At 42.2% G+C, this 426,899-nt stretch overlaps 35 protein-coding genes and 5 long non-coding RNA genes across 114 annotated transcripts; 20 read left to right on the plus strand and 20 right to left on the minus strand.

Annotated features, from left to right (window-relative positions):
- Positions 1-415: 415 nt before the first annotated feature.
- Positions 416-9,393, minus strand: LOC109641311 (epsin-2-like). Its single transcript, XM_020105732.2, has 11 exons — positions 9,263-9,393; positions 7,985-8,131; positions 7,797-7,891; positions 7,330-7,485; positions 6,534-6,662; positions 6,292-6,412; positions 5,992-6,167; positions 4,435-5,809; positions 3,801-3,947; positions 3,271-3,426; positions 416-2,481 (listed from the first exon to the last, which is right to left on the minus strand). Exons 3-11 carry the CDS (start codon positions 7,863-7,865, stop codon positions 1,952-1,954), a joined length of 2,859 nt encoding a protein of 952 aa, XP_019961291.2. The 5' UTR covers positions 7,866-7,891; positions 7,985-8,131; positions 9,263-9,393; the 3' UTR covers positions 416-1,951.
- A 926-nt stretch (positions 9,394-10,319) lies between these two features.
- Positions 10,320-13,278, plus strand: necap1 (NECAP endocytosis associated 1). Its single transcript, XM_020105735.2, has 8 exons — positions 10,320-10,466; positions 11,509-11,609; positions 11,790-11,894; positions 11,983-12,064; positions 12,235-12,343; positions 12,512-12,659; positions 12,927-13,020; positions 13,141-13,278. Exons 1-8 carry the CDS (start codon positions 10,333-10,335, stop codon positions 13,193-13,195), a joined length of 828 nt encoding a protein of 275 aa, XP_019961294.1. The 5' UTR covers positions 10,320-10,332; the 3' UTR covers positions 13,196-13,278.
- On the minus strand, positions 12,692-18,611 carry LOC109641313 (uncharacterized). The gene is made up of 3 exons (XR_002203572.2): positions 18,452-18,611; positions 13,120-13,314; positions 12,692-13,013 (listed from the first exon to the last, which is right to left on the minus strand). It is a non-coding gene; the product is annotated as an uncharacterized lncRNA (long non-coding RNA).
- A 1,992-nt stretch (positions 18,612-20,603) lies between these two features.
- Positions 20,604-26,603, minus strand: LOC109641302 (serine/threonine-protein kinase SBK1). 2 transcript variants are annotated; one of them, XM_020105713.2, is made up of 6 exons: positions 26,449-26,603; positions 25,850-26,073; positions 23,257-23,401; positions 22,981-23,183; positions 22,721-22,882; positions 20,604-22,324 (listed from the first exon to the last, which is right to left on the minus strand). In XM_020105713.2, the coding sequence occupies exons 2-6, from the start codon at positions 25,853-25,855 to the stop codon at positions 21,749-21,751; spliced, it is 1,092 nt and encodes a 363-aa protein (XP_019961272.2). In that variant the 5' UTR covers positions 25,856-26,073; positions 26,449-26,603; the 3' UTR covers positions 20,604-21,748. The 2 variants fall into 2 exon arrangements, with proteins under 2 accessions (XP_019961272.2, XP_069372233.1); XM_069516132.1 differs by lacking the exon at positions 26,449-26,603 and having other exon boundaries at positions 25,850-26,082.
- A 971-nt stretch (positions 26,604-27,574) lies between these two features.
- LOC109641307 (uncharacterized) lies at positions 27,575-36,224 on the minus strand. 3 transcript variants are annotated; one of them, XM_069516138.1, is made up of 5 exons: positions 34,969-36,224; positions 29,794-29,960; positions 29,573-29,668; positions 29,289-29,456; positions 27,575-28,593 (listed from the first exon to the last, which is right to left on the minus strand). In XM_069516138.1, the coding sequence occupies exons 1-5, from the start codon at positions 35,111-35,113 to the stop codon at positions 28,426-28,428; spliced, it is 744 nt and encodes a 247-aa protein (XP_069372239.1). In that variant the 5' UTR covers positions 35,114-36,224; the 3' UTR covers positions 27,575-28,425. The 3 variants fall into 3 exon arrangements, with proteins under 3 accessions (XP_069372239.1, XP_069372241.1, XP_069372240.1); XM_069516140.1 differs by lacking the exon at positions 34,969-36,224 and adding an exon at positions 30,162-34,931; XM_069516139.1 differs by lacking the exon at positions 34,969-36,224 and adding an exon at positions 30,075-34,931.
- A 1,960-nt stretch (positions 36,225-38,184) lies between these two features.
- LOC109641314 (cell adhesion molecule 3-like) lies at positions 38,185-46,826 on the minus strand. 8 transcript variants are annotated; one of them, XM_069516124.1, is made up of 13 exons: positions 45,835-45,906; positions 45,538-45,591; positions 45,188-45,298; positions 44,905-45,083; positions 44,590-44,740; positions 44,003-44,160; positions 43,454-43,607; positions 42,616-42,752; positions 41,826-41,964; positions 41,407-41,515; positions 41,176-41,194; positions 40,384-40,461; positions 38,185-40,081 (listed from the first exon to the last, which is right to left on the minus strand). In XM_069516124.1, exons 5-13 carry the CDS (start codon positions 44,696-44,698, stop codon positions 39,986-39,988), a joined length of 999 nt encoding a protein of 332 aa, XP_069372225.1. In that variant the 5' UTR covers positions 44,699-44,740; positions 44,905-45,083; positions 45,188-45,298; positions 45,538-45,591; positions 45,835-45,906; the 3' UTR covers positions 38,185-39,985. The 8 variants fall into 8 exon arrangements, with proteins under 8 accessions (XP_069372225.1, XP_069372223.1, XP_069372226.1 ...); XM_069516122.1 differs by having other exon boundaries at positions 43,454-43,610; positions 45,835-45,905; XM_069516125.1 differs by having other exon boundaries at positions 41,407-41,512; positions 45,835-45,902.
- Positions 46,827-46,973: 147 nt separating this feature from the next.
- Positions 46,974-52,112, plus strand: LOC109641315 (fMet-Leu-Phe receptor-like). Of its 4 annotated transcripts, XM_069516128.1 has the most exons (4): positions 46,974-47,816; positions 48,616-48,718; positions 49,729-49,915; positions 50,068-52,112. In XM_069516128.1, exons 3-4 carry the CDS (start codon positions 49,736-49,738, stop codon positions 50,959-50,961), a joined length of 1,074 nt encoding a protein of 357 aa, XP_069372229.1. In that variant the 5' UTR covers positions 46,974-47,816; positions 48,616-48,718; positions 49,729-49,735; the 3' UTR covers positions 50,962-52,112. The 4 variants fall into 4 exon arrangements, with proteins under 4 accessions (XP_069372229.1, XP_019961302.2, XP_069372228.1 ...); XM_020105743.2 differs by lacking the exon at positions 48,616-48,718 and having other exon boundaries at positions 47,590-47,816; XM_069516127.1 differs by having other exon boundaries at positions 47,630-47,816; positions 48,616-49,915.
- A 1,478-nt stretch (positions 52,113-53,590) lies between these two features.
- LOC138405877 (chitin synthase chs-1-like) lies at positions 53,591-64,850 on the minus strand. The gene is made up of 22 exons (XM_069516106.1): positions 64,738-64,850; positions 63,938-64,073; positions 63,266-63,454; positions 62,287-63,166; positions 61,962-62,145; positions 61,597-61,692; positions 61,060-61,221; positions 60,799-60,973; positions 60,447-60,548; positions 60,213-60,354; positions 59,563-59,763; positions 58,677-58,792; positions 57,866-58,034; positions 57,324-57,503; positions 56,964-57,242; positions 56,441-56,621; positions 56,249-56,286; positions 55,934-55,998; positions 55,531-55,641; positions 55,202-55,416; positions 54,970-55,048; positions 53,591-54,667 (listed from the first exon to the last, which is right to left on the minus strand). The coding sequence occupies exons 1-22, from the start codon at positions 64,761-64,763 to the stop codon at positions 54,581-54,583; spliced, it is 3,813 nt and encodes a 1,270-aa protein (XP_069372207.1). The 5' UTR covers positions 64,764-64,850; the 3' UTR covers positions 53,591-54,580.
- A 5,749-nt stretch (positions 64,851-70,599) lies between these two features.
- Positions 70,600-78,587, minus strand: LOC138405876 (chitin synthase chs-2-like). 2 transcript variants are annotated; one of them, XM_069516104.1, is made up of 22 exons: positions 78,446-78,587; positions 77,890-78,025; positions 77,394-77,582; positions 76,415-77,294; positions 75,948-76,131; positions 75,757-75,852; positions 75,270-75,422; positions 75,002-75,176; positions 74,796-74,897; positions 74,548-74,689; positions 74,253-74,453; positions 74,051-74,166; positions 73,794-73,962; positions 73,508-73,687; positions 73,119-73,397; positions 72,849-73,029; positions 72,728-72,762; positions 72,563-72,627; positions 72,320-72,430; positions 72,015-72,229; positions 71,829-71,919; positions 70,600-71,437 (listed from the first exon to the last, which is right to left on the minus strand). In XM_069516104.1, exons 1-22 carry the CDS (start codon positions 78,469-78,471, stop codon positions 71,255-71,257), a joined length of 3,909 nt encoding a protein of 1,302 aa, XP_069372205.1. In that variant the 5' UTR covers positions 78,472-78,587; the 3' UTR covers positions 70,600-71,254. The 2 variants fall into 2 exon arrangements, with proteins under 2 accessions (XP_069372205.1, XP_069372206.1); XM_069516105.1 differs by having other exon boundaries at positions 70,600-71,418; positions 71,828-71,919.
- Positions 78,588-85,720: 7,133 nt separating this feature from the next.
- slc39a7 (solute carrier family 39 member 7) lies at positions 85,721-92,971 on the minus strand. Its single transcript, XM_020105730.2, has 8 exons — positions 92,818-92,971; positions 91,206-91,705; positions 89,947-90,115; positions 89,738-89,818; positions 89,474-89,608; positions 89,109-89,219; positions 86,888-87,084; positions 85,721-86,775 (listed from the first exon to the last, which is right to left on the minus strand). Exons 2-8 carry the CDS (start codon positions 91,695-91,697, stop codon positions 86,521-86,523), a joined length of 1,440 nt encoding a protein of 479 aa, XP_019961289.2. The 5' UTR covers positions 91,698-91,705; positions 92,818-92,971; the 3' UTR covers positions 85,721-86,520.
- A 13,906-nt stretch (positions 92,972-106,877) lies between these two features.
- On the plus strand, positions 106,878-126,319 carry rxrba (retinoid x receptor, beta a). Of its 8 annotated transcripts, none has more exons than XM_020105724.2 (13): positions 106,878-106,992; positions 107,866-108,017; positions 108,664-108,896; positions 109,412-109,565; positions 109,757-109,936; positions 111,905-111,925; positions 113,489-113,649; positions 113,785-113,914; positions 114,225-114,357; positions 117,025-117,060; positions 119,167-119,258; positions 119,419-119,524; positions 119,821-126,319. In XM_020105724.2, exons 2-13 carry the CDS (start codon positions 108,002-108,004, stop codon positions 119,966-119,968), a joined length of 1,410 nt encoding a protein of 469 aa, XP_019961283.1. In that variant the 5' UTR covers positions 106,878-106,992; positions 107,866-108,001; the 3' UTR covers positions 119,969-126,319. The 8 variants fall into 8 exon arrangements, with proteins under 8 accessions (XP_019961283.1, XP_069372213.1, XP_069372212.1 ...); XM_020105720.2 differs by lacking the exon at positions 106,878-106,992 and adding an exon at positions 107,016-107,151; XM_069516112.1 differs by lacking the exon at positions 117,025-117,060.
- Positions 126,320-135,480: 9,161 nt separating this feature from the next.
- col11a2 (collagen, type XI, alpha 2) lies at positions 135,481-179,568 on the plus strand. Of its 9 annotated transcripts, none has more exons than XM_069516100.1 (68): positions 135,481-135,502; positions 138,380-138,461; positions 138,581-138,628; positions 139,346-139,494; positions 151,273-151,434; positions 152,307-152,517; positions 152,691-152,853; positions 153,118-153,240; positions 154,991-155,104; positions 159,371-159,490; positions 160,884-161,099; positions 162,159-162,212; positions 162,601-162,642; positions 162,756-162,818; positions 162,979-163,053; positions 163,267-163,353; positions 163,740-163,796; positions 163,890-163,943; positions 164,135-164,188; positions 164,344-164,397; positions 164,969-165,022; positions 165,194-165,247; positions 165,339-165,383; positions 165,531-165,584; positions 165,885-165,929; positions 166,056-166,109; positions 166,261-166,305; positions 166,437-166,490; positions 166,603-166,647; positions 166,885-166,938; positions 167,052-167,096; positions 167,287-167,340; positions 167,460-167,567; positions 167,963-168,016; positions 168,117-168,170; positions 168,286-168,330; positions 168,653-168,706; positions 168,963-169,007; positions 169,132-169,185; positions 169,332-169,385; positions 169,977-170,030; positions 170,180-170,377; positions 170,496-170,549; positions 170,819-170,926; positions 171,014-171,121; positions 171,267-171,320; positions 171,420-171,473; positions 171,712-171,819; positions 172,117-172,170; positions 172,280-172,333; positions 172,482-172,535; positions 172,640-172,693; positions 172,764-172,871; positions 172,997-173,050; positions 173,179-173,232; positions 173,316-173,369; positions 173,576-173,629; positions 174,092-174,199; positions 174,409-174,462; positions 174,654-174,815; positions 174,910-174,963; positions 175,094-175,129; positions 175,217-175,270; positions 175,371-175,656; positions 175,887-175,999; positions 176,346-176,414; positions 176,506-176,742; positions 177,001-179,568. In XM_069516100.1, exons 1-68 carry the CDS (start codon positions 135,496-135,498, stop codon positions 177,145-177,147), a joined length of 5,604 nt encoding a protein of 1,867 aa, XP_069372201.1. In that variant the 5' UTR covers positions 135,481-135,495; the 3' UTR covers positions 177,148-179,568. The 9 variants fall into 9 exon arrangements, with proteins under 9 accessions (XP_069372201.1, XP_069372196.1, XP_069372197.1 ...); XM_069516095.1 differs by lacking the exon at positions 154,991-155,104 and adding an exon at positions 156,974-158,143; XM_069516096.1 differs by lacking the exon at positions 154,991-155,104 and adding an exon at positions 156,977-158,143.
- Positions 179,569-179,942: 374 nt separating this feature from the next.
- On the minus strand, positions 179,943-184,017 carry hsd17b8 (hydroxysteroid (17-beta) dehydrogenase 8). 10 transcript variants are annotated; one of them, XR_011239544.1, is made up of 9 exons: positions 183,318-183,908; positions 182,743-182,945; positions 181,951-182,067; positions 181,744-181,839; positions 181,191-181,276; positions 180,973-181,116; positions 180,599-180,641; positions 180,408-180,482; positions 179,943-180,283 (listed from the first exon to the last, which is right to left on the minus strand). XR_011239544.1 is itself a non-coding variant. In XM_020107598.2 (9 exons), the coding sequence occupies exons 1-9, from the start codon at positions 183,961-183,963 to the stop codon at positions 180,211-180,213; spliced, it is 912 nt and encodes a 303-aa protein (XP_019963157.2). In that variant the 5' UTR covers positions 183,964-184,017; the 3' UTR covers positions 179,943-180,210. The 10 variants fall into 10 exon arrangements, 7 of the variants coding, with proteins under 7 accessions (XP_019963157.2, XP_019963159.2, XP_019963160.2 ...); XR_011239545.1 differs by having other exon boundaries at positions 180,599-180,670; positions 181,032-181,116; positions 183,318-183,905; XM_020107598.2 differs by lacking the exon at positions 183,318-183,908 and adding an exon at positions 183,918-184,017 and having other exon boundaries at positions 180,599-180,670.
- A 783-nt stretch (positions 184,018-184,800) lies between these two features.
- On the minus strand, positions 184,801-198,482 carry brd2a (bromodomain containing 2a). 5 transcript variants are annotated; one of them, XM_069516108.1, is made up of 12 exons: positions 195,384-198,482; positions 190,849-191,155; positions 190,393-190,530; positions 190,135-190,276; positions 189,685-189,884; positions 189,055-189,591; positions 188,612-188,740; positions 188,308-188,499; positions 187,926-188,194; positions 187,387-187,706; positions 187,126-187,254; positions 184,801-186,920 (listed from the first exon to the last, which is right to left on the minus strand). In XM_069516108.1, the coding sequence occupies exons 2-12, from the start codon at positions 191,125-191,127 to the stop codon at positions 186,793-186,795; spliced, it is 2,463 nt and encodes an 820-aa protein (XP_069372209.1). In that variant the 5' UTR covers positions 191,128-191,155; positions 195,384-198,482; the 3' UTR covers positions 184,801-186,792. The 5 variants fall into 5 exon arrangements, with proteins under 5 accessions (XP_069372209.1, XP_019963168.1, XP_019963167.1 ...); XM_020107609.2 differs by having other exon boundaries at positions 190,126-190,276; XM_020107608.2 differs by having other exon boundaries at positions 194,020-198,482.
- Positions 198,483-203,731: 5,249 nt separating this feature from the next.
- Positions 203,732-210,499, minus strand: tap2a (transporter associated with antigen processing, subunit type a). The gene is made up of 11 exons (XM_020107604.2): positions 209,817-210,499; positions 208,210-208,324; positions 207,999-208,129; positions 207,348-207,553; positions 207,035-207,232; positions 206,799-206,927; positions 206,447-206,635; positions 206,100-206,273; positions 205,450-205,609; positions 204,984-205,120; positions 203,732-204,438 (listed from the first exon to the last, which is right to left on the minus strand). The coding sequence occupies exons 1-11, from the start codon at positions 210,331-210,333 to the stop codon at positions 204,247-204,249; spliced, it is 2,148 nt and encodes a 715-aa protein (XP_019963163.2). The 5' UTR covers positions 210,334-210,499; the 3' UTR covers positions 203,732-204,246.
- A 600-nt stretch (positions 210,500-211,099) lies between these two features.
- On the minus strand, positions 211,100-214,352 carry psmb9a (proteasome 20S subunit beta 9a). The gene is made up of 6 exons (XM_020107606.2): positions 213,738-214,352; positions 213,584-213,651; positions 212,490-212,621; positions 212,041-212,170; positions 211,795-211,936; positions 211,100-211,533 (listed from the first exon to the last, which is right to left on the minus strand). The coding sequence occupies exons 1-6, from the start codon at positions 213,786-213,788 to the stop codon at positions 211,409-211,411; spliced, it is 648 nt and encodes a 215-aa protein (XP_019963165.1). The 5' UTR covers positions 213,789-214,352; the 3' UTR covers positions 211,100-211,408.
- Positions 214,353-214,733: 381 nt separating this feature from the next.
- psmb12 (proteasome 20S subunit beta 12) lies at positions 214,734-217,857 on the minus strand. The gene is made up of 6 exons (XM_020107605.2): positions 217,717-217,857; positions 217,213-217,283; positions 216,445-216,576; positions 215,755-215,884; positions 215,529-215,673; positions 214,734-215,347 (listed from the first exon to the last, which is right to left on the minus strand). The coding sequence occupies exons 1-6, from the start codon at positions 217,762-217,764 to the stop codon at positions 215,220-215,222; spliced, it is 654 nt and encodes a 217-aa protein (XP_019963164.1). The 5' UTR covers positions 217,765-217,857; the 3' UTR covers positions 214,734-215,219.
- On the plus strand, positions 217,785-221,392 carry psmb13a (proteasome 20S subunit beta 13a). Of its 2 annotated transcripts, none has more exons than XM_069516136.1 (8): positions 217,785-217,949; positions 218,167-218,251; positions 218,921-219,018; positions 219,400-219,540; positions 219,657-219,772; positions 220,430-220,488; positions 220,663-220,814; positions 221,033-221,392. In XM_069516136.1, exons 1-8 carry the CDS (start codon positions 217,888-217,890, stop codon positions 221,142-221,144), a joined length of 825 nt encoding a protein of 274 aa, XP_069372237.1. In that variant the 5' UTR covers positions 217,785-217,887; the 3' UTR covers positions 221,145-221,392. The 2 variants fall into 2 exon arrangements, with proteins under 2 accessions (XP_069372237.1, XP_069372236.1); XM_069516135.1 differs by having other exon boundaries at positions 217,813-217,949; positions 218,139-218,251.
- A 366-nt stretch (positions 221,393-221,758) lies between these two features.
- psmb8a (proteasome 20S subunit beta 8A) lies at positions 221,759-224,643 on the plus strand. Its single transcript, XM_069516137.1, has 6 exons — positions 221,759-222,267; positions 222,569-222,710; positions 222,848-222,959; positions 223,352-223,481; positions 223,929-224,133; positions 224,282-224,643. The coding sequence occupies exons 1-6, from the start codon at positions 222,118-222,120 to the stop codon at positions 224,368-224,370; spliced, it is 828 nt and encodes a 275-aa protein (XP_069372238.1). The 5' UTR covers positions 221,759-222,117; the 3' UTR covers positions 224,371-224,643.
- Positions 224,644-225,423: 780 nt separating this feature from the next.
- LOC109646610 (major histocompatibility complex class I-related gene protein-like) lies at positions 225,424-233,015 on the minus strand. Of its 3 annotated transcripts, XM_069516130.1 has the most exons (8): positions 232,775-233,015; positions 230,618-230,878; positions 230,066-230,344; positions 229,065-229,367; positions 228,649-228,756; positions 228,280-228,297; positions 227,698-227,779; positions 225,424-227,338 (listed from the first exon to the last, which is right to left on the minus strand). In XM_069516130.1, the coding sequence occupies exons 1-7, from the start codon at positions 232,827-232,829 to the stop codon at positions 227,703-227,705; spliced, it is 1,101 nt and encodes a 366-aa protein (XP_069372231.1). In that variant the 5' UTR covers positions 232,830-233,015; the 3' UTR covers positions 225,424-227,338; positions 227,698-227,702. The 3 variants fall into 3 exon arrangements, with proteins under 3 accessions (XP_069372231.1, XP_069372232.1, XP_069372230.1); XM_069516131.1 differs by lacking the exon at positions 228,280-228,297; XM_069516129.1 differs by lacking the exon at positions 228,280-228,297 and having other exon boundaries at positions 228,625-228,756.
- Positions 233,016-237,902: 4,887 nt separating this feature from the next.
- On the plus strand, positions 237,903-239,669 carry LOC109647768 (uncharacterized). The gene is made up of 4 exons (XR_011239547.1): positions 237,903-238,078; positions 238,613-238,678; positions 238,828-238,969; positions 239,130-239,669. It is a non-coding gene; the product is annotated as an uncharacterized lncRNA (long non-coding RNA).
- On the minus strand, positions 239,516-249,569 carry LOC138405878 (major histocompatibility complex class I-related gene protein-like). Of its 2 annotated transcripts, none has more exons than XM_069516116.1 (10): positions 249,268-249,569; positions 248,106-249,126; positions 246,972-247,153; positions 245,526-245,786; positions 244,148-244,426; positions 242,994-243,296; positions 242,579-242,686; positions 242,210-242,227; positions 241,628-241,709; positions 239,516-241,269 (listed from the first exon to the last, which is right to left on the minus strand). In XM_069516116.1, exons 4-9 carry the CDS (start codon positions 245,668-245,670, stop codon positions 241,633-241,635), a joined length of 930 nt encoding a protein of 309 aa, XP_069372217.1. In that variant the 5' UTR covers positions 245,671-245,786; positions 246,972-247,153; positions 248,106-249,126; positions 249,268-249,569; the 3' UTR covers positions 239,516-241,269; positions 241,628-241,632. The 2 variants fall into 2 exon arrangements, with proteins under 2 accessions (XP_069372217.1, XP_069372216.1); XM_069516115.1 differs by having other exon boundaries at positions 246,968-247,153.
- A 52-nt stretch (positions 249,570-249,621) lies between these two features.
- On the plus strand, positions 249,622-253,817 carry tapbp.1 (TAP binding protein (tapasin), tandem duplicate 1). The gene is made up of 8 exons (XM_069516117.1): positions 249,622-249,811; positions 250,627-250,812; positions 250,955-251,206; positions 251,290-251,649; positions 251,905-252,222; positions 252,510-252,611; positions 253,123-253,151; positions 253,294-253,817. The coding sequence occupies exons 1-8, from the start codon at positions 249,751-249,753 to the stop codon at positions 253,303-253,305; spliced, it is 1,320 nt and encodes a 439-aa protein (XP_069372218.1). The 5' UTR covers positions 249,622-249,750; the 3' UTR covers positions 253,306-253,817.
- Positions 253,818-254,122: 305 nt separating this feature from the next.
- daxx (death-domain associated protein) lies at positions 254,123-261,659 on the plus strand. The gene is made up of 11 exons (XM_020110252.2): positions 254,123-255,269; positions 256,031-256,285; positions 256,749-257,195; positions 257,512-257,643; positions 257,761-257,877; positions 258,049-258,280; positions 258,478-258,632; positions 259,435-259,591; positions 259,770-260,295; positions 261,094-261,220; positions 261,336-261,659. The coding sequence occupies exons 2-11, from the start codon at positions 256,049-256,051 to the stop codon at positions 261,393-261,395; spliced, it is 2,190 nt and encodes a 729-aa protein (XP_019965811.2). The 5' UTR covers positions 254,123-255,269; positions 256,031-256,048; the 3' UTR covers positions 261,396-261,659.
- A 2,552-nt stretch (positions 261,660-264,211) lies between these two features.
- zbtb22b (zinc finger and BTB domain containing 22b) lies at positions 264,212-271,561 on the minus strand. Its single transcript, XM_069516109.1, has 5 exons — positions 271,346-271,561; positions 270,021-270,251; positions 268,787-269,530; positions 268,085-268,363; positions 264,212-267,806 (listed from the first exon to the last, which is right to left on the minus strand). Exons 2-5 carry the CDS (start codon positions 270,249-270,251, stop codon positions 266,772-266,774), a joined length of 2,289 nt encoding a protein of 762 aa, XP_069372210.1. The 5' UTR covers positions 271,346-271,561; the 3' UTR covers positions 264,212-266,771.
- A 749-nt stretch (positions 271,562-272,310) lies between these two features.
- On the minus strand, positions 272,311-278,552 carry kifc1 (kinesin family member C1). Its single transcript, XM_020109047.2, has 17 exons — positions 278,405-278,552; positions 278,062-278,151; positions 277,621-277,714; positions 277,093-277,146; positions 276,800-276,883; positions 276,447-276,645; positions 276,184-276,349; positions 275,792-275,959; positions 275,587-275,700; positions 275,397-275,483; positions 275,042-275,239; positions 274,660-274,824; positions 274,391-274,529; positions 274,051-274,190; positions 273,864-273,937; positions 273,665-273,740; positions 272,311-272,838 (listed from the first exon to the last, which is right to left on the minus strand). The coding sequence occupies exons 2-17, from the start codon at positions 278,146-278,148 to the stop codon at positions 272,794-272,796; spliced, it is 1,890 nt and encodes a 629-aa protein (XP_019964606.1). The 5' UTR covers positions 278,149-278,151; positions 278,405-278,552; the 3' UTR covers positions 272,311-272,793.
- A 1,464-nt stretch (positions 278,553-280,016) lies between these two features.
- On the minus strand, positions 280,017-292,836 carry znf384a (zinc finger protein 384 a). Of its 7 annotated transcripts, none has more exons than XM_020109044.2 (11): positions 292,674-292,834; positions 290,450-290,517; positions 289,287-289,599; positions 288,262-288,384; positions 287,589-287,752; positions 287,415-287,491; positions 287,038-287,262; positions 284,727-284,894; positions 284,233-284,311; positions 283,995-284,153; positions 280,017-283,323 (listed from the first exon to the last, which is right to left on the minus strand). In XM_020109044.2, the coding sequence occupies exons 2-11, from the start codon at positions 290,510-290,512 to the stop codon at positions 282,916-282,918; spliced, it is 1,779 nt and encodes a 592-aa protein (XP_019964603.1). In that variant the 5' UTR covers positions 290,513-290,517; positions 292,674-292,834; the 3' UTR covers positions 280,017-282,915. The 7 variants fall into 7 exon arrangements, with proteins under 7 accessions (XP_019964603.1, XP_069372242.1, XP_069372243.1 ...); XM_069516141.1 differs by lacking the exon at positions 292,674-292,834 and adding an exon at positions 292,351-292,656; XM_069516142.1 differs by lacking the exon at positions 288,262-288,384 and having other exon boundaries at positions 292,674-292,836.
- A 1,469-nt stretch (positions 292,837-294,305) lies between these two features.
- flot1a (flotillin 1a) lies at positions 294,306-301,541 on the minus strand. Of its 2 annotated transcripts, none has more exons than XM_069516147.1 (13): positions 301,291-301,541; positions 300,843-300,906; positions 300,615-300,690; positions 300,186-300,276; positions 299,664-299,807; positions 299,419-299,538; positions 299,201-299,296; positions 298,861-299,013; positions 298,482-298,663; positions 298,286-298,331; positions 297,976-298,113; positions 297,476-297,637; positions 294,306-297,168 (listed from the first exon to the last, which is right to left on the minus strand). In XM_069516147.1, the coding sequence occupies exons 2-13, from the start codon at positions 300,883-300,885 to the stop codon at positions 297,148-297,150; spliced, it is 1,272 nt and encodes a 423-aa protein (XP_069372248.1). In that variant the 5' UTR covers positions 300,886-300,906; positions 301,291-301,541; the 3' UTR covers positions 294,306-297,147. The 2 variants fall into 2 exon arrangements, with proteins under 2 accessions (XP_069372248.1, XP_019961955.1); XM_020106396.2 differs by having other exon boundaries at positions 301,375-301,540.
- A 157-nt stretch (positions 301,542-301,698) lies between these two features.
- Positions 301,699-309,553, plus strand: LOC109646431 (tubulin beta chain-like). The gene is made up of 7 exons (XM_069516146.1): positions 301,699-302,006; positions 302,299-302,638; positions 305,655-305,763; positions 306,130-306,240; positions 306,822-307,066; positions 307,211-308,507; positions 308,842-309,553. The coding sequence occupies exons 2-6, from the start codon at positions 302,582-302,584 to the stop codon at positions 308,021-308,023; spliced, it is 1,335 nt and encodes a 444-aa protein (XP_069372247.1). The 5' UTR covers positions 301,699-302,006; positions 302,299-302,581; the 3' UTR covers positions 308,024-308,507; positions 308,842-309,553.
- A 240-nt stretch (positions 309,554-309,793) lies between these two features.
- On the plus strand, positions 309,794-317,673 carry LOC138405884 (major histocompatibility complex class I-related gene protein-like). 3 transcript variants are annotated; one of them, XM_069516159.1, is made up of 8 exons: positions 309,794-309,955; positions 311,432-311,689; positions 312,741-313,019; positions 313,736-314,038; positions 314,347-314,448; positions 314,800-314,817; positions 315,318-315,402; positions 315,762-317,673. In XM_069516159.1, exons 1-7 carry the CDS (start codon positions 309,901-309,903, stop codon positions 315,395-315,397), a joined length of 1,095 nt encoding a protein of 364 aa, XP_069372260.1. In that variant the 5' UTR covers positions 309,794-309,900; the 3' UTR covers positions 315,398-315,402; positions 315,762-317,673. The 3 variants fall into 3 exon arrangements, with proteins under 3 accessions (XP_069372260.1, XP_069372261.1, XP_069372262.1); XM_069516160.1 differs by lacking the exon at positions 314,800-314,817; XM_069516161.1 differs by lacking the exon at positions 311,432-311,689 and having other exon boundaries at positions 309,814-309,955.
- Positions 317,674-317,903: 230 nt separating this feature from the next.
- LOC138405881 (major histocompatibility complex class I-related gene protein-like) lies at positions 317,904-326,242 on the plus strand. 5 transcript variants are annotated; one of them, XM_069516148.1, is made up of 8 exons: positions 317,904-318,076; positions 319,586-319,846; positions 320,877-321,155; positions 323,644-323,946; positions 324,259-324,369; positions 324,721-324,738; positions 325,239-325,323; positions 325,682-326,242. In XM_069516148.1, the coding sequence occupies exons 1-7, from the start codon at positions 318,022-318,024 to the stop codon at positions 325,316-325,318; spliced, it is 1,107 nt and encodes a 368-aa protein (XP_069372249.1). In that variant the 5' UTR covers positions 317,904-318,021; the 3' UTR covers positions 325,319-325,323; positions 325,682-326,242. The 5 variants fall into 5 exon arrangements, with proteins under 5 accessions (XP_069372249.1, XP_069372250.1, XP_069372253.1 ...); XM_069516150.1 differs by having other exon boundaries at positions 317,919-318,072; XM_069516149.1 differs by lacking the exon at positions 324,721-324,738.
- LOC138405885 (uncharacterized) lies at positions 322,541-323,449 on the plus strand. Its single transcript, XR_011239552.1, has 2 exons — positions 322,541-323,044; positions 323,191-323,449. It is a non-coding gene; the product is annotated as an uncharacterized lncRNA (long non-coding RNA).
- Positions 326,243-326,858: 616 nt separating the features above from the next.
- On the plus strand, positions 326,859-333,798 carry LOC109623724 (major histocompatibility complex class I-related gene protein). The gene is made up of 8 exons (XM_069516158.1): positions 326,859-326,991; positions 328,908-329,165; positions 329,786-330,064; positions 330,912-331,214; positions 331,523-331,630; positions 331,982-331,999; positions 332,500-332,584; positions 332,944-333,798. Exons 1-7 carry the CDS (start codon positions 326,937-326,939, stop codon positions 332,577-332,579), a joined length of 1,101 nt encoding a protein of 366 aa, XP_069372259.1. The 5' UTR covers positions 326,859-326,936; the 3' UTR covers positions 332,580-332,584; positions 332,944-333,798.
- Positions 330,071-330,723, plus strand: LOC138405886 (uncharacterized). The gene is made up of 2 exons (XR_011239553.1): positions 330,071-330,323; positions 330,470-330,723. It is a non-coding gene; the product is annotated as an uncharacterized lncRNA (long non-coding RNA).
- Positions 333,799-334,042: 244 nt separating the features above from the next.
- On the plus strand, positions 334,043-341,772 carry LOC138405882 (major histocompatibility complex class I-related gene protein-like). Its single transcript, XM_069516153.1, has 8 exons — positions 334,043-334,200; positions 336,142-336,402; positions 337,469-337,747; positions 339,618-339,920; positions 340,229-340,339; positions 340,691-340,708; positions 341,209-341,293; positions 341,652-341,772. Exons 1-7 carry the CDS (start codon positions 334,146-334,148, stop codon positions 341,286-341,288), a joined length of 1,107 nt encoding a protein of 368 aa, XP_069372254.1. The 5' UTR covers positions 334,043-334,145; the 3' UTR covers positions 341,289-341,293; positions 341,652-341,772.
- A 1,035-nt stretch (positions 341,773-342,807) lies between these two features.
- On the plus strand, positions 342,808-351,311 carry LOC138405883 (major histocompatibility complex class I-related gene protein-like). Of its 3 annotated transcripts, XM_069516154.1 has the most exons (8): positions 342,808-342,967; positions 344,883-345,143; positions 346,382-346,660; positions 348,708-349,010; positions 349,323-349,433; positions 349,785-349,802; positions 350,303-350,387; positions 350,746-351,311. In XM_069516154.1, exons 1-7 carry the CDS (start codon positions 342,913-342,915, stop codon positions 350,380-350,382), a joined length of 1,107 nt encoding a protein of 368 aa, XP_069372255.1. In that variant the 5' UTR covers positions 342,808-342,912; the 3' UTR covers positions 350,383-350,387; positions 350,746-351,311. The 3 variants fall into 3 exon arrangements, with proteins under 3 accessions (XP_069372255.1, XP_069372256.1, XP_069372257.1); XM_069516155.1 differs by lacking the exon at positions 349,785-349,802; XM_069516156.1 differs by lacking the exon at positions 346,382-346,660.
- A 585-nt stretch (positions 351,312-351,896) lies between these two features.
- Positions 351,897-359,264, plus strand: LOC109643366 (major histocompatibility complex class I-related gene protein). Of its 12 annotated transcripts, XR_011239551.1 has the most exons (7): positions 351,897-352,061; positions 353,994-354,254; positions 354,700-354,978; positions 356,350-356,652; positions 356,965-357,109; positions 357,393-357,421; positions 357,968-359,264. XR_011239551.1 is itself a non-coding variant. In XM_069516168.1 (6 exons), the coding sequence occupies exons 1-5, from the start codon at positions 352,007-352,009 to the stop codon at positions 357,081-357,083; spliced, it is 1,017 nt and encodes a 338-aa protein (XP_069372269.1). In that variant the 5' UTR covers positions 351,897-352,006; the 3' UTR covers positions 357,084-357,109; positions 357,948-359,264. The 12 variants fall into 12 exon arrangements, 10 of the variants coding, with proteins under 10 accessions (XP_069372269.1, XP_069372263.1, XP_069372266.1 ...); XR_011239550.1 differs by having other exon boundaries at positions 356,965-357,421; XM_069516168.1 differs by lacking the exon at positions 357,393-357,421 and having other exon boundaries at positions 357,948-359,264.
- A 212-nt stretch (positions 359,265-359,476) lies between these two features.
- On the plus strand, positions 359,477-380,768 carry LOC109643365 (uncharacterized). 3 transcript variants are annotated; one of them, XR_011239549.1, is made up of 11 exons: positions 359,477-360,018; positions 363,683-363,744; positions 364,136-364,156; positions 364,410-364,682; positions 365,272-365,359; positions 365,886-366,112; positions 366,806-367,093; positions 368,052-368,230; positions 370,077-370,101; positions 372,865-372,957; positions 374,446-374,501. XR_011239549.1 is itself a non-coding variant. In XM_069516145.1 (11 exons), the coding sequence occupies exons 3-11, from the start codon at positions 363,699-363,701 to the stop codon at positions 374,893-374,895; spliced, it is 1,665 nt and encodes a 554-aa protein (XP_069372246.1). In that variant the 5' UTR covers positions 359,482-360,018; positions 360,765-360,832; positions 363,683-363,698; the 3' UTR covers positions 374,896-380,768. The 3 variants fall into 3 exon arrangements, 2 of the variants coding, with proteins under 2 accessions (XP_069372246.1, XP_019964023.2); XM_069516145.1 differs by lacking the exon at positions 370,077-370,101 and adding an exon at positions 360,765-360,832 and having other exon boundaries at positions 359,482-360,018; positions 374,446-380,768; XM_020108464.2 differs by lacking the exon at positions 370,077-370,101 and having other exon boundaries at positions 359,482-360,018; positions 374,446-380,768.
- Positions 380,769-381,521: 753 nt separating this feature from the next.
- On the plus strand, positions 381,522-389,683 carry tcf19l (transcription factor 19 (SC1), like). Its single transcript, XM_069516172.1, has 6 exons — positions 381,522-381,660; positions 382,226-383,168; positions 385,588-385,757; positions 386,199-386,595; positions 386,825-387,332; positions 387,464-389,683. Exons 2-6 carry the CDS (start codon positions 382,898-382,900, stop codon positions 387,807-387,809), a joined length of 1,692 nt encoding a protein of 563 aa, XP_069372273.1. The 5' UTR covers positions 381,522-381,660; positions 382,226-382,897; the 3' UTR covers positions 387,810-389,683.
- Positions 389,684-402,171: 12,488 nt separating this feature from the next.
- On the minus strand, positions 402,172-409,865 carry LOC138405962 (uncharacterized). Its single transcript, XR_011239625.1, has 3 exons — positions 409,681-409,865; positions 406,503-406,711; positions 402,172-403,025 (listed from the first exon to the last, which is right to left on the minus strand). It is a non-coding gene; the product is annotated as an uncharacterized lncRNA (long non-coding RNA).
- Between the last annotated feature and the right edge of the window lie 17,034 nt (positions 409,866-426,899).

Genomic DNA, 426,899 nt, shown 5'->3' on the forward strand with positions numbered 1-426,899 from the left:
GAAACTGGGAAAAGAAATGAACTAGTTGAAAAAAGCACATCCACCATTTATACTTCACAGAAAAAATCAAAATTTAAATTTTAAATGAATATGGAAACAGCTGAGGCATCAACTCTGCACATGAAGCAACTGAACCGTGGTGATGACGAATGTGTACTTATGGCCCCCTAGTGGCAACACCTGGGAAGTTCTTTACAAAACAAAGACAGACTCTAAGAAATCTGTAGTGACGCAGGAGGATTGTTGAGAAATTCAAATCCAGACAAATATATTGTCCACCCACACACACTAAGGGACACTAAGGGTTCAGTGCCTCTCCCACTTTGTCATGCAGACTGGATTAGTTGTAAGTGGACAACCCGCTTTACCACCCGAGCCACAGCCGCCCCTTAAAAAACTGTGATAACAACACGTGTCACTTATTGTGTCAGTTTATTTCTCAAATGTTCTGTCACAGTTCACAACACAACTTTAAATCTGAATACAGAGCAAAATAAATTTATTTCAATGTAAATTAAATTTGAGAAATTATAATAGTGTCTAGTTTTTTTTCAGCCTTCTTATTTTCTACCGGAACCATCTAATTGTTTAAGTTTTTTTTTTAAAGTCCATTTTCCCACCAGAGTTCATATTAACAGTCAAATATACATGACGGACATGAACAGGCCCACGAAACTCAAAGAATCAACAGTTTGGATCTTCAGCCGCAGAGAAGCAGCTGTCTGCAGAGCTACTTCCACTGGAGTCTTTGAACCTTCAGGTACAGATGTGTGATGGAATATTTCATTTATCACTCTCACAGCAAATAAGAGAACACACGTTACAGAGAAGGTTACAGAGAAGGATCTGCTCAGACAGCATGCAGGTCGAATCGTTCAAATTTAGTTTTTAATCACACAACACATTTCTGCTTCTGCTCTAACGGCAGGAGATACAGAGAGAACACGTTCAACTACACAATGATCAACTATGAACCTAAACTGGGAAGATAAAGCCACCATTGGTTACTGAATTGATTGGTGATGCAATGTGATCAGATACCGTCCCCTTCACCCTTCTGATCATGTGATCACTGGAATCAGATTTAACCCGTTGTTTGAGGCCATGGCTGCATAATTAAATAATCAAGCAATGAATCAATCAATAAATAGATCAATAAATAGTTACTCGTGATTGTAACACTCTCATATAAAGTATATTTCAAGGTTTATCTGTGATTTCTTTCACTATTTACATCAGCACAATATACAGCACACACACAAACTCTTCACTGTTCCCACAGACACTCACACACTCTGTTTCCAAGACTCGAGCATGGAAAAAAAAAAAATCAATTTGCTGATGCAATAGATTTGTTTTTCAAATAGGAAGTACACCGCTTTACACACATAGTTTAAATATTACTCTGTTTACATCAACTCCATGGCTGTTACATTAATCGGAGCTGGAGGGGAAGCAGGTGAAAGCTGGGGAGCTGGTGGGTTCAATGAAAGCATCAACGTGTGGTTGCTGCATGTTTGGGCCCTTTAAGTTGCAGGTACATACCACTGCCCGTTAGGAATAAATCTATTTGCCATTAATTGTTTTGCACTTTCCAGAAAGCCACAGATTTCTGTGCAAGATCAAATTCACTATTCTATCAAGTTGCTTTTCATAGAATGATGAAGACGAGAATGAGACTCAGTGGAGCTCGGTCAACTCATCCCATGAAACCACTTTTAAATCCGCTAGATCTGGATTTTTATACATATCAGGCTGATAAACATGGCAGATTGTTTCCCCATCAAGTTAAATTATTGCCCAGGAATCTGGGGAAAACATCAAAATCTTACAGAAAGAAAAAGATTCCTGGATTGCCCAAAATGTAATTAGTTCTTTCTTGGTCAAAGGGCTCAAACATGTGAAACTGCACCGTGTGGTGCTTTAACACATTTCCAAATCCAACACATTGTCAGAACAGGAATGGATTCTTGGTTTCCCTCACAGTCTCAATCAACCCGCTGCCCGAGAGCAGCAGCGGCGGCTGGATTGTGACTCCACCTGCGGCCTGTGGACTGGATCCAGTTTGAAGATTCCCTCCAAAGAAACTGGACTGAGCCATTCCTGTTGCCAACAAAGCGGGGCCTGGCCAAGGATTCCCCGCAGGACATCCAGTCTGCACCAGTCCTCCACAGGGGTGCTTCATGTGAGGTCCTCCAGAAACAGGTGCTGTTGTTCTAGTTGTTGGAGCCGCCTGAAGCGTACCAAAGCCCGAATGGGACGCTCCCATAGTGTAGAACGGTAGCTGAAAATGTGGAGTTTCACTGGATGGATTAGCAGAAGATGCACCACGGGCGGGCGTAAGGGTGGCACCGAAATGACTCCCAGGTAAGGGTGATGTTTCAGGAAGGGACACCCCTGCAACAGCCCCTGATCTGAGCACAGGGCCACATGACACGGCCCTGGCTTTGAAAGCGCCTGGGAAATTAGGAAAAGTAACGGCTGGATAGAGGGATGTGGGGGGGTGGGGGGGGGTGGGGAGGTTGTACAGTTCGAAGTATTCCAGCAAAGAGAAAATGTACCAAAGCAGAGAGAGGAGTGAGAGGAGTTATATTCCTGCTGGTTAATATACATAACACTAATCAGGGTATAGTAGGTCTCTAATGCACACGCACACAAACGCACACACACACATCTTTTCACTACAGAACGACCACAGGGGAGGGGGGGGGGGGGGGCACACAATCACAATGAGCTTTTCCATACAAACCTATGGATAAATATTTTTCAGTCAAAGTGTCCCCTCTAAGAACTGTATATAAAGATGAATGACGTGGCAGCTCCCAAAAGTGAAGCCAAAGAAGCTTGATTGCCCCCTGGTGGCTGGCTGCAGTATCGACGAGACGATACCGTGACTGCACGATTACTTCTGCGCAGACTCTGGAGCAGAATCAAAAGCACAAGATGGATGCATCCATATCCAGGATATTTGGGCTTATTTTTTGTACAATGGGAGGAAGTGGAAATGCGTCATCCATCTTTATTTACAGTCTTTAGTCCCCACTCCTCTCTCTCTCTCTCTCTCTCCTGAGTGAAGACCTCAGACGGACAGTCGTGGAAAAGCGTTTGTAACGTCGCAGAGTGACTGATGTTTAGCGTGTCACTGATTCGTCGGGCTCGGAGGTTGATCATGCATCCACTTGATTCAAATGCACCACAAATAATTCCACATGAAGCCTTTGTCAAAAAATGGTAGTTTCCCGCAGAGTGATGCATTTTTTCGGTCCTTACCAAAAGCTTGTGTCTGGGCGGCGGGCGTGTTAGTGACGGGCTCTTGTGTGGCGTTTGAAGAACATAGATCGTCCAAGTCAATCAGCGACGCCCCCGCCGAGCCCAAGAACAGAGCAGTCTTTCTGTACATCTCTTCTTTGTGCATTGTTAGCTTTCCTGCAATAAAATAAAGGTGCAATACTACTCTAAAAGGTGTTGTCTTTAGGGGACAGGTCAGGGAGGAAGAGAGAGCAAAGCGAAAGAGAAGGTTAATCAATTAGAATTGTTAGCAAGGCGCTGAATGAAAGATGGAGATGAAATAGAGAAACTGGAGGAAAATGTCCCACATGCAAATGATCTTTGACAGATGCCGACAGAGACAGAGTTTAGTTTTAAAGAGTAAAAGAGTTGAGGGTGAATTTACCAACACGAAGATTTAGTTGTTTTAATCAGAACGGTTCATTACTGAATACAAAGCAGAAGAGTGTTTGCACTTCTGAGTGATGGATGATAGCAGAAATGTGTTTGAGACAGTGTGAAGTGTGTTTTACCTGTGGCATAGCTAGTTGCATTGCTTGATTTACCCCAGGGGTCATTGGCTTTAGATGCTCCGTCTCCAAAGGGGTCATTGGATGTTGAGGAGGCTGAGGGTGGAGCAGGTGACCCCCACGCATCGTCTGTACTGGCTGGAGCTGAAGCTATGTGGATAAACAGAGCAGATACGTCAAGACACAGCAGGAACATACATATCGATTCATATTTTCAGCCTCAAGGTACTGTTAGTCTGGGATTAATTATTCTATCCTGGGGTTCTCTTTGTTGACTAAGGACAGACGGAGTCTAAACTTGTGATGAAATACTGTTCATCACTTCTAGTAAATAACTTGAGACTCCTTGAGCCTTGGAAACACTCGCTAGATGTTCCCACATCGCAGACTGAAGTCCAGATGTGATGATTTTGGTATCACAAGATTTACATTTGCTCCATAAAACTATAATATACGACCACTTGTTATCACAGAGGTTCTATGATGACACCTCAGACACAGCTCTAATCTACAAAGTGAATCCTGAATCTATATATATATATATATATATATATAGATATATATATATATATATATATATATATTTAATTACATCCCAATGTTCTAAGAAGTCTGAAAGCATTTGTTTGGTTCTAACCTGGGGCTCCCCATGGGTCATTGTCTGGTTTGGATGAGTCCCCGAATGGATCAGAATTAGCAGTGGGTGAGGTCACATCCCCCCAAGGATCTCCACTGTTTGCTTCCTTCGGAGTCGATGGTGTCTCCCAAGGATCTGACACAGTCCCAGGTGGAGAGCTGGCAGGGGCTCCCCACGCATCTGAACTCCCCTGGGGCGATGTTGCAGAAGGAGCACTGAAGGGATCTGAGGCATCATTCTTTGGTGCAGGAGATGGAAATGCGAATGGGTCCTCTTTGGGGGGTGTAGTTGGCGCATTGAAGGCATCATCCTGTGCAGGTTTGGATGGTGCAGAGAAGGGATCCTCTTTGGGCGGTGTAGTTGGTGCAGAGAAGGTGTTATCATTAGGGGGTGTTGTTATAATACCAAAGGGATCCTCTTCCGGAGACTTTGATGGTGCAGAGAAAGGATCCTCTTTGGACGGAGCTGTCGGTGCAGTAAAAGGGTCGTCTTGAGCAGGTTTGGTCGGTGCAGAGAAAGGATCTTCTTTAGGCGGTGACGTGGGAGCAGTGAAAGTGTCGTCTTTAGATGTTGGTGCTGTAAATGGGTCATCTTTAGGCGGTGTTGATGCTGGTGCAGTAAAGGGATCGTCTTTTGGAGTATTAAAAGGATCGTCTTTTGGGGCGTTGAACGGATCGTCTTTTGGGGCGTTGAAGGGATCGTCTTTTGGGGCGTTGAACGGATCGTCTTTTGGGGCGTTGAAGGGATCGTCTTTTGGGGCGTTGAAGGGATCGTCTTTTGGGGCGTTGAACGGATCGTCTTTTGGGGCGTTGAAGGGATCGTCTTTTGGGGCGTTGAAGGGATCGTCTTTTGGGGCGTTGAACGGATCGTCTTTTGGGGCGTTGAACGGATCGTCTTTTGGGGCATTAAAAGGATCATTGTTGGATGAACTAAAGGGATCTGCTTTATCTTTTGGAGCAGCAAATGGATCCTCCTTGTCTTTGGGTGCATTGAAGGGATCTGAACGGTCTTTTGGGGCGTTGAACGGATCATCTTTTGATGCACTAAACGGATCTGGTTCATCTTTTAGTGCTGCAAAAGAATCTTCTCCATTCTTTGGTGCAGCAAATGGATCTTCATCTGTTTTTGGTGCAGTAAATTCATCTTCAGCAGCTTTAGTTGAACCCCCCCAAGGATCACTGCTGGTTGCTTTTTCAGTGGTGTCAGGTGTCGTGGGTTTGCCCCATGGATCTGTGGCCTCTTTAGGTTCTTTGGACGCTCCCCACGCGTCTGGTTTCACCTCCTCCTCTTCCTTTTCTCCTTCCCAAGCAACAACTTTAACATTTGTGTCTTTGCCTGCATCCTCCCATTTCAGCTCATCTTCACTCAGCTTGGCCTAGAATATTACAATAAAAACACCTTGTTTGTTCAATTTAATTGCAACTGTTATGTGATTAAGTGATTGTTGTTGAGGTCACGTATTTGTCAGACAGGACTGCTTAATATTAGTGTAGTGTTTGTGCAAATCCATCCACTTGCTACATCTAAGTGATGAACTTGTACTGAACATATACTCACTCTTCTCTCTGTTTCTTTCTTCTCAGCTTCCTGACGCAGCCGTTCCTCTTTGCGGGCGGTGAAGGAAGCAGTTAAGTCAGCCACTGAGGGAATGTTGTCTAAGGATGGAAGACCTGAGGCCCCGGCGACATAGCATGGCTTGTAGTTAGGATCCTTGACGGCATCCGAGGACGAGGCTGGTTAGAAAAGTTTAAAGAAGAATCAACTGAATTAGATTTGTCTGAGAAACACAGACGATAATGAGAATTGGAAGAAAAAAGAGGGTATTTAGCAGTGATACTTTCTGACAGAGGGTCTCACCTCCAGAACTTTTTGATGTTTTCTCTCTGGTCTTCACGGCAAAGTCTCTTTCCTCCTTTAGTTTATCTTCATCCTCCATTAGAACAAGGACAACCTTGGCCTTATCTCTTACGTTCACACCCTGCGACAGATAATAAGCTCATATTAGATATTTGGCTCAAACCACTTGAATGAAATCCAATCTAAGCCTAAAAGGTTTACCGCCACATACAGGTCATTAAATGCCACGAAACACGTTTCACCTGATCTTTGCCATCTTTTTCCACAAAGCGGTATTCTGTGAGGGCTTTGACAATGTAGATGTTGTCTTTCATTTTCAGGAGCACACGGTCGTCACCAGTCTTCAATAGGTACTCCAGCAGCGTCAGGGACTAGTGTGGAAAGAAAACATGATAGGACAGATTATGACAAAAATATGTGAATGGCTGACAATAAGATGAACCAGCAATCTTACAGTTTGGTTTTTAAGCAGAGATAAACACATAAGAAGTTACTCTCATGGAAGACAGCACAGTTTTAATCATGTATCATAAGATTTAATACTAAATCAAAACAGTTAAATGTATCATGCTGCCTACTGCACATGTCTCCAGTGTTATACTGACACAGCAGAATGGTACTGAGCTCTTATTACTTATTGGACATTGGCCGAACAGTGTCCTTCACCTTCAGACTGCAGCTGAGAAAACCTCTGATGAAATTTTAATTTATCTGCCTCATGTGCACAAGTTACTGTTCACTTATGCTTTCTATTTTATTCCTGTGTCTGTCTATCGTGGGTTACCACAGAACATTTGTGACGTTTGCAGAAAAAAAAAAGATTTAAGATACATGACAGCTTTAGCACTAAAGACACTTAGTTCGCTTTTAAAAGTACAAATTGTTTACTCCATGTATATGATGCCAAGTAACAAAAACAAATGGCCAATCTGTGTAATTGAAAATGATCTGTTCCTATATATATATATATATAGACATTTCATGCATAACATCACATCCATTATAATGGCAGGGAAATCCCCCCTCTACGTTCCTCACCTTTTGAATGTGTCTCCAGTTCCTGTCGTCTTTCAGCCGTTTCCAGAGCATCGTCATGATTTCGTTGCAGGCCACCACATTGTAGGTCAGGTCAGAGAGGTCGGCCATCTGAGAGCTGGATGGGCCCCATGGGTCATTCGATGTAGCCTCTCTCACCTGCAGAAGAAGCAAAGTCAGCAAGTACACGGTGTTGCAGCATAGAAGTTGGTGATGTCAGCTTATGAAGAGAAAACAGATGCTGGCGTCAGTGAGGGTTTGGCAGCAGTGTAGCAACTTCACATTGTCGCTGAAAATGGTTAGTGATCAGTTCAGATATATTATTGGCTGTGTCCTATCACATCAGCACTTTAAATTACATCTTGAATCAAACTTGCAGAGCACAACGATCAATATTTAACGTACTGATTCAGATAACTTTATACAGAAAGATTAGACCTCACACAGAACTTGAATCTAATTTCTCGTACCTTGACCTCAGCCTCAGAGTAGTTCTGGACCAGGTTCTTTAACTGACGCCGAAGCATAGAGGACGTCATGGTGTCTGAGGGGGAACCACCACAATCTGTTCAGAAAAATAATGTTAAAGCTGCAACCTCAAAAACTTGGGAAACAGAAACAGAAAGAGCCACAAATGTTCACAAACAAACTCTTGTACCTTTAGGTAAAGCCTGAATATGCTGTCAAAGTCTGATTCTTGAGTTGCTTGCTTGCAGATGCTGGCTCAGTGAGCGTTCATCCTGCTGTTCTGTCTTCAGCCTGTAGCACTGGCTTGTCTCAGGATGTCAGAAAGCAGATCCTGGCACTGCAAGGAGGCACCGGTCGACATTTAAGAAAAGAGCTGGGACGACAATGGCAAGCAAGCCATTTTGAATATCAAGCAATCAAATTGTTTGTATGGCCTGTATTCACCAAAATCACAATTTGCCTCACGGGGCTTAACAATCTGTACAAAAAGTGTGACGTCCTTGGGTGAGGACACCAGGGGAAACGGTGGCTCAGAAGAAAGAGTGAATCACTCACTAACTAAAGTGATTCCACGGGCTAACCCCCAAATATTGCCCCAGACGGTTGTGTGAGAGAAAGTGCTGCACATAGATAAACTGTATAAATGTGTGTGAGTGAATGATAAATCTGTGCTGTAAAGTGCTTTGAGTGGTCTTGAAGACTAGAAAAGAGCTATACAAATACAGATTGCAATATATATATGTCATTTAGAGACAGACAGATAGATAGATAGATAGAGAAAGAGATAGCACACAAAACTGTCAAACACAACAGGATAACAGTAATAAGAGATCACTGCACCGTAAAGAAGTATGTGCCAATGGAGACATTAACATCAGATAAGACCGTGTCAAGCAAAAATCCAGAGACATAACAATGTTTAAAGCGTTTGTGCAAATAGAGAATATAGTGAGAGTGAAGAAGACACGGAGGAATACGTCCCCGGCAGCTGCAGAGTGGTAGAAGTGACGGGTTGTGTCCGCGTGTCAGACACCATCACTGCGACAGATCCTCCTCTGCGCTAGCTCTGTGGCTAAGCTACAAGCTAGTTAGCTGCCAGCATCCTGGGACTAGTGGGTGAGAATCTGAGCCAGAGCCTCGTTCACACAGCTGGAGGATAGACAGCGTGTGAGTGTGCGTGTGAGTGTGCGTGTCAGAGTGTGTGTTAGTGTGTCGACGCGCTCGTGAACAACGTGTGTGAGGAGTTTCGTGTTTTCAGGACCTGGGACAGCGACGAGCAGCGGACGTCAACAAGGCTAACGCTAGCGAGGCTAGCAGCAATTAGCTTAAGTAGCGGACTTTAGCAAACGCTGTGGGGGGGTTTGAGTCGAGACACAGCCGCGGGTTTCCGTTCAGAGTGACGCCCACCGACCTCCAGTATCCTCCCGTGTCAGAAACGTGTGTTTACGGTGAAATCAGAGGCGCTTACCGCCGAGTGGATCTTCAGGAGCCTTCGAGGAGACGACGCGAAGCAGCGACTTCCGCTTCCGCTGTTTTCAGCACCTGCGAGCGGCGGGTTGCCAGATCTGACGGAGGAGAGGCAGCAAATTAGAGCAGAGATCCTGCAAACGTCGAATTAACATCAGCGGGAGTTTAATACATTTATCCCTCTTGGTATTTAAGATTATTTCATATTGAAAACAGTAGATGTGAGGATGTCAAACATGTGGACATGGACCCAGAGGAGTTTGCAAATATGTTTTAAACCTGAATGTGTTTACATTTCGAAAAATGAACTATGCCGAATTAGCTAATAGCAGCACGTGTTTGCTAAGAAACAACACAAGTACTGACAACTGCCAGTGAATCACTGTGAAACTGAAGAGAAGGCAGAAACACGATCATTCCAAAGGCAGGTTCTGAAGTGATGTTTTCCCCTGATTTGAATATTGATCTATTGGTGATTTATTTATTAAGATATTGATGTTAGTCCATGTTGGATGTTAGACTGAGATAATTATATCATATCATATCATTAAATTCATGTTATTTGCCCAACAACAGAAAAAGCTGCAACACTGGCTGCAAAATCCACCCCCCCCCCCCCCCCCCCCCCACGACTCATTTTATTTATTTATTTACTTATTTATTTGTATTGTGGCTAAAATATATTTTTAAATATTTCAACCAATCATGCATCTTTTATTACGACACGGCAAAATAGTTCTTGCGATATAGAGGATGGCAAAACTGGTTGGAAATCCACATTTCTTCAAAATATGTATTTTTATTTTATAACATTAATTTTGCTCTAACTTAATATCCTGTTATACCAACCAATCCTGCATCTTTTATCCTGATCATTGAAAATATATAAACATGAATCTATAATATAAAAATCTAAACACACTGACTGTAAATCCACACAACTCTGCAAGACACATTTTATTAATCATATAAAAATAATAATAGTTTATAAATCAATGACAGTAAGAAAACGTGTCACACACACACTCTCTCTCTCTCTCTCTGTCACACACACACACACACGCTGAATAAATGAGTCACAACTCCCACATCAATAACAGTGGAGCCAAGATGGCGGCGGAGGGAGAGTACGAGTCGATCCTGTGCGTTAAACCCGATGTGCACGTTTACCGGATCCCGCCGCGCGCTTCAAACCGCGCCTACAGGTGAGACACGGGAACAACCGGGAGTCGCTAACGGAGCCTCTCGCGTGGTGTGACGGTGTTCGGTGTCCTCGGTGCGGGTGTTTCACTTTCACCGGTTTGCACCAACACGTTTCCACATACGAGGATCGAACACCGGCCTCATGTCGTGACATGGATCCTCGTGTGTGCGCGCGTGACGGTTTAACCGTTCGTTGTTTCAGATGTTACCGGGATACTTGTCACCATACCGGGGGCAGCCAGGACCACACCACCGACACCGTCTCAACCTGAGGGCACACGTTCGAGTCCGATGATCATTTCAAAATAAAACTGTATGGACACTGTGTAAAGGAGACTGTTGGTGCCCAGAGGATTTGTTTATTATTGGAATTTACACAATTCAAACTAAATCAGAAGTAGGGATGTCACGATATGAAAGTTTGGTGCCACGATTGTCCGTAGGAAATATAACAGCTTTCACGATTATCAATACTATACAAGAAAAAAAAGACTCACGACGAGCAATATATAGATCGCTAATAATATAGAGAACGAACTACGAGCTGCTCCTGACACACACCCCCCTGGTCAGAAACCGAAAGTAAACAAGGATTTCTCCTCTCGCTGTGAACTCCTCCGATGGAGCTGTTTGTGCAGCGTTGGTGGAAATAAGGACGTTAAGTCTTAGTTTTTACAATTCTTATGAAATTGTGACATTATCAAACCACGGTTATCGTAAAACCAGTTAATCCTGACATCCCTAGTCCCAGGCAGTAATGAAGTAATGTGAAATGTAATCTGTCTGCGTGTGGAACTCATTTCTTGTGAACTGTTCATCTCATCGGCTTCACACGTGTGTTGTAAAGCGCAGTTTCAAAGTTTTGGTGGGATTTGATTTGACTGTCAGTATATTGTCGAACAGTTGACTGGAGGGTGTTTGTCATTTATGTCTTTACAGAATCGCCTCCACAGATTTTACACCATCGATCAATAGAGAAACAATCAGCACATGAATCGATAATGACTCTCGCGCTAACATGTTGGCATCAACCCATCTCTGCAGGGCTGCTGACTGGAAGCTTGATGCTCCAGACTGGTCCGGTCGAATGAGGATCACAGCCAAGGGCAAAGTGGCTTACATCAAACTGGAGGACAAAATCTCAGGTACGACTTTATTCTTTATGAAACTTAAACCTGCATTGACTGATGTTCTGTCTCCCTGGTGAATCCTGAATAATCTCTTGGCCCCTGCAGCTCTAACCTGGATAAGCTCGGACAGAACGGATGAAAAGATGTAATGTGTTCACAGTCTCTCTTTCTGTTCCCTGTCCTGTGCGGCTGCAGGTGAGCTGTTTGCTCAGGCACCAGTTCAGGAGTATCCCGGCGTCGCGGTGGAGACAGTCAGCGACTCCAGCAGATACTTTGTTCTGCGGATACAGGACGACAACGGTGAGGACGAGAAAATATTTACTAACGATGCCTAAATCCCAACGTTGTTAAACACGCGGGGTGTTTCACGTTCCTGCCTTGTCCTCAGGTCGCAGCGCTTTCATCGGAGTCGGCTTTGGGGACCGAGGAGACGCCTTTGACTTTAACGTGTCCTTGCAGGATCATTTCAAGTAAGACGTGTTCTGATGTGGTGGCGATAGTTTCAGTCATTTCTTTGACTCGTGTACTTTTGAAAGTTTGGTTCTAAAATACAGAGCTGTGGTATTTTCCTGCAGAGATACATTTGCTCATCATTGTTTATTTCTGTATCATGGCTGAGTGTGTGTCCATGTCCCTGCAGATGGGTCAAACAGGAGAATGAACTCCGTAAAAGTTCCCAGCTCGGGGATTCAGGACCTAAACTGGACTTGGGCTTTAAGGAGGGACAGACCATCACACTCAACATAGGGGTGAGAGACGAGCAACACCATTTCTCAGAACGCATTCTGAAAATAATAATTTATTTAGTAGTTTTTCTGTTGGACCGGTTACAAGTAGTTTAAACAAATCTTAAATTATGATTGACTTTCATGGGCTCTTTAAAAATGATAAGTTCTTTTTTCCTTCTCTATCTCCAGCAAGGTAAAAAAAGAGATAAACCTCGCCCACCCAGCTCAGGTGGGTTTGGACTCCTCCCACCACCACCTGGAGGCAAGATAGCCCCTCCTCCTTTGTCCGGCTCATCCAATCACAACATCGTCCCTCAGACAGGCGACACAGCGACAGGTAGACGCTACTTCCATGAAACTACGTTACGTTAAAGCTTCATAACAGGGATCATAGCCAACGTGAGAATTTCATGTGGACACATCGAGGTTTCAGGATCGAGCGTCACTCAAGACTGTGCAGCTTTAACCTGCCGCCCTGTTTTCTGAGTCACTGGGTTAATTGAATTGTTAATTGTCTTTGAGCTTCAGGCTGCATGAAATGAACAGAATGTGTGTCAGTGTGTGATCTACTTTGAAGAAGCTCTGATCTCTTCCTCTCTGTCAGGCTGCCTGCTGGAGCTGGACAGCAGTAACTCTAACACGGTGGTTCAGTCAAACCCGGGTTCAGATCTGTGGGGAGACTTCTCTGCTCCTGCAAGGTACAACTCAATTAAACTGTGTCTTAAATCCTCTAACTGCCTGAGAGGAAGTATTTGTACTGTAGTTTGTTAAAGGAGAATATGTAAGAAAACACTAACATCAGGATTTTGTGTTTTCAGCTCTGTTCCACCTCCATCTCGACCACAGAACTCCACAAACTGGATCCAGTTCTGAGCCCTCCATGCTTTCGTCGCTTGTGATTTCCATCCCATCTGTGTCTGTAGCTTCCCGTGCATCACACCGAGTGTAACTCCCACACCCCGATCCAGCAGAGGCAGGAAAACACCACAGATCTGTAAAAGAGAAACGGTTCCTGAATTTCACTCGGAAAGAGTCGTGGTTCTTTAGATGTTCCTGAAAGGAAAGTTAAACATCACTGTGTCAAAGCCATTACATGATATGAGCCATTTCCAACAATATTTAAGGGCTACGTGTGACGTCCCGAGCAGCAGGTGTTCCTCTGTTGTGTGTCGACATCTCCTCGCCAGTAGATGGCGCTGTGAGCAGAGCTTTAGCTTTCATCTGGAATGTTTTTGTCAGAGCGGCAGCTCCCCCTGCAGGCCCTGCAGAGTACTATCTCCAGACTTGACCTGCGCTCTCTGAATAAGTGCAAACAGTCAAAGTGGGCCTAGTTCTTTAATGTTCAAGCATTTGCACTTTTTATAATCATAGAATTCTATACCCACCTTCTAAACTCAGCAAAACAAGAAACGTCCCTTTTTCAGGACTGTGTATTTCAACAATAATGTAACTTTACAGATCTTCATTGTAAAGGGTTCAAACTATGTTCCATGCATGTTCAATTAACCATAATCAATTAATTAACATGCACCTGTGGAAAGCTTACAGAGAGTAGGCATTTAAGGTCACAGTTCTAAAAACGCAGGACACTAAAGAGACTTGTCTACCGACTGTGAAAAACACCCAGAGACAGATGCCCAGGGTCCCTGCTCATCTGCGTGAACGTGCATTAGACAGCGCTACAGGGAGACAGGAAGGACAGCTGATCATCCTCGCAGTGGAAGACCACGTGTAACAACACCTGCACAGGATCGGTCCATCCGAATATCACACCTGCGTGACAGGTACAGGATGGCCACAACAACTGCCCGAGTCACACCAGGAACACACAATCCCTCCATCAGTGCTCAGACTGTCCACAGTAGGCTGAGAGAGGCTGGACTGAGGGCTTGTAGGCCTGTTGTAATAAGGCAGGTCCTTACCAGGCATCACCAGCAACAACGCCGCCTATGGGCACAAACCCACCTTCGCTGGACCAGACAGGAGTGGCAAAAAGTGCTCTTCACTGCTGAGTCACGGTTTTGTCTCACCAGGGGTGATGGACGGATTCGTGTTTATCGTGGAAGGATTTGGAGGTGGGGGGTCCGTCATGGTCCGGGGCGGTATATCACATCACCATCGGACTGAGCTTGTTGTCATTGCAGGCAATCTCAATGCCTTGCGGTACAGGGAAGACATCCTCCTCCCTCATGTGGTACCCTTTATGCATGCTCATCCGGACATGATCCTCCAGCAGGACGATGCCACCAGCCATTCTGCTCGTTCTGTGCGTGAGTTTCTGCATGACAGCAATGTCAGTGTTCTGCCACGGCCAGCGAAGAGCCCGGATCTCAGTCCCATTGAGCACGTCTGGGACCTGTTGGATCGCAGGGTGAGGGCTCGGGCAGTTCCCCCCAGAAATGTCCAGGAACTTGCAAGTGCCTTGGTGGAAGAGTGGGGTAACATCTCACAGCAAGAACTGACAAATCTGGTCCAGTCCATGAGGAGGAGCTGCACTGCAGTACTTCAAGCAGCTGGTGGCCACACCAGATACTGACTGGTACTTTTGATTTTGAGCCTCCCTTCATTCAGGGACACGTTATTCTAAATCTAATTTTTAGTTTATGTCTTATGGTGTTGACTCTTTTAGTGTTCATACAAATATTTACACACATTAAGTTTACTGGAAGTAAAAACAGTTGAAAGTCAGAGGACGTTTCTTTTTTTGCTGAGTTTATTTTCTACTGAATTTGAGGTTTGGCTGATTTAATGACATCTCGTTTCAGTAAAATCCTCAAAATTAGAGACACTTTGCAAGTTTTTCCACAAAGAGAAGCAACATTTTCAGACTCACTCTCTCGTTCTTAACCTCTCACTGTGAATTTTAGAGTCGTCAGCTCAAGACTGGAGGAAACTTTACCATGTGAATCAAGTGTCTCAAAATGTCTGCACTTAACATTTCTGCTGTTGGTTCAAAGTGTGATTTAAATGATAATGATAATGTCATTTAAAACTTTCAGATTCGATTTTATTATCTTTATTAGATATAATATATATATATATATATTTATTAGATATAATATATATAAATATATACATATTTGTGTTCACTAGGTGCTTTAAAAGCTAATTTTGTTGCAGTGCAGAAATTTGCCAAATACGAAGTGAATTGGAACGATGTAAATTTCTTCCTCCTGAGGAGACGGCGTCTCATCGAAGTTAACTTGACCTTTTTTTCAAAACTCTGCAGATTTGAAAAACTGAGCTGAATCAGAGCCGGAACGTTGGACTCGTTTTCAGACAATAGTGAAAAACCAGTTGTATTCCCTCAAGCTTTATTCTCTGAGCTCACCAGAGGGGAGCTGTGATGTGGGGGAGGTTGTTAGTTAAATCTTAGCTTCACTTTCTGCATCGAATATTAACATCACCCAGATTTAACGCTGTTGCTGCATCTCGCAAACGCTCCTCCACATACAACCGGCTTTATGTTCGAGGAAAATAAAGGAGACTCAGCATCTTGTTAAAATGTGACGGTCACAACACTGACGTCAGTGTATGGACAGATTGAGCAGTGGGAGGATTGTGGTCGCTACAGGAAGTGCGCGTGCATTCAGTTGACCTGCTTTTTCATGTCTGTGAGACGACCGTGAGGTAAAAATGTTTAGTGAACGAAAGGCAGCTCTGCGGGGCGGAGTCAGAGACACAATACATATTTATGGTCAATGCAGGAAGTGTCAACGTTAACAGAAGTTCTCAAAGTGAGTCTAATGACAGAGGACAACATGAGGAAAATATCAAGCACTGAAACGAGGGAAAAGCTCTAAATCGCTTTTTTCTTGCTGAGAGTTAGATCGGTGTCACTCATGAGCATTAAATATAAACCTGGAGCCAGCAGGTGGTTAGCGTAGTTTAGCACTAAGCCTTGAACCGGGCTAACAATTAGCCTGTGTCTAACGTTATAAACCCACTACTGGCTCTTTATCTCAGACTGTAATGTAAATATGAAAACGCTCTTTTACTGAACGCGTGCAGTGGCAGAGCTCCGAACACACCGGTCTCAGGACTGAAGGCGGGAACCTGATGATTGTTTCCCGAGGAATGTCTCAACGGCAGCGGACGATATGTTAATGTGAGGCTTCGGCTGACTCTGTTTACAGAACTCTGACTTGTGAAGTGTCAGAAACATTTGACCGTGAATTCATTTTGTTTGCTTAGATTTTTAAGGTTTGCTGTGATCAAATCACAAGAAGTGTATTAAATTGGCAGTAAGATTCTGATTGATATGATTTGTTTATGTGTGTTGTGTTTACATTTCTCATATTGGCCAAAATATATATATAAAAAAAAAAAAAAGCAATGTCTCCCATTTCTCACTCATTCCACTCTGGCTGTAAAATCACTGGACTAACACTTTTGATTTATGACCAATTTAATGAGAAAGAGGCAATAAATCCTTCCAGAGGACGTGTGATGACTTTCTTTGTTTCACACACTTACACAACAACAAATCCACAAAGATAAATAAATGATAAAATCTTAATTATTTCTCTCCTGCTCCACTTTAATGAACGTGGGTGACAATCACGAGGCCCAAGTCAGAACTATGCTGCAAATCACGTCTGTGTCTTGACCCCAAAACCAGTTATGTTACCGACACGCGTGACAATGTGTGATGTAACTGGGTCATTGGGAGACACCGACCACCAGGGAAGTGTCAGACAGCCCCCCCCCAAACTGTCCTACGACACAGAGACGTCAGTGGAGGAGAAACACAGCTTGTTATTCATTAAACACTAAAATAAGCTCTGTGATATTCATCACTATTGGTGATCTGTCACTAACGTTGAGGTCTGCAGCTTCAGTGAAACGTTATATACGCAGTATTTACTTCCAATGAAGCGACCTCGCAGATCCCCTCCAAAGATGGACGACTCAGACATCCCCCGAAACGAAGCCACTCTCTACTCAGGACTATATTTGAAAACAGGAATAGTTTTCAGTTGCTGTATAAATGTTTAAAATCTCACATTAAGTCAAATTGCACGACCAGTATTTCTTTTAAACCTCCTCTCTAGGTATTTGCGAGGCCGAGGGATCCGACCACGACCACGTTGAGCAGAAGCTTTTAGCTCTGCTGACAGTCAGAAAGAGAGAGCGACCGACAGCTGGACGGACAGAGCGCCGGCCGCCTCCATGTTTCATCAGGAACATGATTCATCTTCCTCTGATTTTCACCTCTTCTTACCTCTGAGGCCATTTTATCCTTCTGGTATTTGTCTTAAGCTCCACCTTAATTTGCTGCTGTGTGTCTGCTGTCTGGTCTCAGGTCTGCATGAACTATAGCATGTGTGTTGACGAGTGTGTAACTCCCACACCAAGCAGCACATTTATCCAGAACAACATCACACGTATCATGATGATGGAGCGGTTTGGATCTGTGCCGATGCCAAATATAAATACAGAGAAATTCAGACTTAAAACACCTGATATCCCCGAGCGCTCGCTCAAGATTCAGTTTCCTTTTCCAGGGAACGTTCCTCATCTATCATCAGTGATCGGGAGTTTAATGATCTGATCGAATTTAAATCTTCGACAGGTAACTCACACTTATATGATTCTGGACCTCTGATTATATTTATTTTCCAGCGTGCTAACATTAACGTTAAACACAGACGCCGGTGGTACTGAGGTCATGAAGTCAGTCAGTCCTCATCGATTCCATCATGGCTGCAAAGATTGTGGTCACATCACAGAGTCAGTCTGTCTGGACCAGTTGGCCAACACGCTCCTGGAGGACTTGTAGGTCACGATGTCTAATCTTAGTTAGCAGTCTAATCTAAGCCTCGTCCATCAGCACTTCATAAACTGAACAGACAAGTACTTTTTTTTTTTTTTTTTTTTTATTCGATCCCTAAGACGAGAAAGAATTTAAAGTCAGAGCCAGAGACGGTGTCGCAGTCAGAAAACCACGTGTACCCGCCACAGGACATCTGCTGCCTCCTTCAGATCCAAATAAGGTTTCAAGAAGAAGAACTGATAATTAAACAGTTCCAGGTTTTTAGCTCTTTAGGGTTTGAATCAGAAAACATCTGAGTCAGTGAATCCCTGAACCAGATCTGTGTTTCATGACAAATGTAGCAGAGCACTCACATGCACGAGGAGCCGTCAGTGTGGTGACGCCACGTGTTCCCGAACCGTGTGGGTCCATTACTTTGCTGTAGAAGTTGAGAGAAGCTCAACTCAAATCAGGTTTAAACCAATACAGGTGTTAGCCAATCAGGCTAATTCGAGTCCAGGTCGTGCCTGGGCCTCAGGATGAGCCACTGTGGCTGAACCGCTCCTGGAAGACACGTCTTCAATTCACTGTCCTGTGACCAAACACAGCAACAGCTCTATAAAACCTCCTGCACCGACTAACACCAGCACACTCGGAACATCTCCTGGATTTAATGTTGGATCGTCGGGTTCAGAAGTTAAATAGTAAAATGCAGTCCTCCAAAATACAAAAGTGGTTATATTAAACTTTGTGGCGTTTAGCGATGTTTGAATTTTCACCCAAACATTTTGTCTCTTAACTTTTTATGACTGTTAAATTCAGTGATATATTTATGACGTGTCCTCTTGTCAACAACTGTCCTTTCTTTTCTCACTTTCCTGCACATGCGTAGACTGGAGAAACATACACTCACTCAGAGACACTCCAGACATAGCGTTTATGCAACATATCAGGTGAAATGTCAGGAGAGGAGTTTGGATTCCCCCCCACCCTCCCGTCCCCTGGGATTTTGATACGATAATGAAACTGTCTCCCATTAACAAGCTGGCGAATTCATGGGTTTTGGCTCCGGCTGGTTTCTGGAGATAACTTCACGAGCTGATGTCTTTATTTGAACTTTGCCTCATTAAAACAACAGTTGGCTGATGTTTTATGTGACGGTTTGGTGTGAGGGTGATTTAGGTGCTGTTGGGATAATGGGGTGCTGTGGGGGGGGGCAGAGGGGTCAAAGGTGAAAGGTTAGAGTCACTCGTGGTCACTCTCTGCTTTGAAGTGGTGAGTGAAACCTGAACACCTCTGCAGGATGATGTATGTCAGCAGTGCTCATGGAGAGGGGATATGTGTGAGTACATGTTCGTACTATTTGTGTGTGAGTACATAAATCCTGCATTAGCATCCTGTCACGCCCTCATCTGCTCTATTTGACTAAACCGAACCTGAGCACATTTGAATATAGATCTATTCCACGTCCCTGGGCTTTTATTTGAAACCTGGAGACGTCCCCCGTCGCATGAGACCGTTCGTATAGGTCCAACAACACATGCAGTTCTTAGCTAATGCAAATGTCAGTGGGGTTTTGACAGCAAATAAAAACCCAGTTGGTTCGAGTTTCAGTTGCATGATTGTGTCATGTTTCTATTTTTAAGTTGATCTGGGGGTAAGATTAGAATTTACATCCTTAGATAGGCCGAGTAGATTTATCCTGCAGCAGGTCCTTTGTTTTTGTTTTCCCCTTGGTTTGTTATTTACACCCTCTCTGGTTTTTATTGGTCTGGGCAGACGCTCAACATTCGTCGGCCTCCGTGGCTCCTGCTCTTCCTCTGACCTCCTCTCACTCTGTAAAACGCCGCTGACTTTCCCTTTTCTGTGCAGGTGTCAAAGATCAAATGTTTTCTGGCAGATAAATCATACAGTAGTACTGACACCTTCCCAGGCTTGAGAAAACAGAGACACTTATTAGTGTCTGGACGCAGCTGACTACAAGTTGTGAAATAGCTTTATATTTAGTTTTAATCATTTCCGACAAAGGTCAACGTGCAACGCTCTGAAAATAAAGATTGACGTGTTTCAATTTTCCTCATCTGCTTATTGCAAATCTTCTCTTGTACCTGGAGGAGTGATCTTACGACGCACATCGCATGCAAGTGCATTCAGTTCCAGTGCTACAGCTGCTGAGTGTGTAGATCTGTGTCAGTTAAGTATCCGTGTTCGTGTCAGTGTGTCTAATCCGCCTCTGTTGTCGATATCCAGCAGATTGTATTTGCATTCCAAAATATGTTCAGTGTGTGACTTGGCTGGACTGCGAGGCCCAGGGGCCAGAACCAGGGGCCAGAGCACATACACGCTGCTGAAAGGTTGTCGTGTCAAGTTTAAGACCCCGGATCTATTTTTGCAAACATCTGGGGAAGCCGTCCAGATGGCCCGCGCTGTGTGAGAGTGTCATCGGTGAGTGTGATATACTGCATTAGAATATCATTTTACAAGGATACTAGCCAAGGCTTTTTAAGGTCAGCATACTTCAAAAAATCTATTTATCTGCAGAACACCTGCAGATGACAGTTTATTGTTTCATAAAATATATTCAAAGAAAGTCGTTTACAAAAACAGTGATTTTACTGTCTGCATTACAGGTACAATTAGACAAATGTAGTATTTTACCTTGTACATATGTCAACAACTCATGAAAAGGCATAAACACCCAAACACAAAATCACGTTATATTTTGACAGTGTTACACAAGTGCCACTAAAATATTTGTCTTCCAGAAACGCTGATATTTATTGTCTCCATTATATTTCAAAAAGTCGGTATCTGCATTTTAGGAAGATTTTCACATAAATAAACAAGTATTTTACAAAAACACGCATAGTTTCAGAAGCGTATGTGTTGTTATATTTAACTAATTAAATCATGATTTCTGTAATCAATGTGAGAAAACAAACACAAAAAGGTGCGAGACATAAAATCACGTTAGCCAACAATCGCTAACTATTTCAACAACGGAATAATGTTACACAAGTGCTACTCAAATATTCCTTTTTTTAATCCCCTGAAGCAGAGTCAGAGAAATGATGTGGTCGTAATATAGCTGGTCATGTTTACGGCTTCAGTCTATAAACAGTTCACGGCCTACTATGACATATTATACTTTGAGTAGCGTAGACCTAAAAATAGAAGCAGTGCACTGAGGAGGGAATCTTTTCCAAGGACATGGAGGCATTACAGCGCCGCCAAACACCAGTAATCTCCAGAAATGCAGCTGTCGCACTATTCGTTTTCATGCGATATATATATATATATGTATATATATGTATATAAGATACCGTTATTGCTGTAATAAATAGTTTTGATTAGTGAAAAAACTGCGAAATTAATTAGCTGTCAAAAAGGAATTCGATCACGATAGTTTGCCTCCTGCAGTTTCTGCCTTGTGAAATCTTAATTTGTTAATCATATTAAAAGCAGAACGGACGAAAACAAAAATGGTGCAAAGTGCTTGAGCTTTCAAATTTCTTTTGTTTTGTCTCCTCGACATTTCTAAAGCAGAAGACAAGTGAATGATTCTCGCAGAGAGAAGCAGACAATGCTCACATTCAATTACCGTGTTCTAATGAGTACAATGGGTTTTTGAAAAGTAAAAACATAAACTCCAGTGTTTCTTTATCGTTTCTTTATCGCTCCCCTCTGCCCTCCATCTCTTTCATGTTTCTGATGTCTGCCTTCCCTCTGCTCTTCTTCCTCTCCTCCTCCAGCCTCCTCCTCTCCTGCTCCATCATCCAGGCTCCTCCGAGGTAACTCAGCGCATCCTCAGGTTGTCTGCGGAGCTCGGGTCGAGGGTCGAGCAGCGACAGGAAGAGGGAACAGGCCAGCGGAGTGAAGCATGCAAACTGGGGTGCCACAGGAAGGCCGTCTGTCTTTCCTACTTCTGGCCGATCCAGTTCGTCCTCAGGACTTTTCGCTCTGTCAAACCACTCGCGATATTTCAAGTATGCGCGGCAGTCGCTGGCTGTTTCAGCCCAGGGGTGACTGCCAGTGAGCATGGCGTAGGTCAGGACTCCCAGCGCCCAGCTGTCGGTGCTGGGCTCCACAGAAACCCAAACTCTTGTCTCCTTCTTCTTCTTCTTCTCCTCTTCATCGTCATTCATGCTGCTCCAGCTGTCCTCATTTCCACGAGCAGTCTCAGCCTCGGGGGTGCAGTATGGGGAGCTGTACCACACCTCCGGGACCCTGGTGCCTCTGGCCTTCACCTGCGGCAAAAGGATCAAGGAGGTTATGTTTGATTACGCAACGACTCCTCAAACGATTTCCAGTAAATTGTGTGTCGAGGTGAGACATGACCCGAAGGAGAACCCACGACATTGTAGAGTGGATCAGAGCGAGCACGTGGTCACTAGAGCCGCACACAGCTGCACTACATTAAGTTCTACATTAAGTTGGTCTTTATGAAACCGTGGCGGGATAAATCAGAATATGACGGCCGCCACAGTCTGGAGAGTGAGCTTCTTTGACATGGAGGGACAGGACATCAGCCTCGGTGGACGTTTGCGCCCTTTGTAAGTTATTTAAAAAGACTCACAGACTACACATGGCGAACAGTGGCGGCGACTGACATGCTATCGTTTCACGTGTGTTTTTATAATGACCATGCCGAAATCTCCCAGCTTGACCCAGCGGCAGGCGGAGTCACACAGGAAGACGTTCTCTGGTTTGAGGTCCCTGTGGACAAAACCAAGGGAGTGCAGATGGGACAGGGCGCCGCACAGCTGGGACACCACACGCTGACAGCTGTCCTCCTCCATACCCACCTGGAGAGGAAGTGGAGAGACGGACAACGGGAGAAGGATGTGATTCCCCGATATGACGAAGATTATCATTTCACCAAGTGGCTGAACTGAGTGCGTACCTCAGGCAGGATGATGTCATAGAGGTCGCCAAAGAGGCTGGCTTGCTGAGCGAAGATGTAGTGCGAAGGCGTGGAGTAGGCGATTCCCAGAGCTCTGGTGAGGGAGGGGTGGGTACAGAAGGACAGGGACAGGTTATACTCCCTCAGGAAGGAGAACAGGGAGGTGGACTCACGAGGGAAGAACTTCAGAGCCATCGGCGTACCTGGAGGACACAAGGGAGTGAAGTGTCATCTTGATTCCCTGAAGCTTGAATGATTGAGTGTTAGTTCCCTCACCTCTCTTCCTGTGCACTGCCAGCATGACTTTTCCATACGAGCCCTCACCGAGCAGCTTCAGGACCTGGAAATGCTCCGATGTGTCCATTGGTGTCAGAGACTGAGCCGTCAGATGACACATCTCGTCCAGGAGCTTCGTGGCAGCCTGGAGACAACCACAGAAGATAAAAGGAGATGTTCCATAACCACAGCGTCAATTCTTATTCATGCTGGCAAACATTTACTTCGGTTTTCAGGCAGATCCGTCTTAAACTGTCCATCATCGTCTGTCCCTTTTCAAACATGGCTGATTTATTTTGTAGCCTAAAACCAGATGTTTTGATAGTATGACGGCAGAATCTGATCAGAACTGAACCAACACAAACAAACATACACAAGAGAAGTTCAGTCGTAATTACAGGTTAGATAATTACCACTGTCTCTGCAGTTAAAGGTAGAACATGTCCTCGTTGCTGATATGTTCAGTTGTTTCAACCTCTCTTCCTCATCACGTTGACAATAAAACTCAGATCTGGTCAACGTTTCCTTCACGATGTATTTACACAAACGGGATCATGACGTTGTTTATCCCACAAATCCTGCCACGATAAAGGCCTGATGACTTCCTCCAAACATGATGAACAAATAAACCAAGTTGGTAAAGTTCTTCAGAGAGGAATTCCATTCAGCTCTTTGCCATGTAACATGACCGCCGCGCTGATGATTGTCGTTGTCATGGGGATGCTGGCAACACCGATCAACGGGTATTATAAATATGTCTGTTAATAGCCTCTTAAAACAAACACACACACACACACACACACACACACACAGATCTCTGTTTTGTCTCGTGGAACACTGATGTTTCCAACACAGCTGGCCCCCTCGGGATTTGGTGTCTTTACACAGTCCGGCTCATTACAGGTCATTAGAGAACGACTCTGAGCCGTGAAGGTTTGTTCACACCTACACTCAGAAAGACAGAGGCAGAGTTTTGGACGGTTGAATCAACTTCAGCATGTGTGTGTGTGTGTGTGTGTGTGTGTGTGTGTGTGTGTTACGCCATATTCTCAGTGTGTAATCCCTGTATGTGTGCACATATATTTTTAGTGTGGGTGGTCTCAGTGGAAACTGAACTCTGGCCCTCAGTGTTTGTGTCGCGCTCTAATTACTGAGCTATTTGGATCTGAGACAAATGTTTTAACACCAGAGACTAAAATGTTGAAATCAGGGAGGAAAGTTCCCTTTGAACCGGCTGAAGTAGTTTATGAAAGTCATCGGCTGTTTCTGAACCGATAAATCCACAATTATCCGTCAACTGGTTTGAAGAAACATCCAAAATCAGAGACGTGTGGTTTAATTAAGAGGAAATTAAAGTTTCCCAATGATGTGAAAAAAACAGAGGAGGATCATTCATGAAGCAACTCAGCTGCTGCACTCAGGTTTAACTGAGAGTAAGAGGAGGGGACGCTGATCCCCGTCAGAACAACTGAGAGATGACGACGAGTTACATAAGACAAAGAGAGTGTGTGTGTGTGTGTGTGTGTGTGTTAGAAATATCCTGGTGATGTCTCTACATGGAAAAGGATCTCAGTGGACCACAAACATTAGTGTGATGAATGACAAGATGTTCATCTGTGTGTCAGAGTGTGTGTGTGTGTGTGTGTGTGTGTGTGTGTAATGAGGAGTGTATTGGGACACACGTCTGTCATCACTGGCTCACGTCCAGAGAACAGCTGAACCTTTAAAATGTCCCTGTTACATGACATGAACATTTTCTACTTCTGTATAAACAATTTTTAAATACATTAAATACATGATCAGTTTTTTAAACTTCACAGCAAATGTTTTTCTTTTCATTTTCTACTCCGCTCCTCGTGGATTTAAAAAAGATGATTTACCATCAATCTTTACTGGGTTTGATCACTGAATAATAATAATAATAATAATAATCGTCTGCAGTGTGAAAATGTTGATTTGTGACATTTCCTATCAAATATTAAAGTTTTGAAGGAAGAATGTGAAGAAGCAGATGTTCATGTTGAAACATCTGGAGTAAGAATCACGAAAGACAAAACAGATGCATTTTTCATATTAAATGTTTGTTTGTGGAATTATGTGTAAAGCACATTTACACCGACTTACACTTGTAAACCTGTGGTTTCTAGATTCCCTGTAGTTATGGGATCAAAAATCAGATAACATGGGATTATTAAGAACAATGTTTCACCACATGATGAAGTTTAACAATTCATATTTTACTTCAGTGTATTTAATGCAATATATGGAAAAACATTCATATTAAAGATAAAAGGTAATTATGCCTCTCAAATGTCTAAAAAGTCTAAATCTGCTCATGCAATGATTCATTGCACTTCTTTAAAGGGCAAGTTCACCAAAATACATTTCACAAGTGTCCCTCAAAGCAGGTTCTGCAGTTTAAGTCTGAATTGTTCAACTTGTGACAAATCTGTGTATGAAATGATTGTCTCGCTGTTTCTGTTGCACTGGATCATCCACAGGAAACAGTTTTCAGAGGAGAAATGTTCGTGGGAAAGTACATTTTCATTTAAAAAGTTTCCGTGTGTGAATCCCTGCAGCAGCTCTGACTTACTGTCATTCTGCAGCTGTGGTTCAGTCCCTCGATCCTGCAGCTAGAAATCTGTCCAACGAGAATTTACGTCCTTCTCGCCATTTTATCAGGCGGGAAATCCTCCTCAGGTTCTCGTCTGCTGCACAGAAGTGTGTGTGTCTCAGTCGAGCTTGATTGTAGATTCACGTCCCGGCAGTGATGTGTCCTCACCTCCACTCCTCCCCTGTCCTCCCTCTGCTGCTGCTCTGTGGGGTGGATCCAGAGAAGAGTCAGTGTGTTTGATATTTTCCTGACATGGGATCAGTTACATTAAACAGTGTCTTTGGCAGATATGAGGCATCTGGATTTATTCGATTTCAGGTGCTTTGTACTGACTCAGGTTTTCCCACTTACTGGAACTGGGAAGTTTAAATTCTGATGTGAAATGAATGAAGCTGAAGCATCGAGATATAAGAGCAGGAGATTCAAGTTGAAATGTCATAAACACTTCATTTTGCTTTGCTGAGGTAGAAAAGTTATAAATAAATAGTCAGGACTTTGCACAAGGCTGAGATGCACATTTCTAGAAAGTGAGAGGTGGTTCAGCACAGAAACAAACTTTGAAATAAAAAAGAACCAACCAGTTAAAGTGAAATCCAGCAGCTGAACTCAGAGGAGGCAGATGACTGAACTCAGGTGTGACACACAGGTGCACGCAACGACAGGAAGTAAAGAAAGAGACGCACAAGGAAAGAAGCTTCAAAGTTAAACAGGAAACAACAAGAAAAGAAAAGATATGACAACAAGAAACTTCATTCATCCCCTGCGGAGATTCTAAAAAGTCACATCAAAATTCCAAACAACAAAACTTGGTGGAAGGATGCATTATGGGTCAGGAATGGACACAGAATTGTTTTTCACTTTTTGTGACCGTGGAAGATAATTCAACATTGTCGTCGATGTTGATAATTGATACTTCGTGGATCCTGATGAAAAGAATCTGGCATATTTAGACGACTGATATTTGTGAGTGTGTGCGATGTAGTGCAGATCCAAATATCTCATATCTGTAATTGTGTAGATATCAGCAGTTAATCTGTCACATGTCTTCCTCTCTCTCACTTCACATCGAATCAAAGCATTTCCCATTTCGACCCCTGCAGGTGTCAGATCCCGCTCTCAGCTGCTCACTGACGTATGTTGACGTATATAACGGCAGGATGTGTCTGACGTCCCCTGGAGGCTGGCGTTAGTTACAGACAGAGTGTGTCTGCGTGTGAGTTCATCCGTCTGTTGACACATGTCAACACGAGTGTGTAACTGCAGGTCACAGCTGAACAGGAGCAGAGGACTCGAACGTCCCCTCGTGTGTCACTGAGCTGTGTGAGGACGCTTTTAACCTCCGAGCTTTACGAGTGTTTGCATTTCAGCTGCACGTGTGAGTGTGGATGATACTGGATGCTACATCGATCTATCTATCTATCTATCTATCTATCTATTTATCTATCTATCTATCTATCTATCTATCTATCTATCTGTCTGTCTGTTCATCTATCTATATAATGCTATGTATATATAGATATATCTTAAATCTTTATCTAGAGTTTATTTCCTCCCACTGTCCAGAGAAGACTTTTACTTTGATTTCTTTTTCGGACCATGTCCCCTCTGTTAACATGGTGGCAGGGTTTATCCCCTATACTGCAGCCAGCCACCAGGGGGTGATCAAATGTTTGGTAAACGTGGTATGAACATGAAACAGTCTCATTTATGTTTTAATGTAAATTTTTATTAATGACTTCAAACATGGTAGAAAAACAAAAAGGTATCAAAAGTATAAATAGAAGTGTAACCGTCTACATCATGACAATACGTTATTATTATTATTAATATTAATATTAAATATTTCATAGAAAACAATGAGATGCCTGCATCTCACACTAAACACTGTCAAGTTCTTTATGTAACAAATATCATAAATAGCATCCTAAATATAAAAAAGTCAGTAGAAAAATATTAATAACAGCATTCATTCATATTTTTTCTCGTACTTTGAATCATGTAAACAGTCTTAAAGGGCGTAAACGTAACCGTGCCACTGAGCGCTGCACCTCACACAATCATTTCCTGATCAACACGAACTTTAGTCTCTATTATTTGCGACTGTTTTTTGAGACCATATTTTTGTCGACCTTTAAAAGTTGATCATCTGGAGGTAAACTTCCAATAATGTTCCCACCACCAGGAGTTACTTCAACATTCACCATTTTGTCCTAACTTGTCCAAACAAAACACATCTGAACCAAACTCAGACTTATTTCAAAAAACCACATGTAAACCTGATGCCGTCTGAGGAAGCAAATCACCGAAGTCATGAAAATTCTTCACCGTAAACGTCCAGATTTTGTACCAATTCATCAACAAGGCGTTGAAATAAAACCGATAAGTGAAACGTGTGTGTGGTCGAGGGTTCACATCCTCTGAGCACAGTGCAAAGTATATATCTGTTGTTGTTGAACCAAAGTGACTCTCCTGCCTCCAGAGTTTTGCTGCTGATTCGCTGCTGCATGAAAATCTTTTACGTTAACAGTGGTTAGGAAGACATGAGCCGCTGCTTCTCACTGTCTGCCGCAGCGCGGGAGTTTTAGAGATCGTAGAACTCTTTTTGACCAATTACAGAAGACTTTTAGCCGTTCAGAGATCTCGATGGAGAACTGGAGAAGGTCGAAGGCCGAGGAGACGACAGGGAGGGAGGGAGCCGGCGGCTGAGGCGTCTCTGCACTCATCTGAAGACACAGAAACCATCAGAGGTAAAACCAGCGGCGAACTCACACTCAGACTTTTGATAGATGAATGGACAGAATTTAGGAATCATACATGAACCTGATTTAGATTCTTCTCATATCTATCTATCTATCTATCTATCTATCTATCTATCTATCTATCTATCTATCTATCTATCTATCTATCTATCTATCTATCTATCTATCTATCTATCTATCTATCTATCTATCTATCTGTCCATCTATCTATCTATCTATCTATCTATCTATCTATCTATCTATCTATCTATCTATCTATCTATCTATCTATCTATCTATCTGTCTATCTATCTATCTATCTATCTATCTATCTATCTATCTATCTATCTATCTATCTATCTATCTATCTATCTGTCCATCTATCTATCTGTCCATCTATCTATCTGTCTATCTATCTGTCCATCTATCTATCTATCTATCTATCTATCTGTCTATCTATCTATCTATCTATCTATCTATCTATCTATCTATCTATCTATCTATCTATCTATCTGTCCATCTATCTATCTGTCTATCTATCTATCTATCTGTCTATCTATCTATCTATCTATCTATCTATCTATCTATCTATCTATCTATCTATCTATCTATCTATCTATCTATCTATCTATCTATCTATCTGTCTATCTATCTATCTATTGCAGATGATGACCACTCACCTGGTGCAGTGACATGTTGAGCAGGTTGGACAGCTGCAGCAGATGAGTGCTGGCGTCCTCTGCTGACTGACTGGGTAAACTGAAGTTGTCTTTTTCCGTCTTCAGCCAGTCGACGTGCAGCCTGAAGGCCTGAGCGAGCAGGTAGAGCTCAGAGAGGGACTCGTTCATCTGTGGGTGCGTTGGACAAGCGGTCAGTGGAGCGTCCAGAGCATTTTTACAACAGTGATCAGAGTCAGTGGAATTGATCAGAATCAGAGACTGATTCCTCGATTGAGAAACTTTACCTTCAGTGAATTAAAAAAATGTGCGGCAGAGTGTTGCATGTGAGGAAGATCAGGAAGTTTGTTATCCGCAGAGTTCAGGAGCTCGTTGTTGTCCGACTGATGGAAGAATGATGAGAAACACATTTATGTTTAAATTTAAAATACACTTTAAAAACACAACCAGGATCATTACAGAGAAGAGTGTGATAGAAAGCTCTCAAAAACAAAGAGTGGGGCCTCACCAGCTCATGGAGGTTTTTGGAGATGTCCGTCAGCTTGTCCACCTGATGGATCATCGATCCAAACATCCTACAGAGGGAGGAAGTGTGGACGGGACGAGACGATGACGGGACAAACAGCTCAGCCAATAGCAGCAGGTGGAAAAGACATGGGATGGAGTCATGAAGCACTGAAAACACAGATAAAACACACACAACTTTACTGGACAGTGTTTCGTGTCAGTCGCATCAACCTGAAGAGGTTTGAGTCTTTCTTCTTTTAGCTTTCAGGCCCCAAATCGAACCTTGACCCTCGGCCACAGCAGCTCTGGGGTCTTTGGCCTCCTCAATATGCAGCGTGTCACTCTACAGATCAATGTGGTCTGTGTCACCTTCTGAGGAGTTTCTCCTGCCAGACACCTGAAGTGAAACCTCTGGATAGAGTCTGAACGAGCTCACGTGAGACGAGAGGAGAAGATGTAGACGAAGACGTCAGGAGAGTTTTTGGTGATACGGTCCGACACCAGTGTTTTTAACCATCACGTCCTGCCTCCGCCTGCTGCACCACCTGAACGCGCTGGGATTTCTGTTTAGTTGTAAAATGACCCGAGAGTCTCCAGCTTCAGGCGTGTAACAGAAACTCTGGCTTGAGGGACAAATCAACATTCATACTCTCGTTCACACTTAAGGTCAGTTTAGAGTCTCCAATTAACCAAACCTCAATCTGCAGGACAGAGAAAATGATCTCAGACTAAATTATGTGTTATTCAGCTGAATCTAAGGTGGTTCTCACAAAAGCAATCGCCTGCTTTAGCCACTGTGTTGTGTCGCAGCTGCAATCCCACACACAGACTGACAACAGGTGGCTGCGGAGTTTTATTCATGTCTCAACAGGAAGTGAAGCAACTCGGATTTCCCCCACGCTCGTTGACCTGCTTCCAGTGAATCGCAGAGAAAACCAATAAAGCTGCGTGGAGACAGTTTGATTTCCAGCTGAGATCTGGACCGAGTGACACGAAGCCTGAGGTTAATGCTGAGGCAGCTGCACCGGCAGATTTTGATCCTGACAATCTCCTGCTTCATTCAGCAAACTCTGGAAAAAAATGTCTGGACACAATTTTGCACATGATCCAGAATTCATGTCTGAAAACAGCTGTGGAGAAAAAATACTCCTGCAGCACCAGAACCAACAACAGTGAACTGAGCCAATGACGAGTGTCTGAAAAGCACCATCTGTTTGTCTTTCGGATCCTTTCACTCAACCTGACAAAGAATAATAAAGATCATTATTCCCTCAAATCCTCTGAGGTTTGTTTTGTCTTGGTCTCTTTTCAAACACTTGACACCTGAACCATTAGTTCACGTCTGTAAAATCTTTCCGCCCGTTTATGCAACTTCAAAAGTCCCATTTCGCTGCTCAACAAAGAAGTGAACTGTGCGTTAGTGTGAGATCAGGGAGAAGGAATGAGAGGTATGCTGTGGGTTTTTCCTTTTTTTTTCCCAGCCTGCTCTGGGCCTCCTGGGGGGGGGGGCTGGCAGAGCGGCGTGACTCAGATGGATCTCACTGCGGTGACATCAGCGGGCAGACGCCTCGGGCTGCACTTTGCAGAGGAAACGCACTTTTCTCTGTGACTCTTGAAACACTTTTACTGACAGGAAACAGTTACAGACTCTGTTTGATTGTTAGACTCATCCATCATCACTGGAACTCGGATGTCTCGTTGATCACCTCCTCAGCAGCGTTTGCTCACATGTGAACAGGATTACACAAAAACTCCACGACTGTTTCCATGAAACTTAGTGGAGTGGTGGGATATGACCCAACAAAGAATCCATTAAATTATGGTGAGGAATCAGGAATATATCATATATCAATTTCTCAGAGAGAGGTTCAAGGATCTTGATTTAAAAAACTGATACTTATGTCTTTTGGTGTCAGTCCAAATGAAACTCTACTACATGTGGTCGGGCCTTTTTTGTTCTTTTATCAAAGCTTTTTAATTCTTTCTTGATATTTGTACAGAAAATAAAATTATTTGTGTCTAAGAAATGTGTCACATTAGTTTTACTGTCCTCTGTGTCCCCTCTGCTCAAACTTCAATCACTGAGCACAAATAACTTGGACAAGTAGTTTGATAAAAAACAATCTTAATTAAAGTTAAATCAAGCAGTTTATTTTCCCCCACAGCTTTAAACTGCATCTCTTTGTCTTCAACAGAGGATTCTACTCCTGCTTTCATTTTTTTTAGCAGCTCAGGACCAAAACATTTCCACGTAACTTCATTTGTTTTTTGGGAAATTTACTGAACAGGACATCAGCAAAAATCCTCTGTCACTGTAATAAAAACATGCCGTGCACTGCAGAGTCCAGTCATGAGCTTGGCACAGTAAACGGCTGCCGCAGCATTACAGCTCAGCACAAAGTTGCTTAAGAAGCAGCAGTGAATGGTTCATCTTTGTGTATTTGACAGGTCATTTCGTCAGCACGCTCACTCACACAAACACACACACACACACACACACACACACTCACACACAAAACATCCATGCACGCACAGCGTCTCACACACTTCCACAGTTTCCGTTCCAGTTGGCTCTCTGTGTTTATGCTGAGTCAGAATCTGAGCAGAGACACTGCAGTTTCCTGTGTTTTACTCTCTGACAGCGAACGCCTCTTTGCCTCAGCGGGAACTTTTACTTTTACTCACGAGAACTTTTAGTGAACTTCTGAACACGTGTCTGTCAACCTCTTACAAACCCAGCGAATCAAGAGAACGTTACCGGTCCGTGATCTCGTTAACTGTGAGAGCACGGTTTGAGTTTTAAACATTTATATTTCAGGATCAAAAAAGTTTCTTCATTAGCTTTATAATAATTATCCAAGACTGTGGAGATCAACGTAAAGCTGCATTCAGCGGATTAAATGATGAATGTCTCCCGTCCCTGAGTTTTACTGACTTTTAGCTCAGTGTTTTGGTTTTGCAGCTTTTAACCTAGATCTTGTGCTGCCCCAAGTGGACGATAAAGAAAGGGAATGAATAAAGTTTGGATACTTTTACTTCTTATTTTTCTGAAGGTTTATGTTGAGATGAGATTCTGTGTGAATGTTGTGTTTTGTGACAGCAAACATTTAAATCTGAGGTTTCAAGTGTCTGCAGGTCGGTTTTCACACGAGTTAAATTAACTGAAACATCTGATTCTGAAAATGGTTTTAAATAATATTAAATCAACAACAAATACAAACCTTCCAATGTGTTTGCAGAAGGAAGTAGGAAGTGGATTCATTTATTGGAATCAACCTCTAACTTGGCAGCACACGCATGTCCTGTGTGACAGGAAGTGTAATTTAAGCCCATCTACTTCACACTAAGACGTCATACATGTAAAATGATCTTCTTCTGAACTCTGGGGAAAATATGAGACCTTTCTGTTTAATCAATAATCAGTGACAGTGTATGAGTCAGAATGACCTTGGATCATCTCCTCAAAGTGTTTAACTGGTTTTACTGTGTGAAGGTTCTGGAGATAATGTCCGATTCACGAATAGAATCAAAATGAATAGAACGGGTTGTTTAAGAAAAGGAGCCTGAACAGGATCAGGTCACATGTTACATCTCATCCTGGACACGCAACACTTTCCCCGATGCTGCAAAACACACAAACGCCCCAAATGTTCTATTAATCACTGAAAAAAAACAAAAAACGAAGTTGATGAAAGTTTAAAGTCACTAAAACAGATTTCAAGAGAATCTTAAAAAGAACGATCATGAATCCGAAACAACAATGTCCACGTTCACCTGCGAGCACTCTCGCAATGTTCATCAATATAGAATTTGTCGCCACCTACTGGCCAGACAGGCTAGTTTGAGCGACTGTGGTTGTTTTTGTGTATTTTCGTGGACGGAGATATTTTATAAAACAAAAGTTGTATGGATGAATATTTTTTTACAAACCAAGATGACAATATCTGTCGTAGTTTGGACAAGATCCTAATCAGGACATATTTCTCATCAGCTGTTTTCAACAATTATTGTATATCTGTATATGTGTATAAGTGTATATGTGTACATGTGTATATGTGTATAAGTGTATATGCGTACATGTGTATATGTGTATATGTGTATATGTGTATAAGTGTATATGCGTACATGTGTATATGTATATGTGTATAAGTGTACATGTGTACATCCTGTGGCTGTGATGGTTTGTAATGTTTGTTGTCTGTTATTCTCTGGTGTTGTTTGTGTTGCTGAAAAAGTTGTGAGTCATGATGGGACCCCTCAGATACTGGACGGGGTTTATCTTCAGAAATACGTTTGAATCGTTGATCTTGTTGTTCACTGCAGCAAAGTGGCATCACCGCTGACTCACCCCCCCCCTCACCCGCTCTCGCTCACTCTCACCCGCTCTCGCTCGCTCTCGTCTAATCAATCAATGATTTGCTCTGAAATGTGACTGTGCAAATTACAGCAGTGTTACAGATAGAGGCCCCGGTTGTGTGCGATGATGACATCACCGTCTGCTCACCTGACTCACCCACAGGATCTCACCTCACTCTCCCTCTCTCTCTCCCTCTCTCTCTCTCTCTCCCTCTCTCTCTCTGTCTGTCACTGTCTTGTGTTTTGCTAAATGTCAACAAATCAAGAAGTTATTGAAGTGGGACAACGCAATGTGAATATGATGGAAATGATCGAACACATCACCATCATCATCATCATCATCATCATCATCATCATCATCATCATCACCATCATCATCATCATCATCATCATCATCAATGTTATTTGCTTTAGTCCTGAAAAGTCCTAATCTCTGTTTATTCATGTTCAGAACTTTGTAGCTTGTTTTTGAAAATTGGTGCATAAATACACTTTATTATTATTATTGTTATAATTATTATGCACCTGAGCTTTTGAAACAAGTCTATCATTCATTATATCATATAAGTGTTAGGAAGATGTGAAGTGGAAGAACACACGCACACACACACACACACACACACGCACACACACACACACACACACACGGCACCATCCAATCACAACCCAGTCTGACCCCCAATCAGTGGGTTGTTTGCGAAATTCAAAAGAAACTCAAACATTTGTCACTTTAAACTGCAGCCACAAGATACACACACACACACACACACACACACACACACACACACACACAGTATTAAAGTGCCATAAACAAACTTACATTTCATCTTTCTTCTTCTCCTGCTGCAGTGAACCGACCTCCTCTGACTCCAGTGTGTGTACAGTGTGTGTCTGTGTGTGTTTGTGTGGACAAAATGTAAAAGTTCCCTTTTATAGCTCAGAGTATGACACATCACCTGAGTCATCAGCCATCGTCGCCATTCAAAGCATCAACGCCCACACTGGACAGCCCCCCCCAACACACACACACACACACACACACACACACACACACACACACACACACACACACACACACTAACACAAACACACACACACACACACACATTCACACGTTGGAAAAGCTTTGAATTTCTTTTGTTAGTTGAATGAAGTTATCACAAATATGTCAGAAAATACCAAATTGAGCAATCACCATCTCCTCTTCCTCCCCCCCCTTTCTCTGAAGCCTTATCTCATCACCTCTGTCTCTTCTTTTTGTTGAACCACATTAGGTTTGGAAAATGAAACTTCAACTGTCAAAAGACTGAAGTTTATATAAACTAAATCAAATGAAAAGCATCTGGACAATAACACCGACTTCAGAAGTTTTAGTTTCAGTCGGCCTTTGTTAGAGGGTGTAAACAAATACTTGAACAAATGAGGCAAAGTTACAGATGTAAAAAATAACTCTTTCTGAACTCTGGGGAAGTTTAACACATGTCAAACCTTCTTGGATCAATAATCAGTAAAGAGTAATGATTAATTGTGTGTGATTAAAGTGTCCTATCAACTGTAGGGGGTCGAGTATTTCCCCCAAAGTGTAACGACAGAAGCGTCTATAGGATCAACATCAGAAAAACGAATCCATCACATTTTATATCACAAATGTTTTTTGGGGTCTGGAAATGAAATGAAATGTAAACACAACTGCAGCTCAGTCCGTTCATAACAAATGTCTGAAAAACCCTTCACCCACATCACATGTGCTCCTGACCTCCAGCTGCTCCATGCACCGAGCCCCTCCAACCGTCACTTCCAATAATAGAAAATAAAACTCACACAGAAGGAAATATGTGGTTTTGATAACACATCGTTCCTTTAGGTTGTTTTTTTTGAATTTCTAGAGTTTCGTCACTGCTTCTTTTTTCATGTTTTCTTCCAAAATGTAATCACTTCCTGTCTCCTTTCCAAACAGATTCTTGTTCTCTGGAAACTGACTCCAAGATGAAGAATTTCTGAAGAGATAATTCTTCACATCACTTCACCGTTAAATCCTTGAAAATAAGCAAGGTTTCACTCTCAGGGAGGAGCCAACAAAAACTGCACGAAATTCGAACTTGAGCGAAGGACTTGTAAATACTTTGTTACGGTACGTAGATTTTATTATTTTTCTGAAAGCTTCAGATTTAAAATACTTGATTAAATAAATTGTGCACATTTCCTCCTGAACAGTTTTTCATGCTTTTCAGTCTCACTTTGTTTTGCACAGACACAGTCAGAAGAAAACTTTCATACTTTAAATAGTATCTGTACTTCTACTTGAGTAAAGAATGTGTGTACTTTTACCACATGAAGGAGCTTTAGATGGTTCACGTCCCTAAAACACTTGGACAGCGAGTGGATTGTGGTTTTGGTTTTGGTCAACACCTGGTGCCTCGTGTTCAAGTCTGTGTTAATATTTAACCGAGATCATTCCCTCACGTCCGCTTTGATTTCTCGTGGAAGTATAATCATGCAGGTGCACGTTGTGCTGTGACATATTCTGTAAACCTTCCAACAAAACCTGTTTGCCTCTGCAAATCTGAAATTAGTGGCCACAGGGTTCAACTCCTGTTCAGTATGTCACCGCTTACTCATTCTGTTTCTGTCACAGGGTGAAGGCGTCAGCTAAAAACCTAATTGTAAATAAAGTAGAGCATCATTATCTTACTCACATCATTCATGAAACAGCGGTTTGGCTCTTTCATCGTCATTAAAACTGCGTCTGACGTTTCAGCGTTTCCAAGAAGTTCAGATTTCCGGCTTCATATGAAATGTTTTTTTTAATGGTTTAACGTCCACCCACCAGGATGCAGAGGACGTGACACATGAGATGCACCCCCCCCCCCCCCCCCCCCCCCCCCCCAGCTCTTTTTCTTAATGTACATGTTATTGTCATCGTCTTTACTGATCACACGTGTCTGACGTCAGCTGCTGAATTTGCTGCTGGTGAAAGTTATGCATGGAAACAGGAGAACGTCATAACGGTCCCAGGTCTGACTCGATCGCCCTCCTTTTGTCATCAGAAATAACGCCATATGGGGTAATGGAGTGTGTGTGTGTGTGTGTGTGTGTGTGTGTGTGTGTGAGAGAGAGAGAGAGAGAGAGAGAGAGAGAGAGAGAGAGAGAGGGGAGGGGTTGAGGTTGGCTTATCCTCAATAGTAGTTTTCACAGTCCGGCCCACTTGTTTCATCATTTCCCCAACCACCCACGTTCCGGATATCTCCTACTTTTATAATCCCCATCACTCCCCCTCTCTCTCTCTATCTCCCTCTCTCTCTCCTGACCTCTGCACACACACACACACACACCCTCTCTCCTGACCTCCGTTGAACAGAGGAATGTGAGGAATGCAGCAGTGAAGGGCAGAGTGGGAGCGGCAGCATGTAAATGACTGACGGATGCAGGTTTTTCTCTCTGATTTCTTTGGCTCGCTGAGTGCGTGGTGACCACAGAGAGATCTGCTGAGGGCGTGATCGTATTTCTTCACCTCGTTTCATTCCATTTATCGATGGTAACAACAGAGCAGGCTCCGCAAGGAAGAAGCATGCACCGAGCAAGAAACAAGCCAGCACCTGCACCAAGTGAACATTAAGAGGACGTATTTCAATCTTTAACTCGACGAACCAAGGAGATCACCGTGAAAAAATGTTGCTCTTGACTGGTCTGGTGCAAAATATTAAAGGTCCAGTGAGAAGGATTCAGGTGAAACGATGAAACTAAACCTTTTGAGAACTGGAGGTTGTTAGGAAGGGGAGGGTGAGGTGAGCTGCAACATGACACTTCACCACTAGATGTCACTAAATTCTACACACTGAACCTTTAACTCTCGGTTCTGTTGGTTTAAAGAGTGAAAACACTTGGATGGTTTGGACCAATCACAGGAAGCAGAGACAGCATTTAACAGGAGAAGAAGAAAAAGAAGAGGAAGCAGCTAGTAATACCATCAAGATATTACCGTGGCAACTAATTTAACAAAGTGATGCGGTTCATTAATTTTCTCCATTCAAACAGATAAAACATAAGGCACTTTATTTGAAACAGTTTGCAGATACAGCAGCCGCGTTGACAACAAAGTACAGGTAGAGCACGTAGGTGATGACGACAGGACGTACGTATGTCGGGCAAAATTCTTTAGTCCTTAAATGACAACGTGAAACCAAAACTAACAGATCAAATAAAAGTATGGGACAAACACATGAAGCCGGGTTTAGACTAACTGAGAAAGTGTCCAGAGAATCCAACAGCAAAACATCCAGAAAACTGTTTTCTTTAAATGTAATCAGTGTTTGTGAAATCTAACCAAAGATGGTCTCCAGTGTGACTGCTGTAGTTTGTCTTAACTCCCTCCTGGATAATAAATGTAGGTCTGCATCCGTTCATTATTTTAAAAAAATCCCTGCTTCTGGATTTCCAGTGATTACATTGGCACCAGTACAGTTTAGGGAAGGCCATGAGAAGGTCATGAGAAGGTCATGAGAAGCTTGTTGCTAGGAGCAATCTGGTTCAGCCGTGGGGCCAAGAACAGATAATTCCAGCAGAGACAGGAAAACATAAAACAAATGAGCCACATTTACAAACTTCTGAGGCTTGAAGATAAAATACATCTGCTTTGGTTTGGAAGAAACGACGACTGCATAGCATAACTCTCTGCACGTGATGATGTAAACCTCCCCAGACAACCGTCAGCATGAGATCAGAGAGGTGTCGGAGTCTCTGACAAACTCCCACATCCAAAAGAAATTCCTCAGGAAACAGTCACACGTCAGTTACTTCAATTCCTGCTTTGATTTCACGGCTCACTGTTCGTCTATAGGGAGCTGAGCTGTTGTCTGGCTGCTGCGCCACATTCCTGCCTAATGTGATTGGTTAAATTAGCGGCAGTTTTCGTCTGATGGTTGGAAACAAACCAGGCAACCGCCGGGATTTGATCGCTAAAAATAGTCGAGTGTAAAAACAAGCGTGAGTGAAACGCCTTAGAGCATCTGTGGTACTTTTACTTTACACTCTACTACAGATTTACCAAACAAAAGCATCTGTTAGAGGAAGTCTGAGCATGAATACAAACCTTTTGTTTTAATAATGTGGCATCGATGTTTAACTGTAGCCTCTGATGGGGCTTTAATATTTAATATTTCAATTCATGGCTTCAATTCAACTTATTTGAATCTCCAGGCGGCTCCATATTAATCATCTTATGACTCCGCAGGTTGCTTAATCGAGACCTTTTCTTTTTATAAGTTGCACATTTAGGTCAGAACAATCTGCTGATGAGATTACTGTCTGCTGATTGGTTGACACCATTAAATAACAGTGGCTTTGAAAAAAAAGTTCCATTAACCGTCACTTGGTAAATTCCCCGACATGGTGTCACAGATAAAACAACCTGCAATCTCAGCTTTTGTGTTTTCACTTTCATTTGTGGAACATATGGCAAATGAAAGTTAGGATTGGAAGATATTAAGAACTCAGTCCACTAAAGTTGTAATTGTTTTTTTAGGCCTCGTCTACATGAGCGTAAATATAGTTTTAAACAGATATTTCCTGTGTTTCCCGAAAGATCTCCCTCTGTTTTCAAAAATATCATATGATGTCACACCATCTTCAAATATACAGAGAAGATAGTAAATGAATAAAACATTATTCTCAGTGTGCTTTTTTTCAAACATCATGAATGTGTGCAAAGAAATTCTGAAAACTATAGAGCTGAAGTATTTAAAACAAAACCGATGTAAATCTGAGGCTACTTAACAAACACGTAAGTTTAAAAACACGTATGTTTAAAAACAAGTTGATAAAAGCGTGAACTCGTTCTTTCAGTGTCCGTTGGGCTGCGGCTGATCTCTGACTGGGACTTGCATGGAGAAGCTGTTCTCATACTCGGGATCTTCAGGAGGAGGCTTTGGTTTCAGCTGAAACCAAAAGACAAAATAAGAATAATGCACATAGACATAAGATTTCAGATATTTACAAGAGACAAAACACCGTGAAGACGTGCTGAACATTCAGTTGGTCCAAACATCTCCGAACCATGGATTATAAATCAAGGTGGTAGACTCCTCGGAAGATCCCATTAAACACATGTGAATAATACAGTCAGCCTCTTCTTCTTCTTCTTCTCCTTCTCAGTCTTTAATTGAATCTGATTTAGAGAAATGTCTCATGAGGAAAATCCAAATGTTAAACTGGTTAAAAAAAAATGGTTTTCAGATACCTGGAGTTGGTCGTAGTCAGAGTTGACATGGATGGTCTTCAGATCAGTGTAGATCGGATCTCCCTTCAGCTCAATCTTCTACAAAATATTTTTAAAAACGTATTAATCTAAAATTGAGCGACGACACAAGCTTAATATCACATTTCTTAGAATATTGTTGAATTTATAGGAGACTGTTGGGCCTCGCTGGACGTATGCGTTCCACTTCTTTTGATCATTTATCAATGATTGAATGTTTCCATGAAATCAGTTTGAATTTTGATCATGAGCTTTGATCCAGTTCTTCAGAAGAAGGGAAAGGTAACATGTCAGCGCAGGTAGTTTGATTTTGATCGATGAGTAAAATTAACACAAAATGATATAGAGATTTCCACTGCGTCTCTCTATCTTCATCAGGCAGCTGCAGGGGGAAAGTTTGGCCTCAGGTTAGTTTATTTAGTCGCAGATGCTTCAAGTTAAGAATAAACTTCCATAAGACTTGTGGCACCACCTCATCTTTCCATTTCAACTTGCTGCCATTTCCTTCTCATGTTTGCTGCACTTGATCTTATCATTTTCATGACACATGACGACTCTTTAAAAAGGAAAATTGACCTATTACAAGTTTAACGGTTAGTCACTTTGACTTCCTGCCTTCGTGTGGCAGAGACGTCGCGGGGCGTCAGCGTGACGAGACTCTGACTCTAGCGTGATGTGCAGAGGATGTCAAAACTCCTTATCTAGTCTAGTCTACTGTGTGTCAGTGTCGCCTGTCTCACACTTTCTTTGAATGTGAAAAAAAAACTCTCTTACCTTCAGCCTCCTGGAGAGACTTGGCAGGAAAAAGAAAAACAGAGGCAACATTAACCAAAATTACCAGGAAGCACAGAGGAGATAAACTCTGTGGGGGATTTCAAGAGCAGGGAGTTTCTCATATTTAACAATATCCTGATTTATATTTAGCTCTGAGTGAAAAGAGATACCTCGGAAACAGAAGTAAAACAGAGAGTCTCTCTAATCGTGATGCAGTAAACTTATCTTTACCTGTGGCACTTGTACAAATTGACAAAGACCATCAGGATGTAGAGGACGGACAACACTCCACTTATGATGTAGGGCATCATCATCGAAACTGGACTGCTGTCTGCGGCTACTACCAGACAAACAGGAAGTAAAGAAGTTTCACTTTTCATGAAATGAATCTTAACCTGTTTACATAAGTTAGCAATTTCCTTAATTTCCCAGAATCCCTTTGATTTTCCTGATTATGTGACCGAGGAGAAGCTCATGTTCGCTGTGTTTGTTAATCAGTAAATACATTTGGACGATGCACCTCCGCTTCCTCCCACCATCCAGAAGTGATGCCAAACGTTCACTCATGCTGTCAATCTGATCGAGACACTCTTTTAATCTCGGGAGCTGCCACGTCGTCTATTCTTCAATACCACTGGCTTGAAGTTTACCTTGAGTGGCGCTGACCCGCAGAAACACAGTTCTGCTCGTCTGAGAGCCTCTCGGAGACCGAGCCTCACACAGATACGGTCCGCTGTGCGACAGGTTGACCTGCAGCTCCAGAGTTTGTTCTCGTGCAATCGCTCTGAGCTGTGACGACGACAAATGAGGTGATTTAAAGGTTCGGTTAAACAGATTTGTCCTCAGTGTTCAGTGTCCGACAGAATGAGTCCGAAGAAGGTTATTAGTTTTAAAATGCATCACTGTTGCTATGGTTACATCGGCCTTCCTCGCTATTTTTCAAGTGTGTAAATCGTGGTGAACCCCGTCTTAATTTAAAAACAGACACACAGACGTATGATCACTGACAAAATCACCCGGATCTGATTCCTGATGGATGAAACTTTGGGTCCTTACATCACACATTGGCCAAAAGTATGTGGACACCCAAAGTTCCTGAAACATCAGTTTCCCCGAGACTTACTGCACAGGAACTTGTCCAGCTCTTTGTGTTTTATGTTTTGACGAAGCCGCAGGAAGATAAAGTGAACTCGATGAATGACAAGTGCATCGTTCATCTTCGCCATTTCTACAGAAATCCAAGATAAGATCTGGATCTTATCTGTTTTTTTAAAAATCTTTCTTGCGCAGCTTCATCCTCGTTTTGATCTGTTACAAACTACTTTTGGCCACATGGTAAAATATGCTCATGTTACTGAAAGATCCCTCCGCTGCAAAAAGTGAGTTTCTGAACAAATGAGTGAATGAATAAAAACCAAAGTGAACTGGTTGTCTCTTCACCTTCCCTTGTTCGGTTCTGAACCAGATGTAGTGGCTCACTGGAGGGTTGGCGTCACTCGAACACGTCAACAACACGGTTTCTCCCTCGAAAACCGGACCAGACGGGATGATTGTTGCCGTCGTGAATCGAGGAGCATCTGTGGGGAGACAGACAGTGACTCCTGCTATTTACTTGTGTGCCTCAGAAAGTCTCTGGATCCACAAATGGTCCAAATCGCTGTTGTCTGTGTTGTTTTCTCCTCTTTTTTCCGGAGTGTCTTTCAGTATTTTTAGATTTTGTAACACTTTCAGTCATAACACTGCGCTCGCGATGAAATAATCCTGCTTGAGCTCGGACTTTGCACCACTTCCTCCACCACAAAGCACCTCTGCCTGCAACACAATGGCACCTTGTGTTTGCCTCATTCGCTTCGTCCGTCAACACCAAGTTAAGACAAGTTCACTTTTTCAAACTCAGGATCAAGAAAAGCCAATGGCAAACAGGAAGAATCCCCCTCGGGTCGTGTCAGGCTGAAACACGTTGACTGTGCAGTGTATTAAAGGGTAATAAACAAAAGTGAGTGCTCGTATGAGGAAGGAAGAAGAAGAACCTGTCAAATGTGTCAGTAATTGATTAATGAACTGAAGGGTCATTAATTAAATTAATAAATCGTCAATGTCATCAGCATTAAAACGATATTTCCATCTGAAGATTGGCAGGGGAGACGTTTAAAGAAACAGATTATTTTTTGTTACTTTAACTTGAGAAGTTTACCAAAGCTTTTTTTAATGACTTAAGCATCCTATACATGTGGGCCAGCAGAGGGCGCTGTGTGCAGACAAACACTCAGTCACTCACACAGGATGCTGAGTCTTTGACTTGTCATGGCCGGCGAGCTGCTGCCCCCGTTCAACAGCGGGTAGGAGACAGAGCAGCGGACGGTCTGGTTGTGATGGTCGGCTGAGGCGATGAAGGTCAGTGTGGACGTCATGATCATCGACCCGTCTGGCCTCTGCTTTGAGAAAAATAAAACACAGTGTGTCAATGATTGATCGGTTGAATTACACAATGACAAAAGAAATCAAAATAAGTCTCATGATTTTATAGACTAAGATTAATCTGTCACAGTCGGACTCTTTGAGTAAAACCAAACATACAGTCGTGCATCTCAAATGTTACTTAGAAATAAACTAAGTTTTACTTGACACAAAGAGTCAAAACACAAAAGTGTTTTCACTCTGGTTCAGTTTGATCCAGACCCGGAACACATCCTCTGGTCTGAGGAACCTTTCACACCTGATGTTTGGGTTCAGACTGAACTGAAGAGTCTGAACGACTCCTGAGGGCCCTTACAACACTGAAAACGAATGCATGAATGCATGAATGCATGAATGAACGGTTCGTCACCTGCTGCATGTGTGACTCCTCCTGGCTGGAGGCGTCTCGGAGGGACCAGGTGAGCGAGGGGGGCAGGACGGAGCAGGACACCGGGGTCTGACACTGCAGCTTGGCGTGGCCTCCCTCTGACATCTGACTCATGAAGGTGAGCTGAGGAGGAGGCGGCTCTGTTGTTGTGACGGACGTCAAACAGCAAAGAGCCGGTTAAAGACAGAGTGTTTTCACACAGACAGGAAGTTAGACAGTCATCGTGCATTCAGAGTTTTCAGCCACCTGGGAAAATGAGCCAATTGTTAGTCTCCGCTTTTACTCTACGGGAAAATATGTTGCTCTCAAGCTGCTGAAGTAAAAGGAGACATATTCAGGTTGATCAGTGTGATGACATCACTCTCCTCATCATGTCTGTTGCTGCAGCTCCTCTTTTCAGCCTCTGCCTGAAACAGTATCGGCTCCTCGCTAGGCGTGCACTGTGTAAACTTAATTAGCCTTAATAGCTTAATAGCTCAACGATTTGAGGAATATGAGACAATTATGAGACAGACTAATAATGTGGGGTGAAATATCTGCCCTTCTGATCACTGTTCCTCCGGTCGTACCTGTTTGAATGCTGATGTTGACTCCATTAAGGAAAGTGAATTTTAAGTTCGGACAATTGAGCCTGAAGGAGTAGACGTCGTTGTGGATGTTTGGGAAGCTGCTCATCATCGTGGTGCAGTTCTTCTTTGTTAAGTCGCCGATTATTTTTCCCTGTGAGAGTAAAATACAAAATTTGATCCATCCACCAAATGTTCGATACTTTAATTGATCCATCTATCCTTCCATTCATCTATCCATCCATTTTTGATTCCACTTCAGTGATGCTCATGAGTTTTGTGTGACCCAGCGAAACAATAAAGAAAGACCTCTCTCACCTGTGCGGTCTTTGGATTTAAAATACTTCCTCGCCTCCAGACAGCGCGGCCGGAGCAGTTCGCGAAGTTTGCTTCCTGGTTGTTGGGGATATCAAAGTGACATGGGACCGTGACACAGGAGTTAGTGATGCTCACGATTCTCTGAGGCAGCTTCAGATTCCAGGTTTGACTGAAGACGCCTGAGACGCAGAACACAAGACTTTAGATTTATCTGCCACAACACAAACTCTTCACCGACCACTTCCTCCCCCACGTTCCTACATCTTCATTTACCATCACACACCTTTAGGGATTTCAAGTTACTTTTATACATTTTGGGATTTCAGCTGTGGGTCGGACGAATAGACATTGTGTTGCTGTCACAGTGAATTCTGGGTAATTACGAAGCCGTTTCCTGATGTGTACAAATCAAAAAATTAATCAAGACAATAATCATCAGATTAAAATCCTAATCATGAGTCACATCCTTCAACACAAACACAATAATATACTGATGATATTATACTATGCAGGTTTATTACTTGTAGTATTTGTATAGTATGATATTTATATTTTTACTCCATCCACCGCTGTTTTAACTTAACTTCCGCCTGTACAAATACCTCAATTGAGGAATATCCAGAAACTACCGACCTTGCATCATAGCGAGGAGCAAAGCAACGTCCGCCACACCAACACCCATCTCAGCTGGATGAGAGGAACCGTTTGAATCCACGACAACATAAAATAAACCCAACAACCAACACAATCAAAGAAGAATCACAATTTGCATGTAATTAAATAGATATTGTATGAGGACAAAAAGCAAATATCACATTATATTTACTGAGACAACAGTTTAAAACAAGACGTTTTGTGAATGCTGCTAAATATTACATCTTTAACACTAGGGGATCGAACCTGTGACACAAACACACACACTATCTCTACCTGTCGATTGACGGAGAGCAGTTCATCCACAGCAGACCTGTGTGTGCGGTCGGTGAAAGAGGAGAGAATATTTGAAAAGAGGAAGAGTTCAGTGAACTTCTGTTTGTGTAAAAGTGATGTAATTTGTTAACGCACTGTCGGTGGTGAAACGTGGACAGAAAGATTCTGCAACAGAGTTTGTTCACTCAAATCACAAAAACCACTGAGTTAAGGTGTTAAACTCTGAATTCTTTCCACCATTCACAACACGAGATGATGTAGAGCTGCAGGGACACAGTGTCGGGAAAATGTTTCTCTGCTGCATGTGAGAATAAAACGCTGAATTTCTATGGGATCAAATAAGTATCACTTATATTTTATGCTAAAATAATGTACCTGTACATCACCTTTGTCGTACAGTGCTAAAAAGTTTTGCAGCAGTAAAAATATGTTTAAATGTGTAAATTAGTTATGCAGCTTTAGAAATACTTATATTTGTATTAAAGTACTGTAGCTGCAGAAACATGTACGTGTTTAAATAAGTTTTGTAGCTATAGATATATTGACAAGTGTAAATAAGTTTCATAGCCGTAAGAGAAATTGTATATTTGTATTTAAGTATTGCAGCCTTAGAAATACTTTGCCCATTCGTATTAAAGTTTTGTGGCAGTAGAAATATTTTGTACATTTTGTAAAAGAGTTGTGCAGCTTTAGTTTTATTTAGTGTATGTGTAATTCACATTTGTGCATGGATATTTAAAGTGTGAACGTATCTTCTGGAACATCTGCCGTGCTTCTGTCTCCACCATGTCGTCCATCGTCCATGTGTCCAAACGATCATCCTGAGGTGACGTCCTCCATTTTGTTTGGTAACGAGACTAAAAACACCTGAGCAGGATTTTAGCTGCAGTTGAAATCAGCTGTTTGGTTTTTTCTCTGTATTTGAAAAACTCGACCGTAAGCCCGGGTGGAGGGTGAGTGAGGAGGGAGTTCCTGAGTCTTTGAATGGATGTTGTGTGAAAACAATGAAACATGATTCACAGTTTGGTTCTGATTCACTCACTGTGTGACGACAGCTCATGATGAAAGAGAGTTCCAAATAAAGCTCAAAAACAAATTCACTTCATGCCACTAGTGGGCAGCGTAAGCGAGAGGATCTCTCTCTCTCTCTCTCTCATGCACACACACACAGTCACACACACACACACCTGGAATATAAGTTTGTGCACATGCTTGATTAAGATATACTTGTGAGGACCATCAGTGATGATGCACCAGCTCCTCACCATCTCACCGTAAAGATCAGACCTTCTCAGAGCCGCACACGACAGCTGCTGCCTTTTCTTTGAAAAACTCTGGTTAAAAGTAAATTTCCACAGAATCACTTTCTGTTGAATGACTTCCTCCTAAGTGGTCAGGATATTTCTGCAATGACCCTTGTCAACATCAGTGACCTGAGGGCCAGAGAAACAAGGAACTGGCCGAAACTGAAGGAAGGAAAATGATTTAAAGTAAAGACAGTGGAGCCGAGAATCAGCAGCAACAGATTGATAATAAAATCAATAAATATCCAAAAAAGGAAGTGAGTGTTTGTGGAAGATTGTTCCTTGTGGAATAATGACAATTATCTATGAGGTCTTTGACCCAGTTAAGAGGAAACATGTTATTCATAACCTCCGTTTGTGTGTGTGTGTGTGCGTGTGTGTGTGCGTGTGTGAGAGAGACAGGGAGATAAAGTGAGTGTCAGAAAAAGCAGAAGTCGAAGTCAGACACACATGAAATAAAAGGAGGGGGAGAAAGAGGAAGGGTCTGTGTGGGTTTGTGTGTGTGTGCGTGTGTGTGTGTGTGTGTTTGTTTGTGTGTGTGTGTGTATGTGTGTGTGTGTGTGTTTGTTTGTGTGTGTGTGTGTGTATGTGTGCAGCTCATGAAGATGCATCTTCACTTCTGCCTCTGACCACTGAGACACTGACCTCGGAGCTGGGAGATCAGTCAAACATCTACAGGTAAGAAACGTTTTCTAACCGTGACAACATTAACACAGATATTAATAATTATCACATCGTCATATTAATTAATACACACGCTCATATTTTTTAAATATTTTGCAGTTTGAACCCACATGTGAGATTTTGTTTTCAAACCTTGTCTCAGAGAAAAGACTTTTGAAACCACCTGTGGAATCATGTTTTTTTTTCTATGGTTCTGTTGTGTCAAAGCAAACCTGCACATTTCTGCTTGAAGTTCAGGTTTATCTTTTCTGTCACAGGAAACAGAAAGAATCACTGAAGTTCGCTGTTTTAGTTTCTATGTTTTCTGAGTATCGTCGCTGATCAGGGGCGTTTCAACAGACTTTAGGGGCCACAGGCTAAGGGGACCAGGAGGGACGATTAAAAAGAAACATGTGATACCAAAACACATCACATCTTCAGATGCTTCTTTTACTATGAAAAATACTAATTAAGTTCTGGTCTTTTACCAAACCTCTTAAATTAGGAAGATTTGTGAGACCACTGGAATATTTACAGTGTTGTAAATGATATGGACTGTCCCTGACAAAAAACTCTAACCATAGAATAAAGTTTAAAAAAAGGCAAACACAAAAAAACTCAGTCAATGTTTTCTTTGAGCTGCTCAGAACAAAATCTGACTCTTTGCTGTGATAAAGTGAAAATATTTCAGTTCAGGGAATCAGGATATTTCTCCTTTCTGCTGCTGTCGGGTGTCTGTGCCTGAAGATAATGATATTTTATATTTATATCATGTTTATATAACATCTTATAATTCTAATATCATATGTTCCAGCGCTGATACTGTCCCACAACGTTCCTGTGGGAGAGTTTATTTAATCTGAAATCAGTCCAGTCGAGGGTGTGGCGTGACGCCGCTCACGCAGTGGAAGGCGGAGGTTTGTTGTTGGTGCACACACACACACGTGTAACACTGAGACGGAGCAGGGCGGACATGACTCTGTGTTTGTGGTTTAACGAACAGCGTTGGGCTCATAACTCTCTGTGGTATTTTGATCAACTTCCTCTCAACCACTGCACTTTATTATCTCTGTGTTTTTGTTTTTCATTTTTAAACATCGTCCTCTAATGTCTAACAGAGAGTCCTCTGGTTTATTGACCCTCTTCACCATGTGGTCATGGGAAATAATCCTCTGGTTAACGTCTCCAGAAGAAGAAGGGTCCATCTCCAGCCCGTTGACACCATGTCTAATATTATTGTTTCGTTTGTAAGAATCTGTAGAATTGTTTTTTGTCAGCGTCTTCATTTCCCCTTTCCCCAGAGCTTCTGTAAACTGTAGAAACTAGACTCAGTTCTTCTATGAATTTACTTCCACTGGTATTCGTCGGTTTCGATGTATGAAATTGTCTCTTTACACATAATTTATTTTTCTTCTTGAGGATTTTTTCTCACTGTTGTTCCTTTCAGAGGTTTATTTTGGTTTCATGTTTTCAGGTTTCACTAAATATCTGTTGACTGGAACAAATTCAGCTGTTTCCCATTTCCTCTACTTCTATTTTTATGAGGAGACTCATCTGAAAATAGACATGAATATAGACAGGTGTGTGGGTGTGTGTGTGTGTGTGTGTTGTAGACAAGTCAGATGTACATGTACCAGCTGAGTCATTGCGTCTGAGAATGTGTCTGTGTGTGTGTGTGTGTGTGTGTGTGTGTGTGTGTGTCTGTGTGTGTCTGTGTGTGGGTGTGTGTGATTGTTGCAAGTGAAAAACATAAGGAGGAAGAAAAATAATAAAGAAACATGAAAACTATGAGTCTATCTTAAATAAATGTTTCTCACAAATACAGATATTAACACACGATAGTAAAAGTACAAATAAGACCAACATGGAGCGGATGGAATATATGTCTGTATTTTGACATGATGGAGGTTTATTTCCGTGTCTGCAGCCTCACAATGTCTCATAACGCCTCTGTGCCGCTCCTCAACCTCAAGTCCTCTAAGGACGACCACATGACAACGGTGGACATCGACGCCATCATGGACAACGTCAGCATCGTCCTCTACACACTGACTGTGGTGCTCGGCATCACCGGGAACTCCGTGGTGATCTGGGTGGCTGGATTCAGGCTCAAGGTGGACATAACGTGTGAATCTGATCTATAACGTCAATCTGAATTTGCTGAGTGTGTTTGTGCGTGTGAAAGAGAGAGAGAGAGAGAGAGAGAGATGGACCCTTTCAGATGAGAAACTTGATGTTTCTCCTCTTTTCTTTTCTTCCTCTTCAGCGGAACGTCACAAACGTGTGGCTGGTGAATCTGGCGATGGCCGACCTGATCTTCTGCTTCACACGCACCCTCTCCCTTATCAAGAAGTTATTCTATGACCGATGGCCCTTCGGCGTCTTCCTCTGCAAGTTCAACGGCTTTTTCAAATACGCCAACATGTTCTGCTCCGTCTTCCTGCTGGCAGTGATCAGTCTGGACCGAGCGCTCTGCGTCTGGCTGCCCATCTTCACCAAGAGACGGCGCACCCTGTGGGCCGCGAGGGTGGTGGCCGCCTGCGTCTGGGCGGCATCGATCGTCCTCAGCACTCCGTACTTCGTCTACCGACAGGTCTATCTGGGGAAGAACAACCTGAGCAAGTGTTCTCTGGAGGTGAAGGAGGCGTCAGAGGGCAGCAGTAGCACCAAAGTGGCTCTTTACTCCATCCGCTTCATATGTGGCTTCATGCTGCCTTTCCTGGTCATCCTCATGTGCTACTTCCTCGCCGGCCTTGGCATCCGCCGCACACGCCTGTCTGGGAAAAAGCGTCCTCTGCGTATATTAGCCTCATTGGTGATTGCGTTCTTCCTGTGCTGGGCTCCGTACCACTGCCTCCAGCTGGTGAAGATGGTGGACAGTAAGAACAAGGTGGTGAAGGTATGGCATCCTGCAGCAAAGGGCATCGCCTACTTCAACAGCTGCATCAACCCGCTGCTGTACTTCTGCATGGGGCTGGATGTGAGGGGGCGGTTCAGGCAGAGTCTGTCGGGGGTGTACAGGAGAGCTTTGGCAGAAGACGTGGACGGCCAGATGACCCAGTCCAACGACCGCTCCCTGGACGACAGTGGGACATCGAGACTAACCTCTGCCGGGGTGACGGGGAGGAGTCAGGCAGCAGTGGGCGTAGCTAAAGTTTGAACGTCTCGCACTGATCGGTCAGATTTAAAGACCGAACACGTGACATGTTTTAAATCACTGTGAAGAGGAAGTGGAAAGTTCTTACGTTTCTGTTTAACGACAGTAAATGTTTTTCAGAGTAAAACTGAAGGAAATCTGACCAAATTTAAATGAGAAGGGAATCGAACTTTTGGAATCAGGACATCGTCTGCGCCTGCAGCTGCGACACAACGACCGTGGCAACAATTTAAACTTATCGGGAAACAGTGACAGTTCAGGAAATGTCCACTAGAGGAGCTGTTTTTCACCATGAGCAGACTTAAATTGTCGGATGTTCAAACATCCCAAAATACGTCTTGAAAAAGGATGGAGAGAAAAGAAAACAAGTTGTTGTGTAATCCTGTTTGTAGTTCATGAAAGGGGGATGAAAACATATTCTCTTTGGCGGAGGTGACAATGAAAACCATCGACAGATTTTTCTAATAATAGAAAATAACCATATAATACATCGATGTGTCATGTAGAGATCGTGTTTATAAAAATAATCTGTATTCATACCGACAGATTGTGAAAGTTGTGATGGAGCGTTTTTGATAGTTCAGATATTTGTGTTCAAATGTGGCAGGTAGAAAATCATAAATAAAGATACCTGAAATATCTACTTTACTTAACTTTACAGAAGTATTGGTACTTCCTGCTCGACCTCTTCAGACAGCTGACCCTCACAGTGATGCCACATGTTCTTATTCGTTCAGATTTTCCTGTGATTAAAATGTTGGATGAAAAGTGGAACTGAGTCTGGAGACAGAGACGGACGGTGAGGGGAAGTGAAACACAGTTGGAACTCTGATCCCGACGCTCAAGGGTTCATTTTAATTTATGTATATTTTCATTTTCTGCCATCGGGAGCGTTTCCTCGACTGCGTGTGTCACTGACTTCCAGCTGCGTCTTTACAGGACACGTAGAGTAGAAGCTTGATTCTTATGGACCGGCTCATAAAACACACAAGTGCTCTGCAGGTGACTCACACATCAGCAGGAGACGTGTCTGCACAGTGACGCTGGTTCAACTCACTGCTTCAGATTGATGGTGTTTCTCAGCCGCAGTCACATGGTGAATATCATGAATTTAAACTTATAAATAAAATATGGATTTTCTTTTTTTTTTCTAATTCCTGTGAGTTTTATTTTATGTTGTATCTCTTTGTAAAAAAACTGTTATAAGATTATAAAGGAACTGCCGAAAAGAGACATGTTGATTTTAAAGTTGTGTTTAAACTCTTAAGGCTGCAGCACAGTTATTGGTGGGCCACAATGACTGAGTGTTAAACTGGAATATAAAGTTATACTGTATTCAAACTAAACATCTCCATAAAAAAATATGTCAACTTTAGCTCGTTCTCATGAAAATTGCAAAAACGTGTTTATCTTTTCGCTATAGAAAAACCTATAACACCTATATCATATAAATAAATATAAATAATATAATTACCTAATTTCCCTTTTGGGATGAATAAACTAAGCTATCTATCTTTCTAATGAGGTTATTCTCAGTGTCCAGGCTGTGTGACGTGATATAAACAGAAAGAAAAGAGGATGTGATCGTCTCACTAGTAACTGGATGACTTAAGAGGTTGTGAAACCGTCGTATTATAAGTTTCAGTAACAGAAACATTTTAAAACTAAAGTCAGTCAGAAGAACTGATTCTGAAATTCAATCAAACTGCACCACACTCTCATATATCTACATCATATATAAATGTAGATATCACTTTTCAAACAGATCCATGAATGAATCCCTGAGAACCAACAAGAAAATCCATAAAAAAGAAATTCCTGGTTGCAGATCCGAACCAAACTTTCATGTCCCAGCCCAACACCAGGTTTCATTTGAAACTTGTGAAAATGTGAAGATTTAATTGCAACAGGAAAACAAAATAAAAGTTACCATTGCATCTGAATTTCCGTGAAACCCAGATAGCATGACACAACGCAGCTCTGCATGAAAAACACAGAAATAAGTAAGTCCTGTAATCCGTCAATTCAGGAAGTGAGAATGTTAAGAAAAGGTTTAAAGAAATAAGGATTTGTACCAAAAACTAAAACCATTTTGATGGACTTAACATCTTTTCTCAAGTTTCAGAGATTCTTCAGAATAACGTGGAGACAACACGCACGCACACAAACAGATTCCACAATGTTGACGAGCATCTTGCATCGCGACGAAGTCCGTCTGTCAATCATTCACTGAATTCACGCAGGAACAAACACCAACGCACAATTAAAATGTTAATACAATAATTAGAACTTGGCATGGCAGTGGAGAGAGGAATGGTTGAGTCAGGCTGCCAAGATCAGATTTTACTGAGCTGTTGAACTCCTGGATGTACATTAACCTATGTGAGCTGTTGAACTCTGTTCTCACCTCCTGCTGCTATTTAACACATATAATTACGTTTTGGAAAACTCAAGCGAACCCAACCTTTTGTTGATTGTTGCTTTGTTCTATAACCTTTCAAAAGGTCGTGGAACAAGCCCATCATTACTTTTCAATGATGTGTGTCCAAAAACATTATATCTATGATCATGTGAAACAGAAAAAGCAGCAGATTATCACGTTTGGGAAGAATAAACTGGTGAATGTCAAAGATTCTTGAAACAGCAACATCAAGCGGGTTTTATTTCGTGCAAAAATGTAAAAAATACATATTTAAAGCTATGGTTAATTGGTAATTTCTGATCTGGTTTTTCACACACACGATTCTTTCTCTTCAGTTCCTCTTATTTTGTTTCATTGCGCAAATAATTAAATCAAATCAAATCAAATCAAAATAGCGTCTCCTTCACTCCAAGAAATATTTCTGTGAGTTTAAAGTTTGTAATTCTGAAAATGAAACGCTCGGAGTTGATGTGTTGTAAAATCCTCATGTATGTAAATCTCACTGGTGAAAACAAACTCTGCACATGCTTCATTCGACAAAGTCAAATGGTAAAGTCACAACTGGCAAGAGGAACAGATTTGATTTCTTCTTCTTGTTCAAATCATCGTGAGATGGCGTAGAAAATGAAACTGCAGTGACTTTTCTTGTGTTTTTTAATATTTGAAGTCAATCCCTGAGTCCCAGGATGCATTTCAGTGAGAAATATCCCACAATGCACTGGCATACAACTTCAGACACACTTTTAAAGTGAGTTGATAAATGTAAAGAAAGTTCTTCGATGACAGAATTTGGCTTGTAGTGAGCACAGCTTTCTGAAAAATCATCAGTGTCATAGAAACAGGTAAAAAGAATTTAAAAATTATACATTTAGAATGCATGAAATTCAAGTAAATTATATCAAACAATATAAATAAAAACAGTAATTTACTGAACCAGGATTAAAGTACAGCTGTGCTATGAATAAATGAATGAATTAAAAATGTAATATTTAACCTGACATTAATTTTATATTTAAATCAAATATCAATCATGTTTTCATCTTAAAGTAATGAGTCTAAACTGTCTCTCACACACACACACACACACACACCGAACAATCATTTTCTGAAGTAGTGTTGTGTCTCTGGGTCGTTAAAAGGTTTTAGAAGTATCTTAAACTCTATTAAAATCATTTCAATGAGACAGTGGATAGTCTTCGTTTACACCAGAGTTCCACTGCGGATGTCTCCGTAGAGCAAACTTGGAAACGAAACCTTGTCGATGTCTTCACTTTCATCTCCGTTGACCTGCAGGGAATTCAGATGATTAGTACTTAGCAGCGCGACCACGCCTGGAGTCTACACATTATGAAAGTTTTATCAGAAGGGTGCGGTATGACGCTGGTATTAACATGATAATTGTCCCTTAGAGCTCCGATCTCAATCTTTGTGTCAGTAATGTTCTGATAATGACACAAGGAATAACGTGTTTAACATGTGTCACTCAGGACACATTTCTAACAGGAGACGCAGAATGAGGTAGAAATATTCGTGATAATAGCAGCAGTAGTAATAATAATAGTAGTGATATATCAGTTGTGTGTTTGTACCTCTTTAACTTGCTGATTTCTTCTTTCTCTCTTGGACTCTGTGTCCAGAAAGGCCACAAAATGGATCAGGGTGCAAATCCTGTTAAAAAAAAAAAAGTTTTACAGAGTTCATATCGACAAGATAAGAAAACGTTTCTGATTCCATCCAACCTGCTGAGTCATTTCTTTGTCCACACGTCAAACTTCTTTTAAGTTTTAAGAAAGTAAAAATCCGGCTGATCTGATTGGCTACCTGTGGTACAGCATGGCGAAGAACTGGATGACCACCAGCAATGCGAAGGACAGAATGAACATGAAGCCCAGCGGGTCGATGTAGAGGTACTCTCCTGTGAACTGCATGTTGCTGTCGAGCTTCGGCACCGAGATGAAGATGTGGCTCTCTGAGAACTGGAGGGTGAAGGTCGCTAAGAGCCAGAAGGCGTTGCACAGGAAGTAGATGAAGCTCATCTGAGGGCGAGGTGAAGAAAAACTGATTGAGTTTCATCTCTCATAATATCATATGATCGTAATATTGCACAAACAGCATTACTATGGGATTTAACATCTGAGAGAAGTCTGTACCTTGTTCCTCAGATCTCTGAGGTTATCGGCCATTTCACTCTGCTTCTTCTTGTTCTCAGGAAGAGGCTCCAGGTATTTTTTTGTGAGCTGTTGGAAGAAAGTGGCTTCCTCCTGCAGAGAAATAAAGAAACTCCTTCAGTAAAAAAACAACCGACGCCGAGTCCAAAATTATACAAGGAAGTATTAATATCTTCTAATTATATGAGTGATGAATGAAAATGACTGTCTGGATACAATTAAAGTGAGAAATAGAACGTTCATCGTGTTGTAATCAAGTTCCACAGAGTAAACACTGTACTCCACAAATACCTGTTTTAAAGAGTGAAACAATCAGTGTCACTGTACTTGTGTTCAGGTTCAGTTTTATTCAAACATCTTTTCTACAAAGTGAAGAAATAATCACCTGATCCAGTGTTTCCTCTCGCAGCCGCATGTCATCAGACAAACTCTGCAGCTGTGAGACCCAAGCTGGAGCAAAGAGCGACGCAGCGAAGTATTAGTGAAAATGTTTGAAAACGTACGTCGTCCCTGAAGGGTCACGGGGAATTTTTTCTGAGGATTAACCTTCAACTGCCTCGCACTTTGATTTTTGTTCTCTCGTAAGTGTTCATGCAACACTGTCGCAAAGAGTGCAAAAAATAATCCTCAAGAAAAATATCTCACTTTGACCCTTCAGGGGTTCCGTAGATTTGTCAATTTCTTCTTTTTTTTTACTCACACTGGTGAGGGCAGGGGATCACAGGCACCACCTCCTGTCTACAACAAAATAAGGGACAAAAAAGTTAGGAATGAACAGTGAATGCAACAACCAACCAAACAAACCCTAAACCCACTGAACCATTTCAGACTCTTTCAGTTCAACATGGTTTTCATTCATGTTTCTCACGATCGGGTCAGAGACGGCTGTTACCTCTGCTCCCCCACTGGAATGTGCTCCTCCTCCACGATTGTGTTTTGAGGCCCGGTTTCGGGCTGCGCTGCTGCGGGGGCCAGATTCTCCCGGCTGACAGTCACCTCCGCTGCGCTGCCACTCCGACTGTCTCTTCTGCAGCACTTCACCCACGAGAAGAACTCGATGAATTTGCTTTTAACTGCAAATGTGAAAATCATTTCCAGGTCATTGGAGCAGAATTGTGCCACTGGTTAAAATTATAAGCAGAATTTAAAGAACAAAGTTTTTTTTTCTATTTTGGAAACGTTAACAACCGATAACCTTCAACTTTAGAACAGCTGGTTCTATTCTGATGGTTTCAAAATCAGGTTAACTGATAAGATTAGTGATATAACCGATGTGCTGGAGTTCACGCAAACAGGTACAATGATTGGCTCAGTGAGGCCGAGCATGTGAAAAATGGTGGTTGTCTTCATAAATACCATCTCGAAACAAATGCATGCACAGGAATCTGTCTTTCAACACTTTAATTACTGCTTACCCTTCCGTGTCATAGTCTGCGGAGGTGCGGCTGCAGGAGCGGCGGCGGCTGCAGGTGACGTCGTCTCACGGGTGCCCCAGGACACGTTGTTCATGTTGACCATGCAGTAAATGGCCAGCAGCAGGTAGGCGCTGGGGATGCAGATGATGTAGAGCAAACCGTAGGCCACCAGGCCGACCTCCTGGGGATGCAGGAGTGCAGTGGTGAGGTAGAAGCAGATGAGGGAGACCATGAAGAGGCTGCTGGGTGTCAGGATGGTATTTTCCTTCACCATGTTGCCTGAAGCATCAGTAGATGGAAAATGAGATTCGGAAGCAAGAAATCTTTTTCTGGTTTCTGCAGAGTTTGCGTGTGACATACCGACTAGGAAGATGGTTGTGATCACCATGAGGAAGGCGTACAGGGTGCTCATGATCGCTGCAATGAAAATCTGCGTGTCGGACTTGATCTTGAAGCTGACAAAGAGGAAGATGGCGGGAGGTATCACAGCCAACACCAGAGCAGCGTTGGGATGAATGTCGAGCAGCACGGTCAAACTACCTGAGACGTAAACAGAACACGAATCTTATCTTATCGTATTGTATTGTGTCAAATTGTGTTGAATCTTATTGTGTAACATGTAATCATATAATATCTAATCTAATATTGTTGCGTATCTTCTCGTATTGTATTGCATTGTATCACAACTTGTCTTATCAATTTTTATTTTATCTTATTGAAGAAAATAACTTTCACCAATTTGAACAAACTCAACAACATAATCTCCAGAAACAATGATCATGATGACGCTGTCACCTGGTTGATGTCTTCGTCTTGATTTTGTTTAAAATGTCCTTAAGGGTCGTGTTTCCTTTTTCCATTAGTTCTTCTCGTATTAAAAGCAGCAGAGAAGCAAACCTGACCTGAGATCATGAGAATGACGGTGGACGGAGCCAGGATGGACGAGGCCAAGCTGAAGAGCTGGTAGAGCATGTACGGTCTGGACATGGACGGGTTCCTGTTGACGACCAGGGATGCGGAGCCCAACAAGTCCATGATGTTCGCCATGGTGGACGGTGCCCATCGACGGCGCTGATGGTGGCAAATAAGTGTTACGTGTTTCCAGTAATAATCAGAATATTATTTCACTCCTCTGGTTGTTTGTTTGTCGGCAGGATTACGTAACAGCCACTGGAAAAAAACACTTTGGTGGAAGAATGGGACTTGATCCAAGAAAGATTCACGACAGTTTCGTGCAGAACTGGACAAACAGTGTTTTTTAAATCAGTCTTGAGAAATGTTTTTAGAGAAGATTCCCCAAAAATGAAATGCACAGTCACTTTAATTTTCCCTGAAGGACCGGCTTTGTCAACCGCTGAACAGAAACCAATAGAGCTACAAACCTGTAACTCGCTTTGAGGCTTACGCTTCACTGAGTCACTAAGAAATGTTTTTGAAGCATGAAAACTTGTTTGACACCTAATCATAATAATCACCAACACAACACAGTGATTAATTGGACAATAGAGATAATTGATGGTTTGACTTTTTCATATTATGACACGGAAATAAAATAAATAATAGACTTGGGTTATTTTCAGACAGGGGGTGCAGCTCGGACACATGCAGGCTACAGCTGATCTGTGATAAGCGTGAAGAGCTGCACGTGTCTGGCTCCAAGCCGTGCGGAGTAAAAACCTGAATTAGATACGATTTCCTTGCAGTTCCAATCACCTGGTTGTAGAACTCTTTAAACTCCTCAGGTGCGTTGGTGTAAGCGTCGGAGGCAGCGTTGTACTCCACTCTCCATCCCTGTTTCAGCAGCAGAGTGCAGAGCCAGCGGTCCTCACCTGCACAAACCAGTACAGAGGCTGTTAGGCAGTGGTGAACAGTTTACCTGCAGGGATTCAAGGGACTTCAGGGGCCCCAGGAAAACCAAATCTGCACGTGACACCAAACCACTTCATTCAAATCTTCAAATTAGTCTCTAAGAACCAAAATGATGAACAATGTTCAGACTGTGCATTCACATAAATAAAAGTAAAGTAGTTAAGTTTCAGTTTCTGGAAACATCAGACACACATTCCAAATGACGAGCTCTGACACGTAATGGAACACGACAAACACGCCTTGTAGCAGTGGAGGTGGTGGCAACAGTTGACATAACAACTAATCCAACAACTCAACAACTTATCTAACAACTCAACTACGTATTTAACAACTTCACAACTTATTTAACAACTATAAAACTTATTTAAGAACTGATTTAACATCTTATTTAACAAATTAACATCTTATTTAACAAATTAACAACTTATTTAACAACTTATTTAACAACTTAACAATGTATTTACAACTTAATTGTTCAATTAAACTTAACTTAATAGTTCAATTAAGTTAAAGACACTTGTATTGTATCGTACTGTATTTTATTGAGGTTATGTCAGAATTAGCTGAATCAGCTGACTCCTGATCAGTTTGGTCAGTTTAACTGTAACTAGTTAAACTAAAGAAAACTTCCCCACTGAAGCAGAGACTTTTACTGATGTGTCTCCCAGTAAACCCAAACTACAGTTCAGTTTCTGTGTCCAGTGACCAGAGGCAGCCGCTGATTTCTTACCTTGGTCGCACTGGATGTAGTGTTGCGCCCTTGAGGCCTTCATGGTGTATTTTTTCATCACGTTGTCGTCCATTAGCGCCGACGCTCTGAACAGACTGAAGCACCCGGGGCTGCAGAGCACGCAGCCGAACACGTGCTCGGCTGTTTTGTGAAGCCAGTGACCCACTGCGTACTCAAACTTCTGGTACCACACCATGGGACCTGCCGAGGAAACACAGAACTGATATTAACCTGCCTCTGTGGCGCTGGGTTGTATCATCCTAATAAATCATTCATTTAAAAATATCGATAAACTTTTACATTCAACCGAATATTTTGCTCCAAAGAAGCTTTTACAAGAACTAACAATATTGTCTTACAATTAATTTTTTTATTCAAAAACTAATATTTTTATGAGCTGCAAAGGTGGAAGATTGTGATCTGCTGATCGGTCTCACATATAAAGATGGACGACATGAAATCCCCCCCAACAGTGATCGCCACCTGGCGGCTGGCTGCAGTATAATAATGCTACACGTCAAATTAAATTATTCTCCAAGATGATTTCAGTCACTTGTAGGTTGTTCTCATCACACTGATGTTTCTGATCAGTTTGGGTTTGATCCTTTTGAGCATCATTGGTCAAGTGCACATATCAACCCCATACCAACCTGATCCCGTGGGGTGGATCCGACCGCACGCCGCCCCGACCAGCGAGTACATCTTCAAACGGTCGATGAGCAGCATCACAGCAGCCGGCTGGAAGTCAGTGTCCCCATCCAAGGCCAGGAGGTAGGTGTTGTGCTTCTCTTTCTGGTGGAACACAAACAGTTTCATATTCAGATACTTTTAACAGAGAAACATAATCTATACTGACACTTTCTGCATCGTTTCCCTCGTCTCACCTGAAACTCTATTTTTAGCTCAGCCTCGTCCTCTCCTTTCTCCAACCTCTTGTAGTAATTGGTCGCGACTTTCCAGCCCAAGAGGTAGTACAAGTACATGACCTGGAGAACGTCAAATAATATTCAGACACACATATTCAAGCAAACGTTCATTTCCAATGGTAATGGAATATTATTATTTTTCATGTTATCATCCACTTATTGAAGTCTTCACATTACCTCAATTCTATTTATCTCACAGCACAAATGTGATCCTGACAATTTTCCAAAGGGGTTGAAGCCAGAACCAACATTTTTAAGCCCCTAAAGTTTAAAACTGAGATAATAAACCAGTGTTGTGTAGTCGTCCCACCTGAGACCATCTCTTCTTGTGTCGGATGAGATGTTTGTCCTTGTAATGAACCACTAGACTGTTCCCATGAGGCATGGTGACCACCACACGCCCTCCGTACGGCGTCCTCACCAGCGCCTGATCCGGGACCTGCTGCTGCTTTGTGAAGTGGCTGTTATCGATGTTCATGAAGATGCTGACGACAGAAAATAAGAGATACTTCATAGCGTCTGAACATGTGACACTGGCAGAGATCAACTCTCAGAGTTTCACTTATTTTACCTGTAAACTTCTCTGATGATTTCCACAAGCATCTCTGCGTATTCGTTGACGTGGCGCCCTTCACTCCCGGGAACATCTCTGAAGGCATCGTCAAAGTAGATGTGGCTTTCAAAAGTCACATCAGTGGTTTGTCCTTCCTTCTTCGGCCTGTACTGGTCCAGTCTGAGGAGTCACAACAAAGTTGAAGTTCAATTAGAAATATATCACTCTGGACTTGAAGGTAGTTTCACTGCAACAGAGTTATTTTGCTTAATTCCCCCAAGAATTCAAAACTCTGATGAATCTGAATTCTATCGTCCGGTATAAGTGTCAGGATAGTCATGCTTTAGTCTGTACGGTCCATGTGAAGGGCAAGTGTTAAACTGAAGTGCCATTGAGCAACAAATCCAAATGTATGCTTCCTCTAGAGTCCCCAGCCTTCGGCAGTTCAGTCATCTTGTCTTCACATGAGACATTTGTCAGAAAAACTAGAACCTTCACGCACGTCAGCGACAACCAAGCTACTAAACAAGTTATAGTGCTTCATGTGAAACTCACCGAAATATAGAAATGATCATCTTCATCATCTCGTCGTAGGTCTCGTGCCACATCGTCGCACAGAGGAAAACTTTGACAGGCTCCAGTGGTTTGAATCTGTAAATGATTTTCAATCGTTTGATTTAATTTATTAAGACATGTATTCCTCGGCTCCAGATCCCAGGACCCAGATTTGACTTTTCTGATAAGTTTGAAAACAAACAAATAATATTAATAATTAAAAGAGATGTATATAATTAATTATTGTATTGTGAGTTTTTTAGTTGTTTAGTGATTCTGTCTTTTCAAGCTTGGGATTCTTTAAACATATGATTCTGCGAATGTTTTGCCCTGAGCCCTTCAGTGTTAAACCCTCACACACTCACTGCTTGCGTCTGTCTTTCATCTGGATGTCGAAACGCATGTTGAGAAGCAGCGACTGCTCTATGAACGCTCCCTCATACAGTCTCCGGATGAACAGGTCTTGGGTCCTCTGGAGGCGATACAGACTGAGGTACCAGAGGTGAAGCGTCGCCAACAGGAGGCCGAGCCACCAGGACACCGCTGACCCTGAGGGCGGGGGGAGGGGTGAAAGGATTAAGAGGAAAATCAGTTATTTTGTCTCCCATAATCCAATGCAACAGGAAAATAAAGAAGTGGACAACCTGGAGTATGTGAGACACAGTAAAAGTGACACTGTGGGTTCATTACCTGTCAGTAAGCCAATGTCGGTTATTTTGGACATGTCCAGGAAGCACAGGGTGTGTGTAACATCTAGAACCAGCTGTGGGAACACGCTGCCATTCAGGTTTCGGTTCGTTCCATTCACAACCACGTCGCAGTAGCTGGTGAAGTTGATGCCTGCGGTTCCATTCTGACTGACTCTGTACTCTTGGTAGTAAACGATGACGGGGACGACGAGCAGAGCCATGACAGCCAGAGAGGCCAGGTACAAAGGCAGGATGAAGCATCGTCGCATGGCGTGCATCTTGCAGGCGGCAACCGCAAACCAGTTGCAGAGCGCTGAGGAGATCAGCTGGACCCCGATGGTGATGACTATAACCCTGGTCTCACGACTCGGGATGGACCTCACGATGTCCCAGTCCATTTTGGCCAGAGGGACGTAGGCTCCGAGCACACAGGCGGTCACTGCGACCCTGAGCACGCTGGACAACAGGTGCAGGATGTTCTGACACCTTGCTACGTCTTTACAAAGATCCTTGAGGAAGACGGAGCTGCTGTCCTTGCTGATCAATCTGAAGTAGTTCTCCCACCAGTTGAAGGACACCAAGAAGGACGCACCGACAGCCAGACCCACCCAAGTTAGCATCTTGATGTCGGTCGGATCTTTCATGATGTACAAGACAAGGAAGAGGATGTAACCCAGCAGAATGAGGAGGAAGGCGGTGATGGACGGCAGCAGGAGGTGGTTCCTCTCCTTGGCTGTGCACTGAGCGGTCACCTGTAGCAGCGAAGAGAGGACGGCTACACCGTTCAGTATCGTCACGTTGGTGACGATGTCCAAGTGCGGCATCGCCACCATGGTGAGAATCGCTGCTCCCACTGACACGAGAAACTCAAAGAACAGAACCTGAAGAGGAGAAAAGAGGAAATTCAACAACACTGATACCAGCCAGGATCCGTCAGAGGCATCAGAGATCAGATGCTCAGGTGTTGACTCTCATCTTACCAGAGCAATAGTTTTCTTTCCTGGCAGCTTTGACGTCTTGTAGCAGGCCTTCCACAGGGTCTTGATAAATAGAAGGACACTGGGGGCGATGAGAGAGCAGCCGATACACAGCAGAGCGACGGGTTTGTGCTCTGATGAGAGGGTTTGAGTGCCTTCATTTGATAACGTGATGAGAATTAGGAAAGACGTCTGTGGAGCAAAGTGGAGACGAGACAGATTAGCGCTTTATGAAATGAAGAACATGTTATTACAGAAAGTGAACTTCGTGTACCTAAAGTATTTGAGTACAAATACCAAATAAACAAGTTAACTCTGACCAAGAATAAGCAGCAGTCTTGGTGCGTACTGCTGAACTCAGGTTTCACTCAACATTTTAGATATTTTTGCACAAAGACACAAAATCTTTGGACCTTGTTAAAGTGACTCATTTGTAAATAAAGTAGAGATGTTATTGCACTTGTTAAAAAAGCCACAGTCGAACACTTGAATTTCTTCTTTCATGAAAAAGATAAAAGTTCATATCTGTGCCGACAACAGTCCAGCTGCAAACCTGAATTCAGTTTAAATAACAATCCCAAAGCACAACCAAAGACGATTTCATATTTGTAACTGGAAAATATATTTTTGTCCACAGCAGGAAAATACGTAAAAGTATATGAACAGGTAACGAACCTTGCTACAGAGCGCCAACCCGAACACGAACACAGCCACTACACTCAGACAGATGAACCTCAGTAGTTTGATCTGTTTCCAGGGAGTTTGCTCGTCTTCGATGATGGGAAGCTCTCGACAGGTGTCCCATGGCCTCCTGAACAACGACACGAAAATAATCAGACAAAAAAAAGTCTGAGGGAATTTCATCTGATTCAGGAGAAGACAGAGCAGGGTCGAACTTTTGTTTTAACTGCATTTTCTTCTTATTGTAAAATGTTAGAAATTAATTTCAGTATGATTGTATCAGTCTAAACATGTCCAACACGTTCTTTGTCAGTCGGCACCAAGATGTGATCAGAAAATAATTTACCAGCTACGACCACAAGCTGAAGCTTCAAGAGGACAAAGGGAAAACTGACCAGCCATAAAATGTGAAAATAAATACTTCATTCAACAAAACATTTACTGCAAACTTGTAAATATGTGTATGAAACGAAAATATAGATTCATTGAATAATGCATTTTAAAAAGGAAATCTAGTGAAACAGAGTTTTTCCTTTATACGAGAAAGTTTATAAAATAAATGTTTTACTCACATCTTAAATTGATTGAACAATGATAAATTATCTTTTCATTTTCTGCTTCAAGAGATTGTAAGAGGGCTAAATAATAAGAGGTGACTCACTTAATTTGTCAATTAACAACTACTTTGTATAATAACATCTACAATTTACAACATAGTTATACAGAGAGTTAATATATAATAAATGATGTCATACATACTTGAGTTTTAAATATAAAAAAGTTTTTGTACTCACTTGGGCAAGCTTCTGTCTTCATCCATGTTTGTGACTCGTTGGTGTCTCTGTGTCTTGTATGTCTTTGTGTGGCAGCTTCAGTGAAGATGACATTGTACGGAACATGTTTTGTCCCCATCCAGATTCCAGCGTCATGACAGCTGATAACCTGTCATTAAAAGCCAACACCCCAAACCTGCTGCTGCTGCTGCTGCTGGTACAGGTGACCGGTATCGGAATTAATTCATAATTAGCTTGTCCCTCTCATGGGATTTAATTTTGAGACAGGAAAGAATGATCTTCTTCTTCTTACATGTCCTTGATCCCTTGAAATGCCCAAAAAAATCAACTCAATTTAATTTTTTATAGACAATAATCACAAATCACAATTTGCCTCAAAGGGCTTGAGGATCTGCCCTTAAAGGTCCAGTGTGTAAGATTTAGGTGAAAGGGAACTGTTGGTAGAAATTTAATGGAGAATCATCCTCGTGATGAGTTCGTTTCATCTCAGTTGTATGAAGTGTAGTTTTCTTTACCCGAGAAAAGACTCTTTATATTGAAATACTTTATATTTAAATACTTTTATTTAGATCGAGGGGGTCCTCTCTAAAACTGAACAACTCTTGAGTTTCTATGCTACCACAGGCACTTTCTCATGTTTGGAAGGGGGGGGGGTGTTCAGCTGCACACTTCAACACTAGATATCACTAAATTCTACACACTGAACCTTTAACCCTCAAAAACTGGAAAACACACAGAAACCTCGGAGAGACACATGTGATTACAATATTTACAACATTGATGAGAAAAGACAGAAATGGAGAGTTGTATTTTAATGTTTAGAGCATTTCTGAAACATTAAAAAGGAATGAATCAAAGAGTCTGCACCTCTTACACAACATGTTTAGCGTCATTGTCTTCTCTATCTCTGTTTCTCTTTTCTTAGGTTTTGTTTTCAGATTTCCCGTAATGCTGCGGTTAAACCTTCAGGACTTTGATTTATTGTCTTGCATTGTTTGTTCAGTCGTGGCTGATGCATTAATCACACGTCAGGTCATAGCATTAGAGAACGTGTTGACAGGCTAATGAAGTGGAGATCCTGGCCAAATAGTACACAAGATATCCTGATGACAAGTGACTCTGTGTCGAGGAGTGTCTACTGCACCTAATAGAATTTGCATTTGTAGTTCCATCACCGTCCACGAGGAGCAGACTTCAGTAACCTCACTAAGCATGAGGTGTAAGTTGTTCTCTGAAGTTGCTCGAGTTATTTTCAAGCTGTGTGTGTTTTCTTGATTTGTGTTGAACTCTCTCACTGTGGATTTCAGAGATTTGAGAGCAAAAACATTTGTTGTGTGATTCCACTTTGATCTTTGACGACCCAAACACAGAAAACACATTTCACCAATTATTTTATAAAAATCGTATCATTTAATTTCTCCCACCTTCAAACGCTGCCTCAGAAATCTGATCCTGAGAACATGCCCTGCACCACACCTGGTTTTTTACTGTTAATTATTGTATATCGTTTTTTGATCGCATTAATGACTGACTTCATTTTTACATTTGATGGGTGACGTCTTGAAGTCACAAAATGACGTCATGCATGGTTCAAAACGTTTTCCCAGGTGTCTCTGCGGCAGACACGACCTGAATCTTATACAGATGGAAAACAGTTGTTCAGAGAATTCATGTTTGTGTAGAATCCAGCCCAACACTTGTTTTGCTGTTAAACATGAAAGAAAAACTGTCCAGTCTCTGTTTCATAGTTTAGAAAAACTGCAGAAATATGGAGAGGAAATCCAGCTGTGACAAAATGAATCCAAAATATACTGCGACGACTCAGATAGTATGATTTATGAAATACCAACACTCTTAACATGGTCGTCTGATACTTATATTTATATATATAAAGTGATGACAAACTATGACCTCTCAGTTTGTTTCTATTGGTGGAGAATCAGTGCATCACAGAGTGATTTACAGGGTGTGACGTCCTGTGCACGTGCATGTGCATGTGTGCGAGTGCGTGCATGTTAGTGCGTGTGCGTGTGAAGTTAAAGCTTTGCAGGAACGTGCATGAAACAGTTTGCACCTGATTATCATTCCATTAATGAGATGATGCTGCCCTCTAGTGGAGGAAACTCACTCAGGAGAAATAAATGCTTTAATAATATAACTTTATTTATAGAGCTCCGTTCAAAACAGTGACACGGCGCTTTACAGGTTAAAATATACACACAAATATTACAGATGAGAGCAAATACAAAAAATATGTTTTGTTCTTTACGTTAACAGGTTGATTAAAAAAAGAATCTCAGAAAGCAGAAACTCCTCCACCGCTTTTCTGGTGTTTTTTTTTAAGTAACTTCATAAAAGGCAAACTCAATATGAAAGGGTCATAAAAACCTTCTGTAAAAACCTCCAACCTCTGGAGGAGCCTTTGGCAATGGGGCTTCAAATGCAGCCTCTGAGACCCAGTCAAACAAAGCATGATGATGGAACTCAGGTGAAACACAGTGGGACAGGTGAGACAATCTCACGGGTGGGAAACAATGACAGGAAGTGAAGTAAAAGAGATGCGCAAGGAAAGAAGCTTCAAAATAAAACAGGAAAAGAAGAACGAACTGTACAAACAAAAGTCCTTTAGAAAAAGTCGAAAGTCAAAAGTTCCTTGAAGAAATAAACATCAGTAAAAGTAATAAAATGTAAACATTTATATATAATAAGGATATTGTAAACAGTGTAAACAGCATATATAGATTCTATATAGAGTGTGGGCAGAATAAGTGTGATTGAACGTTGCACAGATAGAAATGAGTATTGCACAAACATGAGTGAGTTAAGCTTAACCTAAACCTAAAATAAAACTTAACCTAAACCTAAAATAAAACTTAACCTAAATCGCTGCCTTCCCTGAACCTAAACCTGAATCTAACCTTTAAAAAAACTATTCTTAACCTTAAATAAACCTTAACTTAAACTAAAGCTTAACCTAGATCTATACTGTAACTTAACCTAAATCTTACCTTAAACTAAACCTCGACCCAAATCTTACCTTAAACTAAACCTCGACCCAAATCTAGGCCTCAAACTAAAATAAACCTTAACCTGAAGTTTAATTTAATTCATTATCAAGACTTTAAAGTGTTGATGGAGTGTTTCACCACATGACAGAGAAAATCATTAAAAACAGGTTCACTCTTCCGTCCGCCAAACTCACACAGAGCGCTGCCACTCCTCAGAGGCACTTAATGATTATCAGTGACAGCGATGAGGCGTGTGAATCTGCACACGCATGCAGGAACTATCGTTGAAATGTGCCATGAAACAGTTTTGCCTGTTTTCATCTGTAACATCAGAGTCGGCTCATTTGCGTATTAGACATGATCAGGACATGTTGGCACGACACAAGATCTGTAATTGGGCACAGCTCTGTCTCATGTGTGACGAGTTAAGGGTATAAGGGTTTAAGTTAAGGGAAAAGGGTAAAGGTTAAAGAGTAAAGGTTTTTTGAAACCGTCAGGCACTCTGTGTTTTCCAGGTGTGAGCAGGTGAGGGCGGAGCCAAAGTCAGAACCTCTCCTCTTTTTAATTTAACAGCTGTTTCCTCAACTTCCTTTCACATCTGTGTCCACAGTTACACCCACATTTCAAAAATAACCTTAACTCCAACCCAAACTTAAACTAAACCTGAGCTTAACCTGAACCTTATACTAAACCTAAATCTAATCTTAAAACATGTCTTCACTCATGGATGTTGTGGGGACAAATAGTCACACGTGGTGAGGGAAATCAAAGCACAACTTCTGAAAACGTTGACCTGCAACATTAGCGTTCTCTGTCTCCCCCCCCCCCCACCCCACCCCACACACACACACACACTTTCCTTTCATAACCACTTCAGAAAATGAGGTTATCTGCCTCATTAAATAATTAAAATGAACTAGAAAAACCTGCTCCTGCACAAACATTGGCTGCAAACACCCAGATGATTAAAGTGTAGAAAATGTTTTTCTTCGTTTGTCAGATTCATGCACTTTGCAGGGCTGCTGGGGCCGGGCCCCACCTTTACGTCTCAACCAACCCAGTGATTAAAGCACTGCTGTGTTTAGAATTCTTCTAATTCCTCCTACAATGGTGCAGCAGGGATGACAATTGAAACTATGCGGCCGCTGATGTAAGAGCAGAAACCAGCAGTAATACAAATAATAATGGTAATTAATGGTTATGTGACAGTGTAATGAAAACAGCATGATTAATATATCTATAAATGATCTCCTTATATAAGAGAGTTTGTAATAGCAAACACATCTATTAGCATTCATTCATAGTGTTGTAGTTAAATAATTCAGATTGTACCTCCTCGCTGCTGCACCACCGGCAAAACTTAATGACCACCACACAGCTTCGTTAAACCTGTCATTACAGCACTATGGACGGATTAACGTCCTGTACACCTCTCTCTGATGGCATCCTGAAACTGACACGTAACAGTTTCTGCTCCGTTTCCTTCATCGTGACTGTGACTCGACAGCAACTCCACTTTTTCATGTTATTTACTAAGATACATAAAAAAAAACTGGAGGGGAGCAGTGTCCAACAGTTCCTTAAGATTTAATCAAGCTGCACCAAGTTACAAACTCTCATAGATATCAGTCACCTAAATGTTTCAGATTTTATTCATCCAGATCTCTAAGGTTCTTTCTGGAGTTTGGAAAAACGTCCAATCTCACAATGTTAAAAATCCAAAACTGAATGTTGTTCAGAGCCATGAACTGGAGAAGCACCTGTAGTGTAGTTCCAGCCGTCGCTGCTCCAGATTTCTGGATTCAGTAGATCTATAGAATAGATATAGATATAGAATAGATAAAGATATAGATATAGATATAGAATAGATGTAGATGTAGATGTAGAATAGATGTAGATGTAGATGTAGATATAGATAAAGATATAGATATAGACTCTCAGTCATTTCTTCTCACAGGAGATCAAACCCAGAACAGACGCTCCGGGAGTGAAGGAGGAAACTGTCTCCACGTTCACACTCACACATCAGACTCACTTTAACCAAGCTGCTGCTTTGAGGTAAAAAAGTTGTGTAGTGTTACTAATTGTGGGAAATGTAGAATCCAAGGTCAACTTATAGGAACTGAGAGACTTTTTATTCTTATTTTTCTTTTCGTTTGTTTTTATCATACATTTTATGAAACATCTTAAATTTGATCTTTAGTTAACATCAGTCACTCTCTTGTGGCAAAGGTTGCTCACTAGGTGTGTGTTCTTGCCCTGAGAACAAAAATATGTTTTAATGACATACAGTCTGTTCTTGTTCTGCTTAATTACGACTACACGCCCCGTTTCCAGGCGTAGTCCTATGAAGTCATTTGCATGAGAGCAACTCTGAGATGTTCTGAGTCTGACCTTCGTTCATTCATTCATTTAAGAACATGGACTTATTACGTATTTCACATAATTAACATTAATCATTAATTGGTCATTATCATATTTTATTTTCTTCTGCTCCTTACTTTGGTCCTGGAACTACATTATGTGGTGTACCCATCATGTAATATGAGTATGTTGAGGTGTCTCACATTGTGGTTTCAGACATTAAACATGTGTGTGGAGTTACACAGATGAAGCTGTCTCTGTATTTGTGACGGATTAAGTGCAGAAGTTAAATCGACTGTTGGGCCTTGTTGGAGAGAAATGCCTCTCAAGTGAGTGTCACTCTACTTTGTCTTTTAAGTTCAGTATAAAAAAACACAACCTCTAGTCTGTAGTCGATAGTAACTCTCGCAAATTAACTTCTACAAAATGATGAGTATTCTGTGTAGTTACAGCATTTAGAAGAAATACAAACCGAGTTGTCCCCAAAAGATTCTATTATTTTAAAATTTATTTGATATAGACTTCATGAGAAACAACTTTTTTACAAACAGACACCAACAGAAACAATCACAGATAAATCACAAAAACAAAGAAACAAAACTCCTCTGGTTTGTTAGACTCTTCTTTCTCATTCATTCAAAAATAAATATAAAAAAAGATCTTTTTTAAGTTCTTTTATTAAAAAAAGAAGAGATTTCTCTTTTTTGGCCGTGAAGGCAGCAAACACTTGTTCACGTGTTTATTCTACACAGACAGAAGCAGAGACGAAGACTCCGCTAATAAAGCTTTAGACGATAAAGGCACTAAAACAGTTTCAATCTTAATTGATATTAAATAAATATAAGATAAGGTTCCCTGAACTTTATTCCCCGTTAAACAAACTTCATTAAGTCAGTGGACACTAAACTTCATTCATTCCTCTTCACATTAAAAATAGAAGCAGCAAAATTAACTGTGTGACAGAACAGATCCTTCATGATAATAGCTTGTGTTGTGACTTGTTTTGTCAACAAATCTCTTCAAAAAATTCACTTGAACAAATGTAGACTTCACATAAATAAAACACGTATGTAAAAACGTTTTTTATATCTCATCGACGATGGGAATTGTGCTATAAGGGTTTTGCTTGTGCTGAGAGTCTGTGTTTACACCATAGTCCCTCCATCATGACTCATGTTGTAAAACTCAGAGTCACTTTCCTCAAAATCAGAGTCCTCCCGGAAGTCGCTGGTGGACCTGGAGTCGATGGTGGAGCCGGAGTCGGCCGTGGAGGCGGAGGCGGACGTGGAGGCGGAGTCGGCCGCGGAGCCGGAGTCGGCCGCAGAGCCCTGGGCAGAGATTGCGTGAACATTAGTGCGTAAAAGTATAAACACCACCACACCTGCAGCTGACAAAGCCACCTTGGCAGCAGGGTGCGGTGGACCAGAATACATCAGTACATCACGTTTCTACCACTTAGAGCAATTAAAATATTTTCCCTTTAATTAGATGAACCAGCCCTGATAATTAGGTAGATTCAACACATGGTGTTCTCTGAACAAATTTAAATGATTCTAAGATTAACAAGGCTCGATCTGGGACACATGATGATCGCGAACGTAAAGTAACACAGGTTGTGAACCAAAGTTGTGTAAAAAAACGCCCTGACTGCTATGACCTGAAGTTTGCACCAGATTTAATGGACTCTTGTAGATTAGTATTAGTAGAGGTTGTAAATACCTTTTTGCCTTTCTTGTATTTTATTTTTTCAGGTTTTTGTTCTTTGGGCTCGGTGTCCAGGAACGCAACATAATGGATCAGGGTGTAAAGTCTGGATAAACAGAAAAGAAACATATCATTGTTATTTCAGGTGGGAAGTGGGAACATCATGAGCATCACAATGTGGAGAAAAAAACAAGTGGTCACCTGTGGTAAATCATGGCCAAGAACTGAATGCTGACCGACGAAGCGAATCCCAGAATGAACATTAAGGCGATGGGGTCAATATGCACGTCTTCTCCAGTGTATTCCAGGTCGAGCGAGACTTTTGGGAGCTTGATGGCGAAGGTGGCATCGAAGACCTGCAAGGTGAAGGTCGCCACCAGCCACAGGGCATTCAGCAAGAAGAAGGCAAAGTTGATCTGTGTGTGATGAGAGAGAAGAGATGAGTATCAAGACTGACCGCACTCTGGTTTCAGACGGGAACTTACACTTGAGATCTTCGCACTGACCTTGTTCCTGAGCTCCCGCAGGTCATTGGCGATCTTCTTCTGTCTCTCTTTGTCATCGGGCAGAGGTTTCAGGTACTTCTCCTGCAGCTCTTTCCAGAACCCCAGCTCTTCCTGCAGGAAAACACAGAAACCCTTTCGGTTAGTTATTCTAACGATATATTCACACATTCCCTCAGACTCATTCACCATCACTCTCTCCTGTGATATTCAATGAAACTGATTCATCAAGAGAGACATATGCACCTCGTCCAGTGTGTCCTCTATCAGGCGCATGTCAGTGGACAACTCCTGTAGTTCCTCCATCCAACCTAGAGGTCAGAGCAAGACAAGTGTGAGATGACATCACGTCTGAAAAACGTTTTTTTTACACAAAAAGAAGCTTCCGGGGATTTTGTCATCAGAACTTACTTTGGCTCTGACGGTCGAAAGCAGATGTTGCCGCACTGAGACGCAAACAGAAAGAGTATCAGTATCACCTCACGCTTTATATGACTTTCATCAAAATCAATGTCTGACCCTCAGAACTTACATCTGCTCCTCCTCTGGGATCCTGTTGTCTTCCACGATGGTGTTTTGGGGCAGAGGTTCGGCCTGTATGGGCTCCGGGATCATGCTCTCCTGGCCCACAGTCAGCTGCTGATCTTGAGGCCTCTGGCTGGACTTTTTACAACATTTACACCATGTGGTGAGACGCTGGAAGGTATTTTTGGCTGCGAGAGAAAAACCAGTTTCAGTTCAATCAGTAAAAACAACAATATTGATTGTTTTTTAGTGTAAGTGGCTTGTTAATGAAGTTTACCTTTCTGTGTGTTCGTCTGCGGGGCGGTCGCTTCAGGCGTGGCAGCCTCACCGGCAGGTTTGGTCTCCCTGGTGCCCCAGGACACGTTGTTCATGTTGACCATGGAGTAGATGGTGAGGAGGAGGTAAGCACTGGGGATGCAGATGATGTAGAGAAAGCCGTAGAACACAAGATGGAATTCCTGAGGATGCAATATTGCTGTGATGGCATAGATGCACGCCATGGTGAGGACAAAGATGCTGCTGGGTGTCAGGATGGTTTGGTCCTTGACCATTGCGCCTGACAGAAGAAAAAAGTGCAAACAATGTTGGGATTGAAGCACCTTTAAGCAGCACAATCAAAATCAAGTAGCGACACATGTGTGACGTGATTATTCTAACACAACTTACCGATGATGGACATCGTCACCACCAACATGAGGAATGCATATATGACGCTCATAATTGCTGCCAGATTGATCTGACTGTCCGTCTTCAGCTTGAAGCAAAGACCCAGGTAGACTGCTGGCGGTATCACAGAGATCACCAGAGCTCCAGCGCCATGGATGTCAAAGATGAAAGCAAGACTTCCTGGATGACACAGAGGAACAAGAACAGATGCAGGGTTGAACTTTACTTGTAGCTCTTGCCATTGAAAAAAAAAGTTGAAATAAAACGCAAAAATAAAAAAACCAACCTGCAACCATGAGGACGATGGTGGCAGGTGCCAGAATGGCTGAGATGATGGCAAAGAGCTGGTAGAACATGAAGGGCTTTGAGATGGACGGGTTCTTCTTGCAAATGATCTTGGTGGAGCCCAGTATATCCACCACATTGGCCAGCGTGGATGGTCCCCATCGCCGTCGCTACAATTGGTAAATACACTTTAGCAGGATTGTATTTTGTTGGCATCAAAATATTGGTGAACATGGTTTGATGACCTGCATCTCTCACCTGGTTGTATAATTCTTTGAAGTCTTCCGGTGCGTTGGTGTAGGCGTCGGAGGCAGCGTTGTACTCCACCCTCCATCCCTGTTTCAGCAGCAGCGTGCAGAGCCAGCGGTCCTCGCCTGCAGGGATCAGGTAATGTTTGCGTGAGAGGAGGACAGAGAAAACCTCCGACAGACAGGACGTTCCCTCTAACAGCTTCCATTACCTTGGTCGTACTGGATGTAGTGGCTCGCCTCCATGGACTTGGTGGAATATTTCTTCATCACGTTGTCGTCCATCAGGGCCTCTGCTCTGAACAGGCTGAAGCAGCCGGGGCTGCACAGCACGCAGCCAATCACGTGCTCCGCTGTCTTCTGCAGCCAGTGGCTGACAGAGTACTCAAACTTCTGGAACCACACGACAGGACCTGCAGAGGAAATACAGATTCTGTAAACCTCGACTCAAATGTTTCTTTTTTTCTCCGTTTGTTTTTACATTTCTTTTTGTTACTATATGCCAACCTGAGCCAGTGGGGTGAATCCTCCCACATGCTGCCCCGACAAGTGGGTACGTTTTCAAACGATCGATGAGCAGCATCAAAGAAGCCGGCTGGAAGTCAGTGTCCCCATCTAAAGCCAGGAGGTAGGTGTTGTGCTTCTCTTTCTGGAGGAACAGTTTACATTGTAGAAATTAGTTAAAATCTTTTGCATTTTAATTAGAAACGATCTGCATGAATGTTCAAGATGAATACGTTTCCCTCGTCTCTGACCTGGACTTCTGCTCTCAGCTCCTTTTCTTCACCGCCCTTCTGCCAGCGGGCATGATACTTAGTCATGAGTTTCCAGCCCAGAAGATAATAAAGGTACATAACCTAGAAAGACAGAAATAAAAATGTTTTGTTTATATTTTAATATTCTACATTTTTAGATATGAGATGTGTGTAATTCTAACTTGTTGGGTTTGTTGTTTTCCTACCTGCGACCATCTCTTTTTGTGGCGGATGAGGTCTTTGTCCTTGAAGTGAACGATGATCTGGTTCTCATGAGGCATGGTGATGACGAGACGACCTCCGTACGGTGTCGTTATGAGCTTCTGGTCGGGGATGTGATGCTGCTTTATGAAGACCTTACTATCAACGTCTGTAAAGATGCTGAGGACAGAAAATGAGAGGAACATTTTGTGTTTCTGGTGGTCAGCCGAACATGACCATCAGGATTCAAATCTACTGTTGCCCGGCTCTTACCCGTAAACTTCTTTCAAGATTTCCACGAGATTCTTTGCGTATTTGTTGAGGTGACGCACCTGACTCCCCTCGAACGCATCATCAAAGTATATATGGGTTTCAAAGGACAAATCGTTGAACTTCGGCTCTGTCTTTGGTCTGTACCTGTCCAGTCTGCAGTGACCAGAGAAACAAGCAGAGGAGCTATGAGCTATGCAGGTCCTTTTCTTGTTTGTGAACAAGATCACCAATAGTGTCCTCGACAGAGAACTACGACACTCGGTGGAAGAAGGTGGTGTGGGTCAGGAACGAACTCATTGAATGTTTGTACGGATCCAGATCAGATCCAGAATGTTTCCTTTTCTTCCCAGGGAATAATTCATGGATCATATCTAGGGGATGTTTATGAGTGTGTGCAATTTGGTGCAGATAAAAGTACTGATCTACTGAATTTAAATGTGGTTTCATGAGGAGACTGTTGGGCCTTGATGATTTCCAGTTAACTCACCTGAATATCGATATAATGATGTTTATCATCTCATCGTAGGTCTCGTGCCACATAGTCGCACACAGATACACCATCACTGGTTCCAAGTCCCTAAAACTGCACATGACGGGATTTGCATATTTGAAAATTAGTGACATCTAAAAAATTGACGTTGGAATGAAATGGGAGACTGTTCCCTCAAAAACACTTACTTCTTCTTCCTGTTTTTGGTCTGGATGTCGAAGCGGGTGTTGAGTAGCAAGGACTGCTCGATAAACGTTCCTTCGTACAGCCTCCTGACAAATATGTCCTGGGTTCTCCCGATACGATTCACGTTGAGATACCACAGGTGGAGGGTGGCCAACACAAGCCCGAGCCACCAGGCCACAGCTGAACCTGGGGGAAGATTCACAGATGGACGTTCAAAATTCTGGAAATATTCAGCACCAAAAATAAAACAGTCTGAACAACTACATCAGGATGCAAGGTTTTACACAACACAGCACTGTTGCTCTCAGGTATGTACAGGGTGAGGTGCCCCGAGAACCTCCACATTTGCTCCCACATGCAAAAATGTGTCTTTCTACAGGAATTTATGTTTTTCTGGATGTTTTGAGTATGTATGTGTCTCAAATTACTGGCATTGCATTGAACTTCAGACAAAGCTTTGGTTCATTACCTGTCAGTAAGCCAATGTCGGTTATTTTGGACATGTCCAGGAAGCACAGGGTGTGTGTAACATCTAGAACCAGCTGTGGGAACACGCTGCCATTCAGGTTTCGGTTCGTTCCATCCACAACCACGTCGCAGTAGCTGGTGAAGTTGATGCCTGCGGTTCCATTCTGACTGACTCTGTACTCTTGGTAGTAAACGATGACGGGGACGACGAGCAGAGCCATGACAGCCAGAGAGGCCAGGTACAAAGGCAGGATGAAGCATCGTCGTATGGCGTGCATCTTGCAGGCGGCAACTGCAAACCAGTTGCAGAGCGCTGAGGAGATCAGCTGGACCCCGATGGTGATGACTATAACCCTGGTCTCACGACTCGGGATGGACCTCACGATGTCCCAGTCCATTTTGGCCAGAGGGACGTAGGCTCCGAGCACACAGGCGGTCACCGCGACCCTGAGCACGCTGGACAACAGGTGCAGGATGTTCTGACACCTTGCTACGTCTTTACAAAGATCCTTGAGGAAGACGGAGCTGCTGTCCTTGCTGATCAATCTGAAGTAGTTCTCCCACCAGTTGAAGGACACCAAGAAGGACGCACCGACAGCCAGACCCACCCAAGTTAGCATCTTGATGTCGGTCGGATCTTTCATGATGTACAAGACAAGGAAGAGGATGTAACCCAGCAGAATGAGGAGGAAGGCGGTGATGGAGGGCAGCAGGAAGTGGTTCCTCTCCTTGGCTGTGCACTGAGCGATCACCTGTAGCAGCGAAGAGAGGACGGCTACACCGTTCAGTATCGTCACGTTGGTGACGATGTCCAAGTGCGGCATCGCCACCATGGTGAGAATCGCTGCTCCCACTGACACGAGAAACTCAAAGAACAGAACCTGAAGAGGAGAAAAGAGGAAATTCAACAACACTGATACCAGCCAGGATCCGTCAGAGGCATCAGAGATCAGATGCTCAGGTGTTGACTCTCGTCTTACCAGAGCAATAGTTTTCTTTCCTGGCAGCTTTGACGTCTTGTAGCAGGCCTTCCACAGGCTCTTGAGAAAAAGAAGGACACTGGGGGCGATGAGAGAGCAGCCGATACACAGCAGAGCGACGGGTTTGTGCTCTGATGAGAGGGTTTGTGTGCCTTCATTTGATAACGTGATGAGAATTAGGAAAGACGTCTGGAACAGAAGAAAAGATCATGTCAGTGTGAAATCAGCAGCTGCTCCACAGACATTCACTGAGCCTGTAACTTAGTGAAATCCTTCTGAGTCCTCTCATTTAACCAAAGTTCAATTTAAACTTAACCGTTATGGACAAAAACATGTAAAATAAGAATTGAATCAGAAATCCTGTACATCAACTAAGTGAGTGACCCACTTCCTTTTCATGTAGCCACATATTTAATCATTATTCTTCAGTGTGTAGCTGTGTAGCTCATATTTATTGCGCTAATTTCACTTTAAAATATTTATAAAAATAACAAACCTTGCTGCAGAGGGCGAGCCCGAACACGATCAGAGCGACTAACAACAGAACAATGATCTTGAGTAGTTTGATAAGTTTCCATGGCGTATGTTCGTCGTCGATGATGGGGACCTCTCGACAGGCGTCCCACGACCGGCTGAGGGAGACACGACCAAAAGTTCAAAGTGAAAAACAGTCGATCAATGAAATTGTGATAAATACACAATAAAAGTGGAAGAAGTATAATTAAAAATGAAAAGATTCAAAGATCTCCTGTTTATTAATGGATCATTAAACAAATGCTGGTACCCAACAATATGAGACAATACATTTAAATGAATCAACCAGTTGCAATAATGAGAAAATAACGAATGTATTTGTGATGACATCTGCTTATAAATAACTTTTAAAAACATACATTATACATTTTCTGCTTAAACAAGAACAGAACTTATTTCCAATTCGAAAATAAAACATCAAGTTAAGATCTCACTAAAATTTCATTCTTTTCACATTCGTTCTCTGAAAGTTGACTCAAAGTCATTATAAATGCATCGTATTGAAAGTGCAGACTTACTTCAGCTTGTCTCTGTCCTCCTCCATTGTGATTGTGACAAATGAGTCCTTGCTGATTGCGCTCCTGTTTATAAAGCACCTTGATGACTCATCTCAGTGGAGCAAACCGGCTACACCCAAAGTGCTGCTGCAGGTGAATCATGACAGGACACTGTCCCAGAGATGAATTTTGAGGGATTTGCATAAAAACCTGTCTGATCTTTCTGTTGACGACATTCCCAGATGTGAGGGAGGCTATGTTTTTTCCTTATGTAATTTATAACTTATATATTTCCTTTATTTCTTACTGATTCCATTTTTATTTTTACTCTGACTATTTAAGGGTTTTGTTACCTTATTTTGAAAGAAGTAAGTAAGACAGGAGGCGTTAAGGACGTGTTGTACAGTTCATCTCTAAATAATTGGTTTATTGTGTGTGTGGCAATCATGGCAGAACACTGTATGATTGGAATGTTATGTCACGAATAATCGACTTGTTTTACGAGGTAATGATTTCACTCGACTGTTTGTTTTTAGCAGCAGGATTAAAACTCTCTCCACGAAACCTTAGCGCAGATCTGGATCCAGGAATTATTTATTTTATTTTTCAACATTTTCCCTGATTTTGATTCGTGGACATTAATGAAAAAAATCATGCACATTTAGAGGAGTGATATTCATGAGTGTGTGTAAATTGGTGCAGATTGACTGATCGTAATGGGACTATAATGGCAGAGATGCCTGCAGGATTATTTTCAAACAACTGAGTTTGGGTGGAAGGGTGGAACATGGATCAACAACAGATAAAGCGTCGTGAGCAATCAGGTGTGGCCCTGGTGGAGGCATGCTGCAAAAATTCCAATCACAGAACTGATAAAAGACGATCTTATCTTATTTTTAGAAGGAAGTCTACAACATATGGCACATGTAGCACACATCATGTTTGCATCCTTTGTGGAATGTTTGATTATAGCAGCACTAAATGTAGAGCTGATCACACCTTCCTAAAACATGGGTTTTCTTTATTTTTACAAAAAGAAAATACAAAAAATAAAAGTCAGGTCAAAGTTTGCCCTTAAACTTCATGTCATCGAAATATAAAGAAGAAAAGAAAGATGAACTTCAACGTCCCTTCAACACGATGTTTTCATCAGCACTGATTTGTTAATAGCGTTACTCAGAAACTACTGGACTTGGGTGCAGAATTTGTTCGAGGAAAGTCCCATCACATTTTCAAATATTAGTGAGTATATAAAGGACAATGTAAATTTAAATGAATTGACAAGTTCGGGCGAAAAATCATGAACGTTTGTCAGCAAGATTACCTAAAAATAATTCCCACAAAAGTTCATGGATCCAGATGAAGATAGAAGTCGTGTTTGCATTTCGCATGGTTCAAATACTGCATAAATCTTCCTATTGTGGAAAAGGCTGCAGTGACATCAGTTCACTTTGTTTTTACACCGAGGTCGTAAATTACCTGGAACACGGGGACATTATTACGTCTTTAATCAACATTCTCACACACGTTATGTAAAACTTCATAATGACTACTTTAACATTTTCCACATTAAATGTATGTATTTTTATGTAAAAGTTGATGTGTTGCTCACATGAAAGGTGATAAAAGACAAATAGACACGTATGAAAGCACACGTATAAAAGCACATGTATGAAAGCACACGTATGAAAGCACACGTATGAAAGCACACATATAAAAGCACACAAATAAAAGCACATGTATAAAAGCACACGTATGAAAGCACACATATAAAAGCACACAAATAAAAGCACATGTATAAAAGCACACGTATGAAAGCACACATATGAAAGCACATGTATAAAAGCACACGTATGAAAGCACACGTATGAAAGCACACATATAAAAGCACACGTATGAAAGCACAGACAATTATCTTTCATAATTAAGTTATGACATAACTTTGTGTTGTATGATCACATGGACAAAGACCCATGGAGGACACAAAAGTACAAATAATTAAGACACAGGTGCAACAAGCAACAGCAAAACAAAACACGCAAAAACAAAACCGTCACATGGTCAAACAACAGCTCCAGCAGATGATGTTTGCGTATCTTCCATGTGACGTTAGTGACTTTTACTTGAGAACAATTTGCACCTGTGACATATTTACGGCAGGATCCCTCGGGCAGAAAGAAAATTGTAGTCACGGAGCAGCAGAGTGAAAACATACATTTAAAAAAGAAAAGAAAATATTTTCAAATGAAACTGTGATTTATTCCAACAATTAAAAAAAAATGTCACCTGGACTCAAATACTTGTGTTGCAAGTGAATTATTTGAGTCACAGTCGTCGGGGTCATATATTTTCTCTCGTCCTTCTTGTCTTCACTTCACTCTGGAACTCCAACAACACTTTGAAAAATGTGAACTCATGAGCCGGTTTTCATTTGTTTTGCTGATCTGGTGACAGCTCTCTCAACACGCAGTGTTTTTTAATTAACAAACCCACATGTGTCAAAATGCCTGATGTTCAGATAACTCCTGTTGTTTCTTTAGACTTTGAAAGTTTGAAAGTTTGAATCAGCTTGAATCAGCTTGAATGCACGACCGCCTAAATCAACTGCTGTGAATAAACTTGTGCGACAACAGCAAATGAAAAGTTCCAACAGTCGCTGACAACAGAGTGTGTGTCATGTTACAGCGAGTAATTGTTGCCTGTTACCTCACAAGGAAACTGTTTTCTTTTCCCCGCAGACTTTCTCCTCATCCGCAGACTCACAATCAAGTTTGTGCTCATTAGAGGGTTTTTTAATAATCAGGAGGATTACTGCTCGACTCTCTACAAATGTCTTCTTTTTCTCTTCATCAAAATCGATTCATCAGTCTGTGGGAAATCTGTCTCGTGAGGTTGATGGAAGGTTTAAGAAGTTCCTGTAATAGATTTCTTTCCATGAACAAAGACATAAAGCAATCTGCAGGAAATCTTCACAAAAATTAAGGGATTAAGTAATTAAGTGAAAGGGAACTACTGGCAGAAATGTAATGTAGAATAATCCTCGTGATGTTTTCACTGGTTCATCTCATCTACATTGTATGAATTGTAGTTTTCTTTACCCCAGAAAAGACCCTTTATATTTAAATACTCTATATTTTCATGGAGGGGCCGCCATGTTTTTTACATTAGGCCAGACTGGACAAACTAAACAAGCTGCAACGTGACACTTCAGCACTAGATATCACAAAGTTCTACACACTGAACCTTTAAAATCTGATGTGGATCTAAAAACTCATAAAATCATTTCTGTCTCATGCCAATTTACCAAAGTTGCTCCAGGGTTTATTTATCATTACAGGATATTTTTTATCTGATTATTCAGAGACACGTGAGTTGCCCTTTAGGTTGTTTTTCGGACACCTCGGTGAATATGTCAGTGAACCGATCAAGGTGCTTTATAGGAAATGTGAAACCCGCTGTTTTTGGATATTGAACCAAACCAGCGGCAGAAAGTCAAGACTTCTCCACCCCTGCTCAGGTTTTCCTATTTTTTGATTTGACTTAGCGAACTTTATCTGGAGGAAATAAAATATATTCCGCACACCACTTGAAAACAGGAAATCTTTTAAAAAACGTCATCCACATATTTTTCAAACTGGGATTTACAGCCAGCTTCCTCATTTTTTCTTTCCCCTGATATAAACTCTGGAGATTAATAGGTCACATCTCTTTCTTTCCCCGTTCCTCTTCATACTTGATATGATTAGATTCCAGGTGCTTGGGAGTTTCTGCAGGTACAATCATCCGTGTTCTGTCAGAACACCATAAATCAAAATACTAGAAAAGTCCTCATCAGCACGTACCCAAACCTCTCGCCCAACATACTGAGAGGCCATGGTTAACATTTGTAGAGATCCTGTGATTCATACATGAAGTTCTCTTCTGGAAAAGAAAAAACAATCACACGGGAACAGAACCTGTAATCATACAATCCTACATGCATAAATGTAACAGTGAGTACAACACATGATTTAAACGTGTTTAATTGGACGTGTGAGACAGCAGATGACTGAGGTTCGTCCATGGGCCTCTCCCACACGTTCCCACTTTGATTGAGTTCATTCTGTCTCTGACGCACTGCACCTCCATCACAGATGACTCAGACCACGCTGTCAGACTTCTGTCCGCTGAAGGTCAAGCGAGAATGAAGATTCCTCAGTTTGTTGAGACAGAGAAGGAATTAAAAGAAAATGTTAAATACTCTCTGTACCACTGAGGAATCCGAAACAGTCTTTTTTAGGTTTTGTTCATGTTTTGTTCCTGAAACATTCACAAAGCTGTTTTCCATCAAGTCACAAGTCGGATTTCACTTATTTATTTTCTATCACGTTACTAAACTAGATTATCAGGTCATTTGATCGTCCTTCAGTAATTTAGTTAAACTGTAATTTTTGCTATTGTATATTTGAAAAGTCTTTTAAACTTTGAGAGTTTGTTGGCTGCTGTCAAACTATTTGATGTATTTGTTGTATACGGTGGTGATACTAACAGTACCAGAGATGACAAAGCAGTAATTCACAAACTGCTGAGAAGCAATTGCGCCTCTAATATTAATCATCGGGGTAATTATCAATTATTACGTTGCATTTCGTATAGACGCCCTCTTACACAAGCTCTTTTTGTCTCCTCCCGTCCACTGATGTCTCTGGAAATACTAATTTGACCTCAACCACAATCTTTGAATAACCTTAACCAAACCATGACTTTTCCATAACTTAACCACATATGACGACTCAGAATCCGAGGGGAGAGAGAAAATGACTTGGACCATGATATGAGCTTTTCCAGTCTGGATTTTAAAAAAAGCAAAAACTTGTCGTTTCACAACCACGGGCTGCAAATAAAGATGGACGACGCTTCTCCACTTCCAGTGAATGAAGTTTAGACTTGGACTCTTGAGTTTGGTGCGTGTCCCTCCTGAGCCGCTCCACATGTTAGAGAGCACAGGGCAAAGTGTCTCACTGCACTTTGGTGGCTGGACAGTGAGAGCAGGACAAGCTGGTGAAGCCAAGACCAAACCTCCTACGTGGGCTGTGAAGACAAAAGTCTCCGAAGGACGAAGCCCCTGGACTGAAACGCGGCTAATTTCAGCGTCTGCGTTCATGAACGTTTTGCTGTAAAGTGCAGTAGATTTAAAGACGTCGTTCTCTGTGTCCTGAACCTGAAGCGTCGCAGGTGCATCTGAAGAGATGGTTTATGCAAATGTAATGTAACAACGCTGTGACTCAGCTGGGCGTGTGGCTCCTGCACATTGTTTGTTTAAGATCATTAATGTGAGGATTGTATGACACTTAAATAAATCTGCTCGTTAGAACCACCACTTAAAGGGCTCTCTCTCTCTTCTCGTCTTACCCAACCGGGCGAGGCAGGCGGTCACGAGCTCTGGAACATTTTAACGTCTCAACTATACCATGAAAATTAAATTGCTCAATATGTTGTATTGTTTATAGTAATTAAAAATGTTGTTATATGCAGGGCCATGATGAAAATCAACAAAGTATTTACAGTATATTTTAAACATGTTAAAGATGGCAGCTCCACAAAAGTGAAGCCTGCCTCCTCATGAGACGTGGACCAAACTAAAAAGTCAAAGAAGACGTTAAATAGATATTTGTCAAAGAAGGTTCAGTCACTTCGGGTAGTTGTTATCACACCGGTGTTTGTTCGAGTTCATGTTTGGTTATTGATGATATAAAAACGTCTTGGTCGAGCTCGTCTGTCGAGCACGTGCACTGTAATGACGTCAAAAGCACAAGATGGCGGCAACCGTGTCCGACAAAGACAGGAAGTGAAGACACGTCGTCCATCTTTATTAACAGAAGTGTTTTTGTTACCTTTTCCAGCATAAACACTGACCAGAGTCATAGTGAGGCTCAGCGTCAGGTGTGAGGTTCTGGTTAAGGGTAAAGGTTGGATGTGTATTGTGGTTAGGTTAGGGTAACGTGTTCATTGGTCGGACTGTCCTCTGAAGAAAATGCCGCGTTAACCTGAGTCTGTGTGTGTGTGTGTAGAAAGAGGCCGACAGTTCAAGATTACACACGTGTTTCTGCGTGAACACAAAATTAAATCTGTGGTTTTCTGGTGAAACGTCATCGTCCCACTTATTAATCAGATTTCAGAGGAAGGAATGACACTGACCCAATTTAAAAAAAACAAAGCACCTACACGCCTATACCCCACATACCTCTGAGGGAATTCCTGCATGACAGAGCGCAGCGGGTTCCTTGTTGACTTCAGGGGAAAAACCACATCGAGGACAACACTGATGTTTCGCCACTCTCAGTTCATCCGTGACTCCAGTTAAAGCTAATAGTTTGTTTCCTGGAAGATGGAAACAATGACTGACGCCGGGCTGACAGACATTCGAACAGCAGCCTGTTTATCCACCATTTGCTCCCCAGTGGTTTTCAACCGTGTGGACCGACATGCGCCACACGAGCCGTCAGGTCAGAAGAACTAAACTTCTTCTTAAAAGTGATCACTGGAACATGAGTTTTTTGTTGAATTAAAAAACTGTTTACTTTACTTGTTCCACTTACTTAGTTTTTGATGATTATTATTTCATGGTTTTTATTATTCGTACGGATGGTTATGCTAAAATGTCTATGAAACATTTAGTGATATTTTCTATATTTTAATCTTCTATTTAATCATTGTTTTTGATTTGTGAATGTTCTACGTAAATAATTATAAATCAAAAATACATTCTTGTATTTTGTAAAACTTTTTAACCACTTAAGCTCTCACATTAAACTGTAAAAGTGAAGGTCACTCTGACAGAACTTGTGACAGAAGACAGAATAAAGACATAAAAACATTGATTGTTGCTGGAAAAAATATGTTCAACAGTCTAGCCAGTTTATTATAAAGCCTGAAATTACAAATTCGTTTCAGGGTCTGTGTGACCCTGAATCTTTCATTTTCTTTAAACAAACACAAACTGGGATTAATTCGTGTCAGATTAGCTGCACCTTTTCCATTTAACCCTTTATATCTTTATAAATTTCATAAACCTCTCGACCGCACTTGAAACTTTGCAGGAAACGTTTGCAGCGAGCCTGGCAGAGGAAACTGGGGCACAGGGATTAATATGGGTCACACCCACACATTGATATGACCCAAATTAATCCGGCTCAGGTGTTTTCAGCATCACTCAGTAATCAGGCACGTGGGCGGGTCTGCTGATAAGAGGAAGAATCACATTTCATTTCCGCTTCACACGACATATTCTCATGTTTTTGAAAACAATCTGAAAAGTAGATTTTAAATCTTTATTGTGTCGTTTTTATTTTTAGTCAGGAAGAAAAAAATAGATTTAGGAATGTTTAAAGTTGAAACAAACAAACAAACAAACACCTGTTGAAATCTGAATGATTTAGAGTAAATATGTTGACATTAAGAGCACATCTGCAGAAGCCACATTTATTTTTATTCTGTGGAATGTAAAAATATCAACATTGATAATGAAACATGTATAACTGAGCTTTCTCTTGTTTCATCGAACCAACTCTGAAATGTGGATTAAAGGAGCGGCCGCTTGTTAAATTTATTGTCATTGTTTTGGCTGTGAAATAAATTGACGTTAAGCCACTGTTGGAGGGAATTAAAGCTGCAGCCACAGTGTCGATGATCCACGTAGCGAAAGTGTCAAGTGAATTTTGGGGCCGACGGACAGATGGATTCCACCTCCTGTCCCGATGAAGGCCCCCAGTGAGCAACACAAAAGTTTCCACCAGTTTTCTTTCTTCCCAGCTCTCAGTCTCCGCTGCTGATCCGTTGTCACGCCACAGATTCTTTTCCTCTCAAAAAGTAAATAAAAAAATCAGGGATGTGATCGTAAACTGCTAAAAAACACAAGACAACAAAATTCCCCCGTATGCCAAGAATGGGTGGCGTTTGTCCCTAAATCGAACACAAGGAAAAACACCCCTGACAAAATAATCCACATGAATTCTACTTAAAAGCGCCTTCTTCAACCTTTTTGACCTTTTCCTGTCCGTCTCTCTGTTCCTCCCCTTCCTGTCTCACTCTGGGAGAGAAGTCGTCTCCGCTGGGCCTCACTCGTACTCTGCGATCAGCACCATCATGCCAACTCCAAACAGCAGCGCCAGAATCTCCATCAGGGACTGGCCGAAACTGGAGCGGCCCGCCAGCAGCTCCGGGAGCACGGTCACCGTGGCGATGTAAACAAACCCTCCGGCCGTGAACGGCAGGATCCAGGCAGTCGCCGCGGCGCCCACGCCTTCGGCCAATAGGGAGCAAGCTGTGCCAGCCAAGGCTCCTAAGGCCGTCAACAGCTGTAGACACATGGCCTGATGGGAAAGAGGGAGAGGGTGATGATGTCAACACATTCAACATTTTTGAATTTGTTGAGAAATTTGCTTTGACACCATATCTTAAAGCCACGACACGGTTCAACAATACCTTTTTTTTGGTGCAGCCAGACTGGACGAGGATGGCAAAGTCTCCGATCTCATGTGGGACCTCGTGCAGCAGGATGGTGAGAGTGGTGACAGCGCCCACTGCTGGACCCACCAGGAATGACGCTCCGATTGCCAGGCCATCGGTAAAATTGTGTGTGAAGTCCGCTGCCAGGTTCAGGTAACCCGACACTTTGATGTCTGCATGTGTGGAGAGGAAAGTCCACAGGCAGCAGAAGGATAATTAGATTGATCCACCAGATGTCGACATTAAATATATAATTTATAATCGGAACATCACAGTGTTCCGATTAAAGTAATGGCAACACTGGTGTTACCAAATACATAAACATTAAATGTCTGTTGAGGGTTTTGATTTGACGTTAAAAAGTGTAATGGATGGTGTGGCGACGGGGTTAGTAATGTTAGTGGTATGTGCCCGAACACCTTGTTATACCGGTAACGCAGAGTACTGCAGTAATTCTGACGGATAAGCTCTTTGATATAATTACAGCTTCAGATAAGTCGTGATGTACACGTTTCATGAGTTACCCCTTAGGGAGTTGTAAATTGTAATAATTTCCCAGCAGTTCTGTCTGCTCCAGTGTCACATCGACACCAACACCAAAGGCCGACATCACTGTTTCTCTGTAATTAACTTGTCATCACGCTGCAGTTCAGCAAAGAAGAGACATTTGCTGTCAGTCAAGAGTTTTTTGAAAGTGGGTCAAGGTCAATCAACGATGCCAAGAAAACATACCTGCGCAAATGAGACTGAAGTGGAAAACAAAAATAACAAGTCCACAGGAAGCAGTAAGATAATTAGATTGATCCAGATGTCGACATTAAACCTATAATTTACAATCGGAACATCACAGTGTTCTGATTAAAATAATGGCAACACTGGTGTTACCAAATACACCGGACAGGTTCGAAGAAAGGGGGCATGTGTTTTAAATGTCTGTTGAGGGTTTTGATTTATGACGTTAAAAAAAAGGCTTTATTTTCTTTCATTAAAGTTGATCCACCAAGTTGAGACGTTAGCTAGCTCGATGTGCTGAGATAAAGGGGATTGTTCTGTAAGCATTGTGGGAATTTTTTGTTCGACGTATGGACTCTACGCAGACGGGGACATGGCTCTGATTTACAACAATAAGTCATCAATTCACCTCGCACACACTAAAGAGCACAAACTCTCATATCACACTCCACACGTGTGGCTTGGTCTCAAACAAACACAAAACTGTACTGCAGCGGTGCTACAGCCGTGACTTGACACGTTTTTGATGCTGTAGTTCTCTCTGCGTCCTCTGACATCAAATCATCCACACCCGTGCAGCTTTGATAACTAATATTTGAAACAGTGGAGTTGTTTTGTTTTTTTTTATGAACGTGAGCGCTACAGCCGTTGTACAAATTGAACTGAACAGTTTTTATGTTTATAATAAAAGTGTAATGGATGGTGTGGCGACGGGGTTAGTAATGTTAGTGGTATGTGCCCGAACACCTTGTTATACCGGTAACGCAGAGTACTGCAGTAATTCTGACGGATAAGCTCTTTGATATATTTACAGCTTCAGATAAGTCGTGATGTACACGTTTCATGAGTTACCCCTTAGGGAGTTGTAAATTGTAATAATTTCACAGCAGTTCTGTCTGCTCCAGTGTCACATCGACACCAACACCAAAGAGCAAAGGCCGACATCACTGTTTCTCTGTAATTAACTTAAGTGGTTTCACACACTCATAATACCATAACAATCTAGCTTTGTGTAGCGCTCCTTGCCTCGTGCTCTCTCGCTCTCCCTCTCCTGGATTACCTGTCACTCTGTTATGAAGTTAAGAGTGAACCACCACAGACTGGTCTAATTCTGTGGGAAGATATATTGTGTGATACCTTTTCACATTTCAGGATATTTTACTCTGAGGATTTTTGGCAGATAAATGAAATGGTGAACGGAAATATGTCCTAAATAGGAGGTAATTTCTAAAACTGTGCAATGTGACAAGATTTGATTTGCCCTTTTATTAAAAACTCTGATACTGTAAAACTACACTGGAGCAGTTACATTATATTACTTATACAACTTCAATAGGTTATTTGCTGGTTAAAGGTTTGAGCTTTTTAGTTGTAAAGATCTTCCTGTGACGACTCACCACGCTGCAGTTCAGTAACTAACCAGCAGGAAGCAGCATTTATCTATAAAAAGGAATGTATTGTTCACCTGTGCTCATTTGCTCGTCTTTCGTCGGCACCTTCTCATCTTTGCTTCCTTTCTCTTTCTTCTTCTTGTCTTTGTCTTCCTCTCCATCACTGTCCTTTTCCTTGGACGCAGCTGAAAGTGTTTCACAGAATAAAGGTCAGCTTCAGTCCCCGGATCAGATTTTAACAGGCGCTAATACGTAATAATAATAATACATTATGTCTGAGCCCCTGGAAAACAAGATGATCCATCACATGAATATTTCTAACATACACCAATAGTTTCTAGTTTGTTCTACTGGACACATTTTTCTTTATTTATAAACTGAAGTCCTTTGTGTTTTAAATAAAAAAATATTTTCTGCCTTTTGATTTACTACATCGTACCATGTGAGTGGCTGTGGGAATGTCCGTGGCCGTGCCCTCCCTTCAGCAGACGCACAAATTTCTCTACAACCAGGAAGGCGATGATCCCACCGAGGACCCACAAACCCACCGACATCATGTGACCGTGCGCAGCTCCTGTGCAGATAGAGGATGAGCAACACTGTGATACATGAGTAAGATCTTCCACTGCTTACAGCATAGAACTAAATGTTTGACATCACAGTAGAAAAGATAATAAAGGTATTTTCTTTGGCGAAAACGCACCATGGGAGTGACCATGGTCATGTGACTCTTCACTTGCATGCGAGTGTCCGTGGTCGCCGTCTCCGTGATGAGAGTGAGGCTCTGCGAGAGAAAATATAAACATGCCTGATTTTTAAAATCTAGATCCGTGAATCATGCCCTGAGAATTTGATCTGTCTCAAGTCAGCCCATTATGAAGGAAACCAGACTTTTGTGGATGGACTTCCTACCCAGAGCGTGAGGTATGAGGTGAAGGAAGGCATCGCCCAGTAGTCCACCGGAGGCAAAGCTGAGCAGCACCTTGAGCAGGTACTGGTGCTGGTCGCTGTTGGACTGAACCGGGATCAGAAACAGGATGAGGAAAGGAGCCGCGCTGATCAGCAGGGTAGCTCCGATAGCCTGCAGACAACAAAAGAGGAACATTTACTTTTCATCCGTGTATCATGGGAGATGTCTTAAGGCTTCAAGATCAATTCAAGGTTCAGTGTGTAGAACTTTGTGATATCTATTGTTGAAGTGTCATGTTGCACCTGATCACCCTTCACCTCACCCTCCTCCCCCTCCAAACATGAGAAAGAGCCTGTGGTAGCATAGAAACTCAAAAGTTCTTTAGTTTGTCCAGTCTGGACTAATGTAAAAAATATGGCGGCCTCTGTAGAGAGGGTCCCTTCGATGTCAATATAAAGTATTTAAATATAAAGTATTTAAATATAAAGGGCCTTCTAGAGTAAAGAAAACTACAATTCATTCAATTTAGATGAAACTAACTTGTGAAAACATCATGAGGATTATTCAACATTACATTTCTGCCAATAGTTCCCTTTCACCTAAATCTTACACACTGGACCTTTAAAAGCAACCCAAGTGTAAAACAGGAGCTGGAGAACAAAGGATGGGACTAAGTGTTGATTTGTTTGCAGACAGGGTGTGAACACGTCGTCGAACAGGACACAGCAAACTAACGTGGATACAGACTGCGGCTCCAGCTGTGTTTGTTCATCTAGTACATTTGTGGAACACATGATACTGCTGGTGAGTAACTGGATGTACGAAAAAAAACGACTGTGTGTGTACACTGCAGCAACCAAAGCTAAAGGTGCAGCCTCTTTTTGCTCTCGTATCTGTCCGCTAGTATGAAAACACAAAACTCATAGATTGACATTAGTCCCTTAAATGTGCCAGATTCTTTTCATCGAGATCCAGGAATTATTCCATGAGAAAACAATAAAAATGTCCTTTCTTGCAATGTTAGAGAAAAGGAAAAAGATTCCTGAATCTGCCCCCTGATCCGGCTCTGACTATTTACAGAAATTGAATTGGTATTGACTTTCTAAAATAATTCATCAAGAATTTCCCATTGAAACTTTTTCCTTTAAAATGTTGATTTGTCTTCTGACTGTATTTCTGACTGTAGATTCAGGTTCATACATTCTGACCTCAAGATTTTAAACTCATAACCCATCAGTGTGATTTTAGCTAATGAGCCCACCTGCGTCCAGAGCTCCATCGTATCCCTCTTCTCTCTCTCCTCTCCGTGCGAGTGCCCATGCCCACTCTCCTTGTGCACAAGAACATCTTCATGAGCATGCCCGTGGTCGTGAGAGTGTGCGTGTCCGTGAGCGTGTCCATGGTCGTGTCCGTGGTCGTGAGCGTGTGCATGTCCGTGGTCATGTGCGTGTGCATGTCCGTGGTCGTGAGCGTGTGCATGTCCGTGGTCGTGTCCATGGTCATGTCCATGGTCGTGTCCATGGTCGTCTTCCTCAGGTAGGTTAGCCTCGGCGCTCCACTTGCTCGCTCCGTGGAACATCTTCACCTGAGCGCCGTGAGAGTGTCCATGGTGATCATCTTCTCCATGGGAGTGGCCATGGTGATGGTGGCCATGTCCGTGGTCGCCATGGGAGTGGCTGTGAGCGAATGTTGACTGGGAGGCTAACAGTAGTAATGCTGATGTGGCCAGTGTCAGCAGATGTACACAGCCCATATTATCCCCTGAAGAGGAAAGAGGACAGAATTAATAGAAACTCACAGGCTAGTGGATGATTAAACTCGGAGACCATGTTCACACCAAACTCACTTGATATCGACGCCACATTATTTTGGTCATGTAAACAAACCTATAGCTTCTTCTTCCTGATGGAAGTGAACATTACCGAGTTTGCAAGTAACCATCACTCTGTCTCTGGCTAAATGAATCTCTCTCTTTCTGCATATGTAAACATGGACACGTCTGTCAACAGAGGACTCATGTTGCATGTTATCCATTTAGAGATGTTGTGTATTTGCAGGAGTCAGTGGAGTGAGTGACACTCATCAGTAAAATGCTAGCGGGTCTGAAACTGGCAAGTGACAGGAGGAGCTCAAGCAACTGAAACACATGTGAAGGCCCAAGTTAAGAGAAGAGACAAAAGTCAACTCAAGTTATTGATATAAATAATAATTATGTTTGCAATAAGTCCATTTGGGATTTCTTTAGATGTGTCCTTTCTTTTGTGTCTGTGTCTTTGCACATTTTGTAAATGTGATGCATCTTAATGCATCGTCATCACTGCAGCTTTCGACACGACAGTGATTTTTGTCTGGTTGAGTCTTTCCCTGAGCCGACCATTGGAGTCACGGGGGGGGGCAACAACATTACACGATGACTCTGCAGCACAGTTAGCATCTCGGTGTCCTGAGTTCAACTTTGCCTGTGCTAACCATGAATTAGCTGCTTTGCACTGATTAGACCCCGCTGAAACACGGTCTGCAGGATCAGACACCGTGGGCGAAGCCTGGCGATGAGAGCTCACAGGATTTAACCGTGTGGGCTAACTTTACATTTTAGCCTGCTAGCTCTGATCCAGCTTCGCCTGGCGGTGGTGTTTTGTTTGCTGGTGTGAAGGTGAGGCGGGTGATCTGTCCGCTGTGGTCGAGCGGCAGCAGTAATCTCACAGTAAACAGTGAGAGTCGGGAATCAAACACCGGTCGCCGATTCCACAAGTTGCGGCTGCAGCTTGCTAGCAGGCTAACTAGCTTGGGTAGCCGCTTGCTAACGCGTTGCCGCAGCGAGAAGACGATCATTAAGTAGGAAAGGCAATAAAAGATGGACGGTTCAGTCTCACCAGATGGTGTCTGGTGTCGGTGGCTGTCGTGCCGGTCGGTAACTCTCCGTCTGACCGGCTGTGAGATCCGTAAAGAGCTGAAACCCGCTGAGCACCAGGATGCTAATGGAGGCTGCGCAGAGGACGTGGCGTTTACTCAACTCTGTGAAATCTCGCGAGAGTTCGTTTCATCTCCAACCTCTTAGTTAACGGTCTGTTTCCAAACTGGTTCCAAACTGGTTCCTCCTGTTTACATGGAAGTCACGTAAACACACGTTGTCCTCTTCATGGTGCAAAACATGATTTACAATGAGAACTGAGTATTTAAACTAATCACCTGCACTGACTGTGAGCACACACACTCATAAACACACACACACACACACACACTCTTAAACACACACACACACACACTCTTAAACACACACACACACACTCATAAACACACAAATACACACACCTGCCTATGAGCGATATAAACTGACTGTATGTGTGTATCTGCCAATGTCACCTGAAACAAATCTGTAATCAGAAGCATTAACTGTATTTTGAAAGTATATATAAATGGTAGAAACATCACAGAAAACATTTCTGTAAAGTTTTGTTTGCTCTGTGTAAACGCTGCACCATCACCAGGACAGTAAAGTTCTTTTTATATCATATAAAGAACTATATACTATGAAACTTGGTGGAAGTATAGGGATACAAACCCATTACAGTTTGCAGCAGTGGTTATGATCAGTTTTATCGAACAGCTCAAATAATTTATACAAAACATTATCTTTTCTTCTTCCCATTCATTGATAATGGAACGGCCCATTCGATTCAGCTGTGACCATGTGGAGAGTTGATCAGGAACCACAATCAAACATTTCACTGTGACATCAGAGCTCACCTGTGCTGGGATTTTATATTTACCCTAAAGTCATCAGAACATTTTTAACACTTAAATAAACAGTTTCATCGCAAAAGTCTTATTTTACCGGTGGAGGACATGATCGTAATCTCAGTATGAACACGGTGCTGGTTATTAAAACTTCCTGAATGACTGAGTGGGGATTTTTCTTGGATTGATAAAGATCTTTTTATTTTTCACTCATAACATAATTTGTTTTCTGGTCTCTACTGGAAACGAACAGACAGAAACCTTTTAAATAAGAGGAAGAAGAATGAAAAAAAAACTCAAGGATTCTGTTTCTAATTAAAGTGTTGACCACATGATTTGAATCTTGCCCAAAAGATCTTTTCTTCTGACTCTGATGTTTCCTGTTTGAACACATGCTTTATTTTCCTTGGCAGCCACTCTGACCTGTTGATTATTGAAGGAGTTTATCTGAAGTGCAGAGAGAAGATGTTTGAAGCTGCATCTTCATCCTGGCTGCAACACATCCGCTGGGAAAACAAACAAAAAAAGTGACGATTCAAATTCCGACAACTTCAGGGTTCTGCCCGCGTACTCACAAGTCCACTGTGGATCAAAAATAGAAACAGGTTGAGCAGGATATTTAAAAAAAAGAAGATACGATCAAAAGACAGAGAAGAACAATCAATTAAAACATCTTTCTGCAGTTCTTAAAGTACAAGGGGGAATTACTGAGGTAATGACACAGATCTTTATATTCACTGTTAAATAAATGTTGATCAATGTTTTCAACGATAGATATTTTTTGTTTTAACATTTTCAGGGAGGATGTCGATTATTTAATCACCTGCTTTTGAATCATCACCAGGAAAACAAATTGCATTTACTCAAGTGCTCTTTAAGATGTATTTTCATGTTGTGCTGTTTTGTGCTATGACTACAACATTTCTTTCAGTCTGTGAAATGTTTCCTCTTTCATTCCCTCTCTTCACCCTGAACATCTGTTCTATGTAACTTTGGTGAGTGGGTAGATCTCCTGTGAGAAGAAGTTATTTACTTTTATTTATTTTGTGTTTTTTTTTTTTTTTTTACTTACATAAAGTGTCCCTGAGCTTAAGTCATCCATCCATCAATTGGAAAAGAGACAGAGGTTCCTGCAGCATCTTAACTGGGGTTAGTGTAACTTCTGTCTGTCTGAAGGTCGCTGACTCTGGAACAGAGCAGAACAAAACCTTTCCAGGAGCCTTTGGGCTGATGTTTAGCTGTAGATGAGGTAAATAATGTCAATACTGATTGTTACAGTAATAATCTGCTGCTACTAAAGAGATAATAGGATATTATTTAACATATTAATGTTTAAGGTTAAACTGAATTGAATAACATTGAGGCAGGGCATGAACATAACACCATCAAACACTTGTTTTTGTGTTCAAGAATGTTTTTTGAAAGTCTTGAATTAGTAATACGACCGTCAGTACTTAAGATCTTCAGTCTTATATCAGTCATGACTGTAAAGTGTCAGCATCGGGTTCCAGGGGATTTATTTTAGCTGAAAACTGAACCTGTTCCATCACCTCAGTAGCTCCAAAGTAACGTGTTCTCCAAACATGAACAAACAATAAATACATATATATTATACATTTCATACTTTAAGAGAGACAGATGTCAGACACACTCCCAGACAGACAGACAATTTGAAGCAATCAATATCCCTGTCATTGAGTAAAGTCTACTTCAAGTTCACACGTTCTCTGGGGCGTCTGCAGCCGGCTGCTCATTTTGTCCAGGGGAACTCTGCTGACCCCTGAGCCACTGCCGGGGATTGTCCTGATGCAAATCAGGAGAGGGAACCAATTCATCGTCGCACAATTCGATTAGACATCTGCATATTGAGCATCTGCACCCCAAGAAAATCTGCCAATACCTACCCTCCCTCCCCCTACTGCCCCCACATTCTCTGGCCCCCCACAGGGGTAGCGCCCCAAGACCCCAGGGGCGGCCTCCGTCCTTGCTGCCCTCCCGCCTCCCCCCGTCTCCCCCTCCTGTCCCCTCCTGACCCTGTCAGGCCTAGCGACAATACCTGACCCCGCCCCAGAGACAGAGCGATTGGAGTTCAAGGTAAATGTCCCTTTCTCTGCGTCCGTCTGCAGGCTGCCCTGTCCAGCCCCTGTCCGATAATCACATGCACCGCTCTTTTTTCCTAATACTTTCTCACACACACACACACACACACACACACACACACACACACACACACACACACACACACACACACACACACACACACACACACACACACACACACACACACACACTGTTGCAGAAGACACGACTTTGGCCTGAAAACGAAGGCGTCCCTTCTTCTGCAGTGTTTCCATTGTGATCATGTCCGACCACTGGCTCTTATTCAGACCTCTCTGCCACTCAGACGGTTTCCCTCCATTTTTATCGCTGTTATTGATTCATCAGGCTCTCGCTCAGCGTTGGGAAGAGAGAGGCAGCACATCAAGAACTTTAAAGTAACATGTGTTGAGCTTTACCACACACAATGCAAAGCTCCCAACTCCATCAACACCTTCACTGCTCCCTTATATTTTGGAAATGTGCATGTTTATGAATGACATTGATGATTTGAGAAATGTTCCATCATGTAGAATATTTTAAAAAATGACATTTACTGGGTTATTTCTTCAAATATTGAGCATTTGAAGGCACCACTGATATTTGTAATTTATAATAAAGGCCTACATATGAAAGAACCCTCAAAACAAACAATATCCAGACAACAGCTTTATATTTTAAAAGCATAAAATGCCTCAGAAAATTCAGCAGAGAATCAATTGATTGATTTTTCATGCAGAAAACTTCAGCTCCATGCTGCAGCTCTTGGGTGTGAATGAGAGTGACTGTATAGGATGTGACACTGTGCACCAGTGGCTGCTCCACCAACATAAATAATAGCTTGAAAATGTGCAGTGTAATTATTCCGCATCAGATCAGGACACGAGCAAAGATTCAACCAAAGCAGCAAAGTCCAGAGAGAAATAAAGTGCTGGTGAATAAACTAACTGTATGGAACTGAGTTGGGAAGTAAATGCAGTGCTGTGATTTTCATACCTTAAACAGACTCTTGTACAAATAAGTGTTGTTGTAACTTACATCATTTGTAGACACTGGGTGGACAAAATAAGAATATAAAAACTGTTAGTATAAAACTTGTTGTGAGGTGACAGTGCAAACCACAACTCCTCCAAACATGACATTTATTTAATTTAGCGCAAGTAGCGTTGAACAAGGTTCAATAGAAGTGAATGGGAAATGGAGCAATTAAAAATGTGTGACATACTTTTTGTTTCAGTAATAATAATTCATCTTAAGAGCAGAATTAGCTCTTTAAGCAGAAAGTCCTGAAGGACGAGAGTCTTTCACACCAAGTCTGATTTGCTTTACAAATAACTTAATGTAAGTGTCTCTGCCTGAATTAAAGAGCGTCCGATACATCATAAAACAACAGGAGCCTGTTTGAGCCACAATAATTCGGACATCACATATCTGTCTCTGTGTTTGACAGCAAACAAATGAACCAGAAACAGGATCATGAAACAAACAGGAGAAAAGAAGAGATGAAATCTAATGCCTTCAACACGTCCGGAGTTAAATCCTCATTGCACGTGTGTCTGTATGCTGCCGGTCACTTTGAACCCCGTTTCTCTGATTCTTGGCAGGAAGTGAATGTCGGCAGCTCTCAGTCATAAAACTGCTTTTGGTGACTCTCCCAGAATGCACTGGGTGGGGAGAGGACAGAGAATCTCTGTGTCGACTCACCGTGGCATGGGATGTGAGGAGATCGCAGAGAATGTCAATAATCGCTCGAACCGAGGATGAGCCGCTGCCTTCGAGAGAAATAAAAATACGTATCATTCAGTTTTCAAATTATTACAATGAAACTTGTTGCAACTGTCCCCAAGCTGAGCAGCCATACACAAACAAACCCCCAAAAACATGTACGACAACACTCGTTTTTAAAACAGTTCTTCAAAGTTACTGTTTTAAAGAATAAATATGTTTTATATAAGTTGGTTGCATATTGTTCTTTTGAATTCTGTTTTGGATTAAACAGCAGCTGTAACATCTGCAAATGACTCAAGGTTGGCCTTTGCTTTACTACTGCTGTTTAATAAACACATCTACAGAAATATAATCATATTTTCACTTTACTGTCTAAAATTTTAAGTGAAATTTGTTGGATTTCAAACTCAATTCAACCATCTCAGATCGGAGCTGTAACTGTCCGCTGGGTTTCAAATATATATAATACAATATATAAAACTGTGGTCGGTCTCGTGCAAATTGTCTTTGTGTGAATGAGAGAAATGAAAAAAGTGTCTCACTGTCCCCGTTCTACAGTAAATTTTCAATAAACATTTAAAAAACAAATCAGACTCAAGTCTTTGCTGCCAAAAGCACAAGACGATATTTGACTGATTCAAAAGGAGCGCAGGGTTTTTCTGAAACACTACATGTTAAAAATTGATTGAGATGTCAAAATCACTGTCTGCCCGTTTTATCTGCGGTGGAACTCGGGCTCAGCTTTCTCCCGTTGAGGAATATTTGTAGCTACAACACAATGTTCAAAAGCCTTTGTCCCTCATCCTATTGCTGTGATCTGTGTCTCAGGGCTCGGGGACAAAAGGTGTCAAACGGAGCGTTGGACTTGGTCTGCCATGTCCTCCCGAGGCTGCTCCTAATCCTATTACTGTGGCCCAAGGAGGAGTATGGATCCTGCACTCCCTTCATCCCAGCAGCTATTAAAGTCTATGGGGGCCCTGTGTGTTTACTCTGTGTGTCTGTGTGTGTGTGTTCTTGTGTGTGTAATTGCATTGTCAGCGACTTCTTATCCACGTTGTCATAATGTGTTATCCAGTGATGCGGCTCAAGGTTTGCCGTCTTTTTGGGTTTGCTACGGGGCAGGTGGACATTTCAATCTCTCACTGCTGCCACATGATTCATCTAACGTGAAGCTTCAACCTCTAACTTTTCATTTTGAGAATATCCGAAGGTTTAATGGAGGGAAATGTTTTTAAGCAACGTCTCACTGACGTTTTTCCAAACAACTGGATGTTTCGTTTTTTTTGTTTCGTAACATTTTAAACATAGCCGTGAACTTTAGGTCAAATTGCTTGGATTCGATCATAGTTTAATAAGTGAGAAGAGTCAATTTGAAGACTCAATTCATCATCAAATCTTAAATCTGACAGCTCTATCAACGGCAATTTGAAAAAGTAATGAAACAGATAGGGTTGATAAAACATAAACAATAAAACTTTTAATAAAGCAGGAGATGCAAGAAGAACATGAATGAACGCAGACACTGTGTCGTCAGCAGATAAACTGTACATCACAGATTCAGGATTCATTCTCCTCCCTCTTGTTATTTATTATATTTCTGCCAATAAAACAGATATTCAGTTCATTTTAAATGAAGACGTGATGCTGGGACTGATCATATTATTCAAACTTAAATTTAGTGATGTTGACCTTTAAATTGATTCGTCAGGATACATCAGAGTAAATAAACACTAAAAATGATGGGTGAGGTAAACTATGTGTAAAGTGGAGAAGGTCTGTGATAGAGTTACAGTACAAGGTGCAGGGACATTTAGAGAATCTGTTTTCCCATGTAGAGCGAAATATTGATTCATCGCCTCCTTTCAGTTCGCCTTATTGTCTCTGAGCAGTTTTGAGCTTAAAGCGACCGGAATGAAATGTTGTCCAATGGCCCTTTGTTTCCTCTGGGTGCCACTTATGTGGCTTAAGTGCAGATCGCGGCCACACAGACAGACGCACACGCAGCCGTCCCCATCCACTCAATAGTCGCATTTGCGTGTACATTGACCAGAGTCAATTGCCTGTCAAATGCAATGTGCGATTAGACACCAGTAGGTGTGAGACCTAATGCAGGGGAGCCTCCCAGAGCCTGGACATTGAGGGGGCCCCGCTCTGTGGACCCCACTGCCCTTCTCACTCCCCCTTCACCCTCTACAACCTCCCCTCTGTTTTTCATCTCGCCGCTCCGGTTCAATGTTAATGTCCAGCAGTGTCCACTCTGCCGACGTCTCCCTCCCGAGCAAAAACCCAGAGAAGAAAGGGCGAAAAGGAGAAAGAAAACCAAAGCTTCCCTCCTTCTTTTCTCACCCTGGCCTCCTCTTGTGTGCTGTCCAGCTGGCTGTGACCCTTGACCCCCTGACCCTCACTCCTGACCCCTGGACCCGTTCCCACGCCACGCCTTTTTGTGTCCACCTCGCCATGGCAACACCTTGGTCGCCGCTGCTGCCACGGTAACAGATGGACAGGGGCCTGGAAATAACTTCATTCAGCCCCGCCCGGAGGGTTGAGCACCATGGACAATCTGCCTGGACCCTTCCACACACCCGCCATCCTCCTCCCATCCAATGTCCCTCACACACACACACACACACACACAGCTCCCCCAATCTAACTTTGACACCTCCTGTGCCACATTCTAACACCCCAATCCTCTTGGATCCATTCCCTCAGCAGGGGCCTCTGGGTATCAGGGCCTGATAGAGTCATTAACACAGAGATCCCAGATTCGCCCTGGCATGTACACAGGAAGTACACGGGAATCAGAATAAGTTGCCGTTGTTGGCAGAGAAAAGCACAAAGAGACACCCTGAAGTCAACCACATATCCCATTTCACACCGCTGGTATTTGTGGTCCGGGGCGTAGGAGCGCTACCTTCATCGCTGTGCTGTAATTATCTCTCCTCTTTTATTAGCTCTATTGTTTTCTCACATCCTCCGATGAGAAAAGGGGATGTGGGGCGGGGGGGTGAGTTGTAAAGACACAGAGCTGAGCAGCGGGGGATCTGTTTGCTAACTCAGAGACAAATGACAAACTGAATAGCATCGCTGAGGAGCTCAATACGGTGCAGCAGGAAAATGAACTGCAACAGATTTGGTGCTAATCAGTAACTAACCTCCAAACAAGGTTGTGTGTTTTGTCCCCGTCTGTGTGGAACACCTCTCGGACAGAGACAGTGAATGGATTAGAGGGGAATAGTGTAATTACTCGTGCTGAATGGGGTCCGCACTGTGAAGAGGAAGTCGAAAAACACACTTGTCTTTGTGAGGAGCGCTCTGATCCTCCCCGGTCTCATCTTGCACTCACTGATGAGGGCAAACAAACAAGTAAACAAACAAAATGGCACCCTGCAACGCAAAGGTCCCTAATGCCGATTTTCTACTTTGTCATTTTGAAAATGAGAAAAAGGGGATTTTTGTCCAGGAAATTGAAATTGTGGGGTCATTTTTAAGTTTTGCTTCATTTTCAGGTTCAGTTTTTATTTGAAAGGCCACAAATGAGTGTGAGTGTGTGTGTGTGTGTGTGTGTTTTAGTCGGACTGGGAAGCAGGTGGGGGGGGCACAATAGGCAACCGCCATAAGACTGACCATTGAGGCGAAATCACACAAGCGAAGCCACTTATTCAGTTTTGGGGATTTCGTATCCCCCTTCCATCCCTGCATCTGAATCCCACTGTCTTTCTCTCTAGTTTTACTCACCCCTTCACCCCTCCTGTGTCCAACAACCCCCCCCCCCCCCCCCCCCCCCCCCCCCCAACCCTCCCAACCCTCCATCCTCCCATGTCCCCCCTGTTCTCCCCCACCTCCCCTCTTCCTCTCGCCCAGTTCATTGTACCAAAGGAGATTTTCTCCATTGAGGCCCAGTCTCTTAGGTAACCCCAGCGCTGCATGAAATGAGGAGAGGGAGAGAGAGAGAGAGAGAGAGAGAGAGAGAGAGAGAGACAGGGAATGAGAGAAAGAGAGGGAGAGAGAGGGCGGGGAAATTAAGAGAGGGAGAGGGCGAAGGAAATGTAAAGGCAGAGGGAGGGAGGGTCCGGACAGAAAGGGTTGAAGAAGGAGAGGGAGAAGGGACGCGGGATCAGAGGAGGCTGAGGCACGGAGAGTGAAAGATGGAGAAGTGGGACAAGTGCGGTCAGACGTCGACAGCGATGCAGCGAGAACTCGACCCACAACTGAGGGAGGAAGAATGAGAGGCGAGGATGACTGTCACACATGTAAGGATGAATCCTCTGTGGCTGAGAGGGATTTTATCACAGGCTATTTTTCTCTGATTCTTCATCCAGATTTTAAGGCCCCACACGGTCCAAAGAGACTGGACACCAGCACCTTTTGTCTTCTTTTCTTTTTTGTTTTCCTTTGAGCTGATGTTAACTGATGTAGATTTAGATATTACATCCTTTTTCCACTTTTCAACAGGAGGTGTCTTTTTGAATTGGGGTGCATTAGCCTGTGTTGCACCTAAAGAGAGGTTGTGGGGTGAGTTCAGGCCTTCAGGGATCCAGCTGTTGGTTTTAAGTCTCACTTATTTTAAATAGAAAATAGATTTTAAGTTTTTTAACAGCTATAAACATTGCTACACTTTAAGTTTGATCTTTACCAGGAAAAAGTTTCATCCTTCATCTTATTGGTATTCATGACAGAAACTTTTTCTTCCATGTTCCTTCAAAAAGAAAAGTTTAGTGACTATTTGATATTTTAGCATTCTAATATCACATTTCAAGGTTTTTTGTCTTTGCACTTTTTGAACTATGTGGTGGTTTTTCTGTCTCTGTGATTTAACTGTAAACTTTGCTCTGAACAGAGACTTTAACTGTAAGGAGAGGACTCTCTGAAACGCTGCCATCCTTTGTGGCCATGCTGCTCTGCACCTCAATGGTGGGCACACAGCACATGGGGTTCCCATGAATAGGCCAGGCCTCACCAAAGACCACATCATTTGGATACAGACGGGCTCCCACAGAAAGAGAAAAACGCCTCACGGAGCGAATCAGATAAAGAGAAAATGTTGCGTACGGCAAATCAGATTAGGGCGAGTCAGAGCTTTACGTTTCTCCACCCCCCCCTCCACCCCCCTGCCTCCACCTCAGTTAAATTTACTACCGTTGCTGCTCATGAGTGTGATAATAATGCGCCCCACTGCTGCGCTGAGTTATCATCTCAGGCTTTTGTCTCTTTTGATCCGTGTGACCGTTGGGGGGGACCCACTTCTTCTTTTGTAGGGGGTCACATCGCTGGCTCCTTTTGGACTGGGCTGCCCCTGGGTGGTGACCCCTTCGTTCATCATGGTGTCACCCACACAGAGGACAAGCATGAGTTAGAGCTTTCTCTCTTTCTCTCCTCTTCTTTCTTTCTCTTCGCCTTCCCGCTCTTTCCTCTGACCATCCTCTCCTCCTTGTCCATCCCTAAGTGCTAACCTGAGGCATGCTGGGGGTCAAATGCCGTTATGAAACCCAGCTACAGCAGGTGGAGGTAATGATATATGGATGGAAACTTCCCATTCACTCTTTAATCATTTTGAATTGAAGCTGAATTTACTTCCTCAAGTTGCCGGCCAGTGAACCATCCACCTGATCGTGTGCGTTGAGCGTGTGAACAAACCTGTGACCAAGAGAACGATGGAGGTCCGGAGCTGATTGTCCAAACGCAATTCTTGCGTCTGCCTTTGTGAAACCAGGAGTTGTGGATGGACATCACGCCCCTGACCTCTGAAAACCAGCGAGGGACAGACCTCCATGGATGGGGTTACACTCAGCGGCTTAGTGGGTGGAGGAGAGAAACACTGAAAGACAAACAGAGAGGCAGATACTGAATAGAGGAGAGTGTGTGTTTATGTAAATGTAAACCCTGTAAGAAGCTCTTGACATTTTTGGACATCAGCTCAACTTTTTTTTTTTTTTTTTCAAATAAGAACAGAACAGTTTCAACTTAGACCTGGAAGAAAAACTTTTACTTTCTTGACTGAATAGCATGATGTAAAATGAGGTATAGGCAGGTGAATAATTCATATCATCCTTGGTTTGAAAAGTAAGCGACAGCAAAGCAGACTTTAGCCAAGAGGGGAAGTGAGGAGGGAGTCAATCCTTTTATTTAGCAATTTACACAACATAAATTAGTATATGTCAAATTCTTAGATTGAAGCTTAAACACATTTCATTAAAAAAAAAAGTAATCCGAAAAAGTCAAAGATTCTGTAAACCTCATGTTTCACTTTGATATGTGAATTTTAATATGAAATCAATCTGCTGCATGTACCTCCATGCTAACTTCCAAGTTACGAGAAAATAATCCTAATTCCACTTTTACTGGACTTTTGTACTTTTTCTTTTTTTAATATGTTTCTACTCTGCTCAGGTGCAAAGCTGAGTGCAGGCCTCTGAAGATCGGGGGTGTCCCATCTTGGGAGAGGGGGTTAGAGTCTGTCTGTGGAGCAGAAAGGCCTGAATAGCTCTCACCGTGTTAAGTACAGTTGAATGTGTCCGGTTCACACTTCAGCATCGGTGTCTAGAAAGAGGGTCCTGCTAAATTTGCACTGGAAGGGGTGAGAGTGACAGAAAAGGAGAATGAATGAGAGGAGGGAGGTGCATGTGTGTGTGAATGTGTGTGTGTACTCGTCCTCTGCCTGTTTGCCCCTGTGAATTTGCCTCTGTGTGTGTTTTCCTGTGTTTGACAAAGTTCAGGGGGCCAGACTTGGAGACAGAAAAGGGAAAATGAGAGAAAGCAAAGGATTTGAATGTGGTGGAAAGAGAAAGAGAGAGAGAGGGTGAAAAAAAGGCAAAGATCTGACAGGGAGAGGGAGAGAGGGAGAGAGGGAAAGAGAGAGGATGGAGAGGTGGTGCAAATTGGTGAGATTTATAGATTGAAGCTGCAGGAAGCGACAACTGAGTCTGGGAAATATGTATAAAGAAAGAGAAGGAGTGAGGGTGAGAGAGAGCGGGAGAGAGAGGGTGGGAGGGAGATCAAGAGCGAGGCTGCATTAATATGCTAATGGTCTGAGTGAATGCACAACAGGCCCACTGACCAGGCTAATCACTGGTGGACACACACACACACACACACACACACACACACAGAGGCTAATCCCTCACACACACACACACACACACACAGGAACACATGCACATGCAGCACAGGGCGAAATATTTGGACAGTGACAGATTTAGATTTTTTTTTTTAGCAGAACAGAGATTTTGATGAGATGTGAGGAAACTGCAAATTCTATGAAAATGATTATGATTCCAAAACACCATGGCTGCCTAACTCACTTACTCACTTCCAAAATCAGACAAGAAGAAGACTTCAGACAGAAATTGACTGCATAGGATTGAATATTATAACTTACTATACAAGTTTATGTATCGTTTTCAATTATTCTCTCATTTTTAAATTGGAGGACAAATTGATTAATAGAAGAGACGATTACAAATCTTACAGTTTGACATGGAGGCAACTTCTCTCATCTTACCACATTTTAAAGAACACAAAGACAAATTAGAAAAATATCCCATGAAACTGATTTCACATTATTTCATTTGCTCCCATCTTTTGGTGTAACATGTTTCTTATTATCATGTAATGTAATGTGTGCAATCATTGATGTTCTTTGGTTTTTATATCATATTATAGGTACGATTGGTGCAGAATGCAAAATAATAAAAATAAACTTTCAAAACCAGTGTTGGTGTTTTGTTGTGTTTCTTCCTCTGAAGCTGTTTGTAAAGGTAAAAAAAATTAAACATCTGAACCCTGTGTTTTTTTATTTGACGGGAAAGTCTGCAGCTCCATTTACTGGGATAGAGTAAATAACGTAGATTAGCACTTTCTTTTTTTAATTCCTGGAGTAAAAATCAAGATTTCAAGACTGTGATTTATTTTCAATTAGTCGTTTTTTTTTAAACAAGGCAGATGCGTTAACGATGGACAGTTGTGGAGGTGGCTCAGAGAACCTGCAAGTGAACCAGGCACAGCTGAGACTAGTTGACCAATCAACTCTCCCTGGATTCAAAACGCAGCAGCTGCCAGAGAGGGACTGAGACATGAGGGGAACACACATGGTGTGAGACAAGGACAGAACCGAGCTGCAAAGCCGAGGTGCCAGCTGAAATAGCTGTTAAGTGTTTTGTGAGTTTGTGTTTGATTTAATAAAGATGCTGAAAAGCAGCTCGTTTGTCTCTTTGAGTCTCTGCCTTCCTCTCTGGCAGCTGCTGCCTTTTGAATCCAGGGAGAGTTGATTGGTCAACTACTCTCAGCTGTGCCTGGTTCACCTGGAGCTGCTCCCTGAGGCACCTCCACAACAGCTGGAGTTAAATGAGAAAACCTTCAACATGACACAACAGAAAAACACTGGAACCAGTTACCAAAATGATTTTATATATGTTCCCACAATGCAGATGCCAGACTCTACGAGACCAAATCACACAACCACAACCATATATCCCCGGTACGAGCTTCCCTTCATTGGCTGCCTGTGTATTTCAGTATTGGTTTCAGATTATTGAAATGAACTTTCAAGGCACCGAAAGGTTCGACACCAAGCTACTTGGCTGAGCTTATAAATTATTACTCATCAACCCATAGAATGAGATCTTCTGATAAGGCCGTGTTACATCCCTCAGTCAAGACTGAAGACCAAAGGTGACGGAGCCTTTATCACAGCCCCAACCCTCTGAGTGGAACAGTGTACCTGAGGAACTCAAGACTTTAAAAAATCAATTTAAATCAAAACTCAGTTTATAATAGAGTTTACTTGATTGTTTTTAAATAGTACTTGTGCTTCATTTATCCTTTTCCCCCCATTACTTTTAATGACATTGTATTATTTTATCTAGTACTACTGTACTACACCAGAGAAGCAGTATGGAGGCATATGTTTTTTTATGTTGTTTTCATTCGTTTGAAGAAGGAGTGACCATTTACTTTAATGGTTTTGGATTTTTTTGCCGCAACACAGTTTGAAACCTCAAACACTTCACCCACCCCTCCATCGTTTTCTGTGAACTATCCCTTTAAAGCTGTTTTGAAACGTGCCATATAAATGGTAAGTTATTACCATTATTATTATCATAATTATTATAATTATTATCATAAACTGTTAAATGGTGTTAGACACATATATTTCCAATGAGTGGCTTTGGGTTGTTATTGGCTCAAATGAAAATGAAGCTCTTACCTGCATCCATCAACATGTTTCTTGCAGACTGTGCACGTCCTGAATAATTGATTTTAAAATAGAAAAGAAGAGGAGCTCCAGTCTGCACCCCCCCCCCCCCCCCCCCCCCAGCTGCTGACACACTGAGCTGAACTTGTCTTGACCTCTTGACCCCTGAGCTCTGGATGTGTCTCCCTCCTCACCCTGTGACATGCGAGGGCGACACCGCGACCACACGACCCGTCCCCTGCCTCCGGGAGCTCCGGGGCTGCCGAGGGCTCCCGCACTGGCCCAGTGTGGAGCAGTGAGAGAAGCACCAAAGCCAGATCCTCCACCATCATCATGTTTTCATCCTTGCAGGGGGAGGGAGGGTTGACTACGAGGCAAAGTGGGGGGAGAGGCAGACACACACGGGGCCTAGCTGCCACATCTGTTTCATGCGAAGAAGCTGCGCCGCTAAACCGTCAGTAACCCGTGTTTCCTTCCACTCAGCGGGTAGTTACAGGGTTCAGCTGCCGTGTGACCGGTGGGAGGCAGACACCCGGGGGGAGCAGGTCGTAGTTTACCGCCTTGTGTTCGCTTCACCGGGCTCCTCTCCGGTGCAGTCGGGCTAGCTAGCTAGCAAGCTAGCAGCTGGCTAAACGTAGCGGTAGCATGTTTGCGCTAGCTTGAACCAGAGACGTAGGTTAAATTTCACAAAATGAAAGAAAGCTCGGGGTTTGAAACGCTTTGAACGTCCCGTTGAAACGCTCGCTGGCGGGTGGCGTTTCTACCGGGGCCGCGAACACGAGCTAGTTAGCTTCGCGGTGCGCACAAGCGGTTTCCAGAGCTAGCTAGCTAGCGGCTAACGTTAGCTTGCGCGAATCGTGGTTTGTTGCCATCTGTCTGGGCTCCGTCTATAACCTGGAGTGGGACGTTTGGAGTCACCCAGTTAGCTTGAGATAACAGAGCCAGTGTGTGTTTCTTATTGATGAAATAACACCGCGTGCTGCATTAGAACAAGATGATCCTGTCTCACTAACGTTACATTTAAAAAAACAAACACCCAAAAGGCTTAAAACACACAATTGTTCCCAGTGACAGGCAGCTGTGATGGACTTGCTTTATTGTATAGTGTCTTATAACATTGTGAAAACCATCTCATCACGCGGAGCTCTCTCTTGTGTTGGAATTTCAGACCCGTTTTTGGTTTCTCCCAAACGGCTCCGGCCCGGGCCTCAGTCCGCGGTCTAGAGTTTGATAGCGGGCGGATTGAGGCTGAAGCACGTCGGTGTGAGGCTGCCCTCCAGCCCGGGTGCCCCCCGGCCACCATCATGGGAGACAGCAGAGGTGAGAGAACAACTGTTCAAATGGCTGCGACACGTCTGTTAACCTGTCAGCTGGAGATTAAGGCCTGTGAACAATATGGACCATGAAGAATCACAGGTTGGATTTAATAATAGAATAATGACGCGTTTTCACCTTAGTGACAGCTGCCAGTGTTGACCTATGACCTTCCACAGCATACAGTCATTGGAACGAAGTCAGACTTGGTCAGACATTTCATTTAATTACTGATTAACTGAAGTTAATGTGTTTCAGCACTGTATTGTAGACTGTATAATAGATGTATATTGTTCACCACAATAAAATCAGGAAGGCTCGGTCATTTGTTTCTAAAAAACAAAAGTCATCTTTTAATAAACCATCTGACGATAGAATTCACCTGCAGTGGAAGGACAATGGAGGATTTATTGAATCAGGAACATTGAATAGTGGGGAAAAAATCAAATCTAATTTACCAGCATGACGTTAAAACTCTGCTGCTCTTTACTGGTCGTCTATCAAACCGTGGGATATTAAAATTAGCTTTGTATACTTAACATGGTGCCATAAAGATATTTAATTGATGTGTTTCAATCACCCACTCTGTCATGACTATGTAATCAACCCTCGCTGACCTCTACTGATTTTCCATTCCGCTCTTCTTTCTCAGATTCTCGCAGCCCGGACAGTTCATCTGTGTCCTCCCCTCCATCGGGCCAACGCTCGCCCCCACTGGTTCCCTCAGCTGCTTCCATGACTTCCCTTCCTCCCATCACCACCACCGGAGTCAACAGCCCCATCAGTAGCATCGGCTCCCCCTTCTCTGTCATCAGCTCTTCACTGGGCTCACCCTGCCTCCCCGGCACACCGTCGGTGGGCTACGGCCCCATTAGCAGCCCGCAGGTAAGAGAAGACTGGTCAGGGATCTTTTTTTAATGTAAACTTCTTTTTCAATAATTTGTTTTCATTTTCTGCCACAGGTTCCATTTAGCTTTGTTTTTTTATTTAGCTTTGTTTTAGTATGGTGTCTAGCCACAGTTGAGGATTTACAGTGTGTACGAGATGTTTCTTATTTCTAAATATTTGTTGAGCAATATGAGGAACCATCTGCAGGCTGGAAACTTTCCCTAATTTTGCTGAACCACTGTCTTATTATGTGTATTGATTTTAACATTGATGTTATAGTGGATGATTATAACATTAATTTTACACCCTTAATAAATTTCCCAGCATGCAATAGATTCAACAGTTAATAATTCACATATGTTATACACATATATGCATCGTTAAATCCCTGGATCAACTAGTAGTATCGATGACAGTGCTCTTAAAAATACCTGTTTCTACTTAATGGTGCTATACAAATAAACATACTTAAGTTCTCATTGTATTCACCATAATTTCTGCTCTTGTTGCAGATCAACTCAACAGTGTCCATGTCGGGGCTCCATGCAGTGAGCAGCTCTGATGATGTGAAACCTCCACTGGGCTTGAAGCAGCTGTCACCCCACAGCCCCGGGCCCATGCTTTCCCAGAAACGCCTTTGTTCCATCTGTGGAGACAGATCCTCTGGTGACTACACACCTTAAATAGAACTCCTCTGTTCTGTGCCTTGTCTTTGAGTTATTGCTATAAAGTGTAGATGAATAAAACATTGGTCAGAGCCACTGAACTACTTTAGATTTCAACTCTGAATGTGTCGTCCTTCCTTAATTCATTATCTGGCTCTTTTTTTTTTTTTTCCACCTTCCCACAACCTACAGGTAAGCACTATGGTGTCTACAGTTGTGAGGGCTGCAAAGGCTTCTTCAAGCGAACAGTGCGCAAAGATTTGACCTACACATGTCGGGACAGTAAGGACTGTATGGTGGATAAGAGACAGAGGAACCGCTGCCAGTACTGCCGCTACCAGAAGTGCCTGGCTATGGGCATGAAGAGAGAAGGTGAGCAAGCACGAAACTGCACACCTCGAATACTACTTGTTCTCAACCCCTTCTGCTCTGACCCCTGAGAATGAGGCAACTTCTTCTATAAAAGTATTTTAAGCTGTCCTCAAGACTCTTTTTGCTGTTGTTATACATCTGTAGTGTTGGGAAACTGGGATTCAGTACTTTAAAAAATAATTACATTACGTGGCAATCTTTGTCTACTCACAGTCTGAATTATTAAAATCATATCATATTTACCAGTTATCAGTAAATACATTCCATGATTTGGACCAATTAAAAATCAAATACTGCAGCAAAGCATATGTTAAGTGTCGTCATTAGAAATTCATCCATACGTCGTGATTTTATTAGAACCAGTGATAGTGTTAATGACTGGTCACAGCAAATTATCTAGTTTAACCTTCACATGAATCAGACAAAACCTTAAAGGTATACTATGCAGGATTGTCGGCTGATTAAAAGTTTGCTTCTCTCTCAATAGCTGCTTCTGGAGAGGCTGTATGTGTGAATGCAAATGTCTGAGCAAGAGCCTCCACTTTCTGTGGAGTTTCCCCGGCCCCCCTAGTAAAAACTCTGCAGAATGTCCGAAGGAGCTGATGTGAGAACAAAGTAGATCATTCCCAGGAGGTGAGAAGGACAGTCGCCATGATCTTCGCAGCAGAATTAATATGAAACATCCTGCCTCTGCCTGCTCGGCCAACCCTCAGGAGATTTCTGTGTTGTTGTGAACGCATCTGAGCGGAGAATCTGTACATATGTGACAGGCAACCTCCGGAGAAAGTCGGGACCCAATTCTCCGGACATCCTCTGGAGGTCATGTCCGAAAACCGCTTATGAGAGAGCAGCGGTGGTCAAGTGAGCTAAAGAGTGAATGAAGAGAGGGAGCGCTGTTAGCAAGAACAAAGCAGTGAATCAGAGAAACAAATTATTATTTTGTGATTATTTCAATGCCACAAAACTTCACATAAAACTGTGTGGGCGTGTTTGTGTGGGTATGTGTGTGTGCAGCAGTTCAGCCTTACCCTCATACATCCATGACACAGACAGAGAGCAGATAAAAGAAAAGGAGCGATGTTATCTTGCCGCTACAATCATCTCACTTTGGCTTCACTTTTTCCAAGCCGTCATGTCGACCATCTTTATTTAAAGTCTATGCTCTCTCACCTCCTTTTATTAGAGGAGCAGACTCGATCCAGATAAGAATTCAGTTTTTGGTGTCAGAACCTGATCTGAGCCCAATGTTCCCCCCGATTACAGACATGTGCATCTTAAAAAAAACAAGTAAAAAGCCCAGCAGGTGTGACTGAACCCAAATATTTCAAAATGTCTGTCCAAACCCGGCCTCACTACTTGATTGGTGATAAATGCACCACCAAACACGTCCACTGGGTCGTAAGTGATGATGGATAAGGTTTTTAATGAGTCTGTACACTGTTCTTAAAGAAAACCCTGCATAGTTTACCTTTAAAGAACTACAGCCGATCTGTATATGCTGCAGACCCATTTTTAAACCAGCCAGTCTGAGAATATCTGCTGCTGAATCACTTAGAGTCGGGCAGTTTCAGTACAAGATAACTTTACTCTGCTTTCTCAGATTAGATTCGGACTGAATTTCTATGATTTGTGGTCACTGTTGTTAATCTAATGATCACTGTGGCCATTGAGTTAATGCAGATGGAACAAACATTCAAAGCAGCTACTTCGTGTTGCAGGTACTTTTACCTCAAGATGTAAATCCTGAGCGTAGCAACACCACACCTTCAGCCTTAGATGAGATCTTTAAAACTCATTCAAAGATATGGGTATCAGTAATATTTGCACAAAAGACAATAGGAAGATCGAGTACACATTGGTAGAGGGGGAGATGGGGGTGGGTAAGCCTTGTACACACTAACCCCCTTTCCCCCTCTCTTCCTCTTTTTGTTTCCTCTCGTTCTCTCTCCCCCCTCCCTCCTTCTGTAGTGGCCAAGATGAACGACAGATGTAAGGAGAAGAGGGAAGGAGGGGTGTATGTCTGTGCCTGTATGAATGAGAAAGAAGCAGAGTTAATACATTGCATATCGGCCAGAAGGATTTAGTCTAAAGTATTGTACCTAGTTTCAGAGTTCAGACATGGACCAGTTCCAGCCTTGAAATGTTTCCTTTTGGTTTTTAAAGTTAACTGAGTATGAACAATCCTTGTACTCTTTATCCTACTTTATTTTGACGTTACTTGTTGTTTATTCTCACCTGCGAGCTGCACATCCAGTCACAGTTACAACAGTGAGCCACAGAGACGCCACTCGTCTTTTAGGAGCATTAAAGCCGGGTTTGGTAATCCTGGAAAAGCTATAGCCCAGGCAACACGATTACATCCCTCCCCTCTCATTGACCCTCTCAACAAAGCTACGCACCCAAAACTCATGAACGCACACTGACTGATATTTGCTAGAAGACGACTTTTCCTACTTCACATGTTTGTGTCTCCGAACGGCTTATTTATTGATGACAAATGAGTAATGCTTTAGATCAGTTAAAAAAAAAAAAATGGAAAAAAAAAGAAATGGAAACAGAATTTGGTGGATTTGTTTCAGCGGCAGTTCTTCTGGTTCAGGAAGTTGGGTATTATGGGTAATATCCACTGTTCAGTTGTGTTTCAGTTCAGTGAGTGGGACTATGCAGTCAGAAGCTCCACTCAACACATTAGATAGACCACATTAAAACCACGTCGTCGCTTGGACACTGAGCTCAACAGAAATAAATAACAGTGGGAAGTTCTTCACTGACCAAGCCAGTCACATGGCCTCATTCTACTGAAGTCTGTGGGTGGTACATTTTCAAGACTCGCAGGACCTTTTACTACCAATGTTTTTTTGAACGACAATAAAATGAGAAACGCAGTTAATTTGTGTAAATGACTAAAAGAAACCTTCGCACATGCCAACTTTCAGAAAACCACTGTTACGTGTCATTGTAATTCCCACCTCAATAATTAGTTATTACAACAATAATATGTTTGTTCTGTTTGTCTTCTATGGGCCACTGGTAGTGGGCCTTAAAAAAGTATGAAAGACCGTATGAGAGGCTTTGAATTTATTATGAATTGTACATCTGTGTCTCTGCTTTCCCACTGTTTTGCACATTTTGTCTCACTATTTTGGTCTGACTTTAATTTTTCTCCATTCTTTTTGCCTGTTTTTGCAAACCACCTCCTTCACCAATGTTTTCCCTCATTTCTCCTCTTCATCGGCCACACATCCAATTCTACGTATCTCTCTTTATCCATTCGGTTGGAACGTCCTTTCTTCTCATCCTTCTTCTACTACCTTGGATTCACTTTCTTTTCTGTTCTCTACTGTTGCGTGTCTGGCCCAAATCCCTTTCTTCCCTATCCATGTGCATTCTCTTACACTTCAACCACTCCTGCACCTTAATTTGTCCATCTTGACCTTCATCCATCCTTCCTTCCCCTTCACATTTTCTCCTGTCTGCTCTGTTACTATTTCTCCCTTTCTCCCCTTGTCTTTTATTATTTTCGTCTGTGTTTCCTCTCTGCCCATCGCACAGCTGTCCAAGAGGAACGGCAGAGGAACAAGGAACGAGAGGGCGAGGTGGAGTCGACTAGTGCAGTGAATGAGGAGATGCCTGTGGAGAAGATTTTGGAGGCGGAGATGGCTGTGGAGCAGAAGACAGAGCTTCATGCCGATGGAAGTTCAGGTGGAAGCTCTGTGAGTAGTCTGGATGGTTGAAATTAAACACAACCCATATGCACTGATGTGAAACACTGTAACATTTTAAATTCCATTTAATATAGTTATTTGATAAGATAATCACAAATAATTCTCTAAATCTGCTTTGTTCAGCCCAACGATCCTGTCACAAACATCTGTCAGGCAGCAGACAAGCAGCTTTTCACCCTGGTGGAGTGGGCCAAGAGGATCCCTCACTTCTCTGAGCTGCAGCTGGACGACCAGGTCATCCTGCTACGTGCAGGTAACCTTGAAGAGCTTTGACCTGCTGGGTGGTTTTTGAATCTGTCAAGCTCAGCAGAGGGATGCAGGGCTGCAAAGCCAAGTTTCATCCACAGTCAAAAGCAGCTGCCCCAGCTTTTTGAATCAGTATGTGTGAATTGTCCATAGTGGTTCATAGAATCTAAATTATGACTTCAATGAGAGATCTTTCATTTTCACAATAACGACAAGCAACATTCAGTAATATCAGGTTTTAATAAATATAAAAATACAATTGTAAAATATTTGGGCATTGATTTATTAGAAGTACTGAGACGTCAACTCTTCAACAGGCTGGAATGAACTCTTGATCGCATCGTTCTCCCATCGCTCCATCTCAGTGAAGGACGGAATTTTACTGGCCACCGGCCTTCATGTCCACAGGAACAGTGCTCACAGTGCTGGTGTCGGAGCAATCTTTGACAGGTAATACACAGATGCACACATGTACAAACAGTATAACCCATACAACACTAGTGATTTTCACTCAGGAGTTTGGGTGGAAGACCTAGTTGGAGCGGACATGCCACCATGAAAACATTCTGTTCCCTAGAGAGTTCTAGCATTATGTGATTAAAGGCCTTTCTACTCTACTTTGACATCTACTTCTACACAGTATTGTGACCATGTACTCTTAGCCTAAAATAAACTGACCCTGAAAGGCCACAACCTCTGGTTTACCTCTTTAAATCACCTGGTTATTCCACATCAGTCCTGAGAGGTAAATGAGTAAAAACAACAATACTTTTCTTCATTTATCCACATGAATTTGTCTGTGATGTTTTCACACTCACGGTTTCTATGAGCTACACACATGTCATTCAGATCTAGTTGATAAGTGACTTGGATAAGAACTTGGATATTGTGTCTTAGTCTTTGGTTGGCTTGAGCTGCTGTGTTCTACATTGGCTGTGATTGGCTGAGAGACTCTGCTGCTTTAGTGCTGCCTCTAGGGTGACAGCGCATGCCAGGGAGGCTGGTGACTAATGCTTGCCCCGTAGACATGCATGCGCGCGCACACACTCAGTGGCATAGCACCTACTGCAGCATTTGATAATGTGATCGTGGCTGGCTAATGTACAATACTAACACGTCAATTAAAATAGGAAGGTTCAGCGAAATACTCTAATATGTCTTCATATAATAATCTACATCCCATTATTGTACAGGACACTGCAGAGGCCATGGGTTTATTATTTTGTGTTTGCATCATAGAACTAGAAGGGCACTCAACATTGTTAAATACTTTGACTGGCCCAGACGCAGCGAAAGTAATATTATAGAACTTGTGCCTTATATATTCTCTCTAGGATTAGTTTCCACTGTCGGTCATAGACTCTCAGACACTTCCAACTTCAACCATGGCCTCTCCAGTCTTCTGCATAAATGCATCGACTATCAATTTCTGGTTCATGTCATAATGGGATGTTATCAATGCGTTTCAATGCACATTCAGTGCTTGTAATAATGATAATGATAATAATGTTGTTCATTACATCATCACCTGCTTTAATGAAACAAAAAATTGCAGCAAATCTCAATCACCTTAAATTACATCACAACGTGTCAATTCACTGTTAATTACACAGTAATTACATTGTTATAAAGGGTTTATATTTCAGGCAGATTTAAAAGAAGCTAACTGGGCTCATGGCGAACGGCTCAAGGATTTTCCTCTGATTCGTATTCTTTTTTCTTTTTTTTTCTAGCACTGCTCTCTGTTAGCGGCAGGCTTCTGTTTCAGCTTGGCATCAGCATCTGTTTGAAGCTACTCAATCTTATTTGTTCAAGGAGGGCGTAAATAATGAAATATCAGAATTTCTTCATAGCACATTACTTTATTTGAAGTTATGACGGCAGGGGGGCTAAAAGTGCAAAATAACGGACAGCAGAGCCACACAACAGAATGTGATAATTCACGATTACAAGTTGACAAAAAAAAAAAAAACAACACAAAGCTGTTTCACATTTCAACATTGTACAAAGTGGAAAAGCTTGGTGTCCACTATTTGTCATTCTAAGCAGGAGAGGTTCTTGTTCACCGTTCAGACCTGGTATTAACATCCGTCCTGAGAGATCCGATCACAAGTGGTTTGCGTAAAGTTTGTCTGTTCACACCTGGCATTATAACGTGTCACCTGTGATCATATCTCACTTCCTGTTTTATATGCAAGTAATCACGATACCTCATTTGTGTTCGTGAAGACCAAATGATGTTGTGTTTACCCAGTTTGAGTGTGCAAGTGTGTCAGATGAAACTGTGTTGGTGTGTGTTGGCACAAGCGCGCAAACGAGAGGAAGAGGAGTCAGGAAGAAAGATTTTAACAAATTTTAAAAAGTGCCCATCATCATTATGTGGTTGTCAGTGTTAATATTGTAGCGGTGGTCCGAAACAATATCAAGCGTAAAAATATGTTTGGTTCATAGTGAAACTGTAGTGTGTCAAAGACCTCGGCTGAGTAGGCCGTCCTTCAAATGTATGAATGTAAAGAATGTATTTGATTCACGTTCAGAGTCGGACCTGAACTTAGAGCTCACCACATGTGATCCGATCACTCAGGACAAATGTTAATACCATGTCTTAACAGGGTCTATATGCTGTTTGGTTGAGTGATTTGTGGACTTCTATTTTCTTTAATCTTGTATTTTGCACTTTGAGGCTCGGTAATTTTCACACAGTAGCCACAACACTTTCTTTAAGCTTAACTATTTAAGAGTAGCTGTTTAAAATCCAGGGTTTTCAGGTTTTCACTTATTACTTTCGTTCTTACTAATTGTTTTCTGCTGTTGCGCATTTGGCTCATAAGGTTTATTATAACCTCCTTTCTGCTTATTTCAATACATGTGAATTAAAGTGGTGCCTTTTTCTAAGACTATATTTAATGATTTTGTAAAACGAATCAATGCTCATCGGAGATCAGTGTTTGGTTGAAGAGCGAAGTTTGAGCCCAGACGTGTTTACTGTGTTCCAACAGTTTTAAATATATCAGAACGTAGCAGTTTTTCTCAGTGCTCAGAAAATATACAGAAAGCTTTCACAACAATGTAACTGTGTAATGACATTGTAATAACACATTGTGATTGAATACACAGGGCGCACAATGCTGAGGTTGGGGCCATATTTGACAGGTAATTACGCCACTACACAAACACTTTTCTTAAAGCCCTCCTCTTGAGTCAACATTGAGACAAACACAGAACCAAAGCACAATGGTTGATGCTTCTAGGCATTTCTGCAGCTTTGCACAAGCCAGCCGGGTTTTTACTAAAAGTTGTTATTGCCCTCAGAACTGTTTGACAGAATAACTCAGTGACCTGTAGGTATATGAGTGAGATGATGGTGATGTACTGCAACACAATATTTGGTTTGTGACATTGATTGCGAGAAACTTCGCCCAATCGTCTGCAGTAATTTCTTCATCTTCGGCCCATTTACGAAGCCTTGCCAGACCACAATGAGAAAATCAAAATGTGAGAGCTAGCTTTGTGAAGCTAAGCTAGCTCAACCAGGACATTAATGGTGGGATGTAGTTGTACGACGAGTATTGTATTGCTCCAGTTTGGGATACTAATTCAGGTTTGTTAGTCTTTAGATCCTTTTGGAGGTGTTGAATAAAATATTTCTGCCGCGTGTCTATAAAAACCTTTGTAATCTACTGTGTTGTTGGCTTAGGCGGGTTGAGTTCAAATCCATCTCATTAAAAGCAAATGTCGGTGTCTGCACTGTGGATGATGGAGCAGTAAATAAACTGCCCCTAATGTATATTATTGCACTGCATATCTGAAGAGGCGTGATTAATTCATTCTTAAAATACGTATTGACATGTTGGTAAGTCGGTGAGAAAAGTAGTTTTTTTCTAAGTTTTGGTTTCTACTGATTGTCTCCATTTTTCTGGATAACAAGAAAGACTGGTTAACAACTGTCTACATCATTGTAGAGGGTATACTCCCCCAAATGTGTCCTCAATGCATCCTTAGATCACTCAAACCACATTTGAAGGTGGCCTGGGACTTATGTGGGCACGTTCTTTTCACTGTGTGAACACAAATGTGTCCCGAGCTACGTATGAAGGGCCGTCCACTCAGCTGACGTCATCTGACATCATCTGCCCTGCTGCAGTTTCACAATCAATCGCTTTTTACGCTTCTTTGTGCCCATTCGTTGATCTGTTTTTGGACACCACAACAATATCAACACTGACCACCACATAACGATGTCTGCATATTTCCCAATGGGAAAATCTTATTCCATTTTAGAGCTGGGTGATGATGTCAACATTTTTATTTATTTTTTGCCTGAAGTATCTTGGAACACTCCGAAAACGAGACGTCGGTTAATTAAAGTACTTTTATGCACGAAACCCAAAACGAAGGAAAATAATATTCTGTGTCTCACATTTCCTTTCCAATCCAATAACCAGCTCTTAATATGGTAACTTAATGATTTTCCATGTTCGCCTGGTAGAAATTGTGTGTATTGATTTTCAATGGTGACGTGTACACACTAAGAGCGTCAGCTACCGATCCAACACACAGACACACACAGACACACACAGACACACTAATAACAAACACATCTGTAAAGTCAGACTTGGTAAAAACAACATAATTTGGTCTTTGAAACTTTGAATTAAAAAAAGCATTAAATGATATCAAAAAGTCAATGGATGTTTATTCTTTTCTGCGAGTGAGACTGTATGGATAATATACGAGTGTGTTAGGTCAAGGAGAATTTTCCCCTGATCCCTGACTGTCATTTTGTTTTATATCCTTTCGAACATTGGTTGAGGGCAAGATAGTGGAATGAAGTGGATGCAATAATGAAAGATAGACCATGTGGTAGAAAGACTCAGGTTTCTACTCTCCACTTCCTCTTCCACTTATAAACACAACAAACACAAGCAACCAGTAAATTATTTAGCAAAAACATGAATCAGCCACAGCTTGAAGAAAACCATCCATTTGGTGGAGGCAGTTTTCCACCATGTGTTTTAACCAGCGTTGTGTTTCCTGCTGAACCAGAAGTTCAGTAATTCCCCTGTGGTTTGGAAATCAAGTTATAACTTTGAGCTGTGACCATAAATAAGGTGACTGTTCTTACTCTCCTCCCCCATCCCTCCTCATCCTTTTTATCACTTTCCTGCTCTTGTTCTTTTGCTTCCTTTTATACCTGGCCATCTTCCTCTTGTCTCCAACTGGCGTCCCCCCTTCATATCTCTCCTCTCCTCTCCGCAGGGTTTTGACAGAGCTTGTAAGTAAGATGAGAGACATGCAAATGGACAAGTCGGAGCTGGGCTGCCTTCGAGCCATCATCCTCTTCAACCCAGGTACATTAACGAGTGGAATATTGAAAATCTCATTACGGACAACAAAGTAAGATGGACAAAAAAGAAACATCTGAAAACTGAATGAGACATGGGGAACATGTAAAATATATTTCACATGTTTGAGTATAAAGTTAATGTTTCTCTTTTTCCACCTGCCAAGATGCCAAGGGCTTGTCCAATCCCAGTGAGGTGGAGCTCCTGAGAGAGAGGGTGTACGCATCCCTCGAGTCTTACTGCAAACAGAAGTATCCCGATCAGCAGGGCAGGTAGGCTGTCACTCATCAGACATGTTAACAAGTACAAGATGAGGTGGTTGGTTGAGACAGGGGGCGCTGCTGCTCAATCACAGGTACATTATATTCAACTCCGCAGCTTCAACATGCCACTGCAGCACAAAGCACCTCAGGGAAATATGTTGGACTTCCTTCATGTCTTTATATTCTGACACGTCTTCCTGCTTCACACATCTTCTAAATTAAACAAAATAAAATTATCATTTATATCTGTTGACAGATCAATGGCCATTTCTCACTCTATTCTCCTCCTCATCGCCTTCATTCAGGTTTGCAAAGCTCCTCCTCCGTCTCCCAGCACTGCGCTCCATCGGTCTTAAGTGCCTGGAGCACCTGTTCTTCTTTAAACTGATTGGTGACACGCCCATCGACACCTTCCTGATGGAGATGCTTGAGGCGCCTCACCAGCTCACCTAGAGGAGCCAGGTTGGGTTCGGTCAGGATCCAGTGCACACCAGGATTCCCGTCACGTCGCACCGTGTCGGGTCATTGGCTCCTCTCGTTGAGCCTCACTTAATTGCAGCACCTGCTGGTTTAAATGTACCAGTTCTCACACTTATACACACGTATTCTCCATCATCGGCTGATTATCTTCACTCATCACATGCAGGTCTTTACTTGCATGCTTGAACTGACATAAAATATAACAGCTAATAAACAGATAATGTGGCTCTGAATGAAGATAATGCCAAAACAAAAACACACATACACACACACACACACTTTCACCATCTTTTCCGTTACTGTTTTCCACCACAGGGGTTACCATTCAATTAATTATGCCCTTTTATCACACAGCTACAGTAAATGTCTTAATTTTAATTTAGCCTTCAGTTATCACATCTTCATCTCACAGTTGGTTTTTGCTTCTGCGTAACTGGTGTAGCCTACTTCCCCTGTTTTTACTTGGGTTACCTAGTTACACTGCTAGCTGCACCTCTGTATGTTATATCCATCACTAGCCAGTTAGTTATTCATGTTTGGTTTTTAGCTTGAAATCAGGTGCATAATTTCAATCAACTGTCCGCCATCGAACAGATTTACTTCTTATCGGTCAGGAGGTGTCCTGTAATGCACAGGAAGACACACCCTCTCAGTGAGTTAATTCAATCTCATAAACATTTGAAATATTTTATGCTTTTTTTTTTTGAATATTCATGCTGAAACTTATTTGAGTTTCTATTTTGAAGTACTGTACTCATGAAATGAGAGCTTTTTCCAAGGCAATGAAATCCAGGAAAAGGGGGTGGGGAGCACTTAGTTGAGCAGACAAACTTAGTCCCTCCCACCCTGATGCGCACAGCGGGCTTTGTAAGACAAGAAGAATGACTTGAATTATTATTTTTTTAGTTTTGATTTAATCCTTTTCTCTACTTTGGCAGTTTGGCATTTTAAACAGCTTGAGGCTCACAGGAAGTTCAGCTTCATGCAAGACAGAATGAGAGTATTTGTTTCTCTATTATCTCCTGCCCCCCCCGCCCCCCAGAGTCCTCCCTTTGCTGGTGGTCATTGATGCACTTTTGTGAGTTGTAACTGTGTAAATGTTCCTGTTTCCATCTTTTCTCAGACACCTAAGACGACCTTAAAGGTACTATGTGTAGGGTTTTCTCATTATTGCATCATTTTCAAATCAGACTTGATGATTTCGATAACTTCTGAATTGCCCGCCTCCTGCAGCCGGTTGAACTTTTCAGACTCGATAGGTTGCTCCATCATCTGTCCAATGGCCATGGAAGAGAGAAATGATATTCTCTACTCTGCCTGTAATCAGACGGCCTGTATCTCAGTCCTGAGGCCTATTGAGTAAATTAAAAACACGTGTGGTGTTTGATGCGTCTACCCAGCAGTTAAAGTGTCCTTGTGCAAGATACTCGAGCAGTTTTACAGGTGTTGCTTTACATTTAAGATGCTGTGCTCTTTCCTCTCTGTAAAATGAGGTGGAAAAGCTGAATTTGTGTGCAACACAAAAAAACAGCAGTTGAAACTGAAATTATCCGACAATGGAAGTAGTGTTTAATGTTTAATTTCACCTGGTAGCAAATCAGTATTTAATATGCGATGCAGTACTCCTGCAGCCCCGAAAGCCAATGTTGGAATGAACCTTTTTATATGTGTTGTGTTACTGTAATGCAATAATGAAATTAATTAACGCTATGTAAAGGAAATCCTACACGTACTACCTGCAGCTTTGGAAACTTTATTCAGTGTGTATTGGCTCAGTGCTTGCGACTTTTGTACAGTAGATGTAAATAATAAAAAAACAACACCGCAGGAGTCACGCAGAAACAAAGACCTGCTCACACTCGTGAAGGTCCAATATCTGACTCCAACGGACAGATTTAAAATCTTTTTTTTCTGCTGTCGTACCCACGTCCGGTGTGATGACATCACCACGTAATTGTTTTTGAGCCCAGGGCCGAACCACACCTTGCTGCTGCTTTTGCTCCGACTTCTGCCGATGTTGGCCGTTGCCCTCGTCAACAGATTGGCTGGATTTCAATGACAATGGCACTTGACATTTATTGTGATTGAAATTTTTGGGGCAATCGACTCTGAACATTGCAGCGAGAGGTCAAATGCAGCTAACGCTTGATCAGGAGATACAAAGCAAACTATGAATCAACCCATCTAAGTGCTCCGAGATGAGCAACACGTTAAGATTCATTACCAGTTTTTGTTAGTGAAGTATTTAAAAAGAGTGTTGACATTCTGAGGTATATCTAGCCTTCTTATTTGTCACCACATTGAATAGAAATTAGACACTTTTGCAGTATCATTCTACAGGGAAGAGGTACAGCTGTCCTCTACCAGGTGCTAAATAACTAATATGGTCTTTTAGTTTTAAGACTTGCACATTTTCATCAATGCAAAACAGTATGCAAGTACACAGACAAATCAGACAGCCACTGTCCACTCATTTAAATGGTCTGCTTAAGATTTAGTTTTCCCTCTTTGATTGGTTGTTTTTTTTGTAATTGTTTGACCCTGAACTTTATTTCAGACTCCCAGCTATGGAAAATGAACACCAGCTACGTGCTTGTACATTTTTGACTGTGGCGGACGAGTGTTTGTCCTCTACCAGACACAGCCAAAGCCTTTTGTATTTGAGAGAGCAGTTCGGCTGGTGGAGGCAATGAAAGTGGCTGTTGAATTTTTGGGCTCCATCAGCTACTTTGACCAGAACGAGCAATGAGCTTCCTGCCCTGCAGATAGTCCAAAAAACGTCTTCTCAGAGAGGATATTCGGTCTCGCCCATGTGATGTGGACTTGGAGGCTGGCAGTTAGACGACCTGTGAGACAGGTGATTTTGTTTGACGCGTCAGTACGTTGGTCTAACCCTAAGAGTTTGGTGTTGTTTTTAGTTTTTCTCCACCCAATCAGTTCATGCAGCCAACTCAACAAAGTAGTCTCCAGATGTCCACTCATTTCCTACATGCAGAGTACAGTCAGCCTGGTTTGTCAGAGCTGCCACTGCATTTAATGTTTGTTGGCAAAGAAAAGCAAGCTAATGATCTGCCAGGCATCTTTTACTGTCACAGATGTGGCATCAGCGCTTTATAGCTTGAGCTGGTTCAGATCATACACCTTATATAAAGATGGACGACACATCTCCACCTCCTCCCACTATCCAGAAATAGAAATGAAGCCAAAACATCCTGGATACGAACGCTGTCGTCTTGTGGCGGTGGCGTCATTCGGAGTCAGAGCAGCAATCGGTGGTTGAAGCTGCTGAATCGAAGTGACACAGTGACAGTTTCAGCTGTCGATTATGAATGATCCTCCCGTTTCTATATCCTCAAGTAACTAATTAAAATTGAACTTATTTGTGTATGTAACCTTGCAGCGTTGTTTTTTTTTTTTTTTTAATCTAGAGTCCCACACTCGCAAAGACTGTAAATAAAGATGGGCGACACGTCTCCACTGTTTAGAAATGAAGCCAAAATATCCCTCATACGAACGCTGCCATCTTGGAGCTGGAGTCTGCGCAGTAGCGACCGGGGGATTGAGCCACTCTGTTGAGGTCACGCCAAAACACATGCTTGACCGGTCTCAGCTGTTTTGTGATTAAAAACCAAACTGATCAGAAACATGAACAGTTGAACATCAGTGTGATGAGAACGATATCAGATGAAACTTTTTATTTTGGTTCATGTCCCATCTGCAATCAAGACACTTCGGCTTCACTTCTTTGAAGCCATCCTGTCGTTAATCTTTATTTGGAGTCTCTTGTTCAGCCGAACTTTAACTGTCAGAGACTTCAGTGAAATGGATTTTGCGGCTTCCAGACTTTGTGATCTGGATTCGAGCTCATCTACGCTTTGAGAAATTTGCTGTGGGATGAAGTGGTCGTCTGTCAGAGAGGAGGCCGACTTTAAATAATCTCGTCTTTAGTTTGGTTGACGTCTCAGTGACTTCCTCTGCAGGGCTTTTCTCTTGGAGTTTCCTCTGTTGAATGTTGAAGCCTGCTGCTACTGCGTCATGTTTATTCCTGGGGGATGGGAATGATTACGCTTCCCAGTCGAGTGCTGGAGCATCCGCTAGTTGACATTAAAAGACTAGTCGCTACACATCTGACTGAGCAAATGCCATCTTTGTTGATAATCCATCAAAAAGTAAAAATATGCAACTTGTATATTTGTATTGTGGTAACTTGGTTAATCAGTGGTCATGTGCATTGTGTTTCTGGCATTCGTGAATTCAGCTTCGTCTCTGCTACATGAGCTCACATTGATTGGCGGTGAAATTATTGAGAATTCTCAGCCCTCCCTGATAAAACAATGCATTTGAGTTTTGCTACGTCTTTTCTATATTTCTCTATATTTTGCTATGAGCTTAGGTCATTTGGAGAATGGTAAACATACGGTAAAAAGATGAAGCTAGGAGCTGGTGGTTGGGAACTTTTTTAGCATTTGTACGGGGTATGTGTGGCCACATGTGTACGCTTTTATGCACACGTGTATGGAGTCTTTCTGCAGCTACGCCTTTTTTGACTGGCAGATACTGTAGCTTTGGCTGTGATGTGCTGGCGGCTGGTGAAACTGATTCGTTGAGCAAATATGATGAAAGGATGCACAGAGGAGAAGGAGCCAGGCTGAAGGGGTGAGTAACTGTTGACCTGATGCTTTACCAACACAACCCAGCCTCCTCCTTTCCTTCGCTTTGTCCACTGCTTTACTTTAAACGCTTTTAAACGAGTATAACCGGCTTTGCATTGGAATGGACTTGTAAAATTAAACTATGATTCTTGGACTGTTTGACGAGGATGTGAAGCTTTTAAGTGGAATAAGCGTGGGAGAGCTGTAAGGAAGGGATTCAGTGCCGTGTGTCCCTCTTTGCTTTACTTTACTTGATGGCAGAGCAGCGACGATCTGCGGTCGCCGTGGGACACCGCCGGATCGCACCGCGCCGCCCACAAAATGTTTGTCGTTGCAACCGTGTGCACTCAAGGCAGACGCATGCTGTGACCTTTTGACTGTGTAGCAGTATTGTTGTCGCCATCTTTGTTACATTTTGAAATTACTCACTTTTTTGAAAATAAAGACATGAATTAAATATGCTTTTCTTGAAAAGGATTGCAGGCTGTGACTGAAGAATCGATCGCCGTGTATAGATTAGATATCAGGGTGGCGTCTTCACCTATTGACACAGGCCCCCTGGAGCCGAGGCAGATTCCCATTATGGTCAATGAGGTGCAGTGTGTGCTATGCAGCCTTGAAACCACCACCGTCACTGGTTTGTTTATCACTGCCAAGCTGTTTGCAGATGTGGCTGTTTCAGATGCAGGCCACTCAGTCCCCACTGCTTGTTTTGTCATGTATGTTGTGATTATTGTGCCGCGCGCTCAACAGTGCGCTACCCTTGGCCTGTGTAGTGCATACTAAAAAGGGGCCCTAATAAGAAAGGAATGACAGCTCGTGTGGAGAGGGGAGGTCTGGTCACAGGAGGGAGAAGGAGACCAGTGTTTGGCCCTCTCTGGGTGCTCAAGCTGTGCATTGGTGCTTTTTGCAGGGCCCCCCCCCCCAGCCTGAAAACGTCTATTTACCAAGACACAGGGACTTAGTTTTATGAGTGAAAAGCAAATAAGGAATGATTTCAGAGGGCCTCATCCCAAACTTGCTCTTCTTCGGTTGGATTTTCTGCAACAGCAACTTGACGTGTGTTTTCTGTGGCTGTAGCCGTAAAAAAAACAAAACCCAGATTTCAGATTGTGAGGAAGAAGTTGTGGCCCAGCGGAATCCACAGGTGTGGTGACACGGGATGAATCTGATGGGAGGGATGAAGTGAATACGACTGAAGGAGGAGGTGAAGGGCAGTTGAGAGAGAGGCGGAGGGAAGGAAAGAAGGGCAGGGACTCAGAGAAATCATTTGTCGACTGAAGTAAAATGGGAAAAAAATAAAATTTCCAGTAGATCTAGAATCTTCCTTAATTGTTTACTCTTCATCTTTAAAATGCACACAGTGTTTCTTTGTCTTGTTTCCTGTCTCCCTCTTTTTCAACTGCGCTATTCATCTTTTGTTTATTACAAAGTATTAAACAAATAAGAGAACTGTAAAATCAGAATGGAATCTGTCACTCTCTTTCTCTAGTGTCTGTCCTTTGTCCTGTTTGTATCCTACTCCATCATACATGTGGAGCTGATTGACTATTGTGTGCTTTGGGGATTGAAAGAGGAAAAAAAAAATAATCTGAATAATTTTTTCAGTCATTAATTCTGAATCTTGTTTCTGTTTGTTGTATCATGTCTGAGTAAAGGTTTTAATACTGTATGTCAAGTGTGTTTCTTTTCTTATTTCAGAAAAAGACTTTTTGCATTTTAAACCTGAAACAAACCAACTGTAGTTTAATGTTTGAAACACAACGCAGATTAAAAAATGACCGTTTCCTTCAGGCTCCACATAAAACACCCACTCTCTCTTTCCATGAAGTGGAACGACCCAGCCGGACTCGGACCGTGTCCTGGAGAGACGATGGTACGCTCCTCAGTCCAGCAGGACCCCAGGGCCCCGGCGACTGCTGGCACCGCACTCCCACCTTCCGACCTCCAGAGGGAGCACTGACCTCTTGTCCTCATCCAACTTTCTCCAGCTGTGCACTGCTGGAGCCCCACCCCCCCCCCCCACCCTGTCATCTTCGTCAGATTTAAGGTGGTGGGGTTGAAGTTACTCTGTATTTCCTCCACGCCTACTTTTCATGCCTCGGCCAATAAGGACGCAGCAGCAGTACCTCGATCAGAACATTTGCACTGGTGGCTGTACTCCCTCTTCCACATATTTAAATGTTGACACGGATAGAAATATGTGTGTGTTTGTCTCTCACACGCTTTCAATACCTCTGTCTCTCGTCCCAGCTCCGTCAGTCTGTCTCCTCCCTCGACTGTCCCCGTCCAGAACATGGTCCGGTGTCACTCCTCTTCCTCCAGAGGCCGTAGAGCCCCAACTCTCTGCTCGGGGCCTGAAATGATGCAGAAAATGGAGGTTCCTCCAAAAAGAAGTTGCTTCAGTCCCTGTTTTTCAGTTGTGTTTGGTCAGTTATCATGTTCCTGCAACTCAGAGTATTTAAAGGCCTTAAGCAATTTTACAGGATGTTACTTTCACACACATATTTTTTTATTGGCACTATTGATAAAATCACCCCCGAAACTATGGTTTCTCCATTGAAAATACTTCTGAGTAGTTTCCTTAGATCCAGTTCTGGTGCCACCATGTGGAAGACTCGACTCAGCAGTAGTTAAAGTATTTTTCCCTCATTTTTGGTCGGCCTTGTTACAAAATCCTCCAGCATCTTTTATTTTTGTGTTTTATTGAGTTTAGGATTCATTCACACTCTCTCCACCGAACCCAGCACAGGCGTTGTGGTGAAAGTTTCCCTGACTGAGGACGAGTCAACGGAGACAAATGAGTCGGAGGCTGAGCATCACCTCTCCGGACGTCTGAGCCAAGTGTGCCACTGTGGGATCTGCTTCTGTAGTACCGGCAGCTGCCAGCAGAGAGCGGGCACAAAGAGCTGTCTGTTCAGGAGCTTGTCAGCAGCAGCATCATATTTAGAGAAGTAAGTTTCACATGTTGAATCAGGAAAATGTGATGAAGTTAAACGAGGACGAGCTGAGAAACAAGTTAGATTTCCACCAGCACAGCACACGCTGACTTCTTGTCCTTCCTTTAGCATCTTTGCCAGTTTGTCCTTTTCTCCTCTTTCTTTTCCTGCCTTCACTTGTTCCTCTTCACCATCGTCTCTCTCTGTGCTTACACCCACATTCACCTTTCCTTTACTCTCTCTCTCATTCTGACTCCATGCTTTCCATTTCTTTTCAGTGGCCTTTTCGTTCCTGCCCTCCTCTATCCCCAGTCTCCTTCTGGCTCCAATTTATCACCCCCCTCCCACCCTCCTGGTTCTCACCCCTTCCCCTCCCCTCCAGCGCTGCAGAAAGACACCTTTATACCAGGGGTCAAATTCCTCCTAATTTCTGCCTCGAGAAAAATGTCGATTTTCGCCAGGTGAATGTTGTCGCTGTGCACTGAATAATCAAGCCGTGTTTGAAGTCACTTGCCAGCAGCGATTTGGCAGATCCTGTGTGTTAGAAATACCCCACACATCGCACTTCTATACACACACACACACACACACACACACACACACACACACACACACACACCTGAGGTAGACAGAGCATCATTGAGTGTGTGCACCCTGTAGACCAAAAAGCAGAGCAGCAAGATGTCAGGTGTGTTTGCTGCTCTGTTGTTTTGTCTTCTCTGGTTTGACCTACACAGTAAAATAAAAACCATCTCACACACACACACACACACACACACACACGCCCCTCTGAACTTCAGAGTTGCATAGTTGTTCTTTTCTCTGCAATAAAGAACTTTTATTTAATTTGACATTTAAACAAAAAGTTGTAGTTTTTTACAATACCACCAAACTTTAATGAGTTCTTCCCTGATTCATGTTGCATCCTTCCACCAAGTTTCATGTTAATCCAACCAGTAGTCTCTGTGTAATATCGCTCATAATATCGCAGTATCATGTCGACAGTAAAAGTAAAAAAACTTACATTAGTGTGTAATTTTAGCCACATTTATGGCATAAAAAAACCAACTCTGTGCTCAGTTTCTTTTGGTCTCTAAGGTCCAGACAGTTGGGATGGGAGGAAACGCTGGAATGACAAGTGACAACATTTAGCAAAGCCAAATTACTGGTCAGCCACTGTCCCCGTGTTCTTTGAGCTGTAATGACATGCTGGGTATATACAGACCGAATCTGAGCCAGGGTGCACTTACAGACGACGGCGAGCAGCCTCCTGAGCTGAGCTAAATCTGGGTGAAGCTGAGAATGGGTCCAGCACAGAGGTATATAATTCCACAGCTGGGGGAGGTTGGTCTTGCTTTCTAATCAGAGGGAACATGGAGGATAAAAATATGTGAGACGAAGACATTTGCTGGAAAAAAAAAACGTTTCATCATCATGAGCCACTGGAAATATGATGAACACTGTGTTCCAACGTGAAACCACAGGAACTTTACTTGAATATAAAGAACATGTACACTATGTACTCCGTTACTGTAATGTAGGCTACAGTACATACTATCACATTCAATTAAGATACGTAAGAATTAACATCACACCAGCAGCCACATCACTTTCATTTTTCAAGACGTAAAAAACATCAAAGTGGAACGAACTGTTGGTCGCCTGTGGACTGATAGAACTACATGTCACACAATGATGGATCAGTAATCATCTCTAAGGTCGGAGACACAATCCATTTTCCCAATAGATTTAGCAAAAAGGAAAACTTTCCACTGTTTGAACCTCAGACTAAAACCATTTTCATGTTAAAGCTTCTTATTAATATCAAGGACATTTTGTAGAAAGCGGCGAACACCAGAGATGTTATGTTAACTTGTTCGACCTCCTGTTTGTATGACTGACTAAAATGACACTTGTCCTCTGTCATGACAAGAGAGGCTGGGTGTGTGTGTGGGGGGGGTGTTTTCTGTGTGTGGGACTAACGAGCTCTCGTCTTTGTTCCAGCAGCGAACGTGAGGGGAATGAAAAGTGTCAACAACGGGAAACTGGTGGATGAGGGGGAAGAGGGGAGAGTAGATGTGAAGACAGGAGAAGAGGAACAGGGAGGGAGATGTTTTCATTCTGCAGCTTCGCCGTTATTTATCCCGCTGCCTCGGCAGTGGTGCTTGTTTTTTTGGGTGATGGCCCCCGGATGAGACGACAGCGAGGGTGGCGCTCTTTGATTGGTCCTCGGAGGACAGACAGGCTGCAGCGCGCTCATGGTCATAAACAGCTCAGATTGTTTTATGGCTGTTTTTTTTCCTGACCTAATTAACTGGCTGCTGTGTCCATGTTCCATTAGCTGCCACGCTCAGCCTCTTGTGTTTGGAAATCAACAGCTTGTTTCTGTGTGTTTGATCATTTCTGACTTCATCCCTGGGACAGTGTCACTGTGGCACCGGCTCCTCGTTCTCCTCCTCAGTCCTTCCACCGTCGTGTCTTCTGAATCATCTCATCCTCTTGGATATGTTGTAGTTTGACATTTTATATTTTTCTTTCACCTTCACCCATGAAAGCTGCCCAGAACAACGACGGTGAACACGTTTTAAAAGAGCATCTTATTGGTCGTGATGGCAAATGCTGATCGTAGTCTTTCTCCTACTGGTGTGTAGCACGTGATTTCTGGCAGATCAATCGTAAATGCGGCCCTGTCCATTTTTTTGTTGGTTGGTTTGTTCCTGAGCAAGATGACTCAAAAACAACTGGATGGATTTCCATGAAGTTTGGTGGAAGGATGTTGTGTGTTTTAGGAAAGAGCTCATTAAAGTTTGAAGCAGATCCAGGATTGTTTCTTCTCTTTATCATAATGTGAAAGGTTTTTTTTTACATTTTCACACGTCCCAGAGAATAATTCATGGGTCTTGATGACATCCGGCAGGTTAGGGGACTAATATCTGTTCAATTGAACTTTCTGGAGGTATGAGCGAGTGACCATCGTATTCTGTGCTGCATGTTGTCCTCTCTGTCCTATGACCTCAGCAAGCACGTTCCCCACAACTTGTGTTGCAAGTTAACTCGTCCTAAAAGCTGCTTCCACAGCTCGGGCATGGCTCAGCTCCGCTCTCACGGAGGCCGCGGACAGAGGGACTCCTCAGCTGGCCGGGGTCGGCGAGGAATGCACCCGGGGAGAGGGAGGGAATGTACCACAGGGGTGTTGAGGAAGGGGGTGGGGTGGCAGCGGAGGAAACACAGAGGGGGGAAACAGAGGGGTCTTTTGTGAGACAGGAAGCTGCTGAGACCAGGGCCCTCTCTCTGGGTACAGTAGTGGAGCAGAGAGAAACCTGGGATATGAGAAAGATGTGATGGAGGGAGGAAGACGAAGGGCAGCGAGGAGACACCTGGGAGGTGGTGGAACAAGACCCTGAAGGATTTAAACGATGGCGTAGAGACACAGGAGACTTGATTGAGAAAGTCCATCAAGTGTAATTAGAAACTTTGACAGATCCACTAAAATCGTTTGCAATTTTAATCTGAGCAGGCGCTTATAGAAATGAGCATGTGACTGGAAAGTCACCAGTTGTGTGGAGTTTTTACTTCTGCTATGTTCGGTGCATCAGTGCGTTTATATCAATATCCTGGATGTACGGACGCCGTCATCTTGGGTTCATATCCCGTCAACTAACCTATATTGCAGCCAGCCACCAGGGGTCAATCAAGATGATTTGGTCTCAGTTTTGGGCAGCTTTATTCACAGTCCATGGTTCCCTACACGTGGATGTCGCCTGAGGCCGCAGGTCGTCGGTGTGTGGAAAAGAGCCGTTGAGCAGCTTAAGTGAAAATGTTCTCGGAGCTCCTCTGCTTCCTCTGGTTCCTCCACTGTTGTTTGTAGTGGTCAGCTGCTGGAGGTACAGCAAGGTGTCACTGTGATGGTAAATGACCCACCTGACCTTCGCCTCGACCTCACCGGGTCCATCTGGCCCGTCTGGGTCACAGCTGGGCTTTGTCGCCCCTCTGTCCCTTCACCGCTCGACCAGCCGAATACTTTTGATGCTTCACATACTTGTAGCTTCTCCTCTTTCATCCGCTCACAAAGAAATAAACCCACAGTCGTCTGTGTCTAGAAAAGCTGGTGGAGTCGGTGAGTTTGTGATGGAGAAGCGTTAAACCTTTGATTCTTGATGATTTTCACATGGAGTTCAGCTTTGTGGCGAGGGGCCGCCCAACTCTCATGAGAAGGAACCTTTTCATATATATTTATAAATTAAAACCAGAATGAATGTGTTTCATCAAAGAACAGCCGTTTAGTTGACAGCTCAACAAACAGATTCAGTATCTCTTTAACATCCTTCACATCATGAAATTGGGAGAAAAGATCCATTTCACACACACACGTGTATGTTTATATAAATAGGAACAGTATAACCTATATATTATATTTAAAGAGCTGTAACCTTCGTTCTGAGGGAAACTCCAAACCTTCTGTTGTGTTCAGGTGACTTCACTTGTGGAAAATCCTGCAGCTCTAACGACACAAACATGTTAGTGTGTCAGAGCCTCTGAGGTCCCACCCTGTGTTTCAGTCAGTAGGTCACTTACAGCTCCATCCTTCCATCATCCCTCCATCCTTCCTCCATCCATCCCTTCATCCATCCCTTCATCCATCATCCATCCCTCCATCCTTCCATTATCCATCATCCATTCCTCTATCCATCCATCCCTCCATCCTTCCATTATCCATCATCCATCCCTTTATCCATCCATTCCTCACTCCATCCATCCATCCATCCATCCATTCCTCCCTCCATCCATCCCTCCATCCCCACCACAGTTCTTTTTTTCTGGAGTCTCCATGTGTAAATACCTTTTGATCCCTCCTCCCTCTCGCTCTCTCCCTCTCTCTCTGCCTCCCCTCACCTCTGTCCGCTCTCCTTCTTTTATCAATGGCCCTCATTCATTCCCTCTCACCCTCTGCATGCCTATGTGCCCCCCACCACCAGCTCTCTACCCACCCATCCTCCTCTCCTCTCCTCTCTATTCATTCCTGTGATTTCTTTTTTTTTTTGGTTGTTTTTTTTGCCTGTACCTTTCCACGGCCCTCACCTCGCCTCTCATGCAGCAGTTTCCTCAAACCGCCGTGTGTACGAGTCCAATCTCTGGCCTCCATCTTTGACTGGGTTTTGGTATTTAGATCTCGATCCAGATCTGGTTATTTCAGGCTTTGGCAAAATTCACCTGTGTGTACAAGAAAAAAATGTCGGCACACTTATTATTATAATTCAAGCTATTTAATTATTTTTAAGTTAATCTTTTCTGCTGTGTAACACAAAATGAGTTTTTTAATGTGGAGAATTTATGTTTTAAAATGTTTTTGAAAAGAGCTCCTTATATATTTTTACTTCGTGGCTCAGAATAACCTCTTTCTGGTTCATGCTGTATCACCAGTCTCTCTAATAGCCTTTTATTATTACAGCCATTATGAACCAAATTACCTCCCAACTGTGAGTAATTGTGCTAAATTGAGCAAATCTTGCAGTTCACTGATTCCCACATTTAACATCAAGAGGTAAAGAAGCTGCCTTCCAGCTCCCAAAGTAAGAATTGCTTAGTGTTGAAATTTGGAAACGGAACACGTGTGCACAAGAGAAATGCTGAGAATGAGAGAGAGAGGAACACACACACACACACTGGTCAGTTTATCAAATATCAAAAGACTTGTGTACTTTGGCAGAACTATACTGTCCGCTCATATAGAAACGCTGTTATACATCAGTTGGCACGCACACTTCAGAGCTCTTGAACACTCACCCCACTCAGGAAAACACACCCACTCCTGTGTACCCTCGCTGTACCTCCCCCTCCCTCACCCTGCCCCTTCGTCACCCCTTGTCCTCCCTCCTCCTTCTCCTCCTCCACCTCCTCCTCTCCTGCCTATTTCAAGATATGTGGTTAACTGGGTGTGTTCGGTGGCCAATTCAAAATCACAGACCCATTTACTGTCTCTTTTTTTTTTTCTTTTTTTTTACCTGGCATCTTTGCTCACCTCCAGCAGCTTCACCACACAGATTGTGTATTCACCACACATGGACACACACTCTTTGACCCCATTGTTAGCGCTGAGAGTATCAGTGCACTCCCTTTTCCGTTTCCTCCCAGGCGATCCCTCGCTCTGATCTATTTCAGTGTGTTGTGGCTAACAGGGTGTGTGTGCGTTTGCAGCCCTGCCCAGTAAAATACAGACTTTTCAAGGAAGTCAGCAATATAATATGGCCGCTTTATTGTAATTACAAGGTTCTTCTTTTGGAAATGGCATGCGGAGAGAGCTGCTGCCCACAGGCACATGCTGAGTCCGTCTCCAGAGCTAGTGCCACCTCTCTGCCCCTCTGTGTGGACTCCCTTCCTTGCATTGCCCCAGATGTTGCCACACCAGACGGTGCTATCAGCTGGATACTTGTCATCCTTTGACATTACAGCCAGTTAAGATTCCTGTGCTGTCAGACTGGATGGAGAGTCGGAGCTCAGTGCGGTGGGTGGCCATGTCTGATGCAGCTTCCCCACAGGGAAACCTTGTGGTCTCTGGGTTCTCACAACCCTGAAATTACTGTCCAGTGAATTAAAAGCTTTTATTAATTCAAACATGGCTGACATTGAAACTGAATAGGGTAATTGGAGGGTTCAGGGCGACGCAGAGTTTCTTCTGGACGATACAAGAGCACCTGTGTGTTGGTGTCAGATTATTTTACCTGCTAATAACACGTTAGCATTGTGTCCTCACCTCTCAGAGCAGTGGTCACTGGGACGTGCTGTGAGTCTGTTTGATAGGATGATGAAGTCATGCTGCCTCTTTGGACCTTGTGCTCTACAATGTTGCTATGGCAGCGTTGTTTGGTGCTGCATTTGCATTTATATGTGTAAAGGCGTTAAAATTCCACTTGACACGATTTTATATCTAAATTCTTTCTGACACATGACTAGAGGAAAATTATGAGATGCCATAGAGTCGACATATAATAACTATGGACGTGCACATTTTTGATCAGAGGAATTAAACTATACTTTTATATAGAGCACTTACAAACAAAGTGCTTCACCACGCTGCAGTTAAACAAAAAAAGTTTAACAGTTATCATATTTAAAAGACAGTAGTTATAAATGTTCCAGAACAGAAAATGTTTAAGACTCTCAGAGAAAACTTGCTCTTAAGAAGAGAGTTAAAATAAGTTACTGCGTCAGTTTCCCTCATTTCGTCTTATTGTTTTTCTTTGTTGCAGAGACTCGGACCCTGACTGACCACCTTTAGCTTTCAGCTGAGACCTATGTCAGACCTCCGCCCGAGGAGCTGAAGCTACAGGCTGGTGCTTCTGTTTCTAAAATGTCAGATATGTAACAGGAAGAGGCCTTGAAGTTTGTAAGAAGTGATCAGAGAAATCTTACAGCCAGTGAAAAGATGTTTAAACTGGAGTTGTGTGATCTCGTCTCTTGGTTCTGGTTAAAGACCTGCCAGTGGAGTTTTGTCTAGTTTCGAGTCGCTTGATAGATTTTTGGTTCAGGCCACAGACTGTAAATAAAGATGGACGACACTTCTCCACTTCCTCCCACTATCCAGAAATTAAGCCAAAGATATATCTTATATTAACGCTGCCATCTAACGCTAATGACGTCATTTGGATCCAGGGCTTGAAGAGGAGCAACCAGAGGATGGAGCCACAGTATCGAGGTGCAAAAAGTTGCTAAAGTACATTTCTGTCATAGAGTTCACTAACACCCACATTATATTAGTTCCTGTGAGGACATATAACTTGATAAGATCAGTACCGTGTGTATTCTTTTCCCCAGTTTTCTCTGAGTCACGACGTTGAGTTTGCTGCTTGAATCCATGTGACATCACACCCCCGCTCACAGGAACGCACAGTGAGGTCACAGAATCAGTTTGATGAGAGGTAGGCACCTGTTCTTATAAGTAGAGGGATTGACGATGGTCAGAAGTTAGCGAGCGACAAGGATTACCAACCCGACATTTAAAGCACAGCTGACATACAGTCCCTGCACATTCATGAGTAAAATTAACCTTTCGTCTTTATCACAGTATTTAAATGAGTGTTGCACAATTCATGCACAAAATTCAGCAGAAAGTAATTTCATGAAAGCTAATGATCATGATGCGTAAGATAAAATACAGGAAAATGGGATATATCATTTAAATGGTGACACACCGTCACCTCAGAGTTTGCATAGTCTCCCATGTTTGCATGAGTTTTCTCCAACTCTCTCCCACCAACGATTGACATGCAGGTTAATTGGAGACTCGACTGACCATAGGTGTGAATGTGTGTCTTTGTATGTCGCCCTGTGATGCACTGCCAAACAAAACCAGGATGATATGTGATAAAAATCTTTTACTTCTGGAAAAAGCATTGAAACGCACTCAATCCAGAAATCTACTGTCTATGGAATAAAAAACCTTTAGTAATGCACAAAAAATACAAATATTAATAGTAATAATACATCTATCCATACAAATAAAAAGTCATAGACCAGTACACCACTTTCTGTCGTGTGCAGGATGAAACCACGGACACAACAAAAGTGGAGATTACATCCTTTAACTACAGGCGTTTGAGTTTGCGTGAATAAAAACTGTAGACACACACAGACAGACACACACATACCACAGATGTCTCTTGGGGTGTCTCTTTTTACAGCCTGTGGCAACTACTTTCAGAGCACAAGGAGGTTAGAAACCAAACAGCCTGTCCTCAAAAAGAAAAAAGCACACTCGATTCAGTGTATCCAGAGAGAAACATGAAAACCCAGAGCTGCCACACTGAGGGAGCGTTTCCTGGACTTTCTGATTTAGTACGAATGCTCTGGCAGAGAAAATAACAGCTCTGTGAAGAGACTGTGTACAAACCTGCAAACACAGGAAAATAACTCCCAGCTGAGCTTTTTAATTCTGGTTTATATTGTTTGTTCTCCATTTTATCACATTCACCGATATTTTTGTTGCTCTATGTTTTCTGTTGAAGCACTCTATCTTACTTCTGTTTCTTTTTACTCCAACAAAGTTTATAGTTTTTCCTTCAACATCCAAGAACATAAAATTCTATATTTTCCTTTTGGTTTTATATATAGTATATATATATATGTATGTATACATATCCATTATATATATATATATATATATATATATAGTTTTAAAAACTGCCCTCCCCTGGCTTTGCTGGATGCAGCAGTTCAGTTGCTGGTTTCACTGGATGATCACACAGCGGCCGCTCCTTCTCATTCTGTTTACATCAAAGCTCGCCGCTGTAGTTTCTTATGAGACAACTTCTCCTCTTCTGGCAGCCTCGGATGAAAACTCACAGGCTGCGTATTACAGACGAACAGAACCTGAAACATGACCATCGTAACTGAAGCGTGTCCCTTTTTTCTTGGTCTGGAATTTAGCATCCACTGGACATGGTACTCTGAGGAGGGAGTTGTTGGAGTCAATCTTTAATTAGCCCAAAAATTATTTTTATAAAATCACAAAACGAGTCAAAAGAAGCCTCGCACAGCACGACACGCTGACAAACCTGGTAGGGTTGATATGGTATTGTATCTTTCTATCGTATCTGCTTGTTATAAATATATCTTACTGTAATGTATCGTCATCTTTTGGTGAATCTTGACCAATAACCACTGACACGTCTGAATCAATCTCAGTTGGGTTAAATCTACTACGCACATGTATTTCTCATGTCACATTCACCTGTACCTTGACAAAGAATGATAGCGAGGGAGAAATACCACAGAATGCAAACACATCCCCTTATTTCAGAGAATGAAAATGAAAGAGGGGGTGAGACAGAGCGAGAGCTGCAGAGCATCGAGCGATGATTACGGTTAATTACTGCTTTGTGACTTATGTGAAGTCTGCGTTCAAAGAAAGTGACTAACCATGGGCTGTGTGAGTGCACAGACGTTGAGAAGGCAGACGGCTGGGCACGGGGGACAGGTCTGATGCTGCTAAGTGTTTATGACAGGTGGGGAAATGAAAGCGACTTTGAAATGATGAAAGGAATGTCTCTTTGAGATTATGGCTAAAGTAGCTTTACAGTTTATGTCTCGTACCAAGCACCAAATACAACCAGGGGCTTGAAAACTTAGACTAAACTTTATTTGGCAGAAAATATGGTGTCTGTTTTTTTTTTTTTCCCACGAAAGGATATTTCACAGTTCTCAACATACAGAATATTTTAAAAAGTTAACAAAACACATGCATTTATCGTTGTGTCATAAATCATCCATTTCTTCATTTATGATTAAAAATAGGTCAATTTCCCAAAGTTTAAACTTCAGTCATGCACCAGTTTGTTTTCACCCTTTTGCTTGTTCCCAATAATATGTTAAACATTAATCCTCATCAACCACATGATTTGTTTTATTTGTGTTTTTAGGATTTATATTACCGAGGTACATAACCTTACTTTTCTTAGGTATCCTGGAATGTCTTTAATTGTAACGTGTAAATTTCCCCCAAAATAAGTGAACTTTATGGCACTCCCAAAAAATGTGTGTGTGGTTTTCCTCCCTGTAATTACACACTTTCACTGCGGGATCACCATCAATCAGGATCCATCACATTAGGTCACTGTTTATTTCCAAATGTCAGACTTTCACAGGGAGATGGTGGAAGTTGTTTTCCAGTTGATTGTGCACATTCACAGTGATTCATTTATCTTTTCTCTCTCTCTCTCTCTCTTTCTCTTTCTCTCTCTCTCTCTCTCCCTCTCTCTCCCTCCTCTCCCTCTCCTCCCTCTCCACGTGCACCTGAGCTGATGCTGCAAAACAAGGCCACGTGGGACTGACCAATCACAGCCGGAGGAGAGCCACGAAGGCTCGGATGAAAGGGGCGTGGTGAGTGGAGCGGACAGAAGCGTGATTGGCTGAACGCGCACCTCTCCGCTCAGCTCATCCGTGCGTGTCTCTGCTCTCTAACACTCACCTGAACGATCCTTCGTGGTTTATAAATCCAGGCTTCACGCACAACAGATACAAAGACGAGAGAGGTGGAAGTGGAGAAGGTAAAGAGAAATAATCCATAATCAGCAACATGAAACCTGCTGCGCGCACAACGTGTGTGTGTGTGTGTGTGTGTGTGTGTGTGTGTGTGTGTGTGTGTGTGTGTGTGTGTGTGTGTGTGTGTGTGTGTGTGTGTGTGTGTGTGTGTGTGTGTGTGTGTCTTGACATATTTGTATGAGCTTGTCATTAAAACAGTGCGCGCTCTCAGACGCCCCTCCACAACGTAGATCTGCGCGCAATTACGCACGCCCCCATTTGCCATTCTCACTCTCTCTCTCTCCGCTTTTGCCACTCATTCACACACACTCTCTCTCTCTCTCTCTCTCCACGCGCACACATACACACACGCTCTCACTCTACGTGGGAGAAAGTAAAGAAGGGGAGAGGGAAAGAGAGAGAAGGGAGAGAGAGCGTGATTCCAGGTCTCTCTCTGCGGCTCTCTCCACTTTGGGTACTCGTACCCAATCTGACTCAATGGGGCTCTAGCACTAAGGGGTTACACGTTAAAATAAAAGATATTTATTCACCCCGAACCCCTTTTTTAGGATTTGTGCATTAACGTAGACAGACATAGGTAACTCGGTAAGGAGAGGAGAGAGGTAGAGACGTCTCCAGAGGCGTGTCTTTTTGTCCGTTGTCTCGCAGAAGGTTCGGTCGGGTCCCTCTCGTCGGCTGACTTTCTGTGAGAGGATAACTTCCACCATATCCTGCATTTACAGCTCAGCCAGGCCGGCAAACCACTGCAGCACTATGGATATTGGAGATTGTCCCTTACGGAAGAAACGGAGACCATGGCGCATGGACTTCTCATCCCTTGCCTTGGTGACCGTGGCGCTCGCTGTGTGCCAAACGACCGTGGTGCGGGCAGGTAAGAAGACAGTTGTGATGTGTTTGTTAAATGAGACTTGAGCAGCTCAGTGACACCTTTAGTGTTTTTGTTTCATTATTACTCAGATGAAGCGTGCGCGTAAATGCGCATCTCATCCAGTGCGCAACTGATTTTCCCACAGAAACTTGATCATCACTGCTCCGCGGAGTCGTAATCTCTGAAGTGTATTTTTTAAATTGTAACTTGCATATTTAGAGGTTCTTTACTTTCTACACTTGGAGTTTGGCGACGTGTATCTTTCTCCAGGTAATTTTAACAGATAGTTATTGAGAAAATATGAAAAAGTGATAAAATGTCCGTCCGCTTAAAAACCAACGAAGAAAATAAGTGTCATTTGTTATTTTTAGTTGGTTTGAAAAAAGTTTTTCTTCGAGGGAAACTTGTCGTCTTTGACATAGCATGTCCGATAATGGATGTTACGCACTGACCTCATCTGATCTGTGATCAGGGAGACGTTACAAAAAAAGATTTTCTTCCCTTTTTGCTGAAAAGAAAACATCTAAACACACTGTTAGGTTTCAAATAATTTGTCATTTCTTCCATCATCATTCCTCCTGTATCTGCGTGCGTGTGTGTGCATCATGCTGACAGGTGTCATCTCCCCATGAGACTCAGACATCCAGATGCTTTTCCGTCCTTTTTTTAAAAGTTTGCCTCATGTCGACTTTGCATATGAATAAACTCAATTCCATTATTACATAGAAATGTTTTCAGACAGGATTGAGTTTATCAGCCTATATGCACGTCTGCCCCCCCACCCCCCATCCAGAGGGGGTCATGGGGTAAGATGGTGCAAAGAGCTGCTCCAGTCTCCTATGGGGCGAGTCGGTCAGATAAGGATGAGGTTCATGATTTTACTTTTAAATGTCTTTATTGAACTAAAATATCCGCCTGTGAAGTCAAGTGAACTGTGGATAGAGTGTGTGAGGTGTTTACCAGTTCAGCCTGTGCATCCGTCACTGCCCCTGGTTCCACAGGGAGGAGGAACATCTGCAGCAATTCCTAATATTGAACGGAAACTTGATTCTGCATTTGTCCTGACAAAACAGGCTTGTTCGTATTGGTTTCAATTAATTGTTAATTCTAATAAGAAGAATTTACACGTTATGGTTGAGAGGATTTTGTCCACCAGGACACATTCTCCCCCCCCCCCCACCTCACCTGCACTGCTGGAGAGGAGATGGCCTGAGAAGAATGATCTGTATGCGCTGCAGTTCCCTGACGAACCACCAGGGGTCTGGAGTTATTTTTAAACACAGAGAATCCATTGATTCACCTGATCCCAGATCAGTTCACATCTGAGACTTTTACGCGCAGTGACACGCGGCACCACCGTGGGCAGATCTTAACGTAAAGAGAAAACTTGTAATGTTTGATTTGGTTTTTAATTGATCGAATTATTTGACGATCCTTTGGAGATGAGTAGATCTGATGTTGGTAATTAAATGTAGGTTTTTACGTTGGCCTGTATTTATGTAATTTAAGTTGGAACTTTGGCTGAGGCCACTTTCACAGAAACTCCAAACCAGGTTTAGTTTACTTTTGCTCCAGAAGTTTCTGTGCGTCACAGCTTGTGGGGACAGTCGGGGCAGTTTGGGGACCACGGGGGCTCTTGGATCTTAAACTGCCCTCAGGTGTGTATTCCTTGGCCCAGTTTCCAGCTCCAGATTGCGAGAGGCGGTTGCACCGTCCCGTCTTCTCCCGTGTGTATTTTGGAGGTGGAAGCCTGAGACTTTTTTGCTTTCTATGAATAGGTTATTATGCGGCGGAGCAGCTCGGTCGCAGGGCTTCGGGAGTGAAAGCGGTTAGTGTGTCCGCGTTAATGTGTGCTTTGTACAGTTGTGTTTGTGTATATGCGTCTGTGCGCTATGGATGTTTTTTCTCCCAGCTCAGGGTGTGGAAATGTAACTCTGTGTGAATGTGCCTCTGTGTGCAGCAGCTCCAGCAGACTGCTCTCATCTCATGCTCACAGAGCTGCAGTGCGCGCGCAGGTGCTCGTATAGATAGTTTTTTTTAAATCATATGACCTGGATCCTGTCAGAGTGACGCAAATGAAAACCCTCCTTTCACCTGGAAGCTCGTGTTCATGTGTTCCTAGCGTCCCCGGCATGCGCACAAAATGGATCACAGCATGCGTAAAGTTCGCCAGACGCGCGTCCCTGTGCGCGCAGTGTGGTGCAGCAGCAGCAGATGTTAGTGCAAACTATTACAGCGCCCCACCCAGGCTGTGAAAAACCAATTTAGAGAAGAGAGTGGTCAGAACCCTTCATGTTTGTCCTCCCTTCTTCCCTGAGAGAATGGAGAGAGAATGATGGATGGATGGATGGATGGATGGATAGATGGATAGATGGATGGATGGATAGATGGATGAGACTCGGAGACCAGTGGACCCCCAGAGGCATGAAAGACTAGTTTTGTTCAAATCAGGAGAAAATCAAAGGGCAGTATTTTCTTGACATGGATGTTCCCCAACCTCATTTCAAAGCCGAGCTCCTCAAAGGCCAGTCTGTCTGAGTGTGGCTAAACATAACATAACCCATGGTCTCTCTCTCTCCCTCTCTCCCTCTGGTGAATGGAGCTACTATAAGTGGTGGCAGAGCTCAGGCCTTTGACAGCTCACTCCTGTGACTGTATGGAAGTGTGTGGTATTTCAGGCTCCTGCTGATCACATGTCTGGAAGCTTTAACTTGTCCTCTCGAGTTTTCCTCTGCCTCGTCATCATTTTCCCATGGGCCCTCTGTCCCTCTGTCCCTCTTTCCCTCTCTCCACCAGGTTAATGTGCCCATTTTTATTAATTCTTTACTTACTGGAAAGATTACCTGCTCGTCAAGAAAGGAGATAAACTCTGAGCATAAAATATGAGATACGAGTAGTTTAATTTCTATTTTTATTATCACATCTTCATTTATTTCATTGTTTCAAAATGTAATATTTGTGATGCGTGTCAAGATTCAAATAAAATACTAAAAACAAAAAGGCACTAAAATAAGAGTTTCTGAGCATTTACCAATAATATTTTTTTTTAGTTGTTTTCATGAGTGGGAATAATCAGCTGATTTCTGACCTGCCGTTTGACTGCATCTCTTCTGCAACATTAGACTTCGTTGATGCAGAAAAACCTCGTTAAGCACCAAGTGCATTAGATGCTTTCAGTTTGTAATGAGAGCTGAGCTGAGCCTCTCAGACAGACCCAACTCTTATCTGCTCTCAGATTCCACCTTCTTTGTTAACAAACAGCTGAACCCTGCACTTAAGCCTGTGTAATGTAAGGCTGCTGCTCTCCTCTCTGGGAGGACAGTTTGCCTGGGAGGCGCAGCTCAGGGCAAAATCCCCATTTCTCACTGGCCTGTTTGAACTAACTCCTGGTGACGTGATTCATCTCCACCAGTTTACAGACGATTAACAAAGTGAGAAGTGAGTGTGAACATGGAGACAGTTTCCTCCTTCACTCCCTGAGCGTCTGTTCTCTGTCACTCTGTGAGAAGAAGTGACTGAGAGTCACCATCAGCTCCAGACAGTTGAAGAGTGAAACTGAACTGTGATCAGTTCAAAACACTGAGACGTTATTAACAACCAGAGTTTGTCTCCAAAATTCAGCAGGAAACTTTAAAACATGAAGAATTGTGCAGCAGCAGCTCTTCTGGTTCAGGAAGCAGAGGATCATGGGTAATATCCAGTGTTCAGTCAGATTTTTTTTTTCTCTACCTGAAAACCACTCAACCGAATTAATCTCCACACGTGGCTGCAGAGGGCGCTGTTGCTCTGTTGCACCGTGTTGCTTTAACTCGTTTTCCGGGCCGCTACAACTACGGTCGAGAGAAGTAGGAATCTTTTTTTCATGTTCCCATATTCACTTTCTCACCGACCTCAACCACTGAAGTAAAACCTCATCACTTGCACCGACAGATGAGAGGCAGGCGGTGGTTGAAAGAGAAGAAACACGCACAGCCAAAGCTTAGAAACACATTTGGTAAACACGTCTGAGGCCTCGAAACCATGACGTCTCTTCAAACTGTGAACTTGTGAAAAGCCGTTCTCGGGCTGAACCACATCAGCTCTGCACCCTGAAGGGAACAGAGAGAGCAGAAGATAGCTGCTCTGCTCTCTCTCGGTTTGGTACGTGATGATTTTGTGGTTTGTGTGTGTGCGTGGTTTGGCGTCGATGTTCGGAGACGTTCTGTTTTAGCAGGAGATGAACAAGGTCGGCAGGAGAGCGTGCCAGCTTTATAATGACAGGCTGTCTGTATAGGATGCTATTCCTAGTCACTGTTATTTTGCTGCTTCTAGGAAGTCGGTGCAGGAGGGTGTGGAGAGCAGCTGTGTGATTTTACATGTAATGTTAATGTACATCTCTTTTCCAGACATCGGTGCAGTTCGTCCATTTGAAAATAGTTTTAAATGTTGTTGGGCTCAGCCTGGGATGACTGGAAAGATCTAGAGGAAGTTTGAAATATAGAAAAAATTGAATAAACCTCTCCTCGCTTTTCATAACTTCTTTTCACCTATTTGAGAATCTATCTGGAAACGTTCCAGAGTGTTTAATGACCTGAAACGTCTGAGTCCTGATGGAGAACCGCCCCTGAGCGAGCGCTACAGTCTCATCACCTGCGTCCTCACACGTGTTTTTACAGGTAAATTACAGCTGTAAAGATCCGCAGAATGCAGGGTAGATTCTGATGTGGGGATTTCCACAGCGAAAAGGTCTTTGCAGTAAACAGTGATGATGATTATAAACGTAATCCTGGGCCCACTGCTGTTACACTTGTCTTTATTATAAGTCTGACTTGGCTAGACTGTGGTGTGAGGGGAGGATTTCAGAAACCACTAATAACTGTTATTAAAGATGTGTAACTTAATTCAATGTAAATATATCGGCTGTGCACTGATACAAATCTGTTTAAAGGTCCTCTAAATGTTAAATGTCAGTATTAGGATTGGACATTGATGTATGATTTAATGTAGTAAATATACTATCTGCAAGTTTTAGGCTAATATCTACGAATTTGTGTTTATTCTTCATTAGTTGAAGAAATAAAATATGAAGTATTTCTTGCACTGTTTTGTGGTAAACATCTCGTCTATGACTGTGGAACATTGTGTGTGTAGTGACTGTGACTCTTTAGTGTGATTCACAGGGACTTTGTTTTGGGGTTAGTCAGGTTTTGATAGTTAAGTGAAGTCTGGAGGTTAGAGATCCTCACTCACTGTCTGTGAGCCTCTGACTGTCTCCTGCCTTGTGGTGTCAGTGTCCACCCTCAGATCCAAACTAAGACTGTGGCCGGCCCCTGAAACCGCATGAAACTGCAGCATGATACCAGTTGGCAGCTGCGCCGGTGCGGACACAGACCACATGGTGGTGCACAGGGGGCTTAGAGAACCACACAGGGCTGTGCTGCAGTTAACTGAGCTGCAGCAACAAGTACATGAGCGGACTGAGATATTCATGCTGATAGAAACAGATGAAGGCCTCAAGTAAAACGTTGCTCGTAGCAGCCGTTTGTTCACTTCAGGTGAAGATTGTTTGGCCACATAAGCTTGAAACATATTGAGCAAAGCACCATTGAGACCTTTACAGTCACATGTTAAGTGAAGCAGTTGTTCAGGTGAGAGCAGGCTCGTCGATCATCTGCCTCCAGACTTTCAGCTTAGAAATGCAAAAATAACCTGAGCTGAAAATGATGAATCCAATTTAATTGTAATAAATAGACACGAAGAACAGAGACAAACAACCTGGAGGATTCCCACCTCAGAGAAATGCTGAGAGGGATCACATCACAGAGGAACGACAAACCATCCTGTTAGAAAGAACTGCTGCGGTTTAAAAGAGAAGCCACTGGAACATCTTGAAATATAAATCAAACTTTATTCGTATGGCCCATATTCACAAAACATGTTTACATGCAGGGTGGAGAACAGAATCAGTTTCAACCTGAGGTTCTTCATGTTCCACTCTCTCTCTTCAAACTCAGACTTTATAACGTTTGTCACATATCTGATCTTGTAGAAGGAAAGCTGACGCAGGTTTTCAGATTTCTGTCTGACAGAGATGTTCTCAGAGTTTTTCATCTTAAATGAACTTGCTTTCATTTGTCGGTTGTTTTTCTTCTCACAGCAAAATCGCATTGTAAGCAAACAGCCGAGACAAATCAGAAGTTTTATTTCTCATCATTGATCAAACTCCCTCTTCATTGTTTTGCGTAGTAAAGAGATCAGTTGCAGCTCAGTCGGATTTTAACTTTCGCTCAAGTCATAAATCTACACTATGCTTTTCAAATGTCTTAAATAACTATTGACATAATTTTTTTTGTTGTATAAATAATGTAAATTCCACTTATCCCTTTTTACAGCATGGTTACAAAATGTATTTTCTGTCTGTGCACACAAGCATTATAAATAAATCCTAACTATAGAGGTCCATGTTGGAAATTATAACCTGCAGTCAGAGCTGTGCACACACTCCGAGCCACCGCGGTCAGCTGGAACAACTGCAGTTTAGTTTATGGTCAGTTTTCAAATTCCTTCAATTTGACTTCTTACTGAAGAAATACTGAGACATAGTGTGTGTGTGTGTGTGTGTGTGTGTGTGTGTGTGTGTGTGTGTGTGTGTTGTTCTGCGGTCAATATTGCACAACCCTCTCTCTCTCTCTCTCTGTGTCTGACAACGTGGTCGTTGTGTAGAGGTGAGAGGTGAGGGGTCAACGTGTCAGCTGGAGTGTGTGTCTGGTATTTGACACAGCTGCATTAAAGGAGGAAAGGACACACACACACACACACACACACATACATATACATTAATTGTTACACAGACCATCAAAGGCAGAGAGAGGAAACTAGAGGTGTGTGTGTGTGTGTGTGTGTGTGTGTGTGTGTGTGTGTGTGTGTGTGTGTGTGTACGTGGATGCTCAAGCTTCTACAAAATTCTATAAATTAATTATTATTAATAATAATTTTGGTTTGTTAATGGAGGAGTGTGTGTGTGTGTGCGCGTGTGCGCCTTCGTGCGCATGTCACCAAGTTAATTAAATCTGTTGTGGCTCCATCTAGTGGCGGCCGAGAGGAACTCAAACTCCCCTGGAGCATGTCTCAGTGTTCAGCCGCTCACCTGAGCATCACATGTGTTACCTATCAGGTTGTAATGAGCTGGTTTTGTGTGTTTGCTCACTTGTGGTTGTGAGCGGGTTCGGGAGTGTAACAGTGACAGGACTGTTTCGGGCCTCGTGAAACAAAATCCATCCACACCATAGTACAGTGCTCCATTATACAGCACATATAGTTAGTATGTGTGTTTCTAGTGGTGGTGTGTGATCGAAGAGCATTAGAATAAATCAAATAAGAAATGATTTAAGATTCCATTGATTTCATGAACTGTGCTGCCTCACAGCTTTTAAACTTCTCACTGACTCAAACTTTGCTGCCTCACAAACACATTCTCCAGTGGTGAAGGGTTTAGTTTAGTTTGGCTGTTGAAATAACGTTGAAATACTAGAGTGCCTCCATCAATAGTCTCCTTAAAATCAATCAAGCTGCACCAAATTTCTCACACTCATAGAAATCAGGTCCTTAAATATGCCTGATGTTGTTTTTTTATTACTCTCTAGGAAATCAGTGAAAATGTCTGGTGGTTTGAAAGAAAGTGATTTCTTCCCTGACTCATATCACATCCTTCCACCTGGTGATCCACTCTGCCGTTAAAAACAAACAAACTGATCGGTTGCTTCTGCCGGTTCCTCGGTCGAGGAGGTTCTGTCGACATATTTAAAACTAGAGACCCTCGTGCTCTTAAGTTGTTTTTATCCTCATGACATAGCATTTTTATTTTATTTTACTTTTTTTCTTGTATTTCAAACAGTGTCTTCTCTTATTGTATCGCAATTTATTTTTAGATGAGGTTTAATCAAGTAAAGACCAAGAGGATTATACTTTCAAGCAATTTAAGCTCGCTCACACCAGTATAATGTGGACGAGTGTTAGGCTTCACTGGTTCCCCTCCAGTGCAGCTGTCAGTCGGTACAACGGTTCGTGCTACTGTAATCTTCACCTACAGCACAAGGCTGGAACCTCCCTCACGTGCCTGCGAGCCGTTTCCTGATTTAACGACATCCGTGTAATTGGGCAGCGTTGACTTCAAAAGGCTGCAGCCATCTGTGAGCGTTTATGAAAGACCGATGGAGCGAGAGAGAAAGTGAAAGAGGAGAAAGAGAGTTTGTGCTTCGCTGCAGTTTGTTTTCATACCTTGTCTAGTTTCATATTTGCAGCTCCTCGTCTCGTGAGGTGTGTGGCTGCACTTTTCTCTGCCTGGGCCGTGTGTGTGTGTGTGTGTGTGTGTGTGTGTGTTATTTTTGTGGGTGTGATTTTGTCGTGATTGTGGTCCTCCAGGCAGGAAGGGCCCCGGCTGCAGATGTGAGCTGGTCAGGCAGCAGAGAACAGAGCGGCACATTGTGCTGGACGTACTGGGGGAGCTCAGGCTGCAATCTGATCCAATATCCTGCCATCACAGAACCATGCTGTCTACTGTCACTGCCTGACCCCCCCAACACACACACACACACACACGCTCCACCTTTACCTGAACCACTCTCCCCCTCGTTCTTCCCCCCTCCTTCCTCTTCCTCCTTCTCATTCCCAGCATTCCTGTGCAGATTTAGTAAACTCTTGAAAAGTATGGGAATAAAATCCAATGCCTGTCGAGACACAGAAATCTGTTCTCATCCCTCTCACCGTTTATTCTCTCTTTAAACCTTTTTATATCATTTCTTTAATGCATCTTTTTAAATTTCTCTTTTTTTCTAACTTCTCTTCTTCTCATTCCCGTCTTCAAGTTTCTGTTTTGGTTGAGTCATGTAGCATCACAGTGCCACTCTATCTACACCTCACTTTCCCTCCTCCTTACAGAGTCATACAAATATGGGTAATTAAGGACCTGCTCACACAGCTCGTCCTCTAAACTCTCCACCATCTCTGTCGCTGATGACATGCTCACTGACTCTGTCAAGGACTCGCTACTGCCCCGATCTTTTATGTGGGTATTGCATCTTCTTTCTGAAGACATGCACAACCTACGCACACAACAGATGCAGGATACGTGAAGCAGCCATCTTGCGTATATGTGTAGATAACAGCAAGGTTATTCCAACCCTAACGAGGCACCATGTCTCGAACTTTATGCCAGAAGCTAATTTGGTTGATTTCGCCTCTGGCCCCTAAAGTCCCTTTCAACGCTCCTGCTCACAGTGCATATCGCGTTTACTCCTTCCTCCTCCTCCGCTCACTCCACCTCTCCCTCGTCCTCCTCCTCTTCTCTCTGCTGCAGACAGACGTTAGCGGCCTGTGGTCGAGACACTGAGGAAACATCAATGCACCATTTGCTCTGTCTGAATAAATAAGACCATCTTTGAGCCTGGTTGGAAAAACTGGTGATTCTGAGACAACTGGGTGTCACCTAAACAAAAGCACCGCTGTGGGATCGGTGTGAATTTAGGACAAACACCAGGAAACTTAACGTCATCGTGTGATAAACACACTGAGATGATGATTTCATTATTAAGGGATACGAGTCGTTGATCTGTGAGTGCGACAGATTATGACACAAACCTTCTTGCTCGTTTGTGATGTCATGGCAAACAGTACACGTCCACCCAATCACACACATTCACACAGCACTTTTTCTGTCCCAGGCCGTTCCATGCTCAGCTGTGCGTTTCTAACATGCTGCGCTGGCCGTGATTACATCACGATTACATCAGTGATTCCTCGACGTGTAACTTCATAGCATCAGAGGACGTCCCAGGTTTTTATCTTTTCATCAGAGCAGCTGTTTTTACCCGAGCAACGCGTCACTATAGGTTTACTATGAGAAGTGCCACAGCAGGCCCATGGCTGTGAATGGATTTAATTGGCTGTTAACAGCAAACTTAGCTCTCTGGTGCAATGTGAAAACTGGGTGTTGTTGAAGACTCGCAGGGACCCACAGAGATGTTGTAATTTTCTATGGTCGACTTTATAATTACATTTGATTTGCTGGGTTCTCAGACCGTAACATTTTTTACAAGCTTTCTGTTTTGAAACCTTGGCACAGTTTACGTCAATCCGTCTGGAAATAGACGGCAGGTGACACAACATGTCCACGTCTTCGAGGAAGTTACAGTTCGAAGCACGCACACGTGATCTACCAAAACTCAGCATTTCAATGTAGAGACACTGAACAACGTTTATTTTAAAGGAGACAGACAAAGTTATAAAGTCCATCGTCCATGTTAAGGGGAGCTACTCGACTCGACTAACAATGCAAACTTCAAAACAAACTTCTAGCAGCTTGTCTGACAAACCCCGCAAAATAGAGATTGAAGCAATTTAAAAGAGCTAAAATAACCGGTTATGTTAATAATCATGACGTGGTCGTGTGTAAATGTGTAAAACCACAAGATGCAATGAGTTTAACCTTTGACCACCACATTTACCAAAACTGTGTTTTGTATTAAGACAGTAGAAGTCGAGTCGTGTGAGTAATTGAACAAACAGAGGTTTTAATGCCTCGGGTGTTGAAATAGGTGCATAAGTGAAGCTAAATAAAATATGTTGAAAATGATCAGTTTATTCAAAAACAATGAAATGTGAGAAAACGTGGAGCAAACTGTGAGCGAACTCTTTTATCGTTATTCCTGATTTCCATAAAATGTTCAATTTGTTACGGAAATGAATCCTAACACACAAAAATGAAACCTGGTCACGAGAGGCCACACAGAAGGTTCTGAACTAGTGAGAGCTACGTGTCGAATACATAGACTGCCACAGTGCCTTTGAGCAATCTGATGAAGAGGTAAACCACAGCGCAGACTGAGGGTGGAGGAACAGACTGTTTGACCTCAGCGTGTGAAGCTGGAGACAGGATGTGAGACTGTGTGTGTGTGTATTTGTTGATGTGATGTTAAGCTGTATACCTGGAGTGTGTATGTATGTGCATGCCTGCACATATGTGTGTGTGTCTGTGTGCGTGTCAGGTTAAACTGTGAAATGATTGCGTGTCCTGAAACCTTCACTTGACTCCATCATGTCAACAGCCACTTGTTTCAGTGGCTTGATAAATGAGGAGAATAGCAGCCACTGTCTCTGCTCTGGTTCAAACTGAGCTTCACTGTAGCTGCTGTGGCTCATGTGGTTTGGCCTGTCGCCCGTTCGCCCTGGCACAGTGCTTCCTTTTTTAAATTATACCTGCGTGTACAGTGGTGGCCACTGTGGACCCACACCTGCTTCTGTATCACATTAGAGCTAAAAGAACGTTTTTTAATTTTATGAGAGATGAGGCTTCTCCACTTCATCCCACTCTCCAGAAATGAGGTTCAAATATATCAGATACAAACGATCATTTAGAGGCAAAGATATCGTAGAGATATTCTGACGTTGAAACCAGCATCGAAAATGCATCTGATTCTGCAGAAATGTCGGGTCAGGAATCAGCAAGAATGCAAATCCATCCTTCTGATATCAGAAGAAGTGATAAAAACAAACATCAGTGCGATAAGAACTGTCACAAAATGACAGAAACCATTTTTGAGTTTCCATCGGTCAAAGTGTCAAAGACAAATCTGACTTAATAGTGCGTGTACTGTAACTGCAGGTCACAGTTTCAGCTTTGTTATTCAACTTGTTTACGTATTGGATTAAAAAACTGTGTCTCACACAGGGAAACTGTTCGTATGAGTTTCCTCTGTTGTGTGTTTGTATACAATGACACGTCTCTTCTCTTGCGTTGTCCCACAGACCCGGTGGACGTGTTGCGGGCTCTGCAGGTTCCCTCGCTCCCTGAGGGCGTGAAGAAAGTCCCCGGCTTCTGCACATCCCGTCGCTCCGGCAGCCCCGACCATGCTTACCGCATCACCAAGAAGGCCCAGATCTCTGCCCCCACCAAGCAGCTCTTCTCAGGTAGGCCGCTCTGCAAACTCCCATAAGATCCTATGATTTCAAAATCTCAGTTCCATGTTTGGAAACTGGTGAATCATTATTGCACTGTGACAATGTCTGGTAAGAGATTTTTAAAAGCTTGACTTGATATCATCATATGAACCTCCAGGAAGATTTAGTAGAGAGAGAGAGAGTTTCCTCAGGAAAGAGGAAACACTTTGAAGAAATGAACATTCCTGTAGAGAACGTTTAATTACAGCAGGGCTTAATATTTAATAATTAGGATGAATTACAGAGTGAAGGAACCTGTAATCATCATTATACAGGATTCTCTTTATGTTTAGATGTGTTTCAAACTTAGCTCTGTGGAGTTTACTGAAGTTATTGCTATACTGGCTCGCTCGTGGATATAACGTGTAATCATGTTAAACTGTTTGGGAGAGCCATAACAAATTAACTCGAGTGTATAGTCTGACACCCTGGAGTGAGGAGAGAGACGAGAAAGTGCCACTTATGTGGTTGTGAAGAAATCGTCAAAAGTCAAAGCTGATTTCGACTCATTTTCTGAGGTTTAGTTCTCCAGCTGGTCTCACCTGTTATCACGTGTCCTCAGTTCCAGCATCACATGGGACTTTATTTCAAAATCCAGTTCATCCTCACTCAGATCTCTGACGTTGATCACCTTCCTGTTTGAGAGCGATCTCTTTCTTTTCTAACCCTCCATCTCCTGTATCCCTTCTTCTCACGAATAAGTCAGTATTTTGGAGGTCCAGGTCTGACACCAGTCGGAGGGTGTCAGACCTACAGCACGTACTGATGTTTTTGTTCGTCTCCGTTCTCCGAGAGCACATCTTCTAAAGCGCTCCTTCTTTCATCGCCTTCCTCATCCGTAGGTCGTTTCCCGGAGAACTTCTCCATCATGGCTCTGGTTAAGGCCCAGTCTGGTCTCCAGGCCTTCCTCCTCTCCATCTACAGCGAGCAGGGCATCCAGCAGCTCGGCATCGAACTGGGACGCTCGCCTGTTTTCCTGTATGAGGACCAGAACGGCAAACCGGCCCCCGAGGACTACCCACTGTTCAGAGGCGTCAACCTGGCTGATGGCAAGTCAGTAACCAGCGACAACCAGTTTGTGACTGGTTGAGATGACACAGTGGGGCGTGTGTGGTTATGATTGGCTGTGGAGTTTGTGTGTGGGGGTTCTCCAGACACCTTTTTTAATTAGGCCTGTGCTCACATGACACATTTATTCGCCTTCGGTTCGTCCTCCTTGTCTCTAGGTGGCATCGCATCGCTATCTCTGTTTCCAAGAAAAACGTGACTCTGCTGCTGGACTGCAAGAAGAAGATGACCCGCGCTCTGCCCCGAGGCAACAACGCAGAGGTGGACACCAACGGCATCACAGTGTTTGGAGCCCGTCTGCTGGATGAGGAGGTTTTCCAGGTGAGGACGCTCACACAGAAAAGAGCTGTTATTTATTTTACACACACAAGTAATGTAGTTCTTCACTAGCATGTAGAGTGTACACCTGTCAGCGGTTCGATCCCTGACTCCACCAGTCTGCATGGTGAAGTGTCCCTGTGCAAGACACTGAGCCTGTGACAGCTGCTTGTTGGTGATAAGTGTCAATACAATGTGAACATTGTTAATGCTGTGGTTTGATGGTATGATGATGCAGCTGCACCTGTTTCTTTTCACTCTCCACAGGGAGACATCCAGCAACTGCTGATCGCCTCCAACCCCCAGGCTGCCTACGACTTCTGTGAGCACTACAGCCCTGACTGTGACTCCCCTCTGCCCAAGACCCAGGCTCAGGACCCCAACACATACGTGAGTAACACCAGCACAACATGAGCTCATACACAATCTGCTCACCGCCACACAAATGACTGATCCAATACAATAAGCAGCCTTTATAAGTCACTCAGTCTTTAGCATCAGTTACAGAGCGGATAACACCGGCACCATGTTAACACCATTCATTCATGAAACTCTCGGCTCATCTGTGATGAAGCAGAATCTGTGGACTTTGTTTTCCTTTTCTGTGGCACTTTGGCAGATTATTAATTTAAAGAAAGGAACTGATAAAGTCTTCATCAGATCCAAACATCTTTGTGAGAAAATGGAAAAAAATATTCCTGGATCCGCCCATTTATTCAGATCCGCTCCACCGTCCTTTAAACAGAAGGAATTGAATGGGTTCTTCGATGGACCATGTCCCACCCCTCCACAAAATTTCTAATTGCCACAAACGCAGATGAATACACAACCTCCTTGGTGGAGGTAAAAACCTGTGTAGCACACTAAGCAAAGCAAAGCAGGAGAGGCATCCTATGTCAGATATGATTCGTTGTAGGAAAGATACAAAACATGAAAACGTGCTCAGAGAGTGAAAACAAAGGTCACAGTGAAGAGACCAGCTGAAAGAAAAGTCTTCGTGTCCAGTTTGCTCACGACAAGTCATCTGATAGTGTCATCAAAGTGCTGCTCTTCCTCTCTGTCTTCCTCGCGCTTCTCCGTCATCGGCAACAGTTTGTATCCATCCACTTTCCTCCTCAGTCTGTGTGTCCCTCAGGGAACTTAAGCGAAGCAGAGGCCTTGTCTCATCATACACCTGTGCAGATGGGCCGTTTGTTACAGCAGTGGATAAGTTGATGCACTGGAACACAGAGAGGAAGGGGAAAGAGGATGATACAAGCCACCGTCAATGTCCTCCCCAATTCTTCTTCTTGTCTTGAAGAAAGAGAATTTGTTCAGTGCATAAAACTTCAATTGAGAAATCAAAGGATTTGAGCATGAAGATGGCTTAAGGTGGAGCCTCTTTACTTACTGAGACTGGTTTGTGCACACTACATGTATATTATTATTATTATTAGTAGTAGTAGTAGTAGTATTGGTATTTTTAGTGTTATTATTATTATTATTAGCTTTGCGAGCTCTCCCTCATTCCCTTTTCCTCTCAGTGACATTCTGATATTTGGAAGCTGACGGTTCCCCGACACCAGCAGCTGTGATTTTCATCCGCATTCATTCATCCAAATGACCTCTGCTTTAAGTATGTGCATGCCAGAACTTCAATCAAATTGTCACACGCTGAACAGAGATCCGACACTTTGCGTCCCAAACCCTGTTGATGCTGTTGAGATGACTGCTCCCTGAATGAATATAAATCACTGTGGTTTTATTCATCGGCTTCTCCCTTTGCTTAATTGTTTTTGCTGTTTTCTCATTCGTCGAGGTCGTCTGTGCACCCACATTTTTAATGATCTAACTTTACGAGCAGCACAGACTCGAATGAATGAAAAAATGAAAGCTTTGCATTTGTTCTCTTGCTGTCTATCACCATGTTTGATTTTTTTCCCTCTCGGTGCTTCACCCCTTCTCTTCTCCATCTATATTTATCCCTCTGTGGCCTCTGTGACCCCTCATCACCACTACTGTCCCCCTCTTTGTGAATTCCTCTTCTTCTGTCCATCTCGTTTTCATGCACCTTCCTCCCATCCCCTCCCCTCCCCTGCCAAACCATGTCTCCCTCCGTCCTTCCCATCTTTCAATCCTTCCATGCCTCCACCTCTCTCAGTACTTTGATGAGGAGCAGGATGACCATGAATACCCCTATTATTATGAGGAAACAACTGGCGTTCCCTCCTCCTCTGCGTCCCCCTCTCCCCGACCTGGGGCTCCCAATCTACAGGTAAAGAGGGAGCAAGAGAGAGGGAAAACACGAGCTGGGTTTGTGGAAGGGACGAAGAATGAGAGAGAGAGGTATTACAGCAACAACAAAGGCTTGATTCATAATATATCGGCGTAGCTTGTCAAATATTTCAATGTCAACTACATTTTTGAAATTATTTTCTCCAAAAATATTTGTGTGAAATCCTGCATTTTAACTTTCAGCACAATATATGTCTCTCTCATCCCTCATCACTCCATACCTCCCTCGTTTTAATCATGTCTCACCTTTTCTTTAATCCACATTGAACTCTCACACATCTCATCTCCGTCACACAGGATTAACTTTGCTCCTTGTGATTGTATCTTGTCCTCATGTCATTTACAAATGTGTATGTGTCCAGATGTGGGCAGGTGGGGGCACTAGGGTGGTGAAGGTGCAGCTGTGTTGTTATACACACATGTGCAACCCCCCCCACCCCACATTCTTCTCCACTAATTTCTCCAATATTTACTCTTATATCTCATCCTGTTCCATAATTAGAATTGACTCTAACTTAACATTACATGAAACCAAATAATTAAAGTGCCTTTAATGTCAAGCTGATCTCATGCAAATACAAGCGAGCACAAGAAACGAATGAAAAGTGCAGAGTAGCCTTTTCTCAACGTCATCTTTGTCAAATAGTCTTGCACATACGTTTTCTTTTCATTTACACTGTGTACGTTTCCTGGGATTGTTTGAATTTTCTAGCACTCATTGCATGGACGGACTCAACTCGGTTGGTTTCACAGACAATAAACCTACAGATGGATTTGCGATTCTCTCTGAGCAGGGCATGTCTGTGTTGTCTTGTTAGTTGCATGACAGGACGTCACCGCATGCACCTACTGTACTTCTGCATCATCATATTAATGCACATGTTTATGTGTTGGTAAATGTGTTTGTAGTTGTACATCATACATAACACACACGTATGCCACATGTCTGTCTCCTTTCAGTCTGTTCCTGGTCCTTATTGCATATTTAATGAGTTTATATCCACAGTGATGCCTTGTTTTCCCTTCCCACTATATTATATGGGTCAAATATTTGTTTACAGTGTTACTTTGCATGTATTTTTATCGTAGCAGCACGAGAAGTAATAATTGATCATGCACAGTCATTTTCATTGTGTGGTTTATGTGACTAACACATATTTGCATGCGAACTTGGACTCTATTCTCCCTCACTTGCACGGCTAAATAGCAGCAAGCTCGTCTGTTTTGCATTGGGACTTCTCAGTGCATTATAAACTGTGTGTGAGTGTGTATGAGGACAGCAGGTCATGTTTTGTGTGTGTGTGTATGTGTTTGTATATATGTGTGTGTGTGCGCGTGTGTGTGTGAGTTCAGCACCAGCTTCACCCGACCAGTCACACCCTCAGTGCCTCTGCCAAACCACAGGCTCAGTTCTTATTAGCACAAAGATGCTGCTTTGTCGTTTAATATTGGGAATGGCATTACTGGAGAGATCAGCAACAAATTGGCAATTCAAATAACTTTTTTTAAATACATGTGTGTGGATTTGATTTGTATTTTTACTTGTACTAGTACTTTTTCAGTTGTATTCATTAAAACTTGTAATAGTCCTCTGCTGTATCCAGTAATGCCTGTACAGTCTCAGTGAATCATCCAAGCCTTAGCCATCTTTATATCATTGTTTCTCAAAACATCCACTCTTGTCTTTCTCTCTCCTTCTGTCCATCCCTTGTTTGTGCTTTTCATCCCCCTCCCAACCCCTCCATGTATCTCTGTCCTCCTCCACTCCCTCGCTCCCCATCTGTCTTTGTGAATATGCACTTGTACATACCAAACAACACGTCAACCAAACAATAATCTCGGATATTAGAAGAAGGCGCTCAATGGAAAAGCAGCCCCCACTAAAACCGCCCCTGTCAAAGCCAAACCCACCCCGAAGACGGCCAAGACTGGATCATTCAAGCTTGTGGTTAAGCCACCTATGCCCACTAAAGCTTCCAAGTCCGCCACAGCCAAATCAACCAAAGCAAAGCCCACTGCAGTAGAGATCCTCTTGTCTAAGATCAAACCAACCGCAGCAGCTAAATCTAAGCCCACGGCTGCCCCGGCTAAGAACGGTAAAGCAGCTGCTGAGAAGAAGGCCAGTGGTGCAGCCAAAGCCAATGGCAATGGAAAACCAGCTGTAGCAAAGGCTAATGGCAATGGCAAAGCTGTAGCCGCCGAAGCTAAACCTACAGCTCAGGCCAAGGTGAATGGCAACGGAAATGGCAAGGTTGTAACAGAGAAGAAAACCAATGGTAATGGAAAATCATCTGCAGAAAAGAAAGTCAACGGAAATGGAAAGGTTACTGTTGTGTCCAAGGTTAACGGCAAAGCTACGGCAGAGAAAAAAGCCAATGGAAATGGCAAAACTACCATTGAAGTTAAAGAGGTTAAAGTCCAAGTAAATGGCAAAGCTGAGAACAAAGTCAACGGTGAGGCGAAGGCTAACGGCAACGGAAAAGTTATCACTGTGGTAGAAAAGAAGGTCGTGAGTAACGGTGCTGCAAACCAGGCAAAAACTGAAACCACTACAAAAGCAAAGACTGAGAAAGTTGTTAAAGTAGAAAAAATAGAGAAGACTGTGGTCAGTGCAGCTAAATCAGCCGCCAAAGCACCGAAACCCACAAAAGCATCAAAACCTGAACCTACAAAAGCAGCAAAGGTTGTGGCGACCAAAGCTCAGGCAGCAAAGACCCAAGTGAATGCCGAGGTCAAGGAGGTCACCAAAGTTAAAACTGTGGTCACCAAGGTCCCTCTGGTCAAATCAACCGCTAGCACGAGCAAAGTGGTGAAGAATGTGGTGGAAAAGGTTTCCATCTCAAAGAAGGTGGCCATGACACCCACCCCGGTCCGGCCCACTCCCCCCAGGCCCGCGAAATCCAAGGTGGTGTTGGACATCAATGTCAAATCCCAGCACAAACCCTTCCCACCCTTTGGCAAGACTGCGCTGAGTGGAACCGTCGTCCCAGCGAAGAAAATTACCAACGGTTATCAACAGGTACAACAGGAGGGCTCATGATTGAGTCGGATTGTCCAGACCCGTTATGTCCTATCTATCCCTTCTGGTTTCCAGCTCTTTCCACCATCCAGGGTCTGCAACAAAATTCACATGTATGATATGAGGGTCTCTCAGTTCGTGGATGATGATGATACAAATTTTGCTGTGAATCCTTCATGGTGGATAATCTGGTCTTCAGAGTGGAAGGTGGTTCATACCGAGCTGGACGACTTCTCCTCTGTTTATATATCATATGATCTTCACGATCGGCCCGACCGCTGCATATGATATGATACAGCGGTGCACAATGAAGCATGGCTACTTGTACAGTTTGTTCTTTACTTCACTTCATACTCCTACCTTCAAGCTGCTGAAGAAAACCTGTCTCAGAAACCTGAATACGCTCCGTCGCACTCCACTTTTCTTTTTCGGGGGAAACCAGTCGAATGAATGAGCATGGATTTCTATGGCACAGACATAAAACCTGAAAAAACACAAATACTGTCACATTCTACACACATGCAACACAACGACTCTCCCCTGTCACCCTGTCGTTCTTTAACTTTGTGTTCCTGTTTATGTTTGAAGTACCTGTGTTTTCTCTCTGACACCTGTCTCCCTGTCTCCGGTCATATTTCTTTTCAAATATGAATGAATCAGCCTCACAGAAACTACAAAAGCAGGTTTTACATCTGCTTCCAGCTCACACATTATACTGAATTAATTGAATTAATCATGTTCTGTGAGGCTGCTGATTTGGTTTGTTTCCTGTTTTCTGGTTTTGGGTGAAACTAGACATCCCAGAGCATCACGTTGTGATGTTTTCACCTGACGGGATGGATAGCAGCTCTCAGTCCTTCCTCCAATAAGAGCTGACTTCACCCTCTCACGAATCTCACCTAAAAAGCCAAAACTGTTCAACAATGCAATGAAAAGAAATTTCAGCAACACAATCTCAGCGACTCCCTAAATCTTGCATATGGCAAAAATTTATAGTCATTGAGATGCTGAAATTTCTTTTAAAAAAATGGATCTTTACAACTTTGAAAATGTGAGTTGCCAGCGAACATTTATTTGTGTCTGGCAAACCACAATTTTACGATGTGTTCCATTTTCATCTTTAAACTCTTCATTACCGACAAGCAGACTTTGAACTAACCACGCTCTTCCAATCAAATCTGCTTACTTCCTCCCTGCTCCCCACTTCCTGTCACCTCGACCAATCAGGATGTAGACACTGAATATTCCGAGGCTGGCCACACCGCTACAGAGACTGATTATTACTATGAGGAGATGGTCCCACAGCCAGAGGGTGAGGTGACTGGACATGAAGAGATCCCTGTGCAGGTAAAAAGAAAATTACACACGACATGAAATAGTCAAAGAAGACCGGCTAGAAAAGATAAACCGGACAGGACACACAAGTTAATTAAACACACCATCTTTCTTTATTTGCACATAATATCTCAGGAGTTTAGATTCAGCAGAAGTTTGCAAAAAAACTCACCTCAATACAAGAGGCTTCCATCGCCTAAAGGAGTCCACGGTGTGACACATGTGTGGTGGTGAGCCCAGTCCTTGTAGTTTAACCATAGTCCTGTGTCTCTTTACACTTTTCTAACCACACATCACTGTTTTGTTGGCGCCGACGCCACGTGACAAGACATAAGAGAAAACCTCTTTCAAAGGAAAATGCACCACATTCATCTGAACACGTCATCAAACATTTTTATGTGACGCCCCTTTTCGCTAACAACAAGATCCCCGTTTTGTTCTCACCGCAAGACTCCCGGGTTGATCAGTGCGTGATCTTGTCGTAAGAACAAAAGTCTTGTGAAAAGGGGATTCACGTGGGAATATTTGATCAGAAGGTAACAAAGGCAGATGAATATAATGCATTCTCGTTTGAAACCTAACCCTCAAGAAACTCAGATCAAGTTTCTGATTTGTTTCTAACCAATATTGTCGTTATCATTACTATCATTTTATCAATATCAGCTGACTTTGGTGACTTTGTTTTAGTTTCCAGGAATGTTTTTGCTGTTCTTGTGGATATAGATACGTTATCGATATATCATCATTCCTGATTATTTGTGGCCCATGTTTACATATTTTGAATTACTCCTCTCTGACTTGAGATAACTGCACAGCGTAATTCCACTGGATTCATTTTTGTGTTTTTTGCAATGGTAAGTAAAATAGTCTGTAACGTAGTTGTTTTGCTTTGCATAGCTTAGCTCGTAGCAGCAGCTTGTTTTTGCAAAGTGTTTCACATCAGTTCTGTGTCGTACAAGCACATCAAGCCAAACTTTTATAAGGTCAGAGAAATCATTGGGCGACAGGTGATCACACACGCTGATGATGATATACTTTGATGAAAACTCTGACTATTATAAGCTCCACAGAAGACGTTTGATAGAAGATTTATAAATGCTCATCCAGAATTTCAGCTGAGAAAATGGGACTGAAGTTACGGCATGACGGACTGATAGAGTCGGTCAGATGTCTTTTTGTTTTCTGTCCATATGTCACTGTTCATTTGCAGAAGGTAAGACTCACGTTTTTCTATATATGCCCCTCTCTTCCACTCTGATCCTGTATTTCTCTTCCTTGTACTAACACTTTCCCATCATACTTAACTCTCCCTCCTCCACCCACTGTCCATTCCTCTTCTTCTCGATTCATCCTCTCGTAACCCCTCCACCTATCCCATCGCGACTTTCACTAAACACCAAACCAGCCCCAGGTGGAGTCGACGTTGGTGGGAGAGGAGGTGGAAGCCACCAAGGCAGGCGGTGCGGGCGAAGACGTCTTCACTGAGGAGTATGTGACTGGGGACGTGGGCCTTAAGGAATACGACTATTCCTACAGGGACTACAATGAGCCGTTAGCGGAGACTGAAGAGGTCGATGCCAACATGGGCCCCGCCCTGTCCGCTGTGACAGACGAGGGAGGCGTAAGTAGTTTTGCTTAAAAGGCAAAAAAAAAAAAAATCCATTTCAACCAACTCTGAATCCCAATCTTTGTCAAATGTCAAAAACTTGTTTGAGTTTGCCGTTTCTCAAAAGCCATTATGGAGCCATATGTTATTTATTCATCGCTGAGAAATATTGACCCTCTTATTCATGGGGACTAATTTGAACACACATGGGAGGAAGTTCTGCCTGAAAGACCGGGAGGGAGAATATATTCATAACTACCACTTAGACTAGAGATTGAGACTTAAACTCCTGAGTAAATGTTCACTGTAGTAATAAATCAAGTGAGAAGTAGAGTCACTTTTACAGACTTCTATAGAAACTACCAGTGGAGTCGCCCTCTGCTGTTCATTCCAGAGAAAACAGGTTTCAGGCACTTCTGCACTGGCTTCACTTAGAGTCTACGTCCATTTTTATTGGATCTGTGATTGTCTCTGAACAACCTCGACCCAAAATACAAAATGTTTCACCTTGTAAAGTCTATTTACAGATTCTGTTTCACACTTGGCAAACTCAACCATTAACAGAGAATCTTGAATTTGAATGCATTTAATTATAAATACTTTGAGAACCAAAACGAGTCCTCACATGTTGGTTGAGATGGGTTTTATTACGGGACCCGAGGACGAATAGCCATTACCACGGTGTGAGCTATTTGGGATCCTAATGCACATAAAGATAACTTGAACGTTACGTACACTGCATAAAGAGGCATTATGAAGTGCAGCAACACTCTGCTTGCTGCATCTTTAGTTCTGAATGCCATTTTTGTCAGTGTGTAGCTTCATGTAGAGCTGCTAAGCCCAGACGATTCTCTGTATCCATGCAGACAATGTTCTGCAAGTAATGAGAACCATTAGATCTTCGGTTTTTGGACGAAACAGGTTGTCATTTTATCATTCTGCAGTAATAGACTGTATTGTTATATAGTAAATTCATGTGTTTCACTGAGTGTGTTAGTCGTTTTAGTTTTACAATGTGTGTAAATACCTGTACTGACTGTGCCGTGTTGTTGGCTACATGTGTGTTTTCCTCAGGCCGCTGTCAGAGGCCATAAAGGAGAGAAAGGAGAACCCGCTGTCTTGGAGCCTGTAAGTTACAATAATAATAATAAAAGTAATAATGGTTTAAATTCATTAGATGAAATGGTTTCAGTGGTTTTTGCGTAATCCTGCTAACAGACACTTAATGAAACTAATTAATCCTATTTATCATCTAATGCAGATTAATCAGTGGAAATTAGAGCAGATGTCAATCATTTTTAAAAGCGTTCATTATAAGTATGTGTAAACTCTGTGTGTGCTGGCGACCTGTTTGCCCCGCCACCAGCAAACGTCAGCTGCAGGTGCAGATGTCTCCAGGAGGATTTAAGCGTGTGTTGGTGGTTAAGAAAATTGTACCACAAACTTGTCTGTAGTGTGTGTACTTGTTTGTACTTGTTGATCCTGCATCATATTTTTAACTTTTTGATTTGTGCAGGGTATGCTGATTGAAGGACCTCCAGGACCCGAGGGACCTGCTGTAAGTTGTTCCCTTGGTTTTTTACTGACCTTAATATATTAAATTGCACCTGACGCTGACACTGAGTTGAAAATCTGAACACCTGATCATTCTTTCTACTGCTTCTCTTTCAGGGTCCGACCGGCCCCCCCGGCTCCTCTGGACCCCCCGGCTCTGTTGGCGACCCTGGCGAGAGGGTGAGTTTTTCTCTTAACCTGAAAACAAAATGATAGAATCAGTGCACAGGCAAATCCGAGACATTATTGCTCATTAAACATGCACTCTGAAAAAAAAGAAGAGGCTGCATCCCATCACCACCATCCGTCAAGTTCACTGCCCCTTCTCTCCCCTCCTCAGGGCGTTCCTGGTAGAGCTGGTCTGCCTGGAGCTGACGGAGTCCCAGGACCTCCTGGAACCTCTGTCATGTTGCCTGTGAGTCACCTTGAATTTAGATCTTGATGGTTTGCTGTTTTTTTTAAAAATTAAATTAAATTGTGGAATCTGGCCGCTCTGGTGCCGACCACGGCTCCACCTGCCACCACATTTTAAATCTGTTTGTCTTTTCTATTTGTTCATTAGATGATTTCATTGTTTATTCATAAAATTCAAATAATCCTTTAACTTTTTTCCCTTTTCTCTCTGCAGTTCCGTTTTGGTCAGAGCGGAGGAGATAAGGGTCCCGTTGTTTCTGCACAGGAGGCTCAGGCAGCGGCCATCTTGTCTCAGGCCAGGGTCAGTCGTCACTTTTACATTTCCATCAGATAAACGTTCTAAAACATGCATGTTAATGTTAAAAATGTTTATATTGGTTAAAAAGTTGTGTCAGGGGCTTTTGAAACTTCACATTTAAAGCTACTGTTCAGAGGTGATTGTAAAATTATGTTAATTGGTTAATAAGTTCCCAGTTGACGCGGGGTCCTGGATCATTATCCCACTCTGGAACTACTTTTTCAAATGATTCCAACACATGAACGCACAATAACTTCAGTAACTTCAATAACATAAGAGATATTGAGCTGAATCTCTCATTTATTATTTACAATCATTTACAATGTGTATAATGTGTAAGCAGCCATGTGCCTCTGCGATCATTGATTGTGACGTGTTGTTGTCTGCAGATGGCTCTGAAAGGACCATCTGGACCAATGGGATTCACTGGACGCCCCGGACCCCTGGTATGTTGCCTGTCACTCAGCCCTTTACCAGTTCATATCCGAAACCAGCTGATATGATGATGATGATGATGATGATGGTGCTTTCTGTTTCAGGGGAATCCTGGGAGTCCTGGCCTGAAGGGAGAGAGTGGAGACCCTGGTCCTCAGGTAGAAACTCAACCTGAACTGTCGCCTCACATCAACAATCAAAACATTCAAATCATTATTTTCTATCAAATCATGTGTAATTAACCCTCTCTTTCATATTTCACTATTGTGTATGTTATTATTAAACACACACACACACACATATATATTTATCATTAGCATTTATCACAGTTATCTGATTCATTTGTCAGGGCCCCAGGGGACCACATGGTTTGATGGGACCTCCAGGCAAACCAGGAAGAAGAGTGAGTATTTATTTATTTACTTTCTTTAGTTTTTTTAATGTAAAGTTTGTACATTTGAAGTCAAATTTATTCAGGAGCTGTTTCAAACACTTTTTACTTTTATTCTAATACAAGGTTAACGTATGGTCATATCATCTCTGCTTGTGTCCTGACAGGGTCGGGCCGGAGCTGATGGTGCCAGAGGAATGCCCGGAGAGCTTGGTTCTAAGGTAACGTCTCTTTGGTTTAATTTCCTAATTAAATCAATCCATCCATAAAAACTTGTACTTTAATTTAAATATATCCATTTGTATTTGGATGTCTTCTAGATATTGTCAGCTCCAGACAGTTGAAGAGTGAAGCTGAACTGTAGATCAGTTTAAAAGACTTACAAGTTATTAAAAACCAGAGTTTATCTCCGATATTCAGCAGGAAAGTTTTGAAAATATGAAAAACTCTAAACAGAGTTTGGTAAATTAATTACGTTGATGAGTTCCAGCTGTTACAGAGCGCTGGTCGCCTGTTTACTCATAGTTTACTAATATTGATTGTATCTCGTGTAAATCGCATCAAATTCAACTCTGCACTTCCCAACAAATCATATGTCAAGTGTGAACAGGTAAAACGGTTCTCGAGGTATTCTCCAGGTACAGACTGATTTCTGGAATTAGAAGATGGATGAGAACCTCTTAATCCTCTTAATCCCACATAGTGTTGCTTTAATGCATCAGCTTCACTTGTGATGTATTTCTACCTCCTGCGTTACAGTGGTAATACTTCAAGTCTGTGTGTGTCTCTCAGGGTGACCGTGGCTTCGATGGTCTTCCTGGTTTGCCCGGTGACAAAGGACACAGGGTGAGAATCACAACGCCACATTCGCTCCACGCGACTCAGACGACAGTGTGACCGTTCAGAACAACCTTGTTCTTGAACATGTTTAGGAACGTGAATCCTTGAATAATCTGTTCGTGAGCAGCAGTGAAGAGTTTTCTGATCCCTAACTCCTCAAATCGCTCATCTCTGCAGGGTGACACAGGATCCATGGGACCCGCAGGATCTCAAGGGGAGGACGGAGAGAGGGTATGACGTGTTATGATAAAGGAATCTCGGTGTCTCTCGATAATCAGAATCTTTCTGCCCTTGAACTGTTGTTTCTGTGCGTGGTTTCCAGGGAGACGACGGAGAAGTCGGACCCAGGGGTCTCCCAGGTGAACCAGTGAGTGTTTCCATGACAATTCTGCTGATTTTAAATTTCTCTTTATTGTCTATTTTCCCAAGCGACTTATCTTGACTTCTGGGAAAATATGTTTTTTGTGTGTGTTTCTTCACTAATGCGCCCTTGTGTGTGTGTGTGTGTGTGCAGGGACCTCGTGGTTTGCTCGGACCCAAAGGTCCTCCTGGAATCTCTGGGCCTCCTGTGAGTGCAAACCTTTTTTAAACTACATTGTTCTACTGTGTAACCGCTGAACACCCGCAGCACCTCACGAAACAACACTGAAAGACGGGATGTCCAGAAATCTATAAATGATCATGTAACGTTCCAACACTCACCTCAAAACAACACCAAGTATTACCCAGGATTCAAGCGGCCAAATCCACAGGATCCATTGGACATCCACACTTTCTTTCATAAAACTTGTAAACAATCAGAATCAACTTCAGTCCCAAGGACTTTTTCTTGTTGTTGACGTCTTTATTCGTCCTCTCTCCCTCTTAGGGCGTGCGAGGAAACGACGGGCCCCATGGCCCCAAAGGAAACTTGGTCAGTGTCACTCTCAACCTTATTGATAAGCTTTTGAATCAGAAGAGAATTGGTAGCATAACTGGTTGTGATGACACTAAACCTGTGATTCTCTCGACCTTGTCTGTCCTTCTCTGTGATCTTCAGGGTCCCCAAGGAGAACCAGGACCTCCAGGTCAGCAGGGAACCCCAGGAACTCAGGTGAGACAGAGGAATGGTCGTCATTATCAAATACACGTGACTCTTTCACCACGTAGCTGTGTGACAAAGAGCAAAGACGTGCTTACGCAAAGGAAACTGGATTTATTCCATAGGTGACTTTGTTTTATTATTAATTCTTTTTTTGTTGCAGGGAATGCCAGGACCTCAGGGAGCCCTCGGACCTCCAGGAGAGAAAGTAAGAACGTCTTAAAAAGATACAGGAAGTTAATGTACTTTAACCAGATATCAGACATTTGAAGTAACTAACGTTCACGGCTTCTTCTGTCCACTGAATGATGTCACTCACCTTGTCTTCCTGTCCATCAGGGTCCCACAGGCAAACCAGGTCTCCCAGGAATGCCCGGTGCTGACGGACCTCCTGTACGTTTGTCTCTTCCTTTATCTTTTAAAGAAATATAATTTTATTAAATTGAGTTGAGCTCCAGCGGAGGACGTCTTTATGAAGCTTGAGCTTTGTGTCATCTCTTCTCAGGGTCACCCCGGGAAGGAGGGGCCTGCTGGCACCAAAGGAAACCACGTGGGTGTCAATCACAAACACAATCACAAACACAATCACAAACACAATTCAACAATTACATCTGACTCTTAGCAGGAAAAAATATACTTCAACTGAAAGAAATCGATTCAAATGCATATCCAGAGTAAAACCTTGGTGCAGTTACTTAAATTGGGTTGTGCATGTAAGGATGAACATGTCGATTGTTAAATATTTATTGTGTTGTCAACTCGTCCTTCTTTCTTTGATCTTGTCCAGGGTCCCAACGGTCCTCAGGGTGCTATCGGCTATCCTGGCCCTCGTGGCATCAAGGTTGGCGCAGTTCATCTTTACAGGGAGCTTTGAAAAATTAAGCAAATACATAATGACCTCACAAACACAAGACTTTGGACCGTTGTCCTGATTATTTAATCCTTTGATTGCAGGGAGGTCAGGGAATCCGTGGGCTGAAGGGACACAAGGGAGAGAAGGTAAGTGATTTATTTCAAAATTAAAATATAAATCAACAAAAATAAATGTCTCTCACTTAAGAAATAACGTCCCTTCAATGATGATCGGTAAAGAAATGCACAGTAGAAAACTGGTCCTTTCAATAACAAACTTAATATTTTCTTTTGCTGCATATTTATATATATTTTTTCCTCTTATTTGTGTTTCTAGGGAGAAGATGGTTTCCCTGGAGTTAAAGGAGATTTTGGCACCAAGGGAGAGAGGGTAAGATGGAGTAACCGATTGGTTGATTGGTTTGTTCATGTAACGATGAATTGATATTTCGATATTACTCTTGTTGTGTTGATTATTTCTGACGGGCGAGCTTTGTGTCCTGCTGACAGGGAGAGCTCGGAGTACCAGGACCCAGAGGAGAGGACGGTCCAGAGGGGCCGAAGGGTCGCGTCGGACCCCCCGGTGAGCTCGGACCACTCGGACTTGTTGGAGAGAAGGTACGACACGTTGAGCACTGACCAGATCAAATGAACGGCTCTCTGCAACATGAGATCAGCTACCGATGTTCTTAGCCGCGTCGTTTGTTATTTAAACTGCAAATTAAGATGATTTCCACAAATTTGTCAAGAAATTGTATTTCCTCTAAATCAAGGGAAGGCCTCTTTTTTACAAAACATTTGGCAAGGGAATGTCATCGTGCTGCCCTCTTGTGGTTGTTTTTACATTTTGCATTTTAATGTGATTGTAATATAACATCAGCTGCTTCTCATATACATCTCGTATTAAAAACTATAATCATCATTACTGGCAGGTTTGTGAAACATCAGTAATCTTTAAACAAAATGGCATCTGTGTGATTCAGGTTCTTAATGATGTGATGATGTGATTCCAGGGTAAACTTGGTGTACCTGGACTCCCTGGATATCCTGGAAGACAAGGACCTAAGGTGAGAGAGACACCACCCTGACTCGTTTATTCAGTGATTGTCTGCATCTCTGTCCTCGTCGTGGTGAAAAACTGTGCTGATGCTGATTTGTTTGTTTTAGGGATCCCTCGGATTCCCAGGTTTCCCTGGTTCAAACGGAGAGAAGGGAACGAGGGTGAGTTGGCTGTTTTTGATCAAAGCTTTAAAAGTTCTCACTGTGATAAAGACTCTTTATCTACACTGATGCATTTCTCCTCTTGAGCCTGTAATTACTCTTGTTGTATTTTCAGGGTCTCTCTGGCAAAGCAGGACCAAGAGGACAAAGAGGACCAACGGTACATTTCACTCTTTGAACTTTTCTTTGATTTTACGTTGTCCTATCACACTGATGCATCTTCAACCGATGGTATTCATAATTAGTGTTTTGACAAAAACGGGCTGAAGACACTGATCTCTACTGCGCAGGCTCCAAATGATGTCATCGCTGCAAGATGGCGGTGTTCCTATTTTTGATATTTTGGCTTTTCTATTAGGAAGAATAGACGTGTCGTCCATTTAATGAACAGTCCATGATGAGCTAATTAACTGTGGTGACAGAGACAGTCGCATTTGATTGATTGTGACTGACTGAGGCTTTTCCCTGCTTGTGACCACCAGGGCCCCAGAGGACAGAGAGGACCGAGGGGCGCCACCGGGAAACCAGGAGCAAAGGTTTGTCCACACCGTGAACCAGAAACAGATGATTATTGTTTTTACTGACGATCACATTCTTTTCATTGATTATTAATCACTGACCACATCATAGTCAATGTATTTATCACACATATATCGATGGACCACTACAAACAATCTAATAACTTCACAGAAAATTCTTTTCTTCAGAAAATGATTCTCTATAAATTTAGATGTTTAATGAGTATTTATACATTATGTCTATTAAATTTGTTGGTCATTTTTTATTTCCTAGGGAACTTCAGGAAGCGATGGCCCATCTGGTCCTCTTGGAGAGAGGGTAAGCTCTTCATTTTAACTCCCTGAGATCATTTCCTGTTTGTGGGCGTCAAATATAACATGTTCATAAGACTGATTGATTACATTATATGTTGTGATTATATCGTGTGTTGTTGTCTCACCAGGGATTGCCCGGGCCTCAGGGAGCCAACGGTTTCCCCGGACCAAAGGGCCCTCCTGTAAGAAAACCCTCTGACTCCAGTTATCTCTTATTGACTCTATATGTTTGAAGTGGAATCAATTGATTGTTAATCACTCGTGTTTAGAGGGACAACCGTCTTAAAGTGGAGATAATCATTCATTGATATTTGATGTTTCCTCACAGGGACCACCAGGAAAGGATGGGCTGCCTGGACACCCCGGGCAGAGGGGAGAAGTTGTAAGTTTGATTTTTTTTTTTCCCTACTATTGATATTTATGGTTTATTGTGTTTTTATTGATCAATTATTCACATGTTCAATATAAAATAAGGTGTACAAGGCAGTGGGATATGTCTATATGTTATAAATCCATCTGACAGATTAGTGGTATCTGTCCAACGTTGACGTCCATCATGCATTCCCTCTACAATTTCTTGCACTTACATATACAATCCATTATACACACACACCCCTGCCTACGACGCATGAAAATAAACACAAAATATATGAATTTGTACGCTCCTCTACCTGTACCCTGATCAGTCTCGTCCCTGTGTTGTACTTTGTGCCTTCATTTGCAGAAGGTTTGATAAGAAAAAGAGGCAGGTTGGTTTTAAGAGAAATCAGGGGGAAATAAATGTGAACCTGAAAAACTTTCTTCAATCCAAGCATCGACTTCACGTCACAATAATCTCTACAAACGTGTTGCTGATCATGTGATGAGCAAATATGAGCAAGCAACAACACACTTCAGTCACTTTTTATTCTGGATTTAGGACAGAGGTTAAATATTCTGCAGATTATCAGTTAACTGAGTTTATCTCCTGCAGGGTTTCCAAGGTAAGATGGGTCCACCTGGGCCTCCTGGAGTCGTTGGACCTCAGGTGAGTTTCATAAACTCAGTTCACAAGCTGGTTATGCAACAAATCAGATGGGTTTCAACACAACAACCTGTTTCTCTTTTTGTGTTTCAACTCCCTTTGTTTCCTCTTTCCTCTTCTCTCCATCTCCACCTGTTTCTCCATCCTCCCAGGGTCCATCAGGAGAGACGGGTCCCATGGGCGAGCGCGGCCACCCCGGACCCCCAGGTCCACCTGGAGAGCAGGGACTTTCTGGTCCCTCAGGAAAGGAGGGCACCAAGGGAGACCCTGGACCCCCAGGAGGCCCCGGAAAAGATGGGCCCTCAGGACTGAGAGGCTTCCCCGGCGAGAGAGGACTGCCGGGAACCCCTGTGAGTATGACCTAAACAAAACGAAACAATAAACAGATTATCAGGCTGATACTTAACATAAGATCAATAATTTGACTTTTGCTGAAAACTGATTCATAATGTTTGTGTTTTTTTGCAGGGAGGTGGAGGACTGAAGGGAAGTGAGGGACCTGCTGGACCACCTGGACCTGCTGTACGTCTCAAACCCAATGAACAATTCATTCTCAAACATTCTCAAAGTTAGAACATCACTTAGTAAAGTTCTTACGTAATTCTCAGATCTGCCTGTTTTTACAAAGTTCTTTCTTGGCCCATGTCACTTCCTTGATTCATGGAAATCTGTTCTGTATTTTTTTGTGTAATCCCACTGACAAACAAACAGACTGGGGTGAACACATGAATATCTCTTCTGTCTTAAGAATCATTAACAACATTGGTCTTTATAATGCTGGACCTTTGTAGGGGTCTCCTGGTGAGAGGGGACAAGCTGGTACTGCTGGACCTGTTGGACCTCCTGGCAGACCGGGCCCTCAGGGGCCACCTGGACCCGCCGGAGAGAAGGGAGTTCCTGTGAGTACGCTGGAGATTTTTCACTTTCTCCAACCAGCCTTAGAAGAAAACCCATCAATTATGAATTCTCCCTTTTCTCCTGTTAAGGGTGAGAAAGGACCTATTGGACCGGCAGGTCGTGACGGAGTGCAGGGTCCCGTGGGTCTGCCTGGCCCCGCCGGAACACCTGGAGTACCCGGAGAGGACGGAGACAAGGTCAGTAACTCGAAATCCCTCCAAAGCATCCTTTTCAAAAGTCCAGTGGGGCTCAGTGTGGTTGCACAGTCGTGTGCGTCATGTGTCGGTATCAGCGCTTTGTTTCAAACTCTGCAGTGACATGGATGTTTCCTTGTTGTTTCAGGGTGAGGTCGGAGAGCATGGTCAGAAGGGCGCCAAGGGAGGAAAGGGAGAACACGTGAGTAACGATAATTAAACGATCGGACATATTTCTAATGGAAATAATCAGAATTGAATCACAATTGTTGGTTTGCTCACTGTTTTTTTCGGTTGGCAGGGTCCTCCTGGTCCACCTGGGCCGATGGGTCCCGTCGGTCAGCCTGGTCCTGCCGTAAGTTCAACTCTTTGACAGTTTGAAGAACTAGTGGTTTGGACTTGTCCCTGGTTGTGTACAGACACTAAAAACATGATAAAGAGTTTAATAAATAGAAATGTAATCGTATGAATACTTCACAGATCAGTCCTGCAAACATGAGACGCTCAGACATCAAAGATTTCATCACTAGCTGAGTTAGAACTTATTATTATCACCATGTCTTTGTTTCTGTTTGTCTCTTTCTCTGGTGCAGGGAGCTGATGGAGAGCTGGGACCCAGGGGCCAGCAGGGGCCTTTTGGAGCCAAAGGTGACGAAGGATCCAGAGGATTCCCAGGAGCCCCAGGACCCATTGGACTGCAGGTGAAAAAAAAAAAAGCCATGATACTCTTTTCTGACGTTGATTTCAAATTTTTCTGAAATCTTTATTTCAAACCTTTAGATAAAGCTTTTTTTTACCAGCAGCCTTCTCCTGACCTCATGGTTGTTCAGTTTGTTCTCATCTTGATTCTGTTTTATTTAGTCAATATTAAGCGGTTTTGAATTGTGCCATAAAAAGTTTTTCATTATCATCATTCATTTTATTATTGAATATTCATTTTGAGCTCCTGTTGCTAAATCAAACTGGTTGTTTGTGTAACTGTGGCCTTCGTCCTGCAGGGATTGCCGGGACCTCCAGGTGAAAAGGGAGAGACAGGTGACGTCGGACCTCTGGTAAGTTTCAGAAATACATGGTTACCATGACGCCCAGTTCAGTGACTCCTTTTTACTGCAATAAAATTAATAAATGATGATAAAAGCAGAAACCTGTTTATTTTTCCAGGGTCCTCCAGGCCCTCCAGGACCCCGCGGCCCTGCCGGACCCAGCGGAGCTGATGTGAGTTTACAGCTCTTATCTAAAAAAATTATTTTCACGTCACTACTTCTGTAAACATCGACTGTTAGTGGTAACTTTTTAAATGAGACAAAAGAGCAAAAGTGAAATTCTTTGTTTTGTTTGAAATGTTTTTTCATGTGTTTTTCAGGGTCCTCAAGGTCCTCCTGGTGGTTTGGGTAACCCTGGACCGATTGGAGAGAAGGTGCGGAGTCTAAAGTGATATTTCAGCATGGAAATAAAACAAAGGAAAAAGTGAATTCAATCAACTTGTCTTGTGAACTAATAGAAGCTCTGTTTGCTCTGCAGGGAGAGGCCGGTGAGGCTGGACCACCTGGAATTGTCGGAGAACCTGGAAAGAAGGTGAGTGTCTGCGTCTTAAGACATCAGGAGTCTGAACCTGCGAGTTAATAACATGTCCTCCTGCCTCCAGGGTCCTCGTGGAGAGCGCGGAGAGAAGGGAGAGTCCGGACAACCTGGAACTGCTGGACCTGCTGGAGGACGAGGACGACCCGGAGACGACGGACCCAAAGGAAACCCTGTATGACACCCACAGAGAGACGAGCCCTAATGAACACACACACAGTGGCTCACAGATCGATGACTGCTGACTCCTCTGCAGAATGTGAATTTCTCATTAAATGTTCTTTTTCTGCTTAACGTCAGGGTCCTGTTGGTTTCCCTGGTGACCCCGGTCCCCCTGGTGAGGTTGGACCCAGAGTGAGTAACCTTTCTTTAAAGAATTAACATCAGCGTCGTATGTAAGTCATGTTTCTGTGGCTGCAGGGCTCCAGCTTGTTTCGCACACGTCGTCTCCAAAACGTTAACTCTGCTCTGATTTACTTCAGGGTCAAGATGGCGCCAAGGGAGAGAGAGGAGAAGATGGTGAAGCTGGAGAATCTGTAAGTCAAAGCTGCAGTACCGCAGATATGTGAATGAAGTCTTAAAAAAGGTCTGACTCATTCCTCTCTGCCTCTTACTGCAGGGCTCCCCTGGACCTCCTGGTGAGAACGGACCTCCCGGCCCCACAGGAAAGAGGGTAAGGTCACCGTCCTCATTTGGGACTTCCACGTATACGTCACATCGGCCGTCTTAATGCAACCACCTACTTTGCTTCTTTCCTGCAGTGTAGTAGATACAATTATCTGAACATTATTTATTTCATTTTAACTTTTATGATTCAGTTATGGAATTTGAAATGATTGAGTTTGTGTGTGTGTGAACGTTACATGTTTCATTTCACAGGGTCCTGCTGGAACGAGAGGACCAGAGGGACGACAGGGAGAGAAGGGAACCAAGGTGAGTTTCTTAGCTCCCTGTGGTTCTTAACTCAAAGCAGACAGTACAACCATACTTCATGTGGCGGATTGTAATGTGTTGTAGTTCTTTCTCAACGCTACAGACATTAATATACAGTAATAAAAATACACTGATCGTCTACAAACATTAGAATTTATCTCCGATCACTGGTGTGAAACACTACGATACTGTCTCTGAAGTCTGAGAGATAATGTTTCTATGAGGAAGTGAAAGAAACTTTTAGACTCTGATATTTATATCTGTCATACTTAACATAAATCATTTTATTCACTATGGCGTTAAAAAGTCTGCAGAACCTGCAGAAACCCTGCTCTAAGATAGTGAGGATAATTATAGTCATGAATTATTTCAAACTCCTCGTTTATTCCAATTGTAAAACACAACTTACACTGTTTCACTTAAAAACATTTTAATCCTGTTTCTTGTCATCGTGATTCACAGGGAGACTCAGGTGCTGTTGGCCCACCAGGAAAAACCGGCCCCGTTGGCCCCCAGGGGCAACCAGGAAAACCAGGAACAGAAGGTCTCCGAGGACTCCCAGGATCTGTGGTAATGATAATGAATAATGAAAAATTAAATAAACCCAAGCGTTGGAATCAGATTATGAGACAAAGACACTTTCAAATCAATATAACACATGTGACACAAGAGTAAAACAAAGCTTCTGAAATATATTTGTATTTGTTAATGCAGCAGCTAAATATACAATATTCAGCTTGTGTGTGTTTGATTGTGTGTTTGATGAATCTGTGTTTCAGGGTGAACAAGGATCTCCGGGACTTGCTGGACAGAAAGGTCCACCTGGACCCCTGGTGAGATACCATCACCTTTTATTTTTCATTCATTCGTCTGCTTTTGAATTACAGTGTATTTATAACAGGAAGTTTTCCAGCAGCAGTTTATTTCTCCTGCTGCCTTATCCTTCAATCCTCCACCTGTCCTCCTCCACCTCTCTTCACAAACTTGTTCACGTCTTCCTCTTCTCCTCCTCCTCCTCCTGCAGGGACCACCTGGTTTGCCGGGTCTGCGTGGAGACCCCGGTGCCAAGGGAGAGAAGGGACACCCAGGTCTTATCGGCCTCATCGGACCCCCAGGCGAGCAGGGAGAGAAGGGAGACCGAGGTCAGTCCGGGCCTCAGGGAACCTCCGGGACCAAAGGAGAGACCGTGAGTCCTACGACCTCAGTCCGATCTGTCGTCAGTCACGTTCATGTAGAGATTCATGTTCATGTTCATGTTCATGTCTCGTGTGTTGTTGTAGGGAATGGCTGGAGGCTCCGGACCCATCGGCCCTGCTGGTCCTCCTGGTCTGCCTGTGAGTGCACATCAATACGCTGCCCCACTTCTCTCTCCCTCTGTTCCCATAATGTTTTTCAGCTTTATACTAAAAAACAATGGAGGAGGGTCACCACTGAAATAAAACTAAAGCCTTGTTTGTTTTCCAGGGTCCTCAAGGTATCAAAGGAGCTAAGGGTTCTTCTGTGAGTATATTTTAAAAGCCACAATGTGAGTGACATAAAAAAATAATCCTTCGACTCTGATTTAATTCTCCAATGCTTCTCTTCCAGGGAGGAGCTGGTCCAAAGGGAGAAAAGGGTGTGCAGGGACCTCCTGGACCTCCTGTGAGTGATTCCTTGTGAAAATGTCAGGATTTATCATCTGAATTCCTCTTCGCTCACTCTTTGCGCCTCATGGATGATTGTTGTTAAACTTGCTTCCCAGGGCCCACCAGGTGAGGTCATTCAGCCTCTGCCCATCCAGAGGAGTCCCAAGTCCAAGCGCTCCATCGACGCCAGCCAGCTGCTCCCCGAGTCCGACCCCGACATGCCTGCGTCTGACGCCGCTGGCACCGAGTTCCTGATCGGCAGTGAAGGCATGGAGGAGATCTTCGGCTCGCTCAACTCACTTCGCCAGGAGATCGAGACCATGCGTTTCCCTCTGGGCACCCAGGACAGCCCCGCCCGCACCTGCCAGGACCTGCACCTCAGCCAGCCGGACCTCAAAGACGGTAACGGATTCAACCCAGAAATTCACCGTTGTCTGCTGAGATACTGATCGATTGGTTTTAAATCTGAAATCATTTCGACATGAAGATGACGCTGATCCCGTCATTGAATTATGCAAATTGCAGACAACAACCAAAACATAACCTGAAAGAACTTATACATAAAAATAGAAATTAACATTTCAATAAAAACTAATTGTCCCACCTTGTTTTGTCTCTGTCTCCCTCTGCAGGAGAATACTGGATCGACCCCAACCAGGGCTGCTCCAGAGACTCCTTCAAGGTCTTCTGTAATTTCACCAACGGAGCAGAGACGTGTCTGTATCCCAGCAAGAGCCTCAACACGGTCAGTCCAACAAATCAGCAGCGCTCTGTAAAATCTGACATTTCAGGGTCGGAGCTGGAACTGATTTGTGTTTGCAGCTTCTGATTTCCCACTTTAACGATGATGATTTCACTCGGTAGAGCTCGTACCTCAAGGCCCAACTGTCAGATCAATCAAGCTGCATGAAATTGCACAATCAGAGATACCAGTCCCCTAAAAGTGCCTGTTTTTATCGAACTGTCTGCAACAAACAAACTACGGGACATGCAGGGGTGAAAACATGACCTCCTTGGCTGAGATCTTAAACTGATGAGACGTTGGTTCAGAAAATGTCAAACTAAACCCACGTGGACATTTGTGTTCGCAGGTGAAGATGAGCTCCTGGGACAAAGAGACTCCAGGATCCTGGTACAGTCAGTTCTCCACTGGCACTAAGGTTAGTACCCCGACACCTTGATTTTATTTTTAGTCCATTCTACTGAAACATTTTCTCACTTTATGTTTATTCTGCTCATTTTTCCTCGTAGTTCTCCTACGTGGACTCTAATGGCCAAAGGGTGGGTGTGGTCCAGCTGGGCTTCCTGCGTCTCCTGAGCGTCCAGGCCCATCAGAACGTCACCTACCACTGCCACCGCTCCGTGGCCTGGGCCGACCAGAGCGCCAAGAACAACTACGACCGGGCGCTGCACCTGAAGGGCGCCAACGAGGAGGAGCTGAGCTACGAGACCAACCCTTACATCAAAGCCTTGGTCGACGGCTGTTCTGTGAGTTCACACACACGCACGCACACACACACACACACATACACACACACACACACACTAATCCTGTCACAGGCTTTTGAGACATGACAGCTCTGCTAAACTGAAACCTCTCCCTCGCCTGCGGAGAATCTCCTGCTGCGTTCTTTATGTGTCAAAGACAAACTGACGTAGAAGTATCAACACACAAGTCTTGTTCACATTCATTCATGTAAATATCTGTTCTGATGTGCGTCTCGGTCTCTGTGTCGCCCCCTGCAGTATCGTAAGGGCTTTGACAGGACAGTCCTGGAGATCAACACACCTCAGGTGGAGCATCTCCCTCTGCTGGACATCAAGGTGTCAGACTTTGGGGAGAGCAACCAGCAGTTTGGATTTGAAGTGGGACCTGTTTGTTTCCAAGGCTAAAAACACACACACACACACACACACACACACACACACACACGCACTTAGAGACACAGTTATATATAAAAACACACACGCCCAGTAATTTGTAAATTAACTTGTAAATGATATGAAACACACACAGACACACACACACACACACACACACACACAGATGCTGTTGTGAGACACACTCACGTACGTGCCTGGGAAAAGCAACATCCTCCCAACAAATAATGGACGTCAAAATAAAAAGTAAAGAGGAGAGAAATAAAAAGAAACTTGTGAAGAGGAGACCATCGCACACGTCCGCGAGAAAGGAAGAAAAACCCGGAGAGAGTAAACCAGTGTTTTCTTTCCCAGCAGCGACGGGGGCCGACATGAGGCCTGTCGGCAACTTGTCTCCGATCGCCCTCTCACTCGTCTCTCCTTCCCGCTGTCTCTCTCTTTTTCGCCCCCTCCCCCCTCAACTCACCTCACCTGCTCTACCTCCCGCCTCCTCCTCCTCCCCCCCCCACCCCGCCACAAAAAGGGTCACGTTTAGATCATCATTTTGATTTTTGTACAAACACATTCACACTGTGAGCAGCGTGTTTGACGGTCGCTCTCTGGTGACGAGCGTCCGTGTCCAGGATGTTGTTGTGGTTCCGGGCTTCGTCGTTTATTCCGGTCATGCTGAGAATTGAAAGTTTTTTGAATCGATTTTTCATTTTCTTTGCATTTGCAAACCAGAACCTTCTGCTCGTGAACCAGACTTCAGATCTGAGGCCTCTGACGGGAGAATGGCGGCCGGTGCCACCTCTAACGTCTCCGGGCGTCTCGTCCTGCAGTGACCTGTCAATCACGTTGCTCACATTGAAAACTCTCAGCTTTTACGCTCTCACGTCAAAATGAACCAAAGAATGAACGCCACCAGTTTCCACCCAGAGCAAACAGAGGGAACCAGCCGGGTCTGTTTTTTTGTGAATCTGTTGCTGTTTTCTACTCAGTTTTATTAAAAATGTGATTCCAGCTCAAACGGATGATGAAAGTGAAGAGGAATCTTTCTGGTTGTGATGCAGCGAGGTTGATGTGAGGACGCAGGATTTATTCTTTTATTAACTGGACCATCTGTCCTCGGCCCCGAGAGCAGCAGAACCTGACTTTGTTTCCATCCTTGTTCAGACGTGACGATAAACAAAGATCAGTGAATTTAAAAGCCATCGTTTTGATAAACTTGATGCTGCTGTACTTCTTTTTCAATGGGCTGATTCTTCTTTCTTCGCCGTCGGGACACTTTGATGATTGTTTTCCATCCAGAAGACATTTCCTCACTTTTGCATCCCAGCACAGAACATCAGGGTTTAAACGTGTCAGTCGGATTCGAACGTTCCCTCCTTCTCTCTTTTATTTACCTGCAGCAGTGAATAAAAAACAAGCTTTACTGAAAGAAACTGTGTGGCAAGGAGCTAATTATACCAAAGTTTGAGTATTCACTACGAGTCCTCCGTCGTCTTTAGTCTCTTTTAAGATTTCATGAAGCTTCTTACTGGGGAAAATGTGCATTACATTCCATTTGTACAGAAATAGTGATATTCTATTGTATTTATTTAAAACAAACAGGGTGCTTTGAGATTTAAAAAAGAAACAAGAACCTCCAGATATTCCAGCCAAATGTGGTATATTTCATTTGTATTTATTTCCTGTAGCTGACGCTTGAAGGTCAAGTGACGCGTACATGTTGAACTCACTGCCAGCCTGAGTTACGGTGCTTCTGTTCTCGCCCTGTCCAAACTCCTTGTGTACAACCAAACAATCTGTGGCCACATTTTATTGTAATTTCCCTTTTTTTTTAGTGTTTTCATCAACTGTACTGTGCTGTTCAATTTTGCTTCCACTGTAATGATTAAATGGTGACTCTCCAGTTCTGTCACACTTTCTTGTCGTTGCTACTTTGACCTTTGTTTAGTTTTTTTGGTTTCAGGCTCAGGTTCTTGCTTCGACGAGCTTTGATGAGCAGACACAGTTTGATTCGACGTTAATTCATTAATTGATCCTGAAGTTTCTGTGTGAGACCACAGTGAGAAGGAGAAAGGTTGTGAGAGGGAGGGGGCAACTGTCCGCACCACGGGATTAAACCTGATTAAGATTATTGTCTGTGGCTGAGGGGCGATATCATACTAAGGGTCTGGATTCATTTGTTTTTTGAATGTGTTTGTTTTTTGAAGTATAACAGGGAAGGGGGGGGGGGGGGTTGCCAAAACTTAAAAATAAAGAAATCTGTCCTCAAGATTCTCCGGAGAGAACGACCTCGACTTTTTTTTTGTTTTTATTTGGTTGAGGACAAACAACTTCAAATGAAAATGGTGCTGAAAAGGGAAAAAAGTATTATTTCAAAACATGTGTGTAAGTAATTTCTTTTTTAAATTCCTGTTTCTGTAATATATAATCTTTTTAAAAAGAGCTGCCTGACTCTTGTTTTTTTCTTCTCCTCAGTTCGTTGTTTTTACTGCAGATGGCCACAAGGCTGCGCTGTTTTAGTCATTTGGATCGGATGCAGATTTATTCGCGGATTCAGGATTTTTTATTTTTATTGTTTAATCGTTAGCTATCAATCATTATTTTACACTGATAGTGATGATGAAACTGATGCACATTTAAAATACGTTCTTCTTCTGTTAGCATGTGGTTAGCATGTTAGCCTGTGTCACTGTAGAGTACTGTACACTGTACTTTAATTGATTTTAGACGATTTTACCTGAAATGTTTTTTAGGATTATTTCTTTTATCAACTTTACTTTGCAAAAGTAACTCAACACCGAAAAAACACATTTGAATTTGCTGATTTCCAACTTTTTATTTTAATTATTGCGGTTTGGTCGAGAGATTTGTTTTTCCACCGGCTCCAAGTATCCATTAAAACAGCGACCTCTTGTGGCCAGTTTCAAAATGGAGACGTGATTAATTTTACAGATTCAAGTTAAAACGAACATCAGAGGTATTTATTAACACAAGAAGAATCTTTACACTTCGACACCTGATTGATAAAACACAGTCTACAGTCACACAGACGGCAGAATCTCTTCCCTTCATTAATTCAATAAATTATGAAGGAACTCGCGTCCCATTGGTCTTCACCAGCGTGACGGCCGTTTCATTCAGCCAATGAAAAGTCCACCTGACACAGAGAGAGAGAGAAAAGTTTTATCACATAACTTTTAAAATGTGTTTTAAAAAGAGAAATGCAAAGTAGAAGCGTGTGTTTTCAGGAGCAGCTCTGAGAGAATCGAGTCGCACGTCACCTGTGACTTCGATGCTCGCGCCCGTGATGTAACGGGAGTCGTCGGAGGCCAGAAAGGCACAAACATCTGCGACCTCTGGAGGCAAGAGAGCAAAGACGAGTGAGAATGGGAACTGAGCATTTCAGATAAACAGGAACAATAAAAAGTGATGACGTTGCTCTAACATAGAAAAGACGTGCGTCCTCACTGACCTGCAGGTTCGCCCATTCTTCCCATCGGCACCAGAGACTTCATCTGAAACACAGGACGTCACTGCAGAGTCACTGACAACAGACACGTCACACAGATACAGACACGTCACACAGATACAGACACGTCACACAGATACAGACACGTCACACAGATACAGACACGTCACACAGATACAGACACATGACAGTCAGTCACACATCAACCTGCAAAAACAAATGTTATTTCTTGGCAGCAATGAAATCGACTTAATACTGATATTAAATAGAAAAATATTTTTAGGGAACTGATCCAAATGGAAAATCAGGATCTTGAGGATTTCTTATTAAATGTAATTTATAACTGCTGTGGTTAGAATATCACATCAGTCACAAACCTGACAGGGAGTTTTCTCGCGGTGGATGAAGTATTTCTGAACCGGTGTGTGTGCTGTACCTTGGTAAGAACCTTCTCTGGAACTTTATCCGTCATCGGCGTTGATATGAACCCCGGCAGCACACAGTTACACCGAATCCCAAACCTGCAGACAACGGAGAGGCAGATTTGAATAATCCAGTCAGCCGTGTGTGCGTCGACGTGTCGTTGTCTTCTCACCTGCTCAGCTCTTTGGCTGCAGTTCTGGTTAAACCTTCCACTCCAGATTTGGACGCGGCATAATTTACCTGTCCAATGTTTCCCACCTAAGAACACAGACACAGGACGCAGCGTGTGAGAGACTCTCCCTCTGGAGGATTTTCACATTGCAGCAAATGTGTCACTGACATTACTGCTGGTGAAATAATATTTCAAAAAAACAAACATTTTGTGGCTGTAGAAATATTTGTGTAGCTTCAGGTTCAGCTGTGGTACTTTTGTTTGAGTATAGTTCAAATACGTACAGGAATATTTTCATCAGTGATGTTTCACCAAGTCTGAGAAACTCTCTGAATTGATTCCCTGGATTTATTTACTGTTTTTCTGTCTCCTGTATAATTTGGTGCATTCAGGCTCCAATGAAGCGAAAATACAAAACACAACAAGCTTGTGTGAGAAATGTCGGTGAGCACAGTTAAGATTTCTGCTTTTCTGCACAGAAGCCTTTAAGGTTCAGATGATGACTGAGATGTGAGAAAGTGAGGATGAGGCTTCAGGCTTGTTGGAGTCGCACCTTTCCCACGATGCTGCCCACAGTGACCACGGATCCTTTGGTTGCTCCACAGGCCACCAGCGCCTGAGCGACGGCCTGCATGACCAGGAACGAACCCTGAGAGACGCGAAAGCAAAGTCAACACAATTTTCTTCACAGAATCGAACGCTTTTACGTGGAGCCCGTCCTCGACGTGAGGATCTCAGAGCAGGCGTCACACCCGCGCACCTTCAGGTTGACCCGGATGACCTTGTCGAACTGCTCCTCCGTCATGTGGAGCAGGAAGTCGTCCTGGGTGATGCCGGCTGCGTTCACACACACCGAGGGAGGCTGGAAGAAACGCGTCTGCAGAGCAGGAGCAGAGAAAGAAGGAGAACCAGCAGCATGTCTGTGTGTTGGTGTGAGGCCGATAATCAATACATCGATTAATCGCACGATAAATTAAAATGAACTCGATAATTTTCCCGGCCTCGATATATCGCCATGTGCACACAAGCTGGATGACAGGAGGGTTCACTCTGTGCTCGGCCTCAGCACCAGGGGGCGCTGGTTGAGGAACGAACGGAGTGAGCCCTCCTGTCAGTCATCCAGCCTCTTTGTTTTTCCGCTAGCATTAGCCACACATGCTAATGCTACACGAGCCGGTTCAAACGTGTTGGCGGCGAGAGAAGGAAACACACCTGCAGCATCAGACCCAGTTTCACCTTCGACCCAGACAACACGCACCGAGGGGCTCGGTCCACAAAGTCCATACAAACGGAACAAAGCTCACAGACAGTGAAGTTCTCTGCGTCGCTCAAGGTAAAAAACACTGAGGGATAAAAGTTTATTGTCTTTGAAAGGGTTTCATTACTTTCAGATATTATCATGTGGACAGGAATGTCGTTTATCTGCGATAATTCGTGTGACAACACGTCGTCCAGCAAAATGTGTTATCGTCCCAGGCAGACACACACACACACACACACACACACACACACACACACACACACACACACACACACACACACACACACACACCTGTATACTAGTGAGCAGCTCCGTGACGCTCTCTTTGGAGGAGACGTCCACCACAGCCGCCATGTGGCCCTGCCCCCTGAGGCCTCCCTGCAGGCTGCCCAGCGTCTCACTGGCCGACTCCTCGCTGATGTCAGCGACCACCACGGAGGCTCCTTCAGAGGCCAGACGCTGGCACACGGCTCGTCCGATCCCGCTGCCTCCGCCTGGGTGAGAGGAGAGAGAGCACAGTCAGAGGGTATTTCAATCATTTGCTGTCCTTGGTTTTAAATCACATTGTACGACTTATAATCATTGTACATTATTATTATATTTTTTATTTTCGTGTCGTTAAGTTAAAAAAACTGATCTTATATAAAACATAGAACGATGATGAATCAGGAAGGTTTAACTTCCTGAAAACAAAAGTTCACAAACTAAAACTGAACAAACTGCAGCGAAGTTCCACAACAGAACCTCCGGAGTCATTGAAACAAAAAGATTCAAACACATCGTTGAAACAGGAAACAGGATATCGACACACGTTCTCTGTGTGTTCGTCTAAAAACAGAAGAAAGTGTGTTAAAATCTAAACGCGCCTGTGACCAGAGTCAACCTCGACACGAGTCTGACGGCGGCCGCCATGATGGAGTCCTCTCGTGTTGTTGTAGTTCACGGTTTGTCCACGGGACGACGCCAAAGCACCGAGTGTCCGATTTCATTTCCGGTTCCGTGTACGAATCGTAAGCGTTTTATTTTGAAATCAATTACCGGAACTATATTCTTGCAGTGTATCTAGCTTGATAGTAATTGTGCAGTTCCTGTCTCTGGTCGCTAGATGGCGGAAATAACCGCCGTCACATTCAAACTGGCGTCTGAACAGTTCAGTTGTAGTGACGCCCTGCGACCACCAGAGGGCAGTGTATTGAACATTAATTTTTAAATTCTGATTTGTTGTGATTAAAAACTGATCTTATATAAAAAATAGAACGATAATGAATCAGGAAGGTTTAACTTCCTGAAACCAAAAGTTCACAAACTAAAACTGAACAAACTGCAGCGAAGTTCCAAAACAGAACCTCCGGAGTCATTGAAACAAAAAGATTCAAACACATCGTTCAAACAGGAAACAGGATATCGACACACGTTCTCTGTGTGTTCGTCTAAAAACAGAAGAAAGTGTTAAAATCTAAACGCGCCTGTGACCAGAGTCAACCTCGACACGAGTCTGACGGCGGCCGCCATGACGGAGTCCTCTCGTGTTGTTGTAGTTCACGGTTTGTCCACGGGACGACGCCAAAGCACCGAGTGTCCGATTTCATTTCCGGTTCCGTTAACGAATCGCGTGTCGTTCAATGTTTATAAATATGAAGCTGTTGGAGCCAAACTGTGGAAATTAACCGTCACGAATCATCTCCGGTTTACTACTGATGCTCCGTTTACCGGAAAATCACTTTGCGTCATCTCACGTCTGTCTGTCGTCAATGTTTTATTTTGAAATCAATTACCGGAACTATATTTTTGCAGTATATCTAGCTTGATAGTAATTGTGCAGTTCCTGTCTGTGGCCGCTAGATGGCGGAAATATCCGCCGTCACATTCACACTGGCGTCTGAACAGTTCAGTTGTAGTGACGCCCTGCGACCACCAGAGGGCAGTGTATTGAACATTTATATTTAAATTCTGATTTTTTTGTCATTAAGCTTCTGTTTTCTTTTTGTCTTTGATTGGATGGAAATAACTTTATAACATTTTAATTAAATAATAAACATACATGTATTTTATTTAAACTCACAGAGTTTGTGCTTGAACAGGAGGAAAATCATTGTTTCTGCTCAGCTCAATTGTTTCCTAAATTCAATGAAACTCTCTCTGCTGGAAAAGAAGTAAAACTACACATTAAGAATTCTGTCAAAACTATAAATGTTGACACTAAACAAGTAGTATAGATAAGTATTACTGCTCCTGACTCTTCATTTATTGCAGATTATTATTATCACCAGTGCTGAGGAATAAAAAAGATCCTTATTCTTTAATGAAACTCAAACTTCACTTTAATCAACTTGAATAAAATGTCTCCAGTCGGTGAAAAGACAAACGTCTCAGTTTATTTCTGTACAGATGTTCAGATGAAATGAGACATGAAGCATTCTGACAAACTGCAGCAAAGTGAGACTGACAACTGGAGTATTTTCATCTCAGAACAGAAACCAAAGAAAAAACTCAACTAAGTTACTGAAGAGGAAAAAAAAACAGGCTTAAAGTTTTGAGACTGTAAAATATTTACACTTCTACATTCCCCACATTTAATCTGACTTATTTCATATTTCAGACTTTGACTTAAAAGCTTTTGATTACTTTCAGAATTATGAAAAAGAAAAACTAAAGTTCAAATTTCTCCTAAAATAAATAATCAAACACAATCGTCCAAACTCAATCCAGACAATTTTAAAAGAACAAAAAACACACCTCACCTAAATCACTTTTTTAGTAGTTCCACCAAAACAAACAGTGCATCTTTATTACTCACAACATGAAGCCAACTTTTATCTACTGATCCAAGAATTAATACAAAAACACTTTCATGTTTCCACCAGAAACTTTGCTCTTTTTTAAATGTTTATCTGCTGAAGAAGAAAATTCACCATCTTGGTAAAAGCGTCTTTTACTTTGTTTCAAATCCCAGAAAAGTAAAGTGACTCTTTAATAAAACTCTGCTCAATCAGGAGTCACCGTTGATCTTGCACTTGTTTGAAGACAAAGCACTTTTACTCGTGGTGTTGAGAACAGGTGGCTTATGGGTAATCACCAGAACGCTTCAACTAATTGATAAAAATATAAAAAAAACAAAAAGTAAAAGCATTTTCCTCACAACCTGCTGGAACTGAAGTCTGGGCAAAATCAAACAGCAGAAGAAACCAGAAGAACCAGGATGTTATTTAGGAACGGGTGAGTGGACAACACACGTCCTCACCATTTATTAGCAGATTGGTCACAGAAAGAGAAAAAGCAACACGTTTACAGAGAAATTGAAAAAGGGGATGAAAAAAAAAAACCAGCCAACATGAGAACAGAAATATTAACGTACAAACTGACGCGTTATGTCACATTTCTGTACAGTGGCCAACCCTTTCGATCGAGTACATGAGTACACTAGGATGCAGTAAAGTAGTACATAAGTATGCAGGTGTTTGTCAGCTCCTCTGTATTGCATGCATTCTGTTTTCTACTGAACCAAGGTGCTTCTGCGTGCAGACTGATTTTCAACGCCTGCGTCAAAACTATGAGGGATTTCACAAGGCTGCACTCGTGGTGCCGGGTCACACACTCCTCACGCATGTGCATGCAAACACATACATGACTCATTCTCTCTGACACACACACACACACACACACACACACACACACACACACACACACACACACACACACACACACACACACACACACACACACACACACACACACACACACACACACACACACACAGTCACCCCCCCGAAAAACTAAACAAACCACAGCCCCGCCCCCACGCCAGTACATCTTTCCCAGAATGAGGGAATAAATTAGCTCATTAAAATGCTTCTTTATAAAAGAAAAATAGATATTTATAGAACTGTACATCTCATCTATACAGCATTAGGACAGGGAGCACGGTAAGAAGGGAAATTATCTCCAGAAGTAAGACAGATTCTGGCTCTAGCACCTTTATCCCTCCAACACACACGCCGCTCTTCTCCATTATTTGCAGGAGATTTCTCACTCTGCACAACGAGGCTGGTTCTCCAGGGAGCGGCAGGACGTTACTAAGAGTCTCCTACGGTTCGTCCATTCATCCACCCTCAAGGTTTGGTGTCCAGGACTGGATGAATGAGCTGAGCGCTGGGAGAGCCCGCCCCTCTCCTTCTAGGTTTGACACTCGCTGAGGAGTCGGACCAGTTCTGTTCCGGTCTCGTCCGAACCGCCCGGCGGCTCCATCCTCGGGGGCTCTACTACAGCTCAGTCCACTGGGTGGTAAGCAAGACAACAAGGGTCCTTCACGTGAACCCTAGGATGTGGAAAACACACTGCTTCTCAGCCGGAGTCGGATTCACTTGTGTCTGAAGATGAGGAGGAAGAGGATGATGAAGAGGAGTCTGAGGAGGAGCTGCTGGCGCTGAGACGTGACGGCTGGGTGTTGGTATCTGTCGCAGGTTTCTCTGCTGAAAAATGGAAACACACAAACTGTCATGAACATGTGGTCACACACTCGAGTCCTCTGTGATTTAAAACAATCACACATCAGATAAAACAACTTCAACATTTAATCTTTTAATATTAACACATTAAAAACATGCTGCACGTGTCGAGGACTGAGATCTGACTGTTGGGCCTCGGTGGAGCTTGGTGTTCTAATGAGAGACTTACGTTTGGTCTTAGGAGGCTTCTTTCCAGAGTTGAGCTGACCGCTGACGTCCATCAGCCTTCTCTCCAGCTCCTGCTGCTTCTCCAGAGCGAGCTCTTCCCGGGACTTGCCAGCGATGTTTTGTTTACTTGCTACATGCAAATAGAAAAGTAAGGATATCAGTAAGATGAGGGCACTTTATCAAAGAATCTGTATTTTACACAGACCCACGTGTAGACACGCAAGCGTCTAAAATACTTGATCTCTGCACTTGTCCTACTCACCATATGGCTTTCGAGGTTTCTTCCTCAGACACGTCATGACGTATCTCTCCAGCTCTCGCAGCGTCGATGGCTTCAGCGTCTCAAAGTCGATCTCAATCTCCTCAGGGTTGGTGTCTCTGAGTGAGGGCTCGCGGGACTGGATGATGTAAACCACGCGGCCCAGCTTCTCGCCAGGCAGCTTGTTGATGTCCAGGCTGAGCTGACGCTTCTCATCATAAGACATGGGCGCCGTCTCCTCCTCTTCGTCAGAGTCAAAGTGACTCGCTATGGGATCATGGACGGGCTGAGGCAAGTTGAACATCATGCTGCTCTTTTTGGCCCTAGTGGACGTCAGGAGAAAGAGAGAGAGACAGTTATGAGACATAAGATTAAAACATGGTCATTAGAAAATACTCATTTTGAACACGAGTGACTATTTGAATCTTGATTCAGTCTCTGGTTTGTTCAACATCAAAGCACTTTGAGGAAACTTGATCCAGAGTGCAGCTTATGATGTTTGCTTTCAGTTCCAACATTGTCCACTGGGTGTCAGTACTCACTTGCTCTTGTTGTTTTTCTTGCTCGGGGCCTTCTTGATCGGTATTACAGGACAGGCCACGGCGCTTTTACTCTTAGTTTTTGGGGTCTTGGTAATTTTGGGTGCTTTCGGAGGCTTGACCGGCGGCAGCTCTTCCTCCTCTATCCTCCGATGCTTCTCCTTTTCTACCGTCTTCTTCTTTTTCTTCTTGTCTTTCTTCTCTTTCTTTTTCTTAGGTTTGACGATGGGGCCCTGGGAGAGTGCAGTCAGCTGCTCATGCACGGCTTTCAGCTGAAGAGAGACAGATTTGTCATGAAGGAACCCCAGGAAAGGATTTTGCAAACTTAAAACATCACATTGGTCCCACAATCTTAATGATTCTCTGTATAAAATCGAGTACAAACCTGCTCTTGCAGTTCTGCCAGCCGGTTTGCCCTCTCCTCCTCAGAGTCAGAGCTGGGGCTGCTCTCGCTCTCCTCACTTTCACTGCTGAGCTCACTCTCAGATGAGGAAGATGAGGAGGAGGAGGAAGATGAGGAGCTGGGTGGTGCTGGAGGCTCATCTGGCATCTTTGCAAAGCAGAACTCAAAGACATCCTAAAAAGAAGAAGATAGTAGGTCAGTGGACCAGTTTGCAAACAGGAACGTTGAGGATTTGAGGCAATGAACTTAGAATTAGAAATGGTATCAGTGAAATCTGCAGACTAACCTGGAGTTTTCTGGCCATGGCCACCACATCATGATCAGGGGGGTTGTACTTGTAGCAGTTAGAGAACATCAGTCTAACGTCTGCAGAGAACTGCTGGGCATCACGATAATCTCGGCCGTCCATCTTTTGCTAATGACAAGAGGAGAGAAGAACAGATTTTAGTCTACTTCTGAATTTCAGTAAAATTAGACATTTTCCCATTAACAGATTTTAATTATCTGGCATATTGAGATTATCTGCTTTTACTTTCCATGTTTTAATATTTTAAAGGATTTTATACACAGCAGCCTGTGGTTCTCAACAGAGGCCACATGATGGCGATGTAACAGCATTGTATTGTTTATCTTCTTCACCTGATGTGAACTCCTGGACTGAAAAACATAGCACCCTGCTGCTTTGTACTGACACAAGCTGACAGCTGTGTGCCTGTCTAACACAAGTACCTTGATGGTGCTGAGGTCCATGGGCTGTTTGATGATATCGTGGTAGTCGTGGAGGCCGAGTGATGAGGCATCGACAGGCTTGTAGAACGGCCATGCGTACGCTGCATGCTTCTTTGACAGCAGCTCCTTCAGAACCCCGCTGCAGTAGCGTAGCTGAGGGCTCAGCTTACTGCGGCGCACCTGGGGCGGCAGTATGGAATCTGGTAAATCCTTCTTGGGAGGCTTGATGGGTCGGCCGCTTACTCCTCTCCTGCTGTTCGCTGACGCTTTGGAGCTCATCATCACTGTGCCACGGCCCATACCCATGGCCATACTCATCCCCATCCCCATTCCCATTCCCATCCCCGCGCTGATGCCGAGGCCTTGGTTCATCCCCAGGCTAGAGCTATGGTCCACCTCAAGAGAAGTCAGGGTGAGTGGTAAATTGTGACCATCGCCCATCCCCAGGCTGATGCCACTGACACCCATTGTGCTCATGATTGGCATGGCTACAGTGGTGGGGGTGGTTGTGTCTGCTTTCCTCTTCACACCCCTTTTCTGTAGTTGAAAAAAAAGGACAGGTTAGATGTGTGTTTAGTCCAGAGTTTAGAGTCCAAGTCTACCAAGGATCAAATATCAGTCAACCATTACCTTAGCAGTGGGCTGTGTGGGCGGCAGACTTGTAATGGTGGGGATACTTTGTTCATTTGGAAGCACAGAGGGCATGCTCTTGCTCACAAGTGTTTGTGGGGGGGTGGAGAGAATGGAGTCGGGTGTATCTGGGGTGGGAGGTGAGTACGCTGACTGGGAAACAGCTGGGACCTGATGAGCTGTTGTCACTCCTCCAGAGACTGAAAGAAAAGGGGGAAGAGTCAATCAATCAAATTGTATTTGTATAACCAATATTCACAATTTGTTTCATAGATCTTAACAAGGAGTGACCTCCTCTGTTCTTAACCCTCAACAAGACTAAGGAAAACGACCACAAATAACCTTGGAGGGAGGCAGACTCAGAATAAATACATATTAAATAAACTGAATTGTGCTCATACATCTGTGTTAGCATTCTCACATCGTGCAGCCAGTGCTCACCTGGATTACCTCTGCCTTTTTTGCCAGGTTTGACTGGTTTACTCCGTAGAGGCGGTGATGGAAGCTCCAACTCCTCCTGGGGCATCTGAGCAACTTTTTGTAGGAATGCCTTCTCCAGGGACTGGGCCATCAACACAATGTCATCTGTAGGCTGCAGAGGAGGAAGTGTACAACAGCAGAAACTTTAACGGCAAGATTCCTCAGTACTTTTCTCTACATTTTTAAATTATGGCTGCACGTTCATAAAAAAACCTCACAAACTCTTACCTTGTTATAAATGTAGCAGTTGGTAAACATGGTGTTGAAGTCCTGCATGCACTCACTGGCACTGCGGTAGTAATTATTTTCTAATCTCCTTTTAATGCTGCCCATGTCCATGGGAGTTTTGATGATCTTGTGATAGTCCTGGAGGAAGAGAGAGACATTTTCAGGTCAAGAAAATAGGAACAACTTTATCATAACATTACATCTCAACCCTGCTTTTATCCACAGACTTAAAAAACTGTTAAATTAGCCTGTAGTGGTGGAACTGGTGTTTGTTATCCTTCCATAGTCTAAGCTATTAAGATGTCCCCTAACAGTGATGGTAAAATTGGCTGCGAGGGAGAGTTCTTTAGAGAAAATGATTTCAACACAACGTTTTAGGTAAAAATCTGTTGTCAGTCTGAAATAGCTTGTGTCTAACACAGAGAATGACAGAATATTCACAGAATATTCACTCACAGGCAGGCTGAGCTTGACTGCGTCTACAGGTTCGTGGAAGGGCCAGGCAAAGTGGTGCCTCCACAAAGACTTGAGAAGGACTTTTTGCAGGAACTGAAGTTGGTTTGTCATCTTTCCCTCCCGGTTGGGGTCTTTCACCAGAGGTTGGGGGGGTCCCGATGGCATCATCTGACTGATAGGGGGCATCCCTGGGCTCTCAAAGCCCTCGTAGAGCAGTGAAGGTTTTCGGATGCGTTTTCCTGCTGTGCCAGAACCTTGGTCCATCTGTGTGATTCCCATTATGCCAACATCAAGCCCGATGTGGGAGCTGTGGGGAGCATAGTTAAAAAGCCAATGAGCCGTTTATCCAAGTAGCCAAGCCTCATCCCAAGAACATCTAATTGTTGACGAATCAACCAAAATGCAACTCTGTCCATTTCTTAGTTATGAAATGAACCCAGTGTATTTAATGAAAACAGGTTCATTGATAACTTTGATCTTAGGACTGAGATGGAATAAAACCAGTGGAATTTTCAAACGTAACTTTCATGTTAAAAAAAAGCATGACAATTACCTTTATGGATTTTATTCTAATTATTCCAACTTCTGCTTGATGATGCTAATGTCTGATTGTCAGTTTATTCTACTATTACTGGCAAAAAAAGTGACATCACTTTCTCTCCTTTGCAAATACAAAATATCTGGATCTGACATCTGCTTAACCCAAAGGGTTATTTCCCGGTATTAATGGATTCCCAATATCAGGCCCCTGAAAACAAATATCTATATAAATACAAGTATCTTATTGTGTCATCCTAGTAATAGTGTTCCCTTGTTGACACACTTGCTCATTTATCCCTGTTTATCCTACCGCACCACTCACTCGCATAATGTGGGATGCAAATCCCCTTCACAAGGCACGCATTCTTTACATTACTCAGCAAACATACACCAGCCTGTGTGCTCCTGCCATATCAGCACTCACAGCCCCAGGAGAACAGGCATGACCACCACTTCCTCCGCTCTGTCTATCTCAGCGATTACACAGGCAGAAACTCCGCCCTCATTTCCCTGTAGAAAAAACACATTGGTCTCCCAAAGGATCATGGGTGGAGCTTCAGCTGCCATGTTACAGTAATGACTGGGTCATTCAGGACTAGACTTTTCCAGATTACCATAAGCGCGCTGAGAAACTTGTTTCCTACCAGTCGTCCTGCCATGCTATCAATATCTTCCGACACTTTGTTGTCTCACGCACTGCCACTTCTCACATTACCACTATGTACGACCTCCACACCTCGAACAGTTGGAACGTTAGTTTGCACAGGTATAGTAAAGGCTAGTTTAATCTCTACAGAATGCTCAATCATCTCTACAAGTTCACCTGATACAATACCAAGCGACTTTGTGAAAACATAATGTAGACCTGACTTACCGTTTTGTTAAGATCACCATAGTGTTACTGTGTTGGTGCCTCTTTGAGTTTCATGTCCCCATGTGCAAACACTACACAACTATCTGACCTCCCCACACACAAGAGCAAGCCACCGGGTTAAAAAGGTGTCGAGTCATGCTTCCAAGACTGGCGATTCACACGGTTTACACTGAAATCACAAAGGATCAATGTTCCTCCTGGAAAAACAACAGAACCCATTTTGACAATGAAATTTAATCGAGTGTCAACATCTCCAGTTACTTACTGACTTTTGATTGCACAAGTGTTCCGAGGGCAAAACGTGAGCGTCTATGGTCATCACCTTGGAAACACACTGAGACTACTTCCAATCTGCTTGTGTCAAAATTTGAATCACAATCAATTGTTGATTGCTTAGATTGAGCCTGTGTAGTGACCCTGATGCAGATATTGGGAGTATTGCATTATTTGCTGCTGTGATTAATCGTCTACCACCTGTACCCCTGATATCCTTGAGCAACAACAACAGTGGACGGTGCGTTCTGTCTCCCATGTATTAAGGGGTTAACTTAGCGACTCTTACAGGAACAGTTGACATGTATGTAGACAGGACTGTAAGCAATAAATACAAAACTGTACATATTAGAATTACGTAATATTAATGGCAAGGCAAGCCGTTTTGAATGATACAACTTTTGGAAACACATTTGACAGTTAGTGTACTTTATTATTAAAAAGGGGGGAAAGTACGTACATAACATTAACATGACTAAACAAAAACAACCATTCGTCTTAAACTGTAAAATGAAATATTTAAATACTGCACATGTGATGGGGAAGAAGAAATGGATGATGATGATTGCTCAGGTTATAATTAACAAAACGAATACTTGTAGTCATAGAGTTATATATCATAAAAATCCAGTTATTTTTAGTTTAGTTGTTTTACGATAAATACAGCCGCTACTAAAGCTTGTGTGAGATCGAGGGCTGTAACCAGGCAACCAACACCCAACACACCCGATAACCAAACCTCAAACCCGAGCAATAACATCTGACCTGCTCATGTACAGACAAGACAGACTAACAGATAAACCATATAGTAATAACAGTGATGGTGCAACTGGTAACGTTAGTGGAGTTCACCCGGTGCTAACACGCAGTGTCGTTTTACCGGTACACAACAACACCTCACCGTCACATGGCTACAATAACAACCGGCGGAACAAGCAGAAACACCGGCGTGACCTCGCTCCTCCGTTACACCCTGGATATTACATACGATCCCACGGTCTAGTAACAAATCGGAACATGCTAACGATGCAAACTTCTATTGTTGTGATTGGGAGTTCGGATCAGATCGGCAACACACGGGCACGTTATCAACAACTCACACCGCCTCCGAGGCGCACAGAGCGGTGGAGCCGCTGCCGCACACGGGAGGGCTTGGATCTGCGAAGCTAATGCTAGCAGTGCTAGCAGCAACTGCCAGGCAGCGGGAGAGAGCGGCCAGCGGCAGAGGCGCTGCGAAAGATGGCGCCGCCACAGAGTGATCAACAGCTCGATACAACCCACGGACACATTTATAATTCCTCCGCACCAATTTCGCCTCTAATCGCTTTAACGAGCTTCGTCCTGCGGAACATTCAGCGTCCGTTTCTCCTCCACTCGTTATCGGGCAAACAGGCTGCGAGCCGCGGTTCTCAGAGAATTATCATGAGAAATGTGTAAATATTCCCCATGGTGGGAAGCTGAGAGTCAGTTTTACCGGTAGATACCTGTCAAGCAGCGGGTTAACGGCCATATCCGTCCGGATGGCTCCGGATTGTTTAGACTGAAACCAGGACCCGTCTCTGCTCGTCGGCTCTCTCGGCTCCCCGCCACAGCGAACTCCTCCCGGTTTGCTTCGGTGAAATGGCGACGCTGCGACTACACCCGTTATTTTATAGACTCATCGTTCACCTCATTGGACAGACTGCCCCGACATGTTCACGCCCACCGTCTTCCCATTAGCTGCTCCCGGTGACCATCAAAGTCGCCACGCCCCTAGACGCTGGGGTCACACTGACAGTCTTTCGGGCCAACCTATTCGCAAGTTTCACCTGTCAGTCAAGAGGACGGCGCTGTTCCATTGGCTGCTCGCATCCGGCTCGACAGAAACACGGCCTGTGATTGGCTCAGCGTTGGATCCTGTACAAAATGGAAGTCGCCCTCCTCCTCCTCGCACTACATTACGTCAACGTGTGCAAAGCGACGACGGTGATTGGACGATACTGGTCTAACGCGGGCTTCCAGCGCGAATTCTAGCAAGCTGATTGGTTCTTCCGCCGGGTCACGCGTATCCCCGAAGAACCCACAGCCTCTCCCCACGCACCAGAATGTCCGCAACACCGCCGCCATCTTTGAGTGTTCAACCGAATTACCGGAATAAGTAAAAACATTATAACAAACACGAACCCGTGTGAACACGTGTCACTCTCTGCTGCTGGGAACACGAGAAAACACACGAGGCCTCGAACACGTTACACACGAACAAAGCTGACAAAGTCCACTGGATCCACCGTGACGACGCAGTGAGCTCCTTCCACACAAAGGCCCCAGGAACCAGCTCCTGAGACCAAACAGCTGAATGACACAGCACTTTTCTCCTCCGGCCTCAAAACACAGTTTAACCAACTTCAAATTCCTTCTGCTCAAACAACTCTGACAGTTGAACACGATGAAACCAAATGAACCACTAGACTCTTAATCCAGGCCGAGTTTGGACTTCTGATGACTTCACCTTCAAGGACTTTACACGAATAATAATAATAGTAAATCCACAACTGAGAACCACAGAGACCGAGTCAGTAAAGATCCTCCATCGAAAACAACCAGAGTTAGATAAGCACATGCGCCCATCCCCCACACAAGGTTACAGATTCCCCACAATGTCACTCGAATGCCCCGTGAGGTGAAACTGTCCTCAGGGCTCAACACTACATCACTTCTCCTGCTCATTCCGGCGACACGTCAAAACAAAGAAAGGTCAAATATCCTAAAATAAAAAAAGTGTTTTTTTAAAGTATGGTAGTTGAAAAAAGAAAATTGAGATTACAGTGAATACAAGAGTCGAGAGGTAAATTCCGAAACAAAGCGCAACCTTTCTTCAAATTATCTTCTCGTCTTCCAGCTGGATTCTCTTTAACCAGCACATTTCCCTCCAACATGTCCGCCGCCTTCTTCCCCCTGTGCTGCTGGTGGGGGGAGGGGAGTCATGTGACGCTGCGGCGCACTCTTCGTCAAACCTGAACACGTGGCACTGCGCAAACTGTCGGGAGCACTTCCGCGGTTCGTCCTGTGGGAAACAGAAGCCTCCTCCGGTGGGTGCGCACCCTCACGCGCGGATGTGCGCCGGGTTTCGAGCTCACATTTGGGTCAAAGTTGCAGGAAAATCCGAACAAAGCTTGAACCGTCCGCTTCCGCTCGTGCGCTGCGATTGGTCCCAGGCGGTCACATGACCAGGAGGACTCCGGGGCTGTTGACGGAGCAGTTCGTGGTTTCGCTTCTTCGTGATGTGAAACCTGCAGCGAAGCGAACGATCCTCCGCGATGTTCGCGTCTCAACAGCGACGCGAACATCAACTTTTCTCCAGGAGAAGATTTCTCTGGATCCCGGGGTCTTGTTTTCCACCGGGACGCGTGCGCCTGCGCAGAGGCAGCGAAGAAGCCCTGGGTCCCGGTGGAGGTTGATCCAGCAGCTGCTCACGTTAGGTTTTATTCTCCCTGCATCTCCCTGAATCACACTTCTCTCAGTACTGAATGTCCTTTTGCTTAAGTCCATAAATTAATTGTGAATTTGCTGCCAACCACATTTTTTGTAGTATTTGTCAGCCACAAGTGTCCAATGGTTTGGAAGGGGCCCTTACATTAGAAACAGAAATATATGATAATACAGAAATATGGAAAGAATTATTATTAATTCCTTATTACTTCATTTAGCTCTGTCTGTCTCCTGCTGGGAAGATATTTTCTCTGCAATGCCACTAAAATACAAAGGATGGAACAAATCTATCTATCTGTCTGTGGTGTGAATTTGTATTACTTTATAATCTGTTGTCACATTTTATCGGAGGATCATAAATCATTAAGTCAGCGTTTTAGTTTGCAAAGTGTCTGATTCACATACAATTATATGCAGGGATATATAACATTGATAATAAATCAAGGTGGAATCACAATGTAATATATTGAAATAAATTATCTAATTGACAAAAGCCCCAAACCAACATTTTGACTGGTAAAATCTTTTGTACCTAAACTCAGACACAAGGAAAAATAAAAACAACTTTTGTTTTATAAGTTAGTTCTCAATAATTAACTTTTTCAATCTTACTGTCTTGACGTGTGATGAATGTGAGCTTGCACTCAGACGGATGTTTCTGTCAGACGTGATCAAAGCGGTTCCTCCAGACACAGAATGGTTTCTATATTTCACCTGTCGCTCACTGGAGTCACCTGCTGATCTCATTGTTTAATGGCTGATTGAAGAACAACAAGTTTACACCAGAAAATGAACTCGGAAATCTGCAAATAACAAACCCCAGAACTCTGTGACTCAAACACAAAAAATATGATTAAGAGCAAAGTTAAACTGAGGCCACCCTAATGTTTCATGTCACAACACAGTGGCTGAAAACTGAATTACAATTTCAATATAGATTTTCTGCTAATATGTGCTAACCACATGTTTTTAATCATTTGGGATGTTTGGGTTGCTGAGGTGTGGATTCCTATTGGACGGGATCCACAAATAAACAACACAGAAAATACAAGATAATAATAAAGAAATAGGGAAATGTAAATAAATTATTCAAAATATATTAATTTAATCTTAACTGAATAGGATTGGATTTATATAGTTTAATAAATATAATCTATCTTCCAGATGACAGTGAGATATTATTATTTATCTATTTATGAGTTATTATTATTATTTTGTGGGGAACCAGGATCTGACCATGCAGGAAAAGCCATGTAGGCAGGGGAACAGGAAGGAGGGAGGGGTCGGCAGATTACGTCAGAATCAGCCTCCTCTGACTCATCATCAGTCTCTCTCTCTCTCACACACACACACACACAGATTCTCATTGACATAATGCATTCTCCAGATCCTCACTCCAACAGGCATCACAAATAATCCCCTAATCTAATTACATCCATGTCTCTAAACCTCTAAACTCTCAAAAGGCTGTTTTTAAGTTGTGATGATCAACCAAAATGTCCTCAACACATGGTGTCAAACATTAATTTACCCACACAACCATAAACATATTTACACACACACTCCCCTCTATTGACCTCTCTGTCTTTCTCAGAGCTTGGCCAAGGAAGCTCCGCTGGTAAACCTTCCTTAGCAACAACAGCCCCTTGGGCAACTGGTGCAGGCTGCAGCTTTCAGACACAGAGGAACACTGTTCATGAAATCTTCCTGTGCTGCAGCCTTGTCGTCTCTTGAACGCCACATTCTCACATTCAGCGTCAGTTTCATGTAACGAACCCACAAAGAGAGCTACACACCCCCACATACTGTCTGCCACCAGTGCTACTCACTTAATCTTTGATTTAAAGTTGTTCAGTAGAGATGGGTTTAATTCAAACACATTATTTGTCACTAACTTCTTTATCTCTCCACTAAGAAAATACACGTTTCCAAATAAAAATTACCTCCTTTACTTAATTTGTGTTCATTTACAGCAGCTCTGTAATCAACAGGTTTGTATCCCTGACAAATCATCATTTTTGTGTGTTTGCACATCAGTAGGTTCAGTTCAAGTTGCTTTTTCTCAGCTTTATGACAGAGGTCGATAAGATAATTGTGTAAAACTCTGGTTTTAAAATGTCTTCTTCTTTTATTATTCATTTTTAGCTGCCACTTTTCTTCTAGCAATAGAGAGATAAGGAGCCGGAATCCATTCGAAAAGCAAAGCTCATGGACACACACAGTCCCGAGGAGGAAACTATCCAAATCCAGGGCAACAGCAACTGCCTGATTATGTAGTCATGCAAAATGAGTTGTAAATGTGTGAGCAGGGACACTTCAGTGTCCTCTCAGAGGAGAGAGCGGGACAGAGGTGAATGATTTCCTCTGAATGGAGACTGACTTTCTCTGAAGTCTGAGAGGAAGACAGAATTACTGATCACTGATATGAGATGAGATTAAAATGCTAATCCAGTAAAACTAATCTCTTTGGCAGCAAATGTCTCTGACTCAGATATGTTGCACACAATGTCAATCACACCTTTATGTCCACAAAACCATAAACACGTGTCCAAATATATTTTTGTATGTGCAATTAAATTCCAAGTGTTTTTATGAGATTTTTTTCATAAAAGCAACTGAATATTGTTTCTCTGCACTAATGTTAAAGAAATACAAATGTGGGGCTTTTTTCTTAATCAGGATAAATGTCTTTATCGATGAATATGAGCCCAGTGCACGTCACAGCTGTTGATCTGGATTTAACAGACAAATTCAGCTTCACAGAAACAAGAGGAATTATCATTTCTTTTAATGAAGGAGGATCTTGTGTGGGGGGGGATTAGTCCTAATTTGAGGAAAGAGCATCTCACCAGAAGGTAAAGATTAAGATTAGAGGTTACACTGAAGTGAACGAGGAAGAAAAGAATCCTCATGTTCAGCAGCAGGTTGAGTTAAATCTGAAATTCAGTTCCACTCTTTCAATCAAAGCGCCATCTACTGGACACTTTCAGGGTACAGAAAGACACTGTGCAATGTTATGTTGCCCTCTAGTGGCCAGCGAGTTAAAATGGACGACAAAGCAAATGAGATTTTATAGCAGCTGTACAACTATCATCATCAACAACAACAACAACAATAATAATAACAACAACCACAATAATAATAGTAGTATTAGCAGTAGTAGTAGTATTGCTGTGAGGTAGGGCCTGATGCTGGGCAGGAAATATGAGATATAATTAAAATCAGCAAAGATGATCACTGATATGAAATTAGATTAAAATCCAGTAAATCTAATCTCTTCGGCAGCAATTGTCTCTGACTGTCTTAATGTAAAATATTTTGCACACAAACAGTGAGCCACTTACAATATTATTTATAAGATCACTTAGAATGTTCAATAATATTTATATCATCATGGATACACTTACCATACCATAGTATTTATATCATGGTCACTTTACGTTGCAATATTTTTGATTTCATTTTATTTCATTTATGCTTTGCAGTATTATTTATGTCATGGTCACTTACTTTTTGCAATATTTCTTATATTATGGTCACTTTACATTACAATACTTTTTTATCATAATTTATAATAAAAAAATGTCCCCGTTGTGGGATGAATAAAGTATATATAATCTCCTCTAACTAAGGCTCACATCCTTTTTGTTTGGGCAACAAGAAGTCCAGAGCATGAGTTTCACCACCTTCAATCATTTTATATCAAGTCCTATTTAATTCCACTAGGGGGCGCTCAGGATCTATCATCAGACTCTCTCTGGTTCACTCGGTGGAGTTGAGGGGAAATCACATGATATTTGGGATTAATGGTGAAGGTGCCTGAAACAAACACATGGGGTGCTGTTGCACCCCCCCCCCCCCCCCCCCCCCCCCCCCAACCAGCTGTGACATCATGAGCAGCTGGTTGATCTGGTGCAACCTCAACCTCATATGATCATTAGATTGTCTCTGTGGTGACAGTGACCGTCCACGGAAATTCAGTCGCCTCCTCCATGTAGAAGAGTTTCCAAACGAGAAGTATCTAGTGACTCATGCAGTCAAAAATAAAGAATGATGAACTGGTGGAGTTCGGCTCGTTCTCACTGTACCTGCTCCAGTTTGAGTCCAGCTGGTTTACACATCACGACAGCTACTAGAACACAAAACCTCTGCAAGAGTTCAAAACTGAAAACACTGCTTCTCTGAACGCTCAGGGTTTCCACTGGGCCTTGAAAAGATTTAAATGTCCTTGCTCCGAGGTTTCCAGTCCACGGTGTGTTAGTGACTGCAAGAAATCCAAACACTGATATGCCATGTTCACCAACTGTGCAGGTCCCAGCTGTTGAACAGGATTTAGACTGTGTCAAATGTTAATGTTCAATTTTACAATACATGCATCAAACTTAAAAATGAGGCATTTGTCGGCATGATACAGATTTTAGCACGCTGAAATAAAAATACTAATATATATATATTAAATAAACGCCTCAGTCAGAATTGATCCCAGCTCACGTGTCTGAGATGAAATCTACTGTTTCTGTCTGTGAAGAGACCATGTTTTGTCTCCAGGTTTATTCTCTACTCTGCTACTTCACTTTATCTTCAATTATGAGGAAGTGTAAGTAATTCTGGACTCTGTTGTTCCTTCGTCTACTGGACATAGATCTTACATTTTATTCATTATGGTCTTAAAAAGTTTGAAATTTAACTTGTTGAAACCTGCCACTGCAGTTTGTGGTGTTTACATCACTTTAGCACCAGTGTGCTGTAGCTCTCACTAGATGTCACTCAAAAGCAATGAATTTGTTGGTATCTGACCTTCTGCCAAAACCCCAGGCTGGCTGCTTCCAGGAAATCACGTGGCTGTTGGGAAAAGTGCCGAATACAACCAAGCGAAGCGCTGTTACTCTTCCTCAAAGTCTTTTTCTTTAGCCGATAGAAGATCAGTTTCTATTTGTCAGATTTTGTTCTACGAACTCAGAAACAGACTTCAGATCTGTTTCTGTGACTTCCCTCAACTCATCATGTGCTGTGTGTTTGAAACAGAAACTTTGGAAGACACAAATATATATTGCTTAACACGTCAGAAGAAATCATGTAAAATCAGATGCTATATCTAATGTTGCAGGTGTCACACGGCCCAGGGGACGTCAGGGGATTGACAGGATAAGTTTGGGAGTGTACCTGACTGGTGAAGGAAAACCTCAGTTAAAAGTGACTGTACAGTGGAGATACATGTATATAAGATAAAACAACATATTCAAAAATAATATCATGGGAGTCATCATAAACACCTTTGTCAGGCTTCAGAGTGAAACTTGCTTCCAGCTGTATTTCATTGTGTTCATCCACTTTTCAAACATCTGTCAAACTAAATGAGATGAAGCCATCGCTGTCATGTCTGTTGTGCTTCGTGCTGCATCTGTTCCTGTGTCACTTTTGGTTTAGAGAGGAGAAGAGAAGCAGTGATCATGTCAGAGTGACGCTGATCTGTCCAGTGACTCCTGTTCATTGTTTAGTTTGCAGGAACGAACAGGAGCGATGGAGTTACACTCTTCTCTGTTCCATTAGGCTTTCAGGAACCAAATATGACACGTTGTTTGTGTGCGTCCAGGTGGATCATGTTGTCTGGATCTCAACCGGTTTACACACCCACATTATGGGGACTTGTCCTCCTTGTGGGGACAAAAAGCAAGTCCACATAACGTTTACATTATTAATCTGAGGTGGAGACAAGTTTTAAAGTTCCTTGTTTTGACGACTTGTTAGCTGAAGCAGTGGTAAGTGGTCTATATTTATAAAGCATGACAAGATCTGATTTGAAAGAGAGTTATATCTTGTAGCTTAAAGGCCACAGGTCTTCTTCAGAGGTCTCAGTCATGGTGTTAGGGGTCTTCACTGAAGCCATGCCACACAACAGATTCATTTTACCATCTGAAACATATCAACTGTTTTCAGTCACATGACCTGGGGCTTGGCTGCGGTTTGGCAAGAGACTGAAAGTGAGATTAAAAAAAGAGAAGGGACTTTCCAGCTCGGCTGTGTGGTGAGATGACATGGTGCAGAACCGGTTCGATCAGATCGTGGTGATATTTACAGCCACGCTTTCAGTGGATCCTCCTCTATTGTTTTCATGTCACATTTTCTGGGCACGCCGCCGGACATTTTGTGTTTCGGCTTAGCCTAAGATGGATGCTATGCGCAGTTCAAGACCGAGCCCTCCTCTTCCGGCAGATGGCACATGATTACAGATAAGCCACTGCAGCATGTGCACCTTGTGTCTCAGCTTTTCAGTTCCCACAGGGAGACTTAGGTTTAAAAAAGCACCACCACTAAAACAAGACACTGCAAGTTTTAATCAACGTTAAAACTTAAAAATAAGTTCATCTAAAGTTAGGAAACTTTTATTCAACAGCAGGAATACTCTTGGTCATAAAGGAAATGTTATGTGATGTGTGGGTCATGCTGTTCCCTCCTGCAGTTTGGGTGTAAGTATCATACTCTCATGTTTTTACAAGCAACCTTAGAATCAGTCCGGTTGTGCTTAAGAAAGAGACAAAAAAAAACATTTCAAAAAAGTTCAGTTCCTGGAGAAACGAACGTCGCATGATTGTAGCCACCATTTTGTGGGTGAACAGAGGCTGAGACAAAATGTCGACAAGTGTTGACATAGGAAGTTGGTGTGTTCACACCGTGCTGCGGATGGACTGTGGTTTTATGACACATAATCACCAGGCAACCTTCCAAAAAACCAGGAATGAAAAACAACGCTGGTTGTCAGGTACGTTCCAGGTCAGCTCCAACATGAAACACAAGCTCCACCGACACTGTTTTAATAAAAATATAGACACAAAAAAAGGCCTGAGACTATTGACCGGTAGAATAACTTCCTTCTGACCATGTCCAGTCATATCTGAACTTATTTTTTTATTATCTACAACAATAGTGAGGAAATGTTTGCACTGGATTCTCTGCAGGATTACACAAAACTACCAAACGTTTCTTTAGGATGATGGGACATGGGTCAAAGAAAGAACACCTTCATTTTGAAATCATCTGAAACATTAACATGTGGAGACGTAATCATTTCCTGTTTGAACTAGAAGGGCACACAGTAAAGTGCATTTATATTTTCCAACAGCCCCCTTAGATTCATTCAAGCTGCACCAAATTTTACAAACTCAGATACAAATTCCCCAAATGTTCCTGATTTCTTTCATCAAGATCCATGAATTATTCTACTCTGGGTTATGTAATAAAAAGAAAAAGGTGAACTTCCTTGAATCTGCCCCTTTGTCAGGATCTGCATCAAAAATGATTGAATTCTTTCTGAGCCCGTCGCATGATTCCTCCAAGTTTGGAAGAAATCTGTTCAGTAGTTTTTGTGCAACACTGCTGACAAACACATGTATCTGTGAATGTGTGTAATTGGGTGCAACTTTGAATTTAAGGCAACTTTGTGATCATCAAACTTTGTGGAAAATATCTCTACAAATATACAGATATAATAGTTTTACAAATATCATTTGTCATCCCCCCTGTTCATTTACATTTGAATTATGTTATTTGAATGTGTGAATGTGTTCTGAAAAGGATTTTATAAATATACCTGACATTAAAAGACATGAAATGCAAAACTGAAACAACTTCAGGTTGTGAGGCCTCTGACTATGATGGAAAATGTCTGATCCTGTTAATCAATATTTTATTTAGGACGGAAATAAAAAACAACCTTTGGCCACTCGACGATTGTGTCTCATCATGTTAAACCTTTATTCACATTAAACAAATACAAGGCAATGAACTGGAAACATCATACAGCTAATATATACATATATACATATACATATATATATATATATATTTTAGGAAAAAATCTAATACCTCTCCGGTACCTCATGCAATTTCAAAATAAATGAGAGAGTATTTATATTTGACACCACACTGTATTCTGAACGAAGTGCACACATTTATTTTTACAGTTTTGTGTCTTCTGCATCAGTCGTCTTTCCTGGTTTGGGCGAAAGCTGTGCCTGAGGGTGGAGCCTGGTTAAATACAGGGGTAAATGATATGATTCAAAATAAATTATTATAATAAATTATAAGTGACATTGTTGATATTGTTGCAGGAGCGTTAACTGTCTTTTAAAATCATATCCTTTGTTATTAGTTGTCTGGATTTTAGTATTTTATGTTGCAAATGGAGTTTCTGCTACAATGGAGGTCAAATTTACGATCAATCCATTTTCATCCCATGTGGAGTTTCACTCAGCGAAGAGCCGCTCCACCAGCTTGTAGTAGCTCCCCTTCATGTCCATCAGCTGTCGATGAGTCCCTCGCTCCTCCACTTTGCCTCCACCGATCACAGCGATCTGATCTGCCCTCTCGACCGTCTCCAGCTTGTGAGCGATCACCAGCAGGGTCTGGTTGGGACGTTCGGACAGCGACTGCTGAACCTGAGATTTACATGTAAAAATAAGGAGCTGAACAGAAACTGTGTAATCTTAAAACTCAAAGGTTACGGCTCTTCAACGTCCACAACACAGGCAGAGGTCAAACACAAAGTTAAACTAGAAGACAGTCTGGAAAACAGGAGGTGAAACACAAATGGTGTAAATACAAGGACGTTGGATGATTGGAAACAGGTGAACATAATATACTGGTGGGAAACTTTATTACAGGAAGTAGTACTAACAGAAACGCATGAAGGGAAGCCTTAAGAAAATAAAACAGGAAATTAAGTTAAGTATAATGTCCATGCAAGAGGACACCTGTGCACAGGGACACAAATATTCATAACCTCATTATTTGGCGTCTCCTCTTTTTAGGGATATCAGGGCTAAAGGTTGTCGACTGCTCCCTGCCCCCTTTCACTCTGAGGAAGAGAGTTTACTTGGATTTAAAGATTCAGACTTGCTGGTCAAAGGTTAAAGGTCACTGTGACCTCAGGTCCGTCTTACTCCTGTGGACATGATACATCAGGTCCTGTCACACACTTTACCTTATTTTGATTCTCAGTGTCCAGGGAGCTGGTTATTTCATCCAGAATGAGGACCTGAGGTTGTCTGACCAGAGCTCGAGCAATGGCGATCCGCTGCTTCTCACTCTTGGATAACTGGCCGCCGCCCTCACCCACCTCTGGGAAATAATAATATAACAAGAAAACATATTTATATTGAAAATGAATTCAACTAAAGGAAAAAAAGATACAGAACGACATGAGTAATTGAAAATTTAAAATATTTCTGTTTTGAGAGAGAGTAATTTTGGACATTTTCTGAAAACGGTCTAATGATTCAGACAGAGGCTGAAAAGAGGAGCTGCAGCAATGGAGAGGATGAGGAAAGTGATGTTTTCTGAAAATCTGAGGATGTAAAGCTCTTCCAGATGAAACACTCATTCAAATTGTCACATGTCTCCTTGTGTGTTGGTGTAAAACAGCTTGAGGGGCAGGTACAACACTTTACCTGTGTCGTAGCCTTTCGCCAGCAGCTTGATGAAGTCATGGGCGTTGGCTTGGCGTGCCGCCTCCTGGATCTCCTCCAATGTGCAGCCAGGGAGCCCGTAGGCGATGTTATCTCTAACGGAGCCAGAGAAGAGCACAGGGTCCTGGCTCACTACTGCGACCTGTGAAACACACAATTATTCTTACAGATATAACTGAACTCTCAGAGGACGTCATTTTCAGAATTTGACTTTTTTTTCTGGGTTAAAGGTGATTTTATTTAATCTTGTTAATTCGTTTGTGAGCAGGATTACACAAAAGCCACTGGACATATTTTCATGGAACTTGGTAGAAGGATGGAACATTAGCCAAGAAAGAACCAATTACATTTTAGTGCAGATCCAAACAAAAGGGTGGATACAGAAGGACTTTTCTCTTTCTTTAACATTGTGAGATTGGACGTTTCTTGACATTTTCACTAATTTCCCAGAGAATAATTCATATGTTTGTGCAATTTGGTGCAGATTGATTGAATTTAAGTCAAAATCTGGCTGTTAGCAGAGGAACATGATCTACTGAGCACCGTTCTAGTTGGAAGAATGGGAATTTCTGAGCTCTACTGGATAAATGCTTGTTGCTCTCTGCTCATTTCTTCCAATGATGAATAACAACCTTCTCATGGAGGAAACGGTGGTCATAGGATTTCAGTGGCTTGTTGTCCAATAGGATTTCTCCATCCTGCGGATCGTAGAATCGCTCCAGCAGACTGACGCAGGTGCTTTTTCCCTCTCCTGATGGACCCACCAGGGCAGTCATCTGACCCGGCTTCAGCTCCAAAGAAAAATCCTGAACCAAGAACACCGCAGTGGTTGTATGAATGAAATATCTATAATGACCTTTTCCTTATCACTGTCTGTTTTCAAAGAGTTTCTTCCTTCATTATTTTTATTTATTTAATGAGCTGTCTGATTTTAAACCAGAGGATCTTCCCCCGTCTGTCCGGCATTGAGAAACCTCACCTGCAGCACTGTTTTGTTGGGGTTGGCAGGATAAGCAAAGCTCAGACGGTGGAAGCTGACGTGTCCTGTCAGTCGATCGGGTTTGAGTTCTCCATCTGTGCCGACCTGAGGTTTTCGGTCCAGATAATCAAACACTTTCCCTGCAGCCCCCACAGAGTTCAGCATGTCACCGATGATGTAGGCGAGTGTCTGGAAGAATGAAGACACAGGACAGGGCTGGGAAAAGGGTCATTTCAGCTGTTTTCACACATGAACTCCTCACGACGTCATTCTCTAGACTTTGTGTTTCACATGTGAAGAAGCAGAAGTAGTTTCAAACAAAAAACAGTATCCACAGTGCATGATGGGATACCCTGATGCTGTCTCCAAGGTCTGACTGGTAGAGGATGAAGGAGAGCAGGTTGCCAGTGGTCATCTGTCCGCTCTGGATGAACAACCTGCCGTAGTACAACATTAAGACCTGCATGACCAGCCCTGACAACTGTGGACACACACAGCAACACACACACACACACACACACAAATATTGTTAAATAAGGTCTTCTGGAATGATGTGCTCAACATTCAAAACTCACTCAAACGTCTCACCCTCCGCACGAGCAGGTAAACTGCACTGACGATGTCCCTCCGGTTCTTGAGAGCTTGAATGTTTATCAAACAGTCACCATAGCGATGGGCCTCATGTCTTTCTGCATTAAAGCTCCTGACAACACGAATACTGGAAACCACCTCGCTCGCTGCTTCGTTCGCCGACGCCATTGAGTCCTGCATCGCCAGGGACAACCTCTGAGGAGGGAGGAAAACATAGTATTATTTGATAATGATTAAAATAGTGTCTCACACACAAGGAGCTCTTCAGTTCTCAGTGTTTACCCATCATTTGTCCTCAAGCTGCCCTCACCTGGTGGTGTGTGTCGTAGATGTTCTGAATGAGGCCGGTGACGGGCGTCTCCATCAGTACGAGGAACGTGAGCTTCCATGACAGATTCATCATCAGGGAGATCATGCCCAGGGTCTTGATGAGAGTCCTCAGCAGCACGTTGACATTCAAACACACGGTTCTTCCCATCAGTGTGGTGTCTTTTGACAACCTATGTGTGATTTCACCTACACAGAAAAGGAACAGAAATAAACTTCTGTCTCATGTTTTCAGGATTACACAAACACTCTTCAACCCACTTCCATGAAGGAAGTTTCCAGAGTTAACTGGATAAATGGGAGGATCCAGGATTTGTTTTCACTTTCTTTAACATTGTGAGATACGGTTTTTGATCATTATCACTAGTTTCCCAGGGAATAATTCATGGTTCTTGACGAAAGACAGAACTGATATCTGAGTGTGTTTGATGTGATGCAGCTTGACTGAATGTAAGAACTGTGATATGAGCTCTACTGAGTGTCATTAGTTGCCATTCTTGGTTTGCCCTGAAATGCCCTTTCTTTATATACTTTATACTTCTGTCCCTCCTGTCCCCCTGGGATCAATAAAGTATTTCTGATCTGATGTGCATTTTTTTCTTCGAGCACAAACTGCAAGTCACAGGAGCCGTACCTGACTTTATGGTCTCGAAGAATCCAATTTCCTGTTTGGTCAAAGCCCCAAACAGTTTGACTTTCACTCTGCAGGTGAAGGCGCTGATGGCACAAAGAAAAAGTCCCCCTCTGCAGCCTGCACTCACCGAGCTGGTGAATAAAAGACAGAGTCAGTGAGACGTGAGCCACAGACACAAGCTGGTGTCTGGAAGGAAATCGCTGACTCATACCTTCCCAAAGAGTACAGGCCCATGAAGAGGAGAGCAGATCTGAATTCGCTCAGCTGGTACTGACCACCCAAGATGTCGATGACTCTCCCAGTGTAGAATGGAATGAACATCTCACCTGAGAGGACAGGGACGAATAATCAGACACACGCACAGACACATGGACAACATTATTTTATCATGAAGGCAGGGCCGCGCTGAGAACGACTGATTAAATGTTATGATCGGCTTTGTACAGGGAGCTGAAGCAACACGATACTCGGAAACCAAAACTAGAAATGTGTGTTTGGTGTGCACAGCAAACAGATGTGGGCCAGTTCAGGCAATGTTGCTGCACTTCTGGTTTTCTTGTGGCCCGAACAAAATGGATGTGAGCCTAAAGTTGCCCACTGGCAAAATATTCTATATGGCCAAAATACCCCAAAACAAATGTGGAAACTGTTGGCAAACATGCTGCTCTATAGGAAACGTGTAATCTGCATGTGAACCTCAAGTTGCCCATGTGGTAAAATGCAGTATTGCTATGGCTCCTTTGTGGCCCAGATCTGGAAAACAGGACCGAACCACCAAGTACCTAACTATTATTTATATACAAAGTCTGCACTTTGTATATGATGTTGATTGTGAAAGATGTTTAAAGAGTGTTTCTTGGGTTGGATTCATGAGGGTCTCATTTACACCTGTCTGATGGTTTGTTTGTTGAATTACGCAAAAACTACTGAGTGGATTTCTATGAAAGCTGGAGGAAGGATGGGACACGGGCCGAGAAAGAACCCATTCAATTTTGTCCGGATGTGGACAAAGTGGCAAATCCATTGTGAGATTAAGATTTGGTGTCGGTTGAACTAATTTTAGGGGATTTTTGGGCCTTTGTTGAATTATGAGCTCTAATAGATCTACAGTTCAAAATGGGTTGTTAACAATAGTTTGTTGTTCATCATAGTTGATAACAATCTGGAAACATTTCTTATTGATAAATCAATATCGATTGAATCAATTCTTCAGCCTATTGATTTTATTAGGATCCCCATCAGCATCAACTCTGCCTGGGGTCCACACGAAACATAAAAAACATGACGTTAGACTCTTAAAGGTCCAGAGTGTAAGATTGAGTTGAAAGGGAACTATCGGCAGAAATTTAATGCAGAATAATCCTCATGATGTTTTCACTAGTAAGTTTCATCTAAATTGTATGAATTGTATTTTTTTTACTGCAGAAAAAGCCCTTTATATTTAAATACTTTAAATTAAAATACTTTATATTTACATCGAGGGGACCCTCTCTACGGAGGCACCATGTTTTTTTCATGAGTCCAGACTGGACAAACTAAACACCTTTTGAGTTTTTATGGTAACTGAAGATGCCACAGGTTGTTTCTCGTGTTTGGAAGGAGAGGGTGAGGTGACGGGTGTTCAGCTGCAACATGACACTTCAACACTAGATGTCACTCAACTCTACACACTGAGCCTTTAAATGCAAACAATTATATTAAAATCAGAATATCTAACTCAGGTTGTTTCTGGGAACATATTTTCCTACAATATTCATATGCACTATTCTTATCCTCTACTATCCTGTTTGCCAGAACCTTCCCCCTCTGTGTACTTACAGACAACAGCCAGCGACAGGAACACAGACCCCCCCAGCAGCAGGAGGTAGTCGGGTCTGTACAGCCTCAGCACCCTCATGAACAACACTCGAGCCTTCTGCCTCGTCTCTTTACCGGCGGCTGCCTGGTCGGTGTCCGGGAAGGTGATCTCCCAGAACATCGCAGCAGCCAGGGACGCGGCGGCGCACAGCAGCCAGCAGCAGCGCGCATCCGCCAGTCTCCCACACTGGCCCTCCTCATGGTACAGCGCCTCGGAGCCGGTCTCAAACACCGCAGGGAGCAGACAGTGCGCCGCTATAAAACGCACCAGCAACGGCCTGAGGTCCCCGAGGGCGAGCGAGGACAAGACCGTCAGAGCCGAGCCCCGGACAGCAGCACATACCCAGAGACGCACAAGATGCGCAGAGACGCTGTGAGTCACCACAAGTCCTGACGCGTAAAGTAAAGACAGGTCGACGCACACGGCAGCAAGCAAAGCAGCCACTTTGTGGATGAGAGTTAATGTTTTTGCTGCCATTTGTCCAGCTTCAGTTGTCCTCCTCTGACCTGCTCTGCTGCGTAAACGAGGTTTTTGTTTCCATCCACTTTCAGTTTCACTTTCTGGCAGGAGCAGGGGATTTCCCAGAAACCCAAACTGCAGAGTGCAAAACAGAAACCTTGAGTAGGAGAGCTCCTCACTAAAATGAACATTTATACATCAGCTGTTGAAAAGTGATGGACTGCACATAGAATTGTTTCACATCCATCAGGTAGGACACCAGGGCCCACATATGGCGAGGAATGGTTTTTGGCCTGTTTGCCAGAACTGGGTCACAATAAGCCATAGCAATACCACATGTCAACCAAAGGTGCCAAAGGTAGCCTGAATTAGTTTTGTTATTTGAGTCATATTCTCCACGTACCACTTTTGGTCCAGATCACACCTCGCAGAGAGCAGCGCATGTTTGCCAAAACTGGTCCACATTTGTTTTGGGATATTTGCTATTTTACAAGCGGGCAACTTTGGGCTCACAACCATTTGTGCCGACCACATGAAGCCCAGAAGTGCTGCATCATTGCCTGAAGTGGCAAACATCCGACGCTGTCTCCTTTTCTTCTTCTTCTTCCACCTAACTGATCAAATCCTGGATGAAAACTGCAGTTAAAACCTCCACTGCTGTCTCTGACAGTGTTCTCATGTAGAACACATTAAACAGCTCACAAAGAAATGAAAAAGTTAATCTTATAACCCAGATTGTTTATTATTAAATACATGTGTGGGACAGATTGAGATGACAGTATGATTTAAATCACATGTAAAGTTTATTTAAGGCTTTGACTCATGTCCAGTCTCATTCCTGATTCAGTGGGTGAACATTTAAATCATTTCTTGTTTACTGTCAGATCTAAAGCTTTGAGCAAAGACACACATCACTGAATATACAGCATTTCAGAAATGTTCAAGAACATTGTGTATTTCCCAAAAACTTTCAGCTGGGTCCAGTGACCAGATATTTATTTCATTTTGCATTTTGATACAAGCAGGGTGAGTAAAATGAGTCAATGTTGTCAGGGGCAAAACAAATACCTAAATCTATAATTCAATATGTTGATCACTGATTGAAGGTGGGTAAGTCATTTCCTAGGATGACTTTCTCCTCCGTGCCGTGTTCGTCGATGGTGACGATGAAGGCCACGCCGCCGCTGGAGCCGTCACGGTTCATTGCCAAAGAGAGAGCTATGAGGGAAAGAGAGAGAGGGAAAAGGTGGGAGACCATAGACTTTATATAACGATGGACAACGTGTCTCAACAAAATATCAAATATACTAGTCAGTCTCAGCTGACAACCTATACTGCAACCATCCACCAGGGGCTTCACTTTCGGGGTGATCTTGAGGTGAAACAGGTGAGGACACTGAACTGAAATAGTTTTTATGAGATAAAATATTTAATATAAGATGAAATAAGAGAAGAATTGATCCTCTCACTAAAACTTACTGTTGGCGACAAACTGCTGGCACTCCTCCCTGCTCATTCCCCGGCGAAACTCCGCATCAACAAACCCGTAAACGTAAAAGCTGCCAGAGCCACCAATTGCAAATGGCTGCCTTGTCAGGAGACCGTTGAGGGTTGCAAACACCTGGGAGAGGTCAAAGGTCACAGGAACAGAGGGGAACACTTATGTTACATTTGTCCGAGTGATATTTCTCGTCCTCTGCAGTCAGCTACTCGTGCTTTACTCACCTGTCCACCTTCTCTTCTGTCCCAGCCGGCCACGATCAGATGCGCTGACAGCTCCTCCTTGTACTTGTACGAGACGTTCCGGACCAGAGTGGCAGCTGAGCGAACCTGGGGGTCGTCACCTATCTCAATACTGACAGGACAGAAGGCACAGTGGTTGACTGTCTCCGCTGACCAACACAGTTACAGTCTACATTTTTTTTCCCAGATTCACGAGGTCACTTTGACCTTTGACCTCAGAAATCGAATCATTTAATGTTTGACTCTAAATAAACTCGTGTTTGTACCAGATCCTTCCGATACCAATTTCACAAGAATGCCACAGATGGGCAGATAACATGATGCCTCAGGCCACTGACTGGCTCCGGCACCATAACAATATTATTTTCCAGATTCTCCCATAAAGAGAGAAAGACAAACAAAAAAAGACACAGCTGACAACACTTTAGTACCTGTGGACATCCAGCTGGTAGTTGACGATCTCTGCAATGGTCTGAGCGTCTGCTGCAGATCCTGACAGAGCACAGTAGATCTTGTCATGGAGGGGAGACAGTTTGTTCATCACCCTGTTCACCACTGATTCTCTGGACGGAGGGATGAATACAGAGGGAAAAGAAGAGGATGTGTAGTGGGTGAGGAAAAGTGGAGAGAGAGAGAAGGATTTCAGATATGGTCGACGATAATCCCAAATATGATATCAAGATAAAAATGATATTGTGGGCATGGAGGTGGTTAAGAGGTGATGAGCACAGCTAAGAGTAGTTGGTCCAATCAACTCTCCCTGGATTCAAACTGGCAGCAACTGAGGTGCCAGTTTGAATCCAGGGAGAGAGAGAAACACGAGCAGAGACTGAAGAGACTGAGCTGCTCTGAGCTGCAAAGATCACTTTCAGTTGAGTTGTTTGGATTCATTTGTTTTGCTAAAAGAAATAAAGATGCTGAAAAGCAACAGCACTGTCTCTGGCTGTGTGGGAATCCCCAGTCAATGCCTGAGATATGTATATGTATGTCTGTAAAGCCCTTTGATCAGCTTTTGTTGTTTTGAACGTTGACTTGACTATTTCAAATAAATGTCCGGAAACAGAGACGTTCCAAATTCTGAGAATCCTGCAAGATCCAAGATGGTTTGTGTTAAAATCATAAATGTAGATTTTTATAAATACTGTTTTTATCAATGTGACATTAAAATCAGTATTAATGTATTTCAGTCAAAGAGCAGTCATATAATTTAGTTCAGAGCTCAAACAACACATTTTAGAGCAGAATCTCTTTTCAGACGGATCTTTGAAGGTGTGGGTTTAAACTCAGGATCATGATGAACATTCACAGAACAGCAAAACATTTAACATCAGTAGATCAATTCTAGGTTTGTTTGCACAGTGCATGAACAATATATCCACATATGTTGAACCTTTATTGATGAAAGTTATGGTGCAACAATCACTGATATTGTTTTATTGTCCAGCCCTGATTTAAGGTTGTTATTCTTTAAATTATATACTGGACACACTGTGCACGCAAACACATGCACACGCACAAAACTCACCCCGCAGACACGCGGGAGTCAGACCCCAGCACGACTCCTCCATTGAACTCTATGGCGATGATGGTTGTCTACAAACAGGAGGAGAAATGTTCAGAACTGCTGCGTAATTACGCATCTGGCAGGAGTAACAAGACATTACACCTCGTATACTTACTCCGGTTTTCACCTCCTCAGACAACCACTCAGGCCCCGTGTCTCCCAACATGTCGACGCAGAGATCCGGTACCGACGACACGGACTGTAGCTGCCTGGAAGCCGAGGAGAGAGGAGAGAAAAGGCGGCGCCAGACGAAAACCGAAACCTTCAGTCGAGGAGTTTAACGACGTTCCCTTGTTGGAAAATTCTGTTTTTCACCAGTTCTCTCGTTTGTTCTCACCAAATAACTTCTGCGTCACACGGACTCCATGTTTTCCTGAGTTAAACCGAAATTGAAAGTTAAATTGTCCATCCGGCGTGATTCAAGCGAACGTTAAATCCTTTAAGATAAGATCCAACTTTATCAAAGTTTTTTAAAGATGCACTTTCAAAGGTATTAGATGTAGACACGAGATTAAAAAAAAGGAGTCAAAAGAAAAAAATAAAGTAAAATATATAATATAATATATATATTTAAAAAAAAATTTCACAACAGCAATATGTTGTATATCGTAGAAAAAAAACGGTGTGTATTATTATACTGGTATATACACAGTACTGGAGTGTGTGTGTGTGTGTGTGTGTGTGTGTGTGCGTGTGCGCGCGTGTGTGTGTGTGTGTTATCATGATTGTAACAACAACAGAGACTCCTCCCTCTTTTATGACCAAGTCATCAGGGAAGATCTCTGTGATCACGATGTGCACGTTCAGTGATGTAAACGTTACAACATGTTGGGGAACAAATGTTCTCTGTTGAACAGATGATTAAATAAAACAGTTTAGAGACGATTGAACACTTCAGTCCTGCAAAACTGAAGCTTAGGAGGCATTTAACACAATGATGCATTGAAACGTTTTTCTTCCAACAAGTGCAAGTCACGTGTTTGTGACAAGCAACGTCTCCACCTTTCATTCTCTGCTGAGGAATCTTATGGTTTGATTAATAAAAAAACATGATCATGGAGGTTTTAAAGGAGACGACACTGAGTGACACAAGGAACGTTGAACTTTAAAGTTTGGTATAACTCATTTATTCCACATCAGAGCCACAAAACACGAAATATTTGTGTTACAACATAGTGAGAGGGAACACAAATTTGGGGCAAGTGCAACAAAAAAACATCAGAAATCGACGAAGAGATGTTGAAGCACAGAACCAAAAAAAGAAAGAAAGTTTAGGAAAATATTTATTTTAAATTTACATATTTCCTTGAAGACAAAACATAAAAATCAAAAAGAAAACTGATTTATTTGAATGGAAACAATTTGATGTGATGGTGGAATTTTGAAGTTGGGCCATGAATCTGTATAAACTATAACAACAACAGGTGACACTGCTGTTAACTACACACTGTTCAGTTTGTCTCGATGACTTCAGGTGTGTGATTTGGATATCTCAGTCCAACATAACGATTTAGAATCAAACCGTGGAGTTGAATCCTAATCAAAACTCGCCATTGTACAAAACAACATGAGAATATCAGCAGGACTTTGAAGGTGGTCACTCGTGGTGGAACTTGGGCAGCTTGTCACCAGGTACGACCACATGCTCCACCCCCTTTTCTGTGACCACCACCAGGTTAGCCACGCCGCCGCTGACGTTGTCTCGGCCCATGGCCAAAGCAAGAGCTGAGGGGTCGGGAGGAGGGCGATGAAGCAAAGGAAGGGAGGAGGCAGGAAGACAGACAGGGACAAAAAAAACTGTAGGTCAGCAACAGGAAGTGTGTAACATTTAAACAGCTCCTCACAACAGCTAACAGCTGAATGTGTTAAAACTTAAATCAACATAATTAATTAAGCAAGAAAATACCATTAAGGGCAAACTGTAGACATTCTTCTCTGCTCATGTTGGGTTTGTATTTGGCATCAACGTAGCCGTAGATGTAAGTGCTTCCTGAGCCACCGATGGTCACAGGCTGACGGACTAACATCCCACCCAGAGACACAACGTACACCTGGGGAAGCGAGGAGGACATCATTACATGCAGCAGAGGCCGAACGTACTCAGCACTGTCAGCACCTCAACCTCCACCAACCTGTGGTCCGTCCTTCTTGTCCCAGCCTGCTGTGATGAAGCCGGCCTGCAGCTCCTCTTTGTTTTCGTAGCACAGTCCCTTCAGCACCGATGCTGCTGCTATCACCAGTGGAGGCGTCTCCATCTGGACGCTGTTGATGAGGATCAGCAAAGGTCGGGGGAAGTGAATTTGAAAGAAGACGTGTGATTCCTTTTCAGTTTTTCTTCCCTCTCGTGTTTTCTACATATTTGTTGGAATGTAAATGTGAATGTAAAAGTTAAAAAGCCCAAAGTCTGTGGGAGACAGACGGTGAGGGACTGGTTTTTGGGGCCTTCTGGTTTTTGTTTCTAGTTTTGATCACGTTTGAGCAGGTTTGGTTGCTCACAGGTAAACAGTCCGTGTGCAGAGCAAAAGAGGCGGAACATATTGAACGTGACGCATCAGCTCTCAGCGTTTTGATGGATCTGGATTCACGTGCAGATAGCTGTTAATAGAGTTCTGGACCTAAAACAAGCATCACTGTTTAAGTTCTCTGTGGACAAACGTTGGACTGGCGTGGACTCTGACTGTTGACAGTGTACAGCAGACAGAAGACAGAGCCTCGGTCTTGTTGTACATACTTTGTGTGTATGCACACATGTACATGTATCATTTCGGTCATAATGTGTTTAATATGTGTACATGTATTTGTACAGTATGTGTGCGGGGTACCTGTGGAAGGACAGGTGGAATTTGGCCGCCTTGGTGACGGCCTGAGCGTCTGCGAGCGAGCCGGACATGCAGCAGAAGATCTGGTCATGAACCTGAATCACCTTGTTGATGGTCTTAGATGAGACATATTCCCTGAAGACGAGAGAATGAACACAGTCAAAACACAGAGCGACACCACCTGCAGCAGGACGTCATCACAGACTGAAATGAAGATGGACGACGTGACAGCTCCCCAAAATGAAGCCAAAGAGTCTCGATCGCCACCTGGTGACTGGCAGCAGTATAGCTCATAAATCTGGCCTCCTCCATGTTTGTGAATGGGACATGGGTCAAAGTAAACAATCAAAAGTAGAATAAATGGTTGCTGTCATTTTATCTAGTTCTTATCAAACAGACGTTCAAGTGTCCATGTTCCTAATAAGTTTGGTTTTTAATGAGGCAAAGTTTTATTCATGAAGCTCAATAAAAATCAGAAAGCAGAGTTTAAAACAACTTTCCAGCAAAACAAAAGGCATCAACAGGAGCAGAATAAAACTGGTAAAAGAAATAAAAAGGACAAAATCTACATAAAGTGAGTAAAATAAATAATACAAATAAAACAGATCGAGATAACGAAAAGAATCTAATGAAAATAAAATACAATGATGGTATGACCTGTGGTTTATTTACAGTCTATATATTATTTCTATGTGTTTAATGTGCTCGGGTGCATGTTTACTTCTCTGTAACTTTAAATATACGGATGTTTCTCATCTCATCTTTTCTCACCCTCCCATTGAAGCCCTGGAGTCTGAACCAATCACGACCCCTCCGTTGAAAACAGCAGCCAGGATGGTGGTCTGAGGGCGGAGAGAGAGAGAGTCTGTGAGTTGTGGTTCTCCAGCATTGATGATGGATAGAAGAAGACAAACATGACAGAAGACAAATACAACAGTGGACAACACAAACACAGCATCACATGGCGTCACTCAAGGCTATGAATTCTGGGATTTGGAGTTCTGTGAGGGGGGTGATTTTTTTTCCTCACTGAAAATGAAAGTGTAGTTTTCTTCGTAGAAACTTAAAGAATAAACTCTTTCAGGTATTAAAGGTGAACATTCACTCATACAACAACATCTGGAACATGAACTTGTTCTCTCGCTTTGTCTCTAATCAGGTGAAGCTTCACCTGTTCGCAGCGGATGTCGGTTCTTGATTATTTTACTCTTGAAAGGTTTTTCTTCGTGTTTCACGAGAAGAGAGAGAAACAGAGATGACAGCGGATTCACTCACCCCTGTGCTGACTCCTTTGACTCGTGAGTCCGTGCAGCGTTTCTCCATTTTCTCTCCAAAATCGAAAGAGAGGACGGAGAGGTGACGCACGAGTCAGAACAGCGACCTCTGGCGCACCGTGACGCACCGTGACGCAGAGAGACGAGCACAGGAGCCGCAGTCACATCCACGATGGCGCTATCAAATGTCCTGGAAACTCCTGCTGCCGGGTTTAATTTCGACAACAACGCGAGGTATGAGCTCGTTTTAATGATTCCGAGCCACGGACTGAATCTGTGATGAGCACAATCACATGTGAACTCCGGTTTTACTGAGACTTCATCAGGGGCAAAAGTGAAAGTAACTTTGTTGAGTGCGTTCCTCTGATCCCTGTAAGGACACACTGATAATGTGTTGATTATAAATATAATATATATTCACAGATCACCCCTGCGCTGTCTCTCTCTGTAGAAATGCTGCACTCGAGGGTCTTTTTGCAGGACAGTCACCGAAACCTCTGAAAACAGGCACCACCATCGCAGGAGTGGTGTTCAAGGCAAGTTCACATCTGAGTATATGATATTAATATAAACAGACAAAATGTGTTGTTGATTCTTTTTGAAGATCTTGGACTTTTGTGCAGCACCCTGAGACAACTGTTTGCTGTGATACCCTGCTATATAAATACATTTGATTGATTGATTCTTCAAGTAAATTTGAGTCTGCACATATTTTCCAGAGCTGTATCGACTCTTCAGCGAGTCAGTGTCGTGCATCAGTTCCAGATGAATAAAGATAGAAACTTTCAGAAAGATGAAACATGACCGTACTGTTATTGTTGTGAGAACAGACGCTGCATTCAAGTTCTCCACAGAGACGAAATGACACGATTAGAAAATCAAACACTAACCCGACATGGACATTACAAAAAAATGGAATTTGGAAGTTTCTTGATGTAAATGTTGAACTTCGACCTCCAATTCCACACTGCATGCCTCGCCAAAGTAAAAGAAGATTCAACAAGTGTTCAATCTCGGAGCCCATCGGCCATCGTCTGATGATGAATTAGCATCTGGGGGCAGCGGCCACTAATTAGGATCTTAGTGTAGACTCAGTTCTCCATCAACTGTACCTGCACTGTTTATAGTCCAACTAGTTTCTTTCATCACGAGTCGAACGTTTGTCAACCGTCAGGGACCAAACAATATTTCTGTTGTTGGTGCAGGATGGCGTGGTACTGGGAGCAGACACACGAGCTACCTCCAGTGAAGTGGTGGCCGACAAGATGTGCGCCAAGATCCATTACATCGCCCCGAACATATAGTAAGTGTCACGAGGATTGGAGCAGAAATCCACCATCAAGTACTCTCACTAGTATCATTCTGGAGATCCTCTGGACATTCTCTGGGGCTGTATGTGTGAGAGCCTCCACACTTTCTGCAGCCAGTCCCTCAGTAAAATGTCCACAGAAACTCCGGAGCAGCTAATGAGAGAACACAGCAGGAGATCCTCCGCAGGATTCATGTGAGCAAGTGGGTGTGTCCATTTACAACATGGGACAGATGCACAAATGACGAAGACGAAGATATCAAGAGCGTTTGTGTGTCGTCAGTGTCCAAGAACGAGTCCTGACCCCTCACTTTGCCCTTCCTCCCGCCTCACATGTTCTCTCACAGTAGCTTCGGTTCTTCTTTCTCTCTGTAGTTGTTGTGGAGCAGGAACCGCAGCAGATACAGAGAAAACCACAGAGATGGTCTCCTCCAACCTCACCATCTTCTCGCTGAACAGTGGGAGGAACCCTCGCGTCGTCATGGCCGTCAGCATACTGCAGGATATGTTGTACAGGTTCGTGTTTCCCTTTGACACGTACTTATATCTTAGGGTGTGGGAATGAGTTATACAAGAGTTTAAAGAAGCTCTCACTTTCTTTAAAGTTCAGTTTTTAAATCTCTGCTCCTCAGGTATCACGGCCAAATTGGTGCAAATCTTATTCTGGGAGGAGTTGACTGCACGGGGAACCACCTGTACACAGTGGGGCCATATGGGAGTGTGAATAAGATGCCTTACCTTGCAATGGGTATGTTCAATAACACTCTTCTGTAAGTATGTGCACAACTGTTGTTGTCGGAGCCGAGTCTGTGGGGTTTCTGCAGGTTTCAAGAAAAATGTAAAACTTTTAACATCATTAATGAATGAAATTTAAGATGTCAAGTGTGACTGATATGAAGGAATATCAGAGTTCCAGAATGACTTTTCTCTTATAAGTAAAGATAAGGTGACGTAATCGAGTAGAGAGAAACTTTTGTTGAGAAAGAACTTCAACACAGAGAGAGATTGTAAAGCAAACAGTGCGACAGAAGTGGCGTTAGATAAATGTCAACACAGTTAATGTGACACAAAGAGACATTAACTCTTGGATTTACTACCCACAGGTGAGATGTGTTTCTTTAAAAGCTGGTACATAATATTTAAAGATATTTAAAATGGTTTAAGGCCTTCAATTGAGATGATTCAATTTCAGACTTTTAAGACCCTTTGGAAACCCTGTGTGTTCACTACGACGGCTCAGGTCTTTTTTTTTATGGCTCAAATGTGTCATTTGAATCTGAAACACAAGATTTCACACTCCCTGTTCAGTGCAAGTATTTTATTTGTAAGTGTCAGAGATCTTCGTGTTTTACTCTCATATTTGATCAACATGATGTATTTATTCTGCTCTGTTGTGTTCATGCAGGATCCGGTGATCTGGCTGCTCTCGGGATTTTAGAGGATCAGTTCAAACCTGATCTGGAGGTCTGTTCACTGTTGTTAACATCCTGTGACAGTTCTTATTAGTCCTCATCATTTAGACTGAATCACAGAAGTGTTTCATCTGTATTTGGATAATTGCTGGTATAGTATGGCACTGCCAATAAGTCTCTACATTAAACACATGAATTCTTCTCCATGTTGATTTGTGTGTGTTAGCTGGAGGAGGCCAAGGAGCTGGTGCGTCTCGCCATCAACGCTGGCATCATGAGCGACCTCGGCTCAGGCAACAACATCGACATCTGCGTCATCACCAGAAAAGGAGTGGACTACATCAGACCATACCAGGAGTCAGAGTACAAAGACAACAGGTACAAGCTCAACTTTATTTCACTCAGATCTCTGTCCATTCCCAGCAGTTCCCTGAAATCCAATCGAGCTGCACCAAGTTTCACACACTCACAGACTTCAGTTCCCTAAACATGCCAGATCCATAAAGATTTGTCCCTGGGAATTTCTGAGCCCGTCCCCTGATCAGCATGAACATTCATCAGTTCCTTCTCCCTCTCTCTCCCTGTCTTTCTCTTAGGAAAATGAAATACAGGTACCGTCCAGGCACGACGCCGGTCCTGACAGAGAAAGTTGTCCCCTTCAAGCTGGAGGTTGTACAGGAGACGGTGCAGCAAATGGATACAGCTTGACCCACAATCACACAAAAACACCACAACAATTATCGTATTGTGATTTGTCAGATATTAAATAAAAGCAGTGAAAAATCTCAGATGTTTGATAAATGTCACCGTGTCTTCTGCTCTGCTGCTGCACTTCACTGACATGGAACAGAAACTCTAAGACTTCAGTGGTTACTGCAGCACAAGAAGGGAGGCCAAGATTCAAACGTGTTTTTACAATAAATAATCATGAGAATAAAAAGAAAAACTAAAATCCAGTTTGACCTCAGTTGCCTCATTTCTTTTGATTCAACAGATCCAATAAAAAGAAAAAGGTTTGTGCTGCAGGTCACGTTCATTTATATCAATGTGAAATATGTTAAAATGTTTAATTAGGTTACAATATATATAAATATTTCTAATTAGTTGTTGTACATGAATTACAATCAAGTGCTTTGATATGTTCACTGTGTGTGTTCCCTAATATAAAGTATTACCATATATATACATATATATATGTGTGTGTATATGTACATGCTCAATAGCCTCTAATAACTCTGTATTTTAACATGTCCTGATGGTAAATTGATGCACATTGTTATGTACTAATAAATAAGTCAGCTCACTCCCCACAACCTCAGTGCTGCATTTCTGCTTAGAGACCGATGATGAGAAAATACCACGCTTTCCTATTGGTTTGTGCTTTGGATGGTTTTTGTCCTAAGAATATTTTTTATTCTTATCGATTAACTATTGGATGAAACAAACAAACTATTGGATTAAACAAACAGAAACGATTTGATGAGTTATTGATGGTTGAACACAGGTTCTTTATTTTTATGAGACGACGCTACAGAAATTCTAAAAACTTTCACTTTCGGATTCATTGTTACGCACAAGGAAATGAGTCTTGACGCGGTGTCAGGCAGCTTCGTTATTTAGGACGTTTGATGCATCTTCACTCTAGAAATAATTACAACATATTTTTTCCATCAAATACACAATGGCTCTTCTGGACGTGAGTGGTTTTAATCGTTACTCTGAACTCCGCGGACAGATTCTTCCAGCGGGACAGACGCGTCTCGTGGACCGAACCAACCACTACAGCTTCGGGACCAAAACTCCAGAGTTTGCTTTACCTCTGGGTGTAGACGTGAGTACCAGGATGTTTGTAATGAAGTTATCGAACTGAGTCCTGTCCGGTAAACCGGCCTCAAGCCTGACGCGTCACACGCTCCAGACGCGGAGCGGATCATTTTACGCGTCACTTGTTTTCACTGTATCTGTTTCGAATCGTGCGTTTGTCTTCATGATGATGTTCTGAGCAAAATATCAGGTTATGAAATGTATATTCTCTGACACACACACACACACACACACACACACTCACACACACACACACACACACACACACTGCGCCATTGCTCATGCGCCTTTCTTTGGTTCTGTTCCAGCCCTCAGTGTTTCTCAGGTCCTGTAACCGGGACGCAGGTGTGTGTATTGACCTGGACCACGGTACGACCACCTTGGCCTTCAAGTTCAAACATGGAGTCATCGTGGCTGTGGACTCCAGAGCCTCAGCTGGACGATACTTATGTAAATACACATCTGAAGAAGCATGAAAGCTCGAATTGGTCAAAACTTTACTGGTAAATGTAAAGTTGAACTGTGGTGCTGTCATCTTGATTCACTCTAATTGTCTCCCTTTTCCAAAATGTGTCACTGCATCGCAGCTTCCAACGATGTCAACAAGGTCATAGAGATCAACCCCTACCTGCTGGGCACCATGTCGGGCAGCGCTGCAGACTGTCAGTACTGGGAGAGACTCCTGGCTAAAGAATGCAGGTCCGTCATGACAACAGCTTTGAAAACATATATTCTCTGTATTAATATATAACATAAGATACGATGAGATGAGGTTTTATGAATCCCAAAGGAAATTCCTGTGTCAGCTTGCCCCAAGAAATCAGACGAGATGACAGAATCACAATAAACTCACCTGACACAAAGTCATGAACTGCAGCTTGTGGGTTTGCAAGGGTTTATGGGATGTGTAGTTCATCCACTCTTAAAATAATTATATCCACAGCCTTGTAACTTCACTTTTTAAAGTTCTTTCATATTGTTTCATTGTTGTGAGTTCCACAGGTTTTTAAGGAGAGTGTAAAAGAGGCTGATTTATCAATTGATTTTGTAAATAACTTATTGGTTCTTTCTTTTATTATTCCTTCATCCAGACTGTACAGGCTAAGGAACAACCACAGAATCTCTGTGGCTGCTGCCTCCAAGCTGCTGTCCAACATGATGCTGGGTTACAGAGGCATGGGCCTCTCCATGGGGAGCATGATCTGTGGATGGGACAAAGAGGTGAGCTGTGGACGGGTTTGTGCAAAGTTGTGTCTCACAATCATCAGAATATCAAAAAGACAATGGTGTTTTTCGGCACTTTAAATAAAGCGGAGCCTTTGACCGCCCTCTTGGTTTTATTTCTAATTCAAATCACAACGCCCGATCTCGCCCTGTCAGAGAAAGTGAAAAGAAAATTCCAGGTTTGCTCCAAAACTGAATGAGTTTTTTCCGAGGCCCATTTCTCAACCTCCCTCGTAGTTTTGTGGAAATGTGTTGAGTCTTTATCTGGTTATCCCACTGACCAACAAACACACAATCAAACAACTGACGGGGGTGAAAACATAACCTCCTTTGTGAAGGTAAATATTCCCTTGATATCCATCTGCTCATGGTTGTGAACCACGCACTGACCTGCAGGGTAAGTCTAAACATGTGATCAATGAAGACATGACTGCTGTTCTCCAGGGCCCTGGTTTGTACTATGTGGATGATAATGGGACGCGTCTGTCAGCCAGCATGTTCTCTACCGGCTGCGGGAACACGTACGCCTATGGCGTGGTGGACAGCGGTTACAGGGAAGACATGACGGTAGAGGAGGCGTATGAGCTGGGTCGTCGAGGCATCACTCACGCTACGCACAGGGACGCCTACTCTGGTGGAGTCGTGAACAGTGAGTGAATCCTCCTAAACAACATTTCCTGTCACCGCTCAACTGTCAGCCATTATTAAAGACAGGGTTAACCTCTGTGTGTGTGTGTGTGTGTGTGTGTGTGTGTGTGTGTGTGTGTGTGTGTGTGTGTGTGTGTGTGTGTGTGCAGTGTACCACATGCGAGAGGACGGATGGATCAAGGTGTGTAAAGACGACGTGTCAGAGCTGATCCATCACTACAGGAAGGGAATGTTCTGAACTTGACCCAGAAACACAGATCAACCTCAACAACTGTTTTGTGGGAGTTTGTGGTCGAGAGGATCTCGATGATTATGAATAAATGAAATGTCAATGCACAGATAACAGACCAGTGAATTTAAACTGGGTCAGACCTTTGTTTCATTATTGTTCTAATCATGTAATGTGGCTCCTGGACATGAATATGACAGAGCATCATGTACAGATGTTGTGTGGATGAATTCTGATTTTCTCCTTGGCCAAGCTTCAATAAATATTTCAACATCAAAGACATGAAAGGCTCCTGGTTGTTTCTTCTCTGAGACGTCTTCATCGTAACACAGATAACTGGTCTCTCAGTGGAAGACACGGTTACATCGGTTCATGTAAACGTTTATACTTGTTCATTGGTTAGTAATACAGCAGCTGTGATGTCATGTGTTGCCGTGCAGAACTCCGCCCTGCAGGTTTTGCCCTTGAAGGAAATGATGTCCCATAAACAATCAACTTGATATTAGCACAGACTGTGAGGGGACAGAGGTTCACGACCACAGGATCATTTACAGTCATGACCTTTCTGATTATTATTTATTATTTATCTGTAAGAACTGTCTGTGATGGACGTGTCCAGGTGAGTGTGTCTCTGTTGGGGTGTCCCACAGCACATTACAGCTAGTTGAGTCCACGCAGCCTTAAAACTGAGTGTGAGCGAGAGATCAGTGGATCTGCTCATGTCTGACAATGAAAACACTCAATCACAAAGTGGTTTTACACTTGACTACAAAACAACAATAATCCTCCTAAAATAACGAGGTTGTTAAAGACAGCAGCAAATCAAACGTGAGAAAAGACCAAATGACTTCACAATAAAACCACCACAACCATTTTCTCATCATGTGTAAAATGTCTTTGTCTTTTTCCTGGAAAGAGTCACAGGTTTGACCAAATAGGTTTTTCCTTGCTGCTCTTACAGGTCAAATCCACATTTGTTTTTTCTCTGGGACAATAATGAACATTTGAACTTTCACAGACGTGTTCAACTTTTCTACACATTGAATCACAAAGAGACAGAAATCCAAGAGAGTATCAGGGACTTTATTCAAAACACAAGTACAAAAGGAATGAAACAGCAAAGCAGCTTCATTTAACATTCATTTATAAAAACCCAACACGTCAACGTTCACTTTCTACACTGTAAAAATGAAAACTTGGAATTACGTTACTGCGATTTCTAAAAATATAACGAACAAAGAAAATTTAATGGATTTCTAAACGTAGTAAAAGTATTTTCTTCAAATAACTTTACTTTGTTAAATTTGTAAAGTTGCTGAATTTATGACGGCAAAACACAAAATAGTAAGTTTGTGCTGTGACACCTCTCACGTCTCATCAGGGGAAACGTGGCCTCACGTCATGAAGCTGAGTGTTCAGGTTGAATACAGGACAGAGATTCTGGATCTGCAGTTGCATATGTTGGCGGCTGTGGCTCAGGAGGTAGAGCGGATCGTCCACAGACACGAAAACTACCCCTGACAGCTCAGTGGACAATGTGTGTGATTGACGTGTGACAGAAAAAACACTTTGTGAACGAGTGAATGTGACTGAATGTGAACGGTAAAGTGTCTGAGTGGTCGATAAGACAATATAAATGTACTTAAATGTTGTGATGGAGAACATCACTGCTCAGGGTGAAACATTTCACGTCTACATGTGGAATAAAGTGCTTCAATCCTCTGGAGCCTGGTGAGCAGTGACACTAGAACTCGCAGCTCTGAGAAAATGTGAAGTTTTTAAAATGACCAAAGATCAGTTCAGTGATTCTGCGTTTTTCGAATCTTTTCATTTTTGCAGTGTAAATGTTAACGAGGCTAAAACAGAAAAGTCCCTTGTCCCTAAAAACTAACAGGAAGTCTGAAGAGAACCTTTCACATCAGAGGCTTAAAACATCCCACAACCCTTTTATAATCTCAACTCAAGTGAACTTCTAATGTTTAAGAGCACAACAAAGCATGAATATAACCAAACAAACAAAACACAAGCAACTCTTGATTCATTCATTTCTTGTTCAGGCCAATTCAAGATAGAATCAAAACTTGATTTTTATATGATTCACTTCAAGAAATAAAATAAAAGCAGAATATTTACACAACTGGAAAACTAATTTTGTACTGACGCTCGTGTTGTGTGTACGTGTGTGAACACAACTTGTTATTGTGTGTAATCTGATGTCACCTGGTATAAATCATGAAGAAGTATATTTCCTGTAAATGACATTGAATCATTAACAGAATGATTTGTGTACGAGTCACATGATCAAGACGATTCACCACAGTGAAGATGAAGAACTTTATCCATCCACTTTCTATTCTGCAGAGACACTATGAGGACTGAAGTGTGTCACTGATTCTCAGCAGGTGTACAACACACAGAGAAAACCATGTACAACATCTGCAGCTCATTCACAGTCTCCATTTACGCAGCATGTTTTTCAATTGTATGAACATTGATTGTGTCACTTGTCCAAATCACACCAGATTCAACGCTGCACTTCCTCGGGCCCTTAACAACACACATGTCGAGTGTGAAGCAGATCAAATGAACGGTTCTCCAGAGACGTGAGTCACATACAAACAGATTTCTGGAATCATTAGACAGGTTATATTTCCAGACCCTAAGATGTGGATGTGTGGGCGTCTATATATGTATATTTACATTTGTAATATTTAGAAGGATTTTACAAGGATGCCCCAACACCAGGAATATAAAACTGAAACTCTTTTGATTTTTAACTAAAAGATCAAATTTAATCGACGCCACCATTTATATTTCATATTTGTCAGTAGTTTTGATTTGCGTTATTTGTATTTTGATAAATGTCTGACCCTGACGATCAGTTTATGATGTGAGTGATGAATAATCAGTGAACTCCCAGTGTAAGGGGGAGAATGTGGTGACACTGCTTCTTGTTCCAGTGCAAACGTCCATAAACCTAAAGTGAAAAAAAGAAGATGAAAGATTAAATGTTCAGTTCCACAAAGCCACGTATTTTATGTATTTACAGTATTGAGACCTAATATTTCCACGATTCCCTCATTTAACAGTGAAACCAAATTTTACTCAGGAATAAAAAAAATGGTTTTATCAACATTTGAATTGTTGTCACTGCTGATATTTGAGCTTTAATTTCAACATTGAATCTGTTAACGTGAAGGTTTCTGATCTGTGCCTTGCTCTTAAAAATCTCTAATGATTGTTTTGGTTCTAATTAAAACAGAGGTTTTACACATGATCACACACGTGTTACTTTGCACTTAGTTTAAGTTTTGTTGAACATATGGAGCAACTCACTGTGTTCAGGAGGACGTCTCACTTGAAGAAATAGAAACTTTATCTGGGTTCAGAGGCTTTAAGACATTTGGATCATTTCCAGCTGTGAGGTCAGAAACACATCATGAGACCATCCTCCTCTGAACAGACACTTTTATTACAAACAACCAACACTGCAGGGAACAGTCCTGAAAACTCTCTTCAGCACAAAATGAAGCCTATTTAATCTACGGAGGCTTTTCTAGAGTCCTGCACTGGGTCAGGTTCCTGTGGGGAGCCTCAAATCCATTGAAAGAAATATTGGCAGTAGTGTGGACAAGGCCTAAGTGAACATTTGTGGCAAATTTGAAGAAATTCCCTCAAAGCATTCTTGAGATATCGTGTTCACAAGATGGGGACGAACAGATGAACAGCCTGAAAACATAACGCCTCCCTGACTGGCGCCGGTGTGGACCAATAAAAAGTGGAGCAAAGAGGAGTTGGGGGTGTTTTATAAAACTGGACATGTTCGTACTTTCAGCTGCTGTGTCAACGTGACGTGACGTCCTCATAAAGCATATCAGTATAAAAAGAAAACAGAGTAGAAATAGAAGTTTTACTTACGAGATGGGAGACATTTGGCTGAAATAAAAAGAAAATACAAATAATTTCAGTTATTACAGTTAAAAAAACAAACAGAATTTTGTCTTTGTTTTTTCTAGTGGCGATCCTCCTCAAACGATCCACAATATACTGTCACTTTTTATTGTTTGTGTGCTGGACGTTGTGTGCGGAGCTTTTTATGAACAGTCTATGGTGCAGAGTGAAGTTAGAAAACTTTGTGTGAACCCTGCAGCTCTTGAAACAGATGTTGGTGTGTGAGGAACTGAAGTTTGTTTCATGAGGTTTGATCCGGACGAAGCATTCGTTAAAAGAGTCTGAAATAAAAACTCCAGAAAAATATTGGACAAAGCTTCTGTGTTGGTCTCTCACCATTCCTCTTCCTGTACACAATGAATCCAGTGACAGCGAGGACGACAGCGAGAGCGACCACTGCAGCAACGATGATGATGGTGGTGGTGGTCACGTCAGTGGGCTTCTCTGTTGAGTGGAATAAAAAAACAAAGCATCAGAACCTGAACAGATGAAGCAGGTTAGACGACAACAATCTCCCTGAACCACAATCCTGTACAATAGACACAACAAACACACACAATCAACCTGTTTCTTTGTCCGGCTGTTGTTTTTAACACTGATCTAAATTTATTGATAAAAACTGAAGAAAGAAAATGACCCAAAACCAACAGAGAGAAAACTTCTCCTGCTACACGTCAGCATACATGACCTGCAGGACTGTTAGTGGAAATGAAACGTGTGTTTCCCACCGTCATCACTGACTCAAGTCTCACCTCTGTTGGACTCCACTGAGTCTTTGTCCAGTCTTTTGACGATGTCCTCCTTCACACCAGAGATCTGGAACACACAGTCGTACCTCCTCCAGTCTTCAGGTGGGATTGATGAAACCTGCAGGTCAGCGCTCATCTGGAAGGTCCCGTCATGGTTGGGGAGGACCTCTCCGACGTACACGTCCTCATGAAGCTCCTCTCCGTCTTTCCTCCAGAACAACATGGCTGAGTCGGGGTAGAAACCTGTAGCGTGGCAGCTGACTGGAGAGGAGGGAGACTTCTGGAGGAGAGACATCGAGGGAAGCTCTGGGGAGAAAGAAGAAAGACAGTTCATGGGTCATTCTAATGTATTGTATACTAATAATACCATTCCTGTTTGATTCCATTGATTTAGCATCAGTCATGTCTGTTCATATACGAGACAAGTGAAGAACTGTGAGATGTGAGCGAGACAGAGGCTGAAGTGATGCAAAGACACTGGGTGGACGATATGACGTCAGAGTAATATCACAGTATTTATTGAAAGGTGACAGTTTTATATCAGGATATTTATTTTCTTTATACAAACACAAAGTAAACCTCATGTACTGAACAGGTCCTGATAACTTCTGGTTCATGTTGGTATTTTTTGTTAAAGTGCAAAGTGAGCGCAGGTCAGTCGGGGGGTGAGGAGGGAGGACACTCGGGCTGTGTCTCAATTCAGGGGCGGTCTAACACATTCACAGTAACATGAGGTCACTGTGACCTTGACCTTTGACCTTCAGGCTCCAAACTCTAATCAGTTCATCTTTGAGTCAAAGTGAATGTTTGTACTAAATCTGAGGAAATTCTCTAAAGACATTCTGGAGATATCGTGTTCACAGTGATGGGACGGACGACCCCAGAACATAACGGCCACTAGGTGTCGCCAGAGCAGAGGCATAAAAAGAGCAGTGAGAGAGAGAGAGAGAGAGAGTAAGAAATGAAAGAGGAACATCATGTTCATGGAGGTTATGTGATTTCACCTGTTCTCAGCAGAGAGCTCTTCCCATGCTCCAGGTACTTCTTCAGCCAGGAAGGACACACCTGGGTTAAGTAGTTCTTCTTATTTGCAAGTCCAAATTTATTATTATCCCACTTCAGTTTGGTGATAACAGCCTGTGGTGTTGGAGCGATCCACGTCTCTGTCTCCAGGTCCAATGATATGAAGTCTTCTCCATCATAACCATGTTGTTCATAACCTTTAACTTCTCCAGTCTCATCGTCCCATTCACAACCAGACATGAACTGGACAATGTGGACACCTGAGAGAGAGACAGAGATCTGAGCTGTTGTTACACATCTTCACCACACACACACTCTCTCATGTGTGTGTGTGTGTGTTTTTGTCTGTCTGTGTGTGTGTATGTCTGTGAGTTTGTGTGTGTGTCTGTGTGTGTGTATTTGTGTGTGTGTATTTTTATCTGTCTGTCTGTGTGTGTCTGTGAGTGTGTGTGTGTTTTTGTCTATGTGTGAGTGTGTATGATTGTGTGTTTGTGTGTGTGTTGTTATTATTAGAGAGTGAAACGTAAACAAACCTTCAGTCTGGTTGAAGCGTTCCTTTAAGATTTCAATGTTGGCTTTGAAGTTCTGCTGTGAACCCAAAAAGTTCTGAGTGTTACTCTCCCAGTACTGAGAACCTGTTGCCTTCAACATCCAGTCCTGTTTGGGTTCTGCTTTCTTTGTGTTGCTGTCATAGTGAATGATCTGAACTTCATCAACATAACCAACACCCACAAACTCTGGAAAGTTTGGGACTTGAGAGGACGCAGTGTAGAAATACTGCAGAGAGTGAGTCCCTGCAAGAAAAGTTAAAGTGACTTTAGTTTTCAGAATGTTTAATAAATCACTGCACTCAGAGTTAAGAACACATGAAGCACATTCAACACAACTTCAGCATCTCTGTTGTGTGGTAAACAAACACAAAAATACATTGAGAGATAAAACGTCTGCTCCAGAGTCCAGACACTCTTTACTTTGAATTCTACGTCTTAAACATGGATTCAATCTAACGACTCAAAGATTTAATATGAGAAAATAATATTTTCTACTGCAGAGAATTTAATGTGAAGTGAAAACTACTTCAATTTCCAGTTACTACATGAGACATTTATTCTGAAAGTCCTCATTATCATATTCAAAATTCAAATTGTGAAATCATGAACATTTTGAACACAACATATGAGCTGTTAGTGGTTTCTCTCAGTCTATATATAAATATATATATATATATATATTCCTCCATATATACACATATATATTTATACTGGACCCAGCTAACAAATCAAAGTGTGACGTTGTTACAGGAAGGGCTTGACTGTGTTTTAAATGTATAGAATGTCTTTGGCACTGATTCCAAAGATGTTAATGTCAAATACTTATGACAAAGACATGTAACTGAGACTTTATGTTTAAATGTTAAACCATTAGATTCATGATAAATAACTAGAACTGTAATAATAATACAAAGAAAACACAAATATGACCAAACAGAACTTGAATGAAGAAAATAAACATGTATGTTTTTATCCCTGTTTTAAAATGTAAAGATAAATGCACATCTTCTTTGTTTATTGTGCACAAATAAAATTGGTGCATATGGACCAACACAAACACTGATACCTTCATATCTGAGACAGACTCATATCAAGCAGTCAGGCTTTAGTGCAGATGTGATCACATTAGAAAGTATGAACAGACATCTGTCATTTCTTCATTATGGAGGCAGCCTCATCATGAGTCTTTGTCTCCCTGCTTCTTTTCACTTCTATCATTTACATTCTAGATGAATTTGTGTTGTGTGTTAGTAATAATTTGTGTTGATGGTATTGGAGTAGGAGGTCACATTGATAACAGATCATTCATTAGTAATGTGTCATGTCAGTCATGTTACTCACGGTCTTTATGCCTAAATGAGGTTGAATATTGAACCAACAAAGCAGGAAGCTGTTTGTCCTCAGCACTTTCTGTATCTATGGAAACAGCGCCACCAACTGACCACAATAAAAACCAGAACTGAGTCGTCGCCTTATTTGTCAGTTGAGCCAGTTTAGATGAATAATTGAGGTGTTTGATGGGAAATGAATCATCAACCATTAAACAGATGTTCAAATATATGTATTTACATCAATAACAGTCTTGATTCATATCAACAGACTGAACCTGTTATTTCTCCACAACTTGTTATAAACCAACATGAAACACGAGACACGTCATGAAGAACTCAGTGAAATAATCAAGTTCATAATGTTTAGAACAGACAAGAAACTCTTGGTTTTCTCGCTGAGTTGAAACGTTGCTTCGTGTTTCACTGTTTCTTGATTTATCGGAGTCTGTTGGACTTTTTGCAGAATCGTTGCGTCATTTTGTCCAGAACCAGCTCGGACCGTGTCGATCTTAATGGTTCTGATCAAAGGACGAAATCAACTAATGGTCCGGATCAGAAGAAAGAAAAAGAAAAGTCACTTTTCAGTTCAGCTTTTCAGAAAGAGAACAGAAGCTTTCCTTCTTACATGAGATCCATGACATTTACTAACATGAACTTTGAAATCAGCTCTTTGAAACTTTATTCAACTTCTAAAATCTGAAGGAACCAAACATCCAACATTACAACAGACCTTCAAATCATTGAAGTGTCTTTTAAATACACGGAGCATTTGTCTTTCATTTCAAATCAAGTAGAAACTAGAACTCACTTGCCGTCGCGCTGTGTGTTCCTGCCAGTAGAAGCAGGAAAAGTAAAGTGTGCATTGTGAGCGGTGCTACATTTCTCTTTGCTGGACTGAAGGTAGATGAGGTCTTCTGTCCACAGAGAGACGGACTGTGGCTCCAGAGACAAAAACAACGAGACGAGAGGACACACAGAGAGGAGGGGACATCATCTGAGCCAATGAGAATTCAGGATCAGCCTCTACGTCACTTAAATCCAGGTGAAACTCACCAAACTAGGTTGTGAACTTGGGCTGAGCGCTGAGGCCGATGCGGAAGTGCAATGAGCTGTAATTCACGGGGTGTCCACTTGAGGCTGGCTCCAGGAGTTACAGTTATAGTTACAGTTATAGTTATAGTTATAGTTACAGTTACAGTTATAGTTACAGTTACAGTTATAGTTAAAGTTACAGTTACAGTTATAGTTATAGTTACAGTTATAGTTACAGTTACAGTTATAGTTACAGTTATAGTTACAGTTATAGTTATAGTTATAGTTACAGTTACAGTTATAGTTACAGTTACAGTTATAGTTATAGTTATAGTTACAGTTACAGTTATAGTTACAGTTATAGTTACAGTTATAGTTATAGTTACAATTACAGTTATAGTTATAGTTATAGTTACAGTTACAGTTACAGTTATAGTTATAGTTACAGTTATAGTTACAGTTACAGTTATAGTTATAGTTACAGTTATAGTTATAGTTACAGTTACAGTTATAGTTACAGTTATAGTTACAGTTATAGTTACAATTACAGTTATAGTTATAGTTATAGTTATAGTTACAGTTACAGTTATAGTTACAGTTATAGTTATAGTTACAGTTATAGTTACAGTTATAGTTATAGTTATAGTTACAGTTATAGTTATAGTTACAGTTATAGTTACAGTTATAGTTACAGTTATAGTTATAGTTACAGTTACAGTTACAGTTATAGTTACAGTTATAGTTACAGTTATAGTTACAGTTACAGTTATAGTTATAGTTACAGTTATAGTTATAGTTATAGTTACAGTTATAGTTATAGTTACAGTTACAGTTATAGTTATAGTTACAGTTATAGTTACAGTTACAGTTATAGTTATAGTTATAGTTACAGTTATAGTTATAGTTACAGTTATAGTTATAGTTATAGTTACAGTTATAGTTATAGTTACAGTTATAGTTACAGTTATAGTTATAGTTATAGTTATAGTTACAGTTATAGTTATAGTTATAGTTACAGTTATAGTTATAGTTATAGTTACAGTTATAGTTACAGTTACAGTTATAGTTATAGTTATAGTTACAGTTATAGTTATAGTTACAGTTATAGTTATAGTTATAGTTACAGTTATAGTTATAGTTACAGTTATAGTTACAGTTATAGTTATAGTTATAGTTATAGTTACAGTTACAGTTATAGTTATAGTTACAGTTATAGTTACAGTTACAGTTATAGTTATAGTTACAGTTATAGTTACAGTTACAGTTATAGTTATAGTTATAGTTACAGTTATAGTTATAGTTATAGTTACAGTTATAGTTATAGTTACAGTTATAGTTATAGTTACAGTTACAGTTATAGTTATAGTTACAGTTATAGTTACAGTTATAGTTATAGTTATAGTTATAGTTACAGTTATAGTTATAGTTATAGTTACAGTTATAGTTATAGTTACAGTTATAGTTACAGTTATAGTTATAGTTATAGTTATAGTTACAGTTATAGTTATAGTTATAGTTACAGTTATAGTTATAGTTATAGTATGGTCCATGTTAAAACACCAGACTTTAGAGCAGAATTAAACGTGTTTACAGCCTGGTTCTTCCTTCATGACAACGTTTAGATAATTTAGAGATTTGAAATTGTGAATAATTATCACTTGATTGACGCGTGACGTCACCGTTAGCTCGTCACTCGGGCTGTTAGCCTGTTAGCTCGGCTTCACCTGAGCTAACAGGCTAATCCCCGTCACCGAGCACGAGCGGAGTCTGTGGAGGAGTTTTCACTCACATGTCGGATGAATATCATCGTCTGTTGTTCGGCTGATTGTCCTGACGGAGAAGTGGAAGACGTCTGTGCTGCAGTGTCTGTGGTGAGTAAAGTACTGTCTTTGATTTACGTGTCAGTAGTGATGAGCAGGTATCATTGTTACCTAGCTCCGCTAACCTCCAGGTAAGATAGCAGCAGTAACGGCGATGCTAACGGGAGGGACGGGAGTTATTAACCCGACATGAAGCGTCCGACAGCGGAGAGAGGAGCGTTAGAGTTTATGGTGATAAATCTTTTAAACTGAAGGCGACTGTGTGTTTAGTGAATATCATCAAGTTAGATATCTAACGTTCTGTCTCTTATGGCAAAAAAGAAAAAAACACTGTTTTTATCTAAAGTTTATCAAATCGGAAAGTAAAAGATGAACATTGTTGTGATAACAGTGTTAATTTTACCAACCATAATGGATAAAGAAATTGACTCAATATTATCCATGACACTTTGCAATGACTACTAACTTTAAGCAGTTACAAGTCATCTTTAGTTGAGGGATGAAGCTTGTGCAGGTCGTCCTCATGTTGACCAGCCTGAAGCTGCTGATCTCCACCATGTTGCTGCGGCCACAGTGGATTCTGAGGACATCAGGTGTTGCAGTGCTTCATGAAATGAAAAAAGTCACAATAAAGGATGTTTTATGCTGAAATCATTGTCACATCTGTAGATATTAAGGAACATAGGAGAAACACGATTATTTACAGATACTGTACAATACAATAATTACAATACTTTTGACACACGTAATATCAGCTGTGTTAAGCAGCCAAGACGGGTACTTACAGTTTATTCTGTGTTCAGCAGGTGGAAGCACCACAGATTTCAGCCAAACTGATGTACTAAAAGAAATAAACACAAATATATAAAATGTCTTTCTACCACATCTGTAATATTCAAGGGTGATAATCTCACAGTGCTGTTGATAACAGTCCACATCAAGTCCCTCAATTTATCTGGGTGTTAAAACATAGATAAATAATAAATATGAGCGCTGTTTACAACAGTGGTGTGTGGAGATTATAATCACATCTAAAGTGTTATATAATTACACATCTGCACTGAGCCTAATTCACTGTGAATTCCATAACAGGCTAAAAAATGAGGTTGTAATAGTTATGGTGATTATACGAGCCTATATCACATGCAACTTACACATGCATCTTGTTAATATGAACTTATTAAAATTACAATCAAATGACAAAACACAAAGGAGCCAGGAACTAGGAGGAGTCAGGCCCCGGCAAAATGGCGCTGGGTGAAACGCCCACTGCGAGCCTCATTTTCACTCTTCAGAAACCAACGGGTGACGTCACGGACACTACGTCCATCTTTATATACAGTCTATGGTTGTGAACCAAGAGTAAAAGTAAAGTTCTAGTTGTTTTAGGCTGAATATTGTGAAAACTTCGCATCTTGTATATTGTATTTGTAGGATAATGTATTTTTAAGATTATTTATATGTAGTTCAACACGTTTCTAAGATAATGTATTAATAGGATTACTGTATTTGTAGGATAACATGTCGACATTGTACTTGTAGTATAATGTATTAGTAGGATAATGTATTTGTAGGATATTTATTGATTGCAACATATAAAAACGGTCAGAGCAGACTGCATCTGCTGAGGAAGCTCAGGTCCTTTGGCGTGCAGGGTGCACTCCTGACTTCTTTCTATGACTCTGTGGTGGCATCAGCCATTTTCTATAGTGTAGTCTGCTGGAACAGCAGCATCTCAGCAGCAGACAGGAGGACCTGGATAAACTCATCTAGAAGGCCAGCTCCATCCTGGGATGCCCTCTTGACTCAGTGCAGGTGATGGGAGAGAGCAGGATGATGGACAAGCTGTCATCGCTGCTGGTGCAGGAGTCCCACCCCCTACAGGTCACTCTCAAAGCCCTGGGCAGCTCCTTCAGCAACAGACTGATACACCCCAAGTGTGTGAAGGAGAGGTATCGAAGGTCCTTGTTGGTCCTGCTGCTGTCAGACTCTACAATCACTGCTCCCAGTAGAATACATCTGTATACAATTTTTATAAATACCCATATTTATATTTATTATCACTAGTAAATACACAGCCACACCCTTACTTCTTGTAAATTCATTTTTTTGCACACTGAATATGTCCATATGTATATAGCAGTATATTCTTTCTATTCTATTTTCTTACCTTTAAATTATCTTGTTTATTTTTCACTATTGTTATTGTTTTTAAAAAACTCTACTGTCCTGTTGCTGCTGTGACAAAGAAATGTCCCCGTTTGTGGGACAATAAAGGTATTCTGATTCTGATTCTGATTATGTTCTTGTAGGATAATTTATTGATGTTGTACTTATAATGTATTGTATTTGTAAGATAATGTATTTATAGGGTATTGTACTGTATTGATTATATTCTCGTAGGATAATGTATTGATATTGTATTTGTAGGATAACCAACAACAACAAGTGTCACAAGTCAACCCTGAATTTGTTTTGTGATATTATTTTACAAGTGGGCAACTTTAGAATCACATCCATTTTGTTTGGGCCACAAGAAGGAGACCAGAAGTGTCACATCATCGCCTGAAGTGGTTCACATCCGCATCTAGTCTGGTTGTGTATAAAGATTAAGATTCCTCTTTATGGTCCCACACACAGCATGCCACATGCAAACATGGGGAAATTTGACCTCTGTATTTAACCCATCCGTGTGAACGGAGCACACGGAACACAATCCACACAGTGACCACACATGGAATAGTAGGCAGCCATGAAGGTGCCTGGGGAGCAATTGGGGGGTTCGGTGCCTTGCTTCAGTGCCCAGGAGGTGAACTGGCACCTCTCCACATGTAGATGAGATGAACTAGTGAAAACATCACGAGGATGATTGTACATTAAATTTCTACCAATAGTTCCCTTTCACCTAAATCTTACACACTGGACCTTTAAAACTACACCGTAACGAACTGCTGTAAGAAAACGTCCAAATTCTGACGGTAACATTCTGTCTTCCATTGAAACGGTACTGTGCTGTAGAAAACAATGCATTCTGGGAAATATGTATGAGCAGCTTGCAGTTTTCCTTAGAATATTGTAATACACTGTAAACAGCATTGCATTCTGGGGGCGACGTCAGAATCAGCAGCAGAGATCCTGCAACAACTGAACGCTGCTTCATTTCTAGAAGACACACGTGGACCACAAAGTCATGAAGCAACTCTGGACCTTTATTTGGAGGATTATCCATCTGAGTCCTGCATTTTATGAGCAAGTCTTCGGTAAGTTGAGAGAAGTTTCCTCTTGCATTGTTTCCTTACTTTTGGTGTCTTTAAAGAAACTCAGACTGATCAGAAGCGTAACTCAGCTTCAGCACTTGCATGTGCTCCGTCAACTGAGCCATGTGGTGAGTTGTGAGTACAGCAGAGAAGCTCATTTTGAAATGAGTATTTTGTAGGTTAGGACCGTTTCTAAAAAGCACTTACAAGTTATTCTCGTTGTCTTTTGTGTGGTCAGTTGTTTTGCAGCGAGGAGCATTATTGTGAGTTTGTCCTCTTCTGTACATTTTCACTAGAACCTTAACTCCACTACAGCTGTAGTAATGTTAGAGCTGAACTGGTGTTGAAGCTGAACTAATATTACTGTGTGATATCAGTATGTTGTCCAGCTGCTGAAGGCCCACTTGACAAAGACAGATGGACTCACTCGTCTAGTTTGTTTCTCTTCTCAGTTATACTGCAGTGAATCGTTGCCGTCCTAATCCTCGTGTAATAAAGTTAATATTCTCAACACAGGTTTATTCCTCTGCTCCACAGCTGTCTTTAGAAGTGGTGGCCAAAGGACACTCCACCTACTTTTGACTCCTCGTCTCATGTTGCTCGGTATGTATTCAGAACAAATATCTTCTGTTGCTTATCAGATGGGTTTTTTTAAGTTATCTGTATTAATAATAAACGAAGCATGGATTTTCTTTCTATTAGAGATGTTTGCAAAAGTCAAGATGCTTTTTGAGTCTTGATTCATGTCTCAGGTGGAAAAGTGCCTTTGACAGCTGGACACTGGATGATCAGCCTTGAGGATCGTATGTGGGGGGGTCCACTCAACGTTTGTGACAGGGCTTTCTGCTCTGTTTACAGATTGAACATCTTTAACTGGGAAGCTGTCTGTACAAGGTAAGACTTGTGCTGTCCATCTGTCAGTTTCTCTTTTTTTCCAAAATGTTCACATGTATTTTCAACCCTTACTTCAGAAACACTTGATTGTAGACTTCATATATCACAGACTTTATTTCCATCCGACCTCTGATCTCTTGTGTTCTTCTGTGTTTTGTAGATGCTTCTTTTGAATCAACCCAGAAAGAGGAACAAAAGCCGTTTGGGGGAATCGTCTCCAAGAGGACAGGGAGAGTCGTTCAGAGTGGATCTTCATAGGTCAGTGAGAGCTCTCTCCCCAGACACTTCACATCAATGCAACCATGGTTCTTTGTCAGTGTTTGTCACGTGATCATATTCTTGTTCTCCTGTCCACTAAATGTGAATCATTTCACTTCACAAATGTCTTTTTCCTGGAAAGAGTCACAGGTTTGACCAAATAGGCTTTTCCTTGCTGCTCTTACAGGTCAAATCCACATTTGTTTATTCTCTGGGACAATAATGAACATTTGAACTTTCACAGACGTGTTCAACTTTTCTACACATTGAATCACAAAGAGACAGAAATCCAAGAGAGTATCAGGGACTTTATTCAAAACACAAAAGGAATGAAACAGCAAAGCAGCTTCATTTAACATTCATTTATAAAAACCCAACACGTCAACGTTCACTTTCTACACTGTAAAAATGAAAACTTGGAATTGCGTTACTGCGATTTCTATTTTCTTCAAATAACTTTACTTTGTTAAATTTGTAAAGTTGCTGAATTTATGGTGACAAAACACAAAATAGTAAGTTTGTGATGTGACACCTCTCACGTCTCATCAGGGGAAACGTGGCCTCACGTCATGAAGCTGAGTGTTCAGGTTGAATACAGGACAGAGATTCTGGATCTGCAGTTGCATATGTTGGCGGCTGTGGCTCAGGAGGTAGAGTGGATCGTCCACAGACACGAAAACTACCCCTGACAGCTCAGTGGACAATGTGTGTGATTGACGTGTGACAGAAAAAACACTTTGTGAACGAGTGAATGTGACTGAATGTGAACGGTAAAGTGTCTGAGTGGTTGATAAGACAATATAAATGTATTTAAATGTTGTGATGGAGAACATCACTGCTCAGGGTGAAACATTTCACGTCTACATGTGGAATAAAGTGCTTCAATCCTCTGGAGCCTGGTGAGCAGTGACACTAGAACTCGCAGCTCTGAGAAAATGTGAAGTTTTTAAAATGGCCAAAGATCAGTTCAGTGACTCAGCGTTTTTCGAACCTTTTCATTTTTGCAGTGTAAATGTTAACGAGGCTAAAACAGAAAAGTCCCTTGTCCCTAAAAACTAACAGGAAATCTGAAGAGAACCTTTCACATCAGAGGCTTAAAACATCCCACAACCCTTTTATAATCTCAACTCAAATGAACTTCTAATGTTTAAGAGCACAACAAAGCATGAATATAACCAAACAAACAAAACACAAGCAACTCTTGATTCATTCATTTCTTGTTCAGGCCAATTCAAGATAGAATCAAAACTAGATTTTTATATGATTCACTTCAAGAAATAAAATAAAAGCAGAATATTTACACAACTGGAAAACTAATTTTGTACTGACACTCGTGTTGTGTGTACGTGTGTGAACACAACTTGTTATTGTGTGTAATCTGATGTCACCTGGTATAAATCATGAAGAAGTATATTTCCTGTAAATGACATTGAATCATTAACTGAATGATTTGTGTACGAGTCACGTGATCAAGACGATTCACCACAGTGAAGATGAAGAACTTTATCCATCCACTTTCTATTCTGCAGAGACACTATGAGGACTGAAGTGTGTCACTGATTCTCAGCAGGTGTACAACACACAGAGAAAACCATGTACAACATCTGCAGCTCATTCACAGTCTCCATTTACGCAGCATGTTTTTCAATTGTATGAACATTGATTGTGTCACTTGTCCAAATCACACCAGATTCAACGCTGCACTTCCTCGGGCCCTTAACAACACACATGTCGAGTGTGAAGCAGATCAAATGAACGGTTCTCCAGAGACGTGAGTCACATACAAACAGATTTCTGGAATCATTAGACAGGTTATATTTCCAGACCCTAAGATGTGGATGTGTGGGCGTCTATATATGTATATTTACATTTGTATTATTTAGAAGGATTTTACAAGGATGCCCCAACACCAGGAATATAAAACTGAAACTATTTTGATATCACCAGTTTATGATGTGAGTGATGAATAATCAGTGAACTCCCAGTGTAAGGGGGAGAATGTGGTGACACTGCTTCTTGTTCCAGTGCAAACGTCCATAAACCTAAAGTGAAAAAAAGAAAATGAAAGATTAAATGTTCAGTTCCACAAAGCCACGTAGTTTATGTATTTACAGTATTGAGACCTAATATTTCCACGATTCCCTCATTTAACAGTGAAACCAAATTTTACTCAGGAAAAAAAAAGGTTTTATCAACGTTTGAATTGTTGTGTCACTGCTGATATTTGAGTTTTAATTTCAACATTGAATCTGTTAACGTGAAGGTTTCTGATCTGTGCCTTGCTCTTAAAAATCTCAAATGATTGTTTTGGTTCTAATTAAAACAGAGGTTTTACACATGATCACACACGTGTTACTTTGCACTTAGTTTAAGTTTTGTTGAACATATGGAGCAACTCACTGTGTTCAGGAGGACGTCTCACTTGAAGAAATAGAAACTTTATCTGGGTTCAGAGGCTTTAAGACGTTTGGATCATTTCCAGCTGTGAGGTCAGAAACACATCATGAGACCATCCTCCTCTGAACAGACACTTTTATTACAAACAACCAACACTGCAGGGAACAGTCCTGAAAACTCTCTTCAGCACAAAATGAAGCCTATTTAATCTCCGGAGGGTTTTCTAGAGTCCTGCACTGGGTCAGGTTCCTGTGGGGAGCCTCAAATCCATTGAAAGAAATATTGGCGGTAGTGTGGACAAGGCCTAAGTGAGCATTTGTGGCAAATTTGAAGAAATTCCCTGAAATCATTCTTGAGATATCGTGTTCACAAGATGGGGACGAACAGATGAACAGCCTGAAAACATAACGCCTCCCTGACTGGCGCCGGTGTGGACCAATAAAAAGTGGAGCAAAGAGGAGTTGGGGGTGTTTTATAAAACTGGACATGTTCGTACTTTCAGCTGCTGTGTCAACGTGACGTGACGTCCTAATAAAGCATATTAGTATAAAAAGAAAACAGAGTAGAAATAGAAGTTTTACTTACGAGATGGGAGACATTCAGCTGAAATAAAAAGAAAATACAAATAATTTCAGTTATTACAGTTAAAAAAACAAACAGAATTTTGTCTTTGTTTTTTCTAGTGGCGATCCTCCTCAAACGATCCACAATATACTGTCACTTTTCATTGTTTGTGTGCTGGACGTTGTGTGCGGAGCTTTTTATGAACAGTCTATGGTGCAGAGTGAAGTTAGAAAACTTTGTGTGAACCCTGCAGCTCTTGAAACAGATGTTGGTGTGTGAGGAACTGAAGTTTGTTTCATGAGGTTTGATCCGGACGAAGCATTCGTTAAAAAACTCTGAAATAAAAACACCAGAAAAATATTGGACAAAGCTTCTGTGTTGGTCTCTCACCATTCCTCTTCCTGTACACGATGAATCCAACGACAGCGAGGACGACAGCGAGAGCGACCACTGCAGCGACGATGATGATGATGATGGTGGTCACGTCAGTGGGCTTCTCTGTTGAGTGGAATAAAAAAACAAAGCATCACAACCTGAACAGATGAAGCAGGTTTAGACGACAACAATCTCCCTGAACCACAATCCTGTACAATAGACACAACAAACACACACAATCAACCTGTTTCTTTGTCCGGCTGTTGTTTTTAACACTGATCTAAATTTATTGATAAAAACTGATGAAAGAAAATGACCCAAAACCAACAGAGAGAAAACTTCTCCTGCTACACGTCAGCATACATGACCTGCAGGACTGTTAGTGGAAATGAAACGTGTTTCCCACCGTCATCACTGATTCAAGTCTCACCTCTGTTGGACTCCACTGAGTCTTTGTCCAGTCTTTTGACAATGTCCTCCTTCACACCAGAGATCTGGAACACACAGTCGTACCTCCTCCAGTCTTCAGGTGGGATTGATGAAACCTGCAGGTCAGTGCTCATCTGGAAGGTCCCGTCATGGTTGGGGAGGACCTCTCCGACGTACACGTCCTCATGAAGCTCCTCTCCGTCTTTCCTCCAGAACAACATGGCTGAGTCGGGGTAGAAACCTGTAGCGTGGCAGCTGACTGGAGAGGAGGGAGACTTCTGGAGGAGAGACATCGAGGGAAGCTCTGGGGAGAAAGAAGAAAGACAGTTTATGGGTCATTCTAATGTATTGTATACTAATAATACCATTCCTGTTTGATTCCATTGATTTAGCATCAGTCATGTCTGTTCATATACGAGACAAGTGAAGAACTGTGAGATGTGAGCGAGACAGAGGCTGAAGTGATGCAAAGACACTGGGTGGACGATATGACGTCAGAGTAATATCACAGTATTTATTGAAAGGTGACAGTTTTATATCAGGATATTTATTTTCCTTATACAAACACAAAGTAAACCTCATGTACTGAACAGGTCCTGATAACTTCTGGGTCATGTTGGTATTTTTTGTTAAAGTGCAAAGTGAGCGCAGGTCAGTCGGGGGGTGAGGAGGGAGGACACTCGGGCTGTGTCTCAATTCAGGGGCGGTCTAACACATTCACAGTAACATGAGGTCACTGTGACCTCGACCTTTGACCTTCAGGCTCCAAAATCTAATCAATAACTAATCGATCTCTGAGTCCAAGTGAACGTTTGCACCAAATCTGAAGCTGATCTGATGACATCATGTTCAAGAAAAACAAACATACTTTGTGAGGCCACCGTGACCTTTGACCTTTGACCTTTGACCACCAAACTCAAATCAGTTCGTCTTTGAGTCAAAGTGAATGTTTGCACTAAATCTGAGGAAATTCTCTAAAGACATTCTGGAGATATCGTGTTCACAGTGATGGGACGGACGACCCCAGAACATAATGCCAACGGCCACTAGGTGTCGCCAGAGCAGAGGCATAAAAAGAGCAGTGAGAGAGAGAGAGAGAGAGAGAGTAAGAAATGAAAGAGGAACATCATGTTCATGGAGGTTATGTGATTTCACCTGTTCTCAGCAGAGAGCTCTTCCCATGCTCCACGAATATCTTCAGCCAGTCCGGACACTCCTGGATTAAGTAGTTCTTAAGATGAGCAAGTTGAGCTTTATTATTATCCCACTTCAGTTTGGTGATAACAGCCTGTGGTCTTTGAGTGATCCACGTCTCTGTCTCCAGGTCCAATGATATCAAGTCTTCTCCATCATAACCAAACTGTTCATAACCTTTAACTTCTCCAGTCTCATCGTCCCATTCACAACTGTACATCCACTGGATGATGTGGACACCTGAGAGAGAGACAGAGATCTGAGCTGTTGTTACACATCTTCACCACATACACACACACACACACACTCACATACACACACACACTCTCTCACACACACACACACACACAAACACACACTCACACACACACTCACACACACTCACCCCCCCCCAGGTTTCTGTAGCATCAAACTAGAACATCACTCAGTCCAGTACAAACCTCCACCAAGGCCCAACACTCACCTCATGAAAACACATTTAAATTCACTAGAGACACGTTTTTATGACCAAGTTGCACAAACTCATAAATATCAGTCACTGAACATCTTATTTTTGAACAAGATCCATGAGTTACTCTGGGAAATCAAGGAAAATGTTGAAAAAGCTAAAGAGATAGAAAATATTCCTGGATCAGCTCCTGATCTGCAGCTGAATTTAAAGTTCTTCTCTGACCCATAACACATCCATCCACACAGTTTACTGCTCACACCAAATTCACAGTTGTTGATAAAGATTATTTTCTGCTGATCCAGTAATAAATGTCTTCTTCAGCACTACACTATATAAATGTCTTCTGGCTTTGACACTGTGTTTGGGTAAATCTAATCCAACGTGTGATTCTCTGGTGTGTGTCTTATTTTGTGGACACACTGTGGTCAGCACAGTGACATGAATCTGCTGCTCTACTGTTGATTTGATATATTTAAGGTTCAAACTAATCATTCTGCTCGTTGTTGATTCTGGATTTTGTTAATGAATCAATCACTTGTTTAAACTGAAGCAAATATCAGAAAGTAGTGAAAATGTCTGTCACTGTATTTAATTCATCAGAAAGTAAGAGAAGCAACAAACTCTAATATTTAAGAAACTTCACAAAACATTTCAGATTTTTACTTGTTAAAAAAATTAAATCTATTGATCACATGTTTGATTAATTAGTAAATATTTGAGATCAAATAAATGAAAATATGTGTGTGTGTACTCGCAAGTGTATATGTGTGATTGTGAGTATGTGAATGTTATTGTGTGCATGTGTTTTTGCGTGTGCGTGTCTGTGTGTTTTTTTCTGTGTGTGTGTGTGTGTTGTTGTTATTATTAGAGAGTGAAACGTAAACAAACCTTCAGTCTGGTTGAAGCGTTCCTTTGCGATTTCAATGTCGACTTTGAAGGTCTGCTGTTTACCCAAAAATGACCTAGTCTCTCTCTCCCAGTAATGTGAATCTGTTGCCTTCAACATCCAGTCCTGTTTGAGTTCTACTTTCATTGTGTTGCTGTCATAGTGAATGATCTGAACTTCATCAACATAACCAACACCCACAAACTCTGGAAAGTTTGGGACTTGAGAGGACCCAGTGTAGAAATACTTCAGAGAGTGAGTCCCTGCAAGAAAAAGTTAAAGTGACTTTAGTTTTCAGAATGTTTAATAAATCACTGCACTCAGAGTCAAGAAGACATGAAGTACAACATATGAGCTGTTAGTGGTTTCTCTCAGTCTATATATAAATATATATATATATATATATTCCTCCATATATACACATATACATTTATACTGGACCCAGCTAACAAAACAAAGTGTGACGTTGTTACAGGAAGGGCTTGACTGTGTTTTAAATGTATAGAATGTAGATTTTTTAATATGTATGTTTGGCACTGATTCCAAAGATGTTAATGTCAAATACTTATGACAAAGTCATGTAACTGAGACCTTATGTTTAAATGTTAAACCATTAGATTCATGATAAATAACTAGAACTGTAATAATAATACAAAGAAAACACAAATATGACCAAACAGAACTTGAATGAAGAAAATAAACATGTATGTTTTTATCCCTGTTTTAAAATATAAAGATAAATGCACATCTTCTTTGTTTATTGTGCACAAATGAAATTGGTGCATATGGACCAACACAAACACTGATACCTTCATATCTGAGACAGACTCATATCAAGCAGTCAGGCTTTAGTGCAGATGTGATCACATTAGAAAGTATGAACAGACATCTGTCATTTCTTCATTATGGAGGCAGCCTCATCATGAGTCTTTGTCTCCCTGCTTCTTTTCACTTCTATCATTTACATTCTAGATGAATTTGTGTTGTGTGTTAGTAATAATTTGTGTTGATGGTATTGGAGTAGGAGGTCACATTGATAACAGATCATTCATTAGTAATGTGTCATGTCAGTCATGTTACTCACGGTCTTTATGCCTAAATGAGGTTGAATATTGAACCAACAAAGCAGGAAGCTGTTTGTCCTCAGCACTTTCTGTATCTATGGAAACAGCGCCACCAACTGACCACAATAAAAACCGAAACTGAGTCGTCGCCTTATTTGTCAGTTGAGCCAGTTTAGATGAATAATTGAGGTGTTTGATGGGAAATGAATCATCAACCATTAAACAGATGTTCAAATATATGTATTTACATCAATAACAGTCTTGATTCATATCAACAGACTGAACCTGTTATTTCTCCACAACTTGTTATAAACCAACATGAAACACGAGACACGTCATGAAGAACTCAGTGAAATAATCAAGTAGAAACTAGAACTCACTTGCCGTCGCGCTGTGTGTTCCTGCCAGTAGAAGCAGGAAAAGTAAAGTGTGCATTGTGAGCGGTGCTACATTTCTCTTTGCTGGACCGAAGGTAGATGAGGTCTTCTGTCCACAGAGAGACGGACTGTGGCTCCAGAGACAAAAACAACGAGACGAGAGGACACACAGAGAGGAGGGGACATCATCTGAGCCAATGAGAATTCAGGATCAGCCTTACGTCACTTAAATCCAGGTGAAACTCACCAAACTAGGTTGTGAACCAAAAGTAAAAGTAAAGTTCTGGTTGTTTTAGGCTGAATATTGTTAAAACTTCACATCTTGTATATTGTACTTGTAGGATAATGTATTTTTAAGATTATTTATATGTAGTTCAATGTATTTGTAAGATAATGTAGTAATAGGATAATGTGTTGATAGTGTACTTCTAGTATAATATATCAGTAGGATAGTGTACTTGTAGTATCATGTATTAGCAGGATATTGTACTTGTAGTATAATGTATTAGCAGGATAGTGTACTTGTAGTATAATGTATTAGCAGGATAGTGTACTTGTAGTATAATGTATTAGCAGGATAGTGTACTTGTAGTATAATGTATTAGTAGGATAGTGTACTTGTGTGTAAAAGGAGTTAAAACTCATTCTAAACGTGTAAAATGTATGTATTTTGTGTCAAAAGAAGAAGAATTGTGTTAATTGTATAGCCCACACAGGCTGATGTTGTGGTAACTGTGGGAAGAGTTTTGAAAAAGTGTTAAAAGTATTGAACACACAAGTACAAACAAGACCAAAACAGTAGAGTTTTTTACAACTGCTACGACCCGTTCAAAACTGTGAAAACTCTTCACACAGTTACCACAACATCAGCCTGTGTGGGCAATTAACACAATTCTTCTTCTTTTGACACAAAATACACACATTTTACATGTTTAGAATGAGTTATAACTCCTTTTACACACAAGCTCAAACAAGACCAAAACAGTAGATGTTAACTGGTGAATTTTCAATTGCTTTCACACGGTTTGTCAAAACACAAAACCTCATGTTCAAAACTAATGGATTGAATACTACATTGATCACAGCTGATTCCCGTCTCACCCAGCTCAGGTGCAGCTCAGATTTATGGTTTTGTACTTGCCTACATATTCACCCTTCCTCAACCCAATAGAGGAGTTTTTCTCTGCCTGGAGGTGGAAAGTGTTTGGTCTCCACCCACATGACCAAATGTCTCTTTTGGAAGCCATGCGTGCCGGATTTGAGGACACCAGTCCAGAGGACTACCAGGGATGGATAAGGCACTCCAGAAGGTTCTTCCCCAGGTGCATGGGAAGAGAGAACATTAGATGTGATGTTGATGAAAACCTGTGGCCTGATGCTAGAGAGAGGCAGGATTAGCCCCTCAATTATTTGTTCGAATTACCGTATGTACTTTTAGTTTCTACCTTTTTTTTCTCATTACTGTAATTCCACAAATTACAACAGACTATTGAAGCAAACTGCTAGTTTTCATTTACCTTAAAGAATTGTTATGTTCTAAAAAATGTAATAAATCATGTGAAAGAATTTCACTCTTTTCTTTGAAGAACATATTACTTTGTATGAAGTCACTGGAATTGATCAAACTGTAAAGATGAAAAGTTTGTATTTTCTGTATTGGTGTTTGATGCTAATGTTTTTACTCTCAGTGTGTTCTGAGTGACAGTGTGTGTTATCTCAGTGAGGGTTGTGCATAGTGTTTGGCTGCACTGAGCGTGTTTTGAGCCATGTGTTTAGAGTTGTGTTGCTTGGAATGAGTTTTGCAGGTGATGTGAACTGTTTAGCTCAGGTGACTGTTGGGAGTGCAGACTGTAGTTAGAGTTTTGCACATGTGACTCCAGTTGTGCCCACTGTCGTTTAGCAATCGAAAAAAACTGGAATGAACAAGTGGGTTCTGTCCCACTGTCAAGGTCCAGATACACAACTGAGGGGTGTGTGTCTGTGTGGGTGTGTGTGTTTGTGTTTGTGTTTGTGTGTGTGTGTGAGTCTTGATCTGAGGACAGATCACAGTGATTATCTCATTTGTCTCTTTCAGGCACTGAAGCTTCTTGTCCTCCTCGTTTGTCCACATTCCTCTGGCGTCCAACAAAAGACGTCCTGCACCAAAGACGCTGCATAAATGTCTAAAGGAAAATATATGATGCGATGATCTCATGAAAAATATTTGCCTGTTAGAAACATATGTAAACGTGGGCTGTGAACTTTGTGGATGGAACAACGGAGACTTATCACAAGAGAAAACCAAAAGCTTATTCAAGACCTACTTTTGTTTCTGTGTCTCGTGTCCTCGTGTGACCTCTGTCCCGAGCGTCCTCCAGAAAACCTGCAGCGTCACCGGAACACGAATGTCTTTTTAGGTGATCTGTGTTTATTCTGACAAACAGTAAAGAATCAATCCTTCAGTGAAGTTCTGCTCTGAAGTGCAACACATTTCTCATTGTGTTTTCTTATTTGTGGACCGTTTTCTTTCGTTGCTGCTGAGTTTCCATTGTGTTCTGTGATTTGTTGTTGTGTTGTGTACTTCGTAGCCACCGTGCGTCCACTGTAATACTCGTTATTTTATATATTATCTGGTTTTATTGTGAAATCGTAACCGGAACATGCATTGCTTTCAGTGGCGGTTTTTAAAGGTGAAAGTGAAACTAAAATGAAAAAGGAGTTCAGGGGAAAACCAGAGATCTGTACACAGCAGAGTGTGAGTGTTACCAGCAGCTCAGAGAAGAATCTGCAGAAAGGAGACAAACACAATGAGCAACTTTTCTTCCATTTATAAACTCTGCCTGCTCACTGTCACCTGCTGCATCCAAGGTAGGTCTACCTTTCTGCATCATGTTAGAAACAGGGGAGACTCCTTCATGTGCAGGTCAACGCTCCATCTGACATGTGATCCAATAACTAACATCCCTCAAGAACAATGGACATGTGACTCCTCATGTTCATTTCTATCTTTTCAACACATCAGGAAGGAACAACTTGGACTTTCAGTTGATTGAAATACAGTAAAACGTGAGTGTGTGTGAGTCATATATGAGCCGAATTTAGCACAATGACCCATTTACTTCATCAAATCTCTTAATTAATTTATTTGGCTCATGTGAGATCACTTTTTTCAAACTTTCAGTGTATTTCTGAATGGAGTTTGGTTCGAAGCGTGCAGTTGCGTCGTGCACCCTGCCCTCTCATGGTGAAAAATGGTATTACACCAAGCTAGAAAATGAAAGTAAAGAGTGAATTAAAAAACAGATTTTAATAAAAACAACACTAAAAATAATAATAATGTTGTTACCTGGAGATAATCAGAGGTTTACTGTCATTAACAGTCACATTTTAATATTTTTCTAGAAGACATGATGTATAATTCATTTACACTTAACGCTTTAATTTACTTCTATGTTTTTCATTTCCTGTGACACTGAAACTTCAACAGACTAATTAGTCCATGTAACTATAGCAGGTTAATTCTGTGTTTCACTGGTAGAAACAAGGGGACTGATGGAGTATTTCCATTACACATGACTGTGGTGTATAATATCAGAGTACTGTGTAATCCTGTTAAACTCATGTCATGTTTAACACGTTACTTCTCTTATTTCTTTGTCATTTTCTTGTAAAATTGTCTAAAGCCTGCAGCAGCAGCAGCAGGTGTCCGGCGGTGGAGTGCTGGTTAGTACAGGAGAATGTGAATCGAAGAGGAGCGACAACCCAGGAAAAGTTTCTGCTTCATATCACAACAGACGTTAACAGCCGAGATGCAGCGTCAGAACAGATTCCTTCCGACGTCAACCCAGACACCGTGTTCTTTATTACAGGTGAGCTCCCAATGAGACTTACACCGATGTGAGATAGATATTTATCAAAGTTGACAATCTACTTTAAATAAAGATGGACGACATGACAGCTCCTTAAAAGTGAAGCCAAAATGTCTCCTTAACTTTGTGTCTCTGTCCTCAGACCCGGCTGCCACGCTCTGCCACCAGTCCCTCAGCCCTCCCCCCAGAGGCTCGGAGCAGAAGGCTCAGTGTGAGATCAGCCCCTTCCTGCATCAGCCCTCCACGCTCAAATGGGTTTCTCCTCTCACGGTCTCTGGCTTCAGCCCCGTGTACCTGCAAGCGGATTGGTTTTCGGCTGCGCTACTGGGGCTCAACAAACAGCTGGTCATTTCCAGCATCATGAGGGCTCCCACAGCCACCAAAGAGCCGAATGGTAATGACTGAGGAAAATCTTAATCCTACCTGAGCCGTATGTGGTTGTTTGGGTCTCTCTCTCCTCACTGTCTGTTTCCTCAGTGATCCTGACTGTCACCAGTAAAACCGTCTCGGTGCAGGCCCGGCTCGGGAAGCCAGTGCTGCTGGACTGTGGTTTCTGGGTGGATCCTTCCTCGCCTCTGTCCGGGTCGGGTTTCGCCGTCGAGTGGCGTTACCAGTTCAGAGGCAAAGGACAACTGGTTCTGGCTTACGACGGCAAGTCAGACCGCGTGGCTGACACCCAGGAGGAAGGGGCCAGACTGGACTTTGAGGGTTTGCACAAGAACGGAAACGCATCCCTGATCCTGCAGGAGACGAAAGTGCGTCACTCCGGGACGTATATTTGCACGGTGTATCTGCCGTACCTTCAGGCTCAGGTGGCGATGGAGCTCGAGATTGTAGGTGAGGGGAAAGTTTTCACCACTATTGTTTGTGAGTTGTTTTTTTGCAGCCTGAGTTTAAGGAATCTGGATGATGTGAGGAAATTGTGCTCACATCCAACAACAATCAACATTCGTTCCTGTTGGCGTTCGTGCACAGCATCTGCTTTCAAACCACACTGAAATAAACGAGCTAGAGAATTAGCTGTAAGCTCTGTAATAAACCTGATTTCATTGGGAACAAAAGTAAAATTATTAACTTTCTCTTTTGTTTCAGAACCTCCATCCCTCTCCATCCACCCCTCCCCCTTGCCCCTCGCTGTTCCTGGACAGACTTTGGTTGTCCAGTGTGAAGCGTCGGGCTTCGCCCCACTCTCCCTGGAGATGAGCTGGGAGTTTAAAGGCGCCGATGGGAAGTCCAGGCCTCTGGAATCAGCCAGCGTGACGGGCCACAGGCAGGCGTGGGATGGCACCTACGGCCAGAGTGCCCGGCTGGAGCTGGACACCTCTAACGTGGGCACCGGGGGAGAGCTCACCTGTGTGGCTGTCCACCCTGGAGGCACACGACGGGCCAGCACGTCCCTCAGTGTCATCGGTAATGTGGAAGAATTTGGTTTTGTTCACATAAGATACGAGTAAAATATGAAATAAAATCAAAGAGACAAAATGATGTTGAGGTAAAACTGATGTTGTTTTTCACCCTTTTCATTTCACCCTTGAGAGAAGCAGCTTTTTATGGTGGATAAGATCATTTTAACTAATTTGCTTAATGTGACAGTGAAATGTTAGAGACTCATGAATCAATTTCATCCTGACCGACAACAAAGATTCTGATATGAGAGATTCCATTAAGACTTATTTGTGTCTTCTTTGCTTTGACAGGATTCGGATCCCCGTCTATTGAGGACTCAATGGCAATGGTTGGTGTGGCACTCCTGCTCTACGGGCTCATCAAGTTTGTCTCCTGGACCTTTTCCAGCTCAGGTATCAAATTAAACAACAGCAATTGACCAGAAACATTATTTCTAAACTGAGTGTTTTGAATGATCTGAACCATTTAGTAGTTTCAAGCTGCACAAGGCTTGAAACTCTCTTATCATCCATCCAGTAATTCCAGAAACCTCGGTCTGTCTGTGTTTTGCACATCTCGAGAACCGTTCATGTTAACAGCTTTTCGTGCGTATTCAAGACATCATGTTGAAGACACAGAACTCTGATTGTGCAGTTCAGGTTCCGCACTGAGTGGAACTTCTCTGAACTTTGAATAAACAGGTGAACGGCTCTCTGTGCAGCAGCAGCAGCTCTTTACTTCAGCTTCTGTGGACTGAGTCCGGTCACTTTTACAGTTTCAGACCAAACACACATTCCAAACAGACGCCACGTTCATGTTAACACAACTGAATCCAACTAAATCTACTTGAAAATACAGCATCAGATACGTCGACATGTTTTTAATTGTTGTCTTTTCTTCTGTTGTTTATTTCACTGTTTACAGACACTGATGTGGCAGATGAAGAGACAAAGGTAACTTTCTCAAACACCAATAATAAGAATAATAATGAAAATAACTCAGACTTTATTGAGTATAGATTAGTGCTGTATTCTTCTGGAGCTGCTCTGTGATGCTCACCTCTCATTAATAACTTTCCCCATTGTCCTCTTACAGAAAGAGAAGTAAAGATGTCGACTGAGGTGTGACACTGAGCCACCAACCCACCACAACTGTCTTTTTTTAAAACTTTGGAGTCACTGTTTTCTTTTTATTTCTTTTTATATTAGTCATAAATCAAGGTTGTTTTTTTTCCTACAGATCCTGCTGGACGTCTGCTTGAGCTCATATTTATTTAATTCTGTTTGAACTATTTGTCAAATTGGGTATTTTTGTGCAAAAGTAATCAGGTACATTGGAAGGGAAAGGGGTTTCTCTCATCTAAAATATCCTGTTGTAATCTTCTCCTGTAAAATATTGGATGCTGGATCATTTTACAACCAAATGTGGATCGATCCCCGGCTGCTCATAAGTGTCGTGAGCAGGATACTGAAGTGAACTTTAAGAATGATGTGCTGCGCTGGCAACGTGCGGCTGATGTGTGTGTAGAAGTGCAGGTGGAATGTGTGGTCAGTTAGATTAGAAAAGCCCTGAATATAACAGATCTTTGTGATGGATTGAAAATAAAGAATTTGAAACTATTTTTAAAAGTCGTATATGAAATTCTTAATGTGAGTTGTGGGTGTAAAAACATCACATAAAATATATTTCTATAAACGTTCTTGCAAAAATAATTTGTGCACCACATTGTGCAAATAAAATAATTGTATAATTTTTTTCATTATTTAGAAATTTAGAAAATGTTCATGTCCATTCATGACTGTAAAATATACGGAACATTATTCTGTCATCAACACTTTAAAAAAAAAAGGGGAACCTAAACCTGTACTATTCAGACACTGACTTCCGTTGTCCTTTTCAGAATAAAACGATGTAGTGAACGTTCACCATCTTGTACAGTTTTTGAGAAATGAATTAATACGTGAACTCAGAATATTTTTGAATCATAGAAAAACCCTAAATTATCCATATATTTAACTAGTTATGCTGGTGATATATTGACTGATATGTAATGTTATGAGATAGTAAAGCAACGATGTAGATATTCATGATAAATGTACAGTTGTTAAATAATTCTATCGAAAATCTGTCGATAAAAATGATTTTGTTTTATTTTAAATTCATAACTTTCGACAAGTCTTTCAAATTAAAAAGACACGAGACGGAATTTGATGGTTTGTGGGTTTTTCATTTGAGCATTTCGTGTAAACATATTTATTATTTTTGTACCGTTGCCAAATAAATGTAAATGAAATTGAGATTTTAATGATTTTTTATTTTTATTTCTGATGAATCTACTGCCTTCTACGTGTTTTTTCAAATTAAAAGCAAGCAACCCGGAATTGGATAAAATCGTTTGTTAAATTTGAATCTCAGTTTCTGGTTTAATTATATTCACGGTTCGTTTACCGTTTTTAAATAAAGTTAAATGGTCGAGAGATTAAAATAGTTTTTTAAATGAATCTATAACTTCTTTAGCGTCTTTCAAATTACAAACACGCAGGTCTCGGTTTGATTTCATCGTTGATGACATTTGATTCGAATCTTTTCATGAAATAATTAAATATTGTCAAAGCTTTTTTTTTTTTTTAAAAACAATTAAAAAACCTTTTCTGAATTTATCAATGGTTCTTAATGGGGTGGAATCATCCAATGGGTGTCGACGTTACTCAGCCTCAGCCAATCAGAGGAGGCGATGCTGGGCGGACTTTAGCGGGTAGATTTTCGACCTGGGTTCTCCGGCGAAGTTGACGAGCGTTGTTTTGTTTTTTTAAACACAAAGTCTGCGGGATTCAAATCACGATATTCTCGAGTCTCCCGGGTCGTTGCTTTTATTCCTCGTGACAATTTTAAGAAAACGCAGCATTTGGACTTTTCTTCCGGTTCGTTATTTTCTCACTTAGCAAAGTCCCAGCCCGATGCTAACGCTAGCTAACCACCGGGAGCCAGTGTTGTGACGATGCGTCGTGAAGGAGCTTGTTCCTCTTTGGTCGTCACGTCAAACTCCAGCCCGTGAACAAGAATCCGTGCGTGTGAGTATGTCTCCGTCCGTGTCAGGGAACGCATCCCTCCATCTTTGTCCCAGTCTCTGTCTGTCCTGTTCCGCGCTGTCACCGGGCTCGATCCCTGCACGGTGTGTTGCTCGTGTTCTCACACGACGTCGCCCCGGATGAAAACCCACAATCATGTGTTCGTGTGTCTGTGTGCGGCTGCTGTGTGTGTGTGTGTGTGTGTGTGTGTGTGTGTGTGTGTGTGTGTGTGTGTGTGTGTGTGTGTGTGTGTGTGTGTGTGTGGGGGGGGGGGGGGGGGTTGTCCCGGTAAACATTTGGCCGGTTAACGGACACAACAGTGAAAATGTTCCTCGGTCCCAGAGGCGCAGCTGGCGCCTGTAAATGTGCTTGTTGTTTGTGTTCAGGAGCTCAAACCCGCTCAGTCACCGAGCTACCGCAGGAAACAAAGAATCACTGAATGATTGAAAAGTCAAAAACATGTTGTAGACTACTGTCAGTTAATTCACAACATTTCTGTACAGACCACTACAGTGGAAGGTGTACTTAATCTGCAAGTAGCACTCAGCAGTAGTTATTTAATTTAAACAAAATCTCATTTGTTATTGTTCGGTCTTTCGGCCTCTGCAGGACTGAACACAATCCTTTTCTCTTCTGCCACTAGGCTCCTTTCTTATTTCACTCATTTCTGACTGTTTTAGTTTTTTTTTTTATGACTTGTCGAGTCTTTTGTTAAACGAGATGTCATGATCAACATTCTCCCTGTTTGTATTTCCTGAAAGCAGAAATAACTAGAGTTTTGGATGGCGGTGGCCCCCGCCTCGATGGCGGATAAGATCATAGTCCTTGACGATGATGAAGAGGAGAGTGCTCAGCCTTCCTTCGCTGCTTCCACCTCGTCCAAGGAGCATCAAGTCAAACATGTCTCGCCACTCAAAGCTCAGCAGCCGGTCCCCACCCACATTACCCAGTCACCCTTTGCCACTGTGAAGAAGCAGAGCCATGTCCTGCACGCAGAGAATGAGAGATTGTTCACCGAGGTGAGTTCTTATTAAAGGACACAAACCGACTGTCTTTTGTTACTTTTCTATGATCTAACTCAAGCACTCAATCCAAGATGAGAGTTGGTAATCTGCTTAAATAACAGTGGTGTTTTTTTTCTCATTTCTTTTTGGTTGATATCAGTAACGTTGCATGAATAGAAATGAATATACTTGCTGGAATAAATGTAACGATAAAGACGTTTTCAGACATATATATATATGGAGAACACAGCAGATGTTTGTCAGAGTCAGGCATGTTCACAACAGGAAAACAATCAAATGACGTTGTCTTTTCAAGTTGTCGTCTTCGTCACCATCATCTACATACACAACTTCTTTCTTTCATCCTGAGATATTTATATTCTTCCACTTTCACGTCTGTCATGTGTTACCAATGTCAGCAACATGCCCACTCTCTCACTCTTTTCATCTGTGTGTTTTCTTTTCTGCTTCCCTCCAGTTTGTGGAGTACTGCTCGACTCTCACCCAGGACTGTCCCGAGGTCTTGAGCTTCCTACAAACCAAGCATGCCAAGGCCTCCCCTGACTATCTGTCATCTGTGGAATTCAGGAACACATTGGGGAGATGTTTGACTCGCGCTCAGGCCCACCGCTCTAAGACCTTTGTCTACATTAATGAACTGTGCACTGTACTCAGGCAGCATACCGCCAAGAAGAGGCAGACCCTCACCAAGGCTGAGCCTGGGTCTTCTACCTCAACACTAAGTTCTCTCCAGCCTACCTCTGTTATGCTTAAAAGTAAAGACAAGACTAAAGATAAGCTGGATGAGGAATGTGGGAAACCCTCAGCTGAAGATGAGCAACCTTCCACCTCAGGGCTGCAGGAAAACAACAAAGTGGACGAACAAGAAACAGAGAAAAAGGCAAAGAGGGCATCCAGGAAACAAGTTAGTAGAGACTTGTTTTGTTGATTCAGCTGATGATTATTGTGATTAATAGTGATATTTGTTTGTTGTTTGAAATGAAGACCAGAAAGTGAAATCAGTGGAGAGTGAAGGAGAATGAAAATATGAACGATAAAAGCAGATAAAACAGTATTAATAACAGGAATCAATAAATATGCATTGATAAGTCAGTGAGTGAGGTCAGTGGACATAAACGTAGCAGCAGTGATTTATATAAAAACAACAGTATATTATTTTGGATGCAGCCTGTGTAGAGGAACACATCTGACTCTTTCTGTCTGTTCTTGATTCCTCTCAGATAGCGTACCTGGAGAACCTGCTGAAGGTGTACAACGACGAGATCTGCCGCCTGCAGCAGGCCGAACTGAGTTTAGACGACCTTGGAGCCGAGGACTCTTTATACATCCAGGAGCACAAGCTGAAACGCAAGGTTAGGTTGGGGGTTTGATGGAGACTCTACTCCACAGGGCTTCAGTTACAAACTCAGTACACCAGGTTTAGTGGCTGCTTGTCAGACGTCTTTGTTCTTTGTCATCTTCTTCTCCAGATGATGAAAATTTATGAAAAGCTGTGTGAACTAAAGGGCTGCAACACACTAACGGGCCGAGTCATTGAGCAGAGGATCGCTTACAATAGCACTCGTTATCCTGAGATCAACAAAAGGGTAAGGCGGCATTTTGTTGCTTAAAATCATTTAAATCAGTGTAAACTAAGTGAAAAGGGCTGAGGGTCCTGACACCATCAGGTCTAGGCTCCTTAAGTTGTGGAGCATGTCATCAGTGTAAACCAGACTGTACCACAGCTGTAGATAACCTCACCTCCTCCCTTGTTTCAGATCGAGCGTTTCATTAACAGTCCAGAGGCACAGAGGAACCCTCCGGATTACCAAGACATCCTCCAGCTGGTGTTGCGCGCCAACGAACGCTACAAGCTTTGTCTGAGCAGGAAAGTACTGAACCACATAGCCCTGGACGCCTTCAGAGAGACCGGGAGCCGCATGCAGGAGAGACGTCACCTTGACCTGGTCTACAACTTCGGCTCGCATCTCACCGACAACTACAAACCTTGTAAGGCTCCTGTTTCTCAGAGTGCCTTTTATTCAAATTAATTTAAATATCAAAAAAATGTTCCATTCCATCTCTTTTCTTTCTTTCTTTTGTTGTTATCTAAATCTAATTTATTCACCTGTGTTTTTTGTCCCTCTGTTCCTTCTCCCGTTCTCTTGTTGTCATCTCTCTTCTCTTCTCTCCATCACCTTCCGTAGCCTCAGACCCGGCTCTTTTGAACCCCTCACTGCAAAGAAAGCTGCGATCCAACCGAGAAGTGGCACTCTCCAGCTTGGAGGAGGTTATCGCCAAGTACGCCATCAGACAAGACGACACGGAGGAGCAGGAGAGGAACAGAAGACAGGAGAAAGAGGTATGGCTTTATCAGGAGAAGAAGGGCAGCAGATTTCTTCTGCTTTTCTTTGTCTTTCTATCTTGCATCTTCATCTACGTGTATAGTTCCTCTTTTTCATTACTGAGTTCATCTCTGCAACAGCTAAATATTCTGCCTTCAGGGGAGGACCACTAATGAGAAATCACTCCCAATATAATCCAGTTCAGAAGTAAACATATAATTAAATGTTTACATTTCCACCAAAAACTGAACAGTGAAAACTTTCTGAAAGTAGAATTTATTGCAGAGCTCTTATACTGGATTGCAGTAGATTGTTCAGGTTTATTAGATAAAGTGTTTGTTTGATGATCAAACTCAAAGCAAGTAAAGTCAAATCTTTTAGAAAAATAATGTAACAGTTGGTTGTAGATGGAATAATCCTTAAATGTTGGTGTCACTGCTGATGGAGATAATTTACGGGACTGATACGAGATCTTATCCTTTCTTTTTTTTATTGCGACTGCAGCAGCAAGGCCTCAAAAACAAAATGTTTCTGAGTGAGTGAGTAAGAGACTTGCACCATTACTGAGCCTATCGGGTGTTGGACTTGTTCGACCAGTTATACATGCATCATAAGTGTGATTGTTTCTGTTGGCTGCTCAATGCACCTGTTTTTTTTCAAACACAGTTTAATGTGAACCACATTAATGAGGAAAGAGGAAACTAGCCAGTTAACTTTGAGCTGCACCATCTTTCCCTCTGTACACTCTCTTCCCCTGGTCGCCCTCTCTCCCCATCATCCGGTTCTGTCTGACTCTCCTCTTACACATCCTGTTTTCAGGACAACAAATCAGAAAAGGGAGGAGAAAGTAAAGAGGTGAATGGAGTGGCAGAGGAGGAAGAAGAACCGGAGGAGGAGGAGGATGAAGAAGAAGATGACTCATCAGATCCAGACATAGAGGAGGAGCTCCAGGCCAGCACGCAGCAGGATGGACCTGGTGAGAGTGAACATGTTAATTCACAATTCTTTAATTTTCACAGGGGAATTATTGGCCGTACTACTGACCAGGTGTTTTGGGTGTTTCCACAGATTTAAGACTTTTAAACTTTGCAGAACATTTCTCATCAACAGTAACAGTAACAATTTCACTGTTTAAATTTTATTTTTATCCGTAGACAATGACGAGAATGAGGACGACAACAGCAATGAGGCGGAGCAAGCAGGAGATGACGCCAACAAGGAGGATCAGACAGACGAGCTGTTGGGAAGCGTTAAAGAAGAGGTAGAAGAGCCAGTCACGAGTGGACTCAGTCCTCTATCTGATGACAACAAATCCCAGATCTCGCTGTCTGATATCCCCTCACCTAGAGACAGCCCGAGTCAATCAGAGCCCATGCAGACTGATGAGCAGCAGCCATTGTCTAATGGTAAACTTGCAGGACTAGAGGAGTGTGTCGATTCCTCCAACCATGTCTCGGCCGTGCTGGTAAGCACCAGTCAAGTGACTGCAGACATCTCCCTGGTAGCAGCCAATGGGGAGTCTTCACCTCCATCATCAGCAATGATCTCAGAAAAATCGAACACGATGACCACCAACGGCACGTCGCCACCCCCCAGCCCCAGAGCTACGAGGAGTCAGAAGAGGAAGAGGGAGGAAATAACACCAGAGGTCTCCATAAATACAAAGCACATCCAGGACAGGTACTGTCAGGCTTTACTGTCATGTATTACACATTGTGATAGTTGCAGCAGTGAAACAAGTTAAGTTTACTTATTTCTCAAAGTAAATCTAATGTTGTACAGTTTGATTGTTGATTAGATTTTTGAAGCTTTTTATTGGTGGGTTGGTTTGAAACATTTCGACAAAAGAAATGAGAAACTTAGGGAATCTTTTATTTTAGAAACTGTTAAAATGGGACTTTTAATATTCAAAAATAAATCAACATGGTCATGCCAAAGCTTCTCCATCGCCCTCTGGTGGCAGGTCATAAACCTCACCTCTATTTTAGCAGATGGACCAGACTAAAGATGTCAAAGTAGACGCCAGATAAATCTTTTTTCCAAAGATGGTGTTTGTTAAATGTCTTATAAAGAAGATATAAAAATAAGGTCACAGCTGAGACCGACTCAAGTGGTCGAGCACAACGAAGTGACTGGGACCTCGCTACAGCGACTCCATCCCCCGATCGCTACTGGACAGATCGTGGCTTCAAATGACGTCATCGGTGCAAGATGGCAGTGTTTGTATTCAGGATATTTTAGCTTCACTTCTGGGTAGTGGAGATGTGTCGTCGACAGTCTACTGCGTCTGTGACAGAATGTGTCCTCAAATGCAGCCTCTGAAGGATGTCGACCCCTGAATGGAGACACAGCTATTGTACAAACTGAAATATGCGATTTTTGACACTGCAATTGTTAATTATATATAATAAATTCCATTTATCAGACAGATTTTTACCTGCACAGTAATCTTTCTACATCCTTCCCTCCTCTGCTCAGTGAGGTAGACATCCCTCTGGATATGGGTGTTTTTAGCTGCAATTCTCCACCAGCCATCCGAGCAGACACTCCCCCCCAGGACCTTGTCAGCAGCTCACAGCTGACGCCGCCTCCCAAGAAAAACAAGGTATATCCTCATGTGATAATTCTGTACTAGTGTCCTGTTAATTTAAACAACTGCACTCCTGTGATTTGGTTTTTAACATTACATTTTTACAGCCAAGATTTGTTTGTGTTTCCAGGTGAACGTGGCGACCCAGTGTGACCCAGATGAGATCATTGTCCTCTCTGACTCAGAGTGACCCTTCACCTTTGACCCCTCACTAGTACTGCAGAGACTCTTCCACCTCTGGCTTGATCCTGGCAGCGATTTCCTGAAAGCTCCTGTTTCTCGAATTGTTGAGAAAAGTGCTGGTATAAATCCAAACAGTCAAGAAATTTTACAAAACGGAAGACAGGGAAAGCTGAATTTAGTACCTCATGTCAACTGATTACCAAACAAAAGCAAAGGCAGGTTTTTGTAAACAACTTTAATAAAATAATTGTGAGCTAACATTAACAGGAAAGAGCGTGAACAGGATGTTTTTTTGTGAGGGGGGGGCAAAGTTCTTGGAGGCCTCATGTTCCGACACATTCTTCAGAGAAAACCTTTTATTTTTCTCGGAGCAGAGAAACGCCGGCCGAGGTCGACCTCGGCTGTTTTATCTGACTTATGTTTTCTACAGAGAGTTCGTCTGAATCGTTTAGAAGACTAAAGCTGTTTCCTGCCCGTCAGCGCAACACTACTGATGCTCCTGTGGTTCCCTCTGGCAGCATCATTGAAATGATTGTTACTGACATGAACCCTGAACTTTACCGAGTGTTCATTAGGTAAGAATCCAGTGCCTGAAAACACGACCTGTACAGTCGGACATGCGGCCGGAACAGAGAGTTTTTGTTTTCACAGACACTCGACTGGCGGCAGCAGCAGCTCCCTGCCGGTTTGTTTACATTTTTATATTTCAGTGGCGTCTTCAGCAGAGGGAAGTGCGGCTCTGTATAAGAGGAAATGATTTGACTTGCTGTTGATATTGATGTTTTGAGTGAGTGAGCTGTGTGGTGGTTTGCACTTTGTTGACAGCAGTGATGATGGAGATCTTTTTTAATGTTTTCCCTTCAAACATATTTAAATTTTTTTGGTTTAATATAAAGTAACTTTCTTGATTCAGACCTGTGGCTGCTGCAGCCTCACTGAATCGTTTCCTATAATTAGTCCAAGTGAATAATTTATATTTTTCTTACTGGGAACAAATCCCACCAAAAGACCAAAACTGTTCATGAATTATGAATCAACTTTGTATCTGAAGTCTGATTAATCTCTGAGCTCCATTATTGTCCAAGAACATGCACAGAACACAAACTAGGTTATTTTGACTCAGTCCGTCACACACACCGTCCCGATGTCAGAAATACACACATACCTGGCCACAGTCCAACAGTTCCTTATGAATCCACATTTTAATTCACTGGATCCAGATTTTTGTTTGGATCTGCACCACGTTGTACACACCCATAAACATCTGTCTTTTTTTCTTCCTATAAAGATCTATGAAATATTCTTTGGGCAATCAGTGAAAATATCTAATCACACAATGTTAAATTAATTGATCCACGCCAAAATTTAGTGGGGTCTTTCTTGGTCCATGTAACATCCTTCCATCAGTTTCATAGTTTTTGTTTAATCCTGCTGACAATCCAAACACCCAACAAACAGACGGGTGACAACTTCCTCTTTAGCGGAAAGAACCAGAGGGTTTGGAGCCGAGAGCCACGAGAGACAGACTAATGCATCGTTGCTTTTGGTCTTTTTGTGGCGTTTGTTGACAATAAAGAAAAGCAGAACATTTTCAGGCTCAATGTTAAAATGTTTGTCTTGATTCTGACTTATCTGAAAGAAAAATCATGCATCATCGTCACAGATTGTGTCATCATGCAACTGACCATCACCCAGAAAACGATTATCTATCAATCTAATCTGGAGATAAACAACTGTTAACATCTCAAATACCTGTAAAAAAAACTGAGTTCTCAACAAGGAAGTTTCTTAAATGTAAGAATGAAATCCAGCTTGACTAAAAAAATCAAACCAGTGAAGTTGATATTTTTACATCCCTGTTATATTAAGAGTAAAGTTTTTTTTCATGTTGGACAGTGTTGCCTTTAATGATCAGCGAATATGATAGATACAGTTTCTGTGGCCAAAGTGCAGATGTGTTGCTGCTCCTGTAAAAGATGGACAGTGTTTAATTCCACTTTATTAAATTTTGCCACATGTGAAATATTTTTGGGGAAATGCTCTTTTCTAAGTTTCTAGAATGTAGCCCAGGAATGTAGTTATTGTAACTGCGACCCATCAGGCCTCATTTTTGCAGAGGAGCGATCATCATTCACTGTGAAGAATGTTTTCTTTTTAATTTTTGATAAAAATAAATGATGCATTTTGTTATATACAGACTCTGTGTTGCTGATTTGGGGATTTACCGGTTCTTGAACTAAATGTATCAGATATTGAGAAGACGTGAACGTGAATTTTAATGTTTTTTTTGGTTAATGTGATTTTAGAAATGATGTTTTCTACCACAGACTCTAAATAAAGATGGACAACACGTCTCCACTTCCTCCTACTGTCCAGAAATGAAGCCTATGTATCTCGGATACGAATCTTGTGCTTTTGACGACATTCGGAGCCCGAGCTTGTGCAGCAGCGATCGTGGTGCGTGGCTGTGGTATCAAAGTCCTCGCCCAATCACAAGTTAGTCTCAGCTGTCAATCATTACATTTCACCTGGTTTTTATATCATCAAGTAACTAATTAAAGCCAAACTTCACAGTTAAAAAACTAACAGATATATTTATACATTTATCTGATGTGTGACGTTAATTTGGTCCATGTCCCATCTGCTTACAAGGAGGATACTAGGTTTATGACTTATAATGTAGCAGGCCACCAGGAGGCGATCAAAAATGATTTGGCTTCATTTTTGTGTCGTCCATCTTTATTTATAATGGTCTCATACATAGACGAAGCCAAAGATTTCTTTCCATTTGTCGAGAACAGATTAAAAACAAACTCTGACTAGTATTTGCACCAAGAAATTTATTAATCCATTATTTCTGATACAGGGCAGATTTGAATATTCATGTACTGTAGTTTCTTACATTATTAGTATCACTCCATTCAGGATTTACAACGTTTTCTGTTCAACAATCAGCTGGTCAGTCAAAGACGTTAAAGAACCTGTGTAATGTACAAAAATAATAAAAAGACCTCAGTGTGGTTTGCAGCAGCTTTCAGCTCTGATCCTCCATCGTCATGTTTCTCTATCATTCATTCACATTAGACTCATGGCTTCAGACAGTTGTCGTTTTGATTTGTTGTTGGTCAGAAACAAGACAAGAAAACGTGAGGTCTCTTTGTTATTAATAAATTTTTTTGTTAGAAGAAAAGTTTTATTAAATGAGATAAACTTTCCAATTTGGACGTTTTAATATCAGAGGGCTGTTTTAAACATTTTTTAACATCTGTAATTCTTAAAAAAATTTAAAAAGTCGAATTCTACATAAGAGAATTGAGGTGCAGTTGTATTGAAATTACGTTTATATCTGTCTGATATAAACTGCTGCTCTATTATTTGAAGCAACTCTATGACTCAATACTTTAAAACAGCAGTTTGATGTTTCGGTGACTGAATATGGAGAATGTTTCCTTTTTTCATTCCCACTTCTCGACCAGAACGTCCTGCAGAGGGCGCTGTTGCTGAGTAAGGGTTACATAGTGTTGCTTTAAATATTGGTTGAACCTTCCTGTGGCTGACTGGTGAAGATGATCCGGAGGTAAAGTGTGAGAGTGGGAGACTGAAACTCTGTCTGCATGTTTAAAAGCTGTCGAGTGTTGGCGCACTTCAAACTGCTCACCAAAGAAAACCATGAGATCACCATGAGACACATCTCTCACACGTTAACGTCCAGTGTTTTCTCTTTTGCTCTAATTCAGCAGCAGCACGAACAAACATCAGCTGAAGCACAGTCCTGAACACAGATCACTCACCACTTGGACGAGCTGCAAACCTGGGTCTATAAAAACATCCAAACTCAGCCTTCACAGAAGGTAAAACATTCACATCCTCTGTAGGGAAACATCTCTGAAGGCATTCGACATGTTCATGAGGTCACGTGTGATATTTCCTCCTCCGCTCACTGTGCGTTAACTTCACTGCAACACTGGAACTATGTTTGGTTTGGTTGACGTTATGTTGGACATGGAACTAAAACAGTTACAGCCACATATCTTCATGAACACACATTATAACATCGTCTCTTTGTAACAGTGTCAGCTCTGACCACAAGGGGGTGCAAACATCTCAAATATTGATTATTATGATGTTTTGGCTTCATTGCTGGATAGTGGGAGGAAGTGTCGTCCATCTTTAGTTTACAGTCAATGCTTCATAACTGGATTAAACTCGACATTCAGAGGAGGTATAAGCACTATACACTGTATAGCTTAGTTATGTTCACCATCTTCCATCGTCAGGTTTCCCTAAAGCTACTTGATGCTTATTGAAATTTTAGGACACCCAGTGCAGAACAAATTAAAAAATGTTCTCAAGAACTAGAATCTGTCCCAAGTTAGTATTTGTTCCAGGTCTGACGTTATATATATATATATATATATATCTCTATATATTTACAATTAGAATAATATACTCACAGCACGAGACCTCTGTGAACGACAAAGTAAGAAAGTGAAAGCAGGTAACAGCAGCGAAACTGGCGAACAAGTCCGAACTGTCCTTCCCTGTTCACGTGTCGGGGACGTGTCCCCCTGTGATGAGAAGAATGACTGATCTGTAACTGTAACCCAAACAGCAGCGTGGTGTCATCAGTTTGTTACATGGGGCAGGAAAAGATGCACCGCGGCTGCTGCTGTGAGGAATTCAAAGAAAAAGAAGAGAAACACAAATCTGCAATGTTTTCGTCTTTAAGACTTTAACTAAGAAATCTGAGTGAGCTTTGAAATCTGCTAAAAACCTGGTGCCTGTTTTGGTTTCACTATGTAAATCTCCTCTTTTCCTTCATTCCTAGTTTTTTTTTAAATCTGATTACAGCAAGAAATCACAATACAATACTGCAGAAAAATCACAGCGATTTAGAAACAGCCATTTTTCTACTCTACAGATATAATGTTGTCACAGTTAGTGAAGCACTGTCTTCTCATTTTTGGTTTCCTCTCGACACACACGCACTCTCCCGCAAAACCAAAAAAATAAACTTTAATAACATCTCACATATTTAAACAATAGCTTACTCACTGAGACAAAAGCTCATTTTTTTATGAGGCCACTTTTCGGAGACAGGTTTCATGGAACATGTACTGCAGATAACTTCTGATAGAAAAGTATGTTTGAGAAACTTCTCCCCACAAGTCCACTGGAATCTCAACGTCCTGTTTTTCTGTGTACATCTACAGCTTCTGCTTCAGTGTCCAACTGGAGCCTCACCTGTTCTCCATGATACGCACTTCCTGCTTGAAATGCTGAGTGTTGGCAGTTAAGAGTTGTTAGTAAAACAGCAGCAGGAACCAGGAACACGACTATTATCTCACCAAGAGGCCCGTTGGACATGACACACAGTTTTGGTTTAAGTCACACTGTTATCATTGGCACTGTCTTCACCACACACACTCCGACCCAACACCAGAGCACCAAACATCCCAGATCCCTGACCTGGACTCTGAGAGACGACCCCCAGAAGCGCCCCTGCGGCTGCCATGTTGTTGCTGTTGCTGCTTCCTGTGGCTGAGACGCCGCCGGTGAGATGTGGAGAAGAAACAGACACTCCTCCTCTTCCTCCTCCTCCCTGAACATTACCCTGACCTCCCTCACCTGCAGACAGGAGGAGGTGAGCGGAGGAAATCAAATCCGTCCCATCCTCCCCTCCGCCTCCCCCTCTTCTCCCTCCCTCGCCGCTGCCCCCTCCTTCCCCGCTCTCCCCCAGCCTGCTGCGCCTCTCGCAGTGCGAGCGGTGCCTCATGAAGCTGTCGCGCCACATGAACTTCTTGCCACAGCCGAGGCAGTCGTACGGCTTGAGGCCCGTGTGCGTCTTCATGTGCTCCGTGAGGTGATGCTTCATCTTGAACTTCTTGGCACAGACGGGGCAGTGGAAGGGCCTCAGGTCCAGGTGCATGTTAATGTGGCGATCCCTCATGCTCTTGTGGGTGAACGTCTTACCACAGTGACACATAAACATTTTCCCAGAACCCCCAGTGCTGCTGTTGCTGCCACTGCTGCCACCTCCAATCCCCCCACTGTCCATGCCATCAACTCCCAAACCACCCTGCATCGACAGTTGGACCGCACCATGCTCCAGATTGGGACCTTTGAAAGACGCTGCTCCTATCATCCCACCTGCCATCCCTAGAGGGGGGGCGGCAGCGTCCAGCGAGAGTCCAGAGGCCTGGCTGTAGAGGAGGATCTGGTTCCCCTGCATGTCCAGGGGGAAGAGCTGGGCACGGGCCGTAGCCGCAGACTGAACCTGGCCCAGCAGCGCTGAAACCGCACGGTTCGCGCTCTGGCTCTGACCTGCAGCGCTGTCGTGAAGGTGCTGAGCTAACGTCTGGTCCATTAAACTGCCTTCAAACTTGAGGTAGTCTTCTGAAGACTGGCAGTAGTCCATCTAGAGACAGACGGGGAGAGGGGACTTTAGATGTGATGAACGCTTAACAACAAAAACCTACCTGGAGAGACAGTTTGCTGGGATCGGCATCATCGGGACTCTTAAAACTGTCAATGTGATTTTACATATTCTGCTCTCGGTGCAGCATGGGTTCAATGTGGAGGCAACTAGAGTCCCTGAGTCTGAGTCTGAGCCTCGTTCTGTGCAATTTGAAATCTTCATCAGGTCTGACTCATTGTGGCAGTGCCACGTTATAAATCTTTAGACTTTCAGCTCACCTGTGAGTCCATGTCGTTCTCGGCTCTGCCTCCCAGCTCGACAGAGAGGCTCCTGACGTTGGAGATGTTGAAGTCGCTCCTCTCCCTCTCTCTGGCCAGCTCCAGCTCCCTCTCGTCCTCGTCCTCCTCGTCCTCGCCTCCTTCTTCCCCGGACACAACGATGAGGTCGTCGTCCTCCATGCGTTCTGTTTTCACCACCACCCACTGTTTGCGAGGCATGATGCTGGGCTGGCTGTAGGTGGGACGCTTCTGCGGTGGCAGCACTGAGTCCACTCCGTCCTTTCAGTTGAGATATTTCACAGTATGATTAAATGAGATATCGGCTCTTTGTCGTCAGTGAAAGCTCGTTCATCTTCGTCATGTTTAAATAAAGCTTTTTCTGGCTTTAAATGAGTTTGGAACATTGATTTAATATCAATATTTATTTGCTTTTGTAAATGTTGTGAAATCATCAAAATACAGAAAATAATGAGCGACTGACTAAATAATGCATCATTTCTTCTGCAGGATTTATTTCTGCTGACTGGAAATAATGTTTAATACATACAGTATATATATAAACATGAAAAAAGAGTTTCATGATCTACAGTAATTTAAAATATATACATTTTATATAAAGAACAAAACATTTATTTATTTGAATGTAAAACTTCCTGAATCTAATTTTAAAGGTGAAATGTGCATCAGTGTCAGGACCTTCACCTGATAGGACGAAACTCCGAAGCTGTCGCTGACCCCGACTTCCTGCTCTGACACTGAACTCATTTTCTTCCTCCTCCCGCTGCCTCCTCCTCTTCCTCTCTTCCTTTGGTGGTACAACACCTCCTCCTCTTCCTCCTCTACGTCCTCCTCCTCTTCCTCAATTAGAAAGGCCTCCTCCCCTCCTGATGGGGTGCAGTAGCTGGGGGTGTTGTTCGCCCCTCCTCCGTCCACTGAAGCTCCAGCTGCAGCTGCACCGCTTCCGCCAAAACTGCTCCCGTCTCTGGGGCTGAAGTAGTTGGTGCTGCTGGGCGACTGGCTCTCACTCACGGAAGCGTGGCTGGGAAGTTGTGAGGCACGCTGGGGCTCGTTGGAGCCCGCCACCTGAGCTTGACCACTACCACCATCACCACCACGGGCTCCATTACCACCAGCTGCAACACTGTCACTGTTGCTGCTGCTACAGCCGGGGTTAGCTGCACCCGCACCTCCTTCCACCCCGGTTTTGTCCTGCACGCCTCCTCCACTGTTCCCCCCTCCGGCCGCAGCTCGGCCCTCCTTCAGCAGCTCAGTGCACTTGTCCACGATGTGCCACATTTGCAGGACGCTGCCCACTGTGAGGTAGTTGACGATGTCTTCGCGCAGCATCCGGAGCTGACCCGTGTAGGCACAGCTCAGCACGCTCTCAAACGCCAGCGGGTCCATCACGGCCGGGATGGAGACCGTAGACATGTCCTTCAGTAGCACCTGGGGATGGATGAAGGACGATATATCACAACCTGACAGCCAGCTCCTCACACAGATAACTGGGGCCTCAATTTATCTTTGGCAGATGAATAAGGCTTGAAAATCCAATTTCATTTTTAATATTTAAAGTAAACACAAATAATCTATTAACTAGAATGGCATTCAGTGAATACCAACACCAAGTCCCCTTCAATTCAATCAAGCTGCACCAAACCGCACTTTTTTTCCCTCAAGACTCATGAATAAAAATAAAAAAACCTTCTCTCTCACAGTCTTACAGAAAGTGATAACACATTCCTGGTTTGCCTCAAATTATATGGGTTCTTTCTTGATCCATGTCCGATCCTTTCACTAAATTTTGTGCAAATCAGTTCATCAGTTTTTATGTAATCCTGCTGATAATCAAATTGACAGAGGCGGATATTAACATAACAGTGGCGTCAGAAACGTTTAAAGTCTGATTCATCAGATCACATCACGCCACTCCCACCTGGTCATGGAAGTAGGGTGAGGATGCGGCCAGGACGCAGCGGTGGGCCTTGAACACTTGTCCCTGGACGTGGATGGAGAGGTCACAGAGCCTGCCGTCCTCTCTCTGCCGGTTCAGGCTGTCCAGCACCGAGGCCTGAGCGCTGGGGAAGCACACCTGCACCATCGAGCCAGATGTGTCACTGTGAGCTGAACTGCTGCTGCTGCCCACCTCCGTGGGCAGGGACTGCATCTGCGGGGTAGAAAAACTTTCATCACTCGCAGTTTTGTCAGTTATGTCCAGACCATGGTCTGCACATACTCTACATAGCTCCTAAAGATCGTCTCCTTCGGGAGCTATGGAGGATGTCCAGAGAAAGATCTACTGGATCCTTCATTGCTCAGGAATGGAAGGATGCATTTGAAGGAGACTTTGAGATGGAACAGGTAGCGCCCGTCGTGACACAGTCTTCGAATGCAGCCCCCGAAGGATGCAACTCTTAACAGACTGTATTTCTCACCACGACTGACTCAAAGCTGAATATTGTGATCAAATGTATAACAGGCAGATGTTATGTATAGTGTGACACTTCCCTGTGTAATCACACGTTTATTCTTGATCAGAGATTTATTGCACTTCTGTCCGTTCTGGGAGAGGGACCCTCACATGTGGCTCTCCCTGAGGTTTCCCCCGTTAATTGTTTTTTGTGGTAGTTTTACTCTCCAGGGGGTTAAGAACAGAGGTTGTCGCACCTTCTTCAGCCCTGTAAGAGAACGTGTGATTTGTGAGTACGGGCTAAAGAAATAACATTTTAACTGATGGAGGAGAACGTTACTTGGAAAAGCAGAATTCACTGTGAATGAGAGCCGTCAGTCACAGTCTGGGTTCAGTGGCAGAGCTCAGATCATCAGTGTCACATGCACACACTTCGTCTCTGGTTGATCAGTATGGAGAGAATCAACAACAGCAAACCAGAGCTGTGGACGGAGGAGGTGTTGGTGGAGCTGGAGGTGTTAGTGATGATGAAGATGATGTTAGTGGTGATGATGAAGATGATGGTGTTAGTGGAGCTGGAGGTGTTAGTGATGATGAAGATGATGTTAGTGGTGATGATGAAGATGATGGTGTTAGTGGAGCTGGTGGTGTTAGTGATGATGATGATGATGTTAGTGGTGATGATGAAGATGATGGTGTTAGTGGAGCTGGTGGTGTTCGTGATGATGAGGATGATGAAGATGCAGCAGACAACCAGCTGTTTTAGCCTCAGACTCTGATCACACCGTTACAGATGTGACGTTAGCCTGTTAGCTAGCTCCTCACACGGCCACACACACACATGAACTGACCGTCTCAGTTGACCGAACAGCGGCTCAGAGTGAAGAGTGTGTCCGAGCCGAGGGCAGCGAGTCCCGCGGGTTCCTCCGCGACCTGAAGTCTAACGACCATCTTTAGGAAACAACTCTTCTTCTCCTGTGGAGCTGCAGCGGCAGACAGACACTGCGCCTTTAACCAGCTCCAGACAGGCGAGCCAGACTTTAGCCGACCAAAAAGAAATCATCATTTTACTTACAATAAATACAACTTTAATCATTCACTCATTTTATTTATCCTGGATTCTATGAAAAAAAAAATCGTGTGAATTTTAATCAAAATTTAAAATAATTATGGAATTTATTTTTATTTATAAAAACACAGTGAAATGTTTTACTCATCCTGAAATTGTATTAAAAGCATTGAAGGTTAAATTAAAAATGATAGGAAACTATCACTATTTCTTACAATCTTAATTTAGCCTGTTTCCTTTTTTTAAAATCACTGACTCCTAAATTTTACTAAAGAAAAAAATACATTAAAAAAAGAAGTTAACCGGTTATATATATATATATATATGGTTTTATAAAAAATTTAAAAGTGAAATAATCAGTTAAATGCTGAATTAAATTTTTTCAATGAGGAAATACTAAGGGTCAAAACAAATTAAAATGGTTGAGAAATACATCTTTAATGTATCCTCAGTTTCCCCTCATTTAAAACCAAAGATTTACATTTACAATTTAATTCCTCCTGAATTTTATTAAACATCTGAACTTGGAGAGCACCTATGTGAGCAAAGACTAAAGCACCATCTCAAAGAAACTGACAATTAATTCCTTTATCTACTCCAAACTGTAATGTTTTCTTTCTATTGTTCAACCCCTCCACAAACATTCATGGAAATTAGGTCAGTAGTTTTAAAAAAATCCTGTGGACAAACACACAGCAATGAAAACGTAATCAGCTTGTCAGAATAAAGCAGAACAGGAAATACAAGTAGGCCATCTACTGAAGGTCTTTATTATTTCAGCACATTGGCTCAGAGAGTAAAGATGGAGAAATAATACAAAATACAAAATGACTACTTACCACCACAAATGCCACAAAAAATATAGGCAGTTAACTTATCCTATTTTTTCCAGTGGCGATTAAAGCATTGGCTGATTGATTAATCAGAAAAAACTCACTGTATATAAAAGAGTTGTATATATCTAGATTAAAAACATTAGTAGAAATATGCATATGTACACGTCCACTTGATTTACATAAAAAGGTGTTAGAATTTTTAGAAGCCTCAGTTAGTGATCACTAATCAAGGCCCTGAGAATATTTTAAAGGATTTTTTGGTGCCCACTGATTGGCACCACAGTGTGAACCAAACAGCACAATGTAAATAAAAGACACAGGATTTCATGCTGCAACAATAACGGTAAAAATAACAAGGACATTAAGTAAGATTTTTTTTTTCCAGAGCCTCACTCTACTTCCTGTTGGCACTTGCAGTCCCGATAACACAGTCGTTCACCTGAAAAGTGAGTAAACACAAAACATGAGGTGTGAAAATCTTAATCTGAAGTCACACTGATGAGAAAAGAAAATTGTCGGATCCTCTCTGAATGGTTCAGACTTTGTTGTGGATTCAGTTGTGAGTCCGTTGGTTGGTTTCGTATGTTTTTGGGGAAGATTTATAATAATTAAATGGATTTCCATGAAGACTTGGTGGAGGGATGTGGTGTGGGTCAAAGAAGAACCTATTCAATTTTGACGCAGATCCAGTTTTTTCCCCACTTTCTGTAACATTTTCAGATTTCCCACAAAATAATTATGGGATGGATCTATGGATTTTGATGAGAACAATATACTCATACATATTTAGAGGGCTGATATCTGTGTGTAATTTGGTGCATGTTGAATTTAAGGGACAGTTGGGTCATGGTGTCCACTCTACTGAGTACAATCTGGTTCTATGTTGTTTATGTTAGGGGACTTCAGATATATTTTCAAAAGTTAATAATAATAAGCTTTATTTATATAGTACTTTTCTTAACAATGTCACAAAGTGCTATACAAGGATGAACAAGACACAACATGGAAATAGAACAATGGAACATGAGCACAGACAATAGAATGTTTTAGTTATTTGTTGGTCTCTTAAACGTGAATGACAAAGACAAAGTGCTTCTCAGTATCTCAAATACAAGTAAGGTTAAAGCAATAATAATTTAAACAGTTGGAATAAATAACTTTGTCTACAGTTTCACACCATGTGGTTAATGTAGTCATGTCATGTTTTAACAGCAGCCGTCTCTTAAAAGACACATATTACAAAACAAAACAAAGATGCCACTGACCTTGCTGGCAAACCTCAAGGAGTTGAGTGTTTCCCCGAAGCTGTCCGTCTCTGGGGCGATGTTCACAAACATCAGGCTGGGATGAGCAGGACAGAAATAGAATCAGTGTGAATAAACTCTAACAATAATGTGACACAACGTAATGCAGCATCTTTTGGAGCAGAACATTGGCGATGTGAAGATACACTAATGAACTCACGTCTTGCTGTTTCCCCCTAAGCAGCACTGCAGGAGGTAGGTGAGCTTGGAGTTTCTGTACGGAACGTAGCTCTCCTGGATGAGAAACAAAATCAGTTTATTTCAAACAAATGAATAAAAAGGATTTAGATGTTAATGTAAATGAATCTCAGCATCTTCAGTTTTAATCCAAGCTCCTGCTTACAGACCTTGTTGGCCAGCGCGGTGATGACGATGCCCAGGTTGGACAGAGAACCGTTGATGGCTGTCATCTCTTTGAAGCGTTCGCCCTGAGACTGACTCTTGACCATTCGCTCACTGCCAGCCAAGTCCACCAGGCACAGAGTGGCTATACACACAAAAACATGTTAGAAGTTATGAAGGCTAAAAAAACCTGGATGCTAAAATCTGGTTATAAAAGAGCTTTTTTGGAAAACAGAATAGGAAGCTGCAGAGACACATCACTGATGTTGAGTCAGAGCCGATGGCCAATAAACATTTGTGAAGCCACAGTCCTGATGCTGGAATAATTACTGGGGTTATACTCACACTTGCATTTGATATCCCTGCCATGATTCACTCCCTCGATATCCAGCTGGAAGACTGAATGGGAGCGAGAGGAGCGGTCATTCTGGGCCGTCTGGGCTGTGGAGCGGTTCTGATTGGCCAGGGCAATCAAGCCGAGGACCTAGACGGAACACAGCGAATTTTCTTACTTTAAAAATAGAGTTTGCACTTTCATCATCCTCGTGAACTCCTTTTGCAATTTCCAAATGACCATCTTTACAATCTGCAGAGTTTATTGCCGTCCCACGTACCTGATCCTCGTTGGAGACCTTTTCATAGGTGAGGTTGGTGATCGTCACCTCGTTGTTGGTCGACTTGCGGATCTCGTGCTCAGGCCTCTTGTTGGCTTTGCCGGTGTAGAGGAGGTCTCGCAGGGTCTCGTTGTAGATTTCAACAAAGCTTGCTGTGAAGGTGAACTGAGGTAAAAACAGAAACAGACCCAGTGTGTTATTATATCTCCTCCACAGTTAAAAACATTCAGAGGTATAAGAGATATAAGTCAGTAGTGAGGATTGTATTGATTGCTCTAGGCTCCAGATGATGTTAAAAGCACAAGATGGCTGCACCCGTATATTTGAGCTTCGATTGCCTCTTTCCCTTTATGTGCTCACACGAATCACAGACCCCACTAACCTCCCAGCCTTGTGCTCCTAGTTTCTCTGCTGCTTTGAAAATTTGCTGCACAGCTCTGGGAATGACGCCTCTGGTCTCGTCAAACTCGTCTCCCTCCATGGTGTACGTCTTTCCACTTCCTGTCTGGCCATAGGCAAAGCAGCAGACGTTGTAGCCGTCCAATGCTGACTGCACCAGCAGAGAGATCTCCTCAAAGACCTGAAATAAGGTGAAATGGTTACTGTGCAATTTCCTGCTTTGGCTGAACATAGAAAATAACGTGAATAAATGAAAAATACCTAAAAATGTAACTATGATAACTTAAGGATAGTTTTATAGATATTATTGTAAGTTGTGATACATGTATATTGTTTACCTCTTGTTGCGAGGCATGGGGGCTAAACACACGGTCAAAGTTGAAGTTGTAACTCTTCTGAGTATCTGCATTTTTGCCTGTATGAGACTGAAAAGCAGAAAAGGTCTGAAATTAGTTTTGCAGATGGAAAAGAAAACAGTTTCTGTGACCATAAACATGTGAGAGATCTGGTATCTGACAGGATTCTCACCTCCTCTGTTTTGGCCAGTGTTATCATCTTGTTGTCACTGGCTGGGAGCTGGATGTGCTTGCTGAGGCCTCCACCAAACAGTGGACGCACTCTGCAAAAAACCCTGATGTTGCCCTGCATGAGAAAGATGGTGGTTTTACGTTTTAAAAACCAATCGCTGCTGCTACATTTACACCTGCTGTCTATCGTCACTATCATAACTCACCTTCAGCTCCTGAATGGTATTGTGGAGCCGTCTGCGCTCCATTTCACCGGCATGAAGGTCGTCTCTTTGTTGGGCCATGGTCTCTTTGAGACAACGGACTTCTTCTTCACTGTCTCTGAGGGTTGTCTGCACACGGGCCAGAGTCGACTCCTGCACTGAGAGCTTCATCTGAAGTGAAAAGATGGAACAACTGAAACCTCTTTTCCCAAAATCTGAAAAACTGTATTTTATGACAGTAAGAAGTTCATTTAAAAGTTGCCCAATAGTATATTGGATAAATAACAGGCCTGAATAAATCCACTGGAGGCTTACGGAGTCATGGCAGAGTGTGTGATTATACTGCACAATGAAGATAACCAGTATTATCTGATGTCCAGCAGCTGACGTTATACCTTAAGAGTTTGTAGCTCTGTCTCTTGACTGTCTCTGAGCGTCTCCATGACCTTATATTTGCCCTCCAAGTTGGACAGCTCCTTTTGAAGAGTGCTCTTATCGCTAGACACTTTCTCCAACTCATCCCGGACTCCTGACAGTGCCTGCAGCTCCTCTTCGTACTCACTAATGGATTACAAAGAGACAAATTAGTGACACTACAATTTAATGGCAGTACAATCCTTAATTTCATTCATTTTTCAAAATGAATCTGTCCTGGTACCTGATCTGGTTTCTTTGCTTTTCAAGCTCTTTCTCCATTACATCCACTCTTGTCCGACTCTGGGCCATGGAGCCTCTCAGAGCCTCGTTCTCCTCGTTGACAGATTTGTACTTGGTCTGGTAGTTACGGATCTTACCCTCCATGTCGCTGACCTTGCCCTTCAGGTCCCATGCATGCCGTTTAGGAGCGCCACCCCCACCTGTAAACAAGAGCATCATCAAAAGTTGTGATGTATCCTTTCAGATCTCATCTTCCCCAGTTTAGTCCTTTAGAGAGAAACTATTTTGACCTTTTCACAGAACTGTCAGGAGAAAAACAGGTTTCAATACTAACAAATTTCCAAGAGTTCTCACCTGCTTTTGTGCCAGTGGCTGCAACAGGTTGTTTCACATTGCCTCCCTTTGATGCATTTGCAGCTACAGATGATTTTAGGACACCTGGTGGGACAAAATGTTGTGATGAACAATGCATTAGAATGAGCAGAGATGTTCACATGATAGATTTACAACCAATATAAACCATTTCTGAATTGTCTTGTTATCAGCTTGTAAACACACCTCGAGATTAAAGGTTTGTGAACACAATATCAATACTGACATTAAAAAACCAAAAATCCCAGCTTGTGATCTTTGCCCCATCGTCTTACCTCTGGAGGGACCAGCAGCCACGGTGGCAGCTCCCATACCCCTGACTGGCTTCACTGTGTGAGGGACAAAAGACAAACATCAAAATAAGAAATACGCCTCTAAGAGCTAAATATTTTTAACTGCACACTTAACAATGTCATTATATTGCTTAACCCTTAACAAAGAAGAAACACCTGGCAGAAAACTCAATTAATCAATGAAACATACGAAAACTACAACAAAAAATATAGAATTATTAATATAAAAGTCAGTTTAATTTGTATAAAAGTTTTCATTAAGAAAGGTTTGAAGAGGGGATTTGAAACATCGTCCGTCTACGTTTAATGGGCAGCAAATTCCAAAACATTGGGGTTATCGTTATCAAACCCTTACAGCAGACATGTTTTAAAGGCTTGATACTTTAAGTACAATTAAGTAAAAAGAAAAACAAGATAGAAAGGGAACCCAAATGCAACCAAATGTATAGAGCATTAGAAACTAAATATAAAGATACACAGAAATGTTTTCTGGTTGAGGTTTTAACTTACAAAGAGGGGCCCTGGCTGCCACAGGTCGCTTCCCACCGATGATTGTAGCTGCCGCCTGTGGTCTGATCGTCTCCGGGTCCTTCCGGCTCCTCTTCTGTAAACACACACACATAAACACCATCAGCATAAAGCAAGAGCAACACATCAACAACAGTTTGGGCTAAAGAAGGGATCTCATTTGTTCTGTACACATGTGTTTAATCAATACATCATCGTTATAGGGACACTCGGCACCAGAACATCAATAACTACGAGTCAGGATGGTGATGTGTTACCATGTTGATATTTTGTCCCAACACCCTGGGATGAGTTTAAATCTTCGACCTCCACTCAGGATTAACAATCAGTCTTTAACGTAAGGACACAATAATACTTATTTATTCTTGGCCTTCATCGCAGTGAAGCAGCAGTAGAAGATGTTCAGTAGTGCTGAGGACAAACCTGAGCAGGAGCACAGTCCGGGCCATTCTCTGAGCCGCTGCTGTTCGTGAGGACCCTCTTACTGGACATCACCGGTAAACGGGACATGCTCTGTCGGGAGGGGAATCACCAATGTCATCAAACCACAGAGAGAAAACAAAGTGTAACTTGGCCTGAACAAGGATGAAACTGATGCGCATTAGCTTGAACCGAGCGAGCAGCCGTTAGCCTCAAGTCTAACGTTAGCCGCCGTTAGCTTGAAGGTGCAGGAAACAGTTCCGTTAAACGAGCGGAGAAACCGTGTCTGTGTCTTGGAACAGCGCGTGTACAGTTTGGTGATGAAGGTGAAAAAGTGAAATCTTACATGAATGCGATCAGAAACCTCGGAGCACGAAGATTCTCCTGCGGCGCGTCCGGACGTTTGAATTCAAATTCAACTGTCGGGCTCGGCGCTTCCAACACGCTGCCGTGATTGGCTGAGCCATCGTTAACCACGCCCCGTCGCGTTGATGCGCTAGTTATACTGCACGGGACGTCCCACCCGGGCGGGATACACGATGTTCGCACAGTCTACAGGCAAAATCTCGACACTGATGAGCGAAACGAATCGTGCTTTGAATTCACGGCAGTAAACACAGATCTTATTTTATCTACATCACAATTTATCATCTTTATATTTAGTCTATGAACTACATGAACCTCACAAAATTAAAGTTAGCTCGCCTCTTTTACATGTTTTAAAAAATATGTTTTGTAAAAATAAATCACACTTAACGTTTTTTAAAGTATTTATTATTCCTTATTTCTCCTGGGTTTTTATTATTTTTTTAATGTAAAGCCAGTTGTTATCACTTCCTCTTTACTTTTACTATATATATATATATATATATATATTTCCCCTGTTATGAATAAAGTATCTATCTGCATAAGCAGCCGAGCGTCAGGCCACAAACCATCATCACTGCAACTTCTGCATTTTCTAACATCTGAGGCTGACATGTTAAAGATATTTTTTCACTGCTCCGTTTTAAACACAGAATCACAATCACTCCTTTATTGACAAACCTGATTGGTGTTTTCAGTTATTGTGTGAGTAACTTTTTTCTTCCCAACACATAGAATCCTTTACAATATTTCAACTGCGTATCAGTTGTGAACTGTTTACTCACCGTGCAGCAGAAAGGAGAAAACTAAAAAGACAGACTGGCCCTTTACTCCTCAACAGGAAAAGGAGGGGTGAGGGAGATGATAAGTTGGACACACCTGTGAGCCAGAGAGGAGAGGGAAAGTCAAACAAAGGCAACGTGGAGTAGAAGCATGTGAAGTGACAGGAACTGAAGGAAGGAGAAAAAAAAAGATTAACTAGTTTCTGGACATCTGAACCAACTGGTTTTGTTTTCCATCATCATCCTGGACCATGAGGCAGAGAAGCTGATCCCTGGAGCCTGAAGTGGATTTTAAAAACCCATCTAGCCTGCTGGGATCGGACCGGATCCCCTCTGTCCTGGATGAACCATACAAGCTAAGTCTCGCTGTTGGAACTCTCCTGGCTTCATCAAAAACCTTGACTCTAGAAAATTCACCTCTCATCTTCCCTCTACCTGGAGATTAAAGGACCACCTGAAAAACCCTGATTTCCCTCACTTTTCTCCTTCATTGGGCCCTCTCTCCAACACACACACAAACAATCTAACACTTAATCTGAACTCGCACTATCCTCACTATGAACTCTAAATGGACGCTTCTTTGAATGAATTTGTTGCTGGCTATTTTGGTGAATATGTGTTCTTTGTTTATTAATCACTTTACACCTTGAGCATCATTCTAAGCAAATTTCAGAATCCCAGCTCATCAAGATGCAGACACAACTTGAGCCTTAGAATTTATCGAACAAGTTAAAAGGAAAATAAATAGTAATCATACATACTGGTCATACAGATGGAGTGTTAAAAAAACAATAGAGCAACTTCTTCATAAACTGTTTTTGAACTTTATTCTCCTTAAGGGAAGAAACAGTCTGTTCAGATGAGCAAGAGGTGTAACTGTGCATACAGTATGCCAGTGTAGCATAAGAGGGCAGTTAATGTTTTATTATCAGGAACATCAGTAATAACGTTAACGTGAATATTGAGAATGGGTTATTTTTCATAAAGACACAATGAAGTACAGGGAGGAGTATATATGAAGACATCAGCCCTGTGTAGAGGCCAGTAGAACATTGTGATTGGGTAGAGAAAGCTTGAGCACAAAAACATGGCGGCAGTGTCCCAGGTCAATGATGTCACAGCCTTGTTACCTTCACCAAGGAGGTAATGTTTGGGTCTGGATTTACGCAAAAACGACTCAACCTATTTCCTTTAAATTTACAGCGATAAGCCATGACCAAGGAAGATGTTGTGGTCAAAATGTTGGTGCTGATCCAGGAATTATTTTTCACTTTCTTTAACATTACGAGAAATTTGTAGTTGATTTCTCAGAGATTTCATGGATCTTGATAATAAAAATACGGCATATTTATATGAGACTGATATTCATGTGTGTGCAATTGGGTGAAGATCCTAATGAAAGTCTGGAGAGAGTGAAATTAAATGTGGTTTTAAAATATGACTGCCATTATTCAATGATTAAGACAAAGTAAAAGTGTTCATGGAGAAATTCCCAGCAGAACCACAACAATGACAATTTTGTGTGAACCCCCCTTCCTGCAAATTTCCCCACAGAGGGACAAATAAAGGATTATCTTATCTTAAATTCAATGATTGCCTTTGTACAGGAGACTGCATCCACACTATGGTTGGAAACCCCCTAACTCCACCTCTGTGAAATGTGATGGAAGTTTAGAGGTTTGGTTGAGAAAAGTTTAATGGATGAGTGCGATTGAAAGTGCAGTAAATGTTTTTGTGGTCACACGTTACAAAAAGGACAAAAAATACTTTCCCATAATTTAACAAAGTTTCTGGACATTTCCCAAACTCCTCAGACCTTTTTATCGCTCTTTGCAGACTTTGTTGAGCTTAGCAGTTTTGCTCCGTCAATGTTAAGGTGACCTGGGACACGACCAATGATTTGGTACTTGTTAATTTGAGTTCCTTTAGTTTCCATATATGCTTTACACAGGACATACTTCCCTTTTACAGATGAAAAAGTCTTCTCTATCTATTTTATGTACAGCATACTGAAATACAATAATGCCTCAGTTTGATAATAATGTGGATAATATTTGCAATACAGTTATAATGAAAGTAGTAATAATATGTATGAAAAGGTCTTTAAAAAAGACTGATAACAGTACCTGTCAGCCATTTTTATCACACAATCATTATTCTCCCAACAACCGCTCTGACAATGTCGAGTTGGGCAGTCTCTACTCACTGGAGGATAGTTAACTGTCTTCCTCTGAATAGTAAGAATAAAAAGGAACAAAAACACTCTGTACAGACTTTTCCCTGTTCCCTTCACATTCATGCACTCATGTGGCTTTCTCTCTCTTGTTCATACGTTCCTCTGTTGGTAGAAAAATACATACATGATATATTAAAAAAAGTACAATGATGACAAACATAGGCGTGAAGTACGAGCTTCATCAAGTGCTTTCTTTATGACCCCTCCCGCCCCAGTGACCCACTCGCTCTCTCTCTCTCTTGTGTTTACATCTTGCTCTGCTGCAGGTTCCTCACATTTAGTGCATTCTCCAACCGCTCCGTCTCTGTTGTTCAATACTTTAGGAAATGGCCCCTCAGCTTGTCAATGTCTGACATTGGGTGTAAATAAGGACATCATGATTTGTGAAATTAACACTGAGATTCAGCCCCAGGCTTTAAACCGATTCCAAAACACACCGCATTCTTCCTGCTGCTCTTCATCCTTTTTAAGGCCTTGTTTCTGCTCCTATTTGACAGGATCGGTCAGATTTTTCTAGTCTGTCCTTATCTTTCGGTAGCACTGCGTCGCTGTTTCAGTTGAATGTATGTCATTTTTTTCATGATTGATTGCTTGTCTTCTATCCCTTCCTGGTTTTGGCTTGAACTGAATACTGGAGAATGTTCAGATTAATGTGATCTGAATGTTTTCAAAAATTACATCATTCTCTGGACCGTAAATGTGCAGAGAACGATGTCATTTTTCATTTTACAGATATTTTACACCTCAATCCTCCAATGATGCCTATTGCAAACAATGCAATAAAATTAGAGACGTGACACCGGTGAGCCGCTTTCAGCAAGTTTCTAAGAGCAGGACTGCTGGTTTAGGATTTTAAGTGCATTTTAAAAAGCAAGTTGGTTTAAGTTAAAATTTGAATACAGATGCTTCAGGTCTGGATTTCACTTCCACATAATTAATCATCAAAAGACTAAAAATATCAGATGAGGATTTGGAAGTCTATGCAAAATGGAGGAACGTCGCTCCAGGCTGAAGAATAAACCTCATATCAATGTCCTCGACTAGCATTTCTACTGAGAGAAACTTTGCAGCATGTTGGCTCAGGAATCGTGACACAAAATGTAAAATATCTGTGGTTGACCAAGTAATTTAATCCTCTACTCAACATTAAAGCTTCTTAAAATGAAGGAAAAATGGCACTGAGTGAACTGAATTAGAAATTTTGTATCTTTGACCATAAGCGAGCAACTCCGTTAAAAATATTGTCACTCGAAGCCACAGGGAAGTGAAACACAACAGCTTCCAATGGTTCCTTATACAAGTATTAATAAACCAGATGATCTGGAAATTAACTTCCACCATATTAGCCATTTTTCTCCTTGTTTTAAAAAGGCTACAATACTGAATACAGTCAAATTAGTTGTTCATTTGGACCTTTTGTTTTTACACTGCAGACACAATAGTAATTCCTCAAACAGAGTGGGAGGATGCAGCCTATGAGTTCATGTGCTCCACCTGTATGGCTGATGTGGAGACAGTGAGGCAAAGGTCTTTGTGGACCACCGGTAGGTCTGCCACTGAGACCGGTTTGTACTGGATCTCACTGGCTGCCACTGTCTTGTATTGATGCAGGTCAAACGGGCACTGAACCACAGCTTCCGTGGGTTGCTGGTAGCTGCCTGGGGGTCCTGCGTTAGGGTTCTGGTTGCTATTATTTGGGTTGTTCTGGCTTTGGAGCTGGCTCACTCTGCCCGCACCACCTCCTCTCCCTCGGCCACGACCTCGGCCCCTGCCCCCTCCTCCGCCTGGCGTAAGGCCCTGGGCCTGCTGAGCAGCTACTGTTGCTGCCACTGTTAGCGGGTCGGGGTTGTGCTTCCTCATGTGTTTCATTAGATACGTCTCCTGGAGTTGAGGAGAGAGAAATAGAACACAGATGAGAGCAGGACAGAATAAAAGAGGAAGTGGTACATCAAACTTATTGGGAAAAAATGTCTGCTTCTTTTCCGGCCATATTCATACACAAAACATTAATTCAGTAGTTTCTCCTCTACTTCTCTGTCTCAGGCACTGTTCAGACCTGGTCTTAATATCCTGAGTGATTCCATCACAAGTTCAGGTCTGAACGCACCCGAATGCATCTTGCAATCTGATCACTCAGGCCACATTTGGAGGGCGTCTGAGATGGATGTGGCCACATTGTTTTTGCTGTGGACCGCCCACTCAGCTGGCGTCTCTGACCTGCTACACTTGAAACTTATACCTACTTTTCTCAGTCTCCCATACGTTGATTTGTTTGTGGTCACCACCACAATATCAACACTGATCACTACATGATGATAATGATACTTTTTCTTAACTAACGTTTATTGTATATGTGATTATTTGCATATAGAGCAGGGAAGTGAGATACGATGACAGGAGACACATTCAGGATGCATTTTAATGTCAGATGAACACGACGCTGTCCACTTGTGATTGGATCTCTAAGGACAGATGTTACTATCATGAACAAAGTTAGACCAGAGTCTGTCTCTTCTTTAAGTGATGTATGTTTGACTGGTCTGAGAACTTACCGAGGTATAGGATCGGTTACAGAGACCGCAGGAGAAGAGCTTGGCATGTTTGACAGTGTGTGTGGACAGATGCACCTCCAGGCTGGCAGCATCTGTGTAACCACGGTTACAGTTGTGGCACTTGAACGGCTTGTCTTTGTTGTGCTGCCGACGGTGAGACTGTATGGAAAGAGAAAAAGGGATAAGAGGAAATCAAAGCCTTATAAGAGAACACGTCATCAGCTGTGAATGTATTTACCTGTAGGTTGGACAACTGAGTGAAAGCCTTTTCACAGCCAGGATGGTTACACTTGTACGGCCGGTCACCGGTGTGAATCCTACAAAAAACAGATGTTAGTTTATCACTGCGACTGAGAGGCATAAAGAAAATTAAATTATTGTGAGTAATTAGTTAGTTCCCTCGTTTCCAAACCAACAGTGTACAGCAGTGTCACAAATCACAGTTAACACATTCAGGGTATTCTACTGGCATTACAACCATAGCTTTGGGTTTCCTCATGTTTTAGTTTGTCCTTCATTTAATTTCACTTCAATAAAAAATTTTATTCCTGTTTTATTAGGATTCAAATTTTTGTTTCACTTTACCCCTGGCACATCAAAACATCATGTCTTACACATTTGAAAGATGCTTTAAACTCAGTGCACACTGTAACTCTCTACACACCTGCTCCCATACATGCAGACATAAACAGACACTCTGATATTTCTGCCCAGCCCAGCCCAGACCAGTACCGTGTGTGCTGCTGTAGGTGACTGAGCTGCCTGAATGTTTTCTGGCAGTAGGAGCAGGAGTAGGGCTTGGCCCCAGTGTGGATGCGGATGTGCTGGGACAGGTAGCTGGAGTTGGCAAACGACTTGGAGCAGTGGGGACACTTGTGGGGCTTGGACTCAGTGTGGTTTCTAACACCGGGACCGGAGGGTTGAGGGGGTTGGAGAGAGAGAAACAGAGAGAGAAACAGCGAGAGATTTTTAAGCTACAGCATGACCAAAATTCATGATGAACTGAACCAAATCATGCGTTTAACAGGATCTGCGATCACTCGTGTTGATCATAGATTGTTAAGTTCGACAGTGTGCTCTTTGTGCTGTGTCTGAGTTGTGAAAACACAGAACAAAAACATACAGCAAGCACAGTCACGCTTTTCTCTTTCTCTCTCTCTCTCTCTCTCTCGCAGTCTCTCTCTCTAATTGGTATGGGGTGTGTATTATGTGTAATATATGTGAATATCTGGCTGTGTGGATGGCCAAAGTAGCACGTCTTCTAGTTTAAAACTTATGGCCTGAAACCCAAAAACAAAAGCCAGTGCATGGCAATAAGATAAATGAAAACATATAGGCGGCGAATGACAAGATGAAACATAAAATTAAAAGATGTATCTGAGCTGCGACAGCATGAACAGGAGAAAGCTTCCATCATTGTCACACGCATGTAAAGCCATTATCTGATTAGCAGCTTTGTCCCTTTTATAGATGCGATCATGCAGGTGTTTAAAACATGCAGGGGTACTTGGTGTAGAAAAAAAAGGCAGACAATAATTTTTTCTGTGCAACAGTTCAGCTTCACTCTTCAACTTGCTGCATCTGATTCTGACAATTGAAGCTGTGACTAAAGCTGCTTTCAGATGTGAGCACAACTCTGGATATTCTACTGAAATTATCCGGTGGGCCTGTACGTAGGAATGCAAATGTGTAAGTCAGAGCAAAAACTCCGGAGAATATCCGAGTCGGTGAGATATTGTCCAGAGAATTCACTGCGAGTGAGTGGGTGTGACGATGTTTCCAACAGGCGACGGACGCAAAATTGACAGAAAACCAAAAAGAGTTTAATCTCAGGATGAAGAAGAGGAGCCATACGCATAGAAGATGCTGAAGATGATGTCAAGATGGAAAGATAACAAGATTCGAGAGCTTTTGATGATAAGCCCCGACGCTGGTGTGGATGTGCTGTACACATGCAGAATTTATACATCACGTCCTGCCTCCAGCTGCACCGCTCGCCTGAACGTTCCCAACATTTACCAGTTCTTGTGAACGAGTCTGACCCGGACCATCTCCTGCTGTGTCCCTCATATGTGAAAGACACAGAGGTCTTTCTGACTGATAAGCTATTTTCAAAACTCCTGACAATGTCCAGACAATTTGGTCTGTACATTTTCTGGAAATTGTAAGTATTTCTGAATATCAGTCAGTTCCATACTTCTCACAGGAGATTGTACAGGCTCACCAAAGACGTTCAGGGTGAGGAGTGGGAATGAGAGAGGAAACATTCTCCCTTTTCCAAGTCATTAACCCATTAAACTCATTTTAAAGCCGTTTTAATGTGAAAAAGTTGCATAGTGTTGTTTTGAGGGGGTGAATTATCACACATAGTTAGTACACAAAGTGCACTCACACTTGTGGAATCTAAATTGGATACTGAGTTCAAGTTGACAACATTTTCAATATCTGTTAATAATCTTAACATAATCTGCGCTCCGATTTGATTTTAACTTGATGTAAATTTAATTAAAAGGTGACGTATTAAAATGAGTGACTCCTATGACAGTGAAAGATCCACAGAAGGTGATTCAAACCAAAGATAGAAAACTGAGAAACCAACACAAGGCAACACGCATGCAATACCAAGCCAAGCTTATAATGGTAACACAAGCCGGATGAAACGTGACATCGACCACCTGATAAATCCAGGTATATTTCAGTGGCAATTGGAATTGTAAGATGACAACCTCAACCAATCACCAGAGCACCCACCCACAGCACTCAAGATAATTTTAGCTTGTAATTCAATGATTCCTCTTTTGGTAATATCTCAGTTACAAGAAAAGAAATCTATGAATACATAAAATAACAATCTTTGGTTAAATTTGAGTGTTGGCGATGGTTAGATTGTGCAAAAAGGGCTGTCAACACACTCCTAATAAATTTCTAACTTACAAACCCTTCCTCCCTTCATTCATCACCGCACACAGACCCACACACAACAGAAACACACAGAATGTAGCTCCCCCAACCTCAGACACACACGACCCACTCAGCCCAGTACCGTGTGTGCTGCTGTAGGTGACTGAGCTGCCTGAATGTTTTCTGGCAGTAGGTACAGGAGTAGGGCTTGGCCCCGCTGTGGATGCGGATGTGCTGGGAAAGGTAGCTGGAGTTGGCAAACGACTTGGAGCAGTGGGGGCATTTGTGGGGCTTGGCCTCGGTGTGGGACTTGGCGTGGATCTGCATGTCAGACTTGCTGAAGAACGTCACTGCACACATCCGACACCTTGGTGAGTGAGGGAGAAAGACAGAGAGAAGAAAATCTTTGGAGATTTAATGTACAAATCCTGTACATTCTCATGTTCGTAGCATCTGTATTGACAGACCTTATGTTATGAGCGTTTTCTCTAATCAAAATAATCTAATCTAATCAACTACCTGTAGGATTTGGGGCCATCCTTGCTAGTATGATCATCCTCATCATTTGACAGGTCATATGGATCAGCAGTGTGGTGCTACGACACAATGTCAACATGTTAGTTTTGCTGAAAGGGAAAGAAAATCATGCTGTAATTATATATACAGTATATATGCAAGTATGTATATATGCACCTGTCCACCAGCAGCTAAATGTGCCAATATTAATGTATCGCTTCCTGGAGGGAGGACCCCACCTACTCCCGTCACTCTGCTCATCACCTGTTTGCTCTTCCTGCCTCGCTTTGAGGGCGTCTGCATTAAGACAGCAGGAGGGATGGCAAGGTCCTGCTTCTTGTCTGTAAACAACAGAAAAGTCCAAAGAAATAAAGGGGAAAACGCAGGGTGGAGACAAAGAGAGTGTCTATTAGAGATGGAAAAATCACTTGCATAAGTTGTTGTGCAGAGGTTTCCTGCCTCAGGATAAGAGATATACATGAGCATGTGCATGATTCCATATGCATGGTCAGTAACGAGACAAAAACAAATGCAGGAAAAAAATCAATTGTGGGTGAAAAACAAGAATCCATTGACTTGTTTTTTTTTTTTTTAAATCTCACCAAGAGATTTAGATTTTTAGAATTATAAAAAAAAAAAATACTGCAAAAACAAGGTTATAACAAATTCCCATTTATCAGGTTGTGTCATGGTTCTCTGGAGCAAAGTCCCGATTCCTACCTGCTCCACAAATGCTGATGATTTTGAGTGCAAGTTTTACTGTGGGGCTGAAAAAGCTCATTTATTCCGGCACAAACACACTGCAGTTTGTGTTAACATGTGGAAATGACTGAAGTGATGGTGACTGTACCTGTGTTTGAGGGGTGCACTGCAGACACTATCATGGTGGTGGCAGTGTGGGGTCCCGCTACAAAGGACTGCGTGGAGGAAGTGGGGACCAGTGTGCCTTGAGGGGTGGTGATTACTAACCCCGCTAAGAGGAAAAGATTTTTAATTTATTCTCTCGGCATGTGAGACTATTATTCCTAAAACTGACTAAGAATAAGTGCAAAGACAGAACTCTGCCAGAATTCAAAGCCACAGTAGTATTTTTTATATAAAAGTCACAACACTAATACAACAGACTATTTGGATTAAAATGATTTGGACCAACGTTCAGGTTCTTAACTTGTATCTTAAAGGAGACATATTTTTCAGTGTTTTTTTTCCTCTTGTGTGTAACTTCGGTTTTTATGTTTATAAAAGTTCTTCAAAGATAAAAGTTCAAAGTCTGAACACTGCTCCTGAGGCTCAAGAAGCATTTCATCAGAGTTTCAACTGATCATTCCGCATCATCACGATGCCCCTGATAACATAACGAACTCCCTAGCAGCTAGTCTGACACGCCCCTTAACAAAACCAGGTACAGAGAGCGGAGGCTGCCATTTCCTACACATACTGGAAGTAGTCAACCAATCACAAGAGAGTGAGCTGACCAATCAGAGCAGACTGGGCTTCATCAGGAGAGGGGCCTTAAAGAGACAGAAGCTAAAACCAAGTGTTTGAGACAGAGGCTGTAAAGAGGAGCTGCAGCGATGGACAGTTTGAGGATTTAAAGCTTTTACAGTAATAACACTAACTAAAACGATCAACCTGAATATAAGCAGATGTCTCCATATGTCTCCTTTAAAACTGTTAAAACCTGTTAATAATGACACTGAATACAAAGAGACTTTTCTGGGTCCAAAGAAAATGTTCAGATCCAGATTAGTGGCAGCTAGTTTTCCTGAGGCTCATGCACCCATGTCACCAACAAATAAGACAACAGAGTGATGGTAAATGAAGTGGCGGATGTCATGATTCAGAAAGGAAAAATGGGCACAGCAGCCCACTGACCTGCAGTCATGATGCCCGTGGAGGGAACAGGCACAACAGTGACGTTCTGGGAGGTGTGCGACTGGTGCAGGTGCCCCCCAACTGCACTTAAAGGCGTGTTGCCGCTGCCTCCGCCGGTGCCTCCACTTCCTTCCTGTTTCGGGACCAGTCGAACACCGGCCCCTGCGTCCACTGTGCCGGGAATGGCGAGCACAGCCATGGGGTAGTGGGGGGAGGAGGTGGAAGACGCAGAGGAGTGAGAGAAGGAGGGTGCATTGGCCTTCTCTGGGCCTAGTTGCTCCTTTGCCTTGTTCAGGAACATGGCGTTCTCAATCTAAACAAGGATGAACGGAGGGATGGGATGGTGGAAAGAGGAAGGAAGAGTGAAGGAATAACGAGGAAAGGAGTGAAGGATGGGTTTTTGTTAAATTTGGTGTAACAACAGGGTAATGGTGGGATTAAGAAGAAATGTGGGACCACAGAATAAGTAACAAGAAAATGAGAATGCATGAAGAAAGAGGATGAGGGACATGGGGTTGTGAGGAGGTGAGGAAGAGGAAAAGTAGTATGATAAATAATGGAGGTGGCAGCAGGTGAATGAGGAAGATAGAAGTTGCAAAGGACAGAAAAGTGTGAAGACAAGATATGTGGGAAGACAGGCAGAAGAAGAGTGATGGAAGGTTTACATGGAGAAAAAAGGAGAGAGAAAGAGGTGGAAGAGGAGAGTTCACAGAGGCAGAAACACAAGATGAAAAAGAGAAGATAAAAGTTGATGTGGGGAGAAAAGTGTGATGGTGAAAGAAGGGATGGAAGAAGGCGTCCCAAAGCAGGATGAGGAGAGCAAAGGATGAGAGTGGGTTAGGGAGAAGACGAGGAGGAGAGGAAGGCAGTGGGAGAGTGAAAGGAGAGAACGAAGGCATGGTGAGATGCAAAAAGTGAATGAAAACAAAGAGAGGTTGAAAAGATGAGAGGAGAGGGACAGGAGTGATCATGAAAACCTTCACACTCAAATAACTTTAATGTGATGTTACCTTCACCTGCAGAACGAGTGGTGTTATTTACAACATGTTCAGGGTGAAATCACTGTCTGGTGTCATGTAATCTTTAAAGCATCTTTTTCCCAAAGCACAAACCACTACACCATGTGTATTTCAAGACAAGTCCAACAATAAGGTTGTCTCTACCTGTCCTTGTACAGTTGGAACAGGAGACCAAAAGTATGATGAGTTGAAATGGGAATCGTCCATTATTTCTGTAATTAAAAAGCAAGACACTTAGAAAACACCCGTCCCCCTCCTCCTCACTATGACCTCTCATGAACCATGCTTGGCTGCATCCCAGTCATCTTCGTCTGTTTCCTTTCCTATGTATCCTCTCCTCTGAACACGTCACGCTTAAGCATCAGTTCAAGGTGCCTGAATTGCTTTTCAGGTTTATGCTGTTGTGTTCGTCTTCCTTAGTAACATTTGATCAGATTCACAGAACAGAGGATGTAAAAGGAATCAGGCGAAGATGTTCAATCCCAGAAAGGATGGATGCCAGAGTTGCAACAACACTAAAGATCATCAGTCTTGGAGGCTTTTTGTAATGTTTTATGACACAGTCCATGCACTTGCTCAATAGTCTCACAGCATGTGTTGCTCTAAAGAAATATCACAATCTCAGAAGTTGCTTTATCAGTGATTTGTCAGCGAGTCTATTTTTGGATGATGAGTCAATGTTAATGTGTCAGAATGTTGCCTGGTGAGGTAACATGGCTGTGATCTAAATAACATCCTTTCTAAGAGTGCGTATGATTTATTGAAAACAGCACCCGCTGTTTAGAGCTGCTTTCAGACGTGAACTGAAATCTGGATATTTTTACAGAGGGGCTGTATCTGAGAGTGCTAATGTCCGAGACAGTTTTCCATCCAGCTCCCTTTATAAAATGTCTGGAAGATGTCATAGGGACCACGTGTGAGAGTATAGCAGGAAAATGTCACAGCGAAGCGAGTGGGCATGTTTTAATGTTTCCAACGCTCGACTGACGCAAAATTTGAAGAATGTTACGATGAGAAAGAGGAGCTGACTGAGAAAAGGCAACGAGATTCAGAAGCTGTTGGCGAAAAGGGCGGTCACTGCTGTCTATCTGCTGTCAACAAAACCGTGTGGTGTCCTCAGCACGATTTATATGTTATGTCCTGTTTTCTTCACCCCTCGCCTGAATGTTCTGGAAATGTTCCTGTTGATGTGAACACATCTACCCGCACAATCACCTGCTGCTTCTTCATACGTGAGAGAAACTCCAGAAAATGTCCAGACCCAACTTTTCAAAGCATTTGCCTTTGTCCGTGTCTTTTAACAGCTTTTTATTCTCATAACTAAACCTCTGTTTCCTGACACACACGCAACACGTTCTCTGCAGCACAAAGGAGGAAGTGTCATAGTTTCATTGTCTGATGTTGGCATTTGTTTGCACTTTATTGTCAACACACTCTGCTCCTGCTGCAACAGTAAAACAAGCCATTAGACCTGACTTTGTGTTTGCCTGTGAAGTCTGTTTACATGCAGAGCCAAGAGGAGCATGCATGTGATTACATGTTAGTAAAGATGAGCTGACATTGAGTGTAACGGACCGAATGACACTTTGGGGAAGTACAGGCCCATGAAAGATAAACTTCAGACATGGACTATTGACAGATAGACTCAGGTGACGCTATACTGCTTATATCTCGTGCACAACATTGGCAGAGTGTAATTACACATGTGCATTGTTATTTTCCATGAGCCTCCTCTCCCCTCTGCAGCTGCACCACCTGCAAATGACGGAGAGTCAGCGACATCCCGCAGGCTGCAGGTATGTGGCAGCTCGGCGGCAGATATGAGGGCTGATCCTCAGAGTCGTGTTAACTTCCAGTGACCTGAGAGACATTTTTTTAACGCGGGTCAGACGCTGCCTGCAGAACTGTGGCACAGCTAGCCGCGGGCTAACGTTAGCAGCTGCGTAAACAAACACAAACTACGCTCGGATGGAGCAGCTCGGCGGCGGCTGAACGACGCTAGCGTTAGCTGCTAGCAGGACGAGGGGAGCTAGCAGCTAACTCGCCTCCATTAATGTTCTCCTTTTGTTCGCTGCAGCTGCACGCAGGCCCGTGTGTCGGTGCGCGGAGCCAGGTGAGCAAACACGGCCCCTGTCGCTCTCTACGCCTGCATCCGTCCCTCTGTGCTCATCTCACTGCGAGAACAGGAAAAAACTGAAAAAGTCTGCGATTAAAAAAAAAAAAAAAAAAAAAAAAAAAAAAACAAGACAGAAAAAACGCAGGAGTGAGGGAGACGCAGCTCGGTGCAGACTTCCGGCGGCCGGTGCTGCGAGAGCCAGTGGAAATAACACTTGTTTCACGGTCCGTTAACGGCTCCGGGGATAATTACCGGTGAGATCGGAGTCCCGTCGACCCCCCGCAGCCTCCGCACGTCCCGACAGACGAAACTTTGTTGAAATCCTCAAACCTCAGATCTGCCTCTTTTTTCTTCTTCGCTTTTTTTCCCTCCGGCTCGTCGTCAGCGTCAAGTCACACATGGTCACGGCCGCTGCGCTTCCGGTCCTACCCTTCAAAAATAAAACCACCGTAGCTCACAGGCGATGCAGCTTTAAAGGGATAGTTCACCGAAAACCATTAACATGAACTTGTTATCTACTCACCACTATTAGTGGGTGAAGGGTTTGAGTCCACAAAACACGTGTCATGTTTCCCTCTTATATGCATCGTTGCGTTAAATCATGTTTGTCCTGAACTTAACCTTCGTATGACTGTTTATGACCCTATTGTTTTCATTCATCCCACTTTTTGCTTTATTTGATATAAATAGATCGATATACTTTATGCAATAATACTTTATTGATCCCAATGAAATGAAATGAATTAAGAATACATTTGATACAGTGAACTACAAAGTACTACAAAGCTGTCACTGTAAAGAAGTAATGTGCTAATGGGTATATTGACAATCCAAATATTTTAAGTATAAGGTGATCGACAGACACAAGTAACGGAGGTGTATTGAAGCCAAATATTAATGCAGATTTAAAGATGAATAACTGACACTGTACAAAGTTGTGCATTAGACTAAGATAGCCTATAAAAATGAGGTGTATATTAAAAAAAAGTGAAAACAGTGCGACAGTAAAACTTAAAATACAAGACTGGAGATATAAGAAATATAAAATCTAATAAATATAAATATAGGCAGTATTAGTGACAGGTGGTGCCCTTTACTTGTTTTTGAGTCAGTTGCTCCTAATTTCTGCCTTAGCTCCGGCCTCGCAAAACAGAGTTTACAAAGTGCTTGGCCAGCAAAGCATGAAAAGTAAATACAAGAGAACTAACAATCAGCAGGATGCAATGTGACAAGAAGGCCAGACAACCATGTTTAGGTGGAAACAAGGTTGTGTTCAAATTAAATGAATAAATATATTGTTGTGTCTCACTTGTGAAAAAGAACAATCTTACTTCCTGTATCTGTTGAACTATCTCCAGCTAACTTGACACAGCTGCCAACCTCAGTGTCTTCCGGTGCAATAATTACCTTGTCAGTGTGAATACATCAATAAAACAGATGCTTTGTTAATGCTGCTCTAAAAAATGTCATAATATTTACAATTTTCCAAATGATAAAAAAAGTCACACACACCTTTCAGAACTTATAATTTCAACCTAGTGTACCTGAGTGTTGAGGTTGCTCGTTTGAAACTCTGGAGAAAAGAAGTTAATATCTACAATTTGTGTCAGATCAATGAAAACAGAAGTTTGTTTATTAGGACCTCATCGTGCATGTGAGCGCTGGTCTTCATACAGATCTCCATCAGTAACATTAACCTGTAACAATTCAACAGAAACACAATTTACACAATAAAGCAAAATAGAAAAGAAACAAAACAGCAACAACAACATGCACAAACCAGAAAATAAAAAAACAAACATGATACGACATAAGCAAAGTAGTAAACAGACGACAGGATTGAATGACTTTGTTTTCAGAAAGAGATCAAAAGAACAGTAGTGGTTAACTTATTTTGCATTTTAATGACATTTATAACGTGTACAAGATTGTGGAATAACATTTCGCTAAAACAATAAATAAGTATAATTTAAATCCAACAGAATGGTGTTTTTATAGGAGTTGAAACAACACAGAAAACTACCAAACTGATTAAACTATCTTAAATACATTTATGATGAAACAGTGCTGTTAGTGAAAGTTAGTAGAATTGTTAATGGTAACAGTGCTACATTAATACTGTGTCAAATATCAAATATATAAGTACATCTATGTTCATACACAGTGTCACATCCGTAGTACACTTCCAGTCACTTCAATACAGAAGCACAAACATTACATTTCCTGCCTGACGCGACATTGAAGTAGCACAAAGTGAAGCACATGCATTCTCAAGATTACAGTTGTAGTGCTACAGGTATCTGTGGCTGTGTGATAACAGTAGTGTTCATCTTCCAATAAATAGAGTTTACCTTTAGAAAGCTGCTTTATTACATTTGGCTGTTACGTACCCAGCAGTGCACAAGCAAACACTGAGGCGTTCAGGGCTGGATGTCATGCAGAGGAAAAAGAAAGGAGCTTTTTATGTTGGGTTTACTGCCGTCAAACAGCCACGACAAACAAAATGTGCAATTACATTTTTTTTTTTTCAACAAATGACACTAAAGAAACGTAAACATGTTTTCTTGGTTAAATTCCTCAACTGTCTGTGTCTGTTGAAACCTTAAATTAAGAAATAAATAAGATGTGTCGCCCACATGAAATATGATTTAATACCCAGCCCCAGGGGTTGTGGTGAGGTAGAGGGCGATAGAGTGATAGTTATGATATAAAGTTAATAGTTTGAGCAGTTCAAAGATAAACCTTCATGAGCACCATCCTTCTGTGTGACAGATACATCGACTCTAAGATAAGAAGCTGCCAATATACGATGTAAGAGACCGACAAACAAAACTTCAAATTTTTCTCCTTTTCTCAGTAGTTTATCGCTCCTGATCAAATCTATCATCTCCCTACATCAGACTTTCATTAAAGAACAATAATCATACATATATCCTCATTTTAGTACAGTCATCTCACATTTACACTGTGGTATTCCCAGTGCTACGACAGCAGCATACTTTAACCTTTTTTTATCCATAAGCCATACTTGTACAAGAGCCGCTACATAACTGGCTTCTATAAAACAAAAAACACCACTTTGAGTGAGAATGCATCCAGTAAATATAGTATTATTAGGATGCAAAGTTTCAGTGGAACCCCCCGAACTGAAAGATTGAATTGAAATGTAATTTCTGTAAATTCAGCAGGTGACTCATCGACGAGGATGAACAGCAAAACACAATAGAGGAAAGAAACTGAAAAAAACACCATATGTCTCCTTAAAGAGTTTCCACTTTCCCTTGTAGCAAGTATCTTCATGTTTAAATAATACTATATGTGCTGGATTAAATAAATTAGTTAAATTTCCTGATTTATTGCCACTTTATCCACTAGGACTTTAATATTAATGCAACCATCACAGCCCTCTGGCGAAAGGTATAAAAATATAAGTCATGTTGAAGAAGTGCTTCGTAAAGAGACGAAAACGATGGAATATAGTTTTGAGGATTGGTTTGTTAACATGCGTCACATTTGTCAATCTTTTCATATAAAATGTGAGAGAGTTCTGTGGAGTACAGCTGCTACAAAGGTGTTCAACACCAGATACTGTATTCTACTGGCATAACTTAAGCAAACGGTTCTTAAAATAAATATTTTCCAAAACAACAATGAAGGTTAACACTGGTTCAGCAGAATAAGACGAGAAGAAATCAACCAATGTCGTAAACACATCAAATATAAAACAACAATTAAAAAAAAATATACATGATAAAGCCACACAGATTTAAAGATAGATTGATTGTGTGTGTTATCTGCAACCATCCGTCACGACTTCAACTGAGATAACACTAAGTACTTATGTTGTCTTTAGAAATGTGTTTTAATGATTCTGTGGATTCTATTTCTACATTATTGTTCAGTATTTTGACATTTATTTTTATACTGCTGGACACCCAAGTTTTAAATAAAGCGAAATAAAATAAAAACTAAAACACTTCAGGACTGACAAATCCTCAACTCCTTCATGTAGTAAATATGAATTCTGATTGACACACATGATGTGCTGAAACTACACGGGGCGGTTATGGTTTAGTATTAGACCGTGTAACTCTTGTAGATTGGTAAATGGAGTTTTTGGATCGTTTGCATTTAACCCTCATGTTAAGATGCACTTAAGGTTTGGCAGCAAGGCAGCGTGCACACACACACACACACACACACACACACACACACACACACACACACACACACACACACACACACACACACACACACACACACACTCACTAAGTATTTCGCTCCTCTGGCTTCAGTTACATTTGTTGCTTATTTCAGTTTGCAAATCTGATTATATGAATGAAAATCAATTAACAAGCCGGAGTTTTGAGATATAACACGTGGGAGGTGTTTTAATTAAAAAACCAGAGTCTGTAGAGGATGTTCTCAGTGGACACACTTTCAAATGTTTTGAAACAACAACTGTAACTGTAGCCAGAGGAGCACAATACTTTGGCCGAGATAAAGCCAACAATCAGCGACACAAAGGAAAATTAAGAGAGTGAAAGAGTTTGTCTTTTTCACGACACAGAAACATCACAAGAAGATGTTGACGGAGGAAGAGACAGATTACGTGAGAGTTGTTAGGGCAGAGGAAGGAGGCCATGTTAGCAGACTCAGGCAAAGAGTCGAGGCAGACGATAAACGACAGTGGATCTGCCTGGTCGCCATGTTTGGATGATTCTCTTCAACCTGTGCGAGAGGTCGCCTGCAGAAAGGAGAGATCAGAGGGAAACAAAGACTTCATTAATGTTTAAAAACAGCCTACATTTTGGATCAACCACCACCAGGGGCTAGAAAACACAACTTAATGGAATTAGAATGTTGTAAAGGATAGTTTATTAAATCTATATAAACTTCAGCAGCGATGATATGTTGGGCTTGTGTGTTCGTTTGAGTTATTCTGACGTCTAGTGGCCAAACATTTGACTAACGCAGCTTTGATTTTCATTCTAGTGTCGTCCATGAGGCAGTTTTGATGAGACGTCGTGAATGTTTGTGCAGGAGATCGTTACCAGGGAGATGTTGACTCCCGTCAGTTTCTCCACCGTCTCAGGGAGGCGGGTCATGATGTCCAACACCTCTCCTGTCAGTTTGGCTGCGCCCACTTCTCCTCCACTGGACACCATGGTAACTCTGTTGGCCTCACTCAGAGGCTTGCTGATCTCTTCTGCCATCTGGTGGAAGACAACGAAAATGTTAAAACTCTTGTGCGGAAGAAACATGAAGAACAAAAAGAGGCTAAGGGAGTATGGAATACTCAGCGTACAAGTTGGACAGATAAATTAATGACATGAACCAAAATTGGCAGTTTTTTAAAACATATGCCACAAATGATTCAAACTACAAGCTCACAGGCACAATATCATAATTATTTAGCTTTACCATCGTGACCATCGCCAATATTTTCGATGGGACATGGGTGGAGAAAGAACTCAATACAATTTGGTGCAGATCTAGATCAGGAGGCGGATCCAGGAAGTTGTTGTAGGCTGTAAAAGATATCGTCTCTCACCAGAGGCAGTTTCTCCAGCAGCATGTCCACCATGGCTCCATCCTTGTACTGCTGGAAGGCATCTGCCTTCTTTGCCATCTGCTCTGCCTCTGCACGACCTTTGGCCTCCACTGCAAACGCCTCAGCCTCACCTTTAATCTGAAGCAGACAAGAGGATGGGCTTCATTTTACTAGAAAACACAAAGCTTGTCAAAAGTCCGAATCCATCTGAGCAGATCAATGCCGAATATATAAAATTCTTTATGTGATTTCCATCTTACGCTATTAAAATCAAATGAACGGCCAGCTGAGTTGAGGTTCTGTGACTCACCCTGATGGATTCGGCCTCAGCTTCTGCCTCCATGATCAACTTAAGACTGGACAGAGAGAAAGAAATGCAGAGTCAGACAGAGAACCACAGATCCCGTCTCCACACCCCCCTGTCATAGTGAAAATAATTATTATCATGCTTCCTACAACTGAGGAGAAAGTACTGAGAAACAAGCGAGGATGAACGTGAAACTCACCGCTGAGCCTCAGCCAGTTTCTCCAGACGGTACCGCTCAGCCTCTGCAGGTTTCTTCACCTTGGCCTCCAGCTCCTTCTCCCTGCGAGAGATCTCCTGCTCCTGCAGCGTGATCTGCTGCGTCCTCTCGACAACCTGCACCTGCATCTTCTCCTCCTCGATGCGCTGCTTCGTCTTTGCAACCTGGCAAAGGACGGATATGTTAAAGATAAGCAGAGGATGATGTAGTCGTAGAGTTCAAATTATTGTCGAGGTGCAACAATTTAAAAAATGCAAAATGCTGATAAACCCAGCTGACAATGTAGGATACATAAAAACCCAGACATTAGCTGAAAGAGTTCATTCATGACATTATCCAGATGTTATTTACTCTTGTGTACCTGCAGCTGATAGGCCATCTCAGACTCAGCCTTCTTAGTGTTGACCTCAATGTCATAGGCGGCTTTCTTCAGCTCATAGTCCCTCTGGGACTTTGCCATCTCGATCTCGTTCTTGTACTGAGCAGAGACTTTCTCCTGCATTGCATGGGCTTCCTGCAGAGACAGAGAGAGGGAGACAGACGGAGAGGTACCTTTACTGTCCTCAACAAGCAAGATGACCTTAAAGACGGCCTCAGTCACATCCTCAACACAAAGAACACACAATATCCACGCTACCTGATGAAAGAGGTTTTGTTGCAATGAGAAACTGCAACAATATCTATTCAGGAGAATATCTCACCCTGATCACAGCGTCTCTCTTGTTCTGGGCCTCTCCGATGCGAGCGTCTTTCTGCACCTGGGCTGTGCGACCTTTTCCAAGTGAATGCAGGTAATGCTGCGTCCCAGAGGAGAAAAGAAACACATGTGTTCATTCATGGCCGACATTGAAACCTGCATTAGAGTGTCTCCTCCTGAAAACCATCTTTTTGAAGAAGGTGGATGAGTGAGAGACAGTACCTGGTCGTCGTGAACATCTTTGAGCGTGTAGCTGACCACGCTGATTCCCATGTTGACGAGGTCTGAGGACGCCACCTTGAAAACATGCTCGGAGAACTTCTTTCTGTCTTTGTAGATCTCCTGTAAGGAGAAGATGTTTAGTGTGATGTGGGACTCAGGCAAACATTGTCCCAACAATCAGTCACACGCTGCTGGAATCATTACATTTAATTAATGATCACTTCCACAACCGTTCACCGAGTCACCTCAACAGTCAGGTGGGCGATGATGGCCCGCTGGTGCCCCTCCAGCGTCTCCAAGGCGATATGAGCTATCTCCGGTTCTGACTTCCCCATGAACATCTGGCAGGCGGCCGCCAGCATCTGTTTATTCTGACCCTGGATCTTCATCTGCAGGAAACAGCATCTTGTTTACAATCAAGAACACAACACTGACGTCTTTTTGTATGTAAAGCCAAGTCATGTTGATCGCCCCCTGGTGGCTGGCTGCAGTGTAGGTTACAACCCCCGCCTCATCCATGTGAACAGATGGGACATGGATCAATCTAAAAAGTCAAAGTTCACATCAAAGGAATTTTTGAAGATTTGGAGCGATCGTGGAAACGTAATGATTGACAGCTGAGACGGATTTAATCACTACTGGACAGAGTCTGGCTCCAGATGATGTCATCGACGTAAGATGGCAGCGTTCTGAATATTTTGGCTTCATTTCTGGACGGTGGGAGGAAGTAGAGATGTGACGTCCATCTTTCTTTGAAGCTCACTGACCTGGGCTATCCCTGTGACGGAGATGGGCACTCCGTGGCGAGTGTAGACTTTATCGCTCTTCACATTCAGAGTCAGAGTGTTCAGGGAAATCCTGGAGATAGGGAAGGTAAAGATATTTAAAACATATTTATTGATTGATTATAAATTGCTCTAATGGTTTAAAGTGTGGCCATCTCTGCTTTGTGTTTGTCTTGTTGAGTTTCCAGCACTGAGCGCAGGGCTGACGTCCAGTTACAACACAGACAAAGCTTTAAGTGTGGTGCCCGGAAGGGAACTACAAGTAATGTAGGAGGAGCAGCAGCACGAACATGATACCATTCAAATCTGTCCTGGATCAGGCTTTAACAGGGACACAGAGATAAAACTGCTCTTGAGTGGTGGATGCTGGTCAAATAAAAATAAAAAAAGCATGTTGAGACGTTAACCCACCTCTGTATCTGCTGAATACACGGGAAGACGAACACTCGGCCTCCAGCAATCATCAGTGGAGGAGAACGACAGAAACCTGGGAGAGATCACGAGGATTTTAAATATGAAATATTTGTATATTAGGCAGATTTTGTCCACTTTGTACAAACCATGAAATGGATGGACATGACATCAACAGTGTTGTTTTTGATAAACAGACGTGTTCATGATTACAGTTCATCTCATTACCTGACACCACCATAGCCTCGTTGGGACCACAGGTGTAGAACATGTCTGCTGCTGCTTCTTCAGCCTGAAACCAACAGAACGCAGCAGGATGATGCTCAAATGCAAAAAACCTGCAAACACTCACATTTAATGAAGGAATTCTTTCTGGGCTCAGACTGATGGGCACCACATCTGGTCTCTCTCTCTCTTCTCTCCCCTCTTTTCCACCCCCCTCTCCTGTCTTCAAACACAAAGTAGGTTCAAATACACACAAGGGTCTACCACAAATATAGATTCAATGTATTTTAATCGTATTTATGGTGAATAAAATCCAAAGTATAAAAATATCAATGAGTAGAAATCTTCTCTGACTCCATCATGAAATGGAGGGAGTGGTTCTGGAGCAGAGGAACATCCGCAATTAAAACCCTCGCAGAGAGAAAAGAGGAAATAACTATGGAGGAAAAACCTTTAAATCGGTGTCACGTTGCTGTGTGACCGCTGCTGCATGTGGTCAACACGTCAGCAAACAGAGAAGAAGAGTGAACCTCACCCGCTGGAGCAGAGCAGCTGCACAGATGCTTCCAGATGTTCGTCGGTGAATTCAATCTGAAGCTTGATCTGAAGATGAAGATGATGAAGATGATGATGATGTAAACACAACACCGGGCTGCAGCTCAGAGGATTATATGGAGCACGCACATCCCTCCAAAAGTGCGCCACCGCCATCTACAGGCGCGGGGAGGAAGTGTTGCTTTTAACACTAATGCTTTTTTTAGAAATAGAAGAAGAAGAAAACGTTTTATTTTTGAAAGTTGTTACCGGAAAGAGTTGTACGCTATTATTTTAACTTGATTAATACACTGCCCTCTGGTGGTCGCAGGGCGTCACTACAACTAAACTGTTCAGACGCCAGTGTGAATGTGACGGCGGGTATTTCCGCCATCTAGCGGCCACAGACAGGAACTGCACAATTACTATCAAGCTAGATACACTGCAAAAATATAGTTCCGGTAATTGATTTCAAAATAAAACCCTTACGATTCGTATACGGAACCGGAAATGAAATCAGACACTCGGTGCTTTGGCGCCGTCCCGTGGACAAACCGTGAACTACAACAACACGAGAGGACTCCATCATGGCGGCCGCCGTCAGACTCTTGTCGAGGTTGACTCTGGTCACAGGCGCGTTTAGATTTTAACACTTTCTTCTGTTTTTAGACGAATACACAGAGAACGTGTGTCGATATCCTGTTTCCTGTTTGAACGATGTGTTTGAATCTTTTTGTTTCAATGACTCCGGAGGTTCTGTTGTGGAACTTCGCTGCAGTTTGTTCAGTTTTAGTTTGTGAACTTTTGGTTTCAGGAAGTTAAACCTTCCTGATTCATTATCGTTCTATTTTATATTTCTCCTGTTTTCTCTTCTATTCGTTTCTACTGTTTTGTTTTATTCTGTTAATTGGCTCCAACGGGGTAGTCATGACAACACGCCTCTCCTCTTCCGGCCCCTGGATTGGAGACAGGGAAATCCCTCATGGGAAGACAAAATTCTTCCTGCCCGTTCAACCAATCAGCGCCGGCCCTGCAGCCACAGCAGCCAATCAGAAGCGCGGACGGTGCCATGTAATGTTTCTCCCCGCCTGCAGGGGTCGCTGCGGAGCGCGGGGCCCTCGGAGCGTCAGTCCGCCTGAAGAGCGTCTCGGTCCGGCTTCACTCCTCCGCCTCCTCCGCTTCACCTCCACCGACAACCAGCAGCCAACATGCGGGAGATCGTGCACATCCAGGCGGGTCAGTGCGGGAACCAGATCGGTGCAAAGGTAAGAACGAGTTTTTATTTTATTTTATTTTTTTTAATTTTTTTTACAGTTTTCATGTTCAGTGTTTTTAGTATTAAAACTTTTTAATGAGGCATTTTCTTTGTTCTGGAGTTTGACAGCTTCACTAAATAATTTCATTGCGTTATAGAAATAAAATACAAATATAATATATCTCACATAACAAGTGAATGTGTTGAAATATATAACAAGGCCCACGTCACTCAGTCAACCCTTAAATCTGTTCATCTGTCAAAAGTACTTGAGTATATCAATACAAATACCTTTTTCTTTTCGATAACTTCATCCTAATTCAGTTTTTCTTTATTCAGAAAAGTGTGTGTGTGTGTGCACACTTTGAATTATTCTAATAGATTTTACAAGGCTGGTGCACAGATTCGTTTTAAAAGTCATTAAACTCACAATAGACATGAAATAGAAAATCTGACTTAATGCTGTTGTAACAGTTTGTAAGATTCACTGTTCAGACAGAGCTCACACATGAATATAACCAACACCATCATATGAAACTACACACTTTGAAAATCTATATAGAAATATTATCGTGATCGTATTGAAATGAGTTTTCTCACAATATCCCTGCACATTTAAAAATTCCCATTTTAAACTGTTGACACAAACTCTTAAGTCACTGATCCGTGATTAATGAAGCTGGTCAGACTGGAGCAGACGCTCGGGCCCAGCTGCCGTCGTCTTAACCGCCTGGTGAGCTGAACTCCTCGTCACTAAGAAAAGAGTGAGAGGAGAGAAAAAGAGAAAGAAAGGAGACATGTGCTGAGGCAGAGAAGAGGAACGTAGTGTGTGTGTGTGTGTGTGGGGCCCAAAAACCCTGTTTACATGTGAGCTGGAAACATCTGTAACACAAACCAGTTTCTATTCATCAGGTTTTTTTGGATAAAAGTTGACAGATCCTCAAAAGTGAAGCCAAATGACCTCAATCTCCCTCTGCTCAAACCCCGCCTCCTCCACAATAGCAGATGGGACATGGTCCAAACTAGAAAAGTCAAAATGGGCGTTGAAAAGATGATTTCTGTCTTTTCATGCTGACGGCAGCTCGACGGCCCAGATCAGTGACGACGGGTATTTACAGAAGACTTAGCGAGGCTGAGGTCGACCTCAATTCACGATGGATCAACTCACTCACCCCGTCCAGCTCCAACCGACTGTCACTGGAGAACTTCTCAAACATCTATGATCCAGATTTCAGCACTTCTGAATAATAATCACATTTTAAAATACGACAAGCTTCAGAGATGTGACTTTATGTTGTTGATCTTTTTAGATCAGCACTCGTCAGGTGACCTTCTAATTTGTAATTTCTGTTCCTTGCTCAGTAAAATGTTGTAGATGTTTTTTCTTTCTTAGAAACAGCTTAACTAAAGTTAACAGCTTGTCTCCATGGTGACCACGGGGGGGGGGGGAATTCAAGGACGGCCAGAGATAGTGAGGTGAAGATTAAAAAGTTGGATTTTCTTTCCCTCTCACGCTGCTTATCTCTCCATCTTTGTCCACACACACACACACACACACACACACACACACACACACACACACACACACACACACACACACACACACACACACACACACACACACACACACACACACACAGTCATGCAGTGGTCGGCACAGATTAGGAGCAGCTGACTGAGCCGCTTTGACAGTCTGTGCTCTTGTCTTAACAGAGTTTGTCTTTAGTGTCTCATCCTTTAGAAACGAGGCCGACTCAGTCCTCTGAGAGAGCGCTGCGTTCACTGACCCTTTGAGCGTCGAGTCTGCAGGTCCTATAAAAAATTAATTTGAATATTATTTTTAATTCCTGTCAGTAACTAAGAAACTCAGCGACTCTTATGAGCAAGTGTTGATTTTACAATTGGTTAATGGTTCAATCAGTTTTCTACTTCTCAGAATCAAAAACTAGACTCAGAGAATTTGAAAATGTTTGACAAGTGTTGTGGTCGTTGTGTCTCTTTGTGGTCGTTGTGTCTCTTTGTGGTCGTTGTGTCTCTTTGTGGTCGTTGTGTCTCTTTGTGGTCGTTGTGTCTCTTTGTGGTCGTTGTGTCTCTTTGTGGTCGTTGTGGGTCTTTGTGGTCGTTGTGTCTCTTTGTGGTCGTTGTGTCTCTTTGTGGTCGTTGTGTCTCTTGCTCCTCTTACTTATCTCAGACTTTTGAGATTCTCTTCTTTGTGTATCAACGTGACAGTTTCTTAGTCTCAAACATTCTTTGAGTGAGAACAGATCTGAGATGTCGCTTCATGCTCGTGTTCAGTATTTCACCACACATGCACAACATGATAGAAACTGTTCATGTCGTTTAATCAGCATGATGACCACAGAGATGCAGAGAGTACAGTTCATCACAAGGTTTTAGAAAACAGCGCAGGGAGAGGAAACAGAGGTGCGACAGAACATGTTGTGTTTGGGTGATCTCGTTAAGATCAGATGACAGCGTGTCCCTGGGAAACACTCAGAGGAGCGGCTGTAAACTGGTTCTTGCTTCATATGCACAAACAGATAACGTCTCTTTAAAGTAGTAGTATTTTCACGGATCGCTGCAAATGACAGGTTTCAATCCCGGTGAATTGTCAGACATCAGATTGGATCGGTTTAGGTCATAGTGTAAATAAAAATGGACCAAGCCTCCTCCCACTATCTAGAAAATAAAGCCAAAAAATCCTGGATTATTAGTTGAATAGAAAAGTCTGAACGTAGCAGGAGAGAAACCCGACAAAGACAGGAAGTAGAGTCCACGGAAATCAGAGTGGAGATAATAAACAACATAAATAAAGAACCGACAAAAACATAAACCAAATAAATAAAAACCAAACACAAGGACAACAAGAAGGTAAAAGTCCATAAAGACAAAGAGTCCACACAGATAAACGTCAGCACAGGAAAGCATCATGACAGTTTTAATTTAAGTTCATGAGGAGAATATTTTTTAACGTTAACATACACACCCTCTGTACTCATAATGTGTTGGCCTGTGTGTTTGTGTAGTTCTGGGAAGTGATCAGTGACGAGCACGGCATCGACCCAACGGGAACGTACCATGGGGACAGCGACTTACAGCTGGACAGGATCAGTGTGTATTACAACGAAGCCACTGGTAAGTACACGATGCTTCTCCTGATTTCCTGGTTTTAAATGTTTACATTTGACCATGTAACTAGAGTTTTATTTAGCAGCTAAAAAACTAAAGTAAAGTCAAATAAATGTGGGCCTCAGTAAAAGGTGGTGGTACTACACTAACACACCAGCCAGTAAACTTCTTTACAGTCTGAGTTTTTCATCCTGTTAAACACGAGGCTCATTTCTTTTCATCACACTTTTATTATTTTCAACAACTGAAGTTTTCAGTACAAAAAGTCAGTGTTAGAACCAGAAGGCCTGAAATTTTCAGTGTCACTTGTGTCTCAAAGTTGTGTAGTTGCATGTAGTGTCTGATGTGTTGTGGTTATCCTTGTGTGTGTAGGTGGGAAGTATGTGCCCAGAGCCATCCTGGTCGACCTGGAACCCGGCACCATGGACTCAGTCCGATCTGGACCCTTTGGGCAGATCTTCAGACCTGACAACTTTGTCTTTGGTAAGAAAACTTTAATGTGGCTTTCATCTCCACAGGAGGTCAGAGGTCATGGTTGAGTTTAACATCTTCTCCAGCTGAGACGTGTTGGTGTGACAGTAAAACTGCAGATTTGACCTCTGTACGTTTGATCAGCTGCTGCCACCGGGGTCTGGGCTCCAGTTGAAGGATGAATTGTGGCTGCATCCACACGTCTACGTTTCAGGACTTCAACGAAAATCTGTATTGATAATATATGAATCTGTCAATTATGACTTTGATTCATCAGATAAAAGGGCAGCAGCTACATTTGATCCTTTCCAGTAGTTTGTCTTTGTTTCGTGGAGATTCTTTCAACACACAGACTTCTTGCTTGTAATTGTTTGGCTCACGTGACCAAACGTGCAGTGCAGAATACCCATTTAAATAATATCTGCAGTCGTGTGGAGGGGCACTGGTTGAAAGATGCTGTGAAACAGTCACTGTGACCATTTGGTTTCGGATTAATCATCATAATGGGAAAACAACATTAGACAGATGTTTACAGTCTCATGCGTCTTCAGTGAGAGACAGGAGAGAATTGGTGATGGTTTTATTTTCCTCAGGTCAAAGTGGAGCAGGAAACAACTGGGCCAAAGGTCACTACACAGAGGGGGCGGAGCTGGTGGACTCGGTCCTGGACGTGGTGAGGAAGGAGGCTGAGAGCTGCGAGTGTCTGCAGGGCTTCCAGCTCACGCACTCCCTGGGCGGAGGCACCGGCTCCGGCATGGGGACGCTGCTCATCAGCAAGATCAGAGAGGAGTACCCCGACCGCATCATGAACACCTTCAGTGTGGTGCCCTCTCCCAAGGTAACTCAAATACTGTCTGATGCGTTGTCTATTTTCACCTGGTGCTTTGAGACTTTGACTACAGATCCAGTGATTTCTCCCAAACCTTAAATCAACCAATAATCTGTATAATCCTCTGCAAGTTCCCTCTCTGTCTGTCTGCAGGTGTCGGATACAGTGGTTGAGCCGTACAACGCCACACTGTCTGTCCACCAGCTGGTTGAAAACACAGACGAGACCTACTGCATTGACAACGAGGCCCTGTACGACATCTGCTTCCGTACTCTCAAGCTCACCACGCCCACTTACGGTGACCTCAACCACCTGGTTTCTGCCACCATGAGCGGTGTGACCACCTGCCTGCGTTTCCCCGGGCAGCTTAACGCCGATCTGAGGAAACTGGCTGTAAACATGGTGCCCTTCCCTCGTCTCCACTTCTTCATGCCTGGCTTTGCCCCTCTGACCAGCCGAGGGAGCCAGCAGTACCGTGCCCTGACGGTGCCCGAGCTAACTCAGCAGGTGTTTGATGCCAAAAACATGATGGCGGCCTGTGACCCTCGCCACGGGCGCTACCTGACGGTGGCTGCCGTGTTCCGTGGCCGCATGTCCATGAAGGAGGTGGATGAGCAGATGCTGAACGTCCAAAACAAGAACAGCAGCTACTTTGTGGAGTGGATCCCCAACAACGTCAAGACGGCCGTCTGCGACATCCCGCCGCGCGGCCTCAAGATGGCCGTCACCTTCATTGGCAACAGCACGGCCATCCAGGAGCTGTTTAAGCGCATCTCTGAGCAGTTCACCGCCATGTTCCGCCGCAAGGCCTTCCTCCACTGGTACACCGGCGAGGGCATGGACGAGATGGAGTTCACAGAGGCGGAGAGCAACATGAATGACCTGGTGTCCGAGTACCAGCAGTACCAGGACGCCACAGCCGAGGAGGAGGGCGAGTTTGAAGAGCAGCAGGAAGAGGACGCCTAAAAACGACAGAAGAGGAAGTTCATAACCAAAAAGAAAAAAACAAACATTGAATGAAATGAAGAAGAACAGATTTGTACGAATAGTTAGAGAATCTGGTTGATGGAGGAAAAATTATGTGACCAAATTAATTTGCCACAGTTTATTTGGTTAAATTACTGATTTGAAGGAAACATTGCTCTTAATTTAATCGAATCTCTTCCATTAGAAACAGTGTTTTATATCAATTTGAACAATTGTTTTCCTTTTGGATTTTAGTTTTCTACAGTTAAAGTATTTAAATGGTGATGTCATTTTGTGCTGAAGAGAGTTTTCTGGACTGTTCCCTGCAGTGTTGGTTGTTTGTAATAAAAGTGTCTGTTCAGAGGAGGATGGTCTCATGATGTGTTTCTGACCTCACAGCTGGAAATGATCCAAACGTCTTAAAGCCTCTGAACCCAGATGATCACGTTTCTAATCCTCCAAGTGAGACGTCCTCCTGAACACAGTGAGTTGCTCCATATGTTCAACAAAACTTAAACTAAGTGCAAAGTTAATTAGTTAATTAGAACCAAAACAATCATTAGAGATTTTTAAGAGCCAGGCACAGATCAGAAACCTTCACGTTAACAGATTCAATGTTGAAATTAAAACTCAAATATCAGCAGTGACACAACAATTCAAATGTTTATAAAACCATTTTTTTTTTCCTGAGTAAAATTTGGTTTCACTGTTAAATGAGGGAATCGTGGAAATATTAGGTCTCAATACTGTAAATACATAAAATACGTGGCTTTGTGGAACTGAACATTTAATCTTTCATTTTCTTTTTTTCACTTTAGGTTTATGGACGTTTGCACTGGAACAAGGAGCAGTGTCACCACATTCTCCCCCTTACACTGGGAGTTCACTGATTATTCATCACTCACATCATAAACTGATCGTCAGGGTCAGACATTTATCAAAATACAAATAACGCAAATCAAAACTACTGATAAATATGAAATATAAATGGTGGCGTCGGTTAAATTTGATCTTTTAGTTAAAATAAGAAATGTGAACTTACCTCTGATGAAATGTTTGTTAAAATATTGGTAAATCAAATGAGGATTATGACTTTTTCTGACCTGGAGTGAAGTAAAACACGTTTTAAAAAACATTGAAAGTGTCACAACACTGTTCACATACAGTTAATTTAAAGATCATCTTCAACAAAATCAAAAGAGTTTCAGTTTTATATTCCTGGTGTTGGGGCATCCTTGTAAAATCCTTCTAAATAATACAAATCTAAATATACATATATAGACGCCCACACATCCACATCTTAGGGTCTGGAGATATAACCTGTCTAATGATTCCAGAAATCTGTTTGTATGTGACTCACGTCTCTGGAGAACATTAAGAAATCGCAGTAACGCAATTCCAAGTTTTCATTTTTACAGTGTAGAAAGTGAACGTTGACGTGTTGGGTTTTTATAAATGAATGTTAAATGAAGCTGCTTTGCTGTTTCATTCCTTTTGTGTTTTGAATAAAGTCCCTGATACTCTCTTGGATTTCTGTCTCTTTGTGATTCAACGTGTAGAAAAGTTGAACACGTCTGTGAAAGTTCAAATTGCCCACTTGTAAAATAATATCACAAACCTAATTCAGGGTTGACTTGTGACCCAGATCTGGTGACCAGAACTTTACTTTCACTTCCGTTAATTACCTCAGATTATTCACCTTGATTTAAGTGACGTAAGGCTGATCCTGAATTCTCATTGGCTCAGATGATGTCCCCTCCTCTCTGTGTGTCCTCTCATCTCGTTTTTTTTGTCTCTGGAGCCACAGTCCGTCTCTCTGTGGACAGAAGACCTCATCTACCTTCAGTCCAGCAAAGAGAAATATAGCACCGCTCACAATGCACACTTTACTTTTCCTGCTTCTACTGGCAGGAACACACAGCGCGACGGCAAGTGAGTTCTAGTTTCTACTTGATTATTTCACTGAGTTCTTCATGACGTGTCTCGTGTTTCATGTTGGTTTATAAAAAGTTGTGGAGAAATAACAGGTTCAGTCTGTTGATGTGAATCAAGACTGTTATTGATGTAAATACATATATTTGAACATCTGTTTAATGGTTGATGGTTCATTTCCCATCAAACACCTCAATTATTCATCTAAACTGGCTCAACTGACAAATAAGGCGACGACTCAGTTTCGGTTTTTATTGTGGTCAGTTGGTGGCGCTGTTTCCATAGATACAGAAAGTGCTGAGGACAAACAGCTTCCTGCTTTGTTGGTTCAATATTCAACCTCATTTAGGCATAAAGACCGTGAGTAACATGACTGACATGACACATTACTAATGAATGATCTGTTATCAATGTGACCTCCTACTCCAATACCATCAACACAAATTATTACTAACACACAACACAAATTCATCTAGAATGTAAATGATAGAAGTGAAAAGAAGCAGGGAGACAAAGACTCATGATGAGGCTGCCTCCATAATGAAGAAATGACAGATGTCTGTTCATACTTTCTAATGTGATCACATCTGCACTAAAGCCTGACTGCTTGATATGAGTCTGTCTCAGATATGAAGGTATCAGTGTTTGTGTTGGTCCATATGCACCAATTTCATTTGTGCACAATAAACAAAGAAGATGTGCATTTATCTTTACATTTTAAAACATGGATAAAAACATACATGTTTATTTTCTTCATTCAAGTTCTGTTTGGTAATATTTGTGTTTTCTTTGTATTATTATTACAGTTCTAGTTATTTATCATGAATCTAATGGTTTAACATTTAAACATAAAGTCTCAGTTACATGTCTTTGTCATAAGTATTTGACATTAACATCTTTGGAATCAGTGCCAAACATACATATTAAAAAATCTACATTCTATACATTTAAAACACAGTCAAGCCCTTCCTGTAACAACGTCACACTTTGATTTGTTAGCTGGGTCCAGTATAAATGTATATGTGTATATATGGAGGAATATATATATATATATATATTTATATATAGACTGAGAGAAACCACTAACAGCTCATATGTTGTGTTCAAAATGTTCATGATTTCACAATTTTAATTTTGAATATGATAATGAGGACTTTCAGAATAAATGTCTCATGTAGTAACTGGAAATTGAAGTAGTTTTCACTTCACATTAAATTCTCTGCAGTAGAAAATATTATTTTCTCATATTAAATCTTTGAGTCGTTAGATTGAATCCATGTTTAAGACGTAGAATTCAAAGTAAAGAGTGTCTGGACTCTGGAGCAGACGTTTTATCTCTCAATGTATTTTTGTGTTTGTTTACCACACAACAGAGATGCTGAAGTTGTGTTGAATGTGCTTCATGTCTTCTTGACTCTGAGTGCAGTGATTTATTAAACATTCTGAAAACTAAAGTCACTTTAACTTTTCTTGCAGGGACTCACTCTCTGAAGTATTTCTTCACTGGGTCCTCTCAAGTCCCAAACTTTCCAGAGTTTGTGGCTGTTGGTTTCGTTGATGAAGTTCAGATGACTCACTATGACAGCAACACAATGAAAGCAGAACCCAAACAGGACTGGATGTTGAAGACAGTTTCACAGTACTGGGAGATTCACACTCAGAAGTCTTTAGATGCACAGCAGAGATTCAAAGTTGAAATGGAAATCTTAAAGGAACGCTTCAACCACACTGAAGGTTTGTTTACGTTTTACTCTCTAATAATAACAACACACACAGACACACACACTCACATTTTCATTTATTTGATTTGATCTCAAATATTTACTAATTAATCAAACATGTGATCAATAGATTTAAATTTTTTTAACAAGTAAAAATCTGAAATGTTTTGTGAAGTTTCTTAAATATTAGAGTTTGTTGCTTCTCTTACTTTCTGATGAATTAAATACAGTGACAGACATTTTCACTACTTTCTGATATTTGCTTGAGTTTAAACAAGTGATTGATTCATTAACAAAATCCAGAATCAACAACGAGCAGAATGATTAGTTTGAACCTGAAATATATATCAAATCAACAGTAGAGCAGCAGATTCATGTCACTGTGCTGACCACAGTGTGTCCACAAAATAAGACACACACCAGAGAATCACACGTTGGATTAGATTTACCCAAACACAGTGTCAAAGCCAGAAGACATTTATATAGTGTAGTGCTGAAGAAGACATTTATTACTGGATCAGCAGAAAAAAATCTTTATCAACAACTGTGAATTTGGTGTGAGCAGTAAACTGTGTGGATGGATGTGTTATGGGTCAGAGAAGAACTTTAAATTCAGCTGCAGATCAGGAGCTGATCCAGGAATATTTTCTATCTCTTTAGCTTTTTCAACATTTTCCTTGATTTCCCAGAGTAACTCATGGATCTTGTTCAAAAATAAGATGTTCAGTGACTGATATTTATGAGTTTGTGCAACTTGGTCATAAAAACGTGTCTCTAGTGAATTTAAATGTGTTTTCATGAGGTGAGTGTTGGGCCTTGGTGGAGGTTTGTACTGGACTGAGTGATGCTCTAGTTTGATGCTACAGAAACCTGGGGGTGTGAGTGTGTGTGTGAGTGTGTGAGTGTGTGAGTGTGTGAGTGTGTGAGTGTGTGTGTGAGTGTGTGTGTGTGTGTGTGTGTGTGTGTGTGTGTGTGTGTGTGTGTGTGTGTGCGTGTGCGTGTGTGCGTGTGTGTGTGTGATGAAGATGTGATAGTAACAGCTCAGATCTCTGTCTCTCTCTCAGGTGTCCACATCATCCAGTGGATGTCTGGTTGTGAATGGGACGATGAGACTGGAGAAGTTAAAGGTTATCATCAGTGTGGTTATGATGGAGAAGACTTCATATCATTGGACCTGGAGACACTGACGTATATCGCTCCAACACCACAGGCTGTTATCACCAAACTGAGGTGGGATAATGATAAAGCTCGAATTGCATATAATAAGAACTACTTAACCCAGGAGTGTCCTTACTGGCTGAAGATTTTCGTGGAGCATGGGAAGAGCTCTCTGCTGAGAACAGGTGAAATCACATAACCTCCATGAACATGATGTTCCTCTTTCATTTCTTACTCTCTCTCTCTCTCTCTCTCTCTCTCTCACTGCTCTTTTTATGCCTCTGCTCCGGCGACACCTAGTGGTCGCTGGCATTATGTTCTGGGGTCGTCCGTCCGTCCCATCACTGTGAACACGATATCTCCAGAATGTCTTTAGAGAATTTCCTCAGATTTGGTGCAAACATTCACTTTGACTCAAAGATGAACTGATTAGAGTTTGGTGGTCAAAGGTCAAAGGTCAAGGTCACAGTGACCTCATGTTACTGTGAATGTGTTAGACCGCCCCTGAATTGAGACACAGCCCGAGTGTCCTCCCTCCTCACCCCCCGACTGACCTGCGCTCACTTTGCACTTTAACAAAAAATACCAACATGAACCAGAAGTTATCAGGACCTGTTCAGTACATGAGGTTTACTTTGTGTTTGAATAAAGAAAATAAATATCCTGATATAAAACTGTCACCTTTCAATAAATACTGTGATATTACTCTGACGTCATATCGTCCACCCAGTGTCTTTGCATCACTTCAGCCTCTGTCTCGCTCACATCTCACAGTTCTTCACTTGTCTCGTATATGAACAGACATGACTGATGCTAAATCAATGGAATCAAACAGGAATGGTATTATTAGTATACAATACATTAGAATGACCCATAAACTGTCTTTCTTCTTTCTCCCCAGAGCTTCCCTCGATGTCTCTCCTCCAGAAGTCTCCCTCCTCTCCAGTCAGCTGCCACGCTACAGGTTTCTACCCCGACTCAGCCATGTTGTTCTGGAGGAAAGACGGAGAGGAGCTTCATGAGGACGTGTACGTCGGAGAGGTCCTCCCCAACCATGACGGGACCTTCCAGATGAGCACTGACCTGCAGGTTTCATCAATCCCACCTGAAGACTGGAGGAGGTACGACTGTGTGTTCCAGATCTCTGGTGTGAAGGAGGACATCGTCAAAAGACTGGACAAAGACTCAGTGGAGTCCAACAGAGGTGAGACTTGAGTCAGTGATGACGGTGGGAAACACACATTACATTTCCACTAACAGTCCTGCAGGTCATGTATGCTGACGTGTAGCAGGAGAAGTTTTCTCTCTGTTGGTTTTGGGTCATTTTCTTTCTTCAGTTTTTATCAATAAATTTAGATCAGTGTTAAAAACAACAGCCGGACAAAGAAACAGGTTGATTGTGTGTGTTTGTTGTGTCTATTGTACAGGATTGTGGTTCAGGGAGATTGTTGTCGTCTAACCTGCTTCATCTGTTCAGGTTGTGATGCTTTGTTTTTTTATTCCACTCAACAGAGAAGCCCACTGACGTGACCACCACCATCATCGTCGCTGCAGTGGTCGCTCTCGCTGTCGTCCTCGCTGTCATTGGATTCATCGTGTACAGGAAGAGGAATGGTGAGAGACCAACACAGAAGCTTTGTCCAATATTTTTCTGGTGTTTTTATTTCAGACTCTTTTAACGAATGCTTCGTCTGGATCAAACCTCTTGAAACAAACTTCAGTTCCTCACACACCAACATCTGTTTCAAGAGCTGCAGGGTTCACACAAAGTTTTCTAACTTCACTCTGCACCATAGACTGTTCATAAAAAGCTCCGCACACAACGTCCAGCACACAAACAATAAAAAGTGACAGTATATTGTGGATCGTTTGAGGAGGATCGCCACTAGAAAAAACAAAGACAAAATTCTGTTTGTTTTTTTAACTGTAATAACTGAAATTATTTGTATTTTCTTTTTATTTCAGCTGAATGTCCCCCATCTCGTAAGTAAAACTTCTATTTCTACTCTGTTTTCTTTTTATACTAATATGCTTTATGAGGACGTCACGTCACGTTGACACAGCAGCTGAAAGTACGAACATGTCCAGTTTTATAAAACACCCCCAACTCCTCTTTGCTCCACTTTTTATTGGTCCACACCGGCGCCAGTCAGGGAGGCGTTATGTTTTCAGGCTGTTCATCTGTTCGTCCCCATCTTGTGAACACGATATCTCAAGAATGCTTTGAGGGAATTTCTTCAAATTTGCCACAAATGCTCACTTAGGCCTTGTCCACACTACTGCCAATATTTCTTTCAATGGATTTGAGGCTCCCCACAGGAACCTGACCCAGTGCAGGACTCTAGAAAAGCCTCCGTAGATTAAATAGGCTTCATTTTGTGCTGAAGAGAGTTTTCAGGACTGTTCCCTGCAGTGTTGGTTGTTTGTAATAAAAGTGTCTGTTCAGAGGAGGATGGTCTCATGATGTGTTTCTGACCTCACAGCTGGAAATGATCCAAACGTCTTAAACCCTCTGAACCCAGATGGACAAGTTTCTAATCCTCCAAGTGAGACGTCCTCCTGAACACAGTGAGTTGCTCCATATGTTCAACAAAACTTAAACTAAGTGCAAAGTAACACGTGTGTGATCATGTGTAAAACCTCTGTTTTAATTAGAATGAAAACAATCATTAGAGATTTTTAAGAGCAAGGCACAGATCAGAAACCTTCACGTTAACAGATTCAATGTTGAAATTAAAACTCAAATATCAGCAGTGACACAACAATTCAAATGTTGATAAAACCATTTTTTTTTCCTGAGTAAAATTTGGTTTCACTGTTAAATGAGGGAATCGTGGAAATATTAGGTCTCAATACTGTAAATACATAAACTACGTGGCTTTGTGGAACTGAACATTTAATCTTTCATTTTCTTTTTTTCACTTTAGGTTTATGGACGTTTGCACTGGAACAAGAAGCAGTGTCACCACATTCTCCCCCTTACACTGGGAGTTCACTGATTATTCATCACTCACATCATAAACTGATCGTCAGGGTCAGACATTTATCAAAATACAAATAACGCAAATCAATACTACTGACAAATTTGAAATATAAATGGTGGCGTTGGTTAAATCTGATCTTTTAGTTAAAAATCCAAAATAGTTTCAGTTTTATATTCCTGGTGTTGGGGCATCCTTGTAAAATCCTTCTAAATAATACAAATGTAAATATACATATATAGACGCCCACACATCCACATCTTAGGGTCTGGAAATATAACCTGTCTAATGATTCCAGAAATCTGTTTGTATGTGACTCACGTCTCTGGAGAACCGTTCATTTGATCTGCTTCACACTCGACATGTGTGTTGTTAAGGGCCCGGGGAAGTGCAGCGTTGAATCTGGTGTGATTTGGACAAGTGACACATTCAATGTTCATACAATTGAAAAACATGCTGCGTAAATGGAGACTGTGAATGAGCTGCAGATGTTGTACATGGTTTTCTCTGTGTGTTGTACACCTGCTGAGAATCAGTGACACACTTCAGTCCTCATAGTGTCTCTGCAGAATAGAAAGTGGATGGATAAAGTTCTTCATCTTCACTGTGGTGAATCGTCTTGATCACTTGACTCGTACACAAATCATTCAGTTAATGATTCAATGTCATTTACAGGAAATATACTTCTTCATGATTTATACCAGGTGACATCAGATTACACACAATAACAAGTTGTGTTCACACACGTACACACAACACGAGCGTCAGTACAAAATTAGTTTTCCAATTGTGTCAATATTCTGCTTTTATTTTATTTCTTGAAGTGAATCATATAAAAATCTAGTTTTGATTCTATCTTGAATTGGCCTGAACAAGAAATGAATGAATCAAGAGTTGCTTGTGTTTTGTTTGTTTGGTTATATTCATGCTTTGTTGTGCTCTTAAACATTAGAAGTTCATTTGAGTTGAGATTATAAAAGGGTTGTGGGATGTTTTAAGCCTCTGATGTGAAAGGTTCTCTTCAGATTTCCTGTTAGTTTTTAGGGACAAGGGACTTTTCTGTTTTAGCCTCGTTAACATTTACACTGCAAAAATGAAAAGGTTCGAAAAACGCCGAATCACTGAACTGATCTTTGGTCATTTTAAAAACTTCACATTTTCTCAGAGCTGCGAGTTCTAGTGTCACTGCTCACCAGGCTCCAGAGGATTGAAGCACTTTATTCCACATGTAGACGTGAAATGTTTCACCCTGAGCAGTGATGTTCTCCATCACAACATTTAAATACATTTATATTGTCTTATCGACCACTCAGACACTTTACCGTTCACATTCAGTCACATTCACTCGTTCACAAAGTGTTTTTTCTGTCACACGTCAATCACACACATTGTCCACTGAGCTGTCAGGGGTAGTTTTCGTGTCTGTGAACGATCCGCTCTACCTCCTGAGCCACAGCCGCCAACATATGCAACTGCAGATCCAGAATCTCTGTCCTGTATTCAACCTGAACACTCAGCTTCATGACGTGAGGCCACGTTTCCCCTGATGAGACGTGAGAGGTGCCACATCACAAACTTACTATTTTGTGTTTTGCCGTCATAAATTCAGCAACTTTACAAATTTAACAAAGTAAAGTTAGTTGAAGAAAATACTTTTACTACGTTTACAAAATGCATTAAGTTTTCTTTGTTTGTTATATTTTTAGAAATTGCAGAAAACGCAATTCCAAGTTTTGATTTTTACAGTGTAGAAAGTGAACGTTGACGTGTTGAGTTTTTATAAATGAATGTTAAATGAAGCTGCTTTGCTGTTTCATTCCTTTTGTGTTTTGAATAAAGTCCCTGATACTCTCTTGGATTTCTGTCTCTTTGTGATTCAATGTGTAGAAAAGTTGAAAACGTCTGTGAAAGTTCAAATTGCCCACTTGTAAAATAATATCACAGAACTAATTCAGGGTTGACTTGTGACCCACATCTGGTGACCAGAACTTTACTTTCACTTCCGTTAATTACCTCAGTTGGTTTACCTGGATTTAAGTGACGTCGAGGCTGATCCTGAATTCTCATTGGCTCAGATGATGTCCCCTCCTCTCTGTGTGTCCTCTCATCTCGTTGTTTTTGTCTCTGGAGCCACAGTCCGTCTCTCTGTGGACCGAAGACCTCATCTACCTTCAGTCCAGCAAAGAGAAATATAGCACCGCTCACAATGCACACTTTACTTTTCCTGCTTCTACTGGCAGGAACACACAGCGCGACGGCAAGTGAGTTCTAGTTTCTACTTGATTATTTCACTGAGTTCTTCATGACGTGTCTCGTGTTTCATGTTGGTTTATAAAAAGTTGTGGAGAAATAACAGGTTCAGTCTGTTGATATGAATCAAGACTGTTATTGATGTAAATACATATATTTGAACATCTGTTTAATGGTTGATGATTCATTTCCCATCAAACACCTCAATTATTCATCTAAACTGGCTCAACTGACAAATAAGGCGACGACTCAGTTCTGGTTTTTATTGTGGTCAGTTGGTGGCGCTGTTTCCATAGATACAGAAAGTGCTGAGGACAAACAGCTTCCTGCTTTGTTGGTTCAATATTCAACCTCATTTAGGCATAAAGACCGTGAGTAACATGACTGACATGACACATTACTAATGAATGATCTGTTATCAGTGTGACCTCCTACTCCAATACCATCAACACAAATTATTACTAACACACAACACAAATTCATCTAGAATGTAAATGATAGAAGTGAAAAGAAGCAGGGAGACAAAGACTCATGATGAGGCTGCCTCCATAATGAAGAAATGACAGATGTCTGTTCATACATTCTAATGTGATCACATCTGCACTAAAGCCTGACTGCTTGATATGAGTCTGTCTCAGATATGAAGGTATCAGTGTTTGTGTTGGTCCATATGCACCAATTTCATTTGTGCACAATAAACAAAGAAGATGTGCATTTATCTTTACATTTTAAAACAGGGATAAAAACATACATGTTTATTTTCTTCATTCAAGTTCTGTTTGGTCATATTTGTGTTTTCTTTGTATTATTATTACAGTTCTAGTTATTTATCATGAATCTGATGGTTTAACATTTAAACATAAAGTCTCAGTTACATGTCTTTGTCATAAGTATTTGACATTAACATCTTTGGAATCAGTGCCAAACATACATATTAAAAAATCTACATTCTCTACATTTAAAACACAGTCAAGCCCTTCCTGTAACAACGTCACACTTTGATTTGTTAGCTGGGTCCAGTATAAATGTATATGTGTATATATGGAGGAATATATATATATATATATATTTATATATATATATATATATATATATATATATTTATATATAGACTGAGAGACACCACTAACAGCTCATATGTTGTGTTCAAAATGTTCATGATTTCACAATTTGAATTTTGAATATGATAATGAGGACTTTCAGAATAAATGTCTCATGTAGTAACTGGAAATTGAAGTAGTTTTCACTTCACATTAAATTCTCTGCAGTAGAAAATATTATTTTCTCATATTGAATCTTTGAGTCGTTAGATTGAATCCATGTTTAAGACGTAGAATTCAAAGTAAAGAGTGTCTGGACTTTGGAGCAGACGTTTTATCTCTCAATGTGTTTTTGTGTTTGTTTACCACACAACAGAGATGCTGAAGTTGTGTTGAATGTGCTTCATGTCTTCTTGACTCTGAGTGCAGTGATTTATTAAACATTCTGAAAACTAAAGTCACTTTAACTTTTTCTTGCAGGGACTCACTCTCTGAAGTATTTCATCACTGCGTCCTCTCAAGTCCCAAACTTTCCAGAGTTTGTGTATGTTGGTTATGTTGATGAAGTTCAGATCGAACACTATGACAGCAACACAAAGAAATTAGAACCCAAACAGGAGTGGATGTTGAAGGCAACAGATCCACATTACTGGGAGAGGGTGACTCAGTACTATTTGGGTCACCAGCAGGACTTCAAAGTCAGCATTGAAATCTTAAAGAAAAGCTTCAACCAGACTGAAGGTTTGTTTACGTTTCACTCTCTAATAATAACAACACACACACACACACACACACACACACACACACAGACACACACTCACATTTTCATTTATTTGATTTGATCTCAAATATTTACTAATTAATCAAACATGTGATCAATAGATTTAAATTTTTTAACAAGTAAAAATCTGAAATGTTTTGTGAAGTTTCTTAAATATTAGAGTTTGTTGCTTCTCTTACTTTGTGATGAATTAAATACAGTGACAGACATTTTCACTACTTTCTGATATTTGCTTGAGTTTAAACAAGTGATTGATTCATTAACAAAATCCAGAATCAACAACGAGCAGAATGATTAGTTTGAACCTGAAATATATCAAATCAACAGTAGAGCAACAGATTCATGTCACTGTGCTGACCACAGTGTGTCCACAAAATAAGACACACACCAGAGAATCACACGTTGGATTAGATTTACCCAAACACAGTGTCAAAGCCAGAAGACATTTATATACTGTAGTGCTGAAGAAGACATTTATTACTGGATCAGCAGAAAATAATCTTTATCAACAACTGTGAATTTGGTGTGAGCAGTAAACTGTGTGGATGGATGTGTTATGGGTCAGAGAAGAACTTTAAATTCAGCTGCAGATCAGGAGCTGATCCAGGAATATTTTCTATCTCTTTAGCTTTTTCAACATTTTCCTTGATTTCCCAGAGTAACTCATGGATCTTGTTCAAAAATAAGATGTTCAGTGACTGATATTTATGAGTTTGTGCAACTTGGTCATAAAAACGTGTCTCTAGTGAATTTAAATGTGTTTTCATGAGGTGAGTGTTGGGCCTTGGTGGAGGTTTGTACTGGACTGAGTGATGCTCTAGTTTGATGCTACAGAAACCTGGGGGTGTGTGTGTGTGTGTGTGTGTGAGTGAGAGAGTGTGTGTGAGTGAGAGAGAGAGAGAGAGAGAGAGAGAGAGAGAGAGAGAGAGAGAGAGAGAGAGAGAGAGAGAGATAGGATAATAACAGCTCAGATCTCTGTCTCTCTCTCAGGTGTCCACATTATCCAGGCCATGGCTGGCTGTGAATGGGACGATGAGACTGGAGAAGTTAAAAGTTATCTTCAGGGTGCTTATGATGGAGAAGACTTGATATCATTTGACCTGGAGACAGAGACGTGGATCGCTCAAAGACCACAGGCTGTTATCATCAAACTGCAGTTGAATAATGATAAAGCTCAACTTGCAGATCTTAAGAACCGCTTAACCAAGGTGTGTCCTTACTGGCTGAAGATTTTCCTGGAGCATGGGAAGAGCTCTCTGCTGAGAACAGGTGAAATCACATAACCTCCATGAACATGATGTTCCTCTTTCATTTCTTACTCTGTGGCATCACAGTGAACGAGAGCAGATACACAGACACCTGCTGTGACTCAGTTTGTTCACTTTCTATCATCATCGCTGTCTCTCTCTCTCCTTCCCTCCTTTCTCTCTCTCTGTCTGTCTCTCTCTCTCAATTCAATAAGCTTTATTGGCATGACTGTGTATTACAATATTGCCAAAGCGTTATAATATAAAAATAAAATAATACAAAACAATGTATTATTTTAGCAAAATAATAAATTATTCATCAATTAAAACTATACTATACATGAATAAAACTATACTATACATGAATAAAACTATACTTTACATGAATAAAACTATACTATACATTAATAAAACTATACTTTACATGAATAAAACTATACTTTAAATCAATTAAAACTTTACTATACATTAATAAAACTATACTTTACATCAATAAAACTATACTTTACATCAATAAAACTATACTTTACATTAATAAAACTATACTTTACATCAATAAAACTATACTATACATTAATAAAACTATACTTTACATGAATAAAACTATACTTTACATCAATACAACTATACTATACATTAATAAAACTATACTATACATTAATAAAACTATACTATACATGAATAAAACTATACTATACATGAATAAAACTATACTTTACATCAATACAACTATACTATACATTAATAAAACTATACTTTACATGAATAAAACTATACTTTACATCAATACAACTATACTATACATTAATAAAACTATACTATACATTAATAAAACTATACTATACATGAATAAAACTATACTATACATGAATAAAACTATACTATACATGAATAAAACTATACTTTACATCAATACAACTATACTATACATTAATAAAACTATACTATACATTAATAAAACTATACTATACATGAATAAAACTATACTATACATGAATAAAACTATACTTTACATCAATACAACTATACTATACATTAATAAAACTATACTATACATTAATAAAACTATACTATATATCAATTTAAAAAAGGTGTGTATCATACAGAGGTAATTATTACAGAACAGTATCTATCTAATGATCAGTATTTTCATCAGTGAGCTGGTTGTTGTGCAGCTTTTCTCTTCTTCTGTGACTGACACTCACATATTTTACAGCTTCTACAGCAGTGGCACTTTTTTCTCCCAGTAGATGATGTAGTAGTTTGGTCTGAGAGTTTGTCAAAATTTGGGGTTGTGTGTGTAAAGTGAGTGTAGAGCTGTGTTCTGATGTCTGTGTATGCGTCACAGTGCAGCAGGAAGTGCTGCTCTGTCTCTACCTGTCTGTGCGGACAGTGCAGATACAGCCACGTCTGTCTGTGTCGGCCTCTCTCTAAGGCCAGGCTGTGGTTGCTGAGTCTGTACATAGTCAACGTTTTCCTCAGTCTGGGGTCAGTGACAGAGCTCAGATAATCTGCCATGGAGTATTGTCTGTTTAGGGACAAATAGCATTGGGGTTAGCTTTGGGTTTTGGTTGCAGATGTCCAATAGTTGATGGAATTGTCTTTTTCTTTAGTTATAATTTGGTGGGGCCGGATTGTGTGAGGACGGTCTGGGTGCCCTGTGCTGTTGGAGCTGAGCCGGTGGACCAGCTGGCTTAGAAAGAAAAATCTCTCTCTCTCTCTCTCACTGCTCTTTTTATGCCTCTGCTCTGGCGACACCTAGTGGCCGTTGGCATTATGTTCTGGGGTCGTCCGTCCGTCCCATCACTGTGAACACGATATCTCCAGAATGTCTTTAGAGAATTTCCTCAGATTTGGTGCAAACATTCACTTTGACTCTAGAATTAACTCACTTGATTTTTGTAGCCAAAGGTCAAAGGTCAAGGTCACGGTGGACTAAACAAATATGTTTATGTTTTTCTTGAACATGATGTCATCAGATCAGCTTCAGATTTGGTACAAACGTTCACTTGGACTCAGAGATCGATTAGTTATTGATTAGATTTTGGAGCCTGAAGGTCAAAGGTCAAGGTCACAGTGACCTCATGTTACTGTGAATGTGTTAGACCGCCCCTGAATTGAGACACAGCCCGAGTGTCCTCCCTCCTCACCCCCCGACTGACCTGCGCTCACTTTGCACTTTAACAAAAAATACCAACATGAACCAGAAGTTATCAGGACCTGTTCAGTACATGAGGTTTACTTTGTGTTTGTATAAAGAAAATAAATATCCTGATATAAAACTGTCACCTTTCAATAAATACTGTGATATTACTCTGACGTCATATCGTCCACCCCAGTGTCTTTGCATCACTTCAGCCTCTGTCTCGCTCACATCTCACAGTTCTTCACTTGTCTCGTATATGAACAGACATGACTGATGCTAAATCAATGGAATCAAACAGGAATGGTATTATTAGTATACAATACATTAGAATGACCCATAAACTGTCTTTCTTCTTTCTCCCCAGAGCTTCCCTCGATGTCTCTCCTCCAGAAGTCTCCCTCCTCTCCAGTCAGCTGCCACGCTACAGGTTTCTACCCCGACTCAGCCATGTTGTTCTGGAGGAAAGACGGAGAGGAGCTTCATGAGGACGTGTACGTCGGAGAGGTCCTCCCCAACCATGACGGGACCTTCCAGATGAGCACTGACCTGCAGGTTTCATCAATCCCACCTGAAGACTGGAGGAGGTACGACTGTGTGTTCCAGATCTCTGGTGTGAAGGAGGACATCGTCAAAAGACTGGACAAAGACTCAGTGGAGTCCAACAGAGGTGAGACTTGAGTCAGTGATGACGGTGGGAAACACACGTTTCATTTCCACTAACAGTCCTGCAGGTCATGTATGCTGACGTGTAGCAGGAGAAGTTTTCTCTCTTTTGGTTTTGGGTCATTTTCTTTCATCAGTTTTTATCAATAAATTTAGATCAGTGTTAAAAACAACAGCCGGACAAAGAAACAGGTTGATTGTCTGTGTGTGTTTGTTGTGTCTATTGTACAGGATTGTGGTTCAGGGAGATTGTTGTCGTCTAACCTGCTTCATCTGTTCACGTTGTGATGCTTTGTTTTTTTATTCCACTCAACAGAGAAGCCCACTGACGTGACCACCACCATCATCATCATCATCGTCGCTGCAGTGGTCGCTCTCGCTGTCGTCCTCGCTGTCATTGGATTCATCGTGTACAGGAAGAGGAATGGTGAGAGACCAACACAGAAGCTTTGTCCAATATTTTTCTGATGTTTTTATTTCAGAGTTTTTTAACGAATGCTTCGTCCGGATCAAACCTCATGAAACAAACTTCAGTTCCTCACACACCAACATCTGTTTCAAGAGCTGCAGGGTTCACACAAAGTTTTCTAACTTCACTCTGCACCATAGACTGTTCATAAAAAGCTCCGCACACAACGTCCAGCACACAAACAATAAAAAGTGACAGTATATTGTGGATCGTTTGAGGAGGATCGCCACTAGAAAAAACAAAGACAAAATTCTGTTTGTTTTTTTAACTGTAATAACTGAAATTATTTGTATTTTCTTTTTATTTCAGCTGAATGTCTCCCATCTCGTAAGTAAAACTTCTATTTCTACTGTGTTTTCTTTTTATACTGATATGCTTTATTAGGACGTCACGTCACGTTGACACAGCAGCTGAAAGTACGAACATGTCCAGTTTTATAAAACACCCCCAACTCCTCTTTGCTCCACTTTTTATTGGTCCACACCGGCGCCAGTCAGGGAGGCGTTATGTTTTCAGGCTGTTCATCTGTTCGTCCCCATCTTGTGAACACGATATCTCAAGAATGCTTTCAGGGAATTTCTTCAAATTTGCCACAAATGTTCACTTAGGCCTTGTCCACACTACCGCCAATATTTCTTTCAATGGATTTGAGGCTCCCCACAGGAACCTGACCCAGTGCAGGACTCTAGAAAAGCCTCCGTAGATTAAATAGGCTTCATTTTGTGCTGAAGAGAGTTTTCAGGACTGTTCCCTGCAGTGTTGGTTGTTTGTAATAAAAGTGTCTGTTCAGAGGAGGATGGTCTCATGATGTGTTTCTGACCTCACAGCTGGAAATGATCCAAACGTCTTAAACCCTCTGAACCCAGATGATCAAGTTTCTAATTCTCCAAGTGAGACGTCCTCCTGAACACAGTGAGTTGCTCCATATGTTCAACAAAACTTAAACTAAGTGCAAAGTAACACGTGTGTGATCATGTGTAAAACCTCTGTTTTAATTAGAATGAAAACAATCATTAGAGATTTTTAAGAGCAAGGCACAGATCAGAAACCTTCACGTTAACAGATTCAATGTTGAAATTAAAACTCAAATATCAGCAGTGACACAACAATTCAAATGTTGATAAAACCATTTTTTTTTCCTGAGTAAAATTTGGTTTCACTGTTAAATGAGGGAATCGTGGAAATATTAGGTCTCAATACTGTAAATACATAAACTACGTGGCTTTGTGGAACTGAACATTTAATCTTTCATTTTATTTTTTCACTTTAGGTTTATGGACGTTTGCACTGGAACAAGAAGCAGTGTCACCACATTCTCCCCCTTACACTGGGAGTTCACTGATTATTCATCACTCACATCATAAACTGATCGTCAGGGTCAGGTTTTTTTCGTGTCTGTGAACGATCCGCTCTACCTCCTGAGCCACAGCCGCCAACATATGCAACTGCAGATCCAGAATCTCTGTCCTGTATTCAACCTGAACACTCAGCTTCATGACGTGAGGCCACGTTTCCCCTGATGAGACGTGAGAGGTGTCACATCACAAACTTCCTATTTTGTGTTTTGCCGTCATAAATTCAGCAACTTTACAAATTTAACAAAGTAAAGTTAGTTGAATAAAATACTTTTACTAAGTTTACAAATCCATTACATTTCCTTTGTTATATTTTTAGAAATCGCAGTAACGCAATTCTAAGTTTTCATTTTTACAGTGTAGAAAGTGAACGTTGACGTGTTGGGTTTTTATAAATGAATGTTAAATGAAGCTGCTTTGCTGTTTCATTCCTTTTGTACTTGTGTTTTGAATAAAGTCCCTGATACTCTCTTGGATTTCTGTCTCTTTACGATTCAATGTGTAGAAAAGTTGAACACATCTGTGAAAGTTCAAATGTTCATTATTGAGACACACTCACCTGGACAGGTCCATCATAGACAGTCAGACCAGACAACATGCGGATGTGAACCACTTCAGGTAATGATGTGACACTTCTGGTCTCCTTCTTGTGGCCCAAACAAAATGGATGTGATTCTAAAGTTGCCCACTTGTAAAATTATATCACAAAACTAATTCAGGGTTGACTTGTGACCCAGATCTGGTGAAAAGGAGCAGAACACCCAAGTGCCATCATTCCCCACCGCATGTGGGCCGATGTGGGATGTGAGGGATGAAGGTCGAATCTGGACCAAAACAGTTTTCCTGTGTAGGATTGTTCATCAGCTGAAAACCACAAGTCATGAGCATGAATGATCCTGTGGTTGTGGACCTCTGCTCTTCATTCAACACAAACACATCCTCACGACCAGAACTTTACTTTCACTTCCGTTAATTACCTCAGTTGGTTCACCTGGATTTAAGTGACGTCGAGGCTGATCCTGAATTCTCATTGGCTCAGGTGATGTCCCCTCCTCTCTGTGTGTCCTCTTATCTCGTTGTTTTTGTCTCTGGAGCCACAGTCCGTCTCTCTGTGGACAGAAGACCTCATCTACCTTCAGTCCAGCAAAGAGAAATATAGCACCGCTCACAATGCACACTTTACTTTTCCTGCTTCTACTGGCAGGAACACACAGCGCGACGGCAAGTGAGTTCTAGTTTCTACTTGATTTGATTTGAAATGAAAGACAAATGCTCCGTGTATTTAAAAGACACTTCAATGATTTGAAGGTCTGTTGTAATGTTGGATGTTTGGTTCCTTCAGATTTTAGAAGTTGAATAAAGTTTCAAAGAGCTGATTTCAAAGTTCATGTTAGTAAATGTCATGGATCTCATGTAAGAAGGAAAGCTTCTGTTCTCTTTCTGAAAAGCTGAACTGAAAAGTGACTTTTCTTTTTCTTTCTTCTGATCCGGACCATTAGTTGATTTCGTCCTTTGATCAGAACCATTAAGATCGACACGGTCCGAGCTGGTTCTGGACAAAATGACGCAACGATTCTGCAAAAAGTCCAACAGACTCCGATAAATCAAGAAACAGTGAAACACGAAGCAACGTTTCAACTCAGCGAGAAAACCAAGAGTTTCTTGTCTGTTCTAAACATTATGAACTTGATTATTTCACTGAGTTCCTCATGACGTGTCTCGTGTTTCATGTTGGTTTATAACAAGTTGTGGAGAAATAACAGGTTCAGTCTGTTGATATGAATCAAGACTGTTATTGATGTAAATACATATATTTGAACATCTGTTTAATGGTCGATGATTCATTTCCCATCAAACACCTCAATTATTCATCTAAACTGGCTCAACTGACAAATAAGGCGACGACTCAGTTCTGGTTTTTATTGTGGTCAGTTGGTGGCGCTGTTTCCATAGATACAGAAAGTGCTGAGGACAAACAGCTTCCTGCTTTGTTGGTTCAATATTCAACCTCATTTAGGCATAAAGACCGTGAGTAACATGACTGACATGACACATTACTAATGAATGATCTGTTATCAATGTGACCTCCTACTCCAATACCATCAACACAAATTATTACTAACACACAACACAAATTCATCTAGAATGTAAATGATAGAAGTGAAAAGAAGCAGGGAGACAAAGACTCATGATGAGGCTGCCTCCATAATGAAGAAATGACAGATGTCTGTTCATACTTTCTAATGTGATCACATCTGCACTAAAGCCTGACTGCTTGATATGAGTCTGTCTCAGATATAAAGGTATCAGTGTTTGTGTTGGTCCATATGCACCAATTTCATTTGTGCACAATAAACAAAGAAGATGTGCATTTATCTTTACATTTTAAAACACGGATAAAAACATACATGTTTATTTTCTTCATTCAAGTTCTGTTTGGTCATATTTGTGTTTTCTTTGTATTATTATTACAGTTCTAGTTATTTATCATGAATCTAATGGTTTAACATTTAAACATAAAGTCTCAGTTACATGTCTTTGTCATAAGTATTTGACATTAACATCTTTGGAATCAGTGCCAAACATACATATTAAAAAATCTACATTCTATACATTTAAAACACAGTCAAGCCCTTCCTGTAACAACGTCACACTTTGATTTGTTAGCTGGGTCCAGTATAAATGTATATGTGTATATATGGAGGAATATATATATATATATTTATATATAGACTGAGAGGAACCACTAACAGCTCATATGTTGTGTTCAAAATGTTCATGATTTCACAATTTGAATTTTGAATATGATAATGAGGACTTTCAGAATAAATGTCTCATGTAGTAACTGGAAATTGAAGTAGTTTTCACTTCACATTAAATTCTCTGCAGTAGAAAATATTATTTTCTCATATTAAATCTTTGAGTCGTTAGATTGAATCCATGTTTAAGACGTAGAATTCAAAGTAAAGAGTGTCTGGACTCTGGAGCAGACGTTTTATCTCTCAATGTATTTTTGTGTTTGTTTACCACACAACAGAGATGCTGAAGTTGTGTTGAATGTGCTTCATGTGTTCTTGACTCTGAGTGCAGTGATTTATTAAACATTCTGAAAACTAAAGTCACTTTAACTTTTTCTTGCAGGGACTCACTCTCTGAAGTATTTCTGCACTGGGTCCTCTCAAGTCCCAAACTTTCCAGAGTTTGTGGCTGTTGGTTATGTTGATGAAGTTCAGATCGGTTACTATGACAGCAACACAATGAAAGCAGAACCCAAACAGGACTGGATGTTGAAGACAGGTTCACAGTACTGGGAGAGTCACACTCGGAAGGCTTTCGATGCACAGCAGAGATTCAAAGTCGAAATGGAAATCTTAAAGGAACGCTTCAACCACACTGAAGGTTTGTTTACGTTTCACTCTCTCATAATAACAACACACACACACACACACACACACACACACAAACTTATTTATTTTAACAAGTACAAATCTCAACATTTTCCTTGATTTCCCAGAGTAACTCATGGATCTTGTTCAAAAATAAGATGTTCAGTGACTGATATTTATGAGTTTGTGCAACTTGGTATAACTACACCGGTCCAATGAATAGTGACCACGCATCATACAGATGTTCTGATCTTTTGAAGTTTTATTTTCTCTCTCACATCAGCAGACACCGTGAAAACTATAACAGAATAAAAGACAAAAAACAAAGGTTTCAAATTTACATCTCTTAGGTATTTTCAAGTCTCTGTAGCAAGCGTCCAAACAAAGTCTCTCAAGCTCATATCTGTTCATAGACAGGCCCATGTACGAACAGCAACAGAAAATGTCAAATTACCAAGGTTTTCCTCTCCACAGTCGTCAAAGTGCTTGCTCATTGTGGGAACTGTTGGGTTTCTTTATATTTTGATTTTAAGGTCCTGATCTTCTATGTAAAGTGCTTTGAGATAATTTATATTTTGATTTGTCGCTATACAAATAAAATTGAATTGAATTGAATCTCTGTCTCTCTCTCAGGTGTCCACATTTACCAGTGGATGCACGGTTGTGAATGGGACGATGACACTGAAGAAGTTAAAGGTTATCATCAGGGTGGTTATGATGGAGAAGACTTCATATCATTGGACCTGGAGACAGAGACGTATATCGCTCCAACACCACAGGCGGTCATCACCAAACTGAAGTGGGATACTAATAAAGCTCTACTTGCATATAATAAGAACTACTTAACCCAGGTGTGTCCTTACTGGCTGAAGAAGTTCCTGGAGCTTGGGAAGAGCTCTCTGCTGAGAACAGGTGAAATCATATAACCTCCATGAACATGATGTTCCTCTTTCATTTCTTACTCTCTCTCTCACTGCTCTTTTTATGCCTCTGCTCTGGCGACACCTAGTGGCCGCTGGCATTATGTTCTGGGGTCGTCCGTCCGTCCCATCACTGTGAACACGATATCTCCAGAATGTCTTTAGAGAATTTCCTCAGATTTGGTGCAAACATTCACTTTGACTCAAAGATTAACTCACTTGATTTTTGTAGCCAAAGGTCAAAGGTCAAGGTCACGGTGGCCTCACAAAGTATGTTTATGTTTTTCTTGAACATGATGTCATCAGATCAGCTTCAGATTTGGTACAAACGTTCACTTGGACTCAGAGATCGATTAGTTATTGATTAGATTTTGGAGCCTGAAGGTCAAAGGTCGAGGTCACAGTGACCTCATCTTACTGTGAATGTGTTAGACCGCCCCTGAATTGAGACACAGCCCGAGTGTCCTCCCTCCTCACCCCCCGACTGACCTGCGCTCACTTTGCACTTTAACAAAAAATACCAACATGACCCAGAAGTTATCAGGACCTGTTCAGTACATGAGGTTTACTTTGTGTTTGTATAAAGAAAATAAATATCCTGATATAAAACTGTCACCTTTCAATAAATACTGTGATATTACTCTGACGTCATATCGTCCACCCCAGTGTCTTTGCATCACTTCAGCCTCTGTCTCGCTCACATCTCACAGTTCTTCACTTGTCTCGTATATGAACAGACATGACTGATGCTAAATCAATGGAATCAAACAGGAATGGTATTATTAGTATACAATACATTAGAATGACCCATAAACTGTCTTTCTTCTTTTTATCCCCAGAGCTTCCCTCGATGTCTCTCCTCCAGAAGTCTCCCTCCTCTCCAGTCAGCTGCCACGCTACAGGTTTCTACCCCGACTCAGCCATGTTGTTCTGGAGGAAAGACGGAGAGGAGCTTCATGAGGACGTGTACGTCGGAGAGGTCCTCCCCAACCATGACGGGACCTTCCAGATGAGCACTGACCTGCAGGTTTCATCAATCCCACCTGAAGACTGGAGGAGGTACGACTGTGTGTTCCAGATCTCTGGTGTGAAGGAGGACATCGTCAAAAGACTGGACAAAGACTCAGTGGAGTCCAACAGAGGTGAGACTTGAGTCAGTGATGACGGTGGGAAACACACGTTTCATTTCCACTAACAGTCCTGCAGGTCATGTATGCTGACGTGTAGCAGGAGAAGTTTTCTCTCTGTTGGTTTTGGGTCATTTTCTTTCTTCAGTTTTTATCAATAAATTTAGATCAGTGTTAAAAACAACAGCCGGACAAAGAAACAGGTTGATTGTGTGTGTTTGTTGTGTCTATTGTACAGGATTGTGGTTCAGGGAGATTGTTGTCGTCTAACCTGCTTCATCTGTTCAGGTTGTGATGCTTTGTTTTTTTATTCCACTCAACAGAGAAGCCCACTGACGTGACCACCACCACCACCATCATCGTCGCTGCAGTGGTCGCTCTCGCTGTCGTCCTCGCTGTCACTGGATTCATCGTGTACAGGAAGAGGAATGGTGAGAGACCAACACAGAAGCTTTGTCCAATATTTTTCTGGTGTTTTTATTTCAGACTTTTTTAACGAATGCTTCGTCCGGATCAAACCTCATGAAACAAACTTCAGTTCCTCACACACCAACATCTGTTTCAAGAGCTGCAGGGTTCACACAAAGTTTTCTAACTTCACTCTGCACCATAGACTGTTCATAAAAAGCTCCGCACACAACGTCCAGCACACAAACAATAAAAAGTGACAGTATATTGTGGATCGTTTGAGGAGGATCGCCACTAGAAAAAACAAAGACAAAATTCTGTTTGTTTTTTTAACTGTAAGAACTGAAATTATTTGTATTTTCTTTTTATTTCAGCTGAATGTCTCCCATCTCGTAAGTAAAACTTCTATTTCTACTCTGTTTTCTTTTTATACTAATATGCTTTATTAGGACGTCACGTCACGTTGACACAGCAGCTGAAAGTACGAACATGTCCAGTTTTATAAAACACCCCCAACTCCTCTTTGCTCCACTTTTTATTGGTCCACACCGGCGCCAGTCAGGGAGGCGTTATGTTTTCAGGCTGCTCATCTGTTCGTCCCCATCTTGTGAACACGATATCTCAAGAATGCTTTGAGGGAATTTCTTCAAATTTGCCACAAATGTTCACTTAGGCCTTGTCCACACTACCGCCAATATTTCTTTCAATGGATTTGAGGCTCCCCACAGGAACCTGACCCAGTGCAGGACTCTAGAAAAGCCTCCGTAGATTAAATAGGCTTCATTTTGTGTTGAAGAGAGTTTTCAGGACTGTTCCCTGCAGTGTTGGTTGTTTGTAATAAAAGTGTCTGTTCAGAGGAGGATGGTCTCATGATGTGTTTCTGACCTCACAGCTGGAAATGATCCAAACGTCTTTAAGCCTCTGAACCCAGATGCACAAGTTTCTAATTCTCCAAGTGAGACGTCCTCCTGAACACAGTGAGTTGCTCCATATGTTCAACAAAACTTAAACTAAGTGCAAAGTAACACGTGTGTGATCATGTGTAAAACCTCTGTTTTAATTAGAATGAAAACAATCATTAGAGATTTTTAAGAGCAAGGCACAGATCAGAAACCTTCACGTTAACAGATTCAATGTTGAAATTAAAACTCAAATATCAGCAGTGACACAACAATTCAAATGTTGATAAAACCATTTTTTTTTCCTGAGTAAAATTTGGTTTCACTGTTAAATGAGGGAATCGTGGAAATATTAGGTCTCAATACTGTAAATACATAAAATACGTGGCTTTGTGGAACTGAACATTTAATCTTTCATTTTCTTTTTTTCACTTTAGGTTTATGGACGTTTGCACTGGAACAAGAAGCAGTGTCACCACATTCTCCCCCTTACACTGGGAGTTCACTGATTATTCATCACTCACATCATAAACTGATCGTCAGGGTCAGACATTTATCAAAATACAAATAACACATATTAAAAACTACTGACAAATATGAAATATAAATGGTGGCATCGATTAAATTTGATCTTTTAGTCAAAATAAGAAATGTGAACTTACCTCTGATGAAATGTTTGTTAAAATATTGGTAAATCAAATAAGGATTGTTACTTTTACTGAGTATATTGTCTTATCGACCACTCAGACACTTTACCGTTCACATTCAGTCACATTCACTCGTTCACAAAGTGTTTTTTCTGTCACATGTCAATCACACACATTGTCCACTGAGCTGTCAGGGGTAGTTTTCGTGTCTGTGAACGATCCGCTCTACCTCCTGAGCCACAGCCGCCAACATATGCAACTGCAGATCCAGAATCTCTGTCCTGTATTCAACCTGAACACTCAGCTTCATGACGTGAGGCCACGTTTCCCCTGATGAGACGTGAGAGGTGTCACATCACAAACTTACTATTTTGTGTTTTGCCGTCATAAATTCAGCAACTTTACAAATTTAACAAAGTAAAGTTAGTTGAATAAAATACTTTTACTACGTTTACAAAATGCATTAAGTTTTCTTTGTTTGTTATATTTTTAGAAATTGCAGAAAACGCAATTCCAAGTTTTGATTTTTACAGTGTAGAAAGTGAACGTTGACGTGTTGGGTTTTTATAAATGAATGTTAAATGAAGCTGCTTTGCTGTTTCATTCCTTTTGTGTTTTGAATAAAGTCCCTGATACTCTCTTGGATTTCTGTCTCTTTGTGATTCAATGTGTAGAAAAGATGAACACGTCTGTGAAAGTTCAAATTGCCCACTTGTAAAATAATATCACAAACTAATTCAGGGTTGACTTGTGACCCACATCTGGTGACCAGAACTTTACTTTCACTTCCGTTAATTACCTCAGTTGGTTTACCTGGATTTAAGTGACGTAGAGGCTGATCCTGAATTCTCATTGGCTCAGATGATGTCCCCTCCTCTCCGTGTGTCCTCTCATCTCGTTGTTTTTGTCTCTGGAGCCACAGTCCGTCTCTCTGTGGACAGAAGACCTCATCTACCTTCAGTCCAGCAAAGAGAAATATAGCACCGCTCACAATGCACACTTTACTTTTCCTGCTTCTACTGGCAGGAACACACAGCGCGACGGCAAGTGAGTTCTAGTTTCTACTTGATTTGATTTGATTTGAAATGAAAGACAAATGCTCCGTGTATTTAAAAGACACTTCAATGATTTGAAGGTCTGTTGTAATGTTGGATGTTTGGTTCCTTCAGATTTTAGAAGTTGAATAAAGTTTCAAAGAGCTGATTTCAAAGTTCATGTTAGTAAATGTCATGGATCTCATGTAAGAAGGAAAGCTTCTGTTCTCTTTCTGAAAAGCTGAACTGAAAAGTGACTTTTCTTTTTCTTTCTTCTGATCCGGACCATTAGTTGATTTCGTCCTTTGATCAGAACCATTAAGATCGACACGGTCCGAGCTGGTTCTGGACAAAATGACGCAACGATTCTGCAAAAAGTCCAACAGACTCCGATAAATCAAGAAACAGTGAAACACGAAGCAACGTTTCAACTCAGCGAGAAAACCAAGAGTTTCTTGTCTGTTCTAAACATTATGAACTTGATTATTTCACTGAGTTCTTCATGACGTGTCTCGTGTTTCATGTTGGTTTATAAAAAGTTGTGGAGAAATAACAGGTTCAGTCTGTTGATATGAATCAAGACTGTTATTGATGTAAATACATATATTTGAACATCTGTTTAATGGTTGATGGTTCATTTCCCATCAAACACCTCAATTATTCATCTAAACTGGCTCAACTGACAAATAAGGCGACGACTCAGTTCTGGTTTTTATTGTGGTCAGTTGGTGGCGCTGTTTCCATAGATACAGAAAGTGCTGAGGACAAACAGCTTCCTGCTTTGTTGGTTCAATATTCAACCTCATTTAGGCATAAAGACCGTGAGTAACATGACTGACATGACACATTACTAATGAATGATCTGTTATCAATGTGACCTCCTACTCCAATACCATCAACACAAATTATTACTAACACACAACACAAATTCATCTAGAATGTAAATGATAGAAGTGAAAAGAAGCAGGGAGACAAAGACTCATGATGAGGCTGCCTCCATAATGAAGAAATGACAGATGTCTGTTCATACTTTCTAATGTGATCACATCTGCACTAAAGCCTGACTGCTTGATATGAGTCTGTCTCAGATATGAAGGTATCAGTGTTTGTGTTGGTCCATATGCACCAATTTCATTTGTGCACAATAAACAAAGAAGATGTGCATTTATCTTTAAATTTTAAAACAGGGATAAAAACATACATGTTTATTTTCTTCATTCAAGTTCTGTTTGGTCATATTTGTGTTTTCTTTGTATTATTATTACAGTTCTAGTTATTTATCATGAATCTGATGGTTTAACATTTAAACATAAAGTCTCAGTTACATGTCTTTGTCATAAGTATTTGACATTAACATCTTTGGAATCAGTGCCAAACATACATATTAAAAAATCTACATTCTATACATTTAAAACACAGTCAAGCCCTTCCTGTAACAACGTCACACTTTGTTTTGTTAGCTGGGTCCAGTATAAATGTATATGTGTATATATGGAGGAATATATATATATATATATATATATATATATATATATTTATATATAGACTGAGAGAAACCACTAACAGCTCATATGTTGTGTTCAAAATGTTCATGATTTCACAATTTGAATTTTGAATATGATAATGAGGACTTTCAGAATAAATGTCTCATGTAGTAACTGGAAATTGAAGTAGTTTTCACTTCACATTAAATTCTCTGCAGTAGAAAATATTATTTTCTCATATTAAATCTTTGAGTCGTTAGATTGAATCCATGTTTAAGACGTAGAATTCAAAGTAAAGAGTGTCTGGACTCTGGAGCAGACGTTTTATCTCTCAATGTATTTTTGTGTTTGTTTACCACACAACAGAGATGCTGAAGTTGTGTTGAATGTACTTCATGTCTTCTTGACTCTGAGTGCAGTGATTTATTAAACATTCTGAAAACTAAAGTCACTTTAACTTTTTCTTGCAGGGACTCACTCTATTAATTATTTCTTCACTGCGTCCCCTCAAGTCCCAAACTTTCCAGAGTTTGTGGTTGTTGGTTATGTTGATGAAGTTCAGATCAGTCACTATGACAGCAACACAATGAAAACAGAACTGAAACAGGACTGGCTGTGGAAGGCAACAAATTCAGAGTTCTGGGAGAGGTTTACTCAGTACCTTTTGGGTTACCAGCAGGACTTCAAAGCCAACATTGAAATCTTAAAGGCACTCTTCAAGCAGACTGAAGGTTTGTTTACGTTTCACTCTCTAATAATAACAACACACACACACACACACACACACACACACACACACACACACACACACACACACACACACAGACACACACTCACATTTTCATTTATTTGATTTGATCTCAAATATTTACTAATTAATCAAACATGTGATCAATAGATTTTAATTTTTTTAACAAGTAAAAATCTGAAATGTTTTGTGAAGTTTCTTAAATATTAGAGTTTGTTGCTTCTCTTACTTTCTGATGAATTAAATACAGTGACAGACATTTTCACTACTTTCTGATATTTGCTTCAGTTTAAACAAGTGATTGATTCATTAACAAAATCCAGAATCAACAACAAGCAGAATGATTAGTTTGAACCTGAAATATATCAAATCAACAGTAGAGCAGCAGATTCATGTCACTGTGCTGACCACAGTGTGTCCACAAAATAAGACACACACCAGAGAATCACACGTTAGATTAGATTTACCCAAACACAGTGTCAAAGCCAGAAGACATTTATATAGTGTAGTGCTGAAGAAGACATTTATTACTGGATCAGCAGAAAATAATCTTTATCAACAACTGTGAATTTGGTGTGAGCAGTAAACTGTGTGGATGGATGTGTTATGGGTCAGAGAAGAACTTTAAATTCAGCTGCAGATCAGGAGCTGATCCAGGAATATTTTCTATCTCTTTAGCTTTTTCAACATTTTCCTTGATTTCCCAGAGTAACTCATGGATCTTGTTCAAAAATAAGATGTTCAGTGACTGATATTTATGAGTTTGTGCAACTTGGTCATAAAAACGTGTCTCTAGTGAATTTAAATGTGTTTTCATGAGGTGAGTGTTGGGCCTTGGTGGAGGTTTGTACTGGACTGAGTGATGTTCTAGTTTGATGCTACAGAAACCTGAGTGTGTGTGTGTGTGTGTGTGTGAGTGTGTGTGTGTGTGAGTGTGTGTGTGTGTGTGTGTGTGTGTGAGTGTGTGTGTGTGTGTGTGTGTGTGTGTGTGTGTGTGTGTGTGTGGTGAAGATGTGTAATAACCGCTCAGATCTCTGTCTCTCTCTCAGGTGTCCACATTTTCCAGGCCATGGCTGGCTGTGAATGGGACGATGAGACTGGAGAAGTTAAAGGTTATCTTCAGGGTGGTTATGATGGAGAAGACTTGATATCATTGGACCTGGAGACAGAGACGTGGATCGCTCATAGACCACAGGCTGTTATCATCAAACTGCAGTTGGATAATGATAAAACTCAACTTGCAGATTTTAAGAACACCTTAACCCAGGTGTGTCCTGACTGGCTGAAGATTTTCGTGGAGCATGGGAAGAGCTCTCTGCTGAGAACAGGTGAAATCACATAACCTCCATGAACATGATGTTCCTCTTTCATTTCTTACTCTGTGGCATCACAGTGAACGAGAGCAGATACACAGACACCTGCTGTGACTCAGTTTGTTCACTTTCTATCATCATTGCTCTCTCTCCTTCCCTCCTTTCTCTCTCTCTCTCTCTCTCTCTCTCTCTCTCTCCCTCTGTCTGTCTCTCTCTCTCTCTCTCAATTCAATAAGCTTTATTGGCATGACTGTGTATTACGATATTGCCAAAGTGTTATAATATAAAAATAAAATAATATAAAACAATGTATTATTTTAGCAAAATAATAAATTATACATCAATTAAAACTATACTTTACATCAATAAAACTATACTATACATGAATAAAACTATACTATACATGAATAAAACTATACTATATATCAATTTAAAAAAGGTGTGTATCATACAGAGGTAATTATTACAGAACAGTATCTATCTAATGATCAGTATTTTCATCAGTGAGCTGGTTGTTGTGCAGCTTTTCTCTTCTCCTGTGACAGACACTCACATATTTTACAGCTTCTACAGCAGTGGCACTTTTTTCTCCCAGTAGATGATGTAGTAGTTTGGTCTGAGAGTTTGTCAAAATTTGGGGTTGTGTGTGTAAAGTGAGTGTAGAGCTGTGTTCTGATGTCTGTGTATGCGTCACAGTGCAGCAGGAAGTGCTGCTCTGTCTCTACCTGTCTGTGCGGACAGTGCAGATACAGCCACGTCTGTCTGTGTCGGCCTCTCTCTAAGGCCAGGCTGTGGTTGCTGAGTCTGTACATAGTCAACGTTTTCCTCAGTCTGGGGTCAGTGACAGAGCTCAGATAATCTGCCATGGAGTATTGTCTGTTTAGGGACAAATAGCATTGGGGTTTGCTTTGGGTTTTGGTTGCAGATGTCCAATAGTTGATGGAATTGTCTTTTTCTTTAGTTATAATTTGGTGGGGCCGGATTGTGTGAGGACGGTCTGGGTGCCCTGTGCTGTTGGAGCTGAGCCGGTGGACCAGCTGGCTGAGAAAGAAAAATCTCTCTCTCTCTCTCTCTCTCTCCTTCTCCTTCTCTCTCTCTCTCACTGCTCTTTTTATGCCTCTGCTCTGGCGACACCTAGTGGTCGTTGGCATTATGTTCTGGGGTCGTCCGTCCGTCCCATCACTGTGAACACGATATCTCCAGAATGTCATTAGAGAATTTCCTCAGATTTGGTGCAAACATTCACTTTGACTCAAGAATTAACTCACTGGATTTTTGTAGCCAAAGGTCAAAGGTCAAGGTCACGGTGGCCTCACAAAGTATGTTTATGTTTTTCTTGAACATGATGTCATCAGATCAGCTTCAGATTTGGTACAAACGTTCACTTGGACTCAGAGATCGATTAGTTATTGATTAGATTTTGGAGCCTGAAGGTCAAAGGTCAAGGTCACAGTGACCTCATGTTACTGTGAATGTGTTAGACCGCCCCTCAATTGAGACACAGCCCGAGTGTCCTCCCTCCTCACCCCCCGACTGACCTGCGCTCACTTTGCACTTTAACAAAAAATACCAACATGAACCAGAAGTTATCAGGACCTGTTCAGTACATGAGGTTTACTTTGTGTTTGTATAAAGAAAATAAATATCCTGATATAAAACTGTCACCTTTCAATAAATACTGTGATATTACTCTGACGTCATATCGTCCACCCAGTGTCTTTGCATCACTTCAGCCTCTGTCTCGCTCACATCTCACAGTTCTTCACTTGTCTCGTATATGAACAGACATGACTGATGCTAAATCAATGGAATCAAACAGGAATGGTATTATTAGTATACAATACATTAGAATGACCCATAAACTGTCTTTCTTCTTTCTCCCCAGAGCTTCCCTCGATGTCTCTCCTCCAGAAGTCTCCCTCCTCTCCAGTCAGCTGCCACGCTACAGGTTTCTACCCCGACTCAGCCATGTTGTTCTGGAGGAAAGACGGAGAGGAGCTTCATGAGGACGTGTACGTCGGAGAGGTCCTCCCCAACCATGACGGGACCTTCCAGATGAGCACTGACCTGCAGGTTTCATCAATCCCACCTGAAGACTGGAGGAGGTACGACTGTGTGTTCCAGATCTCTGGTGTGAAGGAGGACATCGTCAAAAGACTGGACAAAGACTCAGTGGAGTCCAACAGAGGTGAGACTTGAGTCAGTGATGACGGTGGGAAACACACGTTTCATTTCCACTAACAGTCCTGCAGGTCATGTATGCTGACGTGTAGCAGGAGAAGTTTTCTCTCTGTTGGTTTTGGGTCATTCTCTTTCTTCAGTTTTTATCAATAAATTTAGATCAGTGTTAAAAACAACAGCAGGACAAAGAAACAGGTTGATTGTGTGTGTTTGTTGTGTCTATTGTACAGGATTGTGGTTCAGGGAGATTGTTGTCGTCTAACCTGCTTCATCTGTTCACGTTGTGATGCTTTGTTTTTTTATTCCACTCAACAGAGAAGCCCACTGACGTGACCACCACCACCACCACCATCATCGTCGCTGCAGTGGTCGCTCTCGCTGTCGTCCTCGCTGTCGCTGGATTCATCGTGTACAGGAAGAGGAATGGTGAGAGACCAACACAGAAGCTTTGTCCAATATTTTTCTGGTGTTTTTATTTCAGAGTTTTTTAACGAATGCTTCGTCCGGATCAAACCTCATGAAACAAACTTCAGTTCCTCACACACCAACATCTGTTTCAAGAGCTGCAGGGTTCACACAAAGTTTTCTAACTTCACTCTGCACCATAGACTGTTCATAAAAAGCTCCGCACACAACGTCCAGCACACAAACAATAAAAAGTGACAGTATATTGTGGATCGTTTGAGGAGGATCGCCACTAGAAAAAACAAAGACAAAATTCTGTTTGTTTTTTTAACTGTAATAACTGAAATTATTTGTATTTTCTTTTTATTTCAGCTGAATGTCCCCCATCTCGTAAGTAAAACTTCTATTTCTACTCTGTGTTCTTTTTATACTGATATGCTTTATTAGGACGTCACGTCACGTTGACACAGCAGCTGAAAGTACGAACATGTCCAGTTTTATAAAACACCCCCAACTCCTCTTTGCTCCACTTTTTATTGGTCCACACCGGCGCCAGTCAGGGAGGCGTTATGTTTTCAGGCTGTTCATCTGTTCGTCCCCATCTTGTGAACACGATATCTCAAGAATGCTTTGAGGGAATTTCTTCAAATTTGCCACAAATGCTCACTTAGGCCTTGTCCACACTACTGCCAATATTTCTTTCAATGGATTTGAGGCTCCCCACAGGAACCTGACCCAGTGCAGGACTCTAGAAAAGCCTCCGTAGATTAAATAGGCTTCATTTTGTGCTGAAGAGAGTTTTCAGGACTGTTCCCTGCAGTGTTGGTTGTTTGTAATAAAAGTGTCTGTTCAGAGGAGGATGGTCTCATGATGTGTTTCTGACCTCACAGCTGGAAATGATCCAAACGTCTTAATGCCTCTGAACCCAGATGGACAAGTTTCTAATCCTCCAAGTGAGACGTCCTCCTGAACACAGTGAGTTGCTCCATATGTTCAACAAAACTTAAACTAAGTACAAAGTAACACGTGTGTGATCATGTGTAAAACCTCTGTTTTAATTAGAATGAAAACAATCATTAGAGATTTTTAAGAGCAAGGCACAGATCAGAAACCTTCACGTTAACAGATTCAATGTTGAAATTAAAGCTCAAATATCAGCAGTGACACAACAATTCAAATGTTGATAAAACCATTTTTTTTTCCTGAGTAAAATTTGGTTTCACTGTTAAATGAGGGAATCGTGGAAATATTAGGTCTCAATACTGTAAATACATAAAATACGTGGCTTTGTGGAACTGAACATTTAATCTTTCATTTTATTTTTTCACTTTAGGTTTATGGACGTTTGCACTGGAACAAGAAGCAGTGTCACCACATTCTCCCCCTTACACTGGGAGTTCACTGATTATTCATCACTCACATCATAAACTGATCGTCAGGGTCAGGGTTTTTTCGTGTCTGTGGACGATCCGCTCTACCTCCTGAGCCACAGCCGCCAACATATGCAACTGCAGATCCAGAATCTCTGTCCTGTATTCAACCTGAACACTCAGCTTCATGACGTGAGGCCACGTTTCCCCTGATGAGACGTGAGAGGTGTCACAGCACAAACTTACTATTTTGTGTTTTGTCACCATAAATTCAGCAACTTTACAAATGTAACAAAGTAAAGTTAGTTGAAGAAAATACTTTTACTACGTTTACAAATGCATTAAATTTTATTTGTTCGTTATATTTTTAGAAATTGCAGAAAACGCAATTCCAAGTTTTCATTTTTACAGTGTAGAAAGTGAACGTTGACGTGTTGGGTTTTTATAAATGAATGTTAAATGAAGGTGCTTTGCTGTTTCATTCCTTTTGTACTTGTGTTTTGAATAAAGTCCCTGATACTCTCTTGGATTTCTGTCTCTTTGTGATTCAATGTGTAGAAAAGTTGAACACATCTGTGAAAGTTCAAATGTTCATTATTGAGACACACTCACCTGGACAGGTCCATCATATACAGTCAGACCAGACAACATGTGGATGTGAACCACTTCAGGTAATGATGTGACACTTCTGGTCTCCTTCTTGTGGCCCAAACAAAATGGATGTGATTCTAAAGTTGCCCACTTGTAAAATAATATCACAAAACAAATTCAAGGTTGACTTGTGACCCAGATCTGGTGAAAAAGGAGCAGAACACCCAAGTGCCATCATTCCCCACCGCATGTGGGCCGATGTGGGATGTGAGGGATGAAGGTCGAATCTGAACCAAAACAGTTTTCCTGTGTAGGATTGTTCATCAGATGAAAACCACAAGTCATGAGCATGAATGATCCTGTGGTTGTGGACCTCTGCTCTTCATTCAACACAAACACATCCTCACGACCAGAACTTTACTTTCACTTCCGTTAATTACCTCAGTTGGTTCACCTGGATTTAAGTGACGTAGAGGCTGATCCTGAATTCTCATTGGCTCAGGTGATGTCCCCTCCTCTCTGTGTGTCCTCTTATCTCGTTGTTTTTGTCTCTGGAGCCACAGTCCGTCTCTCTGTGGACAGAAGACCTCATCTACCTTCAGTCCAGCAAAGAGAAATATAGCACCGCTCACAATGCACACTTTACTTTTCCTGCTTCTACTGGCAGGAACACACAGCGCGACGGCAAGTGAGTTCTAGTTTCTACTTGATTTGATTTGAAATGAAAGACAAATGCTCCGTGTATTTAAAAGACACTTCAATGATTTGAAGGTCTGTTGTAATGTTGGATGTTTGGCTCCTTCAGATTTTAGAAGTTGAATAAAGTTTCAAAGAGCTGATTTCAAAGTTCATGTTAGTAAATGTCATGGATCTCATGTAAGAAGGAAAGCTTCTGTTCTCTTTCTGAAAAGCTGAACTGAAAAGTGACTTTTCTTTTTCTTTCTTCTGATCCGGACCATTAGTTGATTTCGTCCTTTGATCAGAACCATTAAGATCGACACGGTCCGAGCTGGTTCTGGACAAAATGACGCAACGATTCTGCAAAAAGTCCAACAGACTCCGATAAATCAAGAAACAGTGAAACACGAAGCAACGTTTCAACTCAGCGAGAAAACCAAGAGTTTCTTGTCTGTTCTAAACATTATGAACTTGATTATTTCACTGAGTTCTTCATGACGTGTCTCGTGTTTCATGTTGGTTTATAAAAAGTTGTGGAGAAATAACAGGTTCAGTCTGTTGATATGAATCAAGACTGTTATTGATGTAAATACATATATTTGAACATCTGTTTAATGGTTGATGATTCATTTCCCATCAAACACCTCAATTATTCATCTAAACTGGCTCAACTGACAAATAAGGCGACGACTCAGTTCTGGTTTTTATTGTGGTCAGTTGGTGGCGCTGTTTCCATAGATACAGAAAGTGCTGAGGACAAACAGCTTCCTGCTTTGTTGGTTCAATATTCAACCTCATTTAGGCATAAAGACCGTGAGTAACATGACTGACATGACACATTACTAATGAATGATCTGTTATCAATGTGACCTCCTACTCCAATACCATCAACACAAATTATTACTAACACACAACACAAATTCATCTAGAATGTAAATGATAGAAGTGAAAAGAAGCAGGGAGACAAAGACTCATGATGAGGCTGCCTCCATAATGAAGAAATGACAGATGTCTGTTCATACTTTCTAATGTGATCACATCTGCACTAAAGCCTGACTGCTTGATATGAGTCTGTCTCAGATATGAAGGTATCAGTGTTTGTGTTGGTCCATATGCACCAATTTCATTTGTGCACAATAAACAAAGAAGATGTGCATTTATCTTTACATTTTAAAACAGGGATAAAAAACATACATGTTTATTTTCTTCATTCAAGTTCTGTTTGGTAATATTTGTGTTTTCTTTGTATCATTATTACAGTTCTAGTTATTTATCATGAATCTGATGGTTTAACATTTAAACATAAAGTCTCAGTTACATGTCTTTGTCATAAGTATTTGACATTAACATCTTTGGAATCAGTGCCAAACATACATATTAAAAAATCTACATTCTATACATTTAAAACACAGTCAAGCCCTTCCTGTAACAACGTCACACTTTGTTTTGTTAGCTGGGTCCAGTATAAATGTATATGTGTATATATGGAGGAATATATATATATATTTATATATAGACTGAGAGAAACCACTAACAGCTCATATGTTGTGTTCAAAATGTTCATGATTTCACAATCTGAATTTTGAATATGATAATGAGGACTTTCAGAATAAATGTCTCATGTAGTAACTGGAAATTGAAGTAGTTTTCACTTCACATTAAATTCTCTGCAGTAGAAAATATTATTTTCTCATATTGAATCTTTGAGTCGTTAGATTGAATCCATGTTTAAGACGTAGAATTCAAAGTAAAGAGTGTCTGGACTCTGGAGCAGACGTTTTATCTCTCAATGTATTTTTGTGTTTGTTAACCACACAACAGAGATGCTGAAGTTGTGTTGAATGTGCTTCATGTCTTCTTGACTCTGAGTGCAGTGATTTATTAAACATTCTGAAAACTAAAGTCACTTTAACTTTTTCTTGCAGGGACTCACTCTCTGAAGTATTTCTTCACTGTGTCCCCTCAAGTCCCAAACTTTCCAGAGTTTGTGGCTGTTGGTTATGTTGATGAAGTTCAGATCAGTCACTATGACAGCAACACAAAGAAAGTAGAACTCAAACAGGACTGGATGTTGAAGGCAACAGATTCAGAGTTCTGGAAGGGGTTGACTCAGTACTTTTTGGGTCACCAGCAGGACTTCAAAGTCTACATTGAAATCTTAAAGGCACTCTTCAACCAGACTGAAGGTTTGTTTACGTTTCACTCTCTAATAATAACAACACACACACACACACACACACACACACACACACACACACACACACACGCGCACACACACACACACACACACACACACATTTTCATTTATTTGATTTGATCTCAAATATTTACTAATTAATCAAACATGTGATCAATAGATTTTAATTTTTTAACAAGTAAAAATCTGAAATGTTTTGTGAAGTTTCTTAAATATTAGAGTTTGTTGCTTCTCTTACTTTCTGATGAATTAAATACAGTGACAGACATTTTCACAACTTTCTGATATTTGCTTCAGTTTAAACAAGTGATTGATTCATTAACAAAATCCAGAATCAACAACGAGCAGAATGATTAGTTTGAACCTGAAATATATCAAATCAACAGTAGAGCAGCAGATTCATGTCACTGTGCTGACCACAGTGTGTCCACAAAATAAGACACACACCAGAGAATCACACGTTGGATTAGATTTACCCAAACACAGTGTCAAAGCCAGAAGACATTTATATACTGTAGTGCAGAAGAAGACATTTATTACTGGATCAGCAGAAAATAATCTTTATCAACAACTGTGAATTTGGTGTGAGCAGTAAACTGTGTGGATGGATGTGTTATGGGTCAGAGAAGAACTTTAAATTCAGCTGCAGATCAGGAGCTGATCCAGGAATATTTTCTATCTCTTTAGCTTTTTCAACATTTTCCTTGATTTCCCAGAGTAACTCATGGATCTTGTTCAAAAATAAGATGTTCAGTGACTGATATTTATGAGTTTGTGCAACTTGGTCATAAAAACGTGTCTCTAGTGAATTTAAATGTGTTTTCATGAGGTGAGTGTTGGGCCTTGGTGGAGGTTTGTACTGGACTGAGTGATGTTCTAGTTTGATGCTACAGAAACCTGGGGGTGGGGTTTATTATTGACAGACTGACTCCCGATTGGTCGAGCGTGTGTACCAGCGAGACCTCGGTACCTTTGCTCCATAACCGATCGCTCTGGATGACAGCGTTCATATCTGTTGTATTTTGGCTTCGTTCCTGGACAGTGGGAGGAAGTGGAGACGTGTCGTCCATCTTTATAAACAGTCATGGTCTGTTGCTGCTGCTCACATGATGTCACCACCTTCAGCAGAGCAGATGAACTGTGTGTGTGTGTGTGTGTGAGTCTGTGTGTGTGTGTGTGTGTGATGAAGATGTGTAATAACAGCTCAGATCTCTGTCTCTCTCTCAGGTGTCCACATTTTCCAGAAGATGGCTGGCTGTGAATGGGACGATGAGACTGAAGAAGTTAAAAGTTATCTTCAGGGTGCTTATGATGGAGAAGACTTGATATCATTTGACCTGGAGACAGAGACGTGGATCGCTCAAAGACCACAGGCTGTTATCATCAAACTGCAGTTGGATAATAATAAAGCTCAACTTGCAGATTTTAAGAACACCTTAACCCAGGAGTGTCCTTACTGGCTGAAGATATTCGTGGAGCATGGGAAGAGCTTTCTGCTGAGAACAGGTGAAATCACATAACCTCCATGAACATGATGTTCCTCTTTCATTTCTTACTCTGTGGCATCACAGTGAACGAGAGCAGATACACAGACACCTGCTGTGACTCAGTTTGTTCACTTTCTATCATCATCGCTGTCTCTCTCTCTCCTTCCCTCCTTTCTCTCTCTCTCTCTCTCTGTCTGTCTCTCTCTCTTTCTCACTCTCTCTCCCTCTCCTTCCCTCCTTTCTGTCTCTCTCTCAATTCAATAAGCTTTATTGGCATGACTGTGTATTACAATATTGCCAAAGCGTTAAAATATAAAAATAAAATAATACAAAACAATGTATTATTTTAGCAAAATAATAAATTATACATCAATTACAACTATACTTTAAATCAATTAAAACTATACTATACATGAATAAAACTATACTATACATGAATAAAACTATACATTAATAAAACTATACTATACATTAACAAAACTATACTATACATCAATAAAACTATACTATACATGAATAAAACTATACTATACATGAATAAAACTATACTATACATGAATAAAACTATACTATACATGAATAAAACTGTACTATATATCAATTTAAATAAGGTGTGTATCATACAGAGGTAATTATTACAGAACAGTATCTATCTAATGATCAGTATTTTCATCAGTGAGCTGGTTGTTGTGCAGCTTTTCTCTTCTCCTGTGACAGACACTCACATATTTTACAGCTTCTACAGCAGTGGCACTTTTTTCTCCCAGTAGATGATGTAGTAGTTTGGTCTGAGAGTTTGTCAAAATTTGGGGTTGTGTGTGTAAAGTGAGTGTAGAGCTGTGTTCTGATGTCTGTGTATGTGTCACAGTGCAGCAGGAAGTGCTGCTCTGTCTCTACCTGTCTGTGTGGACAGAGCAGACACAGCCACGTCTGTCTGTGTCGGCCTCTCTCTAAGGCCAGGCTGTGGTTGCTGAGTCTGTACATAGTCAACGTTTTCCTCAGTCTGGGGTCAGTGACAGAGCTCAGATAATCTGCCATGGAGTATTGTCTGTTTAGGGACAAATAGCATTGGGGTTTGCTTTGGGTTTTGGTTGCAGATGTCCAATAGTTGATGGAATTGTCTTTTTCTTTAGTTATAATTTGGTGGGGCCGGATTGTGTGAGGACGGTCTGGGTGCCCTGTGCTGTTGGAGCTGAGCCGGTGGACCAGCTGGCTGAGAAAGAAAAATCTCTCTCTCTCTCTCTCTCTCTCCTTCTCCTTCTCCTTCTCTCTCTCTCTCTCACTGCTCTTTTTATGCCTCTGCTCTGGCGACACCTAGTGTCCGTTGGCATTATGTTCTGGGGTCGTCCGTCCGTCCCATCACTGTGAACACGATATCTCCAGAATGTCTTTAGAGAATTTCCTCAGATTTGGTGCAAACATTCACTTTGACTCAAGGATTAACTCACTTGATTTTTGTAGCCAAAGGTCAAAGGTCAAGGTCACGGTGGCCTCACAAAGTATGTTTATGTTTTTCTTGAACATGATGTCATCAGATCAGCTTCAGATTTGGTACAAACGTTCACTTGGACTCAGAGATCGATTAGTTATTGATTAGATTTTGGAGCCTGAAGGTCAAAGGTCAAGGTCACAGTGACCTCATGTTACTGTGAATGTGTTAGACCGCCCCTGAATTGAGACACAGCCCGAGTGTCCTCCCTCCTCACCCCCCGACTGACCTGCGCTCACTTTGCACTTTAACAAAAAATACCAACATGACCCAGAAGTTATCAGGACCTGTTCAGTACATGAGGTTTACTTTGTGTTTGTATAAAGAAAATAAATATCCTGATATAAAACTGTCACCTTTCAATAAATACTGTAATATTACTCTGACGTCATATCGTCCACCCCAGTGTCTTTGCATCACTTCAGCCTCTGTCTCGCTCACATCTCACAGTTCTTCACTTGTCTCGTATATGAACAGACATGACTGATGCTAAATCAATGGAATCAAACAGGAATGGTATTATTAGTATACAATACATTAGAATGACCCATAAACTGTCTTTCTTCTTTCTCCCCAGAGCTTCCCTCGATGTCTCTCCTCCAGAAGTCTCCCTCCTCTCCAGTCAGCTGCCACGCTACAGGTTTCTACCCCGACTCAGCCATGTTGTTCTGGAGGAAAGACGGAGAGGAGCTTCATGAGGACGTGTACGTCGGAGAGGTCCTCCCCAACCATGACGGGACCTTCCAGATGAGCACTGACCTGCAGGTTTCATCAATCCCACCTGAAGACTGGAGGAGGTACGACTGTGTGTTCCAGATCTCTGGTGTGAAGGAGGACATCGTCAAAACACTGGACAAAGACTCAGTGGAGTCCAACAGAGGTGAGACTTGAGTCAGTGATGACGGTGGGAAACACACGTTTCATTTCCACTAACAGTCCTGCAGGTCATGTATGCTGACGTGTAGCAGGAGAAGTTTTCTCTCTGTTGGTTTTGGGTCATTTTCTTTCATCAGTTTTTATCAATAAATTTAGATCAGTGTTAAAAACAACAGCCGGACAAAGAAACAGGTTGATTGTCTGTGTGTGTTTGTTGTGTCTATTGTACAGGATTGTGGTTCAGGGAGATTGTTGTCGTCTAACCTGCTTCATCTGTTCAGGTTGTGATGCTTTGTTTTTTTATTCCACTCAACAGAGAAGCCCACTGACGTGACCACCATCATCATCATCATCATCGTCGCTGCAGTGGTCGCTCTCGCTGTCGTCCTCGCTGTCACTGGATTCATCGTGTACAGGAAGAGGAATGGTGAGAGACCAACACAGAAGCTTTGTCCAATATTTTTCTGGTGTTTTTATTTCAGACTTTTTTAACGAATGCTTCGTCCGGATCAAACCTCATGAAACAAACTTCAGTTCCTCACACACCAACATCTGTTTCAAGAGCTGCAGGGTTCACACAAAGTTTTCTAACTTCACTCTGCACCATAGACTGTTCATAAAAAGCTCCGCACACAACGTCCAGCACACAAACAATAAAAAGTGACAGTATATTGTGGATCATTTGAGGAGGATCGCCACTAGAAAAAACAAAGACAAAATTCTGTTTGTTTTTTTAACTGTAATAACTGAAATTATTTGTATTTTCTTTTTATTTCAGCTGAATGTCCCCCATCTCGTAAGTAAAACTTCTATTTCTACTCTGTTTTCTTTTTATACTAATATGCTTTATTAGGACGTCACGTCACGTTGACACAGCAGCTGAAAGTACGAACATGTCCAGTTTTATAAAACACCCCCAACTCCTCTTTGCTCCACTTTTTATTGGTCCACACCGGCGCCAGTCAGGGAGGCGTTATGTTTTCAGGCTGTCCATCTGTTCGTCCCCATCTTGTGAACACGATATCTCAAGAATGCTTTGAGGGAATTTCTTCAAATTTGCCACAAATGCTCACTTAGGCCTTGTCCACACTACTGCCAATATTTCTTTCAATGGATTTGAGGCTCCCCACAGGAACCTGACCCAGTGCAGGACTCTAGAAAAGCCTCCGTAGATTAAATAGGCTTCATTTTGTGCTGAAGAGAGTTTTCAGGACTGTTCCCTGCAGTGTTGGTTGTTTGTAATAAAAGTGTCTGTTCAGAGGAGGATGGTCTCATGATGTGTTTCTGACCTCACAGCTGGAAATGATCCAAACGTCTTAATGCCTCTGAACCCAGATGGACAAGTTTCTAATTCTCCAAGTGAGACGTCCTCCTGAACACAGTGAGTTGCTCCATATGTTCAACAAAACTTAAACTAAGTGCAAAGTAACACGTGTGTGATCATGTGTAAAACCTCTGTTTTAATTAGAATGAAAACAATCATTAGAGATTTTTAAGAGCAAGGCACAGATCAGAAACCTTCACGTTAACAGATTCAATGTTGAAATTAAAGCTCAAATATCAGCAGTGACACAACAATTCAAATGTTGATAAAACCATTTTTTTTTCCTGAGTAAAATTTGGTTTCACTGTTAAATGAGGGAATCGTGGAAATATTAGGTCTCAATACTGTAAATACATAAAATACGTGGCTTTGTGGAACTGAACATTTAATCTTTCATTTTATTTTTTCACTTTAGGTTTATGGACGTTTGCACTGGAACAAGAAGCAGTGTCACCACATTCTCCCCCTTACACTGGGAGTTCACTGATTATTCATCACTCACATCATAAACTGATCGTCAGGGTCAGGGTTTTTTCGTGTCTGTGGACGATCCGCTCTACCTCCTGAGCCACAGCCGCCAACATATGCAACTGCAGATCCAGAATCTCTGTCCTGTATTCAACCTGAACACTCAGCTTCATGACGTGGGGCCACGTTTCCCCTGATGAGACGTGAGAGGTGTCACAGCACAAACTTACTATTTTGTGTTTTGTCACCATAAATTCAGCAACTTTACAAATGTAACAAAGTAAAGTTAGTTGAAGAAAATACTTTTACTACGTTTACAAATGCATTAAATTTTATTTGTTCGTTATATTTTTAGAAATTGCAGAAAACGCAATTCCAAGTTTTCATTTTTACAGTGTAGAAAGTGAACGTTGACGTGTTGGGTTTTTATAAATGAATGTTAAATGAAGGTGCTTTGCTGTTTCATTCCTTTTGTACTTGTGTTTTGAATAAAGTCCCTGATACTCTCTTGGATTTCTGTCTCTTTGTGATTCAATGTGTAGAAAAGTTGAACACATCTGTGAAAGCTCAAATGTTCATTATTGAGACACACTCACCTGGACAGGTCCATCATAGACAGTCAGACCAGACAACATGCGGATGTGAACCACTTCAGGTAATGATGTGACACTTCTGGTCTCCTTCTTGTGGCCCAAACAAAATGGATGTGATTCTAAAGTTGCCCACTTGTAAAATAATATCACAAAACAAATTCAAGGTTGACTTGTGACCCAGATCTGGTGAAAAAGGAGCAGAACACCCAAGTGCCATCATTCCCCACCGCATGTGGGCCGATGTGGGATGTGAGGGATGAAGGTCGAATCTGGACCAAAACAGTTTTCCTGTGTAGGATTGTTCATCAGCTGAAAACCACAAGTCATGAGCATGAATGATCCTGTGGTTGTGGACCTCTGCTCTTCATTCAACACAAACACATCCTCACGACCAGAACTTTACTTTCACTTCCGTTAATTACCTCAGTTGGTTCACCTGGATTTAAGTGACGTCGAGGCTGATCCTGAATTCTCATTGGCTCAGGTGATGTCCCCTCCTCTCTGTGTGTCCTCTTATCTCGTTGTTTTTGTCTCTGGAGCCACAGTCCGTCTCTCTGTGGACAGAAGACCTCATCTACCTTCAGTCCAGCAAAGAGAAATATAGCACCGCTCACAATGCACACTTTACTTTTCCTGCTTCTACTGGCAGGAACACACAGCGCGACGGCAAGTGAGTTCTAGTTTCTACTTGATTTGATTTGAAATGAAAGACAAATGCTCCGTGTATTTAAAAGACACTTCAATGATTTGAAGGTCTGTTGTAATGTTGGATGTTTGGTTCCTTCAGATTTTAGAAGTTGAATAAAGTTTCAAAGAGCTGATTTCAAAGTTCATGTTAGTAAATGTCATGGATCTCATGTAAGAAGGAACGCTTCTGTTCTCTTTCTGAAAAGCTGAACTGAAAAGTGACTTTTCTTTTTCTTTCTTCTGATCCGGACCATTAGTTGATTTCGTCCTCTGATCAGAACCATTAAGATCGACACGGTCCGAGCTGGTTCTGGACAAAATGACGCAACGATTCTGCAAAAAGTCCAACAGACTCCGATAAATCAAGAAACAGTGAAACAGTGAAACACGAAGCAACGTTTCAACTCAGCGAGAAAACCAAGAGTTTCTTGTCTGTTCTAAACATTATGAACTTGATTATTTCACTGAGTTCCTCATCACGTGTCTCGTGTTTCATGTTGGTTTATAACAAGTTGTGGAGAAATAACAGGTTCAGTCTGTTGATATGAATCAAGACTGTTATTGATGTAAATACATATATTTGAACATCTGTTTAATGGTCGATGATTCATTTCCCATCAAACACCTCAATTATTCATCTAAACTGGCTCAACTGACAAATAAGGCGACGACTCAGTTCTGGTTTTTATTGTGGTCAGTTGGTGGCGCTGTTTCCATAGATACAGAAAGTGCTGAGGACAAACAGCTTCCTGCTTTGTTGGTTCAATATTCAACCTCATTTAGGCATAAAGACCGTGAGTAACATGACTGACATGACACATTACTAATGAATGATCTGTTATCAATGTGACCTCCTACTCCAATACCATCAACACAAATTATTACTAACACACAACACAAATTCATCTAGAATGTAAATGATAGAAGTGAAAAGAAGCAGGGAGACAAAGACTCATGATGAGGCTGCCTCCATAATGAAGAAATGACAGATGTCTGTTCATACTTTCTAATGTGATCACATCTGCACTAAAGCCTGACTGCTTGATATGAGTCTGTCTCAGATATGAAGGTATCAGTGTTTGTGTTGGTCCATATGCACCAATTTTATTTGTGCACAATAAACAAAGAAGATGTGCATTTATCTTTACATTTTAAAACATGGATACAAACATACATGTTTATTTTCTTCATTCAAGTTCTGTTTGGTCATATTTGTGTTTTCTTTGTATTATTATTACAGTTCTAGTTATTTATCATGAATCTAATGGTTTAACATTTAAACATAAAGTCTCAGTTACATGTCTTTGTCATAAGTATTTGACATTAACATCTTTGGAATCAGTGCCAAACATACATATTAAAAAATCTACATTCTATACATTTAAAACACAGTCAAGCCCTTCCTGTAACAACGTCACACTTTGTTTTGTTAGCTGGGTCCAGTATAAATGTATATGTGTATATATGGAGGAATATATATATATATATATATATATTTATATATAGACTGAGAGAAACCACTAACAGCTCATATGTTGTGTTCAAAATGTTCATGATTTCACAATCTGAATTTTGAATATGATAATGAGGACTTTCAGAATAAATGTCTCATGTAGTAACTGGAAATTGAAGTAGTTTTCACTTCACATTAAATTCTCTGCAGTAGAAAATATTATTTTCTCATATTAAATCTTTGAGTCGTTAGATTGAATCCATGTTTAAGACGTAGAATTCAAAGTAAAGAGTGTCTGGACTCTGGAGCAGACGTTTTATCTCTCAATGTATTTTTGTGTTTGTTTACCACACAACAGAGATGCTGAAGTTGTGTTGAATGTGCTTCATGTGTTCTTGACTCTGAGTGCAGTGATTTATTAAACATTCTGAAAACTAAAGTCACTTTAACTTTTTCTTGCAGGGACTCACTCTCTGAAGTATTTCGACACTGGGTCCTCTCAAGTCCCAAACTTTCCAGAGTTTGTGTCTGTTGGTTATGTTGATGAAGTTCAGATGATTCACTATGACAGCAACACAAAGAAAGTAGAACCCAAACAGGACTGGATGTTGAAGGCAACAGATTCACATTACTGGGAGAGGGAGACTCAGAACTATTTGGGTTATCAGCAGATCTTTAAAGTCAACATTGAAACCGCAAAGGAACGCTTCAACCAGACTGGAGGTTTGTTTATGTTTCAATAATAATAATAATAACAACACACACACACACTCACATTTTCATTTATTTGATTTGATCTCAAATATTTACTAATTAATTAAACATGTGATCAATAGATTGTAATACAAAACCTGGGGGTGGGGTTTATTATTGACAGACTGACTCCCGATTGGTCGAGCGTGTGTACCAGCGAGACCTCGGTACCTTTGCTCCATAACCGATCGCTCTGGATGACAGCGTTCATATCTGTTGTATTTTGGCTTCGTTCCTGGACAGTGGGAGGAAGTGGAGACGTGTCGTCCATCTTTATAAACAGTCATGGCCTGTTGCTGCTGCTCACATGATGTCATCACCTTCAACAGAGCAGATGAACTGTGTGTGTGTGTGTGTGAGAGAGAGAGAGAGAGAGAGAGGATAATAACAGCTCAGATCTCTGTCTCTCTCTCAGGTGTCCACATTGTCCAGCGGATGGTCGGCTGTGAATGGGACGATGAGACTGGAGAAGTTAAAGGTTATCGTCAGGGTGCTTATGATGGAGAAGACTTCATATCATTGGACCTGGAGACAGAGACGTGGATCGCTCATAGACCACAGGCTGTTATCACCAAACTGAAGTGGGATAATGAGAAAGCTGATCTTGCACATCTTAAGAACTACTTAACCCAGGAGTGTCCTGACTGGCTGAAGAAGTACCTGGAGCATGGAAAGAGCTCTCTGCTGAGAACAGGTGAAATCACATAACCTCCATGAACATGATGTTCCTCTTTCATTCCTTACTCTGTGGCATCACAGTGAACGAGAGCAGATACACAGACACCTGCTGTGACTCAGTTTGTTCACTTTCTATCATCATCGCTCTGTCTCTCTCTCTCTGTCTCTCTCTCTCTCTCTCTCTGGAGTGTGGTGGAGTGTGTGTGAGCTGAGAGCTGGTTGTGGTTTGTTAGCGTAGTTATGGACCTCACCAAGCTAACCAGAATTAAGATCGCGCCGGGCTTCCCTTGCACGGTGGAGGACTGCAGCTTGGCAGTGGGGGTGGTGGTGGGACACAGCAGTGTTGAGTCCGCTGCTAGAATGAACAACGTGGTTGTCATTTTTCTAGACATCGCAGAGAAGGTGAACATGGTGGGATTGAAGTGAACGATATGTTCGTTTCTGTTCTCGCCTCTCGCCACGCTGGTGGTTAAAGTCACTTTATCGAACGTCCCCCCGTTTGTCCCCCCGAGATGAGACACTGATAAGAGAACTATCGAGACATGGTAAGATAGTGTCTCAGTTAAGGAAAGTGTCCTCTGGTTGTAAATCTCCTCTGTTGAAGCATGTGGTGTCGCACATAAGACAGCTCCACATGATTCTGGACAACAGCAGTGAGGAGCTGAACCTGGTGTTCAAGATCAGAGTGGAGGAGTTTGATTACATTATCTTTGTTACTTCAAACAACACAAAGTGTTTCAGCTGTGGACAGGAAGGACACCAAATTAAAGCATGTCCACTGAAAAATAAAGCAGCTGACAATCAGGAAGGACAGGAGGAGACAGGTGGGGTCCAGCAGGTGAGTGAGGGGGGACAGGAGGGGACAGGTGAGGTCCAGCAGGTGAGTCAGGTGAGTGTGGGGGGGACCGGCAGAGATAAGTGAGGTACAGCAGGTGAGTGATATTGACATAGAGGGAGACGAGGAGGTGCTTAAAGTTCCTCGTCTAAAAAGAAAAACCAGGAGCAACAGTGGAAGCTCACAGGCAAGAAAAGAACAGTGAAGAAAGGAGGGAGAGGAGCAGCAGAGACTGAGTCCAACATGGAGACAGTCTCTGCTGACAGGGAATCCTCTGACTTCTGTTGGTGGTGAGGGCGAAGGTCGAGCATTTTAACTTTGTTTTTATAAATGTCTACGCTCCGGTCTAAGGACCCAACAGAGTCTGTTTTTCCACCCCAGTGTCTTTGCATCACTTCAGCCTCTGTCTCGCTCACATCTCACAGTTCTTCACTTGTCTCGTATATGAACAGACATGACTGATGCTAAATCAATGGAATCAAACAGGAATGGTATTATTAGTATACAATACATTAGAATGACCCATAAACTGTCTTTCTTCTTTCTCCCCAGAGCTTCCCTCGATGTCTCTCCTCCAGAAGTCTCCCTCCTCTCCAGTCAGCTGCCACGCTACAGGTTTCTACCCCGACTCAGCCATGTTGTTCTGGAGGAAAGACGGAGAGGAGCTTCATGAGGACGTGTACGTCGGAGAGGTCCTCCCCAACCATGACGGGACCTTCCAGATGAGCGCTGACCTGCAGGTTTCATCAATCCCACCTGAAGACTGGAGGAGGTACGACTGTGTGTTCCAGATCTCTGGTGTGAAGGAGGACATCGTCAAAACACTGGACAAAGACTCAGTGGAGTCCAACAGAGGTGAGACTTGAGTCAGTGATGACGGTGGGAAACACATGTTTCATTTCCACTAACAGTCCTGCAGGTCATGTATGCTGACGTGTAGCAGGAGAAGTTTTCTCTCTGTTGGTTTTGGGTCATTTTCTTTCTTCAGTTTTTATCAATAAATTTAGATCAGTGTTAAAAACAACAGCCGGACAAAGAAACAGGTTGATTGTCTGTGTGTGTTTGTTGTGTCTATTGTACAGGATTGTGGTTCAGGGAGATTGTTGTCGTCTAACCTGCTTCATCTGTTCAGGTTGTGATGCTTTGTTTTTTTATTCCACTCAACAGAGAAGCCCACTGACGTGACCACCACCACCATCATCATCATCGCTGCAGTGGTCGCTCTCGCTGTCGTCCTCGCTGTCACTGGATTCATCGTGTACAGGAAGAGGCAGTGGCAGATTTAGCAATTTGGGGCCCAAGGCGAACACAGGCATGGGGCCCTCTGCACATGTTGTTCTCCATCTGTTTTCAATCCTTATTTATCAAAGAAAGTTCTACTTGTAACTTCTTCCCAACCCAACAAAACATATTAACAGTTTAACAAATGCACTCACAGTAAAATCTTATTTTCATAAACAATATGATCTCTTTACAATAAGAATGAACCATATTGTCCATTCTCACGGAAGATCTGACGTCTATAAGTGTGGTTTTCAGCAGGATCTCTGATTAAGTTGATGATAGGCCTCTGTCTTATATCTTGTTTAATTAAGGGAGAAGACAACACACAAGGAAATAGGAGGTAAATTATGGAGTAACATAAAAAATAACAACATGTACTTTTTACCATTTCTCTTTGTCCCTGCGTTCGCGCACACAAACACATTTTCAGTGAAACAGAGAAACACAAAGTTCATCTGATCACAGCTGCTTCATGATCAGAGCAGAAGCTGCAGTTTTAACTTATGAACTAATAAACACTCATCACTAGTTACCAGGACCTGATCAGTCTGAAGGAACTCTGTGTTAGTTTGCTCATTACAACATGAGAGGCGACACACACAGGACTCAGTGTTGAAGTGACCGGAGCGACACAGATTCATGATCTGACTCCATCGATTAATAACTAAACACATGATCATCATCTGAATAATCCGATAAAAACCAGAACAATTGAGCTGAACTAGTTGAACGGGTTCAACGCTTCTCGTCAGTCTCTGTTTACATCCTGAATCACCTCCGTGATTGGGGCCCCTGGTAGCTCGGGGCCCAAGGCAATTGCCGTCCATTGCCTAATGGTTAAGTCCGCCTCTTTTATGTTTTCGCAGCAGCAGCCAGCAGGAACCAGCAGGAACCAGCAGGAACCAGCAGCAGCAGCAGCAGCAGCAGGAACCAGCAGGAGCAGCAGGAGCAGGAACCAGCAGGAACCAGCAGCAGCAGCAGGAGGAGCAGCAGCAGGAACCAGCAGCAGCAGGAGCAGGAACCAGCAGGAGCCAGCAGCAGGAGCCAGCAGCAGCAGCAGGAGGAGCAGCAGCAGGAGGAGCAGCAGCAGGAACCAGCAGCAGCAGCAGGAACCACCAGCAGCAGCAGCAGCAGCAGGAACCAGCAGCAGCAGCAGCAGCAGCAGCAGCAGGAACCAGCAGCAGCAGCAGCAGGGACCAGCAGCAGCGGGACCAGCAGCAGCAGCAGCAGCAGCAGCAGGGACCAGCAGGAGCAGCAGCAGCAGGAACCAGCAGCAGCAGCAGCAGCAGGAACCAGCAGCAGCAGCAGCAGGAACCAGCAGCAGGAACCAGCAGGAGCAGCAGCAGCAGGAACCAGCAGCAGCAGCAGCAGGAACCAGCAGCAGGAGCAGCAGCAGCAGGAACCAGCAGCAGCAGCAGCAGCAGCAGGAACCAGCAGCAGCAGCAGCAGCAGCAGGAACCAGCAGGAGCAGCAGCAGGAACCAGCAGCAGCAGCAGCAGCAACAGCAGGAACCAGCAGGAGCAGCAGCAGCAGCAGCAGGAGCCAGCAGCAGCAGCAGGAGCAGCAGCAGGAGCCAGCAGGAGCAGCAGTAGGAGCCAGCAGGAGCAGCAGCAGGAGCCAGCAGGAGCAGCAGCAGCATCACATCTGTGAAACAGTTTTTCATAGTAGCTGATATTTTAGGAAAAGTCATCTGATCAGAAGTGTCGCTGCTGTTGTTGGATTCAAGTATCTGCTAGTGGTATATTTAAGATATGCCACTTTTTCAACTTTGGGAAGAACAAACTGACAAGAAGGAGCAGCGAGATGAATAATATAAAATCATGGAGAGAAGTTTTCTAGCACATTTTAAACTTACAGTTCCCAAAATCACTTGTTCAGCACAGTTTCTGCAGCTTCGTTATATTTGATAACACACCGAGGCTTCTTAACTTTAGCAGCTTCATCAAAGTATCTCAGAATAAAACGCTTTGACTTTTGAGAGAAAAATTTCAGTTTGATATTTCATCTTATTGAAAAATGTAGTCATTCTGTATATTTACACTCTGAGCCACTGTTCATTCAAACCACACAGGTCGTTTTTGTTTGTTACATCGACGTTCAAAGTGTCTTTTCTGTTATTTCAGGTGCGACTCCGCTGACTGAAACTTTTGGGAGAAATAAAAAAGGCATTCAAAAAAAAAAAATACACTTGCATTGACAGTTATTGTAAAAAATCTTTTAGTCCTTAGACTGGATATGATGACAGCAGATTGACGATTTTTTATTTAATTATCAATATTTATATGATAAATTTAATTCATTAAATTATTACGTGCATTTTTTTCTGGTATCAAACCTATTGATTATTATTTTTTTTGTAAATTATTTCATTGATACACGAATCAGGGAAAATAATGTGAATTGGACAAAATCTATTTTTTCCAAGTAATCTGGTGAATATTTATATATTTTGAATTGCTGCAGATGTTCTCTCATCTTATCAAACCAGTTCAACACAGTGTGAAGACGCAGAGAGACACTGATACTCTCCCTCATCTACTCAATCAAATTACCGATAATCGATGAACTTCGGGTTTATCGATCAGCGCACACTGGACACCGTGCACGCGTAACGATCACGATCACGATGGCCTGAGGTGAAACTGCAAATTGCTCGTGCATGTGGCTCAGAGCCAGAATCCACGAGTCTTACCGAAGCGGCCCGAGCACCGCCGAGCTCCAATGGATCCAGAAACACGACATGAGCCGAAACTCCCGAGCTGCTCCCCCCGCTGAAGTGAGCTGTTGTCGGGGTGAGGGGGACGAAGGAGGACGACATTAATGACATTTATATTTTTTCTCTTTTTTAAAAAAAAAGGTGATTTCCAGCATCCATCGCTCCTCAGCTCCTCCCAGTCCTCCCAGGGTTTTTCATTCCGGATCAGAGGCGTGAGAAAGGTAAGATGATCGTCACCATCAAACACTTGTACATGTAAGGCGGATTTCTTGTGCTCAGTGTTGGGCTCACAGGGAGACACAGGGTTAAATCCTGCAGTTTTGCCTCTCTGTGTTTTAATGGAGCTCCTCTGATGCTCACATTCAGGGCGTGTTACCCACGGCAACGAGGCGAGAGTGGGATGCTGGATGCTGGAGGGCAGCATCCTCCGGCGGGGAGAACAATGAACGGCCCCCGCACATGTAAAGCCTAGTTTATGTAACACAGGTTCAACTGTAGGAATTCCCCTCAAACAGGAGTATAGACTAGACATATAGAGGATAGACGTTCAATTGTAAGCCTCCTCTTTTCTGCCAGTTTTTAGGTTGAATGTATTTCCTCTCATCTTTATTGTAAACACCATGCTCACAGATATGACCATATCATAATGATATAGTTGATGATAAAATAATAATGTCTATGAATGTTGCTGTGGTGCAGGATCAGGTCATACATTTGGGATATACCCATTTATTAAGGGGGTATTTTCTGGTCCATCCCCGTGGAAATGGTTACGCAATGTACTGGCACACATCCGAGCTGCTGACTAAGTGGATTAATAACCGTTCACACATTTATTCCTGCACATTTTTCATCTCGTGGCATCATGTCTGACTGACCCTCTTTCTTTCTGTCATCATTCAACTCTCATCCTCCTCCACCCCCCCCACCTCTCGTTTTCCTCCATCTTCCATCCGGACATCCCCAGCTGTAACGGGATAGCCCCCATTCATGGTGACACACCCTTGGTTGCACCAGCAGCTGCCTGCGTAACGGGTGAGGAGGGGGAGAAAAGAAAGGGAGAGAGATGAGGTGGAGTTAGAGGAGGGGGACTGGTGCAGAAGAGGAGAGTGTGTGTGTGTGTGTGTGTGTGTGTGGGGGGGGAAACCCACTTTTAAAGTCACACTGATTTTATCATCTTTAGAGTTAAGATTGTAGCATTGAGTTTACTACTTTCGATCCTCTGGTTAAAATAATGAATGAACAGTCACGTGATGAATGAGGGGAATCTCGCAGGGTGAAGGATTGAAGCTTTTTCTGTAGACGGATGACGTCTGAAGCAGAAGTATTTATTCTTGACACCGGGGATGAAGCTGATGTGCAGTCACAGTGGCCACATATCATCACCGGTCATGTTGAGTTAAAGATTATCTTGAAGTCACCCTGTGTTAGAGAGGCCCCGAAATAAGATGATGTGCAGGAATAAAAAGTGAAATCAAACCATCATATCCACTGTGGGCGACACGTGACTGTAAGAGTTATTTTATATAACGGCAGCACAAGCCCAGTATATGCCTCCGGGGAAATTGTTGAAAATATAAAAAAACAAACAACGCCCCTCAGGATGTTACAGAGTGAGAAATCTGGATTCCTGGGTTTGCCCTCTCAATCGAATCCACTCCAAAATGCAATGGGTTCTTTCTTGACCCTTGTTCTTCCCTTTCATCAAGTTTCAACAAAATCAGTTGTGCAGTTTTTGCACAATCCTGCTAGAAGACGAACAGAGATGAAGACATAACCTCGTAAAAAAAAAAAAAGCCAGAGAGAAGCAGAAAGATGAGAGAGATGATATTGTAACAGGAGGAGGATGGAGGCGTGTTGTTCTAGATCCCACGGGGGTCAAGCGGGCAAGTGGTACAGTGAGGTAGATGGAAGAAGAAGACCTGAGAGTTCCATGTAAGGTATAGAGTGTCCGCATATGAACTTCGGGGCTTCTTGGATGACACCACACGAGCAGCATGGAGGCATGCTATGCTTCTTTTTTTTTTTTTACATTTGAGAAATGTTGTCCAGATGTACATTAAAATCTCCCAGCAATATTATGTTAGGGGAGAGTGAGCACAAACGGATAAGAAACGTTTATTGGGGGGGTGACGAGCTGAGGACCAGATGGATTTTATTGGGTGGGAGTCATCGAAGTGAAAGATCCACGGTGGATATTTCTGACCGTGGATGTCGGGATGATGTCATGTAAAAGCTCCTCGCCTCTCACGATGAAGCTGCTGGATGTTTCACCTCAGTTAATGTTTCGCCTCGTACAGCTCGACTGGTGTAATTGGTCATAACGAGAGACAGGGGGGCAGTGACCCCATTAAACTTCTGAGATGGACATGGTGCCCTCAGTCAATGGACAGCAGAGACATCCAGCTTCTTATGCTGATGCTTTTATCAGGGACAACAGTCGACTATTAGATTTCTCACATTTAATCGCAGCACCTGCTTTTTAAAATCAGTGACACCAGCAAACGCAGCTGCATCGCTTCAGTTTTTATCACATCCAAATCTGTGGTGTCTGCGTTTGTGTTGTTTGACACAAAGTTTTGTTTCAAGTTTTGTAGTTTTGTAGTGTCGTGCTTTTCCCTGTTATTGTGATAAACCCGTGTTTTTCTTCAAATGCATGAAGATGATATATACGGATTTGTGGCCACTACAGGAGCAAAGTACATTTTTATGTCATAAAAACTCAAAAGATGGAGGAAGAATGTTTTCAAAATTTGACAGCTGACCGAAAATATTAGATTGTTGAATCTTGGAGCTCCTTCCTTCATTTTAGCATAGGCCTCTACATAACCTTAGGTAGCCTTGTTAGTAAAAGCAGTTTACTCTGAGTGAATACAGTTCATGTGTTCGTTTGTCAATGACACGCAATGGGACTAATTATGAAGTATTAAGGTCACACTGATTTATCATCGTTAGAGTTAAGATTGTAGCATTGAGTTTACTACTTTCGATCACACACACTTGACTATTGATTAATATTTATATAATCAGCAGCAGCCTCTCATTTTCTCCTCAGATGTAGTTTCTTTCTTCCCATGAATCAAACCTGAGCTTCATATGTTTGCGCTGCCTGAGCACTCACACATGCAATAAGATAATGGCTCTGTAGATAATTGGAGCGAATGGTTCACAGTGCAGCAACTAGAGAATATGCTGTGATTACCGTCTTCCGCTTGAGGACTAAGAGCCTCTTGAGCAATTGTTCTGCCCACTTTATTGTTGGGGCGTCATTTTTGAAGTGGCTTTGTGTCAGAGAGAAGGTAGATGGGCTTTCTTCTTGTTCTTTTAAAAAGAAATAACACTCTAATCTCTTATCTTAAGATCCTGGCAGAAAATGTTTTTTTATTGCTCTCTCTTTCACAGTCTATAGATTCAGTGCTCATGGATGCAAACAGATTTTTGAGTCAAATGCATCAGCAGGATTTTGGTAAATGTTCATTTTTGTTTCTGTGTTTATGTTCAGTTAGTCTACACATTAAAACAACACTACAGCTGCTTTAACACATGCACTGAACTCTGGAGATCCTTTGCAGTTTCCCCAGAAGAGGTGTAAATTGGAGATGCAGCTTTTGTAAATTATGATCCGAAGTTGTGAACAGACTGCCGATAGATATCAACAAACACAAGGTAGTTATTATAATGAAACATGAATTGAACACTAATTTTACATATTTACCTGACTTACTTATAACTTAAACTCTTTCAAAGAAAAACAAAGAACTATTGGTCATTTTCATTTATTTTCTCGCAATTAGTAAATATGTCTTTTTGAACCCTGATTTATTTGTACCTTAGGAAACAATCATTTAAATTGTTTTGTATTGTGTATGTGTTTCTCTTTTGCAGAGAACGTCTATTCAGGATGAAAGTAATCAGCGCTGCAGTGCTGAGCGCTGTGTTCTGCATGGGTAAGCACAAACATAATCAGTCATCCGGGAGCAGTTCAGATAAATGAACGGCAGAAACAGACTTCATGCAAAACCAAACGTGCTTCAGCTGAACAATTAACATAGACACAGTGAGAAGGGCTTCAAAGAAACAAACTTATTTTGTTATCTGTTAATTTCCTCTTATTTGCTTTGTTTCCTTTTCTTATGAGGCTTCAGATTGTATTTACATCCGGTCTATATTTAGCTGTCGTTACGTGATACATTTACATTTGAAAGGTTTTTGTGCTTCTGGGAGTAGTTGTGTGGTTTTTCACTCAGAACAAAGGGACCCTGGTCTTTGTTCAAATCAAGAGACAACTAAGAAAAGATGTATTTTAAAATACGCTCCTCTTTATCTTTTCTTTCGCAGTTGTGTCAGCGTCCGTGACAGGTAAAACCTCTCCCTGTTGGGCTTGCAGTGCATGACTAAGAGAAAGTAAATCAGAAATCAAAGATTATCTGTCCTATGTGATCATATATGGGGACGTTAAACGTTAATGCCTGGGACCCCTGATGGTTTGTTGGGCCTGGGGAGGCCTCTTCGATGGGAGGTGGGGGGTTGGGTTTCCTCAGTTTTGTTTGTAGGATAATTGCTTTATAACCAAAGTCAGATTGATTGAACATATCCTGATTGCTTGCACCAGTCAAAGAGGAACGCAGGACAGCGTTCTTTGGGGAAGACATTCACATGGATGTCCCGCCTGGAAACGCTGGAGACGTCGTGTTCAAGCCCAGGACCAATCAGTCCTCTGATGTGGATCTGATGCGACATGGCCAGGTGGTGAACCCACGGGCCCGTCTCAACTTCCTGGGCCACCTGGTGCTAGAGGACGTACAGGAGGAGGACGAGGGCGTGTACGTCATCAAGAACAGCAACAACCCCAACACAGTCAAGCAGCTCGTCCTTATCATTCGGGGTAAGCTGTCTGCTGAGCATGACAAAGTGTGAAATTGAAATGGACCCTTCTGGAGAAATGCAGAAATCAAACGTATACAAATAAGAAGCTCATTTTCTCATCAGGCTGTATTTTATTGAGGTGTTACCTGAAGAGTGTTGCTTTGGAAACCAATGGAAACGTGAAAATTCAAGACTCAAATATGGTGTGAATAATACGTTATTTGTGAGATCATGAAAAACCATGTGTAAGTCTGAGTGTATTACTGAAGGCCTATTTGTTATATAACATCACAGAGAAGCAGGATTAGTTAAAACCGTACAGTGTATATAAAGATGGACGACGGGTCTCTGCCACCATACGTTGTTAAAGGAAGAAATTATCGAGTTCCTGCTGATGCACGTGTTCAGCCAATCGTGAGTCAGTAACAAACGAGAACAGCAGTCAGTGGAGTTCATACCTCCACCAAGGCACAACAGACCCCTTACAAAAACAAAGTCAAACTCACTAGATCCATCAACAACATGTTTTTGCTGTCACGTCATCCGTCTTTACATGTACATAGATACAGTCTCTGAATAAAACAATGATTCATACAACCACCCCTCAGACTGCGCCTTGGAGCAAGTGGTGAAGTACGGAGAAACCTTCTACATCCGCCTTAACCACATCGAAGGCCCCATCACCCTGGAGTTCAGGTACAGTCAGATTCAGAATCTATTCAACAGCGACTCATGTTTATTACACATTGTTGGGCTGGAGACGGATGCTCCGAATCAGCTTCAGTTAGAAGAAATATATACATCTGTTGCATTGCTTCCCCTTTTGGAACAAGTTTCGACTGTATGGTTCCTGTTGAACAAACAAATCAAAGACTGAACCGGAATTACACTTGGTGGAGCGCATACCTCTGTCAAGGCCCAGCTGTTGCTTAAGTTAAAGGCCTAATGAATCCACATCATCTCAGCCACAAATTGGTTTAAGTGACAAGTTTCTAGCCCCATTTGTTTCTTAACAGCAGCTTCAAATCCCACTCTCTTACTAAACCAGGAATCCGCCAGAGCTGGATTTTGATTTTCATCCGCACCAAATTGCACACACTCATAAATATCACTATTATTTTCAGCATTAAGATGTGAAACTCCTGCTCTGACATGCTAACCACACTGGTGGTTGATGGGTTGCTCTGTATAACATCTTCAATACATTTTGTACCATGACAAGGCCCAGTCTGATTCAGTCCAATCAAACCGAGATACAGCAAACTACAGAGCCTCTGCCCGTGGTGCTGTACAACCAGACGGCGGTGTCGGCGGACGAATACGTGGGACGCCTGAGTGTGACGGAGAAACTGGTGACTCTGCACTTGGTCCGGATGACGGACGAGGGGAGCTTTACAGTACTGGACCACGAGGGCAAAATCAGGAAGAGGAACTGTCTTAATGTCAGAGGTGAGCAGTGATCGAGTGCTGATTTAAGTGACTAATCTATCAGTCTTGTGTGTTGGTGTATACATGCTGCTGTAATGTGAGTGTTGGTCTACAGACACTGACGGCATTGTTTCATTCTTGAGTGAATTACCTGCAAAAATCCTTTAATCTCTGAAGTTTTTATTTTATTTTAATTTAAATTAGGGGTTAGGACAGTTGGCAGGGAAACTAAACTGCTGCAGCTGTAAAGACATGGTTTTCACCAAAATGCATCAAGAGCACATTAACTTTAATAAAAGTTATTCTCTACTCGCACGATGTAGTGTGACGTAATTCCACTTTCCACACTGCCCATCGGTTCACTTCCCTTCCACCCCAGACTGTTACTCTCGCATCCAACTTGATCTCCACAGTGTCTCCTTGTGCTTCAGAATTTATTTCACTCTCACAGTTAACTTTGTATATATCGTAAATAGTATCTACTGTTCGTTTTTTCTATATAGAGTGATAGAACGTGATATACGAGATATGTGTTCCGCAGACGGACAGACAGACAGACAGAAGGATACACAGATATTTGTGGAATTAGGTGGATTAAATAAAGCTGAGATTGACCAACACATGTTTCACTTTGCTGAATATGTGTCCAATAAAAAATATAAAAAAGTTTAATGACCCACGTGTGTTTATATTTCCTCCGATTGTCCTCCACAGAGCACCAGAACTTCATGCGCCTCTCCTACGGAGAAAACCTAAAGATGAAACTCTACCTGCACCACTCCAACGTTAACATCGTCTACAAGCCCAAATCAGACAATAAGGACAGAGTCATCCTGGACCAGGGGGTTCTGGTGATGCCGATAGATCCTCTGCTGGAGGGCAGGCTGACAGTGGAGGGGTCGGAGCTCATCATGAAGAAGGTCCAAATGGCGGACAGCGGCATCTTCAGAGTGACAGACCTCGCCGGGTTTCCTGTGGCTCAGGTCGATATAGAAGTAGAGGGTAAGAAAAATACCTATAATGGATTTAGTTCTGTAGTTGCTTTGTTGTGAGCCAACACATTTCCTATGCAAAGTGCCTCTGAGGTGTAGATTGTGTTTTTGAAAGGGTTTATGTGAGTGAGATGATATTACAACTGTTATTAAGTATTTATGCAAAGAGGCTGATACACCCTGTGACTGTGCCAAACAAAGCTTATGAGCGAACAAATTTAGTCTTTCATATTATGGTCTTTCTTGATTAGATCACAATTATACTTCTCTATTTTGTCATCTATTATCTGTTAATACACCAGGCTCCACTTATGAGCACCTGCAGGAGGAGATAAAGTTATTGATGTTTTTATGAGATGACGTTACATCACCGGTTTAGCAATTGACTGAAGACTGAAAAAGACCGGAGTCACGCTGCCTGTTTATTCAAATCTAATTCATATTCAATGTATCGCATGTCCGAAGCTGCACCAAGTTCCACACTGCGCTTCTTTGGGCTCTTAACAATATACATGGTGCAAGTGTGCAGCAGTGAAGATAAACAGTTGTCAAGATATGTGAGCCACAATAAGACAGACAGAGACTTCTGGAAGTTATACATACATGCATTCAAATAAAATGTTACTAATAAATTAAAAACAACCGATTCTAGATATATCCAAAATGACTATTTATATTTCATTTCAAAGTTTCAGCTATAGTGTCAAGCTGTCCATATATATTTAGGAATGACTAACGTGCATTGAAATCTGATTGTGTGATGTTTCGATATCTAAAGCTGTATGGGAAGTCTTTATGTGGTAACTGCTCCAGTCAAACACACCTGCTGATGAAAACGTTTCAAAAAGAGGCTGTAATGAAAGATGAGTAGCTGCACAGCAAAGTCAGTGAATTCAGAATGGACGTCGTCCCTGGCTATTAGAGAAAAGATTTATTATTTCTCTTTCCTGTCCTCGTCTTGCTCTCAGCCTACAAGCTGCCTCGCCTGACCGTGGCCATTCTCTGCATGCTGTGTCTGATCGCCTTCATGCTGCTGGTGTGTCTGCTGTCCTGCCTCTACAAAGTGCACAAGAGGAACAAAAAGAACAAAAAGCTCATGCTCATTGCGCAGCAGGCTGGCAAGGGCGATGGCGATGCTTTCAGACAGGTAACACCCACCCAGTGCAATTACCATCATTCTGAGAAAACAATTTTGACTCATCCTCACTGATATTTGATTTTGTGGAAATTTTCATGGCTGAGGACGGTTCAGGGAAACGTCATGTGTTGCTTTCCAGGTGTCCTGCGTACGTCCACAGAGCCGGCGCTCATATCTTGTCCTTGATGTGAGCTTGTCATTATTAGAAGCAGAGTTTTACAATCTAGAATGTCACTTCTTTCATTTTTAATGACGTACGAGCCAAAGTTGCGGTCTCAGGTCTGGCAGCAAGGGGGTGCAATCGCAGATAATTATAGCATTTTGGCACCAGATATTTTTGCATCAGGTTTCGGAAACTGCAGGGAACTCATGATTAGTCAACATGAAAATGCTTTTTTATTTGCCTTTGTAAAAAGAAATCATGAGTTCATTTTAGCCCCCTGGGTGTTTCTAGAACACCAAGCACCCGGTGTGTTTGAATCGGTGATAGAATGAAAGCATGTTTTAAGACGGCTGATTTACAAAAACTGTTGCGGCTCCATCCTCACTCAGTCAGTTGTGAATGAATCGCTGTAATGATGAATGGATTATCAGGGTCCTCTGAGGTTGTGCTGAGCCCACAGGAACAAAATAAATAAAAAAACATTGATCCCTTTCTAGTTGGCCATTTAAAAACTGCTGCTCTTTCTTCATTCAGCGGCTCAATACTGTCTGATTAACTGACTGATTGGATGATTTAGAGGAGTTGACAGTTAACCCCTCTGTCAACGCAACCATCCATCAAGCAACCCCAGTTGGGGATTTGTTAACCAACTGAATTTATGGAGCAATTAAAAACCCATTAGAAATAGATGACTCACCTATAGAGGACACACAAACATCACGGTCCGATATTGATTTCTCTACCGAGAAAAAGGAGTTCAATACAACAACAACAACAACAACAAGTGGCACAAGAAATATGTCTGGATCAATTGTGTAAGAGTTTCATAAAAATAAAAAACCTTGGCTGTCAGAGTGAAGAATAAATACGTCTGTCATCAAGTGATGCCATTAAAGCAAGTGGGCCTAATTTGCCATTGGACTTCTAATTTAAACAAACTAAATTATCTTGAAGAGCGTTCCTGTTCTAAAATGATGACTGTTTCATTAGAAATCTAAATCACTGAGCTGACAGTGAACCCCTTCCTACCGAAGCAGCGGTCCCATTGAAAGATCGTTTAATCTGATTGAATTTATGAACCAATTAAAAACGCCCACGGCGGTCACATGACTGTGAAACAGCCCGAAAAGACTGAAAGTGGACGATGATGATGAGACGGCAGCAATGACTCAAACTCGTCTGAGCCAGAGAAAAAAGCTGACTGAGCCCGACCCTGCAGTTATCACTGACTCATCGAGATATTAAGTTTGCCACCGAGTCCGAGTGTGCAACATGTCGTGATCCACTTGAAACGTATCTTTGAGGAGTTGTCACACAGCTACCTGGCTCCAATCTGGAGCTTTTGTCAGCGACTTCCAAAACTCGTCTGCAGCTGAAAAATAGAAATCATGTGCTGTAATTGATGTAATGTAATTTCAGAGTTATCAGTGTAGACTGATGCTGAACATTTTCTTTAGTATTTGTCTGTGAAGTCACATTAATGTTACCTGTTTCTCTTTTTTTTTACTTTGTGTCTGAAATGATAAATGTTTGTCCTGTTTCTGATGTTTATGTGACGTTCGTCTTTCAATTTCACAACTGTTGAGTGAATTCTAAATACTGCTGTTGGAAATGAGGCCTCCCGGCTCAGTGATGATTGGTGGCCCAGCTAACGCTGTTGCCTGTGGTTACGTGTCTCCCTCTTGCTTTAAGGAGCCTCAAACGGAGCCTCTTCTTGGTGAGAGAATTGTGTTCCTGCCTCCTTTCCCCCTGAACCTCCCTCTTTATATTGGTGTGTAGAGAAACGTGCTGCGTTTGTGACAAATAAGTTCATTGATCAACTTGCTGCTTGTGACAGTTTCAGAAATGTGTTGTCAGTATTTTCTGAACTCCGGTGCTTGTAGTTGATCTAAATGAATCGAGGATACTGAGCAGCGCCACATTAGATAAATCCTGGACACTGAGGAGAAACTGCTCGTGATGAACAAGCAGAAGTTGATCAGAGACCTCATTTGACTCAAAGTCAATGGATGACTTCAAGTGAATCTGGCAACATGACTTGGGACAAACTGTGTCCGTGATCCTGACAGACTTTAGAATAATCACGTGGCCGAGCTGTGGTGGAGAATTAATGTAGGATGCAAGTTTATACAGTGTTTTATTGTTTTAAAGGAGACATATGATGCTTTTTCAAGGTTTCATTCCTCTAATGTGTGATATAGTTTATTGTGTGAATGTATAAGTTCTGCAAAGTCCGTGGTAAAGGGAGCTCCTCTCCCCCGCAGAAAACACTGAAGCTCCTGAAACACCACGTCAGTCGTCCCGTTGAAGCAAAGCGTTTCTGACAGAGGATGACAAAAGGAGCTGCAGCAGTGGACAGATAATAGCACAAATTCAAATTATCAACCTGGATGTGAGCAGAATATGTCTCCTTTAAGTGCCTTGAGGTCAATGACTTTTAAAATCAGAATGTTGGTATTTTCCACATTAAAACAACTGAGAACAATTGTAATGAGTTAAGTTTCCACATTATATTCAAATGAATGGACACCAAGGGTTTTCAAAAATCATTGTTAGTCTGTGTATTTGTAAACAAAAGAAGATGGATATCAGTGTAAGTTTAGTTCTTCTTCTTTGGTTGGTGTATAAGTGAGGGTCAACCAACGTCAACATGCATCAGTCTTCTTCTTTTCTTGAGCTTAGTTGAAACAGATGAGACCATTTATATGCTAGAGCAGAATTGTAAACACTATTTTGCTTCGATGAGCTCGGTCAGGTGTGAGAAATGTCTTTATTCTCAGCTGTTTCCTTGAGAGTTGTGATCAACTACGTGCCCAGGAAGTCTGTGGGTGTGTTGTCAGTGCTTCTTATGTCTGTGTCTAGTTTCTGTGGATTTAATGTTGTGTGTCTGTGTTGTAGTTTTTTTAGTAATGCGAACAAATCAATCAACACGTGACCTGAAACACTGTGTACTATAACATTATTTTTACATTTATTCCCATTTATTGTTGTTAGTTACCAAAATACACCATAACTCACATTTCAGTGACTAATCATGATTCTTCCAGCTCTTAACTTAAGCAGTTAGCAGTTATTAATTATTACACCGGGCAAACTTTATTTTCTGGGTTTACTAACATAAAACATATTCTGTTTGCATATATATATATATATATATATATCAATGTATATGGATCGCCCCCTGGTGGCTTGCTGCAGTATAGGTCATAAACCCCTCCTCCTCCACATTAGCAGATGGAACAGATGTTTAAATATTTGACTGGATAAGTGAAAAGCCTGGGGATCACTGACGTCTGTGATTAATTCTGGTAAAAACACTGGAAGATTCGTAACTTCAAATAAAAACCGTGTGAGTTTTCCATTACCACTGATCAATGTGGGATAAATGTCTCGCTCATTGTATGTGTCTGTATTAGACATGTGTGTTTGTGTGTCCTCACGTGTTTTTAAGTGATTATACTGCGATGTATGTGCATAGGTGTTCCAATTATCGTGTGTGTCTCTCTGTGTGTGTGGACTAAGGTTGAGATGACGGCAGTTTCCCTTGGCGTCGGTCGATCGGACAGGTTATGGATTTCCTCGTAGATCTTAGAACACACACACAACACATGTGAGCCGATGTCGGCGGCCGGAACTTAACCTGAGAGGCCGACATGAAACTCAGATCAATCCTCCCTCTCTGTCTCTTTATCATCTCTCTCCCTCCCTGCCTCTTCTCTGTGCATCTATATCAGCTGCCTCACGTCTTCTCTTTCTGTCTCTCAATCCTTCACTCCTGTGTTGTCACTCTCTCCTCCTCACAATTTCTCACCCACCGAAATATAATCCACATTAGTGCTCCCTGCGAGCACACAGAATGATTTAATTTACTACTTTAATCATCCCAAACCTGCATCCCTTCATCCTCTCCCCCTGTCCTTTCATCCTTCTTCCCTCATTCTTACCTGCATGCCTTCATCCTCCTCTCCTCATCCCTTCATCCCCCCTTTCTCTTCCCTACTCACTTCTATTCATCATTCTTTCCTCATCCCTACCCACATCCTTTCATGCTCTACTCATTCTCTGCCTCTCATTCATGAATCCACCTCAACCCTTCATCTTTTCCTCTCCCACATTTATTCTTTGGACCTCCAGCCTCCACAAATCTTTCCTGCAGTTCCTAAGCCCCGACATTTTTGTAAGACCCGGCTCGGCTCTGCCTCCTCTCAACCTCCAGCCTCATTGCTCGTCTTTCAGTCATGTCATACAAGTGTCCTCTTCCATGTCTTATGTGTGTATGTAATTAAGAGCTTTCTTACCCTGTTAGTGTGTGTGTGTGTGTGTGTGTGTGTGTGTGTGTGTGTGTGTGTGTGTGTGTCCTCTCAAGAAGTTTTCATGTGTTTTTGATCAATAGTTGGATGAAGTACCACAGCTGCCGGGATGCTACACTGCTGTGGCCATATTTTAACAAGAGTGTGTGTGTGTGTGTGTGGATCTGCAGGTGGTCCATGAGGTGTACACCAGGTTCACAGAGGAATCTCTGACGCAGTCCGTGTGTGATAAGCCCTCGGAGAGCACAGAGGTCACCATCAAGGTCAGTGCTGGAACTAAAGTGAAGCCAACTCATCTTGATTGCCCCCTTGTGGCTGGCTGCAGTATATATCATAAAACCCAGGTCACGTCCATCGTCCCATCGTTGTGATTGGTCAAGCTTGTATGTTGGCCAAACCTTGATTCCGCGGCTCGCCACCTCGATCGCTGCTGCACAGACGCATTCTCCAAATTATGTTAAAAGCACCGGTTCTTTTTATACGGCAGCATTTGACTGATGAATGAAATGCAGGTGGTTGAATGAGTTGGCAGCAGACGGTCGAGTACACACACACACACACACACACACACACACACACACACACACACACACACACACACACACACACACACACACACGCAGAGCATCCAGAAGCGATCCAAAAATAGTTCATAGATCCAAAAATAAATAATCCATGACCCTGATAGAAAAGAGAAGTTGAGATATTACAAGTTTGCTGAGTAACAGTGGTGCAGTAGTTGTGCAGTTTAGAATATATACGTTCATATGAGATGCAGCTGGAATGTAAACATCTGTATCATTCTGTAAATGTACCTGAAGGTATCGTACCGATAGTAACATGGATCTCAAACAGTCAGAGTCAGTGTTTGGCAGCTTACTGTGCTCTTGTGTCTCTGGGTTATAAGCTCCTCTCTGTTTGTCTGTCTGTCGGAGATATGACAGCCCCGAAGCGCCTCCCAGAGGGCAGCAGGTCAAACGGAAGATGTCCGGGGTGGGACGGGTCTTTCATTATGTTGGCAGCTCTGCTGAGGCAGCAGGAGCTCACTAAGTTCACCACAGAGTGCAGTGAGCAGCCGATGATCTTCTGGGCGATGTTAATGACCCTCTGAGGAGTCGTGCTGAGGGTTTGGCGTCACCGGCAGAGACGCAGTCAGTCAGCACACTGTCAGTGGAGCAGTACTGATAGTATATAAACACACATACAAAATTAAAGCATACAGCCAACAGCATACACTTTATCCACTGTACGTAATGAAATGTGGTCTCATCCATAACCTCATGTATACAATTAGTTTAGATTTTCTTCCTGTGTCCTTTACAATGTGTCTCCATGAAACCAGGAACATTAGTGGTGTTGGTATGTTAGTGGAAGGTAAAATATGATCCTAGAAACATGTGCATGAATTATTCATGTTGCTTTTTCACTGACCTCAATTTTTACCACTTCCTCTCCTTCCCTTTCTCCATCCTACCTCCCTCCTCCATCTCCTCTCTGTTCTTGTTCTTCCACTCAATTTCCACCTTCCCCCACACTCCATTTCTTTCTTCTCTTTGTTTCTGTATTTCCGTTAACCTCTTCTATGACTTTACAATCGCCTTCTCCTCTATACCTTCGTCCTGTTTTCTCTTTTTCTTTAATCTTGCTTTGTGTCCTTCCTCCTCTTAATTCACATTCCCTTTTCTTTTCATCTTCTTTGACCTTCACCTCTTCTCCGGTCTTATCTCCTCCTCTTTCCACTTTTGTCACAGGGCCTTGAGGTGTCCAAACCAGGCCGCTACCATGCTCTCAGCTCAGACAACTTTCTGGAGATGAGCGACTCTGGAGTGGAGTTCACCGGCTCCGGTCTCCCGCTAGACAGCGACACTGATGCTGCGATGACCTATGCCTCCCACAAACCCCTCCTGAGCGCTGTTTCTCCGACAGCCATGACCAGTGGAGTTCAGTCAGAGAGCCAAGAGGCCACTCTCGTCCCTGATGGCGACCTCAGTGCCAGCCAGACCCCTGACTCTGCCATGAGCAAAAGCCCTGCCTCCAATCCTCGCTCAATTGCAGCTGCGACCCCTGATGGCAGCCTGTGTGGTGCTGCATCGCCGGGAACAGCCTCCAGGGGCACTGCTGGATCATCTTCAGCCAAGACAGACGAAGGGGCTGAAAGCGGAGAAGCTGGGCAGAAAGAGGAATCAGCTCCGAGCACCTGAGAGGATCGACCACAATGTTTTTTAATCTCATATCTCCTCATACACTGATGACATCCACTTCTGGCTCTGTGTTTAAGAGAACCTTATCATATAACCACCACCGAGTCCACGATCACTGCACTGCAAACATCACAGACAAAATATATTCATCCTTGGACCTGGATGTCAGTGCAGCCCAGGATAAAAATAATAAAAAGAAAGTTGCACAAAATGCACAATGCAAAATTAAATGCACTATGCACTGAAATATTAGATGCAAAAGGTAAACCCAAGCTCTATCAAAAGAAGAACAAAGCAATTTTGTGCACATGGAACATGCATGCATTTAAATTAAACATTAGAGTAGATTCATAGTTGAGATCTGCAGGACAATGCTGATGCTAGAGTGACTGCATGCAAACATGAACGGCCTGAAGGCTCTAAAAATAAGTTGCGATGATGTGAGGAGGTTAAAACACTCAGCACTTAAATGGGAGCAAAGGATCTCGACTCCTGTCGAAAAGGTTGTCCCAAAAAATTATGGGTTACAGTTTGACAGGTTGAAGAAATCTGACGCTACTTTCGAAGACCAAGGCGACCAACATCAACGGAACAATCCATCTCCCCCGTTTGAGGCAAATCTGAATGTGTTGCCTCTGACAGTATTTTTTCTGATGCTGTGATGGTTGCATTTTTAAGACATAAAAAAACCCAGTGGAAACATCCACCACATCTCACTCACACTAATGATGAAGCGCCAGAGAAATCTTCCAGAGGAACGACAGCAAACTGTGGAAACGAGCCTCATCTGTTTTTGTTTCTTCATCCCGGTGGAGTTGTCACAACCCCCTTCAGAGCAAAGCAGAACTGGGGGAGAACACTTCCAGGACTTTTGGAACAGTTCTTGAGAGCTTAATTGGATTCTTGGCCTCTTTGCAGACGGACAGATTCACGGACACCTTTATATTTAGAGTGAGGAGCGGTGATAAAAGAGACGACAGTGATGGAACAGGGTGCCGTTCAGGGGAACAGATAAATGGCTTGCATGATTTAAAGCCTCCTATTTTCATCTCGGCCCACATCCATCGCATGGAGCTCTGATTATTGTAGCCTGGTTGTTTTCCAAAATGAAGAAGACTGGGAGGACGGATCAATCTGTGATAACGACGCAGCCTATACAGCCCTGACAGAATGAGACTGAAATGTGATTATGAGAGGTGTGCGAGTGTGTGCGCTGGGGGAGTTTCTTACAAAGCCAACCGACAATATTTTACATTCAGTGCACTGCATGGAGACATGAGTCCATTCAGCCAGTGAAAAATAGAAAATGAAAAAGAGGAGGACATTACCCGAGCATATAAATCCTGAGCTGATGGTTAAAGTAATATCAATAACTCATAAAGGCTAGTCCACACTTTTACACGTGGTGCTCTATGAATCTAAAACCCTCATATAGTTCAGCAACACATATTACTATTGACTGTACCAGCAGTAGTATGTCATGTGCATACTATAGAAAGGTCACATGTTTACAACCACTTCAATTTAAAGGAGACACATTCTGCTCGTCTTCAGATTTATGATTTAAATTTCCTCGAGTGTCGACCTGACACTTTAACTTTAACATTTACAAAAAAACCTGTATAGGAGAGAAACAGTGAAAAGCATCATGTGTGTCTCTTTTAAATATATTCAGCTACCCCCATATTTATTAAAGGCAAGAAGTCATCAGGTCATGCTGCATATTTGTATCTGTAGTCCTGCCTTTTTTGTTTCACTTGTTTTTGCAGACGACAACAGAAACATTTTGTTGGAAAGTAAAGAAAGAAAAGACACAAGTGACGGACCAAAGAAGTACAGATGAGATGAGAGAGCAAACAGTGGCACAAGTTCAAACATATTTGAAGTGAAGTGCGGACTGACTCAATTAAAGTAAGCTCCCACAGTGCTAACAACTGCTTTTGACTAATTATTTCTCTTATCTCGCTGTAGATGGAGGCTAATTCAGGTCGCAGGAAGCTGATATACACCAAAGACGTTTCACAGAACAAAAGCGAGACATCTCACGCTGGCGAAGAAACGCCGTTCAAGCTCGTCCTCTCCTGCACAGGGTCAAACCATCTGAGGTACTTACATTGAGCCCCTGCGCACTTAAAGAGCACAGCACCTTTAGGGGGAGGCGGGGTGGTATCCATGGCGACATTCATCACATGCTTCATTCTGCCAAAACACACCAAGCGCCAGTGGTTTCCATCACAACGGGGCGCCGGACTCGTCCAATTTAGATGTCACTATTAGCATTTAGCATTCGCAGTGCGGCTACCTCACGCTGTACATGAGATGATGTCAATCTGTGCGATTGAATTACGACCTTTACCTCTGAGTTGAGCTCGGCACACAGAGACGTGTCTGATGTCTGGAAAAGAAAAGCACAAGTGTCAACACAGGCGATCACAGTGTGGGTTGTAGTTTGAGTTACTATGAGGGTGTAAAATGACTTGCATACTAACATGTCGCTGAATGACTGGTTTTATATGGCAATTTTATAAGGCAGCGCTTTCATGTTACACACAAATATATGCATACTCCCACATCTGACTGTTTGTATCAGGTCGATTTGAATAAGCTCCAAGTTTATGGTCAAAGGATTTGAATTTACATCTAAAGCAATATTAATGACAATGGCACTGAAACATCGCTAACATGCACAGGGCGGAGAGAGGAATCTGACATAGCACTTCAACCACATCACTCTTTATCATCCTCTTTCCCCGCTGTTGTATATATTTAAATATATTATATGCATGTTTATAATGTGGAAATACTAATGTGTTTTTACTGCAAGGCTTATGCAAGATTTTATACAAAGAGCTGCATCGATCCTTTAACCCCGTGTCCACAGTAGTAAGTAAAGAACTGACACGAAGTAAATATGAATACTACACTTACACAATTATTACAGCACAAATATGACAATACCCAGATTTCATAAAAAGCTGTAAACACTTTACCTCATTTTTTTATCGTCAAATATCTCATTAAAACCAAACTTATCAGAAACATGAACGCTTGAGTACATTAGTGTCATAAGAACTACTTCAAATCACAGAAACCACGTTTGAGAAACATTTATTTCACATATACATAGATTTTTTTTTTGTGTGGTCCATGTCCCATCTGCTAGAAGGGAGGAGTTGGGGGTTAATGCCCTATACTGCAGCCAGCCACCAGGGGGCAATCAAGATGATCTTGACTGTATATAAAGGTGGACGACATGACGGCTCCCCGAAAGTGAAGCCAGATTCATGTTAGAGTGAAGTGAAGATGGCAACAGTTGATTTACGATCTTTGTGAAACAGAACTATAGAAACTGGCGAGGCTGCTTCCATATGTAAAAGTTACGCGCCTTGCTTCAGTGAATATATCTTTCTTTCTTTAAGTGAAGATCAGATGTTTCATCCTAAAAATATGTTATAAAACCTTGTTTGAAAGACACTTTTTTTAGCTTTGAATTGTGACAGGAGATTTCTGTCTGGTGTCTGCGGGAATAATAAAACTGTAGCTTCAGGCAATCACAGCTGATGTGAGCTTGGTGAAAGGATTTCATTTCTGTCATTCAGATTTCGCTCTGATGTTTTCTGTTTCATTTCACATCGCAGCTGCTCATTCTCAAAGACCCAGAACAGAAGTGCTGATCCGTGTGTGGGCAGCAGGAGATTTGATATAATGTCCTTTCACTTCTGGTGGATTCGCTCGTCTGTTAATCTACTGTTCTCCGTAATTCAAAAGAAAAGAATGAAAAACCATGAAACGATGTCTGCGCCTCTAATACCTTTGCTCACAATAGAAATTTGCTTTCGCACAAAATATCAGAAGAACTGTCGAGCGCAGTTTCCGACACATATCAATTCATTTCTATTCACTCTTCTGCAAATCTGTGGCTTCTCCTGTGCTCAGTTATATTTGAATTTAGTCTTATCTATGATTCACGACGGATTCATTGAAAACTATCTCTGTCTCTTCGAGCACAGTCTTTTATAGTAAGAGCATTTTTAAAACATGTACATATTCTTCTGGACAAACTGGTCCCAGCTCAGCTGCACTTTTACTCTGGGCTATTTTGTGAACTGACATGCAATGCATCCCGTCTGCTTGAACAATGTTTTATTATCATGCATCTGTCTCCACCGTCACACTCCCAGCACTAAAGAAAGTTTTTATAAAAGGGAAAAACCGTATAATCACTATATACTTTTCATATAATCAGTGTGTTTGCTCTGGGACATCGATGTACGACATCCCAAGTGCATTTGCTGGAAAATAAAATAATCACACTTCCTTCGAATGAATGAATGAACATGCTCGATTACGTTTCATGGTGAGAACTTTTTGTAGCATCACATTTAGCACCAAAATACTTACTCTGATATTATAGCATATATCTGCTGTCCCAGTGTAAACCTAAGACTTTCTGTAACTGCAGCATGCTGACCTGTAGATTGCTTGTAGGACAGCAGGCGTGATGATGATAGTTAAACATTATAGTAATAATATGAATTGCACTTTTCTGTACAGCTGGCCTGCTGAGTCCATCCTCGTGTCTGACTCTGGTTTCCCATGATCGTCCCAACACTAAAAAACACCGATCAGTGGTTCAGCTTAAAAATTGTAATTTCTCTGATTATGTGTTCACCCCTGTCTGTTTTTTTGTTTGGGAACAGGATTGCTCAAAATCGACCAAATAGACTTTTTAAAATTAACTTTCTGTAACATTTATTTTTTAACGTTTTCACAAATTTCCCAGAGAATAATCAATGGATCTTGAGGGAAAAAAATCTGGTTCATAAATGCATTTTTTTGCAGTTTATTTGAAATGAAGGGGACTTGTCGGGCCTTGTCGGACGTTGCAAAACAATATATGCTAAATGTAAAATATGGAACAAGGAGCCTCCGTTAGGTTCTGTCAACATTTCTGTTTGAAAACGCAATTTGACTTTTGAGCGTCGCTAGTATTCTTCCCTAAACTCCACATCTGAACCATGGAGCTGCAGTTCAAAATAAATGTTTTAATGCACATGATATATTCCTCTAAGTTATTGTTGATCTACAGTTTCTATGAAATCCCGACATTAAGAACATAAACATTCTTCATTGTGACTTGGGTTAGGTTTTGGGAAACCACAGCTTCAGGGTGGCTCGAGGCTGAATGTTGGTTTTAACCCATGACTCAGGCAGGTGAAGTATTGTCATTGTCAATATTCCTGCTGTAGCTTCTGCAGAAAAATTCAGCTAAACTATTTTTACATTAGAAAAAACATCACCTTTACTTTTTACTCGATTTTGTACTTTATAGAAATTATGGTATTTTCTATAATTCAGTAGTATCTGTTTGATTTCTGCGATGATAAGGATAGTGAATGTTAAATGAATATACTGGTGTTAGGAGAATTTGCTTTTTTATATTCAGGCTCTATATATTTTTCTTTATACTGTGTGTGGTTCCTGTGTCATGAGTTTTGATTCAGTTGAATCAATCAGTAAACCTGTGTGTATTCCTCGCTGAGAGTGAGGTATAATTTTGATTTAACCAAACTTTTTTAAATGTCAGAAATTCTGCTCTGGTCACTGGTTTGTTTGCATTCAGGTTTGTATTTGTATCGATTGATTTCATTTCAAAAGACTTCTTCAAACTTACCACATCAGATTCCATTTGATCATTTTCCAAATCTGAGTGAATCATTGACTTTTACAATACTTCACTGCTCTGTCATGAACATGAAACAATAATGATTTATATACCAATAAGACCTTTTGGCATCCTGCACAGACTTTTGTAAAGCTTCTCTCTTTTCTGTATCGAATGAATTGTTGCAATTAAAATCATTTTCAACAGAGTGAATGAAAAGGTTTGTTCTTTTGTGGTGATGCTGTTTCCATTTCAAGTTTAGAAAATCAAGTGTTACATGCCAGGAAACATAAAAAAAAAAAAAAATCTTAGAGTCCTCGACTTGCAATATCACAGCAGCAAGATGTATGAGATGAATATATTTCTGTATTTTTAACTCATATCACACAGGTCGGACAAAAATAATCCTGTGAAAAAGTGTTTTGGGGCAGATCTATAGAAAAAATAAGTAGAAAGGAATGTGTTTAAATTCTGACTTCTAATTTTTAGGGCTTCCAGCCACCAGGGGGCAGTCAAGATGGTTTGGTTTTACTTTTGGAGGCATGGATATTTATATTGTGGTGGACAATACACAACAACAAATAATGAAACTTGTTATTTTGTTTGCTATTTGTTTTCTTGATATATTTATTTCTTGTTTTTATAATTTTTCTGTATTTGCTGTTTAGTTTTGTTTTCTCGTTTGTCTTGTTATTATTATGTTGTTATTTGCTCTCCTATGTTTTTGTGGTTTGGTGATTTGTTCTTGTGTTTTCCCGTTTGTCCCGCACTTCAGGGCCACCGTGTTTTAAATGTGGAGCAGTCCATAGACTCAATCATTGCTCAAATAAAAGATTTGACCGCTTCTTCCACCATGACATTTATTTTTATCCTCCTCCACTTCCGGCCCCGCTTCCTTCCGGCTTCACTTCCTGGTCCCGCTGAAGGCGCCCTGGCCGTCAGCCAATCAGGGCGGGGCGGGAAGTGACGCAGGGCCTCGCAGCAAGGAAGCCCCCGGACTGGGCGCGCCAAATTTCAAAGGACTTCCTCCCGGAGGACGGAGCTGCGGCGGAGCCCGGAGAGAAATGGCGACAGAGTCCCCGCGAAGAAGCTGCATCACGGTGAGCACACGGTGAGCGCGGAGGCGGGGAGTCGCGGGGCGAGTGGCCGGAGGGGGCGAACCGAGCGGCGGCCGCGGCGCAGCAGCGACAGTCGCTCCTCTGCAGCTGTTTGAAGGTGGCAGCTCGGACCTCCACTCCACCGTCAGCTAGCTTAAACGCGAAGCTGCGTCTGAGCAGCTAAAACCCGCGGCGAGGTCGCTAACCCTCACCCTGCTGTGTGATCCGAGCACGAATCAACACTTGACTCCCGGAGCAGCACGGTCGCTCCGGGAGTCACGGTGTGGAAGTTTTACGTGACGCTTCGGTTTCTCGCTTTGTGTCCTGCTCCCGTGATTTGATGCTGCACATGCGCTGACGTTTACATGTGAAACTCGGTTTGACACCAGGTTCAGCTGAACTGTGATCAGACCTGTTTCTGAAGTGTCAAATGAAACCTGGCTCTTAAATCTGAGCATGTTTTTTTTTTTTTTTTTTAAATATATAATTCCCAGACACTAAGTAGAACAATTAAGCAAAAGCCATTTATTTTTATGTAATGGGTTTTTTCTTTTGTTCTCTCTTTCAGATCTGAGGCTGTCAGACTTCCCACCTGTGAGACGGCTGATGTCAGGAGCCTGGGATTTTATTATCTATAACACACACACACACACACACAGCTGACAGCCACTCACACTTGAAAATATTACACGTCAGGACTGAAAGTCTCGCCTGTCAGGTTTTTACGCAGGTTTACTTTTCAAGCTTTTAATATTTACTGCACCTTTTCACATTAGCATCACACACACACACACACACGGGTCGTCCAGGTTACAGGAAGTCTTTGTTCTCAAATCCTCCGTCTTACAGCCGTCACTCCTGGGGGGGGATTTAGTCTCTGAGCTGGGTACACAGGCTCGTTTCCTCATCAGCTCTGGATCCTCTTTATTTATTCATGCTCTCGCAGCGGGACGCAAGTCGTCAACTTTCCATGCGACTAAAAAATCATCTGTTGCCTAAAGCCCCTGCACCTGCCTGTAACCTTTAAGCCTGTGTTGTCAGAGTTCTCCCCATCGTGCTCGGAACTCTTTCATCAAACCCAAATGTCTTTCATCCACCTCATGTTCACTAGTTAAGAGTTTGATTCCAAAATGGACCGAAGCGTCCTGTAACTCAGGGCCGTTCACAGATCGGTTGGGGCCTCTGGAGGGGGGGGCCGGGTGGAGGGTTTAGTGGTGGCAGACAATCAGACCCTTCAGTCATGCTGTGCGGCGTGCAGCCGTGCTTCCAGTTGCTCCGGATCGGCGCGTCGACGGGCGACTCTGCGCGGGACCTGTACACGTTCAGGCCGGCCCTGAGCCACTCTGTGTTTCGTCTGGGCCGAGCGGCGGAGCTGTGTGACGTCACGCTGGACTCCACGTCGGTGTCCCGCATCCACGCCGAGCTGCACGCAGAGAGGGAGGCGAGCGGCGGTGACGCGGCGCCGCAGGAGGAGGGCTGGAGGGTCCACATCAAAGACAGGAGCAGTCATGGTGAGGCTCAGTCAACACACCCCCCCCCACCACCACCACCATCATCACTTAGAAAGATGCATTCTGATACATTCACGCCCCTCGACAGTCATCCATGCAACAAAGTCTTGGTTTTAAAACTTCACTGTTGCTACGGTTACGCCCCGATCTAAAGTTTGAAAAGTGGAAGTAGAATGTTTTAGGTTAAAAAACTCTGGACAGACAAAAACTGAGCAGTTTGGAAATGATGACACTCACTTGTATTCGCTCCCTGGTTGGTTCTTATCAGTCATGACTCGTCCGTCAGAGGTGAAGTCAGGAACGTGTCAGTAACAGTTCCACCGCCGAGATAAGAAATCCTTCATTGTACTTTTGCTTTTTGTACTGAACCCAAACCCAGTGAGACAATCTGCTTCCTGTTTACACTGGCACACACACACGTCCAGTGCAGACGGAGATAGTTTCAGTTTTATTCTCACACTGCACATATATTTCCTCTGTTTTATACTGTATATTAGTTTAATTCCAACTTTTCTCTATTTTTTTATATTCCTTACACTTACACACTGTTGTCTGTTACTTATTTCCAGAGGCCTATTTTGACTTTAGACTCCTGTTGCTGTGATATTGCAAATTTCCCCATTAAGGGAATAATAAATGATTCTCTTATCTTCACACAATAATGAATTTTTATGGATGCAGCCATCATTAAAAGATCTGCTGTCGATAAACATCACTACAGAAGATCAGACACACTACTAGATGTCCATGGACAAAAAGACAAATGTTTCCGTTTAGAAAGACACAGTGAGGCGGCTGCTCGCTTGTGTGACAGAAATAAAAGTGCTGATTAAATTAAATCTTGACCCACACACAGATAAAAAAATTATTATCAGTAGAAAAACACAGTAACACACTTTATTTTGCTGTGGACACACACACACACTCGACACACATGACTTACAGAAGTAACAACACAGATATTAACTGAGAAACAGCTGTAATCAAATCATGCAGATGTTGTGAAGCCCCAGATTCTCTAAATCTATCTGTGAAATATGAAAAGTTTTTTCCTGCAGGACTTTCACTTGAACACATCAGAGTTATAGAGAAGCTTGCTCTCCTGCTCTCCTCCCTGTTTGTTCATCTCTTACAGAATATCAGACACATTGAAATGTAATAGTCGTGATGCAGAAAGTAATTCAAGAGCAGCTAAACTCTGACCCCGTTTTTCTGCTGTGCGTCGGCTCCAATACTTAAAGGTACAGTGTGTAGAATTTAGTGATGTCTAGTGTTGAAGTGTCATGCTGCAGCTGAACACCCCTCACCTCACCCTCTCCTTCCAAACATGACAGAGAAACTGTGGTAGACTTTAATTGTCATAAAAACTCAAAAGTTGTTTAGTTTGTCCAGTCTGGACTCATGTAAAAAACATGGCTCCTCCGTAGAGAGGGTCCCCTCCATCTAAATATAAAGTATTTAAATATAAAGTATTTAAATATAAACGGCCTTTTCTGGGGTAAAGAAAACTACAATTCATACAATTTAGATGAGATGAACTAGTGAAAACATCATGAGGATTATTCTCCATTACATTTCTGCCAATAGTTCCCTTTCACCTAAATCTTAAACTCTGGACCTTTAAGTGATAAAAATGCTGACCTCTGATCTGCATCTGCACCAGAATGAGTTCTCTCCCGACCCGGACACATGATCCAGCGGTAGTTTTTGCATAATCCTGCTGAAAAACAAACAACGAGGGGAATAATATCAGCGAATATGTCGAGCGATCAGACGCAGTGAGAAACAAATGTACAAAGTTAAATATATCACGTTACTGGTCGTTAGTGAAATGTGAGGTGCACAGGAACGGGTACAAGGTGAAGACGCAGGAGAGAGGGAGACAGTTGGGTCTTCACTTAAAGGCGATGGACCGTGTCTGACAGCTTCAGAATTTAAACTGTGCTCTTACTGCCTAATTTTTCAAGTAATTTCACAGTCTGTTTCACACATTTTTCATTTTTGCTATTAAAAAGACTTTTTAGTATTCACTGTGCATTTTTCATTTTGTGCAACGCTGTCATGGCTGTTTGATTTCCTTGTAGCCTTCCAGCTCCTCAATTCTAGGTACATTTCACAAACGCTTTTACATTTCCCCTTCAACTCTGGAAGCTGTAAACACATCGAAAGTCAACAAATGACTTTATTTTGACGCTCAGCTCACTTGATTCATTCTTTCTTGTCTGGCAGACTTTCAGATATTAAAGTTGTGCGACATCACCTTCAGCTGCCAAGCAATTTGCTTGTTTGGACCGATCAAGTGATTTGAAGCAGAGTTCTTCACCTCTGACGTGTCGGCGCGGCTGAACCAGGCGATCGAACTCGCTGCCAAACGCTGTTGGCTTTACTTCCATTAAAAAAACAAATCGTCTGTTTCCAGGCACCTGGGTCAACGAGGTCCGCCTCCAGCCATGCGTCCAGTGGGAGCTCTCAGATGGCGACACGCTGACCTTCGGTGGCCAGTCTGCTCCGGGGAGCCCCGAGTTCTACTTCCTGTTCCAGAAGGTCAAAGTTCGCCCGCTGGACTTCGATGCCATCACAATTCCGAAGGTAATTTTAATTGAATATATAAGTGAATTGAGATGTTATGCTGTGATTTGGCGATAAATATATTTACTTTTACGAATAAAATTGAATTGACTTTTCTCTGCCTGTAGATTAAAACAGGTTTTCTGAAAGGCTGGTGTTTGAGTGTGACTCCCTGAGACGACGGGTAGGATAGAAGTTTAGAAATGATGTTTGAATTCCGTCATGTCGGTCAAACAATTACTCGGCAGCAAGAAAATGTTAATATTGAAATGGTTCTGCAGGAGATCATACCCACTCACCAAAGTTATACAGAGCAGCAGGAGAGATTCAGGGTGAGGAGTGGGACTGAAGAGGAAACATTCTCCATATTCACACTCACCCCCCCCTCATATTAATCTTTGTATTTCCGTAAACTTTTATTTGTGAGCTGTTGTAATTATAGATTTCCGTCTCTTTTCTTAGGCAGGAACCTTTTCCTCTGACTTGCAGAACCGGATCAGGACAAACCAGGACCGCAAGGTGGAGGCCAACCTTGACCTGTCCAAGCTGTCAATCAACCGGGCCACCGTCATCCTCAACTCCATCGGCAGCCTCAGTAAGATGAAGGGCAGCGCCTGGACCTTTAAGAGGAGCTACAGCCACGAGGGAACCGTTTCAGACCCCGGCTCCTCCTCCTCCACGCCTCCGCTCGCCGCTGGCTTCTCCTCTCTGCTCCCTCCCTCCACCCCTCCATCGTTCCCGCCTGCAGCCTCAGTGCCTTCAACAAAGTCCCTCCAGCCGACCTCCAGGAGCAGGAGGAAGTCGGCTCACACGGTGCTCCTCGAGGACGACAGCTCAGACGAGCCCAGGAGTCGGGGAGGTAAGACTCTGAAAAGGTTTTTTTTTGAAAACACCACAGTTAACGACCTGAGCTCTCTGCAAACACGTTTTTTACAAGAACTTTTATTTTGGCACAAAAAAGGCAAGAAAATGAGAAAAAGCTGAGCGACAGAGTTGCAGTTAGATTTCTTGCACTATAAGACATTTGAAAAACAGTCAGGATGTGATCATTGCCTCCTTCACAACATTTTCATTTCAATTTGGTTCAGTTCTGACAGGAGTTGTGGAGGACGGACAGAAACCAAGAGGGAAGAAGAGGCGGCGGCTCTACAAGTCTGAGTCGGAAGGTTTCAGCTCACCTCCTCCTCTGCCGCTGCAGCCCAAGAGCCACAATGATGTCAGGAGGCCCCTGGAGGCCAAGCCCTTCCCTGTCGGCATCAGGACAATTGGCAGTTTCCACGGCGCCATGACGAACAGCCGAATCAACCACCACCTCCTTCATGCGTCGTTCACCAACGCTGCGGTTCACAAACAGGACGCGGCGACGATGCACCGCATCAAGACGGTGGTGCAGGGTAACATCGCAGCTTTCCGCCAACAGAAAGCTGCCCACGGTTCTCTGACGGCGCAGAGGGGCAGGCGGAGGGCTCACAGCTCTCCAGTTTTCTCTCCTCTGGTGGTGGGCGGGGAGAACTACAGCCTGGCCTCACCCTCAGTGAGGATCTGCACGGAGGAAAGAGGAAGGGTCCAGTTCAGCAGATTTCACCATCAGACTAGGTGAGAAGTGAGGGGAGGAGTTAGGGCACATTTCCTGGGAATAAATGTAGAAAACTGAACTCAACAGAACCGATAGAAATATTCATGAGAAATGTGTTTCATTCGATCTGATTCTCTCTTCCTCTCTTCAGCAAGCGACGAGGCCGCCCCAGAAAACACCCTCTCCCTCCGCGGCCGTCCCTCCCCTCTCCATCCTCCTCATCCTCCTCTTCCACCTCCTCAGCATCGTCCTCCTCCTCTGGCTCCTCTTCTTCCTCCTCAGAAGATGAGGATGACGAGGAAGAAGATGACGAAGAGACAGCGGTCGGGGCAGTCGAGCCGTGCGCGGCGCCGCGGTGCCGGCTGCCCCAGCAGGACACGGTGCAGTGGATCCAGTGTGACGTGTGCGACGCCTGGTACCACATAGACTGTCTGCACGTCGACCGCAAGAAGCTCCTGGTGGACCCCAACGCTGACTTCCACTGCGGCTGTCGCTGACTGGACAGAGTTTGTGACCATGAAATGACATAAATGCTTCAGTTTAGATGTTTCCCCCTACAATGTTTATTTCCCTCAAACTCAATGAAAACAGGCTACTACTTCCTCTCATGGCCCAGGCTGCTCTTCTCACACATGCAGTACTTATCTTTAGCCTCGTCAGCAGCTGGCGAGGGCGGGAAAAGATATTCCTTTCCAAGTTCGAGGATTTGTGTCCCGACAGTCACACGAGCGCTTCCACAAACCCCCTCTGTTGGCTGAGTTTCAGATTTTGAGGGAGGAGGCAGAACTGAGACGAAACATCTCGGGTCTTTGGCCTCGTCGGCCTGGAGAGGTGTGATCAGGGTGGGAGAGCATGATGAAATGTCTCCGGGTTGACTCCCACTGTGGCTTTGCACGCTGACCAGGGGGCAGGCGGCGTTCAGGAAGATTAATGAAATGTTTCAGACCACTGTAAGCAGACTCCACAAGGTGATTAAACTAGCGTCGATGTCTCAGTGTGGCCTCCCTCACTATTTTACCAGCTCAATTTTTCAGAGCAGAATTGGACCTTCCAGCATCTCTACCCCTGCCAGAGAAAACGGCGCGGGGACGGTGTTTTCCCACCTCAGCAATAATAAAACTGGATGAGATGTTTCAGTGCCTGGGTGGCAGCAGCTGTCTCGGAGTGGGCGTGTGATGTTTCAAGATAATTAACCGGCAGGAAACGTGTCAGCAGACTTCTGTTGTTGCTACTGATGAGAAGTGCTCTCGGGACTCTAATCAAATGTTTGAAGACGCTCCTGCAGAGGCAGCTGCTGGGGTTTTTTTGGAGGGGGGGGGCGTGTACAGTGGGACTGTGTTTTTCTAAGATGTCTGAGTGCAGCCTGGCACTGTGGCTGCAGCTGGTCTGGGAGGAATCATTAGCAGTGAAATGACAAGAAATATCTGCTGCTGGTGTAACAGGATGAACCGATTCTTGTGGATTCAACCTGTGGCTACGTTCTAAATCAGAAGTTTGGAAACGACCCCAACAGTCAAAAACAGACATTTGGGAACGCCACATTTTACTTCAATGCTGTTCCTCGCTTGTAATATTTTCTGTACCTAGAGCTGCTTCCAGACATGCACTGAACTCCTTCTGTATGTGAGAACGCACATGAGGGCGTGTGGATGACGTTTCTGACATGTGGCGGACAAAACAAAAGACAGAAACACAAAATATTCCAAATACCTCAGGATGACAAAGAGGAACGTTAACTTGGAAAGACGATGTGATGTGAGAGTTTTTGATGTAAAGGGCCAAAGCAACTGCAGAGCGGACAATCTGCTTCCTGTTTACACCTGTTAACTTGCCCATGAACGGTCTCGTGAAATGCTCAAACGCTCGTGTGGACGGTGGAAGTGTAAAACGTAGTTGTGTGGATGTTGCCTTTATGTTGATGGGGTTTTTTCCGGGTCGTCTCTTTATGTCACACTCCGCCTTTTGTCTCCTCACGCCACTGAACTGCTTTTGTCCTGGATGAAATGAGCTGGACCTGAGCCGTTGAACAATATGTGCATATTCACTCTGGTGCTAGAATAAAATCAAAAAGAACATTTTCTTTTATTTAATTGTACATTTCTACTGGGGTTCGGCTCGCCAGGACAAAAGCAGTCGCTTTGCTCATCCTACTTTCCGAGCAGCGTCTGGCAGATCTGACTCGATTCAGATGACGACAGTGATGCAGTAAATGAACATGGTTCATGTGGTGTTGTGTAAAAGGTGACAACCAAATTCTACTTTGATCAAACTACTGTGTCTTGGAGTGATCGCAAAAATGAGTCTGATAAAAAAAAAACAAAAAAAAAACCTGATTCTTGAGCAATAAATTAAGGGACAAAATTTAAAAAAATCTTTATAGATTTATATTTTTGATCATAATGGCTGATATTGTGGAAGAAATTTTAATTCCTTTGCTTTAAAGGAGACATGTGACGCCTTTTCAAATTATTTCCTCTAGTGTGTTTTGTTTTTTGTGAATGTAAAAGTGAAAAAGCTCAAAATCTGTGATGTTCCCGAAACATCTCGTCAGTCAATCAGAGCTTTACGAGGGAGGGGCTTAAAGAAACTGGTGCTCACAAAAGCCCCTGATCATCGCTCGATCCGCAGCCGCTAATCGCTATGTGGGAACTCTGGGTAATGAACCATGTGTGTGATAGACAGGGAAACAGTACCCCCCCCACCCCCACCCCCCATCACCAGTCGGTCACGAACTCTGCAACGACTCCAGATCACGAGACAGCGAGTCCTGTAGTGTGACCTCTGATTTAAACCAAGTGTTTCAGACTGCGGCTGAGAGGAGGAGCTGCAGCAATGTACAGTTTGAGGAAAGTGTAAACCTTTTCAAGTAATAACACAAATTAAAATGATCCACGTGAATATGAGCAGAATCTGTCTCCTTAAACATAAAAAAATCACAAGATAATGTAAATTTAGAACTTTAAATCCACAATCCTGTATTGTCTAATGTAGACAAACTGGCCACGAGGCTTTAGCCTGGGCAGCAAATCACCATAGTAACGGCCATCACTTTAATTTAAGGTTTCATCTTAATGCAGTATTACAATAAAGACTCATGTAGCATCTAACATTTTATCTTAACACTATAATACAGATTTTTAAGGAGCTGGTTTGTCATGTTGAACAGTGATTATACTCAAGTATAAAAGAGTTGGATTTAAAAATTTTCTCTGTTGATCAGTTGTTTTTCTTTGTTTGTCTTAAAAAAATGATTTTGTTTTCAGCTTCTTCCACCAGTAAAGATTTTCCATGTTGCATATTCTTTGTCATATGGTAGATTTTCACCTCTTCACCTCTGTCGGACGCTGTTTACAGTCCGACGTGTTTCTTTTCTCACACGACTCGAACTTTTCTCCTCGAGAAACACAAACACTGATACTTCCCGGAGGTGTTTTTGGTACAGACGACATTTTGGCTAATCTAATAACAGCTATCTGCACATGAACGCAGATAAATTAAAAAGACGATAGGTTCACTGGGCTCTTTGTTCTCGCTGCCTTCACTTTAATTATCACATTCAAATTCAGAAACACACAGGCACAGTTTGGCTGCACAGAACTAAACTGACTGTCACGATTCCCTTATTATAGATTCTTCTTACGCTTCTCGATCAAGTTGTGATCGATGAAGTTAATCGTTGATTTTTGAAACGTACATTTTGTTTCCTCTGGTCTTTTGTGAGAGATGATGTAAGTGGTTGTTATTCACTTTGTTAGTTTCTTTGGAATCATCTCGGCAGAGCGAGTCAACAAGCAGCGAGCGCGTTCTCATAATTGAAGCCCATTATCTCGAATCTTTTATTTTAATTTTTTTTTTTTACTTCATAATGGAGTCGTCTTATCTGAGGAATCCGTGCATGAAGTTGCATTTACTCACATAATTACTGCGTCTTGTTGCTTTACAGGCGAGATGGAGTCATGTGCTGTTGATGCTAACACACGCTGGCACAGACGCACTTGGTTATTTTAAATGTAGATGTGACATTTTACAAAACAAACGGCTTCGACCTGTTCAAAGAATTTAAACCCCATTGGAATTCAGAATCAATTCAAATCAAAGGGCAAAGATTATATTGATTATAAATGATAATAGTAATATAATAGGAAAGTCTGTTTCACCTTGTAAAGCACACAACAGAAAAAGCCTCAGGAACTCAGGTGACGACTCAGGAATGAGGAGTCTGGCTTCTGAGTTTTGGACGAGCTTTGATTCACGTTGATTCTGTCGAAGAGATAAAATCAAATGAGAGGAAATGAAGGTTTACATGATGTGATTATTTAAAGGTGAGGTCGTTGTCAGAGGGGAAATCTTTGCACATCTGTACCCGATGTTTTGGGGCAGAGAGCCCAGGTACTCCAGTGTGTATTGACTGTCAGGGCCGTTAACTCTGGTTTTTCAATAATTAGCTCAGAGAACTTTTAATAATAAAAAGTCTGAGGTGTTTGAGAAGAAGTTGTGCAGTTCCTCTGACACTCACTTCCTCTGCAGTGGTGATTTTAAACTAGTACGTGAAGCTCGACAGCTGAATTATTCTCCTTCTTTAAATATATTTTATTCATCGATACTGCACAGGAGAAGTGGTTTAGAGAACGAAGAGATGAATACTTTTATTATCATATTCACGGCATAGTCGCAGGAATCTGTCAGTGAAGCTGTATTTTCTCTGAAGTGAAGTATCGCAAAGAGACAAATACACAATATGAGGAGGTGAGAGAGAAAAACTGCAGTATTGTAAAGTGTCATCAATCTGAGGGCCGGTCCTGTCGTACATTCAGCTCTTAGTTCAGAGAGTCTGCTCTACATGGTCAAAATCAATGGAGAGTTTATTCACATCTTTTCAAAGGATCTCAGTTATTCTGAAAAAGAAAATGGACTGTGTTTGACTTTCAGAGGCAGATTAATGGACGAACCAGAGAAATGCGGCTGAGTTCACGTCTAAAAAAATGTGTTTTTGATCCTGTCACTGTTGAACTCAGGATAAAATGAAGGTTACGATGTTTCCTGTCGAACCTTAGATGCTGTTTCTTTATTCTTGAGGTTTAATTTCTTCTTTTTTTCCTCTTTCTTCTTCAGAGTTGTCAAGATCTCATTTCAGAGCAAAATAAGAAATGAACACACACACACACACACACACAGGTTATGAAATGAGCAGCTCATTTCCTCCAGGAAACCTCTCACACACTTGTCGGTGTGTGTGTGTATGTGTGTGTGTGTGTGTGTGTGTGTGTGTGTGTGTGTGTGTGTGTGTGTAAAAGACGTTATGGAGCTGAAGTGACGCCACCTTGACCTGCAAAGACGGAGGGAGACAATTACATTTGTCCAACGTGTTTCTATAGCAACATCTCTCTCTCTCTCCCTCTCTCTCCCTCTCTCTTTTTCAGGTTGTAATAAACAGCCGACACGATCTACTTCCTCTTGATGCAGCAACTGAGACAGAAAGAGGCCGACAAGCTGTTTCTGTTCATTTGAAACTGTGTGTTTGAGACGTCATGGAGACCTAATCAGGTGAAGGTCAAGAATTGTGGTTGGGTTCCCCAAAAGGGAAGCCAAGTGTCTCGTTCGCCTCCTGGTGGCTGGCTGCAGTAAAGATTCAACTTTGCCTCCTCCATGTCAGCAGATGGGACATGAGCCAAACATTAAAAAAAATCGATTTAAACGTAAATTATTTTTTACTTAAAGATGGGTTCTGTCATTTCAGGAAGTTCTCATCCCGCTGATGTTCCGTCCAAATGTTCATGTAAGTTGGGTTTAGAATTTTTATTTGATAAAAAAGAGGTGTAACGTCATGACGGACAGCTGAGACTGACTCGTGATTGGTCCTCGCTCTTGGTGGGAGCTGACGAGTTTCTCTCTTAAATATTGAGATAATGATAAAAGTGATTTGAACGTGCGTCATGTGGCTGAATTGACAAGAGTTGAACTGAATCATTAACATGCTCCACAAAATAAATTCAGACTCACTCATGTTAAAGAACCGTCATCACATCTCACAGAAAGTTGCAGTAACAAATAAAATCAGACTCGATGAGGCACAATTAGAAACCAATCATCAAGAGCAACAGAGGACACGATGTCCTCACAACAGTAAAACCACGAGACAAACATTTGTTCACTGAACCTTGTTGAGAATCAGCTTCTGCAAAAAACAGACATGAAACCAACAGAAACTGACCTCAGACCAGCAAAACCCTAAAATCTAACTATTGGAGCCGGGAGCCCTGGCTGTTGTTTCCTCGGGGCCCAGCAGGGGACAGTGTTGGCCTGGCACAGTCCAGCAGAGGACAGTCAGCAGGAGGCAGAGGATGGACTCGAGACACTCCCTGCACATTAGAGGCAGGATGGCAAATCATACGTTTTCATTAGTCCTCTCCCAGAACAGAGGAGGTTGTCTCGAAAGAACAGTGAGGGGGGTGAGGGGGTGAGGGGGGTGAGGGATGATGGTGGCCGTGGATATAATTGATCACAAACTCAACAACACAAGAGCTGCTGAAGAAACTTTAATTCACCTGCATGTTTTTAACCTGTGTGTGTGTGTGTGTGTGTGTGTGTGTGTGCACCTGTTTATTTTAAGCATACCATTATGGACACACCACTCCAAAGCAGAGAGGTGTGTGTGTGTGTGTGTGTGTGTGTGTGTGTGTGTGTGTGTGTGTGTGTGTGTGTGTGTGTGTCAACAGATATGTCTGCAGCACTGTGTGGGACAAATGTGTGTGTGTGTGTGTGTATGTGTGGCTTAGCGCTAATAGGAACTCAGGAGCAGCTGTTACTTCGTCCCAAAAGCCTCTCACTTTTACAGTTTCCTCTCCTCTCCTCCTCTCCTCCTCTCTCTTTCTATTCAATGCCATTCTCTCTCTCTCTCTCACTCTTTTTCCTCTTCAGCTCACAGGAAATGAGATTTTGGCTTATTGGCTTATTTTCACCTGTCCTCAGTTTGACCTTTGCACGTCTCTCTCTCTCTCTCTCTCTCTCTCTTCACACACACACACATGCCTAGCCAACCACTAACACATACAGTAATACATACACACATCCTCATCATCTTTCCCCACACGTACATTTCATAGATGACACACACACACACACACACACACACACACACACACACACACACACACACACACACCTCACTCTCAGGACACTTAACTCACACTCTCTTGCCGATACGCAGGCTGTTACTCACTTAAAAAGCACAAAGCAACAGCGATACACACTTACAGACACTTTTCCCACCCACACACACACACACACACACACACACACTCACACTCCCTCCCTCTCCTGTTCATTCCACTGCATTGTTTCCCAGAGGCTGGCTCCAGTGAGAAGAACACACGTCTCTGAACTGTTTAACAACGTCATTAGTCATCTTGCTTTGGCTTCACGTTGGCACTGCCGGCTCTATACGAGCCCTGCAAGTGGGTTACTATTTGCGGGGCCCCCAAGCTCCAACAGGGGCCCCCGAAAGCTCTGAATTAATTGGTCTTTCATGGTCTTATATATGCCCGACACAGATTCTCTGCTGGCTGAGGAGAGAGAGAGAGAGAGAGAGATATTCCACGTTTCCAATTTCAGCTTTGAAAGTTTGTTTTACAGGCATGAAAAGTTCAGTCGCGTGTTGTAAGCGTGACGAGGGGAAGAGATAAACAACAGACGACGTTACACACAGTTACCATTTGACACGCAGCCTCACAGGATGATTAATGCCTGAACACATTTAGACAAACGATGGTTATTTTACAGGGAAAGTGGGTCATGTATTAAATTCATGTGATTCACGATGGTTTAACCTACAGCAAGTTCAGAGACGATTTCACATTTACCGTATCAGAGGTTCGGAATATTTTCTTTCCTCAGAGTGAACAGGAAGGAATAAGTCTCGTTTTTAGTTGTATTTAGAGTCTATGTGTGGAAACGGACTCTGGGTTCAGATAGTTTGAAATCAGTTTCTATGTGACTGTTCTTCTCACTTGATTTATAACATCTCGTTAAATTTTGGCGTGGATCCGGACGAAGACGCGGAATCAGGAATATTTTAACATTTTATTTCATTTTTCAACATAGCGAGATAAGACAGTTTTACAGATTTCCTTGATTTATAAAGTCAGTAAACATTTTCCTAAGGAGTTTATGTCTCAATCTCTAGTTTCATGTCTTCCTCAATACAGCAAGATGTTAATTTTGTAAGTTATGGTCCATTTACAGTCAAATAGACCATAAAGCACTGTGTGAATTGTGGGTGTGGATACTATACCAGAGGTTTTGTCCAATCAGCAGCTCAGTGGCAACGTGTAAATAAACCTGAATGTATTAAAAAGGCAGTGATTCTTAAGTTGTCCACAGACGCAGCGGTTTCTGTTCGGTGTTTACATCAGCTGAAGATGTCACAGGACGTGTTTTGTAATTGATGTTAATCACGATAACAGTTATTTCATCTTAACTCAGTGTCTGGGGGCAAAAGCTGAAACTGTAACATCCAAGATAAAACACTCGTTGAACTTCTCAGCTGCTGTAGTTGCGTGTCTTGCTCCAGCGTTCGTGTTTGAATGAAGGTTTTGCGACGTCTGGTTCAGACTGAGCCGCTCTGGTTTCCTGCCGCTCTGCTCTGATGAGCTTCACCTGTGTTCAGGACCTCGTTTGTGTATTTGTCTCTGTGCAGGAGTACGTCTCAACGTTCAGGTGACGGTAGGAGCTTTGTGAACCTTTTTAACTTTACACAGTTCCTGATTGTAAAGTTTAGATGGAAGTCTTCTTTGTTTGTAGAGTTTGGACGGAGCTGCTTCTGCAGGTCCACTCATCAGTCACTCAGAGTTCACACAGTCTCCATACGTTAAATTCACTGGAGCCTGATTTTTATTTGATCTGCTCACACTCATAGATATCAGTTTTAATGGGATCTTCGCTGATCCACAGCACATCCTTCAGTTTCATAATAATCCATCCAGTAGTTTTTGCTTCATCCTGCTCCCTAAAACAAAACTTAACCTCCTTGTCGGTTGTTGGGTAATAATTTTGTCTCTGCGACTCATGTCACATTAACATAGTTCAGAGACTATTCAACTTAAACCACTGTCACTTCAAATGAAATGAAAACAATCTACTTAAAAAAGAGTCAGAGATGAGGAGTGTTGTGCTGATGTTGTCTAATTCCTCACTTTCCTCCATGTTGTTTCTTCCTGTCATGGACGCTTCTTCTCTGTCGGTTCCGTCTTGGGACCTAGTTTTGTCTTTGTTATTGTCCATTAAGGTTAAGCTTGATGTGTTGGGAAGAAATCTGTAATTCTTTAAGAAGGTATTTGTTATTTTTACTCTGTTGCTTCTCACCTCTGGATGAAAAGTATCGTTGTCTTGTTTACAAAGATCCAGGTCTGTATCCATCAATCAAACGAGGTTCAGCTTTTGACCTTTATTAGTCGTCATCGCTCATTTCCTGGCATCTCGTTACTCATCGTTATGAAATTCAACAATGTCTGAAAAAATATAGTATCTGGCGTCAACCAAAATACAGCGAAGAGTCAGAATGGAGGAGCCAGACAGACATTAGCATCAGCTCGTCGACTCGACAGGAGGCTCCAGCGGCAGCGGATCCTCAGGAGAGTTCATCGCTCTGTTCATCCCGAGAGTCTCTCACTACAGGCTCTGATTTACAAAACTACTTTCCTGCGAGGCGGAAACATGGCTTCTCCAGTGTGGGGGGACATGAGCCAATTAGCAAGACAAAGAAACCCAAGGCTAAACATGTTAAAAAGAATTAATAATTCAAAGGGCAGAGCTGCTCTCGAATACGCTCTCTTATCGTCAATCTGTGATCTTCACTTCAACCCATAAGCTGCTGTGCAGTAACACATGGGGAGTTTTTCTGTTGCCTGCCCGAATGCATCGTCTTCTCCTGCTGCTTCAGTCTGTGTGATCTCCTCTTTACGAAATACACTGAGGTGTGAGCGCACCGTTTTTATTTGTGTACACTTCAGCCACTTTTATTAATCGACTGATTAATTTAAATTCATATCAAAGACACATGAACACGTTTGACTTCAGAGAGATGGATAGATGATGGACGGAGAGTGATGGATAGAAAGATCGATCAAATGATGGAGATAGATGATAGAGGGATAGAAAGATGGGGATAGATGGAGGGATCAAGAGGTAAATGGATGGAGATTCAGATGGTAGATAAACTCAGATATATAGATGGATAGTGGAATAGACAGACATATAGAGGAATATAGATGATAGACAGACATATAGAGGAATGTAGATGATAGATAGACAGACAGATAGGCGGATGGATAGATATAGATAGACAGACGAGGACAGGATGGATAGAGAAATGGATGGTGATAGAGGTAGATGGGAATAGATGGATTGATGGAGAAATAGATGATAGATGGATGGACAGATGCAGAAAGTGAAAACAGTGCGAGAACATAACGGAACAGTCCCGGTGCTGCTCTGCCCGGGTTGGTTAGCGTCGTCTGTCTCCGGCCTGTTAAAGTGCAGTGATAGCTGATAGCTGTGGGGACACTCGAGTCTCTGTGGTAATTATCTGTCTGTCTCCGGCAGCCGATCGGACTCTGGATCCGCTGTGGAGCCGCTGTAGCTCAGCGGGTCGGAGCTGCTGCAAACAACTCGGCTCAGTCTGCTGCGAGGAAACCAGACACATTAAGCATCCGCCACGCCGGCAACATTGCATCTCCTGAATGTCTTCTTCAGAGGAATTTAGGTAAAGCAGCTGAAGTATAGTTTGAACTGACAGTCGGCCTGTTGCACGTTTTCTGTGTGTGAGACAAAGACATGAGATCATTGTCAGAAAACAGTGATCAGAATATTTATTATCAGGATGTAGACTTCTTCAAAACGCTTTTCCTGGAGCTCAGATGATGGTTTTTGTTTTGCCTCTAGCACACGTGTGATGCCACCATACATGGACTTAATGGACAGAAACTCTCCTCCGCAGCTGCTGTTACGTGTTCTGCTGAACCTTTGTGCAATAATCAATGCTCTCAGCTCGTGTGCGTTTCTTCATTCATGTTTCCTGTGTTTTTATTCGATTGGACACTTTCGCAGACACGTCGTGTTTCTGTGTTTGGTGACATGAAACCTTCTATTTTACGTGTATTTATATTCGTGCTCCCCTCCCATGTACGGCGACAATTAAGGTTTCTTCTACCTTGTGTACAGTAAATGTGTAATTTATTTTTTTGACACCATTAAATCTTTATTGGTTTGTGGTGAGATGAAGAACGAAATTAACAGCTGTGCAGTGAGAGCTCTGTGGTGCAGTATATTATATTATTTGGATATAAACAGTCCTGAAGATGACCCCTGATAAAACTGAGTATAAAATGTTTATCATGAGCTTTGAAGGAGCTGGTCGGCAGATTTTGGGACGTTTGGATAGAGCCAGTCTTATGCTAAGCTAACTAGCAGCTGGCTCCATCTATATAGTATATAATGTACAGTCATTAATATTCTCACCAAACCGGCAAGAAAGAAATTAAGAATGTTTCCCAAAATGTTGAACTATACATGTTGAGCAAAAAGTTGCCCCCTTGTGGCTGCCTGCAGCACACCCTGTCTTCTCCATGTTAGTGAAAGGGACATGGACCAAACTAAGCACAGGCTAAATCATTTTTAGCCTTTAAGCCACAACATTTCAGCATCGGGTTGACTACACAGGAAGTAAACTAAATATTCTAGAAGAAAACAAAAACAATTAATATAATTGGATTGTTACGTTAACTTTTTAGCCTTGTCCAGCCTCTCACCAGTAGGGGGTGTTGTGGTTCCCTCAGCATCCCTACTTCCTGTGTCCTTGTTTTGTGACTTCGTTCATTGTGCGACGGGAGGAAGCTGGGACACGTCGTCCATCTTTGTTTACAATCTACGTACAGCACATATCTACAGAAACCACCTGGCTGTGTCTCTGAATTCATTAAACCGACTCACTGTTTCTCTGGAGGTGTTTGTGTTGTCATTACACTTGCATCATCTGTTGTTTTCTAGCTGACGTCTTGAAACAAGCTCAACCACCGCAGCACTGTTGCTAACGCTGCCTCGTGGTTTGTCATTTTCAAAGTAAATACGTTTTCCACATTATTAATCATCCATTTTAGACGCCCTGAGCTGGACAGAATGATATGAACGTGTTTTTGGTGGTCGGCGATGATCAGTTCAGATAAGCCGTGTGTTTGTATTGAACTGGAGCTCAGAAACCGCCTCACGGTGTGTTTTTAAAGATTTTGCAGAAACTTGTGACACGAGAAACAACTGCAGAAAACGCAGCCCTCTAGCAACCAGCAATACAGACGGTGTGAGTCATCCACAGTGCCACCATTTGATGATCAAAATAGAGCCAGATGATAGCATCTCCCATGAAGACTGTGTCTGACATATTGGGGGGAAAATTGGTTCTGGAGATGCAAAACAAAAACCGTCATTCAAATCTGCTTCTCTGTGTTTTAGTTTTAACAGTATACCTGAAAAATCCCTGCGCCTCCAGGGACCACGTATGACAGATAAAAGTGAAGTAAACAGAGCAGACGGCAGGGTGGGAAGGAAGCTGAAGCTATTTTAGAATAAACAAAGCAGACAGGAGCGTGATCAGGTCCTTTCTGGTTAGTGGACGCTCAGTCTGCTGTCCCTTATCCTCCAGCGGCCCATTAAGTCAGGAGAGAGACGTGGAGGAGAGAAGCACCAGCGGCGCAGCATGATGCCGACCAACAAACAAGTGAGATGACACTTGGAAACCACTCAGGCATCAGGAAAATAGGGACCTTTCAACAATACTTGGTTGTTTTCCACAAATTTAGTCTGTTCTCAGCAATTCATGAGGGAAATTTAAGTACAGATGAGGTACTCCCTAATGGTCCAATTGCATCTGGCAAACAAAGGCAGCTCTGTTCCCTGAGTGGCTTTGTGTGGTTGCAGAAACAATTACTGTCAAAACCATTTCCATGGCAGGTGAGCAGTAGAGCCTGATAAATACAACTATTATGATAATATTGTGCAGTTAGACCTTTTATGTGGCGATGGCTAAAGAGTATTCAGGGGAGAAGAAGTGAAACAGTGAGAGGAAAGAAAGAAAGAAAGAAAGAAAGAAAGCAGGAGAAGGTGGGAGGCGAGAATGTGGAATGATGGGTTAATTGAACGGATTCAAATTTCCGTTTTCTGTGAGGAAGCCGGGGAGGACAGATCGCCACAGGAGAGGAGCGAGCGAGAAACGAGATGGAAGAGGAGACAATGAAATTGAGAAAATGAGACGGAGGAGACAAAACGACTGAGATAAAAACACAAGGGGGAAGAAAGGGGGAGAAAGGATAACCTCAGAGACAGAAATGTGCAGGGAGAGAAAAACAGTGGCAATAAAAGAACGATAAGAGTGTCAGACACTAAAGCTCCTTTCAAACATACTCTGCTCTTTGTAAAAGTGCTGCCAGTAAAAATGATGATTGCAAGTGATTTATTTTAATCCACGAAATCCTTCCTGAACACTGATCAGGTACGTGGTCAGCGGAGACGCTTTTATAATAGTTTTCACTTTATTTTGGTTTTTAACTCATGTCTTTTGTAAATAATATAATATTATACTGTTTAATAAAAAATAAAAAATAATAATTCAAAACTGAAACAAATAAACAAGAGAAAATGTGATGGAAAGAGAGAAAAGAGCTGTGAGAGAAACACACACACACACACACACACACACACACACACACACACTCCTACTGTGCAGTGCTAATGGCGATGCCCCGGGTCCTTTACATGACGCTCACACTCTGGGTTGGTGGGCGACTTCAAAGCGTTATGAAAGCTGCCGCTGATGGCGAATCGCTGCGAACAGACGCCACCGAGCAGCGAGTGACCGGCTGCTGCTGAATTTGGCCGCACGTGTCAGACACAGTGGCTCTGTGATTGGACGGGACAGGTTAATGGCTTCGCTGCGGCCATCTTGCGGTCAGCCGGTGCGGCGGGTTAACTCGAGTTCTCCAGAGGTTCTGAGATTAAACCACCAGGGAGCTGAAATGACGGAGCCTGCTGCGACGTGGCAGGTGAACAGACCCGACGCACAAATTCAATTTCACTTCTGTAAACTACAAAGATTCTGCTGTTATTGCTTTTATCGCCAATCTCCTCCTCGGCCTCCAGGCTGTGATAAAAGAGTTTTTGGCTCAAGCATTCACACACACACACACACACACACACACGGCTTAGACACACAACCACAAACTTTGTCTTTCTGATGCATGTTCCAGTGGTCGCATCGTTTAACAGGCGTGCTCATATTTGCTATACACTGAACACTTCCTCACTCTGACGCATGTGATCTCTTCCCCACACACACACACACACACACACAGGTATTTTCTGACACACATCCACAGAAACATGCAGCCATCACTCACTCAGCAGTCGTCCACAGTGGGGGGGCTGGCCTGGCAATCTTCTCCAGGCTTCAGACCACAGGTGGTAAACCAAACAATCAGCAGCTCCCACCGTGATTTGAGAGCAAACCGTCCTCACGCAGCTCATTTGACTTTCTTGCGACAACGAAGGCGAGAGGCTTTTTTTCAAATTTCATTTTTCCCTCGAGTGACAACCTGAAACTCCGTGATGATCGGCCACAGAGAGGAGCGGTGGTCAGTCTGAGCTGCAACAGAAAGACGATGGGTTTTCTTGTCGTCAGTGATTTTCCCAAAGATATAAAATACATTAATTAATGGAGAACGGCAAGAATTCATTTTAATGAATCAACATACTCATCCAGTAATCAGTTAATGTGGACGGATAAAAATAAAAGAATGAGATGATGAAGGCTGTAAATCTGTTTCTTATTGTCCCCAACATTTATTTCAAAATAGAAACTTAGAGATACTGTGAGTACAATTAATACATTGAGTTATTGATATTGCATTGATTGTCAAGATTGCGACAAAGATACTATTCCAGAGTTGTAAACCTTCCTCACAGATTAAAAGATAGTTCAGACATGCCCTGAACTCCGCAGATGCTCTGTATTTTCTCTGGAGGAGGTGCACGTGTGAACGCAAATGTCCGAGGTGCTCCGGATCATCTGCAGACTTTGGTCTCCTGGTACAGAGTCAGCAGAAAGTCTGGAGAATCCGATGTGAGGACGCAGCAGGGGATCCCCCGCTGGATTCACCGCGAGCGAGTGGGGGAGTGAGCGTGGATTTCTCACGGGATGTTTCAGGAGCTTCAGGATCTTTAGGATCAGTGTTTTCTAAACTTCCTTTAAAGCAAACTTTGGGGTTTTTAAACTATGTAAAACTTTTACTTTCACAAAAACCTGTAAAACACACTAGAGGAAAGAAAACACTTAAAAAATAATCAAATGTCTCTTTTAATATTTTGCCTGTTTCTTATTTTTTTTGGGGGGGGGGGCTTGTGTTTTTGCTCTAAAGCTGTTTTGGGCTGGAACAGCTGGACTTGCTGAATACTGAACTAAAGCAGTCGGGTAATGGCAGATAAACTGTGCCCTCAGGCACGAGAAACCTGGTAATTACTCTGTGGTGAACACTGGTACCAGAAAGAGTTGTTGGGAAGGAGCCTCTCTTTTCTGTTGAGCTTCCTTTACGAGACCCTGCAGCTGAATCAGAGGGTTCGTGTCTGTCCTCAGGGGGCTGTCAAACGGCCTCTTGGGTAAACGTAGTTACGAGCTGCAGAAGAAAAAGCAGGTTTGTGCCAAGTGAGTCGTCTGAAAAGGAAAAATTACAGGTTGTGGACTGCAGAGAATATTCCAGTTTCCAGATTGATAATGCGCCACATAACAGTTTTGAGTATTCGAGGGGGGGATCTCCGCCCCGTCTATCGTCTCTCTGCATCTGACACAAATGCTGATGTCTGTTTTAGCTCACGGCTCTTTACTCTCGCTGGTGGATTGTTGTGTAACCTCTGGAGTGCTGAAAGCCGCTAAACACAATACCAGTTAATTGGCTGTGCTCTAATACTGTTGCAAAGGTTATTTTTACCTCTCATGCATGTGACTGTGTGGGAGTGTGAGTGTTTGTGTTTAGTCTGCTGACAATCGACAACACACTTTCTCTTCAACTTACTTTGCCTCCGTCTTTTTCTGTTTGTGTGTGTTTGTGTGTGTGTTTTTGCGCACGCTGTCGATACAAGACAAATCTGTTTTGTTGTTACTCCACGGCCGATGACAAATCATTATATGATAATTGATCACATTAATTAATCAGCTTGCTCCCTCTCATTAGTCTCTGAGGTGAGACAATAATCTGGACGATCACGTTAAAGACACATCGAGAAAAAAAATCCTGTTTTCTCCAGAAGTCAAGATTGTGGCTTTACTCCTGTGTGTGTGTGTGTGTGTGTGTGTGTGTGTGTGTGTGTGTGTGTGTGTGTGTGTGTGTGTGTGTGTGTGTGTGTGTGTGTGTGTGTGAATGTACAAAATAACTCAACAATGCATGAACAGATTTTCACCAAACTCGCCGGCAGTATTTCTTGGGAAGGAATCTACAGATGATTAACAAAAATATATATTACGTAACTACGTAGGCAACGGAATTTTCTTGTGTATCTCAACATGTACTACTTTTGTATGAGGTCAAATACCTGAATGATCCCACTACTGAACTGTAGATCATGGTAGAAATTACGTCATCACGATGTCACTGTGACGTCACTGAAAGATTCCATTTCATTAAGATCAGTGACACAATCGACAGTTTATTTAGAAAAGTCAAAGTACACATTAAATGAGGATGGAAATGGAAGCAGTGTATGTTCTGTGGCCGTAGATCACGGACACCATCGGTAACCATTGTACCCACCATGAATGCGAGCCCACAGCATCCGTCTCCTCCTGTGCGGGAGTGAGATAGAAGCTTTCAAAGCCTCTTTTCAAATCTACAGGGAGCGAGAATTTAACTGAAAAGGGGGAGTGTTACTTTAAGATTCGGCTTTTACAGCTTTTTCCAACACTTTGTTAAAAACAGGGTTGAAATACCTGAGTAGGGAATTATTGGTGCTTTGACTCGTTGAGAAGCGCTTCAGCTCGGGCTCACTGGCTGCTCCCTGCTCCTGTTAACCATTGTCTCTTCACCATTTAACTCGGGTCGCTGCTTTGCACGTCACCGCCTCTCCGGAGACGCCTTAACTGCAATGTATCACTCCCATGTATTTAGAGCGAGCTTTCACCGGGAAGGAGAAGTGACGAGTCAAAGTACACCAAGTACACAGAGTACACGCTGCTGAAAACCTCTGTACATGTTCAGATTGACGTTTTAATTTATGTTCCATATAATACTGGAATGTTGTTGCTCGTATTTGTGTGATCAGCGTCTCGATCACCCCCTGGTGGCTCGCTGCAGAATAGTTGATAAATCCTACCTCCTCCATGTTAGCAGAGTTGAACCTGAGTCGCTCCATACAATGAATCATCACTGTCATACAGCTGTTAAAATATGTTACACGCGATATAAGTTGTTTTCAAAACACTCGGTATTGGCAGATGTGTATCATCTTTGTATACAGTCCATGCTCTTGCCCAAGGACACTTCACCACGTGAACTGCAGTAGCTGGGGATTGAACCTACAACCATCTGGTTATTGGGTGACCTGCTCTCACTGGAGTCTCCTGTGGGACCAAATTAAAGAATATTGAAATACGTTTTTGACGCTGATGTGTCACCTTCTATTTCTCCTTCTCCGCGCTACAGGAGGCTCAATAAAGAAAAATGTTTTCTGACATGATTGTGAAACACAGCATCTGGTGATGAAGTGAAATCGATACCGTTGTTTTCTTGCAATCTCCCTGCAAGGACACGATCCACTGGAGGTTTACTAACCCTCACTTAATGCAGAGCGCATTATGGAGTGAATTCCTGCTCTGCTTTCTCCAGGGAATATTAATTGTAGATACAGGTTTTATATACTACTGTATATAGCTGCGCGCCGACAGTCTGTTATTGTTCTTGACTTCCGCCGCGTGTGGAATTTATTCAAATGAATATGAAAAGTCCAGAGAAAGACGAGAGGAAAAATTCAGTGTCGTAGGTAACTGAGAGAATAAAGATAAATACAAATAACAACAAAGATGTTAAAAGAATACACAGTAAATATAAGAAATAATACAAACCAACTGAGACGTAAGATATAAGACATGAAATATAAGAAAACGGAGGGGACGTGCAGTCTTCAAAGAACATCACAGATCTAGTTAGACGTTTGAAAATGCCCTTTCAGGAAACAAGCTATGCTTTTAAGGCAAAGATGAACTTTTGGCTGAAGAAAATCTCTTTTAATGTCACTGAAACGGACATTTGTGATTATTAAACGAGGACAGATGAGTAACATTTGGAGTCTAAGCTTCTTTATGGCAGGAGATTTTGCTTTTTAGATTTCCTGAGTATGTCGTCTTGGAGTCTGGGAACTCGCGACATTCATTGTTAAATGGGAGCTCTGTTTTCCGACGGCAAATAAAGCAGGTGTAAATAATGATTCATGAATTTCTCCTATAATATTGTGAATACGTTTTCTGGAAATCCATCACAAACAAACAAACAAACAGATAGGAAACATTCTTGCAGACGCACTTAAACATTAAACCTTCAGCTAAAGATACAAAAATTATAAGATAGTGTGAGTTTGAGTCCGGTGTCTCCACTGTGGTCTCATCGGCTGTTCATTACACACAGTGTTTATAATTAGATTGACGATGATACATCGGTGTTTAAAATGCACCTTTCACATTTTATTCACCGGGGAACGTTTTCAAAGCTCACATGTGTTTTTAATCAGCCACGGCCTGTTTCACATGCACACAGCTACTTTGCATTAATTCACACCTGGCCAGTGAGACCAGTCGTGAACATCTGGACGTCGGGACGGTGAGCCGGGCACGATGCACCTCTGTGGGGAGCTGCTGAGGGAGGAGATGACCTTGATGTGTCTCCTTGCATTACTCTTCCCCTGCATTACCGGCAAAGCGTGGAATAACTTCACGAGTGACTCTGCAGAGACCCGTTTACAAGTCCCAGCACCGGCGGCGATAAATGAAATCGATACCCCCGGCTCCCCGAGCAGTTTCCCTGTCGCACCCCCCGTCCACGAGCTCATACGACCACACATCTTTACAGCCCAGAACTGATTATGAAGCACAAAGTAGATCTGCTTACCTGAAAGATTGGTAATTATGGGCAGCAGAGTGCGTTGTTGGTGGAGTGCAGATACTGTAAGCTGTCTTCGGACATTGTTACGGTAAGAAGGGAGGAAGAACCAGGCCTCACAAATCAATGCTCTTTGTAAAAGCTGGTAAAAGCAGGGAGGGGCTTCACAGAAACGTCTTCAGACCAACTTCATCTCTGTTCTGTTCTGGAATATCATCCTGAACATAAAAGAACACGGTACTGTACTCCTGGTACTCAAACGCTTATCATAAAGTATAATGATATATATATATATATATATATGGATCACTATAAAGTTGTGTTTCTGAACAAAGGTCGCACAAAAATCTGGAATAAAGACAAAATCAAACATTGACGTAGAAGTGCACCCAGGAACTCCACCCACAGTCTCCTTATACGAATAAACTCATCTTTACCAGTCCCCTAAATGTGGCTGATTTTTATTCAACATCAATAAAGAAAGTTGATCCATATCACGGATTGTGATTTTTCTTCACAGGTTCGGATTTTCTCTTTCTTTTGTCGTATCCGTCCGGTAGTTTTTACATAATCCTGCAAACTAACTCAAAAGAAATTATAACTTCTTTGGCAGAGTTGATAAGAACGAGGTTGATGCATCTAATTAAGATAATTAGATGATTAATGGATTAATTGCAGAAATTGCAGCGATGCATCATAGTATTTAACTGCTGCTTCCCAAAGATGCCATTTGACTTTTTAATGAATTAATCTTTGTTGTGTTTTTATCGACTGTTTTACAGGAGCGAGGGAGGAGACACCCACATAAAGGCCCCTGTCCGAACCCCTGTCTGAACAAAGGATGTTGTGGTTGCTCTCAGTCCTGCAGTTTTTAATTTGTTCTTATTTGGTCTTGTGCCGGTGAGTGGCTGCTTTGTCTCCTGCAGCAGAAACAGAGGCAGGTTCCACAACATCAGAGAAAAAAAAGTAATCCCAGCATGCATTTCCACATCATTTAAAGTTTTGATGAATTTTCGCTCTCGTGTTTATGCACAAAATCAGAATGTAAGTTAAAAGCAGGTGGATGGAGACACACACATTTAATGACGAGACATTTGTGTGAATTTTAATCTCGCTGTTCTTGGTTTCATGGCACAGTTTGGTGGAATCTGCTGGTTGGGAAGTGATCAGATTCTATCAGCGTCTGTTCCTCCTGAATAATGAAGTTTAACAAATGAAATCCTCAAAGATTCCACTGCGATAAAGATCAACACCCCACAGTGATGCCACGCTCCATAGGACGGCACAAAATGTACTTTTGATAAGAGGAGAACAACAGTGAGTCATTACGGGGAGCGTGCGTTTTCTGTTGCGCGCTGGCAGACGGAGACGGGGGAAGCAGCCTAATGAGACAACAAACGGCAGCTGAACCCCATCAGCACTCTTCTTAAGCTCTGTACTTCTCCTACGTGTCGTCAGTCGGCAGCCGAGTGCTCGCAGATGAAAGAGCTGAGGTGCCACTGAAGGCCCTGCTAAAGAGTCTCTTTATATTAGAGGCTGAACTTCCAGAAGCGAAAATGAAGAGGGAACCTGAACTGAACTCTTTGCTGTCCTTTGCGTTTTTGCCTTTCTTTGCACTCCGTCTCTTTGTGCTGCAGGGGGGACGTACATTGTCACGGTGGCATCGTGCAGGTGTGGACGCGGCACGAGATCTTCTGAGCGTCTCCGTCGAGAACTGTCTTGAGAATAGACAACAGTTATGCCCTCCCACACTGGTGCATGTGGACAGTGCTGCATTCATGAAACTTATAGCTCTGCACTGTCAAACAGACTTGGCCACACGTGGATGTAATTTTGCCGTGTGATTAAAGAGCTCCATGAATGGACGCACTCACAGGATTTAGAATTGTGAAGGAACACTTACTACTGCAGACAAACTGCAGTGAAACCACCAGATACATACAGAAAAACATGATTCATAAATACTGAGCGCCGCCTCTCATGTTAAATTAAACTCCTCCTGCTTCTCCTGCCTCCTCCTGCCTCCTCCATTGTGTCTCTCTCCCATCTTGTTTCTTCCTCTCAGAACAGAGGGAGGATGTTTGCTCATTTGATCTTTTTACCTCTGGACGTTGGGGCAAATTCAAATGTTATTTGTCTCAGTACGATGTGCAGTGACGTAAAGATAAGAAAAAGATCAGTTTCTGATAAAGATATCAGGCCCTGATCATTTCACCTTTACTTTGAGCTCAGACAGACGGAGCTCCTGCCTTTAGTTGACGTTTCACCTGATTTCTGACACTTCATGCAGCAGTGCAGTACCTGTTCTAAACCTGCTTGTCAGGAATGGGCTGTTGCTTTGGCCTGTGGTGATGCTGGTTGCAGCTTTCTTTCGGAAACTGTGAAAATGAACTGCTGCCCTGCATGTGTTTCTGTGTTTAACAGCCATGTGCACCGAGAAAACCGCGTCTGTAAATCATCTCAGTTTCATGTGCGAAGTTGTTTCTGAATGAGCTGCAACCAGCGACGCCACAGACGAAGCTAATGGCCCGTTCTAAACAGGCCTGTTTACAACGAGTGTTTATGAAAACCATTGCAGGATGTCGGCACTGCTCATATTGTCTCATCTTGCCTTTCAATGCATCTCCTTTATCTGTCTTTACTCTCTGTCTTGCTCTCTTTCTTATTTACTCCCTCCCTCCCCTCTCCATTTCCAGCTAAATTCTCTGGCTCCCTCCGTCACTTCTCTCTCTGTCAAAGTTAATTGTTTCCTGTGTTTTCTTTCTCTCTCTCTTTCTTTTTTTTTTTGGTTTCCCTTCATGTCGTCTGTTTGATTGAATCGAGAGGACTGCTCATCGTCGCTGCCGTGGGGCTAAACAGGGTACAGGGTGCCAGGGATAAGGATGGCGAGCCAGAGGGTGACTCAGTCTTCCTCATCGCTTCGCACACAAACACACACACACACACACACACACACACACACACTGGAGATAACACTGATACAAATAGTTTGACACAGACACTGCCTTTGCAGACCCACACATAGTGCTTTTCATTACCCTTTGACCAACAAACCTGTTTTGATGAACGTACACAGTGTGATACACATCTCTACAAAACAATGCCACACACACACACACACACACACACACACACACACACACACACACACACACACACACACACACACACACACACACTCACGTACCTCCAACCCCAGAAACTCCCACTTTAATCTGTTCTCCAAATGCTGTTTCCTTCCCCGCGGTGCTGAGCCGGTTTTTCTATTTATGGAGGGGTGTTGAGCTGATGTGAGATGATCAGAAAGTGCCTCACTCTCATTGTGATTCTCCTTGAGGTATGTGTGTGTTTGTGTGTGTGTGTGTGTGTGTCGATGTCGTCATGCATTGCATATGAGTTAGCTCCCGGAAATGTCTGCATGTGTGTGGATGTGCATTCATACGTGCTTCCTTTCAGGTCTGTCAAGGTGTTTGTGCATCGCTGTGTGTGTTTGTGTGTGTGTGTGTGTGTGTGTGTGTGTGTGTGTGGGTGTGTGTGTGTGTGTGTGTGTGTGTGTGTGTGTGTGTGTGTGTGTGTGTGTGTGTGGACTTGCATGGTGGGTGATGGGGGTATAGACAGGAGCCAGCTCATATGAGCAGATGTGCCTTCAATAATGACTAAATGGAGATGCAGGGAGGCTCCACCAGCCAGAATAATCAATATGGAGATAATTTCCTGCCAAAACTTAACAAACAAACAAAAAGACGATTTACAAAAGCCCCTCAGTCGACTAACTAACACAGTGTTGTTTGAAAATACAAAACTCCATGAAGAGACAAACGTATATTCATCGAACATCATCCTTCAGGAACACGTATAGGTCTTCAAGTATATGCAGGAAGTAAATCCACAAGTCCTGATTTTCTCTCACATCCACCCCCACAACAGCAGGCAGGAGCACGGATAGCTGCCGGAAACATCCCTTCACTAAGTTTTAATTTTATTTTTCAAATGAGAAAGTTAGATTTTGAATATATGGTGAAGTCCTCTGGCACATTCAGTTGATTTCTCATAGAGTAATTAATGGATCTCCTTCTGGTCGTCGTGATTTCCTGAGATGTGCACCGGGAACTGCAGCTCGGCTTGAATCTCGTCCTTGAATCTTCCAGCATTTGCGCTCAGATATAAAAAGGCTTCCACAATTAAATAGGAGGAAGCAGCGGTGCATGTGTTAACATGTAATGTCACGCTGCACTAATCGCCCGTACTTGTTCACAGCCAGTCATCAGACTCACACCTTTTTGACAGCGCACAGCTGACCCGTCCTCGCTGCTGCAGTAACTCTTGAAGATGCTAATTCACAGTGAATGTCCTCCCATTAAAAAAAAATAATTGGGGAATCTCCGTTTTTTTTATATTTGTGACGTTAACTGTGGGAAGAGAAAAATTCTGGTTTCACTGATTACATCCTGAGACCCATGAGACATCTGCTCATTATGGCGATGATCAAACAGAGCTGAATAAAAATGTCAGTGACAAAGATTTGGGATTCAGCTGGATTACATTATCCTCTATTTTTAAATTGTTGTAAAAGTTATGATTCCAGAGAGAAGGAAAAAAAACACAATATAATAAATGTTCTTGATAAAACAACCGTTAAATAATTCAATTTAGATATGAAACATCGTCCACAGCCAATTCTCGATTTACACTCCATGCCTGTGTTGCTTCCTCTTTGGTAGATTTGGTTTCAAAACCAGTATGTGGAGTGTTTTGTAAAATAATACTAGCCCCCAAAAATACACTTCCAGATATTGATCTATCTGGACCGGACAAAGGTACCGACACAAATCACGATTCGCCTCATTGGGCTTAACGAGGAGCGACATCCTCTGTTCTTAACCCTTCACGTGAGGAAAAACTCTAGAAGACGTAGAGAAACCTCAGAGTGAGTGAGGAAACGGAGCACGTCAACAAAATAACAGTGTTTACAATATTCATGAGAAAGAACTGTGTCTAACATGTGTATCAAGTATTTCCTATCGAGTATCAAGTACTTAGTATTTCCGTGATCGCGATGCACGATGAAGCTGCAGCCCTGATCCTCCAGCTGCAGTAGTCTGATGTAGCAGCAGAGGAAATCCAGACAGGAACACACAGTTTTAAAATGTGCGCAGCGAGTCCTCGCTCTCAGTGTCTAAATTTGAGTTATCTTTGTTTTCCTTCTGCCAGAAACACAGAGCCACGCAGGTTTCTAAAAAAATTGCTTTGGTCGTGTGATGTAAATCAAGCTCACAAGGAAAAACACTAATTAATAGTAAACAAAGTCCCAGGCATCAAAACTAATGAAGATATGCACTGGTTGCCGGCTGCCAAGAATGAGGGAGGGCACAGGGAATATGCTCTGGGTAGAAAGGGAAGAGAGAGACGGAGGAAAAATGGCTCATTGGAAAGGAAATAAAATGCACAGGGTGGGGGAGAGTAAGAGAAAGAAACATACATCAGAGGAAACTAACAAGAGGAAACTAACGAGAAGGAAGTGGCAGTACGAGAATATGTCGAGGGAGAAAAGAGAGAAATGGTGATCCAACACGAGAAGAGAGGAGTCAAGTGAGCATCAGAGAAGGAAAAGAAGAGAAGGGAAAGTGATGGAGAGAGAAGGGAGGAGAGAGAGAGGGAGAGGTATTTCAGGAGGTGTGATGTGAGAAGACATCATCCCAGCGGCTCTGTGTCTTTCCAGCCCTTTAATGTCTTTAATTAAAGCCAACAGTATTATCTCTGCGCTCCCTTGGAGTGCCATTAGCAAAGCAACACTCGGCTACGCAGCCAGCTAACAGAGCCGGGGAGGCGAGAGGGCTAAAACGCCTAATGATGGGAGGAAGCAGCGCGAGAGGGACAAACGAACGGGGTGAGGGGAGTTCTGGAGGGCGAGGGAATGCTGGAGGTTGGGGCGGACAGGGTGAGGGGAGTTATTAAGGATGAAGGAGCGCTGCAGGCCGGCGTGGACACGGCGACACATGGGAGGAGGATGATGGAGCGGGAGAAAAAAACGGACGAGGAGGAAGGGAGGGTGGGATTTGTGAGATCTCAACTTCAAAAGGCCAAAGCTGGAGCGGAGACAGGCGGCTGCTGTGGAGAAAGAATTACGGAGCTAAACGTGTGGGGTGACTGATACATGATCACATTATGCCGGCAGCTCGCTTAATCAATCTGACTCGTCCACAGGGACGGACTCTCACGTGGCCCTCACATTAAAGGGGGGGGGGGGCATCGGGTTGGAGAAGAGCGACTCTGGGGCACGTTGGTCTTATGACATGTAATGCAATGTGCTGCCAACCTACCTTCGTGTGTCCTCATGAAGGATCTGACTAAAATATGAATTTACATTTAGATCAGTGATGGAGACTCATGCTGTTAATTATCCTGAAACCTGGATAATGTGCTCACATCAGAGTTATTTCCTGTTTTATTTTGCTGCTCACTCACTTCACTTCCTGTCTTTGTCTGCATTCCCGCCCTTCATCGTGTTCAAGTGTTTCCAGTTTACTGGATGATTGACAGCTAGTAATGTCCAATTGGTGCAGGTCGCAGGTGTGGGTCGCGCTGTAAGTCAGACCCCACCCCCCGCTCCTCCAGATATGGCTACTTCTGGTTTCAAGAGACCAAGATGGCGCTGGACAGAATGCCAAAATGTAGGCTTCAAAACAGCAGCTCACAAACCAAAGAATGACGTCTGGGTGGGTTGACACTTGGTATTTATTTACACCTGCTTTTTCTTTCTGTGACATGTCAAAACGTCTTCTGTGAGACAAGCCTGTGGGACAGACGTCAGTTCAGCTCTGATGGAATGAAGCCGCAGCCTGAGGGCGAGACAAACGGCTGGAACAAGGTTCAGGCTGACGTCCTTTTGTGTCTCGCGCCAGAGGGACAAAACGCACCGTGTGTTTACGAAAACTCGGGCCAGAACCTGGGACTGGTGCAGCGGGAGCAGATGTTCTTGTAGTGGGATTGGTTTGGGAAGGAGCCGTCTGACTCGTCTTTGTGGAAAAGCAAAAACAGAGAGAAGGGACTGGGAGATGGAAGCTGAGGCTGGAGGGGCTGCAGCAGTGAGAGGCTGCTGAAGCAATAAAGAAATACAGCAGGGGTGAAAATGGTGGGAGGTATTGTTGTTGCCTTTTTCATGAGGTAACCACATATTGAGATCACAGAATCACTGACCCTGGGGTTAAACAACGCAAATGTGTTTTTACATTAGTTTTATTATCAATTACTCAAAGAGGGCAGCAACATAAGATGTTCTCCTCGGGGGGGGGGGGGGGGGGGGGATTGAAAATCAAGAGGAGCTCTTGCTTTTTGTTTGCGTGTGAGGGAGGTTGATGTTCAGCTTGGCTCCTTCTATATTTCCAAAGGTGCCACTTGAAAATCACAGTCAGAAATTAATTTCATTACTCTGGCCTGATTAGGAAGCAATCAAGGGGCATCATTTTCACATCAGGGGTCCACATCCGCCTTCCAATTAATGGGTCAGGAAACAAAATGTCCCTCTCGATTTTCCTGTTTGCCTCCTGTGAAGACTCCGCTTGCACTCAGAGACACTTCATGTTTCCAGAGTGTGATGTTGAATAGAGTTTAAATTTAAAGCAAAAAGATTTTCAGTAAACATCACTTTTCCTCATAATGTCCGTCGCTGCAGCTCCTCTTTTCATCAACCACCTCCAGTTTGTTCAGGAACCGCCGTCCTCCGCTCTCACTCTATCTGTTTGGGGCAGTTTTCAGACAAGTCGCTAGGTGCGCGTTACACAAAAGTGCATCACAATGGTGTGAGTCAGACAACAGCGACGAAGCTTCAGTGTTTTCTGTTCTGCAGACTTTACACAGCAAACCTTTACAACACACCAGAGGACGTGGAAAGACTGAAAAAGCATCGTACGTCTCCTCTAATGTTGTAAAGTCGGTTTGATGCTCACTCAAGAAGCAGCTTTAGCTCGCGTTAGCAGCAGGGGTCGATAATCTCATGCAATCCTGTCTCATGAAATAACTTTCATACATTAGTAATGTGAAACCACAATTTCCCTTTTTTTTAAAAAAACTTGTGTATTCAGCTCCATCTCATCTTTGACCTGCAGAGCTGATGACCGAGGCAGATTCAGGGACAAAGAACTGTGGATGAAAAACAAAACAGGAAACAACATAAAAAACACAACCACAAACCGTCTTCGTCATCATCTTATATATTCTCCTCTCTCTTAGTTTCCCACGTTTACTCTCTGACACTTTCTGAAACCAGCAACTTATTCCAGCACGTTCCTTTTTTCTCTTTGTTAAAAACAAAAACATCAATTAAATGTTTAAACGTCTTTATTTCTCACCCTGAATATTTCTGTCTCTTGCTCTCCCGAAATGAAAACATATTGCGCAACTCTTCTCCAGTGAACCAGGATTTATTTTCAAATTGTTCTCAGCGATTCGTCTTCATCGAGGCCGTTGCACCACCCGAGTTGTGTAAGTTATTTGGATTTACTTTAAACTGGTCTGCACCTCGCTGTGTGTGTCTCCGCTAAGTGATGAATTGTGGATTCTTGGTCTTCCTCGGTTTATGTCTCCATTTCAGGATATTGCGTTAATTTGTGATGATGCGAGTGACTCAGGGGTGAAGGTGTTTTCTGCTTTCTTGTCTTATGTTACACTTTTCATAGTTAATAGTTTTTACTCTGTTATGATAAATTGTGAAACATGTAGAGTGTGTACTTGAGGGGTAAGGGAGCTTGTTTTATTTCGTTTTCGAGGTCGGAGCACGACACACGGGAGTTGAGAGAGGAAGAAAGAGAGAAATAGAGAAAACAACGTCCTTTATTTTAGAGAAAAATAAACATTGCCCAAACACCAGAACAGCGTATGATGTCAGGGTTTACAGGTCACCCAACACAGACCCGTTTCTCGCAGGGGTGACATTTTACAACAGGGCCCGGAGGAAGGTAATCACTTGTTTCTGGTGCTGTGCGCACTCCTCCACCTCCTCCACCTCCACCTCCGCCTCCTCCACCTCCTCCCCCAACCTTCAGACACCATCACGCACACGAGCACCGCATGTTCACCCTAATCCAGCACTTTGACCCAACCCTGAGGCGGAGGTAAAACATCATTTTAGAAGCAGTTTCCTCTTTAACCCTCATCTCACTGGGCGAGCCGCCGTGATAAGTCTGACCCTCCACGTTCACCCTGGAGATTGAGCGGTGGCCGCGGCAGTCTTTGTTCCACAGATTGTAAATAAAGAAAGACAACTCCACTTCCTCCCTCGATCCAGGAATGAAGACAAATCATCCCGGATACGAACGCCGCCATCTTTCGGCAATGAGGTTATGTGAAGCCAGAATCTGCACAGTAGCGATCATGGCGTGGACATTTGCCGGGTGATTTGGTTTCATGTGTCTCGTTGTAACGTTGGCTGTTGTCTCATGGTAGCTAAGGAGATATCAAGTATGTTGTTTAACCGTCATATTTAAACTTTCTATTACATTTTTCTAAACCTGGACAACTAGAAAATGGTCCATTGGGACCCGAGACACGTGGACTTTTGTTTTCTTGTGTGTCCACAGGTGCGATGATGACAATCTTCCATCTTTATATACTGTCTGTGTTTCTTTATGTTTGATCTGAGGGGGGACAGGATTTTATTTCATGGATCTCATCACTTTATTATCTCTTAAGCTCATTTGAGAGACACAGCGACATGAAATCCAATTATTACAATCTTAATGAACCAGCTCACACATACATGTCGCTCTTTATTTGTTTGTTTCAGGCCGCTGTGATAATCCTCCATCTTTGCTCCCTGATGTTGTCTCATCGCACGGTGCTGATCCTAGAGCGGCTGAAAAGTTTGCTCTCAAACCGACTCCCTCAGGGAAGATATATAGATGTTGACACTTTCTTTTCATGTTTTTATTATAAGTTTTAAAAGTGAACTGTCTGAGACCTTCAGAGAAATCACCTCGCTGAGTCCACTGTCCTTTAGAAAACTTCCACACACGCACACACACACACACACATCTTTTCTCTCTCCCCTTTTTCTTCATCTTAATCATCAACAAGACAAAACCTTTTACTCCGAACTCAGCATCTCACATGGTTGACGAGTCATTCTGTTTACGAATGTGAACGAACGCGGCCCCTGCAGAAAGCACTTTGAGAGTCTGTTGTTGTGTCTCTTGGATATCGATGTTTTGCTTTGTGGAAAATGTCATTTATCACACGGAAGCGGACACGTTTTATTTTCACAGTGTCTGTTAGAATACAACCAACTGCAGTAGTGCGGATGGAGGTCATTGCAGATACGCAGCTAAAACTTTCATTTGGAGGTCGTTTCGTTTTAGAATGCAGTTGCAGCACTCATGCGTCAGTCCTGCAATACACTGGAGAGGTCTTCTGGGTGTCCCCCCCCCGCCTCATCGTCAGCTGTCCCCCATGACCCTCAGAGGATAAACAGTATAGATAATGGATGGATAATTCTGACTTGCCATCTTTAGCCATAAATAACGGATTCCATGGCTCCACTTGTCCACGTGTATATGTCCTGATGATATTAAAGAAAAAGAGGAATTCTTCTCCTCCATCAAGGAAAAAACGGACAAAGGTGTGAAAACAAAGAAGAAAAACAATAAACATACAAAAAAAACTTTGCAGTGATAATCGTTTTAATATGTTTAATTCTTTAATGCAGCATTTTTGACGCATTATTGGTGCATTTAAATGTCACTCAGCTCTTCACTCGTCACATGTCACCCTCTTGCAGTTGATGATAAGAAACTCCCAGGCTACAGTTTACCAATGTTGCTGGAGAAGCTGTCCTTCCAACTAAAAGCACCCGAATGCGTGACACGTCGTATTTACCACTTCAGAAGTTTCAACTAGGAGCTTAACAGGATGACTTGAAGGCAGTATTAAACCAGGCAACATGAAAAAGATCAACTCGCTGAAAAAACTGCGACAAAAACTACCACGAAACTTGGCAAAGCACATTCCTCTCACTCAGGGCTGTGGATTTAAAAGATACTCTCTGCAGAATCCTTCACCCCTTTCTCTCCATTTCCATCCAGTCAAACTGAGAAATGATCCTATAGGAATAATTTACCTCAAAAATGAAAATAGAATCACTATCCATGCGTGTATGTCAGTTAAAACAACCCCTGAAGTTTGAAGGATTATCGTACACTGTTAGTTGGCCCTCGTATTTGCATGCCGGCCTGCTGCCAAAAAGCTTCCGGATTTGGCATTTTCAATTTTATTCGCATCCAAAAAAGACACAAATGTCCATCAAATTGCTCCATATTTTTTCTGGTGGACGTCAGAAGTCAGGCTGTTTGAATCCTCGCTACAACTTGGCTCCAAGACACTTGGAACGTGATGTACGAGCTGCTTGGAGAGCTGTGAGAGATATGTTTGGCTTGTTTTGTGGAGCTGCAGAAAGATAGCGAGTTTAGAAAGCAGCTGAGCTGCAAGTACAGGGACGGTGTTTTGGTTTTGCTAAAGATAACGTGTTTTTGAACATGAGTTTTTACGTTGGCTGTACGTGCATGATGGGCAGGGATGGAGGACACTGAGGTCATGGAGTCATCGACCTTGTGTGAAGTTTACACTACAGTTAAACACAGTGTGTCCTTTAAACATTGTTTGCTAAAATGCTGAAGCTTTATTTACAATTTTCACCCTCTTGGTTTATGTTAGCATCCTAACATGTGCTAATTAGCACTAAACAGAAAGCACAGTGAAGGATGAGGAAGTGTGGGGTTGTTGGTTCGATCCCAGGCTCCTCTGGTCACTGGGCAAGAGACTGAACCCCAAATTGTACCTGAGTGAATGAGAGGTATAAATGAGAGAAGCTGTGTGAAAGAATCCATCATCAAGGAATCTATTGAGTAATTATCAAGATATTTAAGTTTGGACCAAAGTAGTGGAGATATTTCTCTAGAGCAACAAGTTCAGCACAGCTAAATATCCATGGAATAAAAAAAGATGATATTCAGAGTCAGGTCAGAGTTTTATGTCTGAGGTCCTGGGATGTCAAAGTGCTTTGATTTATTTGTAACCAGGATACATCTGTGTCCTAATGTGACACTTATTTGCCCTAAAGTCAAACCAGATGTGCAGAATCGAACCATCTCTCTGGTTATATACCTGCTAATACCACAAGTCTTTCTCCTGAGCACATCAGTGAGAAGTGACTGACAGATTTTTATTTAGGGAAAGCTATTCCTCTGAGGAAGAGCTTTTCTCTCAGAGTGCATTAGTGTCCGTTGGTCCCTCCTCATGTAACTACCCCCTCCCTCAATAAACCCTTAACCTGGTCTACCTCAGTGGGGACCCCTCGCTGTGATTGACAGGGACCTCTCACCCTCCGCTCCGCTGCGTTAAGAGACTGAAAGATTATCTACCAAGTGGAAGCCCCCTCCTCTTTCCTCCATCTTTTCATAGGACCAAGCCCTGATCTGTTAGACCCTTCCCCCACCACCATAAAAACATACCAATCTATACCCACACAAATCAAAACATACCAGATCTGTGTGTGTGTGTGTGTGTGTGTGTGTGTCTGTGTGTGGGTGTGTGTGTGTGTGTGTGTCTGTGTGTGGGTGTGTGTGTGTGTGTGTGTCTGTGTGTGGGTGGGTGTGTGTGCATGCAAGTCCTTGTTGCCTTGCAGCTTCAAATATGAGGTGAGGATAACAGAGCAATGGGAGTGCTGCATATAAAATTCATGGGCTGGTTGTGGACAAAATAATAAGAGTGAGAGCTCTCACAGCTTGGAGCTCTTCTAATGCAGCTAAACAGAGTGTGTGTGTGTGTGTGTGTGTGTGTGTGTGTGTGTGTGTGTGCGTGCGTGTGTGTGTCAGTGCTAACGCGGGTTCATTTGGTGGATCACAGCCACACTGAGGTAAATAACTCAGTAGGTGTTCGGGGGGCTGGCCGGCTGGCACTGAGGTAGGAGTTGATTTATTTGGCTGTCTGGAATGACAGAGGGAGGGATGGAGGGAGAGATCAAGGGATAGATAGATGGAGGGGTTGGATGGGTGGATGGTGGAAGGGGAAAGGTGAAGGCAGGCGGAGAGGAGAGGTGATTGAAGAGCCAAGGCCGGAGGGACGACCCGGCCCAATCTGTATACAAGGCAGAAACATGAATAAAGAGAGCTGGATGAACAGATGAGTTGTGTGTCTCAGACAAGACAGGAGGGTTAAACACACACACCTGCAGTGCAGCTGCAGCCTGAGCTGAAGTGAGCAACTCAGAACAATGTAATGAGAAGGTTCAACACTTTGCTTAAAGCTGTTCAGCTGTAATTTGTGAGAGAGCGAGCGACTGATTTTGATGATTTCTCATGTTTAAACCAGCACTTCAACATTTTTTGAGTTGGTTTCTGGAAAAGAAATGTGCACTTGTGACCTTCTGGTGTTTGAGCTGTGAAAAGTTCAGCCAGAGAGCGACTTCCCCTTCATTGTTTCTTTGAAATACATTTCAGAGTTGACACTGCCAAAGATTTCAGAGGAAAGACAGACGAAAGAAAAGTCAGACATAAATAAACAGACTTTCATTTCTGTTTTGCAGGAATATGTATTTCCTTCTCTTCCTCTTCGCTCTCCGTCTCTTCTCATCCTGTTAATCATTTCATGACCTCAGGATTTTATTGCAGCCTCTTGGGGGAATCCCGACCTCCAGGCTGTGAACCGCAGGTTTCGTGGCCTCCAGGAGTGAGGAAGCACAAAGTGGTGAGACATGAATTATATACTGAATTATTCAAAGCCTGCCGACTTCACATTTAAAGTGAAATGTAAAGGAAAATAGCATTAGCTTCTGCCTGGTTTCCTCTAAGTAGCTGAATAGATCCGATATAGTGATGATGTGCTACTGTTTTGTTTTTTTTTATATATCAGCACTGTAATTATTTTAAATAACCAGTTGGCCTACAGGGTGAATCCCTGTGTGACTGAGATAAATACCTTATATATACAGCACTTGGCATATGAGTTGATCTAAAGTGATTTGGATTTTGTTTACAACATAATTACAGCGGGAATTAATTTACTCAGTTTCCTCTACAGGGCCAAACGGGCCTGGAGCCAGAGCTTACTCATAATTTATGTCACACAAATTCCCCCCAAATTGCATTTATGTGGCCTTTTGCATTTTATTGCCAAAAGAGATTATCTGCCAACCATGTGATGGTTTCAAGTATATATTTATTTTCAAATAAAACATTTTTTAAGGATGAGCATAATAACGTCAGAGTTCAGCTGCAGTGAATCTTTGCTGTGTTGGTCGAAGCCTAAAGCCTCAGATGAACCTCCGACTAAACCACCGAGTGGAAACAACAGGATGTTCCTCATTCTAGAAACAGAACAAGACGGTGAACGTCACTTGTATGTTGGAAGGTTCTCTGAACTAATTTGGTTTTAAAACTGGTTTTTAACTTTTCCATATTTGTAGTTTTTACTTTTTCATGTGGCACCGAACATTTTCCATGTTGAGACTTTTTTTCTTCCTGGCTTTAGATTTATCCTTGTCAGAAGTGGACCCCAGGATTATCATTATACACCATCACCTGATCAAGAACTGCACAACTGCTAATTCGAGTTTAGTCTGGAGGTCATGATATAAGTATCTCCAGTTTTAAAATGTCTGACTTACCACCTTATCATTGCAAACTAGTCGTTAGCCCATATCTGACCAATCAGAACCAAAGGCCTCTCTTGATATATTTTCCCACAGCTACAGTCTGAAAAACATGTCACACACAGTTAAAGACCTGATATCAGTGATTCTGCTGCTCTGCATATGATAATCAAGCATGAATTATTCATTGGGCCTGTAGGAATTTTAGCCTTCAAACTACAATCTTTGAAATTAGAGCTGACAACATAACGCCGGCGAAACCACAATAAACATTAATATGCAACAGTAAATAGATTGTTTAAAGGCAGATATTGATTTTCAATAACCAGCAGTTTGTCATTGCTCGGACAGCTGAGAATAATAAGGAAGCTCTGCCTCTATGATAATCAACATATGAGCTTTGTTGGTGTTTTGTTTAGCTAAAGTTACAGCTCTCTTACAGCTAAATGCTAATGTCTCAGTTGCAAATCATGAAGTTTCACAGCTTTTTATAACATTAAAAAACGAATTAAAACCAAATTATCAGAAAAATGAACACAGTGAAGAAACAACAGTGAAGAACTACCTAAAATTTTTAGTCGGTCATGTCCTATCTGCTAACACGGAGGAGGCAAAGTTTAAGTCCTCTACTGCAGCTGAACACCAGGGGGCGAACAAGACGTCCATCTTTATATCGTCTTTAGCGGAGACCAACGGGAAAGTCGTTGATGGTTGAGCCAAAAGAGAAATTAAAGAATCACTAAGGTTGTTACCGTTCATCCTGTGGGGAACAGCAGCGATGCCAACCTCATGGTGGCGCTGCAGGAAAACTCTGCAGAACCATTAGGACTTAACATCAGGGAACCATGAACGTCCATTTGGAAAAATGCAACTCCTCCCCCCCCGTCCAGAAACATTCAGCGTCAGAGGGAAAATACAATGTTGATTTACTGTAATGAAGCTTCATTATTTTACTCAAACCATGAAGATGAGGTTTCCTCAACCTCAACAAAATGGTGGTGATTTCCTTTAAATTGAACATTTCTCAACCACGTGGGCGGCAGATGAGAAAACAGCCATGACTTGTATTTTTTAATGCACCGACAACCAGTTTAGTTGTTTAATTATGAGGAATCGTTGCAGCGATTGAGCACTTTGTTCCATCTGCTCTTCTAACGAGGTAAACCTTGAATCACGTGCTTATATTTCAGGATTCAGAGAAGGAACAGGCAGACAGACAGAAAGCATCATGAACTTGTACGTTTCAGTGCTGAGGCAGTTACTTTCAGCAGTCAACAGATGGCAGAATATAGCTGGATCATTTGTATGCCGCAGCACACGCGCCCACACACACACACACACACACACACACACACACACTAAAACAGACACAGCAGGGGCCCGCTGAATACATCGAGAGCCTTCAGAGGACAGAAGGTTTCCCTGCGCTTCTGTGATTAATGGGCTGATTGAGGCTGGAGCCAAAATGGAGGGTGGGCCAGTTTGCAGCACGCTAATGAGGTGATAATGGGGAGGTGGGCGGCCGGGTCTGCCACCCTGCAAAGTGGTGGAAGCATCGCGGGGAAGGTTTCAGCGGCAGCCAGATAGCCGAGCTTTCCAGAGGGCAGCCATGTGTTATTTCTCAGAGAACTGTGTTGAGTGGTGAACTGTATGTGGAGGGAGGCGTGGGGCCGCTCCCAATCGATTTTTTACACAAAAGAATAGATGGCTGTTTGGTTTTGCCTGAAAGCTGAAGTCGTGGTGCTCGAGCCGCGAGAACATTACGCCGAAAAATGTAAACGTTACAGCCGGAGTAGAAAGGCTATTATTTTTGACAGAGAGATAAGAGATGATTTGACGAGAGCCTGACCCATATATTGGTCAATATATCGGCCAATCACAGACATACTGCTGTCGTTCATTTTCGCCGATGTGAAAAATTACAGAACGTAATGTGGAAAAAGATGCTTGGGGTTGAAATAGTGAAAAAGCATAAATAGATTCAGCATCAAATCTACTCTGGATCAGGAGGAAGACTACTGCAGACAGTCTGATGCACTTCTAACCTGTGTCTTTAATTAGTGCGGGTCGTTACAGTTTGAATATGAACTTTTCCACCAACATTCAAATGAGTTGTGGATAAAACGTGAGAGTTCTAAAAGGTTTATTTTTCCATCAGCTGTTCCCGTAAACATCAACACATGCTTCTCAATCCTCAAACGTTCAGATTATTTCCAGGTTTACGTAAAGTTATAAAAGACATCAGCTAATGGAGCTGCTGCCTCAGCCGCATCAACATGGAACGTTTTACTCCAGAAACCCAGGATGGGCTGGGCTTTAGATTTGAAGTGGAATAAGTGGGTCTGTCCACTGAAGCATCACATTCAGTGTTAGCCTCAATACAGGATCCTTTATCTTGATGGTGTCAGTGTGAAGACTGAGGGGGAATTATCTGAGCATTTATTGAATGTCTGACACCAGACAGAAAATACGTTTTCACCACTGGCAGATGTGTCTTTTGTTCGGTGTTGTACTTGAAGGCAGCTGTAGCTCAGGTGGAGCTGGGTCGCCATTATTTGTGAGTTTGGAGGTCTGACCTCCGGCAACTCTTGTCCACGTCGGCCATTATTTGTGAGGAAGAGAGGAAGAGAATGATCCACAAAACTGGTACCTAAGTACAAATCACTTGGGCTGAAGGAACCTGCCGAATGAGTGGTAGCGTTAACAGTAAACTGCAAAGGAAAGACAAAGGTGCACTTAACTTAATCAGGAATATTGCATTGTATTTTTTAACCCCCCTGTGTTAGCTGTAGCCCTTTTATGGTCCTAGATGCAGAATATGTCTCCTCTGAACGATCCACTCATCTATTTCACAAATATATATATATATATTTTCTATTCTAGCCATTCAATTATTTGGTTTTATCTGAGATGACTGTCTGTCACATTTCTACTGCTACATTAATTCAACTGAGGCAACATTTATTAGGTAGAAAATTGTCTTCAGAGACGTTTCCACTCATCCAGAATGACAACATCATTGACTCTGGACAGACACACGCTGTGCTTTTATCTGCACCTCAGCAACAGGGTTACTGTTGGGTTCTCACCAGATTTATTAAATAACATACAAATGAGAGAGGGTTGTTCTTATTTGGGATAAACGAGAAGATCAACTTCTCCTAGACATTAAATTATTGGATGGCCTATATACATATTCTTCATAAATAAAAAATACACGTTTTTGCGAGTGAGGGAGATCTATAAACTATAAAGTTCAAACTACAGAGTTCAAACTATTGAGTTCAGAGTATATAGTGTATAAGGTTTACAGTCTCTGAGTTATAACTCACACAGTTAATTGAGCTTTGCCTTGACGTGGTGTGAACAAAGTATTTTCTCAGTCAATCTGCCTGTGTTGCGTATTTCTACTTAAAAACTACAGCAGTCGACTTCAAAGATGCTCTCTTATCGTCTTAAACAGACTCTCTCTGTGTTTGGGAGAGTGTTCATTTCCCTTTAACTTATCCATGTTTGAAAAATTTCAGTCTTTAAAAAAACCTTCTCTCTCAAATCACTGTTTCTTCTCACAGGACAACAAAGTAAATGACAGCATCCATCTTGAGACGTATAAAGCCCCTCCGGTCGCTCAAGTCTTTTTATTTCTTGTGTGCTTCAAACATGGATTTATCTGTGCAATTTTTTTCACTGTGCAAGTCACTCGTATACTGTCGCTTTTTTGTGTAATAGACGTCATACATCATCACACGGGTGAGTCTGGATGTAGATTAAAAGATATTTTTTAAAGATACCAGTGCATTGCTCAGTTTCTGCTACAGTAGAGTTCATAATGTTATCTCAAGGTAGAGTCTGCAGAAATGAAATATAATAGTAATTATTATATTTTCATGGTGTATAATCAGTATCATCAACAGGAGCCCTTTATATTTAACTCTCCCACAGTCGGCCATGTTGCAGCAGAGTGTTTCTACAGTGGCCTAGAATGGACAAATTTAATTTAGGCTTAGGAGGAGGCAGGACATTTTAATAAAAACAAATTTGTGAGTCGGTTGCTCAAGACATTTCTGGGGAGTTTTCCTAACAGACCCCGAGTAAAATGTCTGAGTGAGCCCATGTGAGAATACAGATCTGTCACAAATATCAGTTTAAGTCTATTTTTATCAGGGCAGTTGTCTTTCTACAACAGCAGGAGTAGTATCTCTGCTTGAGTTTCCTCCTTCTTCTGCCTAATGAGCTGAAAGTCTTTTACTGGAGATTTTCCTTTCCTTCTTTGACAGCTCAGGCTGCAGGGAACCGTCCAGGTCACATACCCCTTTAGTCCACTGAGACGTGGTGTGAGACATGCAGGGCGGTGTGGCTTCTGTGTACCACCATACAGGGACACACTGAAATCAATGGCGTACAACAAGTTTTACTTCTCTGTTCCAAACAAGCAGCTCTGACATATTCACTTGGTGTCACTTTAAGCTGACAGAGATGAATTAGTTTGATGAATGATTCAAAAAAGTTTCTGTCACTATTCGCTGTCACTGCATTTCTCTAAATGTTTTCTCTAAACAAAATGAAGACAAAGTAAGAAACTTCATTTCTTTTGCTTTTGATTCTAATTGATCAGTGAAGTGAAAAGGCATTAGATTCATTTCATGTGTTTCTTTATTTGACAGGGACGATGCTCATTAATCAACTGGCAAAATACTGTAACTGAGCCAGAAGCTAATTTTCATTATTGTTATATTATTGTTGTATTTATGTCTGAGCAGCATGTTCCTCTTCTACCTGGTGGTTCCACCTTTTACACAATATCACAATAGATTTAAATGGATAAGACTGATTTTTGTTCCTCTGTCCTCGCTGACCCGATGACCTGCAAATCAAAAACTGAAATCTCTATTTATTTATGGTATTTAGACCCAGAATTCCTGACTGACGCCTCCTGGGCAGCGATTACAGCTTCCACTCGTCTTGGATGAGTCTTTACAGCGTTTGCACACCTGGGTTTGGACACTTGTTCCTGGCAGATCCTCTCGAGCTCCGTCGGGTTGGATGGGAAGCATCTGCCATCTTCTCACCACAGATGCTGGGGTTTGAGTCTGAGCCACTCGAGGACAGTTACAGACTTGTCCTGAAGCCCCTCCAGCGTTGTCTTGGCCATTTGCTTTGAGTCACTGTCATACTGAAAGCCGAATCATTGTCTGTTGTGCACACTGGAGCAGGTTTTCTTCAAGGACCTCTCTGCATTTATCCTTCCATCAACTCTGACCATTTTCTCCGTCCCTGCTGTTGAGGACCCCCCCACTTCACCGTAGGGGTTGGTATTTGCCAGGTGATGAGCAGCGCCTGGATGTTGCCAGACATCGTTTGGAGTTGTGCCCAAATAGTTCAATTTCTATCTCATCAGATCAGAGAATCTTTTTCTTCCTGCTCTCAGAGTCCTTTAAATGCCATTTGGCAAACAAGTGGTCTGTCATGTGCCTTTTCAAAATGGCTTCTGTCGAGCCACTTCATCCATCAAGGCCTGATGGATGAAGTGGCTCAGGAGACCGTCGTCCTTCTGGCAGATCTGCACGGGACTTCTAAATCTCTGTTAAAGTGACGGTTGGGTTCTTGACCGTCCCCCTGACCAAAACCCTTATTGCCTGTTAATTCAGTTTGGCCCGAACGACAAACTCCTGTCGATTGTGTTTTCCCAGAAACACTGAAACCTTCAGAAGTTGTTTTATACATTTAAACCGAGTCGAGAAGATGATTTAAAGACAATATATTATAAA

Source organism: Paralichthys olivaceus, chromosome 20 (assembly GCF_024713975.1).
Source record: "Paralichthys olivaceus isolate ysfri-2021 chromosome 20, ASM2471397v2, whole genome shotgun sequence".
Taxonomy (NCBI): Eukaryota; Metazoa; Chordata; class Actinopteri; order Pleuronectiformes; family Paralichthyidae; genus Paralichthys; species Paralichthys olivaceus.

What these genes read in the sequence shown, in the direction of transcription:
- kifc1 (XM_020109047.2), bottom strand. Translation starts at nt 278,148, where the DNA reads ATGTCCCGTTTACCGGTGATGTCCAGTAAGAGGGTCCTCACGAACAGC. An exon ending in GGCAGCCAGGGCCCCTCTTT is followed by an intron (nt 277,147 to 277,620) that starts GTAAGTTAAAAC and finishes TCCCTCACACAG; the next exon opens with TGAAGCCAGTCAGGGGTATG. An exon ending in CCCATGCCTCGCAACAAGAG is followed by an intron (nt 275,240 to 275,396) that starts GTAAACAATATA and finishes ACCTTATTTCAG; the next exon opens with GTCTTTGAGGAGATCTCTCT.
- LOC138405876 (XM_069516104.1), bottom strand. Translation starts at nt 78,471, where the DNA reads ATGGAGGAGGACAGAGACAAGCTGAA. An exon ending in GGCTCGCCCTCTGCAGCAAG is followed by an intron (nt 77,583 to 77,889) that starts GTTTGTTATTTT and finishes CTTCTGTTCCAG; the next exon opens with ACGTCTTTCCTAATTCTCAT. An exon ending in GATTCACCCCACTGGCTCAG is followed by an intron (nt 74,454 to 74,547) that starts GTTGGCATATAG and finishes TTTCCTCTGCAG; the next exon opens with GTCCTGTCGTGTGGTTCCAG.
- LOC109646431 (XM_069516146.1), top strand. Translation starts at nt 302,582, where the DNA reads ATGCGGGAGATCGTGCACATCCAGGCGGGTCAGTGCGGGAACCAGATC. An exon ending in GTATTACAACGAAGCCACTG is followed by an intron (nt 305,764 to 306,129) that starts GTAAGTACACGA and finishes TTGTGTGTGTAG; the next exon opens with GTGGGAAGTATGTGCCCAGA. An exon ending in ACCTGACAACTTTGTCTTTG is followed by an intron (nt 306,241 to 306,821) that starts GTAAGAAAACTT and finishes TATTTTCCTCAG; the next exon opens with GTCAAAGTGGAGCAGGAAAC.
- col11a2 (XM_069516095.1), top strand. An exon ending in ACGGACCCAAAGGAAACCCT is followed by an intron (nt 172,872 to 172,996) that starts GTATGACACCCA and finishes GCTTAACGTCAG; the next exon opens with GGTCCTGTTGGTTTCCCTGG. An exon ending in CTGGTGAGGTTGGACCCAGA is followed by an intron (nt 173,051 to 173,178) that starts GTGAGTAACCTT and finishes GATTTACTTCAG; the next exon opens with GGTCAAGATGGCGCCAAGGG.
- slc39a7 (XM_020105730.2), bottom strand. Translation starts at nt 91,697, where the DNA reads ATGGGCTGTGTACATCTGCTGACACTGGCCACATCAGCATTACTACTG. An exon ending in CGATGGAGCTCTGGACGCAG is followed by an intron (nt 90,116 to 91,205) that starts GTGGGCTCATTA and finishes TGTTGTCTGCAG; the next exon opens with GCTATCGGAGCTACCCTGCT. An exon ending in CTGGCTGCACCAAAAAAAAG is followed by an intron (nt 86,776 to 86,887) that starts GTATTGTTGAAC and finishes CTTTCCCATCAG; the next exon opens with GCCATGTGTCTACAGCTGTT.
- tap2a (XM_020107604.2), bottom strand. Translation starts at nt 210,333, where the DNA reads ATGGCAGCAAAAACATTAACTCTCATCCACAAAGTGGCTGCTTTGCTT. An exon ending in CTTCGAGACCATAAAGTCAG is followed by an intron (nt 207,554 to 207,998) that starts GTACGGCTCCTG and finishes TTTTCTGTGTAG; the next exon opens with GTGAAATCACACATAGGTTG. An exon ending in ACACTGAGAATCAAAATAAG is followed by an intron (nt 204,439 to 204,983) that starts GTAAAGTGTGTG and finishes TGTAAATCTCAG; the next exon opens with GTTCAGCAGTCGCTGTCCGA.
- LOC109641302 (XM_020105713.2), bottom strand. An exon ending in GGCAGTGCACAGGAAGAGAG is followed by an intron (nt 23,184 to 23,256) that starts GTGAGGGAACTA and finishes TGTGTCCTCCAG; the next exon opens with GTACGCCGATGGCTCTGAAG. An exon ending in ATGACATCATCCTGCCTGAG is followed by an intron (nt 22,883 to 22,980) that starts GTACGCACTCAG and finishes CTTCCTCTCCAG; the next exon opens with GTGGGTATGGAGGAGGACAG.
- LOC138405881 (XM_069516148.1), top strand. Translation starts at nt 318,022, where the DNA reads ATGCACACTTTACTTTTCCTGCTTCTACTGGCAGGAACACACAGCGCG. An exon ending in AACACACAGCGCGACGGCAA is followed by an intron (nt 318,077 to 319,585) that starts GTGAGTTCTAGT and finishes TTTTTCTTGCAG; the next exon opens with GGACTCACTCTCTGAAGTAT. An exon ending in CTCAGTGGAGTCCAACAGAG is followed by an intron (nt 323,947 to 324,258) that starts GTGAGACTTGAG and finishes TCCACTCAACAG; the next exon opens with AGAAGCCCACTGACGTGACC.
- LOC109643365 (XM_069516145.1), top strand. Translation starts at nt 363,699, where the DNA reads ATGAAAGTAATCAGCGCTGCAGTGCTGAGCGCTGTGTTCTGCATGG. An exon ending in GAGCGCTGTGTTCTGCATGG is followed by an intron (nt 363,745 to 364,135) that starts GTAAGCACAAAC and finishes TTTCTTTCGCAG; the next exon opens with TTGTGTCAGCGTCCGTGACA. An exon ending in GGTCGATATAGAAGTAGAGG is followed by an intron (nt 367,094 to 368,051) that starts GTAAGAAAAATA and finishes TCTTGCTCTCAG; the next exon opens with CCTACAAGCTGCCTCGCCTG.
- psmb13a (XM_069516135.1), top strand. Translation starts at nt 217,901, where the DNA reads ATGTCCTGGAAACTCCTGCTGCCGGGTTTAATTTCGACAACAACGCGA. An exon ending in CTGCAGGATATGTTGTACAG is followed by an intron (nt 219,541 to 219,656) that starts GTTCGTGTTTCC and finishes TCTGCTCCTCAG; the next exon opens with GTATCACGGCCAAATTGGTG. An exon ending in GATGCCTTACCTTGCAATGG is followed by an intron (nt 219,773 to 220,429) that starts GTATGTTCAATA and finishes GTGTTCATGCAG; the next exon opens with GATCCGGTGATCTGGCTGCT.
- LOC109643366 (XM_069516168.1), top strand. Translation starts at nt 352,007, where the DNA reads ATGCACACTTTACTTTTCCTGCTTCTACTGGCAGGAACACACAGCGCG. An exon ending in ACGCTTCAACCAGACTGGAG is followed by an intron (nt 354,255 to 354,699) that starts GTTTGTTTATGT and finishes TCTCTCTCTCAG; the next exon opens with GTGTCCACATTGTCCAGCGG. An exon ending in CTCAGTGGAGTCCAACAGAG is followed by an intron (nt 356,653 to 356,964) that starts GTGAGACTTGAG and finishes TCCACTCAACAG; the next exon opens with AGAAGCCCACTGACGTGACC.
- LOC109641314 (XM_069516118.1), bottom strand. Translation starts at nt 45,586, where the DNA reads ATGGGTGTTGGTGTGGCGGACGTTGCTTTGCTCCTCGCTATGATGCAA. An exon ending in TAAATCCAAAGACCGCACAG is followed by an intron (nt 44,741 to 44,904) that starts GTGAGAGAGGTC and finishes TTACTCTCACAG; the next exon opens with GGAAAAATAATCGGCGACTT. An exon ending in TCAAAGACTCAGCATCCTGT is followed by an intron (nt 42,753 to 43,453) that starts GTGAGTGACTGA and finishes GTCTCCCCACAG; the next exon opens with ATGCTCCTCGATTCACGACG.
- LOC109641311 (XM_020105732.2), bottom strand. Translation starts at nt 7,865, where the DNA reads ATGACGTCCTCTATGCTTCGGCGTCAGTTAAAGAACCTGGTCCAGAAC. An exon ending in AACATCAAAAAGTTCTGGAG is followed by an intron (nt 6,168 to 6,291) that starts GTGAGACCCTCT and finishes TTTTCTAACCAG; the next exon opens with CCTCGTCCTCGGATGCCGTC. An exon ending in TGACCCATGGGGAGCCCCAG is followed by an intron (nt 3,948 to 4,434) that starts GTTAGAACCAAA and finishes TTATCCACATAG; the next exon opens with CTTCAGCTCCAGCCAGTACA.
- LOC138405884 (XM_069516159.1), top strand. Translation starts at nt 309,901, where the DNA reads ATGCACACTTTACTTTTCCTGCTTCTACTGGCAGGAACACACAGCGCG. An exon ending in AACACACAGCGCGACGGCAA is followed by an intron (nt 309,956 to 311,431) that starts GTGAGTTCTAGT and finishes CTTTTCTTGCAG; the next exon opens with GGACTCACTCTCTGAAGTAT. An exon ending in CTCAGTGGAGTCCAACAGAG is followed by an intron (nt 314,039 to 314,346) that starts GTGAGACTTGAG and finishes TCCACTCAACAG; the next exon opens with AGAAGCCCACTGACGTGACC.
- zbtb22b (XM_069516109.1), bottom strand. Translation starts at nt 270,251, where the DNA reads ATGCAGTCCCTGCCCACGGAGGTGGGCAGCAGCAGCAGTTCAGCTCAC. An exon ending in CACCCTACTTCCATGACCAG is followed by an intron (nt 269,531 to 270,020) that starts GTGGGAGTGGCG and finishes ATCCATCCCCAG; the next exon opens with GTGCTACTGAAGGACATGTC. An exon ending in TCGGAGTTTCGTCCTATCAG is followed by an intron (nt 268,364 to 268,786) that starts GTGAAGGTCCTG and finishes CTCAACTGAAAG; the next exon opens with GACGGAGTGGACTCAGTGCT.
- tapbp.1 (XM_069516117.1), top strand. Translation starts at nt 249,751, where the DNA reads ATGAGCAACTTTTCTTCCATTTATAAACTCTGCCTGCTCACTGTCACC. An exon ending in AGCCACCAAAGAGCCGAATG is followed by an intron (nt 251,207 to 251,289) that starts GTAATGACTGAG and finishes CTGTTTCCTCAG; the next exon opens with TGATCCTGACTGTCACCAGT. An exon ending in CACGTCCCTCAGTGTCATCG is followed by an intron (nt 252,223 to 252,509) that starts GTAATGTGGAAG and finishes TTGCTTTGACAG; the next exon opens with GATTCGGATCCCCGTCTATT.
- LOC109623724 (XM_069516158.1), top strand. Translation starts at nt 326,937, where the DNA reads ATGCACACTTTACTTTTCCTGCTTCTACTGGCAGGAACACACAGCGCG. An exon ending in AACACACAGCGCGACGGCAA is followed by an intron (nt 326,992 to 328,907) that starts GTGAGTTCTAGT and finishes TTTTTCTTGCAG; the next exon opens with GGACTCACTCTCTGAAGTAT. An exon ending in CTCAGTGGAGTCCAACAGAG is followed by an intron (nt 331,215 to 331,522) that starts GTGAGACTTGAG and finishes TCCACTCAACAG; the next exon opens with AGAAGCCCACTGACGTGACC.
- brd2a (XM_020107607.2), bottom strand. Translation starts at nt 194,045, where the DNA reads ATGGCCGTTAACCCGCTGCTTGACAG. An exon ending in GTTAACCCGCTGCTTGACAG is followed by an intron (nt 191,156 to 194,019) that starts GTATCTACCGGT and finishes TGCTCCCCACAG; the next exon opens with CTCCCACATCGGGCTTGATG. An exon ending in AAGAAAAACAACAAGAGCAA is followed by an intron (nt 187,707 to 187,925) that starts GTGAGTACTGAC and finishes GACGTCCACTAG; the next exon opens with GGCCAAAAAGAGCAGCATGA.
- LOC138405878 (XM_069516115.1), bottom strand. Translation starts at nt 248,211, where the DNA reads ATGGCTTCCAAAAGAGACATTTGGTCATGTGGGTGGAGACCAAACACT. An exon ending in GAGGAAGGGTGAATATGTAG is followed by an intron (nt 247,154 to 248,105) that starts GCAAGTACAAAA and finishes TCATTGGCTCAG; the next exon opens with ATGATGTCCCCTCCTCTCTG. An exon ending in ACGCTTCAACCAGACTGAAG is followed by an intron (nt 244,427 to 245,525) that starts GTTTGTTTACGT and finishes TCTCTCTCTCAG; the next exon opens with GTGTCCACATCATCCAGTGG.
- psmb8a (XM_069516137.1), top strand. Translation starts at nt 222,118, where the DNA reads ATGGCTCTTCTGGACGTGAGTGGTTTTAATCGTTACTCTGAACTCCGC. An exon ending in CTCAGCTGGACGATACTTAT is followed by an intron (nt 222,711 to 222,847) that starts GTAAATACACAT and finishes ACTGCATCGCAG; the next exon opens with CTTCCAACGATGTCAACAAG. An exon ending in CTCCTGGCTAAAGAATGCAG is followed by an intron (nt 222,960 to 223,351) that starts GTCCGTCATGAC and finishes TCCTTCATCCAG; the next exon opens with ACTGTACAGGCTAAGGAACA.
- znf384a (XM_020109044.2), bottom strand. Translation starts at nt 290,512, where the DNA reads ATGGACGATTCCCATTTCAACTCATCATACTTTTGGTCTCCTGTTCCA. An exon ending in TTCCAACTGTACAAGGACAG is followed by an intron (nt 289,600 to 290,449) that starts GTAGAGACAACC and finishes ATCCTTGTTTAG; the next exon opens with ATTGAGAACGCCATGTTCCT. An exon ending in CACCTACAGCAGCACACACG is followed by an intron (nt 284,312 to 284,726) that starts GTACTGGTCTGG and finishes TGTTTTTTGTAG; the next exon opens with GATTCACACCGGTGACCGGC.
- rxrba (XM_020105720.2), top strand. Translation starts at nt 107,126, where the DNA reads ATGCGAAGAAGCTGCGCCGCTAAACC. An exon ending in GTCGGAGCAATCTTTGACAG is followed by an intron (nt 114,358 to 117,024) that starts GTAATACACAGA and finishes TTGAATACACAG; the next exon opens with GGCGCACAATGCTGAGGTTG. An exon ending in CATCATCCTCTTCAACCCAG is followed by an intron (nt 119,259 to 119,418) that starts GTACATTAACGA and finishes CCACCTGCCAAG; the next exon opens with ATGCCAAGGGCTTGTCCAAT.
- LOC138405877 (XM_069516106.1), bottom strand. Translation starts at nt 64,763, where the DNA reads ATGGATGAAGACAGAAGCTTGCCCAA. An exon ending in GAAGACAGAAGCTTGCCCAA is followed by an intron (nt 64,074 to 64,737) that starts GTGAGTACAAAA and finishes GTCGTTGTTCAG; the next exon opens with GAGGCCATGGGACACCTGTC. An exon ending in ATTCCAGTGGGGGAGCAGAG is followed by an intron (nt 56,287 to 56,440) that starts GTAACAGCCGTC and finishes ATTTTGTTGTAG; the next exon opens with ACAGGAGGTGGTGCCTGTGA.
- psmb12 (XM_020107605.2), bottom strand. Translation starts at nt 217,764, where the DNA reads ATGGAGAAACGCTGCACGGACTCACGAGTCAAAGGAGTCAGCACAGGG. An exon ending in TCCAGGGCTTCAATGGGAGG is followed by an intron (nt 216,577 to 217,212) that starts GTGAGAAAAGAT and finishes TCTCGTCTTCAG; the next exon opens with GGAATATGTCTCATCTAAGA. An exon ending in TCTACAGTTTGCCCTTAATG is followed by an intron (nt 215,348 to 215,528) that starts GTATTTTCTTGC and finishes CCGACCCCTCAG; the next exon opens with CTCTTGCTTTGGCCATGGGC.
- psmb9a (XM_020107606.2), bottom strand. Translation starts at nt 213,788, where the DNA reads ATGTTGGGAGACACGGGGCCTGAGTGGTTGTCTGAGGAGGTGAAAACC. An exon ending in CTGAGGAGGTGAAAACCGGA is followed by an intron (nt 213,652 to 213,737) that starts GTAAGTATACGA and finishes TCCTGTTTGTAG; the next exon opens with ACAACCATCATCGCCATAGA. An exon ending in ACAGAAGAGAAGGTGGACAG is followed by an intron (nt 211,937 to 212,040) that starts GTGAGTAAAGCA and finishes GACCTCTCCCAG; the next exon opens with GTGTTTGCAACCCTCAACGG.
- necap1 (XM_020105735.2), top strand. Translation starts at nt 10,333, where the DNA reads ATGAGTCACAACTCCCACATCAATAACAGTGGAGCCAAGATGGCGGCG. An exon ending in GCTTCAAACCGCGCCTACAG is followed by an intron (nt 10,467 to 11,508) that starts GTGAGACACGGG and finishes CCATCTCTGCAG; the next exon opens with GGCTGCTGACTGGAAGCTTG. An exon ending in GCGGATACAGGACGACAACG is followed by an intron (nt 11,895 to 11,982) that starts GTGAGGACGAGA and finishes CCTTGTCCTCAG; the next exon opens with GTCGCAGCGCTTTCATCGGA.
- LOC138405883 (XM_069516154.1), top strand. Translation starts at nt 342,913, where the DNA reads ATGCACACTTTACTTTTCCTGCTTCTACTGGCAGGAACACACAGCGCG. An exon ending in GAGCTTTCTGCTGAGAACAG is followed by an intron (nt 346,661 to 348,707) that starts GTGAAATCACAT and finishes CTTTCTCCCCAG; the next exon opens with AGCTTCCCTCGATGTCTCTC. An exon ending in CTCAGTGGAGTCCAACAGAG is followed by an intron (nt 349,011 to 349,322) that starts GTGAGACTTGAG and finishes TCCACTCAACAG; the next exon opens with AGAAGCCCACTGACGTGACC.
- LOC138405882 (XM_069516153.1), top strand. Translation starts at nt 334,146, where the DNA reads ATGCACACTTTACTTTTCCTGCTTCTACTGGCAGGAACACACAGCGCG. An exon ending in ACTCTTCAAGCAGACTGAAG is followed by an intron (nt 336,403 to 337,468) that starts GTTTGTTTACGT and finishes TCTCTCTCTCAG; the next exon opens with GTGTCCACATTTTCCAGGCC. An exon ending in GAGCTCTCTGCTGAGAACAG is followed by an intron (nt 337,748 to 339,617) that starts GTGAAATCACAT and finishes CTTTCTCCCCAG; the next exon opens with AGCTTCCCTCGATGTCTCTC.
- daxx (XM_020110252.2), top strand. Translation starts at nt 256,049, where the DNA reads ATGGCGGTGGCCCCCGCCTCGATGGCGGATAAGATCATAGTCCTTGAC. An exon ending in ACAAAGCACATCCAGGACAG is followed by an intron (nt 260,296 to 261,093) that starts GTACTGTCAGGC and finishes TCCTCTGCTCAG; the next exon opens with TGAGGTAGACATCCCTCTGG. An exon ending in CGCCTCCCAAGAAAAACAAG is followed by an intron (nt 261,221 to 261,335) that starts GTATATCCTCAT and finishes TTGTGTTTCCAG; the next exon opens with GTGAACGTGGCGACCCAGTG.
- flot1a (XM_069516147.1), bottom strand. Translation starts at nt 300,885, where the DNA reads ATGTTCTACACCTGTGGTCCCAACGAGGCTATGGTGGTGTCAG. An exon ending in TCGCCCACCTGACTGTTGAG is followed by an intron (nt 299,539 to 299,663) that starts GTGACTCGGTGA and finishes TTCTCCTTACAG; the next exon opens with GAGATCTACAAAGACAGAAA. An exon ending in TGCTGGAGAAACTGCCTCTG is followed by an intron (nt 297,638 to 297,975) that starts GTGAGAGACGAT and finishes GTCTTCCACCAG; the next exon opens with ATGGCAGAAGAGATCAGCAA.
- tcf19l (XM_069516172.1), top strand. Translation starts at nt 382,898, where the DNA reads ATGCTGTGCGGCGTGCAGCCGTGCTTCCAGTTGCTCCGGATCGGCGCG. An exon ending in CAAAGACAGGAGCAGTCATG is followed by an intron (nt 383,169 to 385,587) that starts GTGAGGCTCAGT and finishes GTCTGTTTCCAG; the next exon opens with GCACCTGGGTCAACGAGGTC. An exon ending in AGATTTCACCATCAGACTAG is followed by an intron (nt 387,333 to 387,463) that starts GTGAGAAGTGAG and finishes TCCTCTCTTCAG; the next exon opens with CAAGCGACGAGGCCGCCCCA.
- LOC109641307 (XM_069516138.1), bottom strand. Translation starts at nt 35,113, where the DNA reads ATGACTCAGGTGATGTGTCATACTCTGAGCTATAAAAGGGAACTTTTA. An exon ending in GAGAAGAAGAAAGATGAAAT is followed by an intron (nt 29,961 to 34,968) that starts GTAAGTTTGTTT and finishes CTGTGTTTTCAG; the next exon opens with TGCTTCATGACTCCATCCCA. An exon ending in TCAACATGTCACTGCACCAG is followed by an intron (nt 28,594 to 29,288) that starts GTGAGTGGTCAT and finishes CTGTGTCTTCAG; the next exon opens with ATGAGTGCAGAGACGCCTCA.
- hsd17b8 (XM_020107598.2), bottom strand. Translation starts at nt 183,963, where the DNA reads ATGGCGGCCGCCGTCAGACTCGTGTCGAGGTTGACTCTGGTCACAG. An exon ending in TCATCCGGGTCAACCTGAAG is followed by an intron (nt 181,840 to 181,950) that starts GTGCGCGGGTGT and finishes CGCGTCTCTCAG; the next exon opens with GGTTCGTTCCTGGTCATGCA. An exon ending in CGCGAGCATCGAAGTCACAG is followed by an intron (nt 180,284 to 180,407) that starts GTGACGTGCGAC and finishes TCTCTGTGTCAG; the next exon opens with GTGGACTTTTCATTGGCTGA.
- LOC109641315 (XM_020105743.2), top strand. Translation starts at nt 47,725, where the DNA reads ATGTGTGCAGCTCATGAAGATGCATCTTCACTTCTGCCTCTGACCACT. An exon ending in GATCAGTCAAACATCTACAG is followed by an intron (nt 47,817 to 49,728) that starts GTAAGAAACGTT and finishes CCGTGTCTGCAG; the next exon opens with CCTCACAATGTCTCATAACG. An exon ending in TGGCTGGATTCAGGCTCAAG is followed by an intron (nt 49,916 to 50,067) that starts GTGGACATAACG and finishes CTTCCTCTTCAG; the next exon opens with CGGAACGTCACAAACGTGTG.
- LOC109646610 (XM_069516129.1), bottom strand. Translation starts at nt 232,829, where the DNA reads ATGCACACTTTACTTTTCCTGCTTCTACTGGCAGGAACACACAGCGCG. An exon ending in AACACACAGCGCGACGGCAA is followed by an intron (nt 230,879 to 232,774) that starts GTGAGTTCTAGT and finishes CTTTTCTTGCAG; the next exon opens with GGACTCACTCTCTGCAGTAT. An exon ending in CTCAGTGGAGTCCAACAGAG is followed by an intron (nt 228,757 to 229,064) that starts GTGAGACTTGAG and finishes TCCACTCAACAG; the next exon opens with AGAAGCCCACTGACGTGACC.